General features: G+C 33.5%; 34 protein-coding genes, 3 long non-coding RNA genes and 4 other non-coding genes across 45 annotated transcripts; 22 read left to right on the top strand and 19 right to left on the bottom strand.

The window, feature by feature from the left end:
* Positions 1-1,649: 1,649 nt before the first annotated feature.
* LOC149900284 (uncharacterized) lies at positions 1,650-6,157 on the bottom strand. Its single transcript, XM_090113407.1, has 2 exons — positions 2,473-6,157; positions 1,650-2,023 (listed from the first exon to the last, which is right to left on the bottom strand). The coding sequence occupies exons 1-2, from the start codon at positions 6,155-6,157 to the stop codon at positions 1,650-1,652; spliced, it is 4,059 nt and encodes a 1,352-aa protein (XP_089969533.1).
* Positions 6,158-59,218: 53,061 nt separating this feature from the next.
* On the top strand, positions 59,219-60,496 carry LOC149900283 (uncharacterized). The gene is made up of 3 exons (XR_016457777.1): positions 59,219-59,792; positions 59,901-59,980; positions 60,055-60,496. It is a non-coding gene; the product is annotated as an uncharacterized LOC149900283 (long non-coding RNA).
* A 3,443-nt stretch (positions 60,497-63,939) lies between these two features.
* Positions 63,940-69,032, top strand: Nmdmc (NAD-dependent methylenetetrahydrofolate dehydrogenase). 2 transcript variants are annotated; one of them, XM_090113052.1, is made up of 5 exons: positions 63,940-64,079; positions 65,675-66,130; positions 66,879-67,087; positions 67,573-67,695; positions 67,967-69,032. In XM_090113052.1, exons 2-5 carry the CDS (start codon positions 65,679-65,681, stop codon positions 68,092-68,094), a joined length of 912 nt encoding a protein of 303 aa, XP_089969178.1. In that variant the 5' UTR covers positions 63,940-64,079; positions 65,675-65,678; the 3' UTR covers positions 68,095-69,032. The 2 variants fall into 2 exon arrangements, with proteins under 2 accessions (XP_089969178.1, XP_089969177.1); XM_090113051.1 differs by lacking the exon at positions 63,940-64,079 and adding an exon at positions 65,441-65,554.
* A 297-nt stretch (positions 69,033-69,329) lies between these two features.
* LOC149900281 (uncharacterized) lies at positions 69,330-70,257 on the top strand. Its single transcript, XM_090113050.1, has one exon. It carries the CDS (start codon positions 69,330-69,332, stop codon positions 70,092-70,094), a length of 765 nt encoding a protein of 254 aa, XP_089969176.1. The 3' UTR covers positions 70,095-70,257.
* A 5,030-nt stretch (positions 70,258-75,287) lies between these two features.
* LOC149900280 (uncharacterized) lies at positions 75,288-76,324 on the top strand. The gene is made up of 2 exons (XR_016457837.1): positions 75,288-75,442; positions 75,787-76,324. It is a non-coding gene; the product is annotated as an uncharacterized LOC149900280 (long non-coding RNA).
* Positions 76,325-127,527: 51,203 nt separating this feature from the next.
* Positions 127,528-335,979, bottom strand: LOC149900274 (furin-like protease 2). Of its 2 annotated transcripts, none has more exons than XM_090113041.1 (14): positions 335,713-335,979; positions 182,999-183,215; positions 147,120-147,224; positions 137,872-138,045; positions 137,503-137,637; positions 137,117-137,424; positions 135,260-137,044; positions 134,943-135,176; positions 134,201-134,359; positions 133,662-133,801; positions 132,105-132,360; positions 131,659-131,753; positions 131,205-131,368; positions 127,528-130,856 (listed from the first exon to the last, which is right to left on the bottom strand). In XM_090113041.1, exons 2-14 carry the CDS (start codon positions 183,158-183,160, stop codon positions 130,698-130,700), a joined length of 3,876 nt encoding a protein of 1,291 aa, XP_089969167.1. In that variant the 5' UTR covers positions 183,161-183,215; positions 335,713-335,979; the 3' UTR covers positions 127,528-130,697. The 2 variants fall into 2 exon arrangements, with proteins under 2 accessions (XP_089969167.1, XP_089969168.1); XM_090113042.1 differs by lacking the exon at positions 335,713-335,979 and adding an exon at positions 275,835-275,858.
* Positions 156,253-156,323, top strand: TRNAG-GCC (transfer RNA glycine (anticodon GCC)). The gene has a single exon. It is a non-coding gene; the product is annotated as a tRNA-Gly (tRNA).
* Positions 161,522-161,592, top strand: TRNAG-GCC (transfer RNA glycine (anticodon GCC)). The gene has a single exon. It is a non-coding gene; the product is annotated as a tRNA-Gly (tRNA).
* Positions 170,543-170,624, top strand: TRNAS-GCU (transfer RNA serine (anticodon GCU)). Its single transcript has one exon. It is a non-coding gene; the product is annotated as a tRNA-Ser (tRNA).
* TRNAG-GCC (transfer RNA glycine (anticodon GCC)) lies at positions 188,546-188,616 on the bottom strand. Its single transcript has one exon. It is a non-coding gene; the product is annotated as a tRNA-Gly (tRNA).
* Positions 233,511-233,959, bottom strand: LOC149900275 (uncharacterized). The gene is made up of 2 exons (XR_016457847.1): positions 233,693-233,959; positions 233,511-233,617 (listed from the first exon to the last, which is right to left on the bottom strand). It is a non-coding gene; the product is annotated as an uncharacterized LOC149900275 (long non-coding RNA).
* A 425-nt stretch (positions 335,980-336,404) lies between the features above and the next one.
* On the top strand, positions 336,405-341,573 carry Scamp (secretory carrier membrane protein). Its single transcript, XM_090113035.1, has 7 exons — positions 336,405-336,601; positions 336,676-336,777; positions 337,152-337,283; positions 339,252-339,456; positions 340,461-340,719; positions 340,987-341,104; positions 341,415-341,573. Exons 1-7 carry the CDS (start codon positions 336,545-336,547, stop codon positions 341,565-341,567), a joined length of 1,026 nt encoding a protein of 341 aa, XP_089969161.1. The 5' UTR covers positions 336,405-336,544; the 3' UTR covers positions 341,568-341,573.
* A 4,465-nt stretch (positions 341,574-346,038) lies between these two features.
* LOC149900272 (pre-mRNA-splicing factor RBM22) lies at positions 346,039-349,945 on the bottom strand. Its single transcript, XM_090113181.1, has 7 exons — positions 349,686-349,945; positions 349,529-349,582; positions 348,951-349,444; positions 348,158-348,331; positions 347,529-347,671; positions 347,133-347,245; positions 346,039-346,328 (listed from the first exon to the last, which is right to left on the bottom strand). Exons 1-7 carry the CDS (start codon positions 349,737-349,739, stop codon positions 346,140-346,142), a joined length of 1,221 nt encoding a protein of 406 aa, XP_089969307.1. The 5' UTR covers positions 349,740-349,945; the 3' UTR covers positions 346,039-346,139.
* A 1,408-nt stretch (positions 349,946-351,353) lies between these two features.
* LOC149900271 (uncharacterized) lies at positions 351,354-354,656 on the top strand. The gene is made up of 7 exons (XM_090113030.1): positions 351,354-351,567; positions 351,637-351,758; positions 351,830-351,996; positions 352,760-352,995; positions 353,370-353,557; positions 353,892-354,063; positions 354,521-354,656. Exons 1-7 carry the CDS (start codon positions 351,550-351,552, stop codon positions 354,608-354,610), a joined length of 993 nt encoding a protein of 330 aa, XP_089969156.1. The 5' UTR covers positions 351,354-351,549; the 3' UTR covers positions 354,611-354,656.
* A 666-nt stretch (positions 354,657-355,322) lies between these two features.
* Positions 355,323-358,854, top strand: LOC149900270 (uncharacterized). The gene is made up of 7 exons (XM_090113214.1): positions 355,323-355,520; positions 355,608-355,696; positions 356,042-356,190; positions 356,706-356,941; positions 357,222-357,409; positions 357,815-357,983; positions 358,718-358,854. The coding sequence occupies exons 1-7, from the start codon at positions 355,503-355,505 to the stop codon at positions 358,829-358,831; spliced, it is 963 nt and encodes a 320-aa protein (XP_089969340.1). The 5' UTR covers positions 355,323-355,502; the 3' UTR covers positions 358,832-358,854.
* Positions 358,855-361,474: 2,620 nt separating this feature from the next.
* Positions 361,475-362,564, bottom strand: LOC149900269 (cuticle protein-like). Its single transcript, XM_090113027.1, has 2 exons — positions 362,470-362,564; positions 361,475-362,134 (listed from the first exon to the last, which is right to left on the bottom strand). The coding sequence occupies exons 1-2, from the start codon at positions 362,479-362,481 to the stop codon at positions 361,556-361,558; spliced, it is 591 nt and encodes a 196-aa protein (XP_089969153.1). The 5' UTR covers positions 362,482-362,564; the 3' UTR covers positions 361,475-361,555.
* A 9,387-nt stretch (positions 362,565-371,951) lies between these two features.
* On the top strand, positions 371,952-372,823 carry LOC149900268 (larval cuticle protein A2B-like). The gene is made up of 2 exons (XM_090113003.1): positions 371,952-371,993; positions 372,225-372,823. The coding sequence occupies exons 1-2, from the start codon at positions 371,982-371,984 to the stop codon at positions 372,759-372,761; spliced, it is 549 nt and encodes a 182-aa protein (XP_089969129.1). The 5' UTR covers positions 371,952-371,981; the 3' UTR covers positions 372,762-372,823.
* Positions 372,824-378,229: 5,406 nt separating this feature from the next.
* On the bottom strand, positions 378,230-379,635 carry LOC149900267 (lewis-type alpha-(1,3)-fucosyltransferase-like). The gene is made up of 2 exons (XM_090113378.1): positions 378,875-379,635; positions 378,230-378,563 (listed from the first exon to the last, which is right to left on the bottom strand). Exons 1-2 carry the CDS (start codon positions 379,633-379,635, stop codon positions 378,230-378,232), a joined length of 1,095 nt encoding a protein of 364 aa, XP_089969504.1.
* Positions 379,636-389,176: 9,541 nt separating this feature from the next.
* Positions 389,177-390,599, top strand: fd102C (forkhead domain 102C). Its single transcript, XM_090113363.1, has one exon. The coding sequence runs from the start codon at positions 389,177-389,179 to the stop codon at positions 390,152-390,154; it is 978 nt and encodes a 325-aa protein (XP_089969489.1). The 3' UTR covers positions 390,155-390,599.
* Positions 390,600-421,216: 30,617 nt separating this feature from the next.
* On the top strand, positions 421,217-423,271 carry LOC149900265 (uncharacterized). The gene is made up of 2 exons (XM_090113377.1): positions 421,217-421,220; positions 421,707-423,271. The coding sequence occupies exons 1-2, from the start codon at positions 421,217-421,219 to the stop codon at positions 423,269-423,271; spliced, it is 1,569 nt and encodes a 522-aa protein (XP_089969503.1).
* A 2,098-nt stretch (positions 423,272-425,369) lies between these two features.
* LOC149900264 (ubiquitin carboxyl-terminal hydrolase 3-like) lies at positions 425,370-437,478 on the bottom strand. Of its 2 annotated transcripts, none has more exons than XM_090113098.1 (10): positions 437,253-437,478; positions 436,500-436,644; positions 434,850-435,138; positions 433,743-434,096; positions 433,127-433,275; positions 432,546-432,663; positions 431,528-431,647; positions 430,635-430,777; positions 428,882-429,028; positions 425,370-425,716 (listed from the first exon to the last, which is right to left on the bottom strand). In XM_090113098.1, the coding sequence occupies exons 1-10, from the start codon at positions 437,341-437,343 to the stop codon at positions 425,554-425,556; spliced, it is 1,719 nt and encodes a 572-aa protein (XP_089969224.1). In that variant the 5' UTR covers positions 437,344-437,478; the 3' UTR covers positions 425,370-425,553. The 2 variants fall into 2 exon arrangements, with proteins under 2 accessions (XP_089969224.1, XP_089969225.1); XM_090113099.1 differs by lacking the exon at positions 437,253-437,478 and adding an exon at positions 436,962-437,075 and having other exon boundaries at positions 425,371-425,716.
* Positions 437,479-440,782: 3,304 nt separating this feature from the next.
* Positions 440,783-441,894, bottom strand: RpS17 (ribosomal protein S17). Its single transcript, XM_090113029.1, has 3 exons — positions 441,819-441,894; positions 441,525-441,676; positions 440,783-441,051 (listed from the first exon to the last, which is right to left on the bottom strand). Exons 1-3 carry the CDS (start codon positions 441,819-441,821, stop codon positions 440,805-440,807), a joined length of 402 nt encoding a protein of 133 aa, XP_089969155.1. The 5' UTR covers positions 441,822-441,894; the 3' UTR covers positions 440,783-440,804.
* Positions 441,895-441,998: 104 nt separating this feature from the next.
* On the top strand, positions 441,999-542,425 carry LOC149900250 (leucine-rich repeat protein 1-like). Of its 2 annotated transcripts, none has more exons than XM_090112838.1 (4): positions 441,999-442,230; positions 540,518-540,609; positions 540,992-541,146; positions 541,957-542,425. In XM_090112838.1, exons 2-4 carry the CDS (start codon positions 540,523-540,525, stop codon positions 542,375-542,377), a joined length of 663 nt encoding a protein of 220 aa, XP_089968964.1. In that variant the 5' UTR covers positions 441,999-442,230; positions 540,518-540,522; the 3' UTR covers positions 542,378-542,425. The 2 variants fall into 2 exon arrangements, with proteins under 2 accessions (XP_089968964.1, XP_089968963.1); XM_090112837.1 differs by lacking the exon at positions 441,999-442,230 and adding an exon at positions 539,733-540,430.
* Positions 445,036-453,643, top strand: LOC149900262 (46 kDa FK506-binding nuclear protein-like). Its single transcript, XM_090112839.1, has 8 exons — positions 445,036-445,219; positions 445,599-445,826; positions 446,449-446,648; positions 447,311-447,456; positions 447,900-448,134; positions 451,878-452,048; positions 452,381-452,553; positions 453,544-453,643. The coding sequence occupies exons 1-8, from the start codon at positions 445,210-445,212 to the stop codon at positions 453,623-453,625; spliced, it is 1,245 nt and encodes a 414-aa protein (XP_089968965.1). The 5' UTR covers positions 445,036-445,209; the 3' UTR covers positions 453,626-453,643.
* On the bottom strand, positions 455,015-455,682 carry LOC149900261 (UPF0729 protein AAEL015238). The gene has a single exon (XM_090112840.1). The coding sequence runs from the start codon at positions 455,480-455,482 to the stop codon at positions 455,228-455,230; it is 255 nt and encodes an 84-aa protein (XP_089968966.1). The 5' UTR covers positions 455,483-455,682; the 3' UTR covers positions 455,015-455,227.
* Positions 458,569-470,914, bottom strand: LOC149900260 (uncharacterized). The gene is made up of 4 exons (XM_090113263.1): positions 470,717-470,914; positions 470,554-470,639; positions 460,125-460,311; positions 458,569-459,673 (listed from the first exon to the last, which is right to left on the bottom strand). Exons 2-4 carry the CDS (start codon positions 470,587-470,589, stop codon positions 459,033-459,035), a joined length of 864 nt encoding a protein of 287 aa, XP_089969389.1. The 5' UTR covers positions 470,590-470,639; positions 470,717-470,914; the 3' UTR covers positions 458,569-459,032.
* LOC149900259 (uncharacterized) lies at positions 481,637-486,256 on the top strand. The gene has a single exon (XM_090113406.1). The coding sequence runs from the start codon at positions 481,637-481,639 to the stop codon at positions 486,254-486,256; it is 4,620 nt and encodes a 1,539-aa protein (XP_089969532.1).
* LOC149900258 (peritrophin-1-like) lies at positions 487,231-487,975 on the bottom strand. The gene is made up of 2 exons (XM_090113006.1): positions 487,968-487,975; positions 487,231-487,516 (listed from the first exon to the last, which is right to left on the bottom strand). Exons 1-2 carry the CDS (start codon positions 487,972-487,974, stop codon positions 487,269-487,271), a joined length of 255 nt encoding a protein of 84 aa, XP_089969132.1. The 5' UTR covers position 487,975; the 3' UTR covers positions 487,231-487,268.
* LOC149900257 (voltage-dependent calcium channel subunit alpha-2/delta-4-like) lies at positions 488,811-502,463 on the top strand. Its single transcript, XM_090113005.1, has 26 exons — positions 488,811-489,052; positions 489,368-489,644; positions 490,403-490,568; positions 491,019-491,150; positions 491,577-491,738; positions 491,952-492,070; positions 492,161-492,387; positions 492,603-492,825; positions 493,194-493,328; positions 493,488-493,580; positions 493,685-493,708; positions 493,957-493,983; positions 494,406-494,486; positions 494,779-494,853; positions 496,109-496,216; positions 496,544-496,803; positions 497,129-497,286; positions 497,621-497,752; positions 498,643-498,836; positions 499,340-499,477; positions 499,684-499,938; positions 500,303-500,399; positions 500,606-500,772; positions 501,091-501,252; positions 501,572-501,694; positions 502,076-502,463. The coding sequence occupies exons 1-26, from the start codon at positions 488,811-488,813 to the stop codon at positions 502,193-502,195; spliced, it is 3,897 nt and encodes a 1,298-aa protein (XP_089969131.1). The 3' UTR covers positions 502,196-502,463.
* On the top strand, positions 504,038-504,856 carry LOC149900256 (uncharacterized). The gene has a single exon (XM_090113405.1). It carries the CDS (start codon positions 504,038-504,040, stop codon positions 504,854-504,856), a length of 819 nt encoding a protein of 272 aa, XP_089969531.1.
* LOC149900255 (uncharacterized) lies at positions 508,043-526,539 on the bottom strand. The gene is made up of 15 exons (XM_090113404.1): positions 526,339-526,539; positions 526,117-526,268; positions 524,237-524,460; positions 523,345-523,491; positions 522,977-523,100; positions 520,895-521,000; positions 520,341-520,503; positions 513,191-513,388; positions 513,010-513,159; positions 512,829-512,978; positions 512,648-512,797; positions 511,505-511,838; positions 510,848-510,984; positions 509,179-509,437; positions 508,043-508,684 (listed from the first exon to the last, which is right to left on the bottom strand). The coding sequence occupies exons 1-15, from the start codon at positions 526,382-526,384 to the stop codon at positions 508,658-508,660; spliced, it is 2,367 nt and encodes a 788-aa protein (XP_089969530.1). The 5' UTR covers positions 526,385-526,539; the 3' UTR covers positions 508,043-508,657.
* Slc25A46a (Solute carrier family 25 member 46a) lies at positions 526,883-529,218 on the top strand. The gene is made up of 7 exons (XM_090113164.1): positions 526,883-527,261; positions 527,332-527,429; positions 527,517-527,695; positions 527,791-527,847; positions 528,043-528,258; positions 528,344-528,554; positions 528,688-529,218. Exons 1-7 carry the CDS (start codon positions 527,090-527,092, stop codon positions 528,973-528,975), a joined length of 1,221 nt encoding a protein of 406 aa, XP_089969290.1. The 5' UTR covers positions 526,883-527,089; the 3' UTR covers positions 528,976-529,218.
* On the bottom strand, positions 529,671-530,234 carry mRpL34 (mitochondrial ribosomal protein L34). Its single transcript, XM_090113163.1, has 2 exons — positions 530,051-530,234; positions 529,671-529,972 (listed from the first exon to the last, which is right to left on the bottom strand). Exons 1-2 carry the CDS (start codon positions 530,086-530,088, stop codon positions 529,750-529,752), a joined length of 261 nt encoding a protein of 86 aa, XP_089969289.1. The 5' UTR covers positions 530,089-530,234; the 3' UTR covers positions 529,671-529,749.
* Positions 531,110-534,437, top strand: ear (ENL/AF9-related super elongation complex transcription factor). Its single transcript, XM_090113443.1, has 3 exons — positions 531,110-531,313; positions 531,444-531,634; positions 531,857-534,437. The coding sequence occupies exons 2-3, from the start codon at positions 531,451-531,453 to the stop codon at positions 533,905-533,907; spliced, it is 2,235 nt and encodes a 744-aa protein (XP_089969569.1). The 5' UTR covers positions 531,110-531,313; positions 531,444-531,450; the 3' UTR covers positions 533,908-534,437.
* On the bottom strand, positions 534,743-539,403 carry Smg5 (Smg5 nonsense mediated mRNA decay factor). The gene is made up of 4 exons (XM_090113442.1): positions 539,104-539,403; positions 536,766-538,986; positions 536,242-536,440; positions 534,743-535,545 (listed from the first exon to the last, which is right to left on the bottom strand). Exons 1-4 carry the CDS (start codon positions 539,175-539,177, stop codon positions 535,100-535,102), a joined length of 2,940 nt encoding a protein of 979 aa, XP_089969568.1. The 5' UTR covers positions 539,178-539,403; the 3' UTR covers positions 534,743-535,099.
* Elp1 (elongator complex protein 1) lies at positions 540,965-551,660 on the bottom strand. Its single transcript, XM_090112836.1, has 8 exons — positions 551,243-551,660; positions 547,785-548,007; positions 545,106-547,545; positions 544,862-545,028; positions 544,467-544,689; positions 543,841-544,045; positions 543,420-543,573; positions 540,965-542,934 (listed from the first exon to the last, which is right to left on the bottom strand). The coding sequence occupies exons 1-8, from the start codon at positions 551,579-551,581 to the stop codon at positions 542,873-542,875; spliced, it is 3,813 nt and encodes a 1,270-aa protein (XP_089968962.1). The 5' UTR covers positions 551,582-551,660; the 3' UTR covers positions 540,965-542,872.
* Positions 551,661-552,327: 667 nt separating this feature from the next.
* mRpS30 (mitochondrial ribosomal protein S30) lies at positions 552,328-555,150 on the bottom strand. The gene is made up of 5 exons (XM_090113242.1): positions 554,604-555,150; positions 554,386-554,524; positions 554,068-554,206; positions 553,681-553,836; positions 552,328-553,153 (listed from the first exon to the last, which is right to left on the bottom strand). Exons 1-5 carry the CDS (start codon positions 555,044-555,046, stop codon positions 552,384-552,386), a joined length of 1,647 nt encoding a protein of 548 aa, XP_089969368.1. The 5' UTR covers positions 555,047-555,150; the 3' UTR covers positions 552,328-552,383.
* A 133-nt stretch (positions 555,151-555,283) lies between these two features.
* eIF2beta (eukaryotic translation initiation factor 2 subunit beta) lies at positions 555,284-556,933 on the top strand. Its single transcript, XM_090113245.1, has one exon. The coding sequence runs from the start codon at positions 555,384-555,386 to the stop codon at positions 556,320-556,322; it is 939 nt and encodes a 312-aa protein (XP_089969371.1). The 5' UTR covers positions 555,284-555,383; the 3' UTR covers positions 556,323-556,933.
* A 60-nt stretch (positions 556,934-556,993) lies between these two features.
* Positions 556,994-558,731, bottom strand: pyd3 (beta-ureidopropionase pyd3). The gene has a single exon (XM_090113244.1). The coding sequence runs from the start codon at positions 558,358-558,360 to the stop codon at positions 557,194-557,196; it is 1,167 nt and encodes a 388-aa protein (XP_089969370.1). The 5' UTR covers positions 558,361-558,731; the 3' UTR covers positions 556,994-557,193.
* Positions 558,732-558,854: 123 nt separating this feature from the next.
* Positions 558,855-565,959, top strand: Mfap1 (Microfibril-associated protein 1). Its single transcript, XM_090113243.1, has 9 exons — positions 558,855-559,144; positions 559,274-559,461; positions 559,903-560,117; positions 560,683-560,795; positions 561,334-561,515; positions 562,681-562,805; positions 563,658-563,801; positions 564,993-565,089; positions 565,529-565,959. Exons 1-9 carry the CDS (start codon positions 559,072-559,074, stop codon positions 565,712-565,714), a joined length of 1,323 nt encoding a protein of 440 aa, XP_089969369.1. The 5' UTR covers positions 558,855-559,071; the 3' UTR covers positions 565,715-565,959.
* Positions 565,960-568,781: 2,822 nt separating this feature from the next.
* Positions 568,782-572,940, bottom strand: LOC149900244 (acyl-CoA Delta(11) desaturase-like). Its single transcript, XM_090112946.1, has 5 exons — positions 572,751-572,940; positions 570,905-571,035; positions 570,113-570,318; positions 569,504-569,689; positions 568,782-569,117 (listed from the first exon to the last, which is right to left on the bottom strand). Exons 1-5 carry the CDS (start codon positions 572,938-572,940, stop codon positions 568,856-568,858), a joined length of 975 nt encoding a protein of 324 aa, XP_089969072.1. The 3' UTR covers positions 568,782-568,855.
* Between the last annotated feature and the right edge of the window lie 3,776 nt (positions 572,941-576,716).

Raw genomic sequence — 576,716 nt, 5'->3', positions numbered from 1 at the left:
TTGGAAATTGATCAAACTGTATTTACATTTTGCGGATAAGTCTAAATAATACTCATCAATTGTATACAAAATTCCTTGGCAAGGCTCTGGATTGGGAAATTTTTCACAATTGTACGTATATCGTAAACTAGCCTCAAATTATGTTCGTGCACTGAACTTGTTAGTGATGTACGAAGAAAATGTAACTGTTTCTTTATTTATTTTACCACAGCACCTATAAACGATAGAAAGTGTTTAAAATATTTTAATCAGTTGCTCTATGGTTTACCATTCGCAACATAAGTTTTCCATCGGAACAATTAGCTGTATTTTATTAAAATTTTAAACTTTTTATTTAAATGTAAAAGTTAGTAATATTAGATATTATGTGTGTACTGTTTTCATGCTACAACGCTCCTGTACATATTTATGAATCGTACACTTCTCAGGCAATCGCCATAATGTACATGGTGAAAATTAACATTTTTTATGGTCTTTATATTATAAAATAAGTGATGAATGTTAGTTTTACCTACAATAGGTAATAAATACATGCTACTTCGTAACAAATGTGTCCCATGTCACTAATAGTATTTCTAATAAATCTAAAACACAATTAACAAAATAGTCACCTAATAAACAGTAGACCAAAATAACATATCTACGTTTTATGCTTTCCGTAATTCTCTTGATTCCTGCGAAGGCAGTATTCATGAGGAGCAGGTAGCAGCAGTTTTAAACTAAGTAGTTCCTAGGCTGGCTCTTCTCCAAAATTGTAATAAACTGTGTTTCCACTTTACGGTTTGCGAATTGGGCTTTTGATGTTGAGGTATATAATTATGTTTGTAAGCAAATTCAAGTGTTGAAGTAGTTATTACCTTCAACTAAATCAGGTAGAGATATATTGTCAATAGATAATAATATGACAAAATATGTTGACGCTTCATTCTAATAAGAAGAAATATAATTAACCCTAGAAGCCTAATCTATATGGAACGTACACAAAGCCTTAATATACGTCTCAGAGGCGTACACATATAAAAGCCATTATTTTAGGTGTAGAATCGCACCAAGCCGAAATAGCGGGTGGCTTCTACTACATTAGGGAAAATTACGTTAACACAAAATCGATGTTCGGAATATAGTGAGCAGCAAAAACAATGCACCACGTACCTTGGAGATGCTGCAGCACTCGATGAATTTGCGCCCAATCATCCGATGCGTTTCACGTGTTTCAATGGCCGCCGCGCGCGCACACAGCAGAGGAGCGGCTCGATCGAATGCGGAAGTACAAGTGTCGACCACAGATTAGGTCTCGACTGTCGTGGTGCATGACAGTTGCAAAATAATTTGACAACCTTTGTTTGCATACTCTGTGCCAAACATCGATAATAGACACCACGATCAATTACACGGTAACGAAACATCCCGCCCACCAAAATGCCTATGGTATTTTCTGGTCAGACGATAAATAGAACATAATGGGAACGAGAACGATAAAATGATCCGTATAATTATTGATGATACTTATTGATTACGATAAAAACTAGTTACCTAACTAATTGATTCTGTATAACACGATAGATGTTACACAGACACGATATCTTATTGCTAACGATAACTTAATGTCTAGATACCTTACGATACTAAAGAAAGATAAACGATTTAAGCTAGTCCTCGATTGGTAGAGGGCATAACTTAACCAACGGTCTTTGAATTATATGATTTTTCGCTGTTTTAACTACTGCAATCCGAGCTACACCATCAGAACCGGGTAAAAGATCCACTACTCTGGCAAGAGACCATTGTAGTGGCGCACGATTTTCATCCTTAATTATCACCATTGAGCCTATCTGAAGCGGTTTAGAATCCTTAGTCCATTTGGCGCGTTGTGTTAGTGAGTTAAGATACTCGTGTTTCCATTTGGACCAAAAACTCTGGTGAAATGATTGTAACAACTGCCACCGATGAAGCCGACTTATATTAACATTTGATAGATCTTCTTCAGGGACAGCTGTCAAAGGCTCTAAGGTAAGGAAATGGCCTGGATGCAAGTAGTTACGATGAATGTTGTCGATAATTAGAACGTTAATGGATGATCAGACGGTAGAAAGGCTGGATGCCTTTGTTCGTATTCTAAACCTGCGCGTGAAATTCTACCGCCCACCCTGAGAATACCTAATCGATCGATAAATGGATTGAGTTTTCGAAAAGGTTTCGATAAAAGTTTGTTTGATTTAAGATTAGCAATTTCGTTTGAAAAGACCTGACTCTGTACATGTTTAACGATTTTTAATAATGCGTTATGTCTTTCAACGTTATTAATGAAATTATTACGATTAGCTTGAGCTGGGGTTCTAGAGTTATTGATAAAACGATATACAAATGCCAAAATGTTAACGATTGTTTGAAATGATGAATAACGATTAAGTAAAGAGTCAATTATTGTTGGTTCGATTGGAGCTCTCTCTTCAGCGGAAAGAGCTACCTTACGTTGCTCCTTCTCCATAACGACCTTCTCCTCATTTGATGTGACAACAGCTGTATCCGTAGGCCAAGTATCACTACCTTGGGTTAACCAGCACGGTCCCGCCCACCATAAGGCATTGTGCACAAGCTCACTCGGAAATAAACCTCGTGAACACAAATCAGCAGGATTATCACCTGAGGATACATGATGCCACCAGTCTGTAGGGGTGATATCCTGTATGTGACTGACACGATTCGCGACAAATGTTGTCCAACGCGAAGAATGAGAACGCAGCCAAGACAAAACGATGGTTGAGTCAGACCACAAATATACAGAATCAATATGAATACGAGAAAGATACGTATCTTTTACAAATTTGTAAAGATCTGATAGAAGAACTGCAGCACAGAGCTCGAGTCGTGGTAGCGATGTATGTTTAAGAGGTGCAACTCGAGCCTTAGAGCAAACGAAGAAAACATGAATATTACCAACAGCATCTGTAACACGTAAATAGATGACAGCTCCGTATGCAAGGGTAGAACTGTCACAAAACCCATGTAGCTCATACGATACAGCATCCGTGCAGGTAAGTTGCCGAGGAATTAGAAGTTCACTCAAAAGATTAAGTTGAGTGCGATGTTTGTTCCATGTATTGATGATCTCGTTAGGCGGCGTTTGGTCCCATCCAACGCCGAGAATCCATAACTTCTGAATTAAACATTTTGATTGAATTGTGATGGGAGATAAAAAACCTAACGGATCGAAAACCCTAGCGAGTTCACTAAGAATTGAACGCTTAGTACACGGCCGATAAGTAGATTCAATTTCGAAAACGAACGTATCTGAGGATGGATTCCATTTAAGACCTAATACCTTAAGAATTTGATTATCAGAATTGTCTAACGATACGGATCCAGTCAAACAACTATCACTGGGTAGATCAGACAATAACTGTGGTTTATTACTAGCCCACTTCCTAAGTTCAAACTGTCCACACTTAAAAAGTTTAATAATCTGCGACTTTGCTTCCTGAGCGACCTCTAACGATGAAAATCCGGTTGTGACGTCATCACAATAAACATCAGACAGTAGTACTCGTTTTGCGAGTGGATAAGAATCTCCCTCATCTTCAGCAAGCTGTCGAAGAGTACGGCAAGCGAGAAACGGAGACGAAGCTAATCCATATGTGACTGTATTTAAACGATATTCTAAGAGGGGCTCATCAGGAGAACTCCTCCAGAAAATGCGTTGGTAATCACGATGTTCTTGCGCTACTACAATCTGTCTAAACATTTGACGAGCATCAGCCATGAAGACAACGTTGTGTTCCCTAAAGCGTAAAAGTAGATTTAAAATATTCGGTTGTAGCTTTGGGCCGATAAGTTGTGTGTCATTCAGTGACTTAGAATGTATATCCTTCGCAGAAGCGTCGAATACAACGCGGAGGCGTGTGGTCGCAGAGTCAGGGCGTAGAACGCAATGATGAGGTATGTAGTATTTTCCTGCGCCAACTTGTGCTACAGGAACCACTGTCATGTGACCACTTTCGATGTAATCAGACATAAAGTCGACATATTGCGATTTTAACAAAGCGTCACGTGACAACCTACGTTCGATAGCATAGAACCTACGCAAAGCAACTTCGCGAGAGCCCTCAAATGTAGGTTCTGAATTATTCTCAAATGGAATACGAACAATATAACGCCCAGATTCATCACGTGTGTGTTCTTCAACGAATTTACGTTCGCATAATAACTCATCTGGAGTTAGCATTGAAGTTTGCGGTACCGAATCTAATTCCCAAAAACGATGAACTAATGAATTTAAATCATTATCGATTACAGGCAACGTCTGCAACAGACTACTACATGAAATATTAGTTTTACCTAGAAGTAGCCAACCAAAGATTGAATTAAACGCGGTAGGTTGGTTGACACCTCCCTTGATATGTTGATTAAGAACAGAGTCAGCGAATACATCAGCAGCAAGCAAAATGTCAATGGGACCAGGTATATCGAAACCAGGGTCCGCTAACGGCAACGATTTAATATGGGACCAACTTGATGAATTAAGTTGAGCGATAGGTTGATCGCCACATATTTTAGATATGACGTGCATATCCAAGTTAAATAGAATTCGACCGTTAGTGCCGATAGAACAAGTGACGTCACCAATAATAGGTGCATCCGCTTCCCCTATGCCACTAATTGCCGCGGTTGTTGAAGACGGCGTTAAATTTAAAAATTTTACTGCTGATTCTGTTATGAAATTGCTCTGACTGCCCGTATCAAACAGGGCACGAAACGATTGCATATTACCTGAAGCATCCTTAACCTGAACGATAGCTGTGGCTAACAGCACTGTATGATTCGTATGTGACCTTGACACCAGCGACGACCCGATTTGATTTGATTCGATCTTAGTGTTATGATCGCGATGGAGTAAGGTGTGATGTTTACGCTTACACATACGACACGAAAAAATAGATTTGCAATTTTTTAATTGATGTGATGGCTTCAGGCAATTAAAGCACCAATTGTTTTGAGTGGCAATAGCCATACGATCGTCAATCGATTTACTAATAAAATCTTGACAAGAAAAAATAGAATGCGACTTATGGCAATACGCGCAGCTACTTGAATAAACTTTAGACTTATCGTTCGAATTACATCTATTGTTCATAGCAACAAGTGCATTTGAATTGAAACGTTTCGTTGATTGATTTTGAGTAGTCGAAGGCTTTAAAGATTTGTTCACACCAGAAAAATGTGTATCTCGTAATAAGGCTTCGCATTTAGAACGCAAAAAACCCTTCAATTGATCATAAGACGGCAACTCCACGTTAGAATATTTCTCCTCAAAATCGCGGCGTAAGTTCTTGTCTAATTTTGATAAAATATGGTAAACTAAAACAAAATCCCAACGATCTATCGGTAACTCAATAGATTTTAAAATATTTAAATTTTCATCGAATAAGTCGAGTGACTTTTGAAACTCAGTTGCGTTGTTATGCATGAAGTTAGTGTTTAAAATATCTTGCCAACAAGTAAAGGCTAATGTTCGTTTACATCTATAGCGATTAATAAGAGCTTCATACGCGTCGCGATAATATTCATGAGTCATAGGGAACGCCTTAACCACCGATAACGCATCCCCGCTAAGAGAAGAAATTAAATAATGAAACCTTTCCGTGTCCGAAATTGACGTTGAGTTATGAATTAAAGAATTAAACGTATCATAAAACACAGGCCACTGCTTGATATTGCCCGAAAAATGTGGCAATGTAATTTTAGGTAAACGGATATTCGATGAATTGATGTTCGAGTTAATCGAATTATTTGTATCATGTTTAGTTAAACTAATATAAATAGACTGTATCTGAAAATATAATTCATCGAATTGTTCCTCAATTTCAGTTTCATTATCCGCGTCGTCCGACAGATCGAGTATATTAAAATGAGCATTTTCGAAATTTGAAACGATTTGTTTAATTTCCTGATGATACGATAAAAATAGGTCGTATTGTGAACGATCACTCAAAGCTGCATTACCTATTTCTAACGCCTTCGATAATCTTTTAAGCGCTATAGTACGTTTTCTACGCAATGTCGATAAGTCCTTAGTCGTATAATATTCATCCACCGATTTAGATTTTAATTTTTTCAAAGAACCTAACTTCCGAGTTGAATGTTTAGTTAATAAAGACATCTTGTTAAATTTAAATTTATATATCGATTAAACAAAATGTAAAAACGTTTAAACACAAACAATAAAATAACAAAGTTAATCTTCGATGTAATTTTTCAAACAATGAAATAAAATGAATCAATGAAATTATTATTTCACCTTTACGCATATGAAGTTAAGGATGAAGATCGCATGAAACGGTAATGTGAATGAATACAGATTATAACTTTCAATAACAAGTTAAAGTGATGATGCGCTGCGCGAGCCGCTAGAATGTTTTTCGATTTACCCCCGAGTATAATTAATATAAAATGAAATTATTTTATATTACGATTTAACCTAATATTACGTTTTAATATTAGTTATGTAGTTAGGATAAACTGTAACGTGAATGAATTATGTTTTGGAATGTGAAATTACTATAGGCCTGTGTAAAATTAAGCACCGATGAAATATGTGATTGCTTAACTAGTTCCTACAATAATTAAACACTTTTGACTTGTACTTCTGAATATGTATTAAGTTTTAGAATATGAAATTGTTTCAAGCCGTATGAATTTAAGCACCGATAAAATAAGTGTTTGCTTAAATAGATCTTATAACAACTTCCTACTTTGTTAAACAAAGAACCTAATACGAACGGAATTGAATTTGATTTTAGATTATGAATTACGTGTGACCAGTAATACCATAAGCTTTTGAATATGATAATTGATACGCAAATTCCCGGGTTTCGGCACCAGAAATAATGTAGAATCGCACCAAGCCGAAATAGCGGGTGGCTTCTACTACATTAGGGAAAATTACGTTAACACAAAATCGATGTTCGGAATATAGTGAGCAGCAAAAACAATGCACCACGTACCTTGGAGATGCTGCAGCACTCGATGAATTTGCGCCCAATCATCCGATGCGTTTCACGTGTTTCAATGGCCGCCGCGCGCGCACACAGCAGAGGAGCGGCTCGATCGAATGCGGAAGTACAAGTGTCGACCACAGATTAGGTCTCGACTGTCGTGGTGCATGACAGTTGCAAAATAATTTGACAACCTTTGTTTGCATACTCTGTGCCAAACATCGATAATAGACACCACGATCAATTACACGGTAACGAAACATTAGGTATATTATTTAATTATTATTGTTTTAATAAAGCGGAAATTTGAATTTGGGAAATAAACTAAAAATAAAACTACACTATTATCAATTATAACTATAATCAAAGTTGTTTATTACAACATAAAAAACAATATGCATAAATTGGAACAAAAAAATTTACTTCTTCAAAATCAACTTAAAACATATATTATATTTATAAAGTATCAATTTTTTTTACGCTAATTATATATTTTTAGATAAAACATTACAACTTACCGGTCTATAAAGGATTAGTTTAACTTTAGGACCACACTACACATAAATCAACCTTGTGCTCGCCACACACAGATTTTTTTACATTTATTACACACAAATTTTGAAATTCATGGTTGGATTAGTTTCTGCAGAAGGCCCAGATTATTGTTATGACGCAACGAACTCAGACACCTCATTATTTTAGCCCTTGCTTTGAACGTCGTCGATAATATGGTCATCCTCAACTTCGGAACCTGAATCCTCGTGAGGACTGCCTTCTCCATTCAAAATTGCGATAATGTCGTCTTTATTTAATAGATTGGACCGTAATATATTTATAACTGAAACAATTCCGAAAAAAGATATAAAATACACGAAAAACAATCAAAAGTAAAATCACTTAATCTTAGTTAAAAGTTACACAAAGCCTAAACATACGTCTCGCAGGCATGCAACACTTCGATAAATCAAAAATGGCGGAACTTACCATAACGATACAGGCACCGTCTTCTAGCTCCCGTCGGCCACTGGGATAACTAAAAAGTACGACGCGCTAGCTTCAACCGTTAGAAAGAGACATCCGATATTCGAATTTTTGTACGCCTCGCAGGCGTAGATTAGGCTTCTAGGGTTAATATCTATTAATACGGTAGGTAGTATGAATTTTTTATAAATTATGAGTAACTTATTGTTAAAATCTCAATTTCAAAAATCGATCCAGTTATTCTCCGTTTATAAATATGTAATTAATGCAACATTTAACAACAAAATTCTATTATTTAATAAATACTAATAATAAAAAAATATTAACTAAAACGATAACTTAAGTAAAATTACATATACCACAAAAATAGAGTTATTACCAACATTATAATACCAACTATTTGATCCTGCCTTATCTACCAACATTCACTTACCCGTTTTGCATCCCACGTCAATCCCTTATCATCTGCAGGCTTAACTGTATCGTTGATATTTTGTGCTAACGATACACTCTTTTATTTTGTTATTTAATCCTACTAATAGTGTAGCGAAAGTTTTCGAGCATGGATATAGTAGGTATGTGTTTGTTACTCTTTGACGAAAAAATCTCGTTATAAAACATTATCTACAGTAATATACGTGAACAATAGAATAATACATCTTAATTCTTATCTTAATACTATTATAAAGGCGAAAGTTTGTATGGATGTTTGTTACTCTTTCACGTAAAAACTTCTGAATCGATTACAATGAAATTTAGCACACATATAGAGGGTAACTTGGATTAACACATAGGATAGGTTTTATCCCGGAAATCCCACGGGAACAGGAACTATGCGGGTTTTCCTTTGAAAACGCGGGCGAAGCCGCGGGCGGAAATCTAGTGAGCTATATGAATACTTGATTATGCCAGCGGGTTTGTCTACGAGTGAAACCACACGTTACAGCTAGTATGTTATAATAATGTGAAAGTGAAAGATGTTACTGGACTTTATTTTGGTGGCTGTTTCGTTTCTGTAGTGCTTCAACAATGTATAAAAGCATGGGTAGATTTATACTAAGCGATTTGCCTCGTCGAATGAACTTCGGGATAGTCCCAACAGCACCTCTTATAGCAGTGGGAGAGTGAATGACACACATAATGCAGAAAACATGATGGATTCTTTTTGCAACTTTTGGACATGTGCGTAATGGTATTGATGCTCTACCATAAAATATAAGCCTTGAATTTTTAAGTATTGCCTATAACTTTATATGTACACACGTAAGAAGAGAAACTTCTTTATGACCTTATTTTTAAAAAAATAATTTACTATATGCAGTTTTACAGAAATACGACGAATCAAGATGGCGCGCAACGGAAAAATGTCACGCGTAACGATAAAATGTTACACTAAATTTTTTTCCAACCCCGATAAAGAAGTTTCACTTCAAAAACATACGACAAAACATAACATATTTTAAATGGATCTCTGTCTGAAATAAATAAATTATTATTTTATTAATAACAAACTGCTTTCCGTCGCTTCCATGTTTGACTACACGATGTATCTCTAAGCTTCCATGTACCAATATCCGCTGTGCGGATTTGGATAAATTCAGATATATTTTTCAATTTATCTGCATGTCCACATCACTGCTTTTCACAGACGAACTATGTCTTTGCAATTGGAACAAATATTGATATATAAGTACTTTTTTACTTTGAGAGATACATAGCAATCACAATTTTTAAAATGATAAAAAATTTAGCTTAAACTTGTGTTGAATGATGCTTTTGATAAAAAGTTAGATATTATATTATAATTAAGAGAGAGAGAGTACGTAGATAACGCTTTGAATTTTATATTATAAAAGGGCTTAATACCCTAAATAATTTTACTTCAATTTCATGTTCTTCGCTCAAACTTATATTTCTCAAAGGATTTTATAACACGTAATACATTGTAGGCTGTAGCGCGTTAATTGTTACCTCAGATTCTCTGTAATTGTACAATTTATTCAACAGTTTATCCATAAGAGTTTAACAAGCCAACACGCTGTGTCATCGTTTTTGAGTTCGATTTAAAGCGATAAATGTGTTTAAGATTTAATTATTCAGTCTCGTTAACTTGAATTTTAATTTAAAATTTAAAGTTTAATGGTTAAATGGTGCGAATTTATTTTCTGGTTCTTTGAACATAGCTGTATACAGCTATATTCTCTAGCTATAGCTAGAGAATAGGTTCAGGCTATGTATTCTTATATTTTGACTAAATAATAATATCTATTTTGAGAGACAGGAATTTTGATTGAAAACGGATTATTCGCGAGAGCTATAGTAGCTCCCACGCTACGAATAGAACATAGACACATTCATGTTTAAATTAAAACATAATATTTCATATTATAAGATATTATGTGACAAAAAGGGTAATAAAGCTGTTGTGTTTATAAAAAATATAGTTTCCTTTAGTTTTATAAGTCTTCTATAATATCTTAACTTTAGCATGTTTAATATGTAAACGTTAATTGAAATATAAATTATAATACATTCAAAATAAACATAATAAACGAAACAAGTTTTAATTATAAAGATAACATAGAAAAATCAGCACTAATAAATTAAATTATCACACCGAACACAATACATCATTTCAAAATGGCGGTCCCGACACCGTTCCAATTTTCTCGAATTTTAAATTTCGAATATTAAAATTAAGCAGACATTCGGAGCGGCCGCAAAGAGTAATAAAATTTAATAATAGTATTAAACTAGTTCATTCGGCATAGTTTTATGTTGCGGTCTGTTGGTGGACCGAATTTAATTAACCGCTGTGCAGTTGCTCGCCTCTCGCTCCGTCTGTCCGTTGGGATGTGGCGTGGTACAAGTCACAGGATCTCGTCTGAAACAATAACACAATATAATATAATTTTCAATAAAAAATTAACTAAATAAATACATACTATGTTTAGGACCCTTGCTGTATCACATCGAATACAAGCACATTACCACCCACCATAATATATACTTTTACTAAATTTAATAGAATGGTGTTGAATCTTTTTTGGAAATATTTGCTATTTTTGATATTATCCGATGAAAATCTAATCTCGTGCTTGCATAATCGTTAGATAATTTGATGAAATAGTTTAAGATATTACAAATATATACTTCGCAACGCAATATGCTAGTGCGCACAATAGTAAAAACAATGTAGGTACTCTAAAATGAAGAATATATCCTTCTATAATATTATAAATGCGAAAGTTTGTGAGGATGTGTGTGTGTGTTTGTTACTCTTTCACGCAAATACTACTAAACCGATTACAATGAAATGAAATGAAATTTAGCATACATAAAGAGGATAACTTGGATTAACACATAGGATAGGTTTTATCCCGGAAATCCCACGGGAACAGGAACTATGCGGGTTTTCCTTTGAAATCGCGGGCGATGCCGCGGGTGGAAATCTAGTACAAACATAAATATGTAAAGTCGACATATTTAATCGAGATTGAAATTATCGGGAATTCCTTAAAATTAACCTGACTATTGTCTAAGCAGTATTCATTTTTATTTTCCTAGCAGAAATATTCAAATTGTGTTTCACACTGTTTGAAACATGTCTCTGTTTTCATTAAAAAAGAGATAGTTTCAAACACATTATTTTTCATACATTTTTCATCCAATCTCCTCTAACTTATACCACACTACATCCAAACAGTTCGCTACTACTCACTCACCCTACATAACTTATAACCCCACAGAGCTGTAACTTGGATTGTGGGTCACTACAGCGTCTTAAGGATAAATATTATGGAACCAGATTCAATTATTTATCGTAAATTTAGTACAGTTGTTGTAGAATTTGTATCGAATCATACGTGACGTAGTATGAAGATACATCCTACTGTCTTGTATTTATACTACACTTATGGACACGTATTTTTGGAAAAAATAATTGTCATACTTTTTTGCTAAAACTATTGAGAAGTTTTGGGTGGATTTTTACATATACATAATATATACAATAGATTATACATTAGAGATGATTGTTAAAATATGAGCATTACTCTAGTTTATATTTTGTGAGGAAAATTATGTGTAAACATATTTGGCAGTATCTGTTAAATTCAAAGAAGAGCAGAAGCAATATATATAATCTTGACCATACAATGAATCGATCAGTGAAATAGATATATGTGTCTACATATCTTACCCAATAAGGAGACACAAGACATAGACCATTCAAGTTCCCAATAACCATAGGACAGGCTAGTCCTGTTATTTAGACTGAGCGATGATTGCTGTTCACTATCCTTCAATACATAGGAGTATATACAATCTAGTACAGATTTAGACTAAACTAAGTTAGTATATGCGAAACTAATTGACGACTCGATTGACGCTTTGCCTAATCTGGCCCAGTTGATAACTAAATATTTATTTATTCATGGTCAAAGTTTAAGGTATCCAATTCGGTTTATGTCCAAATGGAAATCAACCTAACTAAACCAAAAATTATGTTGCGTCCCGAATCCTGTTGCGCAATTTAAATTTATTCGACATTATGTTACCAGATTAATTGTAAGATTTGTTCCGTCTTGGTTTTAAAGGTATGGCACTTGATTGAAGTCTGGTTGAGTAAATAACAATTTGATTTGCGTGATATATTGGACATGTTAAGTATCCTTATTGTATAATACAGTCCAATTTGTTATTTTATTGAACAGTTTTATAATCCATACTAATATTATAAATGCGAAAGTAACTCTGTCTGTCTGTCTGTTACTCAATCACGCCTAAACTACTGAACCAATTTTCATGAAATTTGGTATGGAGATATTTTGATACCCGAGAAAGGACATAGGCTACATTTTATCCCGGGAAAGAAGCCGCGGGCGGAAACCTAGTATAATATAAAATCCCAATTTACTTAGTACGAAACCGTGTGTCCGCTTGGGCATAAACTCGTATCTAATATGAAATTCCAATAGCATGAAATAGTTGTAAATTTTCAAACGATTTCCAGTAATCAATGATTTCGGAATAAACGCCACGAATTTAACGTTCATTAATTCGATTTACTTTATTCAAACATAATTTACTGCGCCGTTAGATCAAATGTAACAATAGTTAATAGCGTCCATTGTTTGTATGGATAAACAATTTGTTTTGAAATCTGTAGCAACGGCATTAATAGTTTTATTGAGCCAAATCAAGTATCCGTTTGTAATATCTAAGACCAGAATTATACCGGTATAATATAATTATTTACTAGCAAACAACTAAACCGCCTTCAAATAATGATAGATACATGAACTTGACAAAATTAAATGGGATATACCGAAAAGCACTAAAATAAAGTATTATCAAGATCGGTTCTTACATTCAAAAGTTCTGAGGTTACAGATAAATAAAATATTGTCGAATTGTTCTTTTTTAAGTCGGTTGAAAATTGAAAGAGGAGACAGGTAACACTGAGATAGGTAGCGAATATTATGTCAGTATCAAATGCATTATTTCTGTCAAAGACGTCTGTGGCTTGACAACTCCTACCTACTGTTGCGCACAGAACACTATTACTCCTAGCGGAGCTGTTGCGTATTTCGTTGTATAGGTACAGAAGTTATAAATATTTCGTTTTAACATTATTATGTTTACATTCTTTATCTCTATTAGTTGTTCTTACTATCTTACTGAAACGACCCTCTGATAGTGTTAACTATAACGGCCAAATATCTCCGATTACTGTTCTATAATATTCTTTACTTGGACATTTCATTACCACGCGAAACTGCGAAAGCAAATACCTCATAACTTCCATTAGCCACTTCACTCTTTCAATTTTTTAGCTACAAAAACTATTTTATCTCCAGAATGTTATACGTATTTGGTAATAGATACCAATAAATTAAATTAAATTAAAAATTCAGTATTAAAAAGTTTGTTGTGATGGAAATATTTTAAAGGTTAAATTTGGTTCGATTATCGAAAATGTGAATACCTACCTATTGTTTGTTTTTAAAATATTATTATATTGTTTCACCAAAATATTGAAAACTAAAATTTAAACTATAAATTATTAATTAAACTAAAGCCCTAATTAATTTATTAATTAGTCGCTTCGGCTTCGTCCATGTAGGTAAATACGTATAACACTTACTTATATTGTCACATATGAAATAAATAGCTAAATAAAATAGTAAAGATTGTGACTTGTGATATAAATCTATATTTATAAATACATAACTGCACTTTTCTCAAACATTCAAAGTTGTCCTCTAAACCAATTCGTAGTATTAATACAGATAATTCAATAAACAAAACACATAGAAGAACAATATAATCGCGCGTTACCAACACAATAGTCCACGCTAATGTCATCCATTCATTGAACATGCACGGATATTTGATTTCAACACTTCAACCTGATCCAATTAAATCGCTTTTGTAAGCGTTAGAGATAACATGGATAGCATTGCTTCCAATTAGCCCTGTTGTATTTTTAGCCTTGGTCATGATTGTATGCTTGTAATTGGATATTTTACGTTAGGTACTGACGATGTAAGCAGTTGCAGTATTATCTACTTCCTATTATAAACGCTTAGTATAAACGTATTTGTAAGAAAGTAAGGATGTTAGTTACACTTTCACGCAAAACAGCTGATCGGATTAATTTGAAAATTGGCACAGAGAGATAGATTACATTTATCGACTCCTTTTATCTGAGTACCCGGCGAGTTATACCGCGGACTAAAGCTAGTATAATTATATATGTATATAATATGTATTTGTTTGCGCTGATACTAGCATGACTTTCAGACAATTCTAAGATATTATAAAAAAAACTACATGGTTTTTCTTCGGTAATCTTTTTGCTTTACGCTATTGATGCTAACTCACAACTAGATACTACACCTATAAGGCATCAAACAACAGGCTACAACTTTAAATAAATCTATCAAAATTAAATTCCAATTCAGTATAAGGTACAACTAGCCGCAGATCCTGTCGAGGCAGCTATAATTGAATCCCGTCACAAAGGGCTTTCCTACCCAGACATAATTTCTTAAGGGACTGCTATATTGTTTTGTTTATAAAAGATTTTATTCGCCTGTGTTTCTTGTGATATAATTTTCCTGGCGTCCCATGGGGTTTGCGTTTATTTATCTTTTATAGCTGATTTATTAATGGTTTCATTAAAGGGAATCTTGAACTTCTAAATATATAGATACTAGCGGCCCGCCCCGGCTTCGCCCGTGGTACATATGAAAAATAGATGTTGGCCGATTCTCAGACTTACCCGATATGCACAGAAAATTTCATGAGAATCGGTCCACCCGTTTTGGAGGAGTATGCAGACTAACATTGTGACACGAGAATTTTATATATAAGATAACTCAAAGGTGACTGACTGACGAACTGACATAGTGATCTATCAACGCACAACCCAAACCACTGGACGGATTGGGCTGAAATTTGGCATGCAGGTTATGTTAGGATGTAGGCATCCACTACGTAAGGGGTAATATAATAGGGGATGAAAGTTTGTGCCATGAAAATTTATCTTTTCCACGCAGGTGAAGCTGCGGACAACAGCTAGTTGTAGATAAATGTATCAATGTTTTGATGATAAAAATTATTCTTCAAATCTCTTCTACATTTTAATGCGTAAATCGTTTAAACACAACCACGACGACAAGTGATATAATAATAAGAGTTAAAATAATTTAAGGCGCGCGTATTTCTTTGAAGCATACACGTAATAAAATTATTTTCATTACTAATGAGAAAGGTCTATAGCTCAAAGCGTATATAATATATGAGATTTACGCAACTCGTTTGTATAAATGTTCTAAAATCTGTATAATATCAAAATAATTTTATTTTGATACGAAGAGTAAAGACTCATATAAATTTACTTTTCTTTCAATCGTTAATAGATAATATGTATTTTCAAACTCAAACATTTATTTATTCAATTTGACTTTTTCTAGAAGCACATTTGAATCGTCATAACATATTTTTAACATTTACCAACTATTCGGAAAGCCGAATCGTTGGTAATCTATAGAGTATCTATAGAGAAGAACCGGCAAGAAACTCAATAGTTGTTCTTTTAAAATCACGTCAATATTACAATTTAATTTTACATAGGTAATTATATGTAACTACATAATATAACATTAGATATAACAAAGAACTTAGTTCTAGTGAGATATAATTTTGCTCGATAGAGTCGGCATGAAAATTATACAACCACATTGTCCATTGAGGTTTAAAAAGATCTTAGATAATGGCATTTAATTTAACCCTAATATCACGGAATAAATAAATAAATAAATAAAATTATTTTATTTATTTAATTGAACCCTAATATCACGGAATCTATACATATAATAAAATCGTAGGAAAGTCAAAACTGTACATTGAATATTTTTTTAAAAGTATACATAATCCATGATCTATAATCGATATAGAAGCCAAAAACATAGTTTTTAGAATTTTTGTCTGTTTGTCTGTTTGTCTGTTTGTCTGTTTGTCTGTTTGTCTGTATGTTTGTCCAGGCTAATCTCGAAAAGTACTGCATAGATTGACTTCAAATTTTGCATGAATATTACTAACAGGTCGAGTGAGGCTTTTTTAAACATATTATCATGCTATCACCTCCGGGGGAGGAGCTGTGAACCTTTTTTTTTTCTTACGTATTCCGTGTATTACGACAGCGTACAATCTAAAGACTCATGTTTAAATGTTGGTTTCGGGTAAGCCATGCTATTATCTAGCTTTACTCAATAAAAACTATGTCATTTACGTAATTTGGGCAGAGAATCAGTTTAATGAATTTATTAGTATACAAATTTGAAACAGCGCCATCTATGAGATTTCGTAAAAATCAAATCAATTTACATGATAACACTACTGGACACAATGTTAAAAATTAATAATTTAAATATAATTATGTTATTTATTTATTTAACTCTTTAACCCATATCTTCCCTTCCCTATAAGGTGCGCTTATAATTCGTGTGAACTGTGAATATACTACATTTTTAAAAGTGAGGGTAGATGTTTATTATTTTAAGTCAAACTAGACACCATTACAGTTAATCTAATATTGATTGTGTTCATTGGTTACATTTTTAAAAATCTTCGTGTTTTAAAAATTCGATAACGAGGCGGGACTCGAACCAGCATTCTTTAGTGGTCGAATTTTTTCTATTCTTTATAAATTTATTGTTTATGAATTTATATTTATAAACAATAATACAAAAAGGTTAGTTCGTTGATAATTATTATTCCTTCATCATTTACATGTTGTAAGTAAAAATATACTTTGACTGTTAATACTTTTGTTCAGTATTTACCTGTATGATTATTGCTTGGTAATTAATATAATATTTTCATGTCGTATACCTAATTAAAAACATAAGTTTGATGTGAAACTAGCTGGATTTATTTTTACACACTCACAGTCTTATATTTTTTGTTAATGTTAAAATAGTATTAATAGTGTAAATCATAATATTTTTTCACAATTAAAAATATTTCCTTTTTTTTGATGGTGTTGGCATCGAATTAAACCGCGCTGTCGTTTCGTTCACAAAAAGTGAAGTTATGAGGACCGAATATGTAGCCGCCTCAACTTACGGAAACGAGAGTAACCTGCGTTGTCTGTTAGTTATTGTATAGTCGAATTTAACGTTACATGGAAATTGGAATCTAATTATATGTATACTTATATACTTATATTAAATCTGTAGAGGTCAATTCTGTACATGAAATATATTTCCTAAATAACTATCACGAGGTGATTAGGGATCGACACTGACGCCAAAAATTTTTCCATCTGTCTGTCTGTATAACCGTTATAGATACAAAAACTACTCGACGGATTTAAACGAAACTTGGTACAATTATTTTTCATATTCGTGAGCAGAGCAGTAACTCCATTTTTAAGCTTTCGTCGCGTGTGCAACCTACGGGTTAAAGCTACACAGAAATCAAGTATGAAAGAAATGTTCTCCATATTATATAAAAAATATCTCCTGACATCATAAATGTCTATCTTTTATGGTTGAGCTTAGGAGTTCAAAGCTTTCTGATTATATTTGTCTACTAGCTGTGCCCGCGACTACGTCCGCGTGGAATAGTGACTATGGGACCTATGACCATCGGCTCAGGGTGGGGCAAGAATAATTGTTTTTATTTTCATGCTTCCACTCTCACGCCCACTCCCAGGCCCACGCCAACGCCCACGCCCACTCTTCCTACACTTCACAATTGGTACCTACTAGATCAAAGCCAGGGTAAGCGCCCCACCCAGCCCCACCGTGGCTACGCCCATGCTGAATTACTACTTAACATACAATTATTGAGTAAATACGTACTACCATAAATAATTAAAAGAATTGTTATTAGGCCCTGCGCAGACGACAGACTATCCGTGACGCACTTTTTAGTCTGTGAAAATAGAACCTATGAAATTATATGCAGTAACGCACACGACGCGCAAAAAGTCCGGCGCACAAAAAATCCGTGTAATTCGGGCAGACCGCACCGCGCCGCGGCGCGCCGCTCCGCACAAAAGTGTGTGAAAAGAATTGAACGTTTGCTTCAACGCGCGCTAACGCAGACGGCGCACACTTTACACGATTTCCATAGCGTCTACGTCCCTACAGCTCTGCCGACAAAATGATCGAAGATGTGCGTCGTGTGCGTTGAGTCTGTGAAAAATCCGCGACCGACTTTTTGCGCGCCATGCGGACTTTTTGTGCGCCGCAGACTCGATCGCACAAAAAGTGTGCCGTCTGCGCAGGGCCTTAAAGTTTCTTACTAAACTGAGCTAAAAAACTTACGATTTTCTTTAATAAGTTGGTAAACTTATTAAAGAAAATCAAGAAATGAAATGCCTAACCTATACCAAATAGTTACTACATAATATTGTAATTAAAAATTATGATTAGTATATAATATCGAAAATCAAAAAAGAAATGCCTAACTAATTCTACGTAAAATTTATTTTAAATTATGTCATATTATTTTTTAGGAACCAGGGGGGGAGAGGAGCAAATTCTATTTCCTTCCTTTCTTAAATGGATGTTTTTAATAATGTATGGTGTAGCCACTGATCAGCTTAATCGATACTCAATTTTTATCAAATCCAGCAACAAATCCAAATTAGATGTTTCCTGTCTCACGCACGTAACTAAAGGCTGAAGAGAGAGAGAGGGAGCACGTAACTAAACCGTTTAATCGAAGAAAAGTGTATAGAAAAAGGAATAAATAATTTCATGAACTTCCCGACGATCTTTAAAAATAAATTATTATATCATTTTTTTCATTCCCACTTTTACCCCTATGTAGGTATAATATGTGGATGAACCGATTTTGATACAATTTATCTAAGAACCAGCGTCGGAAAATATGCTGCCTAACAAAAAAAAGCCGCATCTAATTCGGTTTACCTGTTAGCCAGCTACGGTGCCATAGGCAGACACACACACACACACACACACACACAGAAATACATAGCAGTCAAACACATAACACCCGTCTTTTTGCGTCGGGGGTTAAAAATATAATACGACATAATTTAAAGGACATTTTATGTGGAAAATTTACCTATTAGAAGTAACCATAATGTTAATTTGACCCCGCCCCCCCCCCTACTACCTCAGCTTACCCCCAAACCCTTGGGGAATTTTGATATGATCATCTGGACATGTAAAGGAATAACTGTAGCGTATAACAGATAAATTACGTTTTATCGTACACTGTACAGTGTACAATAGAATGCCTTAGCAAATGTTCGCCGTGATTACTTATAAATTGTCATAACTTTTTTATTTATGAACCGATTGACATAAATTAAACACTAAATGTTAAATGAAGATTACCACAATACATTAGTGAAAACCGCATCTAAATCGGATAAGCCGTTTCTGAGATTAGCGTGCACAAACATACATACAAACAGACAAAAAAATTTTTAACTACAGTTTTGGGTTCAAGATCGATTTAATAATAACACCTGCTAATTTTTTCTACATATTTTCATTGTACAGACATCGCTTTTCCACAATTTTATTATATGTATTGATGATGATGATGATTGATGATTATAACACTCTCAGTCCGTTTCAACTTAATTTTTATTCACTCGCATCAGTGCCACCTAAAAAATCTTTATATCGAAATTCGAGCAAAGCTAAGAAAATGAGAAATAAGAGTTCTCAAGGATCGTTAGAGGTAAGAGGCTTACTATTGACCGAAAACAACATGTGTTATGCCGAGAACCTGAAACCGCTTCACAACGAGAATTGCGGCTCACAGCTGACCGCGAACGGCATGTACTATCCTGTGAGACCGAAACCTTCACTGAGAGGGTATAACGTCTCACAGCTGACCGCAAATGGCATATTTTATCTCGATAATCTGAAACTTTTACTCAATATGAAGACCGTTTGACAAATGATAGGGTGCACCATAATATTATTCGATCTCTTGAAGATGAACATGAGCATAAGCAATGACTAGAGTAGGGACGCCAATATTACCATTATTTGAGACAAGTACGATTAATAAGTTTGTTTAATGAAAGATTAAGAATTGAAACTATTTGGTCTCTTGAAACGGACGAATAGCGAGAGGCCCGTCTTACTGTAGACAGATTTCGAGTCTTAATGACTTAGAGGTAAACATAGAAGATCAATCTACGAATTCGGTGGTGTGGTCCGACAAATATAAAAGTGGGTTTGCTTATAACCTCACAATTGATTACAGATCATCTTCTGTATAGGCGATATTAACGTAGTATGTTCTTTTTGTAATGCTTTAAAGAGGAGTAAGGAGTCGGCTTTCGTTTGAAGATACACCAGAACCTTTGAAATCACTACTTTTAGAGGAACATGTGCAATCTAAACAGTTCTTAGACAATATTCGCTCTTATAGTAGTGCGTTTTAAATGATCCTTTGGTGCTCAACAATTATCAGAGGATCCTTTCATGCTTACTTTTAAGATACAAGGTCAAGTTTATCATTTGATAGGATCCCTTTTGCCTGAAGGCCAACCTAAGTTTCTTCAAATATATTTTGTATTCGACTACAACGAATAGTCGAATACAAGAAATCAATATTTCTCGAATTTTAAATATTACAATTTTTCCTACGGTAGGGCGACGAATGTATTTTCGCATAGTAACGGAGGGGAACTCACGGGGGGTCGAGTGACGCGGTCCACGTACCACAAACATGCTTAGTTTGTTGTACCGAGCGCGAAAGAAAGTCATCGTGTTTTTAGTAAAATTACTATGTAAACTAACGTAATTTAATACTTAGGTACATATTATATTATAATGATGCGCTCAAACTGTTAATCTACATTTAATTTAGATTATTATTTGAATTACTAAGTAATGTAGAATTTAAATCAAATTCACTCATGTTTTCCTCAGATTTTCGATGTCCTCCGATTTTAAGATTTTCTTATCAGAGTATTCAATTTTAATGTAGTTAATTTTTATAAGAGACAATTAAGAACATTCAAAAATAAAGTGTCACGTATTTTTTTTAAACGACGAATGACGAAAAACGACGTAATCGCGGACGAAGTCGCGGGCAACAGCTAGTGTTTAATACAATTAGATAGTTCCTTTATTTCTACTTAAACGTATTATTTAAAGCTCCTTAGAATAATTGAATTATATACAGGGCTTCGTCTAAAATGATTCGATGGAGTGTCACGCGATTGCAAATTAAAATGTTTTTGCTTGACTTTAAAATAATTTTAGTTGGAAAGTATAGTTGTGCCTTCTAGTGAAGAACAGTCATCTCTAATATTATAGTGAAATTATTGTAGTAAAATTTAAATGTATTTATTTATTTATTTATTTATATGATTTTCCAACAAAGGATACAGTCTATACTATTTAACATAGATTACAATTAAATACAATATGGTCTACTGCACCTTCAATAACAGGAAATGTATAAAGCTGAAATGAAATCTAATATCTATATGTTATGCAGAAGAGGAATATATTTTACATTCATATACATGAAGCGGTGGCGGGTGAATTATTTTAAACTTTTCATGTATTTTGTTTTGAAATAATTAACATTAAATAGCTTGTATGAAAATATATCGGTGTTTATGTATTAATAAGATTTCCAGAAATCCGTTTCGGTTAAAATCAATCTAGAAGAAATAATTAAAATTCTCATAATTTAACGCTAATTATGTACCTACCTACTTTTATAAGCGGTTTCTGTTTATAAGCGGTGGAAATAAATGTATCTAATTTTTATGTGAATTAAATTAGAAAAAATCACGAGAAACAGCTCTTATTTACCTTAAACATATTAAGAAATCGTAATATCAAAACAGTTTTCTCATATTATTATTGAAAGGTGAAAACTGAAACAATCACTTAAAAGTTGAACAGAATAATTCTGGTAGCCGACAAATCGAAATGAAACATTTGACAAAGTTAAAAACAGAGAACCGTTCGTTATTTTTGTGTCAAAAAGAATACTCGGCTTTTTAAATATGAAAAATACGAAATGCGAGTTCGCGAAAACAAAAAGTTTAAATGAATCATTTTGTCGGTCTCTGGTTGGGACAACTGCGGAAACTACTTCTACTTTTGGCAATTTGTATTGAAATATATTGTCACGACTATATTTTTGGTTAAAGCATGTAATCTATCATAACGACACTTTTTTCTTTTATACTTAACATTTCCATACAGTTTAAAGGATACAAAAGGTAAATCGATAATGGATTTCTTTGGATTTAATTGGGTTTCATGATAGTATTTTCTCGTGTTTGATTCTCTATCGATCTAGTGTTTTGTTTCGGAAAAATAATATAATGAATAAATCCAGTTTAAAATCCGTTAAAAAGTCTTTAATTTCTAATTGTTTCATGATTTCTATTTTAGATTTCTATCTTCTGGGCATCGCTACAATTGTTTGTATAAATCACAATAAACATTTCTCCTTACCATTTTGATGACATAATAATATGTAAAAGTGATTTGTGTGTAAATCTTATTTCAGGATTTTTTTGTGTGGATGGACTGGATCTTCTGGATATCGCAAATTATTCATTTACGTATAAGTCACAATAAACATTTTGCCTTACCAAGGCCTTACCATTTATGTCAAACAGTATACCAAAATCCACAATTAATACGTATACGCAAACTTCTAATAGCTCTATAACGGTTAATAATAATTCTTGCGGCCAGCCACTGGTTCGAAGAATGCACTAAACAGCCTTAAGGGCAATAAACAGAGGTTCAACGAGATAAGAGACCTCGGGAGGACATTAACGATGTTTATACCGCGGACGTGACCGATAAAGCACTATTGTTAATTTGTTCCCGGGTCTTTTATTTATAGTGAAATATAGATTCATGGTTGAAAGGGTAGATATTTGGAGACATCAAATTTTAGAATTGTCGAAGTCATTTAATATTTCGTGGTATGAATATGTAAGTGCTGTTATATTCTATGTAGAGACCTGTGCTAATTGTTGTATTAACTTAACCGTATTTAAATCATTACATTATATTGCTTACGACTAGACAAATGACCAAATGAACCTATTATGTTAAAAGGTCACCATGGCCTATATACAGCAATAACTACAACGAAACTTGTAGAATCGGACTCGCTTTGCTGAAATTTTCTTGACTATTATAATATAGGCTAATTTCTTTTTAAATTATTGTCACATCTATTACGTATAGTCCATTTGTATCGCTGTCGATATAATAATCTAGTTAATTTCACAAAATTTTGTTCAGCTTCATCAACATTCAATAATAATGAATTATTATTGAATATGTTATACTATGTTGCCCAAAATGTTGTGAATACCTGGAATTGTGTATTCTATAATAACTTTATCATTAACTAGTTATGTAATATATCATGAAATGAACGGTGAACCTTTTCTTTTTCTACGCTTCTGAAATGAATATAATACCTTCATTGATATAATATTATGCAGAATAAATCTCGGACCTATTGTCAATGTTCTCTTAAAATTTTATGTCTAATTTCCAAGCATTAGGATTCATACATTAATATGCCTATAATAACTAGCTTGTGAAATCTAGCCATTGAAACTGTAGACACTCGATAATATCATGTTTTCAATAGTTGTTATTTATTTGATGGACATATTTTTATTGCTCTTACCTCGTATTACTATTTGATGTGGCTCTAATAATATTATCTATAACATGATATCATAATACTTGTTTCTATTATTTGTGTAATGTAATTAAGTACGATAAAGTAAGTTTTTAGCCTGTAACCCACGGGTAATAAATATAACAACTAATATGTATGTCACTTTTAGAAGATTTTTTTTAAATAATGTGTTCTTAAATTAACAAAAATACGCCAATTATCTAATCGATAACCACAAGGTTGAATAATCTATGATTCGAATGCATTAAACTCATTTCATTATCAAGTGTACGAAAAGGCCAACCACACAGAGCGAGCATCCTCGCGAAGCAACGATAGCGCGTAGCAACTCGATACGTGTACACCACAGTAGACATTAACTCGGCCGAAGAAAGCGCGTCCATCGCTTCACAAGCCACATTCACATACAATACCGAGCAGCCTATACACAAGTAGCTTCGCGAGGATGTTCGCGCTGTGTGAACCCGCCTAACAATTCCACACGGGTCGAGCATATGAATAAGCTATGAGCACACGAGTAATGCAATTTCGTGATGTATTCGAGTCATCAAAGCGAGTGCCATCAATCAATGATAGAAATTAATTAGCTATCTAATCGCTATCGGGCTGTTTCGGGAATATTTACACAGAACTGTATTGACACGTTTTGATTTGTAGAGACATAAAAGTTAATTGAACGATGATTTTTCGAGAAATAGATTGGTTACGATGATAAGTTTTGTAATACGTAGGTATTTATTTGTCTTGAATATGTTGAGAAAAGAAAAGCCTTATGATGGCTTAAACAGCGCGAATAAAATGATTATTTAGTGCATAAAAAGGCTAATTAATTAAATTAGCCTAATTAATAAAAAACAACAAGCAGGTTATAGCTAGACTAGCTTCCACCCGCGACTTTGTACGTGCATCCCCGTTTTTCCCCGTTCCCGCAAGAATTTCGGGAAATCCTTTCTTAGCGGACGCCTACGTCCTAACATCTACTTGCATACCAAATTTCAGCCCGATACGTCCAGTGGTTTGGGCTGTGCGTTGATAGATCACTATATCAGTCACCTTTGAGTTTTATATATATATATATATACTAGCGGTCCGCCCGGCTTCGCCCGTGGTACATGTTTACGTTTTCTCTACATAAGAACCATCCTGGTACTTCAAGGAATATAATAAAAAAATAATTATCGAAATCGGTCCACCTCTCGAGTTACGCGCTTACCAACACATTTTGCGATTCATTTTTATATTATAGAAGAATAGATTATAGCATTTATCATCATTGTTAACTTCACGATATAATCTACAAACAAATTTTAGTTCTATATCTTTAAATCCTTAAGAAAATTAAAACAACAAATGGAGCAGTAACTAGAAAATCTTGTGTATTGACTTTGTAGCCGCCCCAGGCAATGTTTACCTTATAGCGAACAGAATGCACTGGGATTGTTTTTCGTAAAAATATCAATGTTCTTTCGTACTTTTAATTTTTAGTTGTGGAATTGCGTTCATTTTGATCATATAAGTCAATAGTAGTGTTTTGTCTTTATTCAGAGGTTATGTAATCTGGTGAAATATTGTAAAAAAGATGGATATGATAAACTTCTATAATAAAGCAAACCGCTAAATATCGATAATCTGGAATTTATATAAGAGAGAATATTACATAGGCATTGTAATAAAACCTATATAAAGTAAATTAAAAAGTTTAAATGCATCATATTACGACTAGTAAAAAAACACCAATTATAATAAAAACCGTTAAAATAATGAACGTATGAAATATTCCAATAAAAATCGGAGTGATGATTAAAATTTCACTCATTTTGGAATAAATTTTATCACTTTCAGAGCCGTTTGGAATTCGGAATCCTTAAATAATTCCGTTGGAATGGCAGCTATTAGCGCCTAATAAAATCTTACATTTTCCCGCTTTTGTTCAGTGATTTAAACATTTGGTAAATTGAAGGTATATTTTTATGGGAAAAGGGAGAAAGCCTATGTTTCTTGGGCAATTGATGAGTATTTTCTATTAGTGATAATGTTGGAAGCGTCTGAGAGTCTTCTATAATCGTTACGAAAAAACTTACTGTGAAATAATAAGCCACAATGATTATGTAATAGAGCCTAAAATATAATCACGCAGAGTAATTATTATAATCAAATAAAATAAAAGTAATGTTGTAAGCTATCAATAGATTATAGTTTATATATGTATTTGTTATGCATAAAGCATATGCAAAAGGTCTATAAAGCGAGCAGCCTTGCGAAGCGTTTCCTCGCGAGGCGGTTCGATCTAATTAGACGTGGCTCTACGTGACTCACTACTACTAAATCTGAAGCTTGTCAAGTCTATTTATAACTAAAAAGCACATACTAACTGTCATTCGCAACTCCATGTAAGCCTTTTCAATACCCAACAATACAAGTACTTAGTTAAATGACGTTGACACAAATAATTTCTAAATACCGTCAGCATTCGCTCTGATTGGCCGCACATGGTTCCGCGGGCCTGAATGAAATCGTACTATAGTACTATAGCGGTTGGCATGTAAATACAAATTCTCTATTCTTAGAGTCAGCGAGCGTAGAATTGTTCAGCTTTTTATAATTTAGGAGCACGAAATGTAGGGCGGAGGGCTTTTGATAATTTATTTTTAAACATGTTTGGATGTTGTTGTTCATTATTGGGACGTGTTGGTGGTCTGGCTGATATGGCTACAAGTTACAGATTTAGAAAGTTTAAGAGCTGGATACATAAAAAGGAATGAAAGTAAATAGTAAGTCAAACATTTATTTATTCAATTAGACTTCTTCTAGAAGCACTTTTGAACCGTCATTACATATTTTTAACATTTACCACCGATTCGGTAAGCAATCGAAAAAAATAGTATCTACGGAGAAGAACCGGCAAGAAACTCCATAGTTGCTCTTTTAAATCATGTCAGTTTTACAATTTAATTTTACAAAATATATCATATAAATAATATGCCAAAGAACTGTTCTGTGGTTTTTACGCGACAACCCTCCATGGGTTTTTATCGTCCATATATTCTTTAATACTGTAATAGGCTCTCTGAACTAATTTTTTAAATGTAAGTTTTAAATTTAGAACTACTAGTCCTTTGTGCAGTTCAAATATTATACAAAATAATATTATAAAATGAAAGCAACAATCTTATCCTTACATGCATAATAAAAACAATAATGTTTCTAATTAACCTACCTATGTGGCAAAACAGCCACCCTATTTGGTATCTACATATTTAGATTACGCAACAAGTGTTCTATCAAAGTACTATGTAAGTAAACTCACGTACAGAAACCTAATATATAAAACACGTCAACCAAAACCAAAGCACTAAGCCGCGCAAAGCTTATATATCGTAGACAAAACTCGACGCAATTTGCAAGACGCTGCTAAAATATGAAATAAGAGAAAACACCAGCTAGCGCTATTATCATAACTGATTCCGAAGAAATAAATCTGATAGTAGCGGCAATATGTCGTCTTAGAAAATATATACAGAGAAAGAATGTTCAGAGACTGTACTGAACCACACAATCAGACGTTTGCATTATGCATGAAACCGTCCCCGGGCGACAGATGTTAGGGTTCCGTATTAATATTTGAAGGTTAAATATTCTTACTCGATAAACATGTTTGGATTCGATTGTTATTCCGTGATCAATGAATTCGTTATTCGTTTAAATTTTTATGTGCTAAATATTAGGCTCATTTTTGTTGTGTTAACATATATTATTGTGATGATGAGGACTTAATTATTCTCTATGTACTTTAAGGTTAAATATGAATCAATTATGTACTAAATGTTATTCTTTGTCGAAAATGTTGTTGTAAAGTTAATGTTTTCATTGCATAAATTAAATAATAGGAAGGTAGTCTTCCTTGTTTTGAATGAAAATATCAACATGAAGGCCACAAAAAAGTTTATTACCTACTACAATAATTATATACTTACCGTATTTATATTACAATATGTTTTACTATTTATGCTAAATATACCATACGAGTAATATAATAACATTATAATTTGATCAATACCTACTAATTTTCATATTATTTATGTATGTTTGTAATAAAATGAGTCAAGGAGTTTTTCATGAGTTATTTACGTAAAATTCAAGCAATCAATGATGATTTAATTAAGTTTTTATAAGTCAAGTATCTTTGGCGTATTACCCGTGGTCCCCCCGCTATGACCCACTGTGGGTCTACGGGTAATAATTTTTCCCCGTGGACCCACTGCTATAGAATGGGACTACGGGTAAATGAAATAAAAGAATTTTTTACCCGTGGTCCCCCGCTGTCATGCTTTGAACATTATAGAGGTTGGATTATTATTAGAATCTCTTTGCACGATGATTATTTTTTTTGATATTGGCCGGTTGATCGTCCTGTGTTTTAACGTCAACCTTCACTGTCTAAATAATTATCTGATAATCTAAGCTGATAATTATTATTATTGCCCGTTTAACACGTAAGAAATAAAAGCATAGTCAACGGCTCGAGCAGTCAGTGTATGCCTCACGACCGCTCGCGAGCCGTCGACGGCACGATGAAATTTCATCATGCAGTTGACGGCTTGAAGCGGTAGCGACGGCTCAAGCAGTCCGTGTACGGCGGTGAATGAATGTCCATAGTTCACCGCGCGGTCGCGGCTTCAAGCGGTCGGTCTCAACTGCTTGAAGCGGTCCGTGTACGGCCGCCCTAAGATAGATATCGAAGCCAAAAATATAGTTTTTAGAATTTTTGTCTGTTTGTCTGTATGTATGTCCGGGGGTAAACTCAAAAAGTACAAAATTTGGCTTGAGACCTAAGGAAGGACATAGGTTAGGTTTTATCCCGGAAATCCCACGGGAACGGACACTATGCGGACTTTTCTTTGGGCGAAGGCGCTGGCGGAAAGCTATTAATAAAGTATGGACTATGTAAGATGGTATTACTATGGAATGTATACAATTCAGAAGGGCTAAATGTTTTTTCATTGCTCTAATAAAATCAATAAAATTATATCGAGTTGAGTTCAATAACGGTTACGAAATACGAATATGTGATTTTTTATTTTGATAAATTAAAATAAAATTATAAAAATACTTAATAAAAATTTGGTTTTATTTCTAACTAGCGACCCGCCCCGGCTTCGCACGGGTGCAATGCTGATACAAAATACACTACAGAAAAATTGTGAACGTTGTATAGGTATAAAAATATAGCGGCCCGCTCCGGCATCGCACGGGTATAAAATACATAGCCGGGCGGCCGCAAACGCTACTTACTGAAATTTTTAAATCTGTAATATCTTCGAAAATATTCACTTAAAACATACGGTGTAAAGAGCCATATAGATCTATATTAAATGAACAATGTATCCATGGTATTTAATTGGTTAAGGATTAATGCTGTATTGGTTAAAATCGCTTCGAAAATTAGCCATTATTTGTCGTAAAAAGTAAATGACAAAAAAAAGTTATTGTGGGTTATCCATAAGAGATAGACATATACCATCGCAGACTTTTCTGTAGACCTTTTCAATGTGTATAATACTTAGTACATTATTTTGATAAAACTCGTAGGGTTCAGCCTGCGTTTGCAATGTAAGCGGAATAAATGTAATTTTTTACGACATCACATTAGAAACCTCAAAAATAACAGTACTTCTACACTACTTAATGGATCTTATTATACATATAAACCTTCCTCTTGAATCACTCTATCTATTAAAAAAAACCGCATCAAAATCCGTTGCGTAGTTTCAAAGATTTAAGCGTACAAAGGGACATAGGGACATAGGGACAGGGAAAGCGACTTTGTTTTATACTATGTAGTGATTATTTTTTATTATAATCAGTCACATTGATTAGTTACAATATTAATAATATATTTATCCAATTTTCAAACAAAAAAGGCCAGTCCATTAGAAAATGCATTCAGGGTTTAAAAAAATAGTTTAAAAATTAAAATTAATGAGTAATTTATAGATTTATATTCAATTTTCTATCAGGTAAAACAATAGCTCCTCGTAGACCAAATATGTGTAATAAATGGCAAAATGGGGATAAAAATGCTTGTAAATACCTAACTGGTGTATACTTCTACATTGGGACTACGGGGAAAGAAATTATGAGATTAATTACCCGTGGTCCCACTGAAAATGACAATTCAAAGATATTCTAGTTTAAACTATAGCAGTGGGTCCACGGGGAAAAATTATTACCCGTAGACCCACAGTGGGACATAGCGGGGGGACCACGGGTAATACGCCGTATCTGGCGTATTACCCGTGGTCCCCCCGCTATGACCCACTGTGGGTCTACGGGTAATAATTTTTCCCCGTGGACCCACTGCTATAGAATGGGACTACGGGTAAATGAAATAAAAGAATTTTTTACCCGTGGTCCCCCGCTGTCATGCTTTGAACATTATAGAGGTTGGATTATTATTAGAATCTCTTTGCACGATGATTATTTTTTTTGATATTGGCCGGTTGATCGTCCTGTGTTTTAACGTCAACCTTCACTGTCTAAATAATTATCTGATAATCTAAGCTGATAATTATTATTATTGCCCGTTTAACACGTAAGAAATAAAAGCATAGTCAACGGCTCGAGCAGTCAGTGTATGCCTCACGACCGCTCGCGAGCCGTCGACGGCACGATGAAATTTCATCATGCAGTTGACGGCTTGAAGCGGTAGCGACGGCTCAAGCAGTCCGTGTACGGCGGTGAATGAATGTCCATAGTTCACCGCGCGGTCGCGGCTTCAAGCGGTCGGTCTCAACTGCTTGAAGCGGTCCGTGTACGGCCGCCCTAAGATAGATATCGAAGCCAAAAATATAGTTTTTAGAATTTTTGTCTGTTTGTCTGTATGTATGTCCGGGGGTAAACTCAAAAAGTACAAAATTTGGCTTGAGACCTAAGGAAGGACATAGGTTAGGTTTTATCCCGGAAATCCCACGGGAACGGACACTATGCGGACTTTTCTTTGGGCGAAGGCGCTGGCGGAAAGCTATTAATAAAGTATGGACTATGTAAGATGGTATTACTATGGAATGTATACAATTCAGAAGGGCTAAATGTTTTTTCATTGCTCTAATAAAATCAATAAAATTATATCGAGTTGAGTTCAATAACGGTTACGAAATACGAATATGTGATTTTTTATTTTGATAAATTAAAATAAAATTATAAAAATACTTAATAAAAATTTGGTTTTATTTCTAACTAGCGACCCGCCCCGGCTTCGCACGGGTGCAATGCTGATACAAAATACACTACAGAAAAATTGTGAACGTTGTATAGGTATAAAAATATAGCGGCCCGCTCCGGCATCGCACGGGTATAAAATACATAGCCGGGCGGCCGCAAACGCTACTTACTGAAATTTTTAAATCTGTAATATCTTCGAAAATATTCACTTAAAACATACGGTGTAAAGAGCCATATAGATCTATATTAAATGAACAATGTATCCATGGTATTTAATTGGTTAAGGATTAATGCTGTATTGGTTAAAATCGCTTCGAAAATTAGCCATTATTTGTCGTAAAAAGTAAATGACAAAAAAAAGTTATTGTGGGTTATCCATAAGAGATAGACATATACCATCGCAGACTTTTCTGTAGACCTTTTCAATGTGTATAATACTTAGTACATTATTTTGATAAAACTCGTAGGGTTCAGCCTGCGTTTGCAATGTAAGCGGAATAAATGTAATTTTTTACGACATCACATTAGAAACCTCAAAAATAACAGTACTTCTACACTACTTAATGGATCTTATTATACATATAAACCTTCCTCTTGAATCACTCTATCTATTAAAAAAAACCGCATCAAAATCCGTTGCGTAGTTTCAAAGATTTAAGCGTACAAAGGGACATAGGGACATAGGGACAGGGAAAGCGACTTTGTTTTATACTATGTAGTGATTATTTTTTATTATAATCAGTCACATTGATTAGTTACAATATTAATAATATATTTATCCAATTTTCAAACAAAAAAGGCCAGTCCATTAGAAAATGCATTCAGGGTTTAAAAAAATAGTTTAAAAATTAAAATTAATGAGTAATTTATAGATTTATATTCAATTTTCTATCAGGTAAAACAATAGCTCCTCGTAGACCAAATATGTGTAATAAATGGCAAAATGGGGATAAAAATGCTTGTAAATACCTAACTGGTGTATACTTCTACATTGGGACTACGGGGAAAGAAATTATGAGATTAATTACCCGTGGTCCCACTGAAAATGACAATTCAAAGATATTCTAGTTTAAACTATAGCAGTGGGTCCACGGGGAAAAATTATTACCCGTAGACCCACAGTGGGACATAGCGGGGGGACCACGGGTAATACGCCGTATCTTTGTGTAATATATAAAACTTTCATCCACAAATTAAACGAGAGTTTAATTTTTAATCACCCTTCACGAAAGTCGACAAAAAAAAAGTTTAAACTCGTCTTTTATTCCATTACCGAAGTCTGAACATCCCTCAGCCATAAATTGAAGCCAGTATTGCTACAATGTGACCGATTCGAACGTGCTACCCAATCAATTATCGAACACGCGAAAGCTTTTAGCTAATGCAATGGACATATTTCTCATTAAATGAAAAGCTTAGCAAAGAATTTATGTTTTTAAATTACATTCTGGTGACGTCATTTGGGCAATTTAAAGGACATACACATGAGTAAATAAATAGTACAGATATTTACGCGGTTGTATGAAGCTTTGTTCTATACATTTACTCACGTGATACATGATTGAGATTTTAATTATACTCTTGTTTTCAATGCATTCAATGCAACGGACTTGATGACAAGCTGATCAAAGAATTTTATATTATGTTTACAATTACAACGTGTTTTGGATGGTCGTTATTTGGGCCATTTAAATGAATCCTGCTTATCTAGAATACAAATGTATGGATGCATGTATGTTACTCTTTAAAGCTAAAACAACTGATCGGATCTTTATGAGATTCCGTACAAAGATAAGGTTAAAGTCTGGATTAACACATTTATACTTTACCCAGGTACCTCGCGCATGACGCCGTGGGATTCAGCTAGTGCTTCAATACAATTTAGGTATTACAATATATTTTTATTATCATCTCTAATTTAGGGAGCTGTTTCATCTTTCAAGGTTAATGAGAGCCGAGATATGAATTAGTTGTGTAACAATTTTCTCAGGACTGTGAACTTAATAAGGCTATACTTTGCTAGTATCATGTTGTACAAACAGTGGTACCGTATTTATTAGGTAAACTGATATTCTATAATATTTAATAATTGTTCTCGTAATTCCTATGAACCTGGACATGTAATATTAACTCAGGCCCCGGAACCACGGACACAATAGAAAATCAATTGTGTCTGGGACCGATCGGGCCGCTTGGGGCTCAATGGGTTAAGGACAACTATTAGTTTTTATATTTTTCTTGTTTTAAATTTTCTGTAATGTTTCAGTTCTTAGAAAAGCACTCTATGCTTTTCTAAGAACTGAAACTTTACACAAAATTCATCCATTGAAAAAAATTATATGTGCCATCTCTCTTATTCTAAATATGAAATGTATGAGTAAAATTCATATTATATCCTTGTCAAACGTAAATACTATATTCAAGTTAGTAATTTGATTAATTTTCCATATAAGGCACTTCCCAAATGAATGGTATGTCAACACACGGACGGACAATAGTGAAATTAATTTCTCAGTTCATATGGAGCTCTTAATAATTCATGAGGGTCTGCATACATGTAGCAGGGATATAATATGTCTTCCATGTTAAATACGTGCTATCAAAGGAAGTTGATGTTTGTTTTTTAACTCCATGTATTAGCATTATAACCAAGTGAAGTTTTAGTGCTTATTAATTACAAAAGCTGTTTATTTTATTATGTAGAGAAATTAGTCGGCCTATAATACACGGGTAGAACAACATCTTTTCTATTATCACTATCAAAAATTTCTAAGATATTTTGTAGAAACAAAAAATTAAACAGGTTGCGGATTATATTACGATAAGATAAAAGTACGATAGATTCCTAATAAAACAAGCTTTTTTGGTAGCATTTTTTATGTTAATAAGTAATAGGTATAGCCCATAATACCTTTCCTACCGAGTACCAACTGTCTTCCTTTGCAATTAGGTAGATATTACTCCCCTTACTTCCCTACTATACTGTTTAACTCTATTTATATGTTACTTTTGTGAATATAATGAATTTAAATATTCTGTCAAATATTTGCGGTCGCTTGTGAACACACCCTAACAATAATTACTTAGTGCACACTAAGCTTTATGATAATATCTAATGATATGAGTCCTAGATTTCCACTCGCGCTTGTTCATTTTAAATGTGAGACTTGGTATTACATTTCTACGTTATTTTCTATGTAAAGAGGTTATTTGTACAAACTTGAACTCTCTGGTCTCTCCTGTTTATTTTTAAACCAGTAAAATTATCAAATTAATATTAAGTTTTTTTTTTTTATTAGGAAAAACGAATTACATATATAATTTAATAATGTGCAATAAATGACTCACATTTTTCTAGGAAATATTTGATGAAAACTAAGTAATCAAAACTGAACAAAATCCATTAAAATTTAAAACAAGTTGCGCTTTTGCGTTTGAATATTTTCTAGAAAAATTCAGGCAGTGACTTCTCTGAAATGACTAATAAGGTTTTGCAAACGGTAAAACAACTGGGAAACGTTTTAGAGACAAATAATATCATTGATTTATCAATAGAAGTATCAGATATTGATAGTATTACCAAATAATATAAAGTGAAGTCCCGTGTCCCCTAGTGGGGTAAGGGGCAGATGCATTATTCATACATCTGTTTCACTGATCGATTTTCTTTAGGGACAAGTAGGTGATCAGCCTTCTGTGTCCTGCCAGACCGAGACATTTTTTTTTCTTCGTCTCCACCGGGAATCAAACCCAGGACCCCTCGGTTCTACGCTCACGCGTCAACCACTGTACCGAGGAGGCGCTCCAAATAATATAATTAGTATTAATTATTATACCGTTGAACTGTATAATAATTAGTATCTAGGTACAAAAAATATTACCTAGTGCCGTTACATTACATTTAACCTACATCCGTATTCCACTACAAAATACATAGTTAAAAAACCGCCAAAACGGTAACATCGTTACCAACTTTAAGAAAATTTATAAAACGGAGCATTTTGTCTCAAGAGTATACAGTACAGTACTTAAGTAAGCAGACCACTTGCTTGATTAGTCTGTAACGAATTATGCGAATTAGCAATAGCGACCGCATTTATCTTCTCATGTACTGCGGCACTGAGAATGGCCACAGAGTAAAAATACAGATACCAAAATGTTCAAATAGGTCACGTAGAAAGATTAGACTATGAAAACATTACTCGGAAGGCCCTTGTACATAATGAGCAAGCTAATTCAGACTAAATTTGCTTTTACTGGTTGTATTGTGACAAAATTCTCATCCTAACTCTAATCCTCTTAGTTATACACACGTATGAAAACTTTTCTAATTTCAATTACTAAAGTATAACTGTGAACTTTTTTATTGTTTTACCAGCGGTCCGCCCCGGCTTCGCCCGTGGTACATATATTTACGTTTTCTCTACATGACCAAGGAAAACGGGTTTCATTTATATATATAGCTATATACAATACCTATATTATATAGATTTAATTTTATTTTTCATATCATCATCATCAGCCCATATACGTTCCCACTGCTGGGACACGGGCCTCCTATGAGGGTAGAGGCCATAATCCACCACGCTGGCCAAGTGCGGGTTGGCGGATGACACATGTCGTCGAACTTTTGGTTTTTCGACATGTCGGTTTCCTCACGATGTTTTCCTTCACCGTTCGAGCAGTGGTGATGTTACAACATGCGCAGATAAATTGAAAAATCAATTTATTTCCTGCGCGCTCGCCCGGTCTCGAACCCTGGACTTATCGATACTAATATTATTAGAATACTTTCCATATCGCATTATTTTTCTGTTAAAGTTGTATCGATACTTACCAAGCAGTATAGAAAATGAAATAAATACAATATTTATGGTACTGAGTTTCCTACTCTGTGTTTAAATATCTTACTTGTAATTCTCTGCACGAGTTCCTAACTGATTACTCATGCATCTTTGCGTTTTTCTTCCACTAAAAGACGCTTTTGACCCATTTTAGTGTGTTGATTTAATTTCATTTTATTGTGAGCGGACTGCAGTTAGTTCGTTAGAAATAATTATTTTTATTTAGTTATGTAATCAAGTCGTTGCTCTTGCATTGCCGTTAATTCTGAAATAAGTGATGTAGGTACAATGCTTCTTTTCATACTATAATCGGTGGTAAATGTTAAAATATGTTATGGCGATTCAAAATCTACTTGCTTCTAGAAGAAGTCTAATTGAATAAATAAATGTTTGTGTTTGCATTAGTATCTCGATGACACAAAAATTAATAAGAAGGCAACTTTACGATATATCTACATACTCTGAAATACTTATGAGACGACCATTCCTGTATTCTTATTGATCTGCTGAAATGAATCAATTGTCTTGAGATTAAATGATTTTAAATTGAGTCGGTCAATATTGTCGTGTGTGATGAATATTATATAAAACTAAAAAATACACGCTTTATAATAGATATTAGTTTGAATATACACCCATTTATATGGTAGTGGTTAAATGAATTATTAAATAGTACTCGTTGACAAATTTAGGTAGGTATTAAAGCGAGTAAGGGTTCAATGAACTTAGAAATGCTGTTGAAAAATACAGCGAATTTTTAAATGTTAAGTGAGATAGGGCGATAATGTAATGTTTTAATGAATCGTGTTTTGTTCGAGACTTTAATAAAATTCTGTATTTGAATAATCCCAAATGAGTTGAAATTTAACTAACGTTGCTTTTAGTTTTTGTTTTTTACTGGTTAATATATTAAAATAATGTTAATTTTATTATTTTATTATATTTAAATAATGTTAATGTTTAAAATGTCTTTATCATAATGTTTCTTCTTTCTACTTTTATTCTATTATTTTACCTACATTCAAAAACAAAAGGTTCGTTATGTTCTTTTATCAAGTATTTTTAAGTGTTTTAAAAGCTTATCCTTTGTGAATTATGAAGTTACGATTGTATTTCTTCTACAATTTCTACAAAAATAATCTCATGCTTCTATAATATTCTCGTAAAGCCAATGCTTACCTTGGATGCTTTCTGTCATAGTTCCTTAAAGAAAAGTTAGAACCGCCAGTTAATTGTCAGTTTAGTTTGAAGGAATCGAGTGCAGTAAGTGGTTTCTCTTGTATTATCGACTTACTTCTTTGAGATAAGATTAACGACTTCACTTGAACTATCTTATAGATTTCTGAGTTCATTGATTTAGTGTCATTTGTGGTATGATTGATTTAGTTTGGTTTATGATTAATTTTTGTATGAAATACAATAAATTGAAAAAGGATTCTCTAATATTTTTGGTAAAAAGGTGTGTATGTGAGTTTGTTTACTGTAACGAATAAAAGTTGAGAATGTCGCAAGCTGTTAACGGACGAAACCTGCACATTCAAATCAAGTATTTAGGTGTTATTGTGATACAGGGATAAAATACAGGTATAGAGTTTATTTTTGAATAATTATCTTGTTATCTATGAATTTGTAATTAATTGCAACTATATTATATTTATTCAAATAACGCGTGAAGCATTAAACCGAATAAAATTAACTTTATTAAACTGAAATTACAACTAATAAACCACAGCAAAGTTGTGTTATAAATAATTTAATGCAGTCGTAAACCAATGTTTTGATTCAAATTATGCAAAACTATATTGTATCCCTAATTTACTGTATTTATCCCAAAATTGATTAATTTTATGTTAATACGAAAACGTTTAAATAAGTATTCCTATTAACTGTTATGTTTTAATAAATTTAACCAATGCATTTCAAAAGTATAGGAAATCAGTGTATCCATTTATCAATAAATATTATGATAAAGCATTTCCGACCCCTACGCAACCCGGGATTATCCGGGATAAAAATATAACCTATGTCACACGGAGTAACTTAACATAGCTCTTAGGTAAAATGATTAAAAAAAGGTTAGATGCATTGCACTTTACAAAATTACTAGCAATTAACCTTTCCACTTCATAATATGTATGCAGTAATTTTATATTGAGTATCATTATATTACCAATATCAAAATCTTGCGTAAAGACCAAAGCACTCGCAGACAGGGACACATATCAATTTAACATACACACATTTAATAATCTTATCTAGCAAAAATTCCCAAACTACGCCCCAGAACAACCCAACGCTGCCAAAAGCAGGCATAACTGTACCATAACTGCAAAATGTCTCAACCGAAGACATTAGAAGCTCGATTGTTCTTGGCAACATTTATAACTCGAATCTGTACATATGGTTTATCTGTTAAATGTAATTAGAGATGTTTAATTAGGTTTGAGTCTTGGCTGCCAGCTATACTGTAAGCTACTAATGTAGTTCCTGTTTTTCATTTGTTTGGTTAACAGTTCTTAGGACTGATATGATGGGAGAGGTCTTGGGCAAGAAGAAATGTGGTAAATGTGGTTCTCATCTTAATAATGATATTACTATTGCTTCCAAATTATTAAAAATAGTACGAGTATAGTTCACACAATTATAGCAGTCAGTACCTAACTACAATTTTCTAGAATGCATGAAATAGAAGAGCATAATCAATTCACTTAGTTGGGTAATAAATTACCACTAATCGCATCTTTTTAATTTAAACCATCCTTTCAAGACAACATTGTGGAATTAACTTTCAATCTAAAGGAGCAATTTAAAGGGGAAACATAACCTACGCCTGTTACATTGCGTGTTTCAGAGCCGTCAGGGAAAATTGTCGTTTTCCTAATTACACTATAATTAGTGGTGGTCGTAAGCCTGATAACGTTTGTTAACACGACTTTCTCAGTTAGCGTCGGGTACTTTTATTTATTGGTGTTGAGATTTTTTAGAAATATGAACAGAATTTCAATATGTACATTTTAAACGTCCAGTTTATCTCGATTTATCGCTGATTCCGCACTTAACAAGCCAATTTTGATACATAACGTCGTCATTTCCCCGACGCATTACAGTATTTCTATGATAAATCGACGAGTTATGAAACAGGAACACTTGTCGACGTGAAGTTTTATTCCATTCCGGATTGTCGTCAAACTGACTTAAACTTATGTGATACAAGTTTTATATTGTTGGTACATAGATGGTGAAGATTCCGAGACGACGAAAACTTTAGTTCTGTTTTATCTGCGAGTGAGATATAAAAAGTATTTTACTGTCAAAAACTTTGTACAAGTTTGTATTCATTTTTTGAGGAGGAAAATATAATGAGATGTATTAATAAATGCCACAATTTTTTTTTCTTTTTCCCATGAAAAGTATTAACAGCTGAAGAGGAAAATGCGTTCCATATTCGCTTCTGTATACATATTTGTTGGACTAGCTATTTATGGGTTTATAGTCAAGAGGGGAGATATGAATCTGGTCCCCGTTTATTATAAATATGTAGTGAAAACATATTGTACTAATGTTATAACTATGGCGACGATCGTAAGCTTATGAGGTGATGATAAAACTACATAAAATTCCTGTGGATTATGAGGTAATACCTATTTCACAAATCTTCCAATGGTAGATTTATTTTACAGATACTCTGCTCATATCTATTACAAATATAGAGTAGGTGTTCAGTTTTTTGACTGTTACATATAAATACTAGGACTCTATATAGGATTCTATATTCTATTGCTTAAATTGAAATTATGAATCCAAAGTAATTTTCAATCTATTGAAGCATTAATGATACACCTTTTGAATAATCAATCTTGCAAACGGCCGTTGTTTATTTTAAAATTCAGGCTATTTTTAGAACTAAAATTAAGAAAACTGTATTTAACACATTTATAAAAGCTCCAAACACATAAAACTTATAATTTAATATTACAGTAAAATCCTGTAATGGAATCTCTCGATATCTTGGCCAAGAGTGCTCTCTGCTATCATCTAAATCTAAATCTTGGCTCCATTATTACTGTTGGTTTAAAGGAACCACGAGAGAATATGTTTTATAAAATTTAGAACTGGAATTTTCTGATAATCTGATAAATAAAGATAGTACTGAATAACGTTAAGCGTAATTATTTGTATTCAAAATATGCAATTGTATCGTCGTTTACGGTATACTGAATTATAGTAACCGAAAGAAAATCATGATAGCATAATTATCCCCTGAAATTTAACATTGCAAAAAAATGGTTTAAATTTTCAGTTAGCAAAGAAACGGTGACCTTAAATTTCTGTAAAAATTCGAATATTTTGTATACTTTTTACATTTCATTTGATTTCGATTATTGAAATAGCGTCACAGCGTACAAACCGCTAAAAGACCGAAAGGTTAAAAGCGTGCACAAATCCCACAGTTTAATACAAAAATGCTTCATCTCACTATTATCCAGCCGGTGAAAGTTTACTGTTCGTCCTTTTGCAAAGTGCGGTGTGCGGCGCGATCTGAAATAACCATTCCACTTTTTGATATAAATCGCCTACAAATCCTACACGACTGAGGTGGGGTTAGGTTTAAACGCTTTATTGTGTTCTGGCTTTATTTAAAGAAAATTCTCAATAGAAAATCATTCATTTTAATGGTTCTTGACAGTTTAAAAGTGTGAAAGTTTTATTACAAAATATTGAAATAAATCTAAATTTAACTTATCCAGTTAAGGGATCAAATTAAAATTTTCATAAGGAATCCCTAGGGATAAGATTGAAATGGTTTAATATTTTATATTGAAGCTACTTCATACTACATATTTGCTATTGTGATGTATTAAAACTATTATTTTATATGAAATAGTGTGGTTTCTTTGTCATTAATCAGCCACGGTTAGAACTTTGCGTTATTTTTTTCATCTCTTGATGTTTAGTATGTGTTTGTATAGGTACCAACATTACGTATATATCGAAATTAGATATCATTATTGATTTAAAATGCTTAAGAATTTTCCAGAATAAGATTAATAATTGAAACTACCATTACAGTATAAATATAGCAGTATAGATAGAACAGTAACTCATTCTCATAAATCGCTACCAAATAGTCACTGTGGGTGGTATTGGTAGATTTATTTTGTTAACGCTACGTTAGCTGATATCTTGCTGTGAAAAAATAACACTATTCTACAACATATAGAATATTTCTTTAATAAAATATTGGTAGATAAAAGGCAAAATATAAAACCCATAAATGTGTGTTTAATTAAAACAAAATAGTCAATTATGTATTTAGAATTTAGAAGGATAATCATGTTACTTCTTTTACACGTTCTTTTGTATTGGAGAATGTTAGTTTTTCTGTGTCTTTTTTTGCCACATTAAACATAATATAATCCCTGATTTTACAACCAAATCTTATCATTTTGAATCTGATTAATAATCTAGATAACCTAGGTTGGACCCAAATTCTAAAGTGCTTATATGTTTTGGACGATATCTTTATGAAGTTCTACTCCTTTTTTTTAAGTGGGGAAATCTTGCATAGATACTTGTTGCCCCTTCCCCGGAGGCCGTGGGTTATGTCGGATTCCTACCGACATGAAGGTCTACTCCTACGCTCGCGCTGATTTCAAGCATTGTTTTATATTTTAAAATGGTATATGGTTTATTATGGGCACTCTTATCATCTCAATTACGCTATTTTATTAAGAGTAGATATATCTATTCGGGCTTTCTATGTGAGTATTTATATAATTAAGATTAATTATTAGTAAAAATAGTTGCTGGATAAGATTATATTGTGGGTCTTTCCTATTCTTTACTGAAGCAACTTTAAAGTTAAATAAGGAATATTGTTAAAATCGAATTAGTTCTATGTGGCTATTTAAGTAATAAATTAGAGTATCAATAAATTAATAGAGATTATAATATTTTAAAGTAGTGAAATTGAAATGACGAAAACAGATTACTTAGGTACTATAGATTAACCAGATTTATTTCAAAAAGCTTTCCAATATAACGAAATATCGCGTACAGAAATCAGTTTCCATCAAAACGTAACTATATTTAAAGCAGCAAAAACATCAGTAGCCGAATGAAAAGTACGAATGATTTGATTGGAGTTTAAAAAGTGTAAACAAAAACAGTATTAAACCTTGGCGAAGAGTTGTTCGAGTGAATGTAATTCGTTACGAGTACATTCACGAATGAATAGGCATTCATTCGCTCGTTCATTAAATCTAGTTTCATATCCAACGCGCCGGTTGATCAGTTTTTAAAATGCCGGGAATCGAAACTTTGCAAAAACGTACAAAACTTTAACATAATTTGAATAACGCGAAATCATGATATCGGTTCTTTATGGTTTATGTTCGAATCGATAGTCTTTATTGCACGCCTCATAAGCGAAGCGTTGAGGTGGGTACTACTGTCACTTCGCGCAAAACATCTGATTTTTCAAACTTAAAATGTCTTTATGTATCATACATTGCACTTGTAAGATAATACATACACACACATATTAAGAAAAAACACTATTTTTAACGTTCATGATATTTTTGATGTCATTTTTGTTATTTAAACTAGTTAAAAAACAGTTTAAAAAAGTTCTGTCTTGGACGTCCGTGTGTCTGTATGTGCGGATCCTTTTTCTTGTTAACACGATAGCGACCGAAATACTTTACTAATCGAGTCTTTTTTTTTCTCTTACGCTTGAGTATGCTCAGGAATAGAACCCTTTCATTTTTCAGGGTCTGATTCGATGTGGTTTAATTGTTATTAAATAAACAAAAATAATAATTAATAAATATTTATTAAAAAAAAATTATGAGGCGTGCACTTTTGGATTTTCCAAATTATTTTCTTTTACCAAAGCCACAGAATACTAGTAGCTAAAAATATCGAAGCTTAAGAATCATTTTGTATCCTTTAGATATGATTTATTTCAAACTAGTTTTCCGCCCACGGCTTCCCCCGCCTTTTCAAAGAAAAACCTGCATATCTCCCGTTCCCGTGGGATTTCCGGGATAAAACCTAGCTTATGTGTTATTCCAAGTTATCCTCTATATGTGTGCTAAATTTCATTGAAATGGGTCCAGTAGTTTATGCGTGAATACCATACATACATACATAATTACAAACCTTTCCTCTTTATAATATTAGTATAGATAGTAGGTATGTAAAAGACTCTTATAAAGCTCTGGAAAGAACTGAATATGCGAATGTTTATTTGATAATCCTATTTTAGATAGTACCTAGGTACTAAATACCCAAATGGCGTACTTAATTGCAGGGTCGTGAAGTGACACAAAAGAAGAGTGCCTGTCACGGCATATTAACGGATTTCCTCCTTATATCCTTCCTATTCTTTCTTCTTTTCTTTTTGCTTTCATTTTTTACAATCCCAGTGAAATCTTAAATTTTTGTATATTTTGGCAACGTTTTTTAATACCTATTGATAAATATCTTGTATAATTAGATCGGATGAAATTATACTTAATCATTTGTCATATAACAATTTTAAAATATCGTGTTCATAGCGAAATAATTCAAAAAATTAACAGCTCTGTGTAAAAAAACTATGCAGAACAAAATTAATCTGGAATGAAGTCAAACTCTCGAATAAGGCATGTTTAAAAGTGAACACTGAAAGTTAAAACAATGATGTAAGCGGAAATTAAAACTCAAAGACGTGACAGAGATAAAAATTTAATATCACTTCATATTCTTTTCACAATTTCGGTTTTTCGATATTTTAATTAGTCAAGAAATTATATAATTCTCACAGTGAATACCGTACTTTTTTCTTTCAATCTTTAATAAACCTAGTGATTTTGAATTCGGCAATCGTACTAAAGACTTCTCAGGTTTCTTCTTTCTTCTCACATTATATTTACGTAGTTTTATTTCTTATCCACAACTTGCATAGAAAAACGCATGCGTAATATTCGCCTTAATAGACATGCACTAACTTTCGTAGAATAGTTATGTTATAAATGCTCATAAAAAACATCAAAAATGAACCCTAATAAACAGTCAGTCTATACTTGATCAAACCTTCTACAAATTCATCGACATACTCAAATGTAATTGCGCAAAAGTACTCTCCATAATACAATATGAGAAATAAAAGTCCTGAAATTCATATAATATTCAAGGAAAATAACCATGGAAAACATTTCAGAGTTAAAATTACTATCACGAAGATCACTAAACTCAGCAAGAAAGGTTCATTGCAATGTAAATTTATACGACTGCGAGGAAATAGAACTTAGTATCTACATAATTTTAGTGGTGTAGCTAAATTTGTTTGAGCTCTTATTATGATATTGATGTTGCTTTATTGTGGGTTAAATTCATGTATACGTGACCCTACCTATGACTGGTGGAATTGCACCTACGATAAGGAGATTAGGTTTGTAAAATGTTGTCTATACTTGAAGAATAATACAAATTATGCATGGATTTTTTTAAAAGAACGACAGATTTTAAATGAAGTTTATATTATATGTTTTGAATAATTTTGATTTTGATACAAATTGTTTGTTTATATTTCAAGTAAACGGGGCAAGAATTTGAAGAAAAATATACATAATTTTCAAAACATGTAGGTAATGCTAAACATTTCATATTACATATCTAATTGTTATAATATACCACCTTTAAAGTACTAAACTACTAACAGAACTTCAAAACTATTTTAAAACAGTCCTTAACTACTGTTCTTAAGATACATGCTAAGAATAACATAATATAACACCAGTCTTCATGTACATGTAAGTCAAACAATTTGCATTGTAAACTAAAGATCTTGCAAAAGTTTTGGATTGTGCGAATTTATTCAGTACTAGAGTAGCGTGCTTAAAAGTGTTCATTGTATAATTTTAAGATATTATGGTATCTTTACCATAGTTGGTAACAATTATTACATTGTCATCAATTATATTTCATAACTAGCGGTCCGCCCCGGCTTCGCCCGTGGTACATATTTACGTTTTCTCTACATAAAAACCATCCTCGCACTTCAAGGAATATAATAAAAAAAGACTATGGAGTTTCTTGCCGATTCTTCTCCATAGATACTGCTTTCCGAATCGGTGGTAAATGTTAAAAATGCTATGTAATGACGATTCGAAAGTGCTACTAAATGGTGGTCTAATTGAATAAATGAATGTTTGAGTTTGAGTTTGACTTATCAAAATCGGTTCAGCCGCTCTTGAGTTATGCGCTTACCAACACATTTTGCGATTCATTTTTATATACATATAAGAAGATATAAAGACGGTTTTTAATAGGTATACATACCTACTATATATCTCTCTGGAACAACTTAACTTCTTGAGATGATCTTAGGAAACATTTCAGCAGTAAAAATCTAGGCGATTCGTAATAAAGATTTTTTCTGTGTCTCCACCGGGAATCGAACCCAGGACCCATCTTACGCTCACACGTTAACCACTGTACCATAGAATGTACTATAAGGACGCGGTCAGGGATTTCTTAAGGGTCATCTTATCAATATACCCACCCTACGATCCCTTAATTAATATTGTTAACTAAGTGAACCCTCACTTAGCCGGATAATTAACTTAATAAGTTAATAGTTACAGTGACAGGATGTGATTTGTTACTAAATTCAATATTATGACCTGCGTTCCTTCACAATAAGATTGATAACTAAGATGTTTTTCATCCTATTAATATTATAAATGTGAAAGTTTGTATGGATGTTACTCTTTCACGCAAAAACTACTGAACCGATTACAATGAGTTTTAGCACACATATAGAGGGTAACTTGGATTAACACATAGGATAGGTTTTATCCCGAAAATCCCACGGGAACGGGAACTATGCGGGTTTTCCTTTGAAAACGCGGGCGAAGCCGCGGGCGGAAATCTAGTTATTTATATTCTAGTAGGGTGTAGTTATACTTTTGTATTAAATTTTAATGTGTAAGCAGCGTAAAACTGTTTTTAATTTTGACAATAATTAAAATATAGAGTAATTAAAAAAAAATAATTGTTATTTTTCATAACCTACATATTGTGGAGTTTATCTATCTAAGTGTTCTTTTCAAAATCTAAAAATAATAATCGACTTGATGTGAATCAACATTATCAAAGGTAATTGAAGCCAACATAGGTAGTTAAATAATGGCTGTCTGCGCTTATAACCCTTCAGTGTAATAGAGGAGCAATTCAGAAAATCATAGACTCGTTGGTTTTACAGCTAACTCATAGATAATTGACATACTTCTTCGTAATATGAAGCTGAAACTTGGATGTTTTATTTATAAAGTAATTTGGGTGGAAATTGCTGTTTATCGTTTATGAAAAACTTGTACCTAATTGTAAGTAGCGACTTAATGTATTCTAAAGTCACACACACAGACAGAACTAATCTTTAAAGATGTCGATATTAGTACAATGGAAACGTCTATCATCAAACCATCGCTGCATCGTTATCATATTAAATAAGCAACCCATTGTGCCACCACGGTTTCAACCCGTACCAATTACAATTAACAACATGAATATAAACAAAACCAAAATAATAATTTACCACAACAACTAACAAAATAATATTGTTATCAATAATTGCACTCCTTCACCTATATTTTGAGAGTTGGTTGATAAATGATATAGGTTCTTGTCAAGATCAATATTGGCACCAGACTCGATAGCGTACGATGTACAATTTTGGGTAGGTATTGGTTAGCCAAGATTTAATAGATGGTTTGAAAATCCGGCCGCTTTGCCTTTGGTCATTCTCTCCGTCAATCCTTATTGATTCCCTGGGTTACTGAATATTGCTTACATATTCGTTTGATAGTATATTCGAGAATATGAATGAATAGAATATTTAATCAGATATGCTTTTGTGTAGCATTATAATTATTATTATGTGAAGTTTCCTTTTCGTTCATAAAACATGGAGCATTTTCAGAGTGTCTAGTGTTATTAAGAACCTTCTTAATAACACTAGACACTCTGAAAGAGAGAAAAGGGAACCTAAATCGTCTTCTATTTTTGCCACTGAGTGATATTACTATTGCAAATTGCAATGAGCATTTGCAGAGAGTAAGGAATGTATATGTAAATGTCAATTTGGTTTTAATTTACATATTTTTTTAGTAGTAAAATAAGGTTATTTTACTACTAAAAAAATATGTAAATTAAAACCAAATTGACATTTACATATACATTCCTTACTCTCTGCAAATGCTCATTGCAATTTGCAATAGTAATATCACTCAGTGGCAAAAATAGAAGACGATTTAGGTTCCCTTTTCTGACCTCCTAAAATTGGAATAACCGCAAAAGCATAAACCTAGTCATCTTAGAATAGTGGGCAATAAAAATGTTTTGACACAGGTCGAGGCGATTAATACACCATAACCATTAAATAAAAACGACATAGTAATTGCAAAGGCGCTTATAGCAATGACCTTTGCGTGTCGGAATATCGGAGTACACGAAATTGCTTTTCCCAATCAATTAAATGTATGGTTACAGTAACCTTTTAACGTAATTTGATAAGTTCGTTATTGAAAAAAATGAAAAATATTCCTTAAAAAACTACTTATTAACAACAGGAGGTAGCTTCTAGAATGGGCAGATCCACACAATATGCTTCGCGCGGCTGCTCGATCTGTTTGTCTTCGAAAGATTATTATATGTATAATAATTATTATAATAACTGTTCTTATCTCTTTTCTAAATTAACAGGACGGAACGAGCCGAACTAAGTGTTTAAATTTGATGATTAATTAATATTATTTTAATTGCAAAGTATTTCATTAAATACCGTTATAAATTTTATTTGCATTGCAAAAGTTCATAATCAAACTTTATCACACAAACAGTTTCATGATAAAATCATGCCTCATTAAATGCAAAAATAGATGATATTTCATCTAAATAGTAAAATAAAATTATAATACGATAGATTTTAATATGCTTTTCCGAGAAAAAACTTTTAACCAGCATCATATTTACTTTTCGTTATAAAAATGAAATCCCAAAAGCACTCTTTACCGACTGCTGGCATGTAAAAACTTGATGTATAAAATTTCAGAGCATGTTTGGTAAAATAAGTGATCTGTTCATTTTTTTAATTTTATGGAGTTTATTGAAAGTTATAGTTTTTACAGTTTAATTTATTCATTAATTCGTAACTAAAATCAATATCTATAGATATTTATAAGCTTTTATAAGCTGAATTCACCTGAAGGATGGTTATGGTTTTCGAGTATTTATATGAATAGGTACAATATGTAAGTACATAATATAACATGTTTTTGTTATATGCTCTGTAGCGCAAACGGTTCGATTGATTATAGATTGGCAATGGGTATTTAAAAAAGTAAAAACGAAGATGAAATGACAATTTTTGGCGCCATCGTCTAATTTCTTCACTCATATCATAGCGAAGATTTGTAAGAAGCGATTACAACGAAATTAATACTTCAATAAACCAACTTTTTTAATTATTTCAATAATAACATTTTACCCACAATACAGCGACCTATTATAAAACGTATAAGATATATTATTATTCTCGTCTAAGGGGATTCACCAGCTGATTTATCGGACCGGTTCAAAGATACGTCAGACACAAATTGAGCGCTCCACTGCACTCATGGGCTATATTCAGTACCCTTACCATGAGTTCGCAATCGAATCTTATGTTACATTCGATAGCAAGTAACCGTAGATCTCGCAATATCTCGAATAAGTTACCGATGGTACCAATTATCCATAGCTACCGTTCACAGTATTCGATTGTAAGTGAAAATCGCAAGAGTATTTCTCGAGAGCAACTGTCAAAAAGTCGGTTATACGTTACTCGTGGTACCATATTTTATTACCATTATCCATAGAAAACGCGACTTATCCATAAAATACGTGACTAGTCTTAGGATTTCGATAGGTTTTTGAAGTGACATTTCTTATTACTTACAAGATTACAATCATTTACGCAGTCGCTAGCGAGTTAGATCACTGGATACTCATGGTACGCGTACCAATACTGGGCAATCTGTCTCGATATCTCTATAGATGTCATATGTATTAAGATGTTTAGATTTAATCGAGATAGTAATACAAATAACTGAATTACTAGGAAGCGTGTGTTTGTCCTTTCATGTACGATAATACAAGTTAATCTTCAAAGTATAAACAAAAATCGTATGCGTTATGATGATGATGGCTCAATCATACTTCATCACTACATAGTATAAAACAAAGTCGCTATCTCTGTCCCTATTTCCCTATGTCCCTTTGTATTTTTAATAGATAGAGTGATTCAAGAGGAAGGTTTTAGTATATAATTTATTAGGTTTTAGACAAAGCGGGCGAAGCCGCGGGCGGTAAGCTAGTAAAATATATAATATACCTCAGAATAAAAAGGAAGAATATGGTATATTCGTTTATGTAAGCTATTGCATAGCTTCTATCGCGGGCCTTGAGCGCGGGGACCGAATCCAGAAATTGCGTAACGAAAAACCTCACGCTCCCCACTCCGATGGACACGGAGGTATGGCTTGAAGGCATGCTATGCAATAGCTTTACCGCGGCAGTCTCAGAGTGCCACACTTCTTTTTTTTTGGTTTCGATCTAAGTATTATCAAACTTTGGAAAAATAGATAGGTACATAACTAATTTAATCGAATCAAGAAGGGTGGATAAATGGAAACGAATTGAAATTGTTCATAACTGTATTCCCTTATTTAGTGCAGAAGCAAACCACTCACAATTAATTAAGGAAATAATTTCATTTTCTAGGTATCCAAGAATTGTATCTTATCCCAAGAAATATCTAGTATAGGTAAGGTATAGGTACTGTAAAATGTTAGCTATCCTCAAATCAAACATTTCTGAAAAGGCAGTACCTATAGGTACACCGATATTACGTCATTTAACTTTAAAGTTATCTGTAGTTAAAATGCAAATTATGAATAAGTTATAATATATAGATGTGTGTGTGTGTTGCTTTGAAGTTTGAAGTCTTTGGGACTGCAATGAGGATTTTTCTTGGAAGGGACAGATTTGTATAGAATTAATAACATTGTTTGTGTTTTGATTAGTGATTACGTTAGATATTAGGTGTGCTCTTTTTTTTTTTTTTTAAATGTACTGCAAACATCAGATTGATAATGTTTTTTATCGTTAACTATAGATAACGTTCAATGAGCTGTTGAATCCCACTAATATTATAAATGCGAAAGTTTGTGAGGATGTGTGTGTGTGTTTGTTACTCTTTCACGCAAATTCTACTGAACCAATTACAATGAAATTTAGCACACATATAGAGGGTAACTTGGATTAACACATAGGATAGTTCCCGGTCCCGGAAATGCCACGGGAACGGGAACTATGCGGGTTTTCCATTAAAAACGCGGGCGAAGCCGCGGGCGCGCGGCCGAGAGCTAGTTTAATTATAATACACAATATTCCATAAATATTCTCAAGTGTAATATACTTAAATAAGTCTCGGTTTTATTTCAATTTCAAAGAATATTATTGTGAAAGTTATAAACTAAACTTTCCACTAGAGAGCAGTGAGTGAAGATAAAGTTCCTGAGTTTATTGTTTGTAACTGTGCTTAGTTTCTTAAGAAGTAAACATTGCAATACGTTGTACAGCCCCTGAAGATATAAATACGAAGTAATTTAATATGTAGGTAGATTTATGTAATAACTCCGATAGCCTGATAACGCTGTTATCTCAAGTAAACCGACTTAATTCATAAACGAATTCCCAGGTCTTTCTATCAATTTTGTTTGTGGGCATAAATTGAAAATCTAGTACCTAGTCGGTACCTATTCATAAAATATTTCTGCGATATATTATTTTTATTTAGCATTTTGTCCCCAAGCCCATAAAACAGTGTAATATCACCCTACACATACAAGTAGGTACATTTTGTAAACGGCAAAATCTGTGGGCAAAATTATCTTAAATGTATCTTATTTTCAATGATGTTTCGTTTAAATGGAATGGAAATGGTGAATTAAGTTTTAACTTGAAATCAAATATTGAAACTAAAAAGCCAGGATAATATAGAAATGCTCCTAAATTTTTAAAACAATTGGACAAACGCCAGCGGTCAATAAGTAATGAAAGGTCCACGTGAACGCCTCTGGCCGTCTCCTGTTATAGAATAACGATAGGATCTCGGGTGTCCGAGAGATGCTGAACAAATAATATCCACCTTGTTATTTGTAGACGAAATAATTGGGGTTACTGCGTTCGGTACCTACAGAGGTATCGGCTTACATTTAGAATAGGGTGCGAAATTCTAGAAATCAATTGGTATGCTTGGTGAATACCTATACTGTATTTTCCGTTTATATGGATTACGATGACAATGTTATACGTAACCTCAAACATTTTATTCATTCGATTCTTCTAGAAGCACTTTTGAATTGTCATGACATAGTTTTACCAATTACCACTGCACCGATTCAGAAAGCAGTTATTACGGAGAAGAACGTATAACGTAGGTATCTTTAAATTACTTTTTAGGAAATACTTACTATAAATAGCTACACTAAACTGTATCTTATTCCTAGTAATGTACAAAATATGTTGTCTTTATAAGCTCATAGTTGAATAACAAATACAATCCATGGGGATCTCCCAACCCTTTATCCTTTAGGCTTCGCTGACTCGGGTCACTTTTACAAGTTTAATATGTGTCTTTTTGAGTTAATAATTTAATTCGTGATGTTTGTATTTAAGACATCTATTCGTATACGACTTCATAATATAATTTATACTAAGAGTGAATAATCTGTTGTTAGTACTAATGTTAACAATACGTGTACGATCTAATACGTGCTAATACGAAAAAGTCAACTTTACCCTTCTCTGAAAATTTTATATTCATGACATTAAAATAACTCATTTTATACTCTATGAATGTGTAGACCGTAATTAATATAAAATGAAGTCGTGGGAAGCAGAATTCTATAAATTACTTACATATTTTACAATCAATGGTCAGACCTAATAACACCAACGACATTACCAAAAGCAATTATCTCACATAATTATTTATTCATAGCAACATTTTACGTAATAAAACTCCAATTATAATTTACGTAAGACCCTTAAAAAGTCATTCGAGCTATCGGCAGGAGCAAATTAAATATCAACAATTCTTTGAGCGCCTTTAATGAATACGGTAACAATTTAAAACAGAACGGGCACTTCATAAAGACTTGGAACTGGCTAATTAAGAAAACTTGTAACGAGGGACAAAAAATTGAACTGTCGAAGTCGATGAATCAATTTATAAAAATTCTCCTTTGTCATTGCTTTTTATAATTGCTTCTGGAAAGTTAAAAACTAATTAAACCGTTGATAAGCTGGACTGATGGTTGATGGATTGGGGGTTAATTAAAAGTTCTGTGTAAATAATGTTGGAATTGCTCATTAAAATTCTTAGAATTTGTACTCATATGCTTCGAAATTTCGAATGTTTCGAAGCTTATCTGCCATTGTACGCTTTCTGTTTATACAGAGAAGATCATCACACATAAATATGTACTTTAGTCAAGTCACTTATGTCAAGTTATATAGGTACTATTCAAGTACAAAATTCAATTACTGTAAACACATTTTTAGCAAGCGAAGTTACTAAACTGAGAACTGACCAACATAAAATATTCTGTTTATATAATACCTATATAGACTGCTGAAACTGCTTACCCGCTAAATAAGGAATTTAAAGTAAAATCCTTTATTCGAACAAACTTCGACTTCTCTATTGGTAGTAATGCTGAGTAAGCTTGTTCTCCATTCCCAAAAGATTCCATGCTGCAAAATATAAGAGCATTTACTCTATGGGCGGATGACATTAAAAACCGCTTAGTGTTGCCCGACGAAATATTGCCAACGATTCTACTGGCCAGTTTTAAAATAAAAATATAAACACATCGTAAATAAACGATGTGCGGATAAGCTCAGTTTCTATTGTTTCGCTGTAAAATATGATGTGGATTTCGTGATATAGAATGGCAATCATTTAATTTTTTTTTCAAGTTTCAGTCCATTTTACGATATGCACGGCATACTTCGGCTGTGAAGTATGTAAATGATTCAAAATAATAAAAAACGACTATAAAATATTCTAGAAAATTCTAGAAGATATTATATCTTCGAATTGTATTAAACAGAAAGCTATGCATTACTTTTCTAAATGTGCTATATTCTATACATTCATATTGGCTAGTTTTGATATAAAAAATAAAACTAGTCCATCTTAGCATTAGGTAGTACACTCTCCATGTAACACTTAATTTGCCTCTGATAATCTAGTAATGAACTAAAGATTAAAAAAGTGCTGTGAAAAAATTGCTTAAAATACAAGACAAGCAAATTTGTGTGTCAAACTTCGCAGTATCCAGTCAAAACATTCAGCATAAAAAATGTAATTAAATCTGACGGATCAAAGTCGTAGTGACAGGATACCAGCGTGCTTTTCCGACGCCCGAGAAATCTAATTATGACGATGTTACTCAAATAAAAATATGAGGAAATATTAACCATGAAATGATAAAGTTCTTAGGTACTTTTGGATGGAACCGGGAAATCAGCTTATTCAGGAAATTCAATTCTTTTGGTTACACGAAATATAAGGACTTAATTAAGAGTGATAACTACACTTCACTGCTAGGTATCCTAGTTATTATTATTTGAATAATTTTAAAAGTATTGGATATGTATAATAAACCATTCTGTTAATTTCATATTATTCTCGAAAAACATCAAATGGAATGTTCTTTTTCTTTTTTTATCTAGGTAACTACCCCCATAATTTTCGTTCCAATAATTCGAATTCATACGTCACGTATAGTTTTCGTGACAATGATCTTACATTGTTTAAATTATATTGTGTAAAATTCATATCATGTCTCATTGTTTGTTTAATACAAATAATAAGTATGTTATGCTACCCGCATAATACATTGTACACACGTAGGCTTGGCTTGAACAGAATTAATTCATGCATACCATAGTGCATACGCAGGTATAGTAGTGAATGTACAGTGATTAATGATAGGCTGATGTAAATAACGGTATCATACATGTTTAGTGATAACATATATTATTATGAATTAAAACAGTGCGTGTAATAGTGTACACACGTAAGAAGTGAAACTTCTTTATGACCTTATTTTTCAATAAATAATTTACTATATGCAACTTTACAGAAATACGTCGAATTACGCGTGGTAGGGATAAGAAAAAGATGGCGCGTAACGGAAAAATGTCACGCGTAACGAAAAAATGTTACACTAAATTTTTTTTCTAACCCCGATAAAGAAGTTTCACTTCAAAAAAATAACCATAGCCCCTTGACACCTTTCAAGTTTTTTTATGCACCATAATCTTATCTAGTGAGCATCCTACAAAATATGATTTAAAAACAAACCATGACTAAAAAATAATTACCTATACATTTTCACGTCCAGAGAAATTAGCATACAATATGATTTAATATAACAACCACTTATTTTTTTGTAAATTTAAGTACCTATGTACTTACAATTATTAACATCAATCTGCCTATCTACCGCAATAACCACGATGCATTTCGATAAGATATCATTATTTGAGTGCATTACACATACCTTGTTAATATTTCAACATAATGGAATACTTCCATTACAATATTAGTTGGTTATTGATTACACAGCCTTCATTCAATTAGGGTGTCAAGCAATTTGAGGTAAGTCGTTATTTATTTGATTGTTGTTTCGAATGCTCGTTATTACTTATTTTTTATTATGACTTATTTTTTATGGTATTTTGTGATCATAATTTTGATGAATCATAATGGTAGGTATGACATTAGTATGAGTATGACGTTATCAATATTGATTGCGTGAAGAGTGTGAAGTATGTAGGTATACATAGTTTGTGTTATTTACAAAACTAAAAATACCTTTGAGTAGTTACACATAAAAGATTTAAATTCCTATAGGTGTGTGAGCGTGTACCTATCCCTTAAACCTTTATACTCATAACTTTTAAAGTCATGCTAACCAATCTAGAAACATCAAACAACTTACCAAAACATTTTAAAACATTTTATCGTGTTATCTCCTGAGTCTATTCTTCCATAGGACTTCAGAACCTTCGTCAAATGCGACTTCGCCCACAGCTTCCAATTAGTCATATCATCAACGTATTCATCTAGTTAGTGCCTTGAAAAAATAAATAACAAACTTTACTACATAATTAGCACGGTCCTCAGCGGTCAAATTGTTTCAACTTAATTACTGCTAATTCGTTTAGTCTAGACTCGGCACTGGCTCTGATTATAATTGCTATATTTATTTAGTCTGTGACACTAATTATAAGGACAGCAAACAGAGGTCAGAGTGTGTTTATAGGCTTATATAATAATATATAGCTAGTGGTTTCTTTATAAGTGAATCGTGTTCCCGAGGGGGCGTGGGTCGGTGGCATTGGTTCGATTGATCGATTTTTCTTCTGTCCAATACTGTTTTGTTTTTGTGGGCCATAATTCAGATACTATGTTATTATGCTTAAATGTGGTTCAACCTTGCCCATTGGAGCAGTCATAAGAAACGTGTTGTGTCAAAAGGTGTGAGTTTAATCCCGACTCGGGTATAGAATTGTAAAGAATAAGTTAGCGTTTTCTTTTTAGTATTCTGTGTTATAAAACCATATAAAATACGATTGGAACCCCAGTATTCGTTTTATATTAGTTTTATATTCGATAGGGCATCTACTCGGAAATGCTATGCCAAAGACAGATTGAAAAAAATCACTGAATTTTGAGTCATACCACAAGGAAAGCAAGGTGTGTATTTGTTTCCAAAATGTCATAGTCCCCACCCTGTATAAACTTAGGCATCATTACATTCTGAAACATAAAGATAAGAATACAAAATGAGATTAATCGTCATACTTTTGCCATTATTTACCAAACCATTTTTGTGTTATCCTTACCTCATGAAACTATACAACAATATTATTACCTACTCTCAAATACGCACTTTTACCTCATATCTGTAACATGCAATCCAATTAAAACAAAACATGACGCAAATATGTAGCTAATAACAAATAGCGGAATAGGCTATTTGACAGTATAAAAAATAAATTACTTTTTTGTGTAATCCATATATATATAAGGTTTTTGAAGCGATTTAAATTAATAAATGATATAAATAATAACTTATTTATTTATAAATCGTCGAGTAAAAACATCATATTTTTTAAAATGACCACGTGACCGAAAACATCCATGATTGGCTGCATCTGCCATGACGTCACAGCGGCGTAAATAACAAGTGATCCCAACGTTTACTCACGTCGTTGCTGAATTTCGCTTTTGGTTTTGTTTCTTGTATAACTTATTTATTGTGATTCAAAGTGTCTGTAATCAGTTTTGTTCTTTATGTGTTATTTTTGTTTGTCATGGAAACTAATTTCGAAAAAGCAGACAGTAGAAATCTACCTAAAGTGGACGCTATAATTAGGAAATAATATTCTAATACTGTGCTATAATGGTCGGCATGTTCTTTAAAAACAACCAAGATTTTTACGCTCCTCAATTGAGAAATGTGAAAACAGCTACGTAAGTTAATATTTCAATCGTCATTCATTACCTTTTTAGTTAATTGTACCTACAAACATGAATCACAATAGCATAATAATTATGAAGTATACATTTTTTAGATTAAGTCCTTTATTTTTCATTTCAGCCATCCAGTTTATAGGATTGACGTGTTTGTATTGATTATTTTCAATATCAATACAAACACGTCATCATCAATTTATATATACATATTATTATCTTACCTCAAGCAGGTAAGTAATGAGACGATTTATACTATGTATTGCAAATAAAATAAACTGCCTACTAGGTATTCAACACCATATTTACATCGAAGTGGTCTTCACAAAAAAAAAAACTGTTTTAATTGATATATCTAATATCACTTGGATTTCTGCGAGCTAACTGCAACCACTTTCTACGCATTTTTATATCTTTTGGAGCACATATAAATAGTTTGTCAGGGGTTTTAATAGTTGTATTTCTGCATCCAGGAACTACACACCACCTATAAGAACTCATTCTCTGGTTTTTAAACAGATTAACTTAATTATACTATAATTAAAACAAAAACGAACAATAAGTACTAGGAGCAAGTTGATGTTTACGCCGCTGTGACGTCACCATGGTCGCGAGACGCCATATTCTTCAAAATTGTGTTTTGGCGGCGTATTTGAATATCATGTTTTTATTTTCCATTTTCTCAATGAATAACTACAAAAAATTAAGAAACATGTGTTTTCTGTGCTCTATAAACGTATCTTAATAATTTGAGACAGTTTTCAAAACCTTGTCAAATAGCCTATTCTGATGGAAACAAAAAATAACGTCTAAATATACTCTTGTTTGTCTTCGTTATCGGAAGAATTTAATAATAGGATATTATTTGCAAATAAGGTGTAGTTCATAATGGTATGATGGCAAAAGGAAACTTAATATACCTAGTAGTAAGTATTTAAGAAAATAATGTGGCTTAGAGTTCATTCAGACTTCAATGAATAAGTACGTTTATGTCATAAGAAAACTGCTTTCATGATGCTCCTCATTGCAATTCTAATGAATCTGAAATATATCTAGTATCATAAATTCGAGATTTCATTCCTAGAAGAAATAAACGTGAATCATTATAGCAAACAAAACATTTCTATGTAGATTTGACGTATGAGTACTGAGTGTGCTGTGTGTTAGAACTTAATGGCCGCACATGTACCTCGAAGCGCGCAGCTGATGCCCGAGCAACGCGCGTTCGAACGAAAATATGAAGACGCGCGTTTGACGCGCGCTTGACCAGAAGCGCGCGCTTGCTGTACACTTCAATAGAATTCGGGGTTCTCAAAACGCGCGTTACCAAAGCGCGCGCTTCAAAACGCCTAATATGTACTCGCTCTTAGAAGTCTTTGGCCATTTTCCCATTACGATACGCACAGAGGAGATTCCAGTATCCTGCAAGTCTCGGAGACTAGTCGCCGCGGAGTATCTCACATATGACATATGTATGTACATTTGTATGTAGGCTCGCACACTACGCTACCGGTACAATGTACCTATGTGAGATATTCCGCGGCGACTAGTCTCCGAGACTTGCATGATACTTGAATCGCCTGTGCGTATCGCAATGGGAGAATGGCCTAAGTCTCATCAATCAGTATTAATGAGTGACTAATGACGTTCATGGACAGACAATATTATGAAGATCGACATTGTTATTTTAAGTGGATAAGGGTCAGGGCACATGATAAAATAATTTATGCATACCTACTTTGAAAGAGAAGCGACTTTTAATGAATGTCTTGTAATATTGTAAAATAGGTACATACAATTTATGAATGACATAGTTACCTAATGCGACCCTATCTAGGAAGAAAATTAAAACCTTATATTATGACACTTATTAAAAAGCACCTACTTACTCTCACCCTTATAACCATGTGATTCAGCAACATAATGTTTTTATTGCATTCACTTGAGAGCGATTAATCACGGAGACATTGACCCATTCCGTTATCTACGACCCGCGTCACAACCGCGCCCACTTACGTATAAAGTATTATAATTTATATTATCTGTAGTATAACGTACATGTTTTGTACTTCCACGGTATTTTGTTATTATTTTTTACATGAACAACATAACCTTTGACACCATATTATACGAATCAAACACCGTAAACATATTATAACTGAGTCACTATCTTTTCCGTCTATTAGGGCACATGTCAAAATATTTCCCGCTAAAAAAATGTTCGATTACGCACGCGCAATAAAATGTGTTATGATTTAAATGTCAGTATAAACAAAAATTATTGTTTTACCTTTTCTTAAATGTTCTAAAATATGTTAGTTTAAGGTGATGAATTAATTTTTCTAACATTTACGGCCCTTTTCAAACCTTCGTAATTTTTATATTATTAAAGTTGTCGTGATGAAAATTCTTGACAAGAAAGTTCAATAGTAACACAATACGTCTACCGTTTTAGAAACATGATTCCATGATATTTTCTCGATAGAAAAAAAATACAAAGTTATCATTGTTATTTTTTTATAATCTCTGGCATCTTCTAAATAACAGACGTAAAGTTACGACTTTTTGGATATTAACTATAAAATATACAACCTATACGTCTACCGTGTTAGAATTTTGAAATATGCGATGGTTTTGAAATAAACAAGAAATACTTGAAATTAGCGCGCGACCAGCCAATATAGCGAGAGCCGCCCTGTACCTTCCTACCCCGATCGCTGCACGAGTCATTCCCGCTACGGCCGTCACACGGGGAACTTGTGTCGCTCGCGCAATCGTAAAAAAGGGTGACAACACGATAAGACAAAATGAGACAAATGGGGACAATAAAGAAAATAAGAAGAAGAAACATAAAGGTTGGAGGAAAAAGAATGCTTACAATTGGAACAAATTAATGAAGTAAGTTGGTTTTATTTTAAATTTGATGATAATTGTATTATAGACGATGTTTGATATGTACCCCTGTTTTAAGTACATAACGAATGTGTAAGATTTTTTCATTTATAGCATAAATAATCTGTTCTGAAATCCGGAATCCAGAAGGAAAATAAACCCACTGATTGTTCACAATGTGAATCCACTCCTTCGTAAGTACCTTTATTCAGTCAAAAATGTATGTTATCAAAGCTCTACTGGTTTTATCGCATGATTCCATTTTTAGCAAAAAGCAACAAAGTGCAAAGAAATAAAAAATCATGGTGAACTTAGTGGAAGTATGGCGGACATAATATGGAACAGGAGCTCATTGGAGTAGTATTATATTTAAAAAAAATACGAAATAATTTCAAGAATTACATTTCTTAGAAGGTGGTAGATAAGTAAGTTGTATAAAGAATTTGATGTTGATATTTATTTCATTTATACTTACTACACCTGTGCGGGAAATTGCTTAGTAATAAAACAGGTTTATATTTATATTTACATAGTAATGTGAGTTTTCATTTCGAAAAATTTTGTGTAAGTATATTAAATTGAGTTCCTGGGTGATCTGGAAACACAATTGGGCCCGGAAGATGGCGCTGCAGTCACTCCTCCTAATGACATGAACCGATTTGGATGAATATTTGTGTGCACATTTCATTTTTGTGGGATGATTGGTTGATTCGCTTTCACATTAATTATAATAAAATAACTTGGGGGCGTAATATAAACAGCAGGTATAATACTAGGGCAACTCCGTATATAATGTATTTTCAAAAATTTCATACAAACGCATTCAGAGGCAGTTTTAAGTACAATGCAACTAAATGTTGGAATAACCTGCCTCCTCCTTATCGTAACATTCAATCTGTGACTAATTTTAAAAATAAATATAAAAATTATCTAATCATAAGGCAGGTAGGCCAGCTTTAGTTGCATCGTAACTAAATGTTTCACATTGTTTGCTCCCCTTACAACCTAGTCAATATATATGTAGTAAAGTTTCTATAATTCTATAACATACAAATTATAATGTAATTATGTATATTGTATATTTATGTAATATGTTTTTCTTTTTTAATATATTAATTATTTATGTATACCTATTGCTTTCTCTTAACTATATAAATATATTATTTAAAAATTTACACTGTTCCTTTGACTGTCGAGGAGGGCCCACTGAAAACCGGTGCTGCGATGCCTCTGCATCACAGAATATCACCGAGTGGTTCCCTTTTTTAATGTTTGATGCTGCACAGACCCTATGTGTTAATGTTAAAATCAGTATTGAATATAATTTTCTGTTTTCTTCGCACTCCAAACTTTATTGTATTTTACTATTCTCTGTTTTTTTCCTGTGTGGCAAGACATTAAAATAAATGTATTTTCTTTCTTTCTTTCTTTACATTAGCTAATATTATGTATTTTTGTTGTTAGAAAGTAAACTTAATTTTTATATATTTTTAATGTTTATAATACATTATTATTGGTATAAATAAGCCAGTGTTCGTCTCACATTGCTGTACCTGCCTACCTACCCTACCAGGGCCTAACTTTGTTCTGGCTATTTTATTTTGATTATTTGTGATGAATAATTACAATTATAATAGAGTGCAAAAAATAAATACATGCGTCAATATATTTTGTGTTTTTTTTTAAACAATTTTTTTATTTAAAAAAATATCATTCCGACCGCGGCTTTGCCCGCGTGGAATTAGATTATATCGTGAATCCTGTCTTATCCCACAGAAGTGTTCAGTTCGGATAAAAAGTATCCTATGTGTAAATCCAGGCAATTAGCTATATTTTATCAAAATTGGTAATGTAGTCTTGACGTGATTAAGTAACAACTAACAAAAAAATATACAAATTAACATCCAAAGTTTCGCATCAGTTTTACTGTATTAGTGATATCTTCCACTCTTGACTTTGACTGAGAAGAATTAGGGTTTATAACTTCTTTCAGAAATATTACCTTTCATTTCTGGGCATGACGTAATATCTACGTCAGCATCAAATCATCTAAATCCATTCAGTAGTCCGCGTTATTGAGTACCATTTCATTTTTTCAGAGTAACAATATTTTTTGTTATTTTAAAGATTATTTATAACCTGTATTATTTTGTAATAAAGTAAACATTACGAAATAATAATAATTATTAATAATGTCTAAGTAGTTGTTAAAAAGAAGATTATTTGTTTATAAGCAAGAAAATAAAACCAATAAATCAACAATTAAATATATGTATAAGAATATTATAACTGTATGACGACTCCATACATGTTTGTCCCGAGTCGGCCAGCGGCAGCGCGGCGAGTTTGCAAGAATGACTTCGCGCACACCCGCGTTCGCGATAGCGAGCTATTAGACTCCGCCCGCCAAGCAGTAGATTTTTTTTTGTGTATCGTCTTAATATTTTTTTCTACATTTTTGAAGTGAAAACTTCTTTAGCGGCGTTGAGCACTTTTTCTGTAATGGGTATAAAATCTTAAACTCGCGTCAGGACACGTGTCCTGATCGAAAAAGCGTAAGACGGATGGATATCAAAGTTTTCACTTCTGCCGGCACTCCCGGAGTGCAACCCGTCTTTTTTTTCCGAACACGATTGTTTTTAAGCACTAATGACTAATAAGCGAACTCAACTTTGATACATTAGGTACTAACGACCTACATCGTAATTATATTATACTTATCAGCTAATATAATATTCTTCTGCACAATGCTGAAGCACAGGCTTGTGCCACGTGAGGAGAGCAGTTGCTAAGTTCACCATTTGAGCATGGTGTACAAGTTGAGAAGTGCGCCAAATGCGTCAAACCCTATTGGCTCTAATCCACCACAGTGCGGACTGCCTAAGTTCAAGTTGGTATGTCATGTCATGTGAAAATTTTTAAAGTTGATCAGTACTACCGCCAACAAAACGTTAATTTTAATAGTAGGTATATTATTATCAGTCAATAACCATCCTCTTCCTTGTTTACTTTGATCAACAGATCGTTTTAATAATATTTTTAATACGTTCCTGGTTTGATAATATTACTTAATAACTATAAGTTTATTATATTTCAATTTTATCTACATCGCGGTCGGTCGAACTTTAAAATTAAAACATAAATAATATGAAATAATAGTGATCCTCAATAAAGGTAGTTTACATGTAACGCGATAATTTTAAATGCGAAAGTTTGTGAAGATTGATGGATGGATGTTTCTTACTCCTTCATGCAAATACTTTCGTACAATAGAACCGATTACAATGAAATTTGGTATGTAGGTATAAGGTTATAGGTAGCTGAAGACCCAGAATATGACATAAGCTAGGTACTTTTTATCCCGGAAATCCCACACGGGAACTATGCGATTTTTCCTTTGAAAACGCGGGCAAAGCCGCGGGCAGAAATCTAGTTATGAAAATAGTCAAAAAATACTTTAAACCTAGATTTCTTGTTTCCGCCATAAACTAAGATTGATAAAGGCTTGGTTTATTCTCACATAGCAACGAATGCGATGGTTAGGTAGATACGATAAGTAGGTTAAGTACTTACTTAGGCGTTATACACTTTTTGTTCAATATTAGATAATTATTACATGCCGGCCACACATAGGTATTTGGTTTACTGATCAGAAATTCAGATTCCGAAATCTGAACGCTCTGCCTGCAAAATACATATTATAATAGTTAGCTATTTAAAAAACGAACGGTAGGTCTTTCCGTCCGGAAATAATAAAAAAGAAAAAAACTTACCGCCTTGTTGAAAGATTAGCGACATTCTGGTTTATATCTAAATTTGAATTCCTGGTCAGGAAACCAAACGTGTCTACCTTCCGACCAATAATTTATTTTAAATTTAATAATACTTAGGTAGTTTTAACGAAACTAAAAATAACAAATAATAAAAAAAGCTTCTAGTGACCAATCTGGTGACCTTTCCTGATGATGGTTTGTGTTTAAAATAAAAAAGAATCTAACAATCACTACATAAATAAAAATCTTTGTTATGGTGCCGTTCAGAAATCACATACATATTTTTATAACCTTAAAAATACACGTGATACCTTTGGCTTGACAAGTATCAACCATGCCTGAGATGCCAACAGCCAATCTGACATTGTCAATGTCACTCGACAAGCAGTTTGAAGAAGTGAAAAGTTTATAAACTTGTTGTTTCAGAGAAAGAGAAAGTGTGTTTTTATTGCACTTTTTCTTCACTTAGAGTCAGTACATAACATTTTCCAGTACCGTATACTAATAACTTTGTGACCAGGTGAGAGGTTTTATGTTTTCTATATATCTATGAGAAGCTAGAGAGGTTATTATTTATTAGAAAACGAAATTTCAATTCTTTTTTACTGAATTTGTTATAAAATTATGTGAGGTGGCGGTTATAAACTATTGCTGTACCTAATTTCACCGTCTAACTTTTTCTGTCTTAAAATTATCAATATCGACATGCTTGAAGAGTGGTTAATTGAAAATGTTCTCACGATATACCTACATAAAAACAAGTGAATTTCGACGTGGCTTTATAATCGAATATTGTATGAATGATTAGAAATAGGTACTTATTATTCGTGCTTCATGAACTATTACACCACTTATTTCTTAGATTTTTCAATACCTGATAACCTTTTAAAAGTTATTATTGTATTATCACATTGTCTAATTTTGGCTTATTTAAGTGGGATTACATAGAGATTGTAATTAAATATACATATATTATTATTTACTAAAGAGATATTCATATGAATTATGTTCTATAGGTTATAAATTTAACCATATTAAGTACTTATGCCAAGTAATATAACTAAATGTCCAGATTTGATGATTCAGAGCAGTTGATTGTATATATTATATATTAACTGAAAGAGGTTTAGTATGAATTGTCTCAATTACTTATAAGGAAACAGAATTTAGTATAAAATTTAATAATAAGTTAGATGTTACAGCATAAAATAAGACATAGTTACTTCGGCGACTTTTTATTTAAAATTATTGAACTAATAAAGAATGTTCATGTGCTACTTATTTAAGTTTTATCTTCCATACAACTAGAATATACTGGTTTTTAGCAATTATGATAATTAAAGCAGTCCAATTCACATAGATATTGATGCATCTTTAACCTTTTTAATTATTTATCACCGGTGACTTAGTTTTTTACCATTCCAGTCAGTTTTAACCAGCTTTTGTTTTTATATTTCATGTGCACATGATATCCATATAGATTTGTCTGTCTATTCTTAGTTATGAATAATGAAAAGAAAAAAATAAATTATATAAATTTGATAATTTTTTTTCAATAACTTTCACAACTCATTGAACACAGTTCTCTACAATTAAGTTAATACAAAGTACATTATCATTTTTCATAACTTTGTATTCTATAGACTAAAATAATAATTTGCAATATTTATGAGAGCTTATGATTTGAATGACAACCCTTCAAAGTAGGTACCTGCAGCAAATAACAGTTATAAAAATTTCAACGTTAAAAAAACAAAGGATCCATTAGTTATTATTATTCCACGTAAGCAAATCCATATACCTATATTGTATTTTACTACAAGCAAGCGTCAGCCAGATTATAGTAGTCTCAATCTTATCATAAAAGCTTGACCTAATGACCTGTCTACATCAACAGTAGGCGATGAGGCTAACCGTATGCTTACGGTTTGTCAGTACGCATTTGAACGCAACCATGAGAAGTCATACATATATCGATTCTTTGGGCACCGCCAGGTAACTACCTAACCTGATGTGCGCTTTATATTTGTGTTAACCTGATTATTTTTATTTAGAGCTTTATGTGTGTGCACTGTTGTTTGTGACTTATTTATTAAGACGTTTATTTTGTTATAGGATAATGGCACAGATCCTAGATGGGAAGGCCCTCGCCAAGGATATTAAAGACGAATTGAAAGTTAAGATCGCTAATTGGGTGAACCAGGGTAATCGGTCGCCATCGCTACGGTGTATTATCGTTGGTGAGGACCCTGCGAGCCATACCTATGTTCGTAATAAGATCCAGGCTGCAATTGACGTGGGGATAGCAGCTGATACTATTAAATATGATGCATCGTTGTCCCAGGAAGAGTTGTTAGCAGCTATTGACAGGTTGAACAAAGATAGTGAAGTCGATGGTATCTTGATACAGTTACCATTACCTAGAGGTATTGATGAAAGAATGGTGTGCAATGCAGTGGCACCAGAGAAAGATGTTGATGGGTTTCATATAATTAATATTGGGCAACTCTCCCTGGATATGCCAACTATTGTTCCTGCAACTGCACTGGCGGTCGTGGAAATGTTGAAAAGGTAGGAATTTTATTTGTATTTTTTAATTTTTAAAATGTAAGTTTTTGTAATTCATTAATATTAAATGTAGTGAGGTAATCTTCAGAAATGAAAAATTGGAAAGCATAAAAATTATAATTTGATATTGATTTATTACCAGATATTCTTAATTTTTAATTTACTGCAATTATTTGTATGTTAATAATTCTTTTATCCACAATGGGTTATTGTTAGTTATAACTTATAAACTTCAGTGTGATTTCATGTAAAACTATAAAGCAAAAATTATAAATATTACTTAGTACAATTACTGATGTAGTTATATATTTCTTTTATTTAAGTACTTACAAAATTTACTTTTAAAAATTTGTGAACGGTGAATTATAACAAACATAATAATAATAAAATACTTAAAAAAATTTCTTGCAATTGTAACTTATTTCCTCATGTGAACTAAATAACAAATTAGCACTTATCTTATCAATTTATTTACGTCGGAACTGAAACTTCTTTAGGTGCGATGAGAGTAAAATTTCAAGGTCGCGTCGTGGCAATACCGTCACGTGTGTAAGTAAGGCTATGATTTTGGTATCTTTGTATCTTGCCAAAGAAGTTTCACTTCTGACACGTGTGCTCGACACACATGCTCATTTTTATTATTTAAGATTGTCATTTAAGAGCCGAAAATAACTTGATTAAAAAAATTCAAAAATAAAATTCTCGATACAGAGTAACAAAAAAACAGAACTGCAACTTCATTCAATTATAGGTTCAAAATCCAAACGTTCGGTCGGAACGCGGTCGTGGTCGGTCGGTCGAAAAACGTTGGAATGCCGATAGCCATGATGTTGCATAGCGACAAGAATCACGACAGCGGTCTGGGGATGGACGCGACGGTCACAATATGCCATCGTTACACGCCGCGCGAACAATTGGAAATGTTTTGCAGGAACGCTGACATTGTTATCACCGCGACTGGTGAGTTAATGAATGATTACAATGAAACAACAATGCTTGTGATTTATTGGGTTCTTATTTGCTTCTGTATTCGGTACAATTTACACTAATTTATATGACCAAGTTGTTCATGGACACAATGAATTATGGAACGTCAATGCTAGTGAATTATGAAGTTTTATTTGCTTTGAATTCGATACAGTTTACATTAATTTACATGCACACGTCTTCTTTCGTGTTCACTTAACGTTTTCTATTTGATTGTTTGTTCCCTGTTTTATTTTGTTATGTATTAATGTTATTCTAAATCATATCAAGCGTGAGAAATGCTTTGAATTAGTAAGCATCGATTAAATAAACTAAGTATATTTTCCTCTAGTTTTTTTATAGTTCACAACTTTCAAGTCAAACATTTTTTTTGTAATAACTAGTAGGTATACTATATAGTTAGAGTCTCTTCAAAAATTCCAAAGGAACAATAAAAATATCGATTTCAATTACTGTAGGTGTACCGAAACTTATCAAGGCTGAAATGATTAAACCCGGCGCTACTGTCATTGATGTTGGCATCACAAGAATTACAGATGAGTCGGGCAAAACGAAGCTCGTTGGTGACGTTGATTATGAAAGTGAGTATGAAAATTTTTTTTAAATTTCGGTTTTGTTTATTATCTTTTAAGTGTAATTTTTGTCGATTGTTTATGGTTTTTTGCATTTATATTTGCCCCGAAATGCATAATAGCTTTTAAATTCAAGATAATTTAAAGAACAAAACACTCTGTATAAAGTATTGAATTGTTTTGTCGTTAAAATTTCTTATATTAGAATTTCAATCGTAACATGTACTCTCATATTCTCTATGCAGTTTCAATATAGTGTAAAATGTTTATTTCACATCAGATGTTAGCAAAATAGCGGGAGCTATCACTCCGGTGCCGGGCGGCGTGGGTCCCATGACGGTAGCCATGTTGATGCACAATACTTTCCAAGTCGCACAAAGGCTTCGCCAGGCACAAATTGACAACTGAAAACATTGACACTTCTATACCTCGCTCATTGATCTGCTAATACAGTAGATAAAGCGTACCAAACGTTTACGCGGTTGAAATTTAACGATAAGGCGCGTCATACGTAATTTATCATCAAAATGACAATTACGTAGTGTACATATTGTATTAATAGTCGTATCAAATGAATTAAGTACCGTATTTACTAAATTCAACCTTATTGTAAGTCAATACGGTTATAATTATTATAAATTCTGATATCAATTATTACCAATAGAAGGGACACGTGCAGTGAATGAGTATTTCCTTTATCGGTACACTTTTTAATTCTGTATATGCTCTGTACTGTGTTAGTAAATCAATGACCTCGCCTCTAAGAGGCCCTTCCTGATTAGGCATTATTCGTCGCATTTATTACGTCATACTCTATGATTGTTTACTTTTGTTACGTTTTTTTAGTTACTTTGTTCAATCAATTTTAAAATCGAATCTCTTTTAAAGTCTTCCGTAATTGGATGGGCTTATGAGGATGCTAACGTGTTATCATTTTTTCTTTGTTATTATGTCCCTATACTTACATTTGTATAAAAAAAAATTTTATTGTGTAATTTTATGTGAAAAGCTAAACTCTGGTCTGGTGCTTAAAAATATTTCTTTGCAATAGTTGTCATGACGCACGTTGGTTTTTAAAGCCCAAATTCGAATATAATAGTGCCTTATTTATGTCTAGTTCTAAGGTCTTGAAAGTATTATAAATGTTTTAATGTAAGCTAGAATAAATATTATTTAATTTGGCCAATTCAAATTGACCAATGTAAAACTTTGAGTTTTAAATGTTTACTAATTAGTTATTTAATTATTCGTCATATATCTATATTATAAATAGCGTAAAGATAACGTGCAATTACATGATTTTTTATTCAATTTTAAAGACATTCTACATTCCAAAACTTTGTTAATCATTTGAGTAGCACTTGTATCGTGTGAAACAATTTTCCATCAGTAAAAATCGATATTTTTTCATGTCATTTTCGGTGTAAAATAATGTAGGTAACCCTTTTCGCGGGTAGGCGCACAAAAGAAAATAACGTATTTTTGCTGTCTCTGATATTCTAAATTCAATTTTTATTTATTTTTAAAGTTTACTTTATATTTTTATGTGCTAGTTTAAAGCCTTTACCTGCCAGTGTCCTCTCCATATATTTATTTCACCTCTCTATCACTTAAAATTCACCATCACTTGATTTCACTTCACTATGGACTCTGTTCAACACTCCATGATGGAAATGACTGCTACATTTAATAAGAAGATGGCTGAGTTTCAACGGGATCTGCAGAATATTAGCAGCAATAATTCACAACCTGCCTCTAATAGCCCAACATCCAAATTAGCTGCTGAATTCAACGCATTCCAGTCTTTTGTGCTATCGTCCCTCAAGACCTTACAAACTCAAATTACATTTTTATCTAATCAGTACAATAAATTGGAGATGCGGAGTCGTAGAAAAATACTATTGATCCACGGTGTGCCTGAAGATAGCAAGGAGTTTCCTTCCAAACTGGCTATTAAAATCTTGACGGATCATCTAAAGAATCTTGACTTGACAGAGGATGCTATTTCACGGTGTCATCGCTTAGGTGTTTCAAAGAAAGACAAGCCAAGACCCATAGTCATCAAATTCAAAGATGCTGTTATGAGAAATAGCATTTGGTATGCTAAAACTGATTTAAAAGGCAGCGGTTTCACTTTATCCGAGTTCCTAACCAAAGATAGGCATGATGTTTTTGTGGCAGCAAGGGCTCGCTTTGGTATAACTAACTGCTGGACCAAAGAAGGATTCATCTTTGTACAACGTGCTGACGGTGCTAAGCATAGGATCTCTGTGATGGCTGATCTGGATAACATTCCTTCCAACCATGCAAGTTCGTCCCCAGGTGCAACTGGATCCACTTCCAACACTCATAAGGGGTCCAAATTGGCACAGAATGTTAGACCGAAGAGACCTGGCCGAGCTAAGTAATCGCTGTACCTAATTTTTATGTGCTTTTTTTTTTTAACTTCAATCTTAATTTTCCTTGTAGTATCATATTTATACAATATATGTATAATGTATTTTTGTTTTCTCTTCCGTGGCTAATCTCTAAATTGTTTTATGATGCAACTAAATAGCTAGTCTACTTTGAGTAATAATTGTAGGTAGTACTCGATTATTTTTATTCTATCACGTAGGTACATATTTTGATAACACTGTTTTTGACATAATATTATGACAAGTGATAACAATGTCAAATGTCAACGCAATGTCTTTGTGAATTATTGTTGTTTGTAATTTTATAGTTTTGGATACTTGTCTTTTGGTTTAAAATAATCTTGTAGTAAATTTTTAAGTGTCTCATGTTTTACGATACTGGTGGTAATGGAGTGTTTACTGGTTACGCTTATTTTATTTTATATTTGTTAAATATTTATGTATTTTTATTATTTTATTTATTTATTTGTAGTATTTTTATATATTATTTATTTATATTTTATTTAGAGATGTCTTTAGACATCAGCATTTCTAGCGACACATTTGTTTCAGTTTCGTCGATCGAAGAGCAATCAGGTGAAGACAGCTTTCACAGTACATCATCTCCTTTAAATGTCCCCTCCCTTTTCGACAATGGTCTTAAGAACTTTAACGTTGTTCACATCAATGCTCAAAGTATCCCGGCTCACTTTCCCGAACTATTAGCTTCTTTTGATTGTAATAATTCTCTTCATGCCATTTTAATTTCGGAATCCTGGCTAAAACCTTGCTTACCTTCTTTATCTTATAGTCTCCCAGGGTTCCAATTAATTCGCAATGACCGCATTGGTAGGACCGGGGGTGGAGTAGCTATCTATTTACGTTCGCATATTCCTTTTTCCATAATTAGTAGCTCTCCTCAACCTCCACCTGCTGATGCGGCTGAGCACCTTTTACTTGAGGTATCCTTATCCAACACGAAAATTCTTCTTGGTGTTTTCTACTCTCCCAATTTAACCGTTAATTACTTTTCGTCTTTTGACCACCTCCTAGATATTCATACCCCTGCCTATAAACATATAATATTTATGGGCGACTTCAACACCTGCCTTCTCAAGGATGATCTACGTAGCAAAAAGTTAATGTCCATCGTTGATTCCTCTAACCTAAAAATCCTTCCTCTTAGCGCTACCCATTCCCTTCCAAACTGTACTCCTTCTCTTCTTGACCTTATCATAGTTTCCTCTCCTGAACTTGTCGCTAAGCATGGTCAGTGCTCAGCTGATTTGTTCTCCTTCCACGATTTAATCTTCCTTTCCTATAAATTAAAGCCTCCTAAATCTAAGCCTAGAATTATTATGCAGCGCAATTTTGGTAAAATCGATGTAGATCGTCTTTGTGAAGATGCCGCTGATACCGACTGGTCAGCCATTTACTCTGCTGGTTCCATTGACGAGAAGGTTGCGTTATTTAACTCTTTACTTCTGAACCTATTTGACAAGCATGCTCCCTTGCGCCCAGTCAAGTTGAAGCATTTGCCCGCGCCATGGATGACGGCTGAACTGAAATCACTTTTGAAAAAGAAGGCCCGTGCGAAAACAAAATTAAAGATGCACGATTCTGATGTTAACCGGGAAAAGTATCAGAGTATTCGAAATCGCTGCAATACATTATGTAGGGATGCGCAACGACGTCACATTTCTACATCGGTCGAAAACGGCGACCCAAGCAAAACGTGGAAATTTCTCAAATCCCTCGGTATTGGAAAGGCCGCGCAAAATTCGATTCCAGACACAGTTACTATTGATGAACTAAATTCTCACTTTTCTAATCCTCTCTTGGATTTTAACACAAATTCTAAAGCGCGCACCTTAAGTTTTCTTAATTCATTATCTTCTTCTGGCCATCCTCCGTTTATTTTAAGTCAATTTTCCGATTGTGGTGTTAAGAAGAGCATATTGTCTATAACTTCGAAGGCTGTTGGTAGTGATTGCATTGGTCGGAGCATGATTATTCCTATTTTACCTATCGTTAATCCTGTCATCACACACATCCTTAACTTTTCTATTTCCTCGAGTACATTTCCTGTTATCTGGAAAGATGCTCATATCTTGCCTCTCCCTAAAACCATGAATCCTGTCTCTGCTTCTGACTTCCGCCCCATTGCTATTCTTCCTTTCCTGTCGAAAGTGTTAGAACGGCTGGTGCAGGAGCAGTTAAGTCGCTTCCTTAATTCCCATAATCTCCTTAACCCCTATCAATCTGGTTTCCGCCCAGGTCATAGCACGACCACTGCACTTATTAAAATCACTGATGACATACGCCTGGGTTTTGACAATAAGCAGTTGACAATCCTTTCATTGCTTGACTTTAGCAATGCTTTTAACACCGTCGACCATGAGGTATTGTTGGCTATGCTACGCTCTATTAACATATCTCCAACGGCTATTGACTGGTTTCAAAGTTACTTGCGGGGACGTCGGCAGCGTGTTCTAGTGGAGAACCTAACCTCTTCCTGGAGCAATGTTCATGCCGGGGTTCCGCAAGGTGGCGTGTTGTCTCCTCTCTTATTCTCAATCTTTATTAACTCCATCTCCAATAACATTTCTTCTCCTTATCATATGTATGCAGACGATTTCCAACTATATTCGCACGTGGCCCTGCCTGAACTTTCTGAAGCGATTTTTCGTACAAACACTGATCTCGCAGCCATCGTCAATTGGAGCAAGGAACATGGTTTAAAGGTAAACCCCTCAAAAACTAAAATAATTATAATTGGAAGCAAGCCGCTTATGAGCAAAGTTAATTGGGATTGTTTGCCGGATGTAGTGGTCGATGGTACTCGCATCCCTATCTGCAAAACTGTTAAAAGTCTTGGATTGCACCTCGACCAGCACTTATCCTGGTCGGAACACATCAAGCAAATTCGAAAAAAAGTGTTTGCTACTGCATCCTGTTTGCGCCGCTTACGAAACTTTCTACCGATTTCCACCAAAATTGCGTTAGCCCAATCCCTTCTACTTCCTTTCCTTGACTATGCCGATTCCTCATTTCCCGATCTTTTTGAGTATCAGTTAGACATCCTTGAGAGGGTGCAAAATTTCTGCATCAGATTTATTTTTGGCTTACGTAAATTTGATCATGTCACCGAATTTCGTAAAAAACTTAATTGGCTTCCCATCCGTCGTCGCCGGGATGCCCACATACTTAACCTTCTGTACTGTGTTCTGTTTGACCCTAAAACGCCAGGCTATCTTAAAACTCAATTTAATTACCTTAGTTCAAATAATTCACTCTCTCTTCGCTCTTCTAATCTTCTGCTTCTTTCTGTACCGGTTCGCCGCACTAATTTCTATGGATCTTCATTCACTGCTCGCGCTATTCAACTTTGGAACGCTCTGCCTGAATCCATTAGGCGGGCGCAAAATGTTAAAAGTTTTAAAGCTCTTGTCAAAAATCATTTCCTTTCTCTATAATGTGTTGCTTATATTTATTTTAGATTATATTATAGTGTTTATTTTTTCGTATTGTATGTAGTGTATTTAGTAGGTTATGTACTATTATGTGTATGTATATTTATAAAATATGTAAGTAGTTTATTATATTTACGTAAGTATATTAATTTATATACTTATTTTATTTTATTTTTATTGTTATTATTGTATATATTGTTTTTATTAATTATATTTTAATGCTTAATTTATTAATTGAATTTGCGCCAAGTCGCGTTCTAGCATACATTCCTTACCAATCAGGGTTGCCTGGAAGAGATTGCTTTTAAGCAATAAGGCCGCCTTTTAGTACGTATGTGCCGTGTGTTTTCATTGTATCTTAATTGTAATTATAGAATAGCTTATTAATTATGTTTGGTATATTATGTACAATAAAGAATAAATAAATAAATAAATAAATAAATAAATAGGTATCGTAATATTATCTTACAAGAATTTCGATAAAATGACAATAATAAAGAATAAACACTGTTTATTTGTAATACATATCTCATTTTGCTCAACTTAATATTTTATCATCTTAATACACAGCCAACATTCAGACATTTTTTATTAGATATTTAAAATATAATGGTTTTGGTTATATAGGTTAATGTATTTATCCGTGTATCATTACCCGATGTATTCTAATTTTAAGCCCTGTTTATAAAATCGTTTAAATAAATTGAATTTGCCTCAATAATAAAGGATTTTATTAAACCCCCACCTACATTGGTATGGTCAGTAACAAAACTCATAGAGAAGATACAAATTTCACTTCAGTTGTTAATTATTAATAAAGTGCTTTTATGAACACAAATTATATGACTTGGTAACCAACTCTTTTATGTTTTATTTTTTTAAGTTTGTCACAAAGTTTCGCATCTGTGACCAGCATTATCTATTGAAAATGTCGTTTGGTTAACATAACATTAAAAACGCACAAACCTTTTAAAAACACAGATTTCAAATAAATTACTAACAAAAAAAAATATTTTCCAACTAACTCCCTTTTCCACAACAAAATCTTTTTCGTATTTCATATTTCCATGGCACCCAAATCTTAATAAAGCGGCCATGTTATTTATACAACGTCATTAAGTTGTGTCGTGAATTCAATTGTCTACCTAGATCAAAGTATATGGGCCATCTTATTAGAGCCCGACCTTTGCCCAATGTAAACGAAGGGTTTCTACGTGGTCACATTACGTAACGAAATAATTGCGTTATTTTGGGCCTGTATTGTCCTTATGGGTCCCCTACGCTTTAAGGTTTTTATTGCCAACCCTATGAAAATTCATGCTCCAATCGATTTTGTATCTACTTAATATGTATTAAAACGCATATTTGCTTACATCGGGCTCGGTTATGATAATGACTTAGTTTTATCGGCCATCTTAACTATTCAATTATGGAAACTTTAATTGTTTCGGCTAAAGTATGAATTGTAATGGGATAAATTTAAACTACTCATTACTCGAGGTCTTTGAGACAAAGATGTTTGAGTCTTGAATAATTTATTTTCTAGTTCTTAACGACTTAGTAATTATAGTACGACATAAAAGAGATGAAATTAATTATTTTGGAACTAATTCGTTTTTCATTACCTGGCAACCCTGAATTGGCAATGTAGCTGTCAAGTTGAATAAAAATTTGTTGTTTTTTTCGTGAAGTGGAGAATTATTGAGATAAAATTGTTATTTAGAACAAGAAATTTAAATAAAAAAGGAGACATCATGAAAAAGGTTAAACGTAGCGGTGTCCGTGATGTGGTGTATAAAGTTTTTATTCGGTGTTTGTCCGAATTTCAAGCTGGAAATTTATTGACTGATTTGGAAAACGTTTACAAACGTACAGCAGAATATACCGGTGAGATTCCATTTATTTTTGCTCAGTACTACGTAAAATAGAATATTCCATTAGTAACGAGTGTTTAATGTATGTATGTATGGCGATTATTACGTTTTCGCAAATTAATTTGAGGTTATTTGTATGTAAACAAAAACTAGTTTTTATAGTGCGACCAGCACAATTTGAGTCAAGAAGTTATATCCAATCCAACCAGCCTCAAATAAAGTACCTAGTTTAGATTTTACTACATAGTATAGTGATAACTGTTTTCATACAGCTATCTATCTATTAATCAATCAAACCATAATTTGATTGATTCATATTTACTGTAAAAAATCATATTTACTGTATCATATTTACAGATACTGAAGATGCCCCGTACCCTCTTGCCAGTACTTCGAAACAGAGTGATGATCAGTCCTTTGAAGGAGTAGAATATTTAGATTTTGATGAATTATATTAATGTACAAAATTTATCTACAAAAAAATAAAAATATGTGGTTTTCAAATCGCCTTGTTTTTTTCTACCCGACGGACCCAGAAAGAGGGTAATGTGTTTGAGCTGCATGTATGCTTGTTTGTTTGTATGTTTGATTCTATGTGCGCCTCTGCAGTCTAAACACTTGACCGATTTTTATAAAATAACTAATTCCAAATACATTAAAGTAAAATTTGACCTAGGTAGGTCAATTAAAATACTAATGTATTTTTGTCTTAAATTACACTATTGCTACACTGAAACAATTATAACGGTTTAAATCGCGGTATTTATTTTAGATTATATTATATACATTTTTGGATTTTTATTCTATAGTATCAAGATCGCTTGCGTCGCAGTATCAGTGTTGCTATATGAGCGACGGTGGCGCCCTCATTTATTTTCATCTCTTTTGTGTCGCACTGTACAACTTGTAAGGACTGGTTTTTCAATTATTTGGGGATCTACAGTTTTGATGAAATAGATGTTTATATCTAGAAAAATGATTGCGCTCTTTTTACCGTTGGGACTTAATGTTTTATCAGTCTTTCTATAGGTAAATGGAAGGTACCATAATGGATATGTCATGGAAATGTTACAATATCAAAGTTTGCTACATCTTGCTCGGTCGCCATTTCATCTCGATTTGTCAGCGTTTTCGAATACTCGCATTAGCAATTTCAGGGTCTAACATCGACGTCGTTCCTAAGTCCGCCGCAAACCACGGCTAAACATTAGTGACCAACCACGACCAAATGTCCTATTGATCTGTGTTACATTCTACTTACATGTTGCAAAAAATATACAAAAAATATATTAGAAAAAACAAAACGCTATTAAAATAAGGATTAAATGAAGGATAGGAAATTGCCACATACCTACCTAAATATATTTCATGTAAGCAGTTAAATCTACTAGCTATTTTGTTTATATTATTGTCCTTATAATTTGGGACGAGAAAGGTAAATGCTAATAAGAAAAAGGTATCAGAAGAAGGAACTTATACAAAGGTATGATACCTTAGGTATCTTATATTACCAACTATAGTCTGTCCACTATAAGAATTGCTTTTTGACAGCTCGACGGGTGAGACCAGAAGTGATGTTCAAAAGATTATCGATTGTGATACCATTTTAATTATAAATTCAAAATATTATCATAAATCGAATCAGGTACGTAAATAATAATTACAACGTAAACGTACTAATAAGATATGTAATAATAAGACCACATATCTATGCATTGTATGTTAAAACTAAACTAAACTAATATTTTATTATTTATTGGTTTCTATCTTACAATTTGGTTGTCTTTACATTTAAATTATATAACATAATAGAAGAGTTTTTCTGTATCGGATATATTTTACAGAGTATTTCTATCGATTATTTTAATCTATCGACCCATCATTGAATAATTCTGTGTAGGCATCACTAAGTGGGCGGGACCTGTCCATGAAGTACGATAATTATTTGTATGAAATCTTAACATAGACAATACAATCCTACATGGGCGTGAAGCTGTCAAAAAGCAAATAATATAATGGACAGAGTATAGGTAGGATTATTTTGTTTTTACGGGTGTTTGATCAAGTTTTAAAACTAATCTCTTCTTCTCTTTATTAGACTTGAGACGATTTCTATGAGTACCTAGTAGTAATAGTAGAGAGTAAGTTATCGTAAATCGTTACATCAAAAAGCTTCAGACCTATATTCAGTACCTACATAAAATGTAGGTACTATCCGAACCTCACAAACATTCATTAAGCTATCCTCTAATTATGAGGGATGTCCCTACAAATAAAACATAAAGCAAAAATAAATTGTTCAACAACGTAAAACGTACCTACAAATATCATTCAAACGAAAGTAACGCTTATAACAAGGGAATAGTTGATATTTTAGTATGGAGGTATTTATATTTTAAATGTTTGGTTTGGTTTATTGTATCAGTATTTAATGTATGAAATCAAGACTGGCTATTAATGATCATAAATTAATCATTATTATTATCAAAGGTCTAGAGATTATAAAATAGATATAAGGTAGGTAATAGTTTGTGTTTTATTGTAAATGGTTAAACTTTAGGTTTATTAATGATATTGTAGTCTCGCGGTATCTACCTAAACCTTAACTACCTAATTAAAATATTAAACCTACCAATTTGTTAATCCTGTAAAGTTTATTGCCGAGGATTTAATTTAATTAGTCTATGCTTTGTATATAATATATAGTTTAATATTCCCTTAGATATGAAGATATAATATTTATTTTATATCTCAATTAAAATATTAATTAATATCGTTAAGTATTTAAGGCCTGAATCGGGTAGAATTCCCTTTTAATACCGAAAATTAACTCTAGTTATAACCGTTTTTCTTCTTAGATTCTTAATGTACGTACTTATATCTAAAAAAATGTATATTAAAGTTTCGAATATGTTAAAGGGCATGGTTGTTTTAATTTGTTTATTTTACAATCAGGTTTTTTGGCAAAAATCATGAACTGAGGTCGATTTTTGGACTTTAAACCAAAACGCTAAGTCAATATAACGTCAATTATTGTAGTGCTTTTACAGTGTGTTTATGAAATTGAAACACAGCCCATCATCATCGGCAATCTCGTTGTTTACTCGATCGCAATAAAAACTCACACATTAAATAAACGCGGCAAACATTCGTATTAGTTATTTCAATTATCTTAATTAAAAACATCTAGTACTTAACAATATTATCTAGTGCGGGAATTTCTAATGGCAATTCAGTATTGTAGAATGGGATGGAAGCTAATAGTTCAATGTTTTTAATTTTATTTGATTTTGTTTACTTGAGTTGTGTGGTGAATTGATTTCGTTGTGAATAATTTGAGCGAAAAGCAATCCATACTAATATTGTAAATGCGAAAGTAACTCTGTCTGTCTGTCTGTTACTCAATCACGCCTGAACTACTGAACCAATTTGCATGAAATTTGGTATAGAGATATTTTGATACCCGAGAAAGAACATAGGATAGGTTTTATCCCGGAAATCCTACGGGAACGGGTTTTTCTTTGAAAAAGCGGGCGAAGCCGCGGGCGGAAAGCTAGTATAAGATAAATACATTTTATTAACATGTGAACTTAAGTAAGTACCTATTATGTCTAAGTAGACATAATAGGTACTATACGTAGGTACTATACGTAGGTAATAGACATAATAATATGTTACCCTATAATTTCACTAAAAAATAGTAGGTAAACATGAATTCCTTTATATTATTAGGTACTTACTTATTTAAAATTTTTTAATTTAACATCATCATATTCACTAAACTAAACCCACATTCCAAACGTAACACAATTCATTTTCAAAAGAAATTCCACACTAATCAAATTTACATTAAATACTTTACATTATAATAATAACCCGCATAAATTGTTCTCGAATAGTTGTAATAGTTTTAATGTTCCCGTAAATGTAATTTATCAGTTATCTATGTCAGATGCTGATAGCACTTACAGCCAATAAATTCGAATGGTCGAATAGATACCGGCTCCACATTTGCTGCATGGAGATTTAATGCTACTATGAAATTTAAAAATGATGAAGAATATTTAAAATCCATGTTTTATATTCATAGAAGATATTTTGTGGTTATTGTAAGTTGAAAACAGCCTATGAATCTAACAGCGTTTAGGTACTGCATAAAACAATATTTTGTGGTCTTCACTTTAGGGGCTAAGCAGGGGCTAGAGATGAAATTATTGAAAAAATATTTAATCTGTATTTTTTTTACAGTTTTTCTGGTATTAATTGAGACATCCTTTTAAGCATTTAAATGCTTGTGGTAGAACATCTCGCTCTTCTTTAGATTTTCCAAAAATTATTATTGTTACACAAATAACATTCTCTTTTATCAAGAAGAATGAAATAGAACGTATTATGATTTATGAACGTTAAACAATACTAAACTATTTATTAATTAAATATAGTCAGCACATATTAACATAATAGGTTTCCAAATTCCATCAATGTAGGTAACCTATTTCCAATATTCCCCGAAATTTCTGTACCTAAATATGTGAGTCGGCTTCATCATGAAACATTATCCTGCCAATATTAGTTATAAATAATTTGATTCTAATTTTATTTCATTAATTAACGCGAGACTACTCTAGAAACCTTAACCAGTTTTAGTTTAACAAATAATAACTAAATCTAGAGGATTGGTAAATCGATCCTTTCTATCCTTACTAATTTAATAAAATATGGGAAAGCGTGTTTGTTTGTCCTATCACATCGCAACGGAGCAATATTATAGTATGACTAGATTTCCGCCAGCCGTGGCCGGCCGCTTGGCCCGCGATTTCAAAGAAAAACCTGCACAGATCCCATTCCTGTCTGATTTCCGGGATAAAAACTAGCCTATGTCTTATTCTGAGTCTACAGTTACCTACATACCAAATTTAATTGTAATCGGTTTAGTAACAAACATTCATCCATCCAAACTTTCGCATTAATTATAATATTAGTAGGATTTGTGTCTGAAAATATTTACGGTGGTAGATAGTGGCATAAGCTAAAAGAATGGCGGTAAAACATATGGAAATTACCTTGCACGCGAGTGAAACCGCGGCTATCATCTACTAAAGAACACACAAAGCTATTTAATTAAATCATATACATTGTAGCAATATCCTCAACACAATGCAATTGTATCTACAACAATGAAAACTGTCAGGCCATTTAATAAATAAAGCATACATTAAGCAAGTGAGTGATATTGCGAAAAGTAGCGACAATTGCTGAAACTGGCAAATGCAACCCAATACGAAGCTCTTGTATAGTATTGCTGCCTGGGGAATATACTGCTGCTTAATGGTAAGTTATACGCTGATAGCGATATGTAATAAATTGAAATACTTCTAAACGTTATCTAATAAATCAACGAAGGCATTGATCGAAGACACATAGGGAAATGAGATGATTAATTATATTAATATTATAGTATCTTCACAATAGGTAGATATGATTTTTTTATGTCCTTTTAATTGCCTAGTTTTCTTATTAATATTACTACTTAAATAAATAATTTTATTTAAGTTAGTATACTTTTATATCAAACTGGTTGCAAAATTATAACATAGGTATTGGGATATAATATAAAAGAGTGATGATTTATATTATGGAAGCGGTGCTGGCTCAGTGGCGAGAACCTCGGAGTTAAAATTCAATAAGTCGGAGGTACGGTGCAGGCGAGGACAGAGGTAATAAATTACATAGTTTTTTTAAATGTATCTTTACAAGTGGATAAAATCTCCACTACTGGAAACGGAAAAATCGCTACAACCTATGCCTTAAAGTGCTTCGTACATAGCGTTGTCAATATATAACAAGCATTACGAACGCAATAAGCTACCATACGGGAATGCAACGATATAAAAACGTGTAAGTAGCAACAGTCTAGGATATGCTGTTCGTAAATGTTCGTAAAATGCTATATTTATTTGCACTTTGGATTATACTGCGAATATTGACTTGTACATAATATTTTTATCAGGCTAGGATTTACGTTCTGTGCTGGTTATATTTTATTTCAGAGAAATGTTCTGGTTTAATATCTTTGATCAATTATTACCTATATTAGCCAAAACGGTTGTTTTGTTTCATGGAGAAGGTTTTAAAATATATTTTGTAAAGCCGGCAATTTAGACATAATTTTTTTAAATTATTAGTCATATCTGACTCTATCTATTGCTCTATATTTTATGGTTAGGGTATAGTATTCTATTATCTGTGGTTAGCGTTATTTAAATAAAAAAAATATATAATATTATAACATGATTACAACAAATAAAATCTTCATCAGCTCTTTGCTGCATTGTGTTACACTGTGTCAGTCACTATAAACTGAAAACTGTCGCGTTCGTGAAAATCTTTATGAATTGTTTACGGAATGTATCTCGATATTATACCTACAATGCGGATAACATATCAAAATAAGATATATAAAATAAATTATCAATGTGACGACGGAAAGTGCATCAGGCTATAATTATAAGTCTGTAATGGCTTTTAATTATTTATTATTCAGACGAAAATATGTAGCTAAAGCTGATGATTTTGTTTGTTTGAACGCGCTAATCTCAGCAACTACTGGTCTGGTTTGAAAAATTCTTTCGGTGTTAGTAGTGTTAGTCGTAGCTAACCAACTAATAACTTAGTTAACCAACAAATTAAGTACACAGATTGTTATACATTACAAAGTTAGTATTTTATTCGCATACTACGAGGGTAAAACCTTGACCTTTATGTTATTTTAGGCTCGTATTCGCATATATTATACGAACAGCTAAATCCGATATTCTATCCTGTTATTATAATATTATTATTTTGCGTAAAGCAACAAATAGGTATTATCAAATAATAATTAATATTAGGTAGGTAGAGTTTTACTTAGGTTAGGTGCCCTGCCTGCTTTTCTTAGTCAGTATATAATGTATATTTTTTTATTATAGTAATTATTTATATTATAAAATATTATGTACTAGTTCAGGATCCATCGCTCATTTTTGCACTTGATTACTATCAAGCTAATTTTCCGTGAGTAGCTTTATTTTGATGAGACGCCCAATAATTTCTTGTACGAAACTCTCGCTTGTGGTAGCTTACAGAGGTAACAAGGATAAAATGTTTTGATTTGATGGTTCTCAAATATTTATTACGCAATTTGTAGGACAATATGTCTTTTGAATTATATAATTCTGTGTTTTAAGTCATAGAACGTAGTAACATTCACATTTACATGATTCTTTAACAATAAGACAATGTATGAAATAACCCAAATATTTTACTTGATAGTTTTGAAACATTTTCTAGAACTATTTGCGTAGAATTGCGTATACAATCGTAGCAATTCATTCTTTTGTTCGAACCACTGTTAGCGCAGCTGGAAAGTGACCGAATGTATGTTGTTTGTGCTATTGTATCACGATTTAATAGTTCAGTAGTTTAGTGCATGTAGAATAATATACTAGATACTAGTATTTAAGTCTATATTTGAATGCAGGCTTTAAACTTATCTCAATTCTTACATTCATACTCATAAGTAGGTTCATAATTCATATGACATTGATCAAATAAATATTTTGTGTCGAAACGAATTTATATTAAAATTGAAATGCTTCATCTCTAGGATTCATGCTTTAGCACGATGATTTCATGAAATACGAATAAAAATTTTAAATATAAATTCGTCTAAATTAGTCTCGGTCTAGTGTTGACTGTTAAACTCTCTCTGCGCAAAAAGTTACATCTATTTTTTTCGTCGTAATAGCATGACGAAATGCTAACCAACAAAAAGGTATCAATTTATACTTTATAGCATGTTTATAGCATTGTGAATGTTACTTTACTTTTTAAAACATGCATTGATGATAAATTACTAATTAACAGCGAGTCTAACCAATGTCATTTTTCTCTTCTTTACTAAAATTAAAGCACCATATAACATTTTCTAACGATGTCTAAACATACCTACATTTATAATTACAATCAATAGCACAGAGCCACTGACAATTGTATAGTATGTTATACAATTTCGTCCAGTCCATTCGCAAAGGATTGTTTGAACCGCTCCGTCATTAGCGAGGAATATGCTCAAATTATACGAGTTCCTAATGATTGTGGATATTACAGCACTAGTAAAGCACACTCATTTGCAAATTCCGAAATAATAGCCCGTGTTCCAGAGAATGTGGCGTCTACAAACGTTTTGTTAATTTCCAAGTATTCTTATTTTATTCAAATTACCTACCTATATGGGTGTTCTAGAGTAGGAATGTATTTTGTGGTATGTTATATGTAATATTTTTTTTAATTTCGTAAATAACTACCATCTAAGCAATGAGATGCGTTGAGACAAACTTATTTGTTTATCCTTTGCATTCTTTTCGTCAAAAATGCTTCTAAAAATAATAACTATAGAAGAAACAATTAGGCAATAATTTAGGACATTTTTGAAATCTACATCTATTTTTCTCGGCTTTTTTGCTTTAATTGCTTAATTTATCTAGACCCTCTTTTTACAACTGTATTTAGGTACTTTTTCTTTCAGTGTATTTCTCCATTTAAATAGTACCTTCACACATAGCTTTACCATACAAATAATATAACATCTCAATAGGGCAATAAGATCAGACTAATGTGTGTTGAAGCGTAACTCTGACATGGAGTCAATATCTCAAAGGCCACGTACTGTGCGACACATTTGTGTGAAATTATCAGCATTGGTCCGTTAATAACAAGGAACGTGACAATATCAGGGGAAGTATATCCTTATGAGAATATTGTTCAAGTATTGAGTATTGAGTATGGTGGAATTTGTCGTGTATAGAACATGGACATAATAACTGAGTTCTCGTGAACTTAGTTGATAACTTTGAGTAGGTACTGTAAGATTTTATTTACTTTTAAAATGTGGACAAAATTTATGTTTTACTTCAAATGCTCGATTATCTGTTTATTTTTGTAAAAAGTCTTAACTTCTGTCTCAGTCTTCTTGTTATTATTTCAAGCATGAAACCTTACATGAAACATTATTATTTATATGCCCTTTTTCTTTTGTTTGCAACACTATATTTTCGTGGTACGTTATTAAAGTATTCTGACTAAGTCTTCTCTTTTAAAACTCTTTACTTAACACTTTGATTTTTTAGCCTTTTGTCACAATCAAAGGCAGGTCTCACTGAATTTAGATGACATTTTATTCACTCCCATAAAAACTTTATACCTTTTTTCTTGCGTTTCTATAAGAATATTTTATTTTGAATCGCCAACAAAATGTCGACGATAGGGTTGAGAGAGTTGGCAGTCGTTGTAAAAATTTCATGTTGCTAATAAAATCCTTGAGACAGTATTCGCTCGTCAAAAAGATAATTTTCATGAATAAAAGCCTTCTGGAGTGGAATCGTAAAGATGCTTTTACGTTAAAATAAAACTGTTTGAAGAACTGTGCCAGTTTTATTATTGTTTTAGATGTACACAACTTTTATTGTTATAGAAATGTGTACGACTGCGGAACCCGATCCATTTTCGCACTTTAAAACAGAACCTTAAATCAACGTAAAGTACTTCTAAATAAACTTCTAAAGATCTGCTATAAGTAATGTACATATATGATAAACACCAAGGGCGTTCACTAGAACTTATAACAAGTAGGTATCTGTTTACACATAAAATAATCCACATTGTAATACCTGGATCCGTACGTCAAGGCGTCAACTTACCACTAGAAGCGAGAAGATTTTACCAATCCGAATATGCCCTAAAAGTGGAATCCTCGTGTCAATTTCACAAACATTGGTGGGATCATGCGAGTGTTACCTTCGGATTTAGCCCGCGCCAATTTTATCGATGCCTAAAAATTGAAAACTTTTGAAATGAAACATTTTTCCTGGGAGTCACTGAATCGAATTTCACCGGCGTTAATGGGTTTGGCCTGTGGACTCGGTTTTATATATTCTACTGGTATATGGGAACGGGGATTTTTTTTATAGTGGTATAATAAAATTGGTTAGGTCGAGTAACTAAGGGAGTAACGAATAATGAGAAATATTGAAAAATGCTACGCTTTGCTCACGTTGCAGGTGAAACTTAATTTAAATACTTTTTTTATAAAAAAATTAAAACAATTTAACAGTTTACTATAAGTTATAACTCTAGAATATTATATATTATATGTAGGTAGATACAATATAGGTATACACTTGGTATACATTATATTAATTAGCTATCACCACCTATCACATTCAATTTGTATTCCAAAATCTTCCATCGAAATTAGGGCGCGTTCCCACCGTGTCGTGACGACAGATAATCGTGTAGTTTTAAGTGTCGTGGCTTATATGTTTAAATGGAGGTGTTCACATTTAGAACGACACAATTTACTGTCGTCTACGACAGTTTTTGCAGTGACGACACTTTGTCGTGACAGTGGGAACGGCAAGCACGACAGTCGTAAAACGATAAAAAATCGTGGACGGCAACTCTATGACGTCCATTGAACTCAGGAGAGTAAACGCACTAGTAATCACCAAGCGAACGCAGAGGCGACTAGATTTGTAGCTTGCTGATGATGGGTAAACGACAAAGCGACTGCCAGGAAACGATAAAATGTCGTCGCGATCCAATGGGAACAGCTAGATACGACAGTCGCTAAACGATAAAAAATGTTGACGACAAACAATCGTTATAATGGGAACAGGTAAAGACGACAGTCGTCGAACGATAAATTAGTCGTAACGACATAGTGGGAACGCGCCCTTACACAAACTATCGCTAACAGGCCGTCACCTTGGCAACGGAAGAAGACAATATGGTTATTAATACGTAACCGTATCCCAATATCCCGCCAATTTACTGTAATTTGTAATAGCAAACAGTGCCAAAGATATAATTATGCCATCAATTGCTCTGAGATTACATCGCTCCTGAATCAAAGGGCCGTTTCATGTGACAGCCTCAAATCACCTTATTTATTATCTATAACGTAATCATTTTGTGTAATTTTGTCTGTATGTACCGCTCGATTTACGTGCCAGATAGTGCGTAATAATCGCCCATTGGTTTTTGATTTATTAACATCGTTTTATGAACGAAAATTGTAAGGTCTTCTTACGTTAGAATAATTTGCTCGTGGTCACGCCTAATTACGTAGGTTATCTATATTTATATATTCTAATATTATAAATTACGTAAGTTATCTATATTATAGGATATCTATATGTATATATAAAATAGCCATTTATCGAGCTTCAGTCAAAGATAAAAATTCTACTTCACAAGGTAGAGTAGGTAGAGTATTGATACACTAATTATTATTTTTTTAATTTTAAACGAATGAAAAATAGTAACAGTTTCAAAATACAACTCATACAAGAACTAAAACAGAAATAAATTCAACATCAAAGAAGTACAACTATATCCCAAAAATCCAGTACTAATTAGGCCTTTCCGTCACAACACATCAGAATCATCGAATTATCATTAAACCAAGTAACTTGATTAAGAGCACATCTCGCAAGGATTACATTACTGTATTATATAACAAAGGCTATATAATAATGTAATTATGAATGAGCTGTCACAAAGAGAACAACTGATTTTACCATCAACGCATAATTACATAATGATAATGTATCGAGTTTTCGTTTGTTCGGATACTCGTACTGATTTAACTTATTAACGAAAGTTTTAAAGTACACTTTATTTAATTGAATAAAATCATGTTTAAATTCTGGCATAATTATTGAGTGCTACCAGTAAATATAAGGATGCTTATGAAGGAACTCGAAAATCATAACTTTGTCACAATAGGTAGGTAAGTTATTTCACAATTAAACCTATTGGTTGGATGTATCTTTTCCATAATATATCTAGGTAAGTTATAAAAAAAATAAACCTATTGTCTGAATATTTGTAGAAATATAAAACTTAATTGAGAAAAAAAAAGATAAATCTTTGCAATATCATCTCCTCTTATTTATTTTAATCTAGACAGTTCTACATAATCATTGTTTTATACAATTCAAAAACAACTATGCATATCACCCCTTTTTATTTCATCTTCAATCTACCAATAACCGTTAACAATATCTAAAACTGTCTTATCTCAGCTGACCACCTTGTTAGCGTCACCACAATTAAATTCCCAGTACCTCTAAATTCCAGGTCACATTGGTACATAGCGCCACAGTCCACAAATGCAGCAGTAGCCAAAAACGACCCTAATGGATTTCCCGTGTCGAAGCGTGCAAGGTATTTGAATATCCTAAATTAGGGTTCAATGTAACTAGCATTAATTGGTCAAACTGTGTTAGCCTAAACTCAGCTAATGGTGCATTTACTCTACAAGTTCCGTGCCTATCTACATATAGGTTTGAACTTTGAAGTTACTCTGTGGCTTTATTAAACTGGATAAGTGCCCAAATGCACAATGGGTGATATCAAAGTGAATGTTTTCCAAAATATGTGTTTATTTTATTTGATAAACCTGTGCTAAAAAAAATGATGAATATAAAATTTATCGGTATCCATTTAGAATGAACACAAATCGCAATTTAACTATTTAATTGTATAAGAATTATTTGTAATATCAGGAGTTTAGCATAGACATGGATATTTATAAATGATAGTTTAAATAATTATTTGTTTAATATTTTCTATATCGTCGTAAGCTAAATTGATGTCACGCTGCTCTCAATTAAATTGAGAGTCTCAAAGGACATGATTAACTTTGTTCTATAGGATCAGGCTCTTTAGTCTTTGTTATCACTTACAGTCTGCATTTTATTATTTATATTGTATACTATTCTCCATTTATTTACAATAACGTTTTAATAAAAATCCTTTAAAAATAAAATGTAAGAGGCCCTTATACAGCACTACAGACTTGCATACTAACAGACAACCCAAGACTGTAGCAAAAGTATATTAATTATAGCTTATAATCCCAACTTTACTTAAACTAGTCTCACGCCCAAAAACAATACAAAATGAAATACTTATAAACGGTGTAAATAATTCATGAGCAGTTTGCTAACTAGTACAAAAACACAATTTCATTTTCCTCGAAAACAAACTTAAGTTTGAAGTGTTTCAAAAGTTCTTGACGCGTTCTTATCACTCGAGTGGCTGTGAAGGCTCTATTTCTGAGCAATTTAATTGCCTTTTACGAAGTGATTTATTTCTTTGTACTGATACCAACTTGACATCTGTTAAGAAGTTACTCTGTGTCACTTGGACTCGTAATTTGATATTGTTTGTGTTTAGGGTGTGATTATTATGACGAAGGGTGGCTGATTCCCAAAAAAATCATGTTCTTGAGGACTGTGGTACTTTACAATTATATGCTCTAATAGAATCAGAAAACAACTTCTAATAATTGTTGTAATTTTTCTCTGTTATTCATGCCTTTTAGAAATAAACGAATAAATGGGGGAGACATGCCCAAAGGTTTTTGTAAAAAGGCTGAAACAAATACAATTATATTACAAGCATGATATCAAATAAAATGTTAAGCAAATATGCCCTACCTACAAATCATAGTTCTATAAAATAAACTACATTATTATCAGTGATTTATATAGCGAAACACTTTCTATTATTTCCTCTAACACAGAAACGCAATATGTATTATGTATTGAAACAGCAGGCGGTCAACATTTTCAGCTCTAAGTTCTGAAGATTATTTTTCATATATTTACTGGTCCCCCGCGATGTCGCTAAGTAGTTTTACGGGTTACTAAATGTGGGATAAGTCGTGAAATATGTAGAGAATAAAATAACAGAAATAGAGAAAAGGTATAAACAGTTTTGTTGAATAAAGATTTGAGACATTTTTGGGTATTGATTTTAACATGTTATAGAACTCCCCATTTTTCTTTATTCGAACCGTTACTATCAGGCGAGGTCTTGGCCAAGCGCTCCCCTATAATTGTTCAGTAAAAAAAAAGATTATGGATAACTATTTAGTATAAAGTGGCATTCTATTTTACTTTTTTTCGGTTTTCAATTTGAAGCGATAGTGTCAAATCGCCATTTCAAATTGTTTGGATTGTTGATACCGAAATAATAGTATTTGTTCTTTTCTATTTTTATTGTGCATACAAATGCTGTGTGGAAATAGTTTTTATCAACGTATCAAAAATGTTAAATGGTGAGCAATTAAAATTCAAATTTCATTGAAAAATGAATTTTTTGATGTCATATTCAATAAATATTATCAGTCAATTATTTCAAGGTGCGGCTAAAATGGTCTGTTATATTTGTAACGTTTGACCTGGTAGAGTCACTTATTAAAAATCAGTAAAGAATAACTCCTGTTTAACACATTAGTTTTAAATTACAATACTCTATACTTCACATTTTATAGACCTCATATTATTTTTACTCCCCTAATTCTAAATCTAATCATTAAATTCCATAAGCTGTGTTGTGTACAGTGTAAGTTCACATTCACATACCTACGAAAGAATTATTATCATCAACATACTAAATGAATGAATCATATCGGCAAATATTATATCTGTGCTCACACTATATAGTAATACTATCTGTATGGGCTTGTTAAACCGCGTGCAATACAATGGATTTGTTATCATTGATTTTAGATTTATGCGTTGAGGCCTGGTTAGATTTATCGGGTAAAACAATGTGGAAATGATGATATGGATTGGGGCGTTGTGTTGGTGAAAATGGACTTTATTTCTGTAATCTGTTATGCTGTACTTGTGTGTTTTTCTATAGATTATCTATACTAATATTATAAAGAGGAAAGGTTTGTAACTATGTATGTATGGTTTTCACGCATGCACTGGACCGATTTTGATGAAATTTGGCACAGATAATCTTTAGACCCTGAGAAAGAACGAGCTATGTAAAATGGAAAAATAATTGGCATCATTATTTTCAGTGCCTACAATAATAATTGACAACATTCTTCACGGATAAGTTTTTTACGGAATTTGAACAGATAAAAAATGGCCACAGACTAAATTTCCACCACAGTTCTAATCGGTCCTGACTTTCCGGAATTTAATGGAATATGCGCTCCACAGGCCGACTGTATATGGATTAATTTTTTTTTCTATTTTAGGCAAAGGTAACGAAGCTTTTTTTGTGGTGTGTACCACACAGTGGTTCTATAAGCCATTCTTTAGTAAGTTTTTAAAAATGAATATTGAGCAGGTAATAGAGGTTTCTTTTTAAATTCAGTAAAAATCTTCATTCGAAATAACGTAAATTACGTCACTCGTAAAAATAATATTCGATGAAGAACTGTTTCAACAAATATCAATATTGTATCACATTATTGTATCTACTAATAAATTATAATAAACAGTTTTACAAAGTAATTAACAGGAAAAATACATTTTTATGTTAAAGCAGTGCTTAATTTCAATGTTAACATCAGGATTAAAATAAAACTACAATATAGCGTTAAAACCGTATAATTCAACATCGCCTCGTAAAGCAAAATAATACTTTTAAATAATAGGGTAATTAACACTAGCATAATTATAAAAAAGTGGAACATTTTAGTACCACGATAAAACTGCGTCCACATTATTGCAGGATGTAAAAACTTGCTTGGCAATAAAGCATGTTCACACGAAAACTTTATAATGGAGATTCTGGTATTCTCTCCTGGATTTAAGAGTACAATTTTATGCTTTAAAAAGAAACACAAATTAACTTCTTATGGACGAATGAATTATTTGTGACTTATTTTTAGTCTTCCATATTCGATCTTAGTGGAATCGGATACTCGCTATAAAAATAATTATTTTATCATTTTATCATGAATTATTTTATGGAACCATGGAACCATTACATTTACTGACTTATTGAAAATGCAGAAACTAATAATAATGACACTACATAATAACATGCGTACATAGTAACATGCCTAAATACTCGTCTATACTTCATAAAATAAATTTCGATACAAATAATTTTTATTAAGTATATCAGTATTTTCACCACCTCACACATGAAATAGCTGTTCACGTTACCTATTTGCTACTCTACTTCCCATAAAAATCAACACACATCAAGTATTAAAGTACACATACCCCAAAACGACATCGTTAAGCTGAGGTATAACCGTTAATGAAACTGAAAACGACGAAACTTTTAAATACCAACCATGAAAGCAAGCTGTTTCTTAATTCGCGTAATTTGGCACAATTTTTGCGAGCCGGCTCAACCGCGGCCATAGCTTGTTATTATTTTGAAAGAGTTTAATGCCATTATAACAGTTGTTACCGCTTTATTGGGGTATTGTAAAATTTTCGTCTGTAATTGCAATGTATGTGCTCTGGTTACGTTTTGGTGGGTTTTATCACGTTTTTATAATGTTACTTTTTAAGTGAGTCACTGGTATATTTGGTGTAGGAAGTTTGGAATACAGATGCCAAATAATTTAATAGGTAGTAATTGTTAAATGTACGAACATTTAGTAACCGTGTAATAAGTACACTGGTCATCAAAAAAATCGACCCACCTTCATTATGATTGCTATTTATCGATTATTTCTCAAATAATCCGTCTTAGATTGTTGTTTTTTGTTGTAAGGGTCTGATAACATGTTTGTCATTGAGATTGTCGTAAATCTTACTGCACTTGAAGATTCTAAACAATTTTTTTATACAGAAATACGGTAGTGTTGATTTGATGGTATAAGGCAGGACACGTTATGCCCGTGTTCCCAGTTCAAAACGGACTTTTTTCGGGATCTCTTGTTAATAACGTTAAGTTTATTAACTGATGCTGTATTTGAGGATACTGAATATATCTGTTTTATATTATTCGTCCTTGTATCATAAGTACGTAGGTACCTATTAATAAATGTCAAAGACACCACAACTAATATTGCTACGAACTAATAAAATGATACATAGATATTATAATAAGAAAATAGTTAAAATTTCTTTAATATATTTCGAAGGACTCACAAAAGGACAGTGGATCGACTACAACGACCTCTTTGAAATCTGGAATGCCAAGAATATTGTGCCAGACAAATTTTTCTACGAAACTGAGACAAAAAGAAAACAATTTGTACCTACAGCTACGTTCCTTGAAGATCAATCATCTTTATTTCAAATTCTTTCATTGGATAGCTTTTGTGTAAAAATATTGAACCAGGAGCGGATTTTGATTTTAGTTTATTTAATAAATAATATTCGATTTATATTTCATTTATGTAATTATAAAATATTATACGTGGTTTAGAAATATGTTAGCAAATATGAGTCTGATTCTATACAATATTTTAATACTGCATGCCATAGCGGTTAGAGAATTCCAAATATACCGTAATGAATAGGTACCTATTTATTATTTACATCATCATAAATTATAAACGAGAATAATAATTTGAAATAAAAATGTTGTGTGGTTTTATGAAACCACGGTAAAAGTGAAACTTAGGCACAAAATTATCGTATTTGTACGATAATTATCGTACGGTTCGACCGTCACGCGACATGCGCTACACAGACCAAAAAGTTTGAGACGATGTAATAAAAGTTTCACTTTAATAATATCGAATATATTATTAAATATTTAACGTAGGTATAAGATTTTTTTGGTTGGTGGACAGGCATAAATCTTTTAAAAGTGTTTTAATAAAAACAGTTGGCAACGAGACTTCAGTTTCTGTAATATAAAACACCTATAATTTATTGACATTCATCTTACCCCTATCATATTAATAACATTAATATTACACTAACAAGAATTATATAAAACTAGCTGCTCCGCGCGGTTTCACCCCCGTGGCTTCACTTCTGTTGGTCGTAGCGTGATGGTCTATAGCCTATAGCCTTCCTCGATAAATGAGCTATCTAACACCGAAAGAATTTTCCGAAAGAATTTTTCAAATCGGACCAGTAGTTCCCGCGATTAGCGCGTTCAAACAAACAAACTCTTCCGCTTTATAATATTAGTATAGATTATAAATACATAAAACCATCATGCTATGAACCACATTCGAATGAAATGGTCTCGAATATCGGAGCCCTTAATTTTAGGCCCCATAACATTTGTAAGTCCGTGAAGTTTCCAGAACGATGAAGTTTCAATGAGATTGTATTGGCTGGTACCCAAGTTTTAAGACTAAATCCGAGTATAACTTTTATTTCAGTTCTCAAATAGGCAAGCAATTGGTGCCAATAGACCTTTTGCTTTCATTCGAAAATTTGCTTTAACTCGATTGGATTTTTACAAGTGGATATTTTTAGATGAGATTAAACTTTAACAGGTTTAGATAAAATACGTTGCAGAAATCTCTTTATATTATAATATTTTCATCACTACATAGTACCTATATTATAACAAAGTCGCTTTCTCTGTCCCTATGTCATGCTTAAATCTTTAAAACTACGCAACGGATTTTGATGCGGTTTTTTTTAATAGATAGAGTGATTCTAGAGGAAGGTTTTAGTATATATAATTTATTATGTTTTAGACAAAGCGGGCGAAGCCGCGGGCGGAAAGCTAGTACATAACTAATTTAATACTAGCAGCCATTTTATACTTAAAACAGAGAATGGAAAATGTATTTTTGTATGTGTTTTAATAATTAATTAGTTTAGAGTTTTGTTAAACTTTTTCAGCATATATTATTTTAGTAACTTTTTCTGAAGTAATACTGAATTTACATGTACTAGTTTATCTTGCAAACCGAACTTTATTTAACCAAAAATATACGAGAATACATGCAGAAATGAGTGAAATAAAACCACAACGTAACCTGTACATTTCAGTTGCAAGACCTATTGGGGCCGACAAGTGACAGGCGTTTGTGGCGAGCTTCATTTTTGTTTGAATTTTTCAATAGCAGCAATGAAAAAATTTGTAAAAGTGCCTTGCTGAAGATCAAACAAAATTTACCCTGCGATTTAACCAACGCGCCGGTTTTGACTTCCCAAAATTGACTGCAGGAGTGACGCGTCTAACGGGAGGTGTTTAAATGAATTTTGTATTTTTTTGTTGCAATGTAAGTGAACCTTATTACTTGTGTCATTGTACACGGATATCTGAATCTCTTGTAGAAACTTGTATTATGTAGCCATCAAAGTATTCATAAAAATAACAAATATAAAGCATTCTTATATTCTTTGATAGGTACCATATAGATGAAACAGCATCTAAATAACTCCCAGCTAACTAAAGCCTTTATTATTTCCTAGTATTCTAGTAAAGTACCTAAGCTTAATCTCTTAGGATATGATATGATTTATTAAAAAATCTTAACTCTCTCATTCTATAACGTATGTTTGCCTAACCTACTTGGGTTAAGGGTTGAATAAACTCGAATGTGGTAGATGTTCAATCGAATCAAGTATACCTATAAATAATTTGCATCCCGCCGGCGATGCAGGCCCGACTCAATCCTAGTAACGGTGCCTGTAAATTTATTCATTGCATTTCGCTATATTGCATATTGATCTCACTAATATTATATGCTTCCATCAAGGCATATATTTCTTGCTTAACTCAAGCTTCGATTGCTTCATTCTATGAAAATGCTCATTGATGCCTCAATGTTCTATGCAGGATTAAAATGAAGAATGAATGCTAAGATATTTTTTATTTAAATGTACTTTTGTTCAGTTCTGGTAAGTTCACTATTTTTCGTTTGAGTAGCTTAGAAGTAAGATCAACATCTTAACTCAGATAATTTATAAAATGTTACAGTAGGTGTAAACATATTTCTGCTTTCGTTTGAAATATAAACGTGTTTCTTTAACTCCAGTCTTCAGTGACTCAACGTAAGGAAATTACTTAGGTATTCATTTCTAGTCCAAGTGGCTATCTAAGAATGTAATTAAACCGTTTGAGATACACAACGCACACAGAGACAAGCCCACAATAACAATGCACTACAAACGCAAACATTACCTTCATTTGAGCCATTGAATACAACAATAGATAAGGAAATGACCATTTAATTCCACTCCAAAAGGTGTGACCGTAATTATTCAAAAAGACGAACGCTGTTTAAGATAATTCATCTCACGTAGGGTTTTATCGCGGTGACAAATTGCAGAGAGCGTACCGAAATAATTCAGCTATTTTAATGAACAGTTACAAGTTTGAAGGAAAAATCTTAAGACTCCGCTATCTCGATTTTATATTGCCTGTCTATTATTGGCATACCTTGGATAATTTAGCTATTAAGTTAATCTATAATAACTTCAAAGTAACCGTTATTATCTATAAAAATATAATATATTATACAGTCTGACTTATAAAATGTTGATCCTTGGCACATTCTTGTGAAATATTACAAGATCGAAATGGAGAAAATAGATGAGGACTTCCACGAAAACAAGTTATTATTAGTTTTAATTATTGTGCATACTTAGTACCTTTTTAATAAATAGTTAAAAAAAGTTAAATTATTTTTTCTAATAAAAAAAAACATCTTGAGACATCCAGCAGATGCAAAACAATGAAATAAGTATAAATAATGAGCACGCGCACACGCAAGGGAGCCAAGCATGATGTCGTAGAGGGCATCGCTACACTATGGTCTACACTCTACGTCATAATATAGTATTGCATTTAAAAAATGTGATGGTTTTTTTCACCTCAAAAAGCAGTGCTAAAAGCTCTAAATAAACGAAACATTTAATTGACCCTTAATTTTGTTGTATATATTCAATAGATTATTTTTCTAATCCGTAGCAAAAGTAAGCCTCATTTCACGTTGTTACATTATTACATTATATGCTTCCGCATTTTATGAGCCGTTTTTCCTTCAAATTCCGCCATAGATGACGTACCAACGTTATAATGAGACAGGTATTTTTACAAAGTCTCTGCTTTCCTTATCCCAAACAATATATTATTCAGTTCACGGTGAATTATCAACCTTTATTCTTCGTGTATTTATGAGATATTTATGTACGATGCCATTTCTTCCCCACGCCACGTAATTGACAATGTAACATGCATTCTGTGATATTGTTCCTTGTACAGGCCAGGTTGTTAGCTATATTCTTCTACTGAAACAAAAATACAAAGGTAAAATTGTCTGTTTTCAAAAATCTTCTGCATCGTCTCAATTACGAACCGAACGCATCTGACATCCATTATTTTATAAAATTATTGCATTTATCATCATTACAAATAAAAACAAGTAAATTTACTTAATTCATAATCCCTTACGACATCATATGTTTACTTTCAATAGCGAACTTTATTTTCCATCATAGCTGTAAAATTAATTTCCTCGCGTTTTGTCTCTTAAAAAGAAAAATAAATTTAAATTAATTATTCTATTCATTATAATTAACTATCCTACTTCAGTCTTTTTAATCATAAAATATAGCTCAACAAAAGATATCCATCCATAATTAACCAACGAACAAAAAGCTAAACGGCAAAATTTATATACCTAGTAGAAAAAATAAACGCCCTTCCAACGCTTTACGGCCTCCGCCATTTTCTTTATAAAACAAAGAAATATACTTCTCTTAAAATATTTTTCTGCACTCATATTCACGTCAGCTATTATTCCATGGGTCCTTTGTCGTTCCTTTTCAGTATATGAAAGAAAAACGTTGTCTGCAGCAGACATCTAAACATAATTCTAAAATTATTTTTGCTTTCTCTCACAATACGCATTGTAGTTTCACCTTATTATGCTGTCTGCTTATTATACAGATTGCATTGGTGGCGTATAAAAGGTAATTTACAAAGTGGTTGAACAAACGCGTTACATTTAAAACAAAATAATTTATATTAAATACGCTACCATTGTTCTCGTGTAGTTTTTAATTTTCTTTAAAGTTATGCGAGGTTTTAATTTTGATTATTTTATAAAGGTCAAATTTCAAGCCTTTCTGGCCATTGTTTATTTCATCACCAACATCATCAGCCCATATACGTTCCCACTGCTGGGACACGGGCCTCCTATTAGGGTACAGGCCATAATCTACCACGCTGGCCAAGTGCGGGTTGGCGGATGACACATGTCGTCGAACTTTTGAATCTTCGACATGACGGTTTCCTCACGATGTTTTCCTTCACCGTTCAAGCAGTGGTGATGTTATAAACATGTGCAGATAAATTGAAAAATTCATTTAATTTCTGCACGCTCGCCTGGTGTCGAAATCCCGACTTATCGATTTGAAGTCAGATTAATATAGTGACTAAGAGAATGAGCTTTTACGTCTTAGCATTTCAACTCATAATTACCTTCAGTTTTCAATATAATATGTTGCCTATGTCGTTCTAAAACGACTAATTAATAACATAAAATGAATAGTAACAAAAACAAAGCAGCAACTTAAATTGATCATAATATAATAAAAACTTTCAAATATGCCACCAAACTCAAGGGTAACTTACCTTATTGCGTCAGTATACTAACATGTTCATACGCCATAATTTACAACAACAACAAATTTAAACATCCCATAAAACAAAGCACAAAATCAAATATTTGTATTCATTGATTATGCTCCATAATTTAAGATAACAACAACAAATTTAAACCCATAAAATATACTTTAATATGGAATATTTTCATACAACAGACAGACAGATATAAATATAGATAGTTTATAGAAGCAAAGTTCATACTATCTTATATTTATTCTTGTTCGTGAGAACCACGATTGGACCACGTGCTCTGACTGCTAATACACGGATTGAGATGTTCTTAAACCCTCTAGAATCTTGTTTAGAGAATTATAATAGATTTAGCTTTATGTTTTGTTTACTTTTGGATCTCTGGTTTATTAGAATACTGAGAGATTTCGGGTAATGTAAAAAGTCGGATTATATCTATACTATATAATATTATGTTTATTTGAACGCGCTAATCTCAGGAACTATTGCTCCAATTTGCAATTATTTTGGTGTTAGATAGCCTATTTATCGAGGAAGGTTATAGGGTATATATTATAATCACGCTAAGACCAACAGGAGCGGAGCAATGCGGGTGAAAAAGAGGGAGGGAAGGCTAGTTATGTGATAAATCATTGCATTTTCTTATTAAACTATTTATTTATAAACGATAAAAAAAATTAAGACGAAGGAAATTACAGCAAAAGCTTAGAATTCTGGGCTCCACATTCCCTGTTCATATATAATGTAATCCTAAACCTAAACCTTGTTAAATGATTTTATTTCAAAATGTTTAATAATGCTGTTCCATAAAAAAAGAACCTTTGCTATCCACTTAGGTACAAAATGTGACCCATTGTTTACACTTTATCTAATAAATGTTTACAAAAATGTGACCTAAGCGTCATACAGTGTGATAGCATAGGATGAGATTTATTCCGCACCCCGGTCTGGCCCGCCTTGATAACTGCTTGTATTTCACAGCTTTAGTTCAAGATATGGGAAACATTTTTAAAGGAACAAATTTATTTTATAACTTTTTTGAAACTTAGCTCTGTATCTATTGCTTTATATTTTTATACAAATAATTTATTGCATAAAATATGGTTTAACAAGATATTAAAGATAAAATTAAAAAACAGTTTTTTTTTTACCATACATATAAAAAAATATTTAATAAGATGTCTACCTACGTATTTAGATTTAAATCGTTATTTTCAAACTCAACTCAAACTCAAACATTCAATTAGACTACTATTTAGTAGCACTTTCGAATCGACATTAGGTACATTATTTTTAACATTTATACCACCGATTCGGAAAGCAGTATCTATGGAGAAGAATCGGCAAGAAACTCCATAGTTGCTCTTTTAAAATCATGTCAATGACATAATATGTAACTTATATCCAACTACATAATATGCCAAAGAACTGTCCTGTGGTTTTTACGCGACAACCCTCCATGGGTCTTTATCGTCCATATATTCCTGAATATATGGACGAACGACGCACGCTCTCTGAACTAGTACATTTTTTATATAAGTTTTAAATTTAGAACTACTAAACTCTTTAATATTGTGAGGAATTCTATTGTATAAGCGTATACCTTGACCCATAAATGAATTTTTAACTTTAGCTAATCGGAAAAATGGCATTTCAATTCTATTCCTGTTCCTTGTGCCATAATCGTGTCTATCTCCTACTCTTGTGTGTAAGTCGGAGCTTTTGTGTACATGCAAAATATTATTAAATATATACTGTGATGGTACAGTAAGGATACCAGTATTCTTAAAATGATCTCTTAGTGAGTCCCGAGCACGTAAATTATATATAGAGCGAATGGCTCTTTTCTGTAAGATAAATATAGTTTCTATATCTGCAGCCCTGCCCCTCAGTAGAATTCCATAGGACATAATGCTATGAAAGTAGCTGAAATAAACCAATCTAGCCGTATCTTCATCGGTGAGATGCCTTATTTTTCGGACTGCATATGCAGCTGAACTGAGCTTACCTGCAGCGGTGTTGATGTATTAGTTTTATACATAAAAATTGTATTCATTAGAACATACAGAGCATGAAAATCTACTACGTGAAATTTTTAGATATATTGACACTTTGATATGGAGGTATTAAACTTAATTTATAATAGTTAATAGTACACAACGACGTAAAACTAAGCTTTTAGCCTTCAGAGTCATATAACTAAAATAATTCTTTGTACAATGGTTTACGATTTCATTAGTAACTTACATTTATGTTTATTGTGAATGTTACTTCATAACCTTACCGCAGTAAATAATAAAGTTATGAGCCATATTTTGTGTTATTCAGTAAATGCCTTGAAAGTTAAAGGTCATTGAAGGTGAATCTAAGAGTACTAGACATTTTATTTTGCCTACATTAAGAAGGAAATCATTTTGTACGTTCGTTTCATATATTTATATTTAACAAAATAATATCAAACTTTCTGTAATTTTCCTCAGTTATTTATCAAAGAGAAACAGAAAAAACAGTTGAGCTTATGTTTACATAGTAGCTTAACAGTTTTTCTGCTTATAACTGGTAACTTTTCTTCCTTTGCTGCGTCTAAAATAAACACTTTATTTTAAAGGAACTGTACATTTCATATGAATCTCTAGGTTTTCTAAAGATAAATATTCTAAAATATGATACAAAAATAATAGCTATCTCCTAAACTACAAGTCTTATTACACATTTCTATGCGGCGCGCCACTGCATAGCTTTGACTTACCCTATTTTGTAGTATAATACTATATGTGTATAAACTGCATATTGGTATGAGTGTGCATAACGTATATGATTGTAGGGAAGAGCTTTAAATTAAGATGTCACTTAAATTTAAAAATACATATAGCAAGAGAGTCATCGCAGATGAGAAGATAATTTACAATACTAAATTAGAAAGTTTATTGGTGTTTAAACCTCACATTGAAATAAATTTTATGTTCCATACTTGAAAAAGTTTTTTTTTGTTAAGAGTCCTGCAGACATAAATAAACTTTTTAATAACAAAATGAAATCACTCATGTACCTACTCTGTATAACATCAAAATCTTAGTAGAATCTAGCCTGGATATTTCTACTGAAGAAATATTTATTTTCATTCGTTATTGAAATAAATATGCCCTGCCCAATATATAAACTGACAAAAATTATAATGATTAATAAACCTTAATACTCAAACCGTTGTAATTATAGATAAAATAGTAATAAATTAAAACGTTTTCACTGTTTCATGCGTTCCACTATGTTATCAAGCCATCAAGCTGCTGAAAGGAAAGGAAACCATTTATTTAAAAATGTTTATAACCTTTAACCTTTTTATTTTTACGTTTCGTTCACCCCGTGACCTTATCCACTTATTAGGAATACTTGTATATTATATAAATACGATACGCTCAAGACACATTTAGATGTGTCTACTAAATTATATAATACTAGCGGTCCGCCCCGGTTTCGCCCTTGGTACAAGTAAACCATAAGAACCATCCTCGTACTTCAAGGAATACTATAAAAAATGCATTTACGAAATTGGTTCAGCTGTTTTCGAGTTTTGCACGTTTATTATTAATTATAATAATCTGGACTAGTACAGATTATTATAACTAATAATGGACTAGTCCAGATTATCGATCAGATTCCACAAATAAACTATTTTGCCTCATTGTTCAATCATCGGCAATGTTCCACATAATATAGGTAAGTTATTATATCCTATTAAATGAGTAAGATTGTCCTTTACTAAGCTAAATAAACGTCTAAAAAGTGTAGCGTATGCTAAAACGATGTGGGTTTATTCTTATATCCTATGTAAGCTAAGCAACCCAAGCACCTTCATTAGTTGCCGGGTCTTCGTTTTCTATCTATAATATAAACTTTCAAAGGTTCAAATGTATACTACTGAAGAGATGGCACATTTTGCGCTACTTTTATATGGATTTGCGAACTATGTTACAGCTGTAATAACCAATTTTCGAGCGAAATAATAAATAATTTGTAAAATAATTAATAATATATTATTAATAAATAAAATAAAATAAATAATATATCCAGATAATAGAGTAGTCATCCTATTGATCGTAATAAGATGTTTCAAATTCCATAAAACAGAGTATGTAAAATTTAACAAAATCGGTTCAGTAGTTTAGTATAGAGGTAGATAGAGCTTATTTACAGAAATATAAATTTCAAATTAACATGTCCATATAGCCATTACAGTTTTTCTTTACGAAAGTTAGTCATAGAAGCCCAGTGGAAAGGTACCTAATATAATATTTTAAATCTAAACCCGACACACCCTATGAAAGATTACTGTTAAACAAACCGCGACAGATTCAGCTGTTTGATCTAAGTTAAAAGTTGAAGCGATTTAATTGCAAAGTTTCCTAATATTTTGGGTCACACATAATATGATGGCACTCTTTACTTGGCCTTAAAACGGTAATACTTGATATTATATTACTTATTTGGGATTCTGTTATCCACTAAACTAAGTTTAAATAATTTATTTATAGCAAAAGCTGAAAGGCATTATTTTCACTGAAAAGCATAATATGTATTCCGTTGTGTATTATAAATTTCATCCAAATTATATTATAATAATATCTAGTGACAATCATTGATAAGAGTTGAGGCATAAAGAAACTAAATTTGCAAATTGTACTTAACCAATATTCCACCATATCAAACAATACACACAACACATTTAACATTACACCCTGGACTTTCCTATAGCAACCACGCTTTCACTCCTAACTTACCCAACTGCGCACAAAACAGAAACTGTTCAATTCACAGAACACATGTGCGTGTCAAACTGAATATGATAGATGAGCCCCTCATTTCAGCCAACACCTGGTCGACTTTCCGCGGGAGAAAATTTACTACGTGTCATCAAATAAAAAAAAATAAAGGGACGAACGTTCTGGAATATTTGGAACGTCGATACTTCGATAGTGAGCCGGTTGATCTATTTTAGAACGGTAAATCTACTATTAGCCCAGTGAAATTAGGTAAAAAAAGGGGTCAACCTCGGAATGAAAGATAATAAGCTGGAAATTGGTAAAAACCTTTGTTTTGTTACCCTAAATATTGTCTCAAAAGTCACAAATGCTATCGTGTCCGCGTCTTAAGATATTGAAGGTCAAAGGTCACAAAAAATGATTTTTCGCGAATATCTCGGTTCCTATTGCTTAAATGATATTTTCACCTATTATGAAAGTTGGAGAATATAAAATTCTCTACAACTTTTGTCTAAACTTTTTTTTTATACGATCAACCGTTTTTGCGGTAGAGCGCGAAGAGTGCGCAGCGTACAGTCATATATGAGCTAATGCAGGGTCAAGCGTGAGTTACGGTTATAATTAAAAAAATTATAATTATTAAGCAATGCCCATTATTTCTGTACTTATTCTTAATTATTATATTTAATTATTCAACTATAGTATATTATTAATTCTGGATTATCTATTTTAGTTATATTTTAAAATAAAAAGACAGTAAGGAAATATATTTTAGATATATCTTTATTTTTCACTAGCGGGCCGCCCCGGCTTCGCCCGTGGTACATATTTCGCAATAAAAAGTAGCCTATGTCCTTTCTCGGGTATCAAAATATCTCCATACCAAATTTCATGTAAATTGGTTCAGTAGTTTAGGCGTGATTGAGTAACAGACAGACAGAGTTACTTTCGCATTTATAATATTATGAGATTGATATGTTGACGGGCTGCTACACTTGTTGGTGGAAGTGTTGACAATTGTACAGGTTTATTTAGTTTTGTTAATTTGATGAATTGCGTGTAGCGGAAATAATCAAGGTTGTCCTCAGATTCTGGAGCATTATACATATAATGCCAAAAAGATGCGCACTCCATTTTAAAATAAAGTTTGTACGGGGCAGTTTTCTTGTTGAAATACTTCCACCAGTTTATCCAAATTGGTAATTTTCTCCAATGCTCTAGTAACACTTTTTTTTCTTTTTTTAAATCGGCTATAAATAGAAATGATCATAGGGTAGGGACAAGTATTTCCAGTTTATAAGTATTTAAAAATTTACACGTTTTAAAGGAAACATATATAATGTCGTTTTATTTTAAAATATAACTAAAATAGATAATCCAGAATTAATAATATACTATAATTGAATAATTGCTTAATAATTATAATTTTTTTGTCAATAATTGACTTTATACAACGTACTGATAACCGTAACTCACGCTTGACCCTGCATTAGCTCATATATGACTGTACGCTGCGCACTCTTCGCGCTCTACTTCAAAAACGGTTGATCGTATAAAAAAAAAGTTTAGACAAAAGTTGTAGAGAATTTTATACTCTACAACTTTCATAATAGGTGAAAATATCATTTAAGCAATAGGAACCGAGATATTCGCGAAAAATCGTTTTTTGTGACCTTTGACCTTCAATATCTTAAGACGCGGACACGATAGCATTTGTGACTTTTGAGACAATATTTAGGGTACCAAAACAAAGGTTTTTACCAATTTCCAGCTTATTATCTTTCATTCCGAGGTGAAACCCCTAATATGACTGGGCTATATACTTAATATTATAAAGCTGAATTGTTTGTTTGTTTGAACGCGCTAATCTCAGGAACTACTGGTTCGATTTGAAAAATTATTTCGCTGTTAGATAGCCCATTTGTCGAGAAAGGCTATATATTATCAGCTCGCTAAGACCAACAGGAGCATTGCGGATAAAACCGCGGTGCACAGCTAGTATTAACTAAATCTGTACTTTGTAATAAGTGTTTTTGTATGTATACAATATTAATTAAGCAAATTATATACCAATAACAAAAAAATAACAAATTTATTTTTAAAACATATATGCTAAACCACTTTAATCTGAAAATAATCCTCAAAGAAAATTGTTTTTAACATTAGAACATACACATAGTAAGGTTTATGCCATTGGCAAAGTAATTGTTTACTTTTTAAGGATAGCTTTTGCAATTATCTTTAATAGATACACTTTAACTTAGCCGTTTATTACATTCTTAAATTAAAACAACAAATTCCAAACGATTCGTTTGATATAGCGTTATATTATTTAACATGTCCTTGTCCTTATCGACTAAACTTAAAATAAAAGTGATCAAACTAAAAGCCACGCCTCAAGCCTGATCTAAGATGAGCGAACTTTTAATAATTTTACATATAAGAAACGTGTACGTAACAGCCTTAATTAAAATATCATCCTGGCTCAAAGTTGAAAGTTTTCTCGTAAAAAGACGAACCTCGCTATTAGAGCAAAGCGTCTGACGCAACTTTACAATTTATTACTTGCGTATATATTAATATAATACACGCGGTGTGAGTTTGTATTAAGTCTAAAGGATTCTACCCACTACACCGTATCATACTATTATTGTAACAGGAAGGTGTCAGGAAAATAAATCTTTGTATTTATAAAAAAGAGAGTGAGTGCCGAGCCCACGTGTCAGAAACTTCTTTGACAAGATTTAAAGATGTCAAAATCGTCGCCTTACTCCATGGCGTGACGTTATTGTCATGACGCGACCTTGATATTTTACTCTCAACGCGTCTTTTTTGCGCTAATAGGGAAGCGCTTCCCCATAATCTCGCATAATATAAGCTGAGATAATTATGTCTAAGATGGTATACGCGCTTACCTAGAAAGTAGAAGGTACCTGTTCACTCTACACTTGTCTAAAGAAGTTTCACTTTAATATGTGGTGTTCCGTCACCGATCAGCACAATCACGTAGCATGCACGGAGCGTCAAAAATTGTCCATACATATGGATGCGTAATTCGAATCTAGTAAGCATAATAGTTCCTTTCTGATAATACGTTACGGTCATAGTATGATACGTGGTAATGGGTAGAGTCCCTTATATGAAATTAGATATTGTTCTATTGTTATTATATTGTGTATTTATGAGTAAACCAACATTGAGACGGTCTAAGTTAAAGTTGGGTATGTGTGTAATAGATGTGTGTGTGTGTGTGTGTGTATTATTTAACTTCTTAAATAATTGATTGTTATAACGATACTTGTATATTACTTATAGAACTAACTCCTATGTGTAATAATTTATGAGGGTAATATTAAAAGTAAATAAATGTTATTATTTGTTGACTGTATGTAATTTAGTACCTACACAAATATTTAGTCTGGACTTTAAATAAAGCTATTGTATTTTATATTATTTGCTTTAATAATGTTTTCATAGTCAATCATAGAGTTTTATTTACAAGTACTTTTCTTTCTATAATATTCAATGAAAAAATAAAAGATTCAATTTATTAAGTATTCTCAATCGTAAGTACTTCTATTAGTATTTTATTTATAGAAAAATTATTTATTTACTCTTTATTGTACAACATATTAAAATAAAAGTACATAAAACAAAACCATTTAAAATGTACAAATGGCGGCCTTATGGCTCAAAGCCATCTCTGCCAGGCAACCGTCATTAGTCATTACCATTAGTATTATCACACAAAAAAATATATTGGATATATTAATTAATATCCTATATTGCCAATTTTATTGAATACTGATGTTGTGTATGTATGTTTGTGGATAGCTCGGTATATGAAATCATGTTCGGTTTTGTTAGCGGTTATCAGCTGTCAACTTCGTTAACTTATTTCAATTTGTGTTCATTTGTTGCCTTGTTGAAGTAAAATTATTTTATATGATTATTTTTCTTTAGTGTATAAACATATTTCTTTGGTATTTTGCTAATTATTATATAAACATGTCGAGAAGAGTGAACATACATATACGTTATAAATAAATTGAATGTAGAGCGAATCTAATTTCATGTCGTAGAAATAATTATGGACGAATGAAAACAAAAATTATAATAGAATTATGTTTGCAAATCCTTTATCTAAAATTAGGTGTCTACATTGATGTAGAAGAAAGGCAAACACTGTTTACACAGTAAATTAAGGCATCGTTTTCTATCATAATTAAATTCAACACTAGAAGCAACAGGTTATTTATATTAGGTTTAACATATTAGGACTAACAGCCAAATCAATTTCATCTCATCAATAACTTTGCTCTGAAAATAGTTTCTTAATCTCATTTATTACAAATTTAAGTAATTTTAAACGCCATATTTATTCGACGTTTTGAATACTTAACAGCGAGCGTGGTCACGGGGAGATAAAGATTAACATACTTTAAAATTGTTAAAACATCTTTAAATTCTTACGGCATAACTAATAAAAAGTGGATAGATTTCTACCATTTTCTACCATAGCTGTGTCCTGCTCTTGCTCACATGAAACGTCAATCATAAAAACAAGACAGGTTATTGCAATAACATTTTATTAGTAAGACCGTGTATAATTGTCTCGTAAAATATCATTGATTAGTTACGTCTTTCTTAATTCCAAACACTAACAAAAACATGTCCAATGAATGGGTACCAACCAATACTAACGCATACAATAATCCATCTTCATCAGAATTCAAGCAGACATTTGAACAAAATTTCTTTCTTCAGTATTGCTCCATTCAGGACACGTAAAAGTGATTTTCGCGTTTGTGCTTCGTTTCAAGAACACCGCAGTTGACGTGTGTTATTTTATGGATGGAATTTGTTTTTTTATTTCAGTGCTGATACTATTTTTAGGGCCTAGTTATACATACCTAGTTACATGTGTAGCTTGAAGTAAATTTATCACTGGAAACATAGGTACTCATTGACGTAATAAGAACATTAAATAAGCTATGTGCTACGCTATAAAGGAAAAATCACCTTTTTTACAACACAATTCTACATGTATACCAACCTTAAAAATAAATATTTTTCATAAAAGTAAACAAAAAGCTCCTCCTTACGGAAGACCTCATACATAATTTAAAAAGAATTTAAGAACATGGTTGTACCTACAAAATTTTATTAACAGATTAATAAATTACCAACTTAGAGGAGTTACCTTAAAATTCTCCAAAAGTTAGCGAAGTAAGTTTGTAGCAGCGATTAGTAACATCCATCTTCAAACACGGTGCTTAATAAATCATGCTGTTATTTAATTATGTATCTGGTTTGATATTGCAGCTTCGACTTCCATATATATTAGCCTTAAACCTAGTACAATTATTATGAACTAGCGGTCCGCCCCGGCTTCGCGAGTGGTACATAATATTTACGTTTTCATCCTACATAAGAACCATCCTCGTACTTCAAGGAATATAATAAAAAAAGAATTATCGAAATCGGTTCAGCTGTTCTCGAGTTATGCGCTTACCAACACATTTTGCGATTCATTTTTATATATAAGAGAAGATAAGGTATGATTTTCACTACGCCATGTAAATGATGTAAGTGTATATGAAAATAAGAGCTTTTATCAATCAATTTCGGGGATTATCACTGGCATATTTATAACAGAAAAAATACTTGATATTTAGTTTTATAGCATTCCAATGATTTAATGAGATATTTTATTAATGAGAAGATTAAAAAAATTCGGTCATTTCGCAAGATAGAGGAAAAACTTGGGTTCGAATTTTGCCTCGTGATCGATTAAAAAAATAAATAAAAATAAAAACATTTATTTATCTCTCTCACAAGGGTTAAAAACTTTACAAAGAATGAATAATACTAATACATAATATATATTAGGCAACCTTATGAGGCAACATTAACTTGTAACAAGAAAATATGACGTTGAATGACGCCTGTATGTTTTTTTATCCCTTTCACACCAACTTGCCAAGTTATATAGGTGAAAACAACAAAGAAATACAGTTTGTCTGGGAAGAAATATCTTATAAATGCCCGTAACAGGTAACTAAAATAAAGCACACAATATTTATGGTCATATCTCACGCTAAATGTCATCGTAATTCTGCCAAGGAATAGCTTCTTGTTTAATTTTCTAACTTTCGGCCTTAATTACATAGCGAGGAATTATGAAGGGGAATAATTTTTTATTATACACTTCTCATAATGAAAATTCAGCTGTTTGCATAATACACCAATTTCGTAAACGTTTATTAAGTGACCTTAGTTTGGGTCTTTTTCAATTAAGTGGGCTATTGAAAAAAACCGTTTTATATAACGGTACAAAACTGCATACCTTGTTCTTTATATTAATGAAGGTTAAGTCATTTGGGTTGAAATATTTTTTGACATTATGCAAAATAAGCTGAGAAAAAAAGTGAGCTTAGATGAACCTCGGTTCTTAGCAAAACGGGAGAAAATAAATAATTTTCTTACCTCAGAAGCTCGTCTCTCGTAGTTTATTGGGATTAATTTATTTACTTATGATAACAGCTTTAAGTAAAATTGAATTGATAGTTATTTCAATCAACGGAGGCTTAGTGTATTTGTCTTTAGACTGAAACGCTCCAAGCAACACAAATCATTCTTTAAAATAACTAGCCTTTGACCTTCGTCTTCGTCCGCGTTTTTAAAGAATATTACCATGGGAATGAGATGTTTCTGCAGAAAAAATAGCCGCGTATCTTCTGATACAAAGATACTTAATATATTAAATTTCTCCATGGTATCTTAAAATAAGAATGCGCTAGGGAAAGGTCCAAGCTATTTTCATAAAACTAGGTGACACCATAAATACGTATCAACCAAATATTAAGTATCCCTCACTATCAAAGTATTTACCCAACCATATTAAATTAAACATCTTTTCAAACGTTATGTAAAGCGACGGATCCGGCGTAATCTAGCGGACGAAGACTCGTAATCCGAGAAAATTTAATTCAAATTAGCGCTGCCACTCTTCAGACCTCTCTTATCTTGTGTCACTTTGAGATAAGCTCCCTTCTAGATTGTTCCCACGAGACACGAATAATTTTTGTAAGGCTGCTAATACTGCATAATACACCGGTTGGATTTCGCATCTCTGATCCACTTTTTAACGAGCGAAGTGTCATCTACGTGACTTCACGGCTGATGGATTTTGGTGTGTTTTTAAACGTGTATTTGTAAAGCTTTGATGGATATGGATGGATATATATATATATATATATAACTAGCCGCTCCGCGCGGTTCCACCCCCGTGGCTCCTCTCCTGTTGGTCGTAGCGAGATGGTATATAGCCTATAATAGCCTTCCTCGATAAATGAGCTATCTAACACCGAAATAATTTTTCAAATCGGACCAGTAGTTCCCGAGATTAGCGCGTTCAAACAAACAAACAAACAAACAAACAAACAAACAAACAAACAAACTCTTCAGCTTTATAATATTAGTATAGTTATGGATATATAGAAAGGGTTTATACGGATTTGTGAATACAAACTTATAATGATTATGTTGTAGGTATGTTTATTGGTAATGGATACGCACAGTGTGTTTTATCTAATAACTAGCGACCCGCCCCGGCTTCGCACGGGTGCAATGCTGATACTAAATAGACTACAGAAAAACTGTGAAGGTTGTATAAAAAAACATTCCGGCCCGCTCCGGCTTCGCACGGGTATAAAATAGATAGCCGGGCGGCCGGCCGGTACCGCCGCAAACGCAACGTCCCGCAATTTTTAAATCTGTAATATCTTCGAAAATATTCACTTAAATCATACGGTGTAAAGGGCCATATAGATCTATATTAAATGAACAATGTATTTAAGGTATTTAATTGGTTAAGGATTAATGCTGTATTGGTTAAAATCGCATCGAAAATTAGCCATTATTTGTCGTAAAAAGTAAATGACAAAAAAAAGTTATTGTGGGTTATCCATAAGAGATAGACATATACCATCGCGGACTTTTCTGTAGACCTTTTCAATGTGTATAATACTTAGTACATTATTTTGATAAAACTCGTAGGGTTCAGCCTGCGTTTGCAATGTAAGCGGAAAAAATGTAATTTTTTACGGCATCACATTAGAAATCTCAAAAATAACAGTACTTCTCCACTATTTAACGGATGTTATTATACATATAAACCTTCCTCTTGAATCACTCTATCTATTAAAAAAAACCGCATCAAAATCCGTTGCGTAGTTTCAAAGATTTAAGCGTACAAAGGGACATAGGGACATAGGGACAGGGAAAGCGACTTTGTTTTATACTATGTAGTGATAATAATATATACATATTAGTACTATGTATAGATAGTAATATGATGATCTATCTGTTGTAAATTAGACAAGAACAAAGAAGAGAAAAACACATCATAAGATTAAAATATTCAAACTGCTACAAGATTAGCCCGAACGATTCAGCTCAATTAAGTCAATAGATTGTAGTTTAACCGAATTTCAATAACATCGGATACTCGAGCTCATCAAGGTACATTAATCAAAACAAAACAAAACTAATTCTGAAGCACCTGTTCAGTTAAATAGCAAATTGCCTGAGTTGGGGTTTAATTACTGAAGTCCGTCTGACCCCGCTCGGGGTATGGGCCAGCTCTAGTTACTTATTAACTTGGATTGAGTGCATTACTGAATAACTATTTCGTGTTTCATCTGTTTAATGTTTACCTTCTCAGCGCTAATTGGATACAAAGTGCTATTTTAAGACGCCCGTTGTACGCAGGCGATTTACATCACAATATGTTATTTGTTTAAAATGTAGTAGCATTATTTACTTATCATAACGGCAAATAACTTCGTGCTGGCTTAGATTTATGTAAAAGTCTCGTCAAAATCAGTGTATTTGTATACTATCTAGAGGCTCGAACAAAGCACCAACTTTCAACTTATTTTTGCGATTTAAAATTTAACTCAACTGTATTTGGAATCCTTGTAAATTCTAAACTTTATTTCAGAGACACGCATGACTACCATGTGACATAAGAAACATGTTGTAAAGTTGTTGAAAAATATGGCCTACCAAACAAACTAAAGCAGTCGTTACAACAAAATTAAAATTCACACAAAAGCTCTGAAAACGAAAAATGGCCCGTCATTGACCCAACTTCAATCAAGTGTTCATTTACATCCAAACATTAATATAGATTAAGCAATTTCGACTGAAGAATAAAACCACCTGTTTTCACGTTTCGTTTTAAATGTACGACGGTTTAGTGTACCGTTGAAAAATATATTGCTGCATAGATGAAAGGGGCTCCGGGAATTGAATGATAAATATTTGAAAAAGCGGCATTGTGCGGCGCGACCCGACCATTGTATACGGTACTATTCGTTAACATGTAAAAATAGGTTCACGGACGTGTTTGATGAATGTAACAGGGTGAAAAATCTTGAAATAAATTGGATTTAATTAATTTGGTTTAAGAGCTGATGAAATTACGTGTTAAGGAATCTTTTATGGGGAAAACTTTACACTGATCAGATTAGATTGTTTCATACATATCATATTATATTATTCTTTATGGATAATTCTAAGATTTAATTGGAATAACGTTTCTGACTATCTGTAAGCTACCTAGCTACCTTTAAGTTGTACCTATAAGGTTACTCTCACATACGAACATCTTTATAGTACATATCAAAATTATCAATGAAGGTAATTATTTCACTCTAAATATGGCTCATGTTTTTTTATAAACATAGGAAACATAATTTTTCTAATCTAATGCTAATATGATAATAGTACATTTGTTTGTACAATATGAGCGACATGACGTCACAATGAGTAAGATGGATGGCGTTTAAGTACGCTCGTTATGTTTCCTCGATCGCGATACTGAACGAAGTTTCACGGAATCCGCCTTTTTTATATATTACCTATATTATAGACAAGCCCCAATTTCTGAACGATATGAGGGTCTTTTCACAAAGTGAAGAAAACTTTGGTGCAATGTTTTTCTTTGGTAATCATATACATTTTAAAGCAACACTTAAAACTTAATAGTATTTATAAAGTACTAGCTTTCCACCCGCAGTTTCGCCCGCTTTGTATAAATAAATTATATACTAAAACCTTCCTCTTGAATCATTCTATCTATTACAAAAAACTACATCAAAATCCGTTGCGTAGTTTTAAAGATTTAAGCATACATAGGGACATAGGGACATAGGGACAGAGAAAGCGACTTTGTTTTATACTATGTAGTGATATGAGACTCTATATATTTTTTATTTTTTATTATGCACATCTCAGTTAGTGCAGGTACAGTAAAGGTAGGTTTACTTATTAATATTTAAGTAGATACTTTAAATTGGAAGCTAAATTAAGGTAAAAAATTATTCGAAGGTATATTCTTCATCCTTTTGTAAAATTCAGAACCTAATAAAGAACCCCACTAATGAGATTTTTCTTTCATATACACTCTATTAGCACTCATTTATATTACTATCTAATTTTGTTAGGTATTCTGTCTCGACAAGTTGAAAGAGTGACTTTTACAAGATTTAAAAGGTAAGCTTTATTTAAAAAATGGCGCTTAGTAACATTATGTACATTAAAGTCATAACATACTTGGATAAAAGAAAGAATGAAACCATTTATAACAAAACAAATTCTTTATGTTGCTTTGTGCAAACATGTAGGTACAAATTTTAAATAAGGTTAATTACATTACATTATCTTGTTCCGAGAAAATCATAGTTTATCTGTAAGTATTGTTTAAAATAAATACGATAGAATTACGTACCTCTTTAAACTATTGATCATTGAATACTTACTTTGTGAACAGCCCCCCTAGACAAGTGGCTTTCTATTAGCGTAAAGTTCAATAGAATAGATTATGAATGTATGAGATTGACGTTTGATTACGACGACGACGACGATTGATTACGTCAATCTCATACACTCATTATCTATTCTATTGAACTTTACGCTAATAGAAAGCCACTTGTCTAGGGGGGCTGCGAAGAAATAAGAACTCTAGTCTACCTAAATTATATAGATCTAGCCTAGATAGTCAAGATAAACAAATAATACCTAGAAGAAAATGTACGGATACAACTCCTAGTACCTTTTCACGAATACTGCAAGAACAAAACTTTTATTTTATATTATCATTATCTTTTATTTAATATAATTACTCCCATTAATATAAACTCTACCGAATAAAATTACGTAAACGAATAATCCAAAACCACCAAAGTATAACCGTAACTTATTATTTTTTAACGAACTTCGTAAAATGATATTTGATTTAAGAAACTCGCTGTCCTTTCTTTAATTTTCTTATTTGCGAATAATTATCCGTCCGGAGAAAAGTTTTGTTCGAAACGACGCTTTTGAATAATTCTTTGTATAAAATATATAAGTAGGTATTTTAATATTGCGACTTCGTTATATTGTTAAGTCCTTGAAACTAATATTAAATCTTACATCGTCTAGTATTTTAATATAGTCTGTATTATTATAGTATTTCGTTGTTAAAAGTTACATAGACTTTGCATAACTTAATTTCTATGTGAATGATAATATAATACTTTAGATTAAACTAGCTGTGCCCCGCGGTTTTACCGGCAGTGCTCCACTCCTGTTGGTCTTAGCGTGATGATAGCATAAATATTTATTTAAAATCGGACCAGTAGTTTCTGACATTAGCGCGTGCAAACAAACAAACTCTTCAGCTTTTTAATATCGCTATAGATGCTTTTGATACTTATTTCTATTCGTGGTTAGTGGAATTGCCAATAAAAGTAATTATTACTAACTAAACAATGTATTTCTACGTTTCGTGAAATCACGTGAAAGCAGTACTGTAAAGGTATTTCTAACGTGACTAATCACTATAGACTCCAACGGCTATTGCTATTAAACACGGTTTTGTACGCAATCAAAACCCATTTCGCGAATATCTAAAAAATTGTTAACGTTCTGCAAACACGTTAGGTTGAAGGTACGTGAAACTAAGCCTCGTGGAAATTCTCATACTATTTCAGTGTTCCAAATTCTGTTTTGCGTTGATCTATCAGTTATATCTGTTTATATTATAACGATGAATAATTAATAAATTAAATGCTATTTAATATATTCATTTTCTGTTACGTGTTGAACTACCAGTTATAATTCGCTTTATAAAACACTTTTTTACCATCGTAAAAAGGAAGTAACTGATTGATGTTAGTTTTTCTATTAGAATTCTTGTATGGTCCATTGATATACTTACACTTTTTGGTTACGAAAGTGTAATTTTTTTGCGTTTGCAGTTCAGCACGTGTGCAAAATCGCAGGCAAGCTGTGTTTTACTCCTACTAAAATTTTCGCATTATTTGACACTGATGTAACCATGATGTAAAATATTTTTTCTTAAGAGTATTCTGTATATAAATGGTAGTTTCAGGAATGCAAAAGCACAGCGAACTTCTGAGCTTCATAAATTAAATACAGACAGTATTTAAAATCCTTAGCACCAAAATTTCAATGAAGTAATTTATACATATTTTCCTTTGTCAATCAAACAACAACGAAACTACTTAATAATGACCTTATTACGTTTGACTGCATACATTTCTAATCCACTTGCCAGTAATAGGAGTCACTGTAGCGTATGATTGAACACCTTTGATTGCGCTAATGGCAATAATACATTAGCAACACTAAAGATTAATTAATTATTAGATTATGTTAGCTTGCGTTGCTATACGTGTAGTTTTATATTATTTTCAGTATATCGTATGTTTAAGCTTTACAGGTACTTAAAGCACTCTACAGTTATGACACAGTTGACGATGAAGCGGCGAGGTTGGTACATTGATATTGGGTTTTTTACAATATCATTTTTGACAAATATTAAATCATGAATATCACATGCATTAACATCGAAATATTATTTGAATTTTAAAGAACGAAAATAGTTACTTTTATCACGTAGAAGTTTGAAAAATATAAACAATACAGAACGCTAAAAATACGATATTTTTTAAACATTATAGTCCAGCTTTCCTAGCTGTAGTATTTATCTACATAATAAGAATATTATGTATTATGCATAGAAATGCATGCAATATAATTCATAGTAAATAATTTAGATGTATTATGATTTATGACTAATGACGATCGATCCATACTTATTATGACGAAGGAAAAGAACATCTAAAACGGTTCGTTCAAAAAATATAAATATTTGTGATTTTTCAGTTTTAATAAGTTCAAAAACCCGTAAATCCATCCCACAAGATACACCTTCTCACATTTGTTAGCAACTTCAAACTTTTAATTTCACATCCTTACATCTTCGCCTCTGAAATTATAATTGTTTCAACGTTAAGTTTCGTGTTTGTAAACTCGCAAGTTAATAAATGTTCGTTTAATATTTAACTACTTTGGGAAGTGCGATATGATCTTGTGATAAAGTATGGGGAAGAGAGTTGTGCGGACCAAGTTTACAATACATTGGTGAATTCAATTTGTTTATTATTTCGTGAACATTCGTATCCAAACACTTTCGAATAAAGACGTGTTTTGGTATTATAAGGTTACATCTACACTAATATTATAAAGAGGAAAACTTTGTTTGTTTGTTTGTTTGTTTGTTTGATTGTAATGAATAGGCTCATAAACTACTGGACCGATTTTAAAAATTCTTTCACCATTCGAAAGATACATTATCCACGAGTAACATAGGCTAGGTTTTATCCCGGAAATCCCACGGGAACGGGAACTATGCGGGTTTTTCTTTGAAAACGCGGGCGAAGCCGCAGGCGGAAAGCTAGTTTTATATAAATTTAATAAAAAATGAAATTATGATTACATTAATGAATTTATTTCTTCAACTTAAAATTGAATACTCAAGCATTTTTGTATTATTTCAAAGAAATACACTAGGTACATATTGAGATTTTTAAAACTTATCAATTTAGAGTATAGAGAGATAAGTAAAACTAATTTAATATAAATTACACCTACCTACGTACCTGTTACAAACACATATGCAATTATTATTGTGAACCGTTTTCAATTATTGTACGTTGGTAAAACCAAAAGAAAAGTACTTAATAAACTTATTATAAAACTTATTAACTACCTACATAACTAAAACCGGATCGCAAAAGCTTAAATACTAAGGAACTACATCCGTAAGTATATGGCTTTTGTTAATTTCCTACTCAATTTTTTAATCAAGACTCAACAATCTACTACAAAATAATGTAGTAAGATTTTAAAATATTTTCCACATATTCTTAACATATTCTTCAAAACTCAAGAAAAATAAGCGGTTTATTTACCCGTTACCTACGCTTACTAACTTCATCGTGAACGTACGTTGAATATCGTGTGTTATTAGATCGAGCCGAAAAGTGGAAAATGTTCTCGGACCGTAATTGCAATTTAGTGCTGAGCTTGGCTGAGAGAAAACCCTAATCGGGGTTAGGTTTTCGATTCTGAATTCCGTTCAATATTCCTTGTTATTTCTTGTCCCTGGAAGATGGGAAGATAGAAGGAGAGAAAAATGCATTGAGGTATTCAAGAGCGGGAAATTCCCTTTTAAAGAATTTTAACTGGAATAAAAAATGCCTGCGAATTATGTGCTCTACCAAAGTTAAATATTTTCATACAATATATCTAATTTTATACTAATTTATGTCTACGTAACGATATTCCTTTATTAAAATTTTCGATTTAGTCCCACAAAGTATATTATGCTAAACGAAGCAAACTTATAAATTGAGCGATAAAATAAAATTTGTACAAAGATAAATCCACGCGAAATCAACTCGCAAGACAGCTCTTATTAAAACATTTCCTCCAGCTGAAATGTAAGCATTAAAGTTGAAATATCTCGCCACGTCATAACTGCACTCAGACTATTTCATAAAACTCGGAACGTACCTGTGGTATTAGAAGGATACCATCTTAATGCAGCTTAAGAACGTTTGCTCTTTCTCTGGAACCGTCTGCCAACCTTAAATTATAGTACTCTCTAGGACTTTCGACCTTACTCTTAAACAAATAAAGACGTTAAACTAATAAAACTTGACATGGTTTATTAAGACAGTTGTCCGTCGGACTCGGTCTGTAGCCATTCTTTTGAATGTCGCCTCATTCTTTGAATCCCACAGGTCTCTTAGCTGTATACAAATTAAAATCAACCTTTGCATATTAAGAGAATAAAATGAGTGTTATTCATTCTCTCGTATTGTATGTTTGTATTTCAGTGCAGTCTTGGTATTGTTTAACGGGGGCGCAGTCAGGCATTGTGCTAAAGAACCCACTTTTATGTCGTTTTATTCTTTTGTGGGTTAGCAGCGTACGTTTTAATCTATTCGCTAATATGTTGGAATGTACTCGCGGCGGGTAACTATAACAATAGATTTATATGTGAAAGAATATTATCAACTCTAGCATCTGAGTGTAGTATGAATATTCGATTTGGTAAGTGCACATATTGGAAAAATGTTAGGTGATTAAATAGGAAAGAAATAAAGGTAATTTAAAAATTAAGTTACTTTACATTAATTTGTTTATTTAATCTCATTTATTGTCTAGAACAAAATAAGATAGGTAATAGGTATAATGAATAGGAATATCATATTTATTTACATATATTTACATAGTAATTATCTTTTTTTCTAAGAACTCGTTATTTGATAAGTCTTACAAGAATATGTATATTAGGTTTCTATGAAGAAACCTAATTTCCTTATCGAAACATATTAAAAGTAATTAAAATACCAGGAAATATTTAGCGAAACCACAAAATACAGCGTGTAATTATAGCATACTTTACCAAACTTAAGGACCATTAGTTTTCGTCATGACAGGTGCGAAAGTATGGAACCCGCATTCGAAGTTTCGAGAAAACCACATAATACCAACTATGATAAACTATTCATTGTCTTCATTAAGTACTTAAACAATGGATTCTCTGAGCCACTTGAATATCCCTTATGTAAATGACACAGCTCATATTCCTGGACAGGAAACAGGGTCCTTTTAGTGGGATAGAACAGATGCATACATTACAATAGGTTTTGAAGATCTTAGTTCATTGTTTACGTGAACGTTCAAACGAATGCTTTCTATTTTGAGGTGCAAGAACTAACTATAACTTAAGTCTAAAAACTAGATGAAAACGTATTAAAGGACTTCATATCTATTTTTTTATGTCTTGTTATTTTTGGCATTTGAACATGTAAATTTAAAACTTCTTCAAATATTTACCCTTTAAAGTTTAACCTTACTTTCTTATGTAAAATTAATTGATTTAAAATAAATACTGAACACGTCTTAGTAAAAATTAGAAAAAATAAAAAATACAAAAGCTCTTTCAAAGGTTTCTCGGAAATATATATTTGTTAACTACTAATATAATATTCATTAAACTTACTCCTAGTATAGATTTAGTTTAGTAAGGTCTTGTTTTATCAGTTTTGCTTCGTGATCAACAGAGCGAGATCAGCTGCAAACTTTCAATATGAACTGTGGGACAAACTCATAAACTAGGGCAGTTAGCTGGTGAAATATCGTTTAGTTTTTGTTTGTCTGACGTCATCTGTGCAAGATGACGTCACAAAAACAGGTGTATTTGTGGAACCAATTAGGGGATGTTTGTGAATGTTACATTGTTGCACCTTACAACTGACTTTTTCTTTTATCAGTATACTAATTTAAATAGGAATTATTGGAATAAAAATGTAAACAAAAATTTCTATATTCGAACATTTAACGACAACATTGTCTATTTTTTGGCCTGATTTATTTCTTACTAGCTTTCAAATAAAAACCCGCCCGTTCCCGTGGGATTACCGGGATAAAACCTATCCTATGTGTTAATCCAAGTTACCCCCTATATGTGTGCTAAATTTCATTGTAATCAGTTCAGTAGTATTTGCGTGAGAGAGTAACAAACACACACACATCCTCACAAACTTTCGGATTTATAATATTAGTAGGACATTAATTTTAGAATCAAACATTCAAAGAAAAACAATACTATAAACACGTATGTATAAATCTGAAACACAGCACATTAAAATAAGTGTTGCAACTCTCAAAGGACTTTAAAACTTACTTGCATTACATGATATTTGGTATTTATTATTTAGTAGCGACCCGCATTCGTAGGCGTCGCTTGAACTCGTAGTGCTTATCGTAGACACTCCCGTAGCACGTTCGTAGCAGCGATCAAATTGTAGCACTTTTGATATTGATATTTATAAAACCGTTGTATAAATATGTTTGAGACGGAATCCAATACTTTTATAAGCTAATCTTTTTAACCAGAGTAAATTGCAAGTTTCTTACAACCCGAATAAATATAAGTTAGAGGAATTATTAATGCAGTAGAGTTTGAGTTAAAAGCTTGTTATATTTACGACATAGTTAATCCATTATTGTTTATAAAACATAATTTATAACTACAGCCATTTGCAAAATTGTTTTTCTATTACAAATTTCCACTTTTATCGTAAACTTAGTGAGAAATAAACTTTCAATGTTTGGCAAATTTATCAAAGTTACGATATTAATTGTGTTAAAAAGCAATTATAGGCATCTGCGTTTTATCGCGAGACTTGGACGCTGTATTTTAACGACAAGATGATTAAATTAATAATATTACCCCCGAATAAGTTGTACTAAAATATATAGCTAATTAAAATCTAAAAGCAGCTTAAAAGTTACAAATCGTAATACGTAGAGATCGTTAAATGCCAATGTGCTCCAATTTACATAAAATTAAATTTTGTTCACTTATACCTCAAATGGGTATTTTAAATCTAGGAATAATATTCGTGTTTATTTTGTTTTGTACCGGTCATTTCATAACTTTGAAGTAAAAGTCAAATAGATACTTCACAAATATAATACTGCATCTTATAAGGCGAGCGTAAAAAAAACACTCAATTTAATTATTTCAAACTTTTAATTTAACACCAAAATCAAAACCAAATTACATTTCCATCAAAAGTAATTGTGCGATATAGAATCAAAAGTTCGTTGTAAATTGTTTTTGAATCATAATATTCACATTCCGTGTACCTTATCCAGATCGAGGCTAATGTTCCCAAATCAATTACGTTTTATTAAGAAAAGCACGTCGAAATTCGATTAAGACATATTTACATGTATTTTTAATATTTACCCGATTGCGCAAAAAGGAGGGTGATTTTTTTTCAAAGAAATATACATGCGTATATATTTCTTTGGCACGCTATTATATATTATATCTATTAAAAGATGACATGATATAGGGATTACTACCAGACGGATTTTGACTAATTAGATGTCGTTACTAATAACTACATAAATTAGTAGTCGATTTTTTTTTCAGACTAATAATAATTTATCATCGTTATAATATATGTACATCCATTATCCATAGAGTATTAAAACAAAATAATAATTGTGGAGGAGTAAGAAATATTTCACAGAATCATTAAAAATAGCACCAGTCAGTAAAATTGTAATTAATCCAATTATTTTAATTAGAGGATGGAATTCATTTATATCCCTTGATATCTAGTTCCCAGTATTAATATAAAAAGGTTACAGACAAGGCTAGGTATATATTGGATGTAAAATAAAATTTTAATTAAAGGTGCGCTAACGTTCCTAAGAAGTCGACGTCAAACTGGTTAAAATGAAACCCTTATCAAAGTCAGGGAAAGCTAGAACAATTAAAGCGAAGTCAGGTGCCAATTTATCGTGTATCAATAAACCTTTGAGATAATATTGAATTTTAATATATTTTCTTGTTTCATCGTCAATATGCAATTTTCGTATTGAAGTAAACATTAAGAGAGGACTTTCTTTTCTATCCGATCATTAATGTAAGACGAATCTTAAGAATGTGTTATTATTCTTATATAACACTATATTTAATACAATGAATGTAAATAACACGTTCAAAAATTAATAATATATGTAATCTTATATATATTATGATATAATTCTTATTGTATATTATTCAAGTATACTTCAGTAATATAACTACATTTCCTTATGATATATACTTTCTAAGCTCATACACAAAAGATTGTCCATAAAAAGCGCATTTCAATTACCCATAAGCGCTGAATATCAGCATATCAGGGACATATATCAAGTTTATCGGATCTTGTGTACGTAAATAAATTCAATAAGTTCGTCCCTGGACGCCGGCTGTCGAGCTACGCTGATATAATTTAATTTATATGTGACCCAGCGAAATAGCCCATTGACAGCACACAGAAATAGGCGCGAAATTTTCGGGTTAAAAACATTCACGTGAATAGGAGCTTGCCTTTAACCGAACGGAGAAATTCAAATTTGTAACCGTTTTTTGGTTCATTTTTGAAATAAGGCTTTAATTAATTTGTGTATGTTTTTTATAACTGGTAACAATTATAAATAGGAGTGATATCATTAAAATTAAGATAGATACTTTGGCAAAATCATTTCATAAAACGCGGTCTAAAAATAGCTGCTATTTTAAATCTAAGCCACAAACCTACCGTACTTTTTATATAAAATATCCCAGATTCTTTCATATTTTATTACTTCGTAAAGACGGAAGCTTACGATTTAATCTAATTTACAGAACAGTTGTGTTAAAATAAACTGTCCAATTTTAGGAAAAATAAGAATTTCGGTGTGCCTTGATCCGTTATATTAGATTGTACAGTAATATAATACTTTATTATTATATTTGAGGCGCCTTTTATTTTCTTTACTTGTTTTATTATCATAATTACAGTACAAAACATCACAAGAAATTCTATGCTGGCATTTAAATTCGTGTAGGTGTAGACTGTTCATTTCTAACTATACCATAAAACAAATTTATCTTTATGCGTACACAGCTTAATGATTATGCTCACATTATATGTGTATTAACGACTATTAATTGTTGATATTAATTTTCATCGGAACGTTCATGTTCATTAATTCAGATCTTAATTTATTGTTGGCGTGCTACAAAATCGAATTCGCTATTCAAGAGGAAATATAGGATTTGCGTGTTTAACGTTTCATTTTAATTAAAGTCTGTACAGTCAAAAATACGAAATCCATTATTGGAATGTGCAAAGCCTGTGTGACTTAGTGTTATGAATGGCAGCCATTTTTCTTTTCAGTGTTTTTCGTTGAGTCAGGTGCGACGTTTCAAATGGTTATTTATTTTAAATATTTAGTATGTGTCCGTGTATCCTCAATCATTTTGAAATGTGTGATTTTGTAAATTTTATATTGTCAGTGAGTTTAGAGACTAGCACAATCCTCCTTAAAACTTATCCCAAGTTCTTTTTTTTAATTTCTTTCTCAAATTCTTAACTTCTGCTTGTACTGTACCATTCGCCACTATAATACATCATTTCAATGTATCGGATAGTTTACCTAACTGTTAACTATTTTCTAGTAAAAATGTATAGGTGGAATATCTAATGGATCTGACTATTTAATAATTTTATATCCAAATTTTTACTCTACCAACCAAGATTTTACTTTATTTCAAACATTAAATAAATTAAACTTGTATAAACTTATATTAAACACAACGTTTTGAAATATGAATAAAGTTGACTTTTATTATATGTGTTTTACCATAAAAATATAATATCACTGTACATTCAGTACAGTCACTAATTAAAATTTTAATTAGAGCACCTTCCATAAAGAAATTAAATGTGGAGTGTAAACGAAAAAACATTTTTTCAGTGGCCATTAAGCCACAAAAAGCACAAAGCGTTCAGCGTTTTAATTTAGGTAATTAACCTGTAAGGGGATGAATTGAAAACATTTTCTAACGTTCTTGTTAACTTGTTCATACGAAATTTATCTGATGAGTAATGCATAATTTGCTTCTCCTTAAGGTTTCGTAATCGTCGAGTTTTGTAGTAACGATTTTAGTATTGAAAACTTCTAAACTTTCGTATGGATCTTTGCTTGATCCTTACTATAAAAAATCATTAATCATTTTTCAATGATGCCATTCTTCTATTGGTCGTAGCCTGATAACATTCCTCTATAAAATATGGTCTATCCAATTCCAAAAGTATGTTTCAATTCAAACCCTTTGCTCCTCAGGATTATATGTATATTACTACGAAACGTAAATAACATTGTAATAAAGTTTATAAAACAGCATAAATACGCTCATCTATTTAATACCTCAGGGAAAGTTAGCCGCCCTGTTGGTTAAGCCCTGTCATCCTTAATTTATCTATTCGCAGAAAAGGGACAATAAAAGGGCAAATTTGGTTATATTTTTTTCCGATCTTGTCTATATGTTAATGGGGCTATCTTACCGAATATATTGAAAATATATTAGGAACTGTTTCCAAATAACGGACAAAAAGTTGATCTTTCGATGAAACCCATCGGAGAAATGCAATTGTTTGAAGCTTTGTGGCTTTGATTGAAAGAAAAATAGAAGAAGGAATGGGTAAATGGGATCGACGCGACTTCGTAGAAATATTCGTTTTGACACTGGGACAATAGATATGTTTTGGAAATAGTGTAAAGATGTCTTTGTCGTGTGTATTTTCTGACTTCGTCATTTATTTTGTACCTCTATACAAGACTTAAAATACTAGTGTAATAACTGTTTCTTCACTTCGTTTTCACAGAAAACCAATGAAACTCTATTAAGCAATGCATATGAGACGTAAAATTTGTGTGACCACATAAATCACAAGAATTATGGCTATTTACACTTAATTTATTGCTAGAAACACAAAAACTCAAAGATTATTTCATTTTACGATACATTTAATTAAAAGAATCATAAAAATAATCTATTACAAATACATTCGTATTACATATACATTCTAATACATTCGTATTGAAACTAGGTATTGCGTGTTTCTAGAAGTATTTGTGTTTGTTTTAAAAGTGAAATTTTAATTAAATAAATTTATTATAGTGTTGTGAGACAAAGTTAGTTTGTAACATTACTCGGTGCAATGTAATTTGTGAGGAGAGAATCTTAGAAGTTTCTGGAAAGTTGTGTATGTTAGATTGGAGTACTTCCACTGTTGTGTACAAGAGATATAGTATACGGAGTTTATTTTAGTATTGTTTGGGGTTTTGAACAAAAGTAAAGTAATTTTTACTTTTTTAATATACGTATGCATTATAATAATTGTAAGCTTTCAAATCTTATATATAAAATTCTCGTGTCACAATGTGAGTCTGCATACTGCTCCGAAACGGGTGGACCGATTCTCATGAAATTTTCTGTGCATATCGGGTAAGTCTGAGAATCGGCCAACATCTATTTTTCATATGTACCACGGGCGAAGCCGGGGCGGACCGCTAGTCTATATATACAAAACTCAAAGGTGACTGATATAGTGATCTATCAACGCACAGTCCAAACCACTGGACGTATCGGGCTGAAATTTGGCATGCAGGTAGATGTTAGGACGTAGGCCTCCGCTAAGAAAGGATTTCCCGAAATTCTTGCGGGAACGGGGAAAAACGGGGATGCACGTACAAAGTCGTGGATGGAAGCTAGTATATTATAAAAACAACAAGGCTTCTTAGTAACAAGCTGGGCTACGCGGTTTCACCTGCGTAGCTCCGCTCCTGTTGGTCTTAGCGTAATGATATATAGCCTTCCTCGATAAATTGGCTATCTAATCCCGAAATAAGTTTTAAAATCGGACCAGTAGCTCCTGAGATTAGCGCGTTCAAACAAACAAACAAACTCTTCAGCTTCATAAAATTAGGATAGATTTGTGAAATAGCAATATGCGTGTATTTAAAAACGTATACAGGGTGTAATCGTTAAGTGTGCACAGGCGATTTTTCCGTAAGTATTACAGATAACAAAAAACTTTAAACTGATATCGAAAGTACTTAACCTAATGAGTAAAATGGCCGTAATAAATTTTTAAAAATAAATCGAGAAATATCAAAAAAATTATCTTTAAACCCTCCCATACATTAAGTATGAAATATGAATATCCCGTATACATTTAATATGAAAGATTTTTAGCTTTCTTTTTCTTTTTTAGTTTTCTGCTTTAATTACTTCGCAAATTTGAAGTGGCATTTTCCACGCTTTTTCCGGACATTTTCACGCATTTTCCGGGGATTTTCCGAGCATTTTCCGGGCATTTTCCAGGCATTTTCCACGCTTTTTCCGGACATTTCCACGCATTTTCCGGATATTTTCCAGACATTTCCCTGGCATTTTCCGGTTATTTTACGGGATTTTCCAGACATTTTCCGGGAATTTCCCAGGCATTTTCCGGGGATTTTCCGAGCATTTCCCGGGGATTTTCAGGATGTTGCCCAGACATTTTCCGGACATTTCCGTGGCGTTTTCCGGGAATTTTCCACGCATTTCCCAGGCATTTTCCGGACATTTCTCAGGCATTTTCCGGGGATTTTCCAGGCATTTTCCGGACATTTCCCTGACATAGCCTGTAAATGTCTGGAAAATCCCTGGAAAATGCCAGGGAAATGTCCAAAAAATGTCTGGAAAACATCCGGAAAATCCCCGGGAAATGCTCAGAAAATCCCCGGAAAAAGCCTGGGAAATTCCCGGAAAATAACCGGAAAATTCCTGGGAAATGCTCGGAAAATGCGTGGAAATTTCCGGAAAAACCGTGGAAAATCCCTGGAAAATGCCAGGAAAATATCCGGAAAATGCCTGGAAAATCCCCGGAAAATGCCTGAGAAATGTCCGGAAAATGCCTGGGAAATGCGTGGAATATCCCCGGAAAATGCCAGGGAAATGTCTGGGAAACATCCGGAAAATCCCCGGGAAATAATCCGAAAATCCCCGGAAAATGCCTGGGAAATTACCGGAAAATGTCTGGAAAATCCCGGAAAATGCCAGAGAAATGTCTGGAAAATATCCGGAAAATGCGTGGAAATGTCCGGAAAAAGCGTGGAAAATGCCTGGAAAATGCCCGGAAAATGCTCGGAAAATCCCCGGTAATTATCCGGAAAATGAAAGAAGAAAGAGAAAAATGCCAATTCAAATTTGCGAAGTAATTAAAGCAGAAAACCAAAAAAGAAAAAGAAAGCTAAAATCTTTCATATTAAATGTAATATGGGATATTCATATTTCATACTTAATGTATGGGAGGGTTTAAAGATAATTTTTTTGATATTTCTCGATTTATTTTTAAAAATTTATTACGGCCATTTTACTCATTACGTTAAGTACTTTCGATATCAGTTTAAAGTTTTTTGTTATCTGTAATACTTACGGAAAAATCGCCTGTGCACACTTAACGATTACACCCTGTATATGTAGCACGTCAATGGTACCTACATAGTAAACCCAAAGACTTACCTATAAAGTTTAATATCCACCAGTATCATCATTTTGTTGTTTTATATTAATAAATTGTGTATTTTTTACACTGTGGCCTTTAGGAATAGTGTAAAATGCCTTTACAGTTTCATAACAACTTACCCATTAACCCGGGAATCGGGATGCTAGCAAAGAGTATATATTCAGAAGGGTTTTTAAAATCGATCCAATAGGTCCAAAACATTATTGGTACAAGTAAAATAAATCTTTGCTCCATGAAACATAACTAAAGATATGGATAAAACATCATGTCGTCCATTTAGGTGAATTAAAGTAAATTTTTAGAAAAAAAAACAAAAACCGACTTCAAGACTTTACCTATATGTACATTGTACAAATTTAAATAATTTCTGATAAACAGTGTATATGCCTACAAAATTTGAGGGTTTCCCTCGATTTTCCCGGGATCCCATCATCAGATCCTGACCTGGTGCCAATGGGACCACCTCTGACGTATGACCTACCAAATAAAAAAAGAATTATTCAAATCGGTTTATAATTGCCGGAGTAATCGCGTAACAAATATACAAAAAAAAAATACTGTCGAATTGAGAACCTCCTCCTTTTTTGAAGTCGGTTAAAAAATGTAAAATAAAACACATATTTGACATAGAGATGCTTTTATTATAAATACGAATTGCACATAACATTTCATACAAAAATACAATTTAATTAAAAATAATTACTAAAACAAACTAAAAAACATACACACAGCTAAAAATAAACGAAACAGCTTTAAAAATTTTGTAACAAGAAAAAAATTCAAAAATTATGCATATATCATTATTAAAATAAACAAAATCAGATGTCAAGATATTCATTAGAACTAAGTACACGAACAAATGTAAAGACACAAATATTAATTGACGTTATTTTAAAAAAATGTATACGACATACATAATAACGAGATTTTATTAAAAAATTATAGCTATCAATTCAACAATCTATCTAAATATATTGTGATGGTTATTGGTAACGTAGTACAAAAGTTAACACTATATAAAATTTTGAGACATTTTGCGACAAACTAGACAATTTTGAGACATTATTCTAATACTTAAAATTAAGAAAAGCATACATCTAAAGACTCGACTTCCACGGTATTTAATATAAGCTCAAACAAAAGATATTTTTGTAGTGTTTCCCGAACCTTCAATAATTACTTTTACTTACAAATCTAAAGCGAAGACAGAGTCTGTTTTGCTACTTAAAATAAGGATGGTAGGGCATAATTTATTAAAACTAATAATCCACCCAAAATATTTCATCGTAGTAGTTTTTTATATTATTATTGTACGTGTATGGTAACTTTTGGTCCTATTTACTACTTAAAATAATCATATTTGCGATTTTAGAATGATAATGTCATGTGCATGTGTGCGGCAAATAATTCTTACACGCACACAATTACAATAATTCGAGAATATTCCTTTTTTATTATTCTAAAATCGCGACGCTGTTACAGAGCGAAATACGTAGAAACAAAATTCACAAATCTGGCATCGACTATGGCATGATGTTTTGAAGCAAATGAGATAATTTTATCTACCTTAATTTGTCAATATTAAAAATAATGTGTATCAGATACCGTGATTATTTAACTTTGATTGCTGTTACCTTTTAAAACACGAACACAATATATTTTTAATGTGTTGCCAGTCGAAAAAAAAAATTGACTATGCTACCCTTTATTTAACCTTATAGCCACTATTTCCATCCGTAAAAGCGCACCGCAACAAAATTCAATTAAAATAATTGATTTTCAGTGTCAGAATCTAGCAAGTCAAGTGCTCAATGTTGCAATTCCGAAGCCCTTGATATGTTAACACCAATTAAAAGTTAAAGCCTCGAGCACACCGTCGAGTTTTGTTAACGATAGGGTTATCGATTCCCGTGTGAACTATGCATAACTTTTGCGACTTTATGGTATTTGTTTATGCACAACCCTCGTGTGTTATTAAATGTTTAGTAAGTTTGCACGTTGTGCTTTTTGTGGTTGAAATAAATTGTAAGTAAATTATAGTGAGAAAGGTTTCATTATATTTATCCTTTAAGTATTGATGAAGCCGAAACAGAGTTAAAAAAAAAAGAAAAAATGCAGATACTCAGGTGGTCCATTTTGCGCTGGACATAATATTTAAGACAATTTTTTGACCAAATATAGTCAAAACAAGGCAATAGATAAGACATTTAAACTATATTGATTATTTATTACTAGAACTATATAATCTACAAAGCTCCTTCTCTTAACATATCCTTCCAAATGTCACCTAAATACCTACATTCCTGTCTACACAAACTTGAACCCGAAATTTCTTATCTATATTATAAAGGATTAACACTCCCGATTAATTCGGGCCTCAGATGTACACTACAGTTTGAGTGTTGGACGCAAACTTGCGTAGTTCCTGTTTAACTATTGACTTGAGAGCAAGACACTGTAAGCAGATTTTGTGCGGGCCATAATTTAAATTTACGACCGACCAACTTTGACCGCAAACGAATTTTCGTATCTGCAACGTTTGACGCCGTTTCGGGTGCGGTTGTGTGTATGTGTTCATAAATGGAGTGTTTGGGATTTCGATCGACGTATGTAGTATTTGTGTTGATGTGTTAGGTTAGGTACTTAAAGAGTAGTTTTTGTTTCTTTTTCTTACCTATACTTAAGTTGTTTTGATTTTAAGGGGATTGCGTTTTCATTTTATACTTTTGGAGAGAAAGTGGTAACTTTAATCAATTGGAAAGCTAGAATAGATTAAGTTTATGGACATTTGTACGGTTTAGAAAAAAGTGAGACAACTACAATTGAGACCTTTTATTGGTTGTGTAATTATAAGAGTACTATTTAAAACCGTTTTAAATTTTTTAATTACGTTTTTAAAAGGTAACAGCAATAAATACCATACGTATTAAGTCCTAAGCGCTCATATCACATGTAGACGGCAGAGGGCGCCGTAGTTTACGAACATTTTGTTCATTTACAATTTACACCTAATTATAATTACATATATCTATCCCGCTCTAACGTTGTGACGTCACTCTAGCTATCGGCTGACTCTTATACATAGCATAGTATTTATATACACCTTCGTATTAGATAACTCAATTTCATAACTATCTATAGATACAGATAATTTATGTATAGCCTATAAATTGGAACCGTATTATTGGTGTTCATAATATTCGTACGATGTTTAGTAAAAAATATATAATTTGATATACAAATTATTATAGTACAAGATTAGGTTTCGCTTCAGTAATTACTATAGGAGTGTTTTCTATCACACTCACGTCACGTTTTTATAATCAAACTTCTTTCCTTACGAACGGTTTCATTTAAATTGGTTTCATAAAAATTTTAAACACAAACCAGTTGACAATAAAAAAATCTGTCTTTACAATTTTACATTAGCGTGTAAGGCCTTTGACTTATCCACCAATCGAAAAACCGAATTATATGTCAAACAATACATCTCTCAAATGAACATCGATATTGATACGCCCCATCTCTAACTAATCAATATAAAGGCCTGTTCAAACCAGAGTGGTATCCGCTACCGCCGTGTAACGGTATCCCGATGGGCACGCGATTAAATCTCTTATGTTCATTATTATAGAGACTATAATCGCTTACCGATCCTAGTATACCGATAGATACACTGTACCGCTCTAGTTTGAATAGGCCTTTAGATATACAAACGATACATCTCTCAACTGAACATCGATATCGACACGTCCCATCCCTAATCGATATAAAGCTAGTATCACACTCGCTACGCGGAATGTTCGAGAAGCGGTTCGCTCTCTAGCTCAGTGGCGGGACAGGCCGTTTTGGTCGCTAGCACTGTGACGTCACCGTCGTCGTTGCACGTGAGCGGCGAGTATAGAGCGCCTTGGGTGCTCGTGCGACGTTGCCGCTTTGTGAAGCGGAGCTAGAAATGTGTACATGTGTCAAGTTTCATATTATATTATTATAATGAAGATTAAGTCAAAGCAGACTGATTTTGTTGGTCTCTGAAGGGAATCGAACCCATCGCATATAATTATAAAAAGCATGCTTTTATTAAATATGACCTTCCTTCTATGCTAGATTATACTATTGATATAAGGGACATAAAATTTTATACGTACAAAATTAAAGCTAAGCAAAATTTAAAGTACTACTGCTTAGTTATAAATAATATGTTGAAAAAAATTACTAAATAATCATTTCGTCCTTTTTTATTGATTTATATCCTTTTTTTATTGATTTATAATAACAATGTATATTTATTATTTACCTGTATCACCATCAACCCAGCTACCACAATACCAGCTATGAGCACAACCCCCACCAACATTGCGGGACTGAGGCTGGGCTTGACCGGAGTCTCCGGGGGACTCTGCAAAGCGCCCCACTGCGCGATACGTCGCTTGCTCGCCGCGGACGAGTTTATGCAGTCCCCTGCAACAAGAATAGAGATAAATCGATTGATTACCTAGAACTTACCCGTACATTCACTTATTGGCTGGTGAAAAATGCATTTTTATTCATTTTTAACTACTTCATATTATGGAAGCAAGCATTTTTTATTACGCTATATTATAGTTAGTGTAGAGACTGAATACTAAGGATTACAATTTTATTTCCACAACAAGCATAAGGAAAAGCACATGAAGATTCCATATCGAAATAAAGTAGGTAACATATAATCTATAAAGAACTCATATACAACAAAATACATTTATACTTACCGGTATCGGGATGGCAGTGGCAGCATTCTTCGGTTGCGGTTAAATTTGTTCCGACCCCGCGGTCCGTACAACATCGCACGCATTGATTGTTTAGCCTGTACACAAATAAATAAACAAATTTACAAAGAAATACAAAAAATCGTTCGTATCGTTCGATCGTTCATCCATGTTGCTGAATAAAAAACCAATTTCTCCGATATTTAGAAGACTATTAATTTACCGATTCAGATCTTATGGCTATAATATAATTTTAACTTGGCTTTTGCGTTGAGCGATTTGTCGCAGAATTACTTTATTATGAAAATCAAATGGTTCTTAAGAACAATTTTCCTAATCAACAAGCTTTGAGACTTTTATTCCACTCTAATTTCTTATTAGTTAAGTAAAGGCAAAAATGGTAAAAATTTGTCCAATACAACTCAATACATCAACACACAGATACTCACCTATCAATCTTCAACGGACTCGAGCACCCCGTACAACTAAACTGCCCGGGCCCAGAACACGTCCTACACGTGTCGTGACACGCGTGACACGTTCCACTGCTCGCGTCGTAGTACTGCGAGCCGAGGCATTCCATACAGAGCCCGCCGTCTAACATGAAGTGTGGGGGACAGGATTTGCAGTTGAGCGGGCCGGAGCCATCGCACTCGCGGCAGTAGTGGTGGCAGTGGCGGCATCCGTCGACCGTTTGATAGAAACCTGATAAAAGTAATTAAAATACGACTTTAAATCTATTCCTATAAGAACTAAAACAAATAGAAATTCAATTTCCTCAATGTAACTTGAAAAAAACCATAACATCATCTATGTTATTAGTTCTTACGTTTTTTGAACAAGCGCTTAACCCATCAGCTATAGGTACTAACAATAAAATTTATACAGGACTGTTTCTGAAACACATTCTACCGTATCATTTTTAAAATAATAATAATAATAAGAGCGTGGGTGCCGTGCACGTGTCAGAAGTGAAACATCTTTGACAAGATTCAAAGATACCAAAATCGTCTCCATGACGTGGCGGTAATTTTTACTCTCAACGCGCTTAAATAAGTTTCACTTCAACAAACAGAAATTCAATTCTCTCAATTTAACTTGAACAAACGAAAACATCATCTATGTTCGATCGTTTTTGCTGATTTTTTAAACATTTTCTAAACCAATAACAGTATTATATACGACCACTTCTAAAACATAATCTACCTTACCATTCAAAAGAAAAGTCATTAAAATCCATTCATAATGCGCAAAGTTATTACTTAACAAATATATGTATAAAAAAACATCAGCTTAATTAAGAACCACTTCAAAAATTCAGTTAAGAATTATCGCTGAAGGCATTGTTTACATGCACGTGGCAGTCACTTGACCTCATTTATCATTTCCAATTAAGTGTAAGGTTTGTCATTTCCTTAGTGAAAACAATTATCTTGATTACTTAGCATTACTGAAATTAGTATAATTTTTCCTTCACCTTGGTGAAGCCAGGTCGAAGCCAGGGAAAGAGGAAACAAGGCCTTTTTAATTTAATATAAGTATTTTTAATATAAGGTTTAATATAAGTATGGATTATCTGTGTCATAATAACATAGATTATTAAAAAAATGGTAAAAAAGTTAACTACAAGATCAGAAGCGTTAGCTTAATTTAAAAAGAATCTCATAAAATTGAACAAAAAATAACAGTTTAATCGAAAACTCTTTCGTCAGTTAAAGATTAATCATTAGAGTTAAGCTAGCCAATGGAACCAAGTAAGCACTAAAATACTTCGCAAAAATATAGGTAGCTCTATGAACGTAGCAAATTAGCAATATTCTAAAATAGAACTTTAACACCCTAACTTTACAATACAATTTATTCACGATATAAAATCTTCAGCACTCAAACAGTCCAATAACCTTTCACATGGTCCTTCGAGCCGGATTTGTGACCAACATGCTATAAATCACCCAATAAATCTTCCCTATAACGCTCTACCACCATCTATACCTATATTCACTCACCCTGCGGGCATTCTGGATGGCATTCTCCAGCGGCCAGCCTCCAGCCGCTTGGGCAAGACGCGCACTGATCGCGGCGCGGACCGCTGCATGTGCGGCACGATAGGTAGCACTTAGCACACGTGCCGCGGTCCGCGTAGTACCTGGTTGTGAATACGAAATAGTACATTTATAGTAAGTATAAAACTTATAAGACTGTTACATAAAGTCGAAGTATGGGCACATTTATGGCTTCTAACATAAAGCTTTTTTATTTTGCGAATTACGTATTGTGTGAAAAGTGAGAAATATAATATTGTTTTAAAACCTATTTTTGCAGTAAAGTATATTATACAATATACATACAAAATTGTAATCCAACATTAATCATTATATCTTAACGATTTTTTTTTTCAAATACAAATTTATTTATTTACATGAACACCACTAGCAAAAAGATGGTAGGATATTGCTTACATACATTCTTTAAACATTTTTTTTCAGATGAGGGTATAACCAAAAAACTGCATTTCTTTTTTATGAGGGTATAATCACACACTCACCCATCAGCACAAGCGGTTCTACACGCGCCGGACTGCAGCCGCAGCGCGCCCTCACAGCCCGTGCAGTTGAGCCGCGACGCGCACCGCGAGCAGCCGTGCACGCAGCGCACACAGCGACCCGCTTCTGCGTAGTAGCCGTGCCCACACTCCGGGACGCAACTACGTCACAAATTATATATTTTTGAAGTGAAACTTCTTTATCGGGGTTGGACAAAAATTTAGTGTAACATTTTTGCGTTACGCCGTACGCGTGACATTTTTGCGTTACGCCGTACGCGTGACATTTTTGCGTTACGCCATACTCATGTGCTAGAGTACACTTCTTACGTGTGTACTCTAGCACACGCATACATTTTTTATTATTGATTATATTTGTTAGTATATTTCGACGAAACTAACAGCAAATCTTCTTTATTTTATTTTAATATTAGTTAATTATGGACTTAATGTTAACCCATATGTGGACTTAATGTTACAGCTTGTGTTTAAGTATTCGCAAAATAAGTTATACTTTTATAAAAAAAACTTTTTGAGAATCATCTAAGAAATTGTCTTACTTTAATAAAATAAAACATAAGTATACAATATCCTGGTTTTATTTTAAAACTTTCATACACCATCGATTTAAATCATTGACTACAGATATACAAAATTGATATTCAATACTAAATTGAAGTGCAATAGGTTAAACGCAAATGCAATTCGTACGGAAAAATAAATAGATAAATTAATTTTAACTTACATGTAATTCTGTAGAAGGTTAGGCGACGGGCAAGTCAAACAATTCATCTCGCTTTCACCATAACACGATTCGCAGGCATCGTGGCATGGGCGACATTTGTTTCCATCAGAATACTCTCTCGGTGAACACCTATCATTGCCCATTGGGAGACATTTGCCTTTTTTATTCAGTGCCCAATTTGTGTCACAACTGAGGCAAAAAGTGCTTAAACAATTCGTGCAACCGACGGGGCACCTGTAAAGAAGTAAATATTTATTACTGTTTGTGCAAAAAGGTAAATGGATAATTTAACATAACTGGTACTTAGAGTTACTTACTTGAGACATTCTTTCCTTTTCTTGTCCGCATAATAACCACTCGGACATGCGTTCACACATCTACCATCTAAAATGTAATTCGATGGATGGCAAGTGACGCACTGAGCTGGTCCAGGCCCCACACATGTATCACACGTGGGATGACATTTGGCACAATTATAATCATCCGTCTCATAAGTCGAAGGCGGACAAGAAGCTGTGCACGTTCCATTATACAAAACAAGATGATGTTCACACGACGTACACGCGTCAGCCTTTTCTGAACATGTCGAACAATGAACGGCACACGGTCGACATGTAGAAGTGTCGCTATCTTCATAGTAACCGTCAGGACACTGTTGTAAACAGACGGCTAAATCAGCGACTAACAAATGCGCTGGAGCACACGTCAAACAAGAATCTTGTCCGGGTCCCACACAAGTTTCACAAGATTCATGACACGGCCAGCAAACTCCTCCTTGGTTCGCGTAACTTCTCGGAGGGCATCGAGAAACGCAAGCGTCATCAAGCCTGTAGTGCTTGCAAGCGACGCATTGCGTTGGTCCTTTTCCATAGCAGCCTTGGGAATCGCATTCGGGGTCACAATCATGCATGACGCGTTTATCATTACTATCAGCGAGGACACTTTCCCCATGCGGTGAAGGGACGTTGTGTCCGTCTAGACGGGCTATTGCTTTTTCGGGATCAGATCCGGCAGCAAATAATGTAGGATAGTTCTGGTAATTGGTAAACGCGTCAGTGTTGTAAAAAAAATCCCCGACAGAATCGTAGCCATCGACGGCTGTTGAGAAACCGAAAGGCGGTGGTCGTTTCGAGCGTAACTTTATGGGATCTACAGCTGTTCCGTAAAATACTAATTGCCACTTTTTAAGTATACCTGGCTGGTTTACGTGTCTTTTACCAGCATTAACTATGTGTAGAGTCCATGTGCCCGCTGCTTGCTCGCCCCAGAAATGGACACTTAAGAAGGGCCAATCATCAAAGTTAGAACTGATTACATCACGAGGTCGTTCAAATAATAATGAAGATGTTGTATTCGATGGTGAAGTTAATAATATACGTAGGTTACCTCTTGGGAAGAAACGTAATGATATCTTACACTGCACGTGTTCCAAGTAACGGACTTCATTTACTGTTCCACTACAGCCATTAACCACCATGCGTGCGGTTAAAGTGTAGTCAGGAGTCGACTCTATGGGCTTATCTTCATTTATTTCCTGAGATTTACAAATGTGTTGAGGAGGCACAGATATCCACTGTTCAGCTAAATTAACCATCTCGGCTGCATCCATCAATCCATAACCAAACTTGTGACTAACTTTTCTATTTACACCATTCACAATCCATCCATTTTCTCGTTCCAAAGGTTGTGGTCTTGATGTCATTACAACTAAATATTGCATATCTCGCCACGTTAAATCTGGATTGGCTTCTAAAGCTAAGGCACATATACCAGCTGCTAACGGTGCAGAAGCTGATGTTCCAGTATGTTCTACTGTACAAATATGATCGGGTCGTAATCTACCATCCATGTCAACTGTTGCTACACTTTTATCGTGTCCAGGTGTTCCTGAACTGTATGTTGTAGCTAGCGTAGACGAGCATTCTTCTAAGTACCATGGTTTATAACCTCCTTGGGTAGCACTTGATATTGACAATGTAAATATACTATTCGTATATCCATCGCAATTACATGAATCAGTGTGTCTGCCTCCATTACCGGATGCCCAAACAAAAATGCTACCTTTTCCACGTCGACCGCTTGTGACTCCATAAATGAATGCTCTGCAAAAATAGATACAAAATTATCAATCTGATTCACGATCTTTAAAATGACAATAAAATAATGAAACATACCTTCTAGCTAGTGGCCCCGGACCATCAACAGTCTTACCGTCATCCTCTGGCCCCCATGAAGCGCTGTAAATATCTATGTGATCGGGATTCAATCCTAGAGCTCTGGCTTCGACTGCATCATTGACCACACCGTCCAACATTCGAACACCGCCTATACTCGCATTATACGCTACACCTACACCACAGTACTGGTTATACGCCACTGCAGCTACTTCACCAGCACATCTGGTACCGTGTTTATTATCACCATTATCTTGAGGCATGGGGTCATCATCGTTGCCGTTTATGTCCGTTGAAGCAAGGGCATCCTATAATAAATTCATAATATTATCGGTAAGAATGCAATTTGCAAAATACATTAAATCAACAGCTTCTAAAATACTTACGTAATTTTGTGCGAGATCAGGATGATTAGTTTGAATTCCGTCATCAAGAATTGATACTACTACACCTTTGCCTGTGTAACCTTTAGTCCACGCCGGTGCTACGTTCATATCTAAGCCATCCTTTGCTCCGCCATTCTAATAAAAACAAAAGAAATACGAGTAAGTAAATATACTGTGATTAATTCTTCAAATCATGATCGATGGTGCCATTAATTAAAGTTATACCATTTAATTGCAAATACCCACAAAAATGTCAGCGTTATAAAAGTTTATATTACTTCTAATAAATGATTCCTCGGAGCTATCGATCAGCTGTTTCAACTACCCACACGAACAATTTTTTTAACATAACATAAGACAATTACTTACCAAATACCACTCCTCCCTAAACAAGGGATCAGGGAACAGCGACGGTGTGATCGCGCGATGCCTCGTTCGATGGGAGGGCAGCCGCCTCGACAGCTGCGACCAGAGCGGACCCTCGTATGGCTTGTAGTCACGCTTCACTCGCTTCTTCTCGCGCTGCTGCTCGAACCATCTCACCTGGTGAAGAAGTGGGATTATCAATACATTTATTTCATTTGGTACATCTAACTAATCGATAGAAACTGGGCGAGTATTGGATTACGTATTAACATATCATTCTTGTTGTATAATATTTGCTAACGCGAGATAAATGACAATGGTACAACGTTTCTTACTTTATAAAATCATGATTCAATTCGATCAATGGTTGGTGGATAACAACAAACACAAATGTGGTTTAGAAATCTTTGACACTAACTTATAAAAACTAATCTACTCATGAACTATAAGTATAAATCCGCTGTCACAAACGTTTTAATTAAAGCCTTAACTCATCGCTCCAACGCGACTCGTGAGTCGTCTCTAATTCCAGCATCCAATATCGCATGCAGCTCAAAACTCGCAAGTACGTGGCTCATGTAAGTCGGGCGAAATGGAACAATTCTTTATTCTCGCGCTAAACAAGACATTCGAGTGCGCTTTGGACGCTGCAATTTCACAGTTGTTGGGGAGCAACAGACAGCGGGGAAATAGCACGGGCTCCCATTAGCATGAGAAAGGCCACCGGGACGCCGTGTTTCATTGCGGCGTAATTTTTAACCGCCGAGGTAAGTTGCACGAATCGAGCCCTTTGTGAACTCTCAACTAATTTTCCACTTCTCGCGGTGAACTTTTTCTAGTGAGTTATGTACCGTAGTACGTAAAATTTTCCGAAAAATTAATTTGAATTCCATACGCTTGATATGGGTAGTCGAATTTACAACGAACAAGTCACAATTTACAACAACATAATCATCACGTTTAATGTGTTTTCGCATTAAATCCAATCATGTAAATTGTGTATAACCAAAGACTTCATTAGTGTTTGTATATATTTGATGCATACATAAATCAAAATCAACGATACGCTTCATCACTAATTTGTTATATAACATAATGTGGTTAATTAAAATATTCATCTATTTTAGACTAATGCTGCACAATAGTCAGTTCAGTCTCGTGGTGCTAATGCGATATAATCCATACTATAATATTATAAATGCGAAAGTAACTCTGTCTGTCTGTCTGTTACTCAATCACGCCTAAACTGCAGAACCAATTTGCATGAAATTTGGTATGGAGCTATTTTGATGCCCGAGAAAGGACATAGGCTACCTTTTATTGCGAAATATGTACCACGGGCGAAGCCGGGGCGGACCTCTAGTATTATATAAACGTGGCAACCACTTTTCTAGACTAATTTATCTTCCACACAAACCCATATTACGGCGGGACACAATTAGACATAAACAAAAAGCTCCGACATCCGAGAGCGTCCGGTAAAAACCGCATTACCATTCCTCTTAATAACGAGTAAAAGATTTAACAAAACGGGACAAAAGTACAACAAAATAAACTGTATTTATTATATATACGCGAGCGGAACATCCGACCCGTCACTGTTTGTCTTACTCTCTGGATAATTTAATAAAAAAACCCACATTGCGCGTTTGTACCGATTTTCCTCGGTATTTTGTACGTAATGTAATGCGGTGGATTTTGCAACCGATATTCGCTGCCCCAAATTTGGCATAACATTTCAGGATCACGTCATTTCAGCTTATATTCATTTATTAGTGTTAAACTGAATATCATATTTGGATCCATATTTGGATTTAATTTAATATTTTGTATATTCATAAAGGGACACCATTCGAATTCTCGTGTACACTTTTATTTCTATCACTAAAATATTATCGGATGGAAAAACTAAAAATATAAACAAAAAAAGTACTCGTTTTATTACAATACAGTCGACTGTAAATGTATTAGCATGCTTGATAAATATTGTACTTAGTGCTAATTGACTAGCTAACATTAATATTCTCGTAGAGAACCGTAGTCCTAATGGAAGGAAATTGAAAATATAAAATGAATTACAGTATTTTACCTATTATAAAATACATGAATGTTGAAATAAAAAAGTGTATGCATTTCGTTAGCATTTCAAAAATCTAGCTACACCACGTTATTTTGTAAAGTTATAATCAACTAGCTTAATTTCACCCGCGGCATCGCCCGCGTTTTCAAAGAAAAACCCGTTCCCGTAGGATTTCCGGGATAAAACCTATCCTATGTCCTTTCTCGGGTATCAAAATATCTCTATACCAAATTTCATGCAAATTGGTTCAGTAGTTAAGGCGTGATTGAGTAACAGACAGACAGACAGAGTTACTTTCGCATTTATAATATTAGTATGGATTACGTTTACACCCTATCTACTAGTATAATTGTAAAGTTGTAAGCGTTTAATGAGATAGGTTCGTTTTACAGATTTGGACGATAAAGTGCATTAAAAAGCATTTTGATTTGTTCTAAAAACTAGCGGAAAAAAAACTACCTTTATCTGGACAATTAAATTTAAACCAGCAAGTTGCTGTACTAAAGCTCTCAAACATTTACACGCTGCGTTTATTGAATACTAGCGGTCCGCCCCGGCTTCGCCCGTGGTACATGTTTACGTTTTCTCTACATAAAAACCATCCTCGTACTTCAAGGAATATAATAAAAAAAGAATTATCAAAATCGGTTCAGCCGTTCTCGAGTTATGCGCTTACCAACACATTTTGCGATTCATTTTTATATATAAGATTATTGGAATACTTCAAATTGTAAATAGGGACTGGAATTTTTGTATTAACTACAAACGACAAAGCTCCAAGGATCGACATTACCTAGAAAGATTAATGTGATACATAAAGGAAAAATTCCTACAAAATTTGACTGAAGTTTTAGCTGAAACCAGCAAAAGTAGGGCAAATAGCCACAAATGCATCCTTTCAAATAACTTGTCTTCAATTTCAAAATATCGTAACATAAAACTAAACAACGCTCCCACCTCCCCAACCGAACATATAACAGCAATTTATCTTTCAGTGCAGATAAACTTTTTGCCTAAACCAAATCCCGGCATATTGTTTTAGCGGCGCTTGTTAGCACGTTCAGCTGAGCAAACATTGGAGTCAAACATAGTTATACAGTAAGGAAAAACAACCTCGTGAAAAACGCACTGTACCTATCTTGTTTATTATACCCTCTTTTTTATTCCGGATTGGCTTCACGTATCGTGAAAGGAATTAATTATGTACACTTTATGTGAAACCTCATCATGGGTTTTTGATATGGCTATTCATATTCAATGATAACTGGGTCGCGTTTTAGAAACACTGGAAATAAAGTGAAGAAATATTATGTTTAAAATTTTGTATACTTGAAAAATAAATTTGAATCCAAGCAATATTTTATTAATTAAAACCAGCATCGAAAACATATAACAATTTTTAAAAATGATATTATGAATATTATCAACGCAACTAATAAAACACATTACAAAAATAGCCTCACAAGAAAATAATAAAACCATCTTAACACGACGCGGCAAGCAAGCAAAATTGCCACAGCAAATTTAATGCATAAAAATACGTCCACTACAGTACACGTATATTATGCGAAGTATCTCTCACATCTCAGCGGAGCACATCCTATAAACAGTAACGTAATAGGGTTCTAAACTAATACAGCCCATCACGAGAGAAAAGGTTCGGATATATTGTGACAAAAAAGTCATCAGGCCGCACGTTGGTACGTTTACCCGACGACTTTCCTCGGCCTATTTAAATCCTTTTATAAGATTTTATTTTGAAAACATATATTTAACAGAATAAAAATATTTTACTTGGAATTAGGTAAGCATCCTTGGAACAGATCAACATTAATTTAACTTGAAAACAAATCATAGGTACTTAGTTTTTATTCTTTCAAATTAATGGCACCTTAATAGGTGCGATTATAAAAGTTTTGCAAAATTAACATTCGACGCGTATTGCCATTTTACACGTCTAACTTTGATGTAGCTGTGTGCAGATGAGAACAAAAATAATTAAAAAAAACATTTCCATTTTATCACCACCGCGCAAAAAACCTCTACTTATTTCAAAAACCATATCCTATAAATAGGAGAGGAATTCAGCGTTTTAGTTCCATGCATCGCATTTCATACAAAGCGTTAATTACAAATATTTCCTCAAAGCGCCAACATAAATAAACACAAAAACGCGCCTCCATAAAATTGAAATATGACGTGTTAAAAAATTAAAGCCTTGAAAATGCCTTCACGCGTTGACTATTCATCACACCTCGCGCGTGGATATCAGGAATCTAATTAAAATTCTCAATAATGTTCATTATGAAGCTATAAACAGTGTAATGGGTAAAGAAGGTTGTTTATGATGTAGGGAGGGTGGTTGTGATCAACATGAGAAAGGCTGGAATGGAACCGCCCCTTAGTTTTATTAGGCGGTCGGAGCGGCCAAGTTTGCTAAAGCTTTGTTACAATGTACGTTTCAACACGCCGTTCCTGGAATGCGATCACAATTTTCTACAGAAGAATTTATGTGTATGCTGATATTGGTGGTTCTTTGATTGAATATTTTTATACCATCAAATTTTCTACCAGTTAAGATGATTATTAAGCGTATCAAGCGAATAGACAGACAAACAATTGGGGGAGACATTTAAAGCCTCTTAGATTAAAACCCCATTGCCCATCCGCTCGAACAAATCAGAATTAAAAATTGTCAGAATGTCGTATCTGTTATATTATCTGCTCCTTGACACGTCTCCCAATTTCACAACAACCACGTTGTACATCAATAAAAAGCAAAACAACAAAAACCGCGACCGTCAGACGCATTCGAAGCCGGAAGCGAGGCGTTAGCCACATTGTCAGTGTGCACAATGCTTTACAGCTATCGGCGCACAAAAGATTCCATCGCCATGGATGTGGTTCACAAGAAAACTTTCCGACCCGACCGCCAGAACTATTGTAAGTGGACGCTTTATATCCAGCACGTCATTTTCGATACTAACTTTTTGTTAGTCTCTGATGCCGTCAATCCCCTACAGATTTATCTCTACTTTTATAGCTATTTCTAAAACATGTTTGGTTGTTACGAAACTAATTTCTTGCTGTCTCATGACATCATTCATGAGGTAGAATATATAGTTATTTCAAGTGCTCTCTCATAAGATTAATATCCTCTTCTACATTTATTTCAAACTCGACAATTTTCTTTTAGTCAACGTCGATGTAATCTTACTATCACTGCAACTGATACAAAAATAAGAAAATGTTCAAAACGGAAATAGCCAATATTTCATTAATTCTGCAAACTGAATGCAAAGACGCTTTACGTTCCTACTCTACAACTAAACATTCGTCCACTCTCTCATCGCAAGTCCAGTAAAACTATTACTCCACACTCCCTCACAACCTCAAGTATATAGCGAAGCAATTACACCGTGATTGAGTAGCAAATGCCATTACCTAGTGCATTGCCTTCAATTAAGGTTACATGGATAATACCGCGGGCTCGGCCACCGAACGAGCTTCACGCCTGCGGCCGAGTGAGGGCCTAATCCACTTAGTTATTGCTGCGTTAGAATATTATAGTGGCCACCGCCGAAATGTATCCTGGTGCAACTAGTCAGGGTATTACCACCCACTATGTATCAGTATTAAGGTGTGATGTGTTTAGTTCTTATCGGTAGGGTACAGGTAATCTGTAAGTGCAGTTTGCAAGGCGGGATTGAAAAAGGGTAGAGTGTGGTATGGCATACCATACCATACTCCTATATAAATACAGCCTACACATATACCATATTACTATGGTATATGTATACTTATGGTATATGGTAGATTGTTTTATAGTTAGATCAAATGACTCAGAAAATTCCTTCGATTCGATTACACTATGATATTCACAATGTACATACGTAGTATAGCAAAAATACTTATTCGTTATTATCTATTACCTTCGTCTTAAAGAAAATTTAGATTGAATGTGAAAGTATTTTGTGGATTACAAAAGAAGCTATTAAATGTTATATCCTTCTTCATTCCACCGCAAAACACGTGTATAGTTCGTACACGTGTAAAAACATTTAAAGTTAAGGATCAGAAAAAAGTATTAAAAAAAAACTACGTTCATCTGTTTAGTTTTAGTTTGTACCTGCTCCACCCGAACTGACTCGGGATAAATAAAATATAGCCTATGGGAAAAATGTATCTATCGGCTGGTACAAGACTTTTGAAATCGATTCAGTAGTTTTCGTGAAAACATTAAAAACAACTAAAGGTACATACAAAACACAAATGAGTCTTTTAAAATATTATTAGTTTTAATCTAAACTCAAACATACGTGGTTTATCCTCCTAGATAAACAGCACAGTCAACCCCAACTAATGCTTAGTGTATACGTTTTGCGAATACTTGAATAATTCTAGAGAGCAGAGAGCTTTATTACCATTTTACGGGATTATTAAAGCGACAGTTCGCAAACCGTTTACACTGAACAATTTATAGTGAGGTTTTAGAATGAGAATACGCTTTTAAAATGTAAAATATAAAACGATGAGCAGGGATAAGAAGATTAGTAAGTTTATTCATTTTCTTTTAAATTGAGTTAGTACAATTTATTAATAATTTAAAAACAGCTGACGTTAATATCTCGCCTATACAATATACATATTTGAAATAGTAAGTACGAATACTATATACATATTTAACACAGTTTAATCAGGCCTACTAATAACTTATAAATAAATAATTACAAGTTAAGACAAAAGTGAATCATTTTTCATTCAAAGAGAAATATATTTAAATTGTAAAACACAAAACAGAATAAATAGAAGCCGTAGACCGATCTTCAGACTAGCTACCATTCCTATTATAACTTCAATTGAATTTGACAAAAAACAATACCAATAAATAAGTTAAATTGACGTGCCTCCGAAACAACGCTTGAGCCAAACTAACACAATAAAATGTCACGTAGAATAGAAATCACCACTTAACTATCGGAAATTTTTATATTATTATTTTATTCAAGTCTTAGGCGTTTCTGTTACGAAGTACCGTCCCATAAATGTTTAGTGGTACCGAGCCCAATAATATCCGATCTGGAATGAGAACCTTTTATAGATAAATAAACTTTTGTATAAATTCTTCTAATAGGTATATGTTTTTCCCTCTTCTTTGTCTAAACAAAAGTGGCTCGTGGCTCTAAAGCCACAATATAGTATCAGAGACATACAATAGAGTGAAATCTTCATCATAACCTATTAATCAGCATAAATAAGGTAACAAAATTAAAAGAAATAAGGTAATAAAATTAAAGTAATAATTAATTAAGCATTCGTTTAAGATGAGTTTTGTTCTAATAAGATTAGGTACGAAAATCCATAAAAAGCACGATATTATTGTATGAATTCATTAAAAACCATGCCACAAATAGGCACTTATAATATATTAATTATTGTATTGAACATAATATTGTAAAATATTTAAAGAATTCATCGTTAGGTACATACTTATCATCTAAATAAATTTGTTTAAAAGAGTCCCAATTAGAATTTATGCATTCATAGTTTAGCTATATAAAATACGAGTAAACTAAAATTTGCATAGCTTATGCTTCATTTACACATATAAATACTGCCAAATAAATTAGTATCAGCATTAATATAATTTATTATGCACATATTTTACGGTCCATACTAATAATTTAAGCTTTAGTTTTCTAATACGAGTTAAAACTCGATATATAATTATACCTATCATTAATTACCTAATAGCAATTATTCGAAATGAAAAGGTTTAAAATATATAATAAAACTAGATATGATTTAAATAAAAATAGAGGATTTATTTATGGCTATAAAATCCGAATTTTATCTCTTGGTTATCAATTACGACTAGATCTAAAAAGGTTATAGATATCTCAACCTATTTGCAGTGAAGAGATAAATTTCGTTTCTTAATTTCAAATTAATTCTTTAAACTCAGAGAACTCTAATTACTCGTATTGTGCGTAGTCTAGTTTCAATTCGTGATAAAGCATATCGATCTCTATCAAATCGTAAGATAGCGAAAACAAGTTATTACGCTTTCAAATTGAAGCTTAAAATAGGGCTGCCAAAACGAGTTTTATTAAAAAAAATGTTGTTGCTGTCTAGGAAATACAGGGACATCAAACTATGTGCCAAGTCTCGATAATTGTTGTTCGAAAAGAAAAATACTCTATTTACATTACAAGAATAAGTACTGTAATACATTTTTCACTTCACCACTTCCGGAACACGTCTTCCTTAAAACTAAAAAGATCCGTGTCGTACAACGCCATCAACAAAAGTTTCATTTATAACCTGAATATTTGTACTAAAATTTTTGATTCACACCACATTATTCTAACCTATAAACGAGCATTCAATCCCCCTAACCATTTACCAACACATAAGTGTGAGCCAAAGTCTTATATTATCTAAAACATCGGCACCATCCTGCCAAACCGGTTAACGACATTTTGGCAGCCCTGAATGCACCGCGAACAAATAAAATTCGATAGAGGATAGTCAGCCGTCAGCGCTAAAAGCATTTCAAAGAACTAAGTGAATTAGTTTTTGTTATCACTTCATAATCTCAGATTCATATCGGCATCTGAAATTTGGGACACCGAGCAACAGAGTGGGACCGATACTTTTGATATTCTCGCTGTGAAGGAACTTTCTTGATACAAATCGAATTCAACTAGTCTAGATTGGTAAATTCGAAAAATAGTTATTTTATATATTACAAACTTATAGGCTATCCGCCATTGAATGGCTATTGAAAACGAAATTTCAGGAATTATATCAAAGAGTAAAACGTAACAACATTTTTTAGTTTGATAAATAGTTCAGTATCTTATCTTAATATAATATATAAATCTCGTGTCACAATTTTTGTCCTCAATGGACTCCTAAACCACTAAACCGATTATAATAAAATTCGCACACCATGTGCAGTTCGATCCAACTTGAGAGATAGGATAGTTTAAACATGTAGGTACCACGGGCGAAGCCGGGGCGGACCACTAGTTGATTTATAGAAAAAATATGCATACAATTTTTGTAATTCACCCTTATATCGCATCATCTCTTCTTCGTAAAACTCGCCGGCTCAAAATCACCAATATTCTAGGCGGGAGATAATATAACAAAGTTATGTGCATACCTGTGGTTCTTCTGTCAACTTGCGATGATGTTCCATGTTCGGTTCGGTGGACCGCTTGTGCACTTCGTGGTGAGATAATAAGTAGTAGTCTTTCAGTGCTCCAATCTGTAACAATTAAAAAAAATAGAACTATAATATTATATGTTTAAAATTCTATAGTCTCCTAAAAATATCCGGAAGAAATATACGATGAATTTACATTATAATACAAAAGTAGTGGTAAATTATGTACCATCCTAAAACGTTTATATAACCAATGGAATAATTATTATTTGTAAAAATATTGAAATACTTTTTGTAAATATCTACAATGAGACGGTTTATTCAAATGCATTATGCAAAAATATCAGCAAACCAAATAGCAATACTACCTTACAAACGTAACGTACATTGCCAGTTATTCCAAACACTTCGCCAAATGAAAAAGAATATGGAACATAGAATCGAAAGCAAACAATTGGCAACCGTTTCCACCAATCATTGCGCGATGCGCCCAAGCTTTTATTTGCTATTAATAAATTAGATTGCGCCGGATCCGATTATTTCATTGGAGCCGCCGACTTTATTGGCTTTCGTTTAAAATAAACTCCTATTCACAGACTCGACGCGGACGTAGAAAAAAGGCACGATAAACTTCTCGAGTCAATGTTGCGCTCTTTATTTTTATCAATCGTTTGATGGTGGTATTATTTGCAATGAGCGTGGTAAACTAACAAAACATACTATACTTTCATTTACATCTTTTATAAGTTTCTCTTTGATTGCCATTTCATAAAATATATAACGAAACTACAAATCCTATCAATATGAGCTAAAATCAAAAGGAAATGGGACTAATACTTACATCTAATAAAACACGAAACTGTACCTACGTAATTTTACAATTCATAGTATCGAGTGTGGAAACATGAAACTGATATTTTTGAACCAAAATTATTTAATTTTTACATCGTGATAGATTTAACACACCAATACAACTTTTACATAACTCAAAATCAGAGGCGGCTCGCCCTAAGGAGCGCTGGTGCAGTGAACTCCCATAAATAATTATAATAAAATCATACTCCTTAATTTCATTATTAATATTAATTATTACTATTTAAAATCAATCGTAATCGTAAAAAACTACTGTCAATACCAATGAATATATCCATCATTCCATCATTCCATACACCTGAATAATACTGTATTATACAGTAACGCGCGAAGCGGTGCGCTCACGATTGCGCTCCAATGAAAAAATATTTAGTACATTTCCTAATACGAAATCCAATAGGAGTGAAAGAGAGGGTTTGCCAGTGGCCTGCGCGCGTGAAACAGAAGATTTTCTATGGAAAGATAGCAAAATTCGGAGCGCCGCTCCCGCAAACGTTGCCGGTTCGTTTTTACCGCCGCGCCTGGGCGCCCGTACACAGGACAGCGATTTCGCGCGATGTTGCCACTCTCTATATTATAAACAAACACTCGACTCTCGAGTCAACTTCAATGCACATGCGAATGCAAATTCGGGAATTTTCTAATTAAAATCATAAGATACGTGTTGAAATAGTCTGTAGTTATCAGTATAACTTGTGAGTGTGAAAATGAACAATTATAATGTGGCGTTCATTAAAAATTGTGTTAAAACGTTACAAATTCGGCTTGAATTGAAAGCTAAGGGACTGCCACGGCCTGAACTTGGCCTTAGGCAAAAATGTACGACAAAAACGAAAACATATACGCGTGTGTTTAAATCCGATGAATATTATGTGAAAACACCGTGGTTGTGTGGTTGTGACAGACATTTACGAATGTCTTGTCGCTTTAAGTTATAGATATTTTTGCACACCAAAAAGAAAGACGTATGTATTTCCTTTATAAGTAATTTTTTTGATAAATGTACTGCTTTACACCATGTATTTTCAGTGTTTTATTTCAAGTGAACACCCATAAAATTTTGTCACGAGCCGCCTCTGCTCAAAATACGCTTACTATGTACACCATAATAATTTAATGCAATTGGCTTTACATCACGAATTAGCCATCGCCTCTTATACCACCGCTGGGTCATTACAAGTACTCTTTCATACGAGCACTCATAAAGCAATCCATTACAATCACATCACAATTAAGTATGTACCTACAAAGCTCGAAAACGTGAAATAGTAAAAACGTATACCGACCGCTAAGTGCCTCCATTTTATATTTCACAGCCGCCGGACAGTGGCGGCTTTATCTCGCTTTAACATAAATTTATTTAATTTTTTTTTAAACATTCATAAATAAAGGCTATTATTCGTTTTCAGGGTTCGTAATTTATTAATGAACCGCACTGTACTAGGAAGTTAATTAAACGTTTATTTTGTGCTATGTTTTCGTGTATGAAAACATAAAAGATAGGAATGTATGAAGGTACTCTTTATAAGATAATGAAAGGTACAAATTGGATCACTTAAATGTCTTTGTAGGAAATAAATCGCAAAAATAACAGCTTTTCTAAGTATTTAGAAGTATTAAAACATGTTTTAGTTTGTGACGTTACACATATTAAATATTAAAGATGAATTCTGAGAAACACATTTATATCACATTTCATTCAGAAGTGATCTGACGAACGTAATTAGGTATGAAAGTTTATTTCAATATTAAATAAAGTCTTAATTTATCAGAATAACAATCTTGCAGGTTATGTACCTAATTGTATAATATTTACCATCGTAAATGACCGTGAACAATTTCTTGACACAAATTTTAAAGGAAAAATTCCGGGCAGAATACCAATCTCTCCAAAGTCACTCAATTCATAACTATTCTAGAACAAGATCGCAAAATTCAAAAACAGAAATGCAATTCTAAATTCAATTTCATTCAAATCGAAGAGCACAAACCTAGCAATTACGCTCACAATTTTTTACGCTAAAGCCCGGTCCACACGCACGCTCTTAATCCGTGTATTACTTTAATCCGGGCACACGGTACAAGAGTCGAAAATTATTGCTCGCCGGCCTTACAAATTGCCCGGACCGGGTAACTCGGTTACCAACTCGCGACGGTTAATTTACAACGCACCCTACAAATTAATATCTCTGATTTGGACCCTTGTCAGCGCGTGAACTTTGTATCAGTGCGCCGAGCCTGAAGATGTAGGATGTAAGATAATGTATTTAATTTTTGGGAAACGCGATACTTTTCCGCTGTCAGTTACATTTAGATATGTGTTAAAAGTACGACTAAACTTTGAGCCAAGTTCCTAGTTGTCGAGTTTTCATGTTACAAACACATTTCTAGAAGCCTAATTGCTACAAATAAGTTGCCTATCATGCATCTAACACTGTATGCACAAAGCTTTACCTCCACCGCACTATAGCTATAGCTTACACGATGATTAGACGTCGTTACATCAAGACTTACTATTCAGCGAATGGTGAACAGAACAACTAAGGTTTGTACTTTGAAGCAATAGAATGTAGACGTACCTATCATATACAGAGGAAAAGCTTTAAATGTATAGAAAAGTAGGTATACTTAATAATAATGTTTTGTAAGAATATTTCAAAGCTCATTGAAGAATAAAGGTTTAGCAGAAGCCAATGAGATGTATTAACAATTTCAAGAAATAAAAAAGAAATGTTCTTCTCGTCGTTTCTTTTAACAGGTAGAAATGTGATTGGTATAGTACGACATAAAAGAGATGAAATTAATTATTTTGGAACTAATTCGTTTTTCATTACCTGGCAACCCTGAATTGGCAATGTAGCTGTCAAGTTGAATAAAAATTTGTTGTTTTTTTCGTGAAGTGGAGAATTATTGAGATAAAATTGTTATTTAGAACAAGAAATTTAAATAAAAAAGGAGACATCATGAAAAAGGTTAAACGTAGCGGTGTCCGTGATGTGGTGTATAAAGTTTTTATTCGGTGTTTGTCTGAATTTCAAGCTGGAAATTTATTGACTGATTTGGAAAACGTTTACAAACGTACAGCAGAATATACCGGTGAGATTCCATTTATTTTTGCTCAGTACTACGTAAAATAGAATATTCCATTAGTAACGAGTGTTTAAGGGGATTACTATGGTCAAAACCGGAAAACACCTTATACATATTGAATTTTGTTGAGGAAACTGTTGGCACGATTGTCTTAAAAAAAATATATGTGATACTCAAGGATATAATTAACAAAGTGTATTGTTTACTTTTCAGTTTAGAACGGCCTAAACATAAAAAAATACATACAAATCAACCCCTTTTTGAACATAAAACGCATTTTGTTAGGAAAACGGCTACATATTTATACATGAAATTTATACCAAAAAATATGTTATGATATTTGTAACAATTTGTATTGATTGTTTTTTAAATTTTCATTATTATCGTTAAATTATCAAGAAAAAACTCGAATTTATAATAAAACCCACATAAAACCTCACCTCTATTGCATATTTTCGACGAAATTTGACGGTGTCAGTTCGACTCGGACGGGGGACTGTACGTGCGGTTTTTTTTGCAAAATAACGCTAAAATTCACCGAATTGAATGTTTTGTTAAATTAAACCAGATTGTAATAGGTATTTACATGAGCAGTTCATGAAATGAAAGTTAAAAATAGGTATGTAAAGATATAAAAATCTGTTTGTAAATTAGTTTTGTTTTTGAAAGGCGTCATTGAATAATATCCCGTGTTGATAATTTTTGACAGTAAAATATTATCAGAAAACACATACCTACCTATAAAACAGTAACCAGATTTTCCCTGTGCCTTGAATATTTTTTAAAAAAGATTAAATAAATAAATAAATAAAATAAATCTTTATTTCACCTTTAGATTATACAAAATTGAATATGAGGCTCTGGTTCTCTTGCTAGGCATAGCCTGTGTTAAGAGAGCCAGTCCCTTCCCTTGATACATCTTGGTCTTGTTAAAGGTAAAAATGAAAAGAAAATTTATACAAAGGCAAAATTTAAAATAAAAATAAAAATAAAAGGGAGAATAGCCAACTCTGTGAATGTGTGCTGTGTGTGTTTGTGTGTGTGTTTGCGTGTGTGTATGTGTATGTACGTGTGTGAGTGTGGGTGGATGTGTGTGAATGTGTGTGTGTGTTTTATTTATTTGAGTAACGAGTGAACGTGTTGTGTAGTAGGTATAATTGCGGTGAGTTACATTAAGAATAATTTATTTAACTTGTGAGATAAGGAGATTTTCTAAGCCATCGTAATCATATTCGTCTAGCCATGATAAAACTGTTTTCTTAAAGGTGTTCCTATTTAGCTTTTTTACATTTATTGTTCAATTTGTTGTATATACGAGGAGCTAGTACTCTGTATGATTTGTTAGCAAATTTACTTTTAATAGCAGGTACAGGGCATCGATCTATCCGTTTATTCGCTACTTGAAGCGTAGGTACAGCATTAATATGGTATCTCTGGAGAATATTTAAGAAATATAATTTGCGGACACTAAGCACCTGTGCTTCTTTGAGAACTGCAGTGGTAGGACATCTAAATGGAAGTTTCAAGGCAACTTTAATAAGGCAACGTTGTGCTCGTTCCACTTGTATTAAATGCGTTTTTGCCATACCACCCCAAGTGCATATGCAGTAGCGGAGCAAACTTTCGCACAACGCTTTGTAGGCCAGAATCAAGATGTTCTTGTTGGCAACAGCATTAAGTGACTTAAAAATATACACCAGGCGCCGCATTTTAGTCGCTAGGTAATTCGCTTGCGGTATCCATCTTAGGTTATGGTCTATTTGAATGCCTAGATATTTACAGTGCTCTACACGCGTTAAGTTTATACAAGCACAACTACAGACTGGTATAGTGATGATGTCTGTTACACGGATAGGTATGTAATTTAATATTAAAATCACTAGAAGGCAATCCAGTTTTTGTTTTTGCGAAACAGATAAGATTTGATTTTCTTATGTTGAGCGATAGAAGGTTGTCCTCAAGCCATCTAGATGTCGCCGCCAATCCTGCCTCTGTAGCTATTTTGACGTCACGCCAGTTTCTGTGGTGGAATAGGATGACAGTGTCGTCGGCGAACATAGTAATGTCAGCGTTGGGTATCTGCATCATGCACAGTGGGTTAATGTAGATCAAAAATAAGATTGGCGCGATCGTACTTCCTTGAGGGATACCGTACCGAGAGCTAGTTGCCTCGTTGCTAAACTGGCCATCTACTTTAACACGCTGTGATCTGTCAGTAAGATAGTCCTGGAACCAATTCAAGACCACTCCTCTGATTCCAATATTTTGCAATTTAGCAATGAGGATTCTAGACGACACGGTATCAAACGCCTTTTGGAGATCTAAAAATATTCCCAGGCACTTCTCACCACGATCCAGATATGTAGTTATAAGTTCGGTAAGTCTTAGCGTCGCATCCTCAGTTGAGACTCCAGAACGGAAACCAAACTGGTGTCGTGAAATTATATTATTTACATTTAGAAAGTCGATCAGTCTTTTGGTAACAACTTTTTCTAAAATTTTAGAAATACTGGGTAGTAAGGAGATCGGTCGGTAATTGGAAGGTTCTGTAGCAGTACCCGACTTGAAAATTGGTATTATTACTGATTTTTTTAAAGACGAAGGAAAAATTCCAGAGCTCATACTAAGATTGCATAAAAAGGTTATTGGGTCAACTAGAATTTGAGAGAACTTTTGTAGTATATGAGAAGTCAAACCGTCCCACCCCGGCGAACTACTCTTTTTCATTGAGTGAATGATCTTTTTCATTCTCTTTTTCATTGAGATTAATTGCTGTTCTATCGTATATTTTAAGGGTCCAAAACAATCCAAAGCCGGGAGATACTGACACAAAATTTTGGGTCATTTGTAACCGGATGGCGGTTCTACAGTGGTCTTAGTACGCAATGACAAAAAGAAAAATCATGGTCAGAACAGTGGTACCGGCAGACTAGTCGCGTGGGCGTTAGTCGAACTCGTCGGATAAATTACGGAAGGCAAACGATTTGTAACACAAAAATTTTAGGATTTACCGATAGCCCATAAAAAAGAAGAAGGCGGTAGTGTCATGCCATACTTTTCCGGTGTAATTTACAGCCCACAATACCGACGTGAATGCGTTGATTTAAAAAAAAAAATTCAACCATTTGTACCAGGCTAATTTTTGCACAGGTAATCATAGTCCAGTAGCCATGTACGAAAATCGCCATGCCATACTTTTCAGACAGTTCCAAATGGTCGCCATACCGCCGAAAATCAGCAAATTTTTTTTAATATTGTATAAAATCATTTAATTTTATATTATTGTATAAAATCGTAGGAAAGTCAAAACTGACATAAACGTATAGCAACATTTTTAGCCGACGCCATTATAGGACGAAATTCTCAATTCAACTGAATTTTTTGTTGGTTCCGTTACCTCCGCACTTTTAACTGGGTGAACCGATGATTTCTTCTACACTAATATTATAAAGAGGAAAACTTTGTTTGTTTGTTTGATTGTAATGAATAGGCTCATAAACTACTGGACCGATTTTAAAAATTCCGTTCACCATTCAAAAGCTACATTATCCACGAGTAATATAGGATAGGTTTTATCCCGGAAATTCCACGGGAACGGGAACTATGCGAATTTTTCAAAAATTAACCCCGAACTAACTACAAAATACATAACAAGTCGAAAAAAACGTGATTTCTTGTCCGTTCCCCTATTTTTTTCGGTGTGTGTAGGTTGCATGCATATATTCATACTAGGTATGAAGAGATATACAGAGAACGCTAAATACATTTGCCTGGTCACCATTACCATTCGATACACCATGACATGGTAGAGGCCGTTCTATAGAATTACGTCAAATAATGTACTCCATCTTTTATATCTCTGTAGGTGAGATGTTCTCCACCCTAACCATCATCAGGTCTCCAGAATATAGTAGAGTCCGTGTTGAATAAAATTAATTTCTAAATCGGTGTTTTCTTAACTGTTCCCCACTCTAGAACTTATAATTACTTGCTTAGTCATCTTAAGGTCTCCAGAATGGGTCATGTAGTAGAGACTTTGCTTATAACGGTTAATGTTGAAAGATGAGTCTTCCTACATTACATTTACAACATACATAGTACACAATATTTACTATTCATAAATGTAATATGTTACTGCCTCTCAGAGAAAACATAAATTAGGTAGAAACCAACTAACACATTACGATACAATACGATACAGTATACAATTCCATAATCTTTGGTCACTTTTACTTCAACAACGATGTATATTTATAGAGGGCGGTTAAAAAAACAAATTCAAATGTAGTGACAGAATCATTAAGGTCGTTGAACCGTGTAATTGCCTTAATGTATGTATGTATGGCGATTATTACGTTTTCGCAATTTAATTTGAGGTTATTTGTATGTAAACAAAAACTAGTTTTTATAGTGCGACCAGCACAATTTGAGTCAAGAAGTTATATCCAATCCAACCAGCCTCAAATAAAGTACCTAGTTTAGATTTTACTACATAGTATAGTGATAACTGTTTTCATACAGCTATCTATCTATTAATCAATCAAACCATAAGAAAAAAAATCATATTTACTGTATCATATTTACAGATACTGAAGATGCCCCGTACCCTCTTGCCAGTACTTCGAAACAGAGTGATGATCAGTCCTTTGAAGGAGGAGAATATTTCGATTTTGATGAATTATATTAATGTACAAAATTTATCTACAAAAAAAATAAAAATATGTGGTTTTCAAATCGCCTTGTTTTTTTCTACCCGACGGACCCAGAAAGAGGGTAATGTGTTTGAGCTGCATGTATGCTTGTTTGTTTGTATGTTTGATTCTATGTGCGCCTCTGCACTCTAAACACTTGACCGATTTTTATAAAATAACTAATTCCTAAATACATTTAAGTAAAATTTGACCTAGGTAGGTCAATTAAAATACGAATGTATTTTTGTCTTAAATTACACTATTGCTACAATGAAACAATTATAACGGTTTAAATCGCGGTATTTATTTTAGATTATATTATATAGATTTTTGGATTTTTATTCTATAGTATCAAGATCGCTTGCGTCGCAGTATCAGTGTTGCTATATGAGCGACGGTGGCGCCCTCATTTATTTTCATCTCTTTTGTGTCGCACTGTATATTATCTCTTTCGAAATTTCCCACCCGTTTAACAAGCATCGGTGGTTCAGTGGTAGAATGCTCGCCTGCCACGCGGGCGGCCCGGGTTCGATTCCCGGCCGATGCAAGACTAGTTTTTTTTTTTATTATTTATATCCAACATTCTAATACCATAGCACTTTCATACATCAAACCGCAAACCGATATATTCCGCTAGCGAAAACTTAATATGTATGAAAGCGATACAGTTACATACGAAATTTAGTCCTACATTTGGGCAATATTCAAATTTCGCTTTTGAATTTTGTATTCATGGTGCACATTCACTTATCCAACCGACTGTAAGGTGAGCGGTGACTGACACTTGCGCAAATATACTCGTATTACTATTACGAATATACATACAGAACTAACAATGTTCGAAATATAAACGGTTCTTACAAAATTGTATTGAAATATTTTACAAACCCACTTATGAAATTAAAACTGCTGTAATATTTTAAGACCTCGAAAATCACCTTCCCATGACTGTAGTGGTATATTGCAAATAAGTACAGAATAGATGAGACCTTTAAAGGTAATTAAAAAATCTAGATCCTTATATGGATATGGAAATCATCTAGCCTACGCGTCTCTCATCATTTTTGAAGTAATTTTAATACGTCTCACAACGGACTTATACCCAAAACCAATACCCACATCAATGCAAAGAGCCATTAACCCTGCTTCATATATGATTAAACAGACCTCTTCTAGGCTCAGACACTTAAAATCTTGCTAATTTACATACAATTTTCGGTAGGTCACATTTCACCTATCCGTTGTAATACTATACGTGACTATACCACACTTCTGTAACAGTTACTAAGTACGAATATTTGTTACCTGACTGGCACACCGAGTTATATTAAGTGCTCTTTGTCTTTAGTCCATTTTCTCCATATATACAGGGTGTCCCACTATTGGTATACTAAGCGCGAAGGGACTTGTGGTTTTGCATACACTGATCACGTAAAAAATACTTAACAACATCCATGTTTTCTTCTCTAGCTTCGCACAGCCGGCATATACCGCTTCTCTAATGTGAGCATTTTGTCTAAGAAAACATAATCTTAAACGATAGCTCACGTGCTGGTGGTAAAGTTGGGTGGGTTGCTTGTTATGGGTTTACACATAGAGTTTTAAGAATTCATCTATTTGAAAAAAAAATGCGTCTGGAATTTTATAAGAATTTTTTACGTACTCAGCGTATGCAAAACTATAACCTCCTTTGAGCTTAGTATACCAACAGTGGGACACCCTGTATATATAATATATTGCAAGTGCATATTGTCTATTTATATTAGGCTCATATATTTTAATATTAATAAACCATCTCTTCCTATATATACCTCCCACCAATACTTTTCCAATTTCTTATAATACCCATTATAAAAATATCGACTAATACCTATAACTACAATAAACAAAAAACAAATTTTATAAAAAATAAAAAATTAACGATCGGAAAGCAAAACAAGCCTCCAGCCGAGCTTGAAAGGTAAATAAAAACGATGTATTCCACTCCGTTGTTTTTTATTTTTGCAAATATTTGTCGAATAAATAGTGACGCTCGATTGTATATTTAAAATAAATAGCTTATTGTTACTGTCCTCGGGGAGTAGATACCTATCGTTAGAGTGTGCATGAAATCACTTCAAATTACATAATTCATTGAGCTAATTCGTATCTCTAAAATTATGCTCTCATTTATACTAAGCACATTTAAACTAAATAAAAAGCGATAACTTCATCATACTTCATTTTACAGGATATTACTTATATTTATTTATTTATTTATATACTCTTTATTGCACACACAAAGTTTGACAAAATCAGGATATTATACTAAGCAATTGGCGGCTTTATTGCTTAACAGCAATTTCTTCCAAACAACCAAAAAATAAAAGCAGAAAGTTAATACAATTACAAAATTGGGAAGATAGTGTACACAGAAACAAAAAAAGAAGACAACATAACTAAGCGTAATAGGTTAAAAGGAAAAAAAGATAACAATAATTTAAAAAAAAAAAAAAAGCAAATAAATTGAGGCAAAGATAATAAAAACAAAACACACACACACACACACACACACACACAATAATAAAGGTGAGTGCATTTAAAAGAAAAATAAAAGCAGATAAAAACAAAAACAAAACAAAGAAAAAAAAAAAATATTAATAACAGTGAAGATTAGCAGCTTTGCAAATAATGATCCTTTACCAATTTTTTAAAAGACTCCAGCGTTTGTGCTTTCCGAATACTAGTGGGTAAAGCATTCCAAAGTTGAACAGCTTTTACACTGAAAGAGGCGTTGTAAAATTTGGAAGAGTGAATTGGAATAGTTAGCATTAGGTTCTCATTAGATCGCAGGTTCAAACTCCTAGCAGATAAAAATTCAAAGTTATTTTTTAAGTAGCAAGGGATACGGGGATCAAATAGTATCGAGTACAGGAGCGAAAGGACATGGGCATTACGGCGATGGCGGATGGGTAACCATTTTAACTGCGACCGAAACGCTGTAACATGGTCATACTTCCTCAACCCAAAGACAAAACGTACAGCAAGGTTCTGCAAGCGCTCCATTTTATCGAGTTGCTCTTGGGTGAGGTTAGAAAAACACACGTCAGCATATACATGACATATTCGGCTGGTAAGGAAAGTAAAACTAACCTTCTAAAGCATTATTCAATTCATGCTTTGGAAAACATATTTTTAAACAGAAATTAGTCAGTCTCTGATCAAAGTATAAAAAAAGAAAGTCACAATGTATTTTTACATTAATGAAAGAATTTATAAAATCGGTTATGCTAAAAAACAAGCAATGCAATCTTTGCTGTTTATCATATTAGAACCGTAGACGGTAGACCGCCATTATGTTATACGGAGTGTATCAAATGAAATGTCTATAGTAAAACAATGACAAACAAGTCACCCCTACAGTTCACTGCACAGTATCTAGAAACTTTAAAGTTAAAGGTCATCGTCGCTATTTATAAAATCTACTTTTAACTGTTTCAACATCAAGAAAAAATGAATCCTTTTCTTAATCTATTTTAACACCAGAATCTATTCTTAGCGCTAAAATAGATTAGAGAGATTGTCCTTTTTTATATAAAAACTGCGAAGACATCGTCAAAAATAGCTTCTAGAGTAAAAAAATAGATATCTTCTCATAGTCTATCCGGGAGTAATTTTATCTGTGGTTAAAAATAAAAAGAATGCAGTAATAACATACTGAATAAAGGAAAGGAGCAAAGGCTAGTGCACAATTTCGGTCTGTCCATTACTGTAAGCGAGTTTTTACTGAACACCTGCGCGACATTACCGCATTATACACACCTTTAGATCTACAAAATATTTTAGGCACCGTCTCTCTGGGGCTTGCACATAATGGACTGTTTTTGTTACGTACATCTCTGTATATATGTAATATGATACCACCCGAAATTTGCGTACCACGTTACTACACATTTAAATACAATACATGAAACTTTATTATAAGAAGAACGAACTCACACACACGAATCATTCATGTGGAATTTCATGTACAGTTAACTACAGTTATTATAATTTGATTATAAAATGTCTACTTAATTGACCAATTGCAGTGTTCATTTGTGGAACAAATATAACCTTATAAATATTTCATGTACAATCTGTTTCGTTAATGATAAAATACCACTGTGTTGCTTTATGTGTTGGTTAGCGTTATTCGTGAAATGCCAGTGCATTTGTGAGTACATTAGTAATATGCAGGCTGATTACCGTGCACTAGAAAGAAGGTAACTATGGCTCAATGAATTATCTATCCTACAATATATATCAGTACACATAACAATATAGTATACTTATACTAATTATCCTTAGATAAATCACTTATTCCTTGCATTACTTCTTTCTACTTTCTCAACTGTTCTCCATCCACATTATCACCAAAACCGCACCACTTAAAGCGCCATCAGCGCCCCACAAAGTCGCATTTAAACCGATCATTTAAACTTGTTTACCATAACGACACTCGAAACCGGCGTTCGTCCCGGATTAAACAGAGACAATACAACGGACAACCCAACTAACTGTTAATCTGTCTTAACCATCGTCTCCGTTGTTTCGACAACTGTGCCTACTGCTGTGTGTTGGATCCTCTCGGATGACAAACAAATTAAGCGTATCGACTTGATAAAGGCTCAGTTCTGCTGCGGCTGACGTGACGCGTGGACTATCAACTCTGCGTTTGGATTATTTTCAGTTGCTCGTTTCAACGCATCAACGGTTCGGACTGATTGCTTTTCATTACGTACCTACATTGTAGTATAGAAATTCTGAAATATAGGCACATTACTCTATGCTGTTCTGCATACCGAAATATTAAATCACTTATTTACTATTTTAGAAAAGTCACTTAGCAGTTGATGTCTCATATTTACTTAATTATCACCATGAACAATATAAGCTTTTATGAATAAAATTGTGTTTTTCTACGAAGTCAGAATTGTATTTTTAAGGAGCTTTTAACGCCGGCCACTTCTGCACAGCCCCTTACATTTTTACACAGCTACATAGTGTTATAGCGAGAGCCTCACAGCATTAGTCATGAATAACTAAAGCCATGAAAAATCTTCCAAACCAGGTGCAGTGAAAATTCTAGAATTCGCCGGCATTGTGAACCAAATCCGATCAGACCCGTCCGGACAGGAATAAAAGCGCAATTTGCGATACAAATGAAAATGTTTCAATAGTTTTTTGGCGGCAATATATCAAAGCTTTGGGGATTCCGCCAATAAATATCGATATTTACCGGTTTTCTAACGAATTTGACGATTAAGGAATATCGTATTTTTTTAGTTTCCATCGCTTGCAAAACGAATAATTACCAAATATATTTAATTTTTCATTAAAATTTATGTCTCTAATAATAAAACTTTATTAATGTCAGTGAGTTTTCAACGTTTTATTTAAATTTTATTGGAATTTATGAACAAATGATTGAAATCTCTATAATATTTTTAACTAGCTGACACCATTCAATTTTGAAGAACCTTTCGACCAGTGTTATGATATTGAGTCCATTAGAATTTTCACATTAATAAAATGTGACTTATTTTCAAAATAAAACAGGCACTATAATTCAATGTGTAGGTAATTAATATAAATTAAGAATTTTAAAGTTTGATTAAAATAAAACTAACAAATTAACAACATTTGTGTAAACAGCTCGGAGAAATTTAATTACTACATTGAAATAAACGTTATTTGGATTCATATTTTAAATTGTAACAACAAGCATCGGTGGTTCAGTGGTAGAATGCTCGCCTGCCACGCGGGCGGCCCGGGTTCGATTCCCGGCCGATGCAAGAGCTTTTTTTATTTTTGTTTTTTATTTATACGTTCTCGGATGTAGAGCATATTTGCTTTTATATTTATCTTAAATGTATTTCATTAAATAAATAAAACTTCAACTAAATTTAATATGCAAATACACGCGTCGTTTTCATTTTGCGTATCTAAAGCTCTTCCAACATGCGTCAGAGCTAAACATAAAAATGATCAAGTATACAGGGTGGAAGGTTAAGATGGGGCATGACGGGCAGGTACCTTAACCGTTGTAGCTACATGAAAACGTTCTTAGGAGACTATCCTTAAATTCTTAAGAAATTTTAATCTGCATTCACAGATTTTTGAAAAAATGTACGGTCAGCAAGGAAATCGGCAGTTTTCAAAAAAAAATTAACACAAACACCGCCCGCTCACGCCCCGCGTCGCTGGCATGGCTGCTGTGCCTTTGTCTTTTTACTTGTTCATGAATGAAAATAGTTTTTCGCGATTTCTGACTTTTCTAGTACTCATACCTCAGTTGGTCTTTTAGAGTGTTTTGATCCCCACGAGAAACTGGATCGATTGGCATCAAAAAATTTTTTTTTGAAAACTGCCGATTTCCTTGCTGACCGTATATTTTTTCAAAAATCTGTGAATGCAGATTAAAATTTCTCAAGAATTTAAGGATAGTCTCCTAAGAACGTTTTCATGTAGCTACAACGGTTAAGGTACCTGCCCTTCATGCCCCATCTTAACCTTCCACCCTGTATAGTACACTTTTTTTTAAATGAATGCTTATCCTGAACACTTTCCAATATATTACCAATAACCAGTGCTTCGACTTCGACTAATCGACTCCAACACGTCGACTACGACTGTTGTCTGCTGTAATCGGCAGCTTAATATTCCGCTACATTGAGCACGTTGTATTATCTGTGCTTAGTACTTCCAAACTGCTGCTACGTGCATCTGCAATACTAGTGTGATATTCAAATAATAATCGAACTATAGAGCAATACGCAGAACTATAACCGTATTGTATTTAGATATTATATTAAAAAAAAACAAGTACGTACGTAACTATAACCTCGCAAAAATTCTATATTATAAATGCTATAGGTAAATATTTTTATTAAATCAGTAAGTCTTATACGAATGAAAGGAGTTCGTGCTACATAAAAAAATTTAAGTTGTATTTCAATTCGTCTTTTATATACCATACAAATTTTCTACATTATGCATTTTTGAAACATCCTAGTAAAATTGTCTTAAAACGTTAACAACGAATTAATACGTTAATTTGTTTTGATATAAATACTCCCGATGAACTCTTAGGTCATTAAATACATAAGATGCGCGGTCCAGTGAGTATTGTAGCTCGTAGCAGTGCTACGCATTTAGTGCTACGTGTAGCGTAGCTAATAATGTATGAAGATAAAGTAATTGTTGTATTGTGTATTATGACGAACAAAGCAGGGCTCTTTAATATATAATATTAAACAACCTTTCCATATATGTATCTTCTTTTCACGACGATGAAGGATTATATAATTAGGTTTAAAATTAATACCTATATAATTTCATACGAAATAAGTAAATATAACTATTTTGGCCATAATTAACAAACAAGTATTTATACAAACTAACTCTATAACTTGTAGTTTTAAAACGTAAAAACTTATCCAGTATTCCTGTATAAAATTGTCATTAAACTAAAAACCATAAGTAGGGTGATAAACGGGGCATTAAGAATTCCTTTTAATATTATAACCGGGGCAAGAATACAATCAGTAGGAAGACTTTTGATAGGATTTCTTTGTTCACGAGCTCATTATCTTAACTGCACCTAACTGGTTATTGTCACATCTTAATAGCGAGCGTCGCGCCACCTCGCGCCGTTCTTTTGTTATTTTTAAAGAAAACGCAAAAGCTAGCTTTACTTTAATTAAGAAAATCTCAGATATAACGAGGTTTTAAAATACAAAACGGCACTATTAGGTGCATTAGGGAGACTGCTTGCGATAACTACCTCTGATTGTTCTCAAAGAAAATGACATTTTTAAATGTAGATTATTCGTTACATTGTTGCACCGTCTCTGCGAATATTATTTTAACTTTTGATATTAATACTTTGTTTGAGTTTCTGAAAAAAACACGGATAAAAAAACGTTCTTGTAAATGTGTTCTTGGAACATCATTTTACTTTGGAATTATTTTAAAGTGTTTGACGAGCATTAAAAGGTTTAACATTATATTGTAATGGATTCGTGAAAGTACTTTAATAAGTAAGTAATGTATTTACATTACTTTTTAAATTTAATTTGTTCTATTTCTTACACAAAATATACATATTCAAATACTTATAGGTAGTAAATTTTATAAATCTGAATTTATCATTCGAAATTAGTGATTTATTAAGATATAAGACTTTTGTCTTAGCCTTAGACTTTTGTCTCAGCTCATCATCTGCCATGTATGAAAAGTTTCATAATTAAAAAAAATCCACCTCTCCATTCTATCATTCACATCATAATATTCGCAATCGTAAACAAACCACCACACACTACACAGTAGTGTATAGTTACAAAAACGCCTCGAACAAATTGTACAATCCATACGAGAACTACGCCCATACATCAGCAGGACACGTTCGCCCGACATTCGTAAATATTTCCCTAGTCCCGACACGTCTTTATAATAAAAACATCACTCGCACAGTCACCAAAAAATAACGCAACATTAGACGCGATAAGTTCGCAAATGCTTTAGGGTGCGCGTCGATATGTACGCCGCGTGCGAGACGAGATACCTACGTGCACATGAATTTAAAGGTGACGTTAGTAACATGTGTTGTGAACAAATATATATGTTATAGGCAAACTCGGAAGCTCCGGCGCTCCTAGGTTGGACTGGTCAATCCTCAGGTCAGACTGAATGACTTAGTCAAAGCCCAAACAAATGTAAATTTTCGGCCTTTGACTAAACAATTTTCGTCAAACCTGGGAGAGACTAATTTGGTCAGGCAAACGTCAAAACACAATTTTATTAAATCGGGGTTTGACGAGTCAAACTCCGATATAGGTATGAAGTGTCTTATCTTCGTATATTTGGAAGCATTTTATCATTTAAGCAGCTTTCAAGTCTTAAGAACCGCTTAACTCTGCCAGTTCTGACACCTGATTGGTCAGCTTACGTGATTTTCACTTTTATATTTGAGATGCTTTGAGAGAATGCCGTGTGGCATTAGGCCCGCCTTTTGTACGATGTGCAATAAAGTATAAAATAAATAAATAAATGCTTTGGAATATATGGAGGTTAGTTTGTATAAGATTAAGTATAAAAAAATAACATTTTTAAAATTTTGATGTTTATTGTTTTAATAATTTCTTAAGCAATTAAAATGAAAAATTAATCATTTTTCTGACATGGTGAGGCATTAACTTTAATGTTAATTGTTTTAATAATTTAGAAGAATTGCAGTCGCTTCTAGGATTGACTAGGCCAAAACCGAAACAGAATAATTTACTTTCGACGTTTGACTGAAAAGTTAGGAGCTCCTGGGTTTGACTAAAAATACTTCAGGCAAAGGGCGAAATTGAAATGTATTTCGGGGATTGACTGATGGCTTTGGCCAAACCTAGGATAAACCAGTCCTTCCGCGAAGAGACTGTGTATCGGACTTTGACTATAACATATATATTGTAATATTGCTATTGTGTTTGTAAATATTTCTATATTAATTTTGAGAGTATGGAATATATGGAATAAAGTTCTATATTTTCAAATCAATATAATCTCAAATGCCACAACGCTATATTTCACCTACATTTGTGAATAGATATACAACTGAAACCTATAATTATATTATAGTCAAACCATGCAACCTGTCTATCTCTCTACTCTACCTTATTTGAAACCGAATTGATAATGAAAAACACACGTATGCATACCATAAGTAACAAAGTGTTGTGTTTCTAACCATTATATATAAATTTTTGTATTGGTTTTTGGGCATCTATTTATGCACAAAGACCGCGCATATGCTTACAAGTGTACCACTAGCAGTAAAAACAGTTCGGTATTTGCTAACAAAACCCACACACAGCGCAATAAACACGAAGTAGGCGCAGGTGTGTCGATTCGTTCGTAGTGGCAAGAAAAACTCACTTGTGATCCGTGAACAGGGTGAGCCGAATTGACGACCATTACTCATAGTGCGGGAGCTTCGATGTTTTGATGTAATGTTCTTTTTGTGAGAAATAAAAGCTGAATCATATTATAGAGTAATATGCGCAGTTCAATAAGCAAACGCATTGTGTATAAGATTGAATCGCATTTCTGAGCTGTCCATTGCATTTAAAAAGTATTCATCAATTAAAAGTAAATTTAATTTTCGAACAAAATATTACCAAAAAGTTACGTATTTTAAAACAACTTTCAGTTATTGATATAACATTTATTCACCTACGTATTAATTAACAAAAAATAACTGCATCTCACTACTTGTTTAGTCTAGACCAAACTAAAAATAAACACAACCAGCTCCTGGTCTATAACCCTCGGGCTATAATTCAGGTGTAGGCAGGTGTCGAGACGAGATAAAGCTCTGACGTCACACGTCCCGTGATTTAGATATCGCCTTTCACGCAATCTGCGTTTAAATAAAACTCCCCAAGATTGAAGAATAAAATAAAGTACCTTTATATTATTTATTTTATAATAAAGTTTAGAAATTAAAAATTTCTCCTAATCAAGGGCATTTTGTATGAAACTTGAAATCATCTATTTAAATAACATAATAAACTGAACACATGTCAATATGTGCACATGTGTTTTTGAACTGTTTCAAATCTATATACCGTATCTGTATACGTAAATAGATAACAAGTAGTAGGTACTAATAGCGACTTTTGAGTCATAAAAGTTACTTTTTAACTAGAAGTAATAGTCTAGTATTCCAACCAACAAGATTAAACAAAATCTCAGTATGCAATAAATATCACCAATTGTATTTAGAACTAATACCATTCGAATCCATAAATAATAAATAATAATTCTAGTACAATCTAAAAAAACTTTGTAGACTTAAAAAAGTCTAAACAACAAAATGAGAAAACGATTTATGAAGTGATATTGCGTTTATTCGTCTCCACGGACTCATCTAACAAATTATATCACACAAAACTTTATATTAAATCCAAAAAAGAAATCCAATGTGAAACCGATACAAAAACGAAACAAAACGAAAAACATATGTCATGTAATACCCTCACCGCAGATACATTTTCATACAACCCATTTAGAAATAGTTACAGCCCGGCGTTGTTTAAAAAGCCGCCGCGAAAGGGCAGTAATAGGGATATACTTTAGCGCCTTAAGTGCCCGTACGAGGCTTCCCGAACCCGGCGAATTTTATCGGCCGAATGTGACATATAAACGCCCACATGCTAATGCGCGGCTGATGTAAAAACTTCTCATAGAAAAACTTTCGGGGACGGTCGGTTTCGTTTAGGAAGCCGCTTTAATGGCCTCTTGAATTCTTGTTTGTGGTCATAATGCGTTATAGTGGAAACATTGTAGCGCCTCCTCAAAGGGGATATAAAAACTTTGTTAATTGCCAGCCGCGCTGAAATGATGGTCTGAATGCGAGAGGCATGTAGGTACTTACTATGTGAAATTTACATTGCATTAATTGGTACGTTAGTGCTTGTATAACGCTGTATTTATTTCACATCACGTCCGTATACTCCAGAAAGATTTGCAATGGACGAACATATAATGGAGCCGCACTTTACCAGTTAAGTATATTTAAAGCTCTTGCCAGGAAAGTTATTATATTATGTCAGGCACCCCTACCTGACATAATATAATAACTTTTATAATAGACTTTAAACATTTTAAATCAAAACACAATAAAAATGTTATCAATCATCAATCCATACTAATATTATAAATGCGAAAGTAACTCTGTCTGTCTGTCTGTCTGTTACTCAATCACGCCTAAACTACTGAACCAATTTGCATGAAATTTGGTATGGAGATATTTTGATACCCGAGAAAGGACATAGGCTACCTTTTATTGCGAAATATGTACCACGGGCGAAGCCGGGGCGGACCTCTAGTAATAAATAATTCACCTACGCAAAATATACGAAAATGTGATTAATTATACCTTATTGACAACGTTGTTAACGTTGTCTTCAAAAATTTAATAAAATTTTATTTTGCCATCATTTCGCACACGACTGCCAATGAGGTAACAATCAATAAGTCATAACAAATAACATGTTAAGACTAACCTGTTACCTGACTCCTTGACAGCCTAGGTTTTCCCGTTTAATTTAATGTCCTGAAAATAAACTTCGATAGCGCGATTTATAATGTTCCAAAATTTCCATGACGACACCTGGTAGACTTTCCACGAAACTATATTTTCTTTACCAACTCTTACCTGTTTAATTTTTGTAAACTTATGTTAGCACAATATCAATATCCATCATATACTTACAATAAAAGTAAAACAGTTTTTTTATCCTGTTCCGTTAATCAAATCAAAAGAAAATTCTCCGAAATTTTAATATGCACGCCAAGCAGCGCCACTTAGTCCCGCGGTGAAAATATGAACTAAATTTCACAGGATAGCTCGATAGAGGGTCGAGTTGCTCCTCTCCTCCTACTCTTTACCACTGTGATTCAAACAGTATAGAAAAAGCATTTGAGTACATAATAATGAATGTACAATATCATTTATTTTCTTTTGGTTACATTATCCAAATAACTGCGTTTTATATAAAAAAGTTGAAAAAGTAAACAGCTCAGCAAATGATCACGGCATTGTTATGGTTGATATAAATAGGCCAAGTGCGAGTCGGAATCCCGACTAGGGTTCCGTACCAATAAGCTAAAGAGCAAATCCAATTTATAACCATGCCAACCAATTCTTCCAAAATAAAACACGTAAATTAAAACTCAAATCTCTTTATATCTTCTTAAGTATATTATTATTAGTCTGTGCTTCTTATATATAAAAATAAATCGCAAAATGTGTTGGTAAGCGCATAACTCGAGAACGGCTGAACCGATTTCGATAATTCTTCGAACGGGCGAAGCCGGGGCGGACCGCTAGTATAATATATATTCATTTCTACAATAAATACTCTTCCCATCCACCCAAACACTCGACCCATAATTTTTACCATTGAATTATCGATTCGGTTTGGCATGTCACCGCTCGAATGCCGTGCGTCTGATTGGCCTCTCATTTGGCCCGATTGTGCCTCACGAATACATAATTCCCGTACACCAGCGCCATTAAGATAATCGCAACTGGTATACGGGCCTGTCATTGATTGCTAACCGCTCAGATGTGCCCGGTGCCCGTGCGAATACGTGATCTTATGTAACAATGCCGCTTGTAAATACCAATGTGCAAAGTACACCGCAATTTATGCTGAAAGTATTGTTTTATTTGTGTGCTTTAAAGGCATAATGCTCTGTGTTATTTATTTTTGTAATTATAGGTGGTATAATGTTATAATTCAGTCGTTTCATTTTCTTTTCAATGGAGGGTCGAAAAATTATAATTCACGATAGAATACATAAATAAAACTAAATTACTGCAATGTTAACACACAACACAGAGCTCGCAGGCCACTTGAAATAACAACGTATAATTTAACTCGAAAAGTATAATCATCCGTTGGTTCGAGTTGTAACATAAATTATTTTTATATCCGAGACAATTTGCTATGCTCCTCTGGATAATACAAAAGTTGTAACGAAATTACTGACTTTCGTTGACTACAGCCCCGAATTTGTGTATAAGTTAGCAGCCAGCATTAGACATCCTTGAGGTATACCTGAGCATTATTACTTAGCAATTGAGGTCAGGGCCCTTCATGTAGTTAGGAGCACGTAAGCTTTCCATTTTGTAACGAAATAAAAGATGAGCTTGCGTAGTAACAACATGGTAATGTCGCTCGAGAGAATGAACTTGTCGAGTGTATGCGTAGAAATACGAAAGGCGATCACATGGGTCACTTTATAGAGAACGACTGGTCTCTGAGGAAACGTCAGTCGGAGAATTTAGTTGTTACATGCAACGGCATCCGTTCAGGGAAGACATTGACAAAGACAAACTAGGTACCTACTAGAATAAACAACAACGTAAATACTCACAAGAACTTATATAAAGAACACAAATTAGTACACAAAAACTGATAACACCAACAAATAAACAAACAGCGACTAAAAACAGACGACCTGAATATTCGCAAAACAGAAGACTTAATAAAAAGGAAATCACAACTACACAATTCCATAATTAAACGCAGTCAGACCACTCAAAAGTGAACAAAGAAATCTAATTAAGAACCACAAAAACTGAATCAATTCAGTGCTTTTTATCACTAAAAACATAAGTCCCCTAACATTAAGTGACGCCGTTTCCACAATACCAGATAGGCTTATTATTCCCGAATGAATATTCCTCGCCTAATGGACGCGCACTTCTTTCATTAAAACCTACATAATGTACTCTGCTTGTGAATAATTACAATTCTTTGGAATATTAATGTGGCTGGCTAGGATGTCGCGAATTTCATTTCGACACTGTCAATAACTAAGAAGTTGGGAGTAGACGGAATATTGTTGATATTTCTATACAGTCTAGTGAAAGGAAATCAACTACAAACCTTCTTACTATATATTAGTATCTGAGTAATTTTCATCTACAAAATTAATTATATTTTCAATAATAGTAGCGAATTAGAAAAAAATATTGAACCTGAATAAAAACTCCGTAATTCAAATTTTATCAGTAACAAAAATACAACAATTTTACCTTCGTTTGAAAAGAAATAAGTACAGAAACATAGAATATCTCATGATCATCATTTCTATTAATTTCTATATTACATTTCTAACGTAAATATCTACAGGAAAGTGTATTCTATGAAACCCTGTAATATTTCGAGAGGCTTCTCACGAGACGAGGTGGCCGAGAGGTTAAGGCGTTGGACTGCTAATCCAATGTGTTCTACACGCGTGGGTTCGAATCCCATCCTCGTCGATATGTTTTTATTTATTTTTCTATTCCCAATTTTAAAATAACAACAGTATTACAAAATATACGTTAGGTTATATTAAAATTTCGTACACAAAACCTATGGTATTTTTTCCTTCTTTCTTAACATAGTTTCTCAAGAAATTCCATCCAAGTAGGTGATATAAACGTGTCACCTCACCTATCATAGACGCAATCTTATTAAGCGTATCTCGTAAACAACAAAATAGGTACCTACAGCTAAAAAAATATGCAAGGATTACGTCACAGGAATATCCGCCGTCAGGTTACCCGGGGCCCGTCTAATAAATATGCATTGTGTCAAATTGCATGAATTATTCTCAGCGAAAAGATTCCGAGGAAGGAGGCCAATAAACATTTCGCCTGTCAAATACACTCGAGGGCGCTAAATCGACGCGAGGTTAGTTCGTTTAGAGCCCTACGGTAGGGCGGATACGCGCGAACAGTTTTTCACGCAAACCACTAAGAAAATTTAGGCAGAAGTCTATTTATTAGAAACCAAAAACTGTATTTTTATATGGAACTCGATTTCCCCACTTCGTTGATATGACAATAACGTACTTTGGCAAAAAAGGCGTGTATACAGGATTAGTTTAGTGAATTCTAGATTAGTTTCTTATTAAGAGATATTTATTATTTAATAGCTACATAATTTATTCCTTACTATGTATTACATATCACTCAGCCATTAATTAATGCAGTTATCAATATGACGGTGCTTCATTTCAAGATTCATATTTTCAGAATTACTTACAATATATTTATTACATATTAAATTTTTAATTTTATTCCCAGCAAGACTACTGCTACGTTACATTAAACACAACCATAACATAGTCCATTATCAATTCCTTTACCCTATCTAACACCATATTATATCTGTAACAATAATCAGCGTCCAGGCCGTTCACGCGTCATCGCCCTACGATAGCTTTTATCACGGAAATGGCTTTGTTTCCCCGGAGCGTGCCCGGAGCGTTCATCTAACGGGAAATAAAATAAATGAATATCACATAGCGCCGCCGCGTACTGACGAAACTTCAACTAAACCATGCTACAATACTAAACGTTGGACACTATATACAGTGATGTATAGATATACATCTAAATGCCTTGTGGATATGTAGTAGTGGTTGGGAATCAAATTATGGTGTTTAACAAGATTAAAGGCAGCGATCTTTCCTCTGTTTTAGTGTGATGGACTAAAATTACTTTCATGGAAACCAGAAATTGTAGTTTAAAATTTTGGCAATCTGTGGCGATCAATTGTTTATTAAATTAAAGCTAATTAATAGGTAAAGAGCTACTTTTATTTGAAAAAATAAATATCAATTGACTGTGAAAAATTTGAGGGACGGCTATTAGTAAATAAACAACAACATTTTCAAAGATACACTGAGATGTTAATTGCGCAATTATACAATTATTATTTGTACTAATGGACGTCAACTACAAGCCGCGCCGAAGCGATGCGACAAAGTATGAGGAGTCTCCAAGAGGCAGTCTGCCGAAATTAAATTGAAGAAAATTTTGTTCCGCGACAGCTATATAGCGTAATGACTCGCGTTGTTTCAAGAGCTTTAGCGGGATTGTATAAGCGAATCTTTTACGTTTATTGTGTTTACTATGTATTTTAAGTGGTATTAACATAATCAGCGCTTTGAATCCGTTATTACGTTTCCCTTCCCGAGTACTTTTAGCGATAAACGCCCCGCGATAAAACTCTTTTCGGAGTAACTTCTTTAATAAAATGAACCTTCAAATTTGTGAAGCGTACATCTTGACTGAAATATTTTGCAAGAGAATTCTTAGCTCCGCAGATAAGTCGAATGAAGATATGAAACTATTTTATATTTCTCGTCTAATCCTTGCATTTCTTAATAGTATTAACGGTTGGTCTTAATAGAGACATTTCATCTAAAAGAAAAATATAAAATCAGACTGGATTTAACTAAAGAACGTCGCTCCTTTCATGTTGCAATGAAAGAGTTTGAAAAGAACGTTCCATATTATATTAACTATGTCGATATATTATCTCTTCAATAAAACCATAGAAGCACAGAGTAAAAATCCTTTGCATAACTTCATATAAAATTTCCCAGTATCACACAATGGAATAACTAATAGTGTGTACTCTGTACAACGGAGCTTAATTTCGTCGCGTGTTCGCCAATAAACCCCACAAAACATTAAAATAATTGACATACAAGGAAAAGATAACATCGATCATTGTTATCGCGAGTATAATTAAAACTCGCAGATAATTTTTAAAAGCAATGTTGACGGGGCGAAATAATTGGCGGTAGACATGCGTTGCATGTGCCGGTGTATTGTAGTTTGAGTGATTAGGCATAATTACAATAAACACGTACTTACCTATTCGTAATTACTATTTATGGGTCAATGATTTGCCGAATTTATTTGATAACAAAACACATATCTTTACTAAGTATCTGCTATATATTTTTCAGTTGAAAAGTGTAGGTATTGCTCTAGTATGAATGCAATTACTTTGCGATTTATGGCATTCAGTTTGTTAGGAAAACGAGTGATCGTTATGTATGTTTAATGAGAAATACCAGGAAAGGAATGTCATATTTTGTCCGAATATAACGAGAATTCAGGAAAAGCCGATGCTTGTCACAATCGATACTCTGATAAGAGGATTGTACTTCCAAGGATGATCCACCCTTTTATCTGCCATTTATTATTTCACAATTTAGATTATACGATCAATGTAATACCATGGACCAATATACTCAAGTCCATGGTAATACGAGATATTTATCTTTATGATAAAAGTGTTGGCGATGATGCCATTTTCCTTTCTATGTTAATGTTACAGATTTGACGATAGGCTGTATAATCCGACCAATTTGTGAAGGTATGTCAGTAAAACATTTATTTATACCAGTTAACATTATAACGAAAGATCTAGAATTTCTATCATGTTTTCCCGCTTGAATTTAACCTAAGTTTCGATCATTTACAGATAGATCTTTGAAGAAAAAATACGACACCCTTTTTTTATCTCAAATCATGCAATAACATTCACGCAATCCAAATAAATAAAACTAATAGCCTCCTATGCGTTTTATCGTACACCTACATAACATATCGTGTCGGAACACATTGCGTATCACATTACGTAGTAACAGCAGTTCGCGTGTTTGTATGGGTGTAGTCAAGCATCTGCTATTTCGCACATTTTGCACGTTGTACTTTACATTGTCACGGAGGGGGACAGCCAGTGGGAAAAACCTCAATTACAACTTTAACACTTAAAATTCGACGTGACAAATCTTTGTATTAGTCGGTCAGAATTTATCTGGGTTAGCAAAGAAAAATATAAATTAACAAAATTTTTGTTTAATGATATTGTCAGTTTTTGAAGTTGACAAAAAATGTAAAACATTAAATCAATCTCAATTAATATAAAATAATTTTTGTAAAGAAAAACGCGTTGAGCACGTCTTTTATAAAACTAATATGAATAATATTGGCATGTCCATATTTGCAATATTTATTCGTGAATCCTAATCTCAATTTGTTTATTTTAAAACTGGATGTAGAACACTTATCCGAAAATACACGCCAAGAAGCTATTCCATTGGTCGATTACACCTTAGGGTACGCCGCGCCGTAATTGTAATGACGAGCCATAAGAATTAACACGTACCTATTCTAAAGAGAACTTCACATATTATTATTATCAAACAGTATCAAATTGTTGTTTGAAAATTAATTTCGTAAACAATTTTTCACGACGACAACGATGACTTATATTAAATTAGATTATAGAAAGGATTAATCTTGAAGTTGTAAAAGTGTTTAAATCAAACAAAGACCCCCATTCTGTGACAATGAAGCTTTTCTAAAAATAACAAATTTGTGATTTCAACTCCGAAACGTGTATGCAAAAATCGTATCACAGTTTAAAATACCAAAACATAATAAAATAATATAGATCAAATTGTTGAATATTTAACGGGATCAACTAAAATACGTAAAAAAACGCATCACGTTCAACATTTTCCAAAGTCAAGTTTAAATAACAACAAAAAAATAAGCACAACCTCTTGCACCATCTTCCATGACTCATTATCTCCGTGAAAAATATTCAAATAGACATTCTGTGCAAACATTTTGGCGGCAAAATATAACGGTTTACAGCGTCTCAGGTAGCCTGAGGGATGGCAGAAAAGGTGTAAGAACAAATGACATTTTTCGTACGAAAAATAGCGGTAGGGACGGGTCGGCGCCGGGGGCTGAGCGGCTAAATTCAATTCAATTAGGCAAAACTTCTGAACGCCAAGTCGCTCGGAAGATGGGACACTTACGTCCTTAGCGGGACCTCGATTAATTTTCTCTTGAAGCGTGAGCTTTAATAACGCCTACGTTGTCACAACTTGTGACGCTGCTATATTGCTTATAGCATTGGGGCGTCGATGCTGAACTAGGGCTTCGCATGTTTGCCATTAATAGATATACCAATATCGTTTGCGACAGGCTGCCAATACAGAGTTTGATTTTCTGTTAGCATTTCAATGTATTCTTGTAAATTAATATGCTGTAAGATAATATTATGTGATACATTTAAAAATAGTCGCATCCTAAAAATGTCAGTATTAATGAAAATAACTGGTTTAGAAATATCACACAATATTTATACAAATTTAGTAAATTCAGGCACGAATCGCCGATATCATCCACAAGCATTTTAATCCAATCTCTACCTCATATATGGGATCAATAACTATATATCTGCCAACGTGCAATCGTGTCGCAAATCGCAATTCAAATACCTACACAACATATACACCGAACACAAACGCAACACTCGACAAATATGCCAGCAGCCAAATCCCAAACAAACAGGCACTACAAATAAGAGTCTCATTCCCGCATGTCCATCACGATGTTATACCTACCTAACGCTGCAGTGACGTAGAAACTGGCGGACCAATACAACATTCCGCAAATCCGATTAATTAGACGACGCTCCGACATAATAACCACGGCCTCTGGACGCTTTGTTCAGTTCCGCGTCGGCTAATCAGATTTCATACTTTGCGATAATGTGCCGGAGGGTCGGTGCGTGTTCTCCTTGTATATAATTTCGTGTGTAGTTAAGACGCCAAGGCTGGGTGGGAAAACTTAATGTAGCTACGTGATATAACGACCTTTGTGCGCAGTTGAGAGTCTAGAGACTGGAAATATAATATAACCTGCACGTAACTTAGTATTTAGCAATAATAACTTCATAGTATAAAGTGGAATCTTAATTACGTTTCAAATGGTAACAAGTCTTAATGATGTACGTAGGTACAAGATACGTTATTTATATGAATTCTCACTAATTTTAGTGAAACAAGTTTCATCGTTCAGTTCATAAATACAGAATAACATTTCGTTAATTAAATATCATCATAATATAACGAAAATACTCAAAATCGACGCAAAGTTGAACAAATATGTCACATTAATTAAACAAAGTTTTCTCGTAAAATTTCTATTTCGCTCGTATAACGCCCTTTAACACAAAACGGTACAAGTTTATTTCGGAGCTCTGACATACTCGACTCTCGAAGTTTGTAATTAAAAATTGGGCCCCGTTTGAAACTTTCGGCTAAAATTATCCGGTCCATCTCATATTTTCATCTAAACCTCATACATGGAACAATGCTTAAGCGCGCCTGACGTAACCGTACTTTCAGCAGAAAAGTTTACGTGGACAAGCAAGCAATTTTGGCCATTAGCGGAGCACATTCAAGTCCATTATTAGCATTCATGTATTTTAAATATACTCAGATTTTCGTCACATTTTCGCAGTCCCTAAGGGTCGAAAGGGAAGGGCCGGTTCCTTCCGTCCCGGGACCGCTTTTGTCATGACTTTATTAAGCACAATGCAAATCATATTTACGCATATAGCGTATAGCGCGCGATACAATAAGCCGAAGATGGAGCGGAGCATCTGCTGTATCTGGCGCTTATTACGTATACAAAGATTTCCCAACGATCCATTTGCGCGTCTATTGCTCGACACATTCTTGCATTATATAATAATTCTGAGCGCATTTTTCATAGCGAGATTCGAGAATGCTCGCACCTGTCACGGTTTTCCTTTCTGAAGAATATTACATTACGTGTCTCGGAGTGTCGTCTTGGAAATGGTAGCGTCCTCTCGCGGCGTCTCGTCAAACCGCCGTCGGATGTATGACGGCTACGGGTCGGTAATGGGATTGTGCTCTACGTCCTAATGCACCATTGTGTGTGGAAACCGACGCGTCTGAACAATACGCGTCGAAACGTTTTATTGCGTGCCGTATGCAAATAGTGACACCCGCGTCGCTTCGTGTCAGAGAGAAATAAACAATGCGTTCGAACGTATGTGTGTTCGAGTAATACGTTTCTGTTTATTCACAGTACTTTGTGTTAAACGTTCGCGTAAATAATTTCCCTTAATAATAGACCGTTTCATTTCGTTCTGTAATTATTGAGAAAATAGCCATCGCAGTGAGTCAGAGTGTAAATTAGGGCGACGCCAGTTCTTTATCGCCATATAATGGGTAGTTTCAGGCCGGCTGTTTCGAGTTAAATTCTGAATTACACTTAAAACTCGCGCCCTCGTGTTCTAGAACGAATTGAGTATTAATTTCCTCATTTGAATTTGCCGAATTTCGTTCGGATAATGGTATGATTGGGAGATTTATAAGTCTTTATAGCGGAATTAATTATGAATTATGCAAGGAATTATTCGATTTCTTACGTTTAATACTTTTAGGCACAATTTCGGTTTTTTGCTGCTTATACTAGCTGCTCATACAAATTTAAATCGAAGTTCATTTTCATCTCTATTCAAGTCTCATTTGCTTGCTTCTAAAACCTACACATGATTATGTTACACATAATCTCGTATCTTCATACGCCATGAAAAGACGATAAGTATAAAACGTTCCTACTAGAAAATACTAACAGACAGTACATTCAATAAGCAAGTCGCATGTGAACGATAAACGGCTGTTATGCACTACTGTGCACTACACTCCGGCCTGCCGAACGGACAATTTCATAAAGACCAAGAGCCGGTGATCTATCTATACAGATTTATCTATTTGTTTAGGAATTGAAGTACTATTATATTATTGATTTTTTTTGTGTAAATAGGGAAAAGATTAGAAGTTTATTCTAAAGTAACGTACCTACATTGGATCGTTCATATATTAATTATATTGCTATGATCCTCTTTCGTATTTTTTTTTTTCTGTTAATAGGGTTTATAATAGGTAGGGTTCAGAACTATTATAAAATTTTCGATTGGAAATCTAACGCACGTACGAAGCGACTGTGATATGTTCCTATTAATAGTAACGTTTTGGGATCTTATAGCTCGATAATAATCTATAGTGGTCAAGATATTCTCCGTCTCTCAAACTACACCAAAACTGAGACCAACAATACCGGTACTTATGAAGCGAACTAGCGCAGTCCCGTAAGAGCCATCGACGGTGCACACTGTACGTGGCCCGGGCCGGGAACTGAACAAAACGCTCGTAGTGTACACTCCGCCGTACACTTGCGAAGCGACTGTAACGTGTACCTACCAATAGTATCGCTTTGGGACCTTATAGCTCGATAATACTGAATATTGGTCGAAGATCAAGGAATTTGTCGTATGAAATTGCTATCGAAAAAAATATATTGTTACGTATAGTAAACGACTCCCTTAATTCATATCATATCACGCTGAATGATAAGATTTCAAATGTTAGGTTTTATAATTTATCAATATTTATATACATATTTCTCTAAACACTACAACGCCATGTATCATCGTAAGATAGTAACATCATCATATTACTGGAATGCAAAATTAAAGGTGAACATATTGAAATCATTTGCAGCAACGAAGCTTCTGACCATCTTCTGACATACTACAATCCGTCTTTAATTCTACTCTATCGTTACATTCAACTCCATATGAAAAGACCTAATGACGCAATCAAAATCACAACGGGAGAAACAAATCGCTTGCACATAAGCTTAAAATAATGAAGCCTTGTACCTAATCGTAACATAGCTATCTGATCTGATCTATTATAACAAACTGTGCAAATAAAACCAAATTTCACGATAAATAAGCTACTAACGACAAAAGCTAACAAGGTTTAACCTAAATTGATTCAGTCGTGTTTCAAACTTGGTAAATTTCGCTTTAACGAGATAACATTGAATTCCTTACTGGAATATAATTAGCGTATCCCATTTACATAATCGCTCAGAGCTACCAGGCGAAAGTCAGCGAAATCTTAATCAGTGCTAACTGAACGTGTTTTCATACAATGTGGTAACGACTTACATGTAGGTTAATAATTGTTAACACGGTAACGCGTGAACGTAACAATCGAATACTTAGAACGGAATAATTTGTACTTTATTTTTAATAATCGGTACCAATTTTCAGGAACAGTTTAAATTTTAGCTCTATATAGTGCAGCGAATTCTGACAATAAAGCTTGATATCGCTTCGTGTTCATGGCAGGCAAAAAAATCAAGTATTGTTGGTAGAATATTGGTAGCGAGCATCTAGCAATAAAAAGCTCCTAATTATAGAAACTCCTTATATATTTTATGAAATATATAAGGAGTTGATAATATAAGGAATATTACAGTAAGAATAGAAATAGAATAGACAGAATGTTATATCGAACCCTACACAGTACGTACTCGAATCATCTATTGAACTGTTAAACGACGTCACAGTAGCTAGAAAACTTTCAGAGGAATAATATCCGATGTACGGAACATTTCAGTAAAGTGCAGCACGTATTTAAAGAGTACTGGAGATAGCGTCGTCCATTGGCATTAAATAGATTCAGATAAGGACAGACGTACCATTCAGCATTTCGACGAATCTCAAAGACTTTCCCCGGTCAAAAGCGAGAAGTCTAGAAAAATGCATATAGTGCCCTTACTCACGTAATGTAATCGGAGGATCTTTGCTTTTGATCTGAAGATTTAAGTAAGATTCCGAGAAATGAAAGACGCTGCTAAAAGACGTGCATTTTTGTTGGTCTCAGTATTGTATATGTCCAGGCTTTTACATTGTAAGAAGGAAGAGCATATTCAATTTTGTTTTGTTGAGTATTTCATATGGTTCATCACAAAATAAAGTTCTTATTTCAGTATTTAACACTATTATATATTACGGTTTCCTTTTGAACATATTTTCATATTATACTTCTTCTTCTATACAGATTGTGTTATCAATTTTCATATACCTAGTGTTTGCAAAATAAAGCGATAAATATAACAACATAGTATCGTTATAAACCAGAAAATATAACTGAGTTATACGTTACAAAATCGAATGAGCAATTTATTTGTGATACCATAAATATTGCGTAATTCAAATATATCTAAATGTTTTCAATCCAATCAAAACAATATTTTATCGAAAAACAAATTCTGCTATAAAATATTTAAATTATCACTACAACCGTATTCGGTAAACGTAATTTAAACTAATTGGTATGGTCTGCTGTATTCACAGAAATAATTTCAGATCATTACACACTCATTGGCGACACGTTATACAAAATTATAAAGAGATAAAATAGCTGTGGACTTGCGTCACTAATTGGCTTCACAACCGTCCAGCATCATGTTGAGAGTTCACGACCCCATACAGACATAAATAGAAAATAGAATTCCTAATAGAAGTCCCAGCCAACGCTTCTCAACAGCGAGTCTGAGACAATCTCCGTTAATACCCTTATATATTGTCATTGACCACGGAGCCCAGTATTCTCGTTATATAAAATAACATGTCCAGTCTAGGCCATTCCTGTTATTACTGTATCGCAGGAGCCAGACTCAGAATGTTATGATAATGTTATTGGCAAACGTCTGCACGGACTCCAGATAGGTCAGATGGTGTAATTGACGGATATACGGCGTTATACTATCTAGGAAATTACTTCGAATGTAAAGATTATACAGAGAAATACGATGTGATATAAATCTTTATCAGCTTTTTTAACAATCTCTTCTAATCGTAACTACATTCTGATTTTTTACAACGCTTTAAATCCAGCCCAGTTTCAATTTCACAATTACATTAATGCCTAAAGAATTCCATCATAATTCCGACCGAAAACACGGATTAACCTCTATAAAATATCAAATTGAAATCGAAAGCCAGTTCAGTCAAATAATTTCATCAGAAAACCGCTGCCAAAATCGTCAATATGACCTTTGATCCATCATTAATCTCACCGCAACGTAGCGCGCTCCGTCTCCTGCAAATCTCCATTGAAACGGTTTAATATTTCACTTTTAAAAGCAAGTTGTAGATAATACGACGGGAAATGTTTCGAATGTGATTCATGGAATGCTCCCGCTGTATTCCCAGTTGAGAATGGAGCGCCTTTTAGTTTAGACTGTGCTATCGTGATTCCGATTCGAAGACGAAGTGTCCCAAATATATTTGTGAGTCGGGACTCGGGACCGTTGTTGTACTTATCGGTAAACTTTTTATCTACTCCCGGCACTCTTTATGTGCCTATATTTTTACTGGAACGCTGTTGTACGAAGATATTTGTTTAGTTTATTGTTGTTCTTTCTATTCTATTTACGACAAACTTCGTTTGTTAAGAAAATAATCGTCTCGAGAAATATTTTATGCCTAAGTACCCAAGTTCTAAACAAATATGAATGAAATGAAAATTGTATGGTGATGGACGATTCGAAAATTCGTTAGAAATATCAGATACTGTTGATGAAAGGACACACCGAGTATTTTTAGCGTATCTGTTCCATTCACGTCGTGTTGATTTTGTGACTTTCGTTCAACGGCCAAGTTTTAATCAAAAAACTTTAACATTCACCCCGTTGAAAAATAAAGTCAATCAAGTATATATTTTTTTTGTTTATTTGTTTATACCAGCCTAAAATTGATTCCAGAATAAAGAAAAATAAATAAAAGAGGACATGAAGAGGACTTAGCTACCACAGACTAATTCCATAAGTTCCTGAACTATATATACCTATAAAACGTATCCAAAACAAAACATAACTACACCGTTCAGACTCCCAGTTTCAATGAAACATAATTAATGTGCATTTACACAGGCGCTAAACATCATTAATATGTTAAGCGAGGAGTAACTATGCATAGGCCCGAGCGATCAAAGACTAAATGCCGAATGGCTGTAATCAATTCGGGAACGCGGCGTTTTCTGTTCATTGACGCATTTGCTAATGCATATTTGATGGATTACGCGAAGCATTTCACTTTGTGGATCGTTTTCAATATGATACAGATAATAATCGACGTTCCGTAATTGCATTATGAGATTATGCGAGTGGATTCGGCTAAATTTTGTGAGCTCTTTGATGGCAAATTAATTAAACCGATTACATTTTGATGAAATAATAATTCTAATACAATATTTAAAAAAAAACATCACAGATAATATAAAAGCTAAAATATTTGCGCTATAAAACGACCTTTCGCATGCAATAATAATTCACTTCTCGTCAGAACATCAAATTATTCAATAAAACGCTATATTTCATAACTTTTATAAAACAGGTCCTTCAATTTTATTAAATAAAACTCCTAGTAAAACGCACTTGACATAAAATAATTCAAATTTACATACTTATATTTATATTATACGTTACAAACTGCGTCTACCTAGTGCCATAGCAATGCCTCTCAAGACTGTCAAGTACTGGCGGCTCCGCAGAGCTCGTACCAAGTTATTTGCCATTCACAAGTCAATAACACACGTATAACACAACCCCGCTGCATTCAACACAACATCATTTAAATTAATGATCGCGTTTTTTTTCCAACTTATGCACCGAGATTTAGTATGAAAGGCGTACCTAGTTGAAAAGTAAACCCTCGGTAATGGTCATTAATCAAGTAGAAGGCTTAATTGGACGGGCGGCGTCCAACAGACAGCAACGTTGAGAAATAAGCTACGTATTAACTATTATTAAGAAATTTTGCTACGTTTATAATGGCTTAATAGGGCACGCTATATATTCGTTACACTGAATGTTGATGATTTCATGTTGAAACTTGCAATTGTAATTCGACATTGGTGCATCTTTTCAGTTTGGCAAGCTGCATAATTATGGAATAGCTTACCAGTTGATTCTATTAAAGCAAACGACAGACAAGATAATTATGATTAACACTCCAACTGTGTTCAACATCAGTTATACTAAAACTATATGCAGTTTACGTTCAAGTCGTTAACTTCAGCGCTGTCAAAAAGATTTGGGAGTTCGACTCGCGCCTATCTTCAGCTCGGCCAAAACGAAAGGCGAGCACTGACACTCACCTGTCCATGATTCACATAGCCGTGCCGCTTCGCTATATCGTCCACGTGCTCCCTGCCCGCCGGCACGTGCACCGCAAAGTGGTTGTGGTACATCGGCTCCGGGAGCGCGGCGCACGCGGCGAGCGCGGCCAGCAGGGCGAGCGAGCGCCATGACAGCACCATCGTGGGGACGTCAGCAGTGTGGCATCACTGGCGGTGTGCGCATGCCGTGCTGTGTCTGAAATAGTAAACACTGATGAGCACCACAATATTAGGTACGATTCAAAAGGATACCTACTGACTGATTAGGCTTTATTACATCGTCTCAAACTTTTTTGTCTGAGTGTTGCATGTCGTTAGTTAAATATCTAAAATGTTCATAAATCCACACAACACTTTTTTATTTACTCAAAACTAAAACGTACATTGAATATATTATCTCAGTTCTTTTAACTATATCACAGTGTGATAGTGTGTTCTGTATTATTACAATAGATACTATTTGAAGTAAATAATATCTATGTAGCCATCTAGATATTATTACTTTGTCGTACGTACAGTCACTAGTAATGTGTTTGTACTATCGATTTGCTGGTCTTTTCATTCACGAGTTCTTGTGAACAGTATGCCGTACAATTTTTCATCCCATTATCTAATAAGAAAGTGTATGCATGAGAGACGGCAAAGATTCCATCTTTATTAAAATTCATCCTTCCGGGAATCGGGAATAAAAATGTAAAGAGCTACTTTCGCATTTATATACCTATTCGTATTTATTAGTATTAACTAAGAATTATACTGTATATATATTATATTTATTGTTATTAACTATTAGAATAATCAATAAATCATACAAATTAATAGATGTACGAAATAAATTAGTTTTATATATAAATACGGTAAACGGAAATGCTGATTCGATGTTCCAAGAATTCCGTTTTCCTGTAGTGTTCTCAAGGATAAAGCTAAGATAAATACCGTTAATGTCTTATTACAAATTAAAGATACAATTAATATTAATAGTTATGTAATATACTATTATTATAAATTATAATAGTAAATTAATGTAATTAATGGCATAAGACTTAAATGGCATAACATAACTTAAGTATAAGTAATTTAATTTGTTTCGAAACCAAAATATTTATTATGTATAGATTTTAAATAAAACCTTGATTTTTAGAAAAATTACAAATTCGAAACCTTTCTATCAGTATTTTTCGTTCTATACAATTTTATCTATTAAAAGAACAACAACAAAACAAATCACCTATACAATTCGACGCGCGTTACCTGTACGGTCTACAATTACTTCAAATTCAAACGAAACAAAATAAAATTTTCATACTGGCCTGTGTAATTTATTATCAAAACATCAGAGTATTTAACGAGAGCGTCAATAGAACTTGTTTAATTATAGAATCTCGCGTAACACAAAGTCCTGAGGGCTAAATTAAAATTTTATAAAGAGCTGCTTTCCCTCTACACGTGCCCGTTTTATTAACCGACTTGGAAAAATAATATTTGTATAAAAAATAATTAAAATATAACTATGTAAGGCAATTAGCGAGTTAAACAAATATATGCAAAGTACAAATTACCTACCTAATACATTACCTATCCTTCACCGAGTTATAATATCAGCAATATAAAAATTATAAACCAACATGTAATATGTATTTAAATTTGTATCATCGATACACACAACATAAATTTAAAGCGGATTCGGGCCACAATAAACATATTTGTAGTAGCGCGTCACGCTAAGATAAAACGCAATAAGCGAACGCACGAACGTTTAAAAAAATCCGCGGGAAATCCTCAGATTATCCAGATAAGCCACGAGGGCAAAGTATGAAAGGCCTGACCGTGAATATATCAAAAATATTTATGAAATTTCGTTTGGAAATTTATTTGACGTCCGCGAGGGAGTTTGGGCTTTAAGGACCTTTGTGTCATCGGTTACGTTTAAGAAATTGTTTCCTTTATGGAGAGGTTTTTTTCCATTTCACAATTAATTTGCGGATTTATTTTATAAATATAATAAATATGGCTTTCATTTGAATAGGAAAATCCACAAAATTTTATACATAAATAAAAGTTGCGGTTCGTACCGTACAATGTATTAGTTTCCATCATAAAACGAGATACGACTTCATGATTTTAATTAAATTTCTAAATCAAAGCAATAAAGCGACACAAAAGCGCTTTCAATTTGCATTAAGTTATTCATAAATATCCAAACACATCGTTGACGTTGACAAAATGACGTTGAAAACGTTTCTGGAATTTAATATCGAGCTAAGAATTAACAAATATGTGGACTTAAATATTGCACATAGGGCCCGCTGGCAGCGGCTGGAGCGACCATGAATGCGACATGTTCTGGGAAATATCGCAGCGCTGTCTCGCGCTTTACGCTTTACGGTTACGTTGAAGACGCGACTTCAATAATATGAGAATATTCAAGGAATTCCGCCATCTTCAACTCGATTCTGCTAAATCTGCGATGCGAACATTTTTGCGATTTAATTCCACTTATACGTGGCTTTTAATTTGTGTTAGAGGAGTCATAATTTATTATCTCATAACTTTTATATGTAGTTAGCTCCTTTAATTAAGTTTTGATTTAACTATTTTAGGTACGAGAAAGTAGCATACCTACTACAACATTCTACTATAAAAGATGACTAGTAAACATTTTTCAAAACTAATTAGTTAAATGTTAATACATACCTACTATGCATAAGCATCTTTAGCACACAGTTCTTCTAACAATATCAATAACAACATTTAATAAAAAATTCGCGTTATTTCCAATAAAACAAGGCATCTAAACGTAAACAACCGTCACATGTGCGTCCTTATAAAAGGCAGTAGATATGAAAATTAATTAAAACCAATTGAAGATGTACACGGGTCGAGAATCCGTAACGCGACTTAATAACGGACCCCAATATTTATACCGTAAACAATAAAAATTCCATACGAACACATACATAAATCTCAATTGGAAATTCAAAGCCTTTTTATGCCGTTTTATTGAAAATGTGTTGCCATATTGAACGTCGCCCTTTTTCATAATTCTATTCAACGCCATTACAGTGTATTCCTATAAAATATTTTCATTAAATAAACATGTGCTGAAATCGAATGTCACTTTTAGTGAAAATGATTAATATTTTTTGTAGCAAAGATTTTTTACTGAATGTATTGATTGAGGTTATTATTTACTTTGTTATCAAATCCTACACAAACGTATGATTGATACGTATGATATTTAATGTGCCCGCCAAGTTTAATTAATATTTTTGTGAAACAGTTATTTTCTGTAAAATAAGCATGGAATTAAAATTCAGACCTCATTTAATAGGATACATAATGATAGATCCAATTCAGATAGACATTACTGTTAATTTCGTATAAAGACGTGGTGAAAGCCGCGTCTAACAGCTAGCAATTAAATATAGTTATTATTTTATGTTAAAATCTGGTCGTTAATGTGGTCTCCGTAAGGACACCAAATTTTACCCGCTGGAAAATCGTTAGACCCTAACTTAAATCAAATCTATTTTAGGCCTTTAATCACCGACGATAGTGCGACTAAAGCCAAAGTATTCTTACACAGAAAAAATAAAATTATTCAAGAAATAAAGTGAAGCAAAATATAATTTAAAACTAGATTAATTATATCGAAGATGCTCTACAAAATTTATAAGTTTATTATTGTCAATAACAGAAATGACAATAATATTTCAACAATCCTAGCCACCATCAGGTTTTTACCTAAAAACACTTCATACTTCCTAAATACTTATTTACCACATCGCGACCGCTCGGAAATAAGTATTTGTCATTTTACTACAAATAAGAACTGTCAAAGGGAATCTTTCAACATCTCGAGTACCCACTTCTCACTCTCACTTTTTTTGCTAGTTACAAATTATATTCTAGTCGCAAAATGTCGCAAGCCGTCGCAGTCGCCAGTCAGTTAACCGCCTTAGAAATATTTCTCCAGTATCCCCGAACATACTCGAATAGCCGGGGCAAATTGTTGTTTAATCTGAGACCGGATTTGAGCAATCCAGCAAATGAGACCGCAGATTCTGTTGAGGACGACTAATGCAATTCAAATAATCGCTACCGTAACTCGCTTCTACGTACGCTCCCTTCGGTGCATACTTTGGAACATATCATAGAGGATTCAAAGGAATTTGTCCTGTTTGCATGTGATATTATTTTACTTGTGGTACAGATTAACTTTTCTGGAGATTTTCTGAGTATTCTTATGTGAGAGGATCTTGTAAATTTGTCATATATACGTTTAATTAATTCATCAAATTACATTTTTGACATAAACTCCTCTTTTCCATTCGAAATATAACTGTACAATGGTAATCATTTTCTTGTCTTGAGAGGTTTAACAAAACCTTCCATCACGGACTACAATAAAGAGTCAACTGGCTTTTAATTCAAAGTTACACTAAAGGCTGACAAGATAATTATCATAATTTATTCAGCGGAATCCGAAGACGGGCCGTTTAATAGAAAGACTAAAGGCTTTAGAGCACTTGGGGTTATATTAAGCTGACAGGCAAGTGGCGTTTTCATTAATACAGAGGAGATAACAAATTGCGCTAATTTCGTGGGATATCCATCTTTTATACAAATATTTAATGACAGCGGAATCAATATTATAATAAATTATACTTTTGAAACGAACACAACGAGGTTATAAAGATAATAGTACCTACGTATATTTAAAATAGTCCTTCAAATTCTTCTTCTTACATTAAAGTAATAGAGCGTTAATAAAAAGTATTAATTAATTAATTAATAATTTGACTTAGTATAGAAATCAACGCGAGTGGGTAGACAAAGAAAAGGCGAAGTATTACTAGTAAGGAACAGTCTCACAATTATATTTTTGGCTGAAAATATCATAAAGACCGTATAATAAAATCATAAACAAAGCAGTATATATTAATGTTACACACATTAAAACCTATTCACGAATAAAAATAACACAAAAAAGACAACTCCTACGAGCTATTTTATTTGTAACAAAATCTAGAAGAAAGCCTTCAAGAAAATTCACAACACTAGCAATAACACTCACAAAATTTCCAAACAACACGAATAAATAAAACACTTGGATAAACAAAACATCGGCTTAATAATGCTCTAAGGCTTAATACCATTACGGCGACCAATTGCGGGATTTATATAGAATTAGCGAAGATGCCCCAAAGCCTTATCTTCAATATCAACGATAACATAAACTTTGGGAATTCAACTTGCTCTTTGGAAGTTTGCAATTGGAGACAAGTCTGTCAACCGAATCAATTATATTTAGACAAATCCGTCGCAGACTTGTGTAAATTGTAAATTCAATTAAGTTCGATATTTTCTTTGTACATTGTTCAAAGTTTATTATGATTTGAAGCGGAATATAATTTTATTCAAAACAAAATATTGTTAATGTTACATGAATAATTTATAAAATATACAAATATTTATATTCCATTTGAATAACATTAATAATTAAAAAAGATGTAAAAAGTATCTTGCATCGGCCGGGAATCGAACCCGGGCCGCCCGCGTGGCAGGCGAGCATTCTACCACTGAACCACCGATGCTTGTTTTACAAGCTTGAAATTATTACCCAGTTCAAATAAAACATTGTTCGTAATATGAAATTTTATACCTACACTGAAAAAAGTATATAGTTAGCTAATTCATTTCATCGATTTCAATGTTTTGTTGTATGGAATAGCAGACCTAAAATCACTTTTTATTTTTCTTATACACCTTATTTACACCTAATCACCTTACACCTAATCTAAGCCAGCCAGTAGCTAGCAATCAAAACCTCCCAGCTTAATAACTACAAGCGCGAAGTAGCGCATCATGAATAAAACAGTTCACGGGACCAATCGATAACCACTTCCACTAGACCCCTGTCCGAGACCAACCATAATTCAGCCAGGTGTCAATCACGCTGGCCGTCACCAAACTATACCCGAAGACAAACAAGACCTCAGCAAACAGCCGCTGACGTCACGAGTGCCAATAATAGGATTAATTACACCAGTTTTGGTTTAGCGTCTACAGCTTAATTAATTATACGAGTGCATCTTGCCGTGTTTGATCGTTGCTTCGAATAAACAGCTACGAGTCGGTGTTTGTGTGTTTGCACTTATTAATATTGAGTGCAGACTTGAGTGATTGCGGTCTGATAAATGCGGCTTGATACGTTAGTGCAACCAGAGTTGGGTGTATTTTAATTACAGATGAGATTTAAGAAAACCTAAACAAGATACAATTACGAATACTTTTAAAAAGTGACGCGTGGTTATTGTCCTACATATCTCACAAGAGTTAATAAATAATTATAAAAACTATAGATATAAAGGAGTAGTGGGAAGAAGTAAATAATGCAGATACAAATATGTCAAGACCTACTTGCTGTATTTAGTTTTCAAAATTTACTTTGACTGTTCAGTTGATACACTGATAAACGTGTAAGCTTTAGGACCGACGTATGTAATCCCTACCAGATCCAAAAAATCAGTCTGAACTTCAATCAAAAATAATAATAAGCTTTTCCTACAAATTCTAGAACACACACACTCAAACGCTATTATAAAAACACGTATCCCTGAAAAATTCCCATACATATTCGCAAAGAAAAACATCGGAGAATACGATTCAATATTGCGATGTCAACCACGTAGCGAGCCGCGTTCAGGTAAGTGCTCGGAATAGCAGCGATCATAAAATAACAATAGGAAAATACGTTTTAAAGGAACCTCCATTACTATGTGTTCATTGGCCCAGAACTTTGTATTGACGACAGAGCGTTGGCACGATCGACAGCGGCGGGCCGCGCAAATTGCGAATTTTATCGCGGTACTTTATTGTTTTTGGAATTTGATCAGTTGTAAAGTTTAGCTTATGATAGTATTACCTTAGTACTTTGTTTTTCAGAATATTAAACAAAATTACTAAAAAAGTATTATTAAACTAGCCATAATTTTATCATATCATTATGTGTATAAAGTCAAGCTTTCTACTCGAAATGTAAGTAATAATGTACCCATCCTTATTTTTTATTTCTCAAGCCTTCAGACAGCTTGATTCTTGAAATGATAAATAATATTACAATTTATGCTATTTCTTGGTTTTATTTAAATTTCCTTCAGACAAGAAGAACGGCAGCATCTAAAGCCACTAGGTAATAAATAGTAATTGTAATTTGTAGACATTCTCCGTTTTTTTTTCGAATACGATTCCGCCGGTTTCATAGCCCCAAGCGCACTGAGAGAAAAATAATTTATTTCCAATGAGAGTTAGAAGAGTTTCCGAGAAACTTGTACGGGAAACAAACAAAAACAAACCGACACTACCTAGTTGTTAACACTCTCTGTGGGATCCTACGTCCGTTATATTTTTATAGCTGTGGACATTATATCACCATTTATCAAACGGAAACTATTTTATTAAGTTATTGTCCTTTGATTCCTTAGAGACCTTCACTTCGATACAATAGAGTAATAAACACATAAATTATTATCGAGTTTTAGTAGCACGCGGACGTGGGTTCTAACCCCGACATAAAGTCTTAAGTTTCTCATTTTGAGTAAAAATATCCCTTTTCTATATTTTTATGTTAAACTGAACATTCAAGCTGCTTTCATTTTAATTCAATATTAAAGGTAAACCGCGTCTCTACGCCTTAATTTTATACAAAAACTGTGTAGCTTCATTTTACTACAATATTCTGAAAAGTACACAAAAACATAAACTAAAATGTCCACCATTTACGGGAGCGGTCGTTAAAAACAAAAGGAATCGCTAAGAAGGCTTATTATGCCCTGGCACGGCTCTCCATTGTACACCGAGTTCCCTCCGCACACCGTAGACCGTAATAAGCTAAAAACAACTTTAAATGAATTTATATTTTTTGGTTTTATGGCATTCAAATGCTTTATAAATATAAATTTATAAAGAATAGAAAAAATTCGATCACGAGGCGGGACTCGAACCCGCATCCTTCGCGCCATTCCGGGGCGGATGCCTCACCAACTCAGCCACTCGTGACCCGCCCGAGTGATCGAATTTATTCTATTCTTTCAGTTTTATGTGTCTGAAGGGACACACCGCGCGCCATCTATTGAGATGATTAACAACCATTTCAACCAATATGAAGCACTTTTCAGTGAATACAATATTGTAACGATGGAACACGACCTTTTTTGTTGAATTTATATTTTTTGGTTTTATGGCATTCAAATGCTTTATAAATATAAATTTATAAAGAATAGAAAAAATTCGATCACGAGGCGGGACTCGAACCCGCATCCTTCGCGCCATTCCGGGGCGGATGCCTCACCAACTCAGCCACTCGTGACCCGCCCGAGTGATCGAATTTATTCTATTCTTTCAGTTTTATGTGTCTGAAGGGACACACCGCGCGCCATCTATTGAGATGATTAACAACCATTTCAACCAATATGAAGCACTTTTCAGTGAATACAATATTGTAACGATGGAACACGACCTTTTTTGTTGAATTTATATTTTTTGGTTTTATGGCATTCAAATGCTTTATAAATATAAATTTATAAAGAATAGAAAAAATTCGATCACGAGGCGGGACTCGAACCCGCATCCTTCGCGCCATTCCGGGGCGGATGCCTCACCAACTCAGCCACTCGTGACCCGCCCGAGTGATCGAATTTATTCTATTCTTTCAGTTTTATGTGTCTGAAGGGACACACCGCGCGCCATCTATTGAGATGATTAACAACCATTTCAACCAATATGAAGCACTTTTCAGTGAATACAATATTGTAACGATGGAACACGACCTTTTTTGTTGAATTTATATTTTTTGGTTTTATGGCATTCAAATGCTTTATAAATATAAATTTATAAAGAATAGAAAAAAAATTCGATCACGAGGCGGGACTCGAACCCGCATCCTTCGCGCCATTCCGGGGCGGATGCCTCACCAACTCAGCCACTCGTGACCCGCCCGAGTGATCGAATTTATTCTATTCTTTCAGTTTTATGTGTCTGAAGGGACACACCGCGCGCCATCTATTGAGATGATTAACAACCATTTCAACCAATATGAAGCACTTTTCAGTGAATACAATATTGTAACGATGGAACACGACCTTTTTTGTTGAATTTATATTTTTTGGTTTTATGGCATTCAAATGCTTTATAAATATAAATTTATAAAGAATAGAAAAAATTCGATCACGAGGCGGGACTCGAACCCGCATCCTTCGCGCCATTCCGGGGCGGATGCCTCACCAACTCAGCCACTCGTGACCCGCCCGAGTGATCGAATTTATTCTATTCTTTCAGTTTTATGTGTCTGAAGGGACACACCGCGCGCCATCTATTGAGATGATTAACAACCATTTCAACCAATATGAAGCACTTTTCAGTGAATACAATATTGTAACGATGGAACACGACCTTTTTTGTTGAATTTATATTTTTTGGTTTTATGGCATTCAAATGCTTTATAAATATAAATTTATAAAGAATAGAAAAAATTCGATCACGAGGCGGGACTCGAACCCGCATCCTTCGCGCCATTCCGGGGCGGATGCCTCACCAACTCAGCCACTCGTGACCCGCCCGAGTGATCGAATTTATTCTATTCTTTCAGTTTTATGTGTCTGAAGGGACACACCGCGCGCCATCTATTGAGATGATTAACAACCATTTCAACCAATATGAAGCACTTTTCAGTGAATACAATATTGTAACGATGGAACACGACCTTTTTTGTTGAATTTATATTTTTTGGTTTTATGGCATTCAAATGCTTTATAAATATAAATTTATAAAGAATAGAAAAAATTCGATCACGAGGCGGGACTCGAACCCGCATCCTTCGCGCCATTCCGGGGCGGATGCCTCACCAACTCAGCCACTCGTGACCCGCCCGAGTGATCGAATTTATTCTATTCTTTCAGTTTTATGTGTCTGAAGGGACACACCGCGCGCCATCTATTGAGATGATTAACAACCATTTCAACCAATATGAAGCACTTTTCAGTGAATACAATATTGTAACGATGGAACACGACCTTTTTTGTTGAATTTATATTTTTTGGTTTTATGGCATTCAAATTCTTTATAAATTTATATTTATAAAGCATTTGAATGCCATAAAACCAAAAAATATAAATTCAACAAAAAAGGTCGTGTTCCATCGTTACAATATTGTATTCACTGAAAAGTGCTTCATATTGGTTGAAATGGTTGTTAATCATCTCAATAGATGGCGCGCGGTGTGTCCCTTCAGACACATAAAACTGAAAGAATAGAATAAATTCGATCACTCGGGCGGGTCACGAGTGGCTGAGTTGGTGAGGCATCCGCCCCGGAATGGCGCGAAGGATGCGGGTTCGAGTCCCGCCTCGTGATCGAATTTTTTCTATTCTTTATAAATTTATATTTATAAAGCATTTGAATGCCATAAAACCAAAAAATATAAATTCAACAAAAAAGGTCGTGTTCCATCGTTACAATATTGTATTCACTGAAAAGTGCTTCATATTGGTTGAAATGGTTGTTAATCATCTCAATAGATGGCGCGCGGTGTGTCCCTTCAGACACATAAAACTGAAAGAATAGAATAAATTCGATCACTCGGGCGGGTCACGAGTGGCTGAGTTGGTGAGGCATCCGCCCCGGAATGGCGCGAAGGATGCGGGTTCGAGTCCCGCCTCGTGATCGAATTTTTTCTATTCTTTATAAATTTATATTTATAAAGCATTTGAATGCCATAAAACCAAAAAATATAAATTCAACAAAAAAGGTCGTGTTCCATCGTTACAATATTGTATTCACTGAAAAGTGCTTCATATTGGTTGAAATGGTTGTTAATCATCTCAATAGATGGCGCGCGGTGTGTCCCTTCAGACACATAAAACTGAAAGAATAGAATAAATTCGATCACTCGGGCGGGTCACGAGTGGCTGAGTTGGTGAGGCATCCGCCCCGGAATGGCGCGAAGGATGCGGGTTCGAGTCCCGCCTCGTGATCGAATTTTTTCTATTCTTTATAAATTTATATTTATAAAGCATTTGAATGCCATAAAACCAAAAAATATAAATTCAACAAAAAAGGTCGTGTTCCATCGTTACAATATTGTATTCACTGAAAAGTGCTTCATATTGGTTGAAATGGTTGTTAATCATCTCAATAGATGGCGCGCGGTGTGTCCCTTCAGACACATAAAACTGAAAGAATAGAATAAATTCGATCACTCGGGCGGGTCACGAGTGGCTGAGTTGGTGAGGCATCCGCCCCGGAATGGCGCGAAGGATGCGGGTTCGAGTCCCGCCTCGTGATCGAATTTTTTCTATTCTTTATAAATTTATATTTATACAACTTTAAATGTTCGCAAAATGTGTCCTTTGCATAGGCGTAGCTGAGACTTTCTTTGTCGCTAGTTCGTCGATCATTGTTGTGTTTTATGAAAGATGAGGAAAATTGTGACAAAAATAATTTCTAGTTTATAAAGAAATATCTAAAATTACATAGCTCATAGCGGTCTTGTAGTATCTATTGTAAAATTGTTAATATTTTTGAAGTGAAAACTTCTTTAGCGGCGTTGAGCACTTTTTCTGTAATGGGTATAAAATCTTAAACTCGCGTTAGGAAACGTGACCTGATCGAAAAAGCGTAAGACGGATGGATATCAAACATGCTCAACGTTAATAATAATTAATCAAGTTTTCACTTCTGCCGGCACTCCCGGAGTGCAACCCGTCTTTTTTTTTACTAGGTAGGTAATACTTTGTTTTATGTTAACGGTCAAGTGGGAAATTTTATTTGGCATCAATAGTTCAAATATTAGAATTTAGTGATTTATTCAATTACCTGCTTAAATAAATTGTTATTGTTTAATATTATTTACATCTAAACAATAAAGTAAAACACAGTGACGTATTTTATTGACAACTTTACTCCAAAAGGTAACAATCTCGAATTTGTTTCTAACAACAAACAAGCTTTCCTCCTGCCGCTTCGCCCCCGTAGTTATCAGAAAACCCGCATCCGTTCCCTTGTCTGTGAGATTTCCGGAATAAAACCTATCCTCTCTCAGGTCTCAAACTATCTTTGTACCAAATATCACCCAAAGGTTTAGACGTAAAGGAGAGACAGACAAACAAAATTACTTTCGCATTAACAATGTTAGTGTGGATTAATTAAATCCCCTAGAGTCTAAAACCTCCGCATAACATCTAAAGCGTCCTCTCTGCATCCATTAGACAAAGACAATGTTTTCTGATGTTTGATTTTACGCGAGTATTATACATTTAGAAATTAAAGACTTTTTAACGGATTTTAAACGCGATTTATTCATTCTATTATTTTCCCGACGTTTCGAACACTTTACAGCGAGCGTGGTTTCGAACACGCTCGAGCGTGGTTTCCTCAGTCTCCCCGTGACCACGCTCGCTGTAAAGTGTTCGAAACGTCGGGAAAATAATAGAATGAATAAATCGCGTTTAAAATCCGTTAAAAAGTCTTTAATTTCTAAAAGACAATGTTTTCAGACCAAACTCCACACCTGTGTTTGACGACGCTGATCAAAGGTGCATTAACATGAACGACCACATGCATCTTGCGTTTAATTTGCTTGATCTTAATACTTGATATCGATACGAATCTTTACTAATTACTATATTATAATTATACTAGCTGTTGCCTGTTGCTTCACTCGGGACTCGGGAGGTCAAATTGAATTGTCGTGTTACAAACTTTCATCGCTCTTTTTGTCCCATTGGGAGTAGAATTTATCAAATTTTTTTCTTGATATATCATCAAAGTAGCTATCTGCAGGGTAAGTTTCAGCCCGATCGGTGCAGTCGTTTTGGCTGTGCGTTAATAGAACAGTCAGTCAGTCACCTTTGACCATTTTATTTATTTGTAGAGAATTTAAGTAAAAAAGTGATATAGGCTACTTTTTATCGCGGAAAAAACATCTAATTCCCATGGCAATTTCCTTTAAAAACTAGTATAGATATAATATAATATGTAAATGTAGAATACTCGTATAAGTCGAGAATATTAAGTAGAAAATTTATTGCCCGATAGCGCGAAGGGTTTAATAGTTCCGTACTATCAATATTTCTGAGTCGAACAATTTTCAGACTTCGACTACTTCTATTTTATCCATATTATACATTAGTAAAATATGTAGACAACATAAATACACTTTTACAAAGGAATTAAATATAAGAAAACATAGTATAATATAAGCTGTATCAGCTTATATTATGAACTAATTAGCTTCTTTATATATATAAAATTCTCGTGTCACAATGTTAGTCTGCATACTCCTCCGAAACGGGTGGACCGATTCTCATGAAATTTTCTGTGCATATCGGGTAAGTCTGAGAATCGGCCAACATCTATTTTTCATATGTACCACGGGCGAAGCCGGGGCGGACCGCTAGTATTAATATAAAATTGAAAAAGGGGTGGTTTTTAGTTTTATACTGTATTTTTGAAGATTAGTAGGTACATCAAAGTATACCAAATATAACATTTTTTTCTCTAAAACTTGATATAACATAGTCTATTTCATTCTGGGATCAACCGAAGCAACAGGCAAAACCATCCATAAAAATTATTACTTTCAATTAAATCTTCACAGGCTAAAAACTGAACTCGTCGTTTCTATACTTACGTCAATAAAAGAAATGACGTCATACCTTTATATATTTATTTGATTTAAATTCCTCCACACTGACTACCGTGATGAATTGAGAATTGCAAAACTGAAACAAAACTTATGAGATGACGTTAAATCTACAATACAGTAACTACGAGATAATTTGACACGGTTCTAGAGATTAGTTTCGCTGACGATGATACAGTTATAGTGCTTGTACTAGGAAATAATATTGTAATACTGTGGCTTGTACATAATATTGAAACCATAAAATATATTTTGATATGTTTATATGAGTTTGTCCCGATGATTCATTCCAATTGTTTACATGGCTTCCTCAAAATCAAAGCCTATTGTGGTGTTATCTTGGCGTTATATTGTCAATTATTATCAGTCACAAGTGTCATAGTCTTTTTCTTAAAAAAAGCTCCTACAAATCAAGGATCAAACTTTTTATTTTCCTATAAACATTTTGAACATTTCAGTTAAATATAATAAATACCTACTATCGAAATCCACATATAAATACCCTTTATAAAATTACGTAATTACAGTTTGAATTCACTAAATACTGCAAGTGCAAACTATAACAAAATAAACATCATACACGCAATCAACCCACGTCTTTACACGCATATTAAATAATTAAAGCATACAATATTAACTTGTGTTTAGAAATGACTATTTTTCTAACTTCTATAAAAGAGCTTACTGAGCTCACAAATATTAATACAAGGCCTCGATTTCCGGTAAGGAGGTTGTATTTTTGTACCTTTCCGTAAGTAATTTCCTATTTTCCCCGAATTTTGCTACTATACTAGCTGACCCGAAAAATTTTGCAAGACTTACAATTACAAAACTACTAAATATTCTAATAGTATGACTATTGACTAATATCACAATAGGTATAACTTTTCTACATGCTAACAAATAAATTTAAATTGAAAATCAATTAATACAAGATATCTCCAAATAAAAAATAACAAAACACCTTACTCGGATAACCAAACTGAAAAGATAAACGTCATCATCATAACCTTTACTTATATTTCAAAAGTTTTCAGTCTAAATGCTCATCAGGCATTTAAAAGATGAGCAAATAATGTTATTCTGCGTGTTTAGAGTGCCCCAGTAAAGCCGGAAATAAAAATAAAAAGTTAGCTACGTTTTCTCAATAAAGTTTTATGGTAATATTAAATGGGTACGATAAAAAAAAATCGTAGCCGGGTCGTGGCCGCCCCGTAACCTCTTACTGCAATCTCATGACCATTTTTAACATAAACTCTTTTGGTTTGAGTTTTATTTGCTTGTTTGCAAATTAAACAATTTAATTTCGTTTTGTAACTTTTTATTTGGCTTCTGTATTTAATCTTGTACAGTACCTGTATATAAATTGCCTTAAATGCTATAACTAGGGTAGGTACTTAAGTGCCAAATTTCATCCAAATGTGATCAAATTTTTGTGTTGAAAAATAGGAAGATCCATTCGTCCATACTCAAACTTCACAAATTTGTTAATATTAGCTTTAATCAACAAATTAATTTTTATGTAAGGTATTCGAAAGAAATATTTGGCTTTTTAATTTAACTTTATTTTCTATCTTTAATTTTAAATAAAATGAAATTGCTCGTTTAAAATATTCCACAAATAGTATTTTACATTATCGTTGACCGTTCCCAGAAACTCTCATGAGCTACCCTTTGAAATGTATACCTTTGTTTAATACGAGCGAAAAATAAAGAGGCAATATTGACACAATATGTAGTACATAATCAAGCTTAAAGCACATAGGTATTGTGTGATAGTTTGCTATGTTGTTCACGTGGATTACCTCTTTTCATAATTTTTTATGCAGCTAATATTTAACGAATACATTTTTCTACGCCATTATAATTTTACTATGATAATCTTTCTTACATCCACAACTTTTGAAATTTCACAGCCGCCGCCAGCCCCCGTATAAACACAACATGCGTGCAAAATAAAACTGCACACATAAAAATTAAACAGTCTTTCAATTTCTAAACCTAACCGACACTACTAAAAAGCAACTCAACTCAACACTATATTTCCCACATTAAGACCCTCTATACACTAGAAAAATTCTTCAAAACCCACCAACTACGTGGCCGCACTCCCGGCCAGCATATTGCCAAGTTTTTGATTAAAACTCAAAGCAAGTGTCCTAATGAACTGCAGGCGATTACAGGGGAACTTCTACCGCGCACCGACCGACTTGCAAACTCCTTGAAAGCCTTTTAAAGGTAATTTAATTTCTAATCGAACGTAAAAATTATTCAACTTTTATCGCTTCCGAGCAACTGTTTTTACATCGAATGATTTTCTCTTTTTTGACGTCTCAAGTTTTAATTAGTAGGAGGGAAGTTTGTAAGGCTGTTATGCAATCTCAGCTGACTTTTAAGCGGGTTTCGCGCAACTTATCGCTTTTCAGACGTATTTCATCATAACTGAGCTATGATATTCGTAGATTTAATAGCTTTAGATCGAGAGATAAACCAATATTGTTGTGAAGAAATTGGTTTAAGATCATATTTCTTTGTAAGTTTTCATTAAGAGAGTTTTTACTGAGAAACATCGCACCATAAGCCAAGACGATTTTTCTTAAATGAACATGACTGTTCTACAGAAAATTATTACTTAATACAAACTATGTAACGTGTTGGCTTTAATTCAAAAACATCCCTAATTTAAATAAACAATTTTTATCAAATTTAAATATTAGATTTGAAATAAACTTACAATATTAAATCCGACCGTATATTTATTCCCTCCAACATGCAGCTCTTCGTCGACCACAACTTTAAACCAATAACGATTGACATGAAACAAATTTACAGAACAAAATATTCGCACACGTGTATGTATACCAGTAATGGAATAAAATATATACAATATATATTTATACGAAAAGAATTTATATTCATGCGCCGCAATCATATTTATACCATTGAAAATGTTGTATAGTGAACCGCAGAAACACGTAGCGACTTTATAGAGGCAATATAATTGCAAGCATAGCTATTCGAAGTACATTGTCTGTATAAGTGAAGCTATCCACGTCGCCTTGTATCGGTATAACGTAATGTATGCAAAACGAGCTAATAAAAGCTAGCTGGGTGCCGCAGTAAATTCAAGTACGGTTGACATTTATCCAAAGTTACATCCGTTACAATAACAGTCGCAGTAACGATATCCGAGCGTCTCCCATTTGTTCTAGTTTGTGAACTGCACTCTGTGTAAGGGATGTGTACCAGTTATGAAGCGATACTATCCAAAGCTATGCAAAAGGGGGAGAAATTTAAGAGTACTTTTCATCAAGAGTTAATTTTATGGCACTACTCTTGTGACCATCATTAATATTCACTTTGATAATCTTTTAATACGAAAAAGCTATGAAATGCATATAAACATTATAATTTGTACCTTAAGACAGCAACAACACCACGTGCGAATCGTAATATGTGCGAACAAAAATTACTACTGAATTATGAACCAAACAAAATGATAAATCATATTCATATCACGGCCACCTCTTTGATAGTCCAAGAGGTATGCTAAATTTTCATCTATAGCCTTGCTTCAGCTGGACCACCAGCCTCCAATAATGGAAAACTTTGCACAAAGTGTCGAGGCGGCAGGATTAGACGGGCGGGCCGGGCGGGGAGCGCGGTTTAAGCGTTGTTAAAATTCAACGCGCGGCTCGCTGGCCCGCCATAAACAATGTTCACTTATTACACTATAACTATAACTACACTATAACTATTATAACTGTGTGATAACTTTTCGTTTCTACGTTGGTAGTGTGGAACGCTTGTGCTATATGTTTTTTTAAGGGTTGCGTGGAAAATGTACGTATGTAATTGAACTAAAAATCGGGTGTTTATGACTAAACAGGTGGGCCGGACCGGTATAGACATACCGGCCCGGCCCGGCGGTCGGATATCTAGCTCTATCGGACAACAACAAATATTAAAAACAACTTCGAATCGGTGGATAGATCAATATGTCCAAGACCCAAACCCATATAAAATTAATAATAGGCAAGTCTAGATAAATACACATTTGAAGCTCAAATGTAATTAAAAAGTTCCATTCGTAATATATTCTAAAGAATATATTTAAATTTGAAATAATTAATTGAATTCAAATTTAAATCCGCCGAATTTAGATATTCGTAAATAAATGAATTTACTTCGTAGCAAACGTAGCACCACATTGCGTAGCACCACGTTAAAACATTTTTATCAAATCGAATTATAATTTTTCAACTAGACCAACCGTATCATCCCGCGAACCAATTTATCTCTCCTAATCCCTCCAAGATGGCATTTAAACCTTAAATAATAACACGAGTTCGCGCGATAATTTCACAGCACTCGATTCCATCTTCCACTAGATTATTAAGGATTTTCGTCTCACGTTTTAAGCTCGGATTAAATATTCTTTGTCTACGTACGAGGCCTTTTATTACGTAAATGTAGACGTAATTTGGTTCGGATAGGATCAGAATAAGCTCCGTGATTAAAGCCTAGCTTTATAATGTAATCATTGAAGATTGAGTTATAAAGTCAACATTGTTAGAAGCCATTTTATCACATTTTGATGTTTCGCCGTGAACAAAAGGAATTGTGTACGAAAACAAATTGATGTCTCGATTTTTTAAAAGCCCGCGTAATTGGGTCCAACTCAATAACGTGATCTGTGTTTTAACCTGAAAATTGTTGATTTTTCGTCGATTTTCTTAATTAAGTTAGAAAATGAATCAGTGTACCGTATGTGTAAATAATAGGTATTGTCTACAGTTGTCTGCTATCTAATCAATGTATAAACTAGATACGTTTGCTCAATTATTAAAAAATCTAAATCTAAGTATCGGTGTTAAGAATTGTTCGTTCTACAACTATATATTGCATACCATAAATACTTGTAATATACGTTCAATCGCAAGACACATGTTTGTAGACTCGTATCTGTGACTGCGAAGTCGCGAGCGCCCCGGGCTCTTTCTCAACTAGCTTCTTAATCTGTTCCGGGCTATGCTCTGCGCTGCGTGAAATATGTGGCGTTATGGGGATTTATTTAGCTTGAAGTTTGAAGTAGATATCGTTTATTCGGTAGTTTTTGTGTCGTTAGAAGGTTAGCTATTTACAAACTTCTATAGCGAATTTATTATAAAAATAATAGCAAAGTGGAACAATGTGAATTGTATTCGCTATGTGAAATCGTACCGCACTGTGAAGCTTGCTCTGTAACGTACCTGTGAACAAATAAAATAAAACATTACAATTATATTCAAAATCCTGGATAATAATAACCAAATAAAAATTACATAAACATCAATCCAATTCAATTACATTACATCTACGTCGCGTAGCATCGACGCGTATCATGTTTGCTACGCCTAAATGCCTCCTCCATTCAAGTCTGTAAAAGAGTTATAAAAACTAGAAGCGACTTTGGTAGTCGCTTCAAGTTTTTATCAACGCACAAAAAACTCTAGTCATAAACTGACCTTCCAATTTGTACACCAGTAAACCACAGCTTGCAAACAATAAACCGCTCGTGAAATCTCCGTTTGTTAAACATTCTTATAAATTTTAAATAGATTGTCAGGTGGGTAGATTGATGTAACAGACCTATCTCGTGTGCGCATGTCACTGGAGACACGACGCTCAGGTTATGAGCATTTAAATGTAATTTTATGCGTTAGTACGCAGATATTAAGAAAATAGAAATGGTAGTGTGTACTATAAAGATTTGTTGAAGTTAGCTTTGTGAAATAAATATTGTACTCTAAAATTATTTAGACCGGGAGATACTGACACAAAATTTCGAGTCATTTGTAACAGGATGGCGGTTCTACAGGGGTCTTAGTACGCAATGACAAAAAGAAAAACGATGGTGTGAACGCTGGTACCGGCGGCTTAGTCGCGTGGGCGTTAGTCGAACTCGTCGGAAAAATAGCGAAGTCAAACGATTTGTAACACAAAAATTTTAGAATTTACCGATAGCCCATAAAAAAGAAGTAAGCGGTAGTGTCATGCCATACTTTTCCGGTGTAAGTCACACCGTATAAGTATATAAGGTACAGCCCGCCATACCGACGCGAATGTGTTGATTTAAAAAAAAACAATTCAACCATTTGTACCAGGCTAACTTTTGCACAGGTAACCATCGTCGTGCAGCCATTTACGAAAATCGCCATGCCATACTTTTCGGACGATTCCAAATGGTCGCCATACCACCGAAAATCTGCAAATTTTTTTTTCGCCGAACCATTTGTAACACCCTAATTTTTAGGGTTCCGTACCTCAAAAGGAAAAAACGGAACCCTTATAGGATCACTTTGTTGTCCGTCTGTCCGTCCGTCCGTCCGTCCGTCTGTCAAGACCCTTTTTCTCAGGAACGCGTGGAGGTATGAAGCTGAAATTTTTATCAATTACTTAGGTCTACTGTCCCTTGAAGCTGTGAAAAAATCAAACTTCTAAGCCAACGCAATCAAAAGATACAGCCGTTTATGCCGCAAATTTTCGACACTTGCAAGGGAATCAAAACCTACAGGGTGCTTCCCGTGAACTCAGAATCTTGAAATTTGGTACGAAGCAACGTCTTATAGCATAGATAAAGGAAAAATTACGAAAACCATAAATTTTTAGTTACATCACATAATATATTTTTTTTTAATAATTTTAAACTTACTAGCCATTTCCTCATAAACGCGTAGAGGTATTAAATTGAAATTCATACCAAATACTCAGGTCTATAATACCTTTAAGCTGTAACAAAATCAAACTTCTATGTCAACGCAATCAAAAGAAACAGCAATTTAAGCTGCATATTTTGAAACTCGCAAGTACTCGCAAGGGAATCAAAACCTAAAGGGTACTTCCAGTCGACCTAGAATCTTGAAATTTGGCATGAAGCAACGTTTTATAGCACAAAAATTCCGAAAACCTTAAATTTTTAGTTACATTACAAAATATATATTTATTTTTTAATAAATATAAACTTATTACTTTTTTCCTCATGAACGCGTAGAGCTATCAAGTTGAAATTCATATCATATTCATATTAGATCTAATTGCCTTTAACCCGTGAAAAAAAAAGTTGCAGGTTTGTACGGAACCCTCGGTGCGCGAGTCCGACTCGCACTTGGCCGGTTTTTTTTTTTTTCAACAACTCCTGAATGATTATAAATAGAAGTGTGATAATGCCATACCTGTGGGAGGTGGCGAATGTGTATAAGATTTTTTTTTTATTGTATGATTTTATTCGTATTTTGAACGATTTGTAACAGTATGGCATTAATCTTTCCTATAAGTTTGAGGTTCAACAAATATAAATACAAAATTTCAAAGATCTAGGTGGTAGAAATCTTCACTTCTATAAATTAATAATAAATTTATTTATGAAGTATGGCAGCACTTTTTCCCCCCACTAGAAGTATGGCAAACATAATAATGGTCACATTTTATCAAATACTCTCCAAAAATCCAAATGCAATACTGGTACAAAAAGTTTGGCGAAAAAAAAATTTTTTTGCAGATTTTCGGCGGTATGGCGACCATTTGGAATCGTCCGAAAAGTATGGTATGGTGATTTTCGTAAATGGCTACACGACGATGGTTACCTGTGCAAAAGTTAGCCTGGTACAAATGGTTGAATTGTTTTTTTTTAAATCAACACATTTGCGTCGGTATGGCGGGCTGTAAGTCACACCGGAAAAGTATGGCATGACACTACCGCCTACTTCTTTTTTATGGGCTATCGGTAAATTCTAAAATTTTTGTGTTACAAATCGTTTGACTTTCGCTATTTTTACGACGAGTTCGACTAACGCCCACGCGACTAAGCCGCCGGTACCAGTGTTCACACCATCGTTTTTCTTTTTGTCATTGCGTACTAAGACCCCTGTAGAACCGCCATCCTGTTACAAATGACTCGAAATTTTGTGTCAGTATCTCCCGGTCTACAACATAGTTTTATAATATTTCTACTGCTTAAATAATGTATTGAGTAATGAGTTACGACTTAAACTTAAAAGAATATTTATATCCGTTCCAGTCATCGGTTAACTATAATTCTAATCACTGTTAGCATAATACAACGAAAACTGAGAATAGAAATAAAATCTCTATTTACGCACTCAACATTACAAACAACAACATATACACACGCACCCATACAAAAGCATTGTAACAAAATTAAACAAAGGCCAGTCTCACTCGGGAGGGGATACCGTCGCCTGGAGGAAATGAGAAAGTTATCGACACCTAAATCCTAACCCCGAGGTCCTCAATGTTCCTCTAATAGATATAAAATCCGTGTACGTATAATTCAATTCCTCTCGAACCGGAGTGGGGCTTTATGTGTAATTCGAAGCACTTTTATAAGAAAAATACAGTGGATACTTTATTTTTCCTATGTTTAAATAAGGTATTTACGTACGCCCGATATCGTTTTGTGCGAGCGTTTCCATTTTTGTTCTATAGTAATATAAAGGAGCTTGTTACACTATAAAATAATTTGATTTTTCCTACTTTTTGAACAGTCTACATGGAAGCTAGAAAAAAGTAATCTCAAGTAGAACGTCTTAAATATAATGTATGTTTTTTCATTACCTACAATAATTGCTAGCCGTTTCTCTGAATCTAAAAGTAGCTCATACACTATTATTAGTATCAATTCAACAAACAGTCCTACAATAATTGCTAATATTTTCACTTAGTTGATTAAAAAAACTTAGCTTACATTAGTACTGTTAATTCAACGAGATAATAATCGCACACTCGTCTGTTAATGCGAGCGTGTAACCGTCGAGACAATCGCAGCTTCTGAGAGATCGGATTTAAGTGTTTCAAGCTAATGCGTAACTAAGCTATTCCTAGTAGAACTGGAGGCTAGAATATTGAATTAAGTGAAGTAAAAAATTTATTATTGCACGCCTCATAAGCGAAGCGTTGAGGTGGGTACTACTGTCACTTCGCGCAAAACATCTGATTTTTCAAACTTAAAATGTCTTTATGTATCATACATTGCACTTGTAAGATAATACATACACACACATATTAAGAAAAAACACTATTTTTAACGTTCATGATATTTTTGATGTCATTTTTGTTATTTAAACTAGTTAAAAAACAGTTTAAAAAAGTTCTGTCTTGGACGTCCGTGTGTCTGTATGTGCGGATCCTTTTTCTTGTTAACACGATAGCGACCGAAATACTTTACTAATCGAGTCTTTTTTTTTCTCTTACGCTTGAGTATGCTCAGGAATAGAACCCTTTCATTTTTCAGGGTCTGATTCGATGTGGTTTAATTGTTATTAAATAAACAAAAATAATAATTAATAATAAATATTTATTAAAAAAAAATTATGAGGCGTGCACTTTTGGATTTTCCAAATTATTTTATTATTCAATTAAAAAAAATTAAAAATTTCACTACTTTCATGTTGTAAACATTTGACTTTTTTATATTTTTAAGATAAGAAAAGCATTATTTTATGGCACCTACTGACCAATGTAGTCACCAAAATATACCTACTCTACTTTTCATTTAATAAACACAAATAGAATCACGAAGTGCAGTTTCAATATAAGCGAACGTATTCTTTTAATAAATCAACACAAATCAGTCCCCAGACGCGAACACCTATTACTATTTACTACATTACATATTTTCCTAAAAACATTACACCCCTGCAATCCAAACAGAAGATAACACCATCCGCGCTCACGGAATTTCAATATAGCGGACAGATGACAGGCGACTGGCCGCTAAGGTTGATGCTGATACAGCAAGAATGCGGCTGACGTGCGGTGTACACTACGTGCGACCGGAGATGCGATTGTGATATTTTAATTCTTATTCAAACAGAAGATAATACCATCTCAGCTGATGGAATTTAAATATAGCGGACAGATGATAGCCGCTGGACACTAAGGTCGATGCTGATTCAGCGGGAATGCGTCGTGCTGTGTACACTACGTGCGGACGGAGACATGTGATTTGTGCTATTTTAATTACGATTTAGTAATATCATTCGTATAGAATAGCGTGGTACTTGGCAACCCATTTTATGCAAACGATCATGGAAGAAGGTGATTATTTACCATCAGGCGAACCACCAGTTCAGTTGCTCGCTTAAACATAAAAAATAGAGTTCAAAATAATATATAGTTCCAATATACTAATAGTATATAGTTACAATGGAAAGGAATTATTATATAATTAAAGGAATTATCTTAATTTTGTTTATTTTTATTTATTTTTTGCTTTGTGTACCACATAGTGACTTGACTCAAAAATCATGTTGTGTTATCCTGTAAATGTTTGTCACAATTGTATTTTTTTTTGTTATATTTTGTACCCTAGCTATAAGTATTGTTGTGACTAATGTTGGCTGACCTAAATAAATAAAATAAAATAAAAAACAATATACACAATTCTTAGATAATCGTATAGAAACCACCGTGTATCGTTTCGTACTGATTGATTTTCTCTACGCGTAAGGTGATTAACCTTCTGATCTCTACCTAACTGAAACAATTTATTTTATTACTTTCTACGAAATATCAAATCCTAAATCTCCGACCAATTTACCAGAGATAGTCTAAACAATAAAGAAAACATGAGTCTTGGAAAGTAATCAATTTATTGTTTCTAATGCGCCACATTTTGTCTATTAGCCACCACATTTAATAGAACGTTGATACGTTGCTCTTATACAAGAGTTCTTCCCCCCACTATCAACCGACAAAAAGCACATGCCATAATAACTACGTAAATCAGTTCACACGTCGGCAGCAAATTTGAGCTAAAATTTAACGGCGTCCGACAATGCGTCGCGTCGACTTGACTGCCCTGAATGAGCGCTGCCGTCAATTTCACATCTCTGTGTTTGGCGGCGAATTATGGCTCTCCCACTTCATTATAATACCTTTGTTCGTCATTCAATTTCGCGCAGACGTTCGCGCCGCAGCCATAACGCATTTTGCTGAGCCGCGTCCAACTGTGAAATTGTTCGAATTCTGCTCGCAAATATTGATGGAGGATCGGTTTACACACTCGAAACGTAAAATTTGTTATTTTTATGGTATTTAAACTGTGATACACTTTTTAAATACGATACGATTATATTTAGACATGTTATTTAAATAGCTATTTAATTTGATACATCATAGCTATTTATGGAAGACGTAACATAAATCAAATTAACTAACTTTAAATAATACGATACGCTTTTCACAAATAAATATAAATAATCAAATTTGTCATAAAACTGATTGTACGCGTAATAAAATTACTTTAAACACGTGTATTTCACATAGACGATTAGTCGTATCGAAATATATTTATCCCACATTATTTAGCTTATGAGACATTAGAGGAAGTTGAGCACACAGGAATTAAATTGCATTCACTGAAAACACGATAGACAATGAAATAAGTACACATTTAAATAACTACCCAGATACTGGATGTTCATTGTTCATATCTAAATAAAAGTGACAATCCCATACACAAATATTCTTCTCTCAACGACGTGACAGGTACCAATTAACCAAAAAATCATCAATCAACCTTTAACTTCAACAAAACTAACATTAGAACAAAACACTCCGTGTCAAAGCGCTCACATTCAACAGTTTCAATTATCAACCGTAGTCCACAGACAACAGACGGGAGCGGCAAAGTTTTTCAGAACTGGCATAACGATGGTTTCCAGTTTTGATAACAGGTTACCCGAAGTTGGTAACGAGGGCTGTGCTTAAACAACTAGGGACGTACTATTGTTATTATCTGCGGACCAACTTGTCTGGCATCGTGCTCTTTAGTTGTTCGTCGTATGGAGACAATATTCACGTATAGAGCTTCTAAAGTCTGTATATACATAATACTTTAGAAGTAATTGGGCATTGCACAATGGTAAATATTTCGATGATTATAAGAAAGATAATGGTATCCACCATGAGCTTCACGAGCTTAAACTGAAGAAACTAAATAGTAGGTATACTTTTGCCATCTAGCTACTGATAAATCCAAAATTCTACCTGGATTTAGATTATTTTCTAAAGCATCTATCTATGAAACTTATTTTTAAAAATATTTCAAATTAATCTTTAAACCTACGCGATTATCACTAGGTACATAGTATAAAACAAAGTCGTTTTCTCTGTCCCTATGTATGCTTAAATCTTTAAAACTACGCAACGGATTTTGATGCGGTTTTTTTAATAGATAGAGTGATTCAAGAGGAAGGTTTTAGTATATAATTTATTAGGTTTAAGACAAAGCGGGCCAACCGCGGGCGGAAAGCTAGTAAAATATAAACTATAAACTAAAAACTGACTGCTGCACTGAGAACCAGTACTTCATAATTACCGATATAAAATATGCGCAAACGATTACGGTTGAGCTTTTTCATTTATGATTTATAACGCAAGTTCCTGAAAGATAAAAGAAGAGTATTAATGGCCAGTGATAGGAAGGCGTAATTTATGAATGAAAATATAAACTTAGCCGAGAGTGCATAAAGACTAATTGCGGACTCGTGGACTCAATCAGTATACCATAATTCACATTTATCGCAACTTTCGAAAATGGAAATATATTGCACTATATATCCTTATATAAGGTTCATTTTTGCTTGCAATATTCACATATACGAACATGTTAAAACATAGCCGCGTGCGAGCTAATGAAAAAGGAAAATGAACTTAATTAACTACAAAACTGCAACCATTGTATGCTAAGCGCTCTACTTGTTCTGAATAATCTGTAATTGTATTTGACGTTAGACACGATATACTGACACAGATATTCGTTAACATTTAGTTCCTTCTTTTTAAATTTTTTAACTTAATTTTTCACGAAGATATTTTTTTATATGAACGACGATTTAACAGCAATACAGCTGTGATTAAGGTTTAAGTATATTAGCATGTGTAGCGAGCATTCCATCATCTTAACAAACTAAATTACTTGGATTACTGCAATGAAACATTACGGATAAATCTCTGTATTATTCTAAATACGCAAATACTCCGTTATCTTTCTTAATATAATACTATTATAAAGGCGAAAGTTTGTAAGGATGTATGGATGTATGGATGTATGGATGTATGGATGTTTGTTACTCTTTCACGTAAAAACTACTGAACCGATTACAATGAAATTTAGCACACATATAGAGGGTAACTTGGATTAACACATAGGATAGGTTTTATCCCGGAAATCCCACGGGAACGGGAACTATGCGGGTTTTCCTTTGAAAACGCGGGCGAAGCCGCGGGCGGAAATCTAGTACTCATATAATAATAAAACAATTTTGCATACATTTGCATTTGATACTAAGTCTCCACGCACCCTAATCCTGTGACTAATATAATTCATTAGGTATTGGGTTATGGACTAAGGTCACTTACTGGGAGTCAAATGGGTCGAGCCCTGCGAAACTAGATGTATTCAAAATAGCAATCTACATAATGACAACTCATATCAATAGATTTTATTGAAATTAACTTGTTCTAATTCTTGTTTTTCGTAATATTTAACAAATAAAGACTTATACGAGCTGGCATTAACGCAAAATGATAATGCTTGAGCTTGAGTATGTTTGCATATATTTGCATACGCTGCAAAGCCCCGGTGCACCATAACCTCTTGAGCAAAAATAATAATCTCGTCCGCTTTTCAAGAACATAATATAATTACTACACTATTCATTTTAATCAAATGTAATTGAAGATGTAATATTTTTTTTGTTTCGGTCGGTTCAGGAGATGTTAGAATTTTATATTTCATTATTATTTTTATATTTTAGGATGAATTATTCATATTGTAATTAACAAAAATACAGTAGGAAAGTTACCTATCTGCTAACAAAAACAAATACATTTCGCAAATAATCGAATAACGTCTCAACACTAATTAGTCACTATTAGCACAACGAATACTGCAAAGTGTACACCTTTACCTCTTACTTCATTTTCTCAATACTTGTATAACCAACAACACATGCACTGCGTAATCCTGTACCAGTTCAACGCATGAACAGCACAGTGTACACACAGCCTAACCTCTAATATCATAAATTAGTGATCAGCACGCGGCCGTAGGTCATAGCTTTTACATAAATGTTATCAGCGACGCCCGCGCCCCGGGCGGCCCGGGCGGCCGTTACCATTTGTCGAGTTATACATATCTATATGTACTAACTACGTGGTACAAATGAATTGAACATTCATTATATTGGCTTTGCGAACCTTATTTAATATATCTAATAATTTATGTTTTTGTAGTGGAGAATGAGAATGGTTGAAAAGTAGATTTTTTTTTATAGTCCGTTTATTGGAACAAATGTCGATCATTCAGTTTTGATCATAGAAATCTAAATAACAAGACACTAGAAGTCGTAAGCGTGCGTGACCTTGTCGCCACTCAGGTGATTTGCACAACACCAGTGCATTCGTCACTGTTCAGTTGCTCTGGAGACGTATGAGTGTATACATGGTGTGTTTCAGCAATTCCCATTGCGGAAATTCTTCCACAAGTTGTAATTATACTTATAAAGGAATAATATTTCATCGGAAAATATTTTTTTTAGAAATAATGCCGTTTTTCCTTAAAATTATAGAATATTTACAAGTATTACGAGCGTCACCATAGTAATCGAAATAACAATGAATGACATAGTCGACCATTCTTATTATCACGTTTGTTCGTATTGGAGCAAAAAGTCTCATATACTCAGGGATGTTATTCTAAAATAAACCGTAAATTCGTGCGTTAGGATACATATTCAAAAGCTTAATTTAATAGATAAGTAAGTTTTCACTAAAATCAAGCTGTCCAATAAAAGGCATAGTTTACTTGTGTGTACTGTTTAGCTTTCGGTTTGAATGTGTTGATTTTGGCGACAGCGGTTTTCATACGAATTATGACATTTTAGCACTTCTATGTGTCTTGTTATTTAGATTTCTATGGTTTTGATATTATGCTAAGTGTGAAACTAGAAAAAATTACCTATTCTTGTGAATATTTTATATGACGTATTCGACCCATGTCATATTATATTTTCGATGTGTGCCCAGTTAAAATATTATACCTAGCAAAAAAGTTTCAGCGGAAAGAAAATCATTTATCATTTTATCAATATCTACGATATTAAAAATAATAGTTAATGTACCTACAAAACATTTTAAATAAAAATCCAGAAGTACCCTGCAAACTCAAATAGACATCGCGAACCACTCTTCACCGATTCAACTTTAATTGTCATCAAAAAAACCGCATTAGCAAGACAAAGCGATCAATCACAGCACATTAGTACAATTAGCCAGTCACGCATGCCGATAAGCCCTTGAGCCATTTCACAGCAAGCTAAAACGCCTCACCACTAAACCGAATTAGCTTAACATAAAAGCCCATACAAGCTGCTAGTATGATCTGCCTAGTCTAGGTCATCGGTCAGCCAATCAGCCTAATGTATGTTACTCTGCCACATCATATTAAACTTTATCGCTCATGTGTCAGAGCACATAATTGTTTAAATGTGTATATGTTTGAATTACTAATGGGCCCGTATTGATGGGTGTAAAATGTTAATGCCCGGCTATGAATTCGCAATTGTATGCACTGTAATTGAAATGATAGTAACATATCATTAGAATTTACATCTCCTAGCGACACATTGACGATTACGGATTACGCTTAATTCAACTCTTAACTAAATTACATGTTTTGTAACTTGGTAAAAAACTTCTCACAAATGGCATTATGGCAGAAGTGCCTTCAAGATTTTAATTGTATCCCCTATACAAAGAGTAACCAACAAATAAAGGCTTGCACAGATGTATCGTTAGAACAACCCTGTTTTTCTAAGTCGTCGTTCGCGGCGGGCGTCGTATGTCACAAAGGGGACATTTCTCAAACGCTGTAGTGCAGAAAAACATCGTGTCCTCAACCTCCTTTCATGCACAAAGACTGTTATTTCAATTAAGCATCTCGTGACTATGTATTCGCCTCGTCTTGGCACACTGCGTGTACCGGTACCTATATTTCGTGTTCAACGTGCAAGAAACACAGAGGGTTACCTGTATACCTACTATGTATTTTCTATCTTCAATATACTTCCTATATCAAATAGGTTAAATTTTAGACTTATATTCTACTCTTACTATCGATTTATTCACTATCAATATACCTACCCAGTAAAAAAACAGGTTTCATTATTTTTAAGTTCGTTCGTGGGTTGAAATAAGTGGATACCACAGTACGAATGTTACAAATTAAATCGATACTAATTATTATAAAGTCAAATTATAAAATAACACCTACATTTAATTCAATTGAAATTGATTCGCTGACATTCAGTTAAATAAAACTAGAACCTAGTTCATGACGTCTGCGTGAAGTTTAAATAACTGTCATTCCCTCTACTCTTTCATTTTCGCACCTACAAAGTTACTTTAATTCAGAAAAAGTTTCAAGGCAAAAGCATCAAAATGATTTTATAATTTTCACAAGTTATTAATTTTTTGACATTTTGATAGATTGAATTTTGATAATATAAAATAATTTACGAGGCTCAAATTTGATTTAGCACAGCTTCCGTAAAATAAAAGGAAATAAACTGAATTGTTATATTATAGAAAACAGAAAGAGAATAACACTGTTCAAAACATTGATAATGAAGTTATGAAAAATATCTATTAAATAATAAGATGATGTAAAAAAGATGTAATATACAACGAATTATCGATCTAAACGATTTCCTCCTTTCACATAAATATATTAACTATAACTAGTAACTATTGTACCGCAACTGCAATATAACGCAATCTGTAACCAAAGTCTTAGTGACTTCGCAAAGAGCACTACTAACGTGACGTCACATGCTCGTAGTTGCGAACTATGCTCGTAACAACGCGGGCGAACATCGGAATCGACACTGATATTTCAATATAGTCCTAACTCGGAACATGCATGAATATTGTAGATACAATAATATGCAGATGGTAGGAAATGTATGACGCTTAAAGTAACGCTTCGCTAACTATATTACATTCTTGCTATATTACGTATTTTTAGTGGAGAGCGGCAGACCGAGACTTCGTACTAATGAACTCGACATTTTTAGTCGTGTTGTTATTTGATATTATATTAGTCGGTATTTTAGTTATTTCTTGACATTGTAAAATACACAGAAAGATTATTTACAACACAGAATAATTCTTCATTATCTTAATCTTATTAATTATCCATGTAGTAATTTTACTGCATGACGACGATACCAAGAAAATAAACATTTCAATTCCATTGAAAAACTGATCCTTAATAATATCTATCGACGTAAAGCGCTATTTTGATCCTGTAATGCATAGAAATCTGAAAACATTTTCACACATACGCTCTTCCCCATCTATAACGCATATCTGTACACACACACACGACCATATAACATCCATACCTTAGTACATACATAATATCTCGTTGCAGCGGACGTGAAGCGAAAACTTTGTCACATCAAAGAGAACTTGCGCAATAATACATATTTCAGTGCTCCGTAACGGCATAGTTGTTCGCGATCATTCCATTCAACGCTGCTAAGTTACATTCATTGTTTCGTTACTCTTTAGGTATCTCCACCTATGTAGGTACGTAATAATAACTGCAGTAGAAATGTATCACAGAATGAATATTATGAATAGGACCTCCTAAATTAAATAGAACGAACTAAATACATCTATATCTACGTTGCATAAAGTAATGTATATAGAGCTATTATTCTAACCACTCCTTAATCAATTTCGAATAATTTAATCCATAAAAACTTACAAATCACATAAAGGACCATTTACACATAAACCAAAAAACCTCTAGCAACAAAATCAATTTCTGTTACTTTTAAAAACAGTTAATCAACTACAACAACATTCATAAAATCTTTTACCTGTACCACAGAGATAGCATCAAAACAGTTGTAAATGTATTTATTATAAAGCTATATAATATATCGCCTGACTGCACTTAATGGATGCATTCATATCTCAACGAGGGAAACCCTAATGTGTTAGGCACTTAACCTCGCTTGAACTGCGCAGATTACATCTGTTAAGAAGAATTATTTAATCGTAGTTTACAGCTCAGAAAACTAACCAAGTGGTCGGGTTATCGGATTATTAATACCTACGCTTTCGCAATCATAATAATATATTTGTGTTTGTTCTTGTTAAATAAACAAAGTATAAGGAAGTAATTATTTCAAATCCTTCTGATCATAATGAGGCATAATGAACTTGTAATATTTGTTGTGCTATAGCCAAGCTTCGATTCCGATATGACTAAAATCAAACACACATACCTACTCTTCAATAAACGATAAATCAAAGACGACAGAAGACAACTAATGTGCATATTCTACCAAAATAAAGCCCTTATGTATATAACATGCGTTTTCCTAAATCACCATCAACGATTGCAATCAATTAAAACTAATAAATGTTAACAACAAAATCCAGCTCCGATTCACGCTCGCCAAACACTATTAGCCAATTCGATGTTTACACAAACAAACTGAAATAATAAATAGACGCAACATTTGCACTTTTCATTAGCTACATATCGAGTTCTATAGTCCATTAGTTCGGACAGAAAACATCGCTGAAAGCGTATAACTGTTAAATGGCAGCCATGTTGGAACGTAATTTTCACTTTGATCTAACGTATATATACGGAAATAATATATTATTTTACTAGTAAATAGTAGTTTAGATCGCATCGATAGCATTACGTATTGGCCAATTCGTGAATAATGAAGACGCATATCAATCAAAACGTACTAATTGATGCCTGGAACAATCAATTTCTAGGATTAGATAGAAGACGACGTACTATATTTAGGTAATAATTAATAATGACTGAGTAATTATGTTAAAACATTTATATACAAAGCGCCAAAAAGAGCATAGGTAAGAATTTGGTACTTAGAAGCCGACGGCTGCGAAAAAGCCACAAGACAATAACGAAACGAGGTTTCTTACAAACATTGCCGTGTAATTTCTATCCTTAAAATACCTGAACACAACCGCATTTCATCCCGCTTTTTTACGGCGCGCTAAAAGTCAGAATCGCTCTGTACAAAGCATTCCTTAGTCACGGAACGGACTCGAAGCCGACATTAATTAAAAATAACCGCAAACTTCGCCATACAAATACGGGCGTGCCGGGAACTTTGGGGAACTCCGTAATTCTCACAACAAACCGACAACCCTTTGAATGTGCACTCAATACCTACTGTTCATGGAAACATCACACCGAATGCCGCCTAATTGCACATTTATTACGCAACATGTAAGCGTCTATAATATTCGTGTACACGTTTAGTTAATTATGTAATTCTCTAGATTGAAATGCGATGAACAATTTTGAAAATAAACGTTCATTTTCTAATATCTGATCGAATAGTAATAAATTATCAATTTAAGAATACCAATACGATTAAGATACGGAAGATTAGGAAGAAGAATAACATTTTGTTTCATTTTCTTATCCATCGATATGTATCGAGTTTAACGTAAATGAAAAAATATATATAAGTGATATGTTTACTTACCGAAACGGGCCTGTCATTCAACAGCCATAAATATTTTCTCTGAAAATTTCACAACGTTCAAAAGTTACACTGATGAGGTCATAACATAATGAGCTCGAACCCAATTATTATCATATTTTTCATATTACATTGATGTCACAGATTCATCAGAGTGCCGTAATTTGCTGTTATGAAATGTATATATAAATAAATTTTAAAAACAGCGATGTACATTATTATGTCGAAAATACTTCTTTCTTTCGTTATTTTCACGTCACGTCATAAATTCTTCCATTTATAGGAAAAATCAGCTTTTGTATGTATGAACGACATCTACAAAAAGCCCAGCCATTTAATTATAATATTAGAAATTACATAACATGTACGCAAAAGCTCACCGTACGAGTACAAACCGATTAAGTTGAACTCATTTCATTTCTCAAACAACACATCAAAACCTACACTTTCATTCAAATGGAAATTATTTATGCATAATTAATTATTATAAATTTATGTGTCTTAAGGGACACACCGCGCGCCATCTATTGAAATGGTTAACAACCATCTCAACCAATATGAAACACTTTTCAGTGAATACAATATTGTGACGATGGAACACGACCTTTTTTGTTGAAATTGATATTTTGGTTTTATGGCATTAAAATGCTTTATAAATATAAATTTATAAAGAATAGAAAAAATTCGATCACGAGGCGGGACTCGAACCCGCATCCTTTCGCGCCATTCCAGGGCGGATGCCTGACCAACTCAGCCACTCGTGACCCGCCAGAGCAATCGAATTTATTCTATTCTTTCAGTTTTATGTGTCTTAAGGGACACACCGCGCGCCATCTATTGAAATGGTTAACAACCATCTCAACCAATATGAAACACTTTTCAGTGAATACAATATTGTGACGATGGAACACGACCTTTTTTGTTGAAATTGATATTTTGTTTTTATGGCATTAAAATGCTATAATTTTTTATAAATATAAATTTATAAATAATGGAAAAAATGGTTAGTTATGGTAGTTATTGAGTTACAATAGACGTCTAATATACCAAATCTACATCTATAAAAGGAATCGAATTAATGCTTCTAATTCCTCAGCTGATAAAGAAATAGTACTAACTAGGAAAAACGTAATACAATTTGTCACATCGTTTCGCTAATTGAACGTAAACTTAATTGAGACATCACAATCCTTTTAAACCGATCAATATAATAAATTGCAAGAATCATTACCAAATTTTCAATTCACCCTATAACATTCAATACCAATCACGCCTATATTTATAACAATGGTAACAATAGTCAATCGCATTTCCCGGTATATAATTACAGCACCTTTGACAACGATCTGATGTTAACAGCATCCAGTGCTATTATAGTATCGCTAATGGCCAAGCTAAGCACGATTGTCGTATGGCTTTATTTTAATTAAGGGTGTAATGAAATAGCCATTGTCACACGTGCACAGTAGTCAAACGTAGGATCAATTCGCTCGAATTTACCTCTGCACTTTGTACTATAAACAGTTTGGGATTGAAATTATTCCTAGAATAGTAATAGAACGCCAATACTATCAAATAAACATTTTATGTTAGGTAATAGTTTTCTAATTACAATCATTTACTAACTTTAAGACAAAATTCGTTTTGAAAACATGCCCTATTTCATGCCTGTAAGTACTCAATATCTCTTTAGCATAAATTGATCGAAACTTTCCAAACAGGCATCATATTAAAACATACATATACACCAGACTAATCCGCACAAAAATCCAGCCAACGCGGACCAAAATCACAAAAGTTTAAATCAAAACGACAGCATCCAGCCAACTTTTAATTGCGGCACCGGTTATACAGAACATATTACGAGTTTAATGAATTTCGCTTAGACGCTGGCCAATTTATATCGAATATTTGTTATGACGTTAACAAGTCAAGTTAAACATTTGCCGGCGTTTGAACACAAGCGCAAACACAACATCCCGACTGTATAAGGTTGTTGGTGTTTAATGTTGCTGCCATCGTTGAACTCATTATGCATTGAGTGGATATACCCTTGTATTTTATAAAGGCGGACGTAACATTGTTTTCATGCGAATCGATCTTAAATTCGTGAACAGTAAAGAATGGGCAGGAAGCGGCGAAGAAAGCAGTACTTGATGAAAACGGATTAGGGTAAATAAAATACAATAACATTTCTAATACCACATTCAACGGATATTCATTATTGTTATAACACAGATTTATCACCACTTCCATAATTAATACTTCACACACGCTCATACAACCACCACCTCGCTCTACAAGACACACACACACACAAATCCCCGCACCCGCAGTGGCACCTAGACAGAACACTTACGCTGACGTTTCCAATTGAATCGCTCCAGTCACACAGAAACGTAGAAGAATGCACGTAGCAATTCCCCGACATTAGACCGGAGTGTAATTTGTACAAGCACGGCAATAATATTAAAACTTACAGTTCTTTTTAAAACGAGCAATGTGCTGCTTTTTGGTAATTTAATGTAACGTTGTTTTAAGTAGTTATAGAGAAACTAGCTGTGCCATGCGGACGCACCCGTGCGCAATTATTTCTACAGCTTATGTGTTATTCTGATATATATAAGCTACATCTCTGCCAAATAATATAAAAATTCGTAAAGTACCTAGTCATAAAAACAATTCACAATTTATTATACAATAAAGTCCAACAATTATCTAGATAACGTCAATGTAGATTGATTACAGAAATCCAGATATAATTATCATACGGGCATATTCAGTTTGATGTGAGATTTCATGCATTAGATGTTCTGAATTCCGTGTGTATGTATACTCATTACTCGGTACTACACAAGTACACGAGTTCAATTAATTTAGTATTATCATGTAATAATCACATGACATGTCGTTTATAATGAACTACATTTAGGTACATAGCATTGAGAGAATTAGTGGGTTAAGTCCTCATTTCACTCCGTCAAAATACGAAATAAATAAACATACTTAAAGATCGCATTACATTTCTATATAAACACCAAAACAACTAAGTAAAATCCTATTTATAATTTAAATACTGCAACAAATTTTAAAGTTTAGTTTAGCGACATGTTAGGAAATTTTCAAGAGGCAAGTTTTCCTTTCAATATACGTATGATGTATTAATTAACATCTTTTGAATGATCCTAAATATAGAACATCCATTTAATAACCAGTTGAATGGAATTAATAACCGCCATCTGCGCGCAATTAATAAATGACCTAAATATATTTATAGTACCGGATGATCAATCATAAACCTGAATACACAGCTATCTTTCAAAAGCTTACTAAACAAACAAAAACATGTTGATTAAACCAAAAACGATAGCGCGTTAATTTTTACGTTCAAACTTATTAAATAGTATCAACCTTGTCTTGAAAAGAAAATAATTGCTCGGTGAAACAGATGTGAAATGCATCTACCCCATATCACGTCAAATAAAGAGGAGACTGCACACAATTCATTATATTAAACCAGTATAAAATTTAATAAACATTTGCGGTCACCTTCCCTCACATCTTCACTGTAAAACCGTGCAAAGCTAACGAGCACGGGCCGCACTGGCTCAGGTTCAAATTGCAAACGTAATCACACTACACAATCGCCAAACAGCGTGCTTAGGACGTGATCAATTTGAACCGGGCTCCAATTAGACGTCGCTGGGCCGCCGTACACCTACGTACCTGCTGCCTACAGAGGTGAGCGCACCACTAATCTTAAATTATTAAACGACCACTGCGACGTTCACTTTGCTTAAACCAACGGGTTAAACCTACCCCAATTCCCCTCCTACAAATTGACTTATGTCTCAATGCGACGCGGTCGACCCTCTGCTAAATTACAAAAACATCGCTCCAATAGCTTTTGCATGCTTGAGTTACAAAATTTGTGGGGATTATCGTGTTTCAGTTTGCGACCTAACGTGAACGCATAGAGCTGATTTTGTACAAAATAATCCAACTAGGTCAGGAGAAAATCCATTAAAGTAAGTTCTATGAAGCAAGCGTATTCCCTAGAGTTCACCTTTGGACAATACTTTATTTATTACGAAAATATAGAGTATCTCAATGAAATACTTACATATATAAATAGATAATTACTTGGGAATATAATATGAATATGAACCTTTGAAGGTAATGTTATTTAATAGAACTGAAGATATCAAACTCATTTTATAAAGAAGAGAATTGAATAAAAACCGAGTAAAGGTTATGTCTTTGCTTAGTAAGCCATGTTAATTTGTCTCTATACCACAGAAACATAAAAAGTATGCTTAACCATAGATATTAATTTTTATAAGAATATGAAATATGGTACGATAAACATCGATATCTGAGTGTCCCAAATCAGATTTTTTCCGTATAATATTCTAAATATGTCATTTCATTGTGCCACAGCCGCATAAGCCAACGTCATCACTTAAAGCAAATAGCAGAAGCAACCGACCAAAAAATTAAGAGCTCCACCCGCACGAACCTGTTATAGAAATAATATAGAGTTAAACCGAAACGGAGGATCAAATAATGCTGGCAATCGCAGGCCAACACGAATACATTCGTTTGCTTAGTGACATATGACTATTGCAATTTCTGAATGTAGGATCGTTACTGCTTCGTGCTATGGAGGGCTGTTATGTATCGGAGCTATCGTCGTTAGTAATAATTTATCACCACGCCGGCTACGATATTGAGGGGAACTTTGAAAATGGACAATGTATGGTTTTGGAGAAGAAAAACGCATTTTAATAACTGTCCGCTGCCTCGGATGCTGGAGATATGTGTGTGGACAGTATCGTCTATTTTCTAATATAACACGATACGTTCTAGTGTTTTGTTTAGTGTTACAAGAAAGTTTACGCCACGTTTAAACGAAGAGTGCAGATGAGAAATAAAGTTAAAAAAGAGACCTACCTGTTTTAATGTTAAAATACAAAACGCTATTCATATATCGTTTCCGTATTATTTTATTCATAGAAAATATTAATAATATTATAGAAACAACCCAAGACGTTCTATAACAACTGCGCCAGAAATTTGATAGCGATAAAATTTTTAAAACACACATCCGTAAATTAATTTCTAGAACGTTCTTCGAATACTAAAGACGCCATGAATCAACCGAACTCAACGATCATACGATGTCGCCGGCAATTAGACGGGACTAATTACGTGACATCAATGCTGCAGTCGATTAAGCGGGTCCACACAGAGCGAGCAGCCTCGCGAAGCAATGCTGCGCGAATCTTTCGGTCTGTGTGGACGTGGTATTTTTATTAGCGAGGAGGCAATAGAGCAGACGCTACACATAGTAAGATATCAGCATCGTTTTTATGCACCTTCAACGTCAGAGATATTGCGACTGTATTGCCGGCCTTTTTAAGTAGAAATTCGCTAAATTGGTTCCATATGTCCGCTGAGCGCGGAAATTCACACGCGCGATTTCCTCGGACGAACCACGATCTAGCTGCTTTGCTCAGCGATTGCTTCACGAGGCTGCTCGCTATGTGGATCCGCCTATTACCAACCACGCTCATTACTGCATCACGTTTTATAAGAAAACCATTAATTTACTTTAGCTGCGAGCCATTTGTTATTTATCTGAACATATATTTTATTTGAACAATATCAAAGAATGTGATAGAAATAAGAACTAATTGCTATAAACTTCTTCAGAACTTCTTAGCTTAATAAATTATCGCATCCCATCCAGATCAACACGCTCAAAAGACTTATTTCATATACCGACCGCCAGAACCAATACGGGTCTTCGTGTGCCTCTTCACAGAATGTCCAGTTTTTATAATACCTACCTATATGAATGATCTTGATATGTTTTCTTGTTCCTCTTCGTCTTACAAAATGAATGTAAAAAAATTGCTATTGAACATGTAAGAATGTTAATGTGTAAAGATTTTGCAAATACTTGTTTACCTCCGTTTTTATGTACGCATGATAAATATTACTTCTTGTCGCTCTTACTGCTGAGTGTTGGCAAAAATAATAACATATGTTCCCAGTGAAAACACTATAAGGAGGCATTTTCATGTATCTTTAGTTAATAAGATTTTTTTTGTTTTATATATCTCTGTCTTTGTCTCTGTATGTTTTCCAATAAAGAAAATAAAAATAAAAAATAAAAATAAAAATATAATTTTGAGCAAAATAATCCATACTAATATTATAAATGCGAAAGTAACTCTGTCTGTCTGTCTGTTACTCAATCACGCCTAAACTACTGACCCAATTTGCATGAAATTTGGTATGGAGATGTTTTGATACCCGAGAAAGGACATAGGCTACCTTTTATTGCGAAATAATATGTACCACGGGCGAAGCCGGGGCGGACCTCTAGTAATATTATAAATGCGAAAGTGTGTTTATTAGTTTTAATGTGACATGGCCATGGGTAACTTTTGACATCGGTGAAACGACTCATACTAATGCGAATTTATCAGGAAAATTTCTATGCGTCGGGAAAATTTCTATAAGCCAGGAAAATTTCTATACGTCAGGAAAATTTCTATACGTCAGGAAAATTTATATGCGTCGGGAAAATTTCTATAAGCCAGGAAAATTTCTATAAGTCAGGAAAATTTCTATACGTCTGGAAAATTTCTATATGCCAGGAAAATTTCTATAAGCCCGCAAAATTACTATAAGCCAGGAAAATTTATATACGTTAGGAAAATTTCTATACGCCAGGAAAATTTTTATATACCAGGAAAATTTCTATAAGTCAGGAAAATTTGTATAAGTCAAAAAAAATTATATACGCCAGGAAAATTTCGATACGCCAGGAAAATTTCGATATGCCAGGAAAATTTCTATACGCCAGGAAAATTTCTATATGCCAGGAAAATTTCTATACGCCAGGAAAATTTCTTTACGTCAGGAAAAATCCATAAGTCGGGAAAATTTCGATAAGACAGGAAAATCTCTGTGGGGAAAATTTCTATAATTCAGGAAAATTTCGATAAGTCAATAAAAAATAATATTATAAATAAATTATGATATATACGTATTTAAGGCGGTAGAAACGATTCAACTATAAATTTTAATTTAAACATGGTATGCATAATAAATAACCTTATATTTCTACTACTAATTAATACAACGGTTCCGTGAAATGGGAGAGGATACGGAAGATTGCTCTAAACCGTTGTTAGGCGATTGTGAAGGTAATATTATTATTTATTTAATTAAGTATTTGATTTGATAGATAAATTAAAAATTGATCTATCAAATCAAATACTTAATTATATTTATATTTTTATCTTTGCGTATACTTTCTACCTACCTACCTCCTATTTCTAGTTTATTATTTATCCTTCTATCAGTTGGTTGCCTGGAAGAGATCACTCTTAAGTGATAAGGCCGCCTTCTGTGCTGTTTTTCTTTTAGAATAAGTTTTGTTTGTATTTTATGTATTTTGGCAGCACAATAAAGAGTATAAATAAATAATAAATAAATAAAAAATTTAATCAGAGAGATGATGTATAAAGCAGTTTTAATCCTGCTAATATTATAAATGCGAAAGTTTGTGAGGATGTATGTGTGTGTGTGTGTGTGTGTGTGTGTGTTTGTTACTCTTTCACGCAAATACTACTGAACCGATTACAATGAAATTGAGCACACATATAGAAGGTAACTTGGATTAACACATAGGGTAGGTTTTTATCCCGGAAATCCCACGGGAACGGGAACTATGCGGGTTTTCCTTTGAAAACGCGGGCGAAGCCGCGGGCGGAAATCTAGTACTGCAATAAAATCCAATTATAGATGATATAATGTTGACAGATGGAGGAACAACGCCATAATCATAACTGCAACATTTTACAACATTCATTTATAAGAAAATCACCAATTTACTGTTGCTGCAAGGCATTTCTTGTTCGTTTGAAAATGTGACTTGATGTTCAACCATAATAATTCTTTAGCTGGCAGCTATTTGATGATTATATGATAGAGTTATTGATAATATTAATAGTTCCGTAAATATTACAAATGTTAAAGGAACTAAATCACGGCTGTTAGCTGTAGAAAATAATTAGTTCAGAACATAAGTTACATTTTACCCGGATAGGTACTACGCGAATGAAGACGCATGTTATAAATAAACAATTTACCAATTTTTTAACAAGGTACTCGATGGGTTTTAGTTACTTATCTGAGCCATTATATACTTTATTTTAGGGATTGTTACTAGTAATTCCTATTGTTATGTTATGTATGTGTTATTAATAAATGAAATTACCTGTAAATAACGTCGGCGGAGATTTTCATTTTTTAAAAACTCATTCTATTAATATGAGTATATTATGGCGATAAAATCTTTCCCATTCACATTCAAAATATTCACTTTAAAAACAAAACTAAGAAATAAAAGTTAACGCGAGATCATTTTTAAACACTCACAAGAGGCTAGACGTTAAACTAAACAGTTTTTAAGAATGGCTCCGGAGGGGTCGTATTTATTTAACAAACTACTGGCTGGAGTGGAGTTATTTTTCTTTTTGAGAGAAAAAATTAACTGTCTTATATGAAATAATCTTATGCACCTATTAGGAATATTAGCGTACAGAATTAATCTTTTATAACTATAAATAAAAGATAGCAGACAAATCCCACGATTACCAAACTAGGCAAAACTTATGACCCTATAACCACTAGACCATCGATAAAATTTTGTCTTTGATTTTACACAAATAATAATTTAAAACAGGAACATTTGGTATAACCAATATTTTTAAAGTAGCCGATACGGTAATTGAACAATAAGCTGGTTAAATATTTTCTCACAAAAAGCATCCCAATTTACGGCAAGTCGCGACCGAGCGGTAAGCTTTTAGAATTAGGTCATCAGCGCATTAAGGCTTTAACTTCAAATTTTAATATTCATGATGCAGTCTAGATTCCGAGTAAGCAATTCAGTTTGGCCACACATCGGGGAAAATTTAAAATCACTACCTTCGTGAAATGTATTCTTACTTGCAAGTAACAAAATACAGATCTACTGGGCACTGGAAAATCCAAAACTTCAGGACTGAATCGTTTTAGAAAATTGTCTGTGATTGTTTTTTAAATACTTGTCTGATAAAAATATTGCAACTAGTATTTCTTCAGAATCATCTTTATATGATGAATATCAAACTGTTTACACAGTAATTATAAGAAGCTTTTCACAAACATACGCCCTCATAGAACCAGTAAAATATCTTATATCTATCTCAGTGACTACAAAACGAGGCAACCACGAAGAATTCCGCTACAGAACATCGCCGCATACCTACCCTGTACCGTTCCCTATTCCCATCTAACTTTAGTGTTATTGTCGAGACCTAATGACTGCGCTCGTTTCTTACACGGCTTCAAGAAAATAATTGTAAGAGTACACCGTCACCGTACATTAATTACCGCGGAGGTAGACGGCAAACTCGACTAGACAGCAGCACTTCAATGTAGCGCTAGACGCGACTTACCTTAAATTGAATTAAAGTTTTGGAGGCAAAAATATAAAGTCACTGTTGTCAGGTAAACGTGGCAAATATTAATTAAACACAAAAAGGACAAGATGTTTATATGCTTTACTTATCGCTAGGGATATCTATGCAACTGTATACAACGAATTATAATTTGTAGTTCTGTTCATTTCCAAGCAACAGTTCTTATTACAATTATAGCTACTTACACCTGCTAATTATGCTATATAAACAATATCTCATCACGAGTTTATCTAGCGAAAACTTTCAGCTTAATGTTTTCGTTCCAAACAGCTCTTCACCAGAAGTTCATTTAAGTGCCAAGATTGAAATAAAGGGAAAATTAAGACTAGCGTTGTGGAAATTTTGTAATGAAAACCGTGATCGTAACGGCTCGAAAAGCGGCGTGGAAATGAGCAACATAAACTGTGGAACAACCGAATGAATTTACGATCGTCGATACCGATGCTTTATATTTTTAATCATGGCGCTGACGCTTGATTAAATACGTAATTATTGCAAATAATGCGTATCTTTCCCATTGTGGGGCGAACAATGCATTTTTATATCAGTATGGAAATCCATCTTACTGTTTGTTGTGTGTGATACATTTTTATCATTCACATTTTTCAATTTCAATACTGAAGTGTACAATAGAATGTGAGCTGAACACGGGGGGCGATTAATAAGGAATGGGCAATGTTTAATTTCACGCGTGTTGGTATTTTGTTTCGGGGTGGTATTCCTTCAGATAAGCGTGGCGAACGAACCGTACTCCGGCAGCGACTGTTTTGACAGTTTGACAGACGCTGGAGAAAGACAGTATCGCGCTGCATGTAACACTTGGACAGTTTGTGTAATTACAGGTTATGATTATAGTAATACGCTCAGTTTATTTGTAATATTTACTTGCACTTTAAAAAAAAATATTTGTTTGTGTAGGTATATTATAAGTATACAGAGATAAAGTTAGGAGGAATAGGATAAAAAGTAGCCTATTTGCGACTGTACCAAATGTCCTGCATCCCTACAGCTGCTTTTGCGTAAAAGAACAGCAAACAAACATTTTTACAACTTTCATTTTTACGATATTAGTATAAAGGTATATTTCATTTTTAAGATAGTAGGAGTCGTAATATATAAATATCAAACTAATTTTAATAAGTTAAAATTATGTACTAACGTAACGCTTAAATAAAAATAAACATGTTTAATTCGTATGTGTATTACGCTTTTAGATCAAGGGCGTATATTATTACGTTTATTACAATTCCGTCCCACATAATGAGACTAGACAAAACATTTCTTTGAGAAAATAACGATAATTTGCACAGTACAAATAAAAATAAGTAACACAATCAGCATGGAATATCCGACCAAATCAGGCGGCAATCCAATTAAATACATTATGTTCCCACGCAAGCTAATATTCAATTCCGTTCAGAAAAACCGAAAATAGACGGAAAAAGGACGCAATTACCGATAAAATCTTCCTAATTATATCAGAGCGTCTACATTAGAAATATAAATGAGAGCGTAGCGGATCTCTTTGAGTCCCGACACCTAATTCGCAACTCTTATCTTTAGGACATTTTCCCAAATCAGCTATTCATTAATTGCACGTCAATCTGATATCTACGAGCTACGAACTTCGAGCCATCGATTAGCGTAATAACTTCGTGTCGTACAATAAAATATTGGATCATCTGATATTTCTTGACTCGTAATAATTCGCTAGAATATCGACATAATGTCGATTACTCGATATTTTCGCAATATGTTATGTGAGCGGGCTAAAGAATAATGTACCAATAATACCAATATAAAGATAATCATTAATCACATTTATATATACGTCTATTCTATTCTTATTGTATTACTATTATTGGCAAGCTATTTATCGTTTATATAATGAAGAAACAGAAGACAAAATACCTACTAAGACTCATTTGTTGCCACTTTACTTTAACACTCACATATATTCGTCAAAGTGTACTTAATAGTTACTTATTAAAAAATCTATTTATTGAACTACAATCGACTACATTCCTTTACTTAAGGACATCTTATCTATACTAGCATAAATATTTAGTTCTAGGTCACAACTCACAATGACATGAATTCCTTATACTTACAACAATACCACACATATACACACCTACATATACGTACACATCCCTAAAACACATTTCACAAGAACAAAAAGGTAATTCATTCACAAATGTAAAGTGAACCTTAAAGTGTGTACTCAAGTCAAAGCCGACGATTTGCTTTGTTTGTCGTTTCACCGCGACCATGTTTGATTTTCTTTTCCGTATTAGCCTCTCTTCCCTTCCACTTAAAACATTTACTTCAGGAGTATTTTCTAAATTTACCACAAACGCTTTAATGTAAAATGCTTTTTAATAGCACCAACAATAAAGATACCACATGAACAAGTTATACAGATAAATTCTACTATTGCTTCCCCATTAAAGTAAGACTTACATAAAAGCCACCAGCCTATTCAATATAAAATATAAGCCAACTAATACAAATGTATGCCAACCCACACAACATTTGGATATTATAAACTCCGCAGTCACAGTTCAAACAAAACACAATTCAGAGTACACAAACGCGACCAAAGTTTTACAACAGTTAGAATGTTTATGAGTGCATTTGATGCCCGACACATAAATCTTGGCCCGTGCCAAAACTCCCGCACATAAGTCTCTCGGAAAATAGAAGTAATGCTGAGTGTAAAAAATGTAGAAAAATGCGACTCAGCGGGGTCTGGTGTCAATATACAAAACATAAAAAGATTTAGTGCTGTGAACATCGTGATGAAGTGGTAGATGTTTAACGCACAAATATTTTATTATTTATTGATGTAGATATATTATGTATACCAAAAATGTCGATATTTTGATGCATTAAGTACCTAGATCGATGCCAACCCGCACTTATAGGAGGCCCGTGTCCCAGCAGCGGGAACGTAGATGGGCTGATGTTGAAGTAGATCGATTATCGCGTAAACGTTTGGCTTACGAAGTAACTATTCTCTAATCTGTGGTTTGGCGCATTGACTTCTTTTCACACCGAACACCAATACACATCCGACTTAGCAGTTTACAGAATGCTAATGAAGTACATACACTTGTCAGTATTAAACGATCATTGAAATAGGTGCAATAAACATGCAATGCCTTACTTTACTTCAGTTCCATAAAATTTATATCTGACACTAATAAATATTCAAAACAAAACTTTGCTGCAGCGTAGCATATTGCTACACTTACCGTCTAATGAAAATTAGAATTATTTTGCTCCTATTTTAGCTCATACGACACAGCACTACCTATGTACCTTTATCATAATCAATTTTACTGTTTATTTTCAGCACTTCGAGCATATTGCTTAAACCGTACATTATTAACAGAGCCGAGTGCGAGTTTCTTAGCTCAAAGTAAGTTTTTGGCGACTGTCCGAGCATACGAGCTCTGGACAAACATACTGAACGATTACTCGCTCGGATGCCAGCTTAGCACGCTTGCTTTCACTTAAATTGCTTTGCGGGCAAACTTCGCAACACTTCTATTTAGTTTCAAACGATATTCTTTGCTTGTGTGGACGAGATATTGTCATGAGCTTGGTCAACGATTTGTTAACCTAGATACCAAATTGTAATGGCCAAAACTTCACATATTCAATGTGGTATCGCAAATCTGATTAAGTGAAGCTGAGCTTGACACACATAAGTAATTGTACAAACTGTTTATTGTTGAGTAGTGAACATGTTTAAACGGTATTACAATAGAATTAACTCCGACGTTTTGTAATCCTTTTCTGCAGTAGTAATCACTGCATTACTAACACGATAGAGAATCAACAAATTTAGTTTAATCAATTTTGTTCGCATCATAGCCGAAATATTGTTAATCAGGAATGAGAATTTTTAACATCACAATAAAATGAACAGTGTAACAATATATATAATGACAAAACTTTACTAAAATGTATCAACTCGCAAGTAGGATTAGCCTGTACAACTGAAAAAAAAAAACAAAACAAAAAGCTCCGTTCCGCGGCGGCTGGCCACAAAGGCCTGAAATAGGCGCTGCGGTCCGTACTTTTCCGTTCATTTAAACATTTCTCAACACATACATCAGTAGCGAACAAAAAACACAACCACCTGTAGTGCGTGGGGACCCATTCACCCTACAAAAGGTACTTTGAGTTTTGCGATCCTTTCGCGGTGTTTCTTTAAAGGGCAAAAACGACGAGGGCGGACCCTTTCGGCCTTACACCGCTTTAGTGGCACATGCATTCCTATACACGGTACACTATACAGCACCCGCAGTCTTGCGTAAAGTGCGTGCTGTTAATGTTATTCATGGATTTCATTTCAAAGGCGTGAAAAGACCTGAAACTATAATTTAACTTTTTATCGGGGCTACAATATATTATGGAGCTATTTCTATTCCATTCATATGTATTATACCATTTCATCTAAAAGCTATGCCTAAGCCTGATATTCGAAATACAATTTGTTGCGGAACTAATACATGAAGGATCAGTTCAGCTGTGGTTTAAGGACGACGTTTCGGGCTCTTTACAGCAAGCTATGTTAGCAGCAAACAGTTTTTAATATCGAAAAGTATAATTTGTACAAAAGATATACACGAGACACGACTGAAATACAATTTAAATATGTCCTAAATTATATATAAGTTTCATACAAACAACATATGAACAAAGAAGTGCAATACGCTATCTCTCTGCTGTAACAGCCAATGCCTTGCAATCTAATTCGTTTTCGACTTAAGGACAAACACGGTTGAACTTTAAGTAGTATTTAGTTACACACAAGAAAGTAGCGATTGTTAGGCAAGTTTTAATGAGCCAACTTCGGGTGTAACTAACCGGGGCAACTTTTAATTGTGGCTTCTAACATCCGCTAACCGACATTAAGGCCTGAAATAATTTAAAACAGCAATAAAACATAGTTTAATGTGCCAAGTGTAAAAAATACGGGTGAAGTTTGCCAGTAAATAAAGTTAATATTAAGTTTACAAGTTGTTTAGTTTTTATTTGTATCAACTTGTCTATCAATCTTCATTTGGATGTTATAAAAGAAATTAACGCTTGAACATTATTTTTGTTATTATTTCTTATTAAATAAATTTTAGCACTAACTACACTTAGCTATTAATATACAGAGTAAGAGTCACTACCACATTGTTACGTTATTTTATTTTAATACCTTATAAGTACATAGGTACCACTTTCTTTATTCTCGTAGCAAATTGTGTGCCTAAACACGAGTGTTTAACAGACACTTTTTACCATTCTTTTACCATTTTACCATTCATAACTCAAATCCTAAAACACACCTACCAATATCTTAAAAAACCAATCAGCATCATTTAAAATAACCGCAAAACTAGGCCCGCACGTCCATACATCACGCGCACCTTATCGCGTCGTCCGTAATCGAACTTCATAATTTACCCCCATGTAAATATCGGCAATTGAATGGATCGCGCTGGACAAGATTAATGATAAGCGAAATGGAATATTTATTGGCTAGTCGTGTAGTAGTAGTGTCACGCAATGAGTGTCTATTGGCTGACCATCAGTTCTTGTATTTGGAGGTAAATAATTGGGTTAATAGATATTTTTGTGTCGATATAAATGTATACTACAATACTGAAATAGCGGCGACTTTCCTCTTAAGAAACAGCACATAAACCAAAATAATAAATAGGCACCTTAATTAGTACGTTACTTAAATCACTGGTCCATAAAATATTGCCGTTCCTTTAGTTCCAACTAGTTTCCTATATTATAATAAAAATATGTATAATATGTATTTACAAATTCGTCAAGCCCCTCTCGCGGTTTAAAGTGAAAATTTGTAAAGCAGATAGACAAAAACCCTACTATAATATTATGAGTACAGAATATGAACGCTAGAAATAGTAAAATTATTCCTATCATAGCCTTCTATTACGATCAAAACAGTCCCAGTAAATACATTTATTTCTTTTTATATCCAGGAAGCCACACAAACGCACTCACACAATCACAAGGGCGAGAGCAACTCGAGACGAGGTAAAGGGCCTGTCTGCGAACTCTCCGCGAAATAGCCGCATTTCAAACATTTAAGTCGCTGAATATAAAACACTCGCTTCTGCGGCAAGAAATTATAAAATGTCAAATGGAGATCCACATTTCTCCTTTTGTCGCTACATTTCATACCGAGACGCTCGTTATTTATGGTACCAATAAAAACTGCTCAAGCAATCTTGAAACATAGAAGCCGTGTTCTGTAGTTATTTTTTATAATCATTTACCACGAGCATTCGCTTGTAATAAAAATATTCAGTTAACGGAAACTGTAATGATACAGAAAAATAAAGATCTTATTTCAATTTAAAAACCATCAGGTAAAAATAAAATGTTTTCAGTTTTAAATAAGCCACATGTTTATTTATACTTTAAAAACATTTTCTTAAGATGTGTTCACACTTCGTCACCCCAAAATTGCTCAACACTCCACGTAACACGCCAAATTAGAAGACACTCGCACCCTTCCTTTAATATTAACATTAAATTTGAGCGGTGAAAACAATTTCATTATTGAATTACACACTCGCTGTATGGGGAAGGGTTATTAAAAAAGAAACAGGATTTATGCTTCGGATATTTACACAGGTTGGAAATTGTAATCAATTTTAATAATATCAATCTAAGTAATAAATTTGTTTTGTAATATAGGTATTTGTAAAACAAAAATTTAAAACAACTTTAACGTACGGAAGCCAACACTGTTCGTCTAATAATAATTCAAGACCAAGTCATAGTCTTAGTCAATATGCAAAAAATCATTACTGATACAAGAAGCTCCTTGACCAGCATGTACAACAGTTATAACTCTAATACACTATCAAATTATCAATAAACATCCCTACAACATTACCCGTTTACATCTAGACCGGGATCCCTCGCCCTTTTTCGTAAGTGATTACTAACAAGCTAAATTTTCGTCAGTAGCTTCATTTTGACGAGACGCCCAACATTAGCTAGTACAAAAATTTCGTAAGTGGTAGCTAACAGGGGTAATGAGAACATAATTTGTTGATTTAGTGGTTATCAAAAATTCATTACTAACTGGTTTTTTTATTTATAATTCTTATAATAATAATCTAAATTAGCCGAAAAAATATTTGTCCTACAAAATGCTAGGTTTGATCAACGAGGTCCCATTTTTGCAACATGTACTATTTACGAGGTTATGAAAAATTATTACTAACCAGCTGATTTTTTTTTGTTGGTTAGTTAATAATTATATAATTTAACGCCCACATTGTCCTACACATTACGTGGAACGTTTTTCTAGTCCTAGACTCCTAAGTTGTCCATACCACAGGACCATTTTTTTTATTAGTAACTGTAGGACAAAAGTATCACGTGATACATTAGTGTGTTTTTTATCCGAATAAAACAATGTCCTACAAAAAAACTGGTATGCATCCGTAGTCCTACAATAATCGTAATTTTCCTTTTTCCTATGTGCAACATGAGGTAAAGTGAAAATATATTTATTGAAATAAATCAACTTTATTATGTAACATACATGAAAAAGTAGATATTTTTATATAAAAAAGTAATTAATTTTCATCTGACTCATCAGAAAAATATTCATCCTCACTACTGGCATCACTCTCCTCATCTTCATCAGTATCTTCTTCATTCTGATCTTCCGTGGTATCTAAATCTGTAATAATATGAAAAAATTAATTAATGTCGCCGAAAAATTAAAAACCAAATTTCAATAATATTAATAGGGTACCTTGCAATTGAGAAGATAATTCTTCAAAGGATGGGCTTTGAGGACCATCAAACCAATAATACTCGTATTTACCATCAATTATTGTCCATCCATAATTTTCAGGTACTTTATCTGTGGGGCACCGCATGTGTGCATTACACCATACATTGCTGATGAATACCGTTCTTTTAATTTGTTGCAACAATTCTTGTTTTGTTGGTGGCAAACTGGAAGGATCATATCCTATAATATTTTTTTTTAATACTTTTTCACTTCCACCTTTTGATCTATAGCCTTTTTCAAATAGTTCATACCGTCCTCTGTTGATATCATTTTTGGTTTTTAATGAGTACACTCTACATACATACTCTTCAATAATTCGAACTATTTCATTTGACGTTGTTAATACTGTATGATCACTTCGTAGGAGTTGAATAAAAGCCTCTTGAAAATTTTTATTTTTCTTAAAAATACTGAAAGGTCTTTTTTTTCCTTTACGGAAAAAAGCGGGATTGTAATCATTTCCTGTAAAAATATGGCATATAGCTTTTTTTTTTAAGTGTACGACCATGTGCTTTTTTAGATTTACGCTCTGTGGAAAATCATCAAAAACAATTGGGCATTTCCAAATATAATTGTGCTCTCTGACTCTCAATGGAGAAAATGAGAAGCACGCGGTTAAATTAACTTCTGTATTAAGAAGGGTTTATACTTGTTTCTTTATTGCATCCGTTGAGATAAATAGTAAGGTCCTTGTTGCACTTGAACGATAAATGCAAATTTTGTCTATAAAATACTCTTAAACATTTTTATTTGTTTAAGAGCATTTTATGGACAAACTGAACGATAAACCCTTCTTAAATGTATATATATATATATTTATATATTATACTTCAAAATTTTTAGTAAAATATGTAAAGCACAATGTACTTTGTAAAATTATTGTTTACAAAAAAAATAGCTATAATTTTATCATGCTTTTTATATAATTATGTGAAAACTTCTACTTAATAAATTATTTATCATATAGGGTAAAACACCCAGTAGCTGCTCAGCGATCAGTAACTGCTTACTCCATGTATTTGTATATCTATATTCATATATATAGATATACAAATTCCTGAGCAACGGCTGCGTGCTTTACCTTATTTTGAAAATAAAATTAAAAAATATTCAATCGACTTACCGTTGATAACACAAATATTGAGATTTCACTCTGAATTCCTTATAACAAGAGGAATGATACCCGATTATGTCGTCATTCCAATTTTCCGGTAATACGACATTACTATATTTATGTTTATGATGCTTTCGAGCAGACAAAAAAGTTCGACAAGAAAGCAAAATTTCTTGAGAAAATTTCTTGATCTCTTCGCGTTTCTCTCTAAAGCGAGGGTTATCACACAATACACTGCATAAAAAACACTCCGTTTTTGCTGAGCAATTAAAAAAAAATGTAAGTTATTTCAGAGCATCGACCACACAACGACCACACAACAAATAGTTATATTATAATATAAAATGTTAAGTTTTTGTAATAAAATAATATGAATACTATAACACTAAAAATGAAAATCGAGGTTAAGCAAGGGGCATAATTTAGATGGGTGACCGATTTTTTGCAGATTTGTTGTTCTTTAGCCTGTTTGTACGGAACCCTCAGTGTCGCGAGTCCGACTCACGCTGGCCTTATTTTTATTAATATGTATTAACATCGTATTCAATTTCCAATGATAAAGTATGTGTATACAAAATACCTATAGCGATAAAGTATGTGAATACAAAATATATCGATAAAGATATCGATATACAAATTTACTATGTCTCATCTCTAGGACATTTGGTGACCTTGAATTAGCCAATGAGAATGCAGCGCCCCGCTTCACCATACCTCAAGTTGTTGACAGATTGAACTTAGTACATACAAGCTAACATTAGGCGTCTAGTGGTTGTGTGGTCGATGTTTCAGAGCGTCCAACACGTGGTCAACAGAAAAAAACAGCACGGTTATAGTCGGCTTCAGCATGGAGTAACTAAACACAGTACGCAGCATCGCGCGCATGCGTACTAATATAACTAAACTCCAATAGAAAAATGTACAGAATGAATAGATTTTTATTGTTATGAATTTCAAATTCCATTGGAGGATCAGCAAAATATACCATGCAATTTGTAGGACAATGTGGGCGTTAAATTATATAATTATTAACTAACCAACAAAAAAAAAATCAGCTGGTTAGTAATAATTTTTCATGACCTCGTAAATAGTACATGTTGCAAAAATGGGACCTCGTTGATCAAACCTAGCATTTTGTAGGACAAATATTTTTTCGGCTACTTTAGATTATTATTATAAGAATTATAAATTAAAAAACCAGTTAGTAATAAATTTTTGATAACCACTAAATCAACAAATTATGTCCTCATTACCCCTGTTAGCTACCACAATCGAGCATTTTCGTAAAGGAAATTCTTGGGCGTCTCATTGAAACGAAGCTACTCACGAAGTTTCAACTTGATACTAATTATTTTTACATCTAGTATTTGTACTACAACCTAAGAGTGTCGGACTAGAAAAACGTTCCACGTAATGTGTAGGACAATGCGGGCGTTAAATTATATAATTATTTACTAACCAACAAAAAAAAAATCAGCTGGTTAGTAATAATTTTTCATGACCTCGTAAATAGTACATGTTGCAAAAATGGGACCTCGTTGATCAAACCTAGCATTTTGTAGGACAAATATTTTTTCGGCTAATTTAGATTATTATTATAAGAATTATAAATAAAAAAACCAGTTAGTAATGAATTTTTGATAACCACTAAATCAACAAATTATGTTCTCATTACCCCTGTTAGCTACCACTTACGAAATTTTTGTACTAGCTAATGTTGGGCGTCTCGTCAAAATGAAGCTACTGACGAAAATTTAGCTTGTTAGTAATCACTTACGAAAAAGGGCGAGGGATCCCGGTCTAATCATATCGTCATGACACCGCATTAATACATACGACATCGCATCACGCGACATGTCGTGTCGTCCCCGTGTCGCAAACGCGTAATTACACCACCGATACATCCCAAGATAGCCTCTTGTTCCACGCTTGTGTGTCAAGGAATCATTAGCAATAAGTAATTGAGTGATTTACGACACGCAATCGTAGGAAATTCAATTGGTTATGGGTAACCAATTACTTGTTGGTGAGAATGATAATGCTATTGATTTATAATCATACGTTTTAGTATTGACGATGCATGCTTAACTGTTTGACTACGTATATTATTCAGCTAGTCAATTGATTTATCTCTATAAAATTGTTGAAAGTAACACGTATAAAAGCACACCTATCTCCTAACTGAAAATATCAAGCAGCAAGTTTTTTTTATTATAATTTTCACCGCCAAAGTATTAAATAACAATAGGAATAAAACAATATAAACGCAAAAAACGCAATCTTAGTACAAAGGGCAGCCACAAAAATCGCAACCGCTCAGATTTTTGTTTTTTCTGAAGAAGAGAAAGAAATACTTATGAAGCTTTTCCAAGAAATTTTTTATACTAATTAACTTTTTAAAATTAAAACTTTGAGAAGCAGATATTTTACGCAGACACTCAAGATAAGTTTTTGGTGCCAATTGGCACAAATCCTAAAGTATCACTTTCTTTTATTTGCCAAAGTGCTTAAATTTATTAAATATCAGCTAGAAACTTTATGTCGTACATTGTGTATATTTATTTGAGAAATCTCACGTTAAGCTCGATTATTTATTAATTCACCTCGGCTTGACATGGCCTGATATTTAGAAACAGTTTTGTGCGGAATATATCATCTCAATGTGTCCATTAAATTGTACATAAGTAACAATAAGCATAACATTTCAATAAAATTACAATATCGTTATACCTAGTTCACTATCTATTACGAAAACAAGAAGACCCTTGTTTTGAACTATTACAATTACATTAATATCGTGAAATTCTCCATACTTATATAAAATGAGACGATACCAATACGTTACATTCCTCACACGGCCGTGATCTCCGCTAAGCCACCGCAAGCCTTGCTCCCAGTCAAGTCATCCATACAGCGTGGTTTCAGGATCGAGATTACATTACACACCGATAAAATCTCACTAGCATTCTAGTCTAGCGAACAATTCATACCTGTTCACAATGGGCAGCGTTGGCCGAGTAGAGGCAATCACGACAGTGTAGAGGGCCTAATGTCTATGATCGACCTTTATAATTATTGTAGATGTTTATTCATAATGGCCTCATTGGCGGCCAACATCGACGATTATTCGTTGGACCAACGCTGCCCATTGTGAAAAGGGCCTATACAAATTGACTAGAGATTTCTCCAAAACTCCGCGCCTCCATTAAAAATGTACATTACAAGTAAATTATCGGAGACGGCTCGAAGCGTAATTTGTTTGGGTACCTTCATCAAATTAAAGTCAGACTAATTCAATCTTTTGGAACTTCGTTTTTGTTTGGACACTTGGTTTTTTCGCTTAATGGATTTTGATTACAGATTAATTCAAATTAGAACTTTTTATCAACAGAGTATATACTTCATAAACTGTATTTTAAAGACGTTGTAGCCTTGGAAACAGTGAAACTCGGTCAAAATTTATTCGGTACAAGAAAAGAAGGAAAATGCTATAGACAGTGGCATTTGGCAATAAATATACCTATATGTGGTGTAGGTTATCGCTTCTCGCGATGCTTTAGGGGACTATAAGCCCTCAAATCTTTTTCATTCTATTATATCATGGGATCAACATCTCTAACATCTGCGGGCCTATTGCAAGTACCTAAAATACATATTTCATAGTAGACAAATCAAATAACGGATTGTAAAATCTTTTGTTACAAAGTTCTAGTACTTTCACATTCACACTGCTCATATAGCCCTTCTTATGTATTACAGAAACGACAACATGCGCATTCATTTTTTTTGTTGCCTCTTAATTTTAGAATACTTCTAATTCCCGAATCATCTATAATGATTAACGATAACAAACAAACGGACACGGCTTCATATCAGAGGATCAGCGATCACTTGAATATGTATGCGCATACATACCGAGACCATCCTCGTTGTCTCTCGTTGATTTATTCAGATCAATTTCAAGTGGACGCCGGCAATCATGACGTGCGGACAATAACTAGAATTGCATATCAATGTTGCACATGAATTACGATTTACGATTCGAATATACTACGTTTTATTAGCTGTACCTACAGCTTGAAATAATGTTCCCAAACTACGTACTGATCAACTTTGATATTTTGTAGATTAGAACCAAAAAATCCTTTAATTATAAATTGTTATCATTTTAGCTATCTTTTGATCGAACGAAATCGATGTGTTTTCATTAAAAAAGCTGTAACACATTTTGGATTTTTACCTTTGTTAGTGGGAAATCCAATTACGTTACATAATCGACGTTCACAAATTTTTCAGTCAACCTTCAAAAAACAAATAAATATTCAGATTAAGTATGAAAGCTTCGAGAGCATTTTTCATCTTATTAATTCCATATTAACCTACCTACGACCTATGTTTTTTTTAATCTTTATTTAATACGAGAGTTTGATAACGACCTTTGTTGTATCACTCGAATTGCTTTACATTAACAATGTTCAGAACAGTACCTACATAATTTCATTTAGTTTTTATTTTTATTTCATTATAATACATTACACTGCGAGTCCTTGTTCCCCGCAAATGCTAACTATTGAATAGAATAGAAGCATCTTAAGCGTCGGTTATTGCACCTACTAAGTTCAGAGTGCAAGTCATAAAGCGAACATGCGGGGCTTACCAACTTCCCGAAGAGCGCCCATTTGCCCGCCGAAACACGACACGAATGTACGTACAGATATATAGCTCCGACATTTATTTCCACGTGTAATTTTGCAACGTCAGCGCTGAATGCACTAAAAATGTAATGTTCGCGCAATTTATAAGTGCACGGATTCGGTTTTGTAATTTATGCGGGTGCAGCGTAAGATCTGCGACTTGATATTAAGATAAGTAATAGGTTAGTGGCAAACTCAAACCCTTAATGGTCTGTTCCACAGCTTCTGGATAAGTTACGTTTATTTTATGATATTATGGGTGGTATATAGTATCGGTAACTTGTAAAAACTATCCGAAGTATCATTAGGTTACGTGTCATGGCAAAGAAAACAATATTTTGAACATTGATACTGCTTTTTGTAACACCATTCCCGCTGTCAATCAGTATCTTATCAGTGCAAATAATGAACAGCAAAATATGAATAGCAAACTAAATCTTCATCCTTTTATCCATCACGAAATCCACTAACTAAAACCTACACCAATTATCTATCTATACATACATATTAGTACACAGTTCTTATCTCCACATCATCAGAGGTTGTTACACTCGTAACGACTGCACTCGGCACCAATAATTGAGGAAATAATGACATCGTGTACAATGAACAATGAACTTCGCGAGGAACAAGCGCTTTTTGTACCCGGTTCAATAGACAACCACGGGAAAAAACAGTGAGATTGTTTTACTAAGGTCATATTAACTATTAACTAGATACTATAGCTATTCTTTATCTGGGTATCGATTAATTTTTATTTCTCAAAACAAATGAACGATTGAAATACATAATGATAAGTGGCATATTTGTTTCTATAAAATAGCCGCAAATCATTATTGATACCAGAGACACTTCAGAAATTTTATGGATTTATTTATTTAAAAATTGTAGGGGCGGGACTGATCACTTAACATCAGCCCTTTGCTCTGACACTTAAAACCACTTAATAAAATATTACGTTCCGAATAAAGTCACCGCATAATGACATACAAAACATCTTAATTTAACATAATACAAAATAAGATGCAGTTATGCATACTCTTACTCTTGAACTAGTTAAGCATAGTGCCTTAGAAGCGAAGTTTCCCCACTCTACATAATACGTACACTCGTACTTATAGGCCAAAACATTTCAGTAAAATATTAATTCCTAAACAGTAAACAGAGCATCGTTCACAAACCGATAAGTCGTGATTTATGGCTTTGCCCCGACAGTATTATTTCGTAGCATATGACATCGTTGAATATTCATGCACACATATCATTAACATCATGTAAATTAGACATGGCTGACGTCGAAATACATCTAATTTAAACTTAACCCATGATTAGATCGTCAGTGTCACATTCCGCTGACAGTGATTAGCAACCAGCTATTTGACTGGCTTGTCTCGTAAGCCTGCGTGAGCTACTGATATCTTATATTGTATTTGTAGCGTCGAAATACGCGATAATAACTAATATGTGCATAATAATACAAATATACATTTAAAGTGGATACTCGTTTCACTGAACAATTATAAAACTGAAGTCCTGTTCCGAGCTTTATAGTCGCAACCGAGAATCAAACCCATCCTCAGTTCTATGCTCACGTGTAAACTACTGTACAAACGGATCGGTCAAGGAACTATAGTTAACAAGAAAAATAACAATGTAGGATTGTATATGATATGCTATACAAAGATTGTTATATACTGTGAACATTGACGTGGGCTAAAATAAAATAAAATTTTACAAATATAATTGTTTTGGAAAAAATAACTCAAACACATTTTCTAGTAACGAGCATTGAACCCACGCCATCAGTTAAGACAGAAAAGGTCACTAAATTTTGCGAATCATCAATCATATTGAATTCTAAAAATATTATATCAAAGACTAACATTTACACATATTTTCAGACTGGCACATTATTAATAATTGACGATGGAAATAGGATATCGTTACGTATTTATAGCATAAATATATATAACCGACCGAAAGCGTGTTTTGCTTAAACAATATATTCTATGATAATCCTTTATATCCACCACAACTAACACATAACAGACTGCGCCATAATAACAAAATTCCTATTGAATAGAAATACCCGATACCCCCCGGGTGCTATCTATAAATTAAATACTGCAGCATTTTGTCAAAGCCCCGAAGGTACAGGCAAAATTAATCTAGGAACAGGGGTGGCGTTTAATCAAGAAACTTCGATTGCTGTAAGAAAATCCCCAGCAAGTAATATCCTCTACAAAGGACATCGTGACAGTGGAAAAATTTGCCTCTAGGTGTCCATAATCTCAAGTTTAGCCGCGCATTACCGTGACGCCCTTTATCCGGATTGCGAGTTCCCGTTTAATCTCATCACAGCCTAGTGCCTACCGAGTTAAACCGTGATCGCGGATAAAAACTCGACCCTGCCCAAACCACTACTCTGATATAATAAAAACATTCAAATTTCACAGTGTTCATTGAATATGCCACGTTTTTACGATATTGATATGGAAAAAATATTCACAGCACCCATACGCTGCTATAGTAAAATAAAACGTTACGTATACATAAACGTTGTTTGCTATCAATTTCAAATCTGTAGCTCAACATTTTTTATTTATAAATAAACCAAATATGGACATAAAAGAAATAGTAAACACTTTTATAAGAAACCTACATTAGTATTCCTACCACTTAAGATCACAGAATTCATCGTTAGCTCTCACACTAAGATAACCTGAGCCTCGGAGGCTGAGACGCTTACAAAAGATCTCGAGGGCAATAACCTCTTTTATCTTAAATCAAGTCTATACAAGGCTGTACTAACTGACAGATTAATCAATAGAAGGCACTCTGAATTACGTAGAGTGTAAACAATACATAGTAAGGACTTGTGTGTTACAAAAGTGCCCTCCAAATATAAACTATGAAATAAATGTAATTTTAGCACAATAAAATGTTCTTTCACAAATAACAATAAAGAAATAAAAAAAATTTGGAAAATCCAAAAGTGCACGCCTCATAATTTTTTTTTAATAAATATTTATTAACTATTATTTTTGTTTATTTAATAACAATTAAACCACATCGAATCAGACCCTGAAAAATGAAAGGGTTCTATTCCTGAGCATACTCAAGCGTAAGAGAAAAAAAAAGACTCGATTAGTAAAGTATTTCGGTCGCTATCGTGTTAACAAGAAAATCCTCCGCACATACAGACACACGGACGTCCAAGACAGAACTTTTTTAAACTGTTTTTTAACTAGTTTAAATAACAAAAATGACATCAAAAATATCATGAACGTTAAAAATAGTGTTTTTTCTTAATATGTGTGTGTGTATGTATTATCTTACAAGTGCAATGTATGATACATAAAGACATTTTAAGTTTGAAAAATCAGATGTTTTGCGCGAAGTGACAGTAGTACCCACCTCAACGCTTCGCTTATGAGGCGTGCAATAGTATTATAAATATTACATACAAAGAAACAAATACTTATAAATACAATTTGCAGTATTTACCTTATACAGTAATGAAGGGTAAGATAATCATTATTTCAATAAATTTTATAGAAGCTTCCCTAAACTTATTACGTCTTAGTAAATGAACATCTAGACTTATTAGATCTGTCCCTGTCTAGAAACTAAAGAGGGAACTATTTCAGGTGACATTTTAAAGGATAAGTTCTATTCAATTACCAGAAGATCTCGCAAAGAATTTTTATTTATAGATTCCTATTTTCGATATTGAAACTAATGAAGTAATTTAATGATAAAAAAATGAATCAAAGGAATATAATTTATTACAGACAACAGCTAGCGAATTGGGGTGAAAATGAAAACAAAATGGAAAATACACTTTTACCTTATAGCTATTTACATTATTACATTGTAATATTGGTACAAATGAATTGTTTCTCTGTGCTTATTATTATTAGAAATGAAACATAAAACGAAAAGGAAACCTTGTCTACTTGCCTTAACTACATCGATATTCGGGAAAATGGTCATTTGCTTATAACTCAAACTCTAACATTTATTTATTCAATTAGACTTCTTCTAGAAGCACTTTTGAATCGTCATAGCATATTATTAAAATTTACCACCGATTCGTATTTTAAAATCATGTCAGTCTTAAGTTAAAGCTTAAGGGTGCACTCACACACATCAGTCACCGTCACGGCACGTCACAAAAAAATATGTATCAATAGTTCTAGTATGACTCTGTTCCCACACAACAGTCGCCGGCACGAAATCTATCAGTGACGTCACCGGTCAGGCACGTCAAATAATCTTTCCATACATGTATCATACTTTTATTCCCACTCACCCGGTGCCGTCACGTCTCAGTTCAGTCAGCGTCGTGCTACCGTCAATAATTGCTACATGTTCTCTAGCGTGACACACGTCTAATCACTGACTAACCTGATGTATGTGTTCAATAATTCAGTCAAACCGGCGACGTGACTGACGGACAACATGACGGTGACTGGTGTTTGTGGATACGTACACAAACCGTCACCGATCAGTCATCGGTGACTTGACGGTGACTGATGTGTGTGAGTGCACCCTAAACATTATAGACATGGAGAAGTAGTCAGATCGTGGAGTAAGTTTGCCCAATAAAATGACATAGACATTAGACATAGAGTTGAGTCGCGACACGGAATAGCTGTGAAACTGGCGTCATGGAAACATAAATAATCATTAAAATTGAACAATGTTTGTTCGTGGGACGCATTGGAGGCAATTAATAGCCAAAGTTAATCGATTTTACGATTAACGCGGCGCACGTAATCGTCGCGATAAATTTTAATGAGGTTAATAATGCTCTCAAAAATAGACCTTTATTTTTAAACGGCTATCACTTTTTACAGGATGAGCCGTGCGGAAATTTTCTCAATATTCGATTCCATATTTCGTTAAACTCTGCATACGCAGTTTCGTTGCAGTGCTTCATAATAATATAAATTATACAGAACAGAAGTGCCCAAAAAACATTTTTTTTTGAAAAAAAAAGTTATTGTAGAGTCTTTAAACATTATTAATAAAAAATCTACAATATAAACACGAAATATACTATTCTAACATGACAAAACTGGTTAAAACACGTGCATTGTACCCTCTACCTCCGTCCATTCTTCATTCATAACGAGAATTAGGTTAATTTAAATGTTTGTACAAATATTTGACGACTACCCGTATTGTTCAAATATTGTAGTCCTCTTATTTAGGTCCTTTACAAACAAAAGTTTAATTTCTACTTCCACATTCGTACGTCAACAAAGGGAACTTATTTTGCGATTATGTACATAATTTAACAAATTCTACGGCCCTTCTGTTACATATTTGATGTTAAAATGAGATTTTTACTGTTTCGAGTATTAAAAACTTTACATTTTAATAAATGTTTAGCAAAAATTGTGCCAAGAATAATTTTATCATAATGAATATATAATCATTATTCATACTTCATTTCCTGAACTAAATATAATAAGGATAATGACACTTCAACCAATAATTGTAACCATATTACATCACAGTCAGAATCATAGAAAGGCATATATTACCAACAATTTAAACTCGCGCAAACATAAACCTACAACACTATCCAATTATAATAACCATATAACTATAACAAAAATAAAATATATAAAACTTTCCACGACTCTAATACCTACAAAGAGAACAAACCTCGATAACAAGTGAAACAGATAGTTACGAACTATATCAATTCGTCTTTCTTAAGCGGATTTGAATAACATCTTTGATGTTTGTATAAAGAGTAAAGTCTCACAAATATAGTCACACAGATAAAGACTCACAAATAATGAGGAGGCCTGCAGACAATACGGCTCAGTAACGATGTCTTACCTGCAAAGAAAATCGTGGTTAGATAGTGTCATCATTTTGTTAAAATGAAAGCATTTTAAACGAATCTTTGGGCCAAGATTATTGTAATTATTTATACAATATTTATTTTAAGTACACAATAATTTTATTTTTATGGTTGCCTGGAAGAGATTGCTTTAAGCAATAAGGCCGCCTTTTGTGCACTTATACCATATTCAATATTCATGTTTTCATGTTAAATTATGTTTTTATTACTGGTACTGTACAATAAAGTGTCATAAAAAAATAAATAATAATTAATGGCATTTAATTTAATATTTCCTTGAGTCAGTCATATGGTACGATTTCGTTCTTTATAATCGGGAAAACAAATGAAAATAATAACAAAATTAATTAAATTTTCACGCAATTAACTATCATAATAAAATAACGTTCAGTCGTTATAGATATTAATAAAAAGTAACAACATAATTATTCATTACAGAAACACAAAGGTACTGCGGCGAAACAATAAAATTAATTTACTGAGGTGTAAGTATATTACTGCAATGCAGTAACCGATTGTATCAGAAATGTTCATTATTTTGTATCTTCTCGAGATATTCATAACGCTTATGAATAAACAAATATTTGATTCAACTTTAGCCAGTTTCAATTCTTCAAAAGAAACAATTATAACAATACACAATGTATAAAAAACAGGTACATTTTAATTTCGGTAGCGAAAGAAACTCACATAGGTAAGTTTAATCATTCATGCATAAACACTACAAACATTACATTAAGGGCCGATTTTTCAATGCTTGGATAAAACTTATTCGTCGAATAATGTATAAAACTACCATTTTAAAAACGTATTCTAATTGCCCGTATTTGACAGTTTACGTGACATTTTAATATTATCGTGTAATACTTTATTGGACATATAAGTTTTATCCAAGCATTGAAAAATCGGCCATAAGGTAAATATTTTTATGTTCAGATAAATGTAGAATAATTCGTATTTCAATAACGAAAAGGCTATTGCGAAAAACAACTAAAAATTAATTAAATCAGTATTAAATTATCTATTGCATGATAATTGATAACATTAAGCCTCCAAAATCAAAGAATTATTATTATTCCTTTTCATTGAAAATCTTTTGCTATAAATCCAATCTCTATCAACTAAATAACTACATATTTATTAACTACTTATTTGATCTTTCTTTACTGCCTCATGTATTTCTAATAAAAAAGGAAAACAGATTAACCTCCTACACCCGGACGGACGGACAGGCATGTCACTCAGTTGTACACCCTTGTTACAAGGGAAAATTACATTAATTGCAATAGATGTATAAATTATATATTTGTGTACTATTGTTCTAGTTTCCTTCCAATGTATATTATTTTACGCTTTCTTAGAGACATACAATAAATTCCTGTATTTCTAAATATAAAAACGGCCCGTTGTTTGCTATTTCTTCAAAAATCGAATAAAAATATACGCTTTCGAATTCAAAGTTAATAAAGAAAATTATTTCACATTTCTCAAACCTGACAAATCTTATACATTAAAAATCCATCATCTTCGTAACATTCAGCATAAATTATAAGATTACTTCGTAAAACATTATGAACGTTAAGTATAATATCAAAATTACTTAACAAAAGATACAATATTTACCATGTAATAAACAATTTACATATTAAATTATTCATAAGCTCAAGCCAACCGCCTCTACACGAAAAATATAACTTATGCAGAGCTTTACAAACTCCAAAGCAAAACAAGCTTGTTTGATTCTGAAACAATCACTGGAGATAAACATTACTGTATTAACAAAGTAATACAAATATCTAGGTTTTAAGATGTACTAATATTTCATTGAATAATAATCCGCTAAACCTTATTTAGAGTGTAATTAAAATTTAGTATTGTTCTGTGTTAGTTAGCGTTCTTATTAGCCATACAATTATATTGCTAACAGTTAAAGCAAATGCAACTACAGGTTTCAGTCAAGTGAACAATAATATACTAAAATGGATTAAATTTAGTTTATTTTTATTAAAATATTCCAGGAAAATAACAGGTGCATAATTAAAACTTTAACATATACAAAACTATATCTGAAACAAAAATATACAGAAATAGTTTTTCCTAAAGAAATATACCTATTGAAAAACGTATAAATAGACCTAAAAACAAACATTAAACAAAATTTTCAGAAATACGTGAAAACAAATTAAGTCTGCTAGAGCGATGTCGCTAAACAACACACGAAGATTACGCGCGCAAATAATTGGAAATAGTTTCCAGAATCAGTTTGATAAGAAATACGACGTCACGTTTGAATAAATAAGGATTTGCTAAGGATTTATAATTTTAAGTCCTATATTTAGGGTACCGTAGAACAAATAATTATTTTCTAACAAAATACTAAACCGCCTTCACATTGTCATATCAACAAATTAATATAGGACCTATAGTCGAGCCAATTTAATAGGCAACATTTGACGTCCATCAATTTTATCTTCGAAGAGAGGTAACCTGCTTAAAAACATCGATTAAAGTGAATTAATCGATACTGACTTGAAACATTTGTCAATCGAACTTGAAACACATATATTAATTTATGATGATTTTTATTCACAAGTAATCAATGCATTCGATTCTAGATGTCAGATTTCGATTTTTAGAGTAACGTCTCTGGTATTTAAAAAGAAAAAAAGTTTATTGACACAAAATTGTAGCGACGTCAGTTCTTTAATTCAGAAATTGTTTATTATGTTTAGAATGGTTTATCAGTAATATGAAATCTTAAAATTACTTGTATCGGTCATTATTATTATAAATATGTAATCGTATTTGAAAAAAAGTTAAGCAAATGTGCAGTTCTAACAAAATGAAATATCATGTTATTCTATGTCGTCGTTACTAGGTTACATTGTTGAATTTTGTTGAACTGTCAAATGTTGCCTATTAAAATGGCTCCACTATAATATGGGGACTTCTTTCATTTGAAAGCTGGTGAGCTTTCAAGTAAAAAAAAAATCATCAAAATCAGTTCGCCCAGTCGAACGTTGTGAAGTGACAAATCGAGAACCACCTCTTTTTTTGAAGTTGGTTGAAAATAAAACAGAAAATTTTCTAATACATTGGAGATAGGTATGCGTTTATTAATTTTAAAAGGCTAATCATTAGCTGACCTAGTTTCCTTTATACGACCAACCTCTTTTAATGTGGGACATGTGCCGTTAATAATATGATTAAAATATTATCTATTCTATAAATACGGTTATTAGATCCTGATGTTCTTTTTTGCAATTTAAAAATAACAAATCTGAGAAATTGATTGATTGATATTGATTATCTACCGATAACTTCTAAACCTTCTTAATTCTATATGTATTCAGAATCTTTCTCTAATTCTTCGGTAATATTTTTGTTACTATTTATGAAGAAAAAGGATAATGGAAACCGAAGTTTATTAAAAAAGAGCGTGTGTGCCGAGCACTCGTGTCAGAAGTGAAACTTCTTTGGCAAGACTCAAAGATACCAAAATCATCGCCTTACTCCATGACGTGGCGGTATTGTCATGACGCGACCTTGAAATTTTACTCTCACCTAAAGAAGTTTTACTTCAAAATAAACTTAAATGCTTATGGTAACAGTGAACGATAAAATTGCTTACAGAAATAAAATATAACAAAAATGCAATTAAGCGAAGCAAATTCGTATAAAATTTATGTAGTGTAACCAATTAGCTAGCAAATGCTGGCCTTATTAAATATGTATTTAAAATCGTTAATGTGATATAATATGAAATTGATTTTCTACATTATTCCGACAACATTTTTACACCTGATTTTAATCGTGTTTGACTTTATTTGGGACAAAAAAGTACCACATATTATTTTTCATCTTCCATCTATCCATATTTCAAAATTCATCCAAATCCGTCCATCCACTACGCGTGAGAATAAACAGACATTGAAAGTATTATTTTTAGCCTTAAATCTTTGGCCTTAACTCGAAGCCGTCTTGGGAAATTTGTCTAAAATACATTATTTTTCCTGATTTTTATACAATGTTTTTCCTTTCTTTGCTTTTTGTTAAATGACTTCGTTTATTGACTTTAACATAGCTTATAATAATTAACAACAGCTAGCTGCCTTTATAACAGAAACACTTAAAAACTAGAACATACCATCTGTTCAACCACTTCATAAATAAATTATCCAGAGCAAATTAACCTATACTTCCAATACAATACTAACAGTCTAATCATACTATACAAACGATAGAAAATTAATACCGAAATTGGATACAGAGACAAATAATCAAAGTACACATATATGTAGGCAGGTAATATTTGCCTCATCCATACGATTCTTACAAAAGCAATCTAGAGAAATGTCTGAGCTATGAAGGGTTAGATGAAAAGCATTTCGATCTTAACACTATACAACATGTGACTAGCAACACTAATTGAAAACGTGACGATTGAGTCGCAATATTAAATATTTGTCGCCAATTGCCGTCCTAACGTGTAATCGCTCTGATTTTGATGCACGAGTAAGTATTGGTACAGAAACTTACGTGGAACCAATTTTTAAATTAAATTGCTATATAAATAAAGCAAAACTTTAACTTTAGATTTTCTGCACGTTAAACCAGAGTAAAATATAATATGCTAGTACAAACCTACCTATATATTTTTTACTAGTAGATTTATTTTTTGTAGGTATGTCGAGTTGAGATATTTCTCAAGATAATTACGAAGTCAAATGGATGTGATAAGGGATGCATTCATTTAAAAAAACAATACTTTTTTGATTTCTACCTATAAAATCCAGAAGAATTGTTAAAATTGAAAATATAGTTCCCAAGTGCAAACTGTTTTAACCAACCTGCAAACGAATCATTCTTTCAGCGAATTTAAATTACCAGAGCCGTACTAATCGAGGCAATAATTCACGCAGTCGCAGTCTATTCGCGCGATCTTTCCGAAAGTTTACCACTAATAACAACGTATTAGCGCTTCGGTGATATTCCTTTATCCTGTTTGCGTGTAACTCATCAATTTGATTGGTCCTCTATAAACAATTTATCGTCCGGCAGAGGCTATTTCTGGAATTCATTTGTGCAGTTCATTTAATTTATTTCGGGAAACGAATCATTTCATAATACTGCTGAATAATTAATTCGATGACAGGTAATCTTTTGTAAGTTTATTATTTATTAAATTCATTCATTCGTTTTAAATGGTTTCGTTTAATTTAACAAATAGTGCTGTGGATAAATGTAGATTTTATTACATACTAGCGGTCCGCCCCGGCTTCGCCCGTGGTACATAATATTTACGTTTTCTCTACATAAGAACCATCCTCGTACTTCAAGGAATATAATAAAAAAAAAATTATCGAAATCGGTTCAGCCGTTCTCGAGTTATGCGCTTACCAACACATTTTGCGATTCATTTTTATATATAAAAAGAAGATTTGTAATTTTTATTCTCGGTTCGTTTAGCGTATGATACCTATTGATGGATAATAATTTAGTTGATGGGAATATTTTAAATGTATTTTTAAGCATATAATTTGTATTGTTACTTATTGAAAATACTGTATCTTGATGATCCAGAGCATAGTTCCGACGATGTCTAATAACTAATATTTTAATAGTTTCATAGTGAATTTTGTAAAGTGAGTATTATTTATTCATAAAAGCAATTTGACATTTTGTTAAAGAAAAGAAAAAAATGCGATATCGAGGCGGGATTCGACTGTACCGCGCAACCCGCGTTGTATCTTAATGTAAACCTTAAAACTTAATTCATCCATTTTGCATAACATTTATGTATCTACTTACATCAATATATTATTAAAAAAATTGTACGTGTACTAGTGTACACACGTAAGAAGTGAAACTTCTTTATGGCCTTATTTTTCAAAAAATAATTTACTATATGCAACTTTACAGAAGTACGTCGAATCAAAGATGGCGCGTAACGGAAAAATGTCACGCGTAACGAAAAAATGTTACACTAAATTTTATTCCAACCCCGATAAAGAAGTTTCACTTCAAAAACCTCTATTTAGTATCCATTCCCACCCAACTATCCCACTACAGCTCAACACGTTTCCACAGCCTGAATCCAAAACGAAATACAGCGAAAATTTTTAGTTAGATTTAGTATCAAGACAGACGAGCGGACGGACAGCTGAACGATATATCACTCTTATATTGAGTGATTGATGAATAGGGGAATGAAATCCTTGTATTAAATAACACGTCGAATAACAGCGCTTTGTTTTGCGTTTGATATATCGCAGCTGCTGACCGTGTGTGCGTCGCGATTATCCTAATTGAATTAATGCCTACACTATCAATTACTCGATTTACACGTGTGTTTCATTATTTTTGTTGAGAGTGCTTTTTTTTTTTGCTTATATACTGGGTACTGTTAAGTAATTGGTATCTTTTATATTTAAACACGTTACATACTAGTAGTAACTACTAGCTGTCCCGGCAAACGTTGTTCTGCCTTACTCTTATCACTTAAGGGTATGAAAAATAGATGTTGGCCGATTCTCAGACCTACCCGATATGCACAGAAAATTTCATGAGAATCGGTCCAGCCGTTTTGGAGGAGTAGGTATGGTAATTATATATAAGATTATCTAATCTGTGCTGTTAGTATGAGGAATACATTTTTTGTGTATTGTAAAACTTTATTTCGCTTATCTGTGCGCATTTAACATTGCTGCAGATATATTATATAGTATGGAACCCTATATGACATACTTACAAACAACAGACACACACAAAAACATCCCAAAAGTAACGATATCCTATCATATCATAACAATTACATAAAGCGTCACAATCCACAACCGAAATATGTATATTCCAAAACAAATCCGTACCATAGAGCTTTTACATTTAGACCTCATCGTCTAGGCTCAGAACGATCAAAGCTAAAACTCCGAGTGCTCTACGTGACATATATATAACAACGGAACTATTCTATATCATAACAATTACATATCCAGCGTCACAATCTTTACAAAGAATACATCTCAAAGCAAATCCGTACCATTGACAATATACTTTTTAAATATCTCACCCAAATAAATCTGTACCATAGAGCTTTTACTTTTAGACCGCCCGGTCTAGGCTCATAGCGATCAAAGCCTCGAGAACTCTACGTGACACATATAACAAGCGAAACACACGATGGACGTAATGAGCGAACGAATTACATCCCCTAATTATCGAGTTAGGTCGATCGTGCCCTGATTAATAAGACACGTTCAAAGGGGCTGGAATAATGTACTGGTTGACGGCATTTTATTACGAAAGATTCTGATTATTTATATGGCTTGTTTTGTTTTGCGAAGTAGTGATATAAATGTTCACATCTAAATATATTCTATTCTCTTCATAGTATAATAGGAAGTACGCATCTATTAATGTTCTGTATTAGGTATGTACTTATAAACCACGTAATTTGAAACAATTTTACATTATAGCATAGATATTTGTTATTCCTTAAAGTTTGTATGTATACTCTTTAGTCGTTATATGCATTAAAATTATAACTTAAATGTTTTAAAAGCATATCCCCGGGAAATTTCTTTCATTGCCTTCATTACCTAATCCTGACCGAGCAAAGTCGGGCCGGACCACATGCAGTTGATACATTTTAGACATGTTTAAGTCCCACGTCTTGTGTCCCTAGTGATCAAGGCTATGGCTTAATCTGAGCCCCTTGCAAACCTCTGGCTTCTCAGAAATTCGATACGAAAAGATCCAGCAAGACACTGACCAATCCTACCCGGAGGGGATATAAGGCAGTACGTGAAAGTAACAATTAAAAGGGCGAAATATCATGGATGCTTTTAGTGACAAACGTTATCCCTCATGGAATATGTAAACGTATTGAAAAATGTCTATGAAAATCTGTACAAAAGGCGTTAAAATAGGTATTTACCTACTACCTATATTATGAATTATGATACAAAAAGCTTCGTAAAAAATCAATCAAAACTTTTAAATCACCTACACAAAAGCTCGTCGAAATCATCGCTATTCGCAATACATTGTGTTACAACCACAAATGCTTTACAATAAATCGCATTAATAGATTACAGGTATAAATGAAAACGTATGTTAAAGCTCACGTGTCATCAGAACACGACATAAGCCGTGTGACCCGCGGCCCACGTGGGTAAGTTTTGATAGCAGACCGCGCAAACAAATCGTGGATGGATAATCTCGAATAGTTTGCATTGGATATCGGTAAATCTGTTGAAAATGTAAAATATATGATAAGCTCGTTATTGTAAAATTGAAATACCCGAGCATTACTTATTATAATGACTTTAAACGAATACAATAAACAGAAAGAGCCATGAAATTGGCAAAAAATTATTACAAATTCTGTTGAAAGTCCTGCTTATTTATTATTCCTAACTATCTCTAGCGAAAAAATCATACACCTGTGATGACTTGAGTATAAGTTTTAAATGTTCCAGAGATAAAAAAAAAACTCTACTAGTTTTACAAGCAATCCATCTTAGAAGCTCGATAATTTATCAGTATATCCACGACCACCAGTTATAGCTACCGTTACCTAACTGGCTAACAGTGACACACAAAAAGCCAGTGTATATAATCCAGTAAATCCTAAGCTTCGTTCACACGTGTCCCCGTGACGCGACGCCAAACGGCATCCGAACAAAAACGTATCGGCGATTAAACATGATGAACGAGCCACCGCTAACGACCAACCAGCGTATTTCATACACCATCCTATCTAACTTAGCGAGCTTTATGTTAAATAAAACCTTTTTTGATGAGTCTAACATACACCGTGTTTATGATTGAGCACCGAATGATTTCACTTTGACAACACCATATTCGAACGCTGTTAACGTACCAACAAATAATGCAGTTCCGAAAATCGTTTATACACAAACGGGAAGAGAAAAAGATCAACAAATTGTTTTAAACGCGCCAATGTAAATGAAGTAATACCGTAAATAGATTTAACAAAAGCATTCCCCGGTCGCGAGCAGCGAAAAATTAAAAGCAACAAAGTAACGAACAACAAAAACAAAGCGAATAAACTCACGCGTACAATATTTTTCTTCTCGACACAAAACTTCTTAATGAGCTTGGTAAAATAATTGTTGTAACAATACGAAGGTACGGGTAGTGGGTAGCATTAATTAAAAACAGCACCTCGGCCTGCGGACCGGCGGCGCGGGCGGCGCGGCGGAGGGAAACGTTACATAAATAATAACATAAGACCAGGAGGGACTTGAAACGAAATGAAAGGCGCAAACTTTCGGATATCCCTTTCATAACTTTTTCGAGAATCCTTTTTCCCGGCCATTATTTCATTCCGGCTCATTTGACCAAAAGAAAGTCTCTCTCTCTCCCTCATTTAAAATATGCATGAAGTTATTACCCCTCCGGCTCCGTATAAATAAAATAATTCTTGAATAAGTTCGCGAGTTACAAATTGAATTTGTCCGGTCGAATCTTTGCGCTAGACGAAACTTGACCGGCGGAACTATGACGGCCCATTTATTCCTGACACTGCTTGTTTCGAAGATGTTGCTTAATATTAGGACTGTAATCCTTTTAAGCAAATCTTTCGAGCGAGAAACTTTGGACCAATTTTATATCGCTTATTTCCATCAGCATAAATAACAACTTTTGGAAGTAGTGAATAGAACTTTCGGAGTTGAAATAGTATTATTTAGTTCTACATGCTTGAAATTATTTTTCCCAATTCGTGGAAAATAATAGTAACACTTTTATGCTTGGCAGAAGCGTCGTTCAATAGCACGGGCACTCTACCTACTCAATTGAAAAAGCTTTACAAAAACGCTTTCAAGCATATAATAGCATATTAATAACCGATGCAAATCCACTACGTCTAACACGCGGCCTCAAAACTAAAACGTGAATTAGCAGTTGGTAAGTGAGTAAGATATAACAGCAATTAGTGTTAGTGGGAGGATATACCGGGTATCCATCAAGCCGGCCGCATTACGGCGACGAGCCGCAAGCTTTATCCGGCGTTTACGTCAAACTGACGCGACACAAAATTAGCGTAATAGCGCGCAGTTTAGAGAAATAATGTATGGAGTAATATGTACTTTTATTTGGATAGGCTCTGGAAGTAAGGCAGATTGTAAGTGCTTCTAATATGTGCAGTAAAAGGAATGATGCAGTTATTTGATGGTGGTAATGTTGCTTCTAGTATGGGTGGAAAAGTATGGTGGTGATTTTGGTAATCACAAGTTTTAAATAGTTCTTATGTGCTCAATTACATCGACCAACCTACGAAAAAAATTGTGATCTACTTCACTAACAAAGACTTAAACATTGTTATTTTATATCCATTTTAATGTAGATGCATTTGACCATTGCTCATCTATGTATATTTTGTATAATTTTCAGAAATAATAATAATGAACGAATTCCATCACGGAACGCGTTGCATAGTTCTCAAAGTTAAACTACATGCAAATCCATTCAACTAATTGTTCCCGGTTAAACAACAAACACATAATTTTCCGAACACCGAATGAGACCGCAGTAATTAATTCCTTAGTACGAGAACTAGGAAATAACTAATACGTCACAATTTGAAAGTACTTTATGCGATAACTGTTGTTACCTCAATTAATGGCGACTAGCCCTGACCTGCGTGGGAAACAACAAAGTGCATGGGAACTTTATGAAAACTTGTTTAGTCTTTTTTACTTGATTGAAGAGAAAACAGAGACAATAGAAAACAATTAGCTAGTGACTAACGGACTGTTACTACCTATAACTGTTAAAGTATACAATTGCTATCAAAATCTTAAGCCTAAACTCTCTTAATTCATTTGGATTGCATTAATACCTAATTGTTATTTTTAACTAAAATGAATGTAAATGAATTAAATGTTCCAACTTCATACAAACATTCATATTTACCGCTGTAGTGAAACAAAAAAAAGTTTGAATAAATTTTTCTATAAAATCCAGAACACTTGATACGAGAGCCGAGAGCTCCCATATCAAACAAAAGTTCGATAGGCATTTAACCCGTCAAAAACTTCCGAGCTTTTGCAAATTGGCTCAGGGATAGGTGTATACACAAATTACTTTATCATTAATCATTTTTACATGTTTTTAAATATTTTTTTATTATTAAATTAGATAGAATTTCTGACAGGTATACTTTAATAAAGATTTGAAGTGTCTCGTTTTTCAGTCATATTTTTGTTCTAGGTTTTCTAGACGAATACGAGAACTATAGTAATATGTTATAGGTACCTACATTGATTCAGCTGCATCATCATGATGCCAACTTTTGTTTTCTGATTATTATCCCGATTTCCTAACTTTTTTTCTTCAATGATAATGCATGCATAAAGGCCTTAATGGTAGGATTCAAAGATGTTTTTATTCCTATTTGTTCTTCTATCTATTCTTTCTCTCGACTTTGAGGTCGAAATCGACCACCATTCCTCATTCTACACCATCACGTACCAAGAGTTCATCTACGGACCAAAACCAAACATACTGTAACACATCAAACATCAAGTCAACTCCACTAGCATACACGCTAAAACGTGCCAACCATCAGCTGTCTAACTCCACAGTCACACGTAACTCCGGAGCACTTCGCCGCACCACGACACCAAACTAATCGCGCAGAATTTGCAAATACATAGCGCCGCTAAAATAAATTCCACGACAAGATGATTTATCCGCCAGTCGGGCTGTTATTCCATTGTTGTCGCAGGTGGATTGTTAATTCAGTTCATTTATGAAACGTCCGGCATTTATACAGTTACACAGTCCCCTCTTTGTCTTTTGTGCATTTGTAAGTGGCTCTTCGCGAGTTTTGTTTGCATAATGTCAATTAAGAGATTTTCGGGAGGGAGATGGATTCGGACCAACTGCGACGTTAGTTAGTGTTGTTAGACATGAAAAAGAGCTTCGTTTAATATTTATCAACGAAGATGTATAAAAAAGTTTGGAGCTTTTTGTACAAGACATTCAATTAGTATCTTCTAACATTGTTAAGGGTAAATAAATTAACAAATCACTATTTTTCAAAAAGAAATAACGTCCAATCATTACATTTATGAATCATTAGGTACATCTATAACTAGAAACAGTGATGTCAGGTAGTAGGTTGGTAAGAGGTTTTATTATAAAATATATAATAGATAATCAAAACATACACAAACAGGAGTAGATTATTCCAAATAACACAAATTTCCTCTATAGCCAAGAGCTGCCAGCACAACAAAGTGACAACAGAAATCGGCGCCACATTTCAAACGTCCAAACCCGCGTACACACGGCTACATCCATTCATCCCGTCCATTCCCTTACGTACAGGAAAACAATAGATAACCCGATTTAGAGATAGGTATTATTTTTCAAATCCGCTGAACCGTACGACGGCTCACCCTCAAACGCTCCGAAAATTTCCGATGCGTCGCGTCGATGCGATGCATTCCCGTTGAGAAATATCTTTATAAAGGAGTAAAGTTGAAATATTTCCGAACATTCGTTGGCACAAATATGCTCGTTATTACAAATCGCTGCTCCCGCACGGCATTTATTTTGCGCTCGAGATTGATAATGTATTCAAATATGTTTATTTATGTATTGCCTACCTACGAAAGATATTTCCGTATCCTGTGGGAGTTGCGCTTTGAACGTATATTGCTGTAATGTAATTAAAAGAAAGAATATTGATCATTATTAACAGACGTGTGGATTGATATAAAATTATTTTTGATTTCTATACGTATATTTTTATAACAGAATTACTTATGATACAGCAAAATTATCACGAAACAAGTATTTTTTTTTTATTATAATGCAAAGGACGAAGCAATAAATCATGAATCCCCATTATTTATATTAAGTAAATGCGAAGAAAGAACACAACATCGGGGGACTCCATAGACACATCCGAATTTTTTAAGCCATATATTTACTAACAAGGTATATTGGAAAATATTACTAGTCTCTTTTTTTAATAATTAAGCCTCTCTGATGAATGCGTTTAATAGAAGACATTTGTCTTGAATAATAGATGAATTAAGTGATTTCACTCAATTCATCTATCATTATACAAACTTTTTGACTTATGTTTGTAAAGAATTCCTTCGGTTGTATAATTTTTTTATGAGATTGGTATTTAAAATTAGCATTAAAAAAACTATAGCTTTAATACGCATTTGGCATTCATCCCCTTTAATACATACATTGCAAGCACAAGCATACATAACCTATTCCTTGTAAAAATTGCTCGTCAGTTTTAATCATAAACAATACAATATCCTTCGTATAAGACTTCACAGCCTAATCAATCCGTGCGGAAAACACCAATTAGACACAAAAACACACGACGAGCCCCTCGAAACAGAATTGAAACTTAACCAAAGAAAACATTTCGCGAGTTGAAATAAATTGCGGATGTAAATCACTCATCCCTTCACTTTCAAATCCCCACTATGCTAATAACGTTCAAACTTGTTTGTTTGTTTGTTGTTCAATCACGCCTTGAGACCCCGCTGAATCTGAATTATCCCGCGCATATGAAAATAAACTTGAAAGCGAAATTACGATTCAATTTAGGAACAAAATAAATAAGATTTAGCGTGTACGCTCCCGGTTTCTTGGAGGGAAATGTGATGCTTTAGACGTTTCAAATTTATTGAGATATGATAATGTTAATGGAGTTGCTTTAAAAACGAACAAATTGGTCTTACCTCTAAGCAAATTGCGTATACATTTTTAAGTAAACAACTCTGCACTTTTAATAGTCATGTCACAGAGGCCAAACTCAAACAACTCTGGTTTATGAATCTCGATAAAACATCAAAAACAAATATCAAAATAAGGTTTTATATATTGCACCTTGAAATTAATTGTATTTATGCAATTACAAAATAACCTCTCATAATTATTATTTGTAACCAACCTTTTAATTTTCATTGAAGTCATTCACAGTAACCAGGGCTACATATTTAATTGAATGTTTGGCGTCAAAAACTCGTCTCGTTTACGAAATGTACGAGTTTCATTCACATCACGTCATCCATTTCCTCAAACACCGCCGCCGCATAATCCTTTTTCACAAAGGTTCAACCACAACAAAGAAATTCCCAAGAAAAACTCCATACCTTTTTACTTACACTTAGTTCTTTCTACGCTGTCATCTAATTAAATAAAGTGTGACCTCCCACAAAAAAATCTAATTTCGAAAAGCAATTTTGTATCCTTGTCTCTCATTTATTCTATTTTGTATTAGAACATTAAGCGGTGCATAAATAATTTTAGTACAACATTAACGGCACCATTTTCTGAATTTATAAGCAATTAAAGTCCATGTCCCGTTAAGATAAAGAATAAAATTGCTAACAAGTTCACGATTTCAGCTGTAATCCAATTTGTTTGGACTTGGCGAAATTTTATTGCGTCACAGTAATTATTACAACAACGCTTATTAAACAAATATTTTACGGTTCGTGCCCGTCTTAATTTTTCTAATTTATAGATATGTAACTTAGGCACGTATGCAGTACGTCAATGTAACATATATTTAAAATTACTGTGTATAATGCACTCTTGCAGTACAGACATTACACAAAAGTAGCGTTTAGCTACTATTATGTATTCTGTGACAAAAGTAAAAGGTTTTACAACACTTATGTCATCACGTTGCTAGAATTACCAAAATATCTGACAGCCAATATACGTATATCCTGCACGAAAACCTATCCAAATCACACCCAGTATATCCGATAATTTATAACAAGTTTACAGTACACGGAAGACGGCAAGCGCGTGATGGAATTTTTTCTTTCTATCTATACATCATATCTTCTCCTGTCTTACACGAAATGGGTGCAATCTAAACGTTTTGCTTAAATTTACCCCTTCTTCCGTCTTCGTAACTATATTACCGCTACATAAGGACCTAGTTTGTTTGTGTGAGTGTTTCTTTGTTTGCCTTTCTTTCACGTGGCAACGCAGCGACTTCACAATATAGTTTTGGGTCTTGATATAATTAGAAAGATTTAAGACTATGGTATACAGATAATGGTATTTTATCGAGATGAAACATGCCATTCCCATTGGAATTTCCTCAGGCCACACCGTTGAATCCGCGGGTGGTCTAATCTTCAATAACACATAGTAATTAGTAACTATTTTGTAATCTGTTATACTGAAGTCTAGGAACACAGACCACCAGCCACTTAGCAACATCACCTCACTTACATAACACAATCTACATGATCGTTGATATCCTGTCCGATCGCATTCTCACAGGCGAGTGGAGCAAGGACGACCACCAATCTGCAATACTTGCTACATTACTCGTATAATGAATGAAAAAAGGTGTGGGCAAGGTGAGCGTCTTTTGATGGAATAAAAACATACCCGCTGATCTAATAGGAGTGGCTTAACGTATTTTATTTAAGAGTTGTAGTTTATCGTAAACGTACCTAACTACGAATTTGAAATGTATGTTACGTTTTTAATAATAAATGAATCAAAGTAAAACATAGGCACAGTGGCTACTGACACAATTCTCTAACCTATTCTTCTTTTTCTTTAGTTGCAACTGCCGATCCCAATAAGGACGGATTCTGACAATATCAGGTTTAAAACAGATAATCAGTGCCTCAAACTGTCTTTAATTTGGTCTACATACATCTATTTACAACAGAATTGTAAGTCTACACAACTTTTAATATATCTCAATGTAGAAAATACATAAATCCCATATAATCAAGCAAACATTAGCATTAAGCCTTGACCAATCGAATAATTCGATACAATACTGCGAGACGCGACACGACTGCTGCATTAGCGGCTCCATCGACTAATCACGATAACTCCCTGGACGGTGCACTGATGCTAATGATATGAACAGCTATCTATAGCCATTGATTAAATTCAGGTGACGTTGTTAGTGCGATATGGGATGGCTATTAGTTTGATAGGTAATGATGGTAAACGTTACAGTTTACTATGCGTTGGTATAAAGGTATGATTTCGAATAACTGTGCATGGAACTTAATTATAAGTAGATTTTTAGACATTATCTTGGTGCCTATTATAAATAAACATAATAGTAAAGCTACTGTGTAACTGAGGTTTCAAAACGATAATATTGTTATAATTCTCAATTGAACAAACATGTCCAATATCATAAAATAAGGCGGTTACATAAAGATAATTAATATTGTCATGGTTATAAAAATCTATCAACCGCGGCTCAATAAACTTAAATTACAACATAATAAAAATCCTCCATCGTTTTTATGAAGATAGAATAGAATTCTATTGAGTTTTATATTATGGAAAAAAATTAAAATTATCGTAAGAAAATGTACTTTACTCTTCTTTTGTTTGTTCTGAAATTAAGTATAAAATTACAATAATTCAATTCCAATTAATTTTAATTAACATGATCATTAATAATCATACGTCTTACACCAACTCAAAGGTAACTCAATACATATACTAACGGCGAACTAAAGGGCACGTCCTGTGGTTTACAACCACGGTTTGGGCAAAGGTTATACGGACAAAACGTAATATCAATCAATAATATACTACATACATCGCTAATATTAGGCTGATGTACATAATATATTTCGATTTCATATCAAAATCCGACATCTCAAGACTGATATCCTATAACCTAACACTCACGGTAGAGAAGAGACCTCTAAATTGATGAATATATTTCTCCAATATATTGGCCATGTGTACATAACGTTTATGACATCCATATACCCAGATGAACTCCGCCATAAATACGAAAGTCCTTCAAGACATCTGAGCCATAAACGCGTACAAACATTGCGGACATCGCATAAAACTGCACAGTTCCGCTCGGCTCATCAAAGGCCAGATCACTTAATAAAAGCATGTGGTGTCGGTTAAGTGCTATAACACGATTAAATTACTTGCGGAAATTCCGGCGCCTGTTCGCGAGACAGCCGCGAGGCGAGCGGCGCGGGAAAGCGGGGGCGCGGGCGCGGGTGGAGGGGGCACACGGGGATTCACAGCGCTGTCATCAATCAAGTTTAGTCTCGCATTAACGTAATGACCGTCGGCCTGGGCGGATGTCGCCTTATTTTCTTTTTTTGCGCGAACGTTTCCTCCGAGGCAATTTGGTACACGATACCAACCTTTTCATGCTGATGGAAATCTATGAGGGATAACCAGCGCATTACTGGCGATAATTCTTGTTTTGTTTTTAGCGTCGAACATTATTCATCGACGGGGCACTCAATCTTGTTTATTGTGTTATCCGTTCGTGAGAATGTACAATTAATTATTTTAATGTAGATAGTAACGTGATTTAGCGATGATTTTTGACGGCTTTATTTTTACATATTTTAACGTGATTATTATGTCATAAACACAAACAAAATATTTCATTCAATTCGAGTTAGTTACAATTCTTATTATGTACGCGTACAATCAAACTGGAAGAAGAGCAAGCGCTTTCGAGCGACATATTATCGCTAATCATATTTATGTATAAGGTCTGGTTACTCAGAGTCAGTCATAGAAATTCACATAAATCTATACGATACAAACTATATACGTACACCTACAAGGACTTATAAGTTATACTCACATTTTGCTATCTACCTGACTAAGCAAAACATTTATGTATTACGAAGCAGTCTTTACATAACTGACATAACGCACCTCTACAATCCACGATATAAATCATAAACAATAAACTGTTTACAAAACTGAATATCAATAATCACGTAACGACAATAATGATGAGTTCATTACGGCACGGAAAACAAACTGAAAGGTATAACAATATCAGAGCTATTGAATTTTGAACAAACGCCCGCAACCGCAGATTGCAATTAGAACAGTCACGCACGGACAGACAAATAAACGTCAAACCGAACTATGCTGTAATAATTGCATTTTATTACTATTTAGAACTATTTGCGGCATAAACGGTAGAACCAGCGAATTTAAACATCTTCAATTTATTAGGACATTATCCACATTACCAAAGCTCAAATCGGTGAAAATTAATAAAACGGCAAAACGACACAAACTTGACCAGCGCGCTGGAATGGTCTGAACCCGCATTTGTCCCTGTAGTGGGAACAAATAGATAGATGATGATAATGACGATAGTATATATTTGAATATTACTAAGCTAAGCTAAGCTAAGTTTAAGCGAAAACAACAGCATCAGCTTCATGTTATAACAATACCAAAATTTGAAACACCTACCATACCAACATAGAACACACTACAATGACCGAGAGTTCTCTAGTTTGTCCGAAATTTAATCAAACGCTCATCCTATTAACAATTCCCGTTGGATGCGATCAAATTTCGTTTAAACACACCACTGCATGTTGAATGATGTCCTAGACTCATATTTCCCAGGAGACGAGCGCAAATTATCCTGAAAAGACTCCCTCATTCATAATATTACTTTGTACAAATTAAGACCATGAATAATTTGGGAATACGGGTATCTCTCTCACTCCAGTACAATATGAGAATTCAAGAGCCATCTATGTGCCCTCTGAAGCAATTTTGTTTGTAAAACCGTAATTGATCTTAAAGAGGCTTTATTTCCTCAATAGCTAAAGATTACGTAACTTTTTCATCCCAGGTTATGCATCGAAGAGCCTTAAATAAATATACCAATCATATCCGGAACGAATAATAAAAACAACACATCAAAAAGCCCAAAATACGTAATCACTCAGGCATTTATGTACGTGTCACCATAAACAAGTGAAAACCTATCTAAAACCAATATCATCCGAGCTAACCGTACTCCATATATTTTAGCCAAAAATATATCCGATGTTGTTTATCTGTAACATAGTGAATTAGTAATAGAGTTGTGATAGCAAAATATTTTACACAAACAACCGATTTATTTCTCGCTCCGATGAAATCGTATCGTAAATAAATAAAAAATCGATTTCCCGAATGTCACGTCCCACGTTCGTACGGTACGCATTTAAATACACACAATATGTAGATGGGAAAAAAATTATTGCCTTCAATTTGAGATCTTTGTGTATTTACGAGATCGCGGTCTTGCTTTGGATTAGGTAAACATTATTGAACTTTATGCAAATCAAATAAGCTTATGTATATAATATTATATCTGTGCAAAAAACAAACGAATAGAATAAGTAGAAATCGATTTATAAAATCAAATATTAGCATGTACAATCGATTACGATCAGACGCGATAAAATCTTCAATCCTGCCTATAAACTTGATCTTGTTTTCATGACATAATATTGAAGCGTTTGCAATCAGCAGACACCCAACACATTGAAAAGGCAGGCGCATCACCGTCCTACCCAAACATACGAAGGCATGTTACATAAAAATCATTACAAAACCCGTATCAGCTGTTGCACAATTTCGGAAAGCTGTCCACGAGCGGGTTATGTAAAACAATGTGTGCCACTTAGCGCTCCTTGGAGGCTGCGCAAAAACTGAGCGCAATCTGGTCACGAGCCTGCGCGAGTATACACAAATGGTCTTTAAATCCTGCCAATCGTCCGTTTTTAGCGCTATTAAATGTGAATATAGATCAATTTAAATGTAACGTGTTAACAGTTATATTGCTTCGACATGGCTGCGATACAATTATTAGTACTAGATATTTAAGATATAGTCCCGTAATTGTATGATAGGGCTCTCTTGGCTGATCTTTCAATTAGCTAACTGTATGTGTATATTCTTCAAATGAATGATTCAAGACATATAATTATTATACACAATTTTTTTTATAATTATATTTAAAAAAATACTCGTACAGGTATGATAGGCATAATGTAACATTAAAGATTTGAATACTTGAACATAATATACAGAGAAGCAATGTTTTCCTTGGTTGGATCTGAATATGGCTAACTTTTCATTGAAAAATAGTGCTAACAACGTTGGACAGTGGACATGCAACGAATGAAATCAAACTTTTTACTTTTAAACTACATAACATGACGAGGCACGTCACCAACTGTAACAAACTCTTCAATTACCCACCAACCTGCACTACAGGCTACAGCACAAAACGCGCCGCTTAGCAACTAATGAACAACGGCCACTGATTGTCCCTTATTGTGCGATAATTCAGATGAGTGGCCAATCGTGCGACTCGAAACGCGGCCGAGCGTTAAACTGGCGCGTGTATAATAGCCTATGACTAGTTTTAGTGCTAAAATCGGGAGACGCGTCATGAAATTATCGCATTGCGTTTGTAATCGCGACCGGTTAGACAAATTGACAATACGACTGTTAGTGTTTATGTTTAAATGGGGACGTATTTATTTTCTTTTTATGAAACATCTCGAAGTTATTAAATAGATAAAAATTGATAAGAACATGACCTGCCTTCTGTGCCCTTCCAGATTGTTCATTATCAGTTTCTACCTGGGATGGAATCCAGAAATTGTCAGATCTATGCTCGCGGGTTAACTATAACTGTTCCAACGAGGCGGTCATTCTCTCATTGAGCTCTTAAATTTATCCTTTGACCTTCCTTATAAAATATTATTACATAGAATCACCGAGACCTTATCACATATATGAACAACACAATGAATGATGCTCTCGTACAAAATACTCCTACATTAGGCAACACCAATAAAAATCTAACAACAAACGACCACAATAGCTGTCGAGATCATAATCGCATTTAATCATGAACAAAAAAACTCGCTGATAAATGTTTTACAATAAGCGATACGACATTCAAAACAAAACACGGGCTATTCATCAGCCGCATTCAATTACAAAAGATCGTAACGACGGAATTAATTGTTTAGATATACATTCGGGTTTAAATAATAGCGCATGAAACTCATAACGTATTCGTTCGCCAATAAGCCGTTTGCATTATTCAAAAGCTTCAATGGATTTTGGTGCGTGTGGAATTTAATTTCACTTGTAGGGGGCTCTTCACATGCAGCTGACGTTCTTACGGACAACCTTACATAAACCTCCATCGTCATACTAAATAGTTATATTTATTTGTTTAAATAATTAGCTAGCTTTCGAATAAATTACTGTCCAAAAATGTTTCAATTTAAAATGAATTACGTATAGCACTTTTTAAGAGCAATAATATTTGTGATATAAATTTTTTCGTTTAAACACGAAAGGACTATCGCCTTGTGTCATTTACAAATATAAAAGTTAGCTAACAAACGTTTCAAACATCAAGTGAAATATCATAAAGAAGTCTTTACATACTACAAACATAACCTAAAATATACCAATGCCACCATAATACTTTTAAAACAGTCCAGTGTAAAAGCAGCACAACACGGGACGCGGATGTCAGATCGCTCACCCTGAAAAATGAATACATAACTTAATTTGCGGCCAAACAAATCGATACAGAGTTTAAGCCTCGACACGTAATCCATACTAATTAGTTTATTTATTGCAAAATCGAAACCCACATTTGTGCGAACGTTTATCTGGCATCGGCTATGTATTAGCGTTTGTTTTCCTCTCATTAATTGCGTAATGCTGATCAATTTTGCATTTCAATAATTTGCAGATTGCGGCTAGTGTAGGAATGAGAAAATTTTCATAGCTTTTTTTCTGATGTGATCCTTTCATAGAGTTCACACTTTATTAATAAATTTTAATACATATGTACTTGTAACACTTACAGTAGTCTAAGGATGCTTTCATCATTATTGAACTCGCACAAGCATAGAAATCATTCAAAGCAACGTACTCAAACAAAATATTTAAAAAAAAAACCTTCAAAAGAATCCATATTTTTTTACGTAAAAAAATCTACGTTCAACTGAAGCGACCGTGCTAATGGTCTAATGTGCCAAACAAATTATACACTTGCAATACGTTTTGCGACACTTCACATTCCAGCGATGCAATCGGGCAACAAGTTATGTTTTCGCTGTAGTTTATCTTTAAATCTCATATTTGTAACAGATTGTGATCAGCATTAACTTAAGAAATATTATTAACTTGAACAAGAATAAAACGAAATGCAGTGAATCAAAAAAGTAGGAGGTTCTCAATTCGACTGTATTTTTCTTTTTTACCTCAGAAATTCATTATGTTCGATAACGTGGTGTTTTTTCCTTTAAAAATAATTCTTATAAATCAAAACCTCGATAATAACCGTTTATAAAGAACCAACTACAAATAGATTGAACAGAAAACCATTGCAAAGCAAACGCATACCGTCTATTTTTCTTACCCACACCAATTTGAAGCCCAAAAGTAACGACTCTTTCATACCGCTTTGAGCTTGCCGCCTTTGCTCGATACGAGACACGCATCGCGCCAGTCAATCGAATTTTTACCTCGTCTCGCATACACATCCATCAGAGCGATTGCAAAACACACAACTTTGACAATTTGCGAACGATACCGATACGACGAGATGACGCAATCTGGAGTATAGGCAAGTTTTATGGCAATTTAAAAATGGCATAATGCAGTCACTTGCTAAACGTTTGGGCAATGTATTGAAGCAGACTATAAAACGTTTACGTGTTACAAGTTAGAGGTGTCAACGTGTTCAAGACGATGTAACAAAAGTTGCATAAATGAACAAGGTCGTCGGATAACATGTTTGTAAAAAATGTAAGCAATTTAACATGTTTTGTTAAGCGATTTAACATGCTTGTTGGCGAACATTTAAATAAACACAAATAAGAACCAATCTTAAAGACTTTAAATCATCAAAACTGTTTAATGAATTAGAAAAAAAAGCAGAATTGAGAACATATTATTCTAGAAGGTGAAGAGCCTCTTATAGTACAGTCGATGGCTATTCACTTTAGTGCAAAAACTATTAGATAATCAACTAGGTAGTATAGAGTATTAGATAAATAAACACTCCGCACACTCCACTCGATGTAACCGTCGAAAGTGACAGTGAGTGACTAATGATTTGCCTAAATTCAAAACCTACTTGTGTGTGTAATTTAGGGCCGATTTTTCAATGTCCAGATAAACAGCTAGATACGACTTTATTCTTCAGTTAGCAAAATATTCAATTTTTCAATAGACGAATAGGACTTATCTATCGAATAACTACGTTATTTGAGGAATAAATCTATTTGCCGCTCCAACGGCCAGATAGCGCGCTATTCGACTGTTAGGCGTTTGAGTTGACAACTGACGCGTCAAATTTGAGATATTTTCGTATGTCATAACATAGAGCGTAGAATTATTAACAATTAAACCTCTTTCTATATAATTATTATCAATTAAAATCATATAGAAATTGATGTTTTTGATAGTACTGATGACCATGCCATTGAAAATTTGCCGAACGCTGCCTTTAAGTATGTCGTTTCCATCGTAAAATATATAAATTGAAACACAAATTTAACCAAACTCTTTACTCGAATCAAAACAACAATCAACAATCATAGAAGACAAGTGCACTCCTGACGTGAGTCATAATGACGGTTGTTGACAAATTGCAAGATTTGACTCTATCCCGCTCTAACCTGACTAATTTAATATGTTTGTTTCGCCACTCCGAGAACAGTGCTGCCAATATGGAAATATTTGGTCAGATAGTTATTCATCAAATAAATCACGATTGAAAAATAGGCGAGCCGTAATGAGTTAGATAAATAATTGAATAAATCTATTCGAGGGGTAGTTATTAGACTGTTTATCTCGCGATTGAAAAATCGGCCCTTAGTAACAAGCCTAATTATATCATAATATTATATTAGACTACCTGTAGTGGGATTTGGGAAAGTTAGCTGGCCAAAACTTTACAAACTTAGATTACAAAATAAAAGACAGATGGAGCGTTGCCGAACTAAACCGAATAATTTATCGTCATTTCCATAAAGCTATGTGTGCTGTCATTTCGCCGCTGCACTGTACGAACACGGTGCTTCTGTGTGCGTGTTATGTTACCAGATAATGAAAAATTTCCCAAATTTTTGCCCGACTACGGAAGAAAGAGGGTTATGTTTTTCGAGTGTAGGTATGTAAGTATGTATAATATTTCTTTGACACGCCCTGCAGTATAAACTGTTGGATCGATTTTGAGTTGTGACTTGTGAGGTGTCATTGCAATCATCTGAATTATGAAGGTAGCTGTGGTGGTAGTGACGTAGGCTACATAAATTATTAGCAGTCATGTTTTAATTTTTATTTTAATATAAATTCGGGTTTTGGTATTATTTTATAATATTGTAAAAATTATTTTGTTACTGTATAAAGCACCTATCTACTAAAGTTATACATGGACAAAATAATTTTATTCAATTTTTATTAAATAAATTACATTAAATTTATATAAATTACATTAAATTAATTAAATAAATTACATTAAAAAAAGTTTTTATTTTTCAAAACATATGAATGCGAATAGCGGTAGTTTTTAGTCGAGAATGCGGGACATTTTATTTTCATCATATCCATCATGGAGTTCACCATGAATTAAATCGCAAGCGAGAACGACGCTTTTTAAAAAAAGTAACAAAAAAATGTATAATGCTTTTTAAAATAATCTAATAACGACCATGAACTTTTATTGTACTATACAAATAATCACATTCACGATCGAAAAATCCAACAGCATTACCCCGAATATCTTTTAACCATTTTACCCCTAATAAAACCGGCCAAGTGCGAGTCGGGCTCGCGCACAAAGGGTTCCGTAGCAGCAAATATAATAAATTACAGTTAAATCAACCTATCTCAAAAACTATAAGAGATACTTTGATCAAACCAAAAATCGTTGAAAGAGTTAATTAGCATGCATCACCTCTATTTTTTTTAGAATTTTATACCCCGTAGTTATAAAAATAGAGGGGGGGGGACATACTTTTTACGACTTTGAGAGCTGATATCTCAAAAACCGTTCACTTTAAGAAAAATGTTTTTTAGAAAACTTTATATCATTTTAAAAGACCTTTCCATTGATACCCCACACGGGTATGTACATCGAAAAAAAAAAATTTCATCCCTCAGTTACATGTATGGGGGGCCCCACCCCCAATTCTTTTTTTTACTATTTAGTGTCATATTTTTGTAGCGGTTCATACAACACATATTCCCATCAAATTTCATCACTGTAGTACTTATAGTTTCCGAGTAAATCGGCTGTGACAGACGGACAGACGGACAGACGGACAGACGGACATGACGAAACTATAAGGGTTCCGTTTTTGCCATTTTGGCTACGGAACCCTAAAAATGGCAAATTCATTTTCAAAATACTGGCAGCATACGTTGAAGTTTTGAATTCCTTCGTATTTGTAAAATTATTATTTGTATACAAAATTAAATAAGCCAAATAATCTACAGAAAATCTGTAAAACGATGTTTTATCTTTTTGTTTGTTTTCGGGAACAAGTTTTACAGCGTTTTATTATCACAAGACAGCATTTTTTTACTAAAATTGCAAACCCCTTTTGACGTATTGCATGACACTAGAATCGCTATAGCACTAGCGGAGGAACGTATTCGTTTTTGATTTCGTATTTTCTTTGACAAGGGCGATGAATGATTGACATGCTCCATCTGTATTTTATTTTGTAATCTAAGTTTACAAATTACTTATTTTAAATAAGTCAATCGGGGATTCTATATTTATACAAGACTTGGATAAATCGATTAAAAACACACAAAAATCAAAATAAAAGGGATCTTGCTAAGTTACAACTGAACACTTTTATTGTAAAGCCATAAACATTTCGAAACTAATCAGTCAAGAAAACTACCCGCACGTACGTTAAAAATACCGCAAGCGTAACTTCTCATCTAAACACGAAGCCAATCTAGCAATATCAAAAATATTGCAGAAGCTTTATTAATGAAAAGCCGCACACACGTAACGTACCTAGCTGGAAATGTGTCGGATTTAATTGCATTTCTCGAAGAAAAATCGCGAACGTTCCTTTGTTGCGGCAAGATGGCCGACCATCGTCTCAGGGGCGACGTTGATGAATTGACAACACCCGCGCACGTTCAATGACCACTGTTTATATAAATCTACTAGTTGGACGCCTGGCTTCGTCTGTGTTTAATGTCTAACTCTTTACTTTACTTATTTGAAGAGATAGACTTATGCGTAAGCGACCCAGATTATAAACTGAATGCACATTCAATTCTACTATTCTGTACTTACAGATTGTTATGAAATTAATGTAAAACAAGATTACAAGAGATTACAACAGTTACAAGAGTAAAACGAGGAAAATCAAATTTGAAAACTAAACTATGAAATAAAATATTACTCATTCAACGTACTTACATTACTTTCAACCTCAGCTATGCTTATAATAAAAATGCTAAGTTTTAATATAAAACTATATCAACAGCCTATACCAAGGCCTATACCAAGGCCTCCATTACATAGTAGTTTCTATATTAATAAAATACAAGTACCCACTCAAAGAGCCTAGGAATTTCGCTAACATTATAGTAATATACACGTTAAAAATGTTCAAATGAATTCCAACAAGCGAGCAAAGTTTAATTAAAAATTCATTTCTTATTAATTAGCAGCCTCTAGGCTAGGGTTGTCGCAGATACGGTTTCAATTAGGATACCCAATTTAAAAGGATAAAACGACTGTAACAAAATATATTAATTCTAGGAATGTTAACTTTTTCAGGGTTTAAGCTTCACTAGAACAAATGGTGTCTAATTCCTTTTACGTATTCTGTTAAAATAGCGAAATACAGAAATCTTTAACATCCATTTCAATGCAATTAAGCCGTGAATGCTCTCGTTTGTATTGTTTTAAATGAAGTCAAAAAGTTTTCCATTTCGTTTTCATAAATATATGAAATATTCCGTTCCTTCGTATCTCGTTTAGCATTATCAAGCTTCCCGTTTATATCTAAAGCGTACCTTACAAAACTTTATCAGCTGCCTGTCTAGCCGTCGCGCAAGATTCAAAAGCGGGTCCTAACAAGGTATCAGCTACCTGACACTATTGTGCGAGCCCGGAGGACGAATATTCATGAGCCAATAAACGGTGTATCCTCACCCTACGGTCAAAGGATCACATATTACATCAATATGTTTGTTATCGACACACTAAGATGCGTCAGCTATAACAGCTTATCCGAGATCAATACTAAATATTCATCGATAGCTATACTATTTATTAAAAAAGTTATAAAATAGAAGCATTCAATTTGAATCAAAACGGTATTTTCTTATCGCTCCATGAGCTCGAGTACCGAGACCGACTATTTATTTTATAATAGCAGCAATCAGTCGACCGAAAAGTTTCAATTTCATAAAAATTATGTTTCAATGAGCAAGAAATAGGTACTAAAAATGTATTATCTATCAATGAATTACGATCGGGAAATCTATCCGGAAATCTATTTGAATTTTCTACAAATAAAAATTATTTAACCATGAACCAAATTCATGCCTTCAATACGGGAATGACAAAAACTAAAAAACACTGAATATAGATTTTACCATTCTAAATTTTTACGTGCTTAACATTTAAGCATCTCTACGTATCCATTCCATCCATTTTATAATTTTAATGCATGTAACATTACTAACAAGTGCATAAAATATGTGCAATCTATTGGCAAAGTATAGGCTTGTGCGTTAACAAACGTTTATTACCATTGTCCTGCTATCGAGTAGTCGTAAAACATAAGCAGATATGCAATAAAACAAAGTGCATAAAAGCGAAATTACGCAATCACGGCAATAAATGAACACTACAAAACGGTCACAAGGACCAAAGCTCGTAAGGCGAAAGTGAAAGGCATATATAAATACCTACATACATAAATAAATGATTGTATATGGAACAGTTAATACACCACTCGAACTAATGCAGATCACCGGTTAATATTAATTCAAGCATTATTCATTAAAAGCACAGAACTCATTTGCTAATGGAAAATAAATGATACATTTTAATGTTCGCTTTTGCTCTCACTGAATGATTTTTGATGATGCGTTATTTCTATGGGAAGAGGTTTAATCATACCCGTACTATAAACATAAAGAGGTCGTTAGGGACGTATTTACAAAGGTCTCATGAGCATGTGTTTTACAAATGCACGACTCTATATTTTATACTAAAGTTTAGGTAGTTCTGTGATAAAATAATAATAATGAACGTTTTATTTATTGACTGGAGTCAAAATGAAAACATATTATTTTATATATTATATTTAAGTTTTGAAAAGAGTAGTAGTAAGCGATAAGAGTAGAATTATCAATTTGATACTTTCCTGTAGTAATTATACAATTTAAAGTATCGAAATATATAGTTACATATAAATAGAGTAGCCCTAACTCTTATATTTATGGAATTTTGCTTTCATAATAAATGCTATTAAAACTACACTTTCACCATTCCCAACATCACGTGTAAAAAACTGGTTTTAAAATCGCATTGCATCACCGTACAATAATTATATCAGCCGATATTCAATTAGGAATGAAGTATACTTATTTACAAACAATTTTTAATTCAAATATTTAACAGATTGTTGAAAGTCAATTCCAGGGTCTATTCCAACTAGAGGAAAGGTTGGCTGTTATACTATTATTGTGCACATATATCTTAAACCAATTATCATATCTAATTCAATTTCAATCCAACATCTATGCCAACCGCTAAACCAATCAAACATAATGCAATTTCATTACCCACCGTCGTCGAACACGGCGGGAATAAAAGGCGAAAGACAGGCAATTTCGAGCATTTCCAGACAATCGTCGAACTTGGGTCGCGTTCAAAGGCGAACTTTCTATTTTATTTCGCCGGCGTTAACGCGACATTGATGGCGGCACTTATTGCATCGACCCCTCATTCGCTCACAATTGGCCGGCCGAGATTGGGCCCCGTCCGCTCGGATTACCCCCTTACCGGCTCGGAAACGCTCCTCGTTCCATCTCGACTGCCACTTGTATTGGACTTCAAATTCTGTCACTGAAATACTCGTACATAGAGTGACAAACAACCGCGCGACGGAGACGCGCTTAACATGAGAGCGTCTGTTTAAACGATACATCCTTTGTGCTTTTATTTACTGGACAGTATGGATTGAAATATAGCATTATTGTGTGGACAATACAAACATCTTTTTCAATATCTTGATACAGTTTTATTAGAATATAAACTTAACTACGTGTGTTTTATTTGACGTCGATACAATTAACGATTAAGTAAAACCATAAAAATACACTTACATTTAATTTATTGTCTTTTAAAATAATTATTTAGAAATTTTTTGAACGTTTTCCCTATGAATTTTTCTCATGTATTTCCCAGATATAATACATTTCGAATGATGACACATGCAAGATGGATTGAGATAACTTAACATACCTAATATCGTTATCGATGGATTAATTTTATCATTATATTGATAAATCGGTCTAGTATAATGTAAAACCTATTTTATCCGATTTTTCTATGAAAAATTCCAATTTCAGAGTGAACTGATATACCTACTTGTCTTTTTAATCAGTTATAACATAAGATAAACAGACCTTCCAACAGCCGATAAAAGTTGATCGAACGAACCAAACCTTTGGGGACTTATTTTGTACAGCATCTCCATAGGTAATCTAAATCAGGTAACACAGGTATATGCACTATAAACTTACGATGTAAACTTGGTTACGGATCATTAAGCATACAATTACATTAATTATATTATCTATACAATTAATTGTCTAAGCGAATAATTAACCTATCCGAGTTGAATAATCGTGACAGATTTATTGTAATGCCGTTATAGGTAATTAAATAATGTTCCCACATTAGCATACTACATGAACACGTGACGTTCTTCATTTGAATTCTATTTTAATGTATGCATTATAATATGAAGATAGGTCAAAATTTGTTTGTACTTAAACTAGCTTTCTGCCCGCGGCTTCGCCCGCTTTGCCTAAAACATAATAAATTATATACTAAAACCTTCCTCTTGAATCACTCTTTAAAAAAAAAACGCATCAAAATCCGTTGCGTAGTTTTAAAGATTTAAGCATACATAGGGACAGAGAAAGCGACTTTGTTTTATACTATTTAGTGATGAGTAAATTTCTCGTATATTTTAAACGCAATGTTAACATGCTTCTTTTATTATTTATTTTAAAATCTGGGCTTCGAATACATTTGTATTCTTAAAATCACAAAAAGTATACTAGCATTTCATTCTTGTTTATACAAAGCCACGCGTCCTTCCTCGAAATTGTATAACGTGTAAAAATACGAAATTTTATCGTAGTCAATCAAGTATTGGTCTTAATTTTTTATTTAAAGAATTTACTACGAGTATACATCCAGAGAGACCTTTTCACTATTTTGTAACTTATAGAGTAAAATAATGTGTACCTTATATTAATTAGGCATCTTCTATCGATAATTGCATTTACCTTTACCACGATAGAGACACAAACAAAAGCTGCAGTGTTAATTCAGACGTACCTGAAACAAAACATAAAAACTTAATTAATTAAATATCCATTGAAACACGTGACAATATAACATTATCTTCAATAAAAAATGCGCCAACACATTCAGGAATTATACTTTTTTGCGACAATCATCTTTAAATAGTAATTATGTAAATTATTTCAAAACCTATCACGAAATATAAACCAATTAACAACCGTACAAACGCCGCGTGAAAACAAACACCATCTTTTCCAACAGCGTTACAAAAATACAATCTATCATAACACAATTGCGATAACATTAATTAATTAGTTGAACCGTATTCAAACAGAGCACACAATAAACAACCAATTACCAGAGTACCGAAGAGCATTTCATACAAAATTGTAATTATTGAATGTGCATTGCAAACGTTTAATAACGTAGCTAATAGCTGCGTTAACGAGTTCCCGGAACTGAAACTAATTATTCACAAACAACACGTGTTATTATAAATTATATAAACCTTATAGTGGCCGTTATAATTGAGTTGTTTCACGATGTTCACTTTACGGTGTTAAAGCTTTCACTATTCGCAAGATTAACGGTTGATATTTCTTCTTATTAAAATCAATTACATGGAGGAGTCACATGATACTTAATAGATAGAACTTTCAAAATTAATATCATATAATGAATGAAAATTTGCAAGTCAAGTGTTATGAAAAATTTTTAAAACACCATCCACAACCCTTTAAATTCATAAAATTGTAGATAGGTATTACTCTCAGCAATTCTATTTCATCATCAAATCTCCAATCTATTAATTATTACATAAATATTAAATTAAGTAGGTATTAAGAAACCATATTTCATTTTCAGAATTTCATATGCCCGCCTTCCAGGAGTTCGCCAACCTATCTCAAGAAATAATGGAGATTCGTTAATCCCTTGGCTACAAATATTTAATGAAACTTCAAATTAATATTAAATAGTGTTTAAGGATTTTACTGAGAAGTAAGACGAAATATATTAATTATGAAAAAGATTGAATAGAAAAATATATTTTATTCCAAAGTAAATCTCGTAACGAATAAATAATAAAGAATCCAATTTTGTATGAAAATTATTAGTATTTGAGCGCTCATAAAATATAAACTTAATATAAATAATAAGTTCTAAAAAATTCGTTGAAAGCATGATTAAGTAACAGCTGGAAAACTTTAACTTTGAATTGCCTTTCAATAAATGTCACAATTGAAATATTTTATGAATACCTCAATTGGAACAGAAAGTGTTGTCTTCATTGTATTAAATATAACGCTTATGAACGCAAACTGAAGAAAGGATGAATCTTACTTCTCAATAATATTGAAGATTGCAACTTACACCGTATCGCATCGGTACGAACGTTACGATTTCACGCTTCATAATATCAAAGAACTCGCCAACTTCATAGAAATCTCAAAGCAAGATAGTACAAATATATAAATTCTCTTCCATATTATTTTCTATTTGTATAAAACCACGGTAGAAATAGATTTTATTTGACTTCAGTCATATCTTCTGTGAATAATTTTGTATTTACTGTAATTTCAGCAATGAATCTTACTTTACTTACGACTTTCATAGGACTGATATTTCATGACATTATGAACATAGCCATGTACTTTTGTAATAGAGTAGTTCAAAGCCATCAATACATCCCTCCAATACCCTAAAAAAATCGAGTGATAATTTCCTCATCAAATGAACTATTCGTATAACAAAGTCACTGTCATATAATAGCTCCTTGCCGCAGCTAGCGTAATAACATTTGAACGTATTAGATAATCCGCTTAGCTCAGTAGATAATTGGGTGAGCACACTGGTGGACGTCAATGGAGTGCCATGTGCAGCCTCAGATGTAATATCCGGAGTGAGGATAAAGCCCCCGTGTGAATGGCGCCGTAAGACTCCGCACAAAAGATTATGAGCACATGCTATGCTTAAGATACGTTTGGTGCTCTTGCATGGAAGCGCTTACGATTGATTAATGTTAGCTATTGATTGAATGGAAATTTCTATTACGCTTTGGACGAATTGAATTCGCCAATGTGGGTATGTAATGGTCCCTCTTCATAATGGGCAGCGTTGGGCGAGTAGAGGCAATCACGATAGTGTAAAGAGCGCAAATTGACCTCGATAGTAGGTGTTTATTTATAACCACCGTAATGGCGGCAAACATCAACGATCATTTGTTGGGCCAACGCCCAAATTGTGAAGACGGCCATGATAGGTACCTATTAAGATAAGCCATATTGTTTTCCGACCCAATATGTTTTCAAGTTCCCTGTAGACACAAATTGCATTAAAATCTAATTGCGATTCTATAATTATCCATGAACGTGATCATGATCATGACCTGTAATGGTCACGTCAATACAAGAACGTGACATGGATTAAAATCAATGCATAATTATGATTTGATTGATTATGTGTATGATATTGCGTATTTATTTTTGCGTTCAACACTTTTATTCTTGAAGAAAAAGAAGGATGTACTAAAACAAATTAAGTAACAATACGATGTATAAATTTCATTGAATTGTTTAAAAAAGTATGTAAACCTCGTTATTTGGATAAGATTCATCTTTTTTAATGAATTTCTTTTAAATATTCTTAATTATTCCTATTTACAATACCATATAATGATATCAAGCGATGCATCAGTGTCAACAATATCTACGATCTACCAACAAACTCCGTTCAAACAGCAAAAAAAATATCAGCAAACAACAGCTTCATTATTTACCTAACAAAACCTAGCCTCAAGTCTTAATTAAGCGCAACATCTAGACGTAAAGTAGGTCTCGATTACTCGATAATTAACCAGCGCACTGTAGCTCAGGTGTTTCTAATTAAGGCCCTGTGTAGCGGTTCGATCTTCATTAATAAACACGATATGAACATTACTTATTAGTTATATTTCACCCGCGGGATCATACCGACATGTAGCCTTGCGAACGGTAGGCTAGTCAAATTATAGAGTTCAATAGAGAATCTATTTAAATATGATAGATAAAACAGGCTGTATAGCCTGACTTAACAGGTGATTTAAGAAAAAAAAATTAAGAAATCGCGTATCACGTAGGTAGGTAGTAGTTCCAAATATTGTAATCCGAAATCTACCAAATAATTAATGAAATAAATATGGCTGATTTATAATGAAATACAAAGACGTCTGATAGTATTAGTATAGTTCTGAAGTTTATATACAATCTAGAAACTGTATAGAAAATACAAATTCTCTCGACATATTTTTACAAATAACAAAACAGAACATTGATCCATGTCGCAGACATTCACTAGAAATAAAATAAAAATACACCGAGATAAGATTGTAAAGCTAAAGCCGCCGCTTTGCTCAATTCCTCGACACACGTAAAACTTTACAATCTTAAAGAAAGCTGAACAAATAGACTTGTCTTATACGACGAATTATACTACCTTTGCTTGCTAGTAGCCTAGTAATATTAGAGTCACATATTCAAGTCGTATAGATAATACGCTTCTTTTTCAAAGTAGGTAAAAAATCTCGCCCTATTTACCATCCGGTAAAAACTCGTTTAATCCAGATAAAACGGAAGACTCCCCCACAATTTAGGTTCGACTATCGCTCAATAAAACCGTAGATCGAGGTCGGGCAATTTTATACCTGAATAACCGACGAAAGATGGGTTACCTTTCATCCAGTTTAGTTACCGTTAAATTATTCGAGTAGTTCGCTTTGCCTGAACTATCACGTCTTTATATCGTGTGTTGTAGCGATACGGGTCAATAAATATGAGTTATCTTATTCGTAGCTACAAAGCCAACGGTGTTGTTCAATCATGTTGAGATGTTCGTATTCGATATGTCTCAACTATTTTAAGGTAACGGGTCGCATGGCATTCTAGAAAAATACCGATGCAAATGTTTGAGAATTAGAGACGTTCTGCAGTTATAAAAGAACTTCACTCTAATTGTTAACAGTTTGAAAATTCAGATTTAATAATATGTATACCAATTAAACCAAGCCATCGATCAGGTAATGATTATTTATTTTCAAAATGTATTAAAACACACTCAATCACATATTAGTACAACGTACAAACATCGATAGTACCTATAAAGCACATCCGAACAAGGAATATTCTAATATCTACTTCATCATCACGTATGAATGAACCGGCAATAACTCCTTATAGCAGTTGTAAACATATCGGTCTCAATTGAAAGAGAACTTACAAATTGTCACTATATCCCGCCATCTATTGCGGAAGGATAACATTTCCCCGACACGACACGCTACGTTATGTCATTTTCAATACGCTTACCGTGTCATTTATCATTCAGATTTACATATTACAGCCGCCTGTATTCCTATAATTTCTAATATCGAAGCCATTCAAAACACCTACCCAGTATCGACTAAGAACAATTGTCTGTCACGTAAATGGAGTTAAATGACACCTCGCGAGTCGAATGCACCAAGAAATAGCGTAATTCCATTTTAGCCGACATCTCAGGCATCGAGCGCAATAAGCGAGGCGCTTTAAGATTGACATTGATAACGAAAACAAAGTAGGAATGGCTGCGAGCGCATCGGATGTCCTATTTCCCGATTTGCTTTAATCACTGCCGCATGCACTCAGGCACTCAATCAGCGCTGTAATTGGCACACAGCGCCTTTTACGAGCAAATTGTCCTCCAAGTGAACGTTCATTTGGTGCATTCGAGCTTTCATATTACAAACTGCTTTATTTGATGCGAGACGCGACTATGACTTTAATTGCATCTGCGGAAAATGAACTCTAGCTATACGTAAATGTTAGGCATTTCGTCATGCATTGGTTTGCTTAATTAATGCAGATATTAATGTGTCTTAATGCGCGCTTTTATGTATATTATTTTTAAGCAAAATATCAAATTTCAATATAAATGAATGGGCATTGACACGCTCGTGGAGCGTTAAAACAATTCACGGTTCAGTTAAAATAATAATTTTCTATAAAAAATCTGTTAAATTCAATTTACCGTCCTTCCATCGTGCATTACTAAAGTGCGGTAGTGCCCTGCTATATCACATTTTTATTCAAAAACGAGAGCACTTTTAAAATAAGGTACCGTAATAAAAAAAACGTAAAACTTTTGCATACAAATTAAATGAACCCTCATCTCAATCGCTATACAACGAGGGATTTATTAAAATTGAATAAAAATTTATTTTATGAATAACATGCATTTTGATGAGAATCATTGCGGATTATATGAAATACCGAAACAGAGCAGAATTCGTGACGAGCGTTCCTGCCTCGCTATAATACCGCTTGGATAATGCTATGACTGATAAAGCTTTTTAATTTTATACCTAAATATAAATATACAATCTCATTATGATGATCATTTGTATACGGCTTACTTTCATAGAATCCGCACAATTGATTCATGTTTCAGTCTTTGGTATAAATTGCACTGCTCGGTTTCTTTAAATAGGTACAATTTGTATAACGAATGGTTCCATTTCAACTTCTATACATTATAATGCAGTCACGCAATATCTTCATTCATTTGGTATAAATATAACGATTGCATAATTACTTAAATAAAACATTATCATAAAACCGTAATTAATGATGTTCACTAAAAATAAAAACATGAATAAAACAGAAACCACATTTGACAAAGTCAATGAATTGGAATTTGTTAAAACGTAAAATAAGAAGAATTATGTCAATGGCAAATACGCACATACCACACATTACACCAATATTCAACATATATTATACAGGGTGTCCCGCTATTGGTATACTAAGCGCGAAGGAACTTGTAGTTTTGCATACACTGATCACGTAAAAAATACTTTAAAAAAAAATTACGTCCAAAATTTTTTGCTAAATTTTTCCTGAAAATCCATGTTTTCTTCTCTAGCTTCGCGCAGCCGGCATATACCTACCGTTTCTCTAATATGAGCATTTTATCTATGAAAACATAATCTTAAACGATAGCTCACGTGCTGGTGGCAAAATTGGGCGGCTCGCTTGTTATGGGTGTACACATAGAGTTTTAAGAATTCATCTTTTTGAAAAAAAAATGCGTCTGGAATTTTTTAATTATTTTTTACGTACTCAGCGTATGCAAAACTATAACCTCCTTTGAGCTTAGTATACCAACAGTGGGACACCCTGTATAATATATGTTGAATATATTATTATATAATTTATTGTTGCATAAAATTGAAATCCAATTGTATCTAGGTACATATTTAGTCCCACATTGCCCGATCTATATCTACCGACAAAAGAAATACCAATAAAAAAAAGATTACAACGAACATAGCAATCGATACTAATTACGAATTCATAGCACTTTAATTGAAGTGATCAGTTCACTCTACACTAAACCTAACTATACACAAACTTGAAACTGCACTGAACAACATAAATTCGAGTGGGTACGTTCAGTATGCCATCGCTTACAAGTTAAGTAACGCTTTTAATTATGCATCGAGATTGCAATGTAGTTGTTTAAATAGAAATACTATCTCTGCTTTGCTTGGTATTGAAAGTGAGTGAAATAACTTTACAACGTCCGTATTAACATAGAATGTATGTATATATGTACTCTAATGCGACGTATTTATTATTTATTAAATTAACCCCGTAAAATTGACATTCATATTCCAAAAGTATAGCATAAATAAAAACAAAATATTAAAATTATACCTTCCTGTCTCTCGATGATCCTTTCGTGAGCCTTTCAGTCGGGTTTTCAAAATTTTTGAATACTATTATTTAACTGTAAAAAATAGACAATTACGTCTATCTAATACGCTTCAATAATCGATCATAGATAATATAGAGTCGATAACACGAAACCCCATATTATTATATGCACCAACCGCTTGCGTTTCTCGAATGTTCCACGCCCGTCGCCCATGAATTACCGAATTGCCAACAACTTAAGCTTGTACCGGTACAATTGTGTGACGTTAACCACTCCTGGTATTGACACGTCGTACAAGTTCCCAACTACGCCGTACCCAGCTTAGGTTCAATTAACAGAAATAAGCTAACAAGTTATGCTCCTCACTTTGTACGAGGTCCCAAATTAGGCGAAACTCAGACGTGTGTGAATACCGCATTACAATGTTTTTGATACAGTGCTAGTTATAATGAAATGCTGGTTTCAGTAGAAGCTTTTACGCGATGAAATGTGTTATAACTGCATTTGAAATATTACTGCAATTTAATTTCATATTCAAATTGAGTAGAATTATTTGATTCATTTTCATTAATAAATAAATGATGATTTAGAAGACCTTTGATAACACAGAGCTTATTCCTAATAAATAAAATTTCTTAAAAACTTCACTATGATCCAAAGAATGCAAAATATCATTTTAAAAACAATAACCACTATCATTTATTATTTCGCTAACAATTCCATTTGAAAAATCCAAAACGTAAATGCAGTTTAAAATTTCGTGAAAAATCGTTTAAGTATTAAAATCCTTTAGCCATTTTAAAAATAGCTGCGAACGAAACTAGTTAAAGTCGAAAGCGACATTGACTAATGGTGGCGAGCCCAAGATTGGAGAACAGGTGATTCGTACAGCTCCACACCATTTATTGTGCCCTGGTACTCCATTGCTTTATTTGCTATCTATTCGAGATTATGCAATTCATTATATTCACCATAATACTTTTACTTTATAAATGTCCAGCAAAGGGTTGAATTTTGTCTGTTTTTTTTAGATATCGTAGTAGATCAGTCAGAATCGACATTGAAAATCGAGAATTTAACAATAATTCCAAAAGTTTTCAAACTTCGGTCAAGTAAATGGTACATTGGGACGACAATAAATCTCAGTTTGCAACCTTGTCCGCAGTCCGGAACATTGTTAAAATTGCAATTAAATTATTTTTTTGCTGTATGGTCGTGAAAAAAATTCCAAAAGTTCTGCAAACTTGGGGAAGGTTTCGATATAATATTTCATATCACGTATTAAATTTGCAATCAATCTAAGTGTACGGAACATTGTTAAAATTGCAATTAAATTATTTTTTGCTGTATGGTCGTGAAAAAAATTCCAAAAGTTCTGCAAACTTAGCATAGATATCGGAAATATATACCGAACGGTTGTATAAATTTGCAACCTTTTTCGTTGACCGAAACATGTTTATTTATAATTATTTTTAATTCGTGGTCATTTTTTCGAGTAAGGTGGTCTCGGAATAATTACAAAAGTTTTGGAACTTGGTTGCAAACTTCGAAAACATCTATTCTGGTGCATTTACAAATTAGCAACCTCATTCAGTTTAATAAAAAAAAAAACATTAATATTCAATATTAAAAGATGTTCCGTACACTGAGATTGGTTGCAAATTTAATACGTGATATGAAATATTATATCGAAAACTTCCCCAAGTTTGCAGAACTTTTGGAATTTTTTTCAGGACCATACAGCAAAATATAATTTAATTGCAGTTCCGGACTGCGGACAAGGTTGCAAAATAGGATTTATTGTCGTCCCAATGTACCATTCACTTGACCGAAGTTTGATAACTTTTGGAATTATTGTGAATTGAATGTCTAGACTGACTGGAGTATAGTATATTAATTATCTAACGAACTTTATAATTCACTTCAAATCATCCTTTGACGTCAATCAAAGCAAATAAAGGTGCGACAATATTTTATTTATTTATTTATTTATTCTTTATTTTACATTAGGTTTAATCTTATTTTATAATATCTTAATGGATTTAAATGTACAAAAGGCGGCCTTATGGCTCTAAGCCATCTCTGCCAGGCCATTTTCTTGAATTCGGAAAATAACTGATAAGAATTTGACAAGCTGACAAAGGCCTTCCCGGGCAGTATCAGAGAGCTGCGATATGAAAATATAATTTTCCACTCGTTTGAAATGTGCGGTAACCACTAAGTGACCAAATTAACAAAGGTTTTGTTATTGCATTCATTACGTTAGATCTTCAATACTGATAAACTAGCCATTATGATTTAATTGTATTTATTAGCGCCTAAATTTATAAATTCAATTACAACATGCAGCGAAATCCGCAAAGAAAGTTACTATCTTAACGTATAATTAAAATTAATACTACGTAATAATATTATATTTCAACTAACCCAAATAATTTTTATTGCAAGTGAAAGCGAACGCGCAAATGTTATACATAAAAAAGTAAAAGTAAACAAATTAAAAAGTATAAAGTTATTCACTTTAGTTTATTTTTTCCGTGAGAAAAATAAAATCGAAGGAAATTAAAAGTAGGTACAATCCCGTATACCCGTATTTCTTATAATTATTGCATAGACTACGATTTACTCAAAGCAGCCATCAGATAGATAGTATAAAAATAACGAAACAAAGACTATATTTAGAAAGTCAATAATAAAGACACCGTAATGCCCATACAAACAATTGGACAATATAATTGGTAGGGTGAATCACGGATTGACGCAACCGACAGTGAAAGTAAATCCGCGAAAGTAGTTTGGGCCATAGGAAAGTCACGATTAAAACCTTATTTATATGAGCAAAAACCAGATTACCAAATAGCAGCTTTAATACGATTAAAGAACGCCGCACATTGAGCAAATATAATATTACACTTATAAGGAACACGCTGCATAAAATTACTGCTTTCATCGTTTTTACGCGCATGAAAAGTTAACTTTAATCCATTTTATAAATACACATAAAAAATGTGTTTATTAATGCAGCCATAATGTCGTGTAAACACTTCATAATTTTCTTTGACGTTTGTTATAATATTAAACAGACTTTAAAAAGGCAAATTTAAAACTTTGAAACGATTGACCGCAATATTTTCCAGCTTTACACAGTGCAAGTCTCAAAGCGCGCCCTAGTTACATTATTTAGCAAAGTCGTGAGTCGTCATTACTCATTACTGGCAAAATAAGAAATCACTATTTCCACAGAAACAAGAACAAGTTATCAAACTTTTCTATTAATAAGTGAGAAGTAGAGATTTTGTGAACAATTCGCGTTAATCCCAGAAGCGCGAAATGGCTAAAACATTTCTTATATTACGGTAGCATGTTTGAAAACTAGTGGCCCGGAGACCACGTAGGGTTGACAGAATTAACAATTTTATGTGCATCAAAAACCGCATTTTTTTTATATCTATGAAAACTTTATAGGTACAATATCATGTCTCTAACAAAATACTGAACTAATTAAATCTCATAATTTTAAACAACGAAAACACAATTAAAACTTCAATGTACGGTACATGAAGAATCGCTCCCAACCCTACCAACTTTTACCTTTTCGATATTGTACTCCATTTCCTCGTCATTATTTGCTACTAACCATGCAAAACGACACAAACGGGAACAAAACTATGTTGAACGGGCAACACAAAGGGCACCTATTCGCGAACTATTTTTCGATTAGAGACAGGTGGCAGCCCTGAGTACGAGCAAAGTATTCGGGTGTTTAGAAAGTTCCCCACATTACTCGATAATTGATAAAGTTTAACATATAGCTGGGGATGCGGGCAGCCCAATATCGGCTAAACTGTTGACGCCTCTTGCGAGGTAAACGGCCTTAATGGCGGCTTCTTCATTTGTTCGCACTTCGCACGCTCAAATTATTTACGCCTTTGAAAGTAACTTTGGCGAAATTGTCTAAGTGCGTAATTGGAACTTTGGTCTTCTCGGTACTGTGAAACAAAGTACATTTTGTCTCTTGCGCTTTATACTAAGTACAAGAATAATTATTTATGGAATATGAATACAAAGGGCTCGGAAGCAATTATTAATTTATAACGACGTGAAATAAGGTGCCCCTTTAGATGTATATATTAATTTTCTTAAATTTAATACTTAATAATTTTCAGCCGTATCTTTAATATAAAATAAAGGAAGACGCTAGATTTACTGAAGTAATATTTTTAAGTTTTTTCCACATCGTTATAACATTAGATAACTTTTCAACTATAATTTCAAAATAAATGATGATTCATAAACATTACAAGTACATAAAATTCGTGCAATGACGACCGGGTACTTCCTAATAAGAAAAAACACAAATCGCGTATTTAAACTATTTCCAGTACCTACCTAATCATTATCACAAGGATACTTTGAAGTAAGTAAATAAATAATAGAATATGAATATGGATTTTCCTTACCAACTTAGTGGGTAATAATGCGTATACACGAGGCAAAATTATCAATAAAATCACAACTGTTTATTCAATACCTATACAAAACAATAAATAAATTATACTATGTATTGAGTTTATTAGGAAACACCTTAATAAAATACTTTTACTCTTCTTGTATTAATATACGGATGATCGTAATCCATACTAATATTATAAATGCGAAAGTAACTCTGTCTGTCTGTCTGTTACTCAATCACGCCTTAACTACTGAACCAATTTGCATGAAATTTGGTATAGAGATATTTTGATACCCGAGATAGGACATAGGATTTATCCCGGAAATCCTACGGGAACGGGTTTTTCTTTCAAAACGCGGGCGAAGCCGCGGGCGGAAAGCTAGTATTTAATAATAGTAAAATACTAGACATTTTTCTCTAAATGTCCCCCATTCCAAAATGTACGGCTAAAAATAAAAGTCTTATAAATACTCCTAATAGTAGAACATTTTATGTTACTTACCACGTTTCTATAATTTCTATACATATTAGGTATCTAATACCTACATATCCCTATACAATCTCATCCAATTTTATAATTTACCTATTGCTTATGCAGTACACACACACATATCAATTAGCCCCTTTAGTAGCCCGTCAAGAGCAAGATCAACAATCAAGGTGGCCACAATGACTCAAACAAAACTGCTAACCTTCAAGTGTCAGCGTCACGCTCCAATAATGCGTTCACGCTAGCGTGACGTCCCATGTCGTGTGCAATACGTGACAATTGACTTTAGTCACGCTCGCAAATGAATGATCATGATTAGCAACGAAATATTCAACTTCCTTGTTTTAGTGATTAACTTAGACAAAAGACGTAAAAAGCGACGGACAAAACATGTTCATTAAGCATCAGTAATTCAAGAAAAAACTTTTAAATTTTTTTTTTAACTACAAAAAAAAACTTTGAAATATTTACGTATGTGCTTTTATCTTTTATCTACTTACATTCATGCTTCGCGTTTTTCCGTTTACTGAAAATTTTGTCATTTAATTCGTATTTTAATTTTATGGACATAAAATGAGATCAAGTATCTTATAATCCACCATCATAAAAAATAAATTACAAACCTGCGTTGAAAATCGTAGCGCCTCTACGAAAATCACAAAATCAACAATATACACTTTTCACTCTTGTTAATTTATTTATTTCGTGTTTAAAATCTACTAGAACATATAAGTAAAAACCTAAGTCAACAACGAACACTTACACTTTCAAAAAATCTTATCAACGATATAAAAAGAACCTAACTAGCACATACATACACTTCGCAAAGCAATGTAAACAGCAGCACATAAAACTAAACAATAAAAACAAATATGCGCTATAAAAATAACTGTAAACGTTCATTCGTCATTAAGTCCCGTAATTAACTAGTGTCATTCCAGTTTGTGATAATTTAAAAACCGCGGAACGCTAAACTTTGGTTTTATCGCAAATTATGCAATGGCAATAAATAGATACTGTTATGTTACGACACTCACTTTTATGGCGCTTTTAAACACATTCGCACTGATAAAATTAACGAAGCTATTAATAATTAAATAATATATAGAAAGATGTATCTCATAAACATATAATATAGCTATAAAATAATTACGCGTATTACAATTTACATTATAAACTTTCGATTTTAAATTTTATAGCGTTCGCGAATGTAAAGAATAAATATTGCACGCCTCATAAGCGAAGCGTTGAGGTGGGTACTACTGTCACTTCGCGCAAAACATCTGATTTTTCAAACTTAAAATGTCTTTATGTATCATACATTGCACTTGTAAGATAATACATACACACACATATTAAGAAAAAACACTATTTTTAACATTCATGATATTTTTGATGTCATTTTTGTTATTTAAACTAGTTAAAAAACAGTTTAAAAAAGTTCTGTCTTGGACGTCCGTGTGTCTGTATGTGCGGATCCTTTTTCTTGTTAACACGATAGCGACCGAAATACTTTACTAATCGAGTCTTCTTTTTTCTCTTACGCTTGAGTATGCTCAGGAATAGAACCCTTTCATTTTTCAGGGTCTGATTCGATGTGGTTTAATTGTTATTAAATAAACAAAAATAATAATTAATAAATATTTATTAAAAAAAAATTAAGAGGCGTGCACTTTTGGATTTTCCAAATTATTTTTTTTTATTTAAAGTGTAACCGGCGCGGCGTACAATTGCTATTAACTGCTAACATATAATTTTTCACACACCTTCACGTGTAAGCAAACAAACAACAATTGATCAACCATACCAAAGAGGGTAGTCCAATATTACCAACTCTAAACCAACGCACTCGACCCTTCCAGCTTCCTTACGTACGAACACTTATTGCCTGCTAAGTGTCAATCTGAATAATGCTTTCATATTGAATCTGGCCTTATTGGCTGCATTTATAAGGAGTATTGAGCAATATTTAATTATGTTTTAAATTGAAAAAGGATAAACGATTCTTCATTTTGAGATAATTGTCACAAAATAATAAAGTCCCTTTTGTTTAAGAAGTTTACACATATTCAGGGCCCTTTACAGTCCCTTTAAACTGCGGTGTAGGTACTATGTTGTTACTATTTAGGGCTCGGCGCAGATATGGCAAAGCGCAGAGCAGCGCATTTTTAATGGGCGAATTATTTTCGACAGTGTTTTCATAACATTCAAAAACAAATAACAACAATTTATTTTGGAGAGCATCGAAGCGTCACACGCGAAAGGTAGGTAGCGCACTGCGCTTTATGAACGTTATTTTAATGAGGACAATGTCGATAATAGTTTGACAATGAAAAGTGCGCTACGCTGCGCTTCGTCAAACCTATCGGCGCCGACCCTAGTAATTTGTGAATTGTGGTACTATCGACTAAACTTATACAAGCGTATCTACAATCATAGCACGTTTCAAAAATACATCAGTACATTTCTACCATTTTAACAGCAACAATTTCTACCCTTTTAACAGTATTATTAAATATTAACACATTTTTTTATATTAAATTTCGCATTTCTTTCCACAAGCCGCGCACTTAGCGATTTACCCGCAAAGCCTTTAATATTGCGAACACGGCTGACCAAAACACTTGACCCGCTCCGCTGAGACCTTGTGAGCTAGTCTCGAACTCGTTACGTGTTAATACTTAATAGTAAGAAGACTGATTGAATATGTTTTAAATTAACGCTGAATCATTATATTATTAACTGCACAACATGTGGTTCAAGATTAAACCAATATTTGCTTGACGTGATCGGTGATACAGATTTTTCATAGCGCATCGGTTTTTAATTGATTCTTAGCGTGAATATATTAACAAATAATAATGTTTCATTAAGTATTTTAATGTTTTAATTGTTTTCACAAGCGCTATCGTAATTTATATTAAAGTTTTCTTAATGTTTATTTGATATTAATCGGAGGATAAAACTATTCTCGGTCTACTCAAAATAGAGCACAAAATGAATATTTTTAAGTACTAACCTGCGATTACTAACAAAACTACCTGATCAAACAATTCTACACATAAATAAATATTCCAATGGAATAACAAAGAACGTAGTACACAAATAGCAATTAATCGGTTTCCAATTATACCTAAACGCTTAGTTAACATCTGCCTCTAATCAACTATCACACGATGAGTCGATTAAACTAATTACATAACAATTCAGCCTTGAAATACCTTTTTTAATTTACAAAGTTTTTATAACGCTGCAGTAATTACTCCATACAATATAATGTACCTATTGTTTTAAATTAATTTAAGAGAATATACTATTGCATCAAATACAAAATTATTAGAGCGATGACTACAAAGGAAACCTTATATTATACAATTAATTACGCACACATCTAATTATTACAATATTATATTGTTTTGTTCATTGTGTAAAGGTCGTTTCAATTATTCGTTATATAATTTCAATGTTGTCCTATATAATAAATTATTGGTATTAAATTTATGTATTATTTTCCTTAGTAAAATAGATTTACTTCATAATATTGTCTCTCTCAAAGTAAACAAAGATCATGGACAGGTACGTATAATAGTATTTTCGGAGCTAAAAGTTTTAACACGGTTAAATAATAAATATTGTTGAGGTTATTTAGGAATCACACTCCAATTATTTTACTTATCTAAACATTAATATAATAATCACCACGGAGCAATAACTTTTACATATTTACATGTTTCATTAAGATTGTTCAAACGTAAAAAACATCGATCCAGGCCATCAGGTAACAGTGAGTTAATCAATAAAGAATCAATATTGTAAAATACCTTTATTTCAAATAATCCAACATCACAATCAACATGAGCCTGGATGCTAATCTACCTTCGACTTGTATCGAAAAAATCATCAAGGCACTCGTAATACGATGTACCCAGTGCCCATTCCAATGTGATCCACGGATATTCATAGAGCACAGCACGCTTGATTAGACCGGGCATGCAATCAGCTTCCTTTGCCAGCTCTAACCCGTCTACGGTCTACATCAGGTACTCACTTTTTGTTCGTATATGATCAATGTTTTAGCTGAGTTGTAAAGACTTTTCAACGAGTAAAAATGAAATTGGACATTCGTCTGATGTAATGTTGTATTGCTAATCAATTTCACTAATAGTTTAGAAGAGAAAAATTTTACACTATTCATAAAATATACAATAATTCGTTTTAGCGCCAATTTAGTCGAACGGCGAACCACACAATATAGCGATGAAATATTATATGTAATAGTAAAGTGCAAAGAGAAATTTTCAACATAGACCAATATAAACAATGACACAACACTACGCAATAATCACCACCCATAAAAACATCATGGTCATTTTAACAAAACATAACAATTCACAACACAGACCAAACAAACTACGACTGTTCAGTGCGAATAAAAAAATAGTGTCAATGATAATTTTATGCATTAGATCGGACGTAAAATAGAAATAGTTTGGAAAATCCAAAAGTGCACGCCTCATAATTTTTTTTAATAATTATTTATTAATTATTATTTTTTTTGTTTATTTAATAACAATTAAACCACATCGAATCAGACCCTGAAAAATGAAAGGGTTCTATTCCTGAGCATACTCAAGCGTAAGAGAAAAAAAAAGACTCGATTAGTAAAGTATTTCGGTCGCTATCGTGTTAACAAGAAAAAGGATCCGCACATACAGACACACGGACGTCCAAGACAGAACTTTTTTAAACTGTTTTTTAACTAGTTTAAATAACAAAAATGACATCAAAAATATCATGAACGTTAAAAATAGTGTTTTTTCTTAATATGTGTGTGTATGTATTATCTTACAAGTGCAATGTATGATACATAAAGACATTTTAAGTTTGAAAAATCAGATGTTTTGCGCGAAGTGACAGTAGTACCCACCTCAACGCTTCGCTTATGAGGCGTGCAATATGCGCTCATCCATTGCTGGTTTTTTATGGGTAATGTTGTTGACTATGTTTACAAGACGGGGGTTGGATCATGTAGCTTGGTGATATTAATTTACTGACCTGCCACAAGTATTCCTGTTGGCAGAGTTCCAGCTGACCGACGTCGAGTTTCTACTTAAATTTCCGACGCTTGATAAGGTACGAGGAAGTAGAAAAAATAAAATTATTCCCGCTAATGGAAAATAGATGATATTACGATAAAAGGTCTTTATTATACAGGGTGTCCCAAAAAGTAGTGATATACTGAAGCTGGGAGGTAGAGGACTTAGAGTGCTATCCGAATCACCCCCATGTGTGTTATGCGATTTTTCGTATTTTCGGAGTTATTACATTTTTTTCAATTTTTCATCTATCGCCGAGTACGATGAGATTTTTATTTATGGTGACGTGAATTATTGCGCTAGATGCTTGATTTTTTTTTGTGTGCTAAGCTGAAAGATAGGCCAATTCAGTATGGTAACATTTACTATCGTTAAATCTTCGAATAGAATAAAAAAAAGAATTAAATGCCAAGAAAGATAAAATTACCCAGTATGTTCATAACTTCAAGGGCCCATAAAAAAATAAAATCACATAAAAAAGGTTTTCCATTTGGCTTTTAAAAACTTGCTCTATCGATCAGGTAGCTACCCTAAAAATTTCATTTTATTATTCTGAAGGCTTCAATCGAAAAATTGAAATCTAAATGTGGTAAGTGGAAAATTTTTATTAACATGATGATCATTAAAACCAATAAATAGGTGTTAAATTACCAGAATTTTTTTAAAATAGCCCCGCTGTTGCTCAATGCAAGTGCGACATCACCGTAAAAAGTTGTTTTTTTAATGTCTGAATGCTCTTTTATCATTTTAAATGGTTTCTTCTGCAACTATGAATTTCCGGGTTATTTCGTCCAAATTGTGGCAGTCTCTCGTCTTTGTAGTATTCCCACGGAAAAAATTCAGTAGGGTTTATGTCCGGAGATCGTGGAGGCCAGGCTAAAGGGCAAAAATACTCTGAAAGATGGATTGGTCGTTGCAGCCTGCGCATGCGCCGGTGATGCCTGCTTTAAAGCCTGGCCTCCACGGTCCCTCGACCTAAACCCCATTGATTTGTTTTAATGGGGATACTAAAAAGACCTTGGTCACTTGAGAGAATGCCACAATTTGGATGAAATAACCCGAAATTCATAGTTGCAGAAGAAACCATTAAAAATGATAAAAGAGCATTCAGACATTAAAAAAACAACTTTTTACGGTGATGTCGCACTTGCATTGAGCAACAGCGGGGCTATTTTAAAAAAATTCTGGTAATTTAACACCTATTTATTGGTTTTAATGATCATCATGTTAATAAAAATTTTCCACTTACCACATTTAGATTTCAATTTTTCGATTGAAGCCTTCAGAATAATAAAATGAAATTTTTAGGGTAGCTACCTGATCGATAGAGCAAGTTTTTAAAAGCCAAATGGAAAACCTTTTTTATGTGATTTTATTTTTTTATGGGCCCTTGAAGTTATGAACATACTGGGTAATTTTATCTTTCTTGGCATTTAATTCTTTTTTTTTATTCCATTCGAAGATCTAACGATAGTAAATGTTACCATACTGAATTATCCTATCTTTCAGCTTAGCACACAAAAAAAATCAAGCATCTAGCGCAATAATTCACGTCACCATAAATAAAAATCTCATCGTACTCGGCGATAGATGAAAAATTGAAAAAAATGTAATAACTCCGAAAATACGAAAAATCGCATAACACACATGGGGGTGATTCGGATAGCCCTCTTGGTCCTCTACCTTCCAGCTTTCGTTCATCACTACTTTTTGGGACACCCTGTATAGGATGGAGTGTGGCTTGTTTATGTCACATGGTGTGACAGGCAACATTTCCTTTTAAAATCTGTTTGTATTTGTAATATACAAGTTTGCCGAGTCATAAATTAGATTATATTTTTGCTTCATTTGCAATTATTGATATAAATTTATAGTTAGTGAGTTATTTTTAAGCATTGAGTTTACAGACAATAGAACAAGACAACATCGATATGGCAAAAAGAAATGTTATCAGACTATCAGATGGCTGGTAGAAAAATAATTTAACGTAGTGATGTTTATTAGGTAGGTACATTCATTGGTATAAAACATCAAAGTTGTAAATATTTTAAATCTTAAATATTAACTTTTGACGCAAAAATAATTCGTAAAATGAATAATAGTTCACATTAAAACGCTTGAAAACCTTTCTATCCGTTCTAATATCTACGTCTATAAGGTACTCTTGAAAAGAAATGAATTTAATAAATGTAACTTCAGTACAAATCCAAATTAAACATCAATTATATTATTATAAAAGATATAAATACCTTTTAATAATCGAAATAGAGAATATTAAATGCTTCTTTACTTAGTATAACCTTATTCTCATTTTAAACATTAGAAACAACATTTTATATTATTTACGTGTAAGGCCAATATATTTCAAAGAATTTGCAAAAACAACCTTTAATAAGGCCATGTTTTGTTAAAAATAGTTTTATAAATTTGGCACAAAGTTCTAAACAAACGACCGTCAAATTGTGGACACAAAATGTTTCAGTACATCAGATAAATACAAAACGACTTGATCAATTTAGATTAGATCGACGTGACGGTAACAGTTGCCGTGCAGTTATGTATACATAACCTTGTTGCAATATATATACCGACAGTGGGACACCCTGTATATTAAAATTGATATCGAGGCAAATAAATTATTCTATGTGCAGGTAAATTGAAGTATACAATGAAGTTCTTTAATAAAAACTCCGCTTCTAATAAACACACAAATAAAAATTGGTTACGATATAGGACAATATATTTTACATAATTATGAGTTATAAATAATACACATTTATTTTTAATAGAAAATAGAGCTGATGTGGTCGCATACGATTCTGTTATATCGTGAGAAATCGTTTGATAAGCAAGTGAGTTTAAAACTTTTAGAAATTACTTTCTTCATTATCTAATTTAAGTTTCTATATAAAATAAAGTTTCTATAAGTCAACACATCTTATGATAATTCATTATTCAATAGTATACATATATAATTTGGAAAATCCAAAAGTGCACGCCTCATAATTTTTTTTTAATAAATATTTATTAATTATTATTTTTGTTTATTTAATAAAAATTAAACCACATCGAATCAGACCCTGAAAAATGAAAGGGTTCTATTCCTGAGCATACTCAAGCGTAAGAGAAAAAAAAAGACTCGATTAGTAAAGTATTTCGGTCGCTATCGTGTTAACAAGAAAAAGGATCCGCACATACAGACACACGGACGTCCAAGACAGAACTTTTTTAAACTGTTTTTTAACTAGTTTAAATAACAAAAATGACATCAAAAATATCATGAACGTTAAAAATAGTGTTTTTTCTTAATATGTGTGTGTATGTATTATTTTACAAGTGCAATGTATGATACATAAAGACATTTTAAGTTTGAAAAATCAGATGTTTTGCGCGAAGTGACAGTAGTACCCACCTCAACGCTTCGCTTATGAGGCGTGCAATTCTCTTCTGTAAGTAAATTTATAAGTGGTACTTAACATCTCACTTTTCAAGGTAGTCAAATGAAACAAATAATATTACATCAGTGTAGTTCTTGTAACAATTACAGAGTAAATATTATACTACTTACTTAACCTACCTACATTACAGTAGCTACCTCTCTATTACTTTTCAATCGGTGTTCTATTCAAAGAACCCAAATGAAATTCAATCCGATTCACATTTTTCTCCGATTAGGTATTCATCAGAAACATAACACTATGTAATTACACTGTGTTTTGTTTACTTTACTAATTATATAGACTAAACATTCCATCTATATTTCACTCCTATGTTGCATTCCCAGACCCCTAAGCCACGTTAGCAACAAACAAATTGACAAACACATGCACAATTTATTACTACATAACAGCAATCAATCACCTTGCTCAAGCTATCCTTGTACGTATAACCACACCTTAGAAGCAGATCGACAAAAAGGGTATTGAGTCCTACAAAAATGCGTTTAAAAGGCGAATGGCTAGTTAGTAAGGGAGTGCCCGCTGTTAATTCATTCAGCTATATTTTTATCAGTTTAGGTAACACATCAATTAAAGCAATATGAAGGTAACAAGGTCTTTATATTAGGTACAGTAAATGATATATGACCCAGCCTCAAAAATCAGAAGAATCATTTGTACGACTTGTAAGACTTTATTACAAGGTTGATCAATACAAAAAACTGACTTAATCAGATCATTAAATCGCGTTTTAGATACCTACACAAAAACTCTACTTACATACTCTTATAGCACAGTATTACAATATTATTTAGGAAATATGGTAATACTGTGCTTATAGTCTTAGAGAACTTAAAGGTCAAAACTATCAAATATTTATTAGCGCACTCTAAAAGCAGGTAAAACGCAACCACTATACATGAATCGTGTTCAAACTTACGCCATACCACCATGACCTTTGCAGTCGGCACACGGAGTTACTGTATTACATAAAACATCTTAGTAAATGCGTTGTGTGAACAAAAACGTGTGTACGTACTTGTGTATGAAGTATGAACTGTACGAGGTAGCAAACACGAGGTGAACTGGTTGTGCTTTACGCTAATACCTAATAATTGTAACGTTGGGCATGCGGGAATTCCTCAGGAATGTAGTTATTGAAATATTATGGGTACAATGCGAGACAAAACCTGAGCGAAATTATAGAATACGTGAAGTGGTATTAAAACATATTTCCTTAAATAAATTTAATGAACATTATATTTAGTGTTTTCTTTAGATACAATATTTTCTTATCAATGACGTATAAGTATTAAAAATTATAACACTAAACTGTTAACGTCATTAAAACATATGAATCATAGTCACTGCAACACCTATTACTAATCAAAGTATTAACAACACACTATTGAAATAACTAACTTCTAAACATCCATCTCAACTAAGTCACTAGTAAAATTCAAACGAGTAGGTACCGCATACATGTAAGTGCCAATATCAATTTAGTGCAGACGTCATCAACGCTTGGACAGCCTCCAAGCGACGTCGCTCAGCCAAGTCACGGAGGCGAACCTAACATGCCACTTTATCCCCGATACCTACTAGTTACCTAGAATCAACCGCGTGAATTATAGAACAAAATCGACTGCACACAATATAATTGAGCTTACTAAGTCAAGCCCATTTGCTTGCTATATTCAGGTAAAAAGTTATAGCTATGTGATAATCCAGACTACATTATTTATCTATGTAACAAACTTCATTACAGAATCGAGGATGCGAATTAAAAAACAAAATTGACTTGGTATACAATTTAATAGAGCTATGTGCCCCGTATTAACTTGAATCTGTGACGTCACGCACTCGCGTGATGATACCCTGGTTAAAAGTAGCCTGTGTGGATCATCCAGACTATAATAATTAAATATATCTCTACCAAATTCGCATACGATCAGCTGTTTCTGCGTGAAACAGAAACAAGCATCCATTCAGATTAATTCAAGTATATTCTCGCGTTTATAATATAAGTAGGGTTCTAATATATACCTATTCCTATTAATATTAAAACGGTAAAACGTTAATTGTTACCCGAATGTTATAATTAATTGCACGCCTCATAAGCGAAGCGTTGAGGTGGGTACTACTGTCACTTCGCGCAAAACATCTGATTTTTCAAACTTAAAATGTCTTTATGTATCATACATTGCACTTGTAAGATAATACATACACACACATATTAAGAAAAAACACTATTTTTAACGTTCATGATATTTTTGATGTCATTTTTGTTATTTAAACTAGTTAAAAAACAGTTTAAAAAAGTTCTGTCTTGGACGTCCGTGTGTCTGTATGTGCGGATCCTTTTTCTTGTTAACACGATAGCGACCGAAATACTTTACTAATCGAGTCTTTTTTTTTTTCTCTTACGCTTGAGTATGCTCAGGAATAGAACCCTTTCATTTTTCAGGGTCTGATTCGATGTGGTTTAATTGTTATTAAATAAACAAAAATAATAATTAAAAAAAATATGAGGCGTGCACTTTTGGATTTTCCAAACTATTTTAATATACTGGATACGAATTCGTTATTTAAATTTATTTTCATGTTGTGATTAATTAGTTACAAGCACAAATTGGATCACAATGAGTGGTTTCTGTGTATTATTAAATTATTATATTATTTAATGAGTAATTTCGATAATAAAAGCAACCATGTAATTCAAATGGAAAATCAGGATAAAATAACGAAATGGTCAACCATTAGATACCTACGTTATTTTAATAATTATCGTACTGTTAACTCACATTATAAAGATAAAGCCTTGAAATTCAAGATATAAAAACTCATAGAAGTATAACCCAACGGACATCACACAAAACTAATCATTACAAATACCTACAACTTAATTAGATATAATTACATTTAATTAGAATGATACTAACGAAATAAAGCGTGAAGAAAATCATAAAAGACTATACGCCACCTACATCATAAGCACTAGCGCATTTAATACCAAACAGTAAAACAAACACAAATAGCGCCGGCGCCACAATAACATTTGACCTCTAATTCCCCTCAATAAAAGCCCAAAATTATTCCCCTCATTCTTACGCTTATTGAGAAATGGCCCCGTGTTGTGGTCATAACCGACACGCAAATATCTAATCAGAAAATCTCGGTGTTGTTAACGTCGAAAACGGGCGAATTATCATAATTTTCCCAAATATCGTGGCAAAGAATTTGAATGATCGACGTAAATTTGGCATTTTTTTTTTTTTGTTTTTTGTCTGAAGGTTAATTAATTATTCGCGAGGTAGCTACTTAAATATGCATCAACTAAGATATCATTTATATATGCAATGCACATCGTATGTCTGAGGTCCTCATATGGTAGTGTTAGACATCTGTTTCTCAACTATTATTAGACCAAGATAAGTTTTATTATACACCTGTTAAAACCCATTACAAATCGGTAAATCCAAAATCTTCTCCATTAAAATTATTTCAATCGATTTATGTAACGTTACTTATGATAAAAGTTCTTGAATGTCTTGTATATAATCAACTAAGTAATTTCCTTTACTCAAATCACATCCTAAGTCCTTTCCAATCCGGTTTCCGTCCTGGTCATAGTACGGTTACTGCTCTAGTCAAAGTTGCCGACGATATTCGTTTAGGTATGGATAGCCAGCAACTCACAGTACTCATTTTACTGGATTTCACGAATGCCTTCAACTGTGTTGATTTTGAGTTACTGTTGAGCTTGCTCAATTCTATTAACATATCTCCAACGGTAATTGAATGGTTTCAAAGTTACCTGTTTGGACGCCGGCAACGCATTGTAATGAACGATCAAATATCGTGTTGGAGCAACATTACAGCTGGTGTCCCACAGGGTGGCGTGTTGTCCCCACTCCTCTTTGCACTTTTTATAAATTCTCTTACTCCTAAACTATCTTCTCCCTACCATATGTATGCAGATGATCTCCAAATATATGCTCACTCAGAACTCAACACTCTTCCTAATGCTATTCAAACTCTGAACACTGATTTGGAATCTATACACGAATGGAGTAAACTATTTGGTATTAAGATTAATCCTAATAAAAGCCAAGCAATAGTCATTGGAAGTTCACAACTACGCTCAAGAATTAACTGGACCGATTTTCCATGTATACAACTCGATGGGTTTGTTATACCATACTCTTCTGAGGTGAAAAATCTGGGGTTAACCTTTGACGAAATACTGTCATGGGTACCACAAGTCAAAGCTGTTTCTAAAAAAGTGTATGCATCCGCAAATAGTTTAAAACGGTTAAGCCACTTCCTACCCATACCTACCAAGGTTATGCTGGCGCAGACTCTTCTTTTGCCACTCCTGGATTATGCTGATGCGTGCTACACAAACTTATGTGAAGAGCAGCTTAATCGACTCGAACGGCTCCAAAATATTTGCATCAGATTTGTTTATGGGTTGCGAAAGTTTGATCATATTTCCGAGTATCGTAAGAAACTTAAATGGCTGCCAATCCGTTCACGCCGGAATATGCATGTCCTCAACCTTCTCTTCTCAATTCTTTTCTGTCCTAATTCCCCTTCTTACTTAAAATCTAATTTCAACTTCCTTGCAACTGATACCTACTCTCTTAGATCTTCCAACAATCTTTTGCTTAGCTTCCCTATACACTCAACTAAATATTACACCTCCTCCTTCACTGTCACTGCAATCCGTTTATGGAACAACCTACCTGAGAGAATTCGTTGTGCTCAAACAATAAACTCTTTCAAGAAAATGCTGAAAGATTATTACCTTTCCCTCTAATTGTAGTATTTATGTAATTATCGTATTGCTGTTTGTATCTGTATGTATGTAAGTATGTATATATTTGTATCTGTATGTATGTATGTATGTGATTATTATATTCTGTATAATATTTATGTATATGTGTTACTATATATATTATTGGTTAAATATTTATTACTCATGATAACTATTGGCTCATACTACCGAAGTTATTATATTTTTATCCTTTACCCGACGGTTGCCTGGAAGAAATGGCTTATAGCCATAAGGCCGCCCATTGTATATCTTTTATTGTGTTTTTTTTTCATTTTTGTATTTCCTTGATGTGTATACAATGAAGAATAAATAAATAAAAATAAAATAAATAATCTTGACATAAAAAATAATTAATTACCCTAAAATCTTCAATTAATTATGTTACGATCTGCGGTCTTTCTTACATAAGCTCACGAAATCTTCGAGTCAATATTAGCTATCATTAAATATACCAATTTTACTAAATAAGATGACCTCATTCCACGTTTGAGTCGTTCATAAAAAAATATAACAAAGAATAACGAGCTATTTACACTACAAAATTGCTCGTTTTTACTTTACGATCTCTTTTAATATCTCAATATCTGCCGGTTTTAATTATGAAACATATTTCGGCTGATACTTTTATATCTTGTTTATTAACAAAGATTTTCTAATGTTCGCGAATATTCTAGCAACGGAACACTGAAATGAAACACGCTTCACGTCAACAGGGATTATTCTGAGTTAAGGTTTGATATTAACGACTATATTTTAGATAATCAACAACTTTTTGTTGCTCTGACATTTTTTACAAGAGCTATTTTCTTTATTCATTATGCGTTTTGGTTATGATTGAGCCTAACTAATGCTTATGTACAAAGAACAGTACAGCTTTCATTAGCATTTTCAAACAAGAACAAAAACGAAACCCTAATAGGACAACTCTCTAATTCAAACTGGGCTGAATTACCTAACAGTGGTCCTTTCACTGCCAATTTTAGAGCATTCAGTAAAATCATTTTATCGCCAATCTATTTCGCCACAAGCCTAACTCTTAGCAAGCTACGAAACATATCTCGCAACAATCTAGCACCACTTAAGCAACAGATTCGTAGAGTATACACGCACATTTAGAAATTACTATAATTTATATTATAATGGGTCTGCTCGAGCGATCAACGTAATGAAGTAACACAGTGATCCAATATCGTTTATTCGCGGCGAAACTTATTCAAATATAGCTGCGTAAATCGGAGCAGACCTTACATAGACATTTCTACATGTATGCATATTTATTAGTGTCAAGTAAAATGTAGCGGTTTTTTAATAAAATCCTGTAACTGTTGACGTCATACGATGAACCGTCGTGTTCATTTGTGACGTTAATAGGCCATCGGAAAAGCATTTCCCGAATAGAGTTGGCACAACACAACCGACCCTTCCAGGTAGCAGTGACGGACCTAATTATTTCCTCCCCATCTGACCTTCCGAATGTGATATTATAACGTTCACTTTATTTGGAGCCATTAGGCGTTCGCCATAATAGTGTTGTGGGCAAATTGCTCACGCGACTGGACACACGCGATCTTTCAACCTCATCGTATTAACTAATACGTCCGCACTATGTCTTGAAAAGAGATTAAATAAGGCTACTCTGTATAGAGTAATACACCTTTTAGCCTTCATGAATACCTACGCTGGTATTGATAGGGATCAATACCTATGGATAAACTGATTACAATATTTAATAATTAATATTGAGTAGATTACCTAATTATTATTGAGAAAAACCGGATGGACTAGAAGTATAATCGAAAATCTCGCAGCTAAAAATACATGTCTAACAGGGCTTAACAAATGCTTTAACACTCGTAACAGCGTAATAAAAACCAATTTTCTACTGACTGGCTGGAAGACGCACTCTTTTCTTGATTTTTACTTAGTTCACAACCTATCAATATTACTAACAAGACCGCTCCTCGATCTTTCGATATTATATAATTATATCCAAGAGGCATTATTGTAGTGACGCGTTGATAACCATAAAAGTAATAATTGTAAACCACAACAAACTAACGTCGACCGTGATTACCGCAGAAACTAGTTGGTCATATTCAATATTTTCATAAAGCCATAACCCGAACATATTAACTAATACGGTCATATAACAAGTTTACGGCTTAAGGCGATTACGAACGATTACTCGCGCGACATAAAAGCCCAATGGCTCGTATAAAACGCAACAGCGCTGCATACTGCGATACGGCAAATGGCCATCATGCCGTACTCTAAAGTGTATTACAATATATCCTTTAAATCCTTATAGGATGCATACAGGCAAAAAACAAAAATTTTGTTTTTCATACGAAATATTTAAATGGTGAAACAGTATTTCATTAGGCTACAGTTTCCTTAGTAACAATGTTAAAAATCGTTAGGACAAAATCCAATGTCAATCAGATCACGGAATACATAGGAAGGTAAAATTTACATTAAGTGACCCAGGAAGCTTCCATTTGTTTAGGAACAATCTTTAGATGTTTGTCATAAGGCATGTTATTTGTATCAGTACAAACCCCTACACATTATCTATATTGCATGTGTAAATGTCACGTACATTTCTTAAAGATATTTGAAACGAATATATCAAATGCGTTAATTTGCAACACACTCAACACTCGATAGCACATATGAAACATGATCAATATATTGTAATCGTATACAAATTCTAAACTATTAACAACTAGAAATTCATAATCACCGGTAAAATATGTGGTGTTGGAAATATGATAGCTACATGCATTATGAACTAACAGAATAAGCACATAATCGAAAACTTTAGCACGTACGTAATTTGAATTATGGTCATTAAATACATGAACTATACCTATATTATTTTCCTTTTTATCACGTAAAACTGTGGAATTCGTACAATTTGCTTTTTCAATAATATACAAATTAATTAACAATGAATAAACATAAAAGAAAATATCTGTAGTCATCACTTATCTCCAAGATATAACTGACTTTAAAATTACATTATAACAAGCTTTGCTCACGGTTTTACCCGCATCGCCCCGCTCCTGTTGGTCTTAGCGTGATGATATATATAGCCTAAAGCCTTCCTCGATAAATGGGTTATCTAAAACCGAAATAATTTTTCAAATCAGACCAGTAATTTCTGAGATAAGCGCGTTCAAACAAAAAAACTCTTCAGCTTTATAATATTAGTATATATTATAGATTAATAATAAATTAAATGATTACTGGATTGATTTGTTTGTAACATTTTAGCTTTCAATAGAAATCAAACTAACGAGCAAGTTAGTCGTGACATAAATAAAATTTTAATGGCCATTGAGATAAAAACCGTGCAATAATTAATAAGTTATTTGATCGAAAGCAAAACACAAGATCCAGTTCACAGCATACTTATTTTCTTACGTAAAATTACAAAAAATATAGGTAGGCACATGGTTTTACTTGAATAAGGATCGGTAAACTTATCAGTGAGAGTCTAAGCATCAAAACCTTCCTTGTGCCTTAAAAAATGTGAAACACATAGACGTTTTCGAGGTTTACGCTTAGAAATACATTTTGCGGCACTTTTATGTGTAGGTATACGGAAGATAGAAGATGAGCTCTAAAAGGTGCTTATACAAGTAGCATTCCACACTCGTTCTAATGATAGATGATCAGCCAGTTATTTCAACTGAGCACTTCCTTCGCAAAATACGTAAAAAAATAAAACCAGCTTCAAATTGTCGTTAAGCCAAGTAACAGTGCGAGCGCCTGGAGCTAATAAATAAACCGCTTTTCCGCCAATACAATCAATTGCGTCATAAATTATGATAAAACATTATTGAACAGTATACGCCTATCACTTATTGTTTATTGATACAAAAGGGATTAATTCTAAGAACAATAAACATTATACATGTAATGCTTATTGTTCTGAGAATTTTTAATCAAATCGTCTATACTCTATAGGTGTTATTTGTTTAGTTGTTGATCGTTTGAAAACTCATTACCTACTATAGCACACCTCGGAGCGGTAGCACTCTATTTAACTATTGATGATGATGAATTAGGATTCAACAAAAAAAGAATATACAGATATCGTATTCGACCTTTCCACGCGACGTCTAATCTCCATCAGAATTTAACACACAATACAAACAAAAAACATACAGTCCAAATGAATTTTATAACAGGAAAACGCAACCATTAGTTACCAACTGAATCTCATGGCTATATCTCGAAGATTTAAAGCCTGATTAAAAGCGCAAAATGCAGGTAAGTGTCACTATCATTGCATTTTGGCTTTATTTCTGTAGCAAGATTGCGACTGCCGGGTGACATTTGAAAAATATTTCTTTAATGTTACTTTATCACGTATACAGTGTACAGTCAGTAGACGGGAAACGTCCGGAATGAGACACAGCTCACTATTACGTTGTATTTCCGTGTGCGAGACAAATATTTACTTTGAGAATGTTTCTTTTTCAATATTGTAACATTATTTGATAGATTTGAGATATTTGTGAGCTGGTTGTTCTGTCACTAATGTTTGTAACAAGAATCAATGCCCTAATTTAATTAATGAAATAATTTTAAGTTGACAATATTTTGCTATACCTAGGTATTCTTGTATTACATTCTGCATAACCAACAACATATTGTTCAGAAAAAAATACTCAATTATAATAAACTAATAATATTATCTACAATTAAACTAATCACTAACACAAGTTTGTCCCAATCCCTCAACCGAATAACCCACTCTACCCTTACAATTAACTTTACGCACACGACCGTACACCCGTACTACCAACTGAAGCGTGCAACAAATCCAATAATAACCATCGAATATACACCGCTGAATAACGTTAACCAACCCTGTGACGTCACCCACTTACGTCGCCCGGGACGAGTAGACAAAGGCCTGCAGATGATTTCATTCCACATTATCCAGTCTCATCGTTTAGAATGGCGTCACATGTCAATTGTAACAAGGCACGCCTCGGAGCTTGCATAATCAACTCCTGTAAGGGTTTGTGTGCATCCACCTTTATTTAGAGAATAAACTTTATTTGATTTAATTTCCTCGCTTGTTAAATCGGTGTATGTTCTCAAAGGACCACTAAATTATAGCTAAATCATTCTTAATTTATTATTCAACATCTATACTAATATTATAAAGCTAAAGAGTTTGTTTGTTTGTTTGAACGCGCTAATCTCGGGAACTATTGGTCCAATTTGAAAAATTCTTTCGGTGTTAGATAGCTCATTTATCGAGGAAGGCTATAGACTATATATCATCACGCTACGACCAACAGGAGAGGAGCCACGGGGGTGGAACCGCGCGGAGCAGCTAGTCATTCATAAAGAACATTGACGGGGCCTTTTGCTTTTCTGTGTAAACTCTGTAGCCCGGCTTCAAAAGCAATATTTTTAAAACCTTAAAATACATTTACGTTAGTAAAATAAAAGATTATTTTTACCCTAAATAATGCGAAACCTATTATCATTATTCTTTACCATCTAAATCCTTGTTAGCTAATAAAACGCATTTCCATTTCCCAAAAATAAAATAACCATCATCTCAAAAACTTTACCACTATTTTTACTTCATATATAAAAATTAAGAATTTCTTCTATCATAATATGGTATCGATGTAAAAATACGTTTACTAATATTTTCTTCAAAGTATACACCAGCCCTTATCATCTTCAGTAGTTGGCTCAACGTCACGGCCGGCAGTCGAACGCTTCCGCAGCAAGTCACGGGCAGACTATCACAAGAGGATGCTTCTGGAACCTTCTAGACGTTACAACTTACTTGAGATACGGCTATACTACAGCTATAGTGAACTGATGTTGAAATTTAAGTTCATGTGGCGAAAGTTACAAATACAGCTTTATCTATGTAAAGTGCTGTATATTCAAAATATACACTTTGGTATATAAAAAAAAGACGGATTGCACTCCGGGAGTGCCGGCAGAAGTGAAAACTTGATTATTAACGTTCAGCATGTTTGATATTTTGGAATGGTATCCGTCTTACGCATGGAATATAAGGGCTAAAAAAAATCCGTCTTACGCTTTTTCGATCAGGCCACGTGTCCTGACGCGAGTTTAAGATTTTATACCCAACGCCGCTAAAGAAGTTTTCACTTCAAAAACTTTTATTGATAGTAGCTACAGTTACAGCTACAGTTACAATTAGTCCATATAAGTATTCTCTACAGCTAAAACGTAACTAAGCCTTTTACATAAACATCTATTACTCAAAATCATTCGTAGCACTACAGAGAATATCCGATTCACACAAAACAAGACTTCAATCTTTAGAACAAAATCAGAACAGATATTCCCTAGTCATTCAATCCAGCCGTATGTACATTCACATATTCAATTTTATATCTGTACCGCCGTCACAAACACTGTAAGCTTTATTATGACTATACAATGACCTACACGAAAGCGTTAGCTACATAGAATGGATCCCGCATCGGCCAGTACACACTTCTGCATCACGATTCACGACACAACACAACATAAACACACGTCAGCGACACACCACTCCTTTTAGTATGGGATCTCACTTTGCATACTTATAAAAGGTTGGGATACTTTTCGGAGTATTTGTTAATATTTTGTTAGTTGAAAGGGTTGTCTATTTTTATCGTATTTTAAGTATTGGGCTATATCAACTACCAAACCCTTACTATTACTAGACAATATATGTAATACTATACTAGCTATGTATTACTAAGAATTTTTGTTTAACTATAAATATAAAAATTATTTGGTAAATGTTAGTTAATTACTTATTACATCAATGCAATAATCAAAATAACTTCTTATTGTCCTTGGCATTATTTTACTTAACTACAATTCCACTCAACACAAAATAATTTTTATATGAATTAAATCATATTTCATCTATTTAATTAAAGTGTTAATGATAAACAATCATAGTTTAAACAGGAAATAGTTTTGCTCAATTCATATAAACAAAGCTGATAAGTCAAAATATGTATAAACCCTGTAACATAAATTACATTAAATCAACAAATTTATTTTCATTAACCTTATCTCTTTCCACGTTTTTACCCATTAACATTTTATCGGAAATACAAGAAAAACGCGCATTCGAAAATACATTTATCCTCAAAGTTTTACTTTAAATACGTATTGTTAAAAACCACATAGTTTGTCACCATATCTAGAAAATTTCAGTAAGTTGTTTACGTAACTCCAATTATGTTTATTATAAATGTTACAGAAGATAAAAGTTAAAAACTGTTTTATTATAAGTATGAGGAATCCCAACAAAAGGAAAAACATGGTCATTCCATATTTCATGTACCTAATTAAAAACATCCACTCATCAGTTATAAATCATTTATATTGTATATCACAAATTACTATTTCAATAATAAAAAGAAACTTTTGCTTCATTTGAATAAAAACTCGCGTGAATTACCAAGCAATATTGCTTGCATATCGTTATTTAATCTATTTACTTGACATGCTTCGGAAAACACTCCACCGATGAGCCGTCTTCAAGTAATTACAGTATAGGAAGTTCCCTCAAGCGATTGCCTTAAAGACTTCCCGCGCTCAACTAAACTTTATAATTACAAACTCGCTCATATTACCTACATACTATTATAATTTAAGCGTGTTGGAACAATCATGTGACTTAAATTACATTTGTTACACGAAACTTTAAACCTTTTTATAAGTAAATTACGAGTTGATTTTAGACCCATTTTGACATATTTAACTATAGGTATTATAATATCTGTTTGCCAAGTGGAACAGTAGTATTTTTTACCATATCCAGTTACATTCAAACTTATATTTCATTAAGACACTTCTTAATCGCTGTATTTACTTTATAATCTCAACAATAACCTCGCCTTCATCCGTTGTTGAAGATCATAGTCACGTCAATCAGACATGTTTACACTAACGCTAACAAATAATAGTATAACAACCTGCAGATGCTCACAATGACTTCTAATTGTCCCCGTCACTTCACACGGTTTGATTCTCATCTAGTGTACACACGGTACGTGCATGTGTACATAGACTATGTATATAGAGCGAGACATTACGTACCTGTAACAATGAGCAGAAAATTATTATTGATAATTTAAATACACAACATATTATGATCAATGGGATGAATGTGACAAATTTATTAATGCTTGATTTTTAACAGCGAAAGATCGCGATTCATGGCAGCGCCTTGGAGGCGAGGCTTTTGCCAAGCATAGGGACACGACAGGAAAATAAAAATAAATACAAATCTAAAATACACAATATGGATGGTTGATACTTGATACTAATTAATACATGAATTGAAAACACAAATACACGTAATCTCTTAATGGATTTTCAGATCCTAATTTGATTAAATATCTAAAATGCTTTCAGGAATTTCAGTACCTAATGGGAATTATCTACATCCGCGCCAAAATTTATTTTAATAGCTTATTTACACGGTAATTAGCAGTAATATGTACATTTATTTACTAACATGTAATTATGCGTCAGATTTTATATTTAAAACCGAAAGATTGTCAAACCCAACAAACCAAAAATCCCGAAACGATAAGCGCACCACTCACGCCAAGAAATCCCCCAAATATTCCCGCGCCAATCGGCGCGCGTTGTCATACAAAAAGTACACATAACATTAACGTCTATCACACATTCATAGGAAGTAAATCATAAAGATAGGGAGGGGTTACGTATACAGTGACAACCGCACGTCACCGTCAGCTTTATCGCCAAATAAACGCGCGCGAATGTCGCTCTGTTAATTGCGGTCATATCGCATTCGCGCCGATTCATTCAATATGCTTTATGATATTTGTGCGATACAAATTAGTGTTATAAAAACAGGCTTTTTGTAACCAAATAAAGTTAGTTTGTTAGTGGTTATGTTGATATTGATCAATTATAATTCCGAATTGGTTTTTAGGCATACAACTTTCATATCGGTGTTTGATTGATTTATAAACATAAAAAGGATTTTAATGAAAACGATAAATATGAAAGTCAAACAAATAGCCAACTAACAGATAGTAAAAAAAAACATAAAAAATATCTTCCAATAAAGGTATGCATTTACATCTTTATTATAGAAGTTCTCTAAATATTTTAGTATTTCCCCTACTTTCAAATTAATTAGTCTAATTACAATTTCATATATTACTTCATATTAATAAAGCTTTTCAATTATACGTTCAATTAAGGGATAATATGTAACGAAACATGTTTACCTGTTCAATTTTATATTCCATGTTTTCGCTATAACAAGAATATTTTTGACACATGTTAACATGTGTCAAAAGTTTAAATATTCTTGTTTTGACGCAGACACGGTGATTTTGATTAAAAGTGAAAGATCACAAAATTCGAAATTAATATGCGAGCAACAAAGGCGACGAAAATGGAAAGATAATTAAAACAACGTCATGTACACGCGAAATCACATCATGTACACAAGACGCCCTGCATAGAATATGTACGCACTAGGCAGTATAGTACCTATGCTTGTAAATTTAATACAATTGAAAATTCTTGCATAATTATAGGTAAGTATGTGCCATAAAATAAAAATACTGCAGATAAAAACACCTTTACAAAGATTAATAAACATTAATGTCAAATAAATCAGAAATTTTTATAATTGTAAAAGTTACTTTTATTAAAGTAATTTTCTGACAAGAAAATAATGAACAAACTTAATGTGATGTAAACGGGGCAAAATCTACGAGAACAATAAATCAAAACATAACATTTTCCGTCGCTATGTTGTAAATAATTAAAAATTACTTAGGTTACTGTTAAACACCCTTTGACCTTTAGCTTTCACGGAAACTAAAACAGCATTATCTAAGTGTTGGAGGCACGAATTCGCAAATGTTGACAGCTGTCTAGAAAATTAATGAATCATATGAGAACAAACATTGTTTTGAACAGTTTAACAAACAGGAGCTGGGGAATTTAAAAGCTTTTAAATTCTCGCAACCCAAACGGAGAATTTCTTGGTTAGACCCATGACTCAAATGGGGAAGTAGTAAACAATTAAACGAGTTTTATTTTATTTTAAACGTGCACTGATGATAATTCTCAATTAAGAAACTGAATCACTTCTGATTATATCAAAGTTTATAGTAATTCACTAGATAATGTCTCTAATAAAATCTTAACAAGTTTCACCCCGTTGATTGCACTATTTTTGGAATAGAGCTCCCATTTACCAAATATAGGTCAAGTTTGACTTCAATCCCACTCATAAGATTTTCATAAAACATACACCAATACTGCTGCTCATTGACAAACGACAAAAGAACTTTGAAGATACTCGAAGACAGAAAAACTATTCATCATATTTGGCCTCGAAATCATCGTTAACTATTTGAATTCAAATATATATTTTTGAATCTATTGGATGAACACTACTTGTTTTACAATGGCCTAATTCTGGATGTTACACTCGACTCGTCTATTGTTTTTCAATATTACACATCTAAATACGCGCATTGATTCCGTTTCCTTGTTATAATAAAAGCATATAACAAAACTCAATTAGAACTTGCATAATCCTTTCTCATTACAGTAACACCGAATCACAACAATGTGGTGCCTATATATATAACAATGTATTAGCATTAAGCCGGCATAGACTAGAGTAGATAATTTTTGAAACAAAAGAAAATCGCAGTCGGATGAAACCCATTAGAAAAGGAGGGGAATATGATAAAAATGTAAGGAAAAATAAATTACGGTCAATCCGAGTTCGGGAAGCGGGAGGGGGGAGCTTTTAAGAGAAAAAAATGTTTTCTCTCGATTTCCGACAAAACTACAAGTCCTATATAAAAAAGTTCAATCGCAAAGTTGTAGGTAATTAAAAGTTCTACAACTTTTGTATTCACAATTTTTTCACATAACCTAAAAATTTAGGTGAAAAATTCAAAAAACCAAGTTTTTGGTCTTTTATTTTTATCTACTTCAAAATTTATTTTTTTTCTACGAAATTTGGTGGAAACTTACTTTATTATGTCCCAAATACACTGTAATTTATTTGATTGAAAATATTTATTTTTTCGCCTTATTTTGAATTAATACCAAAAAAACAACCTAATTTTCAATCGAAAAGTCACCCGTCAAAATATCAGCTTTTTTCAAAAACTTGGGGTGCCTTTTATTCATTGAAATCTCTACTTTCATATGGTGTAAAAAAAATAAACACCACCATAGTAAATGTTCTCAGGAAATGCATACAAACAGTGTGAAAATTAGCTTTTACTAAATCAGGCACACTTCTCGAACTACCTGAAATGTTTTATCGACATCATTTTTCTTTTGAATATGCTGTAAAATATTAAACTTAGAACAGATAATTATTTTTCTTTTGAAATATTACCGAAAAGCCGATACAAGAGAAGATATAGAGTTCAAGAAGTGTGCCTGATTTAGTAAAAGCTAATTTTCACACTGTTTGTAACTATGCATTTCCTGAGAACATTTACTATGGTGGTGTTTATTTTTTTTACACCATATGAAAGTAGAGATTTCAATGAATAAAAGGCACCCCAAGTTTTTGAATAAAGCTGATATTTTGACGGGTGACTTTTCGATTGAAAATTAGGTTGTTTTTTTGGTATTAATTCAAAATAAGGCGAAAAAATAAATATTTTCAATCAAATAAATTACAGTGTATTTGGGACATAATAAAGTAAGTTTCCACCAAATTTCGTAGAAAAAAAATAAATTTTGAAGTAGATAAAAATAAAAGACCAAAAACTTGGTTTTTTGAATTTTTCACCTAAATTTTTAGGTTATGTGAAAAAATTGTGAATACAAAAGTTGTAGAACTTTTAATTACCTACAACTTTGCGATTGAACTTTTTTATATAGGACTTGTAGTTTTGTCGGAAATCGAGAGAAAACATTTTTTTCTCTTAAAAGCTCCCCCCTCCCGCTTCCCGAACTCGGATTGACCGTAATTTATTTTTCCTTACATTTTTATCATATTCCCCTCCTTTTCTAATGGGTTTCATCCGACTGCGATTTTTTTTATCTTTTCATTATTTTTAAAGGCTTCTACCCCAGTGTAGCAGAGCTAGCAATGATCGTATGACGCTAACTCGACGATATAAGCTTAGTTTCTCTGCTCTTAGCAAATGAGATATTTAATGTGACGGCCGCAGAGCGTCGCATTGAAACCATATTCAGATAGAGCTGATTGTTAATGCGACCTTTTTATATGATGTGGACTCTAGAACGCTTATGTAATTAAAAGCGGTGTATTGTGATGGGAACATAGTCAATTATTATCAATAGTTCAATTTATTTTGAAAGTTATGCGAATCGGACGCAATTCAGAAGACAGAATTTAGTTTTAAGAATTAGGAGGTTAGAAACATATAATTAACACTTCTTTGAAAAGAACTATCCCTTCATCCCAATCATGGCTTATAAGAACCTTTATAGGTTATACCTACCTTTTACGAATACTTTGCTAATTTATTGAACTAACCTACGATTGTAATCTATGTGTGATTACAAAATAAGTACAATGTCGTTGTGCCAGTTACTTTGACATTTACGCGACCGTTGCTCTTTAAGCTCTAACTTTCATGGCTCACATTACGCTTGTATACAAATTACTCCTAATAAATATCAAGTAATATCCGGCGAAACCGGTAATTTAGTATTACGTTTTGTTTCTGTAATAGCTAATGCACGGCGATTATTCAAAACTGTAGGTACAGCCCACTGCGGAGTTTTGAATACTACCTACCTACATAAAATTTTATATCTTCCTATTGCTTTCTTTTTAGAAAAACCTACACGCAATGTCAAATTGATGTTAAGCAATTTCAATGTTATTTATAGCAATTGGTATCAATTTATAGGCTGATGTCATTAACTTAAAGGCAGCAAAAAGAATACTAATACATACTAGAATACTAATACAAACAGATTTATAATCCCTTTAAAAATCTAACACTGTTCATCATGTAAGTAATGTATGATACTCATCGAGATCCATTTTAATTGAACACACAATTTCCAGCATTTTCCGTCTAAATTACAAACACGTGAACACGTGCGTCAATAATTTCCACAACAAAACTTCCTCGTTTAAATACACCAAAATTAACGCCATAAATTATTAAGAGTAGGATTGATACTATTTTATCCTATATACCTACTTGTTACCCATGTATTTGGATATATAAATAAATAAATATTTCAGGACAATTTTCACACACGGCACAATCTGATCCCTAAGCTTTCGCTTGTGTTATGGAACCAGATGGCTGATAACATACATACATAATTTTTAAATAAATACTTATATAGATATTAACACCCAGACACAGAGCAAACATCTATGTTCATCACACAAATATTTGCCCCGGATGGGAATCGAACCCACAACCTCTGGCTTGGAAGGCAGGGCCACTACCAACCAAGCCAACCGGTCAGTCGATGCTTATTTATTGTATATTTATTAGTTTGAATACCTATAACAATCCGCAAGTAATACATAATACAAATCTAAGTATATAAAGGTATGGAGAAAACATCTTGGTGTAGTACGAATGGGAACAATTATATACCCAGATGTCGTCTAATAGATGTGAGTCAAAATAGATATTTTCCAATAAATATACCTTCAACATACATAGCTCATAATATGAAAGCTTTTCTTTATAAAAAAGCTCTAGATAGTAATCAACTAACGTCAGTAAAGAACAGCGATCAATCTTACAGGCTCGAAAAACACGTCTCATTTAAGGAACGAACTGCAAATTAATAGCTAGATAGTTTCGTAAAACATATAATCTAATATTAAAAGATTTCTATTCAATCTTCCAAACATAGGTATCATTAGTGCACTTTGTACAAACAAAAAACAAGTGAAAGTCTCACGTGACACAACCTGCAACAAAATGAGGGTATTTTTATAAAACTAAGTAAACATGTGCAATTTGCCCGCATTAATAACAAGAATACTTTCCAAATACATTATATTCTCATTAGTCGTTTGCCATTTTCACTTAACACCATTTAGTGTGCAAATAATTAGTGAAACTAAGTGATATTATATATATATAGAAAATTTATAGGTAAGTACACGTAATTCACTTTTTAGACGTAGTTTAATTAAATAAATTACTATTAAACAAAAACATCTAAATACAGTCATGCCGTGCTTTTAAAATAATTCACAAGTTATCAATGCAATCTTTAAACACGTAAAATCATTAAGGCACGTACATACTACATAATTATACCTAATGTTAGCGCTTTGCAGATAAACATGACTTGAACAATTTAACAATTTTTGTTCCATATATCTCAGCGTTATACTATACTAGCTTTCCGCCCGCGGCTTCGCCCGCGTTTTCAAAGAAATCCCGTTCCCGTGGGATTTCCGGGATAAAACCTATCCTATGACCTTTCTCGGGTATCAAAATATCTCTATACCAAATTTCATGCAAATTGGTTCAGTAGTTAAGGCGTAATCACGCCACGAGTAACAGACAGACAGAGTTACTTTCGCATTTATAATATTAGTATGGAATTATGTACAATGTAGATTGTAGCCATCTACATAAATTTAGTGTACATTATATTTTGGTACTGCACAATGCACATACAAGTAGTTAGATTCATTTGCTGTTTCCCTTTTATAGCGTACATCTTAAAAAAATATCAGAATAAGACGTTTTATAACCTTTATCCGTAAATAAACACATTAGTAAACACCGATTCAACCCCAGCGCGCTCAATTGAATCTTCAAATGTTGTCAAATAACATTCGCGAAAATACTTCTTTCGTGGAAATAGAATGAATATACGCAATGCAAACATTCCAAAATCCCACGTTCCCCGCTTCTAAGCTGTGCAAGCATAAAAACGAAAGCATAAAAGCTATCGGAACATCGTTCGAACCCTCCAAGATTTGGATAATAAGCGATACCGATACGTTTTGCTGAATTCTATCATCTTACTATCAGCACTTAGATTATAAATGCAGAAGTATGTTTGACTTACATTCACGTCGTATAAGGGACCGATTTTATCGTATGGTTTTTGTGTCTGGGTATAGTTAGGAGGATAGGGAGTGATATAAGACTACTTTTTACCGCGGCTCACGTCTTTTCCCATGGAAATTTTGACAAATATTGGATACACTTATTTATGGAACGCAAGGGTTCGTATTGGATATACAATTCATATAATAACACTTCGAATGTCGCAAATCTCGAAAACTTCCATGCACATATCAAATTAATAAATATGCATTAAAATTATATTTCCCTTTTACTTTTTTAAGAAACAACACTTAACTATTACGGCTCAGTAATGATTAATCTTTCCACTGACGTGCCACACACAGCTACATACCAACCTCCTCGAAGCGGCATAACAAGAAATAACATTTAATACATTTACACAGGCGTCCAAATGCTTATACCTATATACAAACAGCATTCCATCGTATCCGCTCACTTCCTACCGGATCCCCGTTACGAGCGAGTGAGTTTTCGCAAATAAACTTAAATCCGCTCCGACGACAATGTTCTTCGTCAATTTAACAAATGAAACTCGCCTTGGCTTCAACAAACTTCCTACGAAACACGGACACGGGCGGGACTGATGTTTGAGCATTGGCTATCAATTATATTTAGGTATCTAATCTAAGAGTATATTTTTATTAGTTTAAGACTTAGATGCATTATATTTGAATTTAATAGGTATTTTCGTGAGCAGGTCGCTTATTCGCATGACTTATACAATTGCAATTCCATTAGCAAATATTGCAATCATTTATTATGTGAGAAGTATTTATTATTACTTAATTTGAACATAAATTGTACAACTAAATGCGAATTGAATAATATAAAATAATTTCACCAACAAAATTGTCGCGAGAGCCACTTTTAATATAATTTTTAAATATTTAAAATACAGTAGCACCTCGTTAAGTCGAACCTCGATAAGTCAAAAACCTCCAAATCTCGAAAAAATGTCTTGTTCCCTTCCCTTCAAACCCGAAAACCTCCGTAACTTGAAATCTCGGCCCTCTGTTAGTCGAAATAATCACCGAGTCCCTCCAAGCCATTTTGGTACATATTTTCACTCTATAACTCGAAAAATTAAATTTGACCTCTGTATCTCGAACATGGCAACATTTTATTTTACAATCTTTATAACTTGATCATTTGGACTTTAACAATTTGCCGACAGTGCAGTACACTATATTGTTTCTTAGAAAATATTTTAGGAGTATACGATAATAAATTTATGACTCACGTAAACACGTGTTTGCATTAAGTAGGTATCTGATGACGAAATTATCGATTCAGTAGCTCAGAAAACCGATACTAATGATTAAGATGACATAGAAGACGTGAATAGTACATGCGCTCCATGCGTTTCCATCAAAGAGGCAAGAACCGCATTGAATACCTTACGAAATTTTATAGAGCAAACCAGTATCTCTGAAGAAGAAGAATTTTCTGTTCTTTATAGATTAGATAATGCTAGAGAACAACCAAATTATCTAAAGCAAAAAAAATACTGACTTTTTTAATGCCATATTTTTTATTTTAAAATGATTTGAAATAATGTTGATTTATAATAAATAAAAACATGTTCGTCACCTCTGCAAGTTGAATTTTAATGTACTTTACCTCTCTAACTCAAAATTTATAAGAATAAACCTCAAACTCTGTATGTCGAATCAAAATCCGCCTAAGTCGAAATCCTCCATAAGTTGAAAACTCTATAACTCGAATTTTTTGGCGTCTCCCTTGATATTCGACTTATAGAGGTGCTACTGTATATTAAAGTACAAACATTTTCGATTTAATCACCAAGGCCGGAATTTTATCAAATTTGCGTAAATCCGTGCTTAAAGCTGTGATACATTTAAATTTCCACCCTCGGTGCTTAAACTTTAATATTCGGAACGTAATCATTTTCCAGTGCATTTCCCTCGCAAAACATAACACGAGGTTTTATTTAACGAAAAAAAATATATATATACAATAATTGCACGCTCTCATTATGCAGTTGTGTTCACGTCCGATATTTTCTCATATAAAATTATTACCGGTAGCGAATACGTCACGTAACACCAACTCGAACACGTATCGCGCATTTAATGCAGTGTTAAGTGCAAATAACAGAAATAACGCGTTAAATTGCAACTTAGAAACTTGGATATCAGACATTTAATAGCGTACATTTCGGGAACTTATCGCAGTACATTATGCTTAAACGAAATGCATAACTACGGGTATATTGAACATAATTTTATGTAATAATATGATTCATACATAGTTTTGTAAGAAAATATAATGAAAGCTGAGAGAGATGTTATGGCATAAAATACTACATACATGCACACCACCTATTCTTTAGACAGTTTTAAAATAAAAATAAAATTACCATCAGATTGTCTACAAATTTCAATCATTACTTCATCAGGAACATTAATTCAATAAATGGTCAGCTTCCACGAAAACTAAACACAAGTGGGCATATTATTACAACAAATTTAACGTATAGAGATAAATAGCAATTATTATCAATATGTAATGATAAACGAGGCGGTTAGTAACCCATTAAAAACCGCTTATTGTCTTAATAATTATGGTAATTACAATATAAAATGCGCAGTAAAATTATTAAACCACTCCCGGGCGAAAATAACTTTGTAATATGATTTAAAGCAAAAATTCACTCTTCCTCGTCCATTAAATATTACTCCTTTCTTCCTATAATCACATTACTTTTAAAATTTTAACAACCTATAGCAAACATCTCAACAAAATATTTTCAAGTATTACTTCGATAATTTTTTACGAGAAACAATTTTAGCAATTACCTATAGATTACGATATTCAAAGTCTACGTAATAAACATAGAAAGTATGCAATCAATTTTGTATGTAACCTTATCCATACACAAATAGCGACATATCGCGATTTCATAATACGCCAATTTCTAAAGCATCAGGACATTAGTTATTCGCCGTAGCCTCTCATTACATCACCATACATTCGTTAACATCAACACCACTATAACAGTGATCTAACAAGTAAGTAACAGTGAAATAGGAAAGTGTCCGAACATTTGTATGCGAGGATCAAGGCGAGCCATAAAGACCAGCGCTGCATTGCAAACGCAAAGACGTCTTAAGAGTTAAGACCGTTCACATGGTGAATGTCTTGGCGCAAACGCCTGATAGTTTTTGACATAGCGTTGTCATGGCAGCGACTTAGTGCGGTTCTTGCGTGCTGACACGTAACTAACATCAGATGTCGTATGACACCGATTTTGAGAAGCCAAGGAATTGTGGAGGTTATATGCTTGGATCATCTACTTCAAAGACGCCTTAAGAGTTAAGACCGGTCGCATGGCAAATGTCTTAGTGCAGACTCTCCTCGGCCTCTTAGTTTTTGACATAGCCTTGTCATGGTAACGACTTAGCATGGCTTCTGCGTGCTAAAATGTGCGAACGTGAGATGTTGTAAGTACGTGCGACACAGATTATGAGAAACCTAAGAAATTGTAGATGCATTGCTTGGATAAATTTCCCCTTTGCTTGTACACACCATACAACTTTCAATATAAAAATTGTGTTTATTTTTCCATACATCAATTATCTCTGCCTTGATATACCTACTTTAGAATTTTAATCATAAATGATATTAACGTTACCATAAATACGTCAAGTTCTAGGGATTTCCGATCATTAACAACAATCTGACTAGTTATTATATCAATTAATTTACTATTAAGAAAAAACCCATTAAAATAACTACCTATAATACTATTAATATATAAATAAATAGATTTATATGCAAATATGTTTATTTAAAACGGATCTTAATAGCGGATACAACTTAACTTGTATTCATGAAATAATTATAATTATTTCATGAATACAAGTTTTTAAATATCAATTTTTCTTAACAACCTCGTCTTATAGTCTGTTAACTCTCACTAACGCTAACATTAATGAAAAATTCGGTAAAGTAATATCACTACTTTTTCTTAATATTTGTCAAAAACCCGTTTTACTCACAACAGATTTAATTAAAAAAAACAGAAGAAGGTATATACAGGGCGTTATAATCTCCATGATCCAATACATATTTAGTTAGCATCTATATAATATTTATAGATTCATCATACAACTGTACATATAACACGTAACCATTCAGTAATCCGTGATATAACATTCAACAGATAACCTAGATCCTCCAAACTAAAACACCAACATCAAAACACACAGCGTGTAATCCACACGCGTCTGCATTCACGTGAACCGCGATCACGTGCGCCATCGACATTCAACAAATACATGGCAGTTTTAAATAGCCATTACACAACACCCTGTATACATGAGCGTGTTTATTTTCGGGCCACAATCAACAAACGTACAACATTTACGTACGCAATATAGCACGGAATGATACATGTAACTCGTGTCAAATGTATGAATATAGACTACAATAAAAACACTCTGTATACTATGATATTTTTCTGATAACTTTGTTTATTACAGTATTTGTTCCCCTATCATACAGAGGGATTTTAAAAGGTAGAGAACCCTGTCTAGGACAAGAAAATAAACATTTTTAATAATCATATTAGGTATTGTTATCATTGTATAGGACACTTCTTTCCATCACGAGATATCGCGTTAAATTTTGATTACTAATTTCTCGCTAAGTGAAACAACCATTATATAAAAAATATACTAGTTACATAAAAGGCTCTACATAACATAATGCCGATACCTAAAGGTATTTAAGTACGCAGCTAAGTCGAAGTTAATACCTAAGTACTCGCTACTTACACTTATAGGTTGCGTGTTATCGTGGTAAGTTAGTTCTAAATACTAGTGAAACTTTTAATGTATAGTCGATTACAAATCCATTTTATTGAGGTCGGGTTAAGTTAAACGCTTAGCGTCTTATTATAAAACACAGATTAAAAATGTAATTAAACCATATTCTAAGTAAAAATCTTATTACAAACCATAATAGATAAGGACAACTTTAAATCTCTGTGCTAAAGTTAAACCATGAATTTACAGTCTGCGTTTTTAAACAAGGTCTACTAAGGCTTTTGTAATAAGACGGACACAGTTTTTAGTGCAAAATCATGTGGGACTACAATACTATATTCAATCTTAATATATCGACATAAACAATAAACCTTATGTACACAATAAATAAACTACCCATTAATCCCGTGCCGTATTTTATAATTTTCTATAAATTATAGGAATTACTTCCCTCCATTTTGACTGTGATCAAATTCATGGGCGGCTATAATTTAGCTGCTAATGCATATTTAATGATACACTCCTACATTAACACTAAATCATTGCTCTTGCTTTTGACATGCGGAATATTCATTTGCAATTCAAGCCGAAGTGTACAAAACAACGCTTTATTTGACTTAGATATTGCGACCAATATGATTATCATCTATGACTATAATATCGTTTTAGAACTGGATTAGTTGCAGAAATAATCTGCAATCATTCAGCCATTATGACTGAAAAAGATATAAAATATTTCAACTGTTCGATTACATCGTGACTATGAATTTCTTAAAATTAAAACCTAATAGTTATATGTAGTTAGTTTAACGTCTTTAAAAAGTTTGCATTAAATAAACATTTAGAATTTAAATATTTAAAAGGGTTGTATTTTTTACATCATCGCTGAAATCGTGACAAATTAAATTACAAATATTTGTACCTAAGTAGATGTTTATATTTCTTTCTCTTTTAATTTCTTTTTGTATGTTTGTATTTCCAATAATGTTTGGTATAGTTAAGTTAATTACACCCGACAACATACATTTCTTTGAAAACGATATTTCCCCTTCAATTGACAGCAATTGGAAATTATAGCTATGTAAATTGTTTGAACGAAATAGTTAACGGCATCCAACACGCATGTGCCACTCTCTATAGACCTATAGCATAGAATATTATATAATATACATACTATATGCCTATAGACTATACAAATAGAGGCAGTAAAATAAACACATAGCAATAGACTGGGCAATAAATAGTTAATTAATTTCGACACTGTTCAATTTGAGACTTGTCAATTCACTAGCAATACATATTTCAATATGGTTTTACTACCTACATTCAAATTTATGGTATCTTTGACAAATAGAACTATTATCAATTGTTAAAGGTTTCACAATGAAACAGACGTCCATTATTAATACCTTGATATAGGTATCTATATTATAATAACATTTGTGATTCCGAATTTTGAGAGATGAGTAAAGATCTATAAAATGATAGATTCATTTAATTGAAACTCCGAGAAAGAAGCACAAAAATGTCCCATTCATAAAAAGACATGAACGCAAACAAACGTTCACCTGGCAACGGCTATAATATTAAACGTAGCCGAAAATCAATTTAAATTATGCGTGTTCACAATAAAACAATTTATGGCAGAAATTGTTGAGCGGGATTAAAGCAAGGAATTCCCGCCGCGTTCCACGACCGTATAGTATAAATTCAGGGAAACAAAGGTAGCTATTGCTTCCGGCAACCAGTTTGAATTTCTAACCAACACTGCGGTAGGTATCGGCAAATAATTTCATTTAACAATTATACCTTGGCAGAACTAGTTCCATGTATTATGTATCGACGTTTCAATGTGCACGTGTTTATTTTTCACAGGTATATAGTAGGTACATTATAGGTTTCATATAAAAAGTACGATTTTTATTCTGCCGGTACACGTGCAGATATCCGAGAATTTACACTTACTGAAGAAAATAAATACAATACTTTTCCTTTAAGATCGCCATGTCTGCAGCAGAAATATTGTATAGAAATGCTAACTCTGGTGCATTAAGGACTAAGCAACAGATTTCAAATATAATAAATTTATTTGAACCCTTCAATCAACCACTGTATTTATCATGCTCCCTTGAAACAGGTATCCGAACGATTTCTTAATTTTATAATTCTGGCAGGAAGAATGTGATGGTTCTGATGATCTATACACTAATTTGTACAATAATATAAATGCATTTCCTAATACTGCCTATATTAATTACTGGTTTGCTCTTGAAAACCGGACAAACCACCTTCAATGTTTTATTTCTTACATTATTTTTTATTAAATTCAGATTTTTAACCATTACCTACCGTTTTATATATTTCTATTCGTACAAAATTACATTTAGCAAACATGAAATTGAGTCTATAATAATTTATTTGAAATCGAAATTTGCAAATATTTATATCAATAAAAGATCAAAGCGGCGGATTCAATGAACATCATAAAATTCCAACTAAATATAACATCTGGTTTTACGTAGATCACATTATTAGCACTAAAACATGGTAGCGTAAACAGGATCGTTGAAAACCGCTGAGAAAAGAAAAGGTGAAACTCATCGAACAAGACACGAGGAAAATTTTAAGGTACACAAAGGTAACGAGATAAACTTCCCGATTTCGTGGTTTACTGAACACTATTGTACCCTGTTACGGCTTGAGGGTATTAAGCGCTGTTCCTTTATTATCTGTGAAAAAGTTTACTCAATAGATTTCGGGGTTGCTTCAAACATCGTTGAAGGGTAAAGAGTATTTACTTATTACACGCTGTAACAAAACCTTTTTCAACTAACCAATGGCTATAGGGTGTTGTGAAATTATTCGTAAATTATTTATTCCGTCGACGCAGCTTTCTAATAATGATAGGAATGTCGTTATAGTTATTCAGCATTATTACAGTAATTATATTTTAATGAGTTAATGGACGTTTTTGTGGAAGTCAATTTTACATTTTTCTGTTTCTGTATTTGCTTGGCTAATTTAACATTTTAAGTATATGAATGTCACGGTAATTATAGGATACCTAATCATCATGAAAATATAACAAATTAAGGATAACTACCTAATTTAACAAATTAAATCATTATACATTCAGGGAATTTGCCAAGATTATTTTTTACCAGATAGCTAGTCACGAAACATATTGGTATTTCGTGCATATATCTCGCAACGTTATTTCTGAAATATACACAAACTAATATGTAGCAACATTATATCAAATTTCAAATACAAAATGTTGCAACAAATTCGAGTGTCTAGCATTAAGCTATTTCTTATACTCTATAAATATTTAAGAACGTATGACCTCGCTACAGCAGTCACCGGTTAGTTTTTCGCGCACAATTTAGAACCTTTAGACTGGCAAACAAACTGCCGGCAGCTTATTTACACGGCGCCATCAGAGGAAGTGCAAAGCGGGTGCCGGATAGCCAAACGGTAAAAGGAAACACACGTAAATCACCACTTTACGACAAACATCTAAAATATTGTTTTAAAAAACCGACTACGTAAACAAGCTCCCCGAGTAACAACGCAACATTCCACGCTGACAGCGATTTGAAAGTTTATACGCCCGCGGAAAACAACGCTGCCTAATTTGTAACACCAACAAAACGATATTCAAATTACATTGTTAGCGCCTTGTTTCGCCCACATTTCGAAAATAAACATTCCGCTAATCAAAAAACAAAAGGGCGCTCGCAAATCCGTTTTCTAAGAAGATGCCGCGGTAATGTTGACCGTGCAACTTACAAGTTGTGTAATCCTACAATTTGCCGTCGCTAACTCGCAAATACAACAAAACAAAGAGAACATATTCCCCGGCTGTAAGGAAGTTCACTCGAAAAGGCAACTAGCTGCGGGGAAACCTTATATTGTACAATTTATGATATGTTTCAACGCTCCGCTCTAGTTTCTGGGGTCATTCGCGCTGCTATCTCCGTTATATTTTGTTCAAAATAATAACAATATACGTACAGTAACGTCATAAAGGAGAAGAACCAATTTCGATGCAATTCCTATATTGCATCCGCTGTAAGTGGGCTGAGGAACATACAATTGTACGTTTTTTTTATCGGTGTATTTGCACAATTTTGCTTACATTAAAGTCAAATTGATAGCTTGATAGGTCTATAACTCTTGAATTGTTTTGTCCCCATTTGGCTCTGAGTAGCAATGAAATAAGAATGGAATGTTCTAGATAAGTGTTTATAGACCAATTAGTGGCAAACTAAATGAGGCCTATCGGGTCGCAGTTAACCAGGTTATGGTAGAGATACAATCACGTTGCTAACTGCAGCATTCAGTCTCGATTATTATTATGTACAAGGGATTTATAGCAACGTTTTATACATTATAATTTATAAATCATTTAAAGTATTAGATAAAAACATTTTATATAATAGGTTAAGTTATTTAACACAATAGTGTACTTCAACTTAGATATATGATTAATGCGTTTCAAATTTGATATATTTTATGATAAGCAAAAAATATTTATGACTACAAACTACAAAGAGATTGATATTTTTTAGTATAATTAAACTCGAATATTGTAAACTTAAATTGTATAATATTGAACAGACGTGAATTTGCCAAAACACTGTTTGACTGCAGTTTCATGCTTTCGCCTTTAAATGATAACAATTTCTTTGAGCTTTATGTCTCTTCGCATATAAAGTATTCGTTACATAACTTTTCCATCATACCTCTAACATCTCTGAGCTTCATTACTATCGTAGTATAATGAGAAAGATTTGCATGACTTAATTGAGGTCGCGGCAATTATTCACTCAATGTACTTAGTACCAATGTATTCAAACTTATAGCAAGCTGACATTCTCATAGATATTATATACAATTGCACAAGCATAAAATATTTCTTACTGCACATGAAAAGTAATATGTTGCGACTTGCAACATCTTATATGAAATTCGAGATAATTTCGCGTGGAAACTGCAAATGCGATACTAGAAATATTTAGTTATGCGAACAAAATCGTTCATAAAGCGCACGCATTGCTTAATGTGTAAATTGATATGAGTTTTGCTTAATACGTATTTACAAATTTAACTGTAAGTTACTTAATAGAAATAATAATCAAAGTAAGAAACACTGCAATTCAAGAATAAAAAAGGCAAGCGCGTATTTAATGGGCTCAGGCTTATTTTTTCGTTCAGTGCCGTCGTCATTATAACAGCTGCAGCGGTTGCAACAGATTAAAAGATTTTCAAAGAAACAATAGAACAGAGATACTTTATAAACAGATAACAGACTTTATAAAGCCTTTGTATAAAGATGAAATAATTTAAGTCATTGTAAAATATTATAATCTCTATGTATATAATGACTTTCATCTCTTAGATGTAGACAGTGTTTTTAGATTAATATAAAGCTACTTATACACAAAGTGTAACTAAGTATACACATAAAAAAACAATCTCGATTATTTTGCCTTCGCCATTATATCCGCAACTGCTTTAATATTCCTACTTGTACTTTATACATAAACGGATATCCTACGTAAACATAAACACGCTGATATCAAATGAATAAATTGAGTGTGATATTCATAACACAATTTTCCAATATTGAAGAGATCGATTTCACACTTTCTGGCTCATTAGTCAGGGTCACTAAATACTGTTCCAGCTCGGTTGCCACGTTATTTTTAACCCTCATGAGGAAAAATAAAACAAATCAACATAAATTTTCGGTTAAAACAAGATGAATTAACCAAACCGCGATCAATTCCGTAAATCATCGTGCGATTCGCGGAAAACCTGATAAATTAAACAATGTACAATTTAAATATATCTAAAAAATAGGCAAGAATTACCGTCGTCAAACGCGGAAGTCTTTAAAGCAATACAATAATTCACTATTTAATTCGTGACCTCACGTAGAGGTCACAAGTAGTTGTGATAGGCGTACAAATGGCGCTTTTAGCCGTTTCTGCTGAATTACGCACTTGTCTGGTTGTGCAAAAATAGATTGATAGACTTGGATGTAAATGAGACCAATTTTATCGTATGCAAGCTATCGTATCGTACGCAGCAGAAATATTTTTTGTTAAACACTACCTTGAATATTTTATGAGTTTTTATCGCATAATCGTTAAGAATTATTTTTTTATGTGGACTTCTTTTTGCACCATGTTAATTACAACGTACATTTGAAAACGGGTTCTATCCAACACGACTCCGTCTAGCAATCTACTTAGCCAATCACCTAACATACCATTAAAGGATAATCGACAAAAAAGTGAGTACATATGTTTATGATCGCCCTATATCCTATTAAAGGATAAATCCACTAAGCAAACAACTACTACGAAAGAGGTAATTAGCACATTTGCAGACATGTGTCTCTCAGGGAACATACATACAATTATAATCAAAGTATAGGTGAAGGGATGTTAAGTTAGATCTATCCCACAGCTACAATAGACAGACAATGTAATAACGCACTTAAAATGTCAGCCACAAATAGTTAAAGCATTTAAATAACAATAGTCAAGATGGCAGGCTCAAAGTCACATCGGGGTCGTATTCGTAGAGTACTGTGACCTGACCCACTCGCTGTGAATCTCTAAAATTATTCTAAATGCTACAAGCTCTCTGTAAGTATTTACATTTCATTTTCATATGCAAGTAACATTCTAGTGTGAGCGTGCTATTTTGCAGCGCATTACCAACGGTAAGGTCAAGGTAAAGTTGGAGAACTGTAATAGAGAAAATCTAAATAGTTAGAAATAAGTTGAATAATATAGCAACATCCACAAGGAAGAGGCCATTTATGTAAAAAAAATGTAGAAATGTCATTGTTATAGGTAATCCTAAGTTGTTATTTGATGCTTTGTTTCGATGGAATTTCTAAACACTTTAACATATTTTTTACTGATAGACGTTCTAATAATCTGTGCTTAATGAATTATTCAAAAACCATTTCAATTACTCACACCTACAACACGAACAATAAACACACAACTATAGGTAGTTTCGTTAACTACCAATAACCAAAAATGTGTACTGTAACTAAATAATTTAGTTCTACATAAATAAAACCACATCGAAACACGACTACAATATTCGATTAAAATAGAATAATAAATGGGCGGTGGGCCCGAACATTCTAATACTGTAATCATGTATTAATGAAGTATGTTACGAAGATAGCTATTACAATTTCAATCGAACGTAATGAAACATCGCTTTTACATCACGCGAGCTCGTTCCACGAATTGTACTAAAATAATCCCAATTCGTTGTATTAAATTTTCATATGAACTTAACTTACTAAAAGGTTTTAGTGGTTATTGAGAATCGTTTTTGTGTCGTTCACTCGGTGACGTGCCATCGATGAAGTACATACTTTGAAGAACCCTTATACATAGTAACTAGGTACTGTATAAATCCTTTATACAGTAAGCCTACCTATATGTAGGACCTACCAAAGAGCTACTCTGTATTTAAAAGCGCATTTCTAGGAAAAAAGCAATTGGTTTGATAAATTTTCATCGCATTTTACAGCCTATTCTTGTGGAAGATGAACATATTAATTATTATTACAATCTGAAATCACAAATAAGTGCAATAATTATTACCTAGTCTAGAAACGGTACCTACACTTAATGATAGACTGATTAACACAAACAATGGAGGATTTAGAAAAAAATCGAATCAGCGGAAAGGTTTCTCAAATGAAAATTAACTTCTACGCAGTTCTTCAAAGTTCAAGCACACAGTTAACTGATGGAGTTCGTATACTTGCGACTTACGAGTTTTGAAGAGTTTAAATAACTATGGTTATAATATCTATCCATACTAATATTATAAATGCGAAAGTAACTCTGTCTGTCTGTCTGTCTGTTACTCAATCACGCCTAAACTACTGAACCAATTTTCATTAAATTTGGTTTGGAGATATTTTGATACCCGAGAAAGGACATAGGCTACTTTTTATCCCGGGAAAATGACGCAATCCCGGAAATCCCACGGGAACGGGAACTATGCGGGTTTTTCTTTGACTGCGCGGGCGAAGCCGCGGGCGGAAACCTAGTTGAAAATAAATCTATCGAACATTTTATGAACGAGTTATAATGTAACCAATGGTGTTAATTAAAATAACTATTTGCCTAGGTACTAGTTATGTATTTTTCAATATTGGGTTTGTTTCAATTGAAGATTGCAATCCAAACATTAGAATTACTATCGAATAGGAATCATCTAGTTCTACAGTGCGTCATGCATAACTAATACGATTACAATGTTAACTTAATAAAATTTAATGGACTTGCATGTATTACCTATACGTATGTACCTCATTTCGATAGGTACATACATTGAATATTGTTATACATTTCCATTACGAAAACGGACGTGACGCAATAACCATCACTAAACATATCCTCTATCGCAACTAAAATCGCTATAATAATAAATACAACAAAACATGAACCCACAAAACGATCCATAAAAAGCTTGTCAATAATTATAACCTAATCACAATAAAAGAAAACTGCGACCTATCTCCAGAACGAATCCTCCAATTTTATTTATCGTCTTATCGTCTGACAAAAGGGCTCGTTCCCAATAACTTTTATGGCGAATCTCGCGAACCGTGACGTCAGAGACCCGTAAATCGGACCGGCATGAAAACTGCCGGTAATTATGGCCGGGACAGTCGTGTCCGCGGCAATAAACGAAATATTATGACGACATAATTATTTAATCGTTTCTCATAAAACGACCTCTAAACGCAAGACAGTGATTTCGTCGGATAAACATTATCAAGTTTTTATTTTTTGACCAAGTTTTATGTACTGTGTAACTAGTTATGTGCTATTCATGATACTATCAATGTGTCTGCAATGTATATTCCAACTTGGGTAGGTACATAAGTTATTTAACATTTTGTAAATGTTTGCAATAGTATCGATTCTGTGAAAGTAATAACTAAATTTCAAAATTAATAGTACCTACAGGTACCTATCACATAAATTGATACTTACGTAATAATATGTACCTACTCTGAGTGAAAATTAACTTTTCATAACAGTACATACCTAATACTCGTTAATATAGGTATGAGCTTAAGTAAATATCTAAATTTCATAATTATTTTGCCAATATTTTAACGAACATTTTATAGGCAATACTAAGGCCCAGTTTCATCAAGCTCTGTTAGTTAGTTTAACACGCTGTTAACTCTTTTAACGGGACATCAATGTAAGGGAGTGTCCCACCATGACCTAATCGAGGATTAGTTTCCTTAACACGGCATTATATTTAACCCGTGGCATAGAGGCTCTTTAAATTTTTAACAAGCGATTAGAAAAAATGATTTGAAGTTTTCTTGCTGTCAAGATGGACTCTGCATACTATTTTATTTTTGTAAATGAAGATGTGTTGGATGATTTGTATAATTTGGATTATATAGTGCGACCGCGACGGCCCAGAATTTATAAAGACGTCGTCATTGTTTCGAAGAATATGATGATGTTGATTTTAGTACAAGATTTCGTTTATCAAAACAATCGGTTTTGGAAGTATTGCAATTAATTGAAGATAAACTCGAATAACCGTCGGATCTGTAAGTAAAACTATCTCGTGAGGTAATATTTATATTTATGTGCATAAAAGGTTCCTTCCTACATACTGTATTATTTTCAATTAAACCATAATAATCCTGTGAGTCATGTCAAATCTAGTATTGAATACCAATATAGGTACTTAAAATGTAAACTTCACCACTACTCAGGTAAGGCTCAGGCCTCCTCATGATTATGAAATGTACTTATCTTAACTTTAAATTCTGTTTTAGGAATCTATCAGTTTCACCTACAGACCAACTGCTTATTGTAGTGCAGTGCAGTGATGGCTCAGTGGTGAAAAACATTGTGAGGAAACCGACATAGCGTGGTGGATAATGACCTGATCCCTTACCGTGTTTAAGTTTAAGTTAGCACTACCAATCCCATGTCCCAGCAGTGAGAAAGTATATGGGCTGACGATGATGATGATCCTAATTTAATTTAAATGTGACATTGTTATAGAAATATGTAATTTTTCATGTTACCTAAATAAATAAAACTTGTGTTTTTATAAAACATTTTTATTGTACCCTTAGATTGTACCTATCAACATCATTCAATAAATAGGTTATAACAAGTAGATACTAGGTTATTACAAACAAGAATTTACTATTAATTTACTTTAAATGTATCTTGCTGCTTTGTCTTTATTTTTCTTGTTTTAATTGCTCTTCTAGTATGAGATCTCTCGCACTTTCCTTCGGACTCCGAATTTTTTTTCGTAATTTCAACCAGATCCAGTTTACCTTCGACCAAGTGAAATTGAACCGCGATTTTTCTTCAACATTATTGTATTTATTTAACTCAAAATAAAATTAAAATAACACAAGAAAAAACACAACAAAACAATCTCCAAATAACATCAAACATTTGTAACCATGGTAACGACCAAATCGTTTGACATATAAACCAGCAAACGTAAAAGTTTCTACATGATTATTAAATTGTATACTGTGTTAGAACATTTCAATTTAGCCGAATTACCAAACATGACAGTTATTATACAACTAGAACAAATAGCCCCAACGTGCGAAACTATGGCATTGTCAACTATGACATTTTGTTTCGGGCGGTTTAAAATACGAATGAATGATTCGTGAGTCGCTCAGTTAATGGTCGATTTGATAATCGGCTGTTAGATTTCCTTCTTGGGACCTGTAGAGTTGACAACGATGTTAAAATACATGTTTAATTTGAAGCTCGATTAATAAATGTCTGATTTAGAAAATATTGGTGAAATTGGGTCTAAAGATTACAATGTTAAAGATTGTAAAACATGAACCTTGATAGGTAGGTAATAGGTATTTTCATTAGGTCGTGCTATTGTCCAAACGAATGAAGGTTGTCCATTCACTTACAGTTTTATCACTAAACCTATATCCGCCTTTTAATTTTAATAAATGATAAGACAGTTTAGAAGGTCTCAATCAAAATTAAAATGCGCTTTCTTTGTGTTGGTATTTAATTATTATAGTTCATTATTAGATTTGTAATTTGGGCGGAAATATGCCTTTAAATTATCGTACCCGCTTAGCAGTAGATATAAATATTTAATATTTCCTCGTTTTATGAATTTTATATCAAAAAAGGTAAATTAAAAGCGGCAATTACTTAGCGGTTAGCACTGAAATTATTTTCAGGTAATATTTTACTAAAATGTTCAGCCAACGCAAGGCTAATAGCGAGTTAAATAATCATTATGGTTTAAAGTGACTCTCTGCCGGGTCATGGTCAATAAAACGACTCATGTAGAAACTGAACCAAAGCCGGTCGGGCTTAATTATGAAAATTGGTCAAGTTCATTGGTCACGGGTTAACTGTGAAAACCCAAATTCACTTAAACTAAATACTCTGCACTATTACAAATGACGGACATTCAAGAAACCAAGTGTATGGAATTTCTTTGAAACTGTATAGGTGTACATATGAACATTGGTACAACATATAAATTGCGCAACCGTGATAACATATTGGACCATTAGCTTTTAGAATCAATCGTTTAAGACCCTTAATCTGTTCTCGTTCATTAAACACGATGAGATATGTGATTCCAGCAGCATTCAGTATTCAACGCAGTCACGATGACGCCTCCGGGCCGTTTGTCGACAAACTTTGCGGTATCGGGGTGCAGTCACGTGGAAAGTTCGAGGTTCTTTATGTAATACAGATTATACAGAACACATAAGTACATAACGCATTTCTGCGCCAATCACGCTTGAGTGACGTGGAAATGACCTCGGTAAAAACTTTTGCCAAAGCAGAGATTTACCGACTCGAAAAATTGATCGTAGAGTCCGTACTGAGTAGCAGTTCGCCTTCAGGAAAACTCCGAAACTACGTAACATTAAGCACTCTAAAGAATACATTGCAAAACTTCGCTCTTGAGGTTTATTTCTTCACAAGCTATTTCAGTAACTATTAATGAAATTTTTCGAAAACATTGTAGGTTATACTTATATACTATAAAGTTTTCAGGAATATCTCAGAAAGTTTGATGTGTTTTTACAACCATTCATTGCAATGCAATCCTTATTTTTCTTAAATTCACAAGTCACACCTCATATAGGTAGTGGTTACATCATATAATTTAAACATTACGATTAACAAAACAATCCATACAATTGCCAGTCATTAGATGTTATATTATCACACAATTGATAAGCGGTTGTTTTGCTTATTTGAATGATGTTTGATTTGTAAATTCCAGACTCAATGAAACTAAATCATAGTAATACAATATTTATTTTACACTAGCCACTCTTCCCGGGTTGAAACTTAAAAATATAGCTTATGTCAGTCATAGTGTATTTCTACTGATGTTGGAATTTTTGATCAATTAACATGTTTAAATTTATGTATAACAACATAAAAACACACCATCAAACTTGTATAAAAAGTCAATAGCTTACGGGTTTCACCATATTATGACAAATTTTTAAATAGCTTTTGATGATGCCATTTTCTTTTGCAAATATGAGACTCATAAATCGTTATGAATTTAAATGATGAATATTTAAACTGTTTTGTAACTGTCCCAATTTGCAAAATAAATGTCAACATAGTTAATATTGATCATGATACAATGAATAAAACACCAGTTAAAAATCCAATTTTCAGAGTCTGTAATAAATAGCATTGAATTCACGTTAAGGTCTAATAAATTCCACTGTAATAGTGAAAGTGTTTGCTAAAACATCTTTCTGTTACCATTCAAATGTTCTAACACTGTATAGCGGTTTGTATAATAAGATCTTACTAAACAAGTTTAACAAGTTCCAATCAATTTCCTGCTAACAAGTTATTATTCTTCAATGTATTTTATACCTTCTATGTGTTAAAACCATTTATTTTTATTGATTCTTGAGCTTAATTAATATAAAAAGTGAGGAAATGAAAACTTGTTCATAATTAAAAAGTTTATAATGTGACGGAGATAATTTTAATAACAGAGATGCAAATAAATAGAAGGCGTGGGTGCCATTTCATATAATTTATTCAAATAAAAAATAAATAAATAAATAAAAATCGTTTATTTGTTTCAAAACACAGTGTACAATCATTTTATTATAAACTAGCAGTCTGCCCCGGCTTCGCGCGTGGTATATAATATTTACGTTTTCTCTACATAAGAACCATCCTCATACTTCAAGGAATATAATAAAAAAAGAATTATCGAAATCGGTTCAACCGTTCTCGAGTTATGCGCTTACCAACACATTTTGCGATTCATTTTTATATTATAATAAAAAAATATTATTTTGTATTATTATACATATATATTATAAATATTTATTTGCTTAACATTTTACTGATCATTTTAATTTAAATAATGATTATTTATTAACTGTTTTAAATATCCAAAAATAACATCTAGTTTTTAATATATTTTCCATAAATATTTTTCAACAATATATTTGCCACATGTGGATACCTTTATCCACTTGTAAGAAAGATATTTAAAATAACATAAATAGCTTGACCTACTAACTTGAATCACAATTATGTTAATATATGCACAAATTGACAAACAGGTTAGAAGACCACATTGCCTTTTTCATTACACTTCAGACAAAAGTTACATAAAGACGAAAAAGAAATCCTACTTTCACTTTCTATAAGCACTTTCGTTCGCACATTTAAATTGTATGTTGTTTCCTTGCAATTATAAACATTTTATTGTTTTAAACAAACTTTTTTGTGACGTTCAAGTTATTAGAATTGCAAATATATATATAACATACTTTCATAAATTAGAAAACCTACCCTATATCTGTCATTAGAAAACACATAACTATTACAAAACTTGGATATTTTAATTATTTAATTCATATGAATACTGCCATTGGTTTCAATATTACTTAATATTATGTAGAGGTTTGTAAAAATGCCTCCTAAAGGCACTATAGTGGGTGTCATTCCTGTAAAAAAATATCATAGGCCTCGTCCATTCAGAGCGGACGTTTCAAATTTTCAGCAACAAGGTATTTTATAAAATCAATAAATTATTAACATTTAATCCGATTGAAATCTTTATGATCATAAGTCATAAATCATTATGCTATAAAACACAATATAAAATTAAAAAAAAAAAATTAAGAATCCTAACTAATATTGAAACAAAATATATTATGCACAATTTAATCAATGTATGGAAGATTTACACTTCAAGCCAAATGAGGAAAACCTTTTCTATATAAAATAATTACTCGTCACAGTTATTTGAGCTATAAATAAAATTATCAAAATCCGGCGGTCTTTTCAAATTTATATTTCTACAAAGCATTTAAAATAAATAAAAGAATTACACAAAATATTAAAATTATTTTTATGTCCATGTCCATTATCCATAGAAATTGATTTGATATGGTTCAAGAGTAATAATAATGTAATGTTGTTAAATAATAGAAATTTTATATGGTTATTAAATAATTCCGGTACTGTTACTTCCTGAATATCAAGAGCAAACAACTTTCGCCTAGTAAAGATACGGCCTCAGATTGTTCCTGCGCGCGCGCAACCAAAACTCGCCACGGAACGTTACGAATACCTTAGCGCCAGTTACTTTAACATTACGCAAGTCCTAAATCGTTAACTCAACGTTGCAAATATGCAATCAAGTCAGCGGAACTTGCAAACATCCTAGTTCTTATCAGCAAAAAATGTTATCATAAAAAGTTGAAAAAAAAACCTCTCGTTAGAAACTTTTATATTTTGCTTAATGATTAATGAGTAAGCTGAAATATTTTATAATATACCATCAAACGAATCATGAAATATCTACTCACCGTTTATGTTTATCACGCCAAATCCCAAACAATATAATATCTGTCACTCACACGTTAAAACACAAAACACAGAATTATTTCACCTCTTGACATCTGACATGGTTTAAAAATCTTGGATTATCACAATTATATCTCACTATCAAAACTGTTTATTAAAATAGTTAATTTAAAAACAATAAAATATAGCAAAACGATCGCAAAATAACGATACAAAACGTAAACAGCTGCCTACTTTGACAGCACCGTCGATTAAACTGACAACTGAGTCTGCCAACCATGATCACGAAAACACTTTCGCTTTCATGTACCAACATTAAAACCAAATTATTACGCTAAATATTTTGCTCCGATTTGTATTTGAACAAAACTCATATTTCCCGTAAATAAAAGTAAACCTTGTTTGTTTTCTATTACAGCTGATATCTATCAGTGTTATTCAAAAATAATGATAAGTTCAGTTAAATTTTTAAAATTATTTTTTGAAATAATTCTGTAGTGTACGTACAGTCTACTTTTTCTCAGAAGTTATTATGCTAACTTGAGTTTCAGTAAAATAATACATGAGATTCTAAATCAAATACTTGCATCGGGAAATACAGTTAGAATTAGTTTTTTCAAGAAAATTATTCTTTTAATTACTTACCTTGGTAGCTACAATTTAATTTTCATAGCAGCAACACTTAAATGTCAATTCGTCACCATCACAAATCTGTCAAGCGACTGTATGGGTTGAGTGTATTTATCATATTTAATTCTAAAAATATAATAAGACAAACTTTTTGTGTTGCGTAGTGAAAAATAAACATAAGGTGGCGCTCAATAATTAAACACAATGTCTAAATTTGAAGACAATCCGTTTAGTGATCCAGCCATAGACAACCCCTTTGCCGTGAGTAATCTCAGTCGAAGAAATAGTGAAATTGATATCATGATATTCATACTTTGCACATTCATTTATTTCAGGACCCTGCAGTGCAGCAAGTAGCGAGGAATACGAATACTGTGACACAGGGTCTTGACGACTATAATCCATTTGACGGCACTCAAAATGCAAATCAAGCTACGGTAAATGGAATTCAAGTTTTTTATTGAATTCGTGGGTTGATGTGCCGATCTAATCAGTCTCAGTTAATAAGAATCTAATGTTCATTGACGTGTAATATACGAGACGTGAAAGTTGTTTACATGAAAGTAATATTCACAGATCAGAGCATTATGAATTGATGACATAATAAATATTGATATCAAAAATATGAATATGAAGGCGATTCTTTCAATCGCATTGTATCATATTGTTGTTTTATATAAAAATTGATAAGATAAGTAGAAATCTATTTCCTTTGTCTGATGAAATTAATTCAATTATAAAAAATCAATAAAAACAACTTAGAATAATATCCTTACAAAAAAAATACCATGATACGAATTTACTATTGTAGCCTCCGCAACAGCCAACACAGCCGGCGATCATGCAAGCAGTGTCTCCTCCGGCTAGCGGACAATATACACGACCGAGTCCCTCACAGCAACCTCAGGCTCCACCATCAAACTTCACAACTGCCGATTTTCAGGTACTTTTCCCTCCTTAGCCTCATTATCAATCTGATATATTAATTCGGTAGAATTTAAACAACAATGTTGTCACATAAAACATGTAATAATCTAAGATACCACTCAACAATATTCAACTTAAAAATATAAAATAAATATTATATATAATATATAGGTAATTTAGAATTTTTACAATTTCTTCATGTGCAATTACACAATCAGATATCTGTTTGAACAAATTATATTTATGATTATTGCCCTTGTTACTTGCTCATCACGAAAGATTTATTTTTAGTAGTGGAGCACTTCACACTTGTTACTAAATAAAAGTAATGTAAAATAATAATAAATTTTATTAAAATCTAAATGTACTAAAGTTGCCAATATGTTTTCAAATGGTGAAATTAGTTATTCGCTATCTTTCTTAATGCAAACTTACACTTGTTTTTTATCATAATAATGCTGCAATCAACTTATATGATGTTTTAATATTTTTTTATTTGAAGAATTACTAACATGCAACCATTGATCTTCACAAACTTTCACATTTATAATAATAAGCATTGAATTACTACTACTATTATTACTTTCACAGTATATTTATTAAAACTGCTAAGTGATTACACTTTACTATAGAATATAAATATACAGTTGGCAACCCTAAACCCTTAAGCCGAGTGTCCATCCTCAAGAAAACTTCCGCAAGAAATGTCGGACAGCAGCTTGCAAGTCTAAACCAGCACTTGCTATATGGCACAGTATATGGTTTAGACTTGCAAGCTGCTGTCGGACATTTCTTGCGGAAGTTTTCTTGCAGATGGAAACGCGGCCTTATATGCAAACTAAAGCACAGAGCATGCTTCTAATAGTATATTTTATTTTTTTACACCACACAAGGAGTTAAAGGTAATATTGCACTTTATTATGAGTCACATGTCCATTTAATCTTATCTTTTTATTATCATAGTTCTGAATTAATGTTTTTGTTTGTAAATATAATGATATATGTATGTGTTTTCTGTTAGATAAGAGTTTTATTATCTATTTTACTTATATTACTATAATGCTCATACTTACTATTAATTAGGAATGTTAATGAAGGAAACAGTAATTATTCAATAGTTACAATATTAATTACCAGAAATCTGAACTCATAATAATTTAAATCATTACATCAACTACAAGATAACAAACAAGTTTATTACTAAGCAGTTATTTTATATGTTATGGTTTTTTTTTAGTTCTCATTACCTGCCTTTTTATTAACTGCGGTTCATTAATAAGAGATTATAGAACACAGTGACACTAGTTAAGATATAAATAATTTCACATAATCAATAATACATTTATTAGATGAATAAATTTTTTTCTATAAGACATTAACTTGACAAAGATTTGTCTGCTTTGGTAAAATAGTAGACAATATTAAATTTTTACATCTTGAAAGTTCACTTAAATTGTAAGATTACCATTGTGTAGGAGTCCCTTTATTAACAGCTTCCTTTAACAAATCATTTCATAGTTGCTTCACAGTAGTTTTGACCTCTTTACATTTCTTATTTTTGCTATATTTATGTAGTGGCTAATCAATTATTGTAATATCACAAATTGTTATATGTATATGTATATATCTTTTCCTAGCAAAAGTCACACAAAAAAAAAATTATATTTTTGAAGTGAAAACTTCTTTAGCGGCGTTGAGCACTTCTTCTGTAATGGGTATAAAATCTTAAACTCGCGTCAGGACACGTGACCTGATCGAAAAAGCGTAAGACGGATGGATATCAAACATGCTCAACGTTAATAATCAAGTTTTCGCTTCTGCCGGCACTCCCGGAGTGCAACCCGTCTTTTTTTTATTAGAGAGCTTTCGCGGCGCAAATGTTACAATCAATCATGTTAATCCATTTATCGTATTTTCTCTTTCATATTTGTATAAGTAAATAAATATCAATTTTATAATGGCACTCACTGAGCACGAACTACAGAGACGGCAAGAGGAATTGGAGCGAAAAGCCGAAGAGCTAGCGCGGCGGGAGGCCGAGTTGCGTGCCGGGTCCGCTGGCCGCAGGAACAACTGGCCACCGCTGCCTGCCTTCTGTCCTGTACAACCGTGCTTCTACCAGGACATCAATGTGGACATACCGCTCGAGTTTCAGAGGATTGTACGGCATTTGTATCATTTGTGGATGTGTAAGTAATTAATTATTTTATATTAATTGCTCTATTTACTCTAATGAGTTATAATTGATAGCTATAATTAGTACTATGATATAGTTGACGGTTGGAATTTTATTTCTTTGGCTATAAGTGGTAGAAAAACTTGTTAAGAGAAACATGACATTATTCTTTATATTAATAAAAAATACATATGTGATTAAAGAAAAATTCAAAAACATGTAATCATTACACATGGAATATAGTAGTAGATATATTTACATATTCAATTATTCATATAAAGATATTAAATTCTCAGGAAACTAGTCCACTTTGACACCACTTGATAGTGAATTATGTTAATGTGTTTTTTGTGTTAATGGCAATTATGTTGATTCATTAATTATGTTGCAAGATATATTGTTAACCAATATTTTAATAGTCACTCAATAATGTTCAAATTAAATGATTGTGTTTTATCAAAATATGATTGTTTCAAGTTATGTTTTTTTTCAGTGATGCAAAAGATAAAAAGCATATAGATATTTAATGTTATTTACTTATTAATAAATAATATGAAACCTTTTTTCGAAACAAGTTCCTTGTTTATTTCTTAACTACTAACTACATGGCGTAAAATGAAAGTGAAATAATAACAGCACTTGGTAAACTTCATCAATATGACACTACTTTCAACCGAGATTCCCAATTCATCGAAGGAAGTTCTAAATTCCTACATATTTTATCATTACAGTGTTGTTATTGAAGTGAAACTTCTTTATCGGGGTTGGAAAAAAATTTAGTGTAACATTTTTTCGTTACGCGTGACATTTTTCCGTTACGGGCCATTTTTTCTTATCCCTACCACGCGTGATTCGACGTATTTCTGTAAAGTTGCATATAGTAAATTATTTTTTGAAAAATAAGGTCATAAAGTAGTTTCACTTCTTACGTGTGTACACTAGTACACGCACACATTTTTTATTTGTAATAGACACCTTATTATAAAATAAAACTAATAAAAGAATTATCTATTCCAGTCCACTCCCTGGTCCTGGCACTGAACATAGTCGGTGGAATGGCCTTACTATTCTCCGGAATGGGCCCAACAGTATTCGGCCTATCCATTCTATACTTTATATTACTGACACCGTTCAGTTTTGTCTGCTGGTACCGACCGATATACAAGGCGTTTAGAAGTGACTCGTCGTTCAACTTTATGGTGTTCTTCTTTATATTCCTGTTCCAAATATTGATTACTTTGGTGCAGTCGATTGGATTCAGCGGTGGTGGCTCTTGGTGAGTTAAAATTTATTTTTATCACTGCTCGTTTATTTATTTCACTTTAGTTAATACTTTTAGTTTTATTTTAACCCATTGAGCCCCAAGTGGCCCGATCGGTCCCAGACACAATAGATTTTCTATTGTGTCTGTGGTTCTGGGGCCTGAATTACTAATCATTACACAAATAAATATTATCATGATTACCACACTTAAGCTAATTATATAAAATGTATTGTTTCAAAAAATGATTTTAAGCTTATCATAATTCACATTGTTTTTCAGCGGTTTGATCACAAGCATCGACGCGTTCAGCACGAACGTGGGAGTTGGTATTGTGACGTTATTGGTCACCATTGGCTTCATCACCTGCGTCGTAGCTGATATTCTGCTCATTACTAAGGTAAAAATAGAGATTTTGTCAATATACGTTTTAATTTGTGTTTTTCTGTCAATAATATATATGGTTACATACAATTATGTAACCAGCCTACTGTAGAATTATACAAATATTTTTTTCAGTATACTGTTAATTTTTTATTCACACAAGTATTACCCGCCATCACTCAACGCATGAAACTATAACATTCGTATATTTTACGCCGATTTTTTGTAGGGGTGCGATACTTCCCTCCATGCTAGCTAGCTACCCGAATTAGTGCTGAAGCGTGCTCAAATTAAACAACATTTGTCACTCTAATATCACATTGCAGGTGCACCGCATCTACCGGTCCACGGGCGCGTCGATGGCGAAGGCGCAGGCGGAGTTCACTACGGAGATCCTGCGCAACCCGCACGTGCAGACCGCCGCCAGCAACGCCGCCGCCGCCGCAGTCAACGCGCAGATATCCAACAACCGCTACTAGCGGTGAGTGTGTGTGAGATAGCAACCCGCACGTGCAGACCGTGTGTGTGTGTGAGATCCGCAGCAACCCGCACGTGCAGACCGTGTGTGTGTGAGATCCGTAGCAACCCGCACGTGCAGACCGTGTGTGTGTGTGTGTGATTGGTCGGTGCGTGATACTGTGCGTGTGTGTGTGTGTGTGCGTACGTATGCGCGCACATATGTCGTGCGTGCATGTGTGTGCAGGTCGGTAGACGAGGAAACCGTTCTAATATTGGTCGATAGGATAGGTTTCTATACTGTGTAAGGGTATCAAAAATGCACGCACGCAATAAGTCATTGTTCGTGCAGGCGTATATTATATGTGATAACTATTAAATTTACTGGAGAATATCAATTGCATATGTGTTAACAAAATTATAACTCTTATATTAACACTTTTATAACTCTTATAACAAAATTACTGGTTTATTTATATGATTAATTCTGTCTCTTTCAGATGAAAAAACAGCAATCATCGATAAGCATTTATGTGCCCAGCGGATAAGTACATAACTACGTGTAAATCAATATTAAATTATAATATATTCGAGCATTATATTATTGAGGTTTATTTATTCTGAGTGCACGTTTACTAATAGTTTATTAGGCCAGTGTAAATTATAAAGGTCACTTTATCTTTTACATGTTACTTTTTTGAAACATTTAATTTTATTAAATGTTTCAAAAAAGTAAGGTACTTAATTAAAATTTCTAAAGACGCTTTCATTTATTTTACAGATTTAAAATAATAAATGTATATGTAAGATAACAATTAAAAAATAGCACGATTTTTTTTCTGGAAATACACTTATATATTAGTTATACTTATTTATAGTAGATTGGAAAGACAATACTTAAAATACGTATTAATATCTGCAATGATTTCAGGTGTGCACTCGGTCAAACTATCATTTAAGATCCTATCAGTTTTAAATTAAATATTGTTAGTTTTAATATGCAATATGTATGACAAAATGCTTGTTATTATTGTATTTAAGAGATTTTGTTGAAGCACTTTGTTATATTAAAATGTTATTTGAAGTATTATTGGAACATATTCCATTATTTATCCAAAATAAATATAAATATTTTCATGTTGCATAAATGTTTCCCGTAAATATGTATTATTCGGAAAATTTAACACATTTTTCCCATTTGCGATGTTTTTTCTTATCAATATCGAATAAGATCAAATGTAAATAATGATATTATACTACGGCCAAAATGTGTATGGCTGTGTCATTTTAACATATTCTACTAACCCTTGATAATCGACATTAATTTTTATTGATTGAATTAACTAAAACAGTCACCAAACATGAAGATGAAAATGTAATGAAATTCAACTATCATCTAAAATAAATAAAAGACTATTAAAACTATTAAAATAACCCAATTATTCTATCATTTTTTTTTTTTGTGAACTATTCCTACTTTTTTTAATAAAATGTATTAGACATTGCTCATTAGATAATTAAATATTATTATTAAAATTGAACCTTCGAAGATGCTGTTTTAATGTTTGGTGTACTGATTGTCATTTGATTCTTTTTTTATACTTGCAGCTATAAATGTATGTATTTGGAAATGATTTCGTTAAGGATTCAATAATAAAAAAATCCAAAAATCTGCAAAAAAAATGTTCTCTGACTTTGATGATCTCAGAAGTCTGAAATATTTTGATCCCCTTTGACTTTAAAATTTAAATCTCTAACATGACTCCCTTTATTATTGGACTTTCTAATTGGACCACCATTTGTAAGAATATTGTAGGGGTTTATTAACTTGAATATAATATTGTAAATTTTTCTTTACGACGATAACTATAGACTCCTTTATTCTTTAAATAAATAGCCTTAAAAACTACATTGAACTAGGTATAAACTTAACACATCCAAATTTAATTGACAAATCAATATTTTATGCATTATGTATAGTTATTTATTACTTATTTGCGCATCAACTGAAATATCCTTCTCATATTTAGTTATTGCTAGATTTATTTAAAAAATACATGAGCTTATGAACGCTTTAAATATATAAGAAATCCAAATATCTTCGCTGCATTTCTGGATTATAAAAATGATTATATAAAGTTTAAATGTATTTCATTTGTTCACGAATTTAGTTTATCACTTCAAAATTCATGTAGACATTCCATATTGGGCTAGTGTATATATCGCTTAATGTCCCTTTATTAAGATTTCGTGTTAATGTATATCAATTTTTAAAATTTCAATGTAGAATGTGTCGTGTGTTCGAACCGTTACTTAATTTGTATGTGTGTAATCTTGCCGTGTGTTTCTATTAGTTATGCACAAGACTTAAATACACAATCTAATAATGGTATTTAACGATATATTGTTAGTCTAGTCATATGACTGACGGTTTCGAAAAAATCATCAAAAGCATAATAACAATGATGTATGCATTACGTACTTCTACCACGTCTTCATTCTCAAGACGGTATCTCTATGTATCTGGGCCTAGTTTATTGTAAATTATTGTCAGACCGTCCTTACCCAGATAATGGTAAGCGAAGGCGTAGATTTATCTTGTTTAACTGTTTTGTAACGATTAAGTCATGTTATAAACTTATGATTAATAATAAATATAATTTCTGAATATTGTGTTTTATTTCATTATTGATTCCTTGTCGATTTTAACCCATTGAGCCCCAAGCTGCCCGATCGGTCCCAGACACAATAGGATTTTCTATTGTGTCTGTGGTTCCGGGGCCTGAGTTATTAAAAAAACGTAATGGCATAATTGTTGCACGTAACTTAAGCCGTTATAAATACTAAACCAATTTTAATGTACTTTGCTACCTACAAAAAAATATTAATACAATGTTTACTTATAAATTATACAACTACCTAGTTACCTACCTATTAGTATAAAGGTATTTTAATTTCATTAACGCGCCTTAGAACTTTTTGTAGCAGGTATGTAATCTTCTATCCGGTAATCCGGGTAGCAAATTAAATATTAGTGCAGTAGTTTAGACACGACGTAAGAATTCATTTTATAATTTGTAGTTGCCCAGCTATTTTGCCATATAATGTTATAAGAAAATAGAGACACTATGGAGAATTTTTATAAGAGAAAAAGATGTATTTCCCGTTAAAAGGAAGCTCGGTTTCGAATCGCATCCATCGCATCTCAATATCAAATACTATGTTATAACAAATTTGGGAATTCTTGGAATATTTTTATATCGATTATAACAAAGAGAGAGACAAGTCTTTCGCCTGGAAAATGAATGAAATTTATTCTATTCTTTCGGTTTTATATGACGTATAAGTTTTTTTGTATTTGGAGGATTATGAATAAAAATAAAATAAAACCAAACAAATGTGTAAAATTACGCATTTATTTCAATTTACAATAGGCTTAAAAATAAATCCTTGCTACCATACATTTATAACATTCATTTGAACACTTTAAACACTGTACAGTATAGACTAATGCAATACAAAATATTAAAACCATTTGTACAGCATAGGTACAATGATAAATACAAGGGGATTTAAGAATGGTAAAAATTAGGGCTAATTATTGTAATGTTCGTTATTACATTTTTTACAATGAAAAGACACACAATTTAGAATGAACAAATCATACATTTTATTAAGCTAATTAAACTGAAATATTTTTTGTCACATTTTTACTGACACTCATGAATACTTGAATGGAGTTACATATAGGAAAGACAAAGATTGGAAGTAAGGAGTGTAATTTTTTTAAATATCAATTTCATCCGTCCTTAATTAACTACATATTATTGTAATTCAAAAATATAATTGCATTGAATAGTCACTGTATCATAAAAACATACATGTATTGCCTCAAAACATAGTTATTTTTAACATTAGTGTTTTGTAAATTTACATTAACATGACGGCTCTCAATTTCATACAAGTTGCTGGGCAGTAAACTAAAAGTATAATTTTATTCGATTAGATTTAGATTTTAATCAAACGTCAAACCACCATTTATTACTGAACCACACTAAACATTGACACCTTGTACCTGTATTTAGTGTCAAAGTGTAATGAAACCCATAATTTTCTAAATTAACATTAACTTCAGGATGATGATATAAACACTAATACACCATCACTTAACACTACACTTCACCAACACTTACTATGTCTGCAGTGTATTAGTATGGGCAAGACCAAGCCGAGGGGGAACTTGTCTCGGGTAATGCAGCGGTAGAGAAACGGGGGGCGGAGGCCCTACGATCATTGGAGGCCCGGATGGCAGGGTCGGCGCCCCCCTCCAACCCTTACATTGGTTAATCTAACCACAATTTTAGCAAATAAATAAATTAATTTAGTGTTTGATATACATATGTATTGATATACTTGAAATTAACTGCAGCATCAATGTGCAATATGTTATTTTCAGACCACTGCTTCTAACATTGATTTAGAACTAAATGGTAGACGTTGAAGTTGTACGGATTTTGAAAATTAACATTATATTTAGCCTGATCATCAGAACTGTACACTATTACACCATCACTTAACACTACACTTTCACTTCACTACGTCTGCGGTGTGTTAGCATGGGCATGTCCCAACCGAGCAGGGTCTTGGCTCGGGTAATGCAGCGGTAGGGGCGCGGGGGGCGGGGGCGCTGGCCCGGGGGGCAGGGGCGGAGCCCCCCACCCGCCCCATGGCCCACCGTAGTGGTGGAGATTGAAGAAGTCGTTCGGACGATTTGGTGGCGGCATCTGGAAGAGATTTACAATTATAAATTCTGTAAAAATATGAAATAACTGATAAATTTCAACTTCAACACAGAAAAAAGGTAATCACACATAATAATATGCACACAAAAGTAGAATATATAGATATTAAAATAACTGTGTTGCGGAATACCGTGAATGGAATTGTTATTTAACAAGAAAAATCTATTATCTCTTCAAAACAGGATGCAGCTCAAACAGTTATTTTTTTTTTCAATTAATTTACTAATAACATACTATTACATAATAATATGTATGTTCATATAAATAAAAATTTAATTGTTGAGCTATGAAACAAATCAGCAATAGCAATGTCACAAACTACATGTATGGGGATGTGGGGCCCGTACAGAGTACATAAAAGAATTAATTACAATGCCTTTATTGCCTTAATTCTATATGGTTTAGTTTATGGTCATGAGTACGCGCGATTTCTATTGTGATTGAATGTTAACTAACGTAATATATGTACTTAAATGTCGCGTGTCCGACAAATGCTGACAGCGCGCAACGCGATGCAATGTACGAACACCATACACTATAGACTGAATCACAGAATTAAATACGCAAGTTATTTCACGTTATTAGAAACTAGATTTCCGCCCGCGGCTTCGCCCGCGTTTTCAAAGGAAAACCCGCATAGTTCCCGTTCCCGTGGGATTTCCGGGATAAAACCTATCCTATGTGTTAATCCAAGTTACCCTCTATATGTGTGCTAAATTCATTCATTCATTCATTCATCCATACTTACAAACTTTCGCCTTTATAATAGTATTAAGATCAACATACCTGAGGTGGGAACGGATGCAAGTATGCTGGGGGTGGCGGCAGCGTGCCCGGCAATCCAGGTACTGGCTCCAACGCTGGCGCCGTTTCATTCTTCTCGTTGAGTCCTTGCCGACCTACAATTCGTTACAATGAACACATTCAATATTTATAAAATTTATAACCTAAATCTTAATTACATTTCCTTAGTTTATTATTAATTACATAATTGGTTAATCTATCTAATCACAATTTTAGCAAATAAATTAATTAATTTAGTGTTTGAAATAAACTGCGGCAGTCAATGTGCAATATGTTATTTTCATACCACTGCTTCTAACATTAATTTAGAACTAAAATTCTGAATGCGTTATATTTTGGAACAATACAGATGTTTTATGTTTATTTGATAAGGTTTACCTTGAGATTTGCCCCACTTGATGGTCAGCCGTTTACCTCCAATAACTAATCTATTGAAAGTTTTCTCAGCTGCATGTTCCGCAGCACTCCTTGTTGTGTACTGTACAAATGCACATTGTGCCCTTGGTACTAGAGTTAATTGCCTGTAAGAAATAATCATATTATCCATACATATATTATAAAGAGGAAAACTTTATTTGTTTGTTTGATTGTAATGAATAGGCTCATAAACTACTGGAGCGATTTTGATGAAATTTGGCACAGACAATCTTTAGACCCTGAGAAAGAACATAGGCTACCTTTTATTGCGAAATATGTACCACGGGCGAAGCCGGGGCGGACCGCTAGTATTAAATAAATAAAAATTTCACGGTTACATATCATTAATTCATAATTTTAGTAACAATGATTTTTTTTTGTACCACATTCCTATTAAGAAGAAAGAAACATTTAATTGGCATTGTATACAATTACTAATTTCATATAAAAACTCAGTAGATTTAATGAATCACAAAAAATTGTTATCATTATTTTATAAAAATATCTGTATATAATGGCACTTTCACTAAAAAGTACACTTAATCTCATAAATCATAACCCTACTATGAAACAGTATACAATATAAATACCTAATTTCACCATACTGATAGAAATGTCCTCTCAACTCTTCCTCGCTCATGTTTTCCGGCAGGTTGCCGATGTATAGAGTGGTGACAGTTCGATCCTCAGGTGGAGGTAAAGCTGGCATGGCTGCGGCGCGACGCATCAGCTTTTCGGCGACGGGATCGTTAACACCATAATATCTGTGGCAATTATTTATTATTTAATTAAATAATAAAAATAAAAATATCTTTATTTCACAACCACAATTACAAAATATACAAAAATGATGGTCCCATACAAAAAAAAAATATAATATATAATGTAAAAGTTGTGTCTGTGGGTGAGTTTGTGAGTGTATGAGTGTGTGTGTGTGTCATGTCTTTATGTGTGTGCATGATTGGAGGAGTGTGGGTTCATGTATAGGTAGAAGAGTATGAGAAGAATGTGTTTATGGTTGTATAACTTAAATTAAATCTTTATTTCTAATAAAGAGGATTTGTTCATAATCTGAACATGTCATCCCCATAGGAACATCTTAATCTTATATTAACTATGAAATTATTTAGTTAAGATATTAATTGTGTCTGTGAACATATGCTATGTTTGATAATAATCATATTTTTATCTCTGGTCAACTCAGGAGTCAGTTACAACATATTAACCAATGCACACATGCAAATATGGCCTTTCGTTATTGAACTACTGCGAATACTTTAGCATTACATATTATATATGATATGTAATGTAATATATTTACATATTATAATATCTATTTTATATCATACAAGTGAAAATAGATAATTGAAATTAAAAATTAACCTGTCTTTGATGTTTTGATCAGCCAATGGATCATCAGGGTCCGTGGGTTTCTCATGTCTGTAAGGACATTCTTCACCTCGTCTACATTCTCCTTTAACCCAGAAGGAACAGACATGTGGCCTATTTCTCTTATAATACGGTGCTGTCCTTGCCAAACGAAGCAATAAGTCAGATGCACCTTTTGATTTAAGAGCTGAGTTACTCGGCTGAGTTGGATCCACCTTCGCCATTTGACTATCTAAGTTCTGAATATAATATTCTTTGTTCACTTCATTTCGAGGCAGGTCATCTTGAATTTTCAAAGCAGCATCGCGTACTTGAATTGGCAAACCATATTCTAAGTCCAAAAGGCACGTTTGGCAAACATTTTTCAGTTTGGAACACGTTTGACAAATCTCTGTTTTCTTGAAACGCATCCGAGCACCAGGACACCAACGAAACACAGTGAACGGGCGCGCACATATTTTACATTCTTTGCCATATTTTTCCTTAGTCTGCAACAATAAATAAATATTCTAATAATGTACTATTCCAGTATTTTATTAATTTTTCACAACAGAAGTATTAATTACACTTACCATACGAATGTAAGGATTGTCTCCAAGACATGTTTGGCACAAAATTGGAAACTCCTGAAAAAAAATGGTTCAATATAAATTTATATACATTATATTTATATAACATATAGACCATAAGAACTGAACGAATATCATTCATCAATTAATTATAACTTACCGAATCTTCCCAATTCTGACGATTGTAAGTGTTGGTAGATTTTGACATAGCCATTGCGATAGGTTATATTTTCAAGATCCTCTAATAATAAAAACAAATACAATATAGCAAGAAAATGTTATTATCAAACAGACGATACGTTGAAATTACCACCAAGTATTGTTTATAATGAATTTTAACAACGTTTACACGAATGATGCATTATGTTGTATGTACGCAAGCGCCATTTTTATTTTTTCTACACTGTGAAGTGTGAACTGTCAATTTATTAAAAATTATAAACCGATTGACATACTTGACAATTTGCCATTGAAGCTTTGACGTCTAGTATTTTTGACCTTATTTGTATGGTGTATTTACACCTTTTACACAATCGTACTGTACTCAATTTCGTGTGAATAGAGAGGCGAATAACGAACACGCGTATCATGTAAACAGTGCTATTCCTTACGTGTTCCTTACCATAAGCCTTATGTACGAATGCACTCCATACCAATATTATAAATGCGAAAGTAACTCTGTCTGTCTGTCTGTTACTTAATCACGCCTTAACTACTGAACCAATTTGCATAGAGATATTTTGATACCCGAGAAAGGACATAGGATAGGTTTTATCCCGGAAATCCTACGGGAACGGGTTTTTCTTTGAAAACGCGGGCGAAGCCGCGGGCGGAAAGCTAGTATTTTATATATTCTTAAATTTACGTTTCGTTGTTCACACGTTGTTCATTATTATCCTTAGATCATTACTTAATGATCTAAGTTATTATCTCATTAAAAATAAAAATACAGAAGGTAATAAATTATATCTGCCTTATTTTAATTTTAATTTTTTTTTTTTTTAAAGTTTATTTATTATGCATTATAGTTTATTGTATTATGCAAGTTAAGTGAAAATTTCATGTACACGTGTTTTTTTACAAAATAAAGTTATTTATTATTGATTAATTTTGTGATGCCATCTAGATTTACTTCTTAACGTACATAAAACATCCTAAATAGATACCTATTTAGTAATTCATCACACTACAAAATATACAAGAATATACCTACTTTTAATTTGTGATTTTATCAAAGGCTTCAATCAAGTATAATATACATAATATAATGTATAATATTTTCCTCAAGTTGTTTTTAAATTATACTGAAAACATTCTAAGACACTTGAAGCACAATAAAAATGTAAGTTTACGTATGCCGTAATTTCTAAATTTCAGAATAATTGGAAAAGTATTCCGATCACTGATTCCGATGAACTGGTTGAAACAATAACCTGGATAAATTTTCTTTTCGTCCGTTAGCGGGAAAAAAATTTCAAATATATCGGCGCTTGTCAACGCTGGTTCGTTCTACACAAAGGAAGCAAGTTGAAGCAGACCAAAACAAATTTTATGTGGCAGCCCCCAGCGCTGACCAGCGCTTGTTGAAGCTTGTCGGAACTTGTCGGCGCCGATCAGCGCTTATCGGTGCGTGTTCATATATTTTTCTGCGTGGGTTACCAGCGCTTACAAGCGCCGATAAGCGCTTATAAGTTTCAAGCTTTCTTTCTGAATACGCCCTTACAATTACGTGGCAATAGGTGGCAATACACATGGCAATAGGTATTCCAACCGTGCAGATGGCAAATAGTTCAATCTTTTACCAAAAAAATTTAGAAGAAAAAAATTATTGTCTCTTGTCCACTTGTCCATTGTCATTTGTCAATGTCAAATAGACAATTCATAACATCTTGTTCTTGTGATGTTAGGAATTGGGATTTGAAATCTCTTTTTCAAGTGAATTTCTGCGTAAATAAAATGAATCTGAAATTATAATTGAACACAAACATTTCATACTCAATTTACAAAGAAGTTAATTAGTGAATATGTCTATAACTACTTTAGTACGTACGCTTTCTATAGTGTGTTTCAACCGGTGAAAACAAATAGTTAAACTTCTTTTTTATTTTTAGTATTATCTTCAATTAAAAAAAGAAAATGCACACGAAGATTCCATATGGTGTTGTGGATGGAGTCAAATAAAACCTGAGAAAAAACCAGAAGAGCAAAATGCCGAAAATAACGAACACTCACAGTAAGCAATTATAACCTATTTATTTCATAAAATAATTTATATACAAAATTTTCACGCTGATTTCTTTTTAGAGATTCAAACCCCGAACCTGAGGCTCCCGAAAGTTATATTATAACTGGAGGGCTAGATGATATAGTGAAGATCTGGCAGTTACAAGATGGCAAGCTTGAAGTCAAACATCAGCTTGAGGGGCATTCACTTGGAGTTATATCTGTTGCAGTTAGCCCTGATGGAAAAAGTAAGTACTAATGAGTAGACATCGGATTATATGCATTTGCATATTTGCATATGCAAATGCATAAAACTATCTAATTACGGCGTTAGTGCATATTTTAGCCTTTTTCCCCAATCGTGCATATTTCGTTAAGTAGCGGGAGTTTTGATTGGTCGACTAACATTTATTAGCCAATCAGAACGCTCAGCAAGTAAACAAACCCTATTTTGGCATGGTAAAATGGCAAAAAATTACAAAATGGGCTCCATTTTAAGTAAATTTTGAGCCATTCAAAATAGGGCTAGATAGCCCCTTTTGGGGCTAAAAACTTAAAACACGGGTTGAATTCCAAAAAAGGGCTAGATTTAGCCCGGCAAGGTCTAAGGTGGCAACACTGGGCTCGCGGGTGACAAACGTCACAAATTTGCGCTCGAAAATTTGTTAAAAATGCTTAATTGTATATTGGCACAAAAACTATACTTAATTTCAAGAAAAATTTCAATGTTTTTGTACAATCTTTGATTTAAATATATAAAAATAATAAAGGTTTTTTGATTTTGTATTGTGCATATTTTAGGCATATCAGTCGTTTTTAGTGCATATTTCGGCCTTTTTTAGTGCATATTTGCATGCATATTTTGGCATTTTGTTAGTGCATATAATCCGATGTCTACTAATGAGTCTTCTGATTTTGATTATAATGTAATTAAAAAAAAAGACATGTATTTATATTTTCAATGAGTTTTTCTAAACTAGTGTTAAATTAACTATTTGTTATACTTTACAGCGTTAGCTAGTAGTTCTCAAGATTCGTCCCTCATTTTGTGGGATATAGCATCAGGTGAGAAGCTAAAGACAATGGAAACAGGAACAACAGATGTGTGGACGTTAGACTTTAGTCCCGATGGCAAGAATGTTGTATCTGGCAGTAATGCAGGAAAAATATTAATTTTCTCTGTTGAGAGCGGAAAACAAGAACAAACTTTAGACACTAGAGGCAAATTTACATTGAGCGTAGCTTATGTGAGTTTGAATATATTTTATTTTGAAGTAATAAATTTTAAATAATTATGTATATTATGTATAATATCTTGTTTTTGCTGTGCCCCACAGTTTCATCTATATTAGGTATATCTATACTAATATACGCTAAAGAGTTTGTTTGTTTGTTTGAACACACTAATCTCAGGAACGACTGGTCCGATTTGAAAAATTATTTCGGTGTTAGATAGCTGATGAATGTCATTGAGGAAGGCTATAGGCAATATATCATCATGCTAAGACCAACATGAGCGGAGCCACGCGGGTGAAACCGTGAAGCGCAGCTAGTTGAAGATTAAATTCAATAAATACATAACCTAGAATAAAATAATTCCAAATTTTTTTTTCTATTTTAGAGTCCTGATGGCAAATACATAGCGAGTGGTGCCTTAGATGGTATTGTAAAAATATTTGATGTAGCGCAAGGCAAGCTAGTTCATACATTAGAAGGGCACGCTAAGCCCATCAGAAGCCTGTGTTTCTCACCTGATTCACAACTGCTGCTGACTGCTTCCGATGATGGTCATATGAAACTTTATGATGTGTAAGTTTTAATATATTTAATTGTTTGTAATGTATATTGAAGATTTGAAATTTTATTCAATAGAATATCAAATATGAATTGTAAAATGCTAGAAAAATTGTGTCCCGTACTTGAGAATAAATAAAATTAAAAAAAATACAATCAGCTATGTTACATGTTTTTCATTTTATGGATTTATAAATAATTGTATTTAAATATGTTGAATCAACAACTTTAATGAATATTAAAATTTAGTTAATCATCATGTTTACTCATTCATTATTATCTTATAAATACAGTTTTAAGAAATTCCTTATAATGATTACATTACATTAGTATATGTACATTTTTTCAGGGTACATGCAAACTTAGCAGGCACATTATCTGGGCATGCCTCTTGGGTTCTCTCAGTAGCATTTTCACCAGATGGCAAAAGATTTGTGTCGGGCAGTTCAGATAGAACTGTAAGAGTGTGGGACCTTGATACTATGCAGTGCCAACATGTGTTCAAAGAGCATAATGATCAGGTAAATGTTGTGCTAAATAAATAATTGTAAGACTAATATAAACACAAGATGAAGAAGAAGAGATTCATTTGATAAAAGATATTTTTATGGGGCATTTATGAATGAATAAAGGGCTAAATATAGAACAAAAGCGTTCTTTCGTGATCTTTTAGTGTAATTGTATTCAGAGTTGTTCAGTATTAGAACCTTGCATAGAATCTTTTCGAACGCACTAAGAACAACGAAAGAATGCTCTTTGCCTGTTTCCACTAAGAATTTGACATAGTGGGGTTAGAATGAGCATTCGCTTGTTTGATGTTAATGCACCGTTAGGTTGTTTCTGTTTTATTTTACTACTCAGTCAATTTTTTTTTATTTCATATAAATCTTAAAAATTATTGTATTTGTAACTTGGCTATCAAAATGTGTCAAATATTGAATAAAATGTATTAACTATGCACACTATTTCTTTTTTCAGGTATGGGGTGTGAAGTTCAATGCTGAAAGTAATAAAATTGTATCTGTATCTGAAGATAAGACAGTAAACATTTATGATTGTCCATTATAGGCTGAAACACAATGTTTGTTATGAATATATTTTATAATGTATGCTATTGTATTTTTTTATTTATACCCGCTTTTCCATTGTTTAGTACATGTTTAGTACTAAATAAAAGTATTTTAATATTCGGTAGTAATTTGATATTCGGTCCACATTATCAGTCTGATATTTATTATTCATATGTATTAACAAGTTATTGGTACTATTTTTATAATAAATGTATACACACTGTATACATGAATTAATTTTGAGTATTGATTACCTACATATTGATTTATTCATTACACATTCAAAATTAAGTTAAAATTTGATTACGAGGAGGGACTAGCCACGCCTTTTGCCATGCCGAGGCCAAGCCTCTGAGCTTCTTATTTATAAAGCATTTTGAATGCTATAAAACTAAATATAAAATTATTATTATAATTTCAACACACTTTCAACATCACCTTTGGATATAATAAATAATTGTATGGAAGGGTAAATGTTTATGGGTAGAGATGGGTACCTTATTACGTTTTGTACATTTTAATAAATATTTGAGTAATGGTAGTAATAGTGAATTTACTACACAATTTACTACATTCTATTCAATTCTATTACAATCCTGTGTTACAATCTGATTACAATGAACCACCAATGAACAATCGTTTTATGCAGTATGGCAATTTAGATGATAGCGAATCTGACAGTGACGTTCAAATTTATTGACAAGAGATTTTTAAATGTCACAAGTGGTGTTTATTGATTTTTTGAAGTTCTAGTCGTATATTCGTTAACTATATTAAAAATAATATTCCTTAATTGGGATTTTTATTGTAGATGTACCCGACCCAAGTAAAGAATCACATTTAAATAGTATTATTGGGAAATTGGACACAGGAATCTAAATATAGCAAATATGCCGGCGGAATCATTGGTGAGTATTTTAGGATTCTAAATATTATTTGTTGACAAGAATAATGAGCAACAAAAACTTATTTTTTATAAATATTTTCTTTTTTAGTATTCCCTATATTGTAAAAAAGAGAACGCACACGAAGATCCTATTTACTGCATTGTTTGGACAACAATAAAACCAACTGTTGATTCAAAGTAAGCGACGCCACGTTTTTATCGATTAAATCTCGTATTCTAAACGCTTTTCTACAACTGAGTTTTAACTTTGTAACATAAAATCAAAGAGTACTAGTCTGTTTAGAGATTTACATGATAATTTTTGAATAAGCATGAAAAATCTGAATCATATCATTGTCCATATTGGTGCCCAATTCAAACTTATTCTTTAGACTTTAGCGCATTATAATTTATTAGTATAGAATAAAGTATTCATAGATCTAGATTTCTATTAGGGTGAGGTCCAAATAAGTACCAGGAATTCAGAATTGTGAAAATTTATTTATGTAATAAATTAATATGTATGAAAAATATTTTGTTTAGTGCAACACCCCAAGAATATGTAATATCTGGAGGACTTGATGGATATGTAAAGATATGGAAAATTGTTGATAAGGAGTTTGAACTATTTCACCTCCTGGACGACCATGAGCTGGCTATCATATCCATAGCAACTAGCCCAGATGGACGTAGTAAGCATTTTATTAATTTAAATGAAATTTTTGAAGTGAAAACTTCTTTAGCGGCATTGAGCACTTTTTCTATAATGGGTATAAAATCTTAAACTCGCGTCAGGACACGTGACCTGATCGAAAAAGCGTAAGACGGATACCATTCCAAAATATCAAACATGCTCAACGTTAATAATCAAGTTTTCACTTCTGCCGGCACTCCCAGAGTGCAACACGTCTTTTTTTTTTGAAGTGAAGCTTCTTTAGGGTTTAATTTCAAGTCATGGAACAAGGCAATGATTTTGGTATCTTGAATCTTGCCAAAGAAGTTTCACTTCTGACATGTATACTCGGCACATACACTTTTTGTTTAACTTTAAATATACTTAATATGTAAATTGGTTTCATCAGCTCAACAAAAGAAAAATATTTTGGTTTTCTACCTTAGGAGAAGAAAGCATAATAATTAATGGCTTATATTATTCTTCTAAAATGCTCTCAATTTGACTTCTTTAAAAAAAAATCATCCCTTACAGCAATCGCGACAACCTCAATGGACTTCCACTTGATGCTATGGGATACACTGTCTGGCAACAAGATACGCCATGTAATGAATACAGGACCAGACATATGGAAAGTGAAATTCTCGCCTGATGGTAATTTCATCGTGGCCAGTGGACATTGCGGCAAGCTGGCTGTGTACAGTATTGAGCAAGACAGCATTACGCAGTACCTTGATACAAGGGAAATGTTTGCTGTGTGCGTCGCTTGGGTAAGTTTTAACTTTTATGTTTCATACTAGCTTTCCACCCGCAGCTTCAAGCGTACAGTGAACAGGTACCTTCTAGGGAAGCACGTTCCATCTTAGACCACATCTCAGCTTAACATCAGGCGAGATTGTGGTCAAGCGCTTCCCTATTAAAAAAAAGCTTCGCCCGCGCAGTCAAAGAAAACCCCGCATAGTTCCCGTTCCCGTGGGATTTCCGGGATAAAATCTTATTTCCCGGGGTAAAAAGTAGCCTATGTCCTCTCTCATATTCTTTAATTTTCAGAGCGGAAATGGTAAGCACATTGCCAGCGGTTCAATAAATGGGAAAACTTGCATCTTCAACGTCGCCCAGAGCAAGTTGGTACATTGCTTGGATTCACACACACACACAATCACAAGCATTGATTTCTCACCTAACTCCAAATTACTTGCCACTGGCTCTAAAGATGGATATTTGAAGCTGTTTGATGTGTAAGTATGCTTGGTAAATACAAAAAAATATCAATTTATCGTTATCCTTGGTATCCTGAAATATAGAAACTCGCCAAGTTGTTAGCATTTGTTTTAATTTCAGCTATACAATTTTGTTGGAGGTCGCAAAACCTTTTTATATAATTTACGTCTAAGATTTATAACATCCTTTTGTTCCTGTAATTTTCATTTTTGGAATTTTCAATACATTTCAATACTCTTCGGCAGCGGCATCGCCCGTGTTGTTTTATCTTGACAAATTATTTCCTTACAACCACGCGCACGCCAGAAAATGATGAAAACATAATGAAAATCGGTACAACAAATTTTGAGTTTATCACGAACAAACAAACAGACGCGGGGGAGAACATTGATTTATAATATTAATGTTTTCGTAATTTACAGAGCCAGCGGCAATAATCTATACAGTCATCACATAAAGCATTGGGTGCTTATTGTGAACTTTTCGCCGGATGGAAAACGAATAGTCTTCGGGAACTCTGGTGGTCAGGTCGTTATCACAACGGTTGATGGATTGAAGGTCATATACAGTTTCAATGAGCATTCGAAAATGGTAAGCTATTTTGACCATTGTTTATTGAAATACTGGTATTTTTCGATGATTTTGTGAGCTGTACTTTATATTTATTTTCTGTTCAAAGTTTTTTGCTCATGTACAAATTTCGTTTCGTTATAGTCACCCCCTGCCCCTTGTCACATGATACCCTCCCCCCCTATTAACGTGTGACGTAATTTATGGATGGCCCCTTATGTTGATGTAGAGCCCTGTTATAATCATGTCGCGAAGGTTCCCGTGACGTCTTAAAGCATGAGAACTTCCAGTGTGAGAATAAGACAGCTATAGCATCGAGCGCCATCTCTTTTCCACACTGGAATTAGTACTGCTTTAAGACGTCACGGTAACCTTCCTTTGGATTCTTAAGCAAGTTATTATCTATATTTGTCTTTATGTATCAATCTTTAAATTCTACATTTTTTGTTGTGCTTACTTAGCCCTATATGGGTGTAATCACTATCACTACATAGTATAAAACAAAGTCGCTTTCTCTGTCCCTATTTCCCTATGTCCCTTTGTATGCTTAAATCTTTAAAACTACGCAACGGATTTTGATGCGGTTTTTTTTAATAGATAGAGTGATTCTAGAGGAAGGTTTTAGTATATAATTTATTAGGTTTTAGACAAAGCGGGCGAAGCCGCGGGCGGTAAGCTAGTTCGAAATAAACTGTAAAAGCTTAGGACAACCATGAACAAAAAAATAAATAAATAAGAAATGTTTGTCATTCCAGGTTTTTGGAGCTCAATTCAACCGCAAAGGAAACAAAGTTGCTTCTATATCTAAAGATCGATCTATATGTTTGTATGAATGCCCTGTACCAAAGTCTGAAGATAAATTAAATTAATGTGTATGTGTATTTATGATTAAGTGTCAATAAAGTATATTTAAATGTTGAGTACTTTGTTTCTTTTTTTTGCCAAAATTTTGCCAAAAATTGGCAAAATTCAACTCGAGTTATGAATTAACTTGTGATCGATATAGAGCAATCCTTCATAGATTTTTTAGTATTTTCTTGGTGGATCTAATGTTATCAGCAAACAAACAAAATTATTTTTACACAGGACGTGGGTTACAGTTACGCTCTACGTGAAATTTTAAGGTATACAATCATTTGTGTGGTTTTTAGTTACGTATTTTAAAAACATGACGTATTTTAAAAACAAAGTTGAAGATTTTTTGAGACGGCACATGTCTATCGGTTCTAAACAAGGAAGGAAACCTATTATTATTTATTAAGTGATATCAATGGGCAAATAAAAACGTAATAACTAATAAAAACCTATTTTTTTGCAATTTCTAATAAGCTTTTGATGCCGAAAGACCATACCAAATGAATATTATTAACCCATTGAGCCCCGAACGGCCCGATCGGTCCACGACACAATAGATTTTCTATTGTGTCTGTGATTCCGGGGCCTCAATTATTAATATTAACTACATAATACATTATCATAGAGAAACTCAATTCATTTTCGTCACACAAACACAAACATTTTATTAAGTACCTACCAATAATACTCTACAAATCGTAGGTAGGTACCCTAAGAACGGTGCGCTCAATGTTCTAAAACACACACCTACAGGTACAACAAAGTCGCAGATTTATCCAACAGTATCGATTTCGTTTGCCGACTCTGTGTACAAAGCTCCCTCTAAGCCGAGGTCCTGATTAATTTTTGGCTGTAAGAGGATTGCCTCACCATCTATAACGGATTTAATACCTCGCACGTACCTAACGTAATCTTGTGATAGTGTGGATTTAGTATTGATATACGTGAACGTCTGTGGATGGATAGATGAATAGTTACATATTTTGATGTTTGATTATTTGGAAAATGCCTAAGGAAATATTCATAATACCTAGTTAATTATTTCCGATTTAGTAATAGATCTACTTAAATGAATGGGTCAACTAGTTAGCTAGTTTTTGTAAAGAGTAATTAGGTACGTACACTAAAAAGCTACAGTTATAGTATAGCTATAGATAGTTAGCTATATGGTAAAAAAAGACATGTTGCACTCCGGGAGTGCCGGCAGAAGTGAAAACTTGATTATTAACGTTGAGCATGTTTGATATCCATCCGTCTACGCTTTTTCGATCAGGGTCACGTGTCCTGACGCGAGTTTAAGATTTTATACCCAACGCCGCTAAAGAAGTTTTCACTTCAAAATCTAAGTGTGTCCTCCATAATAATTCATAATCCACAAATGTAAGTACCTACTTTTACACATCCAGTTAATTTGTCTTTTCAATTTGGTTTATTGGTATGCAACACAATATGAATAATCATTGATGCTATTTCTGTAGCAGCAGTTCCAGAGCTTCAACTACGAAAAACCATCATCATAACTTCATATCAATGATCAACAGAAACAACCCAATATCGATCGGTAACTAATTGTAGTTACAAAAACACGTACAAAACATACCGATTCCCGATATATACTTATAATGGAAAGGCATTTATCGAAAATATTTACATTGGTAGCAAGTCAATCGGTATCGGCTTAATTTGCGGGGAATTATGCGGCGGGGCCCGTCGGGAAATCAACTTTACATTCAATTTGCCGCGCGGCACAGATAAAAACCAATCTCTTCATTTTTACCTGCGTAGCGAGAGTAAATGTTGAAGTGTTGCTGATTTCATTTAAAAATAAATTGTATTGAGTATTGAGCTTTGCTAAAACTTTCGATTCAGATATCTTTTTTCATTATTTTTTCCTACTTGCTATAATATGTACAAACCTACTTAATTCTGGTTAGCAAAGTCCTAATTACGTATAAAACTGTTTTCTGTGTAAATCTGGTAGATTTTGTATTTTGTTATAAGTATTAGACAGTTTAAAAAAACGTTTTTCATTTATGAGCACCAAAAAAGGTGCCATTTGCAAAGCTATGCAGTCGCGTAAGTGTCACCTCAATAGGGGGTCGTTATATCGATTTCACGGTGAAAAAGCTGTGACGACAGCAATCTGGTGCAGGCACTTAGTTGACAAGCTGTATTGTGTCCGCAAGTGCTGGCCGGGCGGAGGTATCGTTGTCGTAATCACGGCCGCGTGCCGGCAGCTCGATTCAATGAGATGAAATCACTATGCGGCTTTATGAATAATTCAGGTGCGGTCCACCTGACCCCCCACCCCTCCTCTATATGCCTTCCAGCTATCCATTGGACATTGATAAAGTTAACAACATATACGTTCATATGAAATTATATTTACATATTGTAGCATTGCAGAAATAATATTATTGCAGCTATTCAGTAGGTTCATATATTGGCTTTCGCTTTGTTGGTGTATTTTGTATATTGAATGCATCGACAATCATATTTTTACCTTTGTCTATCGCTGTTTTGAAATAAATTTTGCTATATTATTGATAGGTAGACTGTAGATGAGTACTGATATCGTATGTTAAGTGCGGTTTACGCTGGTAGATGAAACCAAAAGCTCGTACAACATAGGAATGTTTGACAGTAAAAGACAAAAATAATATAAATTCAACAAATAATTTATTTACAACTAGTCATATTAATAAATAGAACAACTTTATAAATAAATTAAAAAGCGTCTAGTGGTGGTAGGAGACAGCTGGGGACGAGAATGAGACTTGAGTAAGGGGAGCGGCGCTATAGGAAGGTGCGGAGTAAGCGACCTTGGCGACGGGGGCGTAGGACACGTGGGAGATGGGGGAAGAGTAGGCGACCTTGGCGACTGGAGCAGCGTAGGACACGGGGGAGCTGTAGGACACAGGGGAACTGTAGGACACAGGGGAAGCGTATGCTACCTTGGCGACGGGCGCGGCGTATGCGAGCTTAGCGACGGGAGCGGCGTACGCGATCTTGGCGGGGGCTGGCGCGGGAATGGGAGTACCCTCGTAACGGACGACGGCGTTGAAGCCGGAAGCGTGGTCGGAGGTGTACTCTACGATGCGGTGGACACCGTCGGGTTGGACAAGGGAGTAAGAGCCGTGGACAGCGTCTCCAGCGCGGGACTCTTGTTGTTGCTTGATGTCACCGGTGTGCTCGTCGTGGACGGAGTATTGGAAGTCGTAGTGGGCGGGGGCTTCAGCCTCAGCGTAAGCCAGCTTGGCGACAGGCACCACGGGGACTGCGGAGGCGACCGCGGCCAGGGCGAGGACGGCGAAGAACTGTAATAAAAATATATTTTAGTATAGTGCTATTTTGGTAACAATGAAATCAAAGAATATGTACCTATTGTTAACTTATTGCGTTACAAACCATTTTAAATTTCATTCATATAGAATTGTACCTATTTGTTTATTATTGATTTATTTTTATGTATTAACTATAATTATTGTATTTTTTTTGTAAGTTGTTATCTTTTGTAAATTAAATAACTATACTTAGGTAGATATGAACATTCTTTTGTTTGGATAAATTCATTGATCTCATAAATTAATTCCTTAAATTTCGCTTTACTCGAAAAGTAAAACAAATATTTAAATTTTAAATATATTTTTACCTTAGCTGCCATTGTTATTGATGTGATTGTCGAAGTTTGACTATGATTGTGTTCGCACTGCACCAGTTTTTATACTTGGCACAATCGGCAAGCATGGTGACAATTTTCGCCGGAGGCTGTAGGGCGTGCACTAATTAACCAGTTTGCGGGTGAAGGTCACTCGGAGTCATACGTAAGTAGATCGGAATGATACGAGAACACCTTGCACGACCCGCACATGTGTGACATAAGACGAATTTGATAGGCGCAGACAGGCAAGGTTGAACTTTCGAAAGCTTTTGCTTAGCTGTATCAGAGGCGAGAATGCAGGAAAATTTTGTTTGATATTGTAGGGCTTCTAGGAATGTAGGTAATGACATACCTATTAAGTAGTTGATAGTAAAGATAGAGCTTATTTTAAAATTTAACTTTATTCACCAATAAAGTAAAATTTTAAAATAAGCTCTATCTTTACTATTACCATCGTAAGGTACCTATTATATGTTATTGAAATTAATCCAATTGTGTAAAACTTTATAAGGGTACATCTAATAATCAGCATATTAAATTTTAATTTAAATTTTACGACCTAACTACGTAATTATTAAACAAACGTTAAATAAAAGTTTTCTGTAGCTTACCTAGTTACTTAGCTATCTAAAGGTTTATTTAAATATAAAGTTGTCAGATTTTATTCCTGGAATATCGAAAATATGAATGAATGATTGGTAATAAATTGTATCAACTCAATGAACATTATACATTATCGTGTAATTATCGTTAAGAATGTCAAAAAGAAAGCTGATTGCTCGGACCTTGCGACAAGTGCAATTACTTATATAAAATTGGCCATTTAAAAAGTATGCAAACCACATCCGAAGGTTTGTATGAAAAAATAAAATACTGTGACCCTGCTGATATAATTTACTTGATAATTTTATTTCTTACAAATCTAGTCCTGTCAATGACGAATGTAAGAAAAGAAACTACTGCAGTTCAATTTTAAATAAAACGAGAACATGTTATACAGGGTGTAGGTAATCGTTAAGTGTGCACAGGCGATTATTCGGTATTCCGTAACTATTACAGATATCAAAAAACTTTAAACTGATATCGAAAGTACTTAACCTAATGAGTAAAATGGCCATCCTCGATAAATGAGCTATCTAACACCGAAAGAATTTTTCAAATCGGACCAGTAGTTCCCGAGATTAGCGCGTTCAAACAAACAAACTCTTCAGCTTTATAATATTAGAGTATAGATACGAGAAGTTTAGACAAACTAAGAAATACTACTATCCGTGTCGCATACACGATTGAATTTGATCGGATCACTCTACGGAACTAAAAATATAAAATGAACATAGTTAGATAGTTACTTAAAACATAGTCATAAATTTCATCGTTATTCGTTAGTGAATAAAATGAATTGATAATAATTAATAAGGTACCAATATATTATATCTGATACAAAGGTCAAGTTTGTGGTCAAGTTCTTGCAAAAATTATGACATCGATGAAATGCCAATCTTTACTAAGTACATAAGCCAAATATTTTACAGTTCGAATTTACGTATTGTAACGATATGTAATAATACCATTTTATGCCGAGCTTAAAATGTTAAGGCAATTGAAAAATTGGCAAATACACCAGCATACGTTAAATTCATCTATCCAGTTGACATTTACTTTAAATGCAAGTGTAACATCGTTGGATAAATCGATAAAAGCTCATAATTCAGCAGCCTTGCGTAACCTACTTATTTTGGGAGTTCGAGGTTGATTCGAAACCTTTTGGCTTATTGGAAATGAGTAAATTTTAATTAACGCGCTTGTTTTATTGTGCGGAATGCGTGGAATTCTTATATAGTTATCGACTTATATTTCTGCTATGTTTATTAAAGCTCTTATGATTTTTTATCGGAGCCCATAACAATATGTTATTTTTATGAGTAAATAAGAAAAGCTACGTCACTGGAAGGTTTTTACGTAGCTTTTGTTATTGTTTAAACTCTACATTTTTTGTTTATGTACCTACCTATTCTAAGTTATACCACAGTATAATAACTATTTACTAGTAACTAGCGTAATGGCTGGTTCACACTTTGATTAGTGCGAGTGCAGGTGATGAGTAGTACTACGTGTGGACAGCGACTGTTTAGTGCGAGTGTTTAGTAGGCTGTGTAGTAAAGTGAATAGAAGCGTGTTCTATTTTTTTGCGAGTGGACTGCGAGTAGCCACGTCCCGCGCGCCCTCCCTTCCCCCTCACTCGCAGCGTGCCTGCACTCGCACTAATCACCTGCACTCGCAGTCAATTGGACACTACTCGCACTACACACCTGCACTCGCACTAATCACCTGCACTCGCAGTCAATTGGACACTACTCGCACTACACACCTGCACTCGCACTAATCACCTGCACTCACACTAATCAAAGTGTGAACCAGCCATTAGTTATACTGCTAGTTAAGTGACTACCTACCTATTATATTTATATTATCTGTGGTCACTTTCCTAAGTGGAGCGCGGTAGAGCGAAGTCTTCAGAATTAAAGTTTCCAAGCTAAGCTTTTTTCTGTTGTAATTAAACTAGTCATGTAAGATAGTAAAGGAAAGATCATTTGACATTATCATCATTATATCATTATTAGATATTTTCTAGACTGTGACGCAAAAACAATGCGTAGAGAATTATAGAATTTATGGATCCACGAGTACGTCGCGTTAGAGTATATACAGTATAAATATTGCTAGTATCTAAATATGAATTGGAATCATTGTTTGTACCTATACTTACTTCGATATTATCACAATAAAATGTAGGTACTTACATGGCTCATTATACCCGTAAGAATTGTGAAGTCGATGGTGTACAGTTACCTACAAAATTGATTTACTTTTTACACAATATAACATAATACCTACTATGCTTTCTGTAATCGATTGACATGATCATTTTAGGTCATTTTGTGTTAATTAAATTATTTTAATTTTACTTAGGTACAATGTATTATATTTTTACAGAGACGCACCGATAAACAATTTCAAAACTGCTTTTTTTTAAATATAAAGAGTTATTTAGTACTGTTGGTACATACGAACAAGAATTTCACACAAAATGAAGTGATGGTGTAATAGTGTCTGTATGAACTACCTATATCAATAAAATTGTTTTTAATGAATGTTAACTACAATGTATTTCTTTTTTAAATAATAAATATTTTTAAATTAACACATGATTGGTAAAAATATGTTCGAATTAAAGTAAAGTGTGATAAATAGATATAAAAATAGATACATAATTCTTAAACAAATTTAGATTTAAAAATGCAATAGCCAAATTAACACTTATTCATATTATGGCTGTACTTAATAAATTACACCACAAATATCTTTAGAAATATCGAAACAAGATCAGTAACCATAAGAGTAATTATAACTTCTTGTCTTTTAGTATAAGAGTCAGTAAATTGTATTGTACTTTGTAAGTATAAAATAAAAAAATTGTTCTTTGTCATTTTTATTTGTTTATTTTTTATTTGTGTGTTAGTCAGTTTAGTATTATGTATTCTATTTATATTTTTAGGTAAATTAACTTTAGTAATGTTTAGCGTAGGCGTATCTAAATATTTAAATACATACCTACAATTAAACAAATTTAAAATTCTCATTTGGTGTTTTATTTTTCTGTGTTATCTACTGCACTCTTCCTTCGTAGGTTATTATATATGTTGTGTACTCGATCATACCTAAATCTATTACAATAATAAATAGGTAAATTTTATTATTTAATCTGTGCTAAACTATTCCTATGTTTGAGTATAATTTTTGTATTAGGTTTTCAGTCGCAAGATATTTTTATAGATAAGATTAAACGAAACTGTAAAATAAACTTGCATTTATAATTAATATCGACGTTTTAAATATCTATCTCTCGGTCTAAGATAATACGAATTAAGAGCGCGTATAAAGCCAGATAATTCTACGATTAAGCCTCGCCCATTACGCGCCATGCCGCGCGCCCTCACAATACCCTCATACACCCGGCTCATCCAACGTACGTAAAGTTCATCGCACGCTAAATTATACACAATATTCTTCGCTCGTTCAACGCGTATTTTCGGTAGTTAGTAGGTATGTTGTCTAAAATAATTGTATAAAACAGTGAAGTTGAAATCATCACAAATTATGTAATATGTCTTTTTGTTATTATTTGTTTATAATTATTAATGATAATCTATACATATTATAAAACAGTAAAAAAACTGTCTGTATGTAATATATAAAAAAAAACAATATTAGGGAAACAGTATAGAGCACGAATCCGTAAAAAAAGTCTGTCGAAATAGCGAGTATAGATACTATTTTTAAATAAACATACGCAGTCGACGACACACATTCCTCCAGAACTTTATTTTGATTAATTTGGTTATAGTCCATTGAATGAGTCCCTCCAAGGGGGGTCTAGAGTGCGTGAGTTAGTAACGTAAGATGTTTCTTCGGAAACATGTCAAGAGTCCCTAGGTAATAAACATACTAAAACCCCGGGCCACTAGGAGGAGCCCCGGAGTGGGGGGAGGGGGGAAATGGGTCCATTTTTTCATTTTTCGCTTAAATCTCAAAAACGGTACATGTTAGAGAAAAACTTTCAAGGAAAAATTGAAAGGCCACAAAATTATCTACAAGTTGTACCTGAATCATTTTTTCCTATATCCTACCGTTTCTGAGTTATACGCAGTAAAACATGATTTTGGCTCAAACAATTTCAACATCAATCGATCAAAAAATATTTCTTTCTTCCAAAAAACTCAAATGTGCAACTTGTGACCAGTACTGATAGATTGCTCTTAATTAGTTCTATAATTGGTAAAATAAACACATTCCTCCATGGAAGCCTTTAGGAGGAATCGATTGTCAAAATATTATATTAGGGCAGTTTGAGTTACTGAACTTGATCTTTTTATTTTTTTCTTCCAAAAAACTCAAAAGTGCAACTTGTGACCGGTACAGATAGATTGCTCATAATTAGGTCTATCATTGCTAAAAATACCAGATTCCACCACGGAGGCGTTTACGGGGAATTGAATTTTATCAGGGTAGTTACGATACATGAACTTTTTTTTTTTTTTTCTTCCAAAAAGCTCAAAAGTGCAACTTGTGACCGGTACAGATAGATTGCTCATAATTAGGTCTATCATTGATAAAAATACCAGATTCCACCATGGAGGCGTTTACGGGGAATTGAATTTTATTAGGGTAGTTAGTTAAAAAGTTCATGTATCGTAACTACCCTAATAAAATTCAATTCCCCGTAAACGCCTCCGTGTTGGAATCTGGTATTTTTATCAATGATAGACCCAATTATGAGCAATCTATCTGTACCGGTCACAAGTTGCACTTATGAGTTTTTTGGAAGAAAAAAATAAAAAGATCAAGTTCAGTAACTCAAACTACCATAATATAATATTTTGACAATCGATTCCTCCTAAAGGCTTCCATGGAGGAATGTGTTTATTTTACCAATTATAGACCTAATTAAGAGCAATCTATCAGTACCGGTCACAAGTTGCACTTTTGAGTTTTTTGGAAGAAAGAAATATTTTTTGATCGATTGATGTGGAAATTGTTTGAGCCAAAATCATGTTTTACTACGTATAACTCAGAAACGGTAGGATATAGGAAAAAATGATTCAGGTACAACTTGTAGATAATTTTATGGCCTTTCAACTTTTCCTTGAAAGTTTTTCTCTAACATGTACCGTTTTTGAGATTTAAGCGAAAAATGAAAAAATGGACCCATTTTCCCCCTCCCCCCACTCCGGGGCTCCTCCTAGTGGCCCGGGGTTTTAGTATGTTTATTACCTAGGGACTCTTGACATGTTTCCGAAGAAACATCTTACGTTACTAACTCACGCACTCTAGAACTTTTTATTCAATGGACTATTAGATTGTACGACATTTTTCGACTCAGCAATTATTCTAAAAATAAAAATAAAAATTATCCTTTATTTATTACAAAGTTTATATATTATATTACAAAGTTCTTCGAAATTTACGTATTATTTTATCGAGAGCTGGTAACTTTAGCAGGTACCTTTCTGGAGTATTTTTTTCTGCGTGGCAATAGTCAGTAGACACAGGTAGAGAGTGAGGGTCCACATTTTCCAAATTTAAAATTGTTCTGTGAAATTAGTAAATTACTTTCAAACAGGGTCAATTAAACAAATATAAATTATTCAAAGTCAAAATAGCGAGTATAGATAGTATTTTTAAATAAACATACACAGTCGTAGGTACACATTCCTCCAGAACTTTGTTTTTATCAAATTCGTTAGATTGTACAATATTTTTCGACTCTGCAATTATTCTGAAAATAAAAATAAATATTATCCTTGATTAATAAAAAAATAAAATATTATTTGAAAACTAGTTATTATTTTGTTCATATTAACAAATTTCTTCGGAATTTCTTCGAAATTTGTTGTATTATTTTATCGAGAGACGACTAAAAACATGTGATTCAACACTAGCTGATGCCCGCGACTTCGTTCGCGTGAACTTTAGACGTGAACAACTAGGAGAATTTATTTAGAGTAGGTGTAATTTATATATAATGGTATAGTTTGTTTGAGCTCCTAGGGTATGTTCCAGACCTTTGAATTTTTTAATTAAAATACCCATTAGACTGAACATTTTTTTTAAGACTTCATTCCTATAAATGTGTAGCTGGGCTCTTATGGGTCTATATCAGATGTTCCAGATCTTTGATTTTTTTTAATCAACAGAAAATTTCCATCAGACGCAACAATTTTTGTTGACGTCACTCCTATAAATGTTAGAGTGTGATCTCAGGGTCCCTCATCATACATTCTAGATCTTCGAATTTGCATATTTATATTGCCCAGATAATACCTACACAACAAAATAACTTTCATTCAAAGCCGTCCAATAGTTCCGGAGATTGGCGTGTACAAACAAACAGACACATAGAGTTTTTTTAGGATTTACGGGAACAAACCTATCCAATGTCCTTTCTCAGGTCTCAAGCTATCTCTGTATCAAAGTTAGAGCTTAGAGAGCCAGACAGACATACAGACAAACAGACAAAAATTCTATAAACTATGTACCTATATTTTTGGCTCCTATATCGATTGAAAATCACGCCCCAAGTACGTAGGTATCCGTAAAAATATTCAATGTACAGTTTTGACTTTCGTACAATTTTTTTTTATACCTATGTGATTGTAATATTATTATCTAATACAGATTGTAAATATATATAATGTGTAGTTACTATTCACAACCTGTATTGGTTATTTACTGGATCAAACATAGGAATCTACCTATAGTAATACTATAATATATATATATATAATAATATTATAAAACATTCCCGATTTGATTGATTGCATTTGCAAGGCGACCGTAGGAATTAGGTACCTACATAACTAAGTATAAAAAGTGTCTTTGTAAATTGTAGGTACCCACTATGAATGTAGGTATCTATAAATATCGTCGCATGAATACTCAACTCGCGGAAACGAATTTACAGAATTTACACAAATAATAATATCCAAACTCGCCTGGATAAACTTTCTCAAATGAATCTATAGTTTAGGTGGTCTGTTGCGGTTCTGCATCAGGTGTTTCAGTTTTAAAAATAAATTATTATTTTATATTTCCCGGATAATATAATAGTACCTACACAACAAAATAACTTTCATTCAAATCCGTCCAGTAGTTCCGGAGATTAGCGTGTACAAACAAACAGACAAACACAGACAGTTTTTTTTTATTTACGGGATAAAACTCATCCTATGACCTTTCTCAGGTCTCAAGCTATATCTGCACCAAAATTAGAGCCCAGACATACATACAGACAGACATACAAAAATTCTAAAAACTATATTTATGTATAGATATGTACTACATATTACTATGTAATACAGATTATGAATATATTATATATATACATATACATATTATGTATATTATAAAAAAATACCTATTCAATGTAAGTACAGTTTTGACTTTCGTACTGTTGTTTACCATTTTCAACAAATCAATATTCGGCGTAATTATAAAACACGGCGCAGCAATTTTAGCGTGGTCTACTCGTCTCAACGGAGCGATAGCGTCTGATGTATGAAATAGAATTATGTTTTTAGCTCCCGGAACGTGCGATGGAAGATGATTTCTTGCGTAATTAAAAATATAGTAAGCGCCAAAAGTGTTTTATCGTGATTAAACCAAAACTAAAAGTAATTACACAAAATGCTCTGACAAATATCTTGCAAATGTTTTAATATAATTGTTTATGAAAAAAAAATCATAATAAGTATTACCATGTCCAGTAAAAAACGTAAAAGTGTGAAATTTAGAGGTAACTTCGTGAATTTTTTCTATCGAGTCAATTTCAATATTTTATGTTTTTGATCTGACAATATAATCGAAAATATCATCAAGTTTTACATATATTTTATTTTTTATATTTGGTCTTGAATATTACACGTATCAACTAAAAGTTGATTGGTGATTTGACTTTATACGCGCCCTTAACCACTGTATGCCGCATATTAACGGCATATGACAAAATATGGCCTATGGGAAAATATAAACCAGTTTTATTTCTGTGACTTCCAATTACTAAACTAATTGCAATATGTAATTTGTGAAATAATTTAAGTAGATAGAAATGAACAGTGGCGTCTTTTGCAATATGTATTATATTGAATTTACACCTGTTTATTTTAGTCTAAATTTGTTCACAGAACCTCGATATATAAGTATAATATATATACTAATTAAATGGTAAGTAATATAAACAAGATTTAAAAATTATATCATTCTTAGGTACTACTTACTGCAACTTTATATATTTTGAAAATTTATTTTCTTGAATAATAATAACACCATTGTACCTATCCTTTAACTAGATAGGTAAATATGATAAAAATGATCAAAAGCGAGAGGCTATAGAGTCACAATTATTTAATTATTAAGCATCCTTTGTGACAAATAGGTAGCTAATAAGTATTATGTCATGTATATATAGGACATAGGTATGTTATGTCCTAAATATTATATTTTTTATTAAAAAGGTCATCAATTATACCTAAACGAAATCTCCAAAAATTTTTTTGCATTGCAAAGATCATGGGTCAATTATGCGTAATAAGCAACTCAATTTACATTGCGCTGAGGAGTGAGGATTTACAAACCTTTTAGCCAAAAAGGTCAGAGCTTATTTTAATTTATTGCACTTTTAACATTTAATCCGAAAACAAAGAGTACGTACGTAAGATAATAGCAGATGCACTCTTATATCGTTAAAAGGTTGTTGTAAATTATATTAATGTTGATATTAAAATGAAACAATGTTAGTGAATGAATGGCTTGCCTTGTATGACATAACGCGTGAACCAGTTTTTGACCTACACATGCCTGAGATTTGGTTTACAATGATCGAAGTATAAAAGCTCAGCACCGCCCGCTATCAACATCATTATCAGATAAACAACTTATCATTAAACATGGCAGCCAGAGTAAGTAGTATTATTGGCTTTAACCTATCATAAAAGGATACGTAAGAAAGTATACTTAACACTTTTACTTTCTTTTTAGTCAAAAAAGAGTTAAAAATAATTTCAGTTGCAGTTTGTTGTGTTCAAAATATTACCCAGATTAAGAATTAGAGATTTCTATTGAATTAGGATTTCCTTAAATCTGTACTGAAATAAAATGTCTGAATACTAATTTACATAAATTTCTTGCAGTTCGTCTCTTTCTTCTGCATCATCGCGGCTGCTGCTGCTCTGCCCGTAGTGCCTCTCGCTAAAGTGGCCTACGCTGAGCCCGAAGCGCCCGCCCACTACGAGTTCCAATACTCCGTACACGATGGCCAGAGCGGTGACGTCAAGCAGCAGCAAGAAGCCCGCGAAGGAGACGCTGTCCACGGCTCCTACTCTCTGGTTCAACCCGATGGCGTCCACCGCATCGTAGAGTACACCGCAGACAAGGAACACGGATTCAACGCTATCGTCCGTTATGAAGGCACCCCCATTCCCGCGCCAGCTCCCGCCAAGGTTGCCTACGCCGCACCAGTCGCCAAGTACGCTTATGCCCCCGTCGCCAAGGTCGCATACGCTGCTCCCGTCGCCAAGGTAGCATACGCTGCCCCCGTTTCCTACTCTGCCCCCGTCTCCTACTCCGCCCCCTTGTCTTACGCCGCTCCAGTCGCCAAGGTTGCCGCTTACTCAGCACCTCTTGGCCACGTCACCTTCTCTTCTCCCGCCGTGTCTTACCACCACTAGAATGAATGTTGTTATCTAAATTATTTTGTTAACTATTTATTACAACTACATTAGTAATCCTATATTTATGAGTTTTATTTACGGAAAGCATTGTGTAAGGAGGCGTCAAAACGACGTATCCAATATCAAAACGTTATAAACGAAGTTAGGAGGAAGCGTGTGGGTAGTGTCGGGGAATCAATTGAATTATGTAACATTATGAGGCGAGTGGCTCTTGTTACCCGGCACGTCCGCGCCCCTCCGGCTCTCTTTGACGCATTAGTCTTGACACCTATTCATTCATGTAGTTAAATTTGTGTGCAGCCATTATAACTTGACCCTCATGCTAGTCTTTAAATTTATCTGTGGCACCCCATATACACAGGCTTTACAGGGCGAGGTAGTTCCCAAAAGCTGGTCTTTATATGTGTCTGCACAAGTTGAAAGTAAAACGCTACATGCCATACATTAATGATTGCAGGCAAATACAAATTGACAGAACTGATAGTGAAAGTGGTTGTTAGGATAAAGCGAGGGGCTTATAAATGTGTGATGTGAATATTTAATTTGAACTACTAACAATGCGTTACATTTTTCATCTTAAACAAGAGTATTTTAAAAAATGTGCATAACATTATACGTTACGAGTAGGAAGATTGAAATTTCAACGAATGATTTGTGTCAAATGTGGTCTCAAATTATATTATATTATTACCTAAAATTTTACTTAATTAAAAAAATACAAATCTTGTGGGCAGTATCCAATCCAGAAAAATGTTTAAGAATAATGCATAAACTTGCCTTGGTGTTAAAAATAATCAATGAGTTAATCTGTAGTCCTGCACAATTCATGTTTCGATGATGAATACGATTTCAGTTTCATAATGCACTAACACATTTTCACTATAAAGCCATATTGCATATTTGAAAAGTTTAAATAACAAACGCGACCAAATGTTTTGACGAAGTTTTAAATCCGCCCACAAAGGGTTGCTGGCAATAATCCCGGTATTATGGGATGATGAACTATTACAACAAAGCCGTATTGTGTAATTATTATGAGAGATATTAAAGCAAATGTTACTTATATCCCCTTGGGAATTAATGAAGGGGTAATATCTTGTGATAAAATGACAATAAGACATATCTTGACTAAGATATGCGTAGGTACCTACGTGAAAATCGAAAGAAATAATTTGGATGGTTTTTGGAAACTTTATGTGACTACAGAATATATTATCATAGAGGTAAAAATAATCTTCTTATATATAAAAATGAATCGCAAAATGTGTTGGTAAGCGCATAACTCGAGAACGGCTGAACCGATTTCGATAATTCTTTTTTTATTATAATCCTTGCAGTACGAGGATGGTTCTTATGTAGAGAAAACGTAAACATGTACCACGGGCGAAGCCGGGGCGGACCGCTAGTCTTATATATAAAAATGAATCGCAAAATGTGTTGGTAAGCGCATAACTCGAGAACGGCTGAACCGATTTCAATAATTCTTTTTTTATTATATTCCTTGAAGTACGAGGATGGTTCTTATGCAGAGAAAACGTAAATATTATGTACCACGGGCGAAGCCGGGGCGGACCGCTAGTAATTTGCTAAAAATGTTTGTTTCTCTATATTGGAGACATAAGAAGGCACAATTTATTTAGTTTAAGTAGGTATCTTAATTTTAAAGATTCTCTTAGATTGAAAAACTCTTGAACTTATATATCCTATCCTAAATGGAGAGATTCAGAGATATGAGGATACCTACGTAATACGAAATACATACAAATTGTAAGGTAAGTATATATAAATCTCGTGTCACAATGTTTGTCCTCAATGGACTCCTAAACCACTTAACCGATTATAATAAAATTCGCACACCATGTGCAGTTCGATCCAACTTGAGAGATAGGATAGTTTTTATGAAAAAAAACGTAAACATGTAGGTACCACGGGCGAAGCCGGGGCGAACCGCTAGTTTTCTTATATTTTTCAATTCAAACAAACAGAAATAAACCATGCGTTCAGACCAGAACTTCATACCAGCTAGATTTTTCACCTATGATTTATCGTTTCACTAGTATGTATATTATGTTTAAACTCTATCTACCGAACAATCCAAACAAATCAATCTGAGCGTGAAATACAAAATCTGGTGCATTGTTGCAATGATAACAAGGCTTTCAATTATAACGGAACACATAAGCGAATAGATACGGCAATTACCAAGAGCAGGAAGCAGAGCGCCTGCGCTCCACCTAATTGTTTCCGTCGACTTCCCTCCCCTCCCTTCTCCCCCCTCACAACCTCCCCCATCTCCCCACATTGCTGACTAAACGATGAAATATGAAACTCAGATGTTCGATTGGTCTTTGTAAATGTTTATTGGGCTGTTTCGTCTCGGTAAAACGTTATTACCCTGCTTTACGGTGTTTAACTTGAATTACGACTTGTTACTTATATTGACGTTACATTAAAAGTACAGGGTTTCAAATTCGTATAAAATTTCCTTTCAAATGAGTTATGAGAAGTTTATCCCTGGTAAAGGCTTTGCGAGGACTAAAAAATTATTGCGCCTGTCAGCGAATCCCAAAAAATATTCAAAAGTTACTTGCATATAAATTCAGGTGTTGCATGTACAAATATTGAATATCATAACGAGCAGCAATTTGTAATTTGCCAACATTTTATCAATGAAGCTCTAACAATGTCAACATTTTTCGATAGCAATCCGATACGGGTCATCCGGAAGCAATCTGCATCGGACACAAAGCACAACGTTCACATTGTCCGACACACGTGCCGGCGCGTGTATGCGAGCCAGGACAATTGTGCCGATGTTACGCCTTTACAAGAGATTGCTATTTACGCTCATCAGGCGTATTATTTTTAATGGTAGCACTTTCAAACAATTTCGTTCAAGTGAAAATAAAGTATGCAAAATTGTATTCGTTAGTAAATGTATTCTATGGAAATATTAATCAATCCATCAATAATTCATTATTTTTTGAAAATGCATGCAAATAATAATGTAACATCATTAAACAAAAATGAACAGTAAAGTTTATGGCTATTAATTAATATTCTCTTTGGCGAGTCCATTTAGGAGACAACGCGAATGGCAGGCAAATACAAAGTACGCAACCCTTCATTAACGTGGCTAATGATTTGCTAAACACCCCCTTACTAGGTATTCCCTCGACATCTGCTTTGTTCGAGACCAAAATCTATTTAATGATATCGTATTGCTAATTTTGGGATTAGACGCGCGTTCCGTCGGTTATTGAATTATTCCGTTTGCGGGGGCTTCTCGCTCCCCGGGGATGTTTTAGTTTTGCGCAACGTTGATAAATACTTTTGATACTGGGTTTAAACGTGACAATTACCAGCCAAGATGGTAGATACTATTGTAGAGCACATTTTTGTAAGAATTCTCTGCAATATTGTTGTTGCAGCTTATGCATAAGTCTGCCTGTACTACATAGTATCTACAAAATTGTATCTACAAAATCGTGGCAAGTGAATTTTCGAAAATCTTTAAATGCACTTTTTTTTTAAAAATAAGGGAATGTTTATTTTCAGCAAATTCTGCTATCTCCAGTATTTAATCTTCCCTCCAGGGCGCACACACATGCAAATATAATATCAATTATCGTACTTACAGTTAAATTCAAACGCCTTTCCGAAAGATTTTACCAGCTTACAATTTTAAATGTGTTTCTTACCTTGCAAATCGATCCTTCGTATGCCATTGATTATTATGTATGATTATTTTCTTACATGTCTACCTATCTGGAACTATTCGTAAGTCATTTTAAAATTGAAGCGAAACAAGTAGGTACATAATAATTGGTCTTACAATTTTATAATGATATCAATCGCTTCCAGTTTGCTTGTAATAAAAGCATTTTATTGAAAAATAAATCGAACACATTGTAGGGGCCACAGCGTTGTTTCGGCCACAGGCAACAGTCCAGACAAGTCGGGTCGCTTTGTGAATACATTATGGAGGTACCTATTTCGTTTCGCACCTAATCACTTTGTCATCGTACACAAATAAATAAACTAAACATTTTGCTATATAAAGAAGAGACCATCTTTATCTCATTATTGGTCCAATAATCCATAGTTTACAGTGTATATAATTAGTCACAAGTCGAACTTTTATTCATTATTTTATATTTTGCTGGACCCAAAAGTCTTTTCAACAAGGTTCACAGTAAATACTCTTATATACCAACTTAAAACCCCAAGTGCTCGACTTTCCCAGTTCACTGGAGCGCATAACATCACAATGATTAATTCGCGTTTAATTCATAATTGCTATAATGGTATCCACAATAGATCCACGTCAGATTCAAGAGCCACTCAATTAAGAGGCATTCAGTGTCCCTGTTTGCGAACCGGTCGAGTGTCGACGCTCTCATTGGCTAACCACGGAGGGTAGTACCAGCTCTTAGATATATTTTTGAGGTTACTTGTCCATTATGATAGCCTTTGTTCATAGGAAGTACATTGTAAACTAAGTGGAAGGAATGGTTAGTTTTGGTTGATGCAAACCGGGCTTGGATTGTGGTAATTTGAATCAGAATTGTGAAACTTGAAAGAAAGAAGAAGAAGACGATATTTTCAAAACTAACTATATAACTATACTTATTTTCATTTGTCAATAGAATCTTACAAATTATTATACAGAAAATGTAGAGCTGAGTGAAATGACAATGTTAATAGATATTTTGGTTTGTTTACTGTGAAAAGGTTATGAATTTTGTATAAAATGTTATAATATAAAGTGTTACCTACAAGTTAGAACACAGTTTTCAGGCCACAGAGACACAGTGGTACCTACATATCTCACAAGATCGCATCCAAAATCCATTCTACGATTTCCCGACTAGTAGACACGACGACAACCCCTCGCAGCAACATTAATGTTATTATTTGGCAACATTTACTAAATAATTTGCTCGTTAAACGTCGGCTGATCCGCGCCCCCTCTAACTACCGTATTGTGCGAGCCCCTTGTAGCGGTGGATTCAACCAATACTGAACATTAATTACTTTCCCGTCTTTATACCGTATTTGTGGCAACATGCTCTTTTGTGTGTTATACGAAATTAATAACGGAGTAGAGGTGGATTAGAAAACTATCGCTGTCGAAGTCTTATAAGTAACGTTGATGAGTTTTTCGCTTTATTGTTATGTTTGTTACTTTTAGGGTTGCTTTCGATTTCAATAAGAATTGTATTTTCTTTATAAATGAACTGGAAATCATCAAATATATTGATGAATAATTTGATGTTTTCCGCTCTACCTCTACCAACTGTTAATGCCAAGTCTGGTGCTTTGAATATACTCAATACGTTTTACTTTACCTGAAATAAAAATACTACGTCTAGTAATTTTCCAAACACATCGACCGATCAGGAACTTAAAAACTAGTTATATCATAAACACATGCAAACAAAATCTCCAAATATAACATATATTTAATACAAACGAAATATATGACTGCCATCGATATTAACGAGCGACGTCTCGTTCCAATATTCCTGTGAAAGGCACCATTTCATGCCATTGATGTCATTCCACCAAATTCGAAACTTTTCTTTTGCCGGTACATGCCTAGACTTCGTATGTAGGGCTTCACATAGCTCGCACAGGGGGTGGCTTGAACGGGGATCGGATTCTACGGTGTACAAATTAGTCCATTTGAAATACGTTTCATAAAGCTTGGGATCTTTTATGGCTTTGTACATGGCGAAGGCTAAATTATAAGGGTGCATCTCGCGCGCGTTTATATAGGATCCGGCTGGGAGGAACCTGAAATCGGACGGCTTTATAGTGTAGGGTATATAGTGTGTTAGATGGATTTGATTCGTATGATACTTAAATGGGCAAAAAATGAATAGAATAACTTCAATAGAAAGTTTTCTTCCATTTTACAAAATCTACTTTATTTCTAAGTGATGAAGAAAGGAACTTATGGTGAACTATACGTTATTGTTTTTTGCAACATGGATTAATTTAAAACTGCAAAGCAACGAATTGAATATTTTTACAGTGATCTTCTTTGTTGCAAAAATATAAGCATATCAACATGTGATTAATTAGGAAATATCACAGAAAAATACCTGCTATAGTTAGCGCCACCATATACTATAGGGACGGCATAGTTATCGTATCCATGCAGAACTTTTTCCGTCACGTAGTCTTCCGAGAAAGAGTTTTCGAAGGCCATGTAAAAGTAATAATCCCTCAACATAATGTCACAATTGTCATGTGGGCATTTATTTTGCGAGCAGCTACCATACACATCAATTCTCAGGGCGAAATGGAATAAATGTTCTTGGAGCCTGGTTAAATATTCGTCTCTAAAGCTGTCGGCTCTGCAGTGGCTTACAAGCCAGGCTGCCGCTTTTTTCTTTTTACCTAAAATGAGCTTTATCCTGCGCGACACAGGTTTGGAACTTCTCTGCCATTTTATAGAAACGCTGGGGGCTACGACGGCTCCCGTAAGATTTCGCACAATAAAGTAACTCCACACGATATCAGAATCGAGACGATATGTAAAAGTCCAATTGAAAAAGCCGTCGTCGTACGTGTTACACGCGGGGTTATTGTATGACGATTCAAGAGAATTGAAAACGTAAATTTGCGACGCCGTACGTTTACTTGGTCTGTCTTCGGTTTCTGATTCTAGGAAATTTTCACTGAAGACAATAGCATCGAATTGTAGGTAATTGAGAAGGAATTTTCTGTGACTGGTGAAATAGCAATTTGCGTGTGAACATTTTTGTGCGGTAAATATCTCCTGCGTTATAAGATGGTTTTCCTTCCAGGTTAAGACGTATTTCACATCTCCTTTCAACTTATATTCACGTCTGCGTTGCATTACTGTTAATAAACTATTAACATTTTCGTATAAATCATTTACATAGTGCAATAAATACACATGTGTAAAAACACACAATGATATCACTATAAAAATACATGCAATTGATTTTCTAGAAAGTCTTCTTATATTTATAAAACAAAACATTCTGTGAACTGATAAAAATTACTCTAGGAAAAAAATTAGTCTAAATTAGACAAAATATATAAAACAATATAAAATGACATAAATATATCATATTCATAATTTATTTGACATTTTATAGAATATAAAATGCAAGACAATGCTTTATAAGTTCTTACTGATAGACGTACGTAACTATTGTATTAAAAAAATGATCCTATTACTGACCTTGTGGGCTTTGGACTTATGAGAACTTCTAAAATATTCGATTACTACTTATTTCGCGGTATTATAAGTACATAGTAAAAGGGAACAGAACAAATCTCTATTTTCGTTATCGATAAATTGGGACATAATATTTGTATTGCAACAACGAAGTCGACCGGATACACTATCGGAAAAGATGTGCTAATCTCCATTATTTCGCGTGAGAGTTTGACCCAGATATAGGCCTTTTGTATCTAGGTGGGCATCCCAATTGAAGTGTAGACAACCTGACAATGGTCTTTAACATTCGACTAATCCGAGATTAAGATTCTATCAGTGCAGGACTTGATAAACACTTCACAAGCAAACACAATTCATGATGTGGTCGAGGAGCTAGTTACGTTTTGTTGTTGATTTATTTTTATAGAGATTTAAAAGGTTGATTATTTTTAGGAACTGAAATGGCAGGTTCTAAACTTTCCACCATTTATCGAAATGCACATATTATACATGTGTATGTACCTACTTTGGTATTGATGCAAAACTAAGAATTAGGTAGGCTATGTACCTATGTAGATACCTAATTAAAAACTTAAGACACATTTATTTTAATTGAAAATTAAATTAATGTAAGTACCTATACAGGGTGTCCCACTGTTGGTATACTAAGCTCAAAGGAGGTTATAGTTTTGCATACGCTGAATACGTAAAAAATACTTATAAAATTCCAGACGCATTTTTTTTACAAATAGAAGAATTCTTAAAACTTTATGTGTACACTCATAACAAGCAATCCCCGCAACTTTGCCACCACCACGTGAGCTATCGTTTAAGATTATGTGTTCATAGACAAAATGCTCACATTAGCGAAGCGGTATATGCCGGCTGCGCGAAGCTAGAGAAGAAAACATGGATTTTCAGGAAAAATTTTGCAAAAAAAATTTGACGTAATTTTGTTGTTTAAGTATTTTTTACGTGATCAGTGTATGCTAAACTACAAGTCCCTTCGCGCTTAGTATACCAATAGTGGGACATCCTGTATATTTACAAATTATAATTTAGTCCTCAACAATTTCCCAGTTTATGACCAGGAGTTTGTACAAAATACGTTGTATAATAATTATAGTATCAGAAAATGAATCGACAAAGTATCTAACACTCAGAATCAAATTGTATTCACAATTCCATCACCAACTCCTACACTCTTTGAAGTACAGTTACTTTTGAGTGTTGAAAAAATACTGACCATCATTGATGGGCCGTCATCGAAGAGATTTATGTATTGTGTTCAAAATATACAGTTATTGTTGGCAAAATATACATTGTTGGAGCGTGCGCCCAATGGACGGACAAAGCACTTGTAATTGAATTAAAATCGCCTAAGATGTTGGTGTGAAATTGGAGCGATCGCGCAGATGTAGTATGATTCTTTTCAGAATTTAGCGGATTTCGTGATAATTTATTTATAGGATGCTGGCACCTGGGGTAATGTGTAACACCTATACTTGTGGTCAGTATTTTTTTCATAAGTAGATTGTAAGTAGGTACCTGCAGGCTGCAGTAGAAATCATACGTTGAACAAAAAAAATGAGATATATAATAATAGATATATAATACGTTTCCTTCACCGGGGGCGGCAAAATATTATTCGGTAATTCTTCATTGTAAATATACGAGTACCTACCAGCTTTTAATAATATGAAAATTTTATTATTGACGAACAATTTTTTTACATCATAATTCATAACCCGTTAAAACAGCAACATTAACAAAAAATCACCACCAATTTGACTGTCAGCAAAATAGTCAAAGTTACATTTAAATGTGAAACAGAAAAACGAAACAAAGCGCTTCCCAAGGGTTAGAATTTAAGCTGTTTAAATATTTATGCACTATTTACGTATTGACAAAACAGAATAATTCGAGTGCGAGTCACAATGGATTGTATTGTTCCACCAAATGTTTTTATTTCACGAGCTTCCGTGGTCGAATGAGAATAATTCTGTGGATTTAAAGAGCCATTGTAACTCATTGAACTGCACCAATGAGGGTGCTTGTCATTTCTTTCTATTTAGCGCATTATCGATACATGTTGAGCATTTAATCGGATGTGTAATTTTGACACGTATTGATTAATTTATTATGTGCACATGGAATTGTTAATTATATTAAAATCCCTTTGTAAGTCGTCATTAGTATTGCTATAACGAAGTTTTAATTTGTCGTGATTTTTATCATATTATATTATTAGGTAGGTATGTAGTATTTGAAATGAAAACCTTACATCATTATTTTGCGATAATTCCCTATTTTAAACAAGAAGAAACAACTCATCAATCGTTACACTTGAAAGAAAAAAAAATATGAACCACTCATAAAAAAATCGTTACCACTCACAAAACAAATAACTTACATGAACCCATACCAAAATATAAGCAATTGTCAATCCGACCACAGTAGCCAAACATTTGTGGTCCTTAACCAGTAGCGAAGTTGGCTGACAAAGGAACGGAAGCAAGTAATCCACTTAGCGTCACTTAATCCTGGCCTGTCATTGTTGGTCGAGTGCTTAATTCGATCAGCCTGCGCTACATTATTCATACGGAAATGTATTGCTACGATACGGATGTGATTTGTTTTACTGTGGCCACGGGTTTTTTATTGCGAATTAATTTTGGGATCGTTTTTATGGAAAGTAAATTGATTCATAATTGAACAATGAACGTCATAAAAAAAAACGTTTTATTAAAGTTTTTACGTCGATATTTTCCTCAATAATGTTAGTATTAATAGTTGCCTTATTGTACCTATATTTGAAATTTGTAGATAGCTTGATAGTTTGTCTAGCTGGCCCTGATATATATGGTTATAGGCTACAGTCTGACTGTCTTATTTCAATTTGAAGTCAGAGGTTGAAGCTCCATAACCTAATGTGAAATTTCTTACATTACATACAGAAAAAAATGGCTAGGTGATTGATATAAGATTTAGTATTCTTATGAAAAATTAAATATTTATGAAGTTATACATTCGCAAATTCCTATCGAGCTGATCTAGCCTTTATAAAGAGTAGGTAGATAAAGAGAGGTAGAGTCATCGCTATTTTGCCATTCGTTTAAAAATACCATTAAACAAATCTTACGTTGCTAAAAGTACTTACTAGTAACTAATGAAGTATGAACTACTAACTAAGTAGGTAATTGTCCCTCAGTTGTAACTTTGTAGTTAGCACTTAATATTTTCATATCTTACAGAAGCTTTCGTCAAATTCCATCAGGGAACAAAGCGAAAAATATGACAATGTTATATCTTAAGCACGTATCTTCAACTTACAATCCATATCTCCAATCTCACTGAGATAAAGAGATCCTCTAAAAAAATATTTATTGTGTTTACACAAACGTAGGTGGTAATACGAGCACTTATTCAAAATATTAACTCGTAAAGGGGACGTCATTCTTCACGATAACTCGAAAAAAACACTTAATAATATTATTGGGTTCTAATTTCGTTTGTTAATCGTTACTATAAAAGTGTCAGGGGATTACAATAGAGGTAGCAGCATTCAGTTGCGATATAGGGCGCTAGGCGAGTATTATTGTAAAAAACCCTTCAAAAATAGATCTTATTGCAACGCAAGAAGTGTTAATTTATTCAAAGTTTCGTGATAAACGCTTGTTCAAGTGTCGCAATGGATTTATTAATCAGTTTTTGTGGGATTTGGATTCTAAGAATGTATTATTGGCTTAAGAGGTTATTTTAGGGCCTAATAAAATATTTATTTTCAAATTGGCCACGACAATTTTATTAAAGTTTATTTATTTAAAAATTAAAATGCTTATTATTTTTCTTTTCATCACCAATGATTTCAATAAGTTTACCTACTCAATATTGCCTACACTTCACAATACCCACGTACCCTCTAGGTATTCTTTGTAAGCAGAATGTGTTGATATTTCAGTTATGCATTAAAAATATACACGAAGCATCCTACACACCCTACACATTACGCCAATATGAAATTTCCACACACCCGCGAAAATACGAATTCCAAGAAAAAAGTTCTTCATAAACACAGAAAAGTCGCGAGAAAGCGGCGGCAGCGCGCCGGTCGATTTACATAAAATTAACATGGACGCCGCGCGCCAGCAGTTAATACCTCCTTTGTGACGCCAAAATATTTTGCGAACAGTTTTCCACACAAAGTCTGTAATTCAATATACAAGCGGGCGGCATTTAACAAGAAAGCTATTTACATTCTAAATATTACGCTGAAGTTTCAGCTTTGCGCTTAATTTGATGTCGCTTTTATGTTCGCTTGTAACGCTTTTCTAAATATTTCGTTTACATTTTGTTTATGTAGCGTGGTAAATAATTTTTGATGTGTTTTTTAAATGTTATTTAACCGTTTTTTGTTCATAGGAGACATATGTAATTATTATGTGAGTATGAAACAACGTATGAAATGAGGAAGAGTCATTGTCGTAGAGTAAAGTCTACGACCTACGTAGAGGGTAGGTACCTAACACATAGTTACTCGTAGTCATTTATCATTACATAATCATATGTCATATTATTATTATGTAAGTACCTATACCTAGTAAGGTATTTAGTCGGACTCCACATTGAATCAAAAAAACATTACCTACGTATAGGTAGAGAAACAAAATTTCAGATCTTTTATTTTTTATGCCTGTATGTCTGTATTATATTTTCCATTTAAAATAAATTCCACTGCAATAATCATACTTTATACAATATGTTTACCACCACGGATGTTATTATTTCTGCCCAACAATAAATCGTATGTACAACTAGGTACAGTTACATAAACAATGCAAATACAGAACAAACCGTGGGCCGTACTGTCGCGCACAAAATTTATTGCCACGGTTGTAGGGTACAGTTGGTACAGTCGAGTACAATGGGTTCAGGAGCGGTGGGCGGAGCGGCCCGCCTCCGTCTTGCGGCCTCGGCAATTAGAACAACAATGAAACTCGGCTTGAAATAAATCAATCTGCATAAATTCAAAACGGTCTAATTTCGAATCTGTGTGATCGGGACGTATTGATTTGTTTGGAATGGTACATATTTGGAAATAGAGCGGTTAAGACTTGCTTATGCATGCTTGACTTTAAAAGCTTTAAATGACAGCTTTTAAAGTAAAAAATAATAAAAGCTTTCATTAGAAGCTTTTTATGTCAAACATTGAAAGTTTTTATATGAGAGCTTTTGAACTATTTTTGCTTACCTACAGGTAATAGATTTTTAGTAACTAGAACAGTATTATTTTCACAATTGAATGATATATTTTTTTGAACACTTTCATCATAATACATAGCTTACCTAGATCAAAACTTCCCGATGGATATTTTTAATGAAAGAACCTACCTAATTTTAATCAATTATTTAAATCACTCTTATGAAAAATTTGGTTTCAAATGGAACCTAGTTTTTGACATAGAAATTGCAGTAGGAGCCTGGTATGCAAATGCAAGCCTATCATGGCATATTCTCTATAATTAAAACTATCTTCTGAGGTTACATTTGTTTGGTATAACTTACTTTTGGCATACATGACCTCCGGGTATTGGCTAGGTACTTACCTACCTATAGAAAGGGCGCTATTTGGCATGAGGCGCCAAAGAAAGCTCCTTGCGTTTATTATTTTGTTCAGCAATGATAACTTTATGTACCTACAGAACATTTTTCTTTAAGCGTCGGTTGAAGATTTAACAATATCCTTATAATGTGTACCTAAACTATAAACGAAAATATTATAATAGCGTGAAAATAATATCCTGCTCTACATTTTTCCTACTCTAGGGCCGAGCGATGTTGTAGGTATATTAGGTAAGTATTACTGCATTAATTAATTGTAAGACTGCATTATGGGTCAATCCGTTTTAAGTGGTTTTAATTTATGAGCTTAACACATGAGTGATTATAAATAAACAACAGAGTGATTACAATCTATAATCAGATTTATGCGATTATTTTACTTAATATTTACTATATTATATAAACTTTTATTTTGGAATAAATTTACTATACATTATAGGTATTTAAATATATTTTAGTATCGAGTAGTCTGTTGTTGCCTTTAAATTAGAATTCGTGCAGCGTGCCGCGCGTTCGCGTTGTTTGCCGATCAATTCGTTTGTTTTACGTCACCGGGAGACGTGATGCGACCAATCAATTGAAAACACACATTTGTACGAAAATACACGGCAAATAAAGGAAATACAAGAAGCGTGGAGCAATTTTGTTTCATCTATTTTTTACTGTAGGTACTTATGAGGCTTATAGTTGGTAGGTAACTATGTACCTACTTATTTTAATTATACCTACGGAATTCCCTAATCACGGTTAATAACCAGGAATGATACCTAATAAGATTAATTTGTATCCCAAGAAGAACTCATAGAGATAATAATTAATATCTGCTCATTATGAGTCTCTACCGCTCTACATCTATTGGGTTTGTAACGTTTATAAACCAAACGAATTAAAGAAAGAAGAGAGAAACCGTGAAGAAATCTCGTAATAATTATGTTATTTTTTGTCTCTGAAAAAAAAACGCAAGAAAAACACATGCTGATAGTTTATTTATTATTTTGAATTATAACACTATGAATGAAATTGGAATTCGCAAGAAATAAACATAAAAAAGTTATCCAACCAGACATAATAAGTAATTTTCTAAAATAATTTTCAAATGTAAACAAAAATGTCGATTGCTACCAATCTGTATACTTAACAAATGGGTAAATATTTCCTGTAATTTCCTTTTTCCGAAACATTGCTTCACAAAGCGAAAGGAGACACAAACAAGATGGCGTATTTAAATGGGCGGCGACGTCATTGTTGGCGCGAAACGCTCGTTCGTTCTGCTCTGCTCGCACTCGCAATGAAAGCTCTTTATTTTCATTCCCTAAACATAGTGTGCACAACGCTTTATGAGTAAATTATTGCTAAAGAAATGTGAGCTTTACTAATTTTGCATCAGCGTTTATTTTCGGTCAACGCGCTGTCTACAAATTATGTCACATGTGAAACTGTTGCACATTCCTCTATCCTTTTCACACTCGTAGAATCAAACCTATTTTTATATAGACATCTCCCTCTCGCGCACCTCCTGAGAAGTAATGTGTTATTGCTTGTTGTGATATCTTCAAAATAACAGGGAAGTACTCGGTACGAAGTTGTCATTTGTAACGGTTTCAAGTAGCGACAGCAAAAAAAGTGATGCATTTTTTTCAGTTATGTCAAATGTTCAAATCAACCACACTTGGGTTATGCTGTGGTGGAAAAGATTATAAAATGCTTCGTTAATAATGTAGGAAAATTAAAATAAAGTATGGGTAGAAAGGGTATGATTAACACATAATAACTTCTCGTTTAGGTTGACTTAATAACCAATTTTTTATGTTTTTAACGTGTGAATATGTAGTTACCTAATTTCGCCTTACAAAGATTAAACTTAACACTAGAGCGCACGCGCGGGGGACATAGGTCACCCAGTGCTATATATTGCTAAATATTTTTTTAAACAATCGTGTTTGAGTGTTGTTGTCTCAGGTATTCCCCGACTACCAATCACCGGACATTTTAGCAGCGTATCAGCTTCCTTGGTGCAACGAAGTGTACTCTGCGAAAATATAAAAGTACATGGGTGACGCATGTCCCCCGCGCAAGCGTTCTAGGAAGTTTTTGAAATCATACAATTACGAGTGAAAATCAAGTATACCGCTTTTATTTTTTACTGCTCTTATGATCAATTTATACTTTTAAGAAATTATTAATATACCTATGGGTAACTAAAATCGAAATAAAATACTCATATTCGAGTGTTAGGACATACTTATTTTTTATCCATACTATAATATTATAAATGCGAAAGTAACTCTGTCTGTCTGTCTGTTACTCAATCGCGCCTAAACTACTGAACCAATTTTTATGAAATTTGGTATGGAGATATTTTGATACCCGAGGAAGGACATAGGCTACTTTTTATCCCGGGAAAATGACGCAATCCCGGAAATCCCACAGGAGCGGGAACTATGCGGGTTTTCTTTGACTGCGCGAGCGAAGCCGCGGGCGGAAACCTAGTTGAAAATAAAATTTTATTGGATAAGAACAACTTATTCTTAAACTTTATAATTAGATGATTATTTTTCACAAATTTGTAGTTTCCAAAGTAAAAAAAACTGATTGATCACAATAAGTAATAAATTAGTTACTTTTCACAGAGGTTTATGTTTAGCTCATAATTTAAGTAAAATGAGAAAATATTGATATTTTTTTTGTTTCATCACTTAAAAATAAAGTTGATTCATAAATAAGTACTTCGTTTACTTTTTTAACTACGATTTTTATGAAAAAAAACGTGCGTCGTATTGGGTGACATAATATGTGACCCACGCGTGCACTCAAGGAAAATTTTAGGCGCGAGCGCTCTAGTGTTAATCATCTTATTGGTACTTAGTTAGCAAATTATTTGAATTGGAGCGTGGTTGCCTTACTTAGGTAGATTTGTATTTTTAAATTTCTTGAAAATAAGGTAGGTAGGGACCTACTTAATTGGGATTGATATGAAGAATATGCAAAATAGATTAATTTGATTTTATTTACCTAGGCAAGTACTTACATACCTACCTACAAATCGGATCGAATGGACTGTTATTAAGTAAAGACTAGATACAATTAAAAAGAGTACCTATATCGATAATATTCTTGCAGTTGATGAATTAATAAAATAGATTGGTATTCGTAGCTTATAAAAAAATTTCGTAGGTACAAATGTTGTTCATATTTTGATAGGTAGGTACTAAAACTAACTTACCTACCTAACGTACTTACGTACTGTGAAACTTTAATTTATTAATTATATAAACTGGAAATCAAAACGCGATTAGTAAACACATGGACTTTATTTTAATAAACAAATAAAATACTTTTTTACTTTTAAAAATCTCACCTTTGTATACTTACAAATGTCATTGCGCGCAGTACCGCAGACTTAAGGCAGGGTGCGTGGAGTTGCAAAGCCGTCGGAGTGGGGCGTCGCTAAACAAAAACACGTATACAAGGAGCGGGCTGGCGGTGATTGGCTAGCCGGGCCCGCCCCCGCCCCCTCTCGCGCCGGGGCCCGCAGCGCGAGCCAGCCCTCCGGCAGACCCGCATTCGTGCACTGACACTCATCGCGAACATGTGCAGCGGAGCCGAGGGAGGCCCGTGGCCGCTTGGCAAAGACGCGCCCGCAGTTACCGCCGCCGCGATCGACCACTACCGACTTCAACTCTACAACTATGCAGTCGCTGAAAGACTCCGATTATATCCACCATCAGTCGCACCATGCTATGGGCCTTATGGACCTAGATTGGCATTATCCATGTCACTCCTGCAACAACGCGCTCTACAACCTGAAGAACCGAAACCGCAGCACAGTTACATCGGCCTTATTGCTATGGCCATCTTGAGCTCGCCGGATCATAAACTTGTTTTATCTGACATTTATCAGCACATTCTAGACAATTATCCGTACTTCCGCTCCCGAGGACCGGGATGGAGGAACTCGATTCGGCATAACTTATCACTAAATGACTGCTTCGTGAAAGCCGGAAGATCTGCAAATGGCAAAGGCCACTATTGGGCGATTCATCCAGCTAATATAGAAGACTTTCGTAAGGGTGACTTCCGGAGGCGCAAAGCTCAGCGCAAAGTACGGAAACACATGGGACTAGCGGTCGATGATGACGGAGAAGATTCTCCATCGCCGCCACCACAATCTCCTCCACCGACGGCATTGCCTTTACCGTTTTGGGGCGGCGGGCGAGTTCCTGCCGGAGTTCCGACGCGGAAGAGACAGTTTGATGTAGCATCTCTGCTTGCGCCTGATGATGCTCCGGAAAAAAGAGCTCGGCGAGATAGCAGTTGTGAGGAAGAAGTGGAGGAAGATATAGACGTAGTCGCCAGTGATCAAGAGGATGTGAGATCGGGAGAAGATGAGACCCGCGCGCCGCTAGCGCCGACGGCTCATTACCCGCTCCTCGGCGGGTGGTGGCCAGCGCTGGACCCCGCTTTACTGCAGCAATTAAGGCGACACACATCATCAGCCATGTCGCCAGCACCTCCTAGTCCATCTGACCAGCAACGGCCGCCCGATGTCAAACATGAAATGGTCTAAATATTTATCCGTGATTTCTAGTGTTTATAGTGAATGTACAGTATGTGAATAGTGAACCAATATATTATGAACGTTAGCTCTATCTGTGTCACACGTCTTTCCGTGTTCTAGTGATCCTTGATTTATACAGACTATAATATAAATCCAAATTTGTGTCTTAGAACCCCTCATATTTTTTTGTAAATATTATGTTGTAACATATTGTAAAGTTAAGCCAGAAGATGCTACTTGCCACGTTTTATGAATATTCTAGCACATTCCAATTAAGTTAAAATCTAGTGTTATTTTTAAATGAAGTCTGAAAACGACCAAGCCTCTGTAAATAGTAGTAGCTAATATTTTATCTGTACATAATGTGAAGTTGTCTACTCGTTGTTGTTATGATAACGTGAAACTTATGTTGTTACTTAGTAGAAATACGATATAAAATTAAGACGAGTCTATAAAACTGAAATAAATAGTAAATATCAAATGAATAACTATTTTTATTTCCGATTGAGATATATCCCATATGATCTTAATCCAAACCATCGATTTTAAGTGAACTGCCCTAAAAGCTTAAACACAAATTAGTATCTACCTACCTATTAGCTAACTTACAATAGCTACTAACCAATCCTGAAATTTAAAAAAGGCTTTTGTTTTTTATGACTGATTCTTTAGATATTTATAACAATACTAATATAAATCAATTCAATGATAATAGTCAATTAAATAATCGAGCATTTGTTAATACCTTTATCCAAGTGATAACAATAAATTCTTGTGCCATTTTTAATGATTATGATAATATGTAATGGGTACTAAGAAATTTCCAAACGGTCAGTACAAAGGAAGGAATAAAGAAATAGAAGTGAATTTGAATTGCACAAATAGAGAATTTTGAACAAATTTAAAATACTCTATATTCTCAACTCTACATTGAAAAATTGTTCTTGTAGAGCTTTTATATCTTTATAAATACTTAAATAATTTAATAAATATATAAAATATCTACAAATAAGAGGTTATCATCCAAAATAATAATATCCACATGTCTAATTACTAGTAATTTTTGATATAAAGGTGAATTAATACCCAGATGTATGAAAGTATCTTCATGCGAAAAATTTAAATAATGATCGGTATAATGCTTTCAAATCTGCAGCTAATAGGTTTACAATACTAAACGATTCTTCAAATTCCTTCTAAGTCTACCGATTATAATGTAACTAAGGTATTTAAACATGTTCTCACGGAATACAAGAACCGATTTACAAATGAATCATCGTTTAAAACTATGTAATCTTATTTGTTTTTCCTGTAATTACTAATGACTTTTTGCATCTGCGTGTGAAATGTTTGGGCAATGTTAAGATGGCTCAAGTTTTATATTTGCTAAGGCGATAATTTGTTGGCGAAAATAGTTTTGGTTTTTAGAGTTTAGAAGGTATAATGTAACTTGTATGGAGATTTATAGATGATATATCTAATGGTTTCATTAAATAAATACACCTAGGTATAAAAATACTTGATGCCTAAAGGTAATTGTTAGATACCTATGTTTATAATTGTCATGGAAATAACAAATACATAATTAGATATTTTCAACAGATATAAATAGAACAGATAATGTTTGGAACAGATGAAGATATTGGTAAAATAGGTCTTCCAGTTCAGTACATACCTATACATAATTAAAACATTAGTAGGTACAATGTATTTATATCTAGGTATAATTAAGCTCAAACTTAAATATTTATCTTAGATTTTAGTATGATAACAGTGGTAGATAATATTTTACAATCATTACTAACCACTAGTTCGGAAAAAGCTCCAGAAAAGAAACAGACGATCGCAGGCAAGACTCTTCTAGTTTAGCTTTTTTCAAAGTACCTATCGATACAATGCAATGTACATAATAATAATAAAGCTTTATAGGTTTATATTATTCTACGTGAATGAAGGTAGTCTATTAATACTATTCTGAATGAAATGAATGAGAATTATTTATTGCAGTCTTATTATAGTTATTCTATTCTTGGTTTATTCTTGTGTATTCTTCACTTAGTTTATCATGTGTCATAGTATTGTATGCACTGATTTAATTAGAGCTTTAGAATCTATATCTTAAAATAAATTATGTACATTTTAACTAGTTTTTTTTAATAGATATGAATACAATTTTTCTAATGACTAAAACAGTAGATCTGGCTTCAACTGTTCGACACCAGATCTTCGTAGGTCTTATACTACTAGGTACTTATTTATATACCTACTGACCGATCTAAATGGTACATATAGGTACCCATGGTTTAAGTACCATACAGGGTACCAATGGTACCCTGTATATATTATTAAACATTGTTAGATATTATTTACGATAACTTGCACTGAATTAATAAATTTAGATATCGATTTCAATGTTGCGGAATTGTTTTCAAAAGCTCGTTATGATATAGTGCAAATATATCTATTAAACGCATAAAATTGTTTTTTCTTTTGTAAAATGTTTATCTAATTATAAGTTATTACATTTCCAAGATTTTTTTGTTCATATATTATGAAGTCAAGTCAAGTCTGTGTCAAGCTACTTCAACTTGCATTGACTATGCGGGCAAAGTCGCGGGCGGAAAGCTAGTATCTTGTAATCAATACACTTTCTCAAAAAATGAACTCTACGCTTAGTGCTTACTGTGAAGTCCCAACTGTACGGAAACTTTATATTCTTAGAGCTATTCTTAAAAAAACATCCATAAATTTTCTTAGCGCGTGATTCAGACTCTTTTCCAGAGATATTTGACCTTTAAAACCCTACAAAACAAGCTTTGGTAACCATCATTGATAATTGATTTCCAATACAATAAATCGAAGTTAGATTCATCTAATACGTAGGTACATCATACATGTGATTTAATTTAAAGAAAATTTATAATGTTACTATAAGACTAGGAAGGCACAGAAATTGTAATTTATAAAATTTTATTAGTCTGCAGCTGCGATATTTCTTGCGCTTAGTTTATTTATGTAATTGGTGTTTAGCTTGCAAGTTTAAAAAAATGTATTATATTGATAATCACTAAGGAGGGCTGGCTTTTAAGATAAAGCTTTTGTGGTTAAAGGGACAGTGTGAATAATTATTACTTATATTAAAGGTGCCTATAAAGTTTTTGCAAAAAATGCAAAGTTCACCTCCCACACAAAATTTTTCTACCGAATTCCCAGTGTGAGAAGGTGAATAAAAAGCAATAAATCTCTTCACACCACACAAAGGCTGAAAACTATGGTTCAAAGATTTTATCTCTGGTAATCCCGGCTTTACGCGCAAAGCATTTGAGTCAGGAAGTTGACGCACTCCTTCCTTCAACCTGTTTGTGGTTTACGGATTATCACCAGCACTATTGTTTCGTTGAATATGTGATAACATTATGTGTTAACAAAAGGGTACAAATACGTAAGAATAGAACATGTGAATGCGGAAGGGTTAGCTTTGTAAGCTCTTTAAATATGGGATTTATATCGTTATGTAAAGGGTTACTGTTCTATATATTCATTACTCATGTATCAGTTTTCTTTAATTCTGCTTCAGTTTAATAAAAACATTAGGTACATTATAAGGTTTAAATTTTATTTTTAACTTAATAATATTATGGGTCAGAAGTTTTACCAGAATATCATCTATAGAAATACTTGCTTGTGCCCTCGGGTTCGTCCGCGGATGAAACCGTACGATATGAACGATGAACACGCAGATAGAGCTAAATGTCATTTTTTTTTAATTAAGGTTACAGGCCAGTACTTTTTGGAAATATCTGCAGGTTTTCTTATGACACGGCAGGTTAGTAGGTATTCAATATTCGAATCGTATTACCTACCCTTTAGCTTTCTCTCAAAGACATACCTAATCAGGGATAAATAAAACACATTATATAATACATCACATTCTTCAACAAATAACTAATTATCAGAAATTCATTCTTGAAATATTATAATTATAGTGAAACTAATTTAATGATGTGATTCGTTTTCTAATTAGACAGATTAGACCGGGAGATACTGACACAAAATTTCGAGTCATTTGTAACAAGGATGGCGGTTCTACAGGGGTCTTAGTACGCAATGACAAAAAGAAAAATGATGGTGTGAACGCTGGTACCGGTGGCTTAGTCGCGTGGGCGTTTGTCGAACTCGTCGGAAAAATAGCGAAAGTCAAACGATTTGTAACACAAAAATTTTAGAATTTGCCGATAGCCCATAAAAAAGTAGTAGGCGGTAGTGTCATGCCATACTTTTCCGGTGTGACTTACAGCCCGCCATACCGACGCGAATGTGTTGATTTAAATAAAACAATCATTCAACCATTTGTACCAGGCTAACTTTTGCACAGGTAACTATCGTCGTGCAGCCATTTACGAAAATCGCCATGCCATACTTTTCGGACGATTCCAAATGGTCGCCATACCGCCGAAAATCTGCAAAAAATTTTTATTTCGCCAAACTTTTTGTACCAGTATTGCATTTGGATTTTTGGAGAGTATTTGATAAAATGTGACCATTATTATATTTGCCATACTTTTAGTAGGGGGAAAAAGTGCTGTCATACTTGAAAACTTAATTTATTATTAATTTATATAAGTGAAGATTTCCAACACATAGATCTTTGAAATTTTGTATTTATATTTGTTGATCCTCAAACTTACAGGAAAAATAAGTGCCATACTGTTACAAATCGTTTGACTTTCGCTTTTTTCCGACGAGTTCGACTAACGCCCACGCGACTAAGCCGCCGGTACCAGCGTTCACGCCATCGTTTTTCTTTTTGTCATTGCGTACTAAGACCCCTGTAGAACCGCCATCCTGTTACAAATGACTCGAAATTTTGTGTCAGTATCTCCCGGTCTAGATATATTACTTGCTGAATAAATAATTTTCGTAGAGCATGTGTAGCTGTATTGTAAGTGCTACAAAATATTTGGAAATGGAAAAATATTTAAAATGTAGAGTGGATCAGAAGGTATATAAATATAACCACAAAATTATTTTAATACATACAAATGAACTCACAAAGAACTATTATAGCAGACAAAAAAGTTTAAGAAATATTGAAATTTACGAATAAAAATTAAAAAGCCTTCTTATAGAGCTACACAGCTAAATTTTACGTATGGAAACTTGAAATTTTTATGAAAATTATAAAACCTGAAGCTCCGTAAAGCAGCTACTTTCTTGATTCAGATTTAAATATCCTGTATCTACCTACTTAAATATTCGAATAAAAGACATTAATGACTGTATAAAACAGAGCACATCCTGAAACAAAATGCCGGCAGCGCCACCAAAGCACTGAAAGCGTCCATTAGGCGTGCATTGAGGTGAGAGTGACCGGGGAGCGGCCCGCGAATTGCCTCCAAATCTAAACGCTTCCAATTCCAAGTGACGACAAAAGGCGACTTTTAGCGGCAACAATGAATGAATGAAGCAAATTACGGCTTTTTCGTCTCTTGAAAGCGCTCATCCGAGCGGACGGGCTGGCGCATTGTCGCCGTACGGTTTGCACGCCGAAACAAACGATCACAATAAACAGTAAAAAGGAAAGTGTAGTATTTTGCGTGGAGTGCGTTTCACAAAGGGCGCGCGTAATAGGTGTTAATGTGTCGGAATAGCCGAGCATTCTGAATGGAGCGCCGCGGGCGTCGCCCTCGCGTATTTTTATAACAAATCATCGACTTGATTATTGACGATTGTGTTTTGTGCAACTAACGGAATGTTTTCTTTCTTTATTTACGATTTGAATGAGTTAAGGGCTTGGTCTAGTAGTGCAAACAAATGCATCCTGTCATCCTATATGTAAATAATACAAATGTACTAAGGGAAAGTTGCTCCACTTAATTTTTAAAAATTAAATCATTCGTATAATTTAATATTCGTAATAAGTACCAAAAATGACAATTTGAAACAATTTTCGTGAAAATTACACCGGGTGATTTTTTTTATCACTACACAAGATTTGCGAATACTTTCTATTGATATCTTCAACTTCATGTTTATATAACTGATCAACTTTTACAAAGAAATTTGGACGAAATATAAAAAAAAATATGCTTTCCATACAAAATGCATAACTCTATACATTTTTTTCGACCTAAGTTTCTTAGTGAAAGTTGTTCAGTTTAACTAATAAAACGGATAAACAAATTTTGTATATAATAAAAAAAATGTAATGTTTGTGTTAAAAAATTATAAAATAGAAAAATACGCAAATGAAAACAAAAGATATTTATTTCTGACTAGCTTCCGCCCGCGACTCCGTCCGCGCGTATGTCAGTCTTCGCGTCTTCTACATATTTATTATATTATGTATAATATATAGATTTATATTTATAAACCTAATAAATCTTTTGCTAGCATTTTGATGCTTTATCGGTTGCACTGGATTTATCTCTTTTTTTTCAATCGCTTGAATGATAAAGGATGGGTCCTTGATGGCATCGAATGCTGAAGTCTCGAATCAATCAATTCTGACAGTAGGCAATTTATGTAAAATCTTGATAATGGTCCATCATTTTATTTTGCCTAAACATTACATACTTTTTTATATATTCTATTTTTAACGAATGATTCACTCCAGTCCAAACAGCAAATAAGCAGACTTCTGCTTCTGCAACGTTTAGTTGTCCCTGAATTTGGAAAAAATAGTCATGATTCTTATCTATGACAAAAGTGTTATTTTTTGCATTGTATTTCAAATATTAAATTTTTTTTAACCGCATCTTCCGCATTCATGTCTTTTGCCGGAATAAGACATTTAACGTCTACTAGTCCCATTTTCCCTTTTTGATATGGGAGTGTATAAAGTAAATTTTTTAGATATTTCTCGTTATACTTTTAAAAAGTTATTATTGTCATTTTGCTCATTAGGTAAAGTAATTTCGATATCAGTTTTAAGTTTTTTGATACCTGCAATAATAACGTCATAATCGCCTGCACATACTTATCGATTACACCCTGTATACAATCCACCACCCACATTCATAATGTTTTCCTGTCCTCCTCTCCTTTACGCTGTTCACCGATACATTTTAAATGAGTAAATCTGCTACCACTGAAGGATGTTTCATTGTGATCAGCAAATTTTCACCACTGTTGTCGATTATTTGTTTTTCATTTTTAATCAGCAATTGGGAATCATCAGTTTTGTTTTTTGCAGATTGGTTATGTACCCTAACAATACGTCGAAAAGGGAAAGCATCAACGAATTATCGTTTTCGTCCTCTTTTTTTATTCTTCGCGTCTCTGTTACTTCTGTTTGTTTAGTTCTCAACACCCACTGAATTTTCTATGTTATTGTGATCTTCCATTACATCTGAGTTTTGATGATGTGATGATAATCCATTCGTTTTAATATTGGTACTTAGAGTTGGTAGACTAAACTAGAAATGGCGGACTAAATTTGTCAGCGCGTCTGTAAGATCAGAATATAAAACCAACATGCTGTATTTAAGTTACAAAATTAATAATCAAACAACATGCCGCTACGTTGAAAATGACTAGAAGAAAAAATTAAAACACCTCGGATCAATTTTGGAGTAAACAAATCATTTTCCCCGTATGGGGATTTCCCCGGATGAACTTGGGAAGTACAAGTTCTCAATACAAGTTTATATTATATTTCGTATTTCTCAAACGAAAAATAAACATTTTTGGAACTTCAAAAAAATTATATTATAAGAAAATTTATGAGCTTACTTTTGTTTTAAAGAAATATACATCCCTTTACTGACACCCCGTAAAATAAAGAAATTGTTGCCAATCACCTTTGCAATCTATTTGGTTTCATTAACTTTATGTTCGAAGATAATTTTTTTTCTAGTAGTTACACGCGTATTTTTTTCGTTTATTTTCCATATCGAAATCAAATGTTTAAAAATACGAATATTTGCACAAAACTAAGATAAAAATAATCAATTAACAAAAATATTAAATTTAATGAAGTAGAGCAACTTTCACTTCGGTATGAAGGAAAATCGAGCGTAGAGCACACGTCAGAACACTCCGGCCCAAGGAGCGCGACTAAAGAAATTCGCTAGGATTTTTCCTAATTATTTTAAATATTTTTTTAATATTTAAAGAATTATCAAAATTAAAAAAAAAAAATTTTTAAAGAATTAATACTCATTGGTCTTCAACCAAATCGAATAAATTAATGGAAAAAATAACTTTTAGCAGTATTTATCAATAGATTTTGTAAGGCAAAAAATGGGAAATTTCATGAATTTATAACATTCTAATTAAGAAAATCATAAGTTTTTCGGCAATTGTATTCAGCAGTTTTTAATAACGACTATATAAGGATAATAATGCGCTGATCAGATTGTGTAAATTGTAATCGGTTGCAACGTAGTGAGTGCACAAACTTAGCTCGAAATGATTTTGGGGGAAAGAGACTTATCTTGAAGGCCTGATTAAGGTAACATAAAGTAACTTAATAAATGTGAAAAAATTCACGCGCATTGCGTATATAACACTAATTGATAAACAAGAAAAAAAAAATTCAGTTTATCATTTCATTAGCCGGGAAAAAATTGTCAAATAACTTGTTGAAAACGCAATTTTGCTAGACTGCAGCCTTAAGAGTTGAGAAAGCATTCAGTTGTTTGACACACATTGCGCAACTTGGAATATGGGCAGTTATTTTTTTAATCAGAATTTTTAGATATTCTTATAAATTATAGATACTATTCTTAAATTCTACTTATTCGTATTGCACCAAAATCCGATTTATGGCAAAGATTTTATAAAATAGGTATTAAGATCCTTAAGAAATTACTATGGTCTACTAACATTCCTTTCTCTATCTATTAAAATAATATGCTCTTACCATATTCATACTCTTACCTTAAGATAGACTTCTTCCAAATTCGCTTTTGAGTTTTGTCTAATAATATCTATTACCTACAATCTACATTACGGAAAACTGTTTCTATAGTGGAGAGTTGTTAATAAACTGTACCTGTGAATTTCTAAGTTCATACCTTCCGTACATACCTAATTATACCAAAAAGTGATTACCTACTATAAAATAGAGTAATTTGTTATTGAGATGCCAGAAATTAATGCTCTTACATCTAATATGGGAGATATAGACAGAGCTGGAAATATCTAATTGCCGATTATTTAAAAGCTATACCGCTATAGATACCGTTCATGCCTAACCCTAATAACAGACATACACACAATTACCGCAGTCCTTAAAAGTAACTTAATATCTATCAAAGAGAACATTAGAGGCGTCATTGCGCAATAAACCGGTCAACACTCAAGCAAACAAAGGGTGGGCTGGAAACTGTGAGACACCAACAAGGTGTCTAACCCATCGTGTAACTATGCTCTCTATTATTAGAAAGCTAGGGGCCAGATTCCTGTGAAGCATTTTAGAAGTAGGTTGTAGGTATGGTTCTAGTCAAACGCCAACAAAACAAACATGGCTGAAGAGGCATGGAGTGGAGACCGCCCGCAGATTCGCACTTCAGCTCACACTTCAGGGAATAAAATATGATACACGGCAGATGGGAGGAAGAGGAGTTTAAAATTAATAGAACAATTACAAATATTTACCGTGGTCTATGTCCGGATTGGTTCCGTCCATGGGAATTCGAAAAAATCACTTCAGCAAAAATTAAAATTGTTGAATTTTCCCAGAAATTTTCAAGACAACTTAAAGTTTTGTATTATAAGAGGAGAGAATCGCAGCCTCTATGATTTCCTCTTTTTTATGATCTATTACCACAGAATAGTAACTAGTAGTAGCTAGCTACTTAAGTATTCATAATTCTTTGAAGGACCTATATTACAGGTATCTAGAGGTTACAAACTACATAGGTCTTCGTTACATGATTTATATACAAATCCTGAATTCAGTCATTGCAATCACCTCTCTTCACATAAGGGAAGATGTCCTATCGTCAACTAAAAAAAAGCATATCAAATATAACCAGAAGCTACATTACATAAACAAGTGCAACCTCAGATAAATCTTTTCCTTATTTTATTTTAGACATGATACCTATCCATTACAATCTACAACGTGGGTTTGGATTGACAATCTCTTAATCAAATAAACAGCAGAGCCATCTCACCCACTTATCTACGGATTGATATCGAATAAAAAACGTACTCATTTAACAAAATAACGAATAGATACTTTTTATAACGCTGCTTTTGGTGGTCCTCTGTTGTTGATAAACACTCGATTTGTAATCAGGAATATTATTGTGTTTATTTTGTGTTTGAAATGGTGTAGGCTTGTGAAAGCTTCTATGAATTAGTATCGTAGTCTACAATAATGACTTACATTCAGTTACTAATAGCCTACACCTACCAACTAAGAATTAAGTTTACTAAGAATCAGATAAGTACTTAATATCTTTTTAACTCGGCCAAAAAAGTGTGTGGGATACATTTTTTATCTCAGTTATTAATATATGTGTGCGCGCACATACGAAATCATTATTTATTTTACAACTATCATTAGCAATTTACAAATAGCAATGCATAAGTAATACAAAGAATATAATTATTTTATATATTATTTACCTATACGGCTCAGTACGATTCTTTCATTCTTATACTATGTAACAAATTCAACTCAACCACCAAACAATTATGTTAGGTACCTACTAGGTAATTATTTATTTATTACACATATTACAAACAACATATTACAATAAATAGACTTACTTCAATTTCATCGTTCATAAAGAGATTGAAGCATAGGTACATGATCCAAATAACAACACATTCAAGTAAGCATAATTCATGAATTTAATAAAATATAAATAAATTAATCATATTATAATTTAATTTATCCACTAAATAATTATGCTACTAATTATTATTATTCGTACAACAAATACTCTCTCTTCAATTATTAACAACTACATCGTACAAGTAACAACATTCGAGAAAGCATTAATTCGCGATAATTCGCCAAGAAATTATTTAACAACGGATACAAATGATCTCCAGTCGGTTGTCCCCTCGTAATCAGCATCTGTTTCCTCCGGGGCCACAATTAAATGTGCACACGCGAGTAATTCGCAATGGGCCATGGGGCAGTGGAGCAGATCGACATTTTTCAATTCACTTAATATGGGAATAGTGAATGTTTCAACCCGCGCTCTATTGTTATTCATGGAGAGATTGAAGCGTACTTGGTGATTTGTTGGTATTTATAGAAATTATAAAATATTTATCAACTGTCTAGTTTTAGCTTAGTTCAAAATAGTAGATATTACTTGTATACGTAGTATATTATTATTAGTCTGTGGTATTACCTAGTATCTGCGGTATTTCTACTGTCTATTTTATTCCTTCGATATGGACACGAAGTGCGTAGATTTTGTCTATTATCCTTTAAATCAAGTCACGCCCCCTAATTTACCTAAATAACCATATGCTGGTGCCCGGTATGCGTTCAATAATAATTGTTGTTAACAACCTAATTATTCAAAAGAGCAACCTAAAAACTGTCATGTTGCAGATTTTTCTATTCATTGCGATACACGATACAAGTCTCGCGAACAAAATAATAAAGTTAATGCATCTTTTAAAAATAACCTTAAAAACCAAATCATGGAATATTTAATCACATACTTAACTATATGATATTCTGAGATTATATCAAAGATTTTATGGATTCTCGTATAAAAATAACAAAAGCGTTCCCATCACACATCACACCATTCTAATTCCCTCACGTTCCTGTATAAACATATCGATAAACAAAAAACTCTCAAAATTATTGATTTCAATATCAACAGTTGGCGCATTGTGCGTCGCGTGAAGTTTTGTAAGAGAACCCTTCGAGGAAGCATTAGTGTTGACACAGTACCAATGACAATGGACGCAAACTCGGGAATGTCCTTAGGAGATTATTTTGAAAGACACAACAAACGTTTGACGAGGTGACTGGAGAATTTTGAGTGCGCATTGGAAGTTAGTTGGACGAAAATTTCTAAAAGCACGTTTAATTTTCATTATTGGAGACCTATCAATAACAGATCTGATTTTTACCTAACAAGTTGTATGATAATACTTACCTATATAATTACTCAATATTACAATGGAAACAAAGTTTTAAGTTCTTATGTATCTAACTAAACATTTAAATTACTTTACTGGTCTAATATTTATCGTAAGCAAACGGTGCTGAACTTTGATATAAAAGCTTGTGACGAAATAATTGTCTAAACACAAATTATACTAATGAAAAATACTATTTACTTATTGTTAAAGCTCAAACGTTTACACCTCTATCGTTTTAACGTTAAGTGTGTTTAAAATGTGGTTAAGAAACCCTGTAACTTCTTGCTCTACAAAGAGGTGAGTTTGAAACATTGTGAATGTTGCGTTTACTGCGAATTTGGACCACGTAAATATTTATTCTGGCCGTGCTCTCAAGTATCACCATATAAAACGCAGAGCTATACAATAGAATTACAAGAAATACAAACTTTTACGATAACATATTCCCTTATTTGCTTTCCCATCAATATGATTGTTAGTAAATGCCCAGGTATACCCGAACGACAAACACAAAATTCAAACACAAGCGCATTATTTTAGATTCATTAAAGACACGTTCGTTACGTAAACAGAGTTCAAAAAACTCAAGTAAACGATATCGGTAGCTCATTAATGGACGAAAGTTTTGAGCAAATGTTTGTTGATTGCGGCATTATCGTAATTATGGATTTGTCTTGAGCACAAAGACTGGTAGTGGGTATAACAGGCTGTAGCTGGGGAAACAGAGGGCTCATTAGAAACACATCGATGTACAAGTGTAAATAAATACGCATCGAGTCGGGGAGCCCAAACATCTTCAGCGCTTGGCCGGAAACCTGGCTTACGAGTGGAGCGGACGTGGAAGGTTTTTTTTAAATATAAATGCCAACGTATTATTTTACCACGAGACAAAAACAATAATGCTATAATTTGATATCTAAAGTGCATAAGCACAGTTCAAACTACAATTTATCAAGCCCTGATCCTCAACAACTGCGAATCTCTCCTCAACATAAAATACCTCATTTTCAAGTAAGTAAGTACGTAATATAATTGAATAATGTTTTTTGAAAGAGGGACGAATATAAGTATAGAGGTTATAATCTTGTACCTAGATGTAGAATGATGAATTCAAATATTACAGTAGTTCCAAACAAGTTTAGTTTTCACTTGATGAAGAAGAGGATTAAAAAAGTTTTAAAGAGAAGATCGAAGATCGAAGAAATTAAACAAGAATTTAAAGCGTCCCTCCGCTCGTAAGCTCGCCGCGTCACCGAAGAGTGCGTACAAGAGCATTGACAACAATGCAGGAGCCGTCTCGGGTTACATCTTATATACAATACAAACAGACCGATAGCCGATAGCTGGCTAAATACGGCTAAGTGCGAGGGAAAATTTACGTGTATTAATCCTAATTTTTAAACGGATATTTTAATCTTACTGTTAATTAAACCTATGATTTTAAATGAACGGGAATCTTTTCGAGTGTGTTTCGCTTTCTCGTAAGAATGGCTGAATAAAATTGTAACAGAAATAGATGTTTTGATGAAAATGATTCTTTATAAATACATATCAGGGGATTCAACCACGCGAGAAAAGCTGCGGGGTAAAGCTTTCTTTAATTAGAGTGACGAGTAAGTTGTTTCGATTTGGGATAATTATACCTATAAAAAGAGTGTTTGTTTTGAATTCAAGTGTTTTTTTTAATGATAATGAAAATATAGATATATGATAAAAAGAAAAATGCAGATTTTTTTCTAGAAATGCTTTCTAGAATAGGCTGTGGAAAAAGTCGCGAGCAATAGTTACTTTAATCTACAGAAGATCAATTTTTCTATTAATTTTTTTTAATAGTAGAGGCTGATCCGTGAGGTTCTCTTGGTCTCTATTGTCAACAAATATAATATACAAGTAATAAGTTAATCGTACTTTATTTTATACAAAACTATAGAAATCCCAACAGAGGTCAATTTTAAACAACCAGATCGACAAATGAGCTAAAATTAAATAATGCTCGTGCAAACGGTTTGTGATCGATTCACAATATTTCGTATGGAGATATTTAAATTACTTAAAATGTATGTAAATTCAATATTTGCATAAATAAAAAAGGAACTCGTTATAAATATTTGGTCAGTATTATATAAATATTTTAAATTACAAGTCATGCTTTATACTGAGACGCTTTTTTTATTTTTAAATGTTATAACTAAGATTACAACACATTCCTAATATGAACTAGTCTTCTTATCACATATCAATAAGCTAAGGCTGCTGTACACGCGTAGAGTAAACGGTAGAGTAGAGCGGTCGAGTACTAAATATCCTATTTACTATACTAATGTAGACACCATTGGTAGTATAACCCATCGTGATCATAAAGATAAAAACAAAATAAATGCGGCTTATGAAATGAAATCGCGTTTCGATTTCATTTCATCCGCCGACGTCCATTTTTTCTTAGAGTTTCTTACCGAGTGATATTTTATCGTTACTCTACTTACAAAATAAAAATTTACGTGTAGACAGTTACTCTATTAGTAGTTTAAGAACTGGTAGAGTACTGAAAACCGGTAGAGTTGTATGCTAGTTGACTCTACCGTCTACTCTACCTGTGTACAGCACCCGTTAATACCTATATAGGTAGAAAAAAAAGCACAATAAGCACAGGCATTCGCCTTACCTGTATTTTAAGTCTATTTCAAATTTCAAATCAAAGTTGGTATTAAATAATATGTTAACTTACCTATTTGTGAGTAGTAATCTATAATTTAAATTAATTTCGTAAAATCTTAAGCTCAAAAATTCTTATTCATCACTCTCATAGCTACTTAATGCACTATATATATGTATAACTTAATCATATTAACTATTATAAAGGTAACTGAATCTGAAAAGTTGAAAATCTGAAAAGATGGCGTTTGACCTTTTGAAGACTTAACGCAATTACTATATATATTATATACTATATATATTTAGGTATACATATTAATTTACCCAAAAAACATATAAGTAACTACAGACTGCAGAACGATATATTAATTGTACGCATACGTAGTCGTGCAACTTTTTTAGTTGTCTTTCTAAATATTAATTTAAAATAGATAAGACATTTAGATATCGCTGTATAATTATTAGGTGTCGCTGAAAATCAGCTCTGCAATGAAGGCCTATGCTTTTCATTGTAAAATGCTGAGCGGCAATCCTTTTAACATTTAGGTTGTTAGATTAAGTAGATTGTAAGTACATAAATTGTTAATTTTAATATTGCCTATCTGCTAATAAAAAGTTTATTATTATTATTATTTTTATTACATAGGTGGAAATGTAGCCAGTAGCAATAAGTCTTTATTATGGATATGTAGGTGGAAAACAAGCAACGTTTTATATTGTATTATCGTCTTCAGCAAACCACTCCGTTTCGAGAGCAAGGGTCATTTCAAATTCTAATATTTGGTGCATTGTATTTGTCTTCTTGTTTACTTTAGAATTCTTTAACTTGACCCTAAGTGATACGATGCTGACGTTTGTTTATCACTTATTATACCTCCCGTATATAAGTAAAGAGGAAAAACATCGTAAATAAACAATTACTTTCTACCAATATTTTAATTTTCTATTTGTATTTTATTTTGTTTACCAAAAATATATGTTTTATTAGACAACAAAATCGCATTAAATTTATCAAATTATTTTATTAATTTTGGTTTGAATTCAGAATTACTAATATAAACTTCATCTGCATTATAATATATCCTCTAATCATCATATTGATAACCATTCCGAACTCCCAACTCCAAGTAACGTTTCCTTTGTTTCACAAACGTGCAATAGATAGTTTTTGCATAATTCTCGTACAATTCTCCGTTCTCTTCATACCTACGTGTTCTAATTTACGTCCACAACTGAAAATCAACTAGTAACCCTTGCAGAGCCATTTCCCAACACGTAACTGCGAGTAACTGACGTACGTCGTATTAGGTTAGCGTCCAAGTGTTGTGAGGACATAGAGTAACTTTGTGTTACCTGAGGTATTAAACGTTATGGCTGGTTCACACTTTGATTAGTGCGAGTGCAGGTGATGAGTAGTACTACGTGTGAACAGCGACTGTTTAGTGCGAGTGTTTAGTAGGCTGTGTAGTAAAGTGAATAGAAGCGTATTCTATTTTTTTGCGAGTGGACTGCGAGTAGCCACGTCCCGCGCGCCCTCCCTTCCCCCTCACTCGCAGTGTGCCTGCCTAAACACGTCTGGACAGGAGTGTTTAGTGTTTAGCGTAGTGTGTAGCGTCGCGAATTTCACCATTGTCCTGCACTCGCACTAATCACCTGCACTCGCAGTTGAATTGGACACTACTCGCACTACACACCTGCACTCGCACTAATCACCTGCACTCGCACTAATCAAAGTGTGAACCATCAATTAGTCTATAACATTTGAATACTACTTGGACAGTTTTGATAATGGAATGAACAATGGCAAATGGACTTTTCCTTTACTCATGTAATGACTAATGTATTTTGTTTGAAGCACGATTAAAAATCGGTAATTTAAAAATAAATTCGCTAAAACATTATATTAAATCTACCTAAAAGTAATTAGAGCAATTAATGACTATCATCAATTTACTAGATGGCTCTACCTTATTATAAATTATAATTATTTTACTTACCTTTACCTAATTTCATATCTACTTTAATATTGCTTTTAAATGGAATAGACACTAGATCTTCAGCTTACCATGTTTTACAAACCTGCATAGACAATACTCAAAAATTTCAGTGGTCCATCTGAAAAACAGATAGTCTGTGGCGCGTATAAAGGCGGTATGCAAATGGCGCGGCGGTACCACCGCCCCGGGCGCGCTGTTTGTGCGGTAATGTTTATTAGCTGTGCGAGTGTGTACCCCGCTTTACCTCCACTTGAAGAGGGTGAATATTTTTGTTTTGTTTACGCTATATTTCGGTGTAGGGCTGCGTAGATACCGCGTAGACGTGCTACGACATTTTTGTGTTTACCTATCTACAATATTTTCCTTTGTCAAACGGGTATCCGTTTAGATAGAGATTCCGGTAGAGTGTACACTCTACATAGGCTGTTTCATTGAATATTTTTACACAATTTTCTATGAGCGGAATGCTGCAACTTTTTCTTTACATAAAACCTCTTAACGTTGCGGAAGTTGCGTAATTCAAAGATCTGTTGTATGTAATATTTGCATTGTTTTCCTTGTCTATTGTTTAATACATATTTCACAACCGTAAATTGAAATTATTTAACAGTTTTTGTTAAGTTTTGTATAATTATTAATGTTAAACAATCAATGCCTATAGTAATATATAACAGAATCGAGTATCAACATTTTAAGCTAATTCAAGAAGCGAATAGAATTAATACAATACATCGATTAATACAAACAATATACATATATACATATAGGTACACCAGTCTTTCATATACATAAACCAGCCGGGAGACCTACCCACTCTCTTGGGGGAGAAAAATGCAAAGTATGTGTTTCCCAACACACACGTACTCGCGCCAACAAGCCTTTGTATCAAACGCCTTTATGCCACCTCTCAAATTAGAACAGAAAATACATGGACCTGTGTTAGATACCTATGCAAAAAATGATTTTAGTTTGTTATAGGTCGCATCGAATGCATCGAAGTCCGTCTGTTATCCTTCATTATATCTCTTGAGTCTTGGCCATTGCAGAATTCATCATATTAAAGTAATTTGAAGCTTTTAAGAGATGTTATTATACTTTGTATAATTATTTTTTTGATCTTATTAAAAAGTGGTAACCAGGTAACTCTAGCTTTTCAATTTAAGCTTTCCATGTGTAGTTTTCTAATTTCTATCAAGTACGCGTTAAATTTCATCAAATATCAAATTATCCGTTTTAAATATATTCTCGGTGGGACTTATTAAAACGAGACTTTACTTAATCTGCTTACTTGTCACGAATTTTAGATAAACAATTGTTCTTATAACTTAGTTGAATTTAAAAAAGTTAAACAATTTTCTTACATCTCAATTAAATTAAAACCAAAACGAAATTTAAAACGTTTATCATGATGTAACATGCAAAGGGCAACAGTGATAGAATAAGGACAATAGCTTGTTTTAAACCCTTCACTGACAAGGCGTTGATGGCACCTTTTGTTCCACAACATGGCTGCCATTCGTAGCAACCGCAACTACACAGCGTTTTATTATATACTCAAACAACCAGTACAAATGAACCTTCAAACATTCATGACAAGCTTGAGTACGAGCTCACCCTACTTTGGATGTCAATCTTGTTGTTTCTGACCTCTATTGTTAATTTGATTCGATTGATTCTTACCGAAAGCGATACCGCTGGCATTGTTTGGTCGATTTTACATAACGAGGCGGCAAACGTGGTAACTCTTTGTGCTGGGCCTATTGTGGGGGAGGAACCAAACGTTTGAGATGAACTGAAAGGCGCCGCGCGATGACGAGGCGCGGATTCAATTCGACTCAAGTCATGAGATGTTGAACATTTTTTTTTATAACTATCCAAACTTTTTAGATATTAATGTAATATAATTAAGCCATTAGAAAAGAAATTAAATGTGATAAAATAAAGTAGGAAGGTATACCTACTTAAAGACCGTGCACGCGGTTCGTGCGCTGTTTGGCTCAAATATGTGATTTTTCAAACCAGATTGTCCATCAACCACTTATCTCACAAACATATGAATTACTAATAATTTTAGGAAATTTTATTGTCTATGTTGTTAGTTAAGAGTTTTTTTCAATTAATACAGCATTTGTGAATACCATCAAGATAACTGAGCCGATGATTACTTGATTTCACTTTTAGTGTCAATTACGAAGCTAAAAATATCTGAAATTGCTGACAGATCAAACAAACAATTTTTTTTAACTAACTGCAAAAACTATTAAAATAGTTAGTTAAAACATTTTTTTATTTTGGACTCCTAACTTAGGAAATTAAAATCCGAACAATGTGAATTTTTTTAGAAATTATAGTCGACAAAATGATTACCTATTTTCACCAAGATATTAGACTTAATTGAATATAATTTATACATATTGGAATAAAAGAATGTCTTACTTACAAGATAAAATTTAAAAAATCAACTAAGGTATCTCTATTATTTTTCTACAATTTTTTTAAAAGTACTAAAAAACACTGCGCGCGACCCGATTCAAATCAGACGGCAGCGAGCCTTTCCAGAGAGAGGACATGTTGCTGGGCGCTCTCCTGTTGACATATGCTGTTCATAGTAAAAGGATAGCGCAAGCTTCGATAGATCGCGGAGATTTCGACTTGCGTTAAATTGAATAAGCGCTCTTGTCATGAATTACGAATTTGTTACCCAGAAACCGTTTCTTTTCACGTTAATTGTTATTTTCGATTGCGAAAGTGCGAAACTTACCTATTTTTTATATAATTTACCTAATAATTATTGAATAGTATTTAAACGAGTAGTTATAAAATACATGGACATATTTTTTATTTTAAAGTACATATTTGAAAACGCTCTCTCTTAACACTTGATATCACAGCAATAGACGTTGCGTTACATCGCCGCTTTTTAAGCCATCCAAATGATTGTTTTATATTTGTAAAGCGAACACTGCCCCTATTCTAATCTTATCTGACGTAATGTAGTATTTCAATTAGTATTACGAGCGTTTTATTTGTGAACAATAACATTTGTATAATGTTTGATTATAAAGACACCTCGAGTTGATCAAATCTTTCAGATTCCATAAAGTTATATGTCTCAGCTAACATAAAATAAGTTTTTTTTCTATCAATGGTATTATGTTATTGTTGGCTTCGGATGAATAATTAAAATTTATCTTACCTACCTTGATTATAGAAACTATTGTAGGTGTTTATGTGAATCTAGATGATCTTTCCTATAGGTAGAGTATAGACAAAGAGTCTATTTTCAGACTTTTATCTTCAAATATTTACATATTATTATTCAAATAAGTTCAACAAAACTACTGCAGAGACAAGAGATTTTACCAGGAAAATTAAAATCGTCTGTCTAACAGCAGCATGAGCAGAATTTCGAATTTTGATTTATCATACGCAATCAAAGATGGAATTTTCTTAAATGGATGATCAAATATAAATCAACAAAAACGTCTATTTCGTGAATTCCAATGACAAAACAAACGGACAAATCATTGTAGTACCGAGTACCTACGTATCCGTAATTTTCTTATAGCTTAATTAGAAAAAAATATATTTAACATCTGAATCATAGGTACCTACTTAATTTATAGCTTATTATATTTAGGGGTCTGAATCATAAGTAAGTAGGTACCTACCTAGTCTCAATATAGCATATCAGGCATGTTTATCATAAATATAAATGAATATGCTGCTTTTCTAATACTTTAAATAACTTTTCACAGAATTTAAAGAGCTAGATTCAATACTAAAACAGTGTTGGGTAATGGAGCTGCATGAAGTGAATGCATCGGCCGATTAGACGGCGGCGCGTGATTACAGAGCCGCTAATGCAACCTTCCTGCTCGCCAAATGACACGAGATTCACTATTTCAATGGTTTAACTGTATAATATAAATTAGATTTAGATGTGGACGATTAACTATATAGATGAAATCTATGTGAACATTTTTGTAATGAAATTATGAGCTTAAAAAAAGCAATGTGATAACTAACATCTTTTCTATTGCGTTTGATCAAAATTGTGTTGACGGCTTTTGTAATTATTAATAGGTACTAACACTATTTCTTATTGACAAAATATGCTTTGTAAAAATATTTATAAATTACAAGTCGAAATTTGATTTACCTAACTACCTATGTGTTTCCCATGTTTCAAAGATGATGTCTTAAAATACGTTCCACGGTCATGTAGAATCTCTCTCTTAAAATAATTTGAAGGATGTATTATAAACAACAGAAACAAAAACTTAATCCAACATACGAAGCGTTAATAGAACAAAAAACAACGTGTTTCTAATGCCGACGTGTTCTGAAGAGATGCAAGCGGCCCGATAGATGTTATTGATGAAATAATTGACACTCCACTCGATAACAAGAAAAAAACTAAAAGATCCACTCGAACTTAATAACAGACAAATTTAATATTAACATTTAACACGTCACTTATCTTAGTTTTACCCGTGGTTTTAACGCGAAATCATTTTCGACGCATTCTCACGGAGCTTATTTTTATAATTATGTATTCGCATTTCTTTTCCACAATTTCTTGACAATTTTTAATTGTTAATTGCAATGAATGTATGATTTTCGTTTCGATTAGTTGAGTGTTTTTAAATTTTTATTTTTGCATTTTTTTTATAATGCATACTGCCTGTATTTCAGTTTTAATATCTACAGACACCAGAAATTGTAACTTGGACGAATACTTTCTTCTATTGTCTAAAAACTTAGCTAACTTTCAAATAAACATTTTTTACTTATTTTAATTAAACTGAGTTTTGCACAAGAACTAAATTCGTATAATTCGTTACATTTTTTATAGTGAATTAAGTTTTAGTGTTTTGCCTCCTTTCACCGTGTAAAACGTGTAAAAAGCCACGATATTTAGGTTATTATTGAAAGTGTAGAATTAAATAGTAATTTTGTGTGAAAACGTGACAATTAGGCGCCTGGGACTTTGTATTAGCCTGTTGAATAACAGAGCGAAGCCGACATTTCCTAAAACATTTGTTTGAAAGTGTCAAATCATGCCTTCCATTTACGATATTTTGGTGAAAGAATGAACCTTTGGTGCAAGACAACCTTTACAAGTAGGTAGGTATCCGCAGTATTGATTGGAATACACATACCTACAGCTATTCAATTACAACGAAAGTTACAACGAAATTGTAACTTCACCAAATTAATTTCCTAACTCAATCCAAGTCACCAACTGCAATAAATAATTAAGAATACCTTATGTTATATGTACGTCACACTACGGCGAGAAATCATTTCGATACATTAAATTACATATGGAATCCACTATGAATAATGAATTGAAAATTAAAATTTTAAAATGTTCAATAAAAAAATTGTTTCCGCCCAAAGATTTCTCATCTCTGGCAACTACTGGGTGCCATAATGTTTGGTTGTTTACGAACTTCAAGGCGCACGCACCGAAGATATTTATCTATGACTCAATGAAAACACGAGAAAATATTTAGTGAAAACTATTTACTAAGAGATAGGAATCTGAAAGAAAATTTGGAAATTACGTGAAACATGTTTTGAAAGTATGCACGCAATCGGCAATACGGCTTCGGAGGACGTTTAGATACATATTCCAATTTCCAGGGAACAAGGCATACTTACATAGGTAGGATACAGTATACTGGAATACCTACATATAAATTTTTTATATTAACTATGTTTTTAAATCATAAAAGATTAGCTTTTATTTTATTGAAAATGTTTCTATTTAAATTTGAACATTATACTCCAAAGTGCATGTACAAGTACTTCGATTAAACTAGATTTGACGGCACAACACTAATGCACGAACATAATTTGCAATTAATGTCCGATACCGTGTTATTAAGTTTTTGCTTTCTTGAATATTTATAAAGCAATTTCACTAAAAGCAACGATCAAACGTACAAGGGGAACATTAGCGTGTCACACAGCTGTTTTTATTGTATTCACTTATTTTATTTAAAGGAATTTCTCAATTGTCATATGTTATATATCTATTAATTAAGGAGAAAGAAGTAAGTATGTGATTTAAAGTAGCAATGGTATACCTATTACCTAGAAGCTATAAACATGATCAATTTTTGTACATGTGGAGGTTTTACAATATCAAACTAAATCGTCAGATTAGGCTTCAGAATTCAGATATTAATGCACGCACATAACTTGTAGTTGATTTTACTTGTTATACAATTATTATTTCGCACACACTTTCTCGCTAAATAGAGCTGATATAGATATATCATAGCACTTCTATATGCTTTATTTTCAAAGTAGTTATTTTAATTAGCTCTACATTTAGCCGTTTTATATATTTTGTAGTTATGTATTTATTAACTAGAAAACTGTAGTTAATCTTGGAAATGAACTTACAATTTTTTTGGCCCTTCATAGAGACCTGTATTTGTCTGGTAACATAGGGACTAGGTACATTCTATATTGTACAATGTAATAATGTATTACAGTATTAGAATATTGCATCAAGTATTTTCGTTCCGATTGGTCGGACGCGCAATTCTTAACGCCTTACATAATGAGGTACCTAAGTGTGAGAAGGCAGTGTAGCTTTAAGTGGCATGTAAAGGAAGAGCTTCAGAGCGGCGGCTTCGCCCCTCTAATTACCGCTCCGATACGTCCGATAGCGCTCGCTTTTATCTCGCCTTCCATTAAGCAAATATACAGCTTGAAACCCACTAATCATACACTACACTATTTTCCAACGCTAAAACCAATTAAAAATATTTTGATAGACAAAAGTAAATTCTAATTATAGCGCGCAATGATTGCCATCGTTTCGTATACGCTATGTGCTAATGGAAGGTTTGTCAGTGCTGTAAACATATTGGTTTTACCACGCTGTTTTTAATTTATTCGTGAACAATTGTGAAGAGGCGGAAATAACAACCTATTACGTGGACGTTTGTTAAAAAATTGTTCCCGGAAGATTTCGCGTGGGTACTAGGTACTTTATATTCCGCCAAAGTGCTTTTTGTTTTTGTTTGTACTTTTAAGATGCTATCAATAAGTTAAGATAATTATAAGTTATAAAACTTGGTTAAATTAAATAATTATAAGAAACGTTTGTTACTAAGATTTTAGAACTTGGATGTTAATAGCTCGAAAATCTACATATTGAGAGTCGAAATCTGCGTTTTGTCATAGGACAGCTATTACACATAGCCAATAGTGATAGACTTAGCCGCTACGTGTCACTAATTAGCTTCAGCCTACAGTGTAATATCAGTTTGAAGTAATTTAAGATAAATGTGCCACGGTTAATGGACCGAACAAAGGCCCGCTCGGCTAATTTGCGAATTAGTGAGCGATGAGTGCTGCCGCCCTCTCGCTGCAATTCAATTAATTAACCTTTGTCGCGGACACAGCCGTGTTACATTCGGGAAACTTTGCTATGGCGCTTTGTGCAGATATTATATTGTGTAAATCTATACGGTGTGTGGTTTATATTTAAAATTGGCTCTGATTTTTGACTTTAAAAAAATAGCGTTGATTTTTATTTTTATTTTATTTAGTTTACGTTATTTTTTATTCTAACGTTGTTTATCGTCTTTCTGTAGGTAGATAATTCAGAAATAAATCCTACCGTACCGGTCAAATGTGGCTACTTGACCACATTTTTTTACTTTTTCTTAGCTAACTTAACTTATTTATATTAAACTTTTATTAACATTTTATGATTTGTTCATGTCATGAATGATTTCATCATTCACTTTTACTAGGTATTTCTTTAAAATATATTGAATCTGACATTATTTACAAATAAACGTAATACAGGTCAAGTTGACACTGATGTGGTATCTTGACCTTGCACATCAGTTTTCATAGGTAGATGCTTAAACATTCTTGTTTTAGGCTAAGTTGATATTACTTTTTAATTCTTCGACTTTTTAAATATTGCAGCCCGAAGCTTTACAATAAACTGTTAGGCTCTGGCTACCTGGTCAAGTTGCCACGGGATTTGTAATGATTTCATACAAAGCATTACATGTCGGATAGGGTTGTCACAAATAAGACACAAATTTTAATGAACTATTTATTTATTAAACTAAATTTAATACATATGTATATTGTATATGTATATTACTTAATACTTATAAGTATTTATTAATAGGTAAGGAAACATTTATTTTTCATTAGAAATATGCTAAATCGTTGTCATCAAAAAGAGTATAAGTATCTGGATTGTCCGAAATTTGCAGCAAATTTATTGATTTTATTATGCAAAACTCGAAACAGATAAAAAAAGGTAAAAATGCAGTCACGTTATTTTTTGTGTCAACCCTAGGCGTCGGTCAAGTTGCCACGCAGCGGTCAATGGCAACTTGACCTAACCTGAGGCATCAATGCCCAAGAAAATATTTCGACAGATGAGCCTAAAATTGGATAGTTCCCACTGTAAAATCAATCTCTAGGGTTTATTACACAACATATCAAAACTGTACTCATCTGAGATGTGCAGTTTAAGCTCTACAAACATAATAATACTGACACCGGCAAAAGATCCTTGGTCACAGTCACACTTCGATACGTTATATTGCGAGAACCAACAGTGCTACCGCTTTAAAATTAAAATATGTTACCAATTAATATTTTAAAAACCTACCAACATCGATACGTTAGGTCAATTTGCTTTCAATTCTACAAAATTTGATATTTTGTTGTTAAACGGAAGGTGTGGTCAAGTTGCCAAGTAAAGGTCAAGTAGCCACATTTGACGGTACCTCAATTAAAAATAAAAACAAAGTTCAAAATGAGAAAGTGACGATAAGGTAGGTATGTGGTACCCATAGAATTCTTCCACAAGTTGTAATTATACTTATAAAGGAATAATATTTCATCGGAAAATATTTTTTTTTTTAAATAATACCGTTTTTCCTTAAAATTATAGAATATTTACAAGTATTACGAGTGTCACCATAGTAATCGAAATAACAATGAATGACACAGTCGACCATTCTTATTATCACGTTTGTTCGTATTGAAGCAAAAAGTCGTGAAAAAGTCTCATATACTTAGGGATGTTATTCTAAAATAAACCGTAAATTCGTGCGTTAGGATACATATTCAAAAGCTTAATTTAATAGTTAAGTTATTTTTCACTAAAATCAAGCTGTCCAATAAAAGGCATAGTTTACTTGTGTGTACTGTTTAGCTTTCGGTTTGAATGTGTTGATTTTGGCGACAGCGGTTTTCATACGAATTATGACATTATAGCACTTCTATCATCATCAGCCCATATATGTTCCCACTGCTGGGACACGGGCCTCCTATGAGGGTACAGGCCATAATCCACCACGCTGGCCAAGTGCGGGTTGGCGGATGACACATATCGTCGAACTTTTTGATTCTTCGACATGTCGGTTTCCTCACGATGTTTTCCTTATTTATTTATTTATTTATTTTATTTATTTATTTATTTATTCATCTTTGACTTACAGTACAAAACATACCAACACGCACAAAGATAACAATTATTACAAAGTTTGACTTAAAAATAAGGTACAATTAGAGACAAACGATACAATATTAACATTAAACAGGTCCACTTCAGATTTAGCACGTAAGAATTTATTCAACAAATTGAGTGCATGATGGGTGGGTGCACTCCAAGCGGCTCGCGTCCGGAGCAGGCTCTCCGCGAACAGCGGCCGCGAGCGCCACTGCACGGAGCAGCTCGGTGCCCACACACCACAGGCCCCCAGTGCCACGGGATTGTCAATTTTGTTATTTAACAGCAGATAATAATGAACCATAAGCGCGCGCTCGCGTCGTAGCTCCAGTGTATCCATTCCAACCATCCCCGTAACGTACAAGGATGGATATAAGTAGGGATAATATCCATACATCTTGCGGAAAAGGCATCTTGAGAATTTGCGTTGGATTTTCTCTATCATTAACGTGTAAATTTTTTCATGTGGGCTCCACACGATAGCGTTATATTCGAGCTTACTACGTACAAATGCATAATAAAGGCTAATGATAACAGTTTTGTCATTAAAACGAGCAGTCTGCCTAAAAATAAATCCAAGGGCTTTATATGCATTCTGGCAAAGATCAATTATGTGGTCATTAAAACTTAAGGTACGATCGAATAATACGCCTAAATCACGTATCGAATTCTCTCTAGCTACAATCTTATCCGAAACTTTATAGCCATAAAGATGTGGGGATTTACTCCTAGTAAAAGTCATTACTTTACATTTTGCCTCATTAAGATCTAAACGGTTGATTTTACTCCATTCACAGACGCTATTTATATCGTTTTGTAATGCCTGACAATCCTCAATACTTCCTATAGCCAAGTATAATTTGAGATCGTCGGCAAACATAAGACACTGGGAAGAACTAATAACATCTGGAAGATCGTTGATCATTACCAGAAATTGAGTAGGGCCGAGGGTACTGCCTTGACTGATACCAGAATTTATTGCATATGGATCTGAACGGTAACTACCAAGTTGTACAAATTGAAAACGATCACGGAGGTAGTCTGCAAAATATTTTACCAGCCTGGGAGTGAAACCAATCATAGAAAATTTACGCAAAAGGACGTCATTATCTACGCGATCGAATGCTTTTTTAAAGTCGAAATAACTGACATCGATTTGTTTTTTCCGATCTAAGTTTTTAGAAGCGTAGTCGACGAAATTTATTAAATTTGTTGATGTTGATCTACGGGCACGAAAACCGTGCTGACAATCCGATAATCGAGAACTTATTTGTTGTGAGACATGATTATTTAAAATAATTTCAAGTAGCTTAGCAAAAGTAGATAGCACCGCGATAGGTCTATAGTTCTCAATGCTCACTTTGGAGCCACTCTTTGGAACTGGTGTAACACGCGAAGTTTTCCATACGGTAGGATACGTATCTGTTTGGAGTGACAAATTAAATATATAGTGAAGAGGTTCAATAAAAATTGATATACAGTCTTTAATAATGAACGGAGGTATATTATCCGGACCTGCTGCCGAATGCGGTTTAAGGCGCCGAATTGCAAGCTTTATATCAGATTTTGAAATGTAATCAATAGAAATACGTGATGATGCAACGCCGGATACAAGAGAAGCCTCCTTATAATCAAGTTTTGGTTTTTCATTTAAAAATACTGATTGAAAATATTTAGCGAATGCATTTGCGGCGTCAATAGCACTTACTTTAACACCATCATAGTCGTATTCGATACGCAACTTACTAGATGACCGCTGCTCCTTTACAAATGCCCAGAATTTCTTGGGATCATCTTTAATATTGGCTTCAATTTTTTTTATATGGTTCTGATAAGCCTGATTGATAAGTATTTTTACTTTACTTCTATAGTATTTAAACATTTCAAAGTTATACTGTAGACCAAACTGCTTATATTTTTTTAAATTAAAATATTTAATTTTTATATTATTTACAACTTCCGTAGTGAACCACGTCGGATAAGTATATCGTGAACTATTTATAGAATGTCTCTTTTTAGGGACGCATTTATCGAAACAGTCAAATAATTGTGTGTAAAATCTATCTACGGCACTATTTAGGTACACTAGTACACGAATAAACATCATCCCAACGCAATGTTTGAATGCACGCATATAATTCATTATACCTAATCTGCTTTACGGAAATTCCATTCGTTTAATTTACTACCAGACCGTACACATGAATCGTTTATATTGTAAGTCCTTAAATATGCTAATTTCACCAACAAAGACGGATGATAACTGTCAATGGGGACAAGTGGTGGTGTGTCACTACTTACCTGTAATTCCCTGCTACTGGCATTACTTAATACAAGGTCAAGAATTCCACCCATCTTATTCGTAATAGTATTATACTGATGCAACTTACTGAAGGAAATCATATTATTATATATTTTATAAATAACATTTTTTGATGCTGAATTTAAGTTAAAATCGCCAAATATTACAATTTTATATGACGAGAAACGTGTACTTAATTCTTCTAATATTTTAAAAATATTATAATATATGTCATCCTTAGAACAAGGTGGTATATACAACACACATAACACTATTTTAATGCCATTGCGTTTTACCGAGGCTACTGTAATTTCGAGACAATCGGTAGAACTACTTATGTAATTTTTAACACAAATATTTTTTATATCATAACAATTTCTAATAGCTAACAATACACCACCCCAACCTGATCATTACACCGATCTTTACGCAAAACAACATAATCGTTAGGAAACAACTCTGAGTCACACACACTACTATTTAAAAATGTTTCAGTTAAAGCATAAACGTCATATTGTTCACATAATATAGAATTCTTACATACATCTAATTTTGTACGCAAACCTCGCACGTTTTGATAAAACATACAGATATTTTTTAATTTAGGGGTTTTGTGTCGTTTTACGGTTGCGAAATCCACTACGCCATGGCTTAATGTGCACATCCTCCGCCCAATGAATAGGCGACATATAAGTGTCCAAGTTTTTTGTGGGGACTGTCAACTTAAAGGATGCATAGTCACCACGCGAATTCAATTGTTCCACCAAACATTTATCATTAGGGCAAATACATAACAAATGTTTTATAATTTGTTCGACTGTAGTACCTTTTTTTAAATAATAGATATGCAAGTAACTTTTACGTTCGGACGCCTCCAATAACGTCGAACCGGGCGCGGCCGTACCACGAGCTACATTTCTCGCCTCACGTCGAACACGACGCCGCGGCCTCACGTCGACCCATTCAGTTGTAGCCCCGACTCCGTTACGGTCGTCCGAAGCATCGGCATCCACGAACGCGTCTTGCGAGTTCTGCGTGACTTGCGTAGCACACGTAGTAGGGGTGATCTCGCCGTCAGTGCCGCTCGGTGGGGACGGAGATGCGAGCGGCAATGTCTTCTTCCCTGCTCGCACTTTGGGCTTCGCGACGTTGATGGTCGTAAGCGCACGAAGACGAGCATCTCGAAGTGGCCGCAGCTTAGAGTTACCCTCTTCATCATCACACTTTTTATTTGGTGAACTCAAATGTACCGTCGGATCTCGCATTTGTTTACTTTCAACAAAATCTTTTATAATCGAATTCTGTTCTAGAATAAGCGTTTCTAGTGAAGTTACTTTATCTTGCAGATGTAACACAGTCTTATTCAACTCACGAATAACATTTTCCAAAGTTTTGAACGACATATTCACAGATTTTATTTTTTAACGTAACAGCTGAGCGAATGCGTTTAACCCTTGCAAGCGCGCGGGGCAACACCGTTCCTTCACCGTTCGAGCAGTGGTGATGTTACAACATGCGCAGATAAATTGAAAAATCAATGTGTCTTGTTATTTAGATTTCTATGGTGGTACCTAACTTAGTATGCATCTCTGTTAGCTCTCATTCGACTACCTTTCTAAAGTTCGTACTTCCTAATGTAGGTTCCCACCTCATTACCTTGTACCTAAGTACACCTACTTAGTGCCTAATTATAAAAGGGTGCACTGATAAAAATTATTGAACGAGTAAGTCTAAAATATATGGATATCTATTACCACAGACTAATAATAATATACTACGTATATACTATTACGCATGTTGTGTTTGCCTGACAAATGTGTGCATCGCTACTATTGCTTATTAAATGTAACACCTGTTGGTGAACCTTAAAAATAAACTAATAAATAAAGTTAAAAGTGAATAAGGTATACCATTTATTTGACCTGAAAGAACGAAGTCAGAAACAAATTAGGGAATCGAACATTTATTACAAAAGTTTACACATAGGTGAATTTTTAACCATTTGTTTAGATATATGTTACATCAATATTACTGCTTATTGACAAAATGGAGCAATATCATAGATCATAATTGATTATTGACGTATATTCCGTAGCGCGTCGGTAATGTTATTTGGTCGCGTCTAATGGAGTAAGTGCTTGGCAAATGCGCCGTGCCACTGAGCTTTTAATGCAATTTCGTCTCCCTTTGTACGAGAATTGGCGCAATCATTCCATTTACACTTTGTTTCGCCAACATTCTCACTACCCGCCGCTACGCCGCACCGGCTTTTAGCGACAACTAAATTGCTACTCTTTTCTCTACTACACTCTGTTGGAAAATATTTTTGAGTGCTAGCGTAGTCGGGGATTTTAAGGCTTTTTTATTCAGCTTTGAATTGGGAATTTGTCGAAGTGGCTCTATCTGTTCGTGTAGATTTTGGAAGGCGGAATTAACAAGAAGGTAGGTAGGTTTTTGTGTTCTTTTCGATTCCCATTACTTCGTTAGTAGCTATATACCTACTTATCTACATGTAGATTTTTTTTCATGTGAATATGGGTGTGAACATTCGGTATTGTTTAAAGTCCAAAAATATTAAAGACACTGTTTCACAATTGTTAAATGCATGGAATTAAAATTATCATGAAATTATCAATAAGTAGATACGGTGTAGGTACATAATGAAAACTTTTTTACTTATATGTCATTCATTTTGTAAAAATGACAAACAGCAGTAATTTTTTGCCAATTGCGAAAGCTGTGCAATGTGTTTTGCTATTCTGCAATTTATATCCCCCTTAGATATATCCCCATGCAGTGAATTTATTTTATTTTAGTTTTGACTGTGTGATAATTTAATATTGTTTGCAAACATGTTTAATAGAAATTTTAATATAACCAACAATATACATTTGAATAGTAAGTAGGTACCTAACTATATACATTCACTTTGTTTAATAAAACTAAATTCACGTTGGCACACTGTTAATTGCTGTTCATTTCATTTACTTATTTGATATTAATGAAACATTAGTATTCTTCTAGCAAACCGTAACGTCATACATCCGAGTATATCTTTACACCCTGTGGAGGAAAGAGAAATCAATCCAAATGCAGAGATCACCGAAATTCTAAACTCTTCTGACGAGATTGAAGAAAGGAAAGATTCAGAAAACTACAGCTTTGCTCACGCATGGTCTTATATTAGTCAAGACTTATTCACTAATGAAGATAGTTATAGAATAAACGGGTTAGCAAGAGAAAGACGCAGGAATAAAAAAAGTCAAGATGAAGAATATTCAAACAGGCCAACCATGAATGAGACTTACGATCGTAGTCCGAACCACCTGTATCCCAGTTTTTATAGTTTAGATAGAAATTACTCCAATGATCAAGAGTACAAATCGTATCATAATCGGCAAGTTAATCGCTTCACTATTCCAAATAATCTAGGTACATCTAGTACTTCATCAGATGATCCAAATGCTGACATAGAATTAATACAATGCGGTGACGCGATTTCCAATCGCGACTACTGGAATGACACTCTTGAACCATATAATGAAGAAATCTATTTCGCCCAAGAACACGACAAAGATAAAAGAACCATTTGGATTTACTCTTATAAGAATAAACGTATTCTGTCGGACAATGATTATATGTTAACCAATATATCAAGTAGCTGTACCAGTTCAACTGATGAACTAGAATTTGAACCGACTAAAGAGGCCAATATTAATCGCATAGCCACACCTATACCATATATTCCAAGACTAAACTTGAATTTAACGTCAACATTGCCAACTGTTACAGAAGTCACAGAGCCATTAAAACAATCTTCAATGAACGATGCAGATGTTAATAATGCAGCTTCAATAAATTCTATTCAAAAGACTCCCGATACTTGGTCTAGTCATGAAAAACGACAACCTTTGACTAATCGATCTAAGTCCAATGCAAACCATTCACAAGACAACCGTAGTATTTCATCGCCAAGAGCTAAAAGATTTCATCCAATGACCAAATATGATAGAAATAATAATAAATTTCAAACCAATGAGAATTTAGTGTACTGTGAACCTAACATAAACATAATTACGAATAACGAAGGGAACGATTCTGGACGTTATGATAATGAACCAGACCTACAAGTTGTAGAAAGAGGAACAAGTGTCGATCACCTCGAAAATGAAACAATCAATTTAGAGTCGTCCAATCAATTACTAACTGAAAACCCTAGAATACAAATAACCTCAAAACCTGTTAAAGGGCAAGAAGTATCAGATCCTATTGAAAAACTTGAAGGCAATTGGATCGGTGATAATAGAACTAATGATGAACCATCGATATTATATGACATCAATAATGAGAATAATATTGAACAAAAGGAATTGGACGTTACACACGTAATACCAACAAGTGCTAATCAATTTTTTATAAGAAATTTACCTTTGCTGAAACCAGCGGAATGGAATGAATACTTGCCTATTACAGGTAGCGTTCCTTCTTTAGAACTAACTATTGATACGGACTTAGAATCAACAAAAAAATCATGGTTTAAAAAATTATTTACATGTGTCAAATGTTTGAAAATTAATAAAAACTTATAATTACCATGCATCAATAAAACACGTGATTTTCAATTGCGAATTTATTAAATTCAATCACTTTGAACTCCCAGTAATTGAAGTACTTAGACAAAATACATCTGTCACAAAGTTCGATTTACATTGCAAAGAAATGTTAAAAAGATCATTCAAAAGTTTTATTTACATGCAGTATGCTATCACAATATTGAAGGACACAGAATTTGTAAAGCACTGAATAAAAAATCAATTCATCAGATACCTGTAACGGGAATGTATGGTTGAAACCTCCTTATTTCAACTTCTTATAAAATAATACCTTGTACTTAATATAAAATGCTCGATCCGCGGAAACAAATTATAAGCGGATATTACAGACAACTGGCCAACTCAACTTTGGCTAATCAGACACCCAAATTCCATATTTTTTTAAAAACCATTATTAAGGCTTGTACGCTATTTTCACAAAAAACTTTGTATTTCTGAAGAATTACAATACAACAAATTAAAAGCATGATCATCATTCCTGCTAGGATTACAATATCATTCCTATATCATTATTTAAAACCTAGGCTAGGCTATAAAGTTAGAAATAGAGTCCCGCTCAAACACCGAGGAATGTCAGGCTACCAAGTTATATTCCAAAATTGTAGATAAAATACAGAATACAGAAATGCTTATTATTTTCACTTAAAACAGAGTAAAATTAAAATGGTAACTATGTGTCTTCTGCCGATATAAAACGAATATTAAATTGTGACTATTCGCAATTGTGCGAGAGAGATAGCATGCGATTGATCACAAACGTGCGAGAGAGATGACATGCGAATGTCTATTTAATACACATTTTTATCGGCAAGGTTAGGTAAGATCTAGAATTTCAATTTAAACATGCAATTCTTCTGGATAATTTCACCGACCGACATTTTTAATATATCCCATGAACATGCAAACAAAATTATATTTTTGAATATTTCTTTAGGATAGCAATCCTTTCATGGTAGTATGTTAAAATTTGTTACACATTTTTAAGAATATTTTACAGTGTATTTTGTATTTATATACCTTAATTTTACTCTGTTATAAATTATTGCATGAGCTGATAACAGTGTTCATAAAATAGCACAAATAAATATAATCCAGAACATTTAAAAGAACCTGAGCATCAAAAAATAAAATATCATTGAACGTGACAAGAAAAATAGTTGCTAAAGTCAACTTTCGTGTAAATTACATATTTTATTCTTCATAAGTTAACTATATAAGCTCTAAACGTATCATTTTTCTAATTAAGTATATTTTGTTCTACAATTTTAATAAGATATACGACATGTTTAATCCATCCATAAAATGTTTATAAATATCGAACTGTAATAATTATAACTATCACGTACATTGTACAGGTTATGTAACAATTTTAGCAACTAGGTCGATTTGTGTAATAATGTCCTATAATATTTATTTATTTATTTTGTCCCAATACATAAGTGGCTGTGCAATTGTAAATTTTAATTATTTAAATAAGACAGCTATAAAAACCAGCTCAAATACTTTTCGTTTCTAAGCTCGTCGTAAAAGATATGAAACATCTCTCACAAACTTAAACATAACTAGCAATTGATTCACGGTCTTACATTTTTTTACGCACCAAATGCGCCGAAAATGCCAGAGTATGCGATATGACTGAGATCAACTATAGTATTACAAGTACTGCAAACTTATCAATGAACTATTACTTATTAACGTTGGCATGAAAAGGTGGGTAGCGAGACGCGTATTATTATTGTTTCAAACATTCTAGAATATGTGATACGAATTTCAAATTGCATAACATCAAACATCGAACGGGGGTGTTCGATTTTCAAAAATTTTTTAGGGCCGATTTTTCAATGCTTGGATAAAACTTATCCGTCCATTAAAGTATTACACGATAATATTAAAATGTCACGTAAACTGTCAAACACGGGCAATTAGAATACCTTTTTAAAATGGTAGTTTTATACATTACTAGCTTTCCGCCCGCGGCTACGCCCGCGTTTTCAAAGAAAAACCCGTTCCCGTAGGATTTCCGGGATAAAACCTATCCTATGTCTTTTCTCGGGTATAAAAATATCTCTATACCAAATTTCATGCAAATTGGTTCAGTAGTTCAGGCGTGATTGAGTAACAGACAGACAGACAGAGTTACTTTCGCATTTATAATATTAGTATGGATTCGACGAATAAGTTTTATCCAAGCATTGAAAAATCGGCCCTTAATGAAATACTGTCAGCTAGGAATATTTATTTAATCTGTATTTGTATGGTCACGTGGCGGTGGGTAGCGAGAACTCGCGGCGTATGTAGAACATGATGTAGGGCTTGCACGTGGCGACCGCGGTCGAGTCCGTGGCGCGGACCGTCTGGTCGTTGAAGTGGAACCATTGCTCTTCGTTTATCGCGAACGCCGTGTAGTGCCCGGAGCCGGCGCTGTTCAACATTTTAAGGTAAAGTAAAATCCAAAAAAAGGCATGCAGTTTAAATAATATAATAAATAAATATTTCGGGACAATTTTCACACACGGCACGATCTGATAACATACTAAGCTTTCGCTTGTGTTATGGAAACCAGATGGCTGATAAACATACATACATACAGTGGTGGTCACATAATTAAAGACACCCCCTAATTGACCATAAAAGATTTACATTAGGAACTACAATTATCTGAAAAAGGTATTTAATCTAGTATTATTTTTATTAAACCATACAAGACAATGTGTTCTTTAAAATGAGGGACAAAAAATAGTTATATTCCTTGTTAGTTTCGACACTTGATCTCTGTGGGAATGTAACACAAACTTTGTTTACGTACGTGTAGCTGGCCACTTAATTAAAGACAACAAGAAATGAGTTATAATTTTTTATAAATAAAAAGAAACAGCATTGTGCTTTTCTTCGTTTTGCCGCGTAATTTCATAAATCGTTGACACTCCATAATTTTTTTTAACTTTTAAAATTAAAATTCATACGTTTAATTGTTTTAATATCAATTATTATGGTTAAAAACAAGAGTTGCGACTCGTCCACAAGAAAAATTATTTTTAACTTCCATGATAATTAAAATGTTCAAAGGATATGGTTATGAATGCTATAAAACATGTCAAGATGTTCCACACGACCGAAAACGTACTCAGAAAAGCAAATCTAAGTGAAACTACTCGCCCGAAAGATTCAAAAATGGTGTTGTTGGCTAAAAAAGATCCATTTAAAGGGTCGGAACTGATACAGTTCAGAGTTGTATGGTGCAGCAGGCTTGAAGGGGGTGTCTGCAAGAACAATTAGACGGCGACTGTGTGAGGAAAACTTGCACTGAAGAGTATCTCGGAAACTTAAGCTCGGAAAGTACCACTTTTGAAGAATGTGAAGGCAAGATTTGACTTTGCTACAAAATACGAACACTGGACTGAACGAGAATGGAAACATGTGCTGTTTTTGCATGAAACTAAGATTAATATGATTAATTCTGTCAGAAAACAATATGTATCTCAATAAGGAAATGGATCCAAGATACACAAATAAGTAGTCATACATGGGGGTGGAAATATCAATGTGTGGCGCTGTTTTTCTGGACTTGGTGTTGGACCTGTCAAAAAGACAGAAGGCAACATGGATAAATTCCAGTACAAGTATATTTAAGAGCAATCCATGCTGCCCTATGCGGAGGAAAATTTACCTTTTGTTTGGAATTTTCAACACGATAATGATCCTAAGCACACAGCAAAAGTAGTGAAGTGCTTGTTAAGGAACCAATCTGTAACTGTTTTTGGATTGGCCCCCCCTACAGTCCGGATTTAAATCCGATCGAAACCTTATACCCCAGCCACACTATGCTACTCGTCCTGCTACTCGTGCTGCTCCTCGTCCTGCTCATCGCGCTGCCGCTCGCCTCGATATTGCCGTCTGGCCACACACTGCTCTACTCGCGCGATTAATCGCGACGCTCTTCACTAGGGATGGGTCGTCGACGTATTTTTCATCAACGAGACTAGATAGTTAAATGTCGTTCATCAACTAGTCATTCAACTAGTTAAAATCTTCGACTAGTCCATGTGTAAAATAAATAACTATAACTATTATTAAATAAATTCTTAAAACAATAAATTCTAATCTCAATAAAACAATTAATAAATATTTATGCTTTTTTACAAAAATTATACTCCCTAAAAAAAGTATTACTAAAAAACTTATTATCGTTTGTTTTTATAGTTTAAATTCAAAACATTGGTCTTGTAAACCAAAAATATTTTTTTTAAAAAACTTCAAAGAAAAGAATTTATTCTTATCAATAAGACTGTTTAGCCATTGAATTCAACTAGTGCATTGGTGAGCGATGGACTAGTCGAATCGTTGAGTGTACATATAGACGGTTAATTTAACTAGTCCGTTGATTCCATGACGCCCATCCCTAATTCGCACTCGTATTGCCGGTCCTTTGACTCGCGCGCAAAAGCCGACAGCAGTGAGCAGGACGATGAGCACGACGAGTGGCATGACGAGTAACGTGGCCACACTACGTCCCTGCCTACTTCCCTCGTCACTTCCCATACCACTCGTCGAGTCGTGTGGCTGGGGCATTATGGAATCAAGAAAGAAAGAAGTCGCGGCAAAGCGGTCATCAAACGTCGACTAACTTTGCAAAGCATTTTCGAAGAATGGAACCAAATTAGTGATGCAACTTGTACAAAATTAGTTGCTTCAATGCCCAAGAGATGTAAACCGTCATTACTGCCAAACGACATGCAACCAAATATTGAAAAGTGTAAAAATGTTTTGTAAATACGTCAGGCATTTTGTGTTGGAAAAATAATCTCATTAAAATAAAAAAAAATATATTTCTCATAAGCGAGTCTAATGTCTTTTGGCCAGACCTTTGCTGGGTTAAAACTGCTAGTAGTAAGGATGAATCGATTAAAATCTAACAAACCGAAAAGTTTTGTAGATAAAAATTAGTTTAGCATTAGACAACACCTACCTGAATATTTTAAAATTATTTAACAAGTTCCAATGGTAGTGTAAAAAAAATGTTGAGAGAAGTGTCTTGGGTAGTATAAAATGCTCTTAGTGTCTTTAATTATGTGACCACCACTGTATATAATTTTAAATAAATACTTATATAGATAATTAACACCCAGACACAACGCAAACATCTATGTTCATCACACAAATATTTGCCCCGGGTGGGAATCGAACCCACGACCTCTGGCTTGGAAGGCAGGGCCACTACCAACCAAGCCAACCGGCCAGTTTGTGTTGTAACGCATATAATATACAGACTCGGTGGAATCGGTGACCGATAGCATAAATCGACGTGTGTGATTCTAAATGCATGCATGAGTCCGTACGCCATGTGTATGCATACGTGTGTATACATGCAAGTTTATGTGTAGGTACTTGTGTATGCATGCTTGTCCGTATGCCTGCGTGTGTTACTTGCATGTGTTTGTGTACATGCGTCCGTACGCCTGCGTATGTATTCGTGCATGTGTTTGTGTACATGCGTTCGTACGCCTGCCCGTGTATGCGTGCATTCGTACGCGTGCATGTGTTTGTGTGCTTGTATGTGTGTGTGTGTGTATGTGCAGTGGCACTCACCCCGAGCCGTGGTGCACAATGACAGCGGCGAGGTCGTACAGATAGTTGCCGAGGGGGGAGCGGCGCGTGTCGGGCACGTTGGCGAGCACGAACCGCGACATGTCCAGCGCGCGCAGCGGGAACGTGATCGTCGTGTCCACTTTCGTTCTGGAACAATACGATATTGTTAGTGGAATCAAAACCAATTTCTAGAATTTATGTTTGCAAAGTTTACCGTAACATTCTCGCTCATCATCAACACAAAATTTCGGGTCATTTGTAACATGATGGCGGTTCTACAGGGGTCTTAGTACGCAATGACAAAAAGAAAAATGATGGTCAGAACGCTGATACCGGATACCTTAAGATACTGTAATATTTTATAGTAGAGAATCTTAACATAAAATATTATAGTATCTTCACCGTGTGTGACGCGCTTTAAGCGTGGATACAAGGCTTAACACAATAAACTTTAGTGTAATTACGATGTTTCGCGTTATAACCGCTGAAATCCACACTAGGTGCGTCTGGTGCTACTGCGGCAGTGATAAGAAGAACAACATCCAGCCGCGCGACATGTTACGCCAGCTAGCAACGTCGCGCGCTAGCTGAAACTTCATATGCAAGCTGGCAACGTCGCATGTTAGCTGAAACTTCTGGCAACGTCGCATGTTAGCTGAAACTTCATATGCAAGCTGGCAACGTCGCGCGCTAGCTGAAACTTCATATGCAAGCTGGCAACGTCGCATGTTAGCTGAAACTTCTGGCAACGTCGCATGTTAGCTGAAACTTCATATGCAAGCTGGCAACGTCGCGCGCTAGCTGAAACTTCATATGCAAGCTGGCAACGTCGCATGTTAGCTGAAACTTCTGGCAACGTCGCATGTTAGCTGAAACTTCATATGCAAGCTGGCAACGTCGCATGTTAGCTGAAACTTCATATGCAAGCTGGCAACGTCGCATGTTAGCTGAAACTTCATATGCAAGCTGGCAACGTCGCGCGCTAGCTGAAACTTCATATGCAAGCTGGCAACGTCGCATGTTAGCTGAAACTTCATATGCAAGCTGGCAACGTCGCATGTTAGCTGAAACTTCATATGCAAGCTGGCAACGTCCCGCGCTAGCGGAAACGTCGTATGCAAGCTGGCAACATCGCGCGCTAGCTGAAACGTCGTATGCAAGCTGGCAACGTCGCGCGCTAGTTGAAACGTCGCATGCAAACTGGCAACGTCGCGCGCTAGCTGAAACGTCATAATATGCAAGCTGGCAACGTCACGCACTATTGTGCATGCCATGTTCAGCGTCACGTATTGCGAGTGAAATCAAAATAAATAGTTTAAACGCGGCTTAATATCGAAATTCATCCAGTAACATGTTGTCGACAATTAACATAATAGCCAAATATTTTCGTGAGCGGAATTGTAATTTTATCCTAATATTTTATCCATAAGTTTCTACGGAAATATAATCCTAATATTTTATTCATACGTTTCTACGGTATTTTAAACTGATGTTCTCGAAAGATATTAAAGTGTAATAAAAATAAGCTATTTAAATCACTACATAGTATAAAACAAAGCCGCTTTCTCTGTCCCTATGTCCCTTTGTATGCTTCAATCTTTAAAACTACGCAACGGATTTTGATGCGGTTTTTTTTAATAGATAGAGTGATTCAAGAGGAAGGTTTTAGTAATTAATTTATTAGGTTTTAGACAAAGCGGGCGAAGCCGCGGGCGGTAAGCTAGTCTTAAATATAAAGTATTTTTAAACTTACCTAAAATAATTATTCCATCTAAACCGCTTCAGATGTAGACACAAGACATTCGGAAGTCTCCGAATCCAAAACTGCTTGGTTGACTTTTGTTTACATTTACAACTACTGCAAAAATAACGTTCCGTGTCCGCTAGCTCTTCGATCTGCGAAATAATACATTAATTTACAAAATTATCTATCACAATTAATTAAAAATATAATAATACAATTGAAACCTATCTTATGAGAATAACCGATTTTGCACGCCTCATAAGCGAAGCGTTGAGGTGGGTACTACTGTCACTTCGCGCAAAACATCTGATTTTTCAAACTTAAAATGTCTTTATGTATCATACATTGCACTTGTAAGATAATACATACACACACATATTAAGAAAAAACACTATTTTTAACGTTCATGATATTTTTGATGTCATTTTTGTTATTTAAACTAGTTAAAAAACAGTTTAAAAAAGTTCTGTCTTGGACGTCCGTGTGTCTGTATATGCGGATCCTTTTTCTTGTTAACACGATAGCGACCGAAATACTTTACTAATCGAGTCTTTTTTTTTCTCTTACGCTTGAGTATGCTCAGGAATAGAACCCTTTCATTTTTCAGGGTCTGATTCGATGTGGTTTAATTGTTATTAAATAAACAAAAATAATAATTAATAAATATTTATTAAAAAAAAATTATGAGGCGTGCACTTTTGGATTTTCCAAATTATTTTTTTTTCTTATTTGAAATAAAATCAGTTTAAAATCATTCATGGCGAAATTTTTACCATTTCCACGAAACGAAAGTGTCTAATGATGGTAGCTATACATAAATACAAAATTAATCAATCTACCACATTATCATTATATGAACGTAAAAATATTTTTTCAATAAATATACTATTATTATATTATACCTGTACGAAGCTCGACAAACAGTCAGCGAGCGACACCGGACCGCCCTCCGGTAGCTCCAACGAAAGATCTAGAAACGGATCGAACTTCTTACTTTCCGTGCCGCACGCTAGACATCGAACCTGTGAATAAATTTGGTTGCCTGTAAAATCGGTATACGGGCGAAAGTTTTACGTGACAACGACTTTTTATGTCTGTCTCTCTCGCTCTTAGGCGGGCTAACCATGCCCGCGTGCCTCTCACTCGCTCTCATTGTGAGCGCATAACGTGAGCGGAGCGTAACGCAGTTTCTTGAAGTGTCACCCGGCAAACCAATTTATAAGACGTTGTCACGTCAAAAATTAACATATATAAGCACTAGAGGTCCGCCCCGGCTTCGGCCGTGGTACATATTTCGCAATAAAAGGTAGCCTATGTCCTTTCTCGGGTATCAAAATATCTCCATACCAAATTTCATGCAAATTGGTTCAGTAGTTTAGGCGTGATTGAGTAACAGACAGAAAGACAGAGTTACTTTCGCATTTATAATATTAGTATGGATTTGTACAATTTAAATGTGCAAATTTTTCCCGTATTATTCTTTATTCCGGTATTATTTTGCGCTTCGTTGGACTAATCCATAATATTATAAATGCGAAAGTAACTCTGTCTGTCTGTTACTCAATCACGCCTTAACTACTGAACCAATTTGCATGAAATTTGGTATAGAGATATTTTGATACTCGAGAAAGGACATAGGATAGGTTTTATCCCGGAAATCCTACGGAAACGGGTTTTTCTTTGAAAACGCGGGCGAAGCCGCGGGCGGAAAGCTAGTTTGTTATGAAATCATGTAACATATTCACATTTATTATACTATGTAATTAATAAATATCTAAACAGACGTTTTTTCGTAATTATGCTCGTAAATGTTCGTAATTTAATTTTTAAACACAAATAAAAAAAGTGCATTTTTATTGATATTTTATATTCCTATTAGATAATATGCTACTTATTCTGATTTTGAAAATATTTTATTACCTCACTCTGTAGAGTCCCTCCAAATACTGCAGTAACAATAGATGCAGAGGGCGCTTTCGGAACAAACCCTCCTTCCGCCTTATCGGGAGGCAACAACTGTAGTAACTCCGTGTGTAATCTGCAATTAAATCATTGTTAAATTATCCTCTTTCACAATATATGAAAAATATTAAACAATAGTTTGATCATTTTTAATCCATACTAATATTATAAATGCGAAAGTAACTCTGTCTGTCTGTCTGTTACTCAATCACGCCCAAACTACTGAACCAATTTGCATGAAATTTGGTATGGGGATATTTTGATACCCGAGAAAGGACATAGGCTACCTTTTATTGCGAAATATGTACCACGGGCGAAGCCGGGGCGGACCACTAGTTGCTCATATTTTAGCAATAAGAATCAGTTTCTTTATTTCGTTATTTCAATGTAGCCTGTCGGTTATTGTAATATATATCGCGCCGACAGGCCGTGAAAATAGAAATATTGTTTTTATAATGTTTATTATTGGTAACATATGATTCTCTATTTTCATTAATACATTTTATTGGTTTAAATAAGTAAGTAATTCCAAAACTCACCTATCAAGCATATATCTGAGAAACTCGTGCGCATCCTGTTGCTGGTATCCCCTGAACCTCGGCACCACCTTCCAAATGACAAGGAACAGGCATTCCGGAGATATGGCTCCTTTGGAACCACACCCGCCGTTGTTGAGATTTATCAGAACCTGTTGAAAATTGAAAAAATATATATTTAAAGCTAGTCACATTGTTATGTAATAGTATTTTATACAGTTATAGTATAAACTAGATTTCCGCCCGCGGCTTCGCCCGCGTTTTCAAAGGAAAACCCGCATAGTTCCCGTTCCCGTGGGATTTCCGGGATAAAACCTATCCTATGTGTTAATCCAAGTTACCCTCTATATGTGTGCTAAATTTCATTGTAATCGGTTTAGTAGTTTTTACGTGAAAGAGTAACAAACATCCATACATCCATACAAACTTTCGCCTTTATAATAGTATTAAGATTAAGATTATGATAAGATAGTATAAATAAGTTCATTAAAACATTCTGATCACAAATTATTACTGTATCATTGTTAAACATAAATAAAAATAGTTACATAACATTCAATAACACAGAATAAGAATCCAATAGAAAAAAAACGTTTAAGAAAAACAATAAAAAACTTGCCTTTCTAAGTTCCTCAGCCATAATAACATCATGCATCTCTTGCCGAGTATAGCTTCTGGAATGATAAACCTTCCTCCCATTGGTCTTCATCTCCAAAGATGGCAACTGACTGAAGTAACAGCTAAACTCCTGTATGTTGTTCAAACTTTGCAATACAGCATTCATGAAGCATGTATTCCCTAAATTCTTTAAGCCGACTATTTTTTTATCCCTATGATTCTTCCCATTTATTGGTGATACTTTTTTCTCTTTAGACTTGCTCGACTGCATACTGTTTTCTGATGTGTGACTGTCATTGGAATGAGATCGCTTTCTAGATCTGGGACGTAGGCTCCGCACTGGTTCTTCAACATTCTAAAATGTATATAATAATGTTAATTATCATCTCAAAAAGGTATATTATATGGGCAAAAAGTTAGTACCAGCTTAATTTTATTTAAATTTAGTATCGTTTTCTATCTTTTATTAGATAATATAGTATTTAGTAGGGGGTCTTTCAAGTATACAAATAATTTAACAACATTTTATGCATAAGGATTTCAATATTCAATCGTTTCTTTGGCTGTGAATGAACTAGTAAGAGCAATTAAAATAATGTTACGATTCAATACTAATTGGATATACCAAGAACAGCTAATTGAAATATGCAAATAATTTTATATAAATAGGTAATTATTAATCAGTCCCCTATCAAAGTTCAGGAAATGGGTCATACACTGATGACTGATGAGGTTATCAAACCTAGATGATCATTCCACATATAAAAACAACAACAACATTATAATTTACCAACAACCCTTTTAATGAAAGCCAGAATAAAACCATTTATTCCAAATACACAACAGATGCATTATAAAAAGTAATAAAAATATAAATTTATGTGTGGTTATTTTTAAATTAATGTGAAAGTATTGCATATGCTTATTACAAGCAACACATGCTTCTGCACTTGATATAAAATTATATAGACATTGAAATAAAATTGTAAAGTGCTGACTCTGAAGTCTGAACACTACAAAAGATTTTTTTCTTGCTAAATTTATAAAAATATTAAATGCATACATATAATATAATAATATTATAACATTTCCGAGTATAATGGCTTACCTTTGATACTCTAACTTTATTCTCGCTGCCCTCTGCTATACTTGGCTGTGCTTCCACATTACAAGTATCTGTATTTTCCAGGGTAGGATTACTTTCACTAGGTTCTGTTTGTGATTTATCATTTGACTCATTTCTTATATTATTTTTATCTTCACATTCATCAGTACCTTCATTTTGATCATTGTTAGGATCACAATCTTCTTTGCTGTTAGCGGTCTTAATACTTTGTCTAATTTTGTCAATAATATGCTCTTCTGTGTCATTTGAAACATATTCATCACACTTGTAGCTGCAAAATGAAGCGGTTTAAATATTTTACTCATTTTTCAAGGAATTGTGAATAAATATTTGCCTTATCATAAATCAGGCCAAATGAGAATTAAGAGATTAAGGTTGATTTGATATGATAAAAATGTATACTATGTGTTGTTTAAAGACATTCTTATATGCATAGATATCTAAATACATAAGAAAGCAAATAAAGAAATAAAATTGTCTATTTAAGATATTTGAGAGAGGATAAGTGGATATTGGTTAAAATATTTTTCAGGATTTATATACAATACTAGCGGTCCGCCCCGACTTCGCCCGTGGTACCTACATGTTTAAACTATCCTATCTCTCAAGCTGGATCGAACTGCACATGGTGTGCGAATTTTATTATAATCGGTTAAGTGGTTTAGGAGTCCATTATTCATGTCCATATACAGGGTGTACCAAAAAGTAGTGATGAACGGAAGCTGAGAGGTAGAGGACCTAGAGGGCTATCCGAATCACCCCCATGTATGTAATGCGATTTTTCGTATTTTCGGAGTTATGACGATTTTTTCAATTTTTCACCTATCGCCGAGTACGATGATATTTTCACCCCGGACATAAACCCTATTGATTATTTTCCGTGGGGATACTACAAAGACGAGAGACTGCCACAATTTAGACGAAATAACCCGGAAATTCATAGTAACAGAAGAAACCATTAAAAATGATAAAAGGGCATTCAGACATTTAAAAGACAACTTTTTACGGTGATGTCGCACTTGCATTGAGCAACAGCGGGGTTATTTTAAAAATTTCTGGTAATTAAACACCTATTTATTGGTTTTAATGATCATCATGTTAATTCAATTTTTGCACTTACCACATTTAGATTTAAATTTTTCGATTGAAGCCTTCTGAATAATAAAATGAAATTTTCAGGGTAGCTATCTGATAGATAGAGCAAGTTTTTAAAAGTCAAACGGAAAAATTTTTTTATGTGATTTTATTTTTTTACGGGCCCTTGAAGTGGTGAACATACTGGGTAATTTTATCTTTCTTGCCATTTCATTCTTTTTTTTATTCCATTCAAAGATCTAACGATAGTAAATGTTACCATACTGAATTGGCCTATCTTTCAGCTTAGCACACAAAAAAAATCAAGCATCTTCCGCAATCATTGACGTCAGCATGAGTGAAAATATCATCGTACTCGGCGATAGGTGAAAAATTGAAAAAATCGTCATAACTCCGAAAATACGAAAAATCGCATTACATACATGGGGGTGATTCGGATAGCCCTCTAGGTCCTCTACCTCTCAGCTTCCGTTCATCACTACTTTTTGGTACACCCTGTATGTCCATATATTAAGATAAAATTTATCAGAATCTTACCAATACACTGAGTACATATCACAACTCATGCATAGTTGATGGTCAAAAGTTTCTGAATGTGTCTTTGCATGTCCGTTTATGTATCTTCCACAGCTTACAATGCCACATTGTAAACATAGCCAATTCTGTTCTGTTACTGAACATTCTGAAATTGCAATTTATTATTGTATCCATCAAAATGTGTTGTTTTCTGTATAAACAAGATCTATTTATAGTGTTTTTATTTGAGTATGGAAACTTTGTTAAGAATCAAATCACATGTAGGTAGGTATTATGTTTATAGAAATCTTTCTACATAAAGGATGGGTGTTCTTTACAAAATATTTGAAGGGTGTTTCTACTTTCATACAGCAGCATTAGGCCACGCTTATGACGTCAGTGATTAGTTCAAACTGCGCAAAAATATATCTTGTTTTGTTTAGTGAGTCATTCTAATATGCTTTCCAAAACTGTATGTCTTACAATGGCTATTTATGTTTTCATGTATACCCCTTTTAGTTTAGCATTTACATTAGCCTTCATGAAATAAAAGGTCACACTACACATAGAACATTATTAGGATAGGAATATTTTTGCATCCGAAACAATCTTCACGGTCACTAATGCCTCCCCTCCCCCCTGCGAAACAGCTGATTATTTTAGTTCGCTGTATTGATTTTTCCACTAACCTCTTATTTTAAATATATGATGACACATAGGTAAGAACTAGGTTTTAATGTTAATTTAATGCACTATATTTATAGTTTGAATTACCTGAACATTTGAAGTTCTTTGTGATTGTTGTGTCCTCAATGTTGAGTTCGCTAAACAACTTGACGTTATCTAATAAATGTGAACATTCCATGATTCATAGTAATTATAAGACAATAATAAGTATTTAAAAATATCTTTTTAATTCATAAAAATTAAATTATCTTAAAACACACTAAATAAAATCTTTATTCCGAGCGAGTGCGAAATAGCTTTTTAGTTTTTACACACATTGAATAAGCGTGAATGAGTAGGAAAACATCCGAGTCTGATATTATAAACAGACGTTCGAACTGGTGCGACCGGACCACCGTACTCGTGCGGTGCGATCGACTCGCCACACGACCGCACCGCACCTAGGGTTGCCAGTATTTAAGATGCCAGGATTTAAGGGTTAACAGCATCAAAAATACGAGTTTTAGTTATTTTTTACGGGAGATAATTAAAACAGCAATGTTAAATAGAGAAAATTTATTTTTGGCATTTATATTTGCTGTTGGAAGAAACAGCTTTTAATAGCTCTTCATTTTCTAAAGCGAATGTATAAAAATCTTTGCACGATAATTTAAAATTACATTTAATTAATTTGCAGCTTCGCCTTTACAGTTTCAATATTCAATTGGTTTCGGCTATCCGTCCAGGCATTGCCGCACAAAGAAAATATTCTTTGTTTAAAAATTATGATTAAATTTACGATTTTTAAAAAACATTTAAAATATTGGAATTTTCGCGGCCGACTGAGCTAAATAAATTCGTATAAAAAAATAGATACACTAGTGACTAGATAATTTATTACGTTGCTAATATATGAAGTGATTAAAGGCGCAAATTATCCCTTTTTGAAATTTTCGATATTGTCGATAGAGGCGAAAGTATTGTAATTTTTACTGATTTTCGTTTTTATTTTTTTATATTATATGCAGGCGTTAGTAGAAGCTCTGTTTAGTACCAAAAGAAACCTTGAACTGAGTTCTACATGTGACAAAAATACCACATTCTAGCCACGAAGTTATTACGAGATATAGATTTTCAAACAATGTCAGGGTTGTCCCTAGTAAACAAAATTATATATATCATCTATCTATTACCAAGTTTTTGTTTATGTTTTAGTCGTTAGTTATAGTCGATATTTCAAAATATTATTATATGTAGGTACATAATCTTTATATGTAATAAATTAACTGAACAAAAAAAATATCTTAGATTTATAAGACAATTCAATAATATCAAATTAATACAAATTAATCTCCTTTTTTTGTGAATATTTCGAGCATTGATCATAGTAATCTCATTAAAAGTCAAACCGAATTCCTTGAAAATCTATTTCTCGTAATAAATTCGTGGTTAGAATGTTGTATTTTTTTCACATGTAGACCTCAGATCAAGGCTTCTTTTGGTACAAGTACAAGTTACAACCATTGAAAAGAAGAAAACGAAGAGAAAAGAATGGGCAAAATTATATTTAAAAGACAGGGATTCATTCAGACATATGCAGTCATATCATAAATCTTTGTAGAGTTCTAAAATTTATATTATTAATCTTTTTTCAGTATTAGCCACGTCATCCGACGCCATCGCCATTGATAACGATCGACCGACGTCCGTTTTGTTTGGCGGTAGAACTATGACTAAAGCTGTAATAAGTATATAGTCTATGACTAATGCGCTGTCCGGTGCGATCGCCCGTCCACACGCGCGAATTTGGTACGGTCCGCACCAAGTTCGGATGAAAAAACCATCGAACCAACCGTACCGTCAATAATAATAATTATGTCCGACGGACCACTGTACACACGATCGAATATGGTCCGGAGCGTACCAAGGTCACGGTGCGGTCCGTACCAAATTCGAACGTCTGTTTATAACATGACGTAGGTACCGTCTCGCTCATTTCATCGCAAGTTCAACAATTCCTGCGTTCGAATAGTTTCTGTGGCAACAATAATTATATCATACAATTATTATACATTTATTTAATTTCTAAAATAATTATTTTGTTTTAAACCTGCTTTCCTATTTTTTGGTTCCTGATTATCTCATTAGTAAGTATGCTTTTGCTTGCATGTGCCTTGTGTAGCCAACTAAAAAAATAGACAAAAATCATGTAATGTGTTTCAAAGCCAATTAAGCTTTGAAAAACAATACTACTACTACTAGCGGTCCGCCCCGGCTTCGCCCGTGGTACATTTTTACGTTTTCTCTCCGAACCATCATCAAGTAATATTATAAAAATTATCGAAATTGGTTCAGCCGTTCTCGAGTTATGCGCTTACCAACACATTTTGTAATTCATTTTGGAAGTGATGGTTATAGATTTTTTTTTATTATTTATGAATATTACCTACCTACATACATAACAATACCTAAACTATAACACATTCGTGCTGCGATTGGACTGATTTTGATGAATTTTAATTTTTAACATTGTATACTAAGGTCCGGTCGCGGAGCAGGAAGAATTTCGTACATTAACCTGTTATTACCTGTCACTGTCACTCCCTTGTAAAAATAATGTGTCTTGCTCGCACAGGTGCAATGACCGCCGTCCTTAGGGATTGTAAACCTTTAACCTGAGAGCGTAAGGTTTGTGTTTGCTTGATTGGTGTCAGGTGTTCAATTATGATTTTGTGAATTCAACATTTATAAGAATAAACCTCAAACTCTTTATGTCCAATCAAAATCCGCCGTCGAAATCGCGTGTTACTTACGTATTTCTGTAATATTGTACCTACATAGTAAATTATTTTTTGAAAAATAAGGTCATAAAGAAGTTTCACTTCTTATGTGTGTACACGCACACTTTTTTTATATAATATATCGTGGTTATTGAAAAAGTTAAAATGTAACTAAGTAATAAGTATTGTAAATGAATAAAGGACATTTATTTAATAAATTAGTAAAAAACATTTTCTCCTCCAAATATTTCATGTAAACTGCACTTCATTCAAAAATGTTTGTGACCACTGTCAGTAGGTAAACAGGTCATTGTACGAAATTCTTTCTGCTCCGCGACCGGACTTTAATCAGTAAACGAAAATTTAGCTGGCCTAACTCTATGGGCTGGCGATGCACTATGCAGCCTTCAGATTCGAAAGAATTAATTGTGTAATCTTAAGTAGATTTAATTGCAGTATGTAAATAAAAAATCAGTCATATCACTAATTGAAATATGTAACCAGTTTTATTATGGGCTTAACTTCCCAAACATCCTTAATACCTTTCATACATAAATTCAGGAATAGACTGAACAAAGTGCCTACAAGTTCACATAAATAAAATAAAACTAATTTATAGGTCAAGAAAAATGTTCATAATAACCAGACTAGAATTAATGATATATTATGTTCTACATACACATAATAACATTATGGAACTTTATTGATAGTTAAAATAAATTACTGCCCAAAAAAACTAGCAACTAGAACACTCAAGACTCAACACACACAAAATTAATGGTTCTTGTCGATTTACGAAAAAAGATTGTATAGGTGTGCATAATAGGGTTAAGGTAACTTGAAAGCAAACACAATAAATTATTTTTAAAATTTATTATCCTTAATTACGTCTGCCGCCATAGCCACCCTGAGTTGCGGGTTGCGTCAGTTGGAGCCCATTGATGTTGTTGAAGTCAAGCATTTTCAACATTTCCTTGGTGTCTGGGTCAACTTCAATGATGTCATGTTCCAGGGCCGAAACTTCCGGAACATAGTTGTCCCTCCTTTCACGCTCCTCCTCTTGCAACTTGATGGAGATACCTCTTACTTGGGAATGTCTGAGACGCCTCATCAAATGAGTGGCGAAGCTGTGAAAGAATTCCAAAAGTTTATGTTTTAATTTAAATTAAGGATTTTTTTCATTTGAGGAAAAGGTTTTTTTAATATTGTATGTTTCAGTACATAATTTTCAAGAATTATGTAGAGGACTGTAAATGTGGTTAAAGGAAATGGTGTCTATTTTATACAGTGAATTGTTAGCAGTGTTTGTTTATAAATTAAACAAATAACGACAATATTAATAATTGAACTCAAAAATTAACTTTGTGTTGGTTTGTCTGAAAATGATGTAGTAAATTACAGCTAAGTACTTTTTTTATAACAATATGTAAACAATTCAAAAATAAAAACAATACATAATTTAAAATATTTTAACCATGGTCAAGAGCTAGATTGCTTATACACACTTGTAACATAACGAATATTACTTTTACATTCAATATTCAATACATAAAATAAATAAGACCGACTTCATGTTAATTTTAGGTTAGAAAACACTTACCCAGCAATTTTGTTACGAAGAGGCTTGGTTGGAATAATGGCTATTTCCTCGCATATTCTCTTGTTAGTATCAAAATCCAAAGTCAGCCTGGTGTAGTATTTTTCAATAATGATTTTCGCTGCCTTTTTGACAGTCTTGGTTCGTACACGACCCTGGAATATTTTAAGTTTTTCTTGTAAATACTCATTTTAAACATCTAAACTTCTATACTGATACAAATATTTTCTTCAAAATCGTTTAACAATTGGTGATTAATAAGATAATATGGGATTTTTAATAGAAAATTTTGATTACCATTTTGAATACACTGCAACTATCTCTTGACAGTAAACAGAAAAGAAGTTGTCAAACGTCAATGAAGGACGATTTCCATTATATATAGTTCCATGACGATTTCATATTTCCATTTACTCTATGGTTTCTTTATTTATGGTTTGTTGATGATTAATTTGTAATATTGGGTAATTACTAAAGCGTCTTATTTACGGTCCATCTTGACGTACGTCCCGCCAAGGTCATACACGATGCACGACGCAAAACGACAGTGAATAGCGTTGACGTACGTCAATAATTATTATTATTATCTTGCTGGATGTGCACGACCAACTTTTCATCCAGCAAGCACCCCCACCACCGCGAACGTCGTGCAGATGGACAGTGAATAGCGCGGACGTACAGCAGATTAGTGTTGCCAACAGAAATTAATGTAAATACTTAGAAACGTGGCCTATTGATATGATTTTTTTGTGATAACTTAGTGAGTACATGAGCAAGCAAGAAACGGTTATTTTTGATTTTTATGTACACAGGAAATCCCAATTATCATTACTTTTGGATCAACCTTGTACACATGGACAGTTTATATTCAGAAGTTATTATTTTAAAAGAACTCCAAGGCGAATTGTTGAATAACACAGATTTTATGCAAAAGTCCACTGCAGAAAAATGGAAATTTATTTAAAAAAAATATCTTGACGAATTTGTTTGTTTTAAAAAAAATGATTAGCTATATACTCTCTGTTCCCGCCACTTTAGCATTTACTGAAAGAGTCTTTTCGGTCATGAATGTGAAGTGGCGGGAAGAGAGAAACCGACCTTCATTAAAAATTAATTAAAAATGAGCTCTTGAAATATATAAATTTAGATTTGGAATGTTTGGATTCATATAATTCATTTAAAAATAATGACAAATTCTTAGTTACTGCAAAAAGTACAAAAAAATACATTTTTAAAAATATTTATTTACTCTTTATTTACCTCCTTTAAAATCAGATATACTCTATTTCTTCAAATAAAAGTTGGCAACCCTAGCCATGCTTGATGCGCGCACGATCGTCAGTAGGATACATCCAGCACCGCGGCCTTGAGCCGACGTACGTCGGGGATTGACCGTGAATAAGACGCTTAAAGCGTCTTATTCACGGTCAATCCCCGACGTACGTCGGCTCAAGGCCGCGGTGCTGGATGTATCCTACTGACGATCGTGCGCGCATCAAGCATGGCTAGGGTTGCCAACTTTTATTTGAAGAAATAGAGTATATCTGATTTTAAAGGAGGTAAATAAAGAGTAAATAAATATTTTTAAAAATGTATTTTTTTGTACTTTTTGCAGTAACTAAGAATTTTTCATTATTTTTAAATGAATTATATGAATCCAAACATTCCAAATCTAAATTTATATATTTCAAGAGCTCATTTTTAATTAATTTTTAATGAAGCTCGGTTTCTCTCTTCCCGCCACTTCACATTCATGACCGAAAAGACTCTTTCAGTAAATGCTAAAGTGGCGGGAACAGAGAGTATATAGCTAATCATTTTTTTTAAACAAACAAATTCGTCAAGATATTTTTTTTAAATAAATTTCCATTTTTCTGCAGTGGACTTTTGCATAAAATCTGTGTTATTCAACAATTCGCCTTGGGGTTCTTTTAAAATAATAACTTCTGAATATAAACTGTCCATGTGTACAAGGTTGATCCAAAAGTAATGATAATTGGGATTTCCTGTGTACATAAAAATAAAAAATAACCGTTTCTTGCTTGCTCATGTACTCACTAAGTTATCACAAAAAAATCATATCAATAGGCCACGTTTCCAAGTATTTACATTAATTTCTGTTGGCAACACTAATCTGCTGTACGTCCGCGCTATTCACTGTCCATCTGCACGACGTACGCGGTGGTGGGGGTGCTTGCTGGATGAAAAGTTGGTCGTGCACATTAGGAATGGGTCGTCGACGCATTTTTCATCAACGAGACTAGACCGTTAAATGTCGTTCATCAACTAGTCGATCAACTAGTTAAAATCTTCGACTAGTCGATGTGTAAACTGAAACGAATTGACACGGTCGACCGACGCGCGACGGTATTGGTAATCGAACGTTCGTTAATCGTTACCTTGAACTGAGGTCTACACTCTACATGTAAAATTCCACATTCTTACCACGAAGTTATAACGAATTATAGATTTTCAAAGAATTCAATGTCAGGGTTGTCTCTAGTAAAGAAAAAGTGAGAGCTGTTTTTTAACAATTATATATTTATCACCTATCTATTACCAAGTTTTTGTTTATGTTTTAACTTGTCATTTTAAGTCGTTAGTTATAGTCGATATTTTACCATTATTCAATATATTATTATAGGTAGGTAATCCTTATTATATGTAATAAATTAACTGAATAAAAAAATATCTTGGATTTTTAAGACAATTATTCAATAATATCAAATTAATACAAATTAATCTCCTTTTTTTTCAATATTTCGAGCATTGATCATAGTAATCTCATTGAAAGTCAAACGGAATTAACGGTAAAAATATTGAACTATCAACTAGGTAGTTGATACAAACGTGTCGACTGACGAGCCGTCTACGACGAGTCGTTTAGCCGTCTACGGTGGACTATTATACGGCCACGTCGAAGAGTTAACCGTCCGCGTCGCGGACGCGTTGACGAGCGTTTCGACTCTTTTGTTTAGTCGTTAAATTCAACTAGTCCGTTGATGAGCGATGGACTAGTCGAATCATTGAGTGTACATAGACGTTTAATTTAACTAGTCCGTTGATTCAACGCCCATGCCTGGTGCACATCCAGCAAGATAATAATAATAATTATTGACGTACGTCAACGCTATTCACTGTCGTTTTGCGTCGTGCATCGTGTATGACCTTGGCGGGACGTACGTCAAGATGGACCGTAAATAAGACGCTTAAAGCATAAAATCTGCAATAGCATTCGATATAGTATTTATGTCTTCTTCACAGTCTTCATACCATAAAATTGTTAAAAACTACTACTACTACTTCAACTACTGTACTGCTTACTATACAAAAATGTCATAAAATTAGTTATTTCCATAAATAGTTTGATTAATTTTCTTATTATTTGATCCAAAAGACAAGTATTTACACAATTAAAAAAAATATATTGTCTATGCTGTAGCTTCGGCCGTCGGCGCCCGGCGGCTCGATAGTCGATGGTAAATTTGATTTATCGGTGACAGCCTATGGTGACAGCGAGGTTAATCCATTTTATTAAAAAACGGCTGGTGGTTCTTGTCGATAACTAAATATAAAATATTTTTAACCCCTGCTTATAGCTGGGTACAAAGAAGAAGATTAATTCTGATAAAATTACAAGTTTCCTAGTTTTGTTTTCTTGTGAATTCGTTTAACAAAAACCGGCAAGATGTTTTGGGGTGAGTACCGAGTACCGGCAACCATGTCACCACGTGCTACTCATAATATATTTGGCTCCAAATTAATATTTCTCCATGAAGTACATTAATGTGTTTATTAGATATTGAATAAACTACAATACTATGACTGTATTATAGTCAATCTGTATTATACGTATATATTCTTTGGCCACGTTCTTGACCAATGTGGTGGCAGAATTTATTTCAAACTGTGAACTGTCAGTATGTTCTAAAATAATTTAAAAATACCACGATGTGACTGTAAAGGGATTGAAAATGAATAATTCATCCATAAAAATGTAAAGGTTTAAGGTGAAAAAAAAATTGTCCTTTTTGAGCCACATGTGGATTTTTTATTCATCTTTATATTTTATTTTAGGTCTTATTATGGAACCTAACAAAAGGTACACCCAATTGGTGGACAAACCTTTCCACATTTCGCATGCAGCGATGGACATATCCACAGGTGATAATGAAGCCTGTCAGGTCATGGTTGTAGTTGATGGAAAGAACTTCCTTGTATGCACATTACAGAAGAAGCAAACCATTCAAATGCCCCTCGACCTGTACTTTAAAACTGGTGAAAATGTTGCCTTTTTGACAAATGGTAAGTTTTAGATTTCTATAGCTGTGTACTATAAAAATATAATTTTTGTGAGTGTGTGGATGTCTTACTTATTAAGAATTCCGCAAAACAATTAATGAAGGATATCAGCATAATATATTGTTTATAATAGATGTATTATAAGTTTAGTTCCTGATTTTATATAATTTATGCTAAGAATTATGTACGAAGAACTCGTATGATAGAAAAATAGCATACCTACTATTATCTTAATATATATAAATCTTGTGTCACAATGTTTGTCCTCAATGGACTCCTAAACCACTTAACCGATTATAATAAAATTCGCACACCATGTGCAGTTGATCCAACTTGAGAGATAAGTTAGTATTTCATATAATGCTATTGCATATAAGTGAAGTCCCATGTCCCCTAGTGGGGTAAGGGGCAGATGCATCTGTTTCACTGATCGATTTTCTTTAGGGACAAGTAGGTGATCAGCCTTCTGTGTCCTACCAGACCAAGATATTTTTTTTTTCTTCGTCTCCACCGGGAATCAAACCCAGGACCCCTCGGTGTTACGCTCACGCGTCAACCACTGTACCGAGGAGGCGGCTATTGCATATACTATCCATGTATAATGAAAATTAATTAAAATTCACAGGTAAATGCAATGTACATTTAACTGGCTACATCGATCCCGAGTTTGATGAAGAAGTCTCCGATGAAGAAGGTGATGAAGAGGAGGAAGAAGCTGATGAAGAAGCTGATGAAGAAGAACAGGAACAGGCACAGAAACCAGCCAAGAACAAGAGAAAGCTCGACACTAGCACTGACTCCGCCACTAGCTCTAAGAAGTCCAAGGTAATTTTTCATATACATCCATATTAATATAAATGCGAAAGTAACTCTGTCTGTCTGTCTGTTACTCAATCACGCCTAAACTACTGAACCAATTTTCATGAAATTTGGTATGGAGATATTTTGATACCCGAGAACTTTTTATCCTGGGAAAATGACGCAATCCCGGAAATCCCACGGGAACGGGAACTATGCGGGTTTTTATTTGACTGTGCCGGCGAAACCTAGTACTTTGTAACATTTTTAAAGAGAACATTTGGTTACTAGTAATTACGTTTATATTTTTTTTTTTTCAAAAATTTCAAATTTCTTAATGAATGGTAATGGTAAACCTGTAGCAGGATCTCAACTAGCGTCTAACCTATATGATTAATTAAAATTTAAAACTAAAGCTATTCATACATCTATAGATCATTACATTTATATTTATACAGTTGGCTTTTCTTTTGTGAAATTAATTATCTTATAATATAAAAATGAATCCCAAAATGTGTTGGTAAGCGCATAACTTGAGAACGGCTGAACCAATTTCGATAATTCTTTTTTATTATATTCCTTGAAGTACGAGGATGGTTCTTATGTAGAGAAAACATAAATATGTACCACGGGCCAAGCCGGGGCGGACCACTAGTTGTGCATAAAAGTAAAATAAAATTCTGTTTTAGAAAGGAAAGAAGGCAGCTGCTGATGATGATAGTTCAGATTCTGACAATGAAGATCAATTGCAAAAGTTTTTGAATGGAGAGGACATTGACAGCGATGAAAATGATGAGTCCTTCAAAATTAACACATCCACAGAGGTTGATGATAGGTAAGAAAATCATCTTGTTTTTGAAGTGAAAATTTCTTTAGCAGCGTTGGATATAAAATCTTAAACTCGCGTCAGGACACGTGGCCTGATCGAAAAAGCGTAAGACGGTTTTTTTTTAAGCCCTTATATTCCATGCGTAAGACGGATACCATTCCAAAATATCAAACATGCTGAACGTTAATAATCAAGTTTTCACTTCTGCTGGCACTCCCGGAGTGCAACCCGTCTTTTTTTTGTAGATCAGGCTATATGATTTCAAAGTAACATATTATGTTTCAGTTTATCTATTGTTGTATGTATGCTTAAAGAAGTGCAATATGTACCGTATTGCACTTCTTTACAAAATAATTGCAATAATTCTAGTGAACTGACACTCAATATTGTAAATTTCCTAGTACACTAAGCTAAAACTTTTCTATAATCAAAACATCAATTACCAACAGTGATGAAGAAGAAGATGATGATGATGAAGAGGAAGAAGCGGAGGATGATGAAGCGGACAGTGATGATGATGAAGAAGAAGCCGACTCTTCCAAGGCCGATACCAGCATGGACACCAGCAAGGACGACAGCCAGATCGATATGAGCAAGCTCACAAAGAACCAAAAGAAAAGGTTGAAGAAGAAACTGCAGAAGGAAAAGCAGGCGCAGGGACAAGTGAATGGCGTTGAAAAGAAGGTAGGACGAACAAAAATCTGTCGGTTTCACTGTGATTTTTTTGTTGACTTAATCAACAATCAATGTTCTTCTACTTAATAATATTAATATGGGCAAGTCTCCGCAACTCGAAAAGAAGGTAGGATGAACAAAAATCTGTCTGTTTCACTGTTATTTTTTTGTTGACTTAATCAATAATCAATGTTCTTCTACTTAATAATAAATATATGGGCATGTCTCCGCAACTCGAAAAGAAGGTAGGATGAACAAAAATCTGTCTGTTTCACTGTGATTTCTTTGTTGACTTAATCAACAATGTTCTTCTACTTAATAATATTAATATGGGCATGTCTCCGCAACTCAACATCAATTGCATCTTTTGCGTGAGAGATAGGTGTGGGAAAACAGCTAAAACCTATTAAATCTAGCTCTCTCTATACTTTGCAACCACTATACATTCCATGACTTGAGCTGCCGTTTTCTTGGATGCCATACTCGCTCTCTCTGTCGGTGATCCCCAAATTCAGATGTGTCTTGAAGGGTCCGTGTTATCATGCGTTGTTGCAGTCTGCACAAGTTAATTATCCGACGGGCAAGTCTAGATTCTATGTTTGATAGGTCTGTTGGTCCCTTTGTTTGTGGTTGTCAGTTTGTCAGGTTGTCTTCTTTTATGGTGACTCCTCCTTTTCGATGCAATTATTGGATCAGATGCTATTAGCATCCAGTGCACAATGTCAGTATTTGTGTTGATCCTTGACGTTTTCCTCTCATGAAAAAGTCGTAAACTTTTGTATTCTTTTTGACTGGTTTCCAGCACATCATCTGAAAATAAGCCCACGGGCAATGGTAGCTCCTTTATTATGTCTGCACCATGTAAAAGGAGTTTGTGCACAGATGCGCTCATTTTATACCAGTTATACTGGTCTATGCACATTATCGCATATCATGCACATTATCTCGATCCAGTACTTTTTGAAATTTTAACAATTCACGTTAAATCCGCATGACAATACACACAGAATATTGGAAAACCTTTTTATTATTTCAGGATTTAAGCCTGTAATGTATTGACGTCTGACATTTTTGCGGATTTTACGTTTAACAGACCATTATTTATTTTGGAGATTTGCTTGCTTTTTTTTGCATACGTTTTAATAAACCCCAGTTTCAGACTTTTAAAAAATTTCGCCTTTTATTAAAGCATTCTCATGTCGCTTCGAACGTTTTCAAGCTGTTAGTGGGTTTCATAACTGACTGCACTGCCGTTTTCCAGTCAAAAACATCGACTGTATCTAATTTCACAATAGTTGCATGGTGTCTCATAATTTATATATACTGTTCTGGTGATATAATGACCCCACTTTTCTATGATCCTTTTCAATATTGCCAAAAACACGATCAGCGGGCATGAAGGAATGCCCTGTGACTGGAAAAACGACTTCTGTTGATTTTATTTGCGGTTTTGATAGAATCCATTTCGAGAGCATCCCGAGAAGTATGGTATTTTTGTTTTGCCCTACGCATCCATCAGCAACCAATTCAATTCGTGAGATTGTGGTCAAATCTGTTTTATTTAGACAATCATACACCACAGACGCTATTTCATTGGAACCTTTAGCGTGAACGTCCTCAGTCCATGCGTAGCTAAAACACGTTGTTTTTCGTGAGAGGATCCTTAGCTACCTTAACCTCCTCCTTAACTACCTTCAACATTGTACAAGTATTGTATTGTATTTTTAAATTAATATAAAACAAGAGCTCATTTTTTATTAATGATACACTACTTCTGTTTCTTTCTTCTCGCCACTTCGAATTCATAACCGAAGATATTCTTTCTGTGAATGCCGAAGTGGCGAGAATAGCGAGTAGGTATGAAATTACTTTAAATAAATTTGGTAAGTAATTTTCAGTATTTTTTTAAAATATATGCTGCCATTTTTGGCCTGTAGTTTTGTCAGTAAAGTCACTACAGTCTTTTAACCCTTATTTCGACAGAGAAGGTGATAGTAAACTTATTTAAATTTTATTGTATAACCTAGTTTCCATGGTTTTTCTAAACCTCCAAAAAAAGAAAAAAAAAATCTACCCCCCACCCTTATGGAGAAAAGCGATGTCCGCCACACCGGACATTATCGAATCTTAGTAAAAATGACTGGTCCGTCCTAGCGGACTTAATCGAATACGTGAAAGAAGTTGCATAGTATAAAGTAAAAGAATATAATAGTAAAAAGGCCTTTATTTTTTATAAAAGTACAAAGAAACTGTGAAAAAAAGTAATCTAAAGGTGAACGTACTACGGGAGGATCTTCAACTACTGCAGTATCTTCTATCTGGGCTCTATACAAAAAGGTACTCTGTTTCCATTTGTAAGAGAGGGAAAGCTTTTGAATTTGCTTGGGTCTCTTTTTTGTCACAACTGATGGTTCTCTGAGTCTTCTTTTTCTATGCACAGGTGTTGGCAACGAGGGTAAAGACGATATAGAAGGTAGTTTGCAAAATTGGGTTCCTGCGACTGGTTCAGGAAAACTTGCTCTATATTTGGACTCAAAGGCGTCGAGAAGTCGTATGTAAAGGTTAGGTAGATAAGAAGTATCTAACAAGTTGATAGGTACTGAGAATAGATGTAATGTTTTGGTAATACCGACAACTCAAATCTTTTACCTTTCATACCATATTTCGACAAGGTCCGCCGTGACGGACAAGCTGTAAGACACAATAAATACAGGTGTTTCGACGAAGTCCGGTGTGGCGGACAAGTGAAAAACTCGATAATTATTAAGAATAACGTAAGCAAAAGCTATGAAATCGTATTATTTGAACGTTAGTAGACTAAATTCACAAAAAACAAATAAAAAATCTACTCAACATGGGCAAAAAATAATATTTTTTAATAAATTACCTGAAAGACTTTCATTAGTGCGCAGTTTCGCCGACATTTTTTCGCCAACTGTCAAACTCTGGGTTATTACACGCAAAATTTATTTTTCTACTAAAATTTGATCGACCTCCCAATAGCTTAGTAGTTTTTTTGTTGCAAAAATAGAATTAGACGGGGCGGTGGATTTTTTTAAAGTACTTGTCCGGTGGTACGGACAAATTCGAAATAAGGGTTAATTTAGCAAAGATTTTATTCAATATCGCTATTTCAGAGGATAGGTCGTCCATTTTGATACTCAATTTTTCTTGTTAATTTAGAACTTCTAATATTATCTCTATTTTTGGATTTTAAATAACCAATTGCTTTCACCGAAATCAAACCATTTATTAAGATAGTCTAAACATTTATCAAGAAATAACAAAAAATTCTTTTGAATTCCATAACTTTCTATAGGGGATTTTGCTTCTAATTATTGAACATTTTTTTGGTTTCGTAACAAAAAAAAAAATATCTTTTTTACGTTGTTCTAGAGCCGATTTTAAAATTGACATAATATTATATACATCTATGACTGTGATGTTATTGCCTTCAAGTTGTTTAACAGCTTAAGAGGAGGCTCCCTAAATTTTATGTGAATATGCATTAATATTCTGAAACAGTCACACTAAAGTACATACACACATATATACATACTAAAGTTCAATTTTGATTGTATCAAAATTGAACTTTAGTATATGATTTATTGGATCTTTTTCTTTCCATGTAGTTCCATGCAGTTAGTGTAGACTACACCCCTCATATATTGAAAATATTTCACACCCAATGTCGTGTCGCGGAAACTTGCCCCTATTAATATATTAATATTTATTTTTTACAATTTCTAAAGGAAAAGGCAGAACCAAAACAAAAAGCTGATAAGAAGAAAGAAGCTAAGAAAGAGCAGAAAGAAGATGCTGCTGTCGAAAAGAAAGAAAAGAAGTCGCTCAGTGGAGGTGTGTTCATTGAAGATGTGAAAATTGGAAATGGGCCTGTTGCCAAGCCCGGCAAAACTGTAATGGTGAGAATTTATCTCTTTTATCTTTATGAAATCAAAATAATTCCATTTTTAGTTTTATAGCATTCAAATGCTTTATACTTAGATGTTAAATTTTAGAGTAAAAAAAATATTTTCTATTCACTAATTTTTTCTATTCTTTAAAAATTTCCTCATCCATGAATATATCAAAGTACCTACATGTATTCAGTGTTTATTTTACCTTATAATGACTTTCTTTAAAACGATGAGGAAACATTTTCAAATATCTGTATAATTTTTTGTGCTATGTTTGTTATTTAATGCGTATTTTTATTATGTTCTTCATACAAAAACATTATCATTGGTCCTTGCAGGTATACTATGAAGGCAGGTTGAAGCAGAACAACAAGATGTTCGACAACTGCCAGAAAGGGCCTGGTTTTAAGTTCCGCCTCGGAGCCAAGGAAGTGATCTCCGGTTGGGATGTAGGTGTCTCCGGTATGAAGGTTGGGGGCAAGAGGAAAATCATCTGCCCACCTGCTATGGCGTAAGTTTTATTTGAACACTAGCTGCTCCGCGCGGTTTCACCCCCGTGGCTCCACCCCTGTTGGTCGTAGCGTGATGATATATAGCCTATAACCTTTCTCGATAAATGGGCTATCTAACACCGAAAGAATTTTTCAAATCGGACCAGTAGTTCCCGAGATTAGCGCGTTCAAACAAACAAACAAACTCTTCAGTTTTATAATATTAGTATAGATATTGGGGAAAGAGAGGGGATTGCAACTCTCGATTTTTTTCCCTTGTCCCCATGATTTTTGTACGGCGTTGCGGAATAATGGATTAAAAGCAGTATAGCAATAGTATGACACAGATGTCGTACATGGTCAAATGACCAAATTTACCCCCGGTAACTCTCGGAAATTAAATAAAAATTCCGACTTTGTGGACCACCATTTTTGTACGGCACTGAGCGGTTTCTTATTATTTTTAATGGATCTATCGATGGTTAAGAATGCCGTACAAAAATATATGACCAAAATTTACCGAGTCTACCTGTACTTTTGAATTCTCATCTGCACTCAGTTGGACAGCTTACAAGTGACGGCATAGTGATGAATCTTATTATTTTATGCTCTTCTATCGTTCTAGATATGTCCCCTGGTGGTTCATTTGATCCATATTTTTTTCCTATGCCGGCCTGTAGTCTATTACTAAAATAGTTTGTTACTAAGTCAAATTTTGTATGAATAAAAAAATTATACAGCATAATAACCTATTAGAACATATTATGTAAAAGACATCCGTTTATATGGAACTAGAGGTCCGCCCCGGCTTCGCCCGTGGTACATATTTCGCATTAAAAGGTAGCCTATGTCCTTTTTCGGGTATCAAAATATCTCCATACCAAATTTCATGCAAATTGGTTCAGTAGTTTAGGCGTGATTGAGTAACAGACAGACAGACAGAGTTACTTTCGCATTTATAATATTAGTATGGATAGAATGATTAAAATAAAATTATACCTTTATTTCAGTTATGGAGCCAAAGGATCCCCTCCAGTTATTCCACCAAACTCAACATTAGTATTTGAAGTTGAACTGAAGAATGTCAAATAAAATATTTTTAAGTGTTGATTATTACTGTTTGTTTTAAATATGTTTAAATGTCGCGCCTAGTGCGAAGTTACTACAATGATGCCATTTTATATGCTCTAAAGCATCTTTTATTTAACATCATGTTAGGTATCTGTATTCCATACGTGAATAAAATTGCCAACATAAAAAATCTTTGTAATTACAAGTAAAGGAGTTCAATCACTTTGTATGAGTGTTAGTTTCTTGATGGTTTCTTGTTGTGTATTCAAGTCTTTGCATTTTCATATTAATTTTAATAAAATTTGTAGGCTTATAAGATTTCTGTAATCATTCTCTGAGAATTTCTTAATAATGAGGTAACATATGATTGCATCAGATGATGATTAATTATCTATGATTTATGTAAAAAAACATATCGCAATTCATCATTTTTACAACTATTATGAAGTGTAAGCTGAACCAAACTTCTTCCCAATTTGGTTAACCTCCTTTCTTGTAACTATTTTAATACTATTTTAATTTTGAATAAACTTAATTGCCATTTTATTCACACGCCTACTTACATATATACTTCATTTATTTTTTTATCAATGAATAGTTAGTAAGGTGCCCTGTGAGGAGTGCTTTCTAGCATTAAGACTACATAGGCTATAATGTAAAAAATAGTGACCATTTCATTCTCATAATTATAAAATAATAGTAAATAATAAGAAAAATTTTAGGAAATCAATTTAAATAAAAGTAAATTTGACAGTGTAAACAAATTGGACATGGATGAAAAAAATTTTTTCAGTGAAATTTCAATCTGGTCAGGTATTTTAGTTTAAATATAGTACAGGACATTAACTATAAGATACTGTAAGCCTTAAGTAAGTGATACATAAATAAAATAATTCAAAATAAAATAGGTTTTTTATTTTTCCTACTAAATGTTTATTAGGAAAATAAGTTTAAAATTTCTTTAATAAAACAAAATGCCTACCTAATTTCCTATCTTATTATAGGGTTTTAAGATTTACCAATACTCAAGTTTAGTGCACAAAATTCGTTTGAAAATCAATTATGCTGTTCATCATCACTAGCCTATATTAATTATTGTTCCTATTTCTGAGACATGTCACCACAAAGCAGATACAAGAAGAGATGGCTGTGATTTTCTATATAGAATCACATGAAGCTTGAACTAGAATCTGTGACATCAGGACAATACTGATGGCATGGCAACCTTGCCTACAGCATCTTTTCTTTGTATCTGCTTTGTGCATGTCACACATTATCAAGCTGATTCTTAGACATGCTTGTTTCTATCAGAGTCAATAATTACTGTTGATATGGAATAAAAAAAGGGCAAAACGAAACTGTAGTAAATGCTATAAGCATGTTTTACTTTAAAGCAAGAAATAAAATGCATTATGAAATATTATAATAATATATTACTTAAATTTACAATAACCATTATCCATTGTTCTACAAACTTCTTGCTGTTGACTCAAATCCATATTGTTACACGTCAAGGTAATATAAATCAAGGTCATGGCCTATTAAAAATGCAGACTGGACAAATGACTGTTCAATAATATGTATATCGAAACTAATAAATAATAATTTAAATTTATTCAACAATCATTCGGACTTTAGCCTTACATCGGGGCTTTGTTTACTGTCACTTAATTCATTCTCGGGTTTTTCAGTCACTTTATTATCTTTCTTCTTAAATGCACAAACGCCACCTTCACATTTGAATGGGAATTCTGTTGTTACATTGCCATCAGCATCCTTCACAGCCCATGGATTCCAAAAGCGTAGAACATACGGTTGAATAAATTTATGCCACAAAAACAGCAAAACAGGAATTATGAAACAAGGAACACACACCATCTTCAATTATTGATGCTAATTATTGTAATCAATAGAAAAGAAGGCTTGACTTAAAACAATTTCTGATTTGCACTCGAAACCTGATTATTATTGCTTTTACGCAGAAATGATTACTGCTAATCCTTATTATTGAAATCGCCAACACGATTACTTTTAAAAATTGTAATTCACTAAAAATTTTGTTTTGACATTTATCTGTCAGTAGTCATTTGACATCTTGTGACAAGTTTTGTTTTTATTGTCAGTAAAGATAAGATAAGATAGATACCACAGAGTACACATTATTATGATAGATACCAAGGCTTGAGTAGAGTCTGTCTAAAAAGTCAGTTTACATGGGTAATTTAAAGGGTAATTTTAAAACGCAACCTAGCAACACTGCAAATAATGTATAGTTTATACGTACAATCTATAAAAATATTTATATTAAAATTTGATAAAAATATTAAAATATTATGATAAGTGATTTAAAAATATTTGAGTATCTTTTGAATTTGAATATCTTAATAACCTTGTAAATTATCTCCCTCGCACTACTGCTCAAAGGTTTTGGCATTTTATACGAATATTAAACAGGAAAATCTAAAAAAATAGAGAAAAGCTAGGTTATAATTTACAATTTTGACAGCACCTGCAGGGTTACCAGTATAAGTTTTTAAATTTCTACTCAAATTACCCATGTAAACTGACTTTTTAGACAGACTCTAACAACGGGTCCACACTTAGATCAATAAGTTTTCATCTAAGGGTCCACATGACACAATCAATATGATCAATAATTATTATGCTTTGCGAAATTTTGTAGAACAAAAGTTTAAATTACAGATCCCATGAACCATCGTCCACGAGTGACGAGACCATAATATGGCGTACCGCGTTAAGTGGGCGTAAGTTAATCCATGAATTTTGAACGCTAACAAAGTGTGAAATGGAAGGAATGTAAACATAAATGCGAATGTGTGCGAATAAGATGAGTTATTCAAAAAAACATACTCATTCGTTTATCTCATACATTTAAATTTTTAATCGAAAAATTTAATCGCTTTTCACTTTTACAAATAATTGAATTAAATACGCTAATTGTAAACTGCTTAGAATATTGGCGAAGGAAACTTTTTTTTTACTCCAAAAAAGTCAGAACATGCTGCAGCTCAGTGAGCGCAAACAAATTTGTTTGGAACGTATTTTCCGATTTATCCGAAATACGATTATAAACATGATATACTTAAAGACAACTTTATGTTTCTACTCAACAGGTAGTGAATAGTATCGTATTAGATGCTTGATATCTTATAATCCATACTATCCATACTAATATTATAAATGCGAAAGTAACTCTGTCTGTCTGTCTGTTACTCAATCACGCCTTAACTACTGAACCAATTTGAATGAAATTTGGTATAGAGATATTTTGATACCCGAGAATGGACATAGGATAAGTTTTATCCCGGAAATCCCACAGGAACGGGAACTATGCGGGATTTTCTTTGAATGCGCGGGCGAAGCCGCGGGCGGAAAGCTAAGTAGTAATATCTAAATTGACGTTAAATTATTAAAACCTGAAAGTTTTTTAAATTGGTAAGTACCCGCATTTTATGTATTTTCTGAATAAATCATCTACTAAGAACTAACTCGGTTTTGGATAAGTATTCACGATATCACGATAAGTCATTATATTTAGTTATTGAAATTTATATTTTTGGTTTTATGGCATTCAAATGCTTTATAAATATAAATTTATAAAGAATATAAAAAATTCGATCACGAGGTGGGACTCGAACCCGCATCCTATCGCGCCATTCCGGGGCGGATGCCTGACCAATTCAGCCACTCGTGACCCGCCATTCTATTCTTACACCTAACACCTTTACACATAACACCTTTGACCTATTTTTATAGGTACTTGTAAATGGCATGCATACTTGTATAAGTATTACATGCATAATAAAAAAAAGTCGTTGGCAGGAAACTAGTAACGAAATAGGTATAAATAAATTATAAAATAAAAAACATTATTTCAGTTATAATAAAATTTAATTTATATTAAATAAATATTTTTCTTCATAATTTTTCCAGGAAGTTGATTTGAGCATTTAGACTACAGGCCCATGTTGAAAAAATTATGGGTCATTTGACCCACCACCTGACCTATCTAGAATGATATAAGAGCATAAAATAATAAGATTCAGCACTATGACGTCACTCGTAAGCTGTCCACCTGAGTGCAGGTGAGAATTCGAAAGTTCAGGTAGAGATTTTCTCCCCTTGTCTCCATGATTTTTGTACGGCGTTGCGGAATAATGGCTTAAAAGCAGTATAGAAATAGTATGACACAGATGCCGTACAAAAATGGTGGTCCACAAAGTCGGAATTTATTTTTATTTTTCGACAGTTGCCGGGGTAAATTTGGTCATTTGATTTTGAACGGCATCTGTGTCATACTATTTCTATACTACTTTTAATCAATTATTCCGCAACGCCGTACAAAAATCATGGAGACAAGGGGAGAAAATCTCTACCTGAACCTTCGAATTCTCATCTGCACTCAGGTGGACAGCTTACAAGTGACGTCATAATGCTGAATCTTATTATTCTATGCTCTTATATCATTCTAGATAGGTCAGGTGGTGGGTCAAATGACCCATAATTTTTTCAACACGGGCCTGTAGTCTAATTGAGTAACAAAATAACAATACGTTATAAATGCTAACAGATACAAATCAAAAACTTAAATATAATTTTATTAAAATGATATTTTGTGTTGATTGTGTTCATTCAATTTAATTTTATTATTTATATATCTACTTTAAAATTTACCCTGCTTTTTAGTTTTTACATATAACTAATATAGTAACAATAATAGAATTGTTTGCACCATTTATCAAAATATAACTACTTACCTACCTACCTACATAAAAATTTATGAAACCCAACTACTAACGTTTTTTTATATTATATTCTTTTAACCACTCCTTTCTTCATTCCCAGTCATTGCACTTCCTAGCCTAATTTTATCACAATCATATTTATTTCTAACGGTCGTCTAGCTAAAATAAATTAATTACTTTAATAACTAATTTTGATAGTAAAGATTTTATAACAATACAAATAACATTCGTCATTCATTAATAGCTATTTACACATGCAAAAAAGTTTATAAATTAAATAATATTCATTATATTTGACAAATAAAAAAGGATCAATTGTAAATAAAATTTAATTTTCCAGGAATACTAAATTATTTTGAGATCTTTCTCACAGCACACAGTACAAACGAACATATAACAACAGACGATAAAAATATAATTTAAATTATCTTTACCTTAGAGGTAACTTAACAACTGTAAATAGTTATTTGCCTAAGTAATAGGGAAAATATATAAAATATTGACATAATATAAAAGCTTATCCTTGCTTGTAACCACACATTTATGTGGGACAAACTCCATTATTTGCTTACAGCGAGAATAATGGTCCCAGACGCAGCTTATTTATGACCTATGTACATAATGGCACAGTGAAATATCAAGAATAGTAGCAATAAGGCACGTCATAACATTGTATAATCAGCTTGAATGTTATCTAGAGCCCCACGAAGGGAAATCGGTAGTTCCGGTACTTTATAAATTGAATCCGAAAATGGAGGCAATTTTATAGCCTTAGCCGATTTTTCATAACTAGTGAAGGATAAATACAACTGTGAAACCCGATTGATTTCGTCTTCGGTCATCTCAACGGCGCGTAGCTGTTTCCTAAAATCGGCGTCAATTGATTCGCCGCACTTTGGACATATCTCTTCAATGACGTATTTGGTACCAGCCTTTGACGCGTGTTTACATCGAAGAGGTTCAATGAATTTATATCTTTTAGATTTGTGCACTTTTAATTCCCGTTTCTCCTCATCGGAAAGTAGCACGACGAGTTTGTTGCCGACGCGGTCGGAGCCGCCGGCGCGGGGGATAACTTCGCCTCCACCCTTCATCAAGGCGTTATATAGTTGCTCAGTTGGATTGTTAAAGTCGTAATAAACGCACCTCGACTCGGAGCTGGCTTTGTTATTGTTTTCGATGTGGAGACTGTACCTTAGACGGATTTTCTTTGGTTTGGTGCTATACTTCAGGTACACGTGTATTGGAATGTCTATCGACGAACAGCCGGACTCCTGGATCTCATATGGCGGCTCTTGCAGCACTGGAAATGTTTACAATTGCGATGTAATAAACTTATTCATAATAACGAACTTATAAAAGATTTGCGTGGCAACGGACTATCATATTGTAAGATAAGGATAATGAGCGTGTATATCATGCGACTGTTTTTAACACTATAAACATGATACGCTCAAATATAAGTTAGCATCTCATCTTATAATTAGACAAAACCTGTTCCGCTGGATTCTGTCTGTTCAGCCGGTACAGTCGATCGACTGGAATCTAATTTACTATGAGCAGAAAATTAATCGGTTGCGGCGTATTGAAATCATTATTTCTGAACGCGTGACAAAGTGATAACAAGCGAGTTAATAGCGTAATATAAATTTGGTACATGGTTGGAAACAGGTCGTTATGAATGAGTGTTTCGAAAGTCGAGACGTGGCAGGTCTGTAAGTGCGTTGACGTCTGCACGTCATACATGGTGTTACCTCTTTTCGGATAGACGAACGCGCTCGCCGGGTGAAGATGGAAGACGACCTTGTGCACGAAGGCGCTGATGTCGCGGCCGCGCGCGCCCCGCACCCACACGCGCCAGTCGAGTGCGAGCGCGCGCCCCGACGCCGTCCGCCGCGGCTCGCACGCGTGCCCTACCTCCAGCCACACTCGTACACACATCTATAACATCGTATCGAACACATGATAAATATATTCATATAACTTATCAATACAGCTGCTCGCCGCTCGCGTCTTATACTTCGATATTATTATTCGACACGCAGCTATTTATTTCGGAAAGTAATGAGTATACCTATACCTATTGAAAATATTGCATTTTTTGTATAAGTTTAATATGTATTAATAATTAATATTATACTATCAAAAATAATGCTTTCGCACTGATGAAAGATGTCCTACGTATCCCATATGGAAATATGATGAAAATTTCCATCTTCATTCCACTTACTATTATGTAGGTATTAGGTAAGCGTTTAAAAGCATTTAAAGGGAAAACAATTTGATATATACCTACTATTAGATTTTCATAAAGTTTAATTGATCCTTTGAAAAACCAGTAATTCCAATAAAGATGTTAGGTTGCGTCACAAGTTTGTCTACTTCTGGCCTTGGCCGTGAATGGAAGTTGGTATGAAATCATTGTTGCGATAATAGAAGTTGCTGAGAGCAAAATCTTATGTAACAAATTATCATTCAAGGAGGCCATTGAACAATATTTTAATATAACCAACGATCTTAACAATGCACATAAGTATTAAGTACCTACTTATTCAATGAATCTGCATTCTGCATTCAATGTGTCTGAATTCTGAAAACGTAGAATGATGAATTTCTATCCCATATAAAATCCTACATTAGTTTTAATTATGCGGATGCTAGTCCCGGCTCCCGGCAAATGTTCTGCCTTACTCTTATCACTTAGGGGTATGAAAAATACTTAGATGGCCCGTGGCCGATTCTCAGACCTACCCGTTATGCATAGAAAATTTCATGAGAATCGGTCCAGCCGTTTTGGACGAGTATGGTAACCATATGGTAACTAACATTACACGGGAATTTTATATATTAAGATTAATTACATACACTGCAGATCAAAGTACCTGATAAAAAACTATTTCTAAGGTTTCCCCTTTGCAACTTACACAAGCCGAATTTAATTATTTTAAGGCCACAAACATATTATTTATTTATTTATTTATGTAATTATTCTTCTATAGATAGGTTAATACTTCATTATATATCGAACTTTTTTGCCACTTTTGGCATCAACATGACAATGTTTTGGCATTTGAGCTTGGCGAACTCTATCTTTTTTTATTTGTTACACTATTATAAAGTTTTGCCTATACCACAGAATACATAATAGTAGCTAAACGCTACAGAACGGACACTCTCCGCCTCCCGCCAAAATTAAACTTACCTCACCCCCGCGCGATCAGACATAAAATGGGCCATATTTTTCTGCAAGGACGATACGCAACGAAGATTGACAACATTAATCAAATTGACTTAAGGGGCCCTGCTCCGAAATGTATGTTTCTAAATCATGGTTTTTGGATAGAAATCATCATATTTAAAATCCTAAAAAAATATATAGCACAGATAAACGTTTGATCTAGTGACTTTTTTGGATAAAAACACAATATTAAACATTTGACTCGATCAAAAAAAAAATCAGAAGTAACATCGATTTTAAAAGCATAATCAGTTTTATGAGAATTAGGGGAACGCTATGTTTATGAAAATTTGACATTTCATTTACTAATCAGGTTTTACAGGGAAATTTTTGGATAGATTTTTAATTTAGCCCTTATTTTTTTCTATATAAAATATAATACGTAAAATGCGACTCGTGCGCACCACGTCAGTGCCGCCAGAGTCCAGCCGGACGTTATCGAGGGAGGACCTGTGCTAGTTTTGCTCCCGACCACGTTGCAGTCGCCGCTCGCGTATTAGAACCGAGCGGCGAGTAAAACGGCGAGCATGTCACGGTATAAATAAATCAGTAGTTTGATTTTGTTAGTTATCCTAGGATTATTGTTGTAAATATAAATTAACTTCTTATTCTATACTATTAAACGAACAATATTTGCATATTAATATATTTGTTTGTAAATACAGTGTGGAAATTTTCGATGGGCCCTGGGTGAAAGTACTAGAAATACTGGAGATAGCAAATTTCCTTTATTTTTAAAAAGAAATAGAACTGCATTCAAAGATTTTCAAAAATTCATTTTCTTCGACCGGGAATCGAAAGAACTATTAAAACCGCATCAAAATCCGTTGCGTAGTTTCAAAGATTTAAGCGTACAAAGGGACATAGGGACAGTGAAAGCGACTTTGTTTTATACTATGTAGTGATTTTAAACTATGTTTTAAAAATTACCTTGCCTGAGATCCTCTTTTTTATGGGTTATTGAATAGGAATAGCGGCAAAGTTTTGAAGTACTAGTAGAAAGACTATTATGATGTTGGTTGATCTGTATTCAATGAGTATGACAAATATTATTTTTATGAAACAACAATCCAAGATGGCGCCGACGAAAATTTGACTCTTTTCGTGATGGGTGTCATTTTCATGGTTTTTGGGGTAGCAATTAACGAATATGAGGTCAAAACTATAATCCAAGATGGCGCCGACGAAAATTTTACATCTTTTCGTCATGGGTGTCATTTTCATGGTTTTTGGGGTAGCTATTAACCAATATGAGGTCAAAACTAAAATCCAAGATGGCGCCGACGAAAATTTTACATCTTTTCGTCATGGGTGTCATTTTCATGGTTCTTGGGGTAGCAATTAACGAATATGAGGTCAAAACTATAATCCAAGATGGCGCCGACGAAAATTTTACATCTTTTCGTCATGGGTGTCATTTTCATGGTTTTTGGGGTAGCTATTAACCAATATGAGGTCAAAACTAAAATCCAAGATTGCGCCGACGAAAATTTTACATCTTTTCGTCATGGGTGTCATTTTCATGGTTTTTGGGGTAGCTATTAACGAATATGAGGTCAAAACTAAAATCCAAGATGGCACCGACGAAAATTTTACATCTTTTCGTCATGGGTGTCATTTTCATGGGTTTTGGGGTAGCTATTAACCAATATGAGGTCAAAACTAAAATCCAAGATGGCGCCGACGAAAATTTTACATCTTTTCGTCATGGGTGTCATTTTCATGGTTTTTGGGGTAGCTATTAACCAATATGAGGTCAAAACTAAAATTCAAGATGGCGCGGACGAAAACTTTACATCTTTTCGTCACGGGTGTCATTTTCAAGGTTTCTGAATTCTGCTCGAAAAATATGTAAACGGTTGTAAGAAAAATATACTTACCAAATTATCGACGGTAACATTGGGGATTTGTAAATAGCTGTCTCAAAAACCTTGAAAATGAAACTCATGCCGTAAAGATGTAAAATTTTCGTCGACACCATCTTGGATTTTAGTTTTGACCTCATATTGGTTAATAGCTACCCCAAAAACCATGAAAATGACACCCGTGACGAAATTTTGTCAAATTTTCGTCGGCGCCATTTTGGATTTTAGATTTGACCTCATATTGATTAATAGCTACTCCAACTCTTTGAAAATGACACCCATGACGAAAACATTTCAAATTTTCGTCGGCGCCATCTTGGATTTTAGTTTTGACCTCATATTGGTTAATCGCTACCCCAAAAACCACCCACATTTGCTACTTAGGAAAAGTTCAGATTTAAAGATATCATAGGTAATGTGACGAATATAATTTATTTCATTCCGACCGTTTCTCGGAATAACATACATTTACTAAGAAGGGTTTAATATATTGCCGGTAACATAATATTATGATGTATGATAATAATTAATAATTCATAAAAAATTATTTTATACATTTCTTAAAAAGCTTCGATATTGTATACAATAATACAAATCATTAATTGATTATTATTCAAATTGTTGTAAAATAGTCACACTTTTTTAAGTTGGTTGAATACACTAACTTACTTATTACATACTTATATTCAATTATTATTTTGCCTTTTTTATTTGTTTTACTTTTAATTATTACTAGCGGTCCACCCCGGCTTCGCCCGTGGTACATATTTCGCAATAAAAGGTAGCTTATGTTCTTTCTCAGGGCTTAAAGATTATCTGTGCCAAATTTCATCAAAATCGGTCCAGTAGTTTATGCGTGAAAACCATACATACATACATACAAACCTTTCCTCTTTATAATATTAGTATAGATTACCAATATTTTCAGAAGAAAATAAATTAATGTATCCAGAACGAGAGTTTCATTTTAAACTTTAAATGTATGTATAAAATAGACCAAAAAATTTTTACGAGAAATTAACAATAAATTATCTTTTATATTGTTTCTATCGATTTGAATAATAAAATAAAATTTGAAAAAGGAATGTTTCCTTTCAGAAAAATTTGCTATCCCTAGTATTTCAAGTATTTTCCATTCAGGGCACATCGAAAATTTCCACACTGTATATTATATACAAACAAATATATAAATATATAGCTCGTTTAATGGTATAGGATAAGTAGTAAATTTATTTATCAACAACATTCCTACGATAGCAAATAAAATCGAACTACTGATTTATTTATACTGTGGCATAATCGCCCGCCTTCATAGGTCACCGGAGTTCATGCCGCGCCGGCTCCTGCGCAACGCGGGCGCGAGCCATCTCAGTGCCTAAAATGCCTAAACTTTCAGTACAAAGGGCTCTTAAAGTAATTTTATTATTTTGGATTTGTGATTATCGTTTTTCGTAGAAAATGGTTAGATATTGTGCTGTTTACGGATGTATTTCATCAGAAAAACGCGAATTTTTTTTACGCTAGTCACAAATGTGCCAACCATAAAGCGTTAACACACACATTTGCAGTCTCTACAGTGTGACTGTCAAAACGATCATTTTGTATGGAGTGTCCGGGGTGTGCCTATACTATAAAATACATCTTATATATAAAATTCTCGTGTCACAATGTTAGTCTGCATACTCCTCCGAAACGGGTGGACCGATTCTCATGAAATTTTCTGTGCATATCGGGTAAGTCTGAGAATCGGCCAACATCTATTTTTCATATGTACCACGGGCGAAGCCGGGGCGGACCGCTAGTATTATATAATACCTGTGTAATTATATAAAACCTACGTACCTATATAATGATTCATAAATTACGAGTTACGAACGTATATGCACCGTATATAGGTACGACGAATTTAACATAGCCAGCATTACCATGCGCTTTTTAATAGGATTCTAAATAAATAAATAAATTAGGTAAGTAGTGTAAACTGTAATGATAGAATGTGTTTGTTGTTTTTTTTTTTTTCATTTTTTGGAGTCAACTACTTATTTTTCTTACATGTTACTATAGTACAAAATAGAAACATATGAGAGAAACAGTTAAAAGCAAAAGCTACGGAGACCTGAGTTGAACAATCTTTTTATATAAACTATCTACCAAATAAATTTTAAACGTTTCTAATTTTATTATACCACGCTATTAAAAGTAAACCTGAACTCTGAAGAAGTATTCACGATTCAAATTACAATAAATCTGCTGAATTGAAATGATTGTAACGTATTTTATTGCGAAGGCTAAATTAAAGCTAATCTTTTAAACTAATTGGATAATCTAATAATTATAAATTATTTCCTCTAAGCTTCTTTAAGTTGTTATCCTTTCAAGTGTTTGCTTATCCTATAAATATGTAACAATAATCATTATATTACGCTTTTTTCTTAAATAGTGGTTACAAAAACGGAAATAAACGGTATAAAAAGCAATTTATTGCTAAATTCGAAATTATTTAGGTCATACTTTGAATAATATAAATCCTATAAACTATCTACCTAATGTTTTCTACACAGAACATTAAATTTTTTTTATTATGAATTATGACGTAGTTCGAAAAAGTTCACTTTATATCATGATATTGTAACCACGTCTTTCCTTTTTTGTTGGAAGATTTCAATGGATTTGTATGTAAAAATATTAGCTAGCAATATTTAAAATGCAAAGATGCTAATACATATTCCTACTCCGCGGTACTCTACCGACGCGAAACCACCAGCACTGTACGGCGTACCATAGAACATATTATTATACTCTAATGCGACACTGTACTCACTGTGGTTTTGTTCTCACGAATTATATTGTGAACTTCCTGTGTATATGGGGTCGTACGATATTGTTATTGTACTTTAAAATTATCTTGTATATTCTAGATATTCTACTTTCTGATTCCATCATCTATAATAGGTATAAGGTAGTATTTTAAATACAAAAGCCTTTCTGTTGAGCTTTAACGATTTTTGCGTGGCACAGTTTTGTATGAAATTGCTTGCTTGAACTTGAACTTGCTTTACAAAAATCTGAAATATAAATTTATACTTATTGCTTGAGTTTTTTTGCGCGTATTACTCGGATTCATTATTTATAGTCAATCCCGATGGGCATTATCCAATTTTTCCGTAAAGCCAATTTGCGTATTTTTTTGGTAAGTCACGAATCTCTGTGGAGACTCAAAAGCGGAAACATTGGAATCAGCTTTATTACAAAGTAATAATAGTATGACATTCATTCTTAAAATAACATGAGGACAAAAGCTGTGATTCTGTTAAAAAATCGTAGGGCTAGAAAGTAGAAGTTTTTATTTTCTCTTTTCTTAGTTTATTGTAGATAATTATTTATAGAGTTATGGCTACCTGCCCCTAATTATTCTTTGACGTGGAAGAAGTCAATTAATTAGTACTACCAGTTTGAAAACTTAAACTTTAATACATACTTAGGATAAATGAATTTAATTGAAAATAAAAACCGGCCAAGTGCGAGTCGGACTCGCGCACCGAGGGTTCCGTATGTGATGTAACTAAAAATTTATGGTTATCGTAATTTTTCCTTTATGTATACTATAAGACGTTGCTTCGTACCAAATTTCAAGATTCTGAGTTCACGGGAAGCACCCAGGTTTTGATTCCCTTGCAAGTGTCGAAAATTTGCGGCATAAACGGCTGTATCTTTTGATTGCGTTGGCTTAGAAGTTTGATTTTTTCACAGCTTCAAGGGACAGTAGATCTGAGTAATTGATATAAATTTCAGCTTCATACCTCCACGCGTTCCTGAGAAAAAGGGTCTTGACAGACGGACGGACGGACGGACGGACAGACGGACAACAAAGTGATCCTATAAGGGTTCCGTTTTTTCTTTTTGAGGTACGGAACCCTAAAAAGGAAAAATTTAATTTAAATGTAGTTAATCAGTCTTTGTTCTTTAGTTCTCAGTTCTCCTTATATGTCTCGTAAGAGTCCTAAGAATTCGACGAAATGTACCGCCCAAGAAGAAATTTAAGTCTGATGACTTAATATGTTTTTGTTTTAATGACATTTGTAAGTAATGAAAAGCACATTTAGTTTTTCATTACTTATAAACAACTTATAAATGTCTGCTAAGTATGCCCAAATAAAGAGTACATACAGATACCACATTCATAAATTAAAGTACCTAAATAATAACGTTCTACGTTCGATGATTTTTTTGTTATGAACTAATCATGAATGGTAATGGTAAATGGTAATCACTCGTATAAATAAAGGTAGGTACTTAGTATTTTATATTTGAAAATTAGCATTATATAAAATTTTACTGCATATAATATACCAGAGATTCTTATATCTCGCAAAACATTACAATATGTATTGTCTACTAGGTCGTCGAACTTTGTTTAAAGGATTTTTAAATCCTTGTGTAATTTTCAACTTCCTTTTTGTCACAACATTTTAATAAGTAGGTACATACTTTATTATTTACAAAGACAGTTAAATATGTATTAACCTATGGTATTAACTAATAGACTATATTCATAATTAAAAAAATATTTACTTCAATATGACTGTAACAGATTTAGCCAATCTTCATTACTTGGCAATGGCAAGCCAAGTTTGGTCGTTTATAATTAAATAGTGGTAACTATTATTTTATATTTTATTGCAAAATGTAATGGGTGACCTCCGTCGGAATATCCACATCACAAATAATAATTAAGATAAGATTTGTGTTCTATTGTAACTTTGTAAGCTGTTATGTAATCTTTGTCAATTACTATTGGCCATAGGATGATTTGATTTAGCAACCAATTCATTTCAAACAATTAATATAATACTATCTTTTATCATTACCAGTGATTTTAACCGCTTTTAAAAATTAAGTCCCTTTTCCCTTCAAATTTCTTTAAGAATAACATAATCTAATATCACAGACTAATAATAATATACTACGTATACAACTAATATCTATCTACTAAATTGCAGAACGATCGGTTTGCTAGTTTAGCCGTGAAAGCGGAACATATAAACAGAGCGGGTACTTTCGCGGTTATAGTAAATTAATGACCGTAGGATTTTTTTTTCAGGTAAATTAGTTTTTAGTTGAATACTATCAGAAAGATAACGTTTGTGACAGTGGAAGGTCCTTTGAGGCAGTATGACTGTTTTTAGAATAATACTTTATATTTTATGGTGAATATAAACGAATGAAGTCGCGGGCTAGTATGGAAAGAAAAAAGGTCTGACTTTGATTTCATGTAGGTATAAAAGATAAACGCGCCTATAAATAATTCTGGAAATTATTGATTCGTTTTTTGAGCAGATTCTAACTGTAATGTTGCCAGCTTCGTGAATCATGTTATGCTTTTGCTTAGGTTATCATTTTGACTGATTATGTGTTTACATTGCTTATACATTTAAAATTACTTACTCAGTGCAATTAAATCATTAAATACTCAAACACACCTCATTTTTACGTTCTTTTAAGTATATTTATTTTTAAATAAAACGTTAACGTTCTGTGGTTTGATATCTAATTGATTGTAGATAATAAATGTAGGTACAATCACGTACAATGTATTTGTCATTCTATCAGCGTAAATTGGCAACGATCATTTTATGGCCTCTTGATAGTTTTTGTTGATATTTTTTCCTCATGGGCGCTCATGCTAGACAGTAAACAGCTGATAAAATACCAGCTGTAGTAGATAAATAGTATGTATTTTGTCAAGGTGTAGATTATAGACAATATCTATTAGGAAAAATTTATGTAATCTTGCGTACCTACGCTTAAGAAATCTTATCTATAAAACCTATAATCAGGGCTAGTTGTGGGCTAGGATGGATATCATTTGGTAATGTACCTTGTACCTACTTCATAGTGGAAATCAGTCAGCAATGTTTCATAAAACATTGCCGATTGTTTTCGTAGAGCTGTAATGTGACAATCATAATATGTTTATTGACCAATAACACAGATTAATAGTCATCGATTTAGTAAAAGACATTAGTACTTTTCCGGGTTTGGATACCTCATAGGTACCGATCACTTATTATATTTTTGTCTTTTAGATTTTATATATTTAATAATACATAGAAGCCAGTTCCATTTGGGCTTTGGTTTAAAGCCCTACATTAAAAGGAATAACTCAATGATTTATCTTGATGCTAAAGTATTATTTCAGAAACATCCCTCTATATTTTCTTCATTTGACTTAAATTAAGCCTAAGCACTCGAAAATCACCTCAATATTTCATTCTCATATATTTTTTGACCCTCGACACTGTATCGCAAAAAAATCCAATTAGTAGTCATACTCTTGCGTGCCAACCCGCGTTGTTGTTTATTTACAGTTTTATAATATTCTACAGAGATACGGAGGAAGTGTTCTCGGGGTCACGCAAAGTGATGAGTTCAACGATATATGATATGATATCCCTGAAGAAAAACATTTAACTACACATATATATAATAATATAATGCAATTGTAGAATGTAGACTCTACATTCTACAATTCTACACAGCTCTACATTGTAGAGCAAAAATTCAATAAAATAATGATTGCATAAATGGTGTATATTTAAAAATATTTATCATTTTATCCATACAGTTGGTAAAATAAGTTTTTGCATCAGTTTAAATCGTTTTGGTCACGCCTATTGAACATTAATAGAAAAAATATCATATAATTACTAGCGATAAGTTTTTAATTCTAATTACGAGGAAGTGTTCTGAGCTGCATAAATCTTTAGCAGGTGTTTGATAAAACTGTTTGTATCGGAACCAGTTATATTTGGTATGCGGTTGAGTGCGTTCATTTCCCATAACAACAAATTGTTTAGTCATCCTTCGACTCGATTATCTGTGTGTATCGACTTCGAATGATGTTGATAAGGAAAATGTAAATACGAAGGTAATTAGGCACAGTGTATCATCGCAATGTGTTTTCCAAATCACATGAATGCACAAGCGCGTCGTTCACACCGTCACACGCTCAGTCGCTCAGTTCGCGCTCGGAGAATCGCAGAATCACCTCGCAATATTTTTTATGCGACGAACACTCACCGGCTTCTCATGTTGCTGTCGGGGACCTTCAGTCATTTTCTAAAATGTGATAAAACCGCCGCTCCTCGTGCGGTGACGGCTGACATCTGTAACAGGCCATCGAGGTCACGTTAGATCTCCGAAGAGCACCGATCACAATAACATTCCTCGCACAAAAGCTCACTTGTGTTGTGTTGGTGACAGGCAAAGATGCATTAGGCAGCTGTGGGATTTCGGCGGTAATTCAAGCGCGCAGCATGTCTGACACGGAGTCGTGGCCGAGGTGCGTTTATCACTGGCACGAGAGCCGGCCATGAGCGCGCGGCGCGCCTGACGTCAGCCCGTGACGTCGGGCCGCGAACCGCTTCCTCCGCGCCGCGCCTCGCTCTGACGGTAGCAGCAGCTGACGTGTAGGCGCCCACGTCTCGTTTTACGTAACTTTCGCGCCAAACTTCTATACAGCACTGACCTGCAAACATATTAATTAAATATAATATATTATAATTAGCATAATTAATCTTAATGAATAACATCAACGGTATCATATGAATATTTCTTATTCAACATTATAGTTTGTTAAATACTTTATCGCCTTTCAAGAGTTGTTAGCAATCACACATATTATACATTGATTTCAAGAACATAAAAAGGATGATAAATATTAGACCCTACGTTTAGGTTTCTAGCTTCTACATAATATTATTTACTTCTGATTAAATCTCTAAATATCTGATAATTAATAATTCAAGCATAAAGTCTCCTGAAATCCAGATTTAGACAATAAAGTTTATAGTTACATAATACATCACAGTGCAGCTCAGTACGCTAAAAAACAAAATAAAAGTGATAACAGTGTTTGTTCATACATTTTGCTAATACACTGATAAAGGCGCATTAGTAAAAAAAACTGATCAAATGACCAAATTCAGTAAACTAGACTTCAAATTCGAAGCTTTTGAAGCTTTTTCGAAGCTTGTCTCTATTCATCATATTACATATATATCTAGATTACAGTTTCTACAGGGAAGAGCCGGCGAGAAAATCTGTAGGTAGATCATCATGTGTTCATTTTTCATGCATCACGATTTTCATCTTCCATATATTCATTGATATATTTTGACGCTATAGTAGACTCTCTGAATGGGTAGGTAATTAATTATTAGTTCATTAATCGTAAACGTTTACCCTTTTTCCTATTAAGCACCTAATCGTTTGCTTAAGCACCCTGAAAAAAAGGAAATGTTAAATGTTTCAAATTTATGTCTATTTCAGAGCACAAATTACCTTGGTATTGATTTAAATGTATAAACAAATATGAAATAATCAATCACATAATAATTTCCATACATATAGATATATTAACATGCAAAAAACAAATAATAAAAAACACACCATATCAATACAACCAACAACATTAATTGAATAGACTAAAGTCTAATTAATGCAATCATTTATTTTATTCATAAAAAAACTGCTATATATCTACTGACAATCAAGCGACAATATAATCTCTATCTATTAGCAAACAAACAAAATTATGTATTTACCTTCAGTAGAGCCAAAAATTGAATGTTTTAATACTATTAAATAGAGAGGTAGAGCTGTTAGGTAGAGCATAGAGCGCACGGAAAGCGCGCGGAATATGTGAAAACGCTTGGGCATAGAGCTCTGTAGTATAGAGTAGTAGGTACCTGTATAAAAAATACTGTTTTTTACTTCCGCCAGCTGACAGATATTTACTGTAAGAACGCTAAATGAATTTTCTTTTCAGCACCAACAAACTTGTAGTTTTCAATTCAATCCTACTCGATGCCTTTTTAATAGATTTTTTTTATCAATATAAAATATGCAGATTTATATCTATTAGAATATTGCAATTAAAAATTCATTTTAAAAAAGGCAACACGAATGTCTGGTTTGAAAAACTGAAAATAGATTAATAGAGTATCGGAAATTTTCGTTATCCGAAACAGCCCTTATCCCGTTCATTTTGGTTAAATTATTCTAGTTTACTGTATAATGTATATTTATCTTTAATCTACGATAGGCTCGGACTGAACTTTGGGCTGGGGTGACAGTGCTATGCCTGTCTGGCGGCAGTGTAATTATTATTATTATTAGGGAAGAAAAATTTACACACTATACAGATATCACCCAAATCAGAAGCAGAAGAAGTCACTTTTGCCACAAAAGATTTTGCAAACAAGGCTACTGGGTTTAAATATTATAATATCCTGTGTGTGTATCAACCAGTCAAATCATTTAATCATCGCCTTTAAAAACGGCCCTATTATACCTATATATATTTTCTTTTTCTATTATAGGAGAAAATGTGTCCGGAAGGTGGGAAACTTTGAGGACTTTCCCTCATTTAATATGGTGCAACAAATAAGCAATAATTGGTGAGTGACACTGATTCATTTTTGCAATAAATTATATCTATCCTATCAATTCCGAATATTTTATCTGTAATTACGCCATACATTAAATGCTGTTTTTTGATCAAACTTTGATTATTTATATAAATTTTTAAAGAATAGAGGTTATAAAGCATTTAAATGCCATAAAATAATAAATATCAATTTGATTATTTAGATTTGGTATCCTAATATCTCTTTATACATAATATTATGTTCTTTACTTCACTAATAACATTTTTTCCATGCTTTTCATTAATTAATATTATTGTTACAACTACAAGATATAGAGAGGGCATCATTAGATATTTAATAATCCTATAATGTATGTGGTTTAGGTTATTACTATCTGTATATCTGCTTAGATGAACAACGATAAAACCCTTTAATTTCTTTTAATAACACTCGCATTTCTTTAATGTTTTTGTTTAGTCACGTTGCATTAAATGTTTCCATTTCTATGGAAATTAATCATACGTAATTTGTCGTCCACATTTAAAGAATCAAATAAGGAAATTAAACATGATTTTATGATAAATGCAATGCAAGATAACAATAAAAAGGCGTGATTTGATTATATTAGGTACCTATCGGCCATCGGGTTGTGATTTAAAGTGATACCTATATCAGGAATTCAACATTTTACAGAAAACAATTTATGAATGTCTTATAATAACATACTTATCTACGTAATTTATGGGTTCCATTGTTTTATCGTCTCGTCATCGTTATTCATCACAATTCACAAACCGTTTGCGGCAATATATCATAGAGCTCCAAAATTATGCGGATTTGTATTAAGATACAAGGTGATAACCTGTGTTGATAACATAAAACTATAATGACATATTTGCTTACAGATAGAGAAGAAACAGAAGAACAAAACAAACAACAACAAGGGATGGAAATTAATTTAGAATTTCTACGACGACTATGACGGATTGGCTACGACGCGGACGCTACGAGAAATAACTAATCTAGATACTTGAAAAGAATAATACCCACTGGCTGAGTTTCATAGAATTCCATTCACGATAAAATATTAAAAAGTTAATAATTTAAGACTCAAGTCTCAACGATAATTGTATAAATTGAGAGTATGCAACGTGTGAAAGTAGATAATAAACAGCAATGTTAGCTAAATAGCCATTTGAAAAAAATTCACAAAAACAACGATTTCAGACTGAAACTGAAATTTAGTTGATGAAAGTTTATTCTAATCAGAATAATTTATATTTGTAATAATTTGCACCTTATTTGCACAACATGTTTTTTTATGTATAAAATATAATAATGACGTTTTATCTGTATAAATGTAGTATGTAATTGAAATTTTACCAAATGCCATCAACAACAAGTATCATGTTAGTAAGAACACAAGGACTCTACTCAAGTGCTATATTTCATAAATTTACTGCAATTTATTTATTCAATGTGCAGACTTTTAGTTTTTGTAAAGGCTTCCCCATGCTACATACTATGTTAGATATTTATTAATAAAAAAAAATATTAAACCACAATAAATCTTTGAAAATGTGTTTTATTTATTAACATTCTCTCACGAAAAGGCAGTTCTTTATGGATAAGTGAAAGTAATAAAAGAACCAATATAAAATTGCCCAACAACCATATTATCCTATACCTAATTCATTGATAATAATGAATCTTATAATTTAAGCAATATTTAAGGTTTATAGAGGTCTGTGATAGCGATTTGTTTTATTTTAAACAAAACATCTACTAAATAAAAAAAATATATAGTAATTACTATCTATAGAATTTGTCCTGAAGGAATTCGATTACTGCTTACAGATTTCAAAAGAATAGGTACCTGCCAATAATAGCCAAGTTCCTAAAAGTATATCATATTATTATCATAACAAAGAACAAACCGATAAAGATAAGAAACAATTAAAAAGATTGTACATTTAAATTACCTTGTATTCTCCGTTTTTATGTTGATAAAATCAAATAGATTTCGACTTTGTCGTGTAGGTACCTACGTAAGAAACCTACAACGTTTCGGTAGCAAATTATACTATGTATATATACGTACACGTTTTTATCATCTATACCTATAAAATGTATTTAGATAAGATTAAAGAATCAATATTTGTACATATTCTTAAGTATATGAGTTTTTGTAATATAATAAATAACGTTATATGTATACCTACCTACACATTATGTTTATTGTTTATTTATAGACCACCAATAATTCCTCAAATATAACATGAAAGTTATATAATATATACCCATTGTGATACTGATCTTTTAATAAGCCATGTGAAAAAATTATATTCTATATCATCGAGATATATTACTAGAGGGGTTATTCCAAACAAAAACATTGCGCGCGGCCGATGTGGTGGGGTACGTGTGGAACGAGCGAGGCGTGGCTTCAAGTTCAAAGATTAAGCAATGCGTGCAGATGCGACACATTGTGCAATCTGTTTACTCGGTACTATCTGGTGGTACTGATACTAGGGAATTAATAAAACGAGGATTTTATATTAAACTATGTATTTTAATTTCCTTTAAATAATATCAATTTATTAAGCTTTTGTCGTTTTGTGTAGTAATCAATAGTTTTATCAGTTTTTGCTTCATGATGTAATTTAAATGGATACGATGATTCAATGTTGATGGCGTTTACGTATAAGAAACTCACATTTTGAAAAATCTCACGCGAGATTCGAGGATGGGGGAGGGGTTGAATAAATTCTCACGACATCTCACCAGGGGGGGAGGGAGGTGCAGAAAATTTTAAAAAACACCTCACGTAATTTATGGACGCCCCCTTACTCGATCACAATTTTTGTAACTTTACTATAAACGGAACTACATTTAAAAATATACTTTATTTATTGAGTTATAAGGTTGCTTCCATTCTGTTTATTTACATTCTCAAAAACATCAATCGCTGCAGAGGTGGCTTGCGACAAAGGCGGCTTGTGTCAAAGGCCTCGGCGATATCATTTAAGAACATAATATTATGTACTTTAGGCAAACTTGTTATAAGATCTATTTTACTTTCTTATTAGTCCATTTGACAAGGATATTGGGTAAGATACCTATTGGAATAATTTTATTATTATGTATGTACTTATTAAATCCGCGAATAAAAAAAATTTTTAGTCGTGAATATAGAAATTGGGTCGCATTTTTTTAATCCGCGAATAGTAAAAACACGAATAAAGGAAGCGCGATTAAGGAACTTTTACTGTATTAGTTTCTGTGTGTTTTGTGTTTATTTGTAATTGTTGTGCATAATAATTTATAAATCCTATTGGAACAACTATTGATTAGGCTTTTTTTAATAAATAAAAATAGGTAAATAAATAAATATTACTTAATATAACCTACCGTTTTACTTTGCGTAGTCGGGTAAAAGTATAAATATTTAGGTACTACACCACGGTAATCTTTCCTAGTAGATATTGTATATACATAGTTAAAAAAATCCAGTTACATTTTTTTAACAGACTCATCGATAGTGTCACGTCTGTGCTGTTAGTCTATGAAAAATGGCGCGAAACGCAGAACGCGTGGTGATTTTTCGCAAAATGATAACAATATTAGTAAAATGCATGACTTACTCATAATAAGGAAACTTACTGGTGAAAAGTCACTCCTCGGGCTTTGTTTGTATTATGGGAACTGTTAAAACAATATCTAAGCAAACACGAAGGCATTTTGAACAGAGCAATAACACGTGTTGACGCGGCAAGCGGGGGGCACAGTCCGACACAGACTAAAGAGACTTGTGATTCTTACCTCTAGCTCGTGTTAAAGAGAGTGTAGTAGCGATCGCCTCTCTAGTACGTAGTACATTCTATCTCTATGTTCTATATAGGTAAAATAATATTGCTTAATTATTACTACCACTTTTATAGTAATTAGTGTAGGCTATCGAGATATAACTATAATGGGAGTTGGGATTAGCTCCAAATTTAGAGGATATACACATATTATACCTACATATTAGGGTAAGGTTGCTCAAGTCGTACCACGGCGTTAGTCGTACCCCACCAATATCTCGTCTGATACCATTGAATTGGGCCATCTAGTGTTGTTAACGTGAACTATTTAGTCGCGCGAGCAAGCGTAAACAAGTGGTCAGGCGGTCGGCTTCGTGCAGCGAAAATAATTCAAAAAGTAAGTTTTTTATCACTTTTCATGTAAAATTAACGACTCATTCATAAGCTTTTTACGGCAGGAATGTTATCTTTATATTTTGTCTTTGTTTACAACGATTTTTAATGCTTATCTGTCAATCGTTTGGGCATACTCAAACAGGAGAAAATTTTTAGGTTGTGTTAGTAATTTTATTTTTCAACCTCAAAGATAAGTATGCTTAAGTCGTACCTGTTAAAAATTCTTTACTCGTACTTATATTTAGGTCTAAGATTTTGTTATTCACTAAAATAATTACCAAATAATATGCTTAAGTTAATCTCAGACTGAATTATTTGTAATTTTAACTTACTTAAAATTGATCTCTTATTATTAAGAATTTTTCTATATAGTTTATTATATCTTCACTAAAGTGTATTTTCTAAGTACGACTTAGGCTGTATGTGGTACGAATTAGGCAACTAGGCGCCTTAATCGTACCGAAGGTATGTTTTTGAAAAACGTTAAAATATATATTTTAATATTAACATTGTAAGTTTCTGTGATTTTTTAATAATAGACAACTAAATAAAGATTCAGTAAATGTGGATTATTTTGTATTATTTCAATTGTCGTGAATATTATAGCATAATTTCCTTAGGGGGTACGACTTGAGCAACCTTACCCTACTGTAAGCTGAGAAACCATCATACCTGCAGAGAAATCATCATAACGAACATAGAGCTAGAGATAGAGCAAGAGCATTCTTTCGTGAGTGTAAACGAAAACTCGTATTCAGTATTGTTCTGTATTAGAACATTGCATATAATTTTTTCGAACGCACTGAGAACAACGAAATAAAGCCAGCCTTTCCCAACCATTTCCATCAATTTGTCCGTAAGTAAATAAAGCATTTTTGTTTGAAACTTCTTTTCCTAATATCCATACTTTTTTAGTTATAGAACGTTTAATGTAGGATTGCTCTGCGTAAAATTAAAAATTTCAAGGTATCTGTGCATTTCTATATGCATATAATGGTACAAATTCAACAACCTAATTCAAAAAAATATCCCGATTATATATGTAGGTACTTACTTAAAAAATAATAGGGTACTGAAACAGAAGCAAAAAAAACAAGAAGTAAAAAAATAATAATTTATTTCACGCAAAAGAGATGTACAACAATAATTACATATTTTGTAGACACAATATATTACAACAAATACGCGCATTCATTTAAAAAAATAATAATGAAAACTATATATGTAATAAACACAATATATAAACATTAAAAACGTGACATGACCATATCCACAATTATTTATAAAATAAATATTCTTACAAACTGATATGTAATTTGCATATAAGTAATACATATTAACTATACAGGGTGAACTCTCGTTAACTGTGCACAGGCGATTGTTCCGTTATTACAGATATAAAAAAAAACTTTGAACTGACATCGAAAGTACTTTGCCCATTTTTTTTAATTAAACGAGAAATATCCAAAAATTTTACAATAGTTATGGAATAATCGCCTGGGCTCACTTGACGATTACAACCGGTAAATTGTAATTCTGGTTCAATACGTCCCTCTCTACTTACAATACTTACATTTTACGAAGACAGTGGTTAAAAACTAAAAAGCATATTCAATAAGATTGTAGTTGCAAGAAAGTAAAAGGTATTATTGGGTATACGCAGAATATTTTTAATTTTTAACAACTGCTTTTTACAAAAATCTATGAATCAACAATCAACATATTGGCCATAATGCCTTATTTGAAAAAAAAATCCAGTCCTGGATATATTATACAACACAGTTTATAATTTAAAATTTAAATTTATAATAATAAAAAGTTTTTGAATTAATTGAAAAAGCTTTGACTTCGATAAAATAATAATTTTAAATTTAATAAATGAATTTGAATTTGAAAAACTCAGAAGCATGCTTACCTATACACGCATGATTGTGTTTGTTTATGATTATTTTTATCGGTGAAATATACAGTTTTTACAGTTACAATAATTTATACAACTTGCATAGTGTTTACTATACCTACTTGTTACAATCGGATGCAATGTCATACTAATAATATGTATAAACATTATAAGTAAAAATTTGTAAGTATGGATGGATGTTTGTTACTGTTTCACTTTACCTCAAATCTACAGGACGGATTTGGATGAAACTTTACAGGAATAAAATTTATTCATCAGAATAATAAATGAGCTAGTGAAATACTTGAATTTGCACGGCACAGCCTTTACAATATTACTTATTAGTGGGATTGTTTTAATTACAAATTCAATGGGTTTTGGATATTAAAATGTTGAACATGATCAATACTTCTATACTAGAAATATAAATAAAAATTCCGAAACCGAAAAACAATAATATTTATATATTTACTCACAATGCTTACCATGCTTACATCGCAACCCTGAACTGTGTACTGCACTCTGATAAGCAATTGTATGCACAACATCACATCTGATGAATAATGTGCATATCAATCAAACGTATGCATATTCCTACGAATACATCGATAATCTATTTGATCATTATCTTAAAAGTATTTTTTTGTTTGTAACCTATTATCTAGTGATATAGTTGCAACATCGTTCGTTCTCCGAAAAACACTTTAAAAAGCGCATTTTCCAAAGAAATTTCCGTGACAGGGCTGGCACCCTTATATTTGACATGTATTCTTACATTATATTTTACAATAACAAAAGAAATACTAACGAATGAATTCGAAATCAAACAACCGTTTTAAAACTATTTAAATAAAGCAGCCTAGCATTAATTGAAAACGTTTTCTATATCAAGCTAAAAATATAAGCTGACACCGATTAGGAAGGGTCTCTGGTCTTTATACCAGCAATCTTCTAACATAGCCTTGGCAAGAAAATTGTCAAGGGACTTATAAATAACCTTCTTAACATATTATAATATGTATTATTATAAGAATTTTCAAGGCAAGTTCAAGGACTCAAGGTGCAGTTAAAACATATTGAGATATTGATACATATTTATAAATTGTGTATAAAATAATTGAATACAGTAACCAATTCCAGAAATATTAAATTTTTTTCATTCATTTGTTTTTTTTCATTTAACTATGTATATGTTACGGCTAAAGGTAGGTGAGAACATAAACTTAAGATTAGCCGGCTAAACTTAGGTTTATTTTCGACGAGGTGTTAATGTTAGTTTGTTCTATCTTTAGCCGGCTAAACTTAAGTGTAACCGCAGGCCCGTGGCTAAAAATGTCGGGGTGGGTAGATTTGGTTACTATAATACATGTAAGGAACAGGGCGAGTGTTTTCTGGCACTTCGCCGGCTGCTGCCGCAGCACGCTCGCTGCGCTCGCTCGGCTCGTGCGGGTCTTAAGAGTTCTAACCTAACCTAACCTAGCCACCAGCTTTCTGCCCTGAGTCGGGGTGGGTAGATTTGGTTACTATAATACATGTAAGGAACAGGGCGAGTGTTTTCTGGCACTGTGCGGGCCCCTCAAGCCCTCCACCGGCCCGGCGCTAACCAAATCTACCCACCCCGACATTTTTAGCCACGGGCCTGCGGTTACACTTAAGTTTAGCCGGCTAAAGATAGAACAAACTAACATTAACACCTCGTCGAAAATAAACCTAAGTTTAGCCGGCTAATCTTAAGTTTATGTTCTCACCTACCTTTAGCCGTGACATATATATTTTATAGTCTAACTAACTTAACTAAAAGTTCAATTATTCCAAGTACGCACAATGAAAGAAGCTATGAAAAAAGCTTATTATGATGATACTATTTTCTATTATATATCGCACTCATATGTCTTAAAATTATTTTAAATACTTTGAAAAATGCATTTCGATATGCATTAATTATATCTATTGTCAATCATCAAACGATTAAAAATTTTATCAATATTTATTCAGCGATTTTAAATCTGATTGCAAAAGTAACGATAAAAGTTGATGTCACTTCAAATGTTCCGATTATCTGGTTCTATAAATACAAGAAGAGGTTTTAATTAATTATTAATTTGTTTTTGAGTAACAAGTGAGAGTGTATTGTGATATTTAAGTGCTTGAATTGTTTGATATTTAACATGAAAGGTACGATAAAAAGTGTGTTTAATTTTATTATAGCCAATTAAATTAAGTTTCTGTTTGGAATGGAAAAAGTACTTCCATTTAGATTCACAATAACTTATAATAGAATATCTTAAAAAAATAATATCAAATAAAATTATTTTAAAGGTGAAGTGATAAATTTTATTTAAAGCTTTCATCGATATAAGCTTTATACAAAGTTATTGTGTATTTGATAAATACATAACATTTATATTTAATTAATAAAATTAAAATTAAAAGTTCATTAATAGAGCAAGAATTAAATCACGAATATTATAATGATTGAACATATTATACATTTTGAATATTTCACTTATACCAATATTTACATAAGTAAAATATGTTTTGTATTAAAAAAAATTAAGTGTATTATGTATAAATATTTTTTTTATTTTGATTAGGTTGTCTATAAATTGAGAATATAATTCAAATTGCTGATGAAGTATTTTTTTATTTCAGTCGCAGCCATAATAGTGGCTTGCGCGATTTCGTCGGTCTTCGGAAAAAATATACAGCTTAACGAGAATGGCTGTCCCGCGGACTACAAAATTGAGCAGCTATACCCCCATTCAAATTGTAATATGTTCTACCAATGCTTCCATGGGGAACTAGTAGAACATAAGTGTGCACACGACCTCTACTTCAGTGTAGAGAAACAAGAGTGCGACTATCAGAGTAATGTTGATTGTGGCGATAGACATATTCCTGAACCGGAAGACAGTAGAAACGATGGTGGAAATGACAACGGTGGAAACGACAATGGAGGAAATGGCAATGATGGAAATGGAAGCTGTAACTGCAGTCCCGGTGAAGCTTCATCTATCTGTGGTAAAGACGGATCGGATGGTGTATTGATTGCACATGAGAATTGTAACCAGTTCTACAAATGCTCCCATGGACTGCCCGTTGTGCAAAATTGCCCTGGAAAGCTTTTGTACAATCCTTACAAAGAATATTGTGACTGGCCTGAAAATGTAGAATGTGGGAACAGAGTGATCCCCGATTGTGACGGCAACGACAACGATGGTGGCAATGACAACGGTGGAAACGATAACGGAGGCAACGATAATGGCGGAAACGACAATAATGGTAATGGAAGCTGTAATTGCAATCCCGGAGAAGCTCCATCCATCTGCGGTAAAGACGGTTCTGATGGTGTATTGATTGCACATGAGAATTGTAACCAGTTCTACAAATGCTCCCATGGACTGCCCGTTGTGCAAAATTGCCCTGGAAAGCTTTTGTACAATCCTTACAAAGAATATTGTGACTGGCCTGAAAATGTAGATTGTGGAGACAGAGTTATCCCAGACGGAAACGACAATGACAACGATGGAGAAAACGACAACGGTGGAAACGATAACGGAGGAAACGATAACGGTGGAAACGACAATAATGGTAATGGAAGCTGCAATTGTAATCCAGGTGAAGCTCCCTCTATCTGCGCTAAAGATGGTTCTGATGGTGTATTGATTGCACATGAGAATTGTAACCAGTTCTACAAATGCTCCCATGGACTGCCCGTTGTGCAAAATTGCCCTGGAAAGCTTTTGTACAATCCTTATAAAGAATATTGTGACTGGCCTGAAAATGTAGATTGTGGAGACAGAGTTATCCCAGACGGAAACGACAATGACAACGATGGAGAAAACGACAACGGTGGAAACGATAACGGAGGAAACGATAACGGTGGAAACGACAATAATGGTAATGGAAGCTGCAATTGTAATCCAGGTGAAGCTCCCTCTATCTGCGCTAAAGATGGTTCTGATGGTGTATTGATTGCACATGAGAATTGTAACCAGTTCTACAAATGCTCCCATGGACTGCCCGTTGTGCAAAATTGCCCTGGAAAGCTTTTGTACAATCCTTACAAAGAATATTGTGACTGGCCTGAAAATGTAGAATGTGGGAACAGAGTGATCCCCGATTGCGACGGCAACGACAACGATGGTGGCAATGACAACGGTGGAAACGATAACGGAGGCAACGATAATGGCGGAAACGACAATAATGGTAATGGAAGCTGCAATTGTAATCCAGGTGAAGCTCCATCCATCTGCGGTAAAGACGGTTCTGATGGTGTATTGATTGCACATGAGAATTGTAACCAGTTCTACAAGTGTGCGCATGGAGTGCCCGTTGTGCAAAATTGCCCTGGAAAACTTTTGTACAATCCATACAAAGAATATTGTGACTGGCCTGAAAATGTAGATTGTGGAGATAGAGTGATCCCAGACGGAAACGACAATGATAACGATGGTGGAAATGACAATGGTGGAAACGATAATGGAGGTAACGATAACGGTGGAAACGACAATAATGGTAATGGAAGTTGTAATTGTAATCCAGGTGAAGCCCCCTCTATCTGTGCGAAGGACGTTTCTGATGGTGTATTGATTGCACATGAGAATTGTAACCAGTTTTACAAGTGTGCGCATGGAGTGCCCGTTGTGCAAAATTGCCCTGGAAAACTTTTGTACAATCCATACAAAGAATATTGTGACTGGCCTGAAAATGTAGATTGTGGAGATAGAGTGATCCCAGATGGAAACGACAATGATAACGATGGTGGAAATGACAATGGTGGAAACGATAATGGAGGTAACGATAACGGTGGAAACGACAATAATGGTAATGGAAGTTGTAATTGTAATCCAGGTGAAGCCCCCTCTATCTGCGCTAAAGATGGTTCTGATGGTGTATTGATTGCACATGAGAATTGTAACCAGTTCTACAAGTGTGCGCATGGAGTGCCCGTTGTGCAAAATTGCCCTGGTAAACTTTTGTACAATCCATACAAAGAATATTGTGACTGGCCTGAAAATGTAGATTGTGGAGATAGAGTGATCCCCGACTGCAACGGCAATGACAACGATGGTGGAAATGACAACGACGGAGGAAATGACAACGGTGGAAACGACAACGGAGGCAATGATAACGGAGGAAACGATAACGGCGGAAACGATAATAATGACCCTGGAAGCTGCAATTGCAATCCAGGTGAAGCCCCCTCTATCTGCGGTAAAGACGGATCGGATGGAGTATTAGTGGCTCATGAAAATTGTAATAAATTCTACAAATGCAATCATGGTGTGCCTGTTGTCATGAAATGTCCCGGAACCACATTGTATAATCCTTACAAGGAATATTGTGACTGGCCTGAAAATGTAGAATGTGGGGACAGAGTTATCCCAGACGGAAACGACAATGATAACGACGGAGGAAATGACAATGGTGGAAACGACAACGGAGGCAATGATAACGGAGGAAACGACAACGGCGGAAACGATAATAATGACCCCGGAAGCTGCAATTGCAATCCAGGTGAAGCCCCCTCTATCTGTGGTAAAGACGGATCGGATGGAGTATTAGTGGCTCATGAAAATTGTAATAAATTCTACAAATGCAATCATGGTGTGCCTGTTGTAATGAAATGTCCCGGAACCACATTGTTCAATCCTTATAAAGAATATTGTGACTGGCCTGAAAATGTAGAATGTGGGGACAGAGTTATCCCAGACGGAAACGACAATGATAACGACGGAGGAAATGACAATGGTGGAAACGACAACGGAGGCAATGATAACGGAGGAAACGACAACGGCGGAAACGATAATAATGACCCCGGAAGCTGCAATTGCAACCCAGGTGAAGCCCCCTCTATCTGTGGTAAAGACGGATCGGATGGAGTATTAGTGGCTCATGAAAATTGTAATAAATTCTACAAATGCAATCATGGTGTGCCTGTTGTAATGAAATGTCCCGGAACCACATTGTTCAATCCTTACAAAGAATATTGTGACTGGCCTGAAAATGTAGAATGTGGGGACAGAGTTATCCCAGACGGAAACGACAATGATAACAATGATGGTAATGACAACGGTGGAAACGATAACGGAGGCAATGATAACGCAGGTAACGATAATGGCGGAAACGACAATAATGGTAATGGAAGCTGTAATTGTAATCCCGGAGAAGCTCCATCCATCTGCGGTAAAAACGGTTCTGATGGTGTATTAATCGCACATGAGAATTGTAACCGGTTCTACAAATGCTCCCATGGACTGCCCGTTGTACAAAATTGCCCTGGAACACTTTTGTACAATCCATACAAAGAATATTGCGACTGGCCACAAAACGTAGAATGTGGAGATAGGGTCATCCCTGACTGCGATGGCAATGACAATGATGGTGGAAACGACAACGGAGGAAACGATAACGGAGGTAACGATAATAATGATAATGGTAGCTGCAATTGCAATCCAGGGGAAGCCCCTTCAATCTGCGCTAAAGACGGTTCTGATGGAGTATTGGTTGCACATGAGAAATGTAACAAGTTCTACAAATGCTTTACTGGACTGCCTTTTGTCATGAAATGTCCCGAAAACACATTGTACAACCCTTACAAAAAATACTGTGACTGGCCTGGAAATGTAAAATGTGGAGACAGAGTGATCCCAGACGGAAACGACAATGATAACAATGATGGTAATGACAACGGTGGAAACGATAACGGAGGTAACGATAATGGTGGAAACGACAATAATGGTAATGGAAGCTGCAATTGTAATCCAGGTGAAGCTCCCTCTATCTGCGGTAACGACAGATCAGATGGAGTATTAGTCGCTCATGAAAACTGTAATCAATTCTACAAATGCGCCCATGGAGTGCCCGTTGTACAAAATTGCTCTGGAACACTTTTGTACAATCCTTACAAAGAATATTGCGACTGGCCCCAAAACGTAGAATGTGGAGACAGAGTGATCCCAGACTGCAACGACAATGGCAATAACGGTGGAAATGACAACGGTGGAAACGACAATAATGACAATGGAAGCTGCAATTGTAATCCCGCTGAAGCCCCCTCTATCTGCGCGAAAAAAGATTCATCCGGTGTTTTGATTGCTCACGAAATCTGTAATCAATTCTACACATGCGATCACGGTGTACCAGTCACGCAGAAATGTCCTGGAATACTTTTATACAATCCTCACAAAACATACTGCGACTGGCCGCAAAACGTGAAATGTGGAGATAGAATAATCCTACATTGATAAATTCTATAAATTAATCTTATTGTACAAAAATTTCAAACAAATATAGATCCAAATTTAGTTGTTGGCAATTAATAGTTTATAAAAACTTTAGCTCATACCAACAACGCTCTTTAATGTATAAGTAATTATAAGCTTTATATTGGTAATTTTCATTTTTAGTATTTAATAACATAAAAATGTATTAAAATAAAGGCATATTTGTATGTTTATCTCTTTATATTTTTAAATAAATTAATATAATATATATTTTGATTTTCATTTTTAATTCCGTATCAAAAATTTTCCTGCAAATTATCTCTTGAATTTTTTTTTCCAACCTTTTATTATATTACCACTGATTTACCGTTGCTTCGCTGATTCGAAAATAATCAACAAGAATCACGATTACTCTTTCAAAAGTGTTTATATTCATATTGAAAAATTAACTGTATTCAAATTCATAAGCTGCATTTAATTGTGGCTTATGAGTACAAGGCATATGCGTATTCATCAGCCTTTCATTCAGCATTCACATACTTTTTTTTAATTAACGTGTTATATTTACGAATTTTATTGCATTGCCCATAAGGGGCCATAGCATAATGCCCTTAGGTTTAAAACTTTTTTGAGGCACTAGATGTATAGTTTTAACTTTGTGATTAACATAATCTAATATATTGTATTTGTTTTATCTTAATATGTCCGAGTAGGTATTATATTAATTTTGTCGTCAGTATTTTTTTATTATTTGAATAATTTCTACCTATCAGTAATTTGAGATACATATGACTTATGTAAAATATGCAAACACCTTGCAAACACATTATTATTGAAAATTAGTTAACTGGGTTATTTCACTAGTCTTTAAAAATAATCTTTTAATCAATCATTATCCAGATCCATACTGACAGTGCCATAATATTCCCTATGTTGGTGGTTAAAATAAAACACACTTATGAATGCATTATAAAATTTATTATTACATAATCAATAATTGTAGAAAAGTAGTTGCAAAGCCGGGTCGTATCAATCAATCAGAGGGCGTAGTTCTAACTGGTATCCTTCTACCAGCGCAATCCACATTTCGTGGCCAATCGCACAGCGATAGTTCTTCGTTGAATCGGAGATAATCTGGGCAATTTCTTTCAACCTTTTGACCATGAGTACACTGGTAGAACTTGTCGCAGTCTTCGTGGCGAAGGTACAGCTCTGTGCCGTCCAGTGGACACTCGCACGCTGCCGCAGCAACCACTGCCAGCATTACTAATCCTGCAACGGCTAATTTAACAAAATTTATTAAAGAAAATAAAAAAGAGCGTGTGTGCCGAGCACACGTATCAGAAGAGAAAGATTCTTTAGCAAGGTTCAAAAATTCCTCGCCTTACTCCATCATATTTTGAAATTTTACTCTCAACGCGCTTTAACAAGTTTCCCTTCAATATATATTTATCTTCAGTTGTAGTCTGTTAATATAGTTTTTATTTCTGATCTCAACAATAGGTTGTCGAATTAGTATTATTTACCCACCCCGCCTTTTCTTTCTTGCTGATCGTAGATATTAATTCAAACTCAATATGAACACAGATTACACCTCTTGTTGTTACGTGGAGTCTATAAAAATTTAATAAATTCACAAATTTAGACAACTCTGGAGTTTATAAATGTTAAAATAAAATTTCAGACTTACAAAATAATTTCTTGCGTAACCGTGGTTTATATTGATACATACCTTTCATCTTTTAGTCCTTTCGATTGTATGATACCAACGATACAATGGGGATATTTTATACCGAATTTTATCGAAGAAGCTCTTCAGAATTAAGTGCTTACTTATGTTGATTAACAGGAATATCTAATTAAGTTATTATTCTATGAGTACTACCCACTCGAGAGATCTAATACTTTAAAATAGTAACTATTATTTTACTTCTTCAAATATGATTATTTTTATACTATTGAGAATAGTTTTTTGTTCTTTAATATTGAAATTACTTCCCGTATGATGCTCGCATTGCATTCTTAGTTAGCAGCATAAAGAATTAGAAAAGACATCGTTTGTTAAGATATAATTATTGCTACATACCTAGTATTAAACATGTCGCTTTCTCTATCCATGTCTCTGTATACTTGAATCTTTTAAAATGGTTAACAGATTTTGATGTGGTTCGTTTTTAATTTTCTGTATGTTATAATTTACTTACTACTTAGTACTTTTAAATATTGACCTGAATATTCCGTTTGACTACTGGAATATCGCAGAGCATAGACACAATAAACAATGAAACTAAATAAAACAGCAGATACAAAAAAATATAACGAACAATAAAGCTGCTTTAGTATCAATGAACGGCATTTTAACAGCAATTTGCAAGCAACATTGCTACAATTTACGAGAAAAACATCCCTTAAAAGCTCATAAGCGGTAGGAGGCGACTTGACGCCAGACGGGCGGGAGCCAATCTTCAGATGTGATTATGAGAGGCTGCGCGCAGTTCGCTCCTACCTACCGCGCTGTTAACACAAACTACAGAACTCAATCATAAACAAAACAACAACAATAACAATAATAAACATGAAGTTAAACCTATTCCTTCTTCTATTATATCTAGTTACATTTATCGAAGCAAAAGGTGTGAATAAAAACAATGTCGAAGGTATTAGAAAATCGCTCGAGGAACATCAAAGTTACATATTGCTAAACAAAAGCAAAGCCAAAAATATTTCATTGAAAATAAATAATGTGACCAATATTAAAATTAAGGATACGATGTCAAAAAAACCGACAAACATGCCGAGAATAATTAGTCGGGAACAGTAAGTTGTAGACTTTTATTTCTACACTTTTATTATGATGAAAATCTTAATATCCAGATGTTTATAAATAAATAATGTTTTGAGGAATGAGCATATCCACGCAAAAATAAATCTTAAGTTTGCTTTAGATTATTTAAATAAAATTACAGAATATAAAAAGGTGCACTTGGGTGTGCATTTTAACTTTAGTTAATATAATTGTAGATACAATTCTAATTATTATACGTCATATTTTATGAAAAACTTATTTAAGTTTTCTAAGTACAATTTATTGGATATTATTTGTTTTTGATTATCACACGAACATGTTTTTAGGATAAAAAAATGGGTATACGAAATACACGAGCGCCTTTATGAAGTAGAAAGAAAAGTTGTCCGTAGAGACGTTTTATCAAAAGGGTTCTCTGATACAAAAATTGAACTACGAAATGGAAAAGATATATTAGAGAAAGCTGCGAAGGCTTTAGAGGACCTTTTAGATAGAAGAGTTAAAGCCGCTGAAGCTATAATGAGAAAGGCTGAAGAATTATCGACGCATAATCTAGAAAATAAAATACAACCACCTTTTAATTACACTTTTGATCACAGTGTGGTGAGTTAATTAAGACATTCAAAAGTAAAAATGTACATCTGAAATATATCGAAGACTTTAAATATTTCAAATAATAAGTGAAGTCCCGTGTCCCCTAGTGGGGTAAGGGGCAGATGCATTATGCATACATCTGTTTCACTGATCGATTTTTCTTTAGGGGCAAGTAGGTAATCAGCCTTCTGAGACATTTTTTTTTCTTCGCCTCCACTGGGAATCGAACCCACGACCACTCGGTTCTACACTCACGCGTCAACCACTGTACCAAGGAGACGGTCAAATAATACCTATCAATTAATATTAATACAAAATAATTAGTCGCCTTCATTCTATAATTATTTATATCTATTTGTTTTGCAGTTAACAAGGTACAATTAACGGCGCTATGTTAACCATTATATCTATAGATTCGATCTTCACTTTGATGTTGGTTGTTGAAATCAAGCGCCTACTTGGCGCCTTCATTAACGATCGTTAATGCTAGAATAACTAGTTCAATAATTTATTACGGAACTTACTCAGACTTACAGGTTTAATCATTTTCGTATCTGATTTTAAGTTTAAAGTTTTTTTTTATATCATTTCCTTATATATGTATTTTCAAGTCCACGAAATTATTGTGCAGAAAATTAAAATATTTACAACTCAAATTTTCATAAAAATAAGGAAAAGTGTAATTAATAACAACTTCGCGAAGATCAATATCTATAAGTTAAATAGTAAGTAGGTACACTTAAAAATTCTGTTTTATAATTTTGTAGGATTTAGATGTTTTAAAAAAAGCTGAGCCCACTGAAAGCATGTGGGAGATGTCGACATCATGTAAAAGCCTCAACAAATTGAAACTACAGAGCAGTGCACATTTCAACGCACGGGTTTCCTTGGAGACGAGCAGTGTGCACGTCGTCGCTGAAGTATTTGCTTGCGGTAAATAAATTAAAAATACATAATAATATATGTTGAATAGAATGTTAAAAATAAATCAAAATTATTCAAGTAGGTACTATAAATAAATTGTGTAGTGTAATTTGTGAATTGTGTATGCCTGCAAAGAGATTTTTTAGGGCTAAAATTCAAAAGAAACATTTTTTTATTTATGTTCGTAGCATGACGTAGGAACTATTTAATTAATTATTTGATTAATTATTATTATTAACTATTTATTTATCTATTTTATTATTAACTATTTTATTAATTATTTATTTATTATTATTTATTTAATGTGTGGTATAACGACAAATTAAATGCTTATTTTCTGTTTGAAAACTCAATTGAACCAAAAGTCAATTAATTTCAACAACTCTATTTTCGAGCAAAAATTTTCATATACATATTCGATAATACAGTCGATAATCATTATTTGTGATTGTTTGCCAGACCCTCGTGTCCAGCAACATCTTTATTGGTCTGAAGGTCTACTACCCACCTTTCGTGAGAACTACGCTCAAGACGCTACCCTTGATTTCCAGTACATGTGCAGTGCTAAAGGATTCCTTAGACATTATCCGGGTAAGATTACGATTTACGATAATATAAGGGATTTAAAAAGCTTTACGAAACAGTTTATGTTATATCGTCAGCTACAAACTTTCCAAATAAACTTAGATTTAAACAAAAAACCTTTCCCTATATTACATTAGAATATCATTCATATTCTACTATAGAATACAAAAAAAATCAAAGCGTGAAAAGTAACTTGTCTATGGTTCAAGAACCAAACCTACTCAAGAAAGCTATTCCCGTTTTAGTTCTACATGAAAAACAACTAATACACGAGACAACTTAAAGAAGACAATTAATAATTGTATTTTACATACATTTCTAGGAAAAGTAGAGCCTCGAATGCGCCCTAATCATGGCTCTATTTCTCTTTATTAGCTGCTTTGTTCTTTAAATCTAATCTGTAAATCATTCTTCATATATTTCTTCTCAAAGCTGCGCTCTGGCAGAGTCTATACAACCTAAATGTGGAAGCTGAAGACGTGTATGATTGCCGCCTACGGCCGTGGTATGTGAGCGCCAGCGGGGCGCCACGGGATGTGCTCATACTACTTGATGCATCGGGATCTATGGACAACTCTTCTAATCAAGTCATTGGTGAGATTTAAATTCCTATAAAAACAGCGTGTATGCTGAGCACACGTATCCGATGTGAAACTTCTTTAGCAAGTTTCATAGATACCAAAATCGTCGCCTTTCTCCATGACGTTACGGTGTTTCCATGACGCGAACTTGAAATTTTACTTAAGACTATAGCTGTAATAATTTGGCCTTATTAAAATAACTTTTATGTAACTTTATTTATTACAGCGGAGATTTTCACATCCACTCTACTAAATGCACTCACAGACGATGATCAAGTAAACGTATTACGATTTCACTTAGTTGTAGAATCGCCTATAAGCTGTTTTAACGAGAAGCTTGTTCCAGTAAGTATTGTTATAATAAGACCACGGTAACAACTAATTGGACTTAAAAATATTAAACATTCACATAACAATTTTTTTAATATATTTAAGGCAAATCACGTTAACTCAGCGGCTATGATGTCAGCACTTAAGTTACAAAAAATGGTAAACGAATCATTAATAGGAGATGCTCTAGCATACGCTGTACAGTTGTTAAAGAAACAGACACATTTGAACCGCCCACAGGCTTGCCAGCAAGCTATTGTGCTAGTCACCGACAGTCTGTATTATAATTACACTACTTTAATGCGTCAACTCGATCCTGAAGGTAAAATAAGGTATGACAAATGAAAATTATCCAGACAACAATTACTTAAACATAAAATCATGACCGTTTTTTGGTATTATGCTAACCGAAGTTTCTTTGAGGCATGAAAAATGTAGAGTCGTAATTAAAGACTCTACCTGTCGCTGTCAGCACTCAAATTAACCTAATTTCATTCCAGAAAAAATTTAAGTCTATCGTATTATATTAAAGAAAACTTTTTTATAGGCTATTTGTGATGTGGCTCCACGATTTGAACGGCTTACGTGACTACACACGTCTATACGGTGACGCAGTGAGCTGTGAGCGCGATGGTTACTTCGCGGAATTCATCACGCACTCTGACGTCACAGAACAGGTGATCAAGATCCTACGGGTGCTGGAACGGCCGCTTGTGGCGCAGCGAAAGAAGCGCCTTAGGGTGTATAGCGACGTTTATGCGCATATAGAGGTAATTTCCCATTTATTATTGGTTTATTTTGAATTTCGTTCTCATTGAAGAACACCCAAGAGCAAAAGCTTTGCTTATAGGACACTAAGGATTTAGCAGGTCGGACATATATTGATTTATCCATAATCATATGATGTAGTAAACAAGAAGGTGCGTATCATCATAATTATGCATAATGTGATATCGCAATTCGCTATCAAAGAGTCAGTTGTAATATTTCATGCTTTCTGTGTTTGATTTTTTTTTATGCGACATGATGCAGGGAGAATTTGAGATATTGCATAAGACAAAAAACTATTAAATGGAGATCAATTCAAAAGCTCATTAATTTTCAATAGCTATGGAACTAATTTTAAGCTTTATTTTAGGACCCAAGACGTGGAGAATTTCATTGGGAGCAAAAAGAAAGCGCAGAACAAGTATATCGATACAAACAATTGAGAAGGAACAAAGAGAAATTCCTGAAAGACGTTAGCAACGGTGAAGCGCATATGTATAAATTAGTGAGTATAAAGAGGTTGCCTCTTCTCGAAAAAAATAGCACAAATCTGTACTCAACATGACCTTTCCTACTTTACCTAAATACTCAAACAAAAAAATATATTTTGTGCTTGAATATGGTATTGATAGAAATAATAAAAATAAAAATTAATAAATTCTAGAACAACAAAGGTCAATACTACGAAGGAGAGGACATGAACTACAGACTACAAGTGAGCGTGGCTGTGCCTGTTTTCGAAAGTACAACATCTGAGGTAACAACTGTACTACTAGATTATTTACACTAATATGTGTAACTATGTGAATATAATATTCTGCCAATTTTTATTTAATGTAGTTGAAACTTGTTTTATTTCAGAACATCACGGTTATGTTAGATGAGGTGAGAAAAATTGTAGCTGAAAAACAACATAAATGCATTTTTCTAATTGACGGAAAAAAATCTAATCGAATACATTTTTCCAAAGGAATATTAATTAAAATAATAATTATGTGGAAAAATTTAACTGATACAATTACGATATATATCTTGCAACGATAGCAGTTCACAACACGTATATTATTTTTTAATTTAAATTAAGTCGTAAATCTGATAAATGTCTCACTGATTTTTATCGTTTTCGATTACAGGAAAAGCAAAGGAACTCTACACGAACGGTATGTATGATTAATAATCTTCCACAATCAACAATTTCTTTGAACATTCACCGAACACTTGAAACTATTGTCTACTTTAACAGTAATATGGACATTTAAAATATAGTTAATTGATTAATTATGTTCGTAAATACTCTAGATACATAGAAGCTATCAAGATAAAATAGTTGAATGATTACTATTTTATTTATGCTCCTATGAATCAACAAAACAAAGCATTATTATCTTAATAATAACAACACACATTTCCTTAATCCTTTCATTTTAGTTAATTATGTTTAAGATATAAAGTATAATAGAATATTTTTTTAATCCGTAAAGTCAAGATCAATAATTAAAAAGTAGATTTCATTTTTCTCAGTAGGTATTCCGTCATTTCAATTAAGTACCTATCTTCTATTATCTCTTCTATCTTTTTTCAGTATCCTGTAAATAGACTGTTAGGTGTCGCTGGTGTCGATATTCCACTGGACCATTTAAAACTTATATTGCCTTATTATTTGGTAAGTCTGTTGCTCTCTTGTGAATTACAATGTATGACGCCGATGCCCTGCTTATGTTTCACTGAGAGATTTTCTTGACTAGACTGCTTTGTGCAGACTTTTTGTCATCTTCCTACACGAAAGGGTTATAGGTGGTTATAGTAATCAATTAAACTTTAAAGTAACGGCTGAACTTATAGACACTTATAGAACGACATTGTATAACGTTACTGTGACATTTAATTTGTTTTATGCTAAAACCACAGACTAATAATAATATACATACTACGTATCTAAAACTTATGTTGCATAGTTAGGCGCAGGTGGCTCCCTCTGCCTCTTGGATCACCGCGGTAACGTTGTTCTGCATAACAATACGAAACCAGTCGTAAGTATCATATTCAATTATTTTTATTACATATACATATATGTATATATACTACATGGATAGGTGTATTGTGTTTTGTTTTACATTTTGTGATTATTTTTAACAAAAAGCTCAAACTGCTTTTTATTTTCGGGTAAAGTCAAATCAAATCAAAACTTTAATTATAATTAAAGACATGTGTCACGTAAAAGACAATATATTAAAACTTGTTATTAAGTCGATAATAATCGTTAAATATTACATCGTAGTTGCATTATATTTTGATCAATAGATATCGAAAAGAGTTGAGATATAGATAAGAATGTTTTTTTCGCGAATTTCTTTGAAAGTGGTCCGGATCTTATAAATTCCTACATATCAGCACAGACTAATAATAATATACTACGTATACAAATATCAGTATTGTTCAGCTATTAATAAAATTTACCCACATATTTAGACACTTGAATTTCCAAATTACATCTTTTCTGTCTAAAAAGCATCAATTAAAAATTATAAAATATGTTCCTTTTTTCAGAAGCTCAGATGTAAAGTTTTATAAAATACGTTGGAATAGTTCTTTAAATTCTTATTCCTTAAATTACCATACTCTATACAAAAAGATGGCCCGCCTCCTCGGTACAGTGGTTGACGCGTGAGCGTAGAACCGAGGGGCCCTGGGTTCGATTCCCGGTGGAGACGAAAAAAAAAAAAAAAATGTCTTGGTCTGGCAGGACACAGAAGGCTGATCACCTACTTGTCCCTAAAGAAAAATCGATCAGTGAAACAGATGTATGAATAATGCATCTGCCCCCTACCCCACTACGGGGACACGGGACTTCACTTTATACAAAAAGAAAGGCCTACAACATACTCACAATGTCTCTGGCACTGTGGGTAGGTACATATGGGCGACGTGAAGCACTTACCACCAGGTGACGCGTCTGCTCTGTTGCCTCCTATTGCATAAAAAAATGCTATTTCTTTGCCATGTACATATTTCAATTTTATACAGGCTACTCATTTTATTATTAACTAGCTGCTCCGCGCGGTTTCACACCCGTGGCTCCACTCCTGTTAGTCGTAGCGTGATGATATATAGCCTATAACCTTCCTCGATAAATGAGCTGTCTAACACCGAAATAATTTTTCAAACCGGACCAGTAGTTCCCGAGATCAGCGCGTTCAAACAAACAAACAAACTCTTCAGCTTTGCAATATAGATTTATCAAATAATAGGTACATGATAAGACTATTTTATCTACTAAAATTACAGTTCGAAGGCGATATTCTAAGACCTGGATATAGAACTGTAGACTTTTTAGATGTTGAGCAACCAGCTGTCGACCACTATGCTAGGCATTATCCACAGGAATGGCTTGATGTAAGTTTCCAGAAACTAAATTATGCTTTATAATTAAACCACAAATAGACTTTAAAATTATTTTAAAACTAATAACTTAATTAAGTATATATTTTACTATTAAGTTTGAAATCTACGCAACATCTACGTAAGTACGTAGGTATACTTAGGTATGTTATAATGCATAACGTGAACATAGAGTTGAACATGAAATGAACATGAAAATCGGGATGTCCAAGATTTCTTAATTCCGAAAATGCTATTTCAATGTCTAATTTAAGTATTTTATAACAATTAAAGTTTGATAATACAATAAAAAACGCAAATCTCTCAATTATATTTTTTCAGTTCCGCAAAGCATTAGTGATCGAAGAACCTCAAGGCTTTAGGTCAATGTATGCTAAAAGTATTTATGATAACGGAATGCGGGTAATGTTAGAAATGAGAGATTATCATTGGCGAAGGATTCACGATCATTACACACTGATTGTGTCGTTGCCGACATACAACTTGTATCACGCGGCGCCGGCTGGAGAGCTGACACAGAAGTTGGGAGAAGACGCTGTGAAAGCATTGTCTGGTACCGATTTTTCGGTACATCCTGACTGGTGAGATATAAATCAATGAAAATATGTACAATATATTTTTCAAATTCTTACTTTTGAGCGTTTATGAAAAAACATGTTATTCAAAAACGACCATACGAATTATTATTGTACCAGTTTTAAATTTGTAGTTGGTTTATTGCGTTATAGATACTGGCTATAAAAAGACTATGTAACGTTCTAAATAAAACATAGGTACAGTGTTAATTGTAGGTACCTATGTGTTATATAGAATTGAGGGAATTTAAACTTTATTTAAGAGATGATAGGCTCTCGGAATCGTTTTTTTTTTGTTTTATAAATAATGTGTGGAAGCATGTTTTTACAGGTTATATTGTAGACACATAGAGCCTCACTTTGATTCTCGTGAGTTAGAAGTGTTACACTTCCTGCGCCGACGCAGAGATGAACCGAACTTCGCTATGCAAAAAATGAAGCATTTGTTCTCTCCAATACCACCTACTTTGTTTGAAAAGACCTACCATTGTAAGTTACCTGATAGTTGATACCTTAAATTTTCAATTGTGTAGTTTTTAATTACAATTTTCAATTGAGTAGCAACAAATTTATTGAGAGGCCGACGAAATTTATATTTCATATAAACATCAGATAATATAGTAGTTAACTACCAAAGCTTTGAATTAAACATCAATTAAACTAAATTATGGGTAATCGTTTGTTTATTTGCCCAACACAATGTTCTGTCCAATTTTCATTCCACAACCCTTTATGTTGTGATACAAAGTATGTACTACAAAACCCAAGAAATTGTTAAATTGATCACCAATAATAAAGGTAATTGAAAATAATTTTAATAAAGGTAATGAAGACCTAATGGCCCGGTTGAGCCACGAAGCGATCAGCACGCGGCGTTGGGCGCTCGAACATGAGGGCCGAGAGCAGGACTGCTCTACGTGCCTTCTTGGTTCCATAACCACCTTCCTTGCCACAGGTATTGTAGAATAATACGAAGCATATTGTCTCATTTGTTAATATAGATCAAAATGTATATAAAAATGAGCATTTTCATTATTCAATCAGTTAATATAAAAAAAAAAATAAGAAAAAGAGGAAAAATCTGTAAAAGAAGTACCTATTCAAAGTACTTACAAGTACATATTATATTATGATGTATTTACATATGTGTGGACTGTGATAGTACTTTAGATGTTAAAGATCTTTAAGAATATTGGGCATGTTCGTAGAAAAGCGGAGCTAGAGTCGCAGATAATTCGTGGGTACATACTTTTACTTTCCCTGGTAATAAAATAAATTTATTCATTTATTTAATATTTAACACTTAATTTTAGTTATGTAAAATGTGCCAATGAGAAAATTTAAATATAGTTACTCTAGAGATAAAAAGATGATGAATTGTTCGTCGGCTCTGTTTTAAAAATAAATTCATTACGTTATTAACGTGATAAAGATGATTTATAACACGAAAAATATATTCAGAACAAGATTTATTTCATGATAAGATTTGAAGTCACTCATTATATGTAATTGATTTTAATTTATTTTTCAAATCTCCAGGATATGACGCAGTTATTATGTCATGCTCTAGATTTTATATTATTATTAAAAAAAATTCCTACATTTTCTTCAAATCCATGCCATGTCTATGTTTTTACCACCCTTTATGGCCGCCTTATAAACTTTAACTGCATCATTCATGTTTCAAAATTTTTTTCTTCGTGAAAACATGATCGTTGCCACGGGCCATGTCATGAAATCTTACCGTAACGAGATGTGAGAACAATTTGTTTTATGTTCAATATTATAGCTCTAACTACCATTGGTAACTGATTCATATATGTACTAAAAACATATTTAACATAGAGAGCGGATTAACCCGCTGGCACGTGTATCACGCGGCGAGTACGCACGCGGCCCCCATAGAGGGCGCTGTGTGGGCGCGCGGCCCGCTCGAGGCGTGGTACCGCCGCGCGTCTGCAACGCCCGACACGCTCGTGGTGCACGCGCCTGTACCGCTCGTGGGGAGGAAGAGGAACACTGATGTGGAAGTGACGCCTGTGAGCCTTAGTGTAGATATTAGTAATTATTAATTAGGTTCATCGATTTTTAGTGTCACGTGGCCTAGCCATCGCTTAAAACACGTACGCAAAGGCTATAGGTTTTTTTATAGGTACTTTTTGTTTGATCATTTGATTTCATTTATATCATTTCATAACATTTATACCATATTACTTTTACAAAGACTTTAAAGTTGCTAGTAAAATAATTAATCGATTATTAACCTCTGAATAAAATTAATATCTCACTTTATTTTTATAACTAGCTGTGCTCCGCGGTTTCACCCGCATTGCTCAAGTGCGTGAAAATCTGTGGTGAAAATATATAGCTTGCTTATATAGCCTTCCTCGATAAATGGGCTATCTAACACCGAAAGAATTTTTCAAATCGGACCAGTAAATCCTGAGATTAGCGTTTCAAACAAACAAACAAACTATTTCGCTTTATAATATTAGTATTGATTTAGAATGGGTTTATATCATAACAATAATTTTTTTTGCAGTTAGGTCCACAATGGCAGTGGCTGACAGCAGCCCGTACTGTGGCTCACCCAACAAAACAAGGTATCATCGGAGTGGCCGGCTATCACTTCCATCCCAAACATCTCGACGATGTTCTGGAATCCATCACAAATGCACACGTATGTATAATTTTTTTCTATTTATATTTAAAAACTTACTTATCAAAAATACTAAAGAAACCAAAGGTTGATACCCAGTAAATGCCTAAAGCTAGGTACCTTTTAACTTGTAACATCATATTTGAGCTCAATAACGATTCATTTTTATTTTATTGTTACTTAGTCTTATGATTAAACTTTAAAGTCCATTTCCTTCATTTATGCAGTGTAATCATGAAGATAAATCTCAATGCGAGCCGCAATGTGACCATACAAATTGGAGCTGCGTGCTTATAGATGACGCTGGCTGGATCGTTTCTGATCAAACTGCAACTAATGATAGACACAAACACCTCGCTACTGAACACCCGGGGGTAATGAAGGCTCTGTTGAATGAAAGCGTGTTTAAAGTACGTTGGATTCATGATTATCAGGGAGTTTGTTTCCCGCCGAAAGATGAAAAACTGAAAGCAGCTGCTCCTGTGAGTACTAAACCAATTATACGTATATATATACCTATAGTATTTATGAACATATTCTGTACATATCCTAGTGGGACACCCATTTACAAAACTGCTTTCGCCTCGCCGTTGCCGCCGCCGCTCGCCGATGTTTGAACGTCTAATTAAAATTTGAATCCGGTAAGATCAATAAAAAGGAAATGATGCTCAAGATCTGAATCTTGAACATTATTCTCAATTTCGTAGAAATTGACACATAAAGCATTAGAAAGATCACAAAAAATATTATCGAAATACTTCTGCATTTCCTCAAGGTTCTTAAATGTTTAAGTTTACTTAAAACCTATGTAAATAATAATAAATAGTAATAATAAAATTGTTTCAGAGACTGCCATCAATTATCATGTCTCTTTGGAGTTCTATTAAGATCATTGTGTATGCTTCACAAAATCTAATAACTGTTATGAGCCTATTAACAACCGGTAAGTAACTGATACTTATTTTCAGTTTTAAAATTGTTTATTTAAAAAAAAGTCTGCTTAATCTTGCTGTTTTTTAATGTTAAACTTCGTGTAGGTAGCAAATTTTTGTGTCATAGTCATAACCCACCGGAGCATTAATATTTTAATTAATTGTACATTAAATTGTATCATATTTATAAATGGCAGTATAATTATTACGGTAAAAGGCACAATGGCGATCGGAGACACAAATCTGGAGCGAGAGAAGCGCCGCAAGCGGTTGCAGCGCGACTTCGAGCGGGAGAAATACGAGCGGTTGTACGACGAGCGCGTGGTTATTAACCGCACAAGAGTTGCCACTTGTGACCGCTCCAGACCGATTTATGAACTACAGGTACATCTGTTGATAAATAAAATAAAGTAAAGATATTTTTTGTAAAAACGCAAAACCCAAAACGCAACGTAGTGTCGCAGATAATATAATACTATAGTAATAGTGTTATTTTTTCACTTGAATAGTTTATGTTCTCTTTCGTGTTTTTCATATCAAAGTGCTACACATTAAGTTTCATACATTATTTTTAATTAAAGATATGATTGTTTACTTAGAAAAAAGGCGGTCCTAAACATGTAGGGACCATAATATAATATTAATGCATGCGTGAGTTTCTTAGCTAAATATAACACTATGTATAATTATTTATTGAAACAGCGGAACAAAAAAGCAATGGAGGTACTAAATCGTCCAGCGAAACCGTGCCAGTGGCCCTTCGTAGCAACCGAAGTTCCTGACACAAACCTCATCCTGATCGCCATTTATTTGCACTGCCCTTACACCGGACCTCCTCTTGATGACTCGTTGGTTAACGAGCCAGTAAGTAATTTTTTTTCTTGAATATAAATCTTTTTATTACAGATCAAAAACATAGTTTTATAGAAGTTAGATCGAAGAATTATTATCTAGGTACCTAATTAATACGCTAAGATTTTAACTCGACGAAGATTTATATAAAAGGTACTCAGTGAATTATACTTGTAAAACACTAACAAAAACTCCACTTAAAGCATTATTGCTAATTTCTATTTTTTATGGTGTTGAATATTGATAGAGTATTAGGAATATGTGAATATTTATTTTAACCAACTGTCTGAAATACTGCATGCTTTTTCTTTAAATAACGTTTGCAATACAGGTACAAATGCGTGAAGTCAGCTCACTACGTGGTTCAGCGAGCCAGCTTGCGTGCTGGCGCGTGCGCGTGTCGCTCCCCGCGCGACCGCCGCAAGCTACGTGCTACCCGCATAATTATACCGCGGTAAGATATGACACACCACAGAACATATAAAGGAGGTTTATTTGTTCTGTGTGACACACACACACACACACATAAACCTTAAAGATACATCACCTTACAACCTTTTACACGCACGCACACGCAAACTCAAACAGGCCCACGCAACATACACGTTCACCAATTAATACACTTATACGCACTTCATACGTATATATACGTTAGAAGACAGAAAACAGTAATCCCCTCTACAATATGATACTGGTATACCGTCTTATTTATCCTTTCCGAAAAAGAATTAATGTATCAGCTGGGAATCGAACTGTAAATATACTTGTGCTTTTGATTTTATTAACTTTAATAGGTACCTATTTATACTAAATAGGTATTTATTTTTCATTACAGGAAGCTGGATACAGGCAATGCGGACCATGGCTTCCAGACCCCGAAAACAATGCAAACACAACTCAACTCGCCCATCTACTCCTATATATCAAAATTATAATACATTTGATTATAAAATGAATAATATAACGACAGGGTTCAATTCAGATGAAAACTTTATATTCACAAGGTGAAAAATTACCTTGAACCTTACCTTATTGAGCAAAGGTTTTAAACATCTGTACTTTCAGATATAATGTACTAGTCTTGGATCTCGATGTTAAAGTTATTTTACATTTAATTAGTTTTTAAAATGGCAACAAAATATCACGTCTTGAGAGCAGTAAATAATCTCATAAATGTGTGTCAATACTTTAATGTTGCCGTCCTCAAAAATTGTATTCAATGTTGTATTGTGAAAAAATTCAAAGATTTGTGGTTTGGTTTAAATAAAAGTCGAATTATTTCTCAACTCGTTTTATTTAATGTATTTGGTTCGGAAATATCTATATAATACTGATGGTGCCAACTGGCAAATCACAAAGTTGTAAAATTACATTTCCTTAATTACATACATATTTCATTCATAATAGTAACTTCAAAAAATTAAAACAATATTTAATAAATGATTGGAATGCTAAGTTATATTGGTGGGTATTTAACAGATCATAAATAAATTAAATATTCGAAAATAAATTAAGTTTGCCTTCGAGACAAATAAACAAAGCTTGTAAACAAAAATATACATATTACAAAATTTCTTTGAATATAGGTAACAAAAAGTTTGCATAAGATTGCGTATTTAAGAAAGATAGAGAGAGAGAAAGTAATTGAGATTTTAATCCATTTCTCATACAACAAATATTAGCCTCAGATATTCAATACGCAATGCGCAACCTTATTTTTATCTTTAATCTTAAACCTAAAAAGAGCGAGTTTTAAAGATTGATAGAATCTGAAAAATTCAGGGATAAAAATGGAAATAATAATTTAGATAAACGAGCTGCAATAAAAATGCAATATCATCACTTGAAACCAAATTATCTTATCGTTAATCACCATTCCATTTTTTACCTTTGAGAATAAGAATACGTCATACAAGTAACACCTGTCCTAAATTAGAAATAGCATTAAAATTTCAAAACTCGGAAAAATCAGACTATTCTAAGAAATTCTATTTGAGCTTCTACTTGAAAAGAATTGAGATAAGAAAACTGTGTGTACTTTAAATTTATTCTATACACTAATTTTAATGGAAAAAATATAATTCTTTCTTTAAACTGTATCTATACAAATACTACACTGAATCAGAAAGTTATGCTAAGTCATTAATAAAATATTCTCTTTGAACTCGTTTAGCCTTTCTATTTATCATCAAAAATATTACTTTATAATTTTTTTATACAACCTGTTTACTCTACGTAATTCGAAAAAAATAATATTATGTAACCTATCTACCTATTTTCATTGCCTTCTTTCCTTTTATTTGGCACTATACCTAATATTATAAATTTAATGAAAATGTGTTTTATAAACAACATAATGATTAAATATAGATGTTTTAATGTGAATTTGAATGACTTCATACAACAATATGAGAATCATAATTCATAATTTATTTATAGACGATTATAGTCCTAATCTTGTGATGATCGTAGATATTCAAAAGTTGATTAATAAAAATACATCTAGACATCAAGTTTAATGATTAAATCATTTCAGTGAAGATAATCAAGGAATATATTTTGTCAAAATTCTGGGAAAGAATATCGATAAAATTGACGTTAAAATTATTACTACGTCCAAACCTTAAATAATAAAAGTATATTTAAACTTATTTAATAAGTTTCAAATCTTAAAAAGCAATTTTATTTCAATAATACATAAATCAACATCAGCTTTAACTTTAACTTCATCAGAATCCATTGAATATATTATGTAAATATCACTCAAACTTCTGCATCTGGTGAAGGATTTATAAATATGCGGATGAGAGGTCAGCGTAAAAATTCATTCAACTCTGAAGCTGACAGTAATGACTATGTTACTAAAGGTTGTTTGCGGGATTTATTAAAGGAGGAGTTATCCAAATCTCTCAATGTAACTATGGGAAATATGGTATCCGATCAGCTTAAAAGCATTCAACACGAAATCTCATCGTTTAAAGAATCGCTAAATTTTTTCAATGCACAATTTGAGTTACTGAAAACATCGTTGGATGAAAGAAACGTCTTAGTTGATGAATTAAAAAATGAGAATAATAAACTAAAGTCCACCGTTCTTGATCTCGGCACAAGACTGCATATTGTCGAACAGCAGCTTCGTGAAAATAACATCGAAATCAACGGTATTCCTGAAAACAAGGGCGAAATTCTGTCTAACACCCTAGGCCAGCTAGCGAAAACTGTGGGGGCGCCACTCGATGACAGTGATATTCTGCACGTAACCAGAGTTGCTAAGTACAATAAGGATAGCAGCCGTCCTAGGTCTGTTATAGCCAAACTACGTAGCACTCGCATTCGTGATACAGTACTAGCCGCCGTTTCTAAATACAACAAAAATAATCCTGAAAACAAGCTCTCATCGCAGCATCTAGGTATCGCTGGGCGGAAGTCTCCCGTCTTTGTATCAGAGCACCTAACTCCGGCAAATAAACAACTCCATGCCGCTACACGACAAAAGGCTAAGGAGCTCGGATACAGATTTGTGTGGATAAGAAACGCTAAGATATTTGTTCGGAAACACGAGTTTGGCCAGGTCTTAACGATACGTAATGATGACAGTCTTAAAGCTCTTAAATAAGTCCATTTATTAATATTATTAGTTTATTAACCTATGTGAATGTTGTAGAGTTTTAAAATACTATAATGCTTGATATATATTACCAGAATGTAAGAGGGCTTCGAACAAAAACGAACACTGTCTATAGTAACATTCTACTTTGTAATTATGAAGTAATCATATTTACCGAAACCTGGTTAAACGCTAAAATCCATAATGGTGAGTTCATTGATAGTAATAGATACACAGTCTATCGTAACGATCGTAACAGTTCTGTTAGTTCATCGAAATCTGACGGTGGCGGTGTTATGGTGGCTGTTTCAAATGATCTAAACTCCTACCGTGTTTCTAAATGGGAATCAAAAACTTGTGCTGCTGAAGATTTATGGGTGGTTGTAGAAGTTACTAGTAATGATAACAACAGATCATGTCTAAAAGTTGCAATTTGTGCGGTATATCTGCCACCACCTGTAAATTTACTTACCTTAAGTAATTATTTAGATAACATAAATAACTTGGTATCTGATAATTTTGATGATATAATTATTATTGGTGATTTCAACATGGGATTTGTTAAATGGACTGTACAGGGTGACAATTATTTTCCAACTCCCTCTGACTTTCAAAATTCCTTGGGTTACTGTTTGATTGATTTTATGTCTGTTAATAATTTTAATCAGCTTAATACAATCCCCAATAAGGATGGTAAGATTTTGGATCTTGTTATAACTAACATGTCAAATGCTCACGTAACACAGCCTACTGATATTCTCAGTAAACTTGATCCATTCCATCCTCAATTAGTTGTCACGCTGTCACTTTCAAAAAATAAAAACCTTCACGCTCGTAGTCAGTCACATTTAAATTTTTACAAAGCTGACTATCCGGGAATAATAAGTTATCTAAAGTTGATTAACTGGACTGATGTTTTTAATAATTGTATAGATGTTGACGCAATGGTTGAGAGATTTTATGATGTATTGTATAATGTTATAAATAAATTTGTTCCGAAACGTTGGTCTGTCAAAAGTAAATATCCACCATGGTACAGTCATGCACTTATAAGGCTATTGAAAGAAAAACACAAATTGCGCTTGAAGTTCACAAAATTTAATAATCCCCGAGACAAACTAGAATTTGATATTGTAAGAGAGCGTGCTCACAAACTACTCGATGATTGTCTGAGCAAATATAAACGTAATCTTGAGGAAAATATTCAATCTAACCCTAAACATTTCTGGAAGTTTGTGAACTCTAAGCGCAAAAATGTATCTAATATTCCTTCTTGTATGTACCTAGATGACCAAATCGCGAAAAGTGGGCCTGATATTTCAAATCTATTCGCGGAGAAGTTTTCCTCAGTTTTTACTAATTTTTCTCCTACAAATCCAGTATTACCTGTTTCTAGCGGTAATATTCCGATGTTATGTAAGTTACAATTTACTGAAACAGAGGTCGCAAAAAAATTGAAACATTTAGACTCATTCAAAGGCGGCGGACCGGATGGTATTCCACCTCTATTTTTCAAACGTTGTTATGTCGTGATGGCCTTACCTATAAGTAAGATTATTAATCGTTCCTTAGACAGTGGTACTTTCCCTTCTGAGTGGAAGAAGGCCAGAATTGTGCCTGTCTATAAGAAAGGCGACACCGACAATGTGCGAAACTATCGACCTATCTCTATTTTATCTTGCTTAGCCAAGTTGTTTGAGTCTCTCTTATGTCCTATAATTACCAGCCACACGTCCTGCTTCATTAACTCAAATCAACATGGGTTCCTTAAGGGACGATCTGTGGAAACTAATCTGGTTGAGTATATCTCACATATATCTGGAGAGATAGATAAGGGTAATGAGGTCCACAGTGTTTACACTGACTTCTCGAGTGCATTCGATAGAGTTAACCACGACCTCCTATTGCTTAAACTCGAATCATATGGAATATATGGTTCTCTGTTATGTTGGTTTGGTTCTTACCTAAAAAATAGAATACAGATCGTTACTGTAAAAGGATATGAGTCTCATCCTTATACCTCATCCTCCGGAGTTCCACAGGGTTCTCATTTAGGACCGATATTGTTCAGCTTGTACATTAACGATATTAGTCGTGTTATCAACCACTGTAGCTTCTCTATATTCGCCGATGACCTCAAGATATTTAAAACGATCAAATCTCAACATGACGTCTCATTAATGCAATCAGATTTGGATAGAATTGTAGAGTGGTGCATTGACAATAATATGGTTCTGAATGCTGAGAAATGTTTCTTAATTATGTTAACCCGGAGAAAGATACGTACATCAGCAATTTATACTATAAACAAAGATATTGTGTGTGAATGTAATGAAATCCGTGACTTAGGGGTTCTTATTGATAGTGAATTAAAATTTTGTTCTCATGTTAATACAGTTGTAAAAAAATCGTCACAAATGTTAGGCTTTTTAAAAAGAAATACCAAATCATTTAGTGTAAAAACGAAACTGTCTCTTTTTAATTCATTAGTACGATCCCAACTAGAATACGCCAGTGTGGTTTGGAGTCCCCTCTATTCAGTGCATTCTCAACGTATTGAAAATATTCAACGTAAGTTCACCCGGCACATTGCGTTTATCTCTCAAGGTATATCTCATAGAAATCCTTACGACACCCGATTAGCGTTCTTCAATATGATATCTCTTCGTAATCGTAGGCAACAAAGGGATATCTTGTTTTTATACAAAATAATTAGAGGTATTACTGTATGTCCACAAATATTAGAACAAATTAGGTTTACAGTGCCTAGTAAAATACCCCGTCTTCCCATATCTAGAGTTTTTGATCTCCCGCTGTATCGAAACAATGTTGGTAAAAACTCGCCAATAAATAGAATGTGCAGTGAGTTTAATGTTTTGTGTGCATCTCAGCCTAATTTGGTGGATATTTGCTTTGATTCGTATTCAATTTTTTCTAAAAATATTGTTAATTACTTTAAATATAGTTACGTTAGTCATAACAATAAATTAACATAAGAAACGCTATGTTGATTTAGTTGGTACAATTTAAGTAAGTTTATGATATTATAAATGAATTGTCCTTACCTATAATTGGTAGATACATCCTTACCATTTATATACTTCTAGATTTAAGCTTGCATTGATTTATATGTATTTACTGTTGGTTTGGCTTAATAAATAAATAAATAAATAAATAAATAAATGTATCAAAATCTTTGGTTAAACTTGCATAAATGTGATCTTAAACGAACATAAAACAGTTGCACTGAGTGCAATAACATAATATTATATTTAAGTAGATTAATATTGAAAAACACTAACACGAAAATTATAATTTTGTTTCAGGAAAAAAATTCCTTTACTAATTTTGTGCGACAAACGGACTTCCATACTTAAAATCGAATCATTATTTTTGAATTTCTATCCATTTGTACGATATATTTTGAACACAAATCGTTTATAATGAAATGTAAAAATGTACGCATAAAAATCAAATAAATATCGCCATGATCTGTGACTATAATATAAAAAAGACGGGTTGCACTCCGGGAGTGCCGGCAGAAGTGAAAACTTGATTATTAACGTTGAGCATGTTTGATATTTGGGAATGGTATCCTTTTTACGCTTTTTCGATCAGGTCACGTGTCCTGACGCGAGTTTAAGATTTTATACCCATTACAGAAAAAGTGCTCAACGCCGCTAAAGAAGTTTTCACTTCAATTATGGTGAAATTAATTCGTTAAAACTATAAAAATGTCATGGACAGTTAAATTATTCCTCTTCGGACTCACTGTCGGAATCCGGGATCGTGTTGAACCAATTTTCCCAGTTAGATGGCTGACCCATAGCATTGCGTCTGAAAACGATGTTAATTATATATCAATGCATTGAAATCAATATTATTAGTCATCGTGTCTCGTGTGTTTCTGTGCATTCTGTCATGAAATATATACTTGGTTTATATTTAATAGTATTTAATTAGTTTTGTTATAGATGTGTTCTTCAAACAGACGAATTCGATCCTAAAATAGCGCGTAGAAGTAATTCTTTTTTTCGTAAAGTATACAATATGTGCAGTGACAGAATAAAATAATAAGTAGGTACCTACCTGATTTAGTGCAAGGCATAAGCTATTAAGTTTAGTGTCGAAGTTAAGTGTGAGTGCACTAGGAAGAAAAAGTAGTAATCTATTATCGTATTACGTATGGTTTAAGCAATAAGTGACCTTATTGCTTACGGCTTACGCTAAACTAAACCACACCCGAGATAAGATCGTCCGTGAGGACGTCTGCGTGCCGCACGACCATGTGCCGCCCTCCTCCCAGCTGATACATTACGATAGTTACATACTCGTGCCTGGTGACGGGCTGCGGCAGCGTGGCGGTGTGCGGCGGCGGCGGCGCGGGGGGCGGGGCGCGCCGCTGCAGCGTCTGCGTGCCGCACGACCATGTGCCGCCCTCCTCCCAGCTGATACATTACGATAGTTACATACTCGTGCCTGGTGACGGGCTGCGGCAGCGTGGCGGTGTGCGGCGGCGGCGGCGCGGGGGGCGGGGCGCGCCGCTGCAGCGTCTGCGTGCCGCACGACCATGTGCCGCCCTCCTCCCAGCTGATACATTACGATATTTACATTAATAAAGCGCGACACACACGGTGAAGATACTATAATATTTTATGTTACTAAGACCCCTGTAGAACCGCCATCCTGTTACAAATGACCCGAAATTTTGTGTCAGTGTTTCGGGTCATTTGTAACAGGATGGCGGTTCTACAGGGGTCTTAGTACGCAATGACAGAAAGCAAAATGATGGTCAGAACGCTGATACCGGATACCTTAAGATACTATAATAATATTTTATATTAGAGAATCTTAACATAAAATATTATAGTATCTTCACCGTGTGTGACGCGCTTAACTCAGACACCGTAACCACAGACACAATCAAAAATCTATTGTGTCTGGGACCGATCGGGCCGCTTGGAGCTCAATGGGTTAATATATCTATCTAGCTTTCCGCCCGCGGCTTCGTCCGCACAGTCAAAGAAAAACCAGCATAATTCCCGTTCCCGTGGGATTTCCGGGATAAAATATCCTAACCTATGTCCTTCCTCAGGTGTCGAACTATCTCTGTACCAAATTTGAAGTAAATCCATGCTGTACTTTTTGAAATTAGCCCGGACATACATACAGACAAACAGACAAAAATTAAAAAAAATGTATTTTTGGCTTCGGTGTATATTGTAGATCTCGCCCCAGCCCCCAAGTATTCTTTTACAAAATATTCAATGTAGGTACAATTTTTTTTTTACTTCCTTCGATTTTATTATATGTATATGTTACAGTCAAAACCCTGAACCAGTGAATATCCTTAATGACGGTTATTAAGCTTATTGACTGATTTAAAGAGCAGACATTCAGTCAATATAAGTTTGAATAGATTTTAACACTTAAATCTTTGTTATGTACGGTATGATGATGATGATATATTATCCCCCTTATAAATTATCCCCATAGGATGACTTTTTTAATCATTATTTGTAATCTACTACATAATAGATAAAAAATTATTTGAAGTTTATTTTCAATATTTCTACATGAATATTCAGAATATTACGGGCGGTCACATGCGCATGAGCGACATTGTATATTATGCAGGTCCCTAGACCATTATACCGATATACCGTTAGATACGAGAATTGACATGCTGCACATAATATAAAACGCGTTGTGAAAGACCACATTGCAAAATTCTTTTTTACATATTGTGTCTAACGTGCTATTCTAACACAACACTTCGCGGCAAGGAATAAATGCCATAACGCATTCCGAATATTAATTGGTTCATCATAACATAATGGACAGGCTTTTATTATCGACTTGAAACAAATCACATTTAAATCCAATACCAAATCAGTGAGTATATATTAGTTATTTCACAATGTTTATAGGAATTATGTAATTTTGTACCAAATCAGTGAGTTTATATTAGTTAACAATTTAGTATTAAACCGTACTCACCCAGCCTCATCCGTGGACTTGCAGTTAGCACATTCGCTGCGATAGTCGTCGCTTTCGTCTTCGCCCCGCGCCGCGCCCGCTTCGCTCGCATCGCCCGCTTCGCTTGTGCCGCCTGTGTAGCTACACACGCATGATGGCTGTAATAAAAAAAATTATGTGGTGTATATTTTATACTGTAAGTCAAAGATGAAAAAATAAATAAATATAACAGATACGTTACATTTTAATACGCTTTTTAAACATTATGTGTAGGTACGTGACAAACTATATTTTTATGTGTATGATTGAAATGTCTATTAAGAGGAGGTATAAAGCAAAATTACCAATCTTCTATTAGATGATTCGTGTTATAATAAATATTACCATGTCAAGTAAGACGTAAGAGTGAAAATTAAAGGTAACTTCGTGATTTTTTTTATCGAGTCAATTTTAATATTTTATGTTTTTAATCAAAAAGAATCCTTGAAAATATCATCTACCTTGATAAATATATTTTTTATTTTTGATTTGGTCTTTAATATTACACGTGTATTGAATAGTACACAACATGAAATAACAAAATAACATGAATATGCCACAAATTTTTCCACTTATTATTTTCAAAATAAACAATAAAATAAACATTATTTGCACAACAAACTTCTAAATCTATTTTACCTTATCAACAGTAAGCGGCAACGTGTTCTGCGGGGCCGTTGGCTCAGGGGGCAGGGGGAGCGGGGTGTGCGGGGCGTGCGGGGGGAGCGGGGGGTGCGGCATGTGCGGCGGGGGGAGGGGGGCGTGCGGCGTGAGCGGGGGGAGGGGGGCGTGAGAGGAGTGCGGGGTTGGGGGATGTGGGGGGAGGGGAGTGTGGGGGGCGTGCGGGGGGAGGGGAGTGTGGGAGGCGTGCGGGGGAGGGGCCGGTGCTGGAGGCTTGGCGCTCTTTGGCTTGTCGCACATGACTTGCTCCTCGCTGTGTGCGCGCGATCGACCGCCGGACGATTTCAGTGTCCTAAAATGTTTGATACAGCTTGTATTAACATAACTGTATAACAGATAATTAGTAAAAAATGATAAAAAAAATATTTTATTATTTTAATTGCGTTAGCGTTGGATAAATGTATGCAAATAACAAAGATAATTGTCAAATTTTAATTTAATTGTTATAAAAATAATTGCAAAATAGAATTTCCTTTTTGATCGTATATTATATGAATGCCGTGATAAAAAATTATTATAGCTTTTTAAATAACACCTACCCGTCTAAAAATCGTGCCGAATCATTTGCAGTTATTTGGATACAAATAAAATTTCGTTTTGATGTGGAAAAAATTTGAAAATAACTCAAATATGTAATTTACAATAACTTAAAAATGTATGTTGTATTTGCTTTTAATCGGCCTCGCTATGCATGCTAATAATGTCACACTCCAAATATATTATAATACATATAAAATGTATATCTATTCAGAAACCAATTCATACATTCACATTATCATACATTAGCATTTCGATCCCATTAAGCGCGCCAAGCGCAGGCAGCGCATCCAACGCGTGCGCATCATGTGCCGTAGGTATCCCAACCGCATGTGCCGTAGCGTGTTCAGTTCCATGGCACGCTATGTATGCCGCGGTATCTTACCTCATAATTAATTTGTTAGAATTAACACTTATAACATCTGAAAATGTCCATCTTATTAACTCAGGCCCCGGAATCACAGACACAATAGAAAATCTATTGTGTCGTGGACCGATCGGGCCGTTCGGGGCTCAATGGGTTATTTGGATCAAATAAAATTTTCCTCGGTGCATATCACATACCCGTTGAGCACGCCAAGCGCAGGTAACGCATCGTGCGCCGTGTCCAGGTTGCGCGGCACGGAGCGCGGGTGCAGCGGGGCGGGCGCGGCGCGCGGCGGCTCGGGCCGGTGGAACGAGCGCCGCACCGACCCGCACGCGCGCTCCGCTCGGCTCAGCACGCCCGCTTGTCACTGACACATACCCGTTGAGCACGCCAAGCGCAGGTAACGCATCGTGCGCCGTGTCCAGGTTGCGCGGCACGGAGCGCGGGTGCAGCGGGGCGGGCGCGGCGCGCGGCGGCTCGGGCCGGTGGAACGAGCGCCGCACCGACCCGCACGCGCGCTCCGCTCGGCTCAGCACGCCCGCTTGTCACTGACACATACCCGTTGAGCACGCCAAGCGCAGGTAACGCATCGTGCGCCGTGTCCAGGTTGCGCGGCACGGAGCGCGGGTGCAGCGGGGCGGGCGCGGCGCGCGGCGGCTCGGGCCGGTGGAACGAGCGCCGCACCGACCCGCACGCGCGCTCCGCTCGGCTCAGCACGCCCGCTTGTCACTGACACATACCCGTTGAGCACGCCAAGCGCAGGTAACGCATCGTGCGCCGTGTCCAGGTTGCGCGGCACGGAGCGCGGGTGCAGCGGGGCGGGCGCGGCGCGCGGCGGCTCGGGCCGGTGGAACGAGCGCCGCACCGACCCGCACGCGCGCTCCGCTCGGCTCAGCACGCCCGCTTCTGTGGCTGACAGCCGCGGGATCGTGCGGTGCCTGCGAGTGAACAACGTATTTGACCCTATACTCATCACGAGCCAGGCAAGGTCAAAGTCCAGTCAGCGACCGGCTCCCGCAAATAACGCCCGCCTAGCACGTCTACCCTCAGTTATAAAAAAAAAATGTGTGCGTGTACTAGAGTACACACGTAAGAAGTGAAACTTCTTTATGACCTTATTTTTCAAAAAATAATATTTTACTATCTACACTAATATTATAAAGAGGAAAACTTTGTTTGTTTGTTGGAATGAATAGGCTCATAAACTACTGGACCGATTTTAAAAATTCTTTCACCATTCGAAAGCTACATTATCCACGAGTAATATAGGCTATATATTATCACGCTAAGACCAACAGGAGCATAGCCACGCGGGTGAAACCGCGCGGCACAGCTTGTGGGTCGATCAACTTTTAATGGTCCGACGGTACACGCATCATGTCCCTGAACGATAATTAATAAACATGAAATCATAAAGAGTTAAATTGGTTTTAATTATATCCTCTTAATATTTTCTAACATTATTGTGAACAATATTTTACTTGCTTTATTAATTTGTGCGTAGTTTCATGGTTGTCCAGAGACTAAATGCAATTTTCCAGTACTATCACATTTGTCCCCAAGCTACAATGCATTAACAAACTTCGCATCACGAACACATACTATCACGACCATAAATACCAAATACACTTCTTGTTTCAGTTCATGATTATTGACATAAAAACATACAAATATTTTTTTTTATTGGATATAATACGATTTTCAGGCATTTTACTTTTGTCCCCATAAATCATCTACATGGCACAGGTCTCACAGACAACCGTAATTTAGTTATGGAAACAAAACACAAATGGCGCGGTAGATTCCTAAACAACAAGCTAAACACAATAATTAACTATCGGGCTCAAACGCCATTTTGATTTGTATAAAATCACGGCAACAGTTGGCCGAGCGACGTTGGTGAGTGTGGGGTGGCTTTATTGTCAGTCCGTCAGACAACTGTGATTAAAACATAAGTACTTGATGCATTGTTATCAATTATAACTACACGAGATGCGCTTTCGTCTATAATTTAGTGTGAGCTGAGATTAATATATAAAATTACAATAGTATTTGCTTGGCGGCTCAAAATTTTAAAAATGTCCCGCGGACAACCAGTCACTTGAACAACCAAAGTGGTTGTACCGTGGACAATTTGGTTTTCCCTAGGACTATAATTATATAAAACTTATACTTTAACAGTTAAATAGTTCATGTTTTGTTTATTACTCGGCTGTTTCGGGAACACATTTTTATTACGCGATTTTATGTCTAGTTTAATTGTAATTTTAACATTTCAAAAAGCAAGACGCTACTACTACAACTAAGATGTCCCCATATGAAAATCACATTATACTTCATTCATTCAGTTATATCGAGAATCAGTTCATTTTAATTAAGTAAAATCAATAATACGATACGTAACAACCTCACCTTAATAGTTTTTTTGTAAAAAATATATCACTATTTCCGCTTTACTGAAACTTTTTTATATATGAAACATTATTTGGTTGTTCAAAAGACATCATTCGTTTCAATTTTAATAAAAATATTTCGTATTTTGGGTGTAAATAGAACAAATATCAAAATATTCTTTATTATTTAATATTAGAAGAATTTGTTTTAATTCTTAAGGGAATTTAACATTTAAAAAAGTACTATTGTGTAAGTTGTCCAAAGGACATTATTTCCCGTGAATAGATCGGTTCGTGAAGGTAAATCCACAAATGTATTTAATCAACATCACTGCTGCTTATATAATCATAATCTACGAAGAATTATCTTCTAAATGAAATAGTAAAATGCTGAAAATTAAGTAAAAAAAAAATACGAGAAAATTATGATCGGGACCTTTAAAAATTGATTGACCCTTGTATACAATATTACAGAAATACGTTAGTCTAACACGCTCGTCGCTTCGCTCCTCGCTACCTATTTAAATATTTACACCAGCCGCTGCTGCAACTCGCTCGCTTCGCTCGCTCGGCTCGTGCGGTAGTTCAAAAATCAAAAGTTAACCTAAGATGCTCGTCGCTTCGCTCCTCGCTACCTATTTGAATATTTACGCCGGCCACTGCCGCGACTCGCTCGCTTCGCTCGCTCAGCTCGTGCGGTAGTTCAAAAGACCAAGGGAGACGCCAAAAAATTCGAGTTATATAGAGTTTTCAACTTATAAAGGATTTCGACTTAGGCGGATTTTGATTGGACATAAAGAGTTTGAGGTTTATTCTTATAAATATTGAATTCACAAAATCATAATTGAACACCAATCAAGCAAACACGTGTTAACGTGAGTCATAGATTTATTATCGTATACTCCTAAAATGTTTTCTAAGAAACAATACTGTACTTACATGTCGGCAAGTTCTTAAAGGCGGTAACTTATTTTTGTTCGAACAATAGAGGTAATAAATATAAATTCCTAATGTCGAAATCTCGAAACAGTCAGAAATTAATGACGCACATAGTATATACATATTATGACAGAGGTTAAGCTTAAATAACTTGAAAAATAAATAACATGATCTCGCCCACGTGTTGGTGTTTTAAAAAATTCAATCAAAAACTGACGTTAACTTTAAATACAATTTTAGAAAATAAATACCACAATCAACATTCAAGTATTAGAAAAAATTGATACCACTTGTAAAAAATCAATAAAATAAAACAATTGAGTAAAGATCTATAGGCATATTATGTATGTATTTATACAAGATATGTATATATTTATACAGGGAACTTCTCAACGTGTTATCTATGAAATTATACTTTTACTCAATTGTTTAATTTTATTTACACACTGTTTTATTTTCCACCAAATCTCGAAACAGTCAGAAATTAATGACGCACATAGTACACAATATATACATATTAAGACAGAGGTTAAGCTTAAATAACTTGAAAAATAAATAACATGATCACGCCCACGTGTTGGTGTTTTAAAAAATTCAATCAAAAACTGAGAATAACTTTAAATATTTTAGAATTAGAAAAATAAATATGTACCACAATCAACATTCAAGTATTAGAAAAAATTTATACCATAATTTCACCCACGTGTTAGTGTATCTATAAATACCATAATTACACCTAAATATTAGAAAAAGAGATGTAATTAGTTACTTTTTTTAGAAATTCACTGGAATTAGAATTAAAATAAACACTTAGATTTTGCTGATCACTTAATATAATATTACCACGTCACTATAGAGCGTTGGAACTTGGAAATAAATACGAGTGCAATAGAAAAACGGTCAAGTAAAGTGATTGGACGTACGTTAAAACGATACGCTATCCCTACTCCGCTGGAGAAAGTATACGTCGAATCACGCGTGGTAGGGATACGGCGTAACGCAAAAATGTCACGCGCGCGGCGTAACGTAACGCAAAAATGTTACACAAAATTTTCACTTCAATAAAAAAAAAGACGGGTTGCACTCCGGGAGTGCCGGCAGAAGTGAAAACTTGATTATTAACGTTGAGCATGTTTGATATTTTGGAATGGTATCCGTCTTACGCTTTTTCGATCAGATCACGTGTCCTGACGCGAGTTTAAGATTTTATACCCATTACAGAAAAAGTGCTCAACGCCGCTAAAGAAGTTTTCACTTCAATAACATTAAAATACAAAAGAAAGGCATAGTTTGTACAAGAGGCGGCCTTATTGCTAAGCAGTAATCTCTACCAGGCAACCTGATGGGAAAGGAAATGTATGAAGTTAATGGGATAGTACAAAAAGAAAAAAAATAATAATAATAATTATACCTAATAAATAAATAATATTATTTAAGTATAGTGATATAATGAAGATTGAGAGGATCGTGCGGCGCCTGCGAGGGGGACTCGGTTAGTGAATGTGGATGGATGGTTAGTGAATTAACACACCATTCTATTAGCGCGATATATTTAATATTAGTCAGTTCTTTAAAGAAACGAATCTTCAATGGCGGCGCTTATCATTCCCTCTCGCTCACACACGGCCGTACGGTATGCAAAAAAAATAGGGTAAAGTAAAATGTATTTAATTTTCCCTGTTATAATTTTTGGAAGAAGTGTACAAATACAACCCTCGAATTTAAGGTTTTTGTAGGGGGGGGGGAGGGGGGAGTGGTGGGAATCCCTCCTCCAAAGGGGGGGGGGTGAGGAGTCACTTAGTTTCTGAGATATTGGAGTTTAAAGTTTTGAGAATTGCCTTGAAATTGCAAAAAAAAAATATGGACAAGAAATAATATGAACTTTTCTTCCTTCCATTCCCACTTGTATAGTCCCAGCAGTGGGTACTTATATGGGCTGATGATGATGATGAATCTCAAACAAAGAAATAAAGAAATATTTATAGTAGAGCCATTTTAATAGGCAACATTTGACAGTTCAACAAAATTCAACAACGTAACCTAGTAACGACAACATAGAATAACATGATATTTCTTTCTGTTAGATCTGCACATTTGCTTAACTTTTTTCAATAACGATTACATATTTATAATAATAATGACCGATACAAGTAATTTTAAGATTTCATTTTACTGATGAACCATTCTAAACATAATAAACAATTTCTGAATTGAAGAACTGACGTCGCTACAATTTTGTGTCAATAAACCTTTTTTCTTTTTAAATACCAGAGATGTTACTCTAAAAATCGAGATCTGACATCTAGAATCGAATGCATTGATTACTTGTGAACAAAAATCATCATAAATTAATAAATTCGATTTACAAATGTTTCAAATCCGTATCGATTAATTCACTTTAATCGATGTTTTTAAGCAGGTTACCTCTCTTGGAAGATAAAATTGATAGACGTCAAATGTTGCCTATTAAATTGGCTCGAATATAAAGAAATGTATTGCTCAAAATTATAATTTTCAAATTTGACTACCTGAATTTGACTACCTGTCGACCCCTATGCGAAACCCGATCATAAATTTAGAATGACAATTATGTATTTGCTATAGTAAATAATATTTTCTTTAATAATATATTCTTTGGGGAAAGTTGTTCAGTTTATGGGCTAATTACGAGACTACGAGTATTAATGGGGATTTTGTTGCGTTCTGTATATGTCATTTGATAGTTCATATAAATACACAAATATCATAACAAAACAGTTTGTCAACAAACAAATTAAAATAATTAACAAAATAATAAATAAAATAATTATCAATTTACGTTATTTTTATTTTCTTTTTTGCTGATCCTACCATCTGTCAAAGTCAGCTTTGGCCGCCATTGAAGATTCGTTTCTTTATTGAACTAGCTAATACCAGAGGTTATTCTATTATCAAATATGTCGGTACGACAATGTACACATAAAATCGTGCGCAACTAACAAGTCTGATTATTATAGTCGGGCTACGATAATGGCAAATTATTTCTCATTTAATTTGAAACAATTAGATGACAGTGATCTATTAATGTTAATAAATGACTTATAAAGCAATGTCAGTAAATATTATAATTATTATTTGAATAATTATCGCTTTGAATGGACAAGTGTATGCACAAAGTGTCCCATGAAGGATGACACATGTCCTTCCGCAATTACATTCATAACACTGTTGCGACTGTTCCGTACTCTATGAAAGATAGGTCTGTTTTTAATAAATAGTGTCTTGTGTATAATGACCTGCAGAACGACTGAAGCGATAAATGCGTGATATTTGTTAATAAGGTGACTCATCTACACATGTATACCAGTTTCAGCGATACTTATAATCACTACATAGTATAAAACAAAGTCGCATTCTCTGTCCCTATTTCCCTATGTCCCTATGTCCCTATGTCCCTTTGTACGCTTAAATCTTTGAAACTACGCAACGGATTTTGATGCGGTTTTTTTTAATAGATAGAGTGATTCAAGAGGAAGGTTTATATGTATAATAACATCCATTAAATAGTGGAGAAGTACTGTTATTTTTGAGGTTTCTAATGTGATGTCGAAAATAATTACATTTTATCCGCTTACATTGCAAACGCAGGCTGAACCCTACGAGTTTTATCAAAATAATGTACTAAGTATTGTACACATTGAAAAGGTCTACAGAAAAGTCCGCGATGGCATATGTCTATCTCTTATGGATAACCCACAATAACTTTTTTTTGTCATTTACTTTTTACGACAAATAATGGCTAATTTTCGAAGCGATTTTAACCAATACAGCATTAATCCTTAACCAATTAAATACCTTGAATACATTGTTCATTTAATATAGATCTATATGGCCCTTTACACCGTATGATTTAAGTGAATATTTTCGAAGATATTACAGATTTAAAAATTGCGGGGCGTACCGTTTGCAGCGGTACCGGCCGGCCGGGCCGCTATATTTTTATATACAACGTTAAAAGTTTTTCTGTAGTGTATTTAGTATCAGCATTGCACCCGTGCGAAGCCGGGGCGGGTCGCTAGTTAGTTTATAATCATAAAAAATGTAATCGTCAGTACGACAACCAAGGATAGCAGTCAATAACTAGTAACTGCCTACTGAGCCGACGGTCCCGGGTTCGATCCCCGGTCAGGGCAAATATTTGTGTGATGAACTCAATTATTTGTTCTTGGGTCTGGGTGTTATTATCTATATATGTATTTATTAAATATTATATTTATCGTCGCCTAGTACCCACAACACAAGCCTTAATTGAGCTTACTGTGGGACTAGGTCGATTTGTGTAATAATGTCCTATAATAAAAAAAATGTTATGTGGTTTTATGAAACCACGGTAAAAGTGAAACTTAGGCACAAAATTATCGTATTTGTACGATAACTATTATCGTACGGTTCCGATCACTGCTTTATACCTACTCGGCAGCCGACCGTCACGCGACATGCGCTACACAGACCAAAAAGTTTGAGACGATGTAATAAAAGTTTCACTTTAAAAAAAAAATAATAACTCTACTCTACTCACAGCGAAGTATGCGTAGTATAGAAGCCGGGCACGTTATGCGGTCGCTCCCTCTCCCTCTCTCTCTCCCTTTCCCGCTCTTGCTCATCCCGCGCCACGCTGAGCGCGCGGTTGCTGATCGCCCCCAGTGAGCCCGTTAAACGCACCGCACTCGGGAAACCCACCACTGGAAATTGTGAAAAACAACCGTTATTAAGAAAAAAAAATAATTATTTATGTTGCCAAAGGCCAAAAGCATACAAAAATGTAAAGAGAATATGTAATAAAAAAAAAGACGGGTTGCACTCCGGGAGTGCCGGCAGAAGTGAAAACTTGATTATTAACGTTGAGCATGTTTGATATTACGTCTTACGCTTTTTCGATCAGGTCACGTGTCCTGACGCGAGTTTAAGATTTTATACCCATTACAGAAAAAGTGCTCAACGCCGCTAAAGAAGTTTTCACTTCAAAAAAATTTAAATTAACAAATGTGTGGGCATTAAATGCAGAAACTAAAAAAAGGGCGTTTGTGTCGAGCGCATGTGTCAGAAGTGAAACTTCTTTGGCAAGTGTATTACCATTGGGCGGCAACGGATGATGCGGTATGATATTCGTCTCTCGCGGCTCTGGGACGTGCACCGACTGCAGTAGGGGTGCGTTGAAGCAGTTCTGCGTGTTGGCAATCTGAAATATACATGATAAATTAAATTTTATGTATATGATAAGATGTGTTTGAGTTCGGTAATTAACCTAACTAGTGTGTTAGGTAACTTGAACAACAATTTTCTATTTTAACACAGGTAACGACGCATTATTTAGTTATTTAATATAATTATAATATTAATACTTAAAAAAAAGTGATAATTATTTTAATACTTTTCATCACACTTTATTTCATAATATAGAACAAAACATTTTCCAAATAAGATTACATTTTCATTCAAATAGCGTGTTTTCACTATAGAGCCCTAGTGACCCTACTTAATACAGACAATAACGTGAACCAACGCACACGCATAAAATTGAATTGATAACAAACTCGCGTACTTTGCTTCTGATTAGTCATTCAAGACGAGCGTAAAACAAATGTATTGCATCACTAACAATTCCATATAACAGTCATTGAACCAATTAAGTAAGGCGAATGCTTAAATGTATTTTTGTTTTATGTCGCTGTTAAATTGTAGAAACTGTAACATCAGACTGTATCTGTAACTTGCGCGGTTGCTAGCTAGATAAATTGAGATCTTGAAATTCAACGTACATATTATTTTTCGTTAGACTGTTTACAATTTTCCAGTGACATATAGGTAGGAAAACTTTAATCGTGTATCGTATATATGTATAACAATAATTATTACAGTCACGTATGAGTGCAATTAAAATTAATTATTCGATTATGGATTTTTTGCTAGTCTTCTACGTCATGCTAAACTGTGACTCATGCAGATTTTATATCGATACTACGTTTTTAATTTTTAACCCATTGACCACCGTAAGGCCCGATCGGGGCGCGACACAATAGATTTTCTATTGTGTCTGTGATTCCGAGGACTGATGGATTAAATCATGACTCACTAGTAGTCGTGCTAAAGGATTTTCAAAATCGAAAATGGAAATTAATAATTTTATCGCTTTTTGAGTGATGTTGTAAAGAATATAGTAGGTCACTTAGTGATACCATTAAAATGTGATTAAAATATAATAATTATTATATTTGATGCGGTGGCGCTAAGATTCACAATACAAATAAAACACTTACCTACTTGAGGAATGTTACCTGGGTGACGTCTTAATTATAAATGTGGCAATGCAATGTCGTCTAAAAATTCCGCCTATTTATGTCTTAAGTTACATATTTGTAAGTTACATGTTTGCATATACGAGAATGAGATGAAAGAATCAGAAAGTATTTTTATAAGAGAAAAAAAAACAATTGTTTACAATCTATTTATGTGTCTCCTATCCATACTTATCCAAACTAACTACGGAAAAAATGCGAAACTAACTTTGTCTATTGCTATTGAATATTCATGCTAAAACCTTATCATACTTAATTATGTTGATTAATAAATAGTAAATAAACTATGTAAATTGATGAAACCGGAAAAATCCTCGAACATCATAGACTTTTTCCGTCGCGATATTGTTACTTAATTATGGTTTTATTTTTTGTGCGTTAATCGAGTTGGAATCTTGGATACAGTCTTATCAAAAACAATTAAGCTGTTTATAAGAATTGCTATTGATTGGCTATTGATATTTTATATCAATAGCCATAAATATAAATCAGTTGCATTTAAAGTTAAATATTCTTCTCAATCAATGAAGATCAATTCACTTTTGACAGCGAAATCGGCGAAAATTCAAAAAAATATTAACAAATTAGATCATATCACTGCTCCGTTAGTCGTTTCAAAACAAGAATTAAAAAAAAAAGACGGGTTGCACTCCGGGAGTGCCGGCAGAAGTGAAAACTTGATTATTAACGTTCAGCATGTTTGATATTTTGGAATGGTATCCGTCTTACGCATGGAATATAAGGGCTAAAAAAAAAATCCGTCTTACGCTTTTTCGATCAGGCCACGTGTCCTGACGCGAGTTTAAAATTTTATACCCAACGCCGCTAAAGAAGTTTTCACTTCAAAAAAACAACTTACTTGAGTAACAGGCCGCGGAAGGTTCACATATCCGTGTCCAACACATTGCATCGCGTCTTCGGGCCTTGTAATGGACTCCACAGTCGATGGGTATGTTCGATGGAACGCTGTTTCGTTCGTTAATCTGCATACATAAGAAATATTAAGAACAATGTATTGTATTTTCGACCTTATATTATACTAGCGGTCCGCCCCGGCTTCGCCCGTGGTACATATTTCGCAATAAAAGGTAGCCTATGTCCTTTCTCGGGTATCAAAATATCTCCATACCAAATTTCATGCAAATTGGTTCAGTAGTTTAGGCGTGATTGAGTAACAGACAGACAGACAGAGTTACTTTCGCATTTATAATATTAAGTATGGATTACCGTAGTGAATCAGGTCGGCATTGTGCAATAACTTCGTCGTATGGAGGAGGAGCTTCGCCCCTCGGTAGGTACTGAGCTGAGGGCTTCCACGCGCCAGACGCTGTTTCACAGCCACTGCCCATGTACCCCATACTTCCACTTATATACCTAGAAAAATTACTAGAAATGAATGTCCTTGCCACAGAATACATAATAGTAGCTAAACGCTACAGAACGGACACTCTCCGCCTCCCGCCAAAATTAAACACTTACCTCACCCCGCGCGATCGTGATTAAAATGGGCCACATTTTTCTGCAAGGACGATACGCAACGAAGATTGACAACATTAATCAAATTGACTTAAAGTAATTTTATTATTTTGGATTTGTGATTATCGTTTTTCGTAGAAAATGGTTAGATATTGTGCTGTTTACGGAGGTATTTCATCAGAAAAACGCGAATTTTTTTTTTTACGCTAGTCACAAATGTGCCAACCATAAAGCGTTAACACACACATTTGCAGTCTCTACAGTGTGACTGTCAAAACTATAATTTTGTATGGAGTGTCCGGGGTGTGTCCTTACCTAAGATAAACATTCTACTTTTCACAACCATTATCACTTATATTATTAGGTTGTTGTGCTGTGTTTAATAGCTGGACTTATGATTCCTATTTTCACACGATTAAGCTAACAATAACCATCAGAAAACAATGATATTAAGACGTATGAAAAATTACAAAGTACAATACAACATGTTTGTTTTATTTTTTACTCTATTGTTATTATTAATCTGTTGTATTTGTTTATACATAAAAAAATTCTTTATTGCTATTATAAGGTATGTCGTATTATTTTAAACAATACCCTGAAAACTGTAAAATAACTAGCCAAAATAACTATCTAAACATACCCAATGCTAGTCAAACTGCGTTGATCGTCCGCATGTGTAGGTCGTCCGCGTCGTTTCTGTTTCTTAACTCTATGCACAACAAGTGCTATAGTGAGCAGTACAATCGCAGCGGCGCCCCCGGCTGCGACCCGAAGGTTCGCTTCTACACCCTCTGCTGGTTTCACTACATCGTCCAAACAGATGAATTCACAGCAAGTGGTGCCGACACGAAACGATCGGCAATCCTTTTGAGAGAAATTGAGACTTAGAATTTGTTTTCATAAGTAGTATATATTAAACTAGCCGCTCCGCGCGGTTTCACCCCCGTGGCTCCTCTCCCGTAGGTCGTAGCGTGATGGTATATAGCCTATAGCCTTCCTCGATAAATGAGCTATCTAACACCGAAAGAATTTTTCAAATCGGACCAGTAGTTCCCGAGATTAGCGCGTTCAAACAAACAAACAAACAAACAAACTGTTCAGCTTTATAATATTAGTACTTATAGATATCTATATAATTTTTAACGCCGTGTCCCGACCGGAACAACGCCGTGTACCGTCCAGACCACAGTCAGGCATGAATCACTTCATACAAAAAGTATACAATAATGTTTGATCGAGCTCAGTCATGACATGGTGTAATATGAATCATTGTTTATGTTCATCTTTCATTCAGTTAAAAAAATGTAGGTAAATGTTTAAGAATGGTGTTACCGTTATTATAAAATGTACCACAATTTTTGTCAGGATTATTTTTAATAATTAAAAAAATATACATTTTCTGGCTACAATATTGTATGCTTACTTTCCTCTAGGAAAAGTAGATCAATTGAAAAGGTATAGAGTAGTTTGAGAAAGTAAGGAAAATTTATATTTATATATTTTGCCTGTGCCTGACCTTGTTTTCAAAGCGGAAAAATAAGTACTTATAAAACAATGCATGTAGAAAGCAAATGTAATCTTTTAAACCATCATTTCCTTAAACAATGGACATTCTAGAATAATTTTTTATGCATTTCTAACCTAAATAGACCGTAAAATAAGTGCAATTATCATATAAAAACAATATCATCATAAATTAATTGATACATAATTAATATAAAACATATAAGATATAATATTCTTTTTTTTCTTATTGGAATGATAACTACAGCACTATTATCACTACATACTATAAAACAAAGTCGCTTTCTCTGTCCCTATGTCCCTTTGTATGCTTAAATCTTTAAAACTACGCAACGGATTTTGATGCGGTTTTTTTTAATAGATAGAGTGATTCAAGAGGAAGGTTTTAGTATATAATTTATTAGGTTTTAAATAAAGCGGGTGAAGCCGCGGGCGGTAAGCTAGTATTTAATAAATGCATAATTCAGTTCATTCTGCCAGTACTTATAAATAAATATCTTTGAAATTGCCAATATAATAAGCAAGAATGTAATAATGTATAGATTAAAATTAAACATAACAAATTAAAATTAAAAAAGTTAAGGGTTGGTTATTTTTAAAAAGCAATAATATTTGAATTTCAAGAAGCATAAATTCATACTTACTCTATTCAAAAAATGTTAAAAGTTTATAGATTTTTTGTAATTAATCTAAGCTCAAAATATTAAATTACAGCATGATACATAGAATTTATGTTTTGAATATTTTTAAAGTAAAAAGTATATAGATAGTATTGTGGCCGTGATTATAGCAGCAGTATATTAATAATTTAATTAATGGATAATGTTAGAAATAGTTACAATAACATTGTTTTAGAATGCATTACTACAATGTTAATGAGTGCATAATTAAAATTTATGACATGTCTAAACAAAGCATAATTAAAATACCTATTATTCACACTAACTGCATTTCCAATCAGAATAAATCTTTTTTTTTGTTATAAATAAAAGATACCTGCGGAGGTGAACACAAAACCGCTTTGCACACTCTGGGTAAGCCATTGTCACATATGCAGAGCGTGCATGTATCTGGGCCAGGGATATAGTGTAATCCATTGGTTACAGTTCTACCGTGTAAATCGGTACACTCGCCTTGTGCTGCTACACCTGTACATACATATCCATTAACCGTACCCACTCGTTATAATTTTCCACCAGGAATTTATAAAACACTTACTATAAAAGTGTATAGTCGTTAAACACAACACAGCTTTACTCCACATTTTAATGGTATTTCACGTCCACATTGTTTTGGGCATAGGAATTTTTGTCCTATTTATTTAAATCAATATTTGCTCGCTAGTGGAGCGATTTCCATAAAAGCGATAGGGACAGAGAAAATTGATCATGCGTCTTGAGTTTGTATTTTGCCCGTGCTGCGCCTGTCAGAAACGGAAATGTCAAGGCCGTTGTGTATAGATTATGTCAATGTCATAGTGAAAAAATTCAATATATTCATTCAACTGTCTATTTGAAGCGTTACGTTCACCTTCGTTCACTTTTGTACATCTATAGCATCTAATTATATTCGGAAATTAAACTGATTAAATAAATTGGAGTAATTAGTAGTTACAGCGAATACAAGAACGTCTCTAATTTATTTTTTAATCGATTGCAGTTGAATATAAAAGCAGTTTTAACTCGTATTATCATGAATGAATCAAATAAATTGATATGACAGATTGACAGCGCAATGTCACAAATGACATTGGCATTTCAGTTTTCAGCTCTTTGGTTTTTATTGAGCTCTGATTTTTGTACCTTATTTCCTGTAAAGCTACATCTGCAATAAAAATTTAATAGAAATCATAACTATTTCATTTTCCAAAGCTATTGCATAACAGGCAAAAACTTATATAGAAATATACGTTAGAAAATGTTTTTGTAACTTATCCACTACCTATCAGCTATCTGCTTGATCAGATTCAATGGCTGGTTTTGGGGATTACAGTAATTATAACAGACCGTACGGTTTGGATCCCAATAGAGAAACGAATGATCTCTATGATACTCGTTACCAGCAGATATATGGATATCACACTCCTTTAAATGAGGAGTATCAAGGACCGCCTTTAGTAATGGATGATGTTTCAGAAGAAGGTATGTAATAATACATGTATATACAAATATATCAATTTATTCACGTAAATATAACAAAAAAATGTTTCAGAAAATAATGCATATGTGACAACAGCAATAAGTGTAGCCAGCTTAGTAACTGAGAATTTATTGAGTCATCCATTTATAGTGTTGAGAAGGCAATGTCAGGTAATTTTATTGAATGTAGATTGTAGACTTTGTTATAAACATAACATCAAAATATATACAGACTTGATTATTTATTTATTTCTTAAGGTCCACAATACTCTGAGGAATTACCACATTGTTCCCTACACATTATTGCCTGTGGTAGCAAGGCTGCATAGGCGGCAGGATGTGACCACTCTATGGAAAGGCATTGGTTCCACATGTATAGTTAAGGGCCTCAATTTAGCTGTTGAAGATGTTCTATCAAAGGGAACTGGTTGGCCAAAGTGAGTATATTAAAATATATGTTGGTAAATCAATTTGATAATGAAAGTTATTGCCTGTAATATTGATTTTGATTTGTGTTTATATGTAATTCCAGAGAGATAAGTAAATGCAATTCTGTTCTCCAGTTTCTTCAGCACATGACATTAAAATGGTGAGATGATTGTATCATACAATATTTTTTTATATTTTGATTTGAGACTTGGATTGTGATTGTAACTAGAATGAATTAAATATTAATGTCATGATTCTTATAAGTTAATATTGTGTAAAAAAACTAAGTTATATTATAGTCAATATGCTTCTCTATTAAATTTAATACTGTTATGTTATTATTTCATGTTTACAGTGTAAGTTTGGCTGTGATAACACCATTTTACTCTGCAAGTTTAGTGGAGACAGTGCAGAGTGATATAGCAAGTGATAAGCCAGCTATATTTGATGTCTTTAGAGAGGGTTTCATGCGTATATTGGAATGGGGCACACCAAGTAGGGGCAGGATGCTGCCTATATGGGCAATAGTGTTGCCTACAGCAGCCTTTGGGCTTACAAAATATTTTGCTCAGTAAGAATAAAAATAAATACATAATTTTATGCATTTATTAACCCATTGGAGCAAAAAAGCATAATTTTTTTATTTTTTCTTGCAGCATAACTTTAAAAAGCATAACTGTGAGAATATTACGCTTCCAACAAAGGCATAAGCATGAATTGAGTGCTTCATATGACATGAATCATCCCAAAAGTCTCCCCAATCCCTTAATAGAGGATTTGAAATTAAAGGCTAACATATTCTCTTTTATTGCAATGGAAATAATATTTTATCCTGTTGAGACAATAATACACAGGCTTCATATACAGGTATGGTACTCAAATTTAAATCCAATTACAATACATAATATTTGCTTTTTGAAATAATTGTTGACTGAAGTATTATTTCATAGCTGTGTGTATTACATTATATAAGTGAGAATGACATATTTTATATTTACAGGGTACAAGAACAATTATTGACAATTTGGACACAGGTACATCAGTTACACCAATTTTAACTGGATATGAAGGTTTTATGGATTGTTACAATACAACAATAGCAAAAGAGGGAATAGGGGGACTGTACAAAGGCTTTGGAGCCCTTGTGTTACAGCTGGCTGCACATCTGGCTATAATTAAGTTCACCACATTTGTAGTTACAGAAATGTCAAATCTATTAAAACCCGCTAACACTCCTACCAGTTCTGATGAATCCGTTCATTCTCAACAAAAATACTTATTCAATTAGAAATTTTAAATCAACATTTGTTAAATTGTTTTATTTAGCAGTCTCTCTTGGAGGACTTATTGTTATTTTTATAAATTATATATTTATTTAGATTCTTTCTTATGTGAAATATTGTATTCAGTGCAAGTGTTTACATAAATTATATTAGGTAATTGCTGGGATTTGCTTTTTTCATCTAGTTATCAGACCTGTAGAATATATTCCTTATTATTTATAAAAATATGGTATTTATTTTTCATTTTATTTAATTTAATGATTCATGATACCTTTTTATGCAGTGAAATTATCTAATAAAACCTAAAAGTGCTCAATTTGAGGCTGTTGATAATAGTACAAACAATAAGACATAAGTGGCAATGTTTAGTATTGAGGTTGTTTGAACAGTAGTCATATTTGAGATCAGTATGAAACTGCTAATTGTCTTGAAAATGATTGCATGTGTAATCATTTTTATCTTTAACTAGCGGTCCGCCCCGGCTTCGCCCGTGGTACATAATTACGTTTTCTCTATATAAGAACCATCCTCGTACTTCAGTCTTCAAGGAATATAATAAAAAAAGAATTATCGAAATCGGTTCAGCCGTACTCGAGTTATGCGCTTACCAACACATTTTGCAATTCATTTTTATATATAAGATATTTTTTTGTACACATTTAGACATGTAAGAGGAACGAAAATAATAATTGAACATAAATAAAATAATTAAATCATTGTATTTCTTTTTATTTGACTATATTACATACATTACTTTTAAGATTTTAGTTACTAGGTTACTAATGAGTTAATACAAATCGACCTTTCAAGATTCTTCGCATAATTACTCTACGACCAGTTGGAGTAGATAATCTGTGTTCCCATCCATGGCGCCGCACTCGCCTTACTTCATTTGGCCTAGGGAAATAGCATCGTACTTTCGTTCTTATAGAAGTTAACAAACATGACTCCGGTTTTACCAATGTAGTGTTTGATACTGGAGCAATAGTTTGTAGACCCAACCTGCAATAAGAGGTAGCAATTCATGTGATCAAAAGTCAAATGATTATGGTCCTAATAATATTGGAGGTTATTCATTACTTCAAAGGTTGTATTACTGCCGCCAACAACCGAGACATTATTATGTTATAAACAGTTTTTTGTTTGTCACTTCTATTCTTTGCTGGGTTGGAAAATAGATAAATTTATAGCACTAAATACTAATTTGTTTTTTGGTAATCTGAATTATTCTGAGTGAGAACAGCTGAGAATTGGTATTATAATTTATCGTAGAGGGAGAATGGTTCATTCTCACTCTACGTAATTTATAGATTATTTTGACATTGACTTTGACATACGTATAATCACAGATTATCATACAACCTTATTATGTTCGTTTATACGCAATAATTAATAATCTTAATTAAAGTAAAAAAAACTAAAAACCTTCTATCATGATAGAATGTGTGATAGAATCAATTACTATCTTATAAATAAGTCGAATCACGCGTGGTAGGGATAAGAAAAAGATAGCGCGTAACGGAAAAATGTCACGCGTAAGTCGTAACGAAAAAATGTAAAATTTGTTTCCAACCCCGATAAAGAAGTTTCACTTCAAAAAATACTAAATGTGAATAGCTCTGGTGGATAGTGAGTTGATCAGTAAGTTATTTTAATTATTATGAATTATTTTACATTAAAAACTTCTCTCTTACTTCTCCATTACACCTCCATTATTATAAAAAGACAAAGTCTAGTATATCTTCTTCTTATATATAAAAATGAATCGCAAAATGTGTTGGTAAGCGCATAACTCGAGAACGGCTGAACCGATTTCGATAATTCTTTTTTTATTATATTCCTTGAAGTACGAGGATGGTTCTTATGTAGAGAAAACGTAAACATGTACCACGGGCGAAGCCGGGGCGGACCGCTATTCAGTAATAAATATACTGCGTTAAAAGGAAAAACGAATTAATACTAATAATATTGCCATAGAAAAATTCAATCAATGATTTATATACCTAATCTGTGACCTAATCAGATATAATATTATGAACTATAAATTTTCGTATAAATAAATGTTTATTAATTTAAAATGTTAACTTTTTGTTTTATTTTTAAAACTAGAAATATTAGTTATACATTTAATATCCTCACAAGTATCATTTTTTTTATCTGTCTGTTGATGTCGAATTGTCGAACTAGAATAATACGAAAATTGAATATGGCGGACAAAAATAACAAGGGCGCTAAAAGATTATTTTCGTCAATACCTACGTAGATTTATAAAAGTGTGAATGATTGAAAAACTATTGTTTATTTGTCATAATACATATTTGTTCATGTATTTACTAAGTTATAGTAAGTAGTATCATTATTGCCTTATATTTATACTTATTTTTATTTTTCAACGCTATAGGTATTACATTACAGTTAAGCAGAGATATAAATAAATATGGCATTATTTACATACATATTGGTTTAATTGCAGGGTAACAATGTCGTCGATTAAAGTTAATTTTGAAATAGGGCATGAGGCTTCAATGAAGTCAAAGAAAACTCCAGAGGGTTTCACTCATGATTGGGAAGTATTTGTACGCGGTCAGGAGGGAGCTGATATCAGTCACTTTGTTGACAAAGTTGTTTTTCACCTACACGAAACTTTTCCAAAGCCAAGAAGAGGTAAATGATGTGTTGTATTTAAATCAAATATATTTCAATATTGTGATTTTTATTTACAGATTTTATGTTTGTAAATTTGTAAACATTGTCTTCGTTTCGTTAAATAATTTATACTTTAAAGTAAATCACAAACTTACTATTATACAAATGAAAAATAAAAATTGAAATCATTTATTTTTTTTAATTAAAAGACATTAAAATATAATTATGTATTGTTTACAGTTGTGAAGGATCCCCCTTTTTCTATAAAAGAGTCTGGATATGCTGGATTTATATTTCCCATTGAAATCTATTTGAAAAATAAAGATGAACCTAAGAAAATTAAATTCACATATGATTTGACCTTACAACAAAGTGGCTTTCTCAAAGATCGTTATGTCTTTCAAAATCCCAATGATGAGTTTAGAAGGAAACTTTTAAAGGGTGGAGGAATACCTGTAAGCAATAATGCATTTTATACTAATCCTGATCAGGAAAGTAGAAGTAGAGATTCATTTACTGATGAAAAATCACAACTTGTTAGTAAACCGAAGCTTTCCTCGGAGAATGTTAAAAAACATAAGATTAAGGAATACAAAGAAGAAGTTCCACTTAAAACCAGTAGTTTTGAAACACTTTTTGGACCTCCTATACAAAAGCCACCAAAAGTTTCACCAGATCCAAAGAAAATGGAAAAAAATACTCCAGTAGTTAAGTCAGAGAAGAAAGAAAAAGAAAGATCAAGTTCTGATAAAAAATCTAAGCATGAGCACAAAGAAGCTAAACCTGATAAAATTAAGATAAAGGAAGAGAGAGATAAACAAAAAATTGAAAAAATAAAAAATCACAGTAGAGAACAGGAAAGATCTAAAGAAAAGGCAAGTAAAAGAATGAATGAGAAACCACCATCTCCTGAACCACCCAAGAAAAAGTGTCTCAGTCCAAATCGAAAAGTTCCTAGCCCTGCACCACGTTCTAGTAGTGCTTCAAGTATTAAAGATGAATATAAATCACAAAAACATAATTCTGAGAACTTTGAGCAGAAAAAGCCTAAATCCGATGAAAGGATTGAAGTCAAACCTGAGAAAGAATCAAAGGAAAAAAAGAAGAAAGAGAAAAAGAGCCATGATAAAGACAAAGAGAGAAAAGAGAAAAAAGAACACAGGAAAGAAAGTCATAAGAATAAAGAATCACCTCCTGAACCACAAAAAGAGGTTGTAAAAGAAATACCAAAAGCAAGAGAAATCTTTAAAGAAAAGGAATCAAAAGAATCACCTGTAAAAGAAAGGCCACCAAAACCAGAAAAACCAATTAATAAATTTTCTATTGAAAACTTAAGAAAAACTCCACCACCAGATGTTGAAGAGCGGTCTGAAACACACAAAACAAAAGAAAAAGGTGAGTCTGAAAGAAAACACAAACATAAGAAAAAGGATAAAAAACGAGATGAGTCAAAAGAAAAGCACAAAGAAACTAAGGAGAAAAAACACAAACATGAGAAATCACGCGAAACACCACAAGAACACAAAGTAGAAATAATAGAGCAAAGAGAGACACCAATTCCTAAAGAACGTCACATACCTGAACTAGCATCACCCATATCAATAGATACTGCATCACAATGTAGCTCTAAGAGTGGATTGGCGAAAGCTGTCCATATTGGAGCAGAAGACGTAAACAGTAGTCATTCAGATTCTGAAGGGTCTATTATACATGATGATGAAGATATCAAAGTGAAAACAGAACATGCATCACCGGAACCAGTCGTAAAGCGTGAACCATCACCAGAGCCAGAGCCAGAACCTGATCCTGAACCTGAAATCATACCTGAACCAGTAGTTGATACTCCTCCTGTACAGCAAAAACCTAAGAAACACAAAGATAAATCCTCTAAAAAAGAAGAGAAAAGACGCAAAAGAAAAGCGGCAGAAGCAGAAGAAATAGAAAATCGTAAAGTAGCAAAGCCTGCAGATTCTGGCCCTTTAAACAATGAGACAGACTGTGGTGAAAGTAGTGCATCAACATCCATGGAAACTAAAGTACAAGACAATGGGGTCTCAAGTAGTTTAGGGGAAGATGCAGAACCAGGAGATTTATCTCCAGACTATATGGTTCAATTAAGAGGCCTGCAACAACGCATAATGATGATTAAAAATAATGAAGATCTCGAAAGGGTTGTGAATTTAATTGCAGAAACAGGCAGATATGAAGTGACTACTCAAACTTTTGATTTTGATCTGTGTTTGTTAGATAGGTCAACTGTCCAACAGCTCATTCAACTTGTTGGCTGTTAGCACATTTTTGGACACTAATCAATGCTTAATTTAAATGATTATATTAAGCACTGATATAATGAAATTGTACAGATATTTATAAGAATCATTCAGGCAGGTTTAGAATGTATTATCAAACTATTGCTGCTGTCTGGAAAGCTAAGTTATAGAATAATATAATATATTTAAGTTAAGAATAATCTCAATCATCATATATACTTAATGAAAATAACCCATTTGAGGAGTTTTTAAGTGCAATACTGTATAGGCATGTAAAGATATAAGACTGTTGAAAGATTGTTAAAGAACTTATTGTATATTTTGTACATTAATGTATTGATTTAATATATAAGTTGAAACTCAAGTTAATCCTCCGTGGTCACAGAGATCATATGAGGCTATGTAAATGTTGTTGCATGGATAAGTGAGATATGATTAGTTTTCAAATATGGCATACATAGACATGCTTAGCTGCAAACTATAATATTCGTTCACAACTTTTACCATGTTTTTATTGTTTTACTAATTAATATATTTCACAGAAATCTTAATTATTGGCACTTTTATTTTACACAACAATCATAATAATAATTATAAGAAATGTGATAAATCTGAGACAGTGCTTACAGATTTCTTTTTTAATTTAGATACTGCTTTTGGTTCTGAGTTTGTTATATAATTTATTTTATTTATCATTTAGTAAGGTATATTTAAAAAATAAATAGAGTGTATAACATTTTTTTTTCTTTTGTTTAATTTCTGAATTCTACATTATTCCTAGGGAAACTATTTTATCAGAAACTTATGTATGAATTTTGAAGGATACAAGAACTATGGGAGGTAAATAAAAAAGTAATAAACAAAAATGTCGTTTATTTAATGAATGATGATAAATTTGCGAAAATAATGAAAATAACAAGATACACCAATCGACTATGACTATACCCCAGTTATGATAATTAAAAAGATGAAGAAACATAAAAAGATGTCCAAAAGATTTGATTACTTTAAAGAAATATGAAAATGTATTAAAATTAACAATTTCGAATCAAAATGAATAAAAACCGACTCATCAGCCAAATTTCATGTTAACATTATTAACACTCTTTTTGCGCAGGCATGTTCATACCATCTGTGTGATTTATTTCACTTGGTGAGAGGGATGTATTACTCCCTCTATTGAAGTCGAGGTCCAAAGATGTCATCGCAATGTTCACCTCTTTTTACCATTTTTGTGGCCAGTTTGGCGCCACTTAGCGTAAAAGTCGCCAATGAATTCAACAGAGATGCCTGCCGCTTGTGCTGTGCCCATCAAACTGATCTCTTTATATGTATCTTCATTTTTCCCTTGTTCTGTTCCAACTAAAAGAACAAGGAGCGGCGCGGACTTCCCTTGGACCGTGTTATCTGGATCCCCATTTCCACCTTGCAATTGTTTTTCATCTGACGTGAAATGGTTGCAAAACTCCAATATCTGCATGAAATTATGGACATGTGGTGGAGCTTTTCGAGGATATTTGAGCAAAGTTAATGGTTTCGTTTGCCCAGGACGTTGGGTCCTTAGATATCTAGATCCGCTTTTTAGTTGAATTTCGAGCCAGCGTATAGCGTCGCGAGCCGCGGAGCATTCCCGTTTCAGCTCATCCAGTTCTTGCAAAACTGCAATCAAACATATTTTTATGAATCAATTGTGAGTTATAGTTTGTTTACAAATATTTACGATAGCTAGAGATAAACGTTTGTTTCAATAACGCACAAAATAAACATTAAAATAAACAGACAGAGAAATAAAACATATAGAAAAAAAACAAATAAATTATTTAAATAGTTAAGACAGACAGATCAAAGGTGCGGGCACGAAGACTATTTTCCATTTGAATGGGAATTTGGCCTGCCGGGCGTAAAAGAAACCAAATTTTATACGTATTCATGCTGTCATGCTCACGATGCCAATGAGGCTACAAATACTTTGACAAGTAGTTCGTGCTTGTGCCTCAGGGCATAAAAAAAAGACGGGTTGCACTCCGGGAGTGCCGGCAGAAGTGAAAACTTGATTATTAACGTTCAGCATGTTGGATATTTTGGAATGGTATCCGTCTTACGCATGGAATATAAGGGCTAAAAAAAAAATCCGTCTTACGCTTTTGATCAGGCCACGTGTCCTGACGCGAGTTTAAGATTTTATACCCAACGCCGCTAAAGAAGTTTTCACTTCAAAAACACACATCAAACTAAAGTTTATGTATCCGAGAACAAATAAAAGAATCAATTAAATTAAATCAAATCAAATTAGAATATTTTTGTATCGGGATCGTGAAAGGACAAATAATATTATGTATTAAATATGATGCTTACCAACATTTGGCACAAGAAATATGAAATTTCGTGCCTTGACTAGCTGTTTTACTCTACGAAGATGTTTATACAATGCAGCAGTGTCAACAGCAAGCAGTGAAGGAATTTCTGTTTGTCCAGTACATTCCAATTCGCGTACTCTAGACGCTAACCAAAGATGACCCAAACGGCGCAAAAGACCACTTTCTTTCTTGTCAACCTGAAATTTGTATTTCGAAAAATGTAATAAGCATTTAATTATACTTTTTATAAGGATTTATATCATAAGCTGACCGGTAAACATTGTTTTGCCCGTCTGCACTGTAGGGAATAAAAAATTTTCTACCTTACTGTCAGACCTACTGAATAAATTACATTGGTTTGGTAAGCACAATATTTTTGTATACTTAAGTTATACATAAGTATAAGTTATAAGTTTATTATTACATATATTGATATAATAAATATAACAATATAAATATAACAATTATTAATTGAACTAATTAACAATATTTTTTAAATTACAATTCTATGGAGCTACTTACTTGATTCTTTGAATTATGCCATTCCCTACTTCTTTTGTGGTGTAACTTTGTGCTTACTTTGGTTGGGAATACTTTTTTCAAATAGAAAATCTTCATTGTTCTATTAAATCGTATTCTTGGAACTATTTTAGCTATTTGATTCCCAAAGTCGATAAAATTCAATATTCTGATAATGTTTTCTTCATATACAGTTAATTTCATTTTCTCCATGACTTGCCATTCAGCGGCATCTTTATCGAATTTTCCGATATTTGTCCCACGCAAGTTTATATCTTCAGGCAATGGGATAGATTTATATTCAAGTTTAAATTTTTTCGCAACATTCTTTGCTTGCATCAAAATATTGCAGTTGTTATTAATGAGACCATCATTATTCTTCTGATTAAAATAATGTTGGAATATATTCAACAAATTAACAACACATTGAAACAATGATTCACCACTCTCACCACAAGACAATATTAGTTCCTTCTCAGTGAGAACCCAATCTTGTAATATTTTAAGACTAGGCAAAAAATTATCACCAAGTAAGAAGTTTTTAATGCCTTCTATGTCTAAATCTTTTTTGATAGGTTTCCCTTCAGTTGTAGATTTATCTATTTCAACACACTCATCATCCACATTATTTTCATCTTTATTTTGTGAATCAGATTTTTCATCACAAGTTCCATTAATTACTTCTTCTTCCTCATCAGTGTCATTATGGAGTGATATATCATCACTTTGTTCATCTTCAGACTGAAAACTTGATTCGGACAGATCATCATTATCACAAGAATCTGTTTCATTGCTTTCATCTTCACTATTTTCTGTGTTATCACTTATATCAGAACTTCCTGAAGACGCAGTTCTACGCCTGCGTCGTCTCCTTGCCAATGTTTTTTTGTTTTTTATATCACCATTGAAAACAACTTTAGAGTCTCCATCTGAACCAATATCTTTTATTTCTTCCTCATTGTCATTCTCATTATTACCATTTGGTAAAACAATATTGGCATCATCAATTTCCTCATTTTGTGGTTCACCTGTTCCATTCAATTCATTGGATGACACATTTATAGAAGTTTTATATTTAGATGAATATTTATTTGCAGGATTATAAAGCCCGAGGTCTTCCAATTGTGCATGCAGTTTTTGCAATATTTGAGACAAAAAAGCTAAAGTGAATGCTTTACATGCAAAAGCTTTTGCTTCATTATTTTCTTTCAGTTTTGCAATAGTAAAAAGACAGATTTTAACAATATTGTGAATCATAGTTGGGTTCAAATATGCTGGATTGTTATTTTCCTCTTCTAAAGCTTGAACAAATTCATTATAATTTTTATTTATATCTGGTAGTACAACTTTATCAAAGTCCATTGAAATTTTGAGTTGTTGTATAACTGTACTGCACATTTTGGGAATATTGGTATCATCTTTGCTAAAATACCACTTTTCAATTAAACATAAAAAATTTGCTACTGTCATTTGAATGTGTTCTGATTGGGTGCATGATTCAGACTCATTAAGCATACTACAAAATTGGTTGTTTTTCTCAAAAATTTTAGTCAGGTTTCCCATTGCACCTTCAAATGGTGTTAAGCAACTGAGACAGTGTATATAGGAACTGACTGAATCTAAATTGTAGTTTTTCTCTAAATATAAATTACCTATTTGATTAAAAGGCATGCCCGATGTTAGGTCTATTTGACCAGCCTGAAGGTAATAACGTGTGGCAATAGAAGATTCAGCACTATTGAAAATTTCCACCTGATATCTACTTAAGTCACCGAGATATATTAAGCAAGAGTACAAAACGGATCTGCAAAGTTGGTACTCATCTTCTGGTGGCTTATAATTAATATCATCCTGATTTTCTTCATCATGATATAGGGGGACATAATCCAGTTCTTTTATATGAATTTTCATTTCTGACTGGACTCTGGACATAAAGTGATGAAAGTGACCTATGCCACAGACAATATGTGTTTGTAAATAGTTATCATATTCATTATCAGATTCGCGGAGCTTCTTAGCAGTTGATATTGTATCATAATACACTTTACGCCAAAGCAATTCAAGGGACTTCTTGCCGTAGTTCAAAGGATCCAGGAAAAAAAGTTTTTCACAGTTGTCTCTCAATTTTTGCCGTTGAACTTCTATATGAATGGTAAATAAATCGGCGATCACTTTGCTCCCACTTGTTGCCTCCCCGAGACGTCTAGCGATATCGCTCACATATCTGGAATTACACATTTCTTATTAGATTTCAAAGACAAACAATGTTTTTATAATTTGACGTAACATTCGGTTGAGACCCTTGAAAACGAATTGAAAACGAATAAAAATTATTTCTTACCGATAAACTTTCTTCGCTTGCTCGTTGCGCTCGATAATTTTTATATCCAAGTTTTCATTGCATCCGTTCTTCATTTTCAAGTCATTTCAATTTTATCAACATGTCAAGATGTTTTTATTAATACAGATGACGTTTTAGAAAAGTCAAAATTTACGGACTTCTGAATCATTGCTTCGTGATCATACTAAATCAGTAACAGATTGGTATTTTCTGCGTTTTGTATTTTAATAACCAAATTTACCAAAATATCTCACACGAGATCAGACGTCATAATAAAAATATGATGAAATATGAAATTGAAATATGACGTCCAAATTTTAATGTTGCCAACTTCATATTTTCATAAAAAATATTTTTAATACTTTTAATATATTATCTGTTCGCTCAAACGCTCGAAAAGACTGATAAGTGTACCGTATTGAGCGAAAAAATAGCTCACAACCTTGCTCACAACGCATTAGAAAGGTCTACATAGTCGTATTTTTACTATTCTGTGTTTCTGTGCCTTTCTATTTTGACATCTCAAATCGGCATACGTTGGTAACACTTGTTGGCGGGTTAATTACATAGTTAATTAGATCGAAATGACATTTTGAAAATATACAATATTTTGATTTTTGAGTTCAAAACTTTAAGGAGTAAAAAGTTAAAAACATTGTTGTGTATTTGTTTAATATTATATGAATGGTTATACTGCGTTTTTAGTTATTTTAACACCCGTGTTTTTGCGTCGGAGGCTAAAATTAAATCATTAAAATGAAATTAATGTGTAAAGTTGAGGTTGTAAACAGAATTCATAGTAACTTGAACATTCGATCTAGTGGAAAATACATAAAATCTACTTTAGCTATAGGCAAAGAACCCAAAAATGACGCAGAATTCTTTATTCTCCATTTCTCATCAGTTAATAAAACTGGAACTAAGTATAAAGTGAAATTTATAAAGCAAGTTTTTGTTAAATGTTTAAATGAAGGCAAAGCCACAATAAGATTTGATGAACCACCTCATGACTTGTGTGTGAAAAGTGAAGTTGTACAGTTAAAGAGTTTTCTTAATTTATTAAAATCATGTTTAACTGGAGATACTAAAAGTTTCAAAGTTTCAAACTTGTCATCAATTGGTGTTACTGTTAAAGATAATGCTCCCACGAAATTAACAGTAGCGAGTCGCGCTGATATTCCTACAAAAGGTTTTCCAAGAACACTTGAAGCTCTTCACATGGTCGGGATTAAGTTGCATAATTTTCGCCGTGACATTCTTTTATTGAACCGATTGACAGTGCTTGATTTAAGCAATAATGAAATAGAAAAAATTCCTCATGAATTTGGTAAATATACCTACATTTTCTTTATAAAACATCAACATCATATTATTTAACTATATGCAAAATAAAATATCTTAATATTTTTTACAGCAAGAATGCCTGCCTTACGTGAGCTCTACTTGGCCAACAATGCACTTGGGGAACCAGCAGATATTGATTGGAGATGGTTGTTAGGACCACAGGTAATGCTTTTTTATCACTAAAGTATAATAAGTAAGCAAATTTGAATTAATTTAATGTCTATGAATCTAAGATATTTAAATATACATTATTGCTGGCAACATGACTTAACCAGGTTCGAGTCCCGCTTCGTGATCAAATTTTTTCTATTCTTTATAAATTTATATGACCTATCCAATTAAAAATAATTGAATGTGTACAAAAAGTTATAATTAGTACCTAACTTTTAAAATGGGTAGAGTTTAGAGACCCATTTTAAAGGAGTAAAGGTTACTCATACTTTTTCTGAACTTAGATTGCTTTTTATAAAATTAAATACATAATAATATTAATTGGATGGATGGAATAAAAAAAATATTAAACATCAATCTTTATTTCTTACAGATTACAAAGACATTGAGACTTCTAGATCTAAGTGGTAATAGATTAAAAGATCTTCCTAAAGATATATGGAAATTGGTTAATTTAGTAACATTTAAATTGGACAAAAATATGCTTGAGAAGATTCCAGCTTCTTTAGGACGAATTAGAAATCTAAGGTAATATAGACACCAAGTTATTATATTACTTTTATCCTTAAATACTACCATTTACCACATAAAAATAGTAAAAATCATATAAAATATAACAAAAATATATAGTTAACAAATTATTTTTACAACTTTTTTTAACTTATATGTAATTAAGAAAAACACATTTGAGATGTAAATTAAACAAATAGTTTTTGAAACATTTGAGTAATACATACATCAATTTAATTCTAAAGTTACATTTAAAATGCTCACCACATCTACAAAATGGATTAACCCATTGACCACCGAGCGCCCCGATCGGGGCGCGACACAATAGATTTTCTATTGTGTCTGTGATTCCGGGGACTGATGGATTAATGTGATTACACTTAAGATTATTATATCTCTAATGTTATATGTTATATATTTCTAAATTAAAGACTAGAAACACTCATACTTTATTCCATTTATGAATCCACATTTTCAATGATTTAAAGTCTTTAATTTAAAAATTCTGTGTCTTATTACATAAAAATGATATTAACTTTGTATTATAACTTGATTGTGGTGGATATTTAAGTTCAGGAAACAATTTATCTTGTATATGGTCACATTAATACATAAATGGCTTTTTCCTAGTCTCATGTTTGTTCTCTATGTTTTTATAAATATCAAAGGCCAGGAAAATAGTAGAAAAGGCCAATAGTCTCAATTCACATTGATAAATAATTATTGAGGCCACTTGGAACTTGAAAAGTTACAATACAATGTTTTAGGAACATAATCACATAAGATTACTTACTATACTTATACATAATATACTTATTTCTCTTACAGATTCCTCACACTTAGTCAGAATAATTTGAAATCTCTGCCTTGCAGCCTCATGCAATGTCGGTTTGAACAATTGGATTTAAGTTTGAATAAATTTGAAAATAAGGATATGAAGTTTAAACAAGATAATCTATCGCAATGGGATTTCTGTGTAGGCAGTTTAGTGCATATATCCGCAAAAATAGTGTTAAGAAATAATATATTTTATGCACCACATATTATACCTAGGACATTAGTTGAAACACTAGATAATGCAAATGTGTGTATTTGTGGAAGACCAGTATTAAATAATGTATATCTTATTAAACAATTTGACTTCAAAGACTGTTTTAAACTGGTTACTTTATTGAATAATAATGTTAATAGTGCAATCGATTTTGAATGTTATTTCTGTTCACCAAAATGTCTCTTGAAATATATGTGATCGATTTTATTTATTTGAAGTATTATGAATTAAATGACTGATTTTAAAGTGTGATCATTTTCATTCTTTCTACCATTCAAATTGTACTTCTGTAAAACTAACTTTTCCCATTTAAATATTTTAAAAAGGAACTAAAATATTTTATATACATAGAGCCATATCTTTCAGTAAAAAAATATTAATTTAATACAAAACAAAAACTATTTTAGAAGATAATATGCATAAGTGTCCCGAATGTCTTTAAATCTATTTTAAATTCCTATTTCATGTAATGTTCGAGCAGATAATATAAAATCACAACATGAAAAACAATATTTAAAAATAAAATAACTTTCAACATAATTTATATTACCCCAGAAAAAAGTAACAACAACTATACAATTAAAATACTACACATATAAATTTACGTGCCTACAATACAATTATTGTATTTTCGATGCTATTCTGAATACATAAAGACAGTAAAAGCTAATTATGTATAATGATAGACTACATTTAATCCAAATCGAGTTTCCAACGCACATCTTGTATTACAGGAGCAATTCTCACGTGTGGTTCTGAAAACAATAGATAGGTAAGTCTGAATAATAAGTAGAGAGGAAAAAATAAACGGCGTTGTTTCTCCGAGCCGTTTAAAAATAAGATCTCTGAATGTTTGCGTCATTAGTAATTATCATCATCAAAGAAAATCTCTTGTTGTATCTTGGTTCCAATATATTTTTGCGTAAGTCCAGTCAAACTTGCCTTTGCCCCCGGGGTGCAAATTTTTGTATTCTGTTTTTCAAATTTTTTATACAAACATGACAATAACGAAGCCATAAAAGGACTTTTTAACAAATCTGGTGTAGTTGAGTTGAGTTGTAGATAAGCATGATAAACGAACGTTCACGCAAATTTTAACACAAATTTTAAACATAGTAATTGACTAATAAAATCGTTACTTTTAAGTTATAAATTATAAATCTTTCATCTTTATTTTTATTAAAAAAAATTATCTAGTGACGTTCCTGAAATTTGACTTAAAAGTAAAAAAAAAACTTACCCAAAGTAGCAATTCCCTGTTTAATAATACTGCCACCTTCTGGAACACTCAGTTCAGCTGCAATAACCGCAGTTGTGGCTTCTATTACGAGATTATTTGTCCAAATCTGGTTGAAGCTTTCCTTCATCTCTTGCATCACTGCCTCCAAAAGATACTACAGGAACACATGTTTTTGTTAATTTTCAGCTTATAATAATCAATCATTTAAAAATTATCATAGAAATACTTTTAAGTGTATTAGAATAGAAAATTGTAATATTTTTCTTAGATATTGTCAAATTTTTTATGATTTTTACATTTTTGACCGTTTCGCGTAATAGTTTACGTAAAATTGTACCGACTTGTACTAAATTTTGTTTAAAAAATATCCTATTTATGTGATTAATAATAATATAGAGTATAGACCATATTATTTGCCTACCTGAAGTATCCTAGCCTCTTCATCCTTATACACGCCACAAAGGGCCAAATTGATTTCCCGTACATGGGATCGTAGTTCAAATGTAGAAGACACCAAAGTGTGCAGAGCCATGACAAGAGCCGTGTCTTCAAACTGAGATCCTTCCTTTAGAGATGCCACTTTACGTTCATGTTTCCTGCGATTCTTGCTTGAGCGGTAGGAACGGCTGAAATGGAAATATTCTTAAATGCGTCTTAAAATGAAAAAGATATGTTTCGAAAATTTAAAGTTTCTTAAAGTTATTTGTAGCATTCAAATAAATTATCTGATAGAACAGACGTCCAATTTATTTGAATTCAATCCTACTAATATTATAAATGCGAAAGTTTGTGAGGATGTGTATGTGTGTGTTTGTTACTCTTTCACGCAAATACTACTGAACCGATTACAAAATAAATTAAGCACACATATTAGAGGGTAACTTGGATTAACACATAGGATAGGTTTTATCCCGGAAATCCCACGGGAACGGGAACAATGCGGGTTTTTCTTTGAAAACGCGGGCGGAAAGCTAGTGTAGAATAAATTGAAATGAGGAAGTAAAATATAACTTCGTCATTTTATAAAATACCTTGTTACCAAGTTACCTTGATCCGGTTGAGGAGCCAATGGTGCTTCCAAAATCTGAATATAGGTCATAATCTCTGCTGTAATATGGGATATTAATTTCATTCCGTGCGGGCATATTTTTCTTACTAACTCGCACTACTTCCAAACGGTCTCTGTAGGATTTATAGTTTGCCAAATTCGTCTCCAATAAATCTTTGAGATTGTTGTATTCTTCTACGATAGCTGGTGTAACTTCCGTTTCTACGAATAAAATTTAATATCTATGATTACGAATTGTACAAAATCGGATTAAAATAAGGATTTTGATCAACGACATTTAAATTGTATCATATATACGTATTTTGCGTATCGTAAATTGTCATAGTTTTCATATGAAGTCAGAATTTCATTTATTTGATTTTAAGTTACTTACCTAGCATTTCATGCATGTCGTACGTATAACACATTCTTATAGCAGACTTAAACTCCCCATTTTCTGTTGCATACATTATCATTTCCATTTCATTATCACCGGCCATTTCCAAGATCCTCAATGCTTCCTTGTGACGTTTTTCTTGTTTCAAAGCACCAACGAAATCACTAAAAACATAATTATTATAATGTCAATACCCATGTAACTATATCCTATTATTTTAATAGTTTCATTAATAACTTACCAACATATTTCTTTAAATTCATCTCTTGGTAAATGTTGTATCAATTTTAAAGCCAATTCCCATTCCAAAGATTCTTTGTAACATTCTACAGCTTTTTCAATATTGTCAGCCCTCTCGAACATAATACCGGCTTCTAAGAATTGCTTCTTCAATTTCAAAAATAAGCCAAAATCGTCACATATCTGCTTGTAAATGTAGTCCCTGGGAGTTAACATTTTTAGCGCATCTCTGTAAAGGCTGTGGTATTTTACGAATGTTTTCAGTTCATCATGTTTGCTGGGTCCACATTTTATGAGACATTCCACAGCTTTTAGATATCGCTTTAAATTTTTGTTTATCGTGAATCGTTTGTAATTCTCATCCATACCATTCAAGTCGTTTAACATCGGCATGTATTCTTTCGGATCTTTCTGTGACTTATTGGCAACTAGCAGCACAAGATCAAAGTCATACATCCCCAAGGCAACATCAAATAGCTTGTTCACATCCACAATGTAAAGTAAATATTTCAAAGCTTCATCCGAAGATACGGGCAGCCTTATTCCGTTTAACTCCTCGTTTCTAAGCTCTTTTATTATGAGCAATGCTTTCTCTAAATCTTGAATTGTATTTTGTTTAACATATGTTGTCAATAACGGCAATACTCTAGAAGATCTATCGGGTGCTGTGTTTAAACGGTCCCTAATCATATTACAAATGAAGTTTATCTTCTTATCACAGTCCTTGTTACCCTCCATATTTATATAACTAGTCGCATACATTGTTTTGGTCGTATCCTTATTTTCCAAGTCTGTCAGGAAAAGACTAAGCCATGAATTATTTTTGATTGCATCCAAGAATTTATCAAGGTTTTCAATGAAGAGTTGTGGATTATGATCATACATTAGATTCAGGTTGATTCTCTGTTTTCGCATTAAATCAAATGCTTCATAATACTTAAGTGAATTTATGTGTTCACCAACTATTTTAAGTGACAGTGGTCTTGGTTCAATGACTTCTAGATTTCCGCGTGGCATTTGCAACACTGTTCTGGTATCATTTGGTACTACAACGATTATTCTTGAGCCTCTCTCTACTCTCCTTTTGTAAACATCAGGTGATTCAGTATCATCATAATCAATAACAGCTTCTAATCCCTCCTGAGTAAGTTTAGTACAAAGCAAAAAGTTCTTCATTGATGTAATGAGGAAATAGTCAGTATGTATAAAAACGGAAGCGACATTATTCATAATGACTTTATCTTGAAGATATAAAAGACCCCTGTGAGTTAGACCAATAAAATATCCCAGATCCCCAATAGGTAGTACACAAAATTTGGGACAAGCCGCAGGAAATGATTCAGCGAGTTCTTCCAACAATCCATCTGAATTGTATGCTATTATTTTTCCTGTCTCCAAGTGCATATAGACCTTTGGTATTAATGGGTGAGAATGGATCCTGACAACAGCTGCAAGCAAAGCTTTTGTTCTTACAATTTTCAGTGAATCTTCCAATATTTCATATTCAATCATTTTATAATTACTTTCGACGTCTAATGCGATAACAATAACAGTATTTTTTTTCCACCAATACCAGTTGTAATATTGAAATGGAAAATCGAATTTATTCAGAACAATAGTTTTTGTAATTTTATATTCGAGTGGTTTCTTTTGTACTTGATCATAAAATGTCAACGTATTTGATGAGCAAACGAAAAATTTATTGTACTCATCATCTTCCTTAGGTATTAATAGGAAAACAATAGAGTCTATGTTATTGTCTGTTTCGATTTCTAAATTTGCCATTGGGGGTGGTACAATGGAATGTCTGAAGGATGACAATAGCATTTTCTTTCCATCAATAACACCAACCACAGCATCATCCTTCTCACACCGGCCATTGCTATGATCCACATCCCAAACCCATGTATAAGTGTAATATTTACCACTCTTAAATAGAACATGTAACTTTTTATTATTGGACACATCAAAATCATTGTCCCATAAAACTTTGCTGATTGTTTGATGTGGATTATAAGTCAAAGTTTGTTTGAGATACCAATGATAATTACTGCTTGTGAACAACAAGATCTTCTGATTACCCAGTGGCGACTCCTTGCAAACAAGAGTCAATATTTCAGAATCTTGACTCCAAAGAATGTTTTCTACCTGTATGTCTGTAACAGGTATTTCAAAATCACGATGTTTTAGGCCGTTTTTTTCAAAGAAACTGACGACGTATCGGTCTGGGAGTTTTTGAGTTGTTGCAACAAAATTGCCGCTAGGGCGCCACGCTATAATAGGTTCGACACCCGGTTGCTTCTCACTTGTATATAGAAGTTTTCCTCCCTTATCAAAAACTTTAAATCTTCTTGCACCCTGCATACGGAAGCCAACAGCAAATAAATTACCATGATACTTCCAAGATATTAATATTTTATCACTCACAGTGTCTTCATTATCTGAAATCGGATAATTATTATGTATATGTAAGTCCAAGTAGGCATTGATTGATTGAAATTGATTCATTGATTTTATTGAATTTAAATTACAATGAATAAAAAACTTCCATCCCAATAAAAAACAATCAACTTTTTATGGTTGGGAAGTCTATGAGATGAGTAAAAACTATAATTATATAGAATGTTAAACGTAAACAAGGGATCACGATAAAATAAACCTATTGACATGAACATATTACCAACAGTTACGTCATTTTGCGCCTTAGCAGCTTCTTTGCCTTCTGAACCATGGAACTGCGTTTCTTTTTTACCCCAACCAACGGTGATAAATTCCTTTGCACCAAATTCATCAGAAATAAGATTCACTTGATTTACTGTGTCATATGTGCAGGACATGACCATAACTTTGTAGTCTTTTGTAACTAGAGCTAACGTTTCCTGATCGTGGCTCCATTCCTTTGCCTAAAATAATAATCGATACTAAATGGTCAATTTAAGAAAATTATCTTATGTATTTTACGTATAGCATGAAAAGGTAATGTTACTACTACATATTTACCTATAACGAATAAAATAACGATATAATTCTTAATTAAGCTCCAACTCAAGCCTTTATTTATTCAATTAGATTTCCATTATAAGCTTTTAAATTGTCAAAATACATAATTTAAGCGAATTCATTCGTATGGAAAGCATTTTCTAAAGAGAAGAGCCAGCAAGAAATCCAGTAGTTTCTCTTTTATCATTATCATGTCAATTTTACATTTGGATTTTTCTTAAAATGATGCCAAAGAACTGTCTTGAGATATAAGCGAAAAACTTCCAAAGATTTTTATCCATAGTAATATTATAAAAACGAAAGTAACTCTGTCTGTCTGTCTGTTACTCAATCACGCCTTAACTACTGAACCAATTTGCATGAAATTTGGTATAGAGATATTTTTATACCCGAGAAAGGACATAGGCTTCTTTTTACCCCGGGAAATAGGTTAGGTTTTATCCCGGAAATCCCACGGGAACGGGCACTATGCGGGTTTTTCTTTGACTGCGCGGGCGAAGCTGCGGGTGGAAAGCTAGTATTCCATATGTTCACAAATGCTATATGTATACGGCTAACTGAACTAATAAATTTTAAATCTAGAAGTACTTAATTCTTTAATATTATTAAGAAGAGTTCTGTTGTAAGAGCGTATACCCGTGAATGGTTTTTTTTTACTTTAAAAGCCAGAACACAACAGGCATTTATGATTTAGATAATTGAAATACCTAGGTTACCAAAAGACCTAAGGCAAATAACTAAATAGGGCCTATCAACGAACAACGAAAAAATAATGCCATGACTAGCTATAACGACCCAACCTATCAATATTTATTTATAAAATTATATAATCTTTGGAAAATTCAGCTCGACAGACATTTTCTGCTAGGACTCGACTTTCGTCTACAAATCCTAACATACACGCAAATTTTTATCGAGTATGATCAATATCGGCAATGCTTTCTCTCTTTCGCGAGATATGTCGAGGTGCGCATGCTAGGTCGGCAGCTATTATTGACGCGCGTAATTATCAATAATTGAAGCAGGACACCTGCCCTGCACCGGAGGTGACCCAACGATGTTAAGCAGCCAACGCCATCCATAACATTAAGAACAATGCACTGGTGGTGTTACAGGTGCTTTACCGACTTAATCACAAATATGCTCTTTTATTGAAGCCCTCAATGTCGTAGTTGTTTGGATAAATAATATTCTTATAACAATACAAAGAGACGATTCAAACGTTGACAAAGTAAACGAAAACAATGTATTCAATACGTAAAATTCTCATAACAATTTATTATTACATACAAAAAATACTAATTGCGTTGAAATAATTAAATCTGATACGTGTTGAAATACAGAATAGGGTTATTAACTTATATTAGCAAAACAAATCATCCAGGCGTGCGGCTACCATAAGAACCCAAGTTATTACTAGGAATATACATTAAAGCCTTTTCAATTACCTAAGTTATCAAAAGTAAATTCTAATTCTTGAACGATAACGACGCGAACGATGTTGTTTCGCTATCGGATTGTTTGGGTCAATTACCTTATAATAATTGTATTAGGTTTATATTATAAAGGGGAATAAAAAAAACTGAGCCACTGATGATAAGTTATATTGTTTCCATAACTAGAGCGGTATGAATTTGAGCAAGCGACAAATAAACCAAACAAGCGACGAATATTTGTTGACGAATAGCGAAAGACGCGGGTTCGAAACTCAACCCGTGATCGATTTTTTCTTTTCTTTGAAATTTTTTTATTTATAAAGCATTTGAATGCTTTGATACTAAAATATCAAATTCAACAAGTAGGCTGCGTTCCATCATTACAATATGTATTGAAATAAATAATAATTCATATTCATTGAGATGGTTATTTAATCATTCGTGATTTTTATGATTTTTCTATCCAAAACATATTGTATAAGATAAAAGTATCTATAAATAAATTATAATATGCCAAATATTATGAAGCTGCTCATTTTGAATTTTAAGCTCTTTTGATTTTTCATCGCTCACAGTCCAGTAGTAAATTCTTTACCCTCAAATAATTATTTTTGTCACCAAAAACTGGTATTTTCAGTCACTTGTTTAGATGCAGGTAGTATTTTAGGTAGTATGTATTATAAATAACTTCCCTATAGAATTAATGAGATATATAGAAGCAGAAAATATAATATTGTATGCAACTTCTTGCAACAGGGCAGTTCTTGGGCATAATTTTTTTTTAAATATCCTACTAATATTATAAATGCGAAAGTTTGTGAGGATAGATGTATGTGTATGTGTAGGTGTGTATGTTTGTTATTCTTTCACGCAAATACTACTGAACCGATTACAATTAAATTTAGCACACATCTTAGACAGGTTGTGGATTATTCTTTGAAAACGCGGGCAGAAAGCTACTCCATATACATATAATTCAAGATCTAAACAAGAATCGATTATACATATTTTATTGAATGAGATCTAGAGGCATTCTTACTGCTACTAATTTAGGTATAATTTGAGATACAAGAACAAAAATTTATATTGAACTGTAGGTTTTCAAATTTTCGCTTTAATAATAATATTATGGGAATTCGCATTGCGGTTAAAAAAAATGTACCATACCTACAGTGAATTAAAAATTCAAATTCTGAGAAATGGTATAGAAATAAAAAAACCAAACATGGAGCCATCATTGGAATTCTTGGGTTAAAAATGCAAATCTAATAAGATTTGAATAAGCTGATGATGCTTTAAGATATAAAATAAAAATCATCTGTACAATACTATTTAAGATAAACATGTATTATATAATAAAAAATTTGCTTTATGCGTAAATAATTTATAGACATTTTCACAATTCAAGAGCGCTGCTAAAATAAATCCAGTTAAATAAATTTATATTTAGTTCTGTACATAGGTATTATACTTACTCTTTGTTTGAAATGAAAATTAGAATGTTGAGTGATTGCAGAGGAATTTAAGCTTAACAAGATGTAAGTTGATGTGCGCTGTATGTTATGACAACACAACAACTTACACACACAACATTTTATACTTAAGTACATATATGTAATTTTAAATAATAATAAAGTCTATAATTAAACTGTAATGAGTGCTTTTTTTATTAAATTCAATTTTTTAGCAATACAAAACTTACCAAAAGGCCGTCTTCACAAATACCCTTTAATTCCAAATCAGCACCAGTCTCAGTCATTCCAAATAACTCCCCATTTGCGAGCCCAACACTCAATGTATTTACCAAACTAAGATAAGTCATGCTAATAGGCATATTTCGGATTGATGAAATTTCTGATAGATCCTTAGACCATTTGAGCCTTCCTTGGTTACTAAAACACCGAACTATAAGGTTATGTGTGCACAAAAACAATTCTCCTGGTGGACAGCCCCCATGGTGACCATAACATACGCAAGCTATTTCTTCACATAAATAATCAAGTTTTTGTGCCGAACTACGCCACAGCTGTAGATTACGCATGTTTGTATTTTAATATTTTACACGTTTTTTAAAAACATTCAGCAACAAGTTATACAGCAGCCGGGACCGTGAAAATTTGATAAATCAATATTCAAATTAAATGTCAAAGACTCAAAGTACTAAGTTTTTAATGAATGCTTTGAAGGCTCATGATACGAGGTATTTTGTTATAGTTAGTATTTATAATTAATTATTCTAATTAAAATACGAATAACGACGATGTTTGTTTCTTAATATTTGAGGTCGAACACATTTTAAAATACTGATATGTTATAATTTTGAACCCTCCGTGATAGCGGTATTTCTAACAACAACACACCCGTAAGTCGGTCCTTCGTTGTTGCGTGATTGATATGAAAAACTGTTAAATATCATATTTATTTAACGTAATATTTGTATTCTCTTTGTTTATTTAGCACTATCATATTATGAAGCTACTCATTTTGTATTTTAACTAACTCAAATTAATTAAATTACAGTTAAATTCGTTTATATATCCATAAAATAATCAATGAATTTCCTAAAAAATTAAATTGAGGTACCAATACTATAAGTACATAATCAGATTAATTACTTTTGTGTCTGCGCAGATTTAGAAAAAAAAACTTGCCACTTTAGCAAATCAACAAAAAAGTATTATAGATTTGGGTGAGTTTTCAAAAAGAAGGAATCTTTCTTTTTTGAAGTTGGTTAAAAAGGTTTTTATCTACGATTTTTAGTGTAAATTTGGTGTAAATAATAAACAATTTTTTATCTATATTATCATTTATTTAAAATATCTACACTAGAAAACACTATTATTTTACACCTTAGGATAGTATGTTGTTTCGAACTTCTTCCTAGCCTTAGGATATGGCCTCAATACTTTTGGAATATATGGGGGTAGATGCTCATCTAGACGCCTCTTATATGGATTTATTCCGAATTCAAATGGTCTTCTTTTTGCCTCAAAGAAACGAGTTTGATGCTGAATTTTGTATATCTTCTCCCAGTGATAAATTTCTGGTAATAAATTGTGCCTAGGCCTGTTAGACATTAAATGTTTATATCTTGATTCTAGCCAACATCGTCTATTATCATCTTCAATATCAGAAATCAATTGCTCCTCTTTTCCTAGATATGGCTTCATTTCATGATCTCTTTCCTCTGGGGCATTTAAGTAGAATTGAACCAACATTTTCAGAGTATCCTCATTAAGGCCTTGCACTTTACCGTCTTCAATTTTTTCATATAGCTTCATGGGTTGTGTTCCGAAACAAATATTGTGTTTTGGATTATCATCAACTTTATCAATGTTCATGGCAATTGTGTTTAATTGGTATGCATATAGCGATATAAGATGACCGTTGGTAATAACCGTTTGAGTTGTTAATGGATAAGTTATGTCGTTATAACTTGTGAATCCTTGGTAATTCGCCTGACTAAGAAGCCAACCAAAGCTAGCTTTCATAGCTTGACAATGCAATGCTTCTAAATTGTCTTGTGCTCCAAAAGATTCCTTTCTGCATAAAATGTGTCCTCTGTTGTGGTATGAAAGCAAGCCAAATTCATCAAGATCACCCGGCCAATATCCTGTAAATAAATGAATACTTGTATAAACATGGATTTTATTTATGAAAAATTTTAATAACAAGAAATTTGATGCATAAATGCCACAATACACAATAACAAATAAAAGATATATCCTCATTTTTTAAAGGGTACACAAGTATTTGATGGTATGATGAGAGTCTATTGTGTGAACTTTGACGCAATTAGCAGATAAAGTACGGGAGAACATGAAAAATAGTTATGCAAGACCTGGTTCAAAGGTAAGCCTGTAACTATCATTGTAGTGGTAAAAACTATATACAATAAGAATACAAGCAGCATCACCATCCATACTAATATTATAAATGCGAAAGTAACTCTGTCTGTCTGTCTGTTACTCAATCACGCCTAAACTACTGAACCAATTTGCATGTAATTTGGTATGGAGATATTTTGATACCCGAGAAAGGACATAGGCTACCTTTTATTGCGAAATATGTACCACGGGAAAAAGCCGGGGCGGACCTCTAGTTTTAATATAGGTATTTGTTTAGTTTAATAATATTTACCTGGAATATTTGTACCATGCCGAAACTCTACAAAGTATCCTACACTTTCAGGGACGTAAGTGTATTTCTCAACTTTGAAATCTGGGTTCTCTGCTTCACTATATGGGACTAAAGGCTTCAATGGTAAATGATTTCGGACTGTTAAAATTGGTGATCCTGTAATATGATTGATTTATATACATACACAAGGTAATTAATTAATATGTGCACATTATAACATTTTGTATATTCATCACAATACCTGTTAAATTAATAAAAATTTAATGAATAATGTGTCTAATTCTTTTCTCTCATTAGTTACTAAAATCTATATAATTATATTATTGTTAAAAGAATATCAAATGTAAACATTCAAAAACAGGATAATAATATCTATAAATGGAATACCTATATATTGAATTGGTCTGTCAATAGGTTCATCTTTATTTTTGACCCAAGGAAACTTGGACCTATAATTATAAACTTTTTTTGGCACATCAGTACCTCCCATGAACCAGAATGCTTCCACCCTTGGGTCATAATCAACCTGAAACAATATACTTAAATACATAGTGTGAATTAAATTAATAATTAATAATTAAACATACATATTAAAACCAAAGAATATAAATAAAAGTTAAATAACTTTATATTTCTTTTGCTTATTTATCTTAGAACTAGTAAAGATTGTCATATATGTACAAAAAAAATGGATAATAATTGTACCTGTGACGATATTATATGAGGCACTTTATCTGTGATGTTATTAGTAACAATTCTATTGATTTGCCGTACTAAATTTTTGGCTAAGGCATCTTCTTTTTGTTGTGCTTCAGATTTTGCTGTTGACAAGTCAATATTTCGCCTGAAAAGTTATGAAAAAAATATAATATAATTTATTAATAGTTCAGTATACTGATGACGAAGGAATTAAATATACTTACTGAACACCTTCATTTTCAATTAAAATGCAATCTTCAATATGGGATTTTATTTCCTTGACTACAGAATCTGCCAAGTCTGAAGTCTCATTGTAAATATCAGGCAGTTTGTCGATGAGCTTGAAATGAGTCCTGGTATAATACTGAACAAGGGGCATTGCATTGTATGGTATAATATTTTCATTCAACATAACACAGGGCCAACCATAATATTTAGGTATGTTTAACCCGATTTGTTTCTCCTCAACAGTGTTGATATTTTTTATTTTTTCATAAATTTCTTCCCTTCCACGTAACTTTCTTGCTTGTAGCGACATATCCTGGATTGGAGGATAATTCGGTGTGTCTGTATATTCATTTTCTTCAGATAACGCCACTTGGGCATATCTACGTATTGCTATATGTTTTATTTTAGAAAATGCTCGATGTCTACTGACGGCGAGCATTTTAAAGTTTTATATAACAACCATTCATAAAATAAAATTATAAAATTTAGGTTAACGTATCGTCTCACAACTCGTTGAGGTTTGACAGAATACCTGAATCTGTCAAGGGCTGTCAAGGGAGTAAGAGCTTGACAGTTGACATTTAACTAGTTTCCTGTGTTGCATGTTTTTATAATAATATTTAGTAGTCTGTGTGATTGCACGTAATTTAAGGCTAATTTATGTGTATCTGTGAGGCTGATGCAACATTTTGTCACTTCTCCAAACCACCTGCCAAACGAATCTAACCAAATTTTATTTTGAACTATTTGGGTGAGATATTATAATAATCTAAATCATGGATGATGATATGATTTTCGATCCTTCTTTAAAGAAGAAAAAGAAGAAGAAGACAGGATTTGACATGGAAGCAGCGTTAGCAGGCGAACAAGGCGAAACCACGAGTACGGAGGCGCCTGCTGAGACAGGTGACGTAGACGTACCCGAGGACGACAACCTGGATTTAGACAATTTCGGTAAAAAGAAGAAAAAGAAAAAGAAGACTTTCTTTAATTTAGATGAATTAGAGAATGCATTACCAGAAACAAAGGAAGAAAAGCCTCCTGCGGAAGAACCAGAGCAGCAAGATGATGAGCTTATTGATGACTTGGATCTAGACATTGATTTCGCAAAGACTAAGAAAAAGAAAAAGAAGAGGAATTTAGACGAGATTGTTGCAGAAGAGGATGTTAAGGGAGATGATCAAGAGAGAGACGACGACCAAAATGGAGAATGGGTTGGAAGTGATCGCGATTATACGTATGATGAACTTCTTGAGCGAGTTTTTGACATTATGCGTGAAAAGAATCCTAGTATGGTTTCTGGAAAGAAACAAAAATTCATAATGAGACCACCACAAGTTGTTAGAATTGGAACAAAGAAAACATCATTTGCCAATTTCACAGAAATATGCAAAACATTGCATAGACAGCCTAAACATTTATTAGATTTCTTGTTGGCTGAGTTGGGTACGAGTGGATCAGTGGATGGTAACAGCCAACTCATTATTAAAGGCCGTTTTCAACAGAAGCAAATTGAGAATGTATTGCGTCGGTATATCAAGGAATATGTTACATGTCATACATGTCGTTCTCCTGATACTATTCTGCAAAAGGATACTCGATTGTTCTTCCTTCAGTGTGAAACCTGTGGCTCCCGTTGTTCTGTGGCTAGCATCAAATCTGGTTTCCAGGCTGTCACTGGCAAGAGAGCAGCCATGCGTGCAAAGACTGCATAGAATAGTGCTTAGTGATAATCAATTCAAAACCTGGTTTTGGGGTACATACAGTGAACTTTTCCTGCTTTCATTTCATTTCTTGTGTTTAAAATATATCCCTTGTTGTATGTCTGTTAATTTCTCAGTTGGGTGCTTTATGTGTTCGAAAAAGTTATGCAGATAACATTTTATAAAAATATATATACTGTGTGAATTAGGATATTTATGTATAACTAAGTAAAATAGGCAATTCATAATTTATTGAATGGATATAATATACTTTTTCTGTTTAATTATGTTGATTTGTTTTAAATGTTAGTTAAATATATACAGTGTTTGTCATTTGAATAAAAACTCATTGACTTTATTTCTGATAATAATTTTATAGTTATTAATGTCACAAAAATTGTTATGCTCTTAAGTATTTGCACCGAGTTATATTTGTAAACTTTAGAATCAGGTGTCCCATAGTATATAAATATAATTCTTATATGAGCAATGCTTGAACTTTCTAAAATAATTGTATTTGTATGATATTTATAAATGAAAGTCTGAATGTACCCCACTGTAACCTACATATTTATATATAGCTCACTTCTGTAATATTCACATTGGTACACAATGTTTTTAAACAGTTGTTTTATTTTCACACCTCATAAATAAAACTTCATTTGATATATTGTATAATTTGTGTAATAAAAATAAAATTCTAAAACATACAATAGTATTACAACTTAAGTTACCCCAAAATCATGATTATAAAGTGATTAATAACATAAATAAATTGTGCAATATTATGTAAAAAAATATTAAAATATCTTATAATTATATAACAAAAATAAAGACAAATTTGATCTGTCTATTGTAGTAAGAAGAATAATTATTAACATCCTTAATTGTCTCTAACAAGTTGAGGTCCTTGCTCTCCTTTCACATATTTGTTTAAGCTGTTCGCATACAGATCAAGCCGCCGAGTCATTGTAAAACCCCATTTATCCTTGATCTGTCTACACATATTCAAATCAATTTGGGCAATCAGCAAACCATCTTTGGTTCTTGACAGACTTGGTGTCCTGGTACCGTCGGGAGCTGTGACATAACTGGACCCATAGAAATGGCCAAAATCACGGTGTGCTGGTTTCCCATCTCCTGATGTGAACTCATTAGGAAACACTTCTGTTCCAACCCTATTTATTGCACATGTAAAATAGCTGTTCGCTATAGCAGCATTTCTTGCTTCAACAGCCCATAGGTGTTCACTCAGGCCAGCTACAGTCGCCGATGGATTGAAAACTATTTCAGCACCATTAATCCCAAACATCAACCAGTTCAAAGGGTGATGACGTCCATAACAAATGTTAATTGCTATTTTGCCAAACTTAGTTTCAAAAACAGGGTGACCTGTGTTGCCTTCAAAATAATATGTAGATTCATTAAAATCTCCCACTCTTGGTATGTGATTCTTTCTGTGACTACCAATGACAACACCCTTTTCGTTTATTACAACTGCTGTGTTCCAAATAAGATCGCCATGTAGTTCATCTCGTTCTAAAATTGGTGAAATAATCACCATACCATACTTAGCAGCATACTTTTTGAGGAACAGGGTACTAGGCCCATCTGTAACGCTTTCTGCAAATTCACACCATGGAGTTTTCTCCCTGGTGCAGAATGCAAAAGGCATACTCCAAGCTTCTTGTAAACACAAAACATTTACATTTTCAGCACCAGCTGTATCGATTAGTTTGGAAATTTTATTGAATATGGCTTGTCTCTGTTCATTTAAAGGTTGACTTGTAGAAATTGCAATTGAATGCTGTATTACACCTACTCTAACTATACGGGGAGTTCTTGTTTCTTCTTTACGCGCGGGAAAATCATATGCTGCAACTTCGAAATTATTTTCTTCTGAATTTTCATTACTTCCCTTTTTAAGTTCCAGGCTATGATTATCTACTCGTCCATAATGAATTCTATTAAATTCTTTTAAATCTTCGCCTGAGAGAGATCTATTTATTAGCTCATCAATACTCTTGAGTTCTGTCTGAGTAGATGCCATGATTTATGTTTTGATTTCCAAACTTCAAGATAATTGAAACAGTTTGTACTTTGAAGCTACTTACACTATATAATGTATATTTGATATATATATATATATATTAAATAAAACAATAACGAAAGCTTACTTGCACCTATTTCTTTAAAATATATTAAATACACGGCAGTCGAGTTATTTCTAGGTGATGAGTTGATAGTGAGGATACAAATATTATATCTGTCGAAAGACTGTTAAAGCTGTTATCACTTATCATAAAATAAACAATTGCTTAATTATGCTGTAGGTGATAACGAAAATAGTAAATACCCTCGAAAATACCAGATAACATGAATAGAAATAAAATATAGAATAATAATAAGATTCATACATTATAAAATATTTTGACATTTGAAAGGATTTGTGTTATCTATTTCTATTCTTTATGTAGAATATTTTGTCCTATTTCTGCATCTGTGACCTGTGTTCTCCATCAGATTTATGTTAGGTGTCAAAGTCATTTTCTGTGGTCATTTGTAATTTAAAAACGATGGATATGTGCGATTTCTCATGAAAATCTACTTGAATTCTTAAAATTTTTCATATAATACATAATTGTATTGGTTTTAAATAAAATGTAACTTGCCTTGTTTAAAAAATAATTGTAAATGTAAATATTTGTTTGTTAGTAATCAGACTCATACACATAGTATTGTTTGTCATTAAATCGTAACCATGAATGTGCTACCTGCCCAACCGATTGGTATTCAAAGTACTGCTGGTGCTGTTCCTGTTCGAAATGAAAAAGGTAACAAAATATATTTTTATGTTGTAATTAATGCAATTATGTACTTACCAAAATCTGTATGGTTCTATAACTACTTACTTTTGTGTACTCCTTATATAAATTCTATGTATATTTTAATCAAACTTTCAGGTGAAATATCTATGCAAAAGGTGAAAGTACAAAGATATATATCAGGAAAAAAGCCAGACTATGCTCAAGGAGTATCGTCGTCTGAAGAATCAGACGCTGAAGACTTTATAGAACAACAAAGACCAGAGAGAAGGCATGTTATTGCACCTGTTATTGGAAAAGATGACCACAGTGATTCAGAGCAAGAAGTAAGTTATACAAACAGAACAAGTCACTGCAGACTGTATCAGTATAATTACTTTTCAATCTTGCTATCAAAGAGCTTTTTGCACATCTTAATCTTAATAGTATTATAAAGGCGAAAGTTTGTATGGATGTATGGATGTTTGTTACTCTTTCACGTAAAAACTACTGAACCGATTACAATGAAATTTAGCACACATATAGAGGGTAACTTGGATTAACACATAGGATAGGTTTTATCCCGGAAATCCCATGGGAACGGGAACTATGCGGGTTTTTTTGCAAACGCGGGCGATGCCGCGGGCGGAAATCTAGTATATTATAAAAAGAAAATCGATCAGTGAAACAGATGATCTGCCTTCTGCCTTCTGCCTTACCCCAATAGGGGACACGGGACTTCACATAAATAATACATATTTCCTAACCATATAATTTTACAATTACAGGTTGATGATCCTCGGTTACGCCGTCTGCGTATGGCGGTGCAGTCGCCGCCGCGCCGCTCGGAGCACAAACCGGAGATCATTGACGCGGAACCTGATGAGCCTGAACCAGAATCTAGTGAAGATGAGGCGCGACACAGTTCAGAAAGTGAGGACGAACTGGACGATGAAGAGATTGAGCGACGAAGACAGGCTGTTAAAGCTAAATTGGCTGCAAGGTATGTGTAATTGATTTTATAAAATTATACTTTACTAGCTTTCTACCTGAGGCTTTGCCTGTTTTTTCAAAGAAAAAAACCGCATGGTTTGCATTCCCGTGGGATTTCCGGGATAAAACCTATCATATGTGTTAATCCAAGTTACCCTCTATATTAGTAGTTATATTTAGTAGGATTATATGCTCATATAACAGTTTTCCCTGATTGCACCGTCATTAACCAAACTGTAACTTGAAGTCATCATCATCATCTTTATTAAGAAATCGTGTTTAATTTTTTCTACCAGTATTACAAAATGTTGATTATAAAGAGAACATATAAACGTTGTAAATTTACAAATTTAATTGAAAAAAAAATCAACCAATATAAATTAAGATTAAGAGAATATGTACAACAAATAGTAAACAAAAAATGAAAATCCTAATCGATTGTTGTGGTATTAACGCATGGGGCCCGAACGGCCACATCCGACCGCGACACAATAGATTTTCTATTGTGTCTGTGATTCCGGGGCCTGATGGATTAATGTATATCAGAAGAATGTATAAGCATACATTTATTCTAGGGAGGCAGAAAAAGAGGTTTTAGGGCGGGATGACGAGGAAGAAATGCTGGATGGTGATAAGGAAGAGAGTGGTTCATCTGACACAGATTACACTGACAGTGAAGAGGAAACAGGTGAGATTTTTTCATATTGGCTATAGTTTATGTGGATTTATTGATAAAAATAATATTGGGGGTACCTTTTTAAAGTGTAACGAAATCTAATTTTATTTTAATATTTGGTACAGCTCCCGAAAAACATGCCTTTTAAATATCACTCTTAAAAACAACATGGGTGAGAGTTGTAGAAATGTCTCAATTTTAGAAAAAATAACCATACATTTTGCAATGAAATTAAATCAATGTAAAAGTCCATATAAGAAGATTCGTAATTTAGTATTATAAAAGTGAAGTCCCGTGTCCCCGTAGTGGGGTAAGGGGCAGATGCATTATTCATACATCTGTTTCACTGATCGATTTTCTTTAGGGACAAGTAGGTGATCAGCCTTCTGTGTCCTGCCAGACCGAGACATTTTTTTTTTTCGCCTCCACCGGGAATCGAACCCAGGACCTCTCGGTTCTACGCTCACGCGTCAACCACTGTACCAATGAGGCGGTCAATTATAAATATTACGAAAGAATTATAAATATTACGAAATTATTTTAATCTCAGGTCCAAGAGTGAAGCCAGTATTTGTGCGGGCATCTGAACGGATGACAGTAGCAGAACGGGAAAGGAAAGTGAAACAACAGAAGAAGGAGGAAGTGGAAGCTAGAAGGGAGAAGGAGGAGAGGAGACGGGAAGCGTTGAAACTTGTTGAGGAAACTATACGAGCGGAACAGAGGAATACTCAGGTACATTTAATGATTATTTAACATGTTCAACCACCAGCTTATTCTCTAATATGGCAGATTGCAGGTTTAGAGGAGGTTGAAAAAAAATCATTATTTGAAATATTTAATGAAGAAACGTCTCAGTAAACAAATCTTAAATTTGTTTATTTCGAACCTATCCATTGCACGCATACATAGCATGCATTCATACCACGCATCCATAGCACGCATCCGTAGCACGCATCCGTAGCACGCATCCGTATCACGCATCCGTAGCACGCATCCGTAGCACGCATCCGTATCACGTATCCGTAGCACGCATCCGTAGCACGCATCCGTATCACGCATCCGTAGCACGCATCAGTAGCACGCATCCGAATCACGCATCCGTAGCACGCATCCGTATCACGCATCCGTAGCACGCATCCGTAGCACGCATCCGTATCACGCATCCATAGCACGCATCCGTAGCACGCATCCGTAGCACGCATCCGTAGCACGAATCCGTAGCACGCATCCGTAGCACGAATCCGTAGCACGCATCCGTAGCACGCATTTGTAGCACGCATCCGTAGCACGAATCCGTAGCACGCATCCGTAGCACACATTTGTAGCACGCATCCGTAGCACGCATCCGTAGCACGGATCCATATAACGCATCCGTAGCACGCATCCGTAGCACGCATCCGTAGCACGCATCCGTAGCACGCATCCGTAGCACGCATCCGTAGCACGCATCCGTAGCACGCATCCATAGCTCACATCCATAACACTCCTCCTTCTACATAAAAAACGTATCTTAGTTCGTTTCCACCAACCAGTACATCCTTCATTATGTGCATCAGTGAATATGATTGGTGGAAAAGCACCCATTATTTTTCGTTCAATGAGCTTTTCGCTTACTATTAGTAACTCAAGCATATTATTCTCTACTAGCTTTCCGTCCGCGGCTTCGCCCGCGTTTTCAAAGATAAACCCGCATAGTTCCCGTTCCCGTGGGATTTCCGGGATAAAACCTATCCTATGTGTTAATCCAAGTTACCCTCTATATGTGTGCTAAAATTCATTGTAATCGGTTCAGATCGGATCAGTAGTTTTTGCGTGAAAGAGTAACAAACATCCATACAAACTTTCGCCTTTATAATTATTCTCTATTAAATAATGAATTCCTTGTATATGTCTAAAGGCGGAACAAAAAGAAGCAAACATAAACGACGTGTGCACGGACGACGAGAACGACGAGCTCGAGTACGAGGCGTGGAAGCTGCGCGAGATGAAGAGGATCAAACGGGACAAGGAGGAGCGCGAGGCGTGAGTTGTGATTTTATTTTTTACTAGCTGCTCCGCGCGGTTTCACCCCTGTTGGTCGTAGCGTGATGATATATAGCCTATAACCTTCCTCGATAAATGGGCTATCTAACACCGAAAGAATTTTTCAAATCGGACCAGTAGTTCCCGAGATTAGCGCGTTCAAACAAACAAACAAACAAACTCTTCAGCTTTATGATATTAGTATAGATCTATTGGCTTCACTATTTTGCAAGAACAGGGATGACAGATATTTCTAACTGTGATATTTAATTGTACCTTATTCTATATTCCATTTCTTCCAGCTTTAACGATTTAGCGAATTTATTATTTTTATCTATGTACATACTTCAAACAAAATAGTCGAGAGAAGACTTATTTTTTACCACAATTAGACTAGTAGTCTAATTTAATTGTCTTGTATTTTGAATGTTCGTTGAATTCTCTCCGTATCGTCTTTTGTCTCTATTTTCCCTCCGTTATGTTACTCTCTCTCCCTGTACTAAATGTGTATACAGGCTGTTCCTTTTTTACAACTCTTCTTTTCTTATTTTAATAATAATATAGATATATTTAATCTTAATATACGTAATATTTATATTATAAAGGCGAAAGTTTGTAAGGATGTATGGATGTATGGATGTATGGATGTTTGTTACTCTTTCACGTAAAAACTACTGAACCGATTACAATGAAATTTAGCACACATATAGAGGGTAACTTGGATTAACACATAGGATAGGTTTTATCCCGGAAATCCCACGGGAACGGAAACTATGCGGGTTTTTCTTTGAAAACGCGGGCGAGATCTAGTAATATATAAATATAAATATTTAATAATACATTTAATTGCAGCGTAGAGAAGGAGTGGCTCCAAACGGAGCGTCTCCGCAACATGACGGACGACGAGCGGCGCGTGGAGCAGCGGCTCAACCCGAAGCTGGTCACCAACAAGCCGGTCAAGGGCAAGTACAAGTTCCTGCAGAAGTACTACCACAGGTCAGTTTGTTGGCCATAGTATAAAGCCTCTACACGTCAACAGATGCGTCCGCGGACTCTGGCAGATGCGTCCGCAGATGAATTTCCACGAGCTGTCCACACGTCTGTAGGTCGATCAGTCTATGTTCATTCTTGGCAGACGCAACTCGCACTCGCACATTAACATTAAAAAAATGGATATTTTTGTGATATTTATTTTTGGGATTCCATAAACAGTTTTCAGCTTGATATAGCTCAATAAACCTAAAAGTTTCCTCTGTGCTTATATTGTTCGTCATTTCGAGCGTTTTTACGAATGATGCGATACAAAACGCACGCGTGCACTCGCAATCGCAACTCCGTTCAAACTGATGCGTCGGCAGACGTGTGAAACCCTTTGATGCGGGACACAATACCGACAACAAACGGATTCGAGGCGGATGCATCTGCTGACGTTAAATACCTACCACAGACGCACAAATCACCCCCTCTACACGTCGGCGGACGCATCCGCAGATGACGTCTGCAGATACATCCGTTGACATGTAGAGGAGGCTTTAAATTTTTCAATAGCCGTATGTGCATCTCTTAAAAATAAATAAATATTTCAGGACAATTTTCACAGACGGCACGATCTGTTCCCATACGCTTTCGCTTGTGTTATGGAAACCAGATGGCTGATATAATTTTAAATAAATACTTATTAATAAAGCCCGAAAATAGTACTAAAGGCATTAATTATTACACTCAATAGAAGCAACAATACTGTTTTATCTTTTAATTACCTGTATATGTATGTAGTAGCATCTGGATATATTCAACTAAGATAATATCTGTCAGTTTAAATGTGGAATTAAGGCATAATGAAACGGTAATACCAATATACCGAAATCGGTTTATACTACCCACGGCGGTAGCCTAATGTGTAATAATATATTATGTATCAAAATTCGTCAAATAAACTTTCAATAATGGTGAAACCGGCCCTAAATGCCAATAATCAATATTGGCATTTAGGGCCGGTTTATATAGTCCATTGAAATGTTACATTTTTTAGGCCTGACCTTGCGTTAGCGATAGCTTCACACTGACCCCCCCCTACACATCAAAAAAATAAAATTGCGTCCTCTAAAAAACGCAACCCCAAATGTAACTTTTCAATGGACTAATAATATTTTTAGTAAGTTATTAATATTTTTTTTAATATTTCAGAGGTGCATTTTATTTGGACAAAGAGGAAGACGTATTCAAACAAGATTTCTCTGGAGCGACGTTGGACGATCACTTTGATAAGACTGTTTTGCCAAAGGTAAGACTATAAAATAATATATTCTAAGACTTATCATCATGTTTGACTTATGTATGTTAAACGTTGTTTCCTATTTTACGTAAAATCCTATAAAGCATGTGTTTAATTAATAATCCATACTATTAATAATATTATAAATGCGAGAGTAACTCTGTCTGTCTGTCTGTTACTCAATCACGCCTTAACTACTGAACCAATTTGCATGAAATTTGGTATAGAGATATTTTGATACCCGAGACTACTTTTACCCCGGGAAATAGGATAGGTTTTATCCCGGAAATCCCATGGGAACGGGAACTGTGCGGGTTTTTCTTTGACTGCGTAAGCGAAGCTGCGGGTGGAAAGCTAGTTAAAATAAAAATTTATACTAAATCTATCACTGAGATTTATTATAAAACAATTTGTTAAAACAATAAATGATACCAATTTTCTTATTCAGGTGATGCAAGTAAAGAAATTCGGTCGTTCCGGTCGAACGAAATACACGCACTTAGTAGACCAAGATACAACGGAGTTCGATTCCGCGTGGAACAATGAAAGTTCAGCCGCGCGATTATCTAACTTTAGAGGGGGCATGAAACAGGTGTTCGAAAAACCATCCGCGAAAAGGAAACATGCTGTATAAGAAGAAAGTTATTATAATAAGAATAGTTGTGAAAAAGGAACATGCTGTATACACAATGAATTAAAGGTAAAGAGAGAGTAATGGAAAAAGAACACCCTGTATACAGACTGATAATATAGGGAAATTTGTAAGGAGGATAAAATAAAACGCAGAAGAATGTTAACAATGAAGTCGGCAAGGAAATAACAGTGAATGTGTAATTTTTGAACCTACATATTATTTTATGTGGTAATATGTGTTTTCTATAAATAAAAAAAATAAACATCTGCACAATTGTATCAAAACACTTAAAAGTATGCTATAGTGAAGTCCCATGTCCCCTAGTGGGGTAAGGGGCAGATGCATTATACATCTGTTTCACTGATCGATTTTCTTTAGGGACAAGTAGGTGATCAGCCTTCTGTGTCCTACCAGACAGAGACATTTTTTTTCTTTGTCTCCACCGGGAATCGAACCCAGGACCCCTGGGTGTTACCGAGGAGGCGGTCATAACGAGGAAGGCGGTCAAAAAGCATAGGAGTAAGAAAATGTTCAAAATTACAACTTAGTTTGGTATGTAAATGTTCTATAAAATGTGTTCACTTTAAAAATAAAATATTGAAGATTTATTTTTTGTTTTATTTCACTCCAATGAAGTTAAATAAGTGCTGTTGTTTGATTAATATTATCGCGCTATCAGTTTTATAGCTTTCTATTACATTTATTATTGTAAAATTTATTGGAGTCTGTGTAGTTAAAAATAAAACGACCACTCTCATAGCCAAACCAAAATTTGCTGATTCTCAATTCTCTGCATATTATGCATAGACAACAAAATATAAAATGCCGAGCGTTCGTAAGCTCACGACGCTGTTTGAAAAACGGCGAAATTTTAAGTATAATTTCTCATAAGCCTGCGATCTCTTAAGATTGATTAGTGATTTAAATCTTACAAAAATTAAAATAACTCGGGTCACAGTTAGCATTCTTCCTTAATTTTCTTAGCTATAAAATAAAAAGGATCAAAGAATGATTAACTTCTCTGAGGAATAAATGCAGTGAACATAAAAATGTAAATTAGTTGCTTTACCAGACGATCAAGTCGCGGTAAGCTGGATTGACTATAAAGTTTAAAGTGGCATTGAAGTACTTTATGATCGATATTTGAAGATTAGGAAGCCAACTTCTCTAGTATCCCGAACGCTCTAAAAACTGACCGATTTGGTGTGACTTTAGGTCAATCTAAATAAAATGAAATTACGTTAATTATTATTATTACGTTAATTATTGCATTAGTCAAATTTTTACTTTATTGCGATTATGTTTACACAATATAGAAATCGATTTCAAACATGCACAGCTAATTTCTGGTTTCGCACTTTCTCTAAAAAGTACATTTAAAATTAGCTGACATAAGTGGTTCAACGTAATGAGGAGGATCAGGGTGTGGTCCCGAACGACTGAAGGAATCGTCTTGGTAATAATAACAACGCCTATTTGAGTGAGAATAATCCAATAGACTTTCCTTTACTTTCCACCCACATGTGTTATTACTAGTTTCACAGAAATAATATCGCTCGTCTGGTGTTTTTCTTGCTCTTTGTTTAAGATATTGTAGACGACCTCCATCTGGTTGGGCTTCATACAGTATTTTAGTCACGTCGTTCTCAATTGGTTTCATAAACGAGTTCGGTATTTCTGTTTCAGCCATGAAGTGTACCCTTTCGCTCATCTTAGTTTTAGCTCTAGGGTTATACTTTAGGGATGTGTTTATGATACCGTCTCTGATAGGTTTTCGTCGACGATTGCTCATGCTGTTTATGTTATGAAGGGCCAAAGAAGACATGCACGGTTCAAGACCAGCTCTTGAAACATCTTCTGTTCGATGATTCTTACATTTGTCAGTGAAAACAGCCGCGTTGAGGATCCTCTCTTTATTTTTGTTAAACCACGCAATTCGGCGTTCATTTTCTTTATTGAAGTTCTCGATTAAAAATTTAAGTACATATGGATTTGTGTAATCTAGTGGCATTTGACTTGCAAATACTATTTTCTGATTTTATTAAAAAAAAAATTGTGTATAACAATAAAGAAAAAACAAAAAATAAAATTGTACGTAAAACTCTCAAAACATATTTTGATAAACGTCAACATAAATAGTGTCAGATTAAAATGTCACTGAAATATTTAGCCTCTTTTTTCGTTCATACATTAGGCTCTGCATACATTTTGATTACATAGTTACTTATTTTTTCACCTTACGGTCCTTTGCCTAAACTTTCTTAAACCTTTATTTGAAACCTAGGTATTCTCCGCTCTATGGAATATGCAAAATTTCATTAAAATCGGCCAAGCTATTTCCGAGTGGTATGGAAACATGGAAACTAACAATGCGATACGAGTATTTTATGTAATAAATTTTCCAATGTAAGATAATTTTATTTTACTTGCAGATATCACAGGACACAGTCCCAAAAAAGCTTTTCTCTAAGTTCAATTTATCACGACAAAAAATTACCTTTCATATCACTTTTTACTGTATCTATTTCTAGTGCTGTTATAACTACTTTTAAAAACCATTCCAAAATTCACATTACACAAACGAAATACAGCTTTATCTCACTTCCACTAGCGCAGCCCATATAAATGCAAGCCGTAACTAGATTTTAAATTAGCCACGTCAGCGATTTATATCTGCATAATTTTCTGTTATTTACATACCTGAGTTACGATCTCACGTGTGAAATTATGCTTTTAGAGCCAAAAATATTATTTCATGCTCTACTGTGCGAATATTTTTAGAACGTGGAAATAAAACTACACCCTGATTTATACTTTCTTTATTATCGTAAACTCATAATATTCTAACTGCAGATCACATTCATTAACTTTAGTGTAGATAATTAATAAAATGTATAGTTAATATTATTTCTTCCGTTTTAATTCTTACAATTTAAACTATCTTTTAGGTATCACAAGTAGAAGAATACAATATAACCATCAGACATAACAACAAATTGTTCCAATTAGTGTACCTAGTACAAGGTGATGGACAGGTGATTTATCTATATTCTTTCTTCTATATCATTCAACGGAAACATTCTAAAATGTATTAACATTATATAATTAAACTCTAACTTATTATGCTTAAAATAAATGAAATCAATAATCATCAAGTGGAAAATGTACGGGTGTGCCGTCGCCTAATCTCTTTGCTGTGCTATTAATCATTTCAGGTGTCGCTTCACGCAAATCATACGCCCACCCGATTTTATTAAAAAAGCGTATAAAATATGTCCCGAAATTGAAAAGATCGAAGTGTTCAGCTGCTTTGTAGTCGAACGGGAACACGTGATGGTAGTTGTGCCAGCCTTCACCCAGCGTTACAAGAGCCACGAATCGATTCTCTCTTGGTACAATGTTCCTAGAAATAAAAAGATATTAAAAGATTACCAAGAATAAGATACAGTGGGGCCTAGACTAAGATAAACAATCGGGATAGAATTCTGGAAATAGATTAGGTAGTGGATCTGTTTCTTAGACCGAACCTTTTGAGTTTTGATACCCTATTCGCTCATTTGTTAAAATATAAAGGTTAAAAATATATTTTTGCACGGACTAACTGCGCTCCGCGGTTTCACCCGCGTAGCTCCGCTCCTGTTCTATAGCCTTCCTCGATGAATGGGCTATCTAATACCGAGATAATTTTTCAAATCGGACCAGTAGTTCCTGAGATTTACGCGTTCAAACAAACAAACAAACTATTCAGCTTTATTATATCGGTATAGATTACAATTTAAAGGTACTTACTTGTTATATGGTTTGTAACCGTAGGCATGTGCTAAGCTATTGACGGTAAGCTCGCTATGAAACATGCCCAGGAATCTAATGAAACATTGCCACGCTACCGCACAACGCCAGTTTTCTCCCCATAAGTATATGGTCAGTGTTGTAGGTAAGATATAACAAAACAGGAGCTTGAAATAGATGAAGTATCTGAAACATTTACATGAATTAATTTTATAGGCTAATAGAATTTGAATATTTACAGACTTCGTGGTATTTGAAGTGCTTAATGATTGTTGAAGAGCAAGTCTGAATAGTTTTCCTTAGGCGTGTGTCTAACTCAATTTGTCGATTAGGATTAATTGTATTTTAGAACTAGTTAAATCTAGTTGATCCACCGTTTGAATATAGACACTTTTCCACTAAAGTAATATTTGTATACGTAGTATATTATTATTAGTCTGTGGTAATATTTAGGTTTCTGAGAAAATTAATGAATAAATAATTTATACATTATTAATGGATAAAATAAAATTATTTAGCAAAATTAAAGTAAGTAGATAGCTCTGTAAAGTGATTTAATTTACATTAATTATAGAAAGCATATCTACGTTTGTAAACAATTTTACTCACTTATTATAAAACCGGAGCAACGGGTCGCCAGTTATATCGGTCATATCAAGTTGTTTACCACGGATGAGCACTTGGTCATTTTTCTTCAGCATCAACCAACCAATGTGAGAAAAGAATAAGCCCCGATTAGCATTGTGAGGGTCTGCATCCGTGTCACTGTATTTGTGATGCACTCTGTGATCCCTAACCCATTGCTCTAAAGAATTCTAAAAAGAAAACAATCAGCTGATTAAAAATTTACTTACGATAAAGTTTCCTCAAAACATTTTGGTCGGTTTAACATTTTAGGCGTAAAAGCAAATTTAATAAAGGCTTCGGTTAGACCTTTGATGCGAATTTTGTATGTAATAACGTCACAGGGACAGATGCTCACAAAAATATCACGTTGATTTATTTCTTATTTAATTAAATTGTAAGCACAGCTGTTGCGCCGGCACCGACCAATTTCATAACGCTCATTAAATTTTGAATGCATAATTTGACCTTCTTTAAAATAAAATTGGAAAATTTAATCATATTGTATACTGAATATGTTGAAAATAAATTACTACAGGGGCGGGTAATAATTATTAATTATTTTTTAACAAGCCAATTAGGCTACTGAAGTTCTAAGAAGAAGTATTATAAACCTTCAAGTAAGATTTATAAAGCAGTAACGTCTAGAGAATAAAAAAATGTAATATAATTAATTTATTGGGTTTAGAAGCATCTTTTCATATATGGGTTTTTTAACAATCAAAATCTTTGATGAAATGAAATAAATATAGGTTTCTAATGTAGGTAATAGCATACCTGTCCAGCGCTGGCAAATGCCGCCAAAAAGAACAATTTCAAAGGCAGGGTGGCTTTAAATGCTCTGTGCGTCCACAACCGATGTGCTCCTCCTGTTATTCCAAAGCCGCTTATCGTGTACATTAAAACAGCTGTGAAACAAAATCTCATATTAATTCAGTTCTAGTACAGGTAATAATATGTTGGTATGCTGCTTACAAAAGTTTACATATCTATTTTTTAGTCTCGAAGCAATTTACGTACTTCTAAGTCTCAGATTACAGAAAAACATTATATTTTTTGTATAAGAACAAAGAAAAAATAAAATTTATGAAGGACTAGTTTCATAAATAGCAAATTTATACTGTTAAGTAGCATAGGATATGACATCAATTCGTTTCTCAGAATAAACGGCATAATATTTGGCAAGGCTAATGAATAAATAAATATCTGGTTGTCCGACATTTATACGAATTATTTCTGAGATAAAGTCCTTGTTTCGAATTATTTGCTCTCCAAGATATCAAAATCAGATCCCGGAACGGCTTTATTAAGGGCATTACATTGGTTGCTAAGTAGGTGCTTAACAACAAACATTTATTATTTATTATCGACACTCATTCTTATATTTCGTTTGTTTCGTTGAAAATTTAAATTCTTAGATAAACAGAAAAACGAAGAATACGGCTGTACAAGGGAAGATTGCACTATATAATTAAAAGAGCTTTTCTTAAAATTCACAACCCATTTGGAAACAAACCCGACAAACTAAAAATAACTTTTTTTTAGATTCAATAAACACCCGATTAAGAGCATCATTTATATGAAACTTAGCACGGTAATGTTTCAGCGAATACTAAAAGCCGCGATAAAATGTACGGAATATATGAATAATCCCTTCATATTGGGTATTCTGATAGCGGTTGAGGTCTATTGCCGCCAATAGCGCCTGTGATAATAAACAAACATTCAATATTACCGAAGCGTTAGGCGAAAATTGTTATTTCTATAAACATTTTAGGTATATAATTTACCGGGCCTAGAATATACTCATTTGTTATGCACTATAATTTTAGGCACTAGTTTATTTTAATATACCTTAATAAAAATATAAGCTTACAATCTTTTAAGGGGAATAACGTCGTAGAATTCTTAAAATATGGAATCTAGCAAGTTTTAAATCTCTCCTTTTTTTATTCAATTGAAATTATGAGTGCTTTTATTCTAAGTCATAGACAATGTGAAGTACGGTAGATTAACTTTCAGAGCTTTGGACTGAGCATGAGTTAGGTAAAGATCAGAACTCAAACATGTATTTATTCAGCTTTAATTTTAGAAGCGCTTTGAATCGTCGAAATACAGAAAAATAATTATTTACCACCTGATTCGCTGGGATAAGAAATTAAAGAAGAAAAGGTGGATAATTAATATTAAAAGGCGCAGAGTTAGGCCATAAATTGTAAGATTGCATATTTATTAACTGTCCCGACTCCCGCTAAAACAACACGGCTGACGTTTCCCAGAGCCCTCATGTTTTATTGATCGACTAAACACAACCTGAAAGCTTCAGTAATAATTCAGACTTTACCTATATGGCCTGAAATTTTAGATTTTAAACGGTTCATAAATTATTTTGCGTTTGTAAGAAAAATATGTTAAATGTAGAGCACACTAGGCAGAAATTCGACTGTACTAATAAATTTTTCAGTTTGATCTTCATATTATTAATGCTACAAAGCGACTTTTTATTATTAATGTTTACATTAAAATTATACGTATAATAATTTGTATTCCATACCAGAATTTTTAAACTGACATGCTTATAAATTTGTATAAGTACCTACCTAATAACAAAAATAAACTTTACCAAATATAATCGTCTGCCATTTCGCGGGAAACGCGTAATGATAACTCCAGTACACCGCAGCTACATGGTACAGAGTAATGGCTATAGCACTGATCCATTTTATATCGTTCTTAAACCCCAAACTTTTCTCAAAACCACGCAACGTTTCACTCAAAGAAAGCACTTGTCTTCTCTGTTCTTTCTCCGTCATTTTAATGATAATGCGACTATAGTTAAGTGACTAGATAATTTAAAGCATCGGGATGTTGTAATGTTAATTTAGATCAGTGATATGCATAGGCCCTAATTGCATAGAATAAGTAGTTTTAGGAATCGTTTGGAAACGTTTGATTTTGCTTATAGAGTTAAATTTAAAATTGGAAAGAGTCACTAAGAACTAAACAGACAAATGTCTAACTAACAAATATTCGAACAAATCTAATTCAAGAATATTAAGATGCAACATAATTTTAAAGATGCATGTGTCTTTAAAATTATGTTATGCATAAATGACGAAAAGCGGTCTCTTGGCAAAGTAGTAGAATATTAAGATAAATAATATGAATCCAAGGTTTGATGCAATTTTGTATGATAGAAAATGTAAGTATGTACTATCGGGAACCGTCGTAGGAAAATTTGTAATTAGTTAACACAAATTAACATTTTATTTATATGCATAGGTCAGTAATTGATTGTTATTCAGCTCCGGTAAATGAACTATTAATTAATACCTATATAAATACAATTTAAGTGTTACACAAAAACTTCTGTTCAATGAAACAAAAAACAATCTAGGTACCTGTGCATATTTCAGGACTTAGGTATGTTTCGCTATATTTTTATTTAGTCTGATGAAAAAAGTTTTCAAATGTAAACTTACTTAGTTAAAAAACGAGATAGAAGACAAATAGCCTTTACGAGGCAAAATAAATTATAATAATTTATTCTTAATAGTGAGCAGACGAAATTAAGTGTTTATGTAACGTCTGTGAGTACCGCAAATATATTTCGTAACGTTGACTTTATATTCTATCATAAAACACAGGTATGACTCTCCTTCTACCTTTGTACCAGGAGTCAACCCAAATACTTAAATTGATTAGTCATATTTCGGACAATTTATGACACCAAATAACTTAATGTTTTTATACGAATGATATAATCATTCAATCGGTGATTACAGATTATATTACCTGAAATTCAGACGGTCAAATTCCTTTTATTGCGTTTGAATAATTTATAGTTATTGATTTCATTGGAGACAATAGAGGTTTCAATTAGTCACGCTAATCGAATTTCGCTTCCAATTTCCTTTATAAATCGATATTGTCAGTTATAAATTTCACTTTATCTTAGGCTATAAATAATAATACGAAATCATTTTCGAATTGAATTTCTTAATTTATTAAGGTATTTATGGCTTTTGTCTTTATGGTAGTAACCATAAAGATAAACTAAACGGATTTTCATTTTAAATTTTTTTATCATAACTTAATATATTATTAGTATTAAAAGCCCATTTTAATTTGAATTAGCTTTTGTTCACTACAATGCTTCATTTCAGAGCGACAATTGAAATATAAGTCCATTGATTAACCTAGCTCAATTGTATGGGATTCGTAGGTAATGTATGCGCACATATGAGCGTTTGAATTAAATTTTAAGTACTTATGAACTTCTATTAAACTAGAATGCAATAATATTTTAAATTCTTGTATGCAGTCTAATTATTTATATATTAATATTTCGAAAACTGACTTAGATTTATTTGATAAAAGTTGATTGCTTTTAAAAGCATGAAATTTACCACTTATATTTGCGTTTTACCCAGTAAAATAAACTTTAAACCATATTATTCTCTTATTCATATACTTAATTATTTATTTATTTATTTATTTTACAGTACAATAGGGGAGCGCTTGGCCACGATCTCGCCTGATGGTAAGTTGAGATGTGGCCTAAGATGGAGCGCGCTGCCCTAGAATGTACCTGTTACTTAATTCATTAATTAATAATGTTACTTAATTCACCACACTCACTACATATAGTTTACTGACATATAAAAATAAATGTTGAAATTGGCCTATTTACATTATAAGCTTTTGTTGTTATTTAAATTATGTAAATGTATGTGTGCGCATTGATTTTTATCAAATACAACAAAAGTAACTCGGAAATCGGAATCTAAGTTACTTGTTGTTAAGTAATTAAGCATAGGGGAAAATATATCCCTGATTGATCTTACATCGTGTTTTTCTTCAAGTAGAAAATTAATGATGTATAATAAATGTAACTTTGTGACATGTTTATATTTTGTATTAAAATAATTACAAGATCTCAATACCACAAGGATACGTTCAAGCTATACACTGAGTGATACTGTAATGTGATAAAATATTACGACGCCAATAAATGAAGCTATAAATGCTTCTTACTGACACTTTGTATCTTGATTGAATTTGCTGTTACAGGATAAGGTTCAGTATAATTTGTTATTATTATTTTATTTTATTACACTTGAAAAAATGTATTATTTAGGTAGGTACATATATTTCATGTCTTAAAAATAGAAGAAATAAACTTGTATGAAGGAAATTTAAGTACCAAGCCACTGACGATAAAAATATAAGTTTAATAATTTAAGACAGGTACTAAAGGTTATTTTGTCGTAAACTAATGTTTGGAAAGCACATGAGCGGTTAAATATATTTATTTAGTCATGAATTCCCAATTCGCTAACAGAACGCCAAAGGGATATTTGCGCATGGAAAATAGCGGTGAAAAATTCCCAAAAATAGCCAATCTTGTATAAATAATCCGAAAGCTTTACTGTGGCTGTAATGTAAAATAAACGCGCGTGGTCAGGGTAGCGGCGAGATAAATAGTGGGATACGGCTGTATGCCGCATGCACTCTGTCAGGACTTGCAGATTACGGTAACATCTGTATTTCTTATTTGTTTATCTATTTGATGTAAGGGTATGTGATAACAGTACAAGTCGTTGAACATTTCCTTATAACAACGAAAGGTTCAGTTACTATCGGGAAGGCCATAGACAAAAATAAGAACATAGTTCAGTTGAAGGACAGAATTTTAAATGATTACTACCTAGGTTATACAAAATGATTTAATTTTTAAATTTTAAGTTAATTCGATAAACATTTTTCCAATAAATTTAGCATGAACAGCAACATCTCTATCATAAATGACTTTAATTTTAATTATTTATTCTCGTATTGTTTGCATATATTTATGATTTTAATGTTTATTTATGACTGAAATCGCATTATGACAAGTTTTATTTAAACAAAGGTAGTAAATTTTGTTTTAAAAGCTGTGCTAAGAGCGTTTTAATTTAACGACTCACGTATACTCTACATCTCTTCTAGATTGCGCTTTACACAGGAGACTTGCGGGAAGTAGCTTTTGTACTTATCCAATGTTCTTTACTTGATTAAGCCGAAAGAAGTTTTTGGCTGATAAATGTTCTAACGATAAATTATCTAGTCGCTCGAATATTATTTTGACGCACGTTAAAATGATCGTTGTTTTATATATATTTATAAAACGCAGTTAAAACACACCAAATATAATATCCAAACAATATCAAAAATATTTGAATTCGACAAAAAATTCGTTACAACTTTTGTTTGCAAATCCATTTTTCAAACACTAGCTTTGACAGTCGGGTAATAGATTAAAATTTCAGTTACACATTCAAATGTAAATTCGGGCACGGCTTTAAAATCTACGGAATCCTTTATTCATCAACAGACAACAGTCACAAAGGCAGTTGGATACGTTTGAAACATTTTCACCCAATAAATGGCACCAGAAGTTTGCATAAGGTCATGCATATGCAACAGTTTAGTACATAGAAGTGTGGAGGTATGTAAATGAACGAGACGAGGAAAATAATCCTGCAAATGGAGATAGGATAGTTTTTATTGCCATTATTAGAAGGGAAGGTAAGCGGGCAATTTGTGA

This window comes from Colias eurytheme, chromosome 19 (assembly GCF_061535395.1).
Source record: "Colias eurytheme isolate Ceu_HAF_F1 chromosome 19, ilColEury1 Martin Lab GWU primary, whole genome shotgun sequence".
Taxonomy (NCBI): Eukaryota; Metazoa; Arthropoda; class Insecta; order Lepidoptera; family Pieridae; genus Colias; species Colias eurytheme.
This window is presented reverse-complemented; position numbering and strand designations above follow the sequence as displayed.

Coding starts and splice junctions, on each gene's coding strand:
- LOC149900244 (XM_090112946.1), bottom strand. CDS start 572,940: ATGACGGAGAAAGAACAGAGAAGACAAGTGCTTTCTTTGAGTGAAACG. Junction 570,319..570,904: donor CATTTGCCAGCGCTGGACAG/GTATGCTATTAC, acceptor TTTTCTTTTTAG/AATTCTTTAGAGCAATGGGT. Junction 569,690..570,112: donor TTGCTCCGGTTTTATAATAA/GTGAGTAAAATT, acceptor TAAATGTTTCAG/ATACTTCATCTATTTCAAGC.
- Nmdmc (XM_090113051.1), top strand. CDS start 65,463: ATGAGGCTAACCGTATGCTTACGGTTTGTCAGTACGCATTTGAACGCA. Junction 65,555..65,674: donor GATTCTTTGGGCACCGCCAG/GTAACTACCTAA, acceptor ATTTTGTTATAG/GATAATGGCACAGATCCTAG. Junction 67,088..67,572: donor CATTGTTATCACCGCGACTG/GTGAGTTAATGA, acceptor CAATTACTGTAG/GTGTACCGAAACTTATCAAG.
- LOC149900281 (XM_090113050.1), top strand. CDS start 69,330: ATGGACTCTGTTCAACACTCCATGATGGAAATGACTGCTACATTTAAT.
- LOC149900284 (XM_090113407.1), bottom strand. CDS start 6,157: ATGTCTTTATTAACTAAACATTCAACTCGGAAGTTAGGTTCTTTGAAA. Junction 2,024..2,472: donor CGTTATGGAGAAGGAGCAAC/GTAAGGTAGCTC, acceptor ACTTGCATCCAG/GCCATTTCCTTACCTTAGAG.
- LOC149900274 (XM_090113041.1), bottom strand. CDS start 183,160: ATGGTGCTGTCATGGCGCTCGCTCGCCCTGCTGGCCGCGCTCGCCGCG. Junction 138,046..147,119: donor AGTTGACAGAAGAACCACAG/GTATGCACATAA, acceptor CTTCTTCACCAG/GTGAGATGGTTCGAGCAGCA. Junction 137,638..137,871: donor TTAGGGAGGAGTGGTATTTG/GTAAGTAATTGT, acceptor TGTTTTTATTAG/AATGGCGGAGCAAAGGATGG.
- LOC149900272 (XM_090113181.1), bottom strand. CDS start 349,739: ATGGCTATGTCAAAATCTACCAACACTTACAATCGTCAGAATTGGGAA. Junction 349,445..349,528: donor ACAATCCTTACATTCGTATG/GTAAGTGTAATT, acceptor TTATTGTTGCAG/ACTAAGGAAAAATATGGCAA. Junction 348,332..348,950: donor GATCAAAACATCAAAGACAG/GTTAATTTTTAA, acceptor TAATTGCCACAG/ATATTATGGTGTTAACGATC.
- LOC149900261 (XM_090112840.1), bottom strand. CDS start 455,482: ATGGTGTGTGTTCCTTGTTTCATAATTCCTGTTTTGCTGTTTTTGTGG.
- eIF2beta (XM_090113245.1), top strand. CDS start 555,384: ATGGATGATGATATGATTTTCGATCCTTCTTTAAAGAAGAAAAAGAAG.
- Mfap1 (XM_090113243.1), top strand. CDS start 559,072: ATGAATGTGCTACCTGCCCAACCGATTGGTATTCAAAGTACTGCTGGT. Junction 561,516..562,680: donor CGGAACAGAGGAATACTCAG/GTACATTTAATG, acceptor ATATGTCTAAAG/GCGGAACAAAAAGAAGCAAA. Junction 562,806..563,657: donor GACAAGGAGGAGCGCGAGGC/GTGAGTTGTGAT, acceptor ATTTAATTGCAG/CGTAGAGAAGGAGTGGCTCC.
- mRpS30 (XM_090113242.1), bottom strand. CDS start 555,046: ATGCTCGCCGTCAGTAGACATCGAGCATTTTCTAAAATAAAACATATA. Junction 554,207..554,385: donor CTCATATAATATCGTCACAG/GTACAATTATTA, acceptor ATATTGTTTCAG/GTTGATTATGACCCAAGGGT. Junction 553,837..554,067: donor CAGACCAATTCAATATATAG/GTATTCCATTTA, acceptor ATCATATTACAG/GATCACCAATTTTAACAGTC.
- LOC149900250 (XM_090112837.1), top strand. CDS start 539,860: ATGAAATTAATGTGTAAAGTTGAGGTTGTAAACAGAATTCATAGTAAC. Junction 540,431..540,517: donor AAAAATTCCTCATGAATTTG/GTAAATATACCT, acceptor TATTTTTTACAG/CAAGAATGCCTGCCTTACGT. Junction 540,610..540,991: donor GATGGTTGTTAGGACCACAG/GTAATGCTTTTT, acceptor TATTTCTTACAG/ATTACAAAGACATTGAGACT.
- Smg5 (XM_090113442.1), bottom strand. CDS start 539,177: ATGAAGAACGGATGCAATGAAAACTTGGATATAAAAATTATCGAGCGC. Junction 538,987..539,103: donor CAAGCGAAGAAAGTTTATCG/GTAAGAAATAAT, acceptor GTGTAATTCCAG/ATATGTGAGCGATATCGCTA. Junction 535,546..536,241: donor ATTTCTTGTGCCAAATGTTG/GTAAGCATCATA, acceptor GTTTGATTGCAG/TTTTGCAAGAACTGGATGAG.
- fd102C (XM_090113363.1), top strand. CDS start 389,177: ATGTGCAGCGGAGCCGAGGGAGGCCCGTGGCCGCTTGGCAAAGACGCG.
- LOC149900255 (XM_090113404.1), bottom strand. CDS start 526,384: ATGTGGAGTAAAGCTGTGTTGTGTTTAACGACTATACACTTTTATA. Junction 520,504..520,894: donor TCATCCGTTGCCGCCCAATG/GTAATACACTTG, acceptor CACAATTTCCAG/TGGTGGGTTTCCCGAGTGCG. Junction 508,685..509,178: donor CAGCCCGTCACCAGGCACGA/GTATGTAACTAT, acceptor CATCGTTTTCAG/ACGCAATGCTATGGGTCAGC.
- Elp1 (XM_090112836.1), bottom strand. CDS start 551,581: ATGCGTAATCTACAGCTGTGGCGTAGTTCGGCACAAAAACTTGATTAT. Junction 547,546..547,784: donor GCAAAATGACGTAACTGTTG/GTAATATGTTCA, acceptor ATCCGATTTCAG/ATAATGAAGACACTGTGAGT. Junction 542,935..543,419: donor ACAGGGAATTGCTACTTTGG/GTAAGTTTTTTT, acceptor TATTGTTTTCAG/AACCACACGTGAGAATTGCT.
- LOC149900260 (XM_090113263.1), bottom strand. CDS start 470,589: ATGACTGAAGGTCCCCGACAGCAACATGAGAAGCCG. Junction 460,312..470,553: donor GACAGCAACATGAGAAGCCG/GTGAGTGTTCGT, acceptor ACGATGTTATAG/ATGTGTGTACGAGTGTGGCT. Junction 459,674..460,124: donor GTTCGTCTATCCGAAAAGAG/GTAACACCATGT, acceptor AAACATTTCCAG/TGCTGCAAGAGCCGCCATAT.
- mRpL34 (XM_090113163.1), bottom strand. CDS start 530,088: ATGTCTCGGTTGTTGGCGGCAGTAATACAACCTTTGAA. Junction 529,973..530,050: donor GCAGTAATACAACCTTTGAA/GTAATGAATAAC, acceptor CTCTTATTGCAG/GTTGGGTCTACAAACTATTG.
- pyd3 (XM_090113244.1), bottom strand. CDS start 558,360: ATGGCATCTACTCAGACAGAACTCAAGAGTATTGATGAGCTAATAAAT.
- LOC149900257 (XM_090113005.1), top strand. CDS start 488,811: ATGAAGTTAAACCTATTCCTTCTTCTATTATATCTAGTTACATTTATC. Junction 492,826..493,193: donor ACGTTTATGCGCATATAGAG/GTAATTTCCCAT, acceptor GCTTTATTTTAG/GACCCAAGACGTGGAGAATT. Junction 497,753..498,642: donor AACCACCTTCCTTGCCACAG/GTATTGTAGAAT, acceptor TATTTAACATAG/AGAGCGGATTAACCCGCTGG.
- LOC149900270 (XM_090113214.1), top strand. Junction 355,697..356,041: donor AAACCAACTGTTGATTCAAA/GTAAGCGACGCC, acceptor TATTTTGTTTAG/TGCAACACCCCAAGAATATG. Junction 357,410..357,814: donor TATTTGAAGCTGTTTGATGT/GTAAGTATGCTT, acceptor CGTAATTTACAG/AGCCAGCGGCAATAATCTAT.
- Slc25A46a (XM_090113164.1), top strand. CDS start 527,090: ATGGCTGGTTTTGGGGATTACAGTAATTATAACAGACCGTACGGTTTG. Junction 527,262..527,331: donor GGATGATGTTTCAGAAGAAG/GTATGTAATAAT, acceptor AAAATGTTTCAG/AAAATAATGCATATGTGACA. Junction 527,430..527,516: donor TGTTGAGAAGGCAATGTCAG/GTAATTTTATTG, acceptor TTATTTCTTAAG/GTCCACAATACTCTGAGGAA.
- LOC149900267 (XM_090113378.1), bottom strand. CDS start 379,635: ATGCAACGCAGACGTGAATATAAGTTGAAAGGAGATGTGAAATACGTC. Junction 378,564..378,874: donor GGTGGCGCTAACTATAGCAG/GTATTTTTCTGT, acceptor GTCCGATTTCAG/GTTCCTCCCAGCCGGATCCT.
- Scamp (XM_090113035.1), top strand. CDS start 336,545: ATGTCTAAATTTGAAGACAATCCGTTTAGTGATCCAGCCATAGACAAC. Junction 337,284..339,251: donor TCACAACTGCCGATTTTCAG/GTACTTTTCCCT, acceptor CACGAACTACAG/AGACGGCAAGAGGAATTGGA. Junction 339,457..340,460: donor TTTGTATCATTTGTGGATGT/GTAAGTAATTAA, acceptor TATCTATTCCAG/TCCACTCCCTGGTCCTGGCA.
- RpS17 (XM_090113029.1), bottom strand. Junction 441,052..441,524: donor CTTCGTAACAAAATTGCTGG/GTAAGTGTTTTC, acceptor ATTCTTTCACAG/CTTCGCCACTCATTTGATGA.
- ear (XM_090113443.1), top strand. CDS start 531,451: ATGTCGTCGATTAAAGTTAATTTTGAAATAGGGCATGAGGCTTCAATG. Junction 531,635..531,856: donor TTTTCCAAAGCCAAGAAGAG/GTAAATGATGTG, acceptor TATTGTTTACAG/TTGTGAAGGATCCCCCTTTT.
- LOC149900271 (XM_090113030.1), top strand. Junction 351,997..352,759: donor AGTTAGCCCTGATGGAAAAA/GTAAGTACTAAT, acceptor TATACTTTACAG/CGTTAGCTAGTAGTTCTCAA. Junction 352,996..353,369: donor TTACATTGAGCGTAGCTTAT/GTGAGTTTGAAT, acceptor TTTCTATTTTAG/AGTCCTGATGGCAAATACAT.
- LOC149900262 (XM_090112839.1), top strand. Junction 445,827..446,448: donor TGTTGCCTTTTTGACAAATG/GTAAGTTTTAGA, acceptor TAAAATTCACAG/GTAAATGCAATGTACATTTA. Junction 452,554..453,543: donor ATCTGCCCACCTGCTATGGC/GTAAGTTTTATT, acceptor CCTTTATTTCAG/TTATGGAGCCAAAGGATCCC.
- LOC149900256 (XM_090113405.1), top strand. CDS start 504,038: ATGCGGATGAGAGGTCAGCGTAAAAATTCATTCAACTCTGAAGCTGAC.
- LOC149900264 (XM_090113098.1), bottom strand. CDS start 437,343: ATGGAATGTTCACATTTATTAGATAACGTCAAGTTGTTTAGCGAACTC. Junction 432,664..433,126: donor CTCAGATATATGCTTGATAG/GTGAGTTTTGGA, acceptor ATTTAATTGCAG/ATTACACACGGAGTTACTAC. Junction 425,717..428,881: donor ATTGTGCACCACGGCTCGGG/GTGAGTGCCACT, acceptor AATGTTGAACAG/CGCCGGCTCCGGGCACTACA.
- LOC149900259 (XM_090113406.1), top strand. CDS start 481,637: ATGAAGTATTTTTTTATTTCAGTCGCAGCCATAATAGTGGCTTGCGCG.